The sequence below is a fragment of the Microcaecilia unicolor genome, chromosome 1 (genome assembly GCF_901765095.1).
Source record: "Microcaecilia unicolor chromosome 1, aMicUni1.1, whole genome shotgun sequence".
Classification (NCBI taxonomy): domain Eukaryota; kingdom Metazoa; phylum Chordata; class Amphibia; order Gymnophiona; family Siphonopidae; genus Microcaecilia; species Microcaecilia unicolor.
Genome location: NC_044031.1, coordinates 707803661 through 708380376, shown reverse-complemented (window position 1 = coordinate 708380376; position 576716 = coordinate 707803661). Strand labels below are relative to the sequence as shown.

At 43.9% G+C, this 576716-nt stretch overlaps 5 protein-coding genes across 11 annotated transcripts in view; 1 reads left to right on the top strand and 4 right to left on the bottom strand.

Moving 5' to 3' along the window:
* The window catches only part of CCPG1 (cell cycle progression 1), a 172612-nt gene extending 123346 nt beyond the window's left edge, over positions 1 to 49266 (bottom strand). For 2 of the 5 annotated variants that reach the window (XM_030189112.1, XM_030189116.1), the window contains exons 1-2: positions 49163 to 49266; positions 18877 to 18951 (exon numbers count right to left, since the gene is read on the bottom strand). In XM_030189112.1, coding sequence (XP_030044972.1) covers positions 18877 to 18939 — 63 coding nt within the window. In that variant the 5' untranslated portion in view covers positions 18940 to 18951; positions 49163 to 49266. The remainder of the gene's footprint in view (positions 1 to 18876; positions 18952 to 49162) is intronic. The other 3 variants (XM_030189107.1, XM_030189121.1, XM_030189129.1) reach the window with 2 other exon arrangements.
* A 269-nt stretch (positions 49267 to 49535) lies between these two features.
* On the top strand, positions 49536 to 70559 carry C1H15orf65 (chromosome 1 C15orf65 homolog). Of its 2 annotated transcripts, none has more exons than XM_030189141.1 (2): positions 49536 to 49641; positions 70039 to 70559. In XM_030189141.1, exon 2 carries the CDS (start codon positions 70045 to 70047, stop codon positions 70396 to 70398), a length of 354 nt encoding a protein of 117 aa, XP_030045001.1. In that variant the 5' UTR covers positions 49536 to 49641; positions 70039 to 70044; the 3' UTR covers positions 70399 to 70559. The 2 variants fall into 2 exon arrangements, with proteins under 2 accessions (XP_030045001.1, XP_030044992.1); XM_030189132.1 differs by lacking the exon at positions 49536 to 49641 and adding an exon at positions 56532 to 56635.
* A 10804-nt stretch (positions 70560 to 81363) lies between these two features.
* DNAAF4 (dynein axonemal assembly factor 4) lies at positions 81364 to 144383 on the bottom strand. The gene is given in 16 exon segments (XM_030190412.1): positions 81364 to 81957; positions 88301 to 88413; positions 93726 to 93763; positions 93765 to 93802; positions 93805 to 93868; positions 105571 to 105575; positions 110150 to 110258; positions 112490 to 112626; positions 132471 to 132591; positions 132594 to 132665; positions 132667 to 132717; positions 133779 to 133813; positions 133816 to 133873; positions 133875 to 133912; positions 141299 to 141446; positions 143961 to 144383. Coding segments are annotated over 16 exon segments (1263 nt in total). The 5' UTR covers positions 144084 to 144383; the 3' UTR covers positions 81364 to 81844.
* Positions 144384 to 191973: 47590 nt separating this feature from the next.
* Positions 191974 to 255465, bottom strand: PYGO1 (pygopus family PHD finger 1). 2 transcript variants are annotated; one of them, XR_003940234.1, is made up of 4 exons: positions 255144 to 255465; positions 198060 to 198145; positions 192659 to 195388; positions 191974 to 192446 (listed from the first exon to the last, which is right to left on the bottom strand). XR_003940234.1 is itself a non-coding variant. In XM_030189094.1 (3 exons), the coding sequence occupies exons 1-3, from the start codon at positions 255190 to 255192 to the stop codon at positions 194276 to 194278; spliced, it is 1248 nt and encodes a 415-aa protein (XP_030044954.1). In that variant the 5' UTR covers positions 255193 to 255465; the 3' UTR covers positions 191974 to 194275. The 2 variants fall into 2 exon arrangements, 1 of the variants encoding a protein (XP_030044954.1); XM_030189094.1 differs by having other exon boundaries at positions 191974 to 195388.
* A 61051-nt stretch (positions 255466 to 316516) lies between these two features.
* On the bottom strand, positions 316517 to 563908 carry PRTG (protogenin). Its single transcript, XM_030190411.1, has 20 exons — positions 563842 to 563908; positions 560799 to 561101; positions 476489 to 476633; positions 471351 to 471484; positions 469906 to 470043; positions 463739 to 463897; positions 462626 to 462785; positions 461800 to 462047; positions 456206 to 456370; positions 449665 to 449973; positions 446597 to 446785; positions 396059 to 396154; positions 383332 to 383518; positions 375838 to 375965; positions 365458 to 365628; positions 342385 to 342564; positions 328380 to 328500; positions 323036 to 323201; positions 321089 to 321193; positions 316517 to 316915 (listed from the first exon to the last, which is right to left on the bottom strand). Exons 1-20 carry the CDS (start codon positions 563906 to 563908, stop codon positions 316517 to 316519), a joined length of 3570 nt encoding a protein of 1189 aa, XP_030046271.1.
* Positions 563909 to 576716: the final 12808 nt, after the last annotated feature.

Sequence of the window (576716 nt, the reverse complement as noted above, 5' to 3'; positions counted from 1 at the left end):
CTGCAGCGGTATGAAACTCTGCCTCAGCCTGCATCGGGCCTTTCCTTCTGACTCATCTCGCCCTTCTTCTGAAAACAGGAAGCTATGTCAGAAGGGGGCGGGACGAGTCAGAAGGAAAGGCCCAGTGTAGGCTGAGGCAGCGTTTCAATACTGCTGTCGGTTCGAACATTACTGGGAGGGAGGAAAAAAAGTAAACAGGGACAGGAGGAGAGGGGAGAGAGAGATGCCAGACCGACCGTGCGTGCATGCGGGTGGGCAAACAGGGAAGGGAGGGCACTTAATCATGAATTGCAATTACATTTTTTAATCGAGATTAATAATTAACATGTTAATTGTGATTAAAGTGCTGCAGACCAAACTACCTGGAATACAGTTCCACCACCAACTCTGTACAGACTCCAGAGTCAAAGCAGCAAGAAGCAGAAGTGTTTTCCCTGCAGTACCTGGAGCACAAGGAGGGGAGGGGATAAGCCTAGAGCAGAACAGTCACTCCACTCCATCTAGGCCCTCTTCTCCTATTGCTCCTGCCCCTGCCACAAGCTATACTGTTCCAGTTCCTTTCTGTCTACAAATGAATCCCTGCTCCCCCAACCAGGCAGTTTTAACAGTTCCTACCCCCCCCCCCCCCCCCCCACCCACTACCAGATGAAGTAAATTCAGGAGCCGCTCCCTACCAGGCCATTATAGAAGCATGTTTTCATGCCATTGATATTGGCTCAGGTGGGGAGGGTGTCGTAAGTCCCAGGCAGGCAGCTGGCAATCCTCTGAGAAGTGACACAGTATCACTGTATTTAGATGGCCCCAAGCGCAGCAAGTGCTCTGTCACTGTGATGGTCCTGGGGGAATGGTCATGTTGGGGTGGGGGTTCTACTGCAAAATGGAATCAGCAACAGTAACCCTCCTCTCCCCAGGACCATTGGTACAGCACGTGCTCTGTCCTACACAGAGGTAGTGATACCGTATCATTTTTCTTCTCAGAAGATGTCAGCTGCCTTCCAGGGTGCTTGCAACATCATCCCAAACTGAACCAAGATTTATGGCCATCCTTTCCCTCCCTCAAACACATTCAGCACTGCCTAGCACAGATTCTTGTTAACTCTTCTCCTTAATCCTTTGTGTCTGGACCGCCACTGGGCTCTTGTTCCCTCTCAGACTGGGCCTTTTTAATGCCAGCTCCATGCAGCATAAAGGCTCTGTCTTAGCAGTTCTTATCTCCTTCCTCAATTTCCAGATTCCTATTAAAGAGACAAGGCTTAGCTCAAGTGAAACTGTTCCCCCCTTCTTGATGCCTCATCACCAGGCTTTGCTTTTACCTTTCACTGCAGGCCTTCAAAGGAAGGGGACAGAATAGCATTTCTCCGCTTCTCTACTTTTAACTCCTCCCCTTGGAACTTTAAACCCCTCTCTTTCTCGGCAGTTTGGGTCATGTGTTTTTCACCCCCTGCAGCCTCTTCTTTCTAGCCTTAGTTTGCCACCCTCCCCTCCCTCAAAGAGCTCTCAGTTCTACTTGCTGATTTATGCATCTCATGCTCTCCAATCATTGTTTGGGGGGGGGGGGGACTTCAATCTTCCTCCTTCCAATTCTGCTAAGAATCTCTCTCTCTCTCTCTTCTGCATAGTCTTAGGTACTTTCCTGCTCTCACACAGGGACATACTGTTGATCTTGTATTCTCCCTCTCTCCTTTGCCTATTCAGCTCTGTTCTTTTTCTGCCTCTCCCCTTCCCAGGTCTGGCCACTTCCTCATCACTTTTCCTTATCTGCATCCACATTCTCTTGTGTTAAAGAGGCCATTATATCACCTTGAACATGAGCTAAGTCAACAGCAGGTTTTCCTCCTGGATTTCCAGCCCGACGCCCCCCCCCCCCCCCCTAGATCTAGTATGTGATCTTTATGCCTTTCTCTCCTCACTTCTTGAGACTATTGCACCTCCTAGACACGTTGCAAGTAGTTCCCGTAAACACTCTCCTTGGCTTCATTCAGGATTGCTCTTGCTTAAGCAGCAGGTGCAATGTGCTGAACACCTGCGATGTAAATCTCATATCCCTCCTAGCGATCACATTTTTCATGTTGAGCATTGAGAATTTAATTCTACTCTTCATAAGCTAAACATTCCTACTTTGAAGGTGTTATCTAACTCTCCTAAATACACTTCAGAAGCTTTTTAAAATCCTTAATGCCATCGTCCCTCCCTCTTCCCCCGGTTCTTCTCACCTATCCTCAATTCTTCACCCCGATACTTGCTTGGCAGATGAAATTCTCTACTCTCTTCTGTCCTTGAGCATTCATCTTCATTGCGATTGCGTCCTCCTTCCTGAACCTTCCCACCACTGGAATCCCTTCTTTCCTTTCCCCATCTTTCCCCCATTGCTTCCTTTTAACCACAACTGTACCTCTCCTCTACATAAAGTACACTTCATTTACTCACTCTAGTGGCAGTAATGAAATTTGTCTCCTCCCTACACGTCACTTCCTCTCTGCTAGATCCTTGGTACGCAATTCTCTTTCAGAAATTCTGTTTGATTCTTCTCCAAACCAGCCTTTCCTATGGCTAGATGCCTAGTTTGTGAAAGCATAGTCTCATATCTCCAGTTTTTAAAAAAAAGCCTCCCTTGAGTCTAAAAAGCTGAACAGGTTGGCAGGATCCATTTCTCATCTTCCTTTTCTCGCTAAATAACTGGAAAGAACTGTCTTACATCAACTATTACTCTTTTTGGGTAAAAACTCTTTGCCCTATATCCATGTCAGGCAGGTAGTCTTGGGGGATCACAGGTATAGTTCACTTCTGGTTTCAATCTATGCCTTTCGGTGGCAGTTCCTACTATTGTTCCCATCTCTCACTCTGCAGTGCTCTTCAGGGGGGTCTATTCTATTCTAGCTCCCACTCTTTTAAAAATATTCTTATCCCCACTTCCTCTTCTGAACCCATCTCTTGGCATATTGTTACGCTGATTATGTACAAATTCTTTTCAGTCTTCCACTCGCCTATCTAATGTTTCTTCTCTTAATTCCTGCCTACAGGCTCTCTCCACCTGGCTAAGAGATGATCATTATTTTTGAATTCCTCCAAATGTGAGTATATTCACTTCCCAAACTGTCACTTCCTTATCAGGATGCAGTACACATTCTGGGGGGGGGGGGGGGGGTTATATTTGATCTCAAACTCACTTTCAAGACCCAGAATGACTTTGGTACCATATTTGTTCAGTCAAAATCATTCTTCCCCTCAAACATAAGAATGCTCATATTGGCACTAGTTATTTCTCATGTAGACTACTGAAATGCCCTTATAATGGTCTTCCCTTGGTGTCTTTGAAACACTTTCATTTAGCTCAAATCAACTGGTTGTTGAACTATTACATAATGCATGTCATTTTTGACAATGTGACCTCTTTACTTCCGTCCAATCACTGGCTGCCCATTGCAGTCAGGCTCAAATTTAAAATCCTTTGCCTTGTATTCAGAGGTCTGACACCATATTACCGCAGTTATTTGGCAGATCTCACTCCTTATGACTTCTCTTAACTCCTCTCAAATCAGCTCCTTCTTGCCCTCCCAAATCATTCTGTTTCTGTCTTGATATTCCTAGAGATACTGGCTTCTGTTATCTTGGCCTACATAATCAACCAAAGTCCTCTTTCCCTCGATTAAAAAAAAAAACAACTTGTAAAAATACCTCCCATTTGGATAATTTACTCATACTGCAGAGCTTCCTCCCTTGTTTTTCCCTTCCCATTGTTCTCCACTCATCTCCTCTCTCCCCCTCCTGTCATTCTCTTGCTCTTCTCCTCTGTTCCTCTTCTCCTTTCCTTTCTTTCAGTTATAAATGTAAATCGCCCAGCAGCACCTTGGCATGATATCAAGTAAATATAATAAATAAATAAAAATTCAGTGGATTCTAAAACATACAGGAGTTAAGAAAATAATTCAGAAAATGTGCATATGCTTTCAAACCCTGTACCATTCAAAAGAAAATAAACCGCATTCAGGCCTGTCTATGGAGAGTCCATCTATCAACAACTAACAGTTCTTTAATTACGGTAAAAATCTAAGAACAGCCATACTGGGTCAGACCAATGGTCCATCCAATGATCTTGGCTCAGGTGGGGAGGGTGTCGTAAGTCCCTGGCAGGCAGCTGGCAATCCTCTGAGAAGTGACACAGTATCACTGTCTTTAGATGGCCCCAAGTGCAGCAGGTGCTCTGTCATTGTGATGGTCCTCGGGGAATGGTCATGTTGGGGGGGGGGGGGGTCTACTGCAAAATGGACCAGAGAGGGAACAAGAGCCCAGAGGTGGTCCAGACACCAGGATTAAGCAGAAGAGTAACAAGAATCTGTGTAGGCAATGGTCCATCTAGCCCAGTATCCCGTTTCCAGAAGTGGCCAAGCCAGGTCACAAGTACCTTGCAGAAACCCAATTATTAGCAACATTCCATGCTACCAATCCCAAGTCAAGCAGCTGCTTCCTCATGTCTGTCTCAATAGCAGACTATGGACTTTTCCTCCAGGATCTTGTCCAAACCTTTTTAAACCCAGATACACTAACCTCTGTACCTCATCCTCCGGCAATGAGTTCCAGAGCTTAACTATTCGTTGAGTGAAAAAATATTTCTTCCTATTTGTTTTTAAAGTATTTCCATGTAACTTCCTCGAGGTTCCCCTAGTTTTTGTACTTTTGGAACAAGTAAAAAATCGATTTACTTCTACTTATTCTACACCACTCAGGATTTTGTAAACCTCAATCATATCTCCCCCTCATCCGTCTCTTTACCAAGCTGAAGAGTCCCTAACCTCTTACCCATTCCTCATACGAGAGGAATTGCAACACTTTTATCATTTTGGCCGCTCTTCTTTGAACCTTTTCTAATTCCACTATATCTTTTTTGAGATATGGTAACCAGAACTGAACGCAATAGTCAAATTACGGTCGCACCATGGAGTTATACAGAGGGCATTATAGTATTTTCGGTCTTATTCACCATCCCTTTCCTAATAAATCCTAGCATCCTGTTTGCTTTTATGGCCGCTGCCGCACACCGAGCAGAACATTTCACCCTAGATCTTTTTCTTGAGTGCTGACCCCCAAAGTGGACCATAGCATCAGGTAACCTATGATTTGGATTATTCTTTCCGATGTGCATCACCTTGCATTTGTCCATACTAAATTTTATCTGCCATTTGGTTGCCCAGTCTTCCAATTTCCTAAGGTCTTCCTGCAACATTTCACAGTCCGCACATGTTTTAACAACCAAAATTCTCATTTGGACACAATTTAGATAAAGACAGCAATTCTTCAGAAACAGACTGCTTCTCATGTTCTCAAGAAGAAAAAAAATCAAAGATGGTAATGTGAAGAAGATCTGTGAGGCCTATTCTCGCCCTCCACATCCTCATGTCACTAGGGTGCAAAGCAGTGCCCTCAGATTAATTACATCTGACTCCTGCAACTTCCTGTAGCAATTAATACCTGACAAGGTCTTTGACATTCTCAGTCAATGACAGCTATTCATAATTGGCTGCTAACTTGTGCAGCAAGAATATGCATACTTTCACTTAAAAAAAAAACAGCCTACGGAATGTATCTACACACCACTTATGCTTGCTCTGGGCATGCACATATGTGCTTCTGTATGTATTTCATAATATGTGAATGTAAGTGAAAATTAAGCCCTAATCCCACCTCAGGAACATGTCCAATCAGGCAAGAAAAACTTATATTATATGCCTATGCCTACATCCCACGTAAATTTTAGAAAAACATGATTTCTGTGTGCAAAACACTTTTATACATACAGAAATCTCTCGTACAATCCCCCCACCCCTCACTACAACTATCATATATTGTTTCCTTGCCTATCAGGATTTGGACCCTGTTCCTGGTAGGAACCACTCTTCTACTTTCTAGATAAAACAAAGTTTTAAAGTGATATTTAAAGCACAAAGGCCACAGAGCTGAAGATGAAGGCACAGGCAGCTCTGTTCACTAGATGCCAGAGCAAAAGCGAAATTGCCTTGCATGGATTTAAAAGAAGTATATGACAGCGTTTTCTTTGCTTTTATACATTCATACTTGCAAAAATTGTCAACCACACAGTTACAGAGGACATCCATTCCTCACCTACAAATGCTCCTCATCGGCCTAAATTGGCAGACAGGGTTTAGATACCAGATATAATGAGTCCAGAGCAACAGTGGAAACTTCAAAGCTCCAAGCAAGAGTAGGGCACATAGAAAAAGAGACCCATGAGACAGGAAGTAACTGAGAAAAAGATACTTCAGGTAATGCTTACAGATTATTTTAAAACTTCATGCATTCTCCTTTAAAAAGTTACCCTAGCATGTATGCCAGGTATTTTCTCTATCTTAAGAGATTAGGGGCCAACTGTATAGTTAAACCTTCAAAATTCTGTGGGGACTCGTAAAGATTATAAATAGAAATAAAACAAAAAGAAAATAAGATACCTTTTTATTGAATGGATGGAGGGCAGGGGAGAGGAGAGAATTGCTGGGTATGGATGGAGGGCAGGGGACAGGAGAGTTGCTGGACAGGAGAGTTGCTGGACATGTGTGGATGGAGGGGAGGGCAGGGGAGAGGAGAGGAGAGTTGCTGGACATGGGTGGATGGAGGGGGAGGGCAGGGGAGAGGAGAGCTGCTGGACATGGGTGGATGGAGGGGAGGGCAGGGGAGAGGAGAGCTGCTGGACATGGGTGGATGGAGGGGAGGGCAGGGGAGAGGAGAGGACAGGGGAGAGGAGAGTTGCTGGACATGGGTGGATGGAAGGAGGGGATAGGCGAGTTGCTGGACATAGGTGGATGGAAGGGAGGGGATAGGCGAGTTGCTGGACATAGGTGGATGGAAGGGAGGGGATAGGAGAGTTGCTGTACATGGATGGATGGAAGGAGAATTGTTGGACATGGATGGAGGGGAGGGAAAGGAAGACAGGAAGGAGATGCACATGGATGGAGGGGAGAGAAAGAAATTCTGGACATGGATGGAGGGAAGTGAAGAGAGAGGAAGGAGATGAGATGAGGGAAAAGGAGGAAAGGAGAATACTGCACATGGATGGAGAAAATAGGCATAACCTGGATCCACTGGACAATCAAGTCTGTGGAGGACCCGGCTTTTACTTATGGATGTAGGGCAAGAAATGAAGAAAAAAGGAGGAAAGTAAAGAAATAAATGGAAAGGAAGCACTGGAAACAGAGTTAAGAGGACAGATAGCAGCAGAATCAGATTCTGGGCCAGCATGATCAGAAAAACAAAGTCACCAGACAACAAAGGTAGAAAAAAATCATTTTATTTTCATTATAGCGTTTGGAATTTGTCCACTTTGAGAATCAGGTGCTCAACGTTAAAAGTTTATATTTATTTACTTATTTATGGCACTTTATCCCACATTAAACATGAATTAGACTGGAACCTGGGATCATTTAATTTTTTTTTCCTGGAGAGAGTAATGCATTGCCCCCCCCCCCCCCCAGGCTCTCTCTCCGGCTATAGCCAGCTCTGCAATTTTGAGGGGGACGCAGAGGTGGACCGGGGAGAGAGCCTGTTAAACATTTACCAGCACACCAATGAGAACAAACAACCAATTCTGAACAAGGAAGAACACAGGGTGGCCCTCTGAACTGATCTGTTTGGACTAATGGAAAGAAAATTATCAGGTAAGGACTAATTTTACCTTCCATAGCGCCCCAGAAATCAATCCAGAGACTTGTAGGATGTACCAAAGCAGCCCTCAAAGTGGGGCAAGACACTGCAAACCCAGCAGCCCCGACAGAGGTCCCAAAGGCTGCATCCTGACATACTACCACATCCAATCTGTAATGCTTAGAGAAGGTATGCATTGAAGCCCAAGTGGCCAACCTGCATATCTCCTTCAATGAAATCGAGCAGGATTTGGTGAAAGAAGCCACCCAGGCCCGGGTAGAATGCGCTCTCACCCGCAAAGGAATGGGCTTCCCTGTGGCGGTATAAGCTGAAGCGATCGCCTGTCGTAGCCAATGAGCCACTGTGGCCTTCAAGGTTACCTCTCCCTTTTTGCGACCCACAAAGAGGACGAAAAGATGATCAGAACGATGGAAGTCATTGGCAACTTCCTGATACCGGCAAAGAATGCACCGCACGTCGAGACACCTCAAAGGTCGGAACTCATATGGGTAGTCCTCTCAGCGAAAGGCTGGGAGAAAAAGCAGCTGATTCAGGTTACTCGGACAGGGTGATTACCACAGTGCTACAGGCATGGAAGCGGTCTACTTCCACGATATATGCGAGGGTCTGGCAGACCTTTGAATTGTGGTGTTCCTATTCAGGCATTGCAGCTACCTTGACCTTGGTATCTTCCTTCTTAGCCTTGATAAGTCTTTGTCCCTGAGCTCCTTAAAGGTTCAGGTGGCAGCTTTTGCCAGTTTTTGGGGCCGACTTCAGGACTCTTCTCTGGCCTCGCATCTGGACATGGTACACTTTCCCGGGGCGTTAACCACCTACGGCCTCCAAAACACAGTCTTCAACGTGAGGTCTTTCAAGGACAGACAATCTAGGGGCTCAATTTGTCCTTGAAAGACCTCACGTTGAAGACTGTGTTTTTGGTCACCATCGCCTCAGCGAGACTGGTTTTGGAGCTTTAGGCGCTGTCCTGCAGGGACCCCTTTCTCCAGTTTATGGAGGCAAGGGTGTGCATTTGGACGGTTCTATCCGTCCTTCCTTCCTTCCTAAGGTGTTTTCACGCTTTCATAAATCATCTGAAGTGACCCTGGTCACACCCCCAGAAAATGAGACAGCCATCCCCTGATGACCATCAGGGAATGGACCAGGGCCCCATCATTGGGAACTTCTAATGGCCGGAGACACGAGAGGTGGAAGCAGAAGAACATTGCTCCCCCCGAAAGGGCTACTGCTTCTGCTGGAAGATCCACCAAATACGCAAGGCCAGATTCCAGGGCTGGCAAGGATCCAATGAGCTTGTCAGGAGAAGTTGCCTTTTGGACCCATGAAAGATGCACATGCCGCATAAGACCTGCACACAGACGCTTGGAGGCACAATACTGCTACCTCAAAAGGACATCTTCAAAGAAAATTCCAACTTCCGATCCTGGGTGTCCTTTAGATCCGTGCCCCCTTTCACCAACAGCATGGTCTTTTTAGTGACCGCTGTGATTAAGAAGTCCACCACTGGAAGGCACAAGGCAAGGACTCCAACTCCTCTGCAGACAGCGGGAAAAGATGCGCCACTGCCCGCGCCACCTGAAGGCCAGTGTCTGGAGAATCCCATTGCTTCGAGGTGAGAACCTTCATGGACTTATGGATATGAAAGTTCTTTGGGGGCCTCTTGGTCCCCAACATAATGGACGGCGTGATAGATGTGGATTCTGGGGAAGAAATATTCAAAACCTCAAGCGCCTGGATGATGAGGGCTGGATGCTCCTCCTTCCTGAAAAGCCGAATTGCTGTGGGGTCATCTCCTTCAACTGGCAGCAGTTCCTCCAAGAATCTCAGAGGTAGCTGGTAGGGAATATCCAGAAAGTGGCCATCCTCCGCATCGCAGGGCCCAGAGGCGTCATTCACGTCCTGCGAGACCTCAACACGTGGTCTCTTAGGCAAAAATGGCATCTGAATGGTCCGAGGAGGAGAGCAACCTGGAAGTATCCTGAGGCTACCCGATCGCTTCAGTAAAAAGCTTTGTGCATGAGTAGCACAAATTCAGGGGAGAATGGTGCATTATCCACCCCTGAAGCCTCTGTTGAGTCCCCTGGCGCATCTAAATCTAATGTTGCTGAGGCGGGAAAATATTCACGCGGCTGTCCCGCTACCATGCAGTGCAGGGGAGAAATGGCGCCTGTAGAAGTGTGCACCGAAGCAAGACCCGGGCTTCCTGCTAAACTACGCTCCGGCACTTCTGAAGTCTGCAAAGCCGGTTTCCCAGCTGACTCCACCCTCCGTGAACATGCCTCGCACCCTCCCCCCCCCCCCCCCCCCCCGACACTGCTCTCTCGCTCTCACACCAGAAGCAATGTTTCACAGATTCCAACGAAATAGACATACAGGTGCATACAGAGACTGACACCCCCCTCCCCAACGCTGTTCACAATCGCGGAACAGCTCTCCTCAGTCTGATCGCTTTTTTTTTTTTAATGTTCAACATCTTACCTCATCCAGTTCATCTGGTTGACTTTTTTTTTTTTTTAATATAGAAACAGGAGAAAATCTACATAAGTATTGCCATACTGGGAAAGACCAAAGGTCCATCAAGCCCAGCATCCTGTTTCCAATAGTGGCCAATCCAAGTCATAAATACCCAGAAATCCCAAAAATATACAAAACATTTTATACTGCTTATCCCGGAAATAGTGGATTTTCCCAAGTCCATTTAATAAAGGTCTATGGACTTTTCCTTTAGGAAGCCGTCCGAACCTTTTTTAAACTCCACTAAGCTAACCGCCTTACCACATTCTCTGGCAATGAATTCCAGAGTTTAATTACACGTTGAGTGAAGAAAAAATTTCTCCGATTCGTTTTAAATTTACTACATTGTAGCTTCATCGCATGCCCCTAGTCCTAGTATTTTTGGAAAGCGTGAACAGACGCTTCACATCTACCCGTTCAACTCCACTCATTATTTTATAGACCTCTATCATATCTCCCCTCAGCCGCCCTAGCCGCTTTAGCCTTTCCTCATAGGGAAGTCGTCCCATCCCCTTTATCATTTTCGTCGCCCTTCTCTGCACCTTTTCTAATTCCACTATATCTTTTTTGAGATACGGCGACCAGAACTGAACACAATATTCGAGGTGCGGTCGCACAATGGAGCGATACGGGAAAATTAGGTTCTTACCTTGGTAATTTTCTTTCCTTTAGTCATAGCAGATGAAGCCATTACGTATGGTTATGTCCATCAACCAGCAGGGGAGATAGAGAGCACTCAAACTTTCACAGTGCCCTCTTGGCCAGCTAGCTCCACTGCCTCTTCAGTATTTGAAGCTTCCAAAGCAGTATGGCAAACCGCAATGGGAATCACAAGAGCTTTCCTCACAGCGAACGATGGCCCATCACAAGGGCATGAACTCATAAAGGAGGGAATGCACATCCTCCTGGAGGGAATAAACTCATCCTCCTTATTGTATAAGTGGAGGGGAACACCACGCGCCTCCTGGAGGGAATCACACATCCTCCCAACACACTGGAGGGAATGAACTCATCCTCCTATTTATAGAACTGGAGGGGAACACACGCGCCTCCTGGAGAGAATCAACACATCCTCCAAAAAAAACATGCTGGAGGGAATGAACACATCCTCCTAAATTTAAACTGACATGAATCCTGAAGATTGTTTTCCAACTTTCTCCCAAGGAAGGAACTTCAGGAAATTAGAACAGAACCTGAAAAACAGATTCACAGCATACAGACAATCATACAGGGAGGGCTCATGGCCTTCATCTGCTATGACTAAAGGAAGAAAATTACCAAGGTAAGAATCTAATTTCCCTTCCTTGTCATCAAGCAGATGAAGCCATTACGTATGGGATGTAACAAAGCAATCCCTAGATAGGGTGGGAACAAGCCACACCACGCGCTAGCACTTGTGCACCAAAACGCGCATCCCTCCTGGCAGCCACATCCAGCCTGTAATGTCGGGCAAAGGAGAGCTTAGAAGCCCATGTTGCTGCACTGCATATCTCTTCAAGAGAGAGTGCTCCAGTTTTCAGCCCAAGAGGAAGAAATCGCTCTAGTAGAATGTGCCTTAAAGGCTACAGGCCCTGCCGGCCAGCAGATAAGCTGAAAAGATAGTTTCTTTGAGCCAGCAGGCAATAGTGGCTTTAGACGCTGGAGACCCTCTGCGAGAACCAGATAGCAAAACAAACAGATGATCAGAAGTCCTGAAAGAGTTAGTAACTCGCAGATACTGCAGCAGAGTCCCTGCGCACATCCAAAAGGTGCAGCTGCCAAAAGATTCTGGAAACTCTTCCTCTGAAAAAGAGGGCAAGTGAAAAGCTAAAACCACCTTAGGCATAAAGGAAGGCACGGTCCGAACCGTGACTCCGGACTCTGAAAATTGCAGAAATGGGTCTCTATAGGACAGCGCCTGGAGCTCTGACACCCGTCTCGCCGAGGTAATGGCCACCAGAAAAACGGCCTTCAGTGTCAAGTCTTTCTCCGATGCTCGCCGAAGCGGCTCAAAAGGAGATGCCTGCAGGGTTTTCAAAACTAGCCCCAGGTTCCAAGCTGGACAGGGTGCTCGCACTGGAGGTCGGAGCCGAAGCACCCCTCTAAGAAACCGTGCCACATCTGGGTGAGCAGCCAAAGACATGCCTGCCACCTTACCACGACGGGAGGCCACGCTGCCACCTGCACCCGCAGGGAATTATAGGCCAAGCCTTTTTGTACACCTTCCTGCAAAAAGTCCAGAATCGGCGAGACAGGAGCCCGCATTGGAACAATGGCTCTGGAAGCACACCAAGACTCAAACAGGCACCAAATCCTGGCATAAGCCACGGAAGTGGACCGCTTGCGGGCTTGCAGGAGAGTGGAAATAACTTTATTGGAATAACCTTTATCCCTCAATTGCGCCCTCTCAATATCCATGCCGTAAGACCAAAGCGGCTGGCGTCCTCCATGGCTACCGGTCCCTGAGTCAACAGGTTCGGTACCAGAGGTAATGGCAGAGGAGCCTCCAGGAGCATCTGTCGGAGGTCTGCATACCAAGGTCTCCTTGGCCAATCCGGGGCAATGAGGACCACTTCTCCTGGGTGCAGCCGAATCCGCAAGAGCAGGCGCCCTATCAAGGGCCATGGGGGAAACACATAAAGTAGACCCGGAGGCCAGGGTTGAGCCAAGGCATCCAACCCCGCCGAGCGAGGATCTCTCCGTCTGCTAAAGAAGCACGGGACTTTGGTATTGGCACTTGTCGCCATTAGATCCATCACGGGCTTGCCCCATTTGGCACAGATCTGCAGGAATACTTCGTCTGCCAGATTCCATTCTGCTGGATCGATCTGATGCCTGCTCAGATAATCGGCCTGCACATTGCTCTGACCTGCAATATGAGCTGCCGACAGACACTGAAGATGCAGCTCAGCCCAGTGGCAAATCAGTTCGGCCTGCGCGGCTAGTGCTCTGCACCTTGTTCCGCCTTGTCGATTTATATAGGCCACCGTTGTCGTGTTGTCCGACATCACTCTGACAGCCAATCCTTCCAGGGTCACTTGAAAGGCCAGAAGCGCCTGAAACACCGCTTCAACTCTAGGCGGTTGATGGACCACTCCGACTCCTCGGGTGTCCATAGACCCTGGGCATGCTTCCCCTTGCAGTGTGCGCCCCAGCCCTTCAGGCTGGCATCTGTTACCACTAGGCACCAAACGGGGAACGTCAGCGGCATTCCTCGCCGCAGCATGCTGTCCGAGAGCCACCACTCCATGCTGAGACGGGCCGCAGGGAGCCAAGTAAGTCTGCATTGGTAATCCTGAGAAATAGGAGACCATCTCCGGAGTAGGGAATACTGTAGAGGTCTCAGGTGCGCTCTCGCCCAGGGTACCACTTCATCGTGGCTGTCATCGATCCCAGCAGCAGGACAATGTCCCAAGCTCGCAGGCGGGGCATCCTCAGGAGCAGACGGACCTGATTCTGAAGCTTGCACCGCCTTAGCTCGGGTAGGAACACATAGCCCGAGACTGTGTCGAACCTGGCCCCCAAAAACTCTAGAGATTGTGAAGGGGACAGGTGACTTTTGGCCATATTGTCGACCCAGCCTAGAGATTGCAGTACTGAGACCACTCTGGCTGTAGCTTGTAAGCTCTCTGTTGCAGAGTCTGCTCTGATGAGCCAGTCGTCTAGGTACGGGTGAACCCTGATACCTTCTCGCCTGAGAAAAGCAGCTACTACCACCATTACCTTCGAAAAGGTTCGGGGAGCTGTGGCGATGCCAAAAGGCAAGGCCCTGAACTGGAAATGTTTTCCCACACCGCAAACCTCAGAAACTTCTGGTGCGGGGGCCAAATCAGTATGTGCAAGTAAGCTTCTTTCGGTCTAGAGACGTGAGAAACTCTCCTGGCTGAACCGCCGCAATGACGGAGCGCAGGGATTCCATGGGAAAATGCCGCACTCCTCAGGGACTTTTTCACTTCTTTTAAGTCCAGAATAGGGCAAAAGGACCCACCTTTTCGCGGCACCACAAAGTAGATGGAGTATCGGGCCGCAGCCTTGCTCGGCGGGAGGCACACGGGGTCACTGCCCCTAACTGAATCAGACTTGTAAAGTCTCCTCCACTGCCGCCCGTTTTGACGCAGAACCGCATCGGGACTCACAAACACGTCTCTTACTGGGGCGTTGAATTCTATTCTGTATCCATCTCTGATCAGGTCCAGAACCCACTGATCTGAGGAAATCTTGGCCCCTCCTCGACAAAGAGGGAAAGCCGGTCCTCCGATGACAGGCATCGGAGGAGAGGGCCGGCGCACCATCATTGAGAGGGTCGCCCTGAACTCCTGGTCTTGAGCCACCGGCTGCGAGAACGCTTGTCCGAGCGAAAGGAGTTCCTCTGCTGACCACGGGCACGTGAAGTGGACCAAGCAGACGCCCAGCGGCGGGTACCTTCTAGCTTCACGGAAGCGAGGTCTGTACGAGGCAGTGGACCGCCTTGGCCCTTAGAGGAAGGCCTCTGCCTATCTTCGGGCAAGCGCTGGGGTTTTGGATCACCCAGGCCTTTCACAATTTTCTCTATAACTCCTCACCAAATAGAGAAGGCCTTGAAAAGGCAACGTCAGCCAACCTTTGCTTAGAGGCCATGTCCGCTGCCCAGTGTCGTAGCCACAGACGACGGCCGAGCCGCCACTGGTGCTACTGCCATTTGTTTAGCCGAAGCTCTGACAAGGTCATAAAGGCATCAAGCCAGAAAGGACAGGCCACCTCCATCCGCGGAGCCACATCCGAAGAAGGGCTCCGCTCCATCTGCCGGGGCTGAGCCACTGCCTGTTGGCGCAAGCTAGGCAGGCTCTCACAGCATAACAGCTGCATGCAGACGCCCGAACGTGAGACCTGCAATTCAAAGGACCGTTTCAACGCTGTTTTCCAGCCTACGGTCTTGAACGTCCTTCAGGGCAACAGCCTCCTTCAACAGGGAGGGTAGTTCTCTTTGTCACCGCAGTGACTAGGCATCCACTGTAGGCATTGAAAACGAGCCATATGTCCTCACGCAGAGGGTATAACTGCCCGCATAGCCCTGGAAACTCTCAAAGGTCCCTCGGGTCAGCCCACTGAGCCGAAACAAGCTCTAGGATGGAGTCATGCAAAGGGAAGGCCCGAGCAGCTTCTTTGGTACTAGCCATCCTGGATTACCCGAGGAGGCCATGCCACTGTCAGGATCTTCAATCGAGAGGGCCTGCAGGGTAGTCTGAAATAAGCGCTGAGCAGCTCATCACGGTGGGAAAATCCTCACCGCGGAGGGATCATCCAGATCCTGTGGTAAATCCGCAACCTGACTTGGTTCCTCAGACCAAGAACAGTCTGTCAGAGTTCTCCGAATCCTCAGACCCCGACCACGGGGGGGGGGAAAAGGTGCACACCACAATCTGAAGGGGAATTACCCTTCTGCGCTTATCTTTAGGCCAAGTATCCGGGAAAAAAGCCACGGGCAGTCCCAGGCCAGAATCCATCGGGGGGGGGCAATCAGAGGAGCCTCAGGCGACCCTTGAGGAAGGGCTCTTTTCATCATGTATGCTTTATGCAGCAAAGCACAAAATCCAGGGGAGAAAATTCACCCCTGGGCACCCAAATCCTGTCCGGTGCTAGCCACTCCCGAAATAACCTCATCTCGAGGTGCCCCACCCGGCTCAGGTCTCTCCGTGTCCACGGAGGCCGCGCCATGCGGTGTAAGCAAAATGGCGCCCGCTGCCAGCTCAGAGCGGGAAGAAACATCGCTCGCCATGCTCGGGCCGGCTCCTACGCCAATACAGCATGATTTACAGAGCCCTGCTGCTGATTTGCGCTTGCCACAAGTGTAACAGCGCTTTACATTGTCCGCAGCCATCGCCGAAAAACGGCGGTAAAATCCAAAATGGCGTTTCGCGCCAAAATCGCCCCAATCACGCGCCCACCCCGGAGGAGTTGGAAAACACTCTTACCTCAAAGGATCTAGTGTACAACTACGATCCTGCTGAAAATCAGGTCAAAAACCTCTGTTCCAGCGTCTCTGCGTTTAAAAACGCGACGCACTTTTTTTTTTTTTTAAGCTGTGAGGAAAGCAGAGGTATTGAAGACTCCGGAGACTCAGATGAGTGGGAAAGGCAGGGAAAGGGCGAACCTATATGCCTGCATCCACTTGTTGGTGGGGTAAGGACAGGGAAAGCAAGGGCAATATGCCCACATCACAGAGGTATGGGTAAGGCAGGGAAAGGGCTAACCTATGTGCCTTTAAAGTGAGCTGCTATAGCCTCCAACACCCCGGTTAACAACTGGCAGAGCCAGGAACACCTCCCGGCAGATTTTTCTGGAACTCGAACAAGCTGCAGCCACCCTGCTAAGGGAGATAGCAAATACTGAAGAGGCAGTGGAGCTAGCTGGCCAAGAGGGCACTGTGAAAGTTTGAGTGCTCTCTATCTCCCCTGCTGGTTGATGGACATAACCCATACGTAATGGCTTCATCTGCTTGATGACAAGGAAAAAGGCATTATAACATCCTCATTTTTGTTTTCCATTCCTTTCCTAATAATACCCAACATTCTATTTGCTTTCTTAGCCGCAGCAGCACACTGAGCAGAAGGTTTCAACATATCATCAACCACGACACCTAGATCCCTTTCTTGGCCCGTGACTCCTAACGTGGAACCTTGCATGACATAGCTATAATTCGGGTTCCTCTTTCCCAGCATCACTTTGCACTTGCTCACATTAAACGTCATCTGCCATTTAGACGCCCAGTCTCCCAGTCTCGTAAGGTCCGCTTGTAATTTTTCACAATCCTCCTGCGATTTAACAACTTTGAAATAACTTTGTGTCATCAGCAAATTAATTACCTCACTAGTTACTGCCATCTCTAGGTCATTTATAAATATGTTAAAAAGAAGCGGTCCCAGCACAGAGCCCTGGGGAACCCCACTAACTACTCTCCATTGAGAATACTGACCATTTAACCCTACTCTCTGTTTCTATCTTTTAACCAGTTTTTAATCCACAATAGAACACTACCTCCTATCCCATGACTCTCCAATTTCCTCTGGAGTCTTTCATGAGGTACTTTGTCAAACGCCTTCTGAAAATCCAGATACACAATATCAACCGGCTCCCCTTTATCCACGTTTGTTCACCCCTTCAAAGAAATGTAGTAGATTGGTGAGGCAAGATTTCCCTTCACTAAATCCATGTTGACTTTGTCTCATTAATCCACGCTTCTGTAATTTTGTTCTTAATAATCTCTACCATTTTGCCCGGTACCGACGTCAGACTCACCGGTCTATAATTTTCCGGATCTCCCCTGGAACCTTTTTTAAAAATTGGCGTTACATTGGCCACCCTCCAATCTTCTGGTACCACGCTCGATTTTAAGGATAAATTACATATTTCTAGCAATAGCTCCGCAAGCTCATTTTTCAGTTCTATCAGTACTCTGGGATGAATACCATCCGGTCCAGGAGATTTGCTACTCTTCAGTTTGTAGAACTGCCCCATTACATCCTCCAGGTTTACAGAGAATTCATTAAGTTTCTCCGACTCATCAGCTTCGAATACCATTTCAGGCACCGGTATCCCACCTAAATCTTCCTCGGTGAAGACCGAAGCAAAGAATTCATTTAATCTCTCCGCTATGGCTTTGTCTTCCCTGATCGCCCCTTTTACTCCTCAGTCATCTAGCGGTCCAACTGATTCTTTTGCCGGCTTCCTGCTTTTAATATACCTAAAAACTTTTTTTACTGTGTGTTTTTACCAGATGTGCTAAGGCACAATAGCCCCAAAAAACCAGGGGGGGGGGAGGTCGGTGGGTGAGGATAGGGCACCACTAGGTGTACCCCAGAAAATCCACATAGGGACACCTCAACCCCAGATTAGGCTCTACAGCGCCCGGGAATGGAATAGGAGCCAGATCAATGCAGATCTGAACAGGTATGACCCTCTACCTGCTAGACAAAAAGAATACTGAGGTTAAGCAGGTGCACCTGACCTGATGAAGCAAACCTCAAATGTTCTATCTCCACCTGCTGACAGAGGGATATAACCCACAAATCTCTGTGGGACGCTATGGAATATCAGAATACACAAGTGAAACATAAAAGCATTCCAATTACAGTGTCACAGGGAAAGGTAGGAGTGGGGGTGAAAAAACAGTGACAGATGAATGAGTGATCTGAGGGTGACAAAGCAGAATAGTTTTTGATTTATAACGTGATAAGGACACCCAGATCTTTGTTAAGACATCTTTTATTTGTGTTAACATATTTCATCAAAAGCGTTCCTGGATTATTTCAAAATGTCCTTAGTATTTAACTGTAATGTTATCGTGCAGCGCTCAGGTCTTGCAAAGTGCTTTCCCACAGAGCTGACACATATGTTTCACTCATACATTCTGATATTTGTCCTCTTTTGTTCATGTCTGACCTGAAGAGGAGGATATTGCCTTCAAAAGCTAGTCAAAAAATGTATTAAGTTAATCCAATAAAAAGGTATCATCTCATCTTCATTTTGCTTTTGTTTTTATTTCTATATATTACCTTTAAAATGTGGACTAACATGGTACTACACTATTTACTCAAGTAACGAATCTTAGAAGAGGGGAATTTTTTTTATTTATAAAAGCCTTCCAAACTCTCAGAATGTTTTCTGAAGCCTCGGCATTAGAGTCACCGCCTGGTTCAGCGCTGTATAAACCAGATGGCAATTCCTCAGAATTCATACCTCGTGATTAATGATTGTCCATCCACAGGATGATGATTCGCTGTCACTTGAATTGCCAGACATTTTTTTAAACACCTGCAATAAGAATAGATAGTTTACTGACAGAGAATTTTCTACCTTTACCAACAGGAACTGTTTTCAGCTGGACCCTAAAACCAGAGAACAACATATGAAGTGTGATATATCTTTAAGAACATTTCATGAAGAATAAAAATACAAGCCCTCCCTTTCCAAAAGCAGCTCACTGCTTGCGCATTGTTACAATCTGCTTTTACACAGGAGACTAGTGTGCTCTTTGATACCTTCAGTTTTTTGCTGGGTACCTCCATGTTTTGTTTCAGTGCTGTAATAACATCATATTCCCCCAAGCACCCAGCAGCAATTTACACATTAACAGCCCCCAGTTCTCCTCTCCATGGCAAATTGCAGACTGTGAGCTCAAGCAGGAGCAAATCCTTAAAACAGGACAGACTCAGAGAAGCAGCGGTACTAGTACAGAAATGCTATCCTTCAGCTACCAATTGCACAGCTTTTGTTTGGATTTAGATTTCAGTTCTGAGGTTCTATGCTCGTTTCTGAGCATACTTCCTTTAGGGATGTCGATAAACCCTAGGCTGTGGCACTGGTCTGTCTCAGAGCTCCATGTAGCCAGTTCATGGACAGAGCATAACTAGCCTCAAGAAAGGAGATTTATACAAGCAGAGGGTGTGGGCATTAAAAAAAAAAAAAAGTCTCCGCTTTTTTTCTGAAATACTGTACTGTTAAATGTAATAGGGCAAACAAGAAACAGAGGCATAGCAATAGGACAAAGGGAAGCAAAGAACACAACAGCCCAGCTGCTGCTTGCTTGAATTTAAGTTTCATTGCTTCTTGCTGAATCCTGAGACCAGTCTGTTACAGACCAGGAAGCAAGCGCACACACACTGCATCTCTGAAAAACAGACACAAGTATGCTAACATTTGCTCAAACCTATGGCAAGCCATCACACTAAAACAGCCATCTACCAAGGAAAGCTGCACAATGAATGCAAATCATGCTCACTAAAAACAGTTCTTGGGGATTCAAGTTGAAGATACAACCCCTACGGATGGCAGGTGGGAGCCACCAAACAGATTTTGTTCATAAGAGCAGAACTCCACTGACCACTGCAGCATATAATTTTAATGCATATCTACATATACCACTAGAAAGGGAAAGCAGAGAACTTAAGGAGTCCTCAAAACAGAAATCTTCCAGAGCAGGTCCCAGACTGGTATGGCAGGACTCAAAGAAAGAAATTAACAGGTATACCTAAATTTCACCTTATTGTCTCTGCCATACCAGTCTGAAGAAGTGGATTTACAAAAACAAAACCGCACCGTGGGGGGAGGGGGGGGGCGACAAAGCCTCCTGAACAACTGCTCTACCAAAGGCCAACTGTTCACTGGCAAGTACATCTAGTCTGTAATGTTTCACAAAGGAATGTACCAATGACCAGGTCACCACCCTGCAGATATCCTCACGCTACACTGCTTAGACTTCTGCCCAGGAGGTAGTCCAAGAACTTCTGCCCAGGACTGAAGGCTTAGTTTGTAACCTGAGCCTTCAATCCTCTTGGCACCTGCTTGTTCTGACAAATATAACCTGCCTCAATGGCCACCTTAACTCAATGAGCAACAGAAGATTTGAAGGCTGGAAGGCATGAACAAATGTTTTGAGAAACAGAGGAGTGAAATGCTCTGGACATCCAATCCATGGAGTCTTTTGGACTGAGCACTGGAACCTCCTTCTACAAAGATTCCCCGTTCCATATGAATTAGGAGGTAATTACGTGTTGTAGAAAGGAAGGAATTGTCTAGACGACACAGCCTTCCAAGAAAAAGAGATTTGGATTGCAGTAAGACCAGGTTTGCAGCCCTGACACCCTCCAATAGGACAGCACTCACAGCATAATTCTGGAACAAACTGAGATCCCAAGATGGACCGGGGAGCACAAATGTGCAACTGTCCACATGTGCTGCTAAGGAGATCCCAAATATCTCTCTCCTGCAACAAGTGAATGCTGCAACCTGAACCTTCAGGAACCTAAATGCCAACCTCTGCTCAACACCCTTCTGGAAAAACCTCACTATGTCCACTGCCTGTGCCACTTGATTTAAGCAATGCCCCCCCCCCCCCCCAAGGGCTAGTGTCAGTGGTCACCGCAATCCATTCGGGGGGATCCAGAGTGACTCCCTTCAAGAGATATTGGGAACAGACTCCTTCCTAGCACAGTTGTAGTCCTGCGATCTCTGAGCCCAGTACATCATCAAAGCCATCTGATGGGGCCACATGTAGGATCAGAGTCCACAGAACCACTTCCAGATGTGCTTCCATGGAACCTAGGAGCTGCAAGCAGTCCCATGATTGTGGGGCCTCTAGAGCACAAGATCTGCATTTCTGGTCCTGCAACTTGTGAATTTGCTCCTCCGAGAGGAATACCACTCCTCGGGAGGCGTCAAACAGGAATCACAAGTACTCCAAGCTCTGGGACAGAAAAGATTCTTGGCAAACATGACAACCCTGCCCAGATGTTGCAGGAGTCGAACCACTTGGGCCATGACCATTCTGGATTCAGCCTCCAATAGGATCTTATCAGCCTGTCATGAGATATGGGTGAGCCTGAATCTCTTGACTGTGAAGCTGGTCTGCAATGACTGCCCTTAACTTGGAGAATGTTTGCAGGACCACTGCAACGTCAAAGTGCCACAACCAACACTGGAACAGCCTGCCCAGAAAGCTTTTGTGGCATCTCTGATGAGAATGTGGACTTAAGCCTCCATCAAATCCAGGGAGATAAAGAACTTGCCGTGCTCATTCATTGCCTCAGTATGCCCAGGCACCTCCATTCGTAGTACCGGTAGCTAATCCACCTGTGAACAAGAGATCCTCTAGAAGATCAATGACTTAACCAACATGAACAGAGTTGAACCAGAGTCCAACTTGGGTTCTCTTAGGACCAGCCCATGATCGGACCAACAGTCTGCTCTTTCATTACCACTGGACATCTCTAACCTGGCCGGCTCCCCAGACCTTGACCCCTTCCCCCAAAAGGTCCTAAGTAAGCTCTATAGGGAAGGGAGGCAGGCCCTGAACAGGAACTCCCTGTCCGTGTATGTTTAAGTGTCCAATGCTCCTAGATTACTGGACTACTTCCCAAGGGCAACAACTGCAATGGGCCTCAAGAAGTTCCAGATATTCCCCCTCCCCCAGCTAATTACTAAAGGAAAGTATTGATGACCAGGATACCACCCTGCAGATATCCTCAGGCTACACTGATTGGACCTCTGCCCAGGAGGTCTGTGTCCTCCCCCCTCCGAGGCTACACCACGGCTGAGGGGAGATATAATAGAGGTCTATAAAATAATGAGTGGAGTGGAACAGGTTGACATGAATCACTTGTTTACTCTTTCCAAAATTACTAGGACTAGGGAGCATGCAATGAAGCTACAAAGTAGTACATTTAAAATGAATCAGAGAAAATATTTCTTCACTCAACGTGTAATTAAACTCTGGAATTTGTTGCAAGAAAATTTAGTAAAAGCAGTTAGCTTAGCGGGGTTTAAAAACGGTTTGGAAGGCTTCCTAAAAGGACAAGTCCATAGACCATTATTAAAATGGACTTGGGGAAAATCCACTGCTTATTTCTAGAATAAGCAGCATAAAATTTATTGTACTGTTTTGGGATCTCGCCAGGTACTTGTGACCTGGATTGGCCACTGTTGGAAACAGGATGCTGGGCTTGATGGACCATGGCCTAGTGAACAAGTAGGTTTTCAGAGCTTTACAAAATAGGGAACAATTTTTCACAGAATGAAGTTTAAAAGGACGATTATTCCAATACTGGACAGCAGCAAAGAAAAAAGTTTTAGAAAAACAGTTTTAAATCGTACCCTCTTTAACAAATGGAAGAGCTAACATCAAGTTATTGCAACTCCTAGAATTTGCCCTGAACTTTAATGTATTCACCAGCTAGGAACTACCTTCAGAACAAGTACCATCCAAAAACGAAATCACTAAGGGGGTCTTTTACAAAGCAGAGGTAAGCCCAAAATGGGCTTACCGCTCGCTAATCCGGAACTACACCTGCCCAACACGGCCACCGCCAGTAGTTTCGGCTGCAGTGAGCGCCATTTCTGGCAATACGGAAATTTATTTTTCTGTAGTGCGGCACTAACCCAGCGGTAATCGGGCAGCGGACAGTTACCACTGGGTTAATGCTGGAGCCCTTACCGCCACCTCAATGGTTGTCGGTAAGAGCTCCCCGCCGCATGGCCACACAGTAAGGGCTATCTTACCACATGGCCATTTTTTTTTTTTGGGGGGGGGGGATTTTACACGCTATGGTAAAAAGGGACCTGGCAAGCAGGAAAAAATGGCTACCACAGGGCCCTTTTTCCCACAGCTTAGTAAAAGGATCCCTAAGCAAAGTACTTTAAAGATAACCTGTGCCTGCACTAGCAACCAGTGCAGAACATCCAACAAAGGTGTTACATGATCCCACCGAGTTTTCTGAAATATCAGCTGAGAAGCTGAATTCTTAATCATCTGAATTCTACAAAATTGCTTAGAAGACAAACCCAAGTAAAGAATTCCCATCATCAAATATAGAATTGACAACTGCACAATAATCCTAACATAATCATGTAAAAGAAAATAGGATCTCAGCAGACTTAACTGTTTCAGTCTAAAATAAGCTTTTCTAATCAAACTATTAATCTGAGATTCCATATTCAATGAAGAGTCTAAAACCACTCCGGAGACTCTAGAGGTTTCTTCTACCTTAAAATTGGTACCACCATCTCCCAAAAGCACTTGTGGAACCATGACCGCATCACGCTCATGGTGCATCACACTCTCTCTCTCTGAACATCATCAAACCCATCACCTTCTAAATCCTAAAATCAGCAAGGCTGTGATCAGGAAAAGCAGGGGTTAATTATGTTCTTAAAAAAAAAAAATCTAAATTCACAAACTGTCTTATATGTTTATGTTGCCTAGATTGTCAGCTCTACATAGAAAAGTCTGTCTCATACGTATTTGTAAAGCTATGCATAAAGTTTTAATAACGCTATAATAAGCAGTAGTGCACATCAGGGAGGTATAGCTAAGCTTTTGATATAACATCTGTAGATAAAATATGCATATATTTTATGACTGCCTCATGTGCATGGCATTAATTTTGAAATGGAAAAACAAAAGAGCAGATCGATAAAAGAAAAATATCAATTTAGTATATGACAAAAATATACAGAAATATACATTGTCATATAATAAATTGATATTTTTCTTTTATCAATCTGCTCTTTTGTTTTGGCATTAACTTTGGTCATCAGTTGGATAAGGGTTGGTTAGCACACTTCAGTTAACTGCACCTTAGGATTGAAGGGCACAGGAGACCTATGACCTTGAGAAAATCAATTAACTCCTCTCTGCTCATACTAAAACAGTGATGGACTCTGCATCTTCTGCTCCAGGAACACAGTTATACAGGCAAATGGAAGCAGCAGATTATATTCCATCCAAAGGGAATTAGCACAAAGCTCTAGATCAGTGCCTGTCAATTTTTTTGCAGCTGTGACCCATAATTGTGGCCAAATAAAATTGTATGACCCCTTGAAGGTGCAGTATAATGATGCACTTATGGGGACTCCACCCAAGTCACAACTCCAAACACGGATTTTATAGCTCCCATTTGAGGTCCTGACCCACAGTACTACTACTACTACTTAACATTTCTAAAGCGCTACTAGGGTTACACAGCGCTGTACAGTTTAACGAGGAAGGACAGTCCCTGCTCAAAAGAGGTTACAATCTAAAGGACAAGTATGCAGTCAATCAAACGGGGCAATGCAGGTTTCCTGAATAGAGGTAAGTAGTTATGCACAGTCTGGGAAGCTCTACTCTAGATCTATTCTGGAAATAAATTCTTCTTGGTAAGAATAAATCGGAGAATGCAGATCAAATGGAAACCAGAGGAAGAATACAGATTCCATTTATACATGAGCAGCGCTCCACAATTTGTCAAAACGTACTTCCAAGCAGGACTGTCCCAAGCCGGAAGTACGCCCCATGCGATATGCCCACTAGAGCTCCTATCCCACCCACTGCGCTGCAGCCAAGCAAGGAAGGCAATAATAGGACACAATTTTGGAGCCCCCGCCTCTCTTGTGCCCTATGCAATCGAAATGCCTGCACATAGCTTGCTATGGCCCTGCTTCCAAGAGAATCAGACTTAATAACCAAGGCTGAGCAATCATGTATTACAGAACAATATTTTCTACAAACACACAATTCTGGCATTTGTTTCAGATCTGCTCTTCTGAAGGGCTGCCACATTCTTAGGAACTCCCTCCACCAGCCGCTGCACTGCTCTCAATGTGGCGGCTGCTGACCCCACACAAATTTTTGCTGTTTATATATTTAGATTTAGCACATGCTTTTCATTGGCATGTAGAGGGCCACAAGAATAGTGCCATAGCCTAGCATTATTCTCACACAGTACTGAGAGTACAGCCAATTCTGCAGCAAGTGAGAAAGGACTATCTAAATACAGCAGGAACGGCTCCGCTTCTGATATCGAAGTCAGGTGACATATCCAGCCATGCATACAGAGGCTGGAGTGATCAGCTACTGCTTACTCTGTTGTGTGCTGGCTTCTAAGGAGGGAAGAGCTTTGGCTAATGCACAGGAAAATCAGTAGGAGTTAAGTGGAAGAGTCTGATTGGAGGTTGTCTTTTGACTGAAACTTAGGGGCACTAAAGTTAACGAAAAAAGAAAAATTAAGGGTTTTGTTTTTATTTTTAATTTTTAAGTAATCAAGAAGGATTCTCAAATTTGCTAAGTCTGTATCCCGTATGTGTCTACTGAACACAGGATCCTTCAGCAGCAAAATTACAGAAACCCCAGCGGTGCCATCAGGTATTATTAGTGAGCCCTTCCAGTAACTTGGCTTCAATACGTCTTGATCCCATGGGTCATACATTTTGAGACTCCACAGCCCCATTTGTGGCTCTGCACAATGGTTGCAGCCACTTAGCACTGAGGCAGTTACAAGCTGAAACCTCTATCTACCCAGTTTTGCTTTTTAAAATAAAACATAAGGAGGTCACGTGGACACTATGCTGGAGAACACAGAGTTTGTTCTCCTGCCCCTCATCCTTTAAACCCCCTTACCAAGTTAATCTTTTTAGTTACCAGGTTCATGGTTTGTTGAGGGAACACTCGCAGCATCAGGTAGTGATCTGCAAGGAGCCCTGCAGAGTGCGATGACGTCAAATCATTAAGAAAAGCCAGTGCCCACTCCAAACCGGCTAGGGACACACAGCAGCTCCGAGTCCTGAGGAGCCCAGTGTGGGAGCCGCATGGATTGCTGAGGTAGCAGCGGGGTTACCGCGGTAAAGGAGCCATTGATGGATCGCCAACTGGCGCCTATAGATGCCAACTGGAAAAGGTACAGGAACTTTTGCAAAAATTGAATAAGGTGTTCTCCCAACTACAGCAATATACCAGCTATTTGGAGGACCGGGTGAAGGTCCTGAAGAACTCACAGGCCCGGCTACAGAAGACTCTTGCTTCCTATGAAGCAAAGTTAGATGATCTGGAAAAAGATTGTGGAGGAACAACCTCAGACTGATGGGCATCCTAGAATCTATTACTGATCAGGAGTTGCTTGGCTTCTTGGAAGCCTGTTCCCCTGGGAATTACACCTACCAGAACACTTGGGCATTTCAGGATACAGTGTGCACACCGCCTTAGAGCACATCAGAAAACGGCTGCCCGACTCAGAACTGTAATTATGAGATTGCTCAATTATGCTCATAAACAGGCCATCCTGCAAGCAATTAGGTGTGGAAAATCCATATCTTACAAAAACAAGTCTATTTTATGCTTTCTAGACTACTCTGCAGTTGTGGCCTCCAAACGCCATACCTTTGCATCTTTGTGCAAACATCTGGTGAAGTGCTGGGTGCATTTTGACTTACTTTACCAGACAACTGAAAATCATCTCCCACGGACAAATGCATCTTTTTGATACATTGGAATCAGCACAGATCTTTGTGGACAACCTCCGGCAGGCTGACACTTCTACAACAGCCAACTCTTCACTGGTACAGGCAGGAGATTAGACTTGGACCTGTTCTGGATTACAGTGTGAGTCAGTTGTGTATTCAGGACAGAGACCAGTGTTGCTCAACTGCTCCATAGCGCTTCTTGGGCTGTTTTTTTGGAGAAAGATCGGGTGCACTATAACACTGTTATGCCTATGGGGGCCAGGCTTTTTAATGCTCTCTAGAGGCTCACAACTGTTTCCAGATATGGGTCTGGTAAAGGTCTCATCTCATGTCCAGTATTTTCCCCACTTTATTCTCCCCCCTCCCCGTGTTTTTTTTTTTTAAATAGTTTCGGGCCTTTCCTTCATTTGTCTTAGGGTCACTGGAATTGGAGATGGTTCTTCACACATAATTCTTGCTGTTTCCCAGGACTGTCTTTGAGGAACCCTTGGTGAATTTTCGACTCTATATGTTCTTATAATCTGCTGGTGGACTATCCTATGGTTTCCAGCTGAAGCAGAGAGGCCTTCTATGACTGGTCATCAATAATTATTCTTTATTGCAAGGATGGATTTGTACTGTATGTTTTGGGCTTCTTTTTGAGATGTTGCTTTGGGACTTCTATTGCCAAGGGTCTACAGATGATAAAAGGGTTTTGGGGTTTTTTCACCTTTCTTCCATGGTGGATATGTTGGGTCCGCTGTTTTGCTTTGTGATATGAGGGTCGACTGTGAATTCTGTACTTGATGCTTTTCATCATCTGTGAATCATTTTCTTGCATTTGGGGGGGGGGGGGGTGGAGGGGGGTGGGTGTCAGGGGGTGACCTATCCTGTTGTGGGACGTATTGAGAAGGGGTTCAGGGATTGGGTGAATTTTGAATAGGCATGGGGTGGGGAGTGTTTTTTGTTGTTGTTTTTGTGGGGTTGGGATGATATGAGGGATGGTTCTGCTTCTGAAGTGCTTATAAGAGGTTTTCTTTTCTCAATTTCTTCTCTACGGTGTTTGGTTTCTCTTTACATAAGTACATAAGTGTTGCCATACTGCGGCAGACAGAAGGTCCATCAAGCCCAGTATCCGGTTTCCAACAGTGGCCAATCCAGGTCACAAACACCTGGCAAAATCCCAAAACAGTACAATACATTTTATGCTGCTTATCCTAGAAATAAGCAGTGGAGTTTCTCACGTCCATTTTAATAATGGCTTAAGGATTTTTCTTTTAGGAAGCTATCCAAACCTTTTTAAAACCCTGCTAAGTTAACTGCTTTTACTACATCCTCTGGCAACAAATTCCAGAGTTTAATTACACGTTAAGTGAAGAAATATTTTCTCCAATTCGCTAATAAATTTACTACTTGGTGCCCCCTAGTCCTAGTATTTTTGGAAAGAGTAAACAAGCAATTCATGTCTACCCCTTCCACTCCACTCAATATTTTATATACCTCTCATATCTCCCCTCAGCCGTCTTTTCTCCAAGCTGAAGAGCCCAAGCCATCTCAGCCTTTCCTCACAGATAAGTCGTCCCATCCCCTTTATCATTTTCATCGCCCTTCTCTGTATCTTTTCTAATTCCACTATATCTTTGCTCCTCTTTTGCACAGTTTTCCGGTATATTGTTGAATGTGTGTTCAGCTTTCCTACACTTGGAACCCTGGTTACTATGCATTTCTCCTTGTATTGAGTGTTCAACTGTGGGAGGGGCTGCTGGCTGGGACAGCCTTCTCTTTTTTTGTGTATATTTAGTTGCCCTGCTCGACCTAAATCATAGATGACCACTCTTACAATTGTCTCCTGGAATGTTGAAGGGAGTATCATCACCTATTAAGTATCAGAAAATTATGCAAGCCTTGCAGAGACACCGGGCTGATGTAGCTTTGTTACAGGAAACACATTTAACTTCTAATGAATATCAGAAATTTAAGAGATGGTGGGTGGAACAATTGGTGGAATCTCCTGCATCACACCGTAAGGCTGTGGTGTTAATTCTATTTCGTAAGGGCTTAGATGTTCAAATACACAAAACTATCCAAAGTGGGGATGGTCGATATATACTTGCTCAGTTGATCATTGCCTGTAAACAGTTGCAAATTTCTATGAACCTAATGTTTTCAACAACCAAGTTTTTCGTAAATTAATATAGGTCTTGTCACCATTAGTGGATCATAACCTGGATTATAGTATACGACGATCCATTCATGGAAAAGTCTAATCCACCTCATCTGGCTCGATCTGAGCCGGAAAAGGGTCTTTCCCTGTTATGCAGTGCATTGGATCTCATTGATGTATGGAGAACTTTACACCCGGCGGAACAGTACTATACACGTCTTTCCCAGGAACATTCCACCCAGGCTAGAATTGATTACTTTCTAGTATCTCAGCTTTATTCTCCAAAGTACTCCAGGCAGAAACTGGGGCCTATGGGGTTTCTAATCATACTTTAATATGGTTCCAGCTATGCGTAGGTAGGAAGGGTCTGGATAACTATCAATGGAGATTCCCGCTAGATTTGTACACTGATCCTCAATTTAATGACTTTCTACAGCAAAAAAGGCAGGAATACCACTTAAACAATCAGCAACACATAGGGCAACCTATCCTTTTTTGGGAAACAGCAAAAAGCTGTATTGTGAGGGAAAATAACTGCTTATTCCAAACGGAAACTGAAAATGCGTTACCAGCGTATTTTGCGCTTGGAGAATCGAGTAGATGTAGACAAAATTTTGGCCTGTCACCAACAGTTCATAATAAAGCTCTCTTGTTAACCTATCAGACTGAGCTTAATACACTTCTCCATCAGCGGGCTTGTCAAGTCTATAACTTACTATAAATATCAGCTCTATCTTTACGGTAATAAAGCTGGCAAGTTGACGTCCCATTTAATCCATGCTCACTCAGGCCCTAAAAAGGTCTTACAACAGACTGATGGATCGCTTACACATTTAGATGTGGAAATTCCATTTTCTGGCAATATTTTGAAACCCTTTACGGCCAAGTAGACCACATGCCGGGTTCTATGTACTTGCAAAATCTAGACCTACCAAGGGTGAGTCTTTCTCAAACCACCATGCTCAGCACGCCCATAACACCTGATGAGATTACTTGCCCATTCAATCTAGTGCATTAGGTAAGGCACCAGGACCGGATGGCTTTAGTGTTGAATTTTGACTCCTAGCACATATAAGCCCACATTTGGTCGCCATGTACTCTGCCATTATTGAGGACCAAAGCTTGCCTGATTCATTACAAGTGTTGCAAATGATTACTTTGCCTAAACTAGGCAGGGTCCACTTCATCTCTCCTCCTATTGTCCCTTTACTCTTTTAAATTTTGAAACCAAATTATTGGCCAAAGTGCATGCCAATCGACTTAGGAAAATTTTGCATCCTATGGTTGGCGAGTCCCAAGTTGGTTTCGTGCATGGCTGCACTGCTACTAAAAATATTCAAGCTATTTTGACATCTTTGGAACAGGTTCGGAGGGGGGATATGCCTTCTCTTCTCATTAGCTTTGAAGTGGATCCACTATTTCTGGGATAAGCAGTATAAAATGTTTTGTACTTTTTTGGGATCTTGCCAGGTATTTGTGACCTGGATTGGTCACTGTTGGAAACAGGATGCTGGGCTTGATGGACCTTTGGTCTTTCCCAGTATGGCAATACTTATGCACATATGTGGAGAAGGCATTTGATAGGGTTTCCTGGGAATTTTTATTTGCAGTCCTCATTTGATATAGCTTTCAGGGGTATTTTCTTCAAGCTATACGAAGTTTATATCATAATCCACAAGCTGTTCTATTAATTGAATTAGCGTCTCCTCCTTTTCTAGTCGTCAAGGAACTAGACAGGGCTGTCCTCTCTCATCTCTTCTATTTGTTCTTACATTGAATTCTTTAATGAGATACAATCTTATCCAGAGATCCCTGGGGTTTCCATCCGCAATACCTGTTTCTAAATTTCTGGAGGCATCGGTACATCCAGCGATAGACACCTGTTTCTTTGGGCTCCCGACTTGCTGTTGCAGGTTCATTCTTTACCTACGGGTGAATTCTTAGCTGCAGATGGTGAGCGGGAAGTTACCTTTTTGGATATTCAGCAGGTACCGACACAGTGTCCTTTTTATTTGAGAAACCATACGAGGCTAGGCTTGATAATTTATGTGCTCTAACAGCTACCCTAGGCAAGGCCGTGTGCTCCCAGGTTTAGAAATTGGAGCAAGAGTACTGACAGAATTGAAAAATGAACTTGCAGAACTATTGTTAGTAATACGTAATTTATTTTTAAAATCAAGCATGGTACCGAAGACTGGAGGGTGGCCAATGTAAAACCAATTTTTAAAAAAGGTTCCAGAGGTGATCCGGGAAGTTATAGACCAGTGAGCCTGATGTCAGTGCAGGGCAAAATGGCAGAGACTATTATAAAGAATAAAATTACAGAGCATATTCAAAAAAAAGCATGGATTAATGAGACAAAGTCAACATGGATTTAGAGAAGGGATATCTTGGTTCACCAGTCTATTACATTTCTTTGAAGGGATGAACAAAGAAAGGTGAGCGTGTCGATATTGTGTATCTAGATTTTCAAAAGGCATTTGACAAAGTATCTCATGAAAGACTCCAAAGGAAATTGGAGAGTCATGGGATAGGAGGTAGTGTTCTATTGTGGTTTAAAAACTGGTTAAAAGATATAAAACAGAGAGTAGGGTTACCCACGGGTCTGTGCTGGGACCGCTGCTTTTTAACATATTTATAAATTATCTAGAGATGGGAGTAACTAGTGAGGTAATTAAATTTGCTGATGACACAAAGTTATTCAAAGTTGTAATTTTCACAATCCTTTCACAATTTAACAAGAGGACCTTACGAGACTGGGAGGCTGGGCATCTAAATGGCAGATGACGTTTAATGTGAGCAAGTGCAAAGTGATGCATGTGGGAAAGAGGAACCCGAACTATAGCTACGTGATGGCACATTAGGAGTCACCGACCAGGAAAGGGATCTAGGTGTCATCACTGATGATACGTTGAAACCCTCTGTGCGGCAGCTTCTAAGAAAGCAAATAGAATGTTAGATATTATTAGGAAAGGAATGGAAAATAAAAACGAGGATGTTATAACGCCTTTGTACCGCTCCATGCTGACTCTTGATGTTAAAAAATTAGTTGCACGTATAGAAAAGCAAGAGAAAAAATTGGATATTGTTCAGAGGATTGAAACCATAATGATAAAGGATATAGCAAATCTGAGAAGGAAAGTTGAGGTTTTTGAGAATTCTTTGAAAGGCAATAATTTCTAAATTTCCCCTAGGGAAATGCTTAGATATATTAAGGAAATATTGGGTGTACCTGAGGAATCCTTTGCTCAGATCTACTACCTTCCAGTTAAACCCTTGGAGAGTCAACAGAATTTGGAACAGAACAATTTACCTTTAGACATATTGGCTGTTTTAGAGTCTTCGAATACTGAAGTGGCAATGCCCTCAACTTTGCCGACCACCATTGCTTTAGTACCAGATAAGAAATTGGTTATTCAAGATGTTTTTTCTTTAAATAAGGAGAACACTTTCTTGGGTTTAAAATTCAAGTTTTTCCAGATGTATGAAGAGACACTCAGAATAGGTGTTGCCAGTTTCTACTGCGAATGTGTTTCGATACCAATCTGTTAAAAGTGTTGTAGGGGTTAATTAACATCTGTATTTGCATATTTAGGTATTCTGTATCATGTTAGGTTTAATTACCTTGGTATACATTTCTCTTGTACAATAGTTCCACTTTATGCAGTCTTGGATATGTAAGGTTTTTCCTTTTTTTTAAGTTTGGTTGATAGTGTTCCTTTTCTGTACAAGTATTCACTTGATTGTAAGATTTAAAATAATTATAAAATTTTCAAAAAATGACAATTCCAGTTTAAAGTGTATAAGTGCCACATTTCCGTTTCTCATCTTGTGCATTCAGGACAGTTTCAGTCCGTCAGAAGTTCTGCATCAGAGGACACAATGAGGGAGAAAAGTGATTTCTCCCCATTACACAAGGGGCAGGTGACATAATCCTAAACAGATTACTGGATGGTTTCACATGGGGGAGTAACATAATGATGTTTCTGTGGCTCACACACAGCATTTGTGGAATAAAGTGAAGATGCAACATCAAAACAACCAATACAGTTCTCTATAGTAGCTGCCCAACCAGCTTTTAATCTGAGACTCTAAATTAAAAAAAACAAAAACTACTACTCCTCTTCATGTCTTAGCTGTTGATTAGACTTAACGTCCCATGTCACAATAATCAGCAAGGAGGAGTATTTTTACATACAAATGTTTCATTACCTGAATGACTTATTTTTAGGGCTGGATTTTGATTAAAATGTTTAATTATGATTAATTGCATGATTAAAGGCAGGGGTGCAGCCAGAAGCCCACTGGAGTGACCCAGGGATGGACTGGGGGGGCACGCATTCCCTCTCCCTCCAAATTAGATGTCATACCTATGCTGGTGGGGATGCTGGAGCCCCGCCAGCTGAAGAAATCCACTGCCAAACCCACCCCCTTCCTTCTTATACTGCCACAGGAGTGAAGAAGTCAATGGTGTGCCTCCAGTCACTGATGCCGGCGCTCCCGAGCATGCTCAGTTCATACAAGAAGCTGAGCAGGTTTAAGGAGCACCAGCGTCGGCAGCTGGAAGCATGCTGCTGACTTCCTTGCTCCTGAGGCAGTACGCAGAGGAAGGAGGTGACTGAGGTAGCGGATTTCTTCAGCTAGCAGGGCTTCGGCTACCCTATAAGTCATTGAACAGGTACTGCAGCTCTGGAGGGGGCCTGAGCCCATAGGAGGGGCCTAGATCCCCAAGGCCCCTCTCCCATGGCTACACCACTGATTAAATCCCTCCTTCCTTCATCTCTCTTTCTCTCTCTTCCCCCAGTCCCCTCAGATTTGGGTCTGGTATCTTTCCTTTCCCAACCCACAAAGCTCTCACAATTCCTTCCTTCCCTCCCTCCCATTCCCCATCTCCCTAATTTATAGTCCAGTATCTCACTCTTCCCTTCCCAGCCTTGCAAAGCTCCTCGCAATTCTCTCCCTCCCCTATACCATAAAGAACCTCCAGTCTTTACCCAGGCAGTGCCAGCGGCAGTCATAGGCTGCCTGAGGCCTGCACCTGGACCTTCTCTCTGAACCATTCTGCCCTTCTGACACATGTTTTCTGAAGGGTGGGTCAGTTCAGAGGAAGAAAGCCCCAGTGCAGTGTGCAGGCTGCTGGCAGCTATGCCTGGAAGGTGGGAGGAGGAAAGAAGGGAAATGTAGCATGGCATCATAATTGTTACTGCAATTAATTTTTCAAATTGCAATTAATAATTAAGCATTCTTCATGATAACATGCAGCCATTACTTATTTTGTATAATATGGTCCTAAAACCTATACATAATGCAAAGCAATGATACATTTGATTACTTTTAACTGGTTATGAACAAGGTCTGATGCATTTGATCAGTCCCATGTAATATTTTATTTATTAATTTATTTATTATTTAGATTTTGCTCACACCTTTTTCAGTTAGCTCAGGTGAGATACATTCAGGTACATTAGATATTTCTCTGTCCCAGGAGGGCTCACAATCTAAGTTTGTACCTGAGGCATGGCGGGTTAAGAGACTTGCCCAAGATCACAAGGAGCAGCAGTGGGGTTTGAACCGGCCACCACGGATTGCAAGACCAGTGCTCTAACCACTAGGCCACTCCTCCATTTGAAATAAACCCACCTGTACACAAAATATGTGCATATATATAAGTCACTGCCTTTGATTCAATACAATGATAAATAAAGAACAAACGAATGAAAAAAAACTCCCTAATAGAATCAATCCAGCTAAAAAAAAAAAAGTGGAGTCCACAAAAAAGGAAAGGGGAAAGGGAAATGGGACTTGATATACTGCCTTTCTTGGGTTTTCTAACTACATTCAAAGCGGTTTACTATTATATACTGGTACTTATTTGTACCTGGGGCAATGGAGGGTTAAGTGACTTGCCCAGCTGGACTCACAAAGAGTTTGCAGTGGGAATTGAACCAGGGTCAAAGTCCACTACAGTGGGAACTCGAACCAGGATCAAGTCCGCTGCACTAGCCAGAAGTCTTTTATTACCAGAATCCAATTCTAAGACCGACACAGCTGTGTTTCGGCATTCAAATATGCCTGCATCGGGGGTCTTTAGAATGTCTTCACAACTGTCATAAAATTCTGGCTCAAATTTCTTAGTGCTCAAATACAGTATCACAGTACATAAATATTCAATGATATTTCAAGCAATCCTTAATGCATGGGTAATTTTGGGCGCATCTTATGTTACTAAAACTATTAGCGTCCAGGCCCTGCTTGTTATTTCATGCACTTAAGGATTGCTTGGAGGAGCATGGAATATTTACATACAGGATATTCTATTGGAGCACTAAGAATTGTGAACCAGAATTTTATGACATCAGTTGTGAAGACATTTTAAAGACCCCTGAATCAGGCATATATATTTTTTTATTAGATGTTTGCATTAACAATACAAACTGACATTCAATTCCCGGCACAGGCAGCTCCTTGTGATCTGGGCAAGTCACTTAACCCTCCATTGCCCGCCGCATTGCGCCTGCCATGAGTAGGAAAGCGCGGGTACAAATGTCAACAAAATAAAAATAAATAAAAAATACAAATATCAATACATATCATACCTTGGTTCTTAGGTACAATGCTATAGGGCAGCCACACATACACCCCCATCCTCCCTTCCCCTGTAACATAGGGTTCAGCACAAATTAAATGACTAGGTATAGGAAAATTGGTTCTTACCTTGGTAATTTCTTTCCTTTAGTCACCGCAGATGAATCCATTACAAATGGGTTGTGTCCACCTACCAGCAGGGGAGATAGAGAACACTGAAAAACCATAGTGCCTCCTGGACGGCTAGCTCCATCTGCCTCTCAGTATTTTGAAGCTTCCAAAGCAGTGTTTAAACCGCCAAAGTTGCATAACATGAACTTTCCTTCACAGCGATACGAACGCCCCAGAACAGGAGCAATAACACAAAGGAGGGACAAACTCAACCTCCTGTAGTAGAACAGAAATCCTGAAGACTGTTTTCCAACTTCTCCCAAGGGGGGAACATGTCTGCAGGAAAAACTGAACAAAAAACAGAGTCAATCAGGGAGGGATCATGGATTCATCTGCTGTGACTAAGGAAAGAAAATTACCAAGGTAAGAACCTAAATTTCCCTTCCTTGTCATCAGCAGCAGATGAATCCATTACGAATGGGATGTATCAAAGCATCCTAGATAGGGCGTGAAGAAGCCACACCACGCGCAAGCACTTGTGCTCCAAAAAGCGCGTCCCTCCTGGCAGCCACATCCAGCCTGTAATGACGGGCAAAAGAAAGCTTAGAAGCCCAAGTAGCTGCACTACATATCTCTTGAAGAGAGAGTGCTCCCGTCTCAGCCCAAGAGGAAAATATCGCTCTTGTGGAATGTGCCTTAAAGGCGTCAGGCGGAGGCCGGCCAGATAGAGGATATGCAGAAAAACTGGCTTCCTTAAGCCAATGGGCTATAGTGGCTTTAGACGCTGGAGACCCTCGCGAGGACCTGACAACAATACAAAAGGTGATCAGAGGTCCTGAAAGCATTAGACATCTGCAGATACTGCAACAGAGCCCTGCGCACATCCAGAAGGTGCAACTGCCAAAAGATTCCGGAAACGCCTCCCTAGTAAAGAAGAGCAGATAAATAGGCTGGTTTAGGTGAAACGCTGAAACCACCTTACGCAGGAAGGAAGGCACAGTACGTACCGTTACTCCGGACTCTGAGAATTGCAGAAATGGGTCTCGACAGGCCAGCGCCTGGAGCTCAGACACCCGCCCCTCGCCGATGTAATGGCCACCAATACCAGCCCCAGGTTCCAAGCCTGACAAGGTGCCCGCCACGGGAGGACGGAGCTGAAGCACCTCTCTAAGAACCCGTGCAATGTCTGGATGCGCAGCTAAGGAGAGGCCAGCGCTTCCCTCGAAAGCATGCCAATGCTGCCACTTGCACCCGCAGGGAATTATAGGCCAAGCCTTTTTTGTACACCATCCTGCAAAAGTCAAGAATTGGTGAGACAGAAGCCCGCATGGATGTGAATCGCCTTTGGAACACACCAAGCCTCAAACTGGCGCCAAATCCGGGCACATGCAACGGAAGTGGACCGCTTGCGGGCCTGCGAAGTGGAGATGGACCTTGTTAGAATAGCCCTTGTCTCTCAATTGCGCCCTCTCAATAGCCATGCCGTAAGACCAAAGCGGCAGGGATCCTCCATGGTTACCAAGGCCCTGCATCAACAGGTTCGGATACCAGAGGCAAAGGAAGGGAGGCCTCCACCAGCATCTGCCAGAGGTCCGCATACCAGGGCCGCCTGGGCCAATCTGGGGCAATGAGAATCACCACTCCCTGGTGCAGCCAAATATCGCAGGAGTACTATCAAGGGCCTATCAAGGGCCAAGGCGGGGGAACACATATAGGAGGCCCAGAGGCCAGAGTTGAGCCAAGGCATCCAACCCACCGAGCAAGGATCTCTCCGTCTGCTGTAAAAACACGGGACTTTGGCATTTGTGCTTGATGCCATCAGATCCGCTACGGGCATTCCCCATTTGGCACAGAGCTGAAGGAACACCTCCGCTGGGTCGATGTGGTGTCTGCTTAGATAATCGGCTTGCACGTTGCTCTGACCTTGCAATATGAGCTGCTGACAGGAACTGTAGATGCGCTCGGCCCACTGGCAAATCTGAGCGGCCTGCGCTGCGTTCCGCCTTGACGATTTATGTAGGCCACTGCCGTCATATTGTCCGACAGCACTCTGACAGCCAATCCCTCCAAGGTCGATTGAAAGGCCAGCAACGCCTGGAAAATTGCTTTTAACTCCAAGAGGATTGATGGACCACTTTGATTCTTCGAGTGTCCACAGACCCTGGGCATGCCTCTCCTGGCAATGAGCTCCCCAGCCCTTCAGGCTGGCATCGGTTACCACCAGGCACCAGTCGGGAAGTGCTAACGGCATTTCTCACCGCAGCTTGCTGTCTGAGAGCCACCACTCCATGCTGAATCAGGCCGCAGGGAGCCAACTGAGTCTGCACTGATAATCCTGGGAAATGGGAGACCAACATTGTAGCAGGGAACACTGCAGCGGTCTCATGTGCGCTGTCGCCCAAGGCAACCACTTCTAGGGTGGCAGTCATCGAACCCAAGAGCTGGACAATGTCCCAAGCTCGCGGGGTGAGGCATCCTCGAGAGCAGACGGACCTGGGTCTGAAGCTTGCACCTCCTTTGCTAGGGTAAAAAAAAAAAACCAACCCCTGAGGCCGTGTCGAACCGAACCCCCAAATACTCTAGAGATTGAGAGGGGGTCAGGTGACTTTTGGGTATATTGACGACCCAGCCCAGAGATTGCAGTACTGAGACCACTCTGGCTGTTATATGACGACTCTCTTATGCGGAGTCCGCTCTGATGAGCCAGTCGTCGAGGTACGGGTGAACAGGATACCCTCTCGCCTGAGAGCTACTACCACCTTACCTTGGAAAAGGTTCGGGGAGCTGTGGCGAGGCCAAAAGGCAAGGCCCGAAACTGAAGTGTTTTCCCAACACCGCAAACTGGAGAAACCGTTGGTGCGGGAGCCAAAATAGGGATGTGCAAGTAAGCTTCTTTCAGGTCCAGAGACGTGAGAAACTCTCCTGGCTGAAACCGCTGCAATGACGGAGCGCAGGGTTTCCATGTGGAAAGCAGTACTTTGAGTGACTCGTTGACTTTCTTCAAGTCGAGGATGGCCGAAAAGACCCGCCTTTTCGCGGCACCACAAAAATAAATGGAGTAACGACCGCAGCCACAATCGGCGGGAGGCACGGGGATCACCGCTCCCAGGTGCAACAAGCCTTGCAAGGTCTCCTCTACTGCCGCCCGTTTGACAACAGTGCCGCATCAAGACTCCAAAAACAAGTCTCTCACTGGGGCAGTAAATTCCAATCTGTAGCCTTCTCTGATCAGGTCCAAACCCACTGATCTGAGGTAATCTTGACCCACTCCTCGAGAAAGAGGGAAAGACGTCCTCCAACTGCAGGAATCGAGGAGTGGGCCGGCGCACCATCATTGAGAGGGTCGCCCATGAACTCCAGGCCTTGAATGGGCCAATACAGAGTGTTTGTCAGAGCGAAAGGAATTCCTCTGTTGAAAACGGGCACGCGAAGTAAACCCAGCAGAACGCCCCGGGCGGTACCTTCTAGCTTCACGGAAGCGAGGTCTGGAAGAGGAGGGAACCGCCTGACCCTTGGAAGAAGGCCACGGCCTATCCTCGGGTAACTGCTGGGGTTTAGCATCCCCCAGGCTCTTGACAATTTTCTCCACTCCTCACCAAATAGGAGAAGGCCCTGGAAGGGCAACTTCACCCAACCTTTGTTTAGAGGTCATGTCAGCCGCCCAATGCCGTAGCCATAGAAGGCGGCGAGCGGACACCGCCACAGACATCTGTTTAGCTGAGGCTCTGACCAGATCATAAAGGGCGTCAGCCAAAAATGACAAGGCTGACTCCATCCCCGGTGCCACCTCCACAAGGGGGCTCCGCTCCATCCCCGGGCTGTTCCACTGCCTGTTGCAACCAAGCGAGGCAGGCTCGAGCAGCATAACAACTGCACACAGACGCCCATGAGGCTAGGCCTGACATTTCAAAGGACCGTTTCATTGCTGATTCCAGCCATCGGTCCTGCATGTCCTTCAGGGCGACCCCTCCCTTTACTGGGAGGGTAGTCTTCTTCGTCACAGCCATGACTAGGGCATCTACTTTAGGCATGGCCAAGCGTGCCAAGTGCTCCTCACTAAGAGGGTATAAGTGCCCCATTGTCCTGGCAACTTTCAAAGGCCCCTCGGGGGTCAGCCATTGAGCCAAAATAAGCTCTTGAATGGAGTCATGCAAAGGAAAGGTTTGAGCCGGCTTCTTAGTACTTGCCATCCTCGGATTACCAGAGGAGGCCTCGCCAAGCGCAGGATCTTCAATAGAGAGGGCCTGCAAGGCGTCAGAAATACGCACTGGCAGCTCCTCGCGGTGGAAATCCTAACCGCGGTGGGATCATCTGGATCCAGTGGCAATCCGGCACCTTCCTCTGGCTCCTCAGACCACGAAGGCCTGCCAGACCCCTCAGAATCCCCACAGCCCGACCACGGGGGGGGGGGGGGGGGGGGGGGGGAGGGAGATGCGCCACTCTCTGAAGGGGAATTTACCCTTCTACGCTTGTCCAGCGGCCAACTGTCTGGGGAAAAAACGCCTGATGACAATCCTGGGCCAGCCTCCACCGGAGGGGAACCAGGGTAGCAACGCAGAGTCAGACACCTGCGACAGAGCCCTCTTTAACTGAACGCTTTAAGTAAAAGCAACACAAAGTCAGGGGAGAAAGGCTCACTCTGGTCTCCTGGTTGCAATCCGGGGCAAGCATCTCCTCTGGTAGCCTCCATCCGAGGCTCCCCTCCGGCCTCAGACCCCTCCGCTCCTGCGGGGGTCGGACCATGCGACGCATCCAAGATGGTGTCCGCTGCCAGCTCCACTGAGCGGGAGAAGAGACATCGCTCGCCATGCTCGTGCCGGCCCTGACATCTGAAGAGCACAATTTACACAGCCCCGCTGCTGATCTGTGCTTGCCACAACGTGAACAGCGCTTAATAACCTCCGCAGCCATCGCTGAAAAAGGCGGAAAATTTCAAAATGGCGGATTCGTGCCAAAAACGCCCTGATCGCGGGCCCTCCCCAGAGGAGCTACAAGACACTCTTACCTCAACAGACCGAGTCCCAGAGCTCCGGTCACGCTGCACAGACAGAAGATAGCCTCAGAATCACAGCGCTAACAAGCACGTCGCTTTTTTTTTTTTTAACGCTGTGAGGAAAGTTAGAGGCAACAGCTACAAAGGCACTCCAGAGGTCCAGAAGAGTGGGAAAGGATGAACCAATGTGCCTGCATCCACATAGAAGAGAGTGGGAAGGCAGAGACAGGGCAAACCTATATGCCTTCATCCACATAGGGGGAAGGGTAAGGCAGGGAAAGGGCTAACCTATGTGCCTTTAAAGTGGGGCTGCAATAGCCACAACACCCCTGCTACAACTGGCAAAAGCACAGGAGCCACCTCAGGCAGATTCTTGAAGGAGCTGATAAGCTGCGTCCAACCCTGCCGGGAGATAGAGAATACTGAGAGGCAGATGGAGCTAGCCGTCCAGGAGGCCTATGGTTTTCAGTGTTCTCTATCTCCTCCTGCTGGTAGGTGGACACAACCCATTCATAATGGATTCATCTTGCTGTTGATGACAAGGAAAGAAAATTTAACAGCCAAAAACATAGAGGGGAAAATAACAAAAAGTGAAATCAAAGACAAAGATGGGAGTAAAATACCCGCACTGAAAGGCACTACAAAAGCAGAGAAAAAAAAGCACTGAGGGGATCGGGTTCTCCCTGCTCCGCAGAAAAATGAAGACTGAGGGATCAGCGCTTGCACATCAGGCCGGAAGGCACCCGCATATGCAAGGTGAAATGAAGCTAGAATTTTCTCAAAACATCTACACGCTAGCCAGCGTCTGCATGGGGCTCCATCAGATGAAGTCACCCCACATGTGAAAATACAACTTGGCCCGTTTGTCCATTGAAAACACAGTTTTTAAAAGTTTAACTTTATTTAAGGAACAAAGTTATCCAACACATGTACTACCCATGTGAAAAAGTAATTGCCACCTTAGTAACTCAATCAACCAATTAACCATTTTATTTTATTTAAGATTCAGCTGACTGAACACAGCCATCCTTGATCGCAGCCAGCCCTGTTGAATCTAAACCTCACTATATATTGAACCTTACCACAGTATGAAATAAATCACTAGAAAGTTTCTATAAGAATGCTAGCCACAATCAAAGGAAATTTCAGAAGGGATGAGAAAGCAAAGTTGTTGAAATATCAGTCTGGAAAGTGTCACAAAGCCATTTCTAAAGCTCTAGGTCCCCACCGAACCACAGTGAAAGCCATTGAGGCTCATTTTGAAAGCACATAGACTTACAAATTTACATATGTGCTTTGAAAATGTGCACTATTATCTCCAAATGAAAAACTTGGAACAGCAGTAAATCCTTCCAAGAGTGACCAGACTGCCACAATTACTCCAAGGGCACAAAACCAACTAATCCAAGAAACCACAATGCATCCTAGAACAACATCCAAGAACTGCAGACTTCTCTAGCATCAGCCAAGGGAAATTAGGTTCTTACCTTGGTAATTTTCTTTCCTTTAGTCACAGCAGATGAATCCATTAACTGATGGGTTATGTCTGCCTACCAGCAGGTGGAGATAGAGAACACTGAAAAACCATAGTGCTCTATGGACGGCTAGCTCCATCTGCCTTCAGTATCTGAACTTCCAAAGCAGAGTGTATCCTCAAAGTAGAATAACATGAACTTTCCTCACAGCGAACGCATGCCCCAGAACAGGAGCAATAACCACACAAAGGAGGACGATCTCAACCTCCTGTAACAGAACAGAAATCCTGAAGACTGTTTTCCAACTTCTCCCAATGAGGGAACATATCTGCAGGAAAAAACTGAACAAAAAACAGAGTCAGACAGGGAGGGATCATGGATTCATCTGCTGTGACTAAAGGAAAGAAAATTACCAAGGTAAGAACCTAATTTTCCCTTCCTTGTCATCAGCAGCAGATGAATCCATTAACTGATGGGATGTACAAAAGCACTCCCTAGTTAGGGCGGGAATATGTCACTCCCCGAGCAAGCACTGCACATCCAGCCTGTAATGCCGGACAAAGGAGAGCTGAGAAGCCCAAGTAGCCGCGCTACAAGATCTCATGAAGAGAGAGTGCTCCTGTTTCGGCCCACGAAGAGGAAATCGCTCTCGTGGAATGCGCTTTAAACGCGTCAGGCAGAGACCACCCTGACAGCAAATACACAGAAAAATGACTTCCTTGAGCCAATGGGCTATAGTGGCCTTAGACGCTGGAGACCCTCTTCGAGGACCTGACAACAAGACAAAAAGGTGATCAGAGGGCCTGAAGTCATTTGACATTTGCAAGATACTGCAAGAGAGCCCTGCGAACATCCAGAAGATGTAACTGCCCAAAGATTCCGGAAACTCCTCCCTAGAAAAGGAGGGCAGATAAATGGCTGGTTTTAGGTGAAACGCTGAAACCACCTTAGGCAGGAAAGAAAGTACCGTAGGTACCGTTACTCCGGACTCTGAGAATTGTAAGAAAGGGTCTCGACAGGATAGCGCTTGGAGCTCAGACACCCGTCTCGCCGATGTCATGGCCACCAAAAAGACTGTCTTTAGAGTCACATCCTTCACCGAAGCTCGCCTCAGCGGCTCGAAGGGTGAACACTGGAGAGCCTTCAACACCAGCCCCAGGTTCCAAGCCGGAGAAGGTAGCCGCAACGGCGGGCAGAGCCAGAGTGCCCCTCTTAGAAATCGGGCAATGTCCAGATGAGTGGCCAGGGACAAGCTAGCGACCTTCCCTCAAAAGCATGCCAATGCTGTCACATGGACTCGCAGGGAATGTAGACCAAGCCTTTTTGTAAACCATCCTGCAAAAAGTCCAGAATCAGCAACGACTGAAGCCCATGTGGGTGCGATCGCCTTTGAAACACACCATGCCTCAAACTGGCGCCAGATCCGAGCATAAGCAACGGAAGTGGACTGCTTGCGGGCCTGCAAGAGAGTGGAGATGACTTTCTTAGAATAGCCTTTGTCTCTCAATTGCACCCTCTCAAGAGCCATGCCGTAAGACCAAAGCGGCGGGGATCCTCCATGGTCACCGGTCCCTGCATCAACAGGTTCGGCACCAGAGACAAAGGAAGAGGGGCCTCCACCAGCATCCACCGGAGGTCCGCATACCATGGCCGCCTGGGACAATCCGGGGGTAATGAGAATCACCACTCCTCGATGTAGCTGAATTCGCAGGAGGACTCGCCCTATCAAGGGCCAAGGAGGGAACACATACAGGAGGCCCGAGGGCCAAGATTGAGCCAGCATATCAAACCCCGCCGAGCGAGGATCTCTCCTTCTGCTGAAAAAGCACGGGACTTTGGCATTTGCGCCTGACGCCATTTAGATCCGCTAAGGGGGTTCCCCATTTGGCACAGATCAGAAGAAACACTTTGTCTGACAGTTCCCACTCCACTGGGTCGATTTGATGCCTGCTTAGAAAATCAGCTTGCACGTTGCTCTGACCTGCTATATGCGCTGCAGAAAGAAGCTGCAGGTGTAGCTCGGCCCAGTGGCAAATCTGAGCGGCCTCCGCGGCCAGTGCTCTGCACTGAGTGCCGCCCTGTCGATTATGTAGGCCATGTCAGCTGCCCAAAGCATAGAAGGCGGCATGCTGCAACCGCCACAGACATCTGTTTAGCCGAAGCTCTGACCAGATCATAGAGGGCGTCAGCCAAAAATGACAGGGCCGACTCCATCCGCGGTGCAACCTCAGCGAGGGACTCCGCACCATCCGCGGGCTGCTCCACTGCCTGTTGAAACCAATAAAGGTAGGCCCGGGCAGCATAGGAACTGCAAATAGATGCCCTTAAGGCGAGGCCCGAGATTTCAAAAGACCGTTTCAATGCGGATTCAAGCCGCCGGTCCTGACTGTCTTTCAGGGCAACCCCTCCCTCTATGTGGAGGGTGGTCCTCTTAGTCACCGCCGTGACCAAAGCGTCCACTTTAGGTATCCCCAAAGGGGCCAAGTGCTCCTCACTTAGAAAGTAAAGCTGACCCATAGCCCTGGCCACTTTCAAAGGCCCATCAGGTTCAGACCATTGAGCTGAAATAAGCTCTTGGATGGAGTCATGCACAGGAAAGGCTCGAGCAGACTTCTTAGTACTCATCATCCTTGGATTACCAGAGGAGGCCTCGCCCTTGGCAGGATCATCAATCGAGAGGGCCTGCAAGGCGTCAGAAATGAGCGCTGGCAGCTCATCGCGGTGGAAAATCCTCACCGCATTGGGATCATCCAGATCCAGTGGCAAACCGGCACCTTCTTCTGGCCTCTTCAGACCATGAGGCCCTGCCAGAACCCTCAGAATCCACACCACCCAACCACGGGGGGGGGGGGGGGGGGGGGGGGGGGGAGTGCGCCACTCTCTGACGGGGAATTTACCTATGTTTTGCGTCCTTCCAACGCTCGGGGGAATCAGCCAGCCCCGGGCCATCAACACTCCGGGGGAAACCAGGCAGCAGCGCAGTGTCAGACACCTGCGGCAGAGCTCTTTTCAGCATGAAAGCTTTATGCATTAAAAGCACAAATTCCGGGGAGAAAAACTCACCCTGACCCTCCGTCTCCAAATCAGGAGAAATGGGAACAGGAGCTCCTCTGGTAGCTTCTAACCAAGGCGTCCCCCTGCACTCAGACTCCTCTACAACAGCAAGGGTCGAGACATGCGGCACTTCCAAAATGGCGCCCACTGCCAGCTCCATTGAGCGGGAAGAATCATCGTTCGCCATGCTCGTACCAGCTCTAGCGTCTAAAGAGCATGTCTTACAGAGCCCCGCTGCTGATCTACATTTTCCACAACGGGAGTAGTGTTTAACTGCTTCAGCAGCCATCGTCCGACCGGACGGAATTATATAAGTAAAATGGTGGCTTCGCACCAAAACTTACCCCGATCGGAACGGCGTCCGCGGGATCTCCCCGGAGGAGCTGGGCACCACTCTCACCTCAAAAGACCAAGTCAAACGAGCTCCGGTCAAGCTGCACGTGGAAAATAGCCTCAGAATACCTACGCAGAACCAATGCGTACTCTTTTTTTTTTAACGCTGTGAGGGAAAGTTGGAGGCAGGCAGCAACAGAGGTACTCCGGTAGGCAGGGGGATGGGTAAGGCAGGGAAAGGGCGAACCTATATGCCTTCAAAGTGGGCACCACCAGCCACAACATCCCAGCTTCAACTGGCAAAGCAGAGGAGCCACCCCAGGCAGAATGTTTCCAGGAGCTGATCAAGCTATGTCCACACCTGCTGGGAGATAGAGAAATACTGAAGGCAGATGGAGCTAACTGTCCATAGAGCACTATGGTTTTTCAGTGTTCTCTATCTCCACCTGCTGGTAGGCGGACACAACCCATCAGTTAATGGATTCATCTTGGATTCATCTGCTGCTGATGACAAAGATCAGTGTTCACAACTTCACTATAAGAAAGAGACTAGACAAAAATTGGATTCATAGGCGAGTAGTACAGCAGAAAACTGCTGCCATCCAATGCTCATCTCTCATTTGCAAAAGCACACCTGGATGATCCTCAAGCCTTTTGGGATAATGTTCTATGGACAGATGAGTCAACACAGGTCCCATTGTATCCGGCGTAAAACAAATACAGTGATCCACAGTAAGAAAATCATACCAACAATCAAACATGGTAGTGGTAACATGTTGGCATCAGGATGGTTTGCTGTCTTGGGACCTGGAAAACTTTACATTATTAAGGGAACCATGAATTCTGCACTGTACCAGAACATGTCCTGTTATCTGGCCATGAACTAAAGCTGAAGTGTACCTGGGATATGCAGCAAGACAATGATCCAAAACATAAAAGCAAGTCTACATCTGACTGGCTGAGGAGAAACCAAGTTAAACTTTTGGATTGGATTGTGCATGAACTGAAATCAGCAGTTCATGCACAAAGACCTACTACTGTGTCTGAATTAAAGCAATTCAACAAAGAATAGGTTAAAATTCCTCAAGAGCGATGTGATAGACTGATTTCAAATTATAAGAAGTTTTTGATTTAGAGAATGACACGGGGACAACCCCCCATGGGTTCTGTCTCCATCCCCACTCCATCCCCGTGGGATCTGCAGAAGCCTCGAACAATTATTATTTTATATTTAAATCTTTTTATTAAAGTATACAAAGGAATAATATGCTGTGCAACTGTTGTGTATAAATTACAAATAGAAAAAAAACTAGTAAAAAAGGCCCGTTTCTGGAGCAAATGAAACGGGCGCTAGCAAGGTTTTCCTCCTCAACACCCCCACCCCTTCGTCGTTGTGAAGCCACTGACGCCATTGCTCCGCACCTCGTCAACGCACCTTCATCACCTTCTTCGTTCTGAAGCCACTGACGCCATTGCTCTGCCCTCGATGTGTGACGCCATTGCTCCGCCCTCGACGTCATCACGTTTGACACGAGGGCAGGGCCCAGAGACTTGGTGATTTCGGTGGCTTCACCACTACGAACCCTTCATGAAGGAAGTGACGTCAGTGGCTTGGCTTCAGTGACGTCAGTGTCTTCAGAACTTTGAGGGTGAGTTTTATTATATAGAGATATTAACAGCAAGCAGCTATAACCCTCCACACCAGCACCCTCTACCCTTCCAACCCCAACAATAGCTGATTTCTACTAAACCAAGAAATCCTAACCCACCCTGTTAAAATGTCCAGGGGTACAAAATACAACCCGTTCTGTATGCCCTAGAGGGGAGAAATATGCCCTATGAAACACTGTTATGATTTTTTAATCTGTGGATGAATAAGAAGTTATCAACAATCTCAGGATTCAGTCTAGCTCTCCTGTCTTCCACAGTCCTTCCTGTACTAGAAGATGTCTTCTTAGAAGATGTGCTGGTAGCAAGACGGGCAGGATCCCCCATGCAAATTTTACTTGCTTGCTTGTTTTTCCAAATATCAAAATATCATTCTCTGCATCACTCAAACATAAATAACAGTCAAGATCATTAACAGGCTTCAAAGTAGAAAATAACTTTGTCCCCGTGGGCTATGTCCCCATCCCCACCCCCCGTCCCTGTGGGATCTGTCCCCATCCCCACCTCATTCCCATTGGGGTCTGTCCACAAGCTCTGTCCCCATCCCTAGTTTGATTGTAATTATTGTGCTAAAGGTGGTAAAACCTGGTATTAATTTTAGAGAGCAGTTGGTTTTTTTTTTCACATGAGTAATGGATAACTGTTCCTTAAATAACTTTAAAACTGCTATGTATTTACTTGGAGAGGGGATGGAGAAATTTTTTCTGATTAGTGTATCTACTTTCAACTAATTTAGTACAGGCACTACAGCATACCCTTAAGTTTTATTCTCCTACTCTGTTAGGCTTTCCAGTTCAGTTGAACAATGACTAGGATCAGGCGCCTTCATTTGCAACTACAAGGGAATTTTATATCTCTTTTCAGCTCACTTAGGTCACACATGGAAAGGACAGCCCCCCCAAACCCCTGCGGCTATGATCATACAAAAGTGGCTTCTAAGTGCTATATATTTTCAATTAATTATTTCTCTGAATACCTCATACTAGTATTTAACGACTTGAAATAAACCTGTCTGTATCCTTTTAAAATACTAGTTAATGAGAAACAGTACATTAACTATTACCAATCTAGACCAGCTCCAACTGTGAAAAACAGAATTGCTACAGTGCAGGTAGCAAGATCTGCAGCAATCACATGCTTTTATGTGAAGTGGTGGGGAGAAAGAAAAGCAGACAGTCCCATATGGTACTACTACTACTACTACTTAACATTTCTAGAGCGCTACTAGGGTTACGCAGCGCTGTACAATTTAACAAAGAGAGACAGTCTATGGTAAGGACAAGGGCCACCAAAGGAATACGATAACTGCACAATTTCTCGAACTATCACCAACTGTGCGCCTGCCTAGTGCGAACTACACTCAAAACTTGAACAAGCCAGTCTCGGCAAACCCAACTGAAAAGCATGGGGGGGAGGGGGGTTCACACGCCCAACTCAAAGAAGGCATTTAATTGGCAGATGCAATCAGCTCCGCAGGAAAAAAAAAATCAATAATAAAATCATCTGATTGGCTCACGTTCCACATCCGTTTATAATATAAAAAAAGAAGGGCTAGTAATGCCTGGTCCGTGGTCCTTGGTCCAGCTGCCGGTAGCGTTCGTAACGGCGGCTGGACAAAAAAAAAGACCCATGATCAGATCTCCTGACTCACTAATCCCGCTTTTCCCCAGGCATTTTAAGAAGCAGGTGAATTCAGCCATGGCAGGTAGAAAAGTCTTCACATAATGTGCCTGCCTGTCCATATAAATAAATAATACACAAAGAGACCTCCCGTTCTTCCCCTACCAGCGACTTCTTCAGCTCAAAGAAAATGCGATCCTCCGCGATCTCGCCAACAAGAAAAAGCTGTGCACTATCACTTCAGCATCAGACGAAAGAACTCAGTCTTACCCATGTGGATCATGAATGTTGCCGTTAACACCGGCACCTTCCCACTCCCCAGCTACAGCCTCTCACCGTCCGCACCTCCGCTCTGCTTCTGCAGTGACGCCTTACTAAAACAACAAACGGCTCGGCATCGGCGATCAACCAAGACGGCCTGGGAGAAGCCGAGCTCGCGCGGAGCGCCGGGAAGGGTAGTCTGAGGAGGAAGGGTGCGCGTCGCCAGTCACCGACCTGGCGAAGCAACAGAAATACATTTCCCAGAGAGCAACGGACCTTGCCAGAAAGCTACACGAAGCAGCGACTGTCAACAAACAGTATGACACAATAGTTTGAGGGGAGGGGATTGTGAGTCAGACCCTCCACGTGATTTCTTCCTGCCTGACAGAGTTGGTTGTTATGGAAACTGCCACAACGGATTGAGAGCGGAAGTAACGGGTTCTACCACCGAGTAGTGAAGCGCGAGCACCGCCCCCACAGGATTTCCGGTAGGTGTAGCTGTTTTGTGTTTCAGGGAAGTAAATATAAATAAATTGTATTTTGCCAGAGATTATAGGGTCTGCTACTCTGCTCAGAAATAGACACCGGTTCTCTCGAATAATTGGGTCCCCATTCGTTTCCGAATACAGTTTGTGCGTTCACTTCAGCTCCTCAGTACCTCTCCATCCTTATCTCTCCCTACACTCCTCTCTGGGAACTCCGTTCACTGAATAAATATCTCTTATCTGCACCCGTCTCCACTGCTAACTCCAAACTCCGTTATGTTCTCATTTCCCCCCTTAAACCCACTTCCCCTCTGCTCTTCCCCCATTCTCTATCTCCGTTAATGGTTCGCACATCCTCCCTGTCTCCTCGGCTCGTAACCTTGGAGTCATCTTTGATTCCTCTTGCTTCTTCTCTGTGCATATTCAACAGATGGACAAAACCTGTCGCTTCTTTATCTACAACATTAGCAAAATCCGCCCCTTCCTTTCTGAATACACTGCTAGAACCCTTTCCACACCCTTGTCGCCTCTGGCTTGGACTATTGCAATTTACTTCTCACTGGTCTTCCTCTCAGCCATCTCTCTCCTCTCCAGTCTGTTCAAAATTCTGCAGCACAACTTATTTTCCACCAAAATTGTTATACCCACACTAGCCCACTTCTTAAGTCACTTCACTGGCTCCCTGTCTGCTTCCACATACAGTTCAAACTTCTCTTACTGACCTTTAAATGCATCCATTCTGCAGCCCCCCCCATTACCTCTCCACTCTCATCTCTCCCTACATTCCTCCCCGTGAACTCCGCTCACTGGACAAATCTCTCTTGTTGTCCCCCTTCTCCTCCACTGCTAACTCCAGACTTCGCTCCTTTTCCCTCGCAACACTTTGTATGAACTTGGCTGCTAATAGTGTGCTGAACTGGACAGTGTTGGCACATTTAGCTCTTCCCTCATTAATCAATACCTTCTCTGTGAAATAATAGTAATTAAAAAAAGGCAAGTGCATTTTTATAATATACTACTGCATTCCACAAAGCAAAAGGAGCAAGTTCCCACATGACATCTTTTTGTCTTTCTATAAGCACAGGAAAAGAAAAAAAGATTTTAAATGCTCCCAGGTTCCAATCTAATTCATGTTTAATGTGTGATAAAATGCCATAAATAAGTAAATAATAGATAGTAACTGAATGTTGAGCACCTGATTCTCGTACCATCGTGTCTTTTTTTTAGTGGCCCTTTACCAGGATAAAAAAAAATGAGTAAAAATCTGTTTTTCCTAGCTGTTAAAGGGAGAGGGCCCACATGATCTATCTGTAGTCTTTCAAATGGTCCCCGTGGTGGTGCTCTCATCAGCTGTCCCCTTTTTTTTTTTTAGGTTGTCTCCCAAATGAAGCACAAATCACACAGGAGGCCACATGATCCTGTATATCATGTTTAATTTCTGGCCACCAGACCAACATATTTAGAGTTGCCAACATCTCTTCAGTTTTAGGGTGCCCCATGGGACCTGCTCCATGAACCCAATGCATCCAATCTTTCCCTTGTGCTCTGGGGATAGCTATAACCAATCCTTCCTCCTTCACACACAGTATGTCTTTCTGTATAGTGAGTGTGAGAAAGGGTGTATGCTGGTAAGTGTTATCTGGGGTTTGTTGCACTAGCTGCTTCAGATTGGAAAGCTCTGCGTCATTCTCCTGCAGTGTACTGAAATAATATGGTGGTACCACCTGATCATAATTAGTGGACCGTGTGGCCGTGGCTACCATCCGTGACTGTTCATACCAGGGCCATATAGGACCTACATGACATGCTTCCTTCGCTAGTGAATCCGCTAGAGTGTTTCCTTTCACTAAAGGGCCTTTCTTTCTGTGTGCTTTCACCTTCACTAAATGAACTTTCTGAAATTTTTCACTGAGTTCTTGTGCCATAGCCCATAGTGCTGAATGTTTTACCATGGACCCATCTGTGGATTTAAAGTTGTGGCTTAACCACCATGGCAGCAATGCAATGGCACTTCTGAATACATAATCTGAATCTAAGTTTATCTGTATTTCAGGGTGAGAGTCTTGATAATGCTGCAAACAGGCCACAAAGGCAGCCAGTTCACAGTATTGTGCTGAGCTGACCCACAGGAGTACTGCCTTTGCAGGATTACTTTATCTGGGCCCAGTTGTACAATTGCAAACCCTGCTAATCTCCTTCCTCCCTCACATTGGCTACTGCCATCAATATATACTGTAGGAAGAAAAGGGGATATTCTATCCAGTACTAGTTCTTTAAATATCAAATGATTGGGGGTACTGGGTGAAGACTGACAGTCATGAGGCTGCAACCTGCACCTTAGGCTCTTTCAGTAATTCAAATTTCACATTCTGTGCCTGCAACATCAGGGTCCAATGGACTATTCTCTCTGTCCTAATTCTACTACAAGCCAACTTGCCCTCCACAATGAATTTAAGGGGGGTGTGGTGGCTACATATGTGAGTAGTTTGAGCCCCAATAATGTATGTAAACTTTTGCATAGCAGCATATGCAGCCAGAACATGTTTTTCACAGGTTCCCATTTTAAGTTCTGGAGAAGTGAGAACTCTGGAAAAGAAAGCAATTGGCCTGTCTGTCCCTCCTAAGCGCTGTGTTAGGGCAGCTCCTATACTGTTCTCACCAACCACTGGGTATAGGAAAAAATTCTGCTTGTGATCTGGGGGAGCAAGGACAGGAGCAGAAGTCAAAGTCTGCTTGAGTTTAGTCACTGCCTCTGTGTGTTCTGTCTCCCAAACATATTCTTTACGTTTAAGCAGGGAGTATAGTGGAGCAGCCACTTCAGCATAGTTGTGCATAAAATCCCGGCAGAACCCTGTAAGCCCTAGAAATGATTGGAGGGATTTCTGATCTGTAGACAAAGGTAATTTCTGTATGAGATCTATTCTCTGAGAATCTATGGATTTCCCTTCCTGGCCAATAGTGACTCCTAGAAAGGAAACCTGTGGTTTACACAGCTGAGCTTTGGCCGGATTTACTTTAAGTCCAGCTTTCAAAAGAGCTTTTAAAATCTCTCTTACATGGGCCAAGTGGTCAGATTCAGTTTCAGATTGAATTAGAATGTCATCAACATATTGGATTATATTGTCTCTACAAGACACCTGAGCTAGGGCTTCCTGCATGTATTTGTGGAAAATGGATGGAGAATCCTTATAACCCTGGGGTAACACAGTCCATGCGTACTGTTTATTTAGCCACTGGAATGCTGTTTTGTACTGGCATTCTGGGGCCAGGGGCAGGCTCCAAAACCCATTTGAAATGTCTAGGACAGAAAAAAATTTACAGTTGGGGTTTAATTTAGAGATCATTTCCGGGTATGAGGCTACAACCGGTACCACAGATTTGGATACTTGATTTAGGGCGCGGAAATCTATGGTCAGTCTAAAGGAGCCTCCTGGTTTAACTATTGGCCATGCTGGAGAGTTGCATGTAGAAGAGATCGGTCTAATTATGCCCCTCTCTTCCAGTACCTGTATAATCTTAGCTACGGGTTCTATCGCCTGATGAGGTACTGGATATTGCTTTTGTGGCGGAGGATCCTCCCCTTCTAACAGGATTTCTGTGGACATTCTGCCACATTCTAGTTTGTCTTGGGCCCAGACAGGGATGTCTATAACCTCTGTGGGAATTACACTCAGGTCATAATGTTGGTCAGCTTTTGTGCATTGTGTGGCCAAATGCATGGGAATTTCTTCGTGCACCAAAATTGTAGACATTTTTGGAGATCCAATACATTGCCACAAGGTAAGATTAGCCATATCCACTACCAAATTTAACTGGTTGAGGACATCAATTCCAATTATTTCCTTTTCTGGGCTTACTATAGTGGCTGCATTGGTTTCCAAAATTTCATCATCATGTTCCCTCTGCATCTGCACCGGGATACCCCATTTAACTGGGATAGCCACACAGTTGGTAACTGTGTCATTGACCCCTTGGATTTTATATGTTTGCACATTTTCCTGGTCTGAAGTGGGAGAAACCCTGCTTGTAAAACTGATTCCAGCCCCTGTGTCAATCAACGCTAATTTATCCTGACCCCCTATCCTGCTGTTCACATTGGGGCGTCCACACGTGTCCAAAATCAAGGGTGCCACAAACTTTAATTTATATTCTGAATCTGTCTCCTTTCCCCTCTCCTGAGGTGCTGGAAGTGCATGCTCAGGTAAGTGAAAGGAGTCAGGCTGGGCACAAAATACTTCGGATTGTTTGATATTTGGACACTGGAGATCAGGACATCCCTATTCCTTTTTTTCTTGCTTATCCTGGGCAGCTATCAATTCGCTTTTTATTCTGTCTAATTCTAGCTGCATGGTATATTTATCTTGTTCCCATTTAATTTGTTGCTGTTTCAACTGGTCTGTCTGTGCTTTAAGTTCATGAAATGGGATGTAGCCTGAGGAATTTCTAAAATTACCTCTGCTCTGCCCTCTCCATGGGGCCTGTCCTGTGTTTCCTGACCTATTGCTGTGGGAGGGCCCTTCTGCTTGCCATTTCTTTGCTTCTGACACAGTAATTACCTGAGTTTTCCATACAGATGCAATCCTAAGCATTAGCGTGTCAAAAGGAGTTTCTTTGGGGTCCTCAGCAAACAATCTGAGATGTTTAGTAATCTCGGGGGATAGGATTTCCAACAAAAATTCTTTATGATGTGTCTGACCATAATCTTCTGTTTTGGGCCAACCCTCCTGGTCTCGAAAGGCTGCTTCTAGCACCCACAATCTGTGCGCAAATTCTTCTAGTGTGTCATTTGGCAGGGGTGCAAGTGTTCTAAATGCTTGCATTTGAGTACAGCGAAATAATTGCTCAAGACCCTTTTTCAACAACTGGTTTGGGTGGGTGAGAGATCCTACTTTAAAATAGTGGGGTCCTAAAGCTACGTGCATAAAAGTCTGTCAAAGTCAGACGTTTTCCTCTTATACTTTCCTAGGCCCCAGTGAATCAGAATATCAGTGGCCCATTTGCACCATTCATTCATATTAAAAGGCATAGGGCCGACCTTTTGTGTTATCCTTTCAATGTCACTATCTTTTAATGAGTCATACAGTACCAAGTTTACTGGTGTTCTGGGGTCTGTACTGGACTCAGTTTCTGTGTCTGCAGAATCCTCCCTGTCCTTCAGGTTAGTGCTTGCGCCTGGGGTTTCCTCATCTAAGCATGTTTGAGTGCTTAAGTCAGTGTTTTCAGTCTTAGATTTGCCCCCACTTCTCAAATCCACTACACACACTTCTGTGTGCTTTTGTGGTTCTATGAATTGAAAACCTGACTTGTAGGGTGTTTCATAGGCTGGCGGTGCTGAGGGAGAAATACTTGGGGTCTGCCAGTGCACAGAGTTAATCTGGTCCTTTGAGGCACATTTACTTTTTAAATGTTTTAATTCTGTTTTAGCCTCGTCCAATTGTTCATTTACATGTAAGAAGGAATTTGTTGCTTGCACAACCTGTGCCCGTTGCATCGAGATGCACACTTGTGCGTCCTCAAGGTCCCTGGTTAACTGAGTGCACTGAGTGGTCAGGTCTGCATTTTGCTGTTTCAAAGTAATTAGTCCCCTACACAGGCCTTGTATAAAAAGGCATTTCCGTTTATTAGTTTTCTTTTTGAACTCTTGGGAATGGTGTACCATTTGTTTTTGAATATCATACCAGGAATCCTCTGGGAATTCTCCTCAAATGGGCCTCCCTTTTTGTTACAATAAGTCTGTACCATTACTTTTAGTTCTTTAAGATCAAAAGCGTCCATGGTTGAGGCTGCTGAAAAATACTTAAATTGGTACCGGGGCCTGGCTAGTTTCTTTTATAGATATACATATATGGAACTAGCTCTGTGTAGCTCTTGGATTGGAAAGGCCCTCTTTATGGAGTAGAGGGGCTGGAGGGATAGTTTAGAATGAATATAGATTAAGCAAGGCAGGTGTTAAATTAGATATGCCAACTGTCCTTGTCAGGCAGAGCTGACTTTTCACCAAGACTGAGACTGGCTGAATAGAGAAATAGTTAAAAGTGACAGGAAATTAAGTGATTACCAAAGACAGATATGTAGTGTTTAAAACTGTGGGACTGTTTCACTTGGTACCCCTTCCAATAAAGTTGGAAGATCTGTCAGTCTTTTCTGAGCAGCCCCAAACACAGCATTAAATTACTTCAACTTTCAATCCCCCTTAACAAGCCTAGCAGTACATATGAAAACATGCAGAAAGCAAAACAATGTCTTACTTACCCAGCTGGAGATCCTCTTTTTGAAACCGAGATGAGCTCCCCAATATGTCAGCTATCGTTGTCTAGGGTTGGTCCCGGGGTCCACTTCACAGAGGCAGTGGGTTCCCAAAGAATACGCAATCTACACGGATTTGGATATATAAAGTATATTCTATTTGCATATATGTATTGGCTCACAGCACTTAGTACAGGAAAAAGGGTACAAGCTGTCTTGGGGTGTGTATTTAGAGGGAGGGAGAAAGAAAGGATAGGGTGTTTGTTCAGAGGAAAAAGAAACCTTGGACTAGGGCTGTCTGAGAAGGGGGGGAGCAGAGCCAGGTGCTCTGGTGGCTAAAGATGGAGGTGTGCAGAGAAGGAAGAAGAAGAAACAAAGACAGCCCAGCAGAGTCCCGTGCCCTCTGCTGCAGGGAGAAAGAAAGAGGGAGACCTAGTGCCCTGGACACAGAGAAGTGCCCGGGAACAGAGAGAGGGGGGTCAGTAGACCCCAAGCTGAGCTCTGTGCTCTGCTGCACAGAGAAAGACAGAGAGAGCGGGAGAGCCCTAGTGAGCTCTGCTTTATACCTAATAAGAACTGAGAGGGAACAGGAGCAGAGAGAGATCAAAAACTTCTCTTTCCCAGTTATTTCCTTTACAGAACTCCAGATACTTTCTGAAGTCAGGAAAAATGACAATTTTCACAGGTTGTCCTGGAGCCACACTGTCTAGCTTTGGTTGCTCTGAAGCCCTGCTCCCAGATGGAACAAAAGGTATGTTAATCAAGAGTAATTGAGAAACCAAAGGGCTATCAGGCCTCTCTGAGCACCATTTGGCCCATTTCATCCTCAATGGTTCCTGCAGGAGAGGGGGGAGAGTTTATCAGAGGTCAGAAGGTGGTTTAATATTGTCAAACTGATTTTATATTAATATAAGTATGTCCAGCAATAATTTTGACCTCCTGCAATCCTGACAATAACATGTGCTAGGGCAGTGATGGGCAACCTTTTGAGCTTGGTGTGTCAAAATTCGCCAAAAAACCGAGCATAACTCGGGTGGTGTGTCACTTCGAGAAAAAAACCATAATTTCGTGATATTTATAGTTTAAATAACAAAAATGTATAATTGTAATATATAACTGTATTTAATAAACCAAAACCTATTTATTTAACTTACCTGCTTAGTGACTTCTTTGTTCATCTGTCAGTCGGTTTCTTTTGTTGGTCTTGATATTATTTAACTTGTGTGGGGTGCCGTGAACTAAGATAAGTGAGGGGGAGGGGGGAATTCTTTAACTAATCTGCCTATTAGTGACTTTTTTGTTGCTGAATTTCATTGGCTAAATCTTCAATTGAAGGTTGGTATTTTGTACACTTCAAGCCCAAGCAAGCACTACTAACTTCATCTTTCAATCTGTTTCTTTTGTTGGTTTTGATATTATTTAACGCTGAGAATAAGGTTTCACAAAACTACGTAGAGGGAAAAATTGTGAGTAAAGCCATCTAAAAGTGTCTGGTAATCGGATCCAGGCACTCCAAATTTCCTGGTAACTCAGATATTCTCTTAATAATTGCATCTTTATTCTGCATATCGTGAAATAGAACTGGTGCACATCTTAGGAGAGTTTCTTTAATAAATTCTCCCTCACTGAGTGCTTTTCCATGCTGAGCTATGGAGTGAGCAATGCTCAAACTTGCAGATGTTAAATTTGTAGAACCTTTTACAAATTTAAGGATGGACTTAGATTGGCTCTTATAAAAGTGTAGCTGCCTGGAAATGTATTCCTTCCTTTCATCCTCACTTTTTTTCAAGAGCTGGGAATGATTAGTTTCAAAATGTCTATTTATATTCCACGTTCTGCTTACTACCGTTTCAGCACATAGAACGCAAAATGATCTGCCATTTTTTTCTATAATGCCATACATCTCGGTCCATGTCTCTTGAAAGGGTCGGCTACTGCTACTACCACTTCCTTTACTTAACCTTGGTTTTTTATTTTTTGGGTTCTCCATCAGGGGGCAGTGACAGAAGATAGAATTATAGATAGCCTGTTAGCCCTGCAGGCAATTAGGGGTTAACTAGCCTAACTGACCACCTTATGTAAATTAAGATGGCTGCCGCTATTTCTAATGGCGGGAAACGGCACCCATAACACATGCCCTCGCCTCTCCCAGCCTCCCCCTCACCTATCTCAGCAATGATGGTCAATTAGAAATCCACGACACCCCAGAACAGTAGATTGGATGATGGTTGCTGTGGTTATGTGGTAATGGCGATCACAGGGCCCCCATGGCATTCCGCTGCTCTCTGCTCCGCCGGCCGGAAGTGAGGTCAAAGATCCCCTAACGGCCGTGCAGGAGCCGGGGCAGAAGGAGCAGCAGGGAGGGAACAAGCGGAGGACTCGGAGGGAGCCAATAGGAGCGCACACGGCACCCCCCCAGCGGGTAAACATGCACCGGGGGGGGGGTGATTTCGCCGGGGGGGGGGGGGCGCGCTGCACCTGGGGGGGGACGCATCGGCGATCCGCCCCGGGGAACGCCGCTGCTTCTCTGTATGCGGCCACATGCGGCCGCATGTCACCGAAAATGGCTAAGCATGTCAGTACTGACACGCGTGTCATAGGTTCGCCATCATGGTGCTAGGGTGTCCCTCCAAATGACACACTGATTACGATTTATGACAAGTTACTACTCTATCTATGAAAAGTGGCACCCTGACATAATAGCCCCGACAAAACAGCCTTGTAACAAAATAGCCCTTGACAAATGGATCTACAGAATCTTAGCGGAGATTGGGTGGTGATGCTGGGCGGACTTCTATGGTCTGCGCCCTGATCATGGCAGAATAGATATGGATGGGCTGAGTGTAAATTTTAAGGGGGCTGCAACATTAGCTTCAGAACTTTTAGTACAGGAACAGTGCTGGGCAGACTTTTATGGTCTGGCCCTCAGAAAGGCAGGTACAAATCAAACTCGGGTATACATATAAAGTATCACATACCATGTAAATGAGTTTATCTTGTTGGGCAGACTGGATGGACCGTTGAGGTCTTTCTCCGAGGACAAGCAGGCTGCTTGTTCTCACTGATGGGTGACGTCCACGGCAGCCCCTCCAATCGGAAACTTCACTAGCAAAGGCCTTTGCTAGTCCTCGCGGCGCACCATGCGCACCGCGCATGCGCGGCCGTCTTCCCGCCCGAACCGGCTCATGTTCGTCAGTCTTCTTTTGTCCGCGCTCGGTACGGTCGTGTTTTCGCCGTGTCGTGCCCCGCAAAGTCGACCTCGCGCGTTCTTCGTGTTGTTTCAAAAAAAAAAAAAAAAAACCATTCTGTGTGGGAAAAGACTCTTTGGTCTTTTTTCCCCCCGCTATTTCAGCTTTTTCGCCCCGGTAAGTTTTCTTTCGTCGTCGGGGTAGGCCGCTTTTAGGCCTCGGGTCGAAGTTTTCTTCCCTTGTTTTTTCGGGTGCCTTTTCCGCCATTTCGACTTTTGATCTCGCCGGCGTGATTTTTCCGCCCATGACATCGAAGTCTCCCAGCGGCTTCAAGAAGTGCACCCAGTGCGCCCGGGTCATCTCGCTCACTGACAGGCACGCGTCGTGTCTTCAGTGCTTGGGGGCTGGGCACCGCCCGTAGGCCTGTAGTCTGTGTTCCCTTTTGGCAAAAGCGGACTCAGGTAGCGAGATTGGCCCAGTGGAACGTTTTGTTCTCGGGCCTCTTCGTCGGCATCGGCACCGGGGTATCGAGTGCATCGACGTCTTCAGCGTCCAGAACTTCATCCTCGGCCGCCAGTGCATCGAGGCATCGGCCCTCTGCATCGGCGCTGAGACATCGGACAGCTGCATCGATGTCGGTGGTACCGGGACCTCGTCGGCTGATGTCGTCGGACGGTGGTGCTTCATCTGGAGTGCAGGTGAGGGCTGTCCATTCCCCTGCTGGTGGCGGTGAGCCTTCGGGTGGGTCTCCCCTACCCTGAGGGCTCCTGCGGTACAGCCCCCCCGAGACCGACCTCCTTCGGCCTCGAGGAAGCGACGGCTGGATTCTACGTCCTCCTCGTCGGTGCCGGGAAGCTCCGGTGACATGCTTCGTCCAAGAAGTCGAAGAAGCATCATCATCGGTCTCCTTCCCGTGTCGGCACCGAGAGCTCTGGGTCGCCGAGGGAGTCGGCACCCAGCAGGCATCGGCACCGAGAGGACCGCTCACCCTCTGTTCAGGAGGTGTCGATGCGTCCACTCTGGACAGCCCGGAACAGCCTCCACGCCCGGAACAGGTTTCTGATGTCGACGCCTGCATCGACCTCCATGCCTTCTCTGCAGCCGCTCTGAACGAGAGCCTCAGGGCTGTTCTCCAAGAGATTCTGGGAGAGCTGTTGCGCCCTACCCTCCGGTACCGGGGTGCTTGCGCCACCGGTACCGTCGAGCGTGGCGCCGGCTGGCCCATCGCCCGAGGTGAGGTCTCTGGCGTCGGTGCCGCGTGCGGTACCGGCTGCCGCCGCCGCCTCCCAGGAGGGCTCCCCGACTACGTCGGCGGAGGGAGCTTCGCCGATGCGGGCGAGGGAGTCTACCTCTCGACGCCCCCATCGTGGACGTGGCTCCACAGAGTCGAGTCGGGCACGGTTGCAGACACAGGTCCGTGAACTTGTGTCTGACACCGAGGGTGAGGCCTCGTGGGAAGAGGAGGAAGACCCCAGATATTTCTCTGAAGAGGAGTCTGAAGGTCTTCCTTCCGATCCCACTCCCTTTCCTGAGAGACAGCTTTCTCCCCCCGAGAGTCTGTCTTTTGCTTCCTTTGTCCGGGAGATGTTCTACGGCCATCCCCTTCCCGGTGGTTGTGGAGGACGAGCCCAGGGCTGAAATGTTTGAGCTCCTGGACTATCCTTCTCCACCTAAGGAAGCGTCCACTGTACCCATGCACCATGTCCTAAAAAAGACATTGCTGGCGAACTGGACCAAGCCTTTAACTAATCCCCACATTCCCAAGAAGATCGAGTCCCAGTACCGGATCCATGGGACCCAGAACTGATGCGCACTCAGTTGCCTCATGACTCTGGAGTTGTGGATCTGACCCTAAAGAAGGCTAAGAGTTCTAGGGGAGCATGCTTCGGCGCCCCTGGGCAAGGACTCTAGAACCTTAGACTCCTTTGGGAGGAAGGCCTACCATTCTTCTATGCTCGTGGCCAAAATTCAGTCCCTACCAGCTCTACACGAGCATACACATGCGGAACAATGTGCGGCAGTTGGCGGGCTTGGTTGATGCGCTCCCCCCTGAGCAAGCCAAGCCTTTTCAGGAGGTGGTCAGGCAGCTGAAGGCGTGCAGAAAATTCCTGGCCATGAGGGGTGTATGACACCTTTGATGTTGCGTCCAGGGCCGCTGCTCAAGGTGTGGTGATGCGCAGACTCTCATGGCTGCATGCCTCCGACCTGGAGAATAGAATCCAGCAGCGGATTGCGGACTCGCCGTGCGGATAATATTTTTGGAGAAAAAGTCGAACAAGTGGTAGAGCAGCTCCACCAGCGGGACACCCGCATTCGACAAGTTCTCCCCGCCGGCAGCCTTCAGCCTGTACCTCTACAGGTAGAAGATTTTTTTGGGGAAGGAAGACTGTTCCCTACTCTTCTGGTAAGTGTAGGTACAATCCTCCTTCTCGACAGCCTGCGGCCCAGGCTAAGCCCCAGCGCGCTCGCTCTCGTCAGCAGCGTGCGCCTCAGCCAGGCCCCTCGGCTCCCCAGCAAAAGCAAGGGACGAGCTTTTGACTGGGCTCCAGCAGAGCATAGCCGACATCCAAGTGTCAGTGCCGGGCGACCTGCCAGTCGGAGGGAGGTTGAAAGCTTTTCACCAAAGGTGGCCTCTCATAACCTCCGATCAGTGGGTTCTTCAAATAGTCCGGCAAGGATACACCCTCAATTGGCCTCAAAACCTCCAAATTGTCCACCGGGAGCTCAGTCTTACAGCTTCCAGCACAAGCAGGTACTTGCAGAGGAACTCTCCCGCCCTTCTCAGCGCCAATGCGGTCGAGCCCGTGCCATCCGGGCAGGAAGGGCTGGGATTCTATTCCAGGTACTTCCTTGTGGAAAAGAAAACAGGGGGGTTGCGTCCCATCCTAGACCTAAGGGCCTGAACAAATATCTGGTCAAAGAAAAGTTCAGGATGCTTTCCCTGGGCACCCCTCCTTCCCATGATTCAGGAAAACGATTGGCTATGCTCTCTGGACTTGAAGGATGCCTACACACACATCCCGATACTGCCAGCTCACAGGCAGTATCTGCGATTTCAGCTGGGCACACGTCACTTCCAGTACTGTGTGCTACCCTTTGGGCTCGCCTCTGCGCCCAGGGTGTTCACAAAGTGCTTGGCTGTAGTAGCAGCAGCACTTCGCAGGCTGGGGGTGCATGTGTTCCCATATCTCGACGATTGGCTGGTGAAGAACACTTCCGAGGCAGGAGCCCTGCAGTCCATGCAGATGACTATTCGTCTCCTGGAGCTACTGGGGTTTGTGATAAATTATCCAAAGTCCCATCTTCTCCCAGTGCAGAAACTCGAATTCATAGGAGCTCTGCTGGATTCCCGGACGGCTCGCGCCTATCTCCCAGAAGGCGAGAGCCAACAACTTGTTGTCCCTCGTCTCGCGGGTGCGAGCGTCACAGCAGATCACAGCTCGGCAGATGTTGAGATTGTTGGGCCACATGGCCTCCACAGTTCATGTGACTCCCATGGCCCGCCTTCACATGAGATCTGCCCAATGGACCCTAGCTTCCCAGTGGTTTCAGGCTGCTGGGGATCTAGAAGACGTGATCCACCTGTCCACGAGTTTTCTCAAATCCCTGTATTGGTGGACGATTTGGTCCAATTTGACTCTGGACGTCCTTTCCAAATTCCTCAGCCACAAAAAGTGCTGACCACGGATGCGTCTCTCCTGGGATGGGGAGCTCATGTCGATGGGCTTCACACCCAAGGAAGTTGTCCCTCCAGGAACGCGATCTGCAGATCAATCTTCTGGGTTGCGAGCGATCTGGAACGCTCTGAAGGCTTTCAGAGATCGGCTGTCCCACCAAATTATCCAAATTCAGACAGACAACCAGGTTGCCATGTACTACGTCAACAAGCAGGGGGCACCAGATCTCGCCCCCTGTGTCAGGAAGCTGTCAGCATGTGGCTCTGGGCTCGCCGTCACGGCATGGTGCTCCAAGCCACATATCTGGCGGCGTAAACAACAGTCCTTGGCCGACAGGTTGAGCAGGATTATGCAACCATCACGAGTGGTCGCTCAATTCCCGTGTAGTGCGACAGATCTCCAGTTGGGGCACCCCTTGGTAGACCTCTTCGCATCTCGAGCCAACCACAAGTCCCTCAGTTCTGTTCCAGGCTTCAGGCCCACGGCAGACTGGCATCGGATGCCTTCCTCCTGGATTGGGGGGAGGGTCTGCTGTATGCTTATCCTCCCATACCTCTGGTGGGGAAGACTTTGTTGAACCTCAAGCAAGACCGGAGGCACATGATTCTGATTGCTCCTTTTTGGCCGCGTCAGATCTGGTTCCCTCTTCTTCTGGAGTTGTCCTCCGAAGAACCGTGGAGATTGGAGTGTTTTCCGACCCTCATCACACAGGACGAAGGGGCGCTTCTGCATCCCAACCTACGGTCCCTGGCTCTCACGGCCTGGATGTTGAGAGCGTAGACTTTGCCTCTTTGGGTCTGTCAGAGGGTGTCTCCGTATCTTGCTTGCTTCCAGGAAAGATTCCACTAAGAGGAGTTACTTCTTTCTATGGAGGAGGTTTGCCGTCTGGTGTGACAGCAAGGCCCTAGATCCTCGCTCTTGTCCTACACAGACCCTGCTTGAATACCTTCTGCACTTGTCTGAGTCTGGTCTCAAGACCAACTCTGTAAGGGTTCACCTTAGTGCAATCAGTGCATACCATTACCATGTGGAAGGTAAGCCGATCTCAGGACAGCCTTTAGTTGTTCGCTTCATGAGAGGTTTGCTTTTGTCAAAAGCCCCTGTCAAGCCTCCTACAGTGTCATGGGATCTCAATGTCGTTCTCACCCAGCTGATGAAACCTCCTTTTGAGCCACTGAATTCCTGCCATCTGAAGTACTTGACCTGGAAGGTCATTTTCTTGGTGGCAGTTTACTTCAGCTCGTAGAGTCAGTGAGCTTCAGGCCCTGGTAGCCCAGGCCCCTTACACCAAATTTCATCATAACAGAGTAGTCCTCCGCACTCAACCCTAAGTTCTTGCCAAAGGTTGTGTCGGAGTTCCATCTGAACCAGTCAATTGTCTTGCCAACATTCTTTCCCCGTCCTCATTCCTGCCCTGCTGAACGTCAGCTGCACACATTGGACTGCAAGAGAGCATTGGCCTTCTACCTGGAGCGGACACAGCCCAACAGACAGTCCGCCCAATTGTTTGTTTCTTTTGATCCCAATAGGAGGGAGTGGCTGTGGGGAAACGCACCATATCCAATTGGCTAGCAGATTGCATTTCCTTCACTTACGCCCAGGCTGGGCTGGCTCTTGAGGGTCATGTCACGGCTCATAATGTTAGAGCCATGGCAGCGTCGGTAGCCCCACTTGAAGTCAGCCTCTATTGAAGAAATTTGCAAAGCTGCGACGTGTCATCTGTCCACACATTCACATCTCATTACTGCCTGCAGCAGGATACCCGACGCGACAGTCGGTTCGGGCAGTCAGTTCTTCAGAACCTGTTTGGGCTTTAGGATCCAACTCCACCCCCCGAGGGCCCTGTTTGTTCTGTTCCAGGCTGCACTCTCAGTTAGTTGGTAAATTTTTAGGTCAATCTCAGTTATGTCCTCGCCGTTGCGAGGCCCAATTGACCATGTTTGTTGTTTTTGAGTGAGCCTGGGGCTAGGGATACCCCATCAGTGAGAACAAGCAGCCTGCTTGTCCTCGGAGAAAGCGAATGCTACATACCTGTAGAAGGTATTCTCCGAGGACAGCCGGCTGATTGTTCTCACAAACCCGCCCGCCTCCCCTTTGGAGTTGTGTCTTCCCTTGTTTTTGTCTTGCTACATACGGGGCTGAAGAACATGAGCCGGTTCGGGCGGGAAGACGGTCCGCGCATGCGCGCGGTGCGCATGGGCGCGCGAGGACTAGCAAAGGCCTTTGCTAGTGAAGTTTCCGATTGGAGGGGCTGCCGTGGACGTCACCCATCAGTGAGAACAATCAGCCTGCTGTCCTCGGAGAATACTTTCTACAGGTATGTAGCATTCGCTTTATCTTCCATCATTTACTATGTTACTATGTAAATCAGCCCCTAACAGAATAGCCCTTGACAAAATGGCCCCTCCCATAAAATAACCCTCGATAAAATAGCCCCTAGAAAAAAAATAACATCACAAAAAAAGATGATAAACTACAAATGAAATCTTCAATGATAAAGGCTCCTACCAGCATTGCATTGTATAAAGCATGTATAAATAAACTAAATTCTATAGCTACCAACTGATATTCATGATCTGTTCTGCTGTTTAAGGAAACTATTCTTCTATCAACATGCTAATTAAAAAAAACCCCAATATTGTCACCATTTTCATAGTCTTACCAATGTTATCCTGTTTGGCAAGGTAAAATTATTAGGAAAAAAAATGCAGTGCTATATTCTGTGCATCCTGATCGGGCTTTTTTGTTGGGGGGCTAATTTGTCAAGGGCTATATTGTGGGCAGGCCATTTTGACTGTGGCTGTTATTGTGGGGCCATTTTGTCAGGGCTATTTTGACCAGGTACCATGAAAAGTTAATCCGTTATTACACTTCTTCTATCTGTGTACATCCCTATGCACAAGCCGGTATGTTTGAAAATACAAGTGAGATTAAATAAAAATTCAACAATAAAGAAAGACCTACCTATTGCAGACCTCCTGGTCCCCCCGAGCGGCAGGGTGCCCTCCCGGCAGCAGGCAGGAAAAAATGGGGATCTTTCCTGCCCTGAAGACTCCCTAGACCACCAGGGGTGGCTTCAGCCAGGTATGTGCCGGGGCCCTGCAGCTCGGGGGAGGAGAAGCAAACAGGAAACAGGAGGAAGCCCTGCATTTAACAACCGGCTTCAAAATCTGTAAAAAACCTAACAATCGGCTCTTGTGAGCCGTTATGAGCCAGCTCCAGCACACCACTGATTCCCACCTTAGTAATTCCCATATCCCTTATTTGTTCTGTTTGTCTGTGCTAATTAGATTGTAAGCTTTGTTGAGTAGGGACTGTCTCTTTAATTCCAGTGTAGAGCACTTCGTACGTGTAGTAACACAATAGAAATGATAAGTAGTAGTAGTGGTTGCCCAGTTAGTTTGCTTGGGTAGGTAAAAAAATAAATCTTATCGAATAGGTTGTAGGTTGCTGGCTGCTAAACTAGTACTTTGGGCTCCTCCACCCATACAGGTTTTGAGGATTTCCAGTCCCCTGTTTAGCTCGGCACAGGCAAACTCTGAGCCACATGATGCTCACGTATAGTTTCTCTTAAAGCAAATATAATTGTCTGCAGTACAAAGTTTTGAGTAAACCAAACAGGCTTACCAGACTGGGAAGAAAGAGCCACCAGAAGTATAAGCAGTGGTTGTAGGGATTGTGGAAATGGAGAGCTGTAACAGTAGACGTTGCTGTGGGAGAGGTGAAAGCAGGAAGAGAAAAGAAAGAGTAACGGTTACTCTTGGGAGGGGGGGGGGATTCTGTGCAAATACTTTGTGCGCAAGATTCTTCTCTTAGCCCATAGAGCCTTCTACTCTGGAATTCCATTCTTTTTGTCTTTCTTGCTTATTCCCTACACCCACCGGATAATCAGCTTTTTTTTTTTTCTGGCGCCTTTCTGGAATTGTCTTCCTTCCTTTGTAATGAGGTCATCCTACAATAAGTCTTTTTTTTTTTTTACCTTGCCTTTGACAGTACAGGTGGAGTCTCATGGTTACTGCTAGTGGCAGTGAAAGATTGTCATATCCTCAATCTTTCACTGTCCACTGCGACTGTTCCTGATGCCTTCAAACATGCCATAGTCACACCACTCCTTAAAAAACCTTCATTGGACCCTACCTGTCCTTCCAACTATCACCCCTTCTCCCTCCTTCCTTTCCTATCCAAGTTACTTAAACGTGCTGTTCACCGCCGTTGCCTTGACTTTCTTTCATCTCAAGCTATTCTTGATCCACTTCAATCTGGCTTTCGCCCCCTTCATTCAACTGAACGGCGCAGCTCTGTTCCTAGCCAGATCCAAAGGTCTCTTTTCTATCCTCATCCTTCTCGATCTATCTGCTGCTTTTGACACTGTTGATCAGAGCCTACTCCTTGATACTCTGTCCTCACTTGGATTTCAGGGCTCTGTTCTTTCCTGGTTTTCTTCTTATCTCTCCCAGCGTACCTTTAGTGTATACTCTAGTGGATCCTCTTCTACTTCTATCTCACTGTCAGTTGGTGTTCCTCAGGGATCTGTCCTGGGACCTCTTCTCTTCTCCATCTATACTTCTTCCCTTGGTACTCTGATCTCATCTCATGGTTTTCAGTATCATCTTTATGCTGATGACTCCCAGATCTACCTCTCCACACCAGAAATCTCAGCTGAAATCCAGGTCAAAGTATCAGCTTGCCTGTCTGACATTGCTGCCTGGATGTCTCAGTGCCATCTGAAACTAAACATGACCAAGACTGAGCTTCTTATCTTTCCGCCTAAACCAGCCTCTCCTCCTCCCCCATTCTCTATTTCTGTGGATAACACTCTCATCCTTCCTGTCTCATCAGCTCGTAACCTTGGGGTCATCTTCGACTCCTCCCTCTCCTCTGCACATATTCAACAGACTGCTAAAACCTGTCGTTTCTTTCTCTATAATATCAGCAAAATTGCCCTTTCCTTCTGAGCACACTACCAGAACCCTCATCCATACTGTTATCACCTCTCGCTTAGACTATTGCAACTTGCTTCTCACACGTCTCCCACTTAGCCATCTCTCTCCTCTTCAATCTGTTCAAAATTCTGCTGCACGACTAATATTCCGCCAGGGTCGTTAGGCTCATAATAGCCCTCTCCTGAAGTCACTTCACTGGCTTCCTATCCGTTCCCACATACAGTTCAAACTCCTGTTATTGACCTATAAGTGCATTCACTCTGCAGCTCCTCAGTACCTCTCCACTCTCATCTCTCCCTACATTCCTCTCCGGGAACTCCGTTCACTGGGTAAATCTCTCTTATCTGCACCCTTCTCCTCCACTGCTAACTCCAGACTCCATTCCTTTTATCTTGCTGCACCATATGCCTGGAATAGACTTCCTGAGCCGGTACGTCAAGCTCCATCTCTGACCGTCTTCAAATCTAAGCTAAAAGCCCACCTTTTTGTTGCTGCTTTTAACTCCTAACCCTTGTTCACTTGTTCAGAACCCTTATTTTTTCATCCTCACTTTAATATTCCCTTATCTCTTATTTGTCCTGTTTGTCTGTCCTAATTAGATTGTAAGCTCTATCCAGCAGGGACTGTCTCTTCATGTTCAGCGCTGCGTACGTCTAGTAGCACTTTAGAAATGATAAGTAGTAGTAGTAGTGGCTGAGATAGGCAGTTACGTTAACTTCCCTGCATTAACTAGAGCATTTTCCGTTATCTCATTGATAGCATTTTCTTGTTTTCTTTGCTCTGTTGTTTGTTGTTTTTAATGGCTTTGGTGTTTGATTACAAAAAGTGGTATAGTAGATAGCATAATTAACCATAAACATGGCCAAGTGCAGCAATAGACCAATGCATAGTTTACTATAAATCTTCATTCCTTAGTGTCCCTCCAGACTGGCCCAGAATGACTGATGGGTTGTGCACTCCTACCAGCAGCTGGAGACTGAGAAGACTGATTTTGAGGCATCCAATAACAGCCATGCTCAGCCCCTTGGAAACCTCAGTAGTCTCAGTCTCTAGCAGGTGGTAGAGGTGGTGAGCCCCTTGGTCTCAAAATGTCTATTCTGTTTCTAATTTCTGTAAGCTCAGGTAAATATACCTATTTCTTTCTCTGTTTAATAAGTTTGAAGTTTTCTTTTCTCTTATACATCTGTGCGCTGTTTTGGTTATCTGATGGCAGAGGCCCACGGGGATTCTCTAATGCCTCGGGGGTGCTATACTCAGGTGGCCAGGTCCCTCCTATCCCCGAGCTTTCCCTGCATGCCTGAGGACGCAGGGTGGACTGTGGTCCGTTGCTGACCTCAACCCCTTCAAGGGAAGGGAGCTGTGGGGAACAGCCACTATGCCATTAAAAAAAAAAAGCAGGCAGGTGCAATGGTTTTAGCCTGTTGTCATGGCTGTTTCCCTGCAGGGTCTTGGGCTCAGGAGCATGTTATAGCTCCTCTTCCTCTGTTCTGATTTGGGAATTATTAAATATTATAAAGGAATATAAATATTTTGAAATAAAATGAATCTATGCATATGTGCCACATAATTACAGCAGATTTTATCCTTCAACTGCCATAGGAAACAAGGTTATAATTATGAGTAGAGTTGGTATGAGGGGAAGAAAGAGAAGGTTAGCTGCAGGGTCTATATCAATGCATGCAAATGTCATTAAGTACATGGAAGTGAAGAGAGAACAAGCAAAGGGCCTCTTTTATCAAGTCGTGTGGCAAGTCGTTACTGCACCAGGAGCTGCTAGCATGGCTTGATAAAAGAGGCCCAAAATTGGAGAAGCACACTGAGCAGCAATAAATAGCAGATGCAGACGGGGTGTAATGTAGAAAAAAAAAGGTTAGTAGGTTGAAGCGTGAATAGAAGTAAAATTACATCTTCAGGTATTAAAATGATTATGCTCTGGTAATAGATTGTGAAGCTCAAGGTTTGTTTATATCATGGGCAAATTATGCTACACTATTCACCACATCATCATTTTCATCTCACCCTTCTATTGTCTTCCCATGAACACCTTCTCCAATTGACTGTGTACGTACTGAGAAACTATTACAAAATGATTGAGAATAAAGTAAATGTAAATGGGATGTCAAAGAGTGGATTTTCTCAGCTGCAACCTACTGGTTTCATAATTTTATAAAGTAATGGAAAATAACTTGGCAGCATTCAGATACTGAATCTGGAATTTATTTTGAGCTGCTATCAGTTTGTGTTTATATGAGGAGGTTCTTTTGCTTTCAACTTCTCTAACATATTTCATGCAGAAGTAGCAGTCTTAATCTTTTCTGTTGTAATTTGTTTCTGTATTTTAATTAGGTCAAAATGGCTTCCACTGATGTACCTCCAGCAAGTACCAGTAGAGAGAAAAACCTGTCTGAAGAAGCCCAGTCCTGCACAGACCCTGGCAACCTGGTGTTCTCTTGTATGATAGATTCCAAGTCTCCCCCAACAAAGATGTCTTTGACAAAAGCTCAGAGCATTTTGTATAAAACTACATCAGGCAGCTATGGAGCTCACCCTGCTTACTGTGAGATGGCACCCTGTTCCCACCACCCCATGTCTGAACGTTTTTCACAGCATTTAGGAATCTGTGGCATGTATCGCAACCATTCCCTTAATACTGCACTTGACAGAAGCAAAGTATATGATGATCCAACTTTGCAACACACCTTGTGATAGCTTTTAAGATAAGGTCTCTCAAGCAACAGAATGGTTTATAAAATTAGCTGTACCATTATTGTTCTTGAAAGTTGTATAAAACATGTTTCTACATTTTGACATAAAGTATATCAAGAATGTAGAGTTCTACACCTAAAAATAAATGAATGGAAATCTTTTATGGTTCAAACTGTCATATAACCTTTAGAGTATATGGGAAGCCATTTGATGCAGTATCAAAGATCATGTAGGGAAATGGAGTGTAGTTCACCAAAACCAGTAAGATAGAAACCTCCACTTTCCCATCTATACACAGCTAAAGCGAAATTTTAAAAAATGGAAGGAAAAACCCTCAGACTCCCTGACCATGTTTTAAAATAATTACTTACAGGATATTCAAGTAATTGGCTGAAAAAAACCCTTCCATGTGAATCATTGCATAATTTATAAACTTTTAAATAGAATGCAAAAATATAACGTAAAATCAATGCAAAATAGTGTTAAGGCACTTAGCTTTTCAATACTGGTGCTCATTTTCAAAGCACTTAGACTTACAAAGTTGCATAGTAACTTATAAAACTTTGTAAGTCTGAAAATATACCTCTCTGTAACTTTTAAAGTCTTAAGTGCTTTGAAAATATGCCTTAGTCGTCTTCCACAAAAAATGGGATCCCACCCATGGTGGTCATTGTTTCACAAATCACTATTTCAGGGATTATAGACCACCAACTTTTAATGATTTAACATGGTTAAACTATTTTGCATTGTGCATTGACTTTAAGTTTAATATTTTCACATTAGATTTTAAAGTGTATAAACTATGTGATAATCCACATGGAAGGTTTTTCAGCCAGTGACTTGAATATATCCCATAAGTCAATATTTTAAAAAAATTGATGGAGAGTCTGAGTGGGTTTCCTTCCATTTTTGAACATTTCGCTATAGCTGTGCATATTTGCAAAAGTGGAGTGTCATGAAACGCCTAGCCACCCGCCTGGGGCTACCCCTAGCACATCTCAGGTCCGCCTGCACCTGCCGCTTGTGCTCTACACTAGCCCCCTGCTCCCACTGACTGGGTCCCAACTGCCTCTGGGCGAGTCTCCCGCTCTCAAATTATCCCCAGTGATTCCTAGGTTACTGGGGCCACACTCTTGGTGGTCCCACAGTTCCTAGAAGGCACTCACAGACCCAGCACACAAACCACCAGGATTCTTAGTCAATCCAGACATGCAGAGGCAATCAACTAAAAATGTTTGTTATAAAAATATTGAACAGTGAACCATAAAAACACCACATAACAGGTAATTTTATAATTGATCCATTTTCAGTTATCTAAACATTTGTTCACTACCTGAATAGTGCCTGGAAAGTACAGGAAATATAGCTGCTCACATGGTCTCAGTAAAGAGGTCTTTCTCTACTTCCAATCCAGAGGTGGCCGGTTCAAATCCCACTGCTGCTCCTTGTGATCGTGGGCAAGTCACTTAACTCTCCATGGCCTCAGGTACAAACTTAGATTGTGAGCCCTCCTGGGACAGAGAAATATCTAGTGTACCTGAATGTAACTCACCTTGAGCTACTACTGAAAAAGGTGCGAGCAAAATCTAAATAAACTAACCTTTGAGCCCATAAAAACGGGCTATTATAGGAAGGGGGGGGGGTTGAAAGGCCCGCCCCCGCAGCCGAGTTCACCGCTGCCCCTCCCCCTCCGAATTCGGGCCCCCCCCCCCCCCCCGAGCCGTCACCACCCACCTTCCACCCGGCCGGGCCCTCGCTCGACTATTGAAACAGCGAGGGTCCGGGAAGGCAGCACTGAGCTCTGCTGAGCTGCCGACGTCGGCCTTCCTTCTTCTTCTCTGCCTGTCCCGCCCTCATGTGACGTAACGTCGTCGAGGGCGGGACAGAGGCAGAGAAGAAGGAAGGGCGATGTCAGCAGCTCAGCAGAGCTCAGTGCTGCCTTCCCGGACCCTCGCTGTTTCAATAGTGGAGCGAGGGCCCGACCGGGTAGAAGGTGGGTGGTGGCGGTGACTCGGGTGGGGGGAGCATTAGATGGCGGTGTCCCTCCCTCAGAAATAAGCAGTACAGACCCTCTCTGTTCCGCCCCCGTCATCACGTATTGACGCGGGGGCGGGGCAGAGAAGGTCTCTACTGCGCATTTGCGAGTGAGTACGACACTCGCCTTTTATATATATTGATAAAGAGGGAACAGTAGTTTCTCTGTAACAGCTTTAAACATGTATCACCTGCTGGCCAAACTAGAGAAATACAGTTTATAGGCTTAAAACCCACTGTTTTGTCACATGGAGGTTATAAGCCATTTGATGCTACTAGAGCCCCAAAATTTTGTTGTATACTGTAGTGAGCAACTAGGGCTTAACACCCAAAATAAGGAAGGAATGTTAGAAGCCACTAACCCGATAGCCAGTTCCCCTTAAGAAAAGGGAACTACAGCAGGGGGACTCTGAACAAATAAGACCAGCAGGAGGAGGAACTAGAACGCCCATGAGGCCATAACATGAGCTTAGTAATGTGTGGAGCTGAACATTAGAACCAGGTAAGCTAATTAAGAACAATGGTTTAAAGAAAGTGGGGTGTTTTTCCCTAAGAAAGAAGCCTGCAGTTGTAGCAGAGGAGATTCCTGGGAGGCATTTTAGTACCTGTAGCCCAAAAAGGAAGTTCATCCACACCCAGAGGAAGAAAGCACAAATATTGAACATCCAAAATAAGTCACAGTTTGTGGGAGCATAAATGCACGAGTCTGTAAAAAATTTTTTTTGTCTTTGCACTAGGAGAAAAATAATGGATTTTTTTATTTTTCCATTTTTTTTATGTTGGTGAGAGGTTAGAAGCATTTTGGTCTGTTGTAGTGATGAGGGTGCTGGCATAATTAGTCCTTCCCCCTATAGTCAGCAGGAGAATGGTTTTGATAGAGATTGAAATACTGCACAAGCTAATTAAAAGAAAAAATGTGAACTGGTTATTTGGACTAGAAATATCTGCATCATGTTTATTTTGAGTTGAGTCTGAACTGTCCTGCAGGAAGTCTCTAGCTGATACCTGACTGGAATGAGTGGAATTGTTTACACCGCTGTGGAGCTGCACCAGTTACAGGGATTGAAATAACTCAAGCGCATGCATATTTATATTATTGCCTTACTAATGTTGCTTTCAGGGTTAGAGCCCCTATCCCCCAGTGCACTCAAGGACTATCATATGGAGACCTGCTTGGGGACTTAAGGAAGCCCAGCTGCCTGAGATGCTACTGAAGGGCACCAGAGCGAGGTGCTCAACCAAGAATCTGCCACAATACTTGGCTGTATTGAATATGTGGGATTTTGTGGGTTTTTTTTTTTTTTTGTCTTAATCTAATTTATTAACCATGTATCACATTTTACTTTGTATATTGATTTGGATGGTGTTTGAAGCAGGAAAGTAGTTATCTTTTAAATAAATTGGGAATTGCAGTCTTTTTACCAATAGTAGAAAATGGGGATTGATTAAAATAAAGAACGTGTAAATGAGTGGTGTAACAAAATAGATTTGACCTTCTTTCTATTGCTGGGATACAAAGCAAGGAGCCAGATAACACTTGTTTTGTCCCTGACATTGCTTAGATTATAGAGGAAATGCAGCTATGCATTCAGAAGACAACCAAAAGTGAAATCAGGTTTGCCTTAATATAAGTAATTCACAGGCAGTATGACAATTTGGTAGTTATTCAAAGTGAGAAATCCCTTATCGTGATAGACTAGGCCTATTAAGGCCCCTACTCAGCAATGGATGCAAAGAACATTGATAAATATGTGATATCACCAGAAGTATATGCTATTTTTCTGCCTGCAGCAGAAGGTGATGGTTGGACTGGCACAGCAGACAGAATTTTGTAGGCATAGGCTTGACTCCCCAGAACACAGGCTGCGTCCCTTGAGGTTAAGTCCTTAGGCTGGTGTTAGTTCCCAGGTATTGGTCTACTGACCATACTGGTAAGAGCCTGGCGGGATCTCCATGGTCCTAAATCTTAGCCCACAGGGTCTCTCTTGGTGAGGCTAGCAGCCAGGAGTCCTCCTCTTTTTATTTTTGTTACCCTCCCCCAAATCCTAGGGGTCCACTGCAGCTCAGAAAAACATGAGAAAAAAAAGCCTACGCCTATCACAAACAAAAAAAACAAATATTTATTTATTTATTGCATTTGTATCCCACATTTTCCCACCTCTTTGCAGGCTCAATGTGGCTTACAATACATCATGGATAGTGGAAACATATTAGAGAATAGACATTTAGTATTACAGAAGTATCTTGGGTAACATCAAACATATAAACGGCAAGTGACCGGCTCACCTGCAAATGCGCAGTAGAGTCGGAACGCTGAGAATGTAGAAGTCCAAGCCCCGCCTCCACCAGCAGTACAGCTCAATAGGGCGGAGGGCTTGGACATGGGTGTGGAAATCAGAGGAGGAGGGAGCAGGGAGGGAAGGAGGGGGCGGAACTGAGGGAAACAGACCCTGGGGGAGGGCAGGGGAGAGAGCAGGGTTGGGGAGGCCATAGGAAAACAAAAAAACTAGCCCGTTGTTACGGGCTTAACGGCTAGTGATAATGATAAAGCATGATAGTAGTATAACAATCAAATATTAAAGACAATTCTGGATGTAAGTGGAGGAGATCACATTTGTTGATCTTTGTGGTATGCCTTCTTAAACAGATGGGTCTTCAGTAGTTTGTGGAAGTTAGTTAGTTCATAGATCGTTTTTAAGTTACGCTGCAGTGCGTTCCAGAATTGTGTGCTCAAGTAGAAGGTTGATGCGTGTGTTAGTTTGTACTTTAGACCTTTGCAGTTGGGGAAGTGAAGATTAAGGAATGTGTGGGATGATTTTTTAGCATTCCTGGATGGCAAGTCTACCAGGTCTGACACGTAGGCTGGGGCTTCTCCGTGAATGATTTTGTGAACTAGAGTACATAGGTTGAATGTGATGCGTTCTTTAAGAGGGAGCCAGTGTAGCTTTTCCCCTAGGGGTTTAGCACTTTCATATTTTGTTTTGCCGAATATGAGTCTTGCTGCAGTGTTCTGGGCTGTCTGAAGTTTCTTGATTATTTGCTCTTTGCAGCCAGCCTACAGTGCGTTGCAGTAGTCTAAATGACTAAGTACCATTGATTGTACCAGGTTACGGAAGACGGTCCTTGGGAAGAAAGGTCTTACTCTTTTTAATTTCCACATTGAGTGGAACATCTTCTTGGTTGTGTTTTTCGTGTGATTCTCAAGTGTTAGGTGTCAGTCAATGGTAACTCCAAGAATTTTTAGGGTGTCCGAAATTGGAAGATTCAGTTTTGGTGTGTTAATGGTGGTGAATTTGTTCTGTTATGTTGAGAGGTGAGTATTAGGCATTGGGTTTTTTCTGCATTGAGTTTCAGTGCAGGTCTCACATTCCTTATGTGGGTGCTGTCCTTAACTTACCTTTTTTCAGTGTTATCCAGGCATGGCTATCTATAAGCTTGCTGCGGAGCTATGCCAGATTCTTGATTTCACTGTATTGGTCACCTTTAAAAAAACCAAAGGAAGGCAGAGTGCTGCTTGCAGGGAAGCCCATGCTTGAAGCTGTTGAGGTGAGGGAAGTACTTTGATGCTTGGGAAGGGGGTGGTGCAGTATAAAGCCATTGGCCAAGTCAAGACTGGAGGAAAGGAGGTACACTGTTAGAAGCATCATTGGGGGGGGGGGGGAGGAAGAATGGCTTTGAAGTCTTGGCCTGGTACGGCAGGTCCTTTCCATACACCCCAGTGTTGGGGGAGCGCAGATACATCCTCTGAAGTCCTACATTTCCCCTTTCAGTTTGCAGCCACACACCTTCCATAGTTAAGTGAGGGAAGTTCAGAGCGGCATGCTGTACACTAGGGAGTCCTGGGTTAGGTCCCGCTGTGGTGTCTGGTGATCAAGGGCCTACCATTTTGATTGGGTGTTGACTTCTAAGCCCTCCAGGATAGGAGAGGACCTGATGTGCCTAGATGCCTTTGCTTTGAGCTGCTTCTGAGGAAGGCATGGGCTAATTATAGAATCCTCCCTTCCTGTGAGTTTGTGCCCTCTAGGGAGGGCAAAGTGGATTTCAGGTCTTGGCTGGCTCAGGTTTCATGCTCCCCCTTCCCTCCTGGTGATAATGGTTGAAAAGGGCTAAAATCAGCCAGTCACCCTACCCTGGGGAGGTAGAACAGGTCTTCTTGGTTACTTTCCTCAGAATCTCATGGATCTTTTGGAGTGAGATTTGCTACTGATCTGCATCCTGCCCTTGGTGTCCTGCATTGGAGTTGGTATAGAGCATCCATATTCCATCTGCAGAAGGGAGGTACAGTGGCGTTGTACCCCAAAATCTGTCCAGGAAGAGCCGATGTAAGGCAGTTAGGGTTAAGGTATGAGCCATGGTCTCTGCATAGCTCTTGGATGGTTTGAGGAATCATGAATTTGTAGGGGGATTATATATTCCCTTCTACCCAGCTCCTAGTTTACTCTGGTGTAGCAAGAGCTGAAACCTCCTTAAGACTCCCTTTTCTCTAATCTTGAAGTGTCCAGAACAAGGGAGTTGTTCCCCTCCTAGGTTACCATCTTTAAGGGAAACTCAGATTTTCATAGGGCTAGAGGGCTTCAGCAATTTCTCTGACTGGGGAGGGAGTAGCCACATAGTGATTATTTATTACATTTGTACCCCACGCTTTCCCGCTCATCGCAGGCTCAATGCGGCTTACACAGTAACAAGAGAATACAATTTGTAGTATCAGAATCAACAAAGGAGGTATATGGTAGGACAAATGAACAAGGAGTAAATGGGATAAAAGAGGTATGAGAGAAAGGATAGGGATAGGTAGGGAAGTGGTAGGGGAAGAGTATGGAAGATAAGAAGGTTGGTAGGAGGTAATTTCTGAGTCATTGTTGTTAATGATTGAATAAACCTGATTAGCGCAGCAGGTCAAGAATCAAGACTAGAGGTTAGAGCCCACTGTTTACCTTTAGCAATTCACCTATCCCTTTAGTGCCTAGCAGGAGTGGGTGGTCAGTTTAATGTTTTTTTTTTTTTGGTTGCCCACCTCCCCAACAGAATATAGGACCTTAGGAGGTGGGCAGTATTCTGTAGGTGATCCCTACATTCTTGGGTATGTGTGTCCCCCTCCCAACTCTACAGGGTGGTAGTCTGGATTTTTCTCATGAGGATAGAGTTCTGGCACTACAGCTTGAGCCCATTTGGCCCTTGTGAACTGTGTGAGTTTCTCCGAGTTGGTTAGTTATGGTTCAAGGTCTACAAATGGTCCAGGGCTGGACTTTTGTCACAAGATCTGAGACACTGAGGGGCTTGAGTTCTTAGAAGTTTGGCCCTTTGGCTCTGACCTTTCATAGTATATAGCCTGGTGCTATGCTGATTCCTAAGTTCACTTTTGTTACCTGTTCAGGCCTTGCAGTTCTGTGAGAGTGCTAGCCTCCAGCGGTAGCATCAGGTAGGAAAGTGACGTCCACTCACGATTGGCTGGACACTTGGCCACGTTGAGCAACTTCCTTCTTGTATGTAGTTTATTGTTCTTGTGCAGCTAAGGTTTAAGAAAATTGCTGGTACTTCTTTTTGAGCAGTGTGTTGGATAGCTTGTATGGCTTCTGCCATACTATGTTTCTGTATGGCAGATTCAGGGTCAAGTGATATTGAGTTTGGCAAGACTGTACTCTTCTGGCTCCTTAAGGTAGTTTTCGGGTTGCTTAACCTAACTGTCCTTGCATTGGAGTGCTCAGTCTTTGCACCTGGCCTTAGGTTATGTTTCTGTTCTTCAACATGCAGGCAGCTCCAAAAGTTGCTCTGGCAGGTGGTCAGCGGGTGTGTACCAGGTTGGGTGGGCAGTAGTACTTGCGCAAGGGACTTGATGGTAATGTGAACACAACTTCTGGAAATCCCTGAGTGGCAGAGCAAGAGGCTGAAGCAATATATTCATTATTACCTTGTGTGCCTGTTGTAATACTCAAAGTTAAGAGATTTCTTGACTTGTGAGAATGGTATATTTTGTGTCCTCGTGAGATTCTTACAGCTTTAGTCTCACTCATCTAATCTGGACGAGGAAGGTGAAATTGGTTCTTACCTGCTAATTTCTTTTTCTTGTAGCCTGCTGAACCAGTTCAGGACCCACCCAGAAAGACTGCAGCTGCTCTGTTCCACTCTGTCTTCTGGTGACTACAGAAACTTCTCAGGGCTGAAGGGTTCAGAGTCCTATTAGAAATTTGGAACGCTATCCTCTAATGCTGTGCTATGAGCAGTAGTGTGCTGGAGCCAGTTCGCACCGGCTCGCAAGAGCTGGTTGTTAACTTTTCTTCCGACTTGCGACCGGTTGTTAAAATGCGAGAGCATTTCTTCTCTCTCCCCTCCTCTCCCCTGCCCTCCATCCACCCACGTCCAGTGACCGTTCTCTCCCCCTGCCCTCCATCCACCCATGTCCAGCGACCCTTCTCGCCCCCTGCCCTGCATGCACCCATACCCAGTGACCCTCCTCTCCCCTGCCCTGCATGCACCCATACCCAATGACCCTCCTTTCACCTGCCCTCCATCCACCCATGTCCAGCAGTGACCTTCCTTTCCCCTACCCTCCATCTACCCATGTCCAGCAGTGACCCTCCTCTCCTCTGCCCTGCATGCACCCATACCCAGCAACCCTTCTCTCCCCTCCATCCACCATGCCCAGCGACCCCTTCTCTCCCCTGCCTCCCCTCCCGAGTTGTTCAGCGGCGACTTCTCCTCCCTCCCTCTGGATCCGTCCCTCACCGACCTGTCCTTCGAATTCTTCGGGGCAGGCAGTCTTGCCTGCCCGCTGCCAGCACTAACTCTCCCCCGCTGCCGGTTCGTGCTTTAAAAATGGCCACCGAGACTTCCAGAGGTGGCCTCGCGAGACTTCCGCTGAAGTCTTGGAGGCCACCCTTGTAAGTCTCGACGCGAACCGGCAGGGGAGAGTCAGCGCTGGCAGCGGGCAGGCAAGACTGCCTGCCCCGAAGAATCTGAAGGACAGGTCGGTGAGGGACGGATCCAGAGGGAGGGAGGAGAAGTCGCCGCTGAACAACTCGGGAGGGGAGGCAGGGGAGAGAAGGGAGTCGCTGGGCATGGGTGGATGGAGGGGAGAGAAGGGTTGCTGGGTATGGGTGCATGCAGGGCAGAGGAGAGGAGGGTCACTGCTGGAAATGGGTAGATGGAGGGTAGGGGAAAGGAAGGTCACTGCTGGACACATGGGTGGATGGAGGGCAGGTGAAAGGAGGGTCATTGGGTATGGGTGCATGCAGGGCAGGGAGAGGAGGGTCACTGGGTATGGGTGCATGCAGGGCAGGGGGCGAGAAGGGTCGCTGGACATGGGTGGATGGAGGGCAGGGGGAGAGAACGGTCACTGGACATGGGTGGATGGAGGGCAGGGGAGAGGAGGGGAGAGAGAAGAAATGCTGGACATGGATGGAGGGGAGGGAAGAGTGAGGAAGGAGATGAGATGAGGGAAAATGAAGAGAGGAGAAAACCTGCACATGGATGAAGAAAATAGGCAGAAGCTGAGGACCAGATATGAAGAAGAAAGGAAGCCCTGGAAACAGAGTTAAGAGGACAGATAGCAGCAGAATCGGATACTGGGCCAGCATGATAAACAGTCACCAGACAACAAAGGTAGAAAAAAATCATTTTATTTTCATTATACTGTTTGGAATATGTTCACTTTGAGAATCAGGTGCTCAACATTAAAAGTTTATATTTATTTACTTATTTATGGCATTTTATCGCACATTAAACATGAATTAGATTGGAATCTGGGATCATTTAATTTTTTTTCCTGGAGTAATGCATTGCCACCCCCCCCAGGCTCTCTCCCCGGCTATAGCCAGCTCTGCAATTTGGAGGGGGGGCGCAGAGGGGGACCGGGGAGAGAGCCTGTTAAACATTTACCAGCACACCACTGGCTATGGGGCTATTCTCATGTTATCTTGCACTGTAATCAAGTTACACTATGTTAATGTATGAAGTTGCTCTGTGCTATGACGCTAAAGAATAGTACTATAATGTCACTCTATATTTAGGTTCTAAAGAGCGGATATGGAGCAGCATTACAGATTGACATGCCTAAGTTTGGTTTATATTGCTTTTCAAGTGTTGCAGGATCTGCTTTGGCAATAGTATACTATGAGTTTCCAGGGTTGCACTATACTTTATATTGGTGATGGAATCATAACCTCATAGAGGTTGGCAGATAAAGAGGCAGATAAAGACCTGCACAGCCCATCTAGTTTGCCCAACACGATAAACTCATACTATAGGGCAGTAGTTCCCAAACCTGATCCTGGAGGCACTCCACCCAGTCAGGTTTTTGAGATATCTATAATGAATATTTATGAGAGATTTGTATGCAATGGAGGCAGTTAATGCAAATCTCCCAAAAACCTGACTGTGGGGTGCCTCCAGGATCAGGTTTGGGAACACTGCCATATGCTATGATAACATTGCAATCATGATCAGTCCTTGCCATTTTCGGGGCACAAACTATAGAAGTCTACCAGCCCTGGTCTTATTCCTCAACTACTGGAGTTGCCATCAAAGCCCCACTCCAGCCCATCCAGATCGGTCTAGCCATAGTTGAGGCATAGACCATAGACATCTACCCATCCCTGGTCTTATTTCCCCAATTACTGGAGTTGCTATTTAAGCACCATTAAGTTTGTTTTGTCAGTGTCCATCTGCTGGTCTGAGGGATATAACCCATTTGTCAGGACTAGTTGAGCAAAACTCAAGGAAAGGAAATTAGCAGGTAAGAACTAATTTCATCTTAACCATACATCTACAGTGCTGTAAAAAAAACAAACAAACAAATAAATAAATAAATAAATAAATAAATAAATAAAATATTTTTTTAACCTCCCCCTCCCCCAATGACCATAATTATTGCATATGTGGCTAAATTGTTTCTGATCTTTAAACAAAATGTAATATTAACAAAAGAAACCTGAGTAAACACAATACATTTTTGAATTATTACTTATTTAAGGAAAACATTATCCAACACCAATTTAATTTATGTAGAATATTAACTGTCCCCTAAACTTAATAACTGGTTGCACCACCTTTACCAGCAATAATCATAACCAAACACTTGTAATAATTTGACATCGGTCTTTACCATCACTGTGACGAATCTTAGCCCACTCTTCTTTGCATCACTACTTAATTCAGACACTTTGTGGGTTTTCATATATGAATAATTTAAATAATGAGAGACCATATCTTACCTCCAAGCAAAATAGCCTCCGCACACATGGACCTCAGCTAATAAAAACTGAAACTAAAAGCCACAGTGTTTTTAGAATGGCTGACTTTGCACCAAATTTGGAGTGACAGCTGATGTCATATCTCCACAACGATGCTAATTCCTAAGGAGCTTATCATCCCAAATACAGTGCCTCTTTCAGCAACAATGTTTGCAATACATTTTTCAAGCAGATTCTGGCACAGTTCCTTGAATTATCTGTCGAATCTTCTCAGCATCTCTTTGTACATTCTCGTTAGAGGGAGCAATCTTAATTGCTGCTTCATAGTCCTGCAGACCTACCAACAGTGAAATACGTTATAGGTTAGGATTTCCAATTTGCATGACACACTCCTAGCTTAGAAAGTTTCAGTACAAAATGGTTCTGCTACCCAGGATGAAATAAATATGCACAAGTTATTGATATGCAAAAATTATTTTAAAAAAATCTCTCTAAATTCTGCATGGACCTAGAGGTCTGTTTTGTAGTTTATTTTAATTTGTATGTATTTTTCTTGCCATTTGTGGGGTATATTGTGGATATGGGTGAGTATGTGTGATCTTGCATGAGTGAATCTGTCCTTTTTTTTTTTTTAATTGGAGTTCTTTTCTAGTTTATTGTTTTTGGATTGTAAACCACTGTGATCTTACCTTTAAGCCTAAAAATATAGTAAATGAAATAAACTATAAACTACAACTATATCCAGGCCTTCTAAGACAGTTATGCACAGCTTTACATGTATATAATTTCACATGGTACAGTTGGTGAAAAGAACTTCAGGACAAGGTGAGGTATTTCCATAGTACTATACCCATTCCCTTGTCTGAAATGTCCAGTGACAGAACAGTCTGCTGCCCCACTGCTTCAGACAACCTGGTGGGCCTATGGTTAGAGGTTGCTCTTTTTTTGTTTTATTGTCAGTGCTGCCACCACAAGAGATCCCAGGGAGATATGGCAGCAGAATGGTGGCAGTAACAGCAGGGTAGGAAAAATTGGAAACTGCCATTGGAACAGCTTTTTGGGGGGGCATTTTTCCTACTCCAGGTGACCATCTAGTATGCCTAATGATAGTGCGAGCCCTGAAAACACAAAATCTAAGTTTTAACTAGAACAATTCAAATTACACTGTAGTTGGGTTGGATAAACATATAAAGTAGTGATGGGACAAGCTATCATTTTAATTTAACCAGGGTATACTAGTGTTCTTTTTAAAGTAAAATGCATTTTGTGAGCCTTGTAAGTTTATGACCAGGTAAAACACCTACAAAATATCTACATCATCATAAAACATTAGAATAGCCAAATGGGTCAGACCAATGGTCCATCTAGCCCAGTATTCCATTTCCAATCCAGGTCACAAGTACCCGGCAGAAACCCAAATAGTAGCGACATTCCATGCTACCAAACCCAAGGCAAACAGTGGCTTCCTCTTGTCCTGTCTCAATAGCAGGCTATAAACAGACAAAAAACAATACTATAGGAGCTGAAGTGGGAATCAAACCATATCCCCTGCTTTGAGAGTCCACAGACCTAACCCTTACAACCACACATGTATCACAATCTAAAAATTGTATTTGGATTCTCCAGAGGACCATTACAGTTACTACAAAGTAAATACACTTAGAATCTATGATCCAAGGTCAGCTTAACCAACAGGCAAACTAGGCTATCGCCTAGGCAGCACCTTCTGGAGAGACAGTAAAGTACAGCTGCAGTCAACATAAAATAGATCCAAACAGCAACAAACTCAAAGAACCATCAACTGTTTACTTTTCTTTTTTAATTCCAACTCAATGATACTGTTCCTTCTCTTCCTTCCTGAAACACTAACATTAACAGTCTGGAGAAATTTCTGGCTAGCTCCTCATCTCTTATCATACTTAGCCAAATGATCAAGCTGCATAGCTGTCAACTGCAACCGCTGTCTCCATTTTGCCACCCTGACAATGATTGACTTATCTGGTTGGATGCTATTTCACATCTGGTCACCAAAAGGCAAGTAGCAAGTACTTTTCTCATCAATTCCCAATCAAGGAACCATCATTAATAAACAAATTTGGGAAGAGATAGTTATGTTCACTAAGTGGCCTTTTACAAAGGCGCGCTAGTGTTTTTAGCATGCGCTAAATGGTAGAGATGCCCATATATTCCAATCAGTAGGATACCTTGAGGAGATCTTATGAAAATGTGCTGACTACATATCCCAACTCATTAAAAAAAACTAAGATTGCTCTCCTTTAGTCTGCCTGATATTGATAACTTATTAGCTTCTGTTAGGATATCTCCACATTGTTGGTCATCAAACTCACTGAGAAGGTCAAGTTCCCAATCCAACATATATTTAAAAGTTTAACGATTTGTTGGCTTTTATCTCCTTTATAGGGCTGTAATTAGACACCTTGATTCCCTCTTTTTCATCCACAAAATTTCTACCGAGTTAACGACCCCTTCGTCTGAACTCCTAATAGATACCTCCCCCTAAAATAATGTTTTACTTGAAGAAAGGGGGAATAAGCCATCCTTTTCAGACCATACTTTTAACCAAGAACTCAAAAAGTATGCATGTGTCCTCATGTATAAGCCAATATAAGCTATTCACTCCCATCTTTGCTCACTACCCAAAGCAATTGTACTGTACCTCCTCAAAGTGCTCCAAGGCCTGAGCAATAGGCATCATCTTTTTCTTTTGTCTGTAATATTTACACTTAGGATATACAATTAATGTTTTCTTACAGGATCACTTTTTTAATTTTATTTATTGACATTTAAAATTTAACAACCAAGTAAATAACTTGTACAGAAAAGTGTAGCTATCCAGATAATATAATAAAAATAAGAAAAACAAACTTTTCAGGAAAAACAAATAAATTACACTCAAGCCCACATACTGGATTTTACAGGGAAGAATATATTTAGGAAAAATTACACTTGACACACTACTGAATTTCAATATTCAAAACAGAGCGAAATCACAAGGGTAAAATTAAACCCTCGTGACCCATTTCCCTATAAGAAAAACAGTGAGGTGAGAAAGTTCAAAAAATACATACTTTATAGATGGTACCTAATTACACATTTACAAGGATAGTGCAGGTAAAACATGGTGCCAATCTAAAGTACTCCTGGTGTTAAGCATAGAAACTGGCAACATTGCTTCTGAGTATCTCTTGATACAGCCGAAAAATCTGAATTCTGAAGCCCAAAAAAGTCTTATCTTTATTTTTAAAGAACATTTTCATTAACCAATATGTATCTGGTGCAAGAACAACAGCTGAAGTGGTCGCAGCATCAGTGTCCAAAGACACTGCCGAGGCATCCAAAGGTGGGCTATCTTGATCCAAATTGTGCTGAACCTCCACAGATTTTAGTGGAAGGGAGAATGGAGGAATACTGTCCTCTGAAACACCAAAAAACTTCTTTAATATATCTTTAATCATTTCCCTAGGGGTAACAGAAAAAACCCTGGGAAAATTTAAGAGTGCAAATTATTAGCTCTAACAATGTTCTCAATAGTTCAGCTTTCCTATGAAGGCCAATTACATCCTTTATTATAGTAGGCTGGATCTTCTGGACATTATCCAAGTCTTCTCCTGCTTATTTACCCACTCTTTCAATTTATGACCTCAGAGTCAACAGTTCAGTTTTCCTTCTAAGAATATAATCCTTGCTCCAATTTCTGAACCTGGGGGCACAAGGCCTTACCCAGGTTTGCAATCAGAGCCACAGACTGTCAGAGTCACTTCAGATGGCTTAGCAAGTAAAAAAGAAGGACACTTGGAGAAGATACCTGCCCCTGAGCTGAAGAAAACCACTTCTTGCTCATTTCCAACAGTACTTGGCTCTCCTGTAGGTAAAGATGATCCTGCTATTGCTGCTTGGGGATCCGGAACAACTGGCATTCACTGGTCTGGAGTTGGCTGGTTCAGAGCCTCCCGGCACAGTGCCTCCACTACCTGAGAGTGGAGTCAAAGACACCAACAATGGCAAACTGCCACTCTGCGACTGCAGGGAAGGAGCTCTACATCGGGGGGAAAAAGTGACATCCAGTCCTAAGGGCACCACGGGTATGGTGTCTCAAGCAGGTTGCTTTCCAACTGACACAGAATCCGAGATCTCACCCACAAAGGAATCTATAGCGCCAGTAACCTGCAGGGGTGGTTGCAGCATGGCTCCAGCTGACAACCGGCTCCTGCGCTTTGGCATTGCGAAGAAAGCTCAGCAGGAGAAGGGAGAGACATGTGAGGTGCATAGCACCATCTTGGATCTCTCTTTTTTTTTTATTTAATTACTAAAATCTCAAGTACAGGGACCTGAAAGGTAATCACGGAGAAGGCGTTAGGCTGCGAAAGGTTCACCTAGAGCACCTAATACCCTTGGCACCAGCCCTACAAATATCACCAAATTCTTGTAGCACAAGGTATATAGATGCACACAATAACAATTGGGTTAAAGAGCCTATGGACTGTGCTAGGACACCTGCCTGTTCACAAATACAGAGACAAAGCACTTGATATTTATTCCATTAGCACACTGACAAAATAGAGAGCTGACACTGAGTCATACGGCAGGATACACAAACTTACCTAAGTACATAAGTATTGCCATACTCGGATAGACCAAAGGTCCATCAAGCCGAGCATCCTATTTCCAACAGTGGTCAATCCAGGTCACAAATACCTGGCAAGATCCCAAAAACATACAAATACATTTTATGCTGCTTATCCTAGAAATAAGCAGTGGATTTTCCCCAAGTCCATTTTAATGATGGTCTATGGACTTTTCCTTCAGGAAGCCGTCCAAACCTTTTTTTAAACCCTGCTAAGCTAACCGCCTTTACCACATTCTCTGGTAATGAATTCCAGAGTTTAATTACACGTTGAGTGAAGAAAATTTTCTCCAATTAGTTTTAAATTTACTACTTTGCAGCTTTATTCCATGCCCCCTAGTCCTAGTATTTTTGGAAAGAGTAAACAAATGATTCACGTCTACCCATTCCACTCAGACCTCTATCATATCTCACCTCAGCCGTCTTTTCTCCAAGCTGAAGAGCCCTAGCCACTTCAGCCTTTCCTCATAGGGAAGTTGACCCATCCCCTTTATCATTTTCATTGCCCTTCTCTGTACCTTTTCTAATTCCACTATATCTTTTTTCAGATGCGGTGACCAGAATTGAACACAATATTCGAGGTGCGGTCGCACCATGGAGCGATAGAAGGGCATTATAACATCCTCACTTTTGTTTTCCATTCCTTTCCTAATAATACCTATTTGCTTTCTTAGCCGCCGCAGCACACTGAGCAGAGGGTTCAATGTATCAATGACGATGTCTAGATTCATTTCCTGGTAGGCGACTCCTAATGTGGAACCTTGCATTACGTAGCTACAATTCGGGGTTTCTCTTTCCCACATGCATCACTTTGCAATTGCTCACATTTAAACGTCATCTGCCATTTAGACTCCCAGTCTCGTAATGTCCTCTTGCAATTTTTCACAATCCTTTGCAATTTAACAACTTTGAATAACTTTGTGTCATCAGCAAGTTTAATTACCTCACTAGTGACTCCCATCTCTAGATCATTTATAAATATGTTAAAAAGCAGCTGTCCTCTGTGGAACCCCACTATTCATTCTCCATTGAGAATACTGAGCGTTCAACCCTACTTTCTGTTTTCTGTCTTTTAACCAGTTTTTAATCCACAATAAGACACTCAGGCTCATTTTCAAAGCACTTAGCCTCCCAAAGTTCCATAGAAACCTATGGAACTTAGCCTCCCAAAGTGCTTTGAAAAATATGCCTCACTACCTCCTATCCCAAGACTCTCCAATTTCCTCTGGAGTCTTTCATGAGGTACTTGTCAAATGCCTTTTGAAATTCCAGATAACACAATATCAAACCGCTCACCTTTATGCACATGTTTGTTTCACCCCTTCAAAGAAATGTATTATTGGTGAGGGAAGATTTCCCTTCACTAAATCCACGTTGGCTTTGTCTCATTAATCCATGCTTTTGAATATGCTCTGTAATTTTGTTCTTTATAATAGTCTCTACCATTTTACCCAGAAACGACATCAGGCTCACCAGTCTATAATTTCCCGGATCTCCTCTGGAACTTTTTAAAAAATTGGCGTTACATTGGCCACCCTCCAATCATCCGGTACCACACTTGATTTTAAGGATAAATTACATTGTACTAACAGTAGTTCCGCAAGTTCATTTTTCAATTCTATCAGTACTCTGGGATGAATACCATCCAGCCCAGGAGATTTGCTACTCTTCAAATTGTCAAATTGTCCCATTACATCCTCCAGGTTTACAGAGGTATCATTCACTTTCTCCGAACCCTCAGCTTTGAATACCATTTCTGGCAACAGTATCTCTCCCAATCTTCCTCGGAGAAGACCGACAATAAGAATTAATTTAATTTCTCCACTATGGCTTTGTCTTCCCTGATTGCCACTTTTACCCCTCAGTCATCTAAAGGTCCAACTGATTCTTTTGCCGGCTTCTTGCTTTTAATATACCTAAAAAAAAGTTTACTATATGTTTTTGCCTCCAACGCAATCTTTGCCTTCCTTATCTGCACTTTGCATTTGATTTGACAGGCTGTGTTTTTTTTACTTACTCCACAGTAAGTTCTTACCTTCTATATACAACTCCAGTTCACAGAAGGCAGCACCTCGCCTCACATGAGCTTTCACTCTAGCATCAGCATTATCTGGAACAGGGGGTGTCAGCAGATCAAGTGCCTTCATCAAAGAAATATGCAGGGTGAGGAATACATTCATATTTTATCTCAACATACATATTATCCTATTCATACAGAAAACCTTGCTGAGATTCAAAGCTTAAATGGTGCCAATCCTAGATGGCAAGATGGATGCGGACAGCTAAGGATGGTGGGTTTCTGATGAGAATAAAATCAGCACATCTCGGTAGTGAAATGGCACACCACTGCTGTTCCCCCCATTTTCTCTCTATTTTAAAAAGCAAGTACTCTGGTTAATATTTATTTATTTTTGGTACATTTATACCCCACATTTTCCCACTATAGCGAGCACAATGTGGCTTACAAAATTACAATGGATTACAATGCATAGAGGGTAGTGACACAAAAGTGAGAAGGTCTGGAAAGAACAAGCGGATAATACAAGGATACTTTACTAGGTGGAAGTAATCGGTGGCTAGACGGGTACAATACAATTGTGTTTACCAAATCAAACCACCACAGTTAGTCTTCAAGCAGGCAGAAATTAATAGCTTGATTTTACAACTTCTCTATTTGATGTGGCAGCATAATGAGAAGGAAAGTCATAGGCCATGATTTGTGATTTTCTCTAGATAATGGAAGAATGCATAATGCAAAGCATTATATATAACAGAAGACAATTTTCGAACAGCCTCTGTGGTTACAAAGTGCATACATTCTCTCACAATGCATACTCTGTAGCTCATTTCCAAAAGGGAAACTAGTTCTTTCTTGAAAATTTGCAAAGTGTAAAGTATGTGCATTAGAAGTTCATGTATTTTACACCTGCTGTTTGTGTGGATATCTGAAGGGGGGAGGGGAGGGAAACAGCATGTGTACTTTTGGAAATTAAATACACACCTGCTATTTTGCACCACACCATTGGCAACACCTCTTTCTAGCTCAGCTAATATAAGTGTTCTGTGGAAGTTTGCTTTATTTTACTGCCACTCTGTGAAGGGCAATATTCAGGCAGACCAATCTACTTGAGGAATCATTGTTTACACTTACATATGGCTTTGAAATTGCTCACAAAGAAGCCTCATTATCAACATGAACTACCATTAAGACATGTTATTTTACTACCAAATTGTGCTATTTTAGCACAGGTCTCATTTTATGCAATGAGATGTGGAGGCGCATTTTCTGACTTTGGACATTTTGTTGAAAACGTCCAAAAATCAAGTAGTGAAAATGACCATTTTCAAACCAGGAAAACTTCTTTTCTTTGAAAATGACCATTTCTTATATGATGTTGTGGACTATTAAAAAAAAAAAAAGCCAAGTGAAAAATGTACAAAATCAAGCCATTGGGACATAGGAGGAGCAGGGGGGGGGGGGGGGTTGGGAGGCTGACACTTTCCATCACAAGTGTAATAGTCAGAGTGGATTATGGGCGTGGGTCATCTTCTCTGCAGTGCACTGCACAGACCACTAGACTATTCCAGGAACCCGCTTGCTGATCTAATAGAACTGGTCATAACACCTGAAACTGTCATATAGGCTGGTATGTAAAGTTTCATTTACATCTTTGCGGGGTGGGAAGGAGTCAGTGACCACTGAAGGAATAAGGGGGTGTCATTCCTTTATTCCTGCAGTGGTCCAACTAGTCATGTATTAAAGAATAAGCCACAAAAAAGTGCCCTAAAACAGATCTAAACCAAAACTTCCCTAACTTATAGCCCTGGATATTTTTGTTTTGTTCCATTATGGCAGAAAAAATGTACAAGTATTAGGAACGCCTAGATCCCACCCTTAACACGCCCCTGGCATGCCCCCTTGTGATTTGAATGCACTTCTGACGAACTTCATAGAAAAACATCTAAAATTTGTTTTTGAAAATACCAATTTTGATGTTTTTGTGAAAAAAAACATCCAAATGCAGATTTATACCACTTTTTTGGATGTTTTTCTCTTTTGAAAATGAGCCTAGTTACTAATAAATGTGGATAAGAGTAAAGTTACACACTTTAACGTCAATAGTTTCCCACTAAGGGAATAAAACAGTACTTTGTGCACAGAAATGGCATTTTCTAAAACTATCCCAAGTATAAATTTACCCTGACCTGGACGAACACATTTGGGAGATGGAACCAAGGTACAGTTTGGACTTTATTACAGTATCTTATAAAATATGTGCTCATAGAAAACAGTGCCTACATTTATGCAATATAACTTCAGGTTTTGATTTAGTTGATCATTCCATCTTGCTCGCTCACCTTGCAGAACTCAGTCTTGGTGGCACGTGCTACAGTAGTTTATCTCTTGTTTCTGATATTCCTGTGTCACTTCCCTCCTCTTCCTCTGCCCTTCTACCTTTGGTATGCAGTATCCCATGGAGCTTGGTGCTTGCACCCCTTCTTTTAAACATTTTTTAGCCCCTCACCACTTGATACAAAAGCACTAGGATCTCCACATACTACTCTGGAAGTGAAATTCTATTTGTTGCCCCACTTGACTCAACTGCATCCGATCTCCCAATTTCAGACTTATCTTGATGCTGTCACTTTCCTGGCTTACCTCCGACTTGTACTCAATTCCCACAAAATCTACTGCATGGTGGATCACTGGATACTGACAAAGGCCCTTCTTAAGATCTCATTCAATGGGCTCTGCCATACCAACAACTGACACTTTTTGCTACCTTGGATCATACTAGATAGATGCCTGTCTTTCAAACCACAGACAGATCAGACAGTCTGTCATTGTTTCTGGATACTACATCATTTCAGATCGATACTTAGGCCTCCTCAATATCACTTTACAACATACTCTACTATATGCAGCTGTGCCATACATCTCAATTACACCAATTCTGTCCATGCAGGTATTCCTAACTCTCTCCTTAAACATTTACATCAGTTCAAAGCACTGCTATTAGACTTCTCTGTAGTATTTTGAAGTTTGATCACGTCTCTCTCCTATTTATTCGCACCAACTGTTTAGTCTCATATTGAATACAATTAAAATGCTCACCTTGGTGCATAAAGCTTTAAACTGGCTCGCCTCCTTACCCGGCTTCACTGGTGAACTCCTTTTACTATTTGTCATTTTCTGGGTTTCTCCTGCAGTTTTCGCTTATCTCCCTGATGGCGAACCTATGACAACGCGTGTCAGCACTGACACGCGTAGCCATTTTGGATGACACGCGGGTTGAAAGCCGCAGCAAATAGAACCCAGCCTACCTGCTCTTACTGTCAGGGCCCGGTCTTAGGCAGGGGCGACAGGGGCGTTGGTGGTCTATCGCAGCTTCAGAACCCCCCTCCGAGTCGGAAACCCCCCTGCTACCGCCCCCACCTCGCAGCTTTGGTAACCAGTCCTCTTCGTCAGAAATCATCCAATTAGGAGTGCCCTTTTAGGCGCCAGAACAGGCTCCCTACAACCAATCACAGCTCACTGCAGTTGTAGCTCAGCCAGGTGAAAAAACTGCCTGAGGGCTCGAGGCAATTGTGATTAAATGTCGAACCTGAGTGCTGAGTTGCGAGTAACCCAGGCAGCTGCTGCTCTCTTCAGACAAATAAAGTCGGGTCAGCGCCCGCTTTCTTTCTCTCTGCCATCCTGTTGCAGCCTTAGCTCAGCTGTGCTTGGACACTGACTGCTGCTCCTGCTCCACACTTGTTTGGGAAGTTCCTAAAATACCGTCCAGCTAAGAAATCACTTTTCATTGCTTTCACTACTTGTTTGTAGCAATTCGTTATGAGAGAGGGAAAACAAAAAGGGAGAATAAATCAATGGGTGCCGTTTCCCGCCATTAGAAATAGCAGCAGGTAAGTTAAATAATTAGTTTTTGGGTTTATTAAATACAGTTTTAAATACAGTTATATATTACAATTATACATTTTTGTTATTTAAACTATAAATATCGCGAAATTATGTTTTTTTTCTCGAAGTGACACACCACCCCGAGTTATGGTTGGTTTTTTGTGCGAATTTTGACAACACCAAGCTCAAAAGGTTGCCCATCACTGGCTTATCTATTTGTCCTCCCCAGCTCTGCATGCCCTCGAATCCACTAGGGACAGTGTGTTTTCTTTCTAAGACCTTTATTATGGAACACACTGCCCATTCAATTACAGCTTGAACCTTCATTTGTTAAACTTAAAGCTGCCCTTAAGACCTTCTTGTTCATTAAGGCATACAAGGTCGTCATCTGCTATTATATTCTGTTTATATCTCGTGTTTTTCTTATCTGATGATAGGATTCCTTTCATGCTTTTCATTTTTTACTGTTGTGTGAAACAAAAGGTGATGTATTCAATTACAACTAATTATAAACAAACATATTTTTATGTATCTGTAGGTTGGGTGTTCCAGAGTTGTAGTTGGGACAGAGCTAAGGTGGAGTTGGCAATGTATGTACGTATTTAATAGAATACAAGAAGAACAAGCACAGAGTATGTGCAAACATATACCCCTTTTTCAGAAAACTTAAGTGATGTGGTAGCCGTGTTAGTCCACTTTTAAAAGGTAATAAATAGAAATAAAACAAAAACAAGCAAAGAAACTAAGATGATACCTTTTTATTGCACTAACTTAATACATTTTTTTGATTAGCTTTTGAAGGTAACCCTTCTTCTTCAGATCAGAAATAAGCAAATGTTGATAAAATGTTGATAAATATCAGTATATATAAGTGAAACACAAAAGCACTCCAATGACAGTCTCACAGGAAGAGGGTGGAGGGGTTAGGTGAGAAACAGGGAGAGCAGGGTGGATGAAGAGACGGAGGGGAGGGGGGAAGAGATGGATTGCAGATAAGAGGGTAACAAAGCAATAGAATTTTGTGGTTTATAAGGGGTTGAAATCCAGATTATTATTATGACACCCACCAGACAGGATTTATCAAAGATCTGGGTTTCCTAGCTCATTAAAATCATACAATTCTACTGCTTTGTTACCCTCTCATCTACAATCCATCTCCCCCTCCCCCCACCATCTCTCATCCACACAGCTCTCACTGTTTCTCACCTAAGCCGCCCCACCCTCTTCCTGAGAGACTGTCATTGGAATGCTTTGTGTTTCACTATGTATACTGATGTTATCAACATTTACTTATTTCTGATCTGAAAAGAAGGGTTACCTTCAAAAGCTAATAAAAATGATTAAGTTTAGTCCAATAAAAAAGCTATAATCTTATTTTCTTTTCTATGTTTTTGTGTTATTTCTATTTATTACATTGGAGAACTTGTCAATTTGTGCACTTTGGGGGCTGGTCTTGGGTGCCTATTTTACGAAGGCACATAGATTAAGCCTAGGTACCTATATAGAACTCAGATACAGGCATCCTAATATAAAGCTACCCCCAAAATTGTACCTTAAAGAGTCCTCAATGGCCTTGTGCAGGTTCCTGAGTTTGAGGGTGGCAGGCTGTACGATTCAGGTATAATGCTGGAAGGTTCTATTTAATCGGATTGCCAGATTGTAAGCATTCACAGCTGCAAGATAGTTTCCTGCTTCAAACAACTTGCTAAAATAAAAATCAGAGTGGAAAATACCAGGTAAATTAAGGGTAATTAAGTACTGGCTTGATCAGATTTCATTGCAATATGCAAATAGAATGAGGCCCTGCATTTTGAAGTATGATCACCACAATTCATCTCTATACTCACCAGTCTTGTTTGTAGGAGTCCCAATTTGCTTACTATCAATTTACACACTATATACAATCTCTTGGTTTAACTCATCTACAGATTCTGATTGGTGTCCAATTGCAGGAATTTTTTTTCAGTGGATCCCAATATTTGGATTTCATAAGTCTTTTCAGACTCTGGATATTTTGAAGAATTATGGTTCTTTGCAGCGGGCTTGGGCTCAGGAAGTTGACCGTCCTTTGAAACTACTTAATCTCTCTATATAAAACGCACCTCCAACGTTCTAATAAAGCCTCAAGCCGGAAACTTAAAATGGCATAGATATCCGGTTTGCCCATGAGTGTCTGCCCCGCCCTTGCGTCAAACGTGATGTCGAGGGCGGAGCACTGACACTCAACGAATCAAGGAAGCCCATTGGTTAATCTCTGTTTCCACTCCACAACGCTGCCGTCATTCCCATACACTCAAAACCAAACAAAATCGCCGCTGCACCCCGTCCCCCTGCCCACAGTCCCCCTCACTCACCCTCCTGCAGCCGCTCGCTCACCGTTCCGCCGCACCCTCTCCTCTCCAACTCTGGCCATGCAGCAGGACGATTACTACACACCAGGGGCGTATCTGGACTCCGGCGGTAGGGGGGGGCCAGAGCCAGAGGGAGGGGGCACATTTTAGCTCCCCTCGCCGCCCGCCCCGCCACCGACACCCCCCCCCCGCCATTGTCAGAGCCCCCCACTGCCACCAATGACTCTCTCCACCCCCCTCCCGCCGCCAACCCTCCCCCACTGCTGTTGCTTACCTTTGCTGGCGGGGGGCCCCAACCCCCCGCCAGCCGAGGTCCGCTCCACTGCCGCTGCCTTAAAAAAAAACTAACTTCTTCAGCCGGCAGGGGACCCCAAACCCCCCGCCAGCCGCCCCGAGGTGTTTAAAATTCATCTTCGGCCTCCGTGGCCGTGCTGCTGTTGATAGGGAGCTGTTGAATCCACTTCGGAGTCTGACTCAGCAGCACGTACAACGTACAACGACGTCAGACTCCGAAGTGGATTCAACAGCTCCTATCAACAGCAGCATGGCCACGGAGGCCGAAGATGAATTTTAAACACCTCGGGGCGGCTGGCGGGGGTTTGGGGTCCCCCGCCGGCTGAGAAGTAGTTTTTAAGGGCAGCGGCAGGTGGAAGCGGACCTCGGCTGGCGGGGGTTGGGTCCCCCGCCAGCAAAAGTAAGCAACGGCAGCGGGGGGAGGGTTGATGGCGTAGGGGGGTCCAGGCAACTCTGGCGGGGGCCCAGGCCCCTGACCCATGCAGATACGGCCCTGCTACACACAAGTGAAAGTGACCCAATCAACTACACTGTAAGCAAGGAAGCCCATTGGTTAATCTCTGTTTCCACTCCCAACACAGCTGTCATTCCCATACACTCAAAAACCAAGCACACCTAGGAGCTGCTGATCCACATTGTCGTTTTTTTTCTTCTTCCATCTGAAACACGTCTAAAGCTGTGTTCTACTGGATAAACTGCGCCTTAAAAGGTAAAGCACAAAAGGTTTTTGTTTTTGGTTTCTTACTGCACACCCTTTTAATTTATTTGAAAGCTACCCATCTGTAACATATGAATATCATGAAATCTAAATTAAATATCACTAAACAGCTTTAAAAAAAATATTCTACTGGTAGAAACAGAATTTTAAACTCTGTATTGTCAGATCATTTGTCAACAATACAAACTTTATCCAGGTAACAGCCCGTGGCTGCGTCAGCCCCCGCCGTTGCCTGTCAATGTGTGTCAGAGTATGAGGGAGCTCCAGCTGCCTGTGGGTCACAACAGACTTAGCTGCTGGACGCCAGAAGCAGTCTCTCCTTAGGTTGACAGCCAGTAGCACCCCCCCCCCCCACCCAACCACCTCGGAGGGAGGGAGGAAGGGAGGGGACAGGACTGTTTGAACTGGGAGGGAGGGGGAGGGACCCTTGATTGGTAGGGGGACCCTGGAACTGGGAGGGAGGGAGGGAAGGTGACCCTGGAACTGGGAGGGTGGGGACCCTCAAACTCTGAGAGAGGGTGGGGGGGACCCTGGAACTCTGAGGGAGGGGGGAATGACCCTGGAACTCGGAGGGGGGGATGACCTTGGAACTCAGAGGGAGGGAGGGGGATGACCCTGTCAACTTGGAGGGACAGAAGGAGGAATGCAGGGGGGACCCTGGAATTGGGAGGAAGGAGGGAGGGGCCCCTGGCACACACTCGGATTCTCACACACACACTCTCCCTCACACGGACATACTCGCACCCAGTCTCACTCTCTCTCTGTCACACACACACACTCGCACATTCACTCTCTCTCACACAGCCAATCTCACACACACACTCTCAAACATACACACTCCAAGGAAAACCTTGCTAGCGCCCGTTTCATTTCTGTCAGAAACGGGGCTTTTTTACTAGTTTTCTATATTTAGTTAAAGGGATTCTCTTATTGGCCCATAATGCAATCGAGAATGCCAATTTCGGATAATTCACGGGGCTTATTTTCACAATTATGAGTATTTAGAGCCAAAATAGTAAATTCACCAGTTTGTGTAAAATGTGGGACAGCTGAGGGTACATTGTTTCATGCCTTCTGGGTTTGTCCTAAATCTGAGGGGTTTTTTTTTTCTTGGGGGGGGGGGGGGGGGGGGAGATAATTGATTATTTAAAACCATCTCTTCAGTTCCAGATTAAAGTTTCTTTTAAAGTTTTGGTTTGGGGATTTAGGGACATAGGGCAAGGGTCATAAATAACCTTATATGTAAGGGCGCTTTGGTAGGTAAAAAATACATACCTCAACAATGGGTATCACCCAAGAGCCCCTCTTATTGGCAAAGGTGGAATCAATTACATACTTTTATGATGTGGGAGGCAAATCTCACTAGCAAGCGTACGTGCTTTTTTGGCTCTCTCTTAATCTGAAGATTAGGAGCATTATCTTGAATAGATTAAAGTTCTAATGCTTATTGATGTTTTGATGCTGTGACTATCTTTGATTCTGGTACACATACCTATAATTATTATTATTATTAGGGTTTGAGGGGTAAGTGTTGTAGAGAGTTAGTAGTTTGAGGGCATTGGTCCCAGACATGTGAGGCTATAAAGATCCAAGGCGCCTTGCTAGGTAGGCATGGCTAGCAATATGCTAATTTTTACAAAACCATTTTAAACATTTTTTTGTGACCCATTTTTTGCTTTTTGTGTGGCACTTGCTGGTCTGTAGATGAGAGACTCTTTGGTGGTTTGGTAACTGTTATTCCATGCTTTCTATTCTGTGTTCAATAAAATAAAATTTAACTAAAGAAAGGCGTGAATCCCAGTGCTTGGTGCTATTCTATAGATGGCGCCCAACTCGGAGCGCCATTTATAGAACAGCGCTTAGTGTTAATTTTTTGACGCCATATATAGAATTTTTTTTTTATTTTTGTTACATTTGTACCCCGTGCTTTCCCACTCATGGCAGGCTCAATGCGGCAGGCAATGGAGGGTTAAGTGACTTGCCCAAAGTCACAAGGAACTACCTGTGCCGGGAATCGAACTCAGTTCCTCAGTTCCCCAGGACCAAAGTCCACCACCCTAACCACTAGGCCACTCCTCCACTCCTAAATGACCTCTTATAAAATAAATCATTTCATGAACGGGGGTGGGAATAGTTTGGGCGGAGCATGGGCAGATACACAAACACACGTGTAGATTATACAAAATATGCTAATCTAGGCATGAACATTTACACCATACCTGCATATAAGCACTTCTACCTCTTTATAAAAACAGCACCTAAATAGGCACCTACTCGCCCTCTTAAACTAGGCATCCGGTTATAAATTTACCCTCTAAAAACAATTGGCTTGCAAACAAAAAACTTTAATAAAAACAAACTATGTGGGACTGATCAAACCAATTTGATAATGATTTATCACTTCCAAAACGGTAGGTCTCTACTTATGTTCATTCATTCCCTTTTGGATCCTTTACAGCTATGTACCAGAATGTCATCACTAATGATTTTTCTAGAATGGGATTTGTGATGTTTATACCTTTTGTGTAGTTAAAGTCGGTTAAGAATCTTTTTTAATTAAAAAAAAAGTCTTGCTAACAAATGCAGTAATCCAATATATTTGTAGTTTTTTGTATTTCTATGAAATAAATCCTTTTAAAAGTTATAGCAAACTGTAATTGCATATGGAGAAATTAGTCCTTACCTCTAATTTGCTTTCCTTTAGTCCCCTCCGGACCGGACCAGGATTGGACTCGGGTTGTGCTCGCCGACAAGCAGGTGGAGACTGTAGAAAAACTTGTGACTCTGGAGAGCCATAAGAGCCCTGGTCATGTGACCCTAGCCTCAGTATTTGACTAACCAAGGCAGAAAAGAAAGAGAAACCTTCTGTGCCGTATGGAATCCTAGCAGCCACAAATTCCTCGACAAAGCCGAGTACTAGAGCTCACCAGCAAAGCGGTATGGCCCCTTTTGTATTAGAGCTCACCAACAACTCTCACCAGAGAAGTGGTATGGCTCACTTGTAATATAGCTCACCATCAACTCTCACCAGAGAAGTGGTATGGCTCACTTGTATTATAGCTCACCAGCACTCTCACCAGAGAAGTGGTATGGCTCACTCATATTCTAGCTCACCAGCACTAGAGAAGAGGTATAGCCCACTTGTAGTATAGGTCACCAGCAACTGTCCCCAGCGAAGTGGTATAGGCCACTTGTATCATACTTCACCCACAGCTCCCACCAGAGAAGAGGTATGACTCACTTGGCTCACTTGAAGTACAGGTCACCAGCAACTCTCAGCAGAGAAGTGGTATGGCCCACTTGTATAATAGCTCACCAGCAACTCAGCAGAGAAGTGGTATGGCTCACTTGAAGTATAGGTCACCAGCAACTCCCACCAGAGAAGCGGTAAGGTCCCCTAAAGTTTATAGATACATACATACATACGTACACATATATAGCAGCAACGGAACCCACCCGCAACTCCAACTAGAGATGTGGCATGGGTCACTGAAAATGCTACATATACAAGCTTGTTATGTTGTTTTTTTTAATTTTTTTAATTATCAATTTATTCTACTATTCCGCTGAAAAATGACAAAACATGGGAGGGGCCTGGTCCGGTCCGGAGGGACTAAAGGAAAGCAAATTAGCAGGTAAGGTCTAATTTCTCCTTCCTTAGCGTCCCTCCGGACCGGACCAGGATTGGACTCTTGGGAAGTACCAAAGCAGTAATCTTACGGGAGGGACTGACATTGAGAACGCGGAAGAGTACCTGAAAACAGACTAGGATGAATACAAAGCCAAAAGCTTGAAGATCCAAGAGCCGCCACCAAACCAAATAGGATGACTACAAAACAAAAAAAAAAAACCTACAAGTCCAAGCGACGATGACTATTGTCCCCTACCTACCGCACTAGCTGTGCAGCGCGAAGGACAGGGAGACTCTAGAAAGAGAAAAACTGCTGAAAGAAAGATTGCAAAGCTAAAGGCAGAGCCGCCTCGAAACAAAAATCTGCCAAGAATCCACCTCAGCTGAGAAAAACGGCAACAGGAATACTGAACTACCACTCCTACAGATATCCTAGCCGACCTAACAGCAGATTGGAAGAAAGTACCTGATCACCTGAAACTAAAAAGGTGAAAACAAGAGTACAATTAAATAAATTATCATAGCCGAAAATGCTATGCAGGAGAAGAAAGCATCTAAATCCCTGCCGCCAGGCTGACTAAAGGTGCAAATAAAGTGCCAGCCGCTGCAGTTTCAGAATATGGAGAAAACATATCTCAGAGCGCAATTGAAATGAGATAGAACAATCATCTGTAGCTGCTGCCTCTGCAAGCAGATCACCTGAAATTCTTGCCGCAAACACCAATTAGAGGAAACGTGAATAAATGAAATGAAATGTAGACACTTGTTAATACCCTCATTAATACCTCTTATCATATTGAATTCCATAAACCACTACACAGTTCTAGGAATAACATGCATAGAAAGATTGTCCGTTTAGGAATCTAGGCAGGTGCCCTTTGGGCTCGATGGGACATTTGACCTTTTCCGAGTGTGGTAATACACATGTACCTATGTAGAAAAATTGTCCACTGTCTATATTCTCGAGACATACTGTGCTGCACTCTAAAGACTACATAGGCAACTGAGGGATTCCATCCGAGAAAAATAACCCGATAGGAGAGAATATATGAGAGGTGAGAGAATATCAGAGAGATGTAAACAAAGTCATAACCCAAGAGAAAATATCGAGGAAAAAGATAGAGAAGAAGACGACCGTAAGATCCCTGCTGCCAGAGGACATGTACTCCTGCCGTTGTCTTTGCAGCAAGAGACTAAGCGAAGCATACGTGAGGTCAAAGCGAAAACAAAAAGTTGTAGAAGACGGACATCCCATTAAGGTACTATCCGCTGATAAAGCCCAGAAGATGCGAGTCTCTTCCCCTGAAAGTAGAGTGAAATCCAAGAGAAAAAATACACACAATGCGGTTTGTTTGTTTTTTTAAATCCAACCACATGCCATGTGAAGAGTAAATTCTTCATTGTACTTTGACAAATGACCTAAGCTACTGTTAAGGCATTGTCCGTCAGACTCTCACCACCTCGCTATCCAGTAGGGAAAGAAAAAACACTCTCCCAGAGTTAGACAAATATTCCCATGTCCATGACATTGAAGAAGTAAAAAGTTGCCAAAGGAGACTACTGAAACTCGAAATATAATGAAGAAAAATTCCTTCTTGGGCGCTAGAAACAGAAAGTGGGATGCATGTAGAGAAGACAGAATACTCTGCTCCAGCTTGACTAAACAAAGAGAGAAAAGTAGAGATATGTAATGAAATCTAATGAGATCACATGAGAAATCAAAGGAGAGAAGAAATGATAAACCTGGCAACATTCACCACCCAACCTAGAGTCAGCAGAAAAATGCACCCCCCTGTGCGTGACATGACAACTCTGCCAATAAGACGTTCTGTCATGAACCGGTCGTCCAGGAAAGGATGAAACAAGGAGCCCTTGTTTCATGAGCGCCGCTGCGAAACAGCAGGGCAATAAAACTGGTAATGTGGACCTTGTCATCATCCTCGCATCATGGTCTTTTCTCCTGCCATAGTGAGATATACGGACCCACACCCAATAGAGATGAATGTGGTAATTACAACCTGCATTGGGCCCAACGTAGTGATGGCAAAAATGCCCAGGAAGTGAAAACAAAATCCCCTTCCAAATGAAAAGAAGCTCTGGAGTGAGAGAGCAGAGCACGAAAAGAAAAAAGAAAGGAAAAATATTATAAATGGAAAAAAGGTGGTGAATTTGTGCCATAGCCTTTCTGGTGAAGGCGGAGAATACAAGACTGTATCTGACTGTAAGAAAGCATGAGACTGTATCTGACTCCAAGAAAGCTTGAGACAAGAACGTAAGGTCTGTAAGCAAGAGAAAAAGATAGTAGATGCTATGAAAGGGCATACTGGACAAAAAACCAGAATGTGTACAATCTGTCAATGCTATTTTTATTGCAGACTTGAGTGAAGGTCCAGATAAACTGCCAGCTGCTGCAGTTACACAATATACCCTTGAAACTCATATGATATCAGAAGAAACATCCAAGATCCTATGCCACACTAAAAGTATACTTTCTTTGCCACTTAATGATTCCCAAGGTCCTTATGCAATACTAAATGTATAATCTCCTATATATTTTCATCATGCATGATGAAATGGAACATGGGATACAACTGCAACAAAAAATAAATAAATATCCCCGAGCGCTTGACGCCAATTCGCGGGAAACTGAATTGAACAAAATGTATAAATTATTTGTTTTCTATAGAATGTTTGAACGTTTAGGAAGCTTACCAGACACCCTTGGCCTGGATTGACCGCTTTCGTAGCTAGGAAGCTGGACTCGATGGACTCTAGGCCCTTTTCCAGTGTGGCAGTACTACTATACATTATATATATATACACACACACAGACACATCTTACAGAAATAGCTCTGAAAAAACAATTGCACCACACTGCAGCTGTTTTTTTTTTTTTTATTGAAAGTGCAACTAACTGAATGCCTGACTGCCACCATGCCTAAGGAAAAATTTAGGATACCTGAGATGAGAAAAAGCAAACGTACTAAGAAGGAAAACCTCCCCGTGCACTAGCTACGCACCGCCAAAAGGCAAACAGACTGTCCAAATGCAGTCTGTTTCGTCTGTCCAATTTAGAGGGACTGTCTCTTCATGTTCATTTGTACAGCGCTGCGTAAGTAGTAGTAAACCAAAACATACAGTCATCCCCTATAGGGGCCACCTAAGAATAAAAGCATAAGGGAAAATCAAAATATTATTTTTAACATATGAATAGCGGAACCAGACACTCGCAGCACCGAATACCTTACATAGAGAGAACAATAGGAACTGAAGCTGAAAGTCTTTAGAAGAAAAAGACCCCGAGGGAAACACCTCTCTGCTGCAAATCTCCAGACTATCCCAGAAACAATATCTCCGTTCTTCTACAGTCTCGAAACTAAAGCATAATAAAAGCAACGCTTCCGCAGAAATGAAACTCCCGCTGCATTCAAAAATGACGTCCTATCGCGCCAAAAGTAAAAAAGAACGAGGATCGAAGAAGAAAAACATGGAGGACACGAAGGCAGAGATGACGGCGACGAAGCAGGAAATCGGTGACGCTGGTAGAGGAAGAGAAACAGGTACCCCCCCCTTACCTAGCAAAAACTTTAGCCTCTCCTCTGACCCTGATAAACAGCACGTCTCAACATGAGCTTTGTCAACAGATCGTCGGAGAGCGTGCCCGCGCCTAAGCGATTCACGCCTTTTTTTTTTTTTAATACGTAAGAAAACGGAGGAAAATAATTGTGAAGAAAAAAATCGCCCCTTTAAAGACACAGACGCTGAATAATTCGCTAGTATTAATATATAAATATATATATATTTTTTATTTTTTTTTTTTAAAGCTGAGCTAAGAAAGAGCTGACTGCCAGCAAAAGTCTGGAGAAGGAAAAAGCTTCTTGTCTTAATTTCGTTTTCTTTTAATTCCTTTAGAGTAACAAATGGCTGCCTATTAAAAATGGCCAAACAATACAGCCGAGCTAGAAAAGAACAGTGCTGAAGAGAAATAAAATAGCAGTCTGTTTTTGGTTTTTTTTTTAAACAATTGAGCTTGCTGGTTAAAAATGTGGGACTTTCCAGAGTGGCTGCCTCTCCCAGAGGCATACATCTTTCTAAACAAAGGGTAGCCCTTCCCAGCTGCGTATGGGAGATGGGGAGGAAGGGGGGAGGGACCCGGGGACACCCCGAGTTTAACACCCCCAGAGGCTGTAAAAGAAAGAAAGGAAAAGAAATCCCTACCTGACCAGCGTCTAACAGAGAATTCCTAGGCACAGAAGAAGAGGTAGCATTGTTGTTCTTATTATTAACCTCTAAAAGAGAAAGATAAAGAGAGAGACTAATGGGCTCGCTTCCTACCTGCTGGGAGACTGAGAAAATACTGAGGCTAGGGTCACATGACCAGGGCTCTTATTGGCTCTCCAGAGTCACAAGTTTTTCTCAGTCTCCACCTGCTGGTAGGCGAGCACAACCCAAGAGTCCAATCCTGGTCCGGTCCGGTCCGGAGGGACGCTAAGGAATTTAAAATTAATTTCATAAAAACTATTTTTTAAATTAATTTCATAAAACTATTTTGTGGAGAACACAGAAATCCTGCTTACTTACATTTTCACCCCAAGCAAAACTGAGTGCTACTAAATTACACATGAAGTGATGGGAAGAGGTCTCCTACCTAGGCCTCCAAGTTTCAGCAATCTTATTTTGAAAGCTTTATTAAGGGGGGGGGGGGGGGGGAGTTGTGCCCACTACTAAAGGAAGTAGTCCTAGTTATTTATTTGTTTTATTTATTTAGATTTTGCTCACGCCTTTTTCAGTAGTAGCTCAAGGTGAGTTACATTCTCTTACTCAACACCCTCACTTATCACCCCTACCACTGTCTGTTCGTCTGTCCAATTTAGCTTGTGAGCTCTGCTGACCAGGGACTGTCTTTTCATGTTCATTTGTACAGCGCTGCGTAAGTCTAGTAGCGCTATAGAAATGTTTAATAGTAGTAGTAGTAGTTACATTCAGGTACACTGGATATTTATCTGTCCCAGGAGGGCTTACAATCTAAGCTTGTACCTGAGGCAATGGAGGGTTAAAGTACATAAGTACATAAGTAGTGCCATACTGGGAAAGACCAAGGTCCATCTAGCCCAGCATCCTGTCACCGACAGTGGCCAATCCAGGTCAAGGGCACCTGGCACGCTCCCCAAACGTAAAAACATTCCAGACAAGTTATACCTAAAAATGCGGAATTTTTCCAAGTCCATTTAATAGCGGTCTATGGACTTGTCCTTTAGGAACCTATCTAACCCCTTTTTAAACTCCGTCAAGCTAACCGCCCGTACCACGTTCTCCGGCAACGAATTCCAGAGTCTAATTACACGTTGGGTGAAGAAAAATTTTCTCCGATTCGTTTTAAATTTACCACACTGTAGCTTCAACTCATGCCCTCTAGTCCTAGTATTTTTGGATAGCGTGAACAGTCGCTTCACATCCACCCGATCCATTCCACTCATTATTTTATACACTTCTATCATATCTCCCCTCAGCCGTCTCTTCTCCAAGCTGAAAAGCCCTAGCCTTCTCAGCCTCTCTTCATAGGAAAGTCGTCCCATCCCCACTATCATTTTCGTCGCCCTTCGCTGTACCTTTTCCAATTCTACTATATCTTTTTTGAGATACGGAGACCAGTACTGAACACAATACTCCAGGTGCGGTCGCACCATGGAGCGATACAACGGCATTATAACATCCGCACACCTGGACTCCATACCCTTCCTAATAACACCCAACATTCTATTCGCTTTCCTAGCCGCAGCAGCACACTGAGCAGAAGGTTTCAGCGTATCATCGACGACGACACCCAGATCCCTTTCTTGATCCGTAACTCCTAACGCGGAACCTTGCAAGACGTAGCTATAATTCGGGTTCCTCTTACCCACATGCATCACTTTGCACTTGTCAACATTGAACTTCATCTGCCACTTGCACGCCCATTCTCCCAGTCTCACAAGGTCCTCCTGTAATCGTTCACATTCCTCCTGCGACTTGACGACCCTGAATAATTTTGTGTCATCGGCGAATTTAATTACCTCACTAGTTATTCCCATCTCTAGGTCATTTATAAATACATTAAAAAGCAACGGACCCAGCACAGACCCCTGCGGGACCCCACTAACTACCCTCCTCCACTGAGAATACTGGCCACGCATCCTACTCTCTGCTTCCTATCTTTCAACCAGTTCTTAATCCATAATAATACCCTACCTCCGATTCCATGACTCTGCAATTTCTTCAGGAGTCTTTCGTGCGGCACTTTGTCAAACGCCTTCTGAAAATCCAGATATACAATATCAACCGGCTCCCCATTGTCCACATGTTTGCTTACCCCCTCAAAAAATGCATTAGATTGGTGAGGCAAGACTTCCCTTCACTAAATCCGTGTGACTTTGTCTCATCAGTCCATGTTTTTGTATATGCTCTGCAATTTTATTCTTAATAATAGCCTCCACCATCTTGCCCGGCACCGACGTCAGACTCACCGGTCTATAATTTCCCGGATCTCCTCTGGAACCCTTCTTAAAAATCGGAGTAACATTGGCTACCCTCCAGTCTTCCGGTACTACACTCGATTTTAGGGACAGATTGCATATTTCTAACAGTAGCTCCGCAAGTTCATTTTTTAGTTCTATTAATACTCTGGGATGAATACCATCAGGTCCCGGTGATTTACTACTCTTCAGCTTGCTGAACTGACCCATTACATCCTCCAAGGTTACAGAGAATTTGTTTAGTTTTCTCCGACTCCCCCGCTTCAAATATTCTTTCCGGCACCGTGTCCCCCCCAAATCCTCCTCGGTGAAGACCGAAGCAAAGAATTCATTTAATTTCTCCGCTACGGCTTTGTCCTCCTTGATCGCCCCTTTAACACCATTTTCGTCCAGCGGCCCAACCGACTCTTTGGCCGGTTTCCTGCTTTTAATGTATCTAAAAAATTTTTACTATGTATTTTTGCTTCCAACGCTAATTTCTTCTCAAAGTCCTTTTTTGCCCTCCTTATCTCCGCTTTGCATTTGGCTTGGCATTCCTTATGATCTATCCTGTTACTTTCAGTTGGTTCTCTTCTCCACTTTCTGAAGGATTGTTTTTTGGCTCTAATGATTTCCTTTATCTTACTGTTTAGCCACGCCGGCTGACGTTTAGTCTTTTTTCCCTTTTTTCTAATACGTGGAATATATTTGTCCTGAACCTCCAGGATGGTGTTTTTAAACAGCATCCACGCCTGATGCAAGTTTTTTACTCTGCGAGCTGCTCCTTTCAGTCTTTTTTTCACCATTTTTCTCATTTTGTCGTAATCACCTTTTCTATAGTTAAACGCTAGCGTACTTGATTTCCTAGTTTCACTTCCTTCAATGCCAATATCAAAACCGATCATATTATGATCACTGTTATCAAGCGGCCCTCGTATCGTTACCCCCTGCACTAGATCATGAGCACCACTAAGGACTAAGTCTAGTATTTTTCCTTCTCTTGTCGGCTCCTGAACTAGCTGTTCCATGAAGCTGTCCTTGATTTCATCAAGAAATCCTATGTCCCTTGCGTGTACAGATGTTACATTAACCCAGTCTATATGCGGGTAATTGAAATCCCCCATTATTATTGTGTTGCCCAGTTTGTTTGCGTCCCTGATTTCCTTTAACATTTCCGCATCCGTCTGTTCGTCCTGGCCAGGCGGACGGTAGTACACTCCTATCACTATCCTTTTCCCCTTTGCACATGGAATTTCAATCCACAGTGATTCCAAGGAGTGTTTTGTTTCCTGCAGAATTTTCAATCTATTTGATTCAAGGCTCTCGTTAATATACAATGCTACCCCTCCACCAATCCGATTCACCCTATCACTACGATATAATTTGTACCCCGGTATGACAGTGTCCCACTGGTTATCCTCCTTCCACCAGGTCTCAGAGATGCCTATTATATCTAATTTTTCATTTAGTGCAATATATTCCAACTCCCCCCATCTTATTTCTTAGGCTCCTGGCATTCGCATATAGACATTTCAAACTATGTTTGTTGTTCCTAAGTACATCATGCTTAGTACTTGACAGTATTAATTGGCAATCTTTTGTCTGATTTTTATTGTTATTTAAAGATACCGGATCTACTACAATCTCTTTTGCAACCTCACTATCAGGATACTCTATCTTCCCTGTTATGGTGATATCTTTGAAAGATACCTTATCCCGAACCATGCTCTTTTGAGCGACTGTCGGCCTTCCCCCCATTTCTAGTTTAAAAGCTGCTCTATCTCCTTCTTAAACGCCGATGCCAGCAGCCTGGTCCCACTCTGGTTAAGATGGAGCCCATCCTTTCGGAATAGACTTGCCCAAGATCACAAGGAGCAGCAGTGGGATTTGAACTGGCCACCTCTGGATTACAAGACCGGTGCTCTAACCACTAGGCCACTCCACCACTCACCATTGATTCCCTGAACTCCCGACAGCCCTGATTTCTTCCCCCAAACCCTCGATCCAGTACCCAAGAACCCCCCCCCCCCACTACTAAGCCGCACACATAACGTGTCCATGCAACCCCTTCCAGACCCCCATAACGTGTCCATGCAACCCCTTCCAGACCCCCTAGGACCCCTTCCACCTCTGGGATTCACCTGGTGGTGATCCCTGGAAGTACAGTGATAGAGGCAGGAGTGATCCCCTTTTACTCTCACCCTGACTTCAAGCAACAAAATGTCTGCCATGAATCTTACAGTAGTCTTTAGGTATAATACTAAGGGGCATCCTTCTATATAAGGAGATTTAGCCATACAAAAGCAACAGAGGTGTCTGGTTCAAATCCTCCTGCTGCTCCTTGTGATCTTGGGCAAGTCACTTAACCCTCCATTGCCTCAGGTACAAACTTAAGACTGTGAGCCCTCCTGGGACAGAGAAATATCCAGAGTACCTGAATGTAACTCACCTTGAGCTACTACTGAAAAAGCTGTAAGGAAAATCTAAATAAATAAAATAAATAAATAACTAGGACTACTTCCTTCTGTAGTGGGCACAACTCCCCCCCCCCGTAATAAAGCTTTCAAAATAAGATTGCTGAAACCTGGAGGCCTAGTTAGTCATGATACCACAAGTTAAACTATTACCAAATGAACTATACTATATTAATGCTGAAAAATTCTTAACGACAGTGAATTGTGATTCATGCTCTTAAATAAAAGAGGAAGAAAAAAAGTCTCATACTATGTTGGGTGTTAATCAATTTATGCACCTCCAGCTCTCAATCATCGGCTTTTCAAAAAACCTCCCCTTCTTCATTTATTATTATTTCAGAAATCTTGCACTTCTTATGTATAAATGTTCTTTTTAATTTTTTTTTACTTCATTTCAGTTGTTGAATGTCAAACTGGTCACCCCAACGCTGGCCACCGTTTTGCAGTGCCTTGTCCAGCTGCTTCGGGGGAAACGACCTTAATATAACTTCATAGGTTCACAGGTTCACTATTTCAAATAGTGTGATGGTCGGATGTGAACCTGTGAATTTATATTAAGGTCATTCCCCCTGAAGCAGTTTAACTCTGAAGTTAAGTAAAAAAAATTTTAAAAGAACATTTATACATAAAAAGTGCAAGATTTTTGAAATAATAATAAATGAAGAAGGGGAAGGTTTTTGAAAAGCCGATGGTTAAGAGCTGGAGGTGCATACATTGATTGACACGCGCCATAGTTCTGAGGGTTTTTTTTCCTCCTTTTTTTATTTAACAGTGTGAATCACAATTCACTGTCGTTAAGAATTTTTCAGCACTAATAGAGTGGAGTTCATTTGATAATAGTTAATGTGGATTACTTCACTCCTCTTGATTTGAGATTTGTGATTACAAGTTACAAGAAATCATCAATTACACAGTGTGGAATTCTAGTGAGACCTGGACTCACCAATTCAATTTATGGACTTGATACTAAATTATTTAGGTGGAATATCAATCTAATGAAATGAAATAAATTACAAACAAAAAATTATAACACATAATAGCATAAATACAAACTGATTTCACATCAGTTATTTTTTCTACTAATGCCCAGAAGACTCCCAGCACTTCAAGAAACGTGGCAGGATGAGGTTGGCCATAAATACCTTTTGAACTGTGATCGACATGCCGTGGACCTGGACACAATATCTCTAGCTGTTCCATCTGTCGGAAGATGACATCTAAGGGTCTCTGTGGCCATTAAGAGCAGAAGAAAAAAGCTCTTTTTTAAAGTATTTTAATTGTGGCCCAAGTGCATGGAACTTTGCAGGCTGCGACATACTTATTGGACCAGCACAAGAATTACTGACAGATGGTGCAGTATGCAAGCTTCAGATGTGGTCAGGTTTTTTTATGCAGTGACTAGAAGAATCCAGTCACATACAACCAAGCAGGGAAAGGCCATGAGTGTTACAGATAGGAGACTGAACCTACAGTATTTGAGTACTTTGCTACTACTACTTATCATTTCTATAGCGCTACTAGACGTACACAGCGCTGTACACTAGACATGAAGAGACAGTACCTGCTTGACAGAGCTTACAATTAGGACAGACAAACAGGACAAATAAGGGATAAGAGAATTACTAAGGTGAGAATGATAAAACATGAGTACTGAATAAGTGAGTAAGGGTTAGGAGTTAAATACAGCATCAAAAGGTGGGCTTTTAGCTAGATTTGAAGACGGCCATAGATGGAGCTTGATGTACCGGCTCAGGAAGTCTATTCCAGGCATATGGTGCAGCAAGATAAAAGGAACGGAGTCTGGAGTTAGCGGTGGAGAAGAAGGGTGCATATAAGAGAGATTTACCCAGTGAACAGAGTTCCCAGGAAGGAGTGTAGGGAGAAATTAAAAACAACATATAATAGACTGGAACAATCTGGGTAGATTTAGTTCTATACTTTCCTACACCAGGAAGCTAAAGAGCACCTTGTGACATATACTGCACATATATAGTTTGAAATGGAGTTTTATGTTCAGTCTTACTTTCCTTATCTTTTAACCATTCAGGATTTTTTTCCTCTTCTGTTAGGTCTTTCAATGCCAGATCATCAGCATCAATTGTTCTCCTAGCTTCTGCTTGCTTTTGTAGCCACTGTGAAAAAGAGAACACTGCAACTAAAATACACTGCCAACAGGAGTTACTTCACTGGACCTTAAATTTTCTTTTGATTCTAGAAGACAGGAAAGAATTATCTCTTCTTCTTACAGGAAACAGAAAAGACCTGCTGCAGTTATACATACAAGTATGATTTATAAGAGCCTATACTCCCCTGGCTATTAAAGAACCTGCCTTGTACTATACCTTTATTAGCAGGAAAAAATGAAAAGTTGAGAATCAGAAATGCTATACAATTAGAGAAAAAAGGAGAGGTCAACTGTAAAAGAACATAAGAATGGCCATACTGGGCCAGACCAATGGTCCATCCAGCCCAGTATCCTGTTTCCAACAGTGATCAATCCAGGTCACAAGTTACTTGGCTGAATCCCAAATAGTAGCAACATTCCACTTTACCGTTCTCAGGGCAAGCAGTGGCTTTCCCCATATCTATCTCAATAGCAGATGTTTGGACAAGCTCCTGGAGGAAAAGTCCATACTTTTTTAAACCCAGATATGCTAACCACTGTAACCACATCCTCCAGCAACAAGTTCCAGAGCTTAACTATTTGTTGAGTGAAAAAATATTTCCTCCTATTTGTTTTAAAAGTAGTACCATGTAACTTCATTGAGTGACCCGTAGTCTTTGTTATCAATGCAAAATCCTAATTTATTGTGATACAGAGGATAGCTACTACTATTACTACTAATCACTTCCATAGTGCCACTAGATGTACACAACACTGTACACATTATATGCAGGTACTTTCTCTATCCCTAGAGGGCTCACAATCTTAAGTTTTTGTACCTGGGGTAATGCCCTTACTGTAGCAATGAAGTGACATATCCCAGGTCACCCACAGAAAGATATAAACAGGATGGAGTCAGTCCAGAAGGCAGCTACAGAATTGGTAAGCGGTCTCCATCTAAAATTTATAGGGACAGGCTTATGAACCTCAACTGGAAGAAAGGCGGGAGAAATATGATAATGTTTAAATACCTCTGTGGCATTAAATGTATAGGTGAGCCTTTTTCAAATAAAGGAAAACTCTGGAATGAGAGGGCATAGGATTAAGTTAGGAGGAATAGGCTTAGGAGGAATCTAAGAAAATACTCTTTCACGAAGTGTGGTGGATGTGTGGAATGGCCTCCTGGTGGAGGTCATGGAGACAGGGACTTGTGTCAGAATTTAAAAAAGCATGGGACAGGTACGTGGGATCCCTTAGAAAAAGGAGGAGTTAGTGGTTACTGTTGATGGACAGACTGGGATGGGCCATTTGGCCCTTATCTGTTGTCATGTTTGTATATTTCTAAATTATCATATTACCCCTATTTGAAGGAGTTGCATTTGATCACAGATAATGAACAACAATGGCAGAACTCTGAATGTCAAACAACACTGAACAATTAACAATAATGCCAATTATGTTGAAGCACCTCAAGATCATCTCAGCCATTGTTAGATAGCCCCTCGCTATGCTCTGCTAGACTACTGATTTCCAGAATGAGAGTTTTTAGCTTTTATGCCTCCATCTCTGGGCTGTTTACCCCCAGGAAATTAAGCATGGCTATTTGGAACAAGCTTCTTAGCAGTAAGAATAGAGGCCAGTAGTTAGTCGCTGGCTCTGTGGGTTGTTGTTTTTTTTTTGTTTGTTTTTAACTTTCCATTTTATGGGTGACTTTTCAAGGGATTTTATTCCATTTCAATATTGTATTTGTATTGAACTGCTTTTAGTTGTAACTTGCTCTGAGATATTTAGGAAATGGCAAGAAATCAAAATAAACAAAATCAACAAACTACTAGATATGTAGTAACTAAACCTTTACCATTTTTAGACCACAAAAAATAGAGGAGGAGGAGGAGAAAAAGTGGCCAGCAAGTCCTCAATCCCCTCCACCTCCCCTCCTTACAACTGACCACCAATTTGTGCAATTTCCAAAATACTAGGTGGCAGTTGCGAGCATAAAACATGAGCAATGAGAAAGGATCACAGCACAGACTTAGGACATTCCTTTGTTATTCTCTGATCCTAGTTAATTCAGCTTAAACTATGATTATTTCTAAACTGAGCTCTTGGAGAACACTATCCTCCGCCACTGAAGACCTGGTTCCCAGAAGAGTTCCTTGCAGGCTAAGAAAGGTTCTGCTAATCTAAGCCCTACATCTGTGTTATGTTACCCCTCAGGTCCAAGTGGCCCAGTGTTGATCATTTTTCAGCTGACCCTACCTCCTCCTCTTCCATAATGAGAGATTCTCTGAGAGCTGTAGGGAAGGTCAGGGGCGTGAAATGTATTTTAATGCTTCCAGCAGACCGAGGGGCAGGCAAAGATATTTCTTCCAGCTTTTTGGAGAATATATTTCCAACTGTAAACACAGGATTGCAGAAAAAAATACTATAAGAAATTCTGTTCATGCTTATACAAACAAGAGCTGCTAAAATATTTACAATATTGGGCTATACATCCCAGAGGTTCCTCCCCCCCCCCCCCCCCCATTTTCCCCCATTATTTCTCTATAATTCCCAAGAGCATAACTACATTCTTATGGAAATGGATCCCAATTGTAGCTCCGAGCCCAGCAGTGCACCTGCAGGTAGATCGTTAGATTAAAATCCCACTATGGCTCTCAAATCAGGAAAATCTGAAATACAAACAGTAGTTTGTATCTTAATGTAAATTTATATTATTAAAGCTATTATTAAGACTTCATTTGGATTTTAAAATAATTTTTATATTGTGGGGTTTTTGCCAGATATTGAAACAGTTTAGGAGGAGGTAATTTGAGAATTTCATTTGGCTAGCAGAGGCCAGAACACATGAAGACCATGCTAAGGGACTGAACTTTGTAATAGGCTTTTTAAAGGAAGAAAAGAAGCACAAGAAAATAACAACCAAATTAATTCAGTAAAAAGAAGCCCAATATATAGGGAGGAATTCCTATAAAGCATGAAAATATTCAGCAGCCCATATAGTTGCAAAATACATGGGTCATTTAACATGTTTACTTCACACAAATTTTCAAAAAGAAAGAAACAATGTTTTTACTTAAAAATAAGTACGTGCAAAATTTTGTACATATTTGTGTAGGCAGCAGGAGTAAAATATAGTATGTATATTTTTGGTCGATTTCTCTCTCCCAATGTCTACTTTTCCCACAACTAAAGTACATAACATTTGAATGAAATCTGTCAAACATCCAATTCATCTCCCCAACCCCAACTTACCCCTTCCCCCCACCAACTATCAAACTTTAACCATTCTTCATTATTGTTTGTTTGTTTTTTTAAATACCCAGATATTCAGCGCTGGACCATAGCCAGATGTCGAATATCTACGTATTTGCCAGCTATCATTAGTTATGCAGATACTGCAAACATTGAGCGCCAGTACCCAGATAGCTTCTGGTTCTGCCTCAGCTCTGGCCCAGGACCGCCCCAGCACTATCTGAATAGTGCCAAAGCGATCCGACATGACATTCAGTGCCATTATCCAGATAATATTGTTGAATATCGCCAACTAGGCCCACTGAGCACTAGTTATCTGGTAGCAGATGCTTCTACCTGAATAATTATCAATGTTTTTTTCATCAACATGGAGGACTGCATAAGGCACACAAGTGGGTGACTTCAAAGTTCACAGCTGCTTAGTTTGGATATAAAAGTTTGTCCATTGTCCAGGAACAGTTTATTTATATAGAAAGGTGTGAGAGTAACCCATGTTAGAAAGACACACTGACCAGAACATCTCAGCTGAATGTACTGTCTCTGATTGTGTACTGGTGCAAGCAGTAGTGTAAAATGAAGGCATGAAGCAAGAACCAAGAGCTGCTTTACATATGCTGTTCAGCAAAGCAGATTTTCCTGGCTAGAAGGTTACCAGTTTATTCATAACAAAATTGAATGCAGAGTTCTAGCCAATTTACCAGAATTTGACTACTGGGATAGCAAGTCTGTTGGGGGTCAAAGGAGACAACTACACAAATTTTCTGATTAATTCAGTTCTCTTAAGATAGTAAAGGAAAATAATTATTTCAATCCACAGAGTGAAGGGACTTCTTGTGTGGATTGTTATAAGATTTAGGATAAAATGTAGGGAGCACAATTTCCTCATTGACATGGAAAGATGTGACCACTTTTGGTAAGAACTAAGGATGCGTAATTAGAACTACTTGTGATTAAACCAAGTATACAGTTCATAGGTGACCACGGCTTGAAGTTGAATTATTCGTCTAGCCAAACAAACTGCTACTAGAAATCAAGGCCAGCCTTAGCAATTGTAGGGTCCTGTATGGACCAATTTGATGCACTCTCCCCCCTCTCCCTCCCCCAATATACTAGAGCCTGTTCCAATTCAGGAAAGGAATGGGGGCCTCTAAACCAGATACTTCCTGATTCCTAAAAAGACAGGAGGACTATGCCATACTTTGTTATTGTGCTACTCATTTGCTCTCCTCCTCCCTGTTCCTCTCTACCCTGTAATTCCCTTGCCTGTAATGTCTTGTCTGTCTGTTTTACCTAGATTGTAAGCTCTTTGAGCAGGGACTGTCTCTCTATGTCAAGTGTTCAGCGCTGCGTGCGTCTGGTAGCGCTATATAAATGCTATTAGTAGTAGTATTGTTATTTGAATATTTTTACTGCTGTAACTGTCTATTGCTTATGTTTGATTTATTCTTACTGTACACCGCCTTGAGTGAATGCTTTGAAAAAGACAGTAAATAAATCCTAAGAAATCAAACATATAAATGACAAGTGACCGACTCACCCGCAAATGCGCAGTAGAGACTTCCCTCTCTGTCCTGCCCTGCCCTCGCATCAAGACATGACGACGTCAGAGGGCGGAACAGAGAAGGAAATGGACGCTGCCACTGGAGCCTGGAGATGAAGCAACATCGCCAGCGCACCAACCCCCACCCCACCCCCCCGCATCCCCGACGTCGTTGCCGCTCCCGCCCCCCCACCGTATCGGGCCCCCTCCACTTACATGACAGTGCCTCTCACCTCCGTGTGGAAGCGCTGCAGGCAGCAGCAGAGCTATCTGCTGCTGCCTGTAGTGCTTTCACACAGAGGTGAGAGGCGCTCTCATGTCAGTGCAGGGGCCCGGCACGGAGGAAGGAGGGAGCGGCGGCGAGGAGGGTTGCTGGACATGGGGAGAGAGCAGAGCAGAGAGGAGGGTTGCTGGACATGGGGGGAGGGCAGGGAGAGAGCAGGGGGGAGGCCAAGGGAAAGAGGAGGTTTGCTGGATATGGGGGGAGGGCAGGGGAGAGAGGAGGGTCAGTGGACGGGGTGAGGCCAGGGGAGACAGGAGGGCTGCTGGACATGGAGGGGAGGGCAGGGGAGAGAGCAGGGTTGCTGGACATGGGGGGCGGGCAGGGGAGAGAGGAGGTTTGCTGGATATGGATGGATGGATGGAGGTGAGAATTATTACATTTAGCAAAACACAAATCTCGCCCGTTTTAACGGGCTTAACGGGTAGTAAATAAATAAAATATTAGAGCTCAGAGTCCTCATCCTATTCAAAGATTTCAAATGATGCACAAATCATTTATGGAACAAACACTGCAACCGAAATAGGAGTCTGACAGGGGAGGGGTTCTTCACAGCAGAAATGGGTGCTACAGAGACACAAATAAAGAAGGCTACAAAATAGTGCCATCCCTCCGAGACGCATGAAGCCAAAGAGTGAGAGCAATTGAGAGGGAGATGTAAGGGCTGGCCAGGGAGGCAGATGAGATGCTAAAGGGAAGGACTGGGTACGGGTAATGGTCTGTATGCAGAAAGAACTGGAGGTATTGTTTGCAATGGAATGAAGTCAGGTTGTGCATATAATCATCTTTGTGATCCAGCAGGCACAGTTTACCTTACCAAGTAAAGGAGGATGGAGGGAAGAGTATTCATCTTGAACTTTTCTTTACAGAGGAATACGATGAGGTCTCTGAGCTCTAATATGGGAGAAAGCCCTCCCGTCTTTTTAGGAACCAGGATGTACCTGGTTTAGATGCCCAAATTCCTTTCCTGAATTGGAATAGGCTCTATAGTATTAGTCTACAGCAACAGTGTGACTTCTTCCCCAGTTGCTCCTGCCCATGCCATCTCCACTGCCAAAATGGTTGCCATGACCTAGGAAGAGGGAGCTGAGGCTGCTACTGTTTGGGGGCAGGGCCAGTTTCAGTTTCTATTTGGCCAAAACCAAGCAGTGATTTTCAGACACAGATTCAGCTTCAGCCAAAACCAGAAAAAGCAATTTCAGTACCTTTAACTGTGATTGTAGTAGTCAAGCAATAGAAGGCTCTTCTAGTTGTGAAGGCATGGCCTGCTTCAATTGCCCTCTTTCTGCCTGTGAGGTTTACTTACGTTAATGGTGAGCCTGTTTTGATTGCTTAACAAAAGAGAATAAAACTTGATCTACACTAGTAGAAATTGAGTAATGCTTCTTTGTCTAGAGGCTGATGTAGACAGTGGGGGTACAGTCAACACGAGTTAAGGTCAAACATGTGTAAGGTCTCTTACTTTATGACCAAAAAGGGAGTCTTTAGAACATGGAACACTGCTAAACTCATATGAGCATCTTCCTAGAAGCCAGATACATGCAGCCATACAAAAAAGTCTGGCAGCAAAAGTGGAAGCTGTAATTCTTGAAAAATATGGAATATGTCACACATTGTGTAAGATGGGTTCTATATTCATCTGCTTTGGCCAGGTGGGAGCCAATTCAGGCTGTAACTGGAGCAAGAGGGTGAATGGGAAAATTGCATTCTTTGGGAAATGTCAAGTATATACTGAACCATGTCTATATGTTTTTCTGGCTTCTTAAGATCTAGGTCGTATCAAGTCAAACAATCAGGTGTACTTTCTTCCACTTGGTTTCCTGGCTGTGGGGTCCCTCTCTTTCCCCTATGTTGTTTAACATTATGATGATACCTCTTGGTCAGCTTTTAGAAAAACATGGTCTTTTGACATACATATATGCTGATGTCACCATTTATATCCCATTCTCTAAGAAATTACTCGACATAACGCACATGATTAGTCTAGGAATAAAACTTATGGAATCGTGGGCTTCTAATTTCAAACTAAAACTTAATACAGATAAAACTAAGTTTCTAATTATAACTAATGAGAATTGGGACTTGATATACCGTCTTTCTGAGGTTTTTGCAACTATATTCAAAGCAGTTTACATATGTTCAGGTACTTAAGTTGTACCAGGGGCAATGGAGGGTTAAGTGACTTGCCCAGAGTGACAAGGAGCTTCAGTGGGAATCGAACTCAGTTCCCCAGGCTCAAAGTCCACTGCACTAACCACTAGGTCACCATCCTATGAATCTTGCCTGACTAATTTACTTCAATTCTTTGAAGGAGTAAACAACATGTGGACAAAGGGGAACCGGTTGATATTGTGTATCTGGATTTTCAAAAGGCGTTTGACAAGGTACCTCATGAAAGGCTACAGAGGAAATTGGAGGGTCATGGGATAGGAGGAAATGTCCTATTGTGGATTAAAACTGGTTGAAGGATAGGAAACAGAGTGGGGTTAAATGGGCAGTATTCACAATGGAGAAGGGTAGTTAGTAGGGTTCCTCAGGGGTCTGTGCTAGGACCGCTGCTTTTAATATATTTATAAATGATTTGGAGATAGGAGTAACTAGCAAGGTAATTAAATTTGCTGATGACACAAAGTTATTCAAAGTTGTTAAATCGCAACAGGATTGTGAAAAATTACAAGAGGACCTTACGAGACTGGGAGACTGGGCGGCTAAATGGCAGATGACGTTTAATGTGAGCAAGTGCAAGGTGATGCATGTGGAAAAAAAAGAACCCGAATTATAGCTACATCATGCAAGGTTCCACGTTAGGAGTTACGGACCAAGAAAGGGATCTGGGTGTCGTCGTCGATAATACACTGAAACCGTCTGCTCAGTGTGCTGCTGCTGCGGCTAGGAAAGCGAATAGAATGTTGGGTATATTAGGAAAGGTGTGGAAACGGTGTGAGGATGTTATAATGCCGTTGTATCGCTCCATGGTGCGACCGCACCTTGAGTATTGTGTTCAATCTGGTCGCCGCATCTCAAGAAAGATATAGTAGAATTGGAAAGGTGCAGCGAAGGGCGACTAAAATGATAGCAGGGATGGGACGACTTCCCTATAAAGAAAGATTAAGGAGGTTAGGGCTATTCAGCTTGGAGAAGAGACGGCTGAGGGGAGACATGATAGAGGTATATAAATAACGAGTGGAGTGGAACAGGTGGATGTGAAGCGTCTGTTCACGCTTTCCAAAAATACTAGAACTAGGGGCATGCGATGAAACTACAGTGTAGTAAATTTAAAACAAATCAGAGAAAATTTTTCTTCACCCAACGTATAATTAAACTCTGGAATTCGTTGCCGGAGAAAGTTGTGAAGGCGGTTAGCTTAGCAGAGTTTAAAAAGGGGTTGGACGGTTTCCTAAAGGACAAGTCCATAAACCGCTACTAAATGGACTTGGGAAAAATCCACAATTCCGGGAATAACATGTATAGAATGTTTGTACGTTGGGAAGCTTGCCAGGTGCCCTTGGCCTGGATTGGCCGCTGTCGTGGACAGGATGCTGGGCTCAATGGACCCTTGGTCTTTTCCCAGTATGGCATTACTTATGTAAGAACAAAACCTATTCCCTTGAGTCATCAATGAAAATCTTGGGAGTCACAATAGATTGTTTCCTCACCCTTGAAAATCAAGTCTCTATGTTGACCTAGAGTGTCTTTCAATCACTTTGGAAGCTAAAGAGATTGAGGCCATTTTCTCTAACTCTGTCTTTTGTACTTTGGTTCAATCCTTGTCCTCACCAAATTCGACTATTGCAATTCCAGCTATGCTGGACTTAAAGGTGCTCTTCTCAAAAAATTACAAACAGCTCAAAATACTGCTGCTCATCTTATATGTAGATCTCGCTTCACCAAAGCCACTCCTCTTTTATATGAGCTACATTGATTACCATTAAGAGATAGAATATCTTTCAAATTATGCATTTTTATTCACCAAATTCTGTTTGGTCAAGCTCCATCATATATGAATAATCTTATTGAATATGCTGTTTCATCATCTAGAGAATATCTTGTCTTACATTTCCCCATCTGTAAGAATGTGATATATAAAACAATTGCTCTGCTAATGTCTCTATCGAGGCACCAAAATTTGGAATTCTCTTCCTAAATCAATCAAGTTTACAGATGATTACCTAACTTTTAGAAGTCTTCTAAAAAGACATTTCTTCAGTCTAGCCTTTCTGAATACAAAGAACTGTATTTGAATTTTACCCATACCCTTTTCTTAATCTCGTTTCCCCATCTAGACCTAATTATGCTTTCACCTATCCACCCTTCATTATTTGTTTGTCCTTGAGATAGTTCTAACTCCCTGGTTACTTACTGCACATGTATTAATTTGCTTCTTGAACTTACTGTAATTTGTGTTATATTCTGTATATTATTATGTTTTATTCACTTTATTGTTTATAAGCCATATGAAACTTAGTCTATTTCGGGCTAATGTGGGGTATAAATGTAATAAATAAATGTAAAGCTGAAGAACTTTGCAGTTTGTGCAAAATATTCCAGAATGCAGTGCTATGCGCTCAAAGGCCTTCTTCATTGCCACTGATGAATGGGAAAGTTGGATTTTATTGAATCCAGGTACCAGTTGAACTGCATACTTTGTTTGTTTGTTTGTTTGTTTTTTTTTGGGGGGGGGGGGGGTTCAGGTTGAATTGTTAGTAAGGCTTACCATATACAACCTTGTAAAAGGCCCTGAACTGGTATGTGGTGTCTGGGGGTTCTGCTTCATAAAGTACATAAGTATAGCCATAATGGGAAAGACCAAAGGTCCATCGAGTCCAGCATCCTGTTTCCAACAGTGGGCAATCCATCTGGCTATGGTCACAAATACCTGGCAAGATCCCAAAAATATACAAAACATTTTATACTGCTTATCCCAGAAATAGTGGATTTTCCTCAAGTCCATTTAATAATGGTCTATGGACTTTTCCATTAGGAAGCCATCCAAACCTTTTTTAACTCCGCTAAGCTAACCGCCTTTACCACATTCTCCGGCAACGAATTCTAGAGTTTAATTACACGTTGAGTGAAGAGAAATTTTCTCCGATTCATTTTAAATTTACTACTTTGTAGCTTCATCGCATGCCCCTAGTCCTAGTATTTTTGGAAAGCGTGAACAGACACTTCACATCTACCCGTTCAACTCCACTTATTATTTTATAGAACTTTATCATATCTCCCCCCAGCCGCCTTTTCTCCAAGCTGAAGAGCCCTAGCCGCTTTAGCCTTTCCTCATAGGAAAGTTGTCTCATCCCCTTTATCATTTTTGTTGCCCTTCTCTGCACCTTTTCTAATTCCACTATATCTTTTTTGAGATGCGGCGACCAGAATTGAACACAATATTCGAGGTGCGGTCGCACCATGGAGCGATACAAAGGCATTATAACATCCTCATTTTTGTTTTCCATTCCTTTCCTAATACCACCCAACATTCTATTTGCTTTCTTAGCCGCAGCAGCACACTGAGCAGAAGGTTTCAACGTACCATCAACGACGACACCTAGATCTCTTCTTGGTCCGTGACTCCTAACGTGGAACCTTGCATGACATAGCTATAATTCAGGTTCCTCTTTCCAACATGCATCACTTTGCACTTGCTCACATTAAACATCATCTGCCATTTAGACGCCCAGTCTCGTAAGGTCCACTTGTAATTTTTCACAATCCTCCCGCGATTTAATGACTTTGAATAACTTTGTGTCATCGGCAAATTTAATTACCTCACTAGTATCTGCCATCTCTAGGTCATTTATAAATATGTTAAAAAGCAGCAGTCCCAGCACAGAGCCCTGAGGAACCCCACTAACTACCCTTCTCCATTGAGAATACTGACCATTTAACCCTACTCTCTGTTTTCTATCTTTTAACCAGTTTTTAATCCACAATAGAACACTACCTCCTATCCCATGACTCTCCAATTTCCTCTGGAGTCCTTTCATGAGGTACTTTGTGAAACGCCTTCTGAAAATCCAGATACACAATATCAACCAGCTCCCCTTTATCCACATGTTTGTTCACCCCTTCAAAAAAATGTAGTAGACTGGTGAGGCAAGATTTCCCTTCACTAAATCCATGTTGACTTTGCCTCATTAATCCATGCTTTTGAATATGCTCTGTAATTTTGTTCTTAATAATAGTCTCTACCATTTTGCCTGGCACCGACATCAGACTCACCGTCTATCCTCCAGGTTTACAGAGAATTCAATAAGTTTCTCCGACTCGTCAGCTTCGAATACCATTTCCGGCACCGGTATCCCACCCAAATCTTCCTTGGTGAAGACCGAAGCAAAGAGTTCATTTAATCTCTCCGCTACGGCTTTGTCTTCCCTGATCGCCCCTTTTACTCCTTGGTCGTCTAGTGGTCCAACTGATTCTTTTGCTGGCTTCCTGCTTTTAATACACCTAAAAAAAAATTTATTATATGTTTTCGCCTCCAACGCAATTTCTTTTTTTGAAGTCCCTCTTAGCTTTCCTGCTGTAAAGGAAAGGAAACCTCTGTTGGCATGCACTGGACAAATCTTGAGAAACAGATAACCTCAGAGAGATCCCTTTCAGGCAAGAGAAGGATAGATCAAAGGAAAACCCCATGTAATCCTCCTCTCCTAAAGTGGATTCCAGAGGAATAAAGTCTAGGTCTGGGTAATAATCAAGGGTATTTTGTGAAAGTATTGATCACAGTAAAGAGAGGGGTAGAGAATGGCCCCTTTTCAGATCCAAGTCTGAAGCAGAGAGACAAGTATCCATCAACATAGCAGTAAAATCCACTGGCTGAGATGTCATTACCCTTAGCCTTTGATATTGTACTGATGGTAGATCTTTACAGTAACCCTTGGCAAACAAACATCTTTTGAAGAAACAAATGTAGCTGCTGTGGCAGGAGTAGCAAGATAGATGGAGTAGACTCGTTGGCCACTGTGAAAAGGACCAAAGTGCAATCTATTGGAGGATGAACAATTAACCACTGCGTGGGAGATATCTGTGCCTCAGCAGATGAACAAGGCAATGTCTGTGTAGGTCTGTGCCGTTGGTCTACAGTGATTGTTGTGCTGGAGCACAGTTGTTGGCCTGTCTGCAGTGATGGAGTACTGACAAGTACTACTGTCCTTGATGGAACAGAAAGCACAAGATATGGCCATGCAAGTCCGTGCTAAGGCTACGAGTGACATCTGTACCAACACGGTGTCTATACTGCTCCAGGATTTTAGATGGCATCATTCAGGTTGCCTTGATGTCAGCCTGTCCAAGTGTGAAGAGGACTGCACTTTTAAGTCTGGAAATCTCTGAGGAGGACAATGCCACTTTAGAAGATACCGACACTGCTCCTTTGAAGCTGGAGTCAAAGCCATTGTGCAGGGGAATATCCATTAGAGTGGGCAGACTCAGTTAACCTCTGTGCAGATGGAGGAGTAGCCTAATGTTTAGATCAGTGGGCAGAGAACCAGGAAAGCCAGGGTTCAAATCCCCCAATGCTCTTTGTGATCTTGGACAAGTAACTCAACTTCCTCAGGTACAAATGTAGAGGGTAATATTCAGCCATAGTAATCAGTGTTTGATTTAAATACCAGACACTGCAGTTATTTTGCACTCAGATTTTCAGTTCTGGTGTCTGGATACCAGCCAGCGTTGACTCTCCAGGTATAATCTGACTGTCAGTACTTCTCCAGATACCAGTCATAGTCAGACTGGTATTCGGATAAGTAAACAGATAAGTCTTTTTGCTGTCTTAACTTTTTCCAGGCAGTTACCCAGTTAGCAGACTGAAAATCACATTAAGTATGTAGAAACTATGCCTAATCTGCCCTGACACTGCCACAATAATGCCCAGGTGTTCTGTCCATACCTATAGCATCATTATCCAGATAATACTGCTAAAAATCCTGGTATGGTCCTGGTGAGCAGGAATTCTTCAGGTAGGAACTGCTCTACCTGGTTCAGCCCCACAGATTGTAAACCCTCTGAGGACACGAAAATAGCTACAGTATTTTAATATAAGTCACTTTGAACTACTACTGAAAAAGGCATGATATAAATCCAAATCCCTTTTATCCTTCTTGGCAGGTAGGAATCTTTTCTGTGCCTTGCAGTGTTTGCAAACATTGTGGCAAGATGTCTCTGTAAGCCTGAAAGGCCACCTGAACAGATCCTGCAGTCAGCCTGCTTATGTTCAAAGCCCAGTCAAATGAAGTAACTGGAACATTCAGCAGAATGGAGAAACAACTGAGGAGTTGGGGAGAACATTTGATGCACAAGACCAGCAAATACTCAGAACGTCTGAGCTCTGGGTCAGCTATTTGGTTCTGATGCCATCAGATCATATTGCCCATCACAACAGAATATGATTTGTTCACAGCATTGTAAAAGCATGAAACCTCACAAAAGAAGCAGGATCATAAACCATCAGTTACCACAGGGCCCCTATAATGAAAGGAGCATAAAATAGGAGAAATCATGTAATACATTTGCCCATTGTACATAAAATACATATGAGTGAATATATCTAACTTCAGGACCTAAAAGACACAAAACAGGACAATTTTATAAAGTGTGTATGTCATTAGAATAAATGGCATATACGTACATGCACACACATGAGAGTATATGCCAAAATTCCACTTAAATAGCGTATATTTTACAAATAGGCAGACATGGTGTGCACAGTGTCCACAAAAAATGGGATCCCCAACATTTTCCCAAATAACTCAAAAACATCCTACTACAGCAGAAACTTGTGCCTGAAATTCTAGACATTACTGAGTACTTTATTTTTCAACATGATGGAGCTCCAGCACATCGAGCTCGCAAAACAGTCGAGCGCTTAATTAACGAAAACACCAGAATTCATCGAGCCAACAGATCAGTGGCATCAAAAACTTTGTGAATGTGTCAAGTTTGAAGGAGGACACTTTGAACACAAACTATGAATTAACAAAGAAAAAAATATATACTAATGTATTTTCTAAGGTCATACTAAATGTTTAAACAATTGCAAAGTATTTTGAAACTATGTAAGGGGTACCGTTTTTTCCAGAAACCGTGCAGAATATAGTAAGTTCCAAAGTAACTCCGGCAATCAGGTGCACATACTTAAGCCAAATACTTGTGCCTAAATTATAGGTACACAGCTTCGCTGTTATGCTAATGTTCTATAAAGGAAAGTAGGTGTCCTTTTCTCGGTACAGGCCCCTGTATTGTTGACCCCTCTGCCTGAGCGCCTGAAGATGTCACCATCAATCGCTCAGTTCAAAATGGACTTAAAGACTTACCTCTTTTTAGGAACAGTTGGGCCATAGCCAGAAGAGTTTGCACGGAAAGTCAGTCTTTCCCCTCCCTCCTCCTGTTTTATACATGACCCTTCTGCTGCTTTTCTATTAACTATTGTATTTCCGCCACGGCTCCTATTGTACCTATCTTGTTGTCTATATGATTTCACTATTACTAGATTGTACGCCACTCAGATATGTGTTTGATGGGTGGGATAGAAAGTGCTTTAATAAACTTGAAACTTTATAGAAGAGGCTTCTACCAGGCACCCAGTTATAGAATTACCCCCTGTGAGGGGGTTTATAGAACATTGCCCCTCACCCTTAGTAAAAGTCCCCCCGATAGCCTGGGCCACCTTAAGAACAGTCCCTCCAATAGCTGAGGCCATCTTAAGAGCACTGATCCCACCCTGGAAGTGAGCTGGTCGAAGTGTAGGAAGGACCCCGCACGTTAAACACCTGATGAAGTTAAGTAAAATCCGGTGTGGACTTTTATGTATCAAGTGAAGTATTGAGCTAAATTGACAAGATCATTTATGTTTACAGAGGTTTCCCAGCCAATGATGAAGAAGTCCAGCCCACGAAGCTTTGGTTTATGTTGGGGGCTTCTTGAGGCCTTTCCTCTGATCAGTATACTGACCATTTGAGTTATTGCATACTAAGTCAGACATTTTGATGCTTGACAATTGATATCTCCCCACGTTCTAGAATATAAAAGACAGGGCCAGGCTGAGGTTAAGGAGGCCCAGGGAGAGAAGACTTGAATCCTCAGCATATGACGCTGAAGCTACAGTTCCATAAATCACCACCTGGATGAAGTAAGCCATTTGTTATTGCTAGATTGAACCTAGTTTTGCTTAGAGGTCTGGCTGGAGCCAGACCTGGATCTCAGTGGAGAACTGAGAACTATTCGGCTATTTGGGCATGGTAATCCCCAGCAGTTGCAGACTGTTTGGCCTACCGCCTGAGGCTTGCTTGAGACAATGTACTGAACTGCAGATGTTTTCTATTCTATATCTCAGGCCCTGTGAAAGGAACTACTAGTACTACTATTTAGCATTTATATAGCACTACAAAGCGTACGCAGCGCTGCACAACATAGAAGAAAGACAGTCCATGCTCAAAGAGCTTACAATCTAATAGAACAGGACCAGGGATTTCCGTTGAATAAATACTTATATTTGGTTTCACTCCGTTGTCCGGCTGTGTTATTTTACCAGCCCACTCCCCAATACTTGGGGTCTCACCACCCCCCCCCCACCCAAAGAAAACAATTCTATAAAGGGGCACCTACGTGGAGCTTACTGTAGAAAGGAAATTAAGCACCTTCTTTCCTTTATAGAACACTAGCGCAGCCAGGTACAAAAGTGCATATAGGTCAGCCACAAGCACTGGCACAAGCACTTAAAACAGCCGCAGAGCAGGTGTAAATAAATGTTTGCACTTACTATTTAGCATTTCAGGGGAGACACGTGTAACTAAGGAGAAATTAGACCTTACCTGCTAATTTGCTTTCCTTTAATCCCTCCGGACCGGCCCAGGATTGGACTGATGGGTTGTGCACGCCTTCCAGCAGGTGGGAGACTGAGAAAAAAAACTCTGACTCTAGCGAGCCAATAGGAGCCCTGGTCATGTGACCCTAGCCTCAGTATTTGATTAACAAAGCAGAAAAAGGGAAGAAGACAGTCTGTGCCCCGAGGAATTCAAGCAACCAGGGAGCACATATTGGAAACGTGCTCTAACCAAGGCTCACCGACAACTCTCACCAGAGCAGCGGTATGGCCTTATCATCATGGCTCACCGAAAACCCTAACCAGAGAATCGGTATGGCCGAACTTTAATGGCTCACCACATACTCTAACCAGAGCAGCGGTATGGCCTGACTGCATTGGCTCACCACGTACCCTTACCAGAGCAGCGGTATGGCCTAACTGAAAAGGCTCACCACGTACCCTTACCAGGGCAGCGGTATGGCCTGAACAGGAGAGCAATGAGTTCTCTTAATTAATTTTTTTTTTTAATATCATTTATATTTTCCAACATATATGTAACCAGCAAAAAACAGCTCTGCAAACAAATAAACTGAACATCCAAATACAGACAGAAAGATAGCCCAAGGGAGGGGCCTGGGCCGGTCCGGAGGGATTAAAGGAAAGCAAATTAGCAGGTAAGGTCTAATTTCTCCTTCCTTAGCATCCCTCCGGACCGGCCCAGGATTGGACTGATGGGACGTAACAAAGCAGTAGTCCCTACGGGAGGGACCCCAGCAAGCCCGCTGAAAGTACCCGCGACGCAAAGACCGCCTCCTGTCGACACTGAACATCGAGCCTGTAATGCTTAGAAAAGGAATGGAGAGAAGACCAAGTCGTTGCCTTACAGATCTCCACCGGTGGAACCAAAGAGCACTCGGCCCAAGACGCTGCCTGCCCTCTAGTTGAATGAGCTTTAACAGAGTCCGGGACTGGTTTACCTGCCAAAAGGTAGGCTGACGCTATAATTTCTTTGATCCACCTAGACAATGTGGGCTTGGAAGCCGACAACCCCTTACGATGACCAGCTACCAGAAGAAAAAGACGGTCCGTGCGACGAAACCTCCTCCGTAACAGCGAGATACCTTTTAAGCACTCTCCTAACATCCAGAGTATGCAACTGTCTCTGCTCCTGATTCCCTGTGGCTGACCCCAGAACAGGAAGAAAAACCGACTGGCCAGATGGAAACGGGACACAACCTTAGGGAAAAAGGAAGGAACCGGACGAAGAACCACTCGCTCCTTAGAAAATTCCAGAAAAGGAGATCTACATGAAAAAGCTTGCAACTCCGAAACTCGTCGCGCAGAGGCAATAGCCACCAAAAACACTGTCTTAAGCGTCAAATCCTTCAAAGAACACGACCGCAAAGGTTCAAATGGGGGTTTTGTCAGCGTGGTAAGAACCAGGTTAAGATCCCACGATGGGAAAAATGATCTGACTGGAGGGCGAAGAAGACTGACACCCTTCAAAAAACGGACCACATCGGGAAGACTAGTCCAAGACTTACCCCGAATCCTACCTCTGAAGCAGGAAAGAGCTGCTGCTTGCACCTTAAGAGAAGAAAGCGACAGCCCTTTATCAAATCCTCTCTGCAGGAAATCTAAACATCTGAGCTACGGACGCCCGAAAAGGAAGAATACCAAACTCCGCACACCAGGCCTCAAAAATTCTCCAAGTGCGAACATAGTTGAGAGAGGTGGAACGCCGCCGACACCGAAGCATGGTGGAAATCACTGTCGCTGAAAAACCCCGCTTAGCTAGACGGGCTCGTTCAAGAGCCAAGCCGTAAGACAAAATCGAGCCGGATCTGGATGCGGAACTGGCCCTTGCTCCAGTAAAGTCTTGTGAAGTGGAAGCGGAAGGGGAGACGCCACCAACAGACGTTGTAGATCCGCGTACCAAGGCCGTCGAGGCCAGTCTGGTGCCACCAGAACTACCGGTCCCCCGTGTTCCTCTATCCTCTGTAGGAGACGACCTATCAGCGGCCACGGAGGAAACGCGTAAAGAAGGCCCGAGGGCCAGTGCTGTAAGAGAGCGTCTACTCCTTCTGCCCTTGCATCCTTTCGGCGACTGAAGAATCGAGAGACCTTTGAGTTGAGACTGGTGGCAAAAAGATCCAGAACTGGAGTGCCCCAGCGGTCCACTATACAGCTGGAACGCCTGATCGCTGAGAGCCCATTCTCCCGGGTCGAGAGTGTGACGACTGAGAAATCGGCTTGAACGTTCTCCACTCCTGCTACATGCGATGCTGAGATGGCTGGACAGATGAACTTCCGCCCAGGCTAGCAGACTCTCCGCCTCCCGACACAAGAGGCGACACCTCGTTCTCCCTGGCGGTTGATATACGCCACTGCTGAGGCATTGTCTGACAGGACTCGTACTGCCTTGCCTGCCAGTAGAGAACTGAAATGCTGCAGCGCTAGCCTGATCGCCCTGGTCTCTAGAAGTGATGGACTGAACTGCTTCCAGCTGAGACCAGAGCCCCTGGGTCCATTTGCTTAGGCAATGTGCTCCCCAGCCTCGCAGACTGGCATCCGTCGTTAACTGTATCCAACGAGGAGGTTCTAAAGGCATTGCCTACAGTGAGATTCTCATCCTCAGCCACCAGAACAGAGAGCTGCGCTCCCTGTTGCGAAGAGGTAACCGCATCTGTATCGAATCCCTCTGAGAGGACCACCGGACAGAAGGGACCACTGAAGAGGACGCATATGCAGCCTGGCCCAGGGAACTACCTCTATTGTGCTGCCATGGAACCGAGGACTGAAGATAAATCCCGCGCCGAAGGACGTTGCTGGCGAAAGTAAGTCCTGAATCTGAGGACCGGAGCTTTACAATCCTGCCCTGTGGCAGAAAGACACGGCCCCGAGCCGTATTGAAAACGGACCCCTAGATACTCCAGAGACTGAGAAGGAATTAACCGACTCTTGGGTACATTTATTACCCAACCTAGCGGACTGTAAGAAACCGCATCACCTGGTCTGTGACTCGGCAACTCTCCTGATAAGACTTTGCTCTGATTAACCAGTCATCCAGGTATGGATGAACGAGGAATACCTTCCTTCCTGAGAGCCGCGGCCACCACGACCATGACATTGGTAAAAATGCGCAGGGCTGTTCGCAAGACCGAAAGGCAGGGGCGCGAAACTGGTAATGCCGCCCAGAATTGCAAAGCGCAAGAATCTGTGGTGGTGCCGTCCGAATAGGGCTATGCAAGTAGGCCTCTGTGAGATCCAAGGCTGTCAAGTATTCTCCTGGCGCACCGCGACTATGACTGAGCAGAAGAGTCTCCATACGAAAACTTGAGACCCTGAGCGCTCGATTGACCGCCTTGAGATCTAAAATAGGACGAAAAGAGTCTTCCTTCTTGGGAACTACCAAATAAATGGAAATAGCGGCCTAAGCCCGTACTCCGCAGGAGGAACTTGGACAGATAGCCTGCAGATCTAAAAGCCTTCGTAGAGTGTCCCGAACCGCCCTCGCCTTGAGAGGAGAGCGACAAGGAGACACCAGAAAAGGCATTCTGAAATAGGCCTTGCGAACTCTAAGGCATAACCGTCTCGAATAATCTCCAGGGACCCACTGATCCGATAGTGATGTGGGCTCACCTCTGATAGAACTGAGAGAGACGAGCTCCGACAGGAACCAGAGGAGAGGCCCTCGCACCTTCATTGGGAAGAACGACTCTGGGCTCGAAAACCTGGATTGGAAAACCCTGCTCCTCTGCGAGGACCCCGAAAGGGACTGAGTCTCTTTGCCAAAACGAGTCCTAGGAGGCTGATAACCGCGACCAGCTGAAAATCTACGGAAGCCTCTCACTGCACTCCTACCAGAAAAAGACCCTCGTTGGCTAGACGAGGAACTTTGGCATCCCTAAGGAATTAACCAGCTTATCTAATCTTCTCCAAACAAGAAAGAACCTTTAAAGGGAAACTTGCTCAACTTTGACTTGGAGGCCGCATCCGCCGACCATCCCTTTCAACCACAAAGACCTGGCGAGCCGCAACCCCCAGAGCCAAGGACTTAGAAGATGCTCGCAGCAGATCATACAGAGCATCAGATAGAAAAGCTGCCCCCGTCTCAATTCGAGCTACCTCCAAATCGATAGCTTGCAGATCATCCGATGTCCTGTCCAAGGACTCTCTCTGCCCATCTGAAGCAGGCTCTAGCCACCAAAGAGCCACAAATGGCAGCCTGTACTGCCAATGCAGAAACGTCAAACCTGACTTAAGCAGAGAATCTAGCCTTCTATCTGGACATCCCGCAGCGCCGGCCTCCATCCACGGGCACCGTATTGCGCTTAGACCACCGCTGACACCACTGCATCCACCACCGGGACCTTAAGCATAGCTTTATCTGCTTCTGGGAATCTGATAAAGACGAGACATAGATCTAGTCGGACGAAAAGCCGCAATCTGGGATCTCCCATTGCGCTTTAATGACATCCCAGATGTCCTGAGCATGGGAAATGTTTTAGCTGCGGATCTAGACCCCCTTGATCAAAAATTCTACCTTATGGGTCTGAGGAACTGGAGGAAGATCGTCAAAATTCAAAGTAGAGGAGACCATAGCAATAAGCTCCTGCAAATCATCTCTGTGAAAAACTCTAGCTACAGAAGGGTCATCCCCCTGGACAAAAGAAGCAGTCTCAGGATCAGAGGAAGCAAAATCAGGATCAAAGGAGGGCATTGTCCATCAGATCCTCCTCCTCCTCTAAATAGGGCATCTCCTGATCCCAAAAATCCCAGTGCAAATCGCTTCCCTCGATTTCTTAGAGGGAGGAGGAGCAGGACTGGTAGTATCTCCTGCCCCCCATCCCTGCATCACCTTTGTGCATCAAAACGCCTGGTACATCTGAAGCACAAAACTCAGGAGGAAAACCCCCTGCCTGAGCGGGCCCAGATTGTACCAGAGCTGAGAATTCAAATCATCAACATTTGATACAGGTAAAATCGCAGGCTGCGACCCGCGAAGACGGCTCCGTAGCCCGGATTCAAATGGCCGCCGTTCGCGCCAAATCCGAGGAACGGCGTCCTGACACGTGCCCGAATCCTCCGGTACCACAGAAATAGACCGCGACGGCGAGGAGCTCGGCCCCGGCAAAAGCGGACACCGAAGTCGGAGAGGAGGAACAATATTTACAAGAACCGGCGGATGAAACCCCCCGCCGCTGTGACAGACAGCGCAACGCTTCAATTTCTCCGACATCTGCGGAGACGCGCGTGCTCGCGCCGGAACGGTTCGCCGCCAAAAAAACAAACACAAATTTAGCCGATTAGCCAAACTACACACCCGTGAAAAAAAGATCTTAAAAGACTCCTGAAGAGCAACTAAAATTCCCGAGTCTTTCTTTCCGTTCCTGTCTCTTTTTTTTTAATCACTGCTGCAGATACTGAAACAGTACCACAGAAACAAACAGACACCAGAGCTGTGTGCTCGTTAGTCTATGGGAAGCCTCTTTTTTTTTTAAACTTTAAATGGTTGCCTCTCCCAAAGGCAACAGCCCCTTTGCTGCCAAAAGGGGGCCCTTCCCTGAAAACTGTGATCTTTAGCAGGGAGATGGGGAGGAAAGAAAGGGGGAGGACCCGGGACACCGAGTATAACACCCTGAGGCAAAAGATAAATGCTACAAGCCTCCAAAGAATTCCTCTGGCACAGACTAAAATAAACACCAAATTTCAGAACAGACAAAATAAACAGTTTTGAAGATAAAGAGAGACTAAAGGGCTCACTTCCTACCTGCTGGGAGACTGAGAAAATACTGAGGCTAGGGTGCACATGACCAGGGCTCCTATTGGCTCGCTAGAGTCAGAGTTTTTTTCTCAGTCTCCCAACCTGCTGGAAGGCGTGCACAACCCATCAGGTCCAATCCTGGGCCGGTCCGGAGGGATGCTAAGGAATGATATTCTTTAAGTTATGTGCACAAGTGAGAGCTCTAACCACATTCCAACCATGTGCACGCCCACCTGCGAACTACATGCCTATCAAAGATACATGTGTAGTTACAGAGAGCCCATAACTGAATCAATTAGAATACCAGCACCTAACTTAAGGCAGCTCCTTTTAGAATTATCCCCAAATTATATATACACTATTTCCTAAAGGGGCTCTCTAGATGAGTCACATTTATCTCACTATACATCTTAGCCCGATATACCATTGTTCTTTCTGCTATAGAAGCATTTGAACTTTAAGAGTGCCACAAAAATTATTTCAGGCCATTTGCTCCAGAGGTGGCAGTCATTTATCATTCTCAAATGCTGAAACTGCAAAGGACAAGAGAATTCCAGCTGAATGTTATCAACACAATATTTAAAGATTCACATAAGATACCTTGGCTGTCCAAGCTTTGAGATTTTACAGATCCTGCAGGAAGCATTTTCATTTTATTTACTTTCTGGTGTCTCCTTTTCTCCTCTTCTCTCCGTTTCCTTTGTTGATGTAATTCTTCTGCTCTCTGAATCTCTCTTGTTCCTTTTCTCTCCTCTGCTGCTCCTTCCAGTTTTCCAGATCCTGGTAGCTTTCTTCCGTTCTTCTCCTCCTTCAAATCCTCTATTCTTTTCCTCTCTGTGTCTTCTATCTGGAGGAATTTGACAGAGATATTAAAGACTATAAAAGAGCTGTGCCACAGGGAGACTAACAAAGAGCTAATCCTCCCTCACTGGTGGTCCAGTGGTGTAGATGGGGCAGAAGCAATCCCACTTGCAATCTCTGCTGTCAAAGTGGCCGCCATGATCTCCAGCAGCAGTCTCACGAGACTGCCGTTAGAGGTCATGGCAGCCATTTTCAGCAATGGACATGAAGGGCTGTCTCCGTGTAAAATAAAGTCAAAAGTCTACAATTTCTCAAAAATTAAATTTAACTCTGCCATAAATCTAATACCGCAACCCACCCTCACTATTTTGACCACATGGCACATATATATTGAACAAACCTCCTTTATATCCTTACCAAACCTTAGCATACATTCCACCCCCTCCACCTTCTAACTCTGATCTTAGTCCAACCCAATGATTGCTTTGCCACCATGCCACCCCCCATCCTTTTTTTACTCTAAAAGAAAACCTGGTAACCGGCGGGACATGTTTCTGATAATATTATTCTGCTATGCTCTAGTAATTATTTCCTAATTGATGTCAAATCAGCTCATTACAGAATAAAACCCTCAGTATTTATTCAGGGGTCCTTTTACAAAGCGGCAGTAGGGCTACCGCGTGTGTAGAGCGTGCCAAATCGACACTACCACCCAGTTAGCGCACCCACCCAGCGGTAATTTCAAAGTTGGTGCATGCCGTTTCCCACAGTACCACGGGGGTGTTTCCAGCAGTAATCAGCAGTGTGGCCACATTGGCACATGCTGCTGAGCAACGCGAATGTAGCACGTGAGCCCCTTACTGCTAGGTCAACGGGTGGCAGTAAGGGCTCAGGCAGTAAATAGCCACACACTACTTTTAAGTTTACAGTCCAGCCATTTACTGTCCCCCATTTAAAAAAAAAGGTTTTTTTCCCAGCCACGGTGAACAGTGGTCCAGCGCGCCCCAAAATACGCGCCCACATACAGCAGGCCACGTTTTACAGCAGCTTAGTAAAAGGACCCCTTGGTTTCTTTTTAAGAACATAGCAAAATTTTATTAAACTTACCTTCATCATCACCTGCAGCGCATATTTTTTATTTCTTGTTTCTAGCGGCTCTTGCTTCTGGCCTCTTCTTTAGTCTTCTGTTGTGCTTTAAGGACAGGCCTCTTCTCTTAGTCTTTGCATCATCCCCTTCTCCACTAAAACAAGGAAAAGACCATTTCCAGTGAAATGCACTGAAGACAGGAAATGATTAGGAGGAAAATAGGAAAAAAAATATTGTTCCAAAAACTTTGTATAGAGTATCTAATGAACTCTTCGCTTCCCTTGTCTTGGTCTCTGTAATGCTATAATGCTAGCATTCCTCAGGTTTCTGAGCTATCCCAAGCAGTACTGGAATGGTTATGTAATGCAAGGGTTCCACATTAGGAGTGACCGACCAGGAAAGGGATCTAGGTGGTCATCGTTGATGATACGTTGAAACCCTTTGCTTAGTGTGCGGTGGCACTAAGAAAGCAAAGGAGAAATTAGACCTTACCTGCTAATTTGCTTTCCTTTAGTCCTTCCAGACCGCCAGAGCTTGACTGGTGGGTTGTGCACGCCTTCCAGCAGGTGGAGACTAAGAATTCTGACTCATTCCTGTGAGCCAATAAGAGCCCTTGCTAGAGAGAGAAGAATCCAGTATACAGGAGCAAAGTAGAAAATTAATGGAAATCCGCAATCTGTGCACCTGGGAACCTGAGCAGCCAAAAACGCAAGGGAAGTACCCCGCCTGTATCACCTACTTGGTGGCCATGCTTTCAGCAGACCTAAACCCTTTTTTTTTTTAACCCATTGAAACAAACTGAATTATAACTAACATAACATCTCAGCTAGAAACACTTAGTAACAGTAACAGACACGCAGAGAGGGCAGGATCTGGACCGGTCCGGAGGGACTAAAGGAAAGCAAATTAGCAGATAAGGTCTAATTTCTCCTTCCTTAGCGTCCCTCCGACCAGCCCAGAGCTTGATTGATGGGAAGTAACAAAGCAGTGAAGTCAAGGGGCAGGAAATCTAGTAGCCCCGCTGCGAGAACCTGTGCTCCAAACATGGTATCTGACGGCCTTGCACGTCCAACCTGTAATGCTTGGAGAAAGAATGTACTGAAGACCAAGTTGCCGCTCTGCAAATTTCCATGGGAAAAACTTAACTCCGCTCGGCCCAGGAAGCAGCCTGCCCCCTAGTGGAGTGTGCCTTAACCCCCACGGGAGCTGGTTTACCTGCCAACAGATAAGCAGAGGCAATCGCCTCTTTGAGCCAACGAGAAATAGTGAGCTTAGATGCAGCCAGGCCTTTTCAAACCTCCTGCAATGAGGACAAACAAGCAATCGGTCCGCCGAAACTCCTCTGTACTCTTCAAATAAAATCTGAGAGCTCTTCTGACATCTAGACATTTGAGGCGGGCGTTGCTCTTCCGAAACAGCCGAGGAACCGAGGATGGCAAAATGACAGACTGAGAGACGTGAAACCGCGATAATACCTTAGGAATGAAAGAGGGAACTGGCCTCAAGACCACCCGGTCCTTAGCAAACTCCAAGAATGGCGGTCTACACGAGAGAGCCTGTAATTCCAAGACTCTCCTAGCAGAGGCGATAGCCACCAGGAAAACTACCTTAAGCGTCAAATCTTTCAAAGCACACGATGCTAGAGGCTCAAAAGGAGAACGAACCAAAGCTGAGAGAACCAAATTCAGATCCCACAAGGGAAAGAAAATGTGCTCCGGAAGGCGAAGACACGCGCCCTTCAAAAAGCAAACCAGATCTGGATGGGACAATAGGGACTTACCCTGAATCCAACCCCTGAAACAAGACAAAGCAGCAACTTAGACCTTGAGGGAGGACAGGGCTAGACCTTTTTCAAAACCCCGCTACAAAATGTATAATTATAGTACAGCAAAACTCCCCCTCTAGTTTGATAGCTTGCCACCTTCTGGAATGGATGATGACAAGCTTGACGAGCTTTGTGTCACCCCTCCTCAGAGGGGGTGACAAGTGGGGAATGTATATTATAGTACAGCAAGAGGCCCTCACTGGATGACCACCGGAAGGGTGGAAGGCCAGATTTTAGGACTCAGGCTGTAAAAATACCAGCTAGGTTTAAAAATCTATGACTGGGCTGAGCAAGGACGTGCTTTTCCTGTAAGTTAATATGTGTCCCCGCTTGGATCCATCCACTGGAATAGTGGTGGGGTCAATTTACATACCTTAAACAGCTTAAACTGCTAAAAGGCACTGACTAGGCCTAAAAATCTGATGATGGCCTTGTTGCTAAGCACCTGCAGAAGCAGGGCTGCTTGATAAGCCTCATTAGAATTTAGTGTGACATTCAAAGCAGTGCAAAAGCCAAGATCAAGGAATTGATGGCTAAAATCCTAAGCCAGATCACAAGATGATATAAGACAGATTTGTCCATGTTGGATGTCCGTATCTAGGGAGATACCATGTTTGGATGTTTGGATGTCCGTATCTAGGGAAGTGTTTACAAAAAGGGAAATTGCACAATAACTTGCAATAGCTAAAACGGAAAGAGGGGCACCTGACCGGAGGGCATGACTCATAGATTAAGCAAGATTAGAGAAAAAAAATCCCTCTCCATAGACTTGTATAGTGACCAAATTGTATAAAAGCAGGGTGTATGCAAGCCCTCGTTGGAACGATTTCCCCAACGCGTCCTAGAGGGCAGGGCTCTGGCCAGTTGAACTCAGAATCTGTCTGCTGAATGTACCTGATTAAAGTCTGATTTGCAAATAAACTCTTCATTCCAAATGATGATTTGTGGGCTTCACTTAATGATGAAAGGCTGTAAGTATAAATGCTTTTGCTACATCAGGCTATCATTCGCTGCATTGTATACCTGTAGTCTAAATCCAGTTTGTCATAAGGCTGGTATCTTTTCCTTAGACCTAACGTCTCCCTTAGAGGCAATAACTCCTTGATTACCCCAGTACTAGTGTTATTTAGAGATGGAGTCAGATTAAGGTCACTCTAGCCTTCTTGGGGGGGCTCGGGACCCCTAAATTCTCAACAAAAAAAATCCAAAATTTGCGCCACTGAGGCCCGCAATGGAGGAACCCTGAACTCCTTGCACCACGCTTCGAAAACTCTCCATGTCCTGATATAATTAAGAGACGTGGAGCGACGCCGAGATCTAAGCATGGTAGACACTACTCCTGCCAAATAACCTCTCTTAGTCAGCCTCGCCCACTCAAGAGCCAAATTGTAAGACAAAATAGACCGGGATCCAGATGACATACTGGCCCCTGAACTAGCATCCGGGATGCTCTGACAATCTGAGAGGAATTCGATGAGAAGATTCTGAAGATCGGCATACTAGGGTCTACGAGGCCAATCCGGAGCTATCACGATCACCAGGCCCTTGTGCTCCTCTATCTTTTGACTCAGACGACCTAAGAGAAGCCACAGAGGAAAGGCATACAGCAGATCCCCCGGCCACAGCTGGAGAAGCGCATCGATCCCCTGAGCCTTCGCGTCTCTCTGGCAGCTGAAGTACCTTGGTACTTAGCGTTGGACGCTGAAGCGAACAGATCCACGGTCGGAAGTCCCCAGCGACGCACCACCTGACAAAACGTCTCGTCGCTGAGGGACCACTCCCTGGATCCAGGTGGTGCGACTTAGATAATCCGCCTGAACATTTTCCTCTCCTGCCACATGAGCCACTGAAAGAGCTAGAAGATGACCCTCTGCCCAGGACAAAAGCTGGGCTGCTTCTCATTCTAACTGAAGACTTTTGTTCCTCCTTGGCGATTGACATATGCTACCGCTGTGGCACTGTCTGACAGGATGCGTACTGAGAGACCCTCCAGCAGAAGGCCGAAAGCCGAAGTGCCAGACAAGTTGCTCTTGTCTCTAAAAGATTAATGGAGCTAGTCGCTTCCTCCTGCGACCATACACCCTGGGCATACAGACCCAGGCAATGGGCACCCCAGCCCTTCAGACTGGCATCTGTGGTTACCACAATCCATTGGGGAGCATCCAGGGGCATTCCCCTGGTGAGGACAGATGTCCGAAGCCACCACAGGAGACTGCTTCTCTCTCGCACCGAGAGCGGGAGTCTCTTCCAAAGGGCATCCCTCAGAGGACCACCTGGACAACAGGGATCTTTGAAGCAGCTTCATATGAGCCCTGGCCCAGGGCACTGTCTCCATCGTTGCCACCATGGAACCCAGAACCTGCAGGTAGTCCTCTGCTGACGGAGAGGCCAACTGGAGAAACCGACGTAAAAGCAACCGGATTTTTTATTACATTTGTATCCCACATTTTCCCACCTTTTTGCAGGCCTCCGTCAAGAACACTCGGCCGTTCCGAGTGTTGAAACAAACACCCAGGTAATCCAAGACTTGAGAGGGCTGCAGGCGGCTCTTTTGAAAGTTGACTATCCAGCCAAGAGACTGCAGAAAGTGAACTACTCTCTCTGTGACTCTCCGACTCTCGGAGTAGGACTTGGCCCTGATGAGTGATGAGCCAATCGTCCAGATAAGGATGAACCAGTATCCCTTCTCTTTTGAGGGCCCGCCGCTACCACCATCATTACCTTGGGGAACGTTCGAGGAGCCGTTGCAAGACCGAAAGGCAATGCTCAAAATTGAAAATGCTGACCTAGAATGGCGAAGCGTAAGAAACGCTGATGGGAAGGACGGATCGGGATATGCAGATAGGCTTCTATTAGATCAGTGCTGTCAAGAACTCTCCAGGTCTGACCACCATGATGACTGATCAGAGCGTCTCCAGTGAGCATATCCAGTGAGGCAGACTTTAGGAGAGTCACTGTGGCTGAAGTGGCTCTAATTTGGCGAGGCTTTACTTTAGAGGAGCACTGGAGCCAACTTGCCCGATTGAGCTTGACGGAATCGCGTCCCTGACCATGACCTGAAAAAAGGACCCCTACCTGAGGACCTAGGCCAGTCTTCTGGGAGGCGCGAGCTTTAGTGTCCTCTAGACTGCGAACCAGCTTGTCCAAATCTTCCCCAAATAACATGGAGCCTCTAAAAGGAAACTGCTAAGCTTAGACTTTGACACAGAATCTGCTGACCAACCTTTCAGCCAAGAGACCTTCTGGCCGCTACAGTCACACCATAGACTTAGCAGCCGCTCGCAACAGATCATACAAGGTGTCTGCCAAGAAGGCCGAACCTATTTCCAGCTTAGACACCTCTGCATCCATGGGAGGACAAATCTTCAGAGGGCCTTCAAGCACCTTCTAGGATCACCAGAAGCATGCTCTAGCCACCAAGGAGACACAGATAGCCGCCTGAACCGCTAAGGCGGACACATCAAAACTATTTTTTTAGTAACGTCTCCAGCTGACGATCCTGTGCATCCTTGAGCACCAATTCCCCATCTACTGGCACTGTATGTCATTTCACAACCACTGAGACTACCGTGTCCACTACAGGTGGTGTTAGCAGTACCTTATCTGCTTACGGCAATGGATAGAGACGGACCATGGACTTGGCCGGTCTAAAAGGCTGCATCTGGGGCCACTGAGCCTGAATTACATCCCTGATATCCTGATGCATGGGGAAGGTCTTACCTTGCGTAAGAACGCCTTTAGCAAGAGTCCACCTTCCGAGGCTCAGAAGCTGGCAAGCTTGTCTTCCTCAAAATGCAGGGTAGAAGATACCAGGGAAATTAAACCTGCCTGCAGGTCATCCTTATGAAAAATGCGCAGCACAGAGGGATCTTCCCCAGGGATGGCGACATCCATTATCAGCTTCCAAATGTTCAGAGACCTTCTCCAAAGGATCCCCCTGAGAAAGGTCTTGGTCTGCAAGGCAGGGCATATCTAAATCTGGGTCAGTCTTCTTCCAGATGCCAGGACCTCCTTGGTCGTTTAGGCCACCACTGCCTGATTAAACCCCAGAGGAGCAGCAGAAGAGGAGGAAAGGGGAGCTGGACTTCTGCACTAAAAACGCCTTATACATCTGGAGGGAACCCCCCCCAAGATTTGTCAGATAAGAGAGCTGCACTGTTAGGCTGAAGCTGAACAGCAAAAAGCTGGCTGCTCCACAGAGGGAGACAAAATGGCGGCGTTTCCCACCAAACGAGAGCCGTCAGAGCAGACCGCCGAAACCAGAACCCCCCCCCCCCCGAGGTAGTCGAAGGCACGAAAAAAGGCCCCCGTTCTGGAGACTCCAAAACCATGCAAACTTGCAGTGACCGCTGGATCTGATGCCGCGATGCTGACAGATCGCGCAGCGTTTCAGTTTCTCTGCTATGCTGGCAGTCTAACAGACGCATGCCCGAACTCCATGCTTTCCCCCGACGTGCCTTTTTTTTTCTTTTTTTCTTAAACTTCCTAACAGGCCGGCCAAACAGATAGCTTAAAGGCCCCACAAAGGGGAAAAAGAAGCAGAGACGCTTTTACTGTACACAGCACGAAAAAGGCGCTTTTTTTTTTTTTTACCAGAAAAGTAATGGGCTGCCTCTCCCAGACCCAGAATCTCTTCCCCTGAAGACCCAGGGCATACACCAAAAACAAAGAGGAATTGGGGGGTGGGACCTGGCCTTCCATGTGTAAAACCCCCCAGGCCCAAAGAAGCCCCCACAGACCTCTGCTTCTCACCAAGGTTCCCAAAATTAGGTGCACAGACCGGACCGTTTTAAATAATTAAATTTTAACCAAAAATAGAAGGACAGAAATAAGAGAGACTGATAGGGCTCACCACCTTCCACCTGCTGGAGACTGAGAATACTGGATTCTTCTCTCTCTAGCAAGGGCTCTTATTGGCTCACAGGAATGAGTCAGAATTCTCAGTCTCCACCTGCTGGAAGGCGTGAACAACCCATCAGTCAACTCTGGGCCGGGCCGGAGGGACGCTAAGGAATAGAATGTTAGGTATTATAGGAAAGGAATGGAAAACAGAAATGAGGATGTTATAATGCCTTTGTATCACTCCATGGGTGCGACCGCACCTCGAATATTGTGTGCAGTTCTGGTCACCGCATCTCAAAAAATATACGATGGAATTAGAAAAGGTACAGAGAAGGGGATGGGACGACTTCCCTAAGAGGAAAGGCTAAAGCGGCTAGGGCTCTTCAGCTTGGAAAAGAGATGGCTGAGGGGAGATAGGATAGAGGTCTATAAAATACTTAGTGGAGTGGAACAGGTAGATTGTTTACTCTTTCCAAAAGTACTAGGACTAGACGGCACACAATGAAGCTACAAAGTAGTAAATTTAAAATGAATTGGAAAAAATCTTTCTTCACTCAACATGTAATTAAACTCTGGAATTCCATTGCCAGAGAATGTGGTAAAAAGCAGTTAGCTTAGCGGGGTTTAAAAAAAGAACACATTTCGAAGTTTTGATTATCTCTTATGGTTCTGTTTGAGAATAGATAGATAATAGTTTTATGGTTTTTGTCTGTAGAGAAAACTACTTTGTTTGGATCATGCAATACATGATAGCTCACTCAGTTTTGTTGCACTATTCAAATGTTTCAGGATTCTCCTGGGGCATCACTTCAACAAGCAAAATATCACCAAAGAACCAGGAACAAGTGCAGCATTTCAACACAGCAAACTTACCATCTGTCAATGTAAAGGTTTCCCACATGGCAGACTCCTTCTTAAACAAAGTGAAGACAATGACTCCTTTACCAATCTGTGCACTACTTCTGATTTCATCAATGGGAGCATATAAAAAGGCTTCATATAGAAATGGGGGGAAATTAACCTATAAAAACATGACAGAAAATTTTTCTGATAAACCTGTTTTTCATTACAACTCCATTTTTTTAATAGTAATAACACTACAAGCCATTTTGAGCCTGCAAAGAGGTGGGATAAAGTGGGATACAAATGCAACAAATAATAATAATAATACTCAAGTTTTTTTTGTAGGAAAAAAGATACCGGTATTCATTATGGATAACCTTAGGGGTGGAGTCACTATCTGACTCCACCCCTTCAGTAGCCACACCCACAGCAGCCACTCACCTGTTTATTGGCTAGTAAAAGAGATCAATGAAAATATTACACCAGTATAGGAGAAGAAAAATAACTTGTCATTTTTTCCATTATAAATCATTTCTATAAGCTGGTACAGCTCCAGTATACCCAAAATGACACAAACCAAATTAGTACACAGACCAGGAATTAGGAGAACAGTCTTGCCAAATATGAAACACATTATGTTATCAAAATCTCAGAACCTAACAAACAGATCCCTACTTAGACACTTGGCCTTGCAGTCACACATGCAGAAAAGATAGCCCCTCTTCAAATACAGACAAAAATTAACCTGAAATCCTAAGAAGCTAGACTCTGCATGCAGAACACTACCAGAAAGAAACATGTTAACTCCTATACAGTGCACAATAAGACAGATGTAAATTCTCAAATTGGACATTTGCAAAATACTAAAATGAAAATAAAATTATTTTTCTACCTTTGGTGACTTTATTTTTCTGATCATGTTGGTCCCAGTATCTGATTCTGCTGCTATCCGTTATCTTAACTCCATTTCCAGGGCTTCATGTCCATTTATTTCTTTACTTTCCTCCTTTCCTCGTCATTTCATGCCTTACATACATAAATAAAAACTGGATCCTCTGCAGACTTGACTGGAAGAGTTTGAGTGGATCCAGCTTTTGCCTATTTTCTCCATCCATGTGCAGTTTTTCTCCTTTCATCCCTTTCCCTCATCTCCGTCCATGTGCATCTCCTTCCTCTCTCTTCCCTCCCCTCCATCCATATCCAGTGATTCTCCTCTCTTCCCTGTCCTCCCCTCTATCCATGTCCAGCAATTCTCCTCTTTCCCCTGCTCTCCTCGCCATCCATGCTCAGCAATTCTCTTCTCTCCCCTGCCTCCCCCTCCATCCATGTCCAGCAATTCTCCTCTCTCCCCACCCTCTTCTCCATCTATGTCCAGCAATTCTCCTCTCTCTCCTGTTTTCTTTGAATCATCTCACTTGTCAGCATTTCTGGCAACTAAGAGAATATCGGGAGAATGAATAAGCTCTTCGTAAAGTAAATATCTAGCTCTGTACTTCAGGTATAATATGCCTTTAATTTTTGCTCATCTTTCCCTCTTTATTAAGTCTTGGATCCAATATTGTGGACTTGAGTGTAATTTACATTTTCTTTTTCTCTTTTTTTTTGAGAGACTCTCTTTGTTAAAGATTATGTTACCTTTAGCTTTAGAAACACCTTTGCTGTACAAGTGAAATTGCTTAGATTTAAATTTGTAAAAATTTCATAAAAAAAAAAAAAAAAAGAAGCATCCACAATTGAGAGCCTCGCAACCCCTCACAGCTAATCTTTCAGAGGCCAGAAGGCTGATAATTGAGACGGTACAAAAATATATATTTTTCAGAATTAAATCTAAATAATGCATTTGCAGGGGAACTATAAGAAAAATAAACCCCTACTTGATTAAAAACTCTCTTATGACGATTTTTAAAGTAGATCTCCAAAAACCAATTCCTATCAGAAACTAAGGAAAACGTAATCAAGGGTAGCAAATTCCACTGATTCAGAAACAGAACTTTCCAGAAGACAGCTAAATCCACACTAAAACCTTGCACAGCATCCACTGCAGCTGAGCTCCTGTGATGATTGCTTTTTTAGTAGGCACTTTAGTACACAGTGGAAAATTAGCTACAATCTAAAAAGTAAAACCAAACTCAAACATACCACCATCATGGAGTACCCCAGGGTTCACCTCTCTCACCCATATTATTTAATCAGATGATGATTCCCCTTACTCATGCCCTATACAAGCATAATCTTAATACTGGCTAAAGGTTTGCCTAGAACCAATGAACATCTGATACCCCCCCCCCCCCCCCCCCCCCCCCCCAAGCCTTGATCCCAGAGAATATTTGGCAGGGATTCAGAAACAACTAGAATCACTGAAAACCTCAGAGGATCCATTAAAATGCAGAAAAGATATAGCAGTGACTGGGAATATATGGGCGTTCTTTACACATTAATAATGAGCCCTTTTTCAGTCAAGCTAATCTAATTCTAATTTTAATTGCAATCTTATTAAGCAGAATCAGTGTACATATAGATTTCGTGCGAGACGATAAAAGCAGCCTAGCTCAAAATGCACTATCAAAATTAAACGAGTGACAGCTAATAATAACACCAGCAGGTGGCTAATTCTTACCGCATGTGAAAGTAGAACACAAACGGCAATTTAGTAACTGAGTTTCATGCGGGTGAAGCTAAGACCGGCGCTCACCTTCAAATAGTTCTCCGTGCAGAACACATCAGCCTTTGCAGCACTCACACCTTTCAGAGGTACAGAGACAAATACCTCAGAGGGTGTCTGTTCCCACGTGTAATCTTTCACCATGAGCGGCATTCTTACCAGAGAAGAAGACGCTTTACCGCTGTTACTAAGAGAAACATAACGCCGTCTGGTCACTTCTCTTGAGTACTTCCGGAGCGTTTGCGTTTCGTGGTGCCTCCAGTAGGGCTGGTTTCCAATTCCCACCAAACTGTGCTACTTTTGAAAACTGGCTACGATAATTTTTGTTGGTGGTGTTGGTGTTAGTTACGGGGTTTTGGATTACTTTCTCGCAGTGTGAGTGGGGTTTTCTGGTTGGTATTCACTTGTCAATGTTACAAGTCATAATCTAGTGTTCCGGCCAAGGAGGTTAGATTGAAGAACATGAAACGGTGCGCGGGCCTCTATCGAGCAGCCCATAGGGTTGAAACTAGTAGGCGTAGCATGCTGGTAGTAGGCGGAGTCACAAGTACACCCAAAACAATTGAAAGCAATAGTAAAAGATTAGAATAATGGATTGCCTATGCATGGTCCATCTGTAAAAAGTCAAAAGCTGTTCCAGTTGGATAGGTAGTGCCTTAAAAGGTGGAGGACAAAATATATATATATATATATATATATATATATATATATATATATATATATATAAACTTATTTTACAGCTTTTTAATTTTTTTATTGCATTTGTATTCCACATTTTCCCACCTATTTGCAGGCTCAATGTGGCTTACAGAAACCTGTTATGGCATCACCATTCCAGGAGATAGATACATTTGGTGTTACAACAAGATCATGGATGAGGAAAAATTTTATTTGAAAGCGACCCATATGCAGATATAAATATCATGAAATCAAAACTGAATATCACTAAAACAGCTTCAAAAATTATTGTAGCTGGTGGAAACAGCACTAATAATGGCTGTGTTTGTGCTCATTTTTCAACACTGGCCAAATTTCAGTGAAAATAGCCTGTTTACTAATGGGTTCATCTAAACTGTTGTTGTACTCTGCCTTGGGAAGCCTGATGATATAACGATTGGAAGTAAAATTAAACTCTCCTTTCAATGGGGCACATGGAATCACATCTTCAGCTCATCTCTTGTACAAATGGATTATTCTGTTTTGAGCATGTTTCAGGGTAAAGTCGTTTTGTTTTCATAAGTCAAAATAACATGAATGTAGTTTGTTTCATTTGGGGGGACAAAGGGTGTGGTTTCGTACATTTGCATATATACATCTTATACATACTCATTATGGCTATTAAAACAAAATAATAACACACATGCAACCAGACTAAAATGCTGAATATGAAGCCAGCATATAAAAAAACAGTAGGGCCATACACTTTATGAAATAACACAAAACCCTATAAAAAGACACTCAAAACCTATACAGAAAACTTAACACCCAACAGTCCTAACCCACCTATGAAAAGACAGTGCTATAAATATTACACTGGACCCTAGAGCACCAATATATGTACTACTGGAAAACTGTAACAAGCTGGACTGTTACACATTCCTACACAAACACTACATGCTAGCAGAATCCGTCACCCCAGTCACATATGCAGAACACGGACAGACCCTCATGTGATATAAAATAGGGAACCACAAAAACTGAAATAGATCTCTTCAGAAAGCCAGACTCTGTAAGCAGTGCAAATACTGGTAAAAGAGAAACAGAAATGTATTTTCTCCTGTACTCTGCAAAATACAACAATAGAAGAAAATTTACATTTAACAAAGCAGGCATATCTTAGTCCTTAAAAAGCATTAAATAAAAATAATGTTTTCTTTTCTACCTTTGTTGTCTGAGCATTCTATTTTTCTAGTTGGGCTGGTCCCAGTCTCTTTTCCACTTTCCATGTGTCAGTCTTCCCCTAAATTCTTTTCCAGGTTGGCTTTTCTATTTCTTCGCTCTTCTCTTTGTCTTCTTCCTGGCCTTCTCTGCATCTATCTGGCACTGATCTTTCATTTTATGTTTTTTTTCCCCACATTTCTCTCACTCTTTAGTCATTAGTATCCATCTACCCACTGGCTTTGACCATATCCCTCTCATTCTCTCTCCAGCACTCCCATTCCCCTCCTGTCTTTCCCTTACTGTTTCCTACATTTCTCCCCCATCTTTCACCCACTTCATTAGTCCCCCCCATTCCCATACTCTGTACTCACCCTCTTTGCCCTCATCTACCCTCCACTGCATCTCATCACCCTATTGGTCCCAGCCCCATCCATGTCTCTTCTTCCTTCCCTTGCCTCCAAGGCCACTCTTCTGTCTGTTACCCTATACCCCATGCCCAATAGCTTCTCTTTCACCATCTTTTAACACCTTTCCACCCTAACTCACCCTTCAGAGACTCATCCCCTTCTCCTATACCCTTCACCAGTACCCTAATCCCTTTTCAATGCCTCTTATCCTCTCTCCGGTCTTCCATGTCATTCACATGATGTCTCAACCTTTCCCCACATCATCCCCTTTTCTTGCCCTTCTTCTCATATCCCTTATTTCACATCTTGCTTCTTCCCCTCTCCCACCCCCATCCATCTCCTGCTTCTTCCCTCTGCTCACCACCCCTTCCAGTCCCATCCATCTCCTGCTTCTTCCCTCTGCTCACCACCCCTTCCAGTCCCATCCATCTCCTGCTTCTTCCCTCTGCTCACCACTCCTCCCAGTCCCATCCATCTTCTGCTCCTTCCCTCTGTCCCATCTCTTCCAGATGCAGATGGGATTCCATGTGCCCCAATGAAAGGGGCGTTTAATTTTACTTCCATTTAATTTCTCTATATTCCATCTTTATAACACCAGGCTTCCTAAGGCAGATTACCACAAGAATTAAGATGAACCCATCAAGAAACAGGATATCCTCACTGAAATTTGGCCATCTGTATTGTATAGAACAGTGTAGAAGAATGAGCACAAAATACAGTTTAACGGTTGTTTCTCTACCAGCTGCAATAATTTTAAAAGCTGTTTTAGTGATTTTCAATTGTTATTTCTCCCCTTTTCTTCCCTCAACCTTCTTCTCCCAAGCCTACCTTTAATTTGCTTCAGCACTTGCCCCCGGCAGCAGCAATTCACAGGTGCTGCCCTGCAGCTGGCCAACATCTTCTCTCTCTGCAGCACGACCTGCCCCAGCAGAAACAGGAAGATACCTCAGAGAGGGCGGGCCACCTCAGTAGACAGAGAAATGTCAGTCTGTTGGCAGAGCAGCACCTGTGAATCACTGCCACCGCCTGGCAAGTTTTGAAACAACTTAAAGGTAGCACTCAGGGGAAGAGGATTGAGGGAAAAGAGGAGATGCCAGTCCGGGTGGGTGGAGTTGTGGTGGAGTGGGAAGGGAAAGATGCCAGAGGAGGAGTGCCTCACAGGACCGTCCCTGTCAGCGGGAGACTTTCCCGCTTTTGCGGGGGTGCAGGAGATAACCCACCACAGCGGAAGTCTGCTCAATGCGGGACACTTGACAGGTCTGGCAATGCAAAAGGTGGCAAGCCGTTCAGGGGAGGGGGCACTGCTCCCTCTCCCCCCAAACTACACCCATGCAAAATAATAAAAAGAAATATTTTCACATCTTGTCTCTTCAACCAGTTGCTCATAGTCCTTGCCACCTCATTTGAGTTGAACAGATGCCCCCAAAGGTATTCCATTAATGTTGAAAAAAATGGAAAATCGTATGATGTTAAGTCTGAGCTGTATGGCAGATGGGATAAAACTGAGACCCATCTTTTCAATTGCCTCTGTTTATTTGGTAGCATTGTGATGTTGCAACAAAATTTCCTTCTTGTGCTTCCAAACTCTTCGTAATTAGTCTTTCAAAGTTTTCAAGGTTGCAGTGTAATGTATTGAGTAAGCCTTCAATTATTCTTTATGAATTCATCAACCTTTCTCATGAGAGACTCATCCATTTATTTATGCATTCTTATATCCCACTGTTATCCAAAAACTAGTTCCGGTTCAAAGTGGCTTACAATTTAGTTAGGTGAAGTTCAGAGTGGCTTACAATTTGCAGTTAGCTGAAATTAGAAAAGTTAGGTTAAATTTCAATAGTGTTCTTCATTAAGGCTGTAAATTAAGTAATCAGTAGCTTAATTGGTTAGCTATAGAATTTTTTGAAGAGGTAGGTTTTCAGTTCTTTTCTGAACTGAAGGTAGTTGGTGATGCTTCTTGTAGCTTTTGGTATTGAATTTCACTGTTTGGAACCCAGAAAGCTAAATCCTGCTGTATAGATGGTTTTGTAAGTTATGTTTCTGCAGTTGGGTAGGTGCAGAAATAGATAACCTCTGGTTTCTGGGCTTGCATTTCTTAGAGATAGTTCATTCATTTCTTGAATGTATTCAGTGCCATTCCAAATAGTATCTTGTAGATAAGGGTGCTAGCTTTGGAGAGTAGTCTTGCCTTGATTGGTAGCCAATGTAGTGTTTTGAGTAGTGAAGTGGCTCTTTCATATTTTGACTTTTTGAACATCACTCTTTCTGCTGTGTTTTGGACTGTTCGCAATGATTCTAGTGTGTTTTCCTGCATTGTAGTAGTCTAATTGTGATAGCATCGTCGATTGTACCATTATTTGGAATGATTTTTTAGGAAAATAGTCTCTTATCCTTCTCAGTTTCCATAGTGTTCTGAAGCACTTTGATATAATTGCTGATATTTGACTGTCCAGTGATATGTTTATCTAGAATAATTTCCAATATTTTTAGTTGTGTTTCAATTTGGTATGTTTGATGGTTGGTTGTGAAATTTTGGTGAGATGTGGGGTTGTTCGGGCTGGACAGAACCAAGAATTTGGTATTGTCTCTGTTTGATTTGATTTTGAAAGTTGTTGCCCAGTTTTCTATAAGGTCCAGGATGTTTTGACTTTGTCCAGTATTTCCATGATGCTTCATGATGCTTTTGTTAAAAGGTATGTAGATGGTGAAATCATCTGCATATATGAATGGGTTGAAGCCCATTGATTCTAGTTTTTTTCCAAGTGGTTCCATAATTACATTGAATAGTATTGGTGATATTGGTGATCCCTGTGTTGTCCCACATTCAGGGATCCAAGAAGCTGATATGTGGTTAGACATCTTTACAATGTGGTCCTTAGGAAACCCTTGAACCATGTTGCCACTACACCACTAATTCCCATGTTGTCAAGTAGGGCCATTAGTGTTATATGGTCTACTACGTCAAAAGCACTTGATATATCAAATTGTAGTAGTAATATATTCTGTCCTTGGCATATTAAGCTTCTGAATTTCGTTATCAGGGTGGTCATGACCATCTTAGTGCTGTGTTGTGGTCTGAAACCTGATTGGGAGTTAAGAAGGATTGAAAATTATGTCAGGTATTCCATTAGTTGCTGTGCTATCAGTACCTCCATCATTTTGGTCAGTAGTGGTATTGAGGCCACTGGTCTGTAGTTTGCAACGTCGCTGATCTTGCTGGTTGTGTTTATGGGGATTGGGGTGAGTACAATGTCACTTTTGTCTGTCGGGAATTATCCTTTTGAAAACACATATGTGATGTGTTTGGTGAAGCATTCAATGAACCAGTCCAGTGGGTCTTTCATCATATAGTTAGGAAAGTTATCTAGCAGACAGTATATGTGTGTGTATATTTTGTCAGTAGTATCTTTACTGTGTTTGGTTTGGGTGATTTGAAGGAGGACCAGATTCTGTGTGCCGCAGTGTGGACGTAATTTTTTTCACATTCTTGTAAAAAGTGTGATGGATGTTTGTGATTTATTTAGGTTTGCTCTCGTCTTTGTTATTTTGTGTTCAAAATATTGTGCGAGCTCATCTGTAGTTGGTGGTGTTTCCATTGATGACAGTACATCTTGGGTTTTCAGTAGGTTGTTCATGAGTTTGAATATTTTTTTCATATTAATCTGTTCTAGGTTGGCATATATGCTGTAATATTCTGCTTTCGCTTTCTTTATATTGTGTGTACGTTCTTATAGCTTTTTTCCATATGATTTTGTTTGTGTCAGTTTTGATTTTGGTCTATGTTCTTTCAAGTTTCCTGCACAAATTTTTCATGTGTAGTAGTTCAATCATTAAACCAGGGGCGTGATTGTTTTTTATTTCTTGTTTTCGTTTTCAGTGGTGCTATTTTGTTTAGTATGCTTTTGCTTGTTTCATCCCAGTTTCTCATGAAGTGGGTGTCCTTGGGTGATATGTTACTATGTTCATTCATTACTATTGTCCAGAAGGTCTGATTGTCCAACTTCCCTCTGGTAGAGAAAGTGTGCGGTGTTCTTAGGTTCTCTATTCTTGCCGTTTTCTTTCCATTGTACTGTACATGTGAGCTTGCTGTGGTCTGACCATGGTACCTCTTCCCATTTGTGGTTTTCTAATATGTTATTGTTGTTTGCTGAGAATCTGTGCGCTAGTATGTCTAATAGGTGGACTTTTGTGTGAGTTGAGGTGCCTTGTGCTGTTTTGAAGTTCCATTGGTTTATACAATTCATTAGTGTTCTGGTGTTGGTGTTTTGGTTTTCTAGGTGCAGGATTTATGTCTCATATTAGAAGGACATTTGGTTGATTTGTACAGATGTTCAATATGAAATCCATTAAGTCATCTTGAACATTTGACCACCTTCCTGGGGGGGGGGCAGTAAAACAGTAATAGTTGATCATTTAATGTTGCGTCAGTGATTTTGCATGACAAAATTTCACTTGCTGAGGATATGTGTTTAGCAACAGGTTCTATTTTGAATAAGGATTTGTATATTATTGCAACTCCGCCTCCCTTCTTTTTAGTTATGCTGATGTGTATTGTTTTGTATCGCGGTGGGTATAGGTCATTTAGTGCTGGGTCATCTTCAACGTGTAGCCAATGTTTCTGTTATGAGCAGTAATTCTAGTTGTTCCATTTCTATCCAGTCTTTGAGTAATTCTAATGTATTAACTGCTGAGGCTGCCGTTCTGGGAGTTGTTAGGACTGTGTTGTGTCTTTCTATGTCCCTTGTAGAATTATGGTACAGCTAGAAGCCCCCACCGGAAGGGTGAGAAGTTAAATCTCAGAGCTCAGGCTGTTAAAAACACTGGCCAAGTCAGAAGTCTGATGGCTAGGAGCTTGTTGGAAAGGCATGGCCTAGTTTTTAGCCCGGATTGAGGCCAAAATGATCTAAATTGGAAAAGTTGGGTAAAGAGAATCTGAGATCAAAATGGAAACTGTTAAAACTGTCAGCTACAAAATGGATCCCCCCCCCATTTCCACATCTGAGTTAGAAAAAACTGTTTTTCTAAAACATCATGCCAAGGTGCTAGGATGGGGAAATTTCAGTTGAGATAGAGGCGGTGCCGGAGGTTGCAGTTAAGCGAGTTTGAAGTAAACAAGTTTAACATTGAAGTCAATACATAGGTTTGCATGCACCCAGAATTGTATAAAAGACAGAGTAAATCTGGGTGGGGCTGGAGGAGTTCCAAATTCCATCCAGAGATGCTGCCAGTCGGATCTGAAGTCAGATTGATGTTCTTGATTGCCTTGTATTGCTTTGGTAAGAAACAATAAATATATATATCTGCATTCTATCTTTCTTATCTCTTTCCTATACAGTATTCAAAGTGTTAACTAATCTTTAGGGTAAAAATGGTTAGTAGGACATGTATTGGTAGGGAGTCAGATAAGCGAAAACATATTGTAGATGAAAGTCTTCTAGGAAGTCTCTCTGGTATGTGGCTAGATTGCCAACCTACTAGAGGAGGACTTCATGGGTCTATTCCACCCAAATAAAAACACCCTCCGCACCCACTATGATTTTATGATTGAAGTTGTTGTCACGGTTGTGGCCATGCCCTTATGTTCAGACCTACTGTTTCTCTGTATCTAACTCTGTGACCTCTCCAGTCTGCCTTTTTCCATGTTGTTGTTCTTCCTGTAAGCCAAGCCTCGCTTTGGTCTCCCTGCTTCATTTCCTACTTGTGACATCATCAGCCTACTCCTTTATAAGGACCCAGGGAGCTTTCCTACGTGGCCTTTAAAGAGGTCTCTTAATCTTGTGTTACCTGTTTAGAACATTTCCCTGCTTCGCTTGGTTCCTGAGAGGCTTGCTCCTGAAGGTCTGTGCTATGTTTCTCTGAGTCTTGTGTTTCAATGCTTTCCTTTGTTTCTGTGAGTTTGCTTTTGAATCTTGTTTCCTGAAAGCCTGGCTGTAGAACCACACCCTGCTCTTGGTGTCTGTATCTGTTTGATTCTACCCTTGGCTCCTGCTTTTAGTCTAGCCCTGCACTTGACTCTTGCTATAGTTAAGCTCTGTGTTTAAGCCAACCTCTGTGTTTAGCCACGCTCTGTTTCCTGTGTGTGTGGTTCTTGTCTGTTTATGCTGAGTCTGTAGAAGCCAGCATCATACCCGATTACTTCACTGCTATCCAGCTGTGGGTGCTGGTAAGCACATTGCTTTTTTGTTTGTTTGTTTGTTTGTCTGTCTTCCCTTAGTCTGCTTAATCCTTTGCCTGCCATGTTTGCTTCCTGGCTATTGAGCTCTGTTTCTGCGAAGTTCTGTTCCTGTGTGTGTTTGAGCTAGTTCTGTCCCAGTTCCCTGCTAAGCCGAGTCCCTTTCGGGATCCTGTTCCAGCCAAGCCGAGTCCCTTTCGGGATCCTGTTCCAGCCAAGCCGAGTCCCTTTCGGGATCCTGTTCCAGCCAAGCCGAGTCCCTTTCGGGATCCTGTTCCAGCCAAGCCGAGTCCCTTTCAGGATCCTGTTCCAGAATCTGGTTCCAGTCAAGCCAAGCCCGTTCCAGAATCTGGTTCCAGTCAAGCCTGTCTGAGAAACCTGAATCCCGTTTGAGAATCCTGAATCTTGTTCCAGCCAAGCCTGTCTGAGAATCCTGAATCCCGTTTGAGAATCCTGAATCTTGTTCCAGCCAAGCCTGTCTGAGAATCCTGAATCCCATTTGAGAATCCTGAATCCTGTTCCAGCCAAGCTTGAGAATCCTGAATCCTGTTTGAGAATTCTGTTCCAGCCAAGCCTGTTCGAGAATCCTGAATCCTGTTCCTGCTTTGTGTATTGTCTTGCGTCTGTTATTCTGTTGCCTAGCTCCTGCCCTATCTTGCCTGTCTGGTTGTGCTTTGTCTTGTCTTTGTCTAGTCCTGTCTGGATCCAGTTCTTGCCTTGTCCTTGTTTTGCCCTTTTCTGGACCCAGTTTTAATCTACTGCCGTGTGTTGCCTTGTCTTGCATTTCTGGGTCCCAGTCCCAGTTTTAATCCAGTGCCGAGTTTTGCCTTGTCCTGTCTGGGTTCCAGTTCTGGCCCCTTTGCCTTCTTTTCCTTGCCTCATCTGGATCCGGTCCTTGTTTAGTCCATTGTGTTTAGTTACCTTTGTCCTGCCTGTGTTGAGTCTGTTAGTTTATCTTAGTCCAGTCTGTTCTGATTCCTGCCTGTGCCAGCCCAGGTGATCTGTCTGCCAAAGCTCCGGCTTTGGTCCAAGGACTCACTATTCCTGACAGCTGTGTACTGTATAGTACTGGGCTTTCTTTCCTTTTGGAACTCTGCTGCGACCTGTAGACAAGTATAAAGATCTTTCTGAAACTCTTTTTTTTCCCTACTTTTAGGTCAGGCGAATGCTAGCTGTATTACAAAGAACCGTGTTAGAGTATAAATATTCTTTCTAAGATCTTTCTTTCCCTACTGCTGGCACAGGTCATACACTTCAGTTTTGATCATACAAATCAGCTTTTCCTGATCCATAATCTTTACATGTTTTTTTGGTCCAGTGATACACAGTGCTCACATCAACACAGTCATTACCATAAACAACCTGCATGCAGTAGTGAATTTCAATTGGAGGAACTTCAACAGTCAGAATTTCTATCATGTTAATTTACTTGAATTGCACCAAGTGCTCACTGCATGTTTCATTTCACAATAGCAAAACAGCCTCTTCACACAGACACTTTTCACTGAGTTGAAGGAAGAGGTTTAAAGGAAAAAGTGAAAACCACCCAGGAGCAGAGGACAACAAACTGACATCCAGCCTGGGAAAGACTGTTCAAAGGTTCTTTATTTAAAGGCACCAGAGAAATGACCCGACACGGTTCTGTGTTTCAGCGGACACAGCCACCTGCCTCAAGGGTCACAAGAAACACTGTGTATATAAAAAGTATATAAAACATAAATACAATGAATATAAATTAAACAAAGCAGACTATATAAAACAATGTACCAGACGTTAAGAACAAAGTTAAAAGAAGTAACTTATGCCAGAAAAACATGTGTATCATATAAAAACAGAATAGATGGCTGTTAAATAAGAGATGGACATGCAAAGCAAAAACTTTATGTTGCACAAAAGTGTGTGAATAAAAATGTTAAGGAATATGCTGATGATACACTTCAGCATATTCCTTAACATTTTTATTCACACACTTGCCCTTATGCAGGGGATATGGTCAAAACATGCACTATTTAGGGAATATCAAAATGAACTCCTGCCTTTGTGTCTATGTAAACTACTACTACTACTTATTTCTTGAACCTGGTGCAATAGATGAATGTAGATTCCAGGATAAAAGACTGCACTGGATATACTGTGAGACAAACGTAGGTATATAGTTCACATTGATGGCTGATGTAAAACGTGAACAAACCAACATACACTGCTAATGATCACCAGTGAAGGTAAAATGCAGGAGACAACCAATGAGTAAAAATAAGAAGAAACACTGATAGAAAAACTGGTCTTACCAAAAAAGGAAGTAAAAAGGGAAGCACCTTTAGTAGCCCAGAAGGGGAGGTGGGGAGGGACCTGGCCCCACCAGGTGTCAACCCCAGCTCAAAATAATCCTCTAGAATATTTAAAAGGAGCTGAAACCATACTTGAGACTCCCCTGCTCAACTGATGTAATGGAAGTGAATTTTAAAGATTGTTTTTCATCTCTGTCTTGACCGACCAGTGCACTCATGGTCTGTATTGTTGATTAAAATAAGTTGGAATGCAGAAGATAAGACACAGCTCTAATTAATTTGGTATGTGAAGGGGAGGATGGCACTTGTTTTCCAGGCCCAGCTTGGCCACCTGGACTTGGAGAGCATGTGACCATGTTCCCATAGTATGGCTTGTTTACCTAAACAGAGAAGCATTCTGTAATTTTCCATAGCTCTGAACATGAGTTCTGAGCCTAATAAAAAGGGGAGTTTCTTTCAGTGAAATCGGGAGCTTATCTGTGACATACGTACTGTTCCTGGTCTAAAAAGCTCCTGGCTTTCATTGTAACGGGCCCCCCAACTGATAAGAGCCTGGATGATGTAGGACCAGTGACGTTGTATGTATGTATTATTGCTTCTTTTCCTGGTCTAAGAACTCTTAGCATTGCTTAGATGTAGAGACCAGTGATGTAATGATTGTTTAGCTAATCATTGTGTGTATATAGCTAACCATTGTATATACCTTAATCATTGTAGAATTTAGCACCTCTAATAAAGGTTTCATTTATCTAATACGAATCCAAAAGAATCCACGGTAATTGAGTAGTCTGTGTCAGTGAGACAGGCTATAAATCCATAGCAGTACAACTGAGAGCCAGATGGCACTGAATCAGGAGCTGGATGAGAAGCACCAAGAGGAGCTGCACACTCCATCAACCATCCACCTGGAGACGCAGAATACTGAGCATTCCAGACTGCACGATACCCTTAAATGGTAGGGCACAAGAACTACTTTTCTTATTTGTCTCAATCTGCTGGTTGACAGACATAACTCAATGGTCCTGGACTGGACGCCAAGGTAGGGTTACCATACGTCCAGGTTTCCCTGGTCATGTCCTCCTTTTCAGGGGACTGTTGGGTGGCTGGAAGGCTTTTTCTAGCCTGCCCATATGTCCAGGTTTCTGGGCAGGATGCCCCCCCCTCCCAGTCTTAGGGAGCCCTCTCTGAACATACCTTAACGTGCCCTGGTGGTCTAGTGTCCTCCTTGGGACAGAAAATAACCCCACTCATAAGGCCACTAGACCAGCAGAACATGTTAAGGTACATTCGGGGATGGCAGGTGGATGGAGTTGGATGTGTGGAGGGACAGATGGAATGTGGGTGTGGGGGGGCCTGGAAAAAAGATTGGCGAAGGGTACAGAATGATGCAGGGACAGTGTGTCCCCGAGAACTCTGTCCCTGAAGATGGAGTGGTAGCAGGAATGCATAGGATCCCCCATGCAAGTTTTGCTAGTTTTGGCCAGCACTTTTCCTTATTTTTCCAAGATGATAAAACATCATTGTCAATATCATCAGTCGAGCATAAATAATTGTCAAATTGAATTGTCAAATTCATGAACAGCAGCCTTTCAAGGAGACATTGTTCCATAAAAGTCACTCAAGTGACATCCATCTTTATTCATTTGGAAGGGCCCGGCCCAGCCTCTTCCACAGATGTGACACTTTCTGAAAGTATGGATTGTGGAGGATCCTGAGATGTTGATGGATTTCAGTCTTCCGTTTCTAGCTGCTGGTATAACCTTCTCAAAGATTCTGTTGCCTGTGTTTTAACAGCCTTGGTGAAAATAATTGGATTGTCTTTCAGACACAGGTATAGAAGGGAAGCAACGTTGTGTAGTGGATGAATCCAAAAATAAGTCTCCATCAGGTTTTGGAAATGCTCCTTCATGCTAGCAACAATGGATGAATCAGTTGCAGTAACATTCAGATGATTCAACAACTGGGCACGGGTTGGAAGGACATTGGAGATGGTAGGGGTTTGATCAGCAGACAAGACTCTTGTTAAGTTTTTACTTATTGAGTCTAGCATTGTATAGATGCTGTTCCATCTAATTGGAACAGCCTATTTAAGGCTAGTCTCACGTTTCTGATGCATTCTTGAATGCTTGACATGTGTGTGAAAATGTCTTTTGAAGCCTTTTATCAGCCCAATTACTTCTGCTGCAGAATCAGAGCCACCGTCCTTCAGTCCATGAACTAATACAAGGTTCAAGTTATAGCCAGCAGAGGATATCCACTGCTGATCCTTGAATGCAACCTTCACGTTAGCTCCTTTGACAGTCACATAAATATTGTCCTGCCGTAGGACCCAAACTCTTCTAAAATGTCCTTTAGTGTGTGTGTGTGTGTTTTTTTTTTTAACAGAGTTCTGGCGGAAAGGATTCTTGAGTTAAGATGATAATTTGAATCTATGTATTGTACAGTAACTTATGTATGGAATCCCAGTACCATCTTCAGTCCACAGATCAGTTGTTACAATTTAATTTGCTTTTTGCAACAGATCAGACAGTGCTGCTTTTTTCTTTTCAGCAATAGCAGAAATATGCCTAGACCCTATTCTGGCAGAGGGGAGTATCTGATCTGCAGAAAGCTAGTCATATTTGCGCCATTTGAAACTAGCTTCTCTGCGAGATGAATGAAGCCAATACCTTTGACCATAGAGAAAGGCATGATGTCTATGGCACACACTTGAGGCAATCATGTCAGTAACTTCTGCTTTCACTGTTGCTAGCACGGTCATTCTGGGTTCATCTTGATGACTCACTTTTTGTAAGAAGTCCCCGATGTTTCTTGTGCGCATATGCTTTTGCCCACAACTTGCTACATACGCTTTCAACCCACTGGTTCCGTCACATGACTTCCACTTCAGCGCTGTCATGCAAGTCTTGCACATGGCGAACCACTGTTTTGACCATCCACATGGATAACAATGAAGGACTTCCACACTGCACTAGGTCCATCATTCTCAAAAAAAGAATCACACTTTTTTTTTTTTACCAATTAGAACTTGTACCATTGTTTTATCCATGACTACAGATAATCTAAAAAATTAAAATACAGTGTGTTGTTGACCAGTGAGTGACCAGATTAAAAAAAAACAAAAAAATCTTTTTGCAGTACAAAAACTACTCTGCTGGATTGAATTAGGGTGTGTAAATTATAGTTAAGTCATCAACACTTTCACCATAGTAGTGGCAGGCAGCTGTCTTCTCTTTCTCCCTTCTCTGAAAATCAGTGCAGCTGCAGCAGGCGTTTGCTCTACCTCATTCTAAGCAGCACAGCATAAAAGTTAAAGGCCGAGGTGATGTCAGAGCCAGCGAGACAGTGCTAGCTAGGGGCACTCAAAGCATGATGCTGCTGCTCTCCCTGTCTTGCCTCTATCACCAACATTTCTCTCATGCCTTACCGCATGGTATGGTCACCTTTTCAATATGGTAGAGCCCAGCTAAGGAACAGGTTATTTTGATTTAGTCATCACTGCTTGACCAATGCTTTCCTATTTTCTTGTGCCATCACCAGTTGGATAGGCACTGTTTAGGCAGTGTCTTAAAAGGTGGAGGTAAAGGATTTTTTTTTTTTTTACATTTATTATATCCCCCATTATCCCAAGCAAACTCAGGTGGTGGTTCAATGTGCCTTACAGTGAGACAGAATAATAGGATTCAATTATGTCATGGGAGCAAGTAGATGGATGTGTCTGAATCATGATGTAACAAAGTTGAGATTAGCAGCAGCAATAGCTTACCCAACTGGATATTTAGATCAGTCTGTCCTTTAATGATGCCGGATCATATATTCAGAGAAATCATAGCCATTATGTATCAAGGTGCACAACAGGAATCTGTATTCTATATGCACACACTTCAAAACTTAGTAAACAAACCAAGCTTCTACAGAGCCCTCCAGCATACATCCAAAACTTTATTATGTTCACATTTCCATCTTCCAAAATTCTAGACAGTAGATATACAGATCAGTAGGAGGGAGGGACCCAATGCAGTCCAAAACACGTCAGAAACAACTCGGTTTATACTTGACTGTTTAGCCACCCTTAAGGTTTACCTTTGGGTTTAAACAGCAAAACCATGTGCCTGTAAGGTCTGCATAAATAAATTAAAACAAATGACCTAGTACTGGACTAGTAGCAAGCAATAATGAAACAGTGATGGAATATTCATTCCAATAGCAAGCAATAATGAGCACTAATGTTTCTAATTATTCATCTAGAACTGCAAACACATTTCTTTTCTCCCATGCAGTCATTAGGATGGAGTTATGCATGCACTGCAACAATGCCAGATAAACGTTTGTTGGTACAAAATCTCATTGTAGGTAGGGTTCCTCGAGTGTCATTCTGGAAACAAGCGATTCCTAAATCAGAAGTTTCCAAGACAGTAGCGCACACATGCATGTTTCTCAGGAGTCAGGACTCAGAAGGACCCTAAAGTGGCCAATGCCTGAGGTAGCATAAAAGGTGTGCTACATGACAGCATTTTCACTGAAGAGAAATTAATATATTAGCCATCTGAAGCTGGATTGCCAAAGCACTGCAATGGCATGCAGTAATAATCCAAGGCACCATTTTATTTAGAGTAGACCTCTATTCTCAATTATGGGCCCCGACTTAAAAAAAAAATTCCATTATGTGCCTTTCAGGAAGCCTGCCACAGCACACATCACGGCATTTACTACAGCACATACAATCAAAAGGACATAGACTTGTCTTTGATCCAGTTATCTGACCAGTCCAGCACAACCAAGAATCCCATTTTGGTGCAGCTGCCACGTGGCCCAGTTCCCTGTTGTGAAAGAAGAAAAAAAAAACACACAGAGACAAGTTTCATGCAAGAAAGCTATGTTCTTCATTTTCTAATCTTTTTACACTTAAACTTCTCTTGGACGCAGACTCATTTTGCAATACACACTAAGCAGCTCACCGGTCTTCAGAAAGGGCCGCCCTGTGTGAATAAAACTGGCCTTGGCACACACTAGCTCTAGTGCTTCCTCAATGAACTTGAAGATTCTTCCCTCACTGGCTTCAGTTCAGTGGCTTGCTTAGTTGGTATGATGAACCTGAGGATCGGGGAAAGAGGAGGTTGGTATGATGAGCCTGAGGATCGGGGAAAGAGGAAGAAGAGGAGGCAGGCCTGTGTCTTTGAGGCAGGGAAACAAGGTCTCTCTCAGCTCTCTTAGCCATTCTCCCTCTCTGCACGTGCCGAGCGCCGCTGACAAAGGAGACTCAAGTCCTCTTTCTTTCAGTTTGTTGCTGAGCTGCCCTACTAATGTCTCCTACTCCTGTGCCAATGGGACAGAGGAAGACTCAAGAGAGGCCAATCAGGGGTCCTCTCTTAGAAGTGACATCACTGTGGTGAGCGTGCGTCGTGTGCACTCTAATAGTACTGCAGCCTGGGAGGAGGCAGAGCGAGCAGCTGACAACTTGAGAACAGATGGTAAAAAGGTAGGTGTCCATTTTACTGCAGGTGCAGGGGTTATTACTGCTCCTGTGGGGTGGATAAATAACCTCTATTTGTACCTGTGGTAAAACTTAGAAATTTTCTGCCATTCCCTTGGTTTTACCACAGTTTACCCGTTCCTGTGTCATTCTCTAGTTGAGGGGGATATTCATGTAAGGGGGAAATACCACACATGGATAAAAGCAGATGAAGAGTGGGACATGCTGCTCATGGATTGGGAAAGGAAAGAGGGACATGCTCCTCATGGATGTTTACTTTTTTTTAAATGTACATCTTTTCTTTTCTAATTTTGTATTTTGCAGAGTTCAGAAGAAAATGCATTTTTGTTACTTTTACCAGTATTTTCACTGTTTATAGAATCTGGCTTTCTTGGGGGGGGGGGGTGTGTCAAGAAAATGACTGTGTGGCATGGTGTGAGCAAGGCAACATTTTATTGTCTCTATAAATGTGGTAACCCTAAGGAATCTTCCATTCATTCACCTCAGTCAACACACTTGGAACAAAAAAGCCAGATGCTCTGGCTGGGGTCCCTCTCAGTTTCTGTGCGGGCTGAATGGGGGGGGGGGGGGGAGGGGGGCACAGAGGGAGGGGAGGGAAGGTCCAAATTCCAAGAGAGATGAACAGCAGGCTCCTATCTGGCCCACAGTGGCATCATTTCCAGACTGCACGATATTCTCTCACCACCACCAGTCTGGGACTGACCACCACCAATGGACCAGAAGCTGTCACCTAAGTGGCAATCTGCCTATCTCTGAATTCAAGTCTGCTCTTAATGGATTTAAATGTCAATAGTGTGTGTAGTGGAATACAACTATCTAGGAGAGGAAGGGAAAGAAAAAGGCATAAAAAATGTGTTTAAAAACAAAATAAAATGTTTAGAATGTTCTGGCATTCTTACAGTCAAGTAGCCAGTGGGTAATGAAAATACATTAACATTACAAAATTTGGGATTTTTTTTGGCTTAAGTTAACACACACATCTGCTGCAGCTATTTTTATCATTTTCATGTGAAAAAGTGCTGTTCACTCCCCTTTGTCATGCTTTGAAGACTGACCTCTTTTTTTTTTTCAGACCCTTTTTGAGTGTCATCAGGAAAAGGGAAAAAAAAACCCACTTCTCTTCTGCCCTCTCAAAAAGGACTCCTGCACCAGATGTTAAAAAGAAACAAAGGCATTAGCATCTTTACTTTTTTCAGGTACAAAAGTAAATAATCTGTATTATATTTATTTGATGAAGAATATCGGAAATGTCACTTGTTCTTGATTCTGAACTGGATTCCAGGGCTAAAGGAAAACATTACGATTTGATGAGAGAACATATAAAATGAATAAACTACTTAGAAATTGTTTTTTCAGCTTCAGAATTCTTACATTTGATCAAAATGTGAAAATAAGGAGTCATTAGAAGATAAACATTTCCCCAAAAGTTTAGCTTTATTAAAAAAAAAAATCCTGAAACATGTATTATTTGAGACAGTCACATCCATCACCTATCTTCACTGATGCAGTTGCGATAAATGACATCTGTTATTGTTGTCCATTACATTGAATAATTAACTACTTATTTACCATTTGGACTACAGATATATACATTCATACAGTCTCAATTTAAATCCAATAATGTTTATATTAATATAAAAAAAATCTTAGTGAAAGAAGTCCTCATGCATGTCTCACCCTAATTTAATAGGAAACAGATTGGCTTTCATCATGGATAAAGTAGTGTTGTTGACACGTTAGTCCACTGTCACTGCCTTTTCATCAGACTACCTAAGAAAAGGCATCACTTACTTTATTTTGTTATCTTTATAGGGTCCTTTTACTAAGCTGTGGTAAAAAGTGGCCTTAACACGCCCTTACTTGGGATTTTCTTGTGCGCTAAAGCCATTTTTACTGCAGTCAGAAAATGGCCAATTTTCTGAATTAATGGCCATGGGCTAACACTGACATTAGCGTGCACTAACTGAATAACAGACAATGTAGGTGCTGTTACTGCCTTCTAAATAGAAGATGGTTAAGTGTTCCCATGGTAAATTTTTTTCAATGGCCACATACAATGCTAGCATTAGCACACAGCCATATACAAGAAATGGAAAAAATCATTTTGATGGTTGCTCTAAAAAAATGGGCTTAGTATGCAGGAAAGCCCCACACAAGCTCATTTGTTAGCACAGTTTAGTAAAAGGGCCCCAAAACATTTTAATGACTACTAATTATTACAAGAGGTTAAACTGGCCAGGTAATTTTTAATGAAACTTACCCTATGTCTCCAAAACTGCACACAAATGATGTCACACAGTTCTAAGAGAAAAAAAAAGCAGCAACTACAACTGGCAGAAAACAATTTCTTTTATAAGACATTACCTTACAGACTCAAAAAGGCAACTTAAAATGCTCCTTGAAAGTTTATGACACTTAAGTATACAGCACACACACTAAGAATAGAAGTTTAGTATTACAGAACTATTTTCTCCCCAACCAAAATGCCTGGTGCACCCCCTCTCCAAAAAAAAAATTCCCAGTTCTCTCAGTAGAAGTGATTCATAGACTCCTGGAAAACATCTAAAGGAGCCACATGCTACTACATCATCTGCTCCATGCTGTCAGATGTACAGCACCCAAAATGAAGATTTAAAATTCAAATCATAATGTAATGTATTTTTTCGTTTAGACCGATGCTTTATGTTTGGGTAATGTATTCTTGTGGAGCCTTTTGTAAGCTGTGTAAGACTGAAATGTTTCTCTGAAAAAATATAAAATTCTGATTTCCACAAAAACAGAATAATCAAAAACTGTAGAAAAAAATTATTCCAAAATCAAGTAATTTTTTTCTACAGTATTTTTCATTATTTGTCCTCTAAAAAGAGAACTTTTTAGGAATTTGTACATATATAAACAAACAACTTTTGATTTTGTTTAAATCACTGCTACATTATGTAGCCCGAGTTTTTAATTTAGTATGTAAGTCAGATTTAAGCTATATTTTCTATTGTGTGTGAAGATTTTATAGGGTGATTGGGAGACTCACAAAGAAAAGTGTTTTCATCTAATCATTAAGAATAGTTATGTGCACAATACTGCCTTGCATTCCTAGAAAGCATATACAATATAAAATTGTGCAAGTAATTTAATCAAAATCACACAGAATGGGAGACAGTTGAACATTGATCACGGTCTCATTTTTTTTGCTCAAACCACTATATTAACAGTAGAGAGATGCTGACTTTACATTTCTTGTTTCAATTAATGTTATAATGTAAAAAGAATGTCCAGAGTGAAATTTCCTGAGCGCATTTTTTTAAATTAAAACTTGAAATTGATGTCACACTGTTTTGGGTTACCAGTGAACTAAGGGCATTGCACAGAGTTTTAGTGCTGTAAATAGAGGTTTTTTTATACCTATGATTCAACCCGTAAGTCTTACCTGCTAATTTTCTTTCCTTGAGTCCCTCCAGACTACTCCAGATACTTGGTTTTGTGCTGTCCTGCCAGCAGGTGGAGACTGAGAACTACTGAGCTGTGATGTCATAATTTAAGAACTTTGTGCACCCCCCCTTGGCCAGTCAGAATTTATCATAAAGCAGAAGAGCAAAGGCAGCTAAAAGGAAAAAAGGATTCCTCTAGAAAATAATGAACTGCTCAGCAGAGAACCATTAACGGATAGAGTCTTTCAGACTAAAATTGGAACAACTACTAGCCAAAATCAGTATCTGTACACTTCTGGAGACAGGAAAGCTAATCTGATGGGACTCAAGGAAAGAAAATTAGCAGATTTAATTTACCCTTCCTTTTTGTCCCACCAACTAGTCCAGATACTGAGGGTGGGCCTTTGTAATCCTTGCTGCTTACACTTTGTGAATTTCATGAGGAGGAACTAAGTAGTGCTCCACCCAAGAAGCAGATTGTCCCCTTGTTGAATGAGCTTTCAAACTTCTGGAACTGAATGACCACAAAGAAAATACGCAGAAGCAACAGACTCTTTAAGCCATAATTGTTGCTTTTGATGCTGCTTCCCCCTTTACGGGCTCCACTAAAAAGAAGAGCTTATCTGATTTTTTTTTTTTTTGCCTCCGTACTCCTCGGGTACTTCCAACATGTTTCCCACATCCAATTTGTGCAAGAAAACTGCACTATCCTTATTTTTAAGATCCTGAAAAATAGGTAAAGAGATAGTATGACAGTGGAAGGACACCAACACTTTGGGAAGGAAGGACGGAACTGGTCTAAGCACAACGTTTTCCTTGCTAAAGACCAAAAAATAGTTCTCCATAGAACAAGGCCTGTAATTCTGAAATTCATCTAGCCAAAACAAATAGCTACAAGAAAAGCCTGTCTTAAGGGTCATATCTTTTAAGCTTGTGAAATCCTGAGGTTCAAAAGGAGGCTGGACACAACAGATTGATATCAGATGATGCTTAATGTGTTATGACTGGAGATGTGTGAGCCCTTGTGCCCCGTCTGAGCACGGCGAAGATGGAGAGATGCCGTACTCGGTCAGGCAGCCAGACAACCCCTAGCTTCACCTGGGAAGCGACCACCGTTCACCGAGAGTTGAGCCCTCAGCTGCAGGTGGCCACCAGGACTTCTGGAACCGGCGGGGTTGCACAGCCGCTGACCAGGAAGGCAGGAATACAGACACAGTCCAGCACCAGAACTCCAAATAGGCAAGAATAGTCAAAAATCAGTCCAGGGTCAAGGCAGGCAGCAAACAAGCGAAATCCAAGAACTAGCCAAGGTCCGGTACACAGGAAATCAGGAACAGGAGATAGCCAGCGAACAGCACTCCGACAGCAACTCCTCAAAACAATTGAGGCCGAAGCAAAGAAGGCCTGGAAGCAGTGCTTTAAATAGTGAAGCAATCAGAGCAAACCAAACTCAGGTGCATCCAACATAGCAGCCCCCCTAGGAGATCCTCCCACGACCAGATATGGAGTTCCTTCCTGTTCTTGTTTAGACAAGATGGCTGCCCCCTCCTGAGCTAGCCAAGATGGCTGCTGCTCTTGCTCCAAGCCGGATGACGGCTGCCGGGTTAGGAAACAGAAACCGACCCATCCTAGAGAAGTGTAGCAGAGCGTAACATAATGTGAGCAATTGCAAGGTGATGCATGTGGGAAAGAGGAACCCAACTATAGAAGATTCCATATTAGGAGTCCTCACCCAGGAAATGGATCTAGGCATCATTGTTGATGATACATTGAAACCCTCTGCTCAGTGTGCAGAAGTGTCTAAGAAAGGAAAGATAATGTTAGGAATTATTAGGAAAGGAATGGAAAACAAAAATAATGTTATATCTATCTATCTATATATATATATATATATATATATACATATCTTTATATTGCTCCATGGTGTGACTGCACCTCAAATACTGTGGGCAATTCTGGTTATCACAAAGATATAGGATTAGAAAAGATATAGAGAAGGGCAACAAAAATGATAAAAGGAGATAGGACGCCTTCCCTGTAAGGAAAGACTAAAGTATTTAACGCTCTTCAACTTGCAGAAGAGATGGCTCAGGAGAGATATGAAAGAGGTCAATAAAATACTGAGTGCAATGGAACAGGTAATGTGAATTGCTTGTTTACTCTTTCCAAAAATACTTGGGGGGGGGCACACAATGAAGCCACTAAGTAGTAAATTTAAAACAAACCAGAGAAAATATTTCTTCACTCAACATGTAATTAAACTCTGGAATTCATTGCCACAGAATGTGGTAAATGCAGATAGCTTAGCAGGGTTTTAAAACACTTGGACAATTTCATAAAAGTCCATAAGCCATTATTAAGATGGACTTGGGAAAATCCACTGCTTATTTCTAGGATAAGCAGCATAAAATCTGTTTTACTGTTCTGGGATCTCATCAGGCAGGGGCGTATCTGCGTGGGGCCATGGAGGCCTGGGCCCCCGCAGATTTCGCCCTGGACCCCCCCTGCCGCCGTCACCTACCTTTGCTGGTGGGGGACCCCAACCCCCGCCAGCCGAGGTCCGCTTCCTCCTGCCGCTGCCTTTAAAAATATTCCTTTGGCAACCCCTGCCAGCCGAGCCGAGGTCTTTTAAAGTTCTTTTTCATCCTCTGGAGTCCATGGTGTTCAAAGCTGCTCCTTTCGGAGTCTGAAGTCGCTGCACGTGCTCCGAAAGGAGCAGCTTTGAACAGCACGGACTCCGGAGGATGAAAAAAAACTTTAAAAGACCTCGGCTCGGCTGGCGGGGGTTGGGATCCCCCGCCAGCCGAAGGAATATTTTTAAAGGCAGCGGCAGGAGGAAGCGGACCTCGGCTGGCGGGGGTTGGGGTCCCCCACCAGCAAAGGTAGGTGACTGTGACGGCGGGGGGGGGCTATAATGTGCCCCCTCACTCTGGCCTTGGTCCCCCCTACCGCTGCATTTCAGATATGCTTCTGTCATCAGGTACTTGTGATCTGGATTGGTCACTGTAGGAAATAGGATACTTGTCTTGATGGACCTTCAGTTTGTTCCAGTACAGCAACACTTATGTTATCTTCTAACTCTGCAGAAATAAATAAATAAATATACCACATCCAGATGCCAAGCTCTTTCCCTTTACTAGGCCTCAAAAGCAGGACAAAGCAGCTAGTTGTACCCTAGTCTGAACCAGCGTGCACAAAATCCAAAATATCTAGAACAGAACGCAGAGGAAAACCATACTTATGTTGACACCGATTCTCAAAAATCCTCAAAACTCTCTTTTTAAACTTCACCCTCTCAAGAGCCAAGTCATTAAGACAAAACAGACGCACCCAGCATGCAGATCAGACCTTCAATCAACAGAAGCTCCCTGCTTGCCAAAGATAGAGAATTCTCTATTTTCATCTACATCAAGCCCCACACCAGGGTTGTCTTAGCCAATCTGGAGCGATCAACACTACTAGATCCTGATGCTTCTCTAACCTTCGAATGACTGCCTGTGAGCAACAACAGCAGAAATACATATAGAAGACCCAACTGTGGCTGTGATTGAAGACAAAACAAAAAAAACAGCACCACGGGCCTTTAAAAATGGAACACAGTTCTTTAATGAATGAGCCTTGACAAAAAGACCCGACACGGGCCGTGTTTCGGTGACTAGCACCTGCGTCAGGGGTCACAGTGATGACGTGGAAAACTTGGGGAATAACTTGAATATATTCCTCTACAATATATTATTCCTTACCCCACGTCTCATGTAGTAAAAGCTACAAAGCACCAAGGCACTTTCACTTTCTGTATCCAAATGGATGAGACTCCATTCTCCTGGATCCATAGAATTCCTGCTATGTAATCCACCTGGATATGTTGGGTCCCAGTCACATGTGCTAGTGAGATGTCTTTTAGATTCTCCTCTGCTCAATCCATCAACATCTGCAGCTCTTCTGCCACTTGCAGACTTATTGTTCCTTCTTGTTTGCAGAGATAGGCTACTGCAGCACGCTGCAAGAGAGAATCCTTACCGCTTTGTTTTGAAGTAGCTGACAGAACTCCAAGAGAGTTAAGCAGATTGCCTGTGCTTCCAGGCAGTTGATCAACCTCTGAGCTTCCACTGAGGACCATCGACCTTGTGCCTATTTGTCAAGACAATGGCCCCTTAACCTGTAATACTTGCCTCCATCATCACAAGGTTCCAATTTATAGTTCCAAACCCTTTCTTCTCTGGTCACCAGTTGAGAGACTGTGACCTCCGGTGCTAGTGGTAGTACAATGTGGAACCTTTGACTCTGTTGAGAACATCAAGAGAAGAGACCTCTGTAAAAAGGTCTTATGTGCATCCTGGCCCACGGCACTAAGATCACAGTCATTGACCCCAACACTTGAAAATAGTGCCAAACTGATCTGTGAAGAATGAGAATGTGTCTGATCCAAGTGCGCAGCTTTTCCCATCTTACTGTAGGAAGGAACACTTTGTCTTAGAGTGTTAAATGTTGCCCCCAAAATATTTCAGTGTTTGGAAGGGTGCAAATTTGATCTTGGAGACACAGACAATCCATCCCAACTCTTGTAGGCAGTGCACCACTTGCTGTGTGACTGTTTTGCTTTCTTGGAATGACTTCACTCTTATTAACCAATCATCTAAATAAGGGTGGACCAAAATTTCCTCTTTGCATAAGATGATTGCTGCCAACACCATTGTGTTTGTAAACATAAGTGGTGCTGTGACCAATCTAAAATGCTAAGCACAAAACTAGAAATGCTGTCCCAAGATTGCAAACCTCAGGTAATGGTAAGACTTTCTTAAGGAGGATATGTACATCAGGTAGTAAGGTAGTAAGAAACTCTCCTTGCTGCACTGCCACCATCACCAAACTTAGAAAAGGTTCCATCTGAAAACTTGGAACCCAGAGAAATTTGTTGACAGATTGAGAATTGGATGGAAGGTACCTTCTTTCTTTGAAAATACAAAATAAATTGAATAATATTTGTTGCATTTGTATCTCACATTTTTCCCACCTATTTGCAGGCTCAATGTGGCTTACATTGTGCCGGAGTGGCGATCGCCATTTCCGGATTGAGAAATACAAAGTGATATTGCATTAGAGTTCATAAATGATAAGGTAGATTACAAAGTAGTGTTGCATTAAAGTTCATAAATGATAAGTAGATTATAGAGTAAGACAATCAAATATAGAGAGTTCATTTCCTGCACGAGAAGTAAAGTAGTAGTGAGTAATGCGTAACTTTCATTAGTGGCAGCGTAAATCCTGTTCTCTTTTACAGAAGGCAGAACTGGAACTACTATTTCTAATAGAAGTAACCTGAATAAGGTCTGCTGGACTACCATCACTTTTAGGCAAGGATGATGGGACAAATTCCTGAAACACCTGAGAAAGAGGCCAAGCAAACTCCAGAACGTAATCATCCTGAATAACTTTCTAGTACTCACAGATCTGTAGCTATCTGGTACCACTTCTGCTAAAAGGACTCTAGTCAATCTCTTACTGAAGGCACCAGAGAGCAGGTCTGCAAACCTTTATTGTGAACTCTGTTAGTACCAGACATTCCTGCAGAAAAATCTCAGCTACATCGAAAGGACTGACCTCTAAAAGGAAGTCTACTGGACTGAATAGCACTCACTTTTCCCAAGCCTCCCCAAAGTGTCCTTTAGACAAAAAACCTCTAAGAGAAGGTTTGGGGCAATCTTCCCAAATTCTAGGAAACTTGGACTCAAAAAACTTTAAACCAATTTTTCCAATTCCTCACCAAGAAGCAAACCTCCTTTAAAAAGTATTTTACTGAGACATTTTTGCAGACCAATTTCTAAGCCACAGCAACGCTGAGATGCTACAAGGAGAGCCATATTTTTTGCTGAAGTTCTGATTAAATATAAAGCATTCACTAAATAGGTCATGTCCAAATCTAACAAAAAGGTGGAACCTGTATCATCCCCTGCCAACTGCATAGCTTTTTCCACCAATTGCTCCGACCACCTAGAACACATCTGAGCTTCATAGCCTCCAGAAACAGCCACATGCAAGGCTAATGCAGAGACTGCAAATGCTTCAAGAGATTTCATCCTGTAGTAGTTGGGGATCTTTCAACGCTGACCCTCCTCCCCCTCAACAGTAATCTTCATCACAACTGAAACTACTAGATTTACTTTAGGCAGCTTGAATCTTTCAGATTGCTTAGATACTACCAGTAAAAGCCTCACCGCAGACCTATTAAACACGAAAACTGGTATCTGGAACCTCCCATTCCACAGAATTATCATCTATCACCTGAAAAACAGGGAACACCTTGGAAGGCTTTCCGATACCAACCAAAAGGAGGTCCAGGGTACCAGAACTAGAACTAGACTTATTCACTGAAAAGAGTGGACAAAGCCTGGGAAATTAAAGTAGGCATGTCCTCCTTACCAAAAATACAGACCACACAAGGATCCTCTCCCAGTGGAACTTCTTCCCCCCTCAGACAGGATATCTTTCTCTAGCCAAAACTATTGCTCTGCTGAATTTAAATCTAGATCCTCCTTCACTCCAGGACTACAGAAAGCCTATCTGATCTTCTACCCTTTCCAACCTCGGCCACTTAACTACATTAGGAGAAGCAGCAGGGACATTAGATAAAACAGAAGAAATAGAGGGTAAATCTTTGCCCATACAAAACGTTCTGTGCAACAAAACAAATTCAGGAAAGAAATTTTAAGCAAAACCTGTCACCTACCCACAAGAGTAGGCTCAGTTGTTGCCAAAAGAGAGAGGGAGACAACTGAGGCTTATCTATGACAGCAACAACCACAGGCATTGCAAACATGGCAGTGGTTCCCGCCAAAGGGGCTTTTTACTAAAGCATGCTAAAATCTGGGTTTAATGGTTTTAACGAGGGATTGTAACGCATGTTGTCCAAATTTAATGCAGTACTTTTTGGTGGTTTTCCCTCTGTTTAGTGCAGGTCGGGCATTAATGCTACCATTAATGCATGAAAACTGCAGGAGGTTAATGAAGGCCACTTACAGCCTCCTATTTAGGAGATGCTAAGTGCTCCTGAATTCACTACATTATACTTAGCACACGATAACTGGCTAACCCGTCCATGTCTATTCTCTATCCATGTCACGCTCCCAGATTGGAAAATTCTAAACAAAATGTACTAACAGGCAGTAACAGGCAAACTACAGCACAACCTCTTAATGCGTTTGTGTGGTAGCCTGATAGCAAGCTCTAACTGTATGGGCTTAACGCCTTTAAAAGGACCCCAAAATTAGGTCTGTCACTTCAGCCACCTGTGCTCAGCCAGAGCACTGCTTATCTTAAGATGCTGTGGTAGCTAACCTTCTTGCTCCACAAATAGAACAATGCTTGTGTTTATCCTACAGCACTGCTATAGTAATAAAAAAAAAAAAATACCAGCAACCCTGCATGGAGGCTAGTCTGACAAAGAAAACCAATGGCGTTCAAACAAAAGCCTTTCCAGAGCACCTTTTTTTCCCCTCTCTTCCTCTTAGGTAAACCATAGTAGATAAAGATCCCAAGAAGCATTGATATAGGCAACTGCTAGTCAAACTGTCTATTGACCAGCAATTAAGTTCAGCCATTCAAGGCTTTCCTTAAGAAAAGGGTTGGGTTTTTTTGTTTTTTTTTTTTTGGGGGGGGGGGGGGGTGCTGGGACCTCCAAGTGTTACACCAATAATTTATTTTTTTTTTTTAATAGGGCTGAGGGAGGAAATAGAAATAAAGTCCTACCAGACCACCAGAGGTTGCATGAGAAGCCCACCACCTGCTGGAGACTGAGAAATACTAACTGCTCAGGTGGCTGCACACGGTTCTTTACTGATGAAATCTTACAGCTCAGTAGTTGTCTCTACCTGCTAGCAGGACAGCACAAACCTAAGCATCTGGACTGGTCTGATAGAATGTTAAAGAAATGGGTATTTACACATCAAAAATTCATCTCAAAAAGCGAAGTTACTCATCTGTAGCAGGTGTTCTCCGAGGACAGCAGGCAGAATATTCTCACATCTGTGTAATGTCATCTGATGGAGCTCGGTGCAGATCCTGCCTAGCGTATACAGCTGCTAAAAAATTTTAGCACCCTCCCACCGCACATGAGAAGGTGCCTTCCTGCCTGACATGAGAGCTCAGGATCCTCAGTAGAATAATATAACTAAAGCAGTGGTTCCCAAACCTGGTACTGGAGGCACCCCAGCCAGTCAGGTTTTCAGGATACCCACAATGACTATTCATGAGAGAGATTTGCATGCAGTGGAGGCAGTGCATGCAAATCTCTCTCATGAATAGTCATTGTGGGTATCCTGAAAGCCTGTGGCTGGGGTGCCTCCAGTACCAGGTTTGGAAACCACTGAGCTAAAGGAATAAAACTCCTAGGGGAGGTGGGAGGGTATGAGAGAATACTTGGCCTACTGTACTTGGACAACACCTGCTACAGGTGAGTAACTTTGCTTTCTCCAAGGACAAGCAGGCTATTAGTATTCTCATACTTGAGAATGCCTAGCTACCAGGCTCACTGAAAACAGTGCTTGGGCAATAGGAACTTGGAACAGAGACCTTATAGTTAATCAATCTTAAACTATATACAATCTAATTGTGGAGGTGCAGCCTGGAACACAACAAAACTGGGTCTAGGAGGGTGGAGTTGGATTCTACACACCAAACAAATTCTGTAGTACTATCTGACCAAACCGGCTGTCATGTCAGGTATCCTGCTCAAGGCAGTATTGAGATATGAATGCGTGACCACATTGCAGCTTTGCAAATCTCCTCAGTGAAGGCTGACCTCAAGTGGGCTACCGATGTAGCTATGGCTCTGATATAAGCCTTGACATGACTCTGTAGTCAGCCCAGCCTGGGATGCAATCTGCTAGCCAACGGCTACCTCCATCCTGTTTGGGCAAGAGAGGATCTAGGACATTACCCTCACATCATATGGCAAACCTTCTCCATTTAAAAGAATAACAACTCTTAGTGGAATCTTTCCTGGAAGATTTTGGAGACATCTTAAAGCAGATTCAAGGACTGAAATTCTACACTTTCAACATCCAGGCTATGAGGGCCAGAGACTGGAAGTTTGGATGCAGAAGGGATCCCTCGTTTTGCATTATGAGGATTGAAAAACACTCCAATCTCCACAGCTCCTCAGAGGTCAACTACAGAAAGAGAGGGAACCAGATCTGTCTCGGCCAGAATGGAGCGATTATGATCATTCTTCCCCAATCTTGCCCAAGTTTTAGCAAAGACTTTTCTATGAGAGGTATCGTAAGATACACATACAAAAGGCCTTCCCTCTCAATGAAGGAGAATGCCTGTCTGCCATGTAATCTGAGCCTGGAGCAGAACTGAGGGATCTTGTTGAGATGAATGGCGAAACAATCCACCGAGGGGGTGCCCCACTCTCGGATGATCCTGCAGGTTATGCCTACATTGAGAGAACACTTGTGAGGTTGCATTACACTGCTCACTGTGTCTGCCAGGGTTTTGTCCTTGCCAGCCAGGTACGTTGCTCACAGCACCATCCCATGAAGAAATCCTAATGCCACATTCGTACTGCCTTCTGACACAAGGGGTAACATCCCATACCCTTCCTTGCTCATTCACATAATACACTGCAACCTGTCGGTTTGAATAAGAAAAATTTGTTCTTTGCCAATTTCTGAAAGACTTTAGAGAAAAAAGCCCTTAGCTCCAGAAGGTTGATGTGGACATCTGTCTCCTGAGGAGACCATACTCCCTGGGTGTGAAGCATCACATGAACCCCCCTTTTCCACGTTGGATGCATCCATTGACAACACCTTTTACCTCTTGAGGAGGTGGAATTTGGAATGGCAGTCCCATAGTCAAACTGGGCTGAATTGTTCATCAGAGGAGGGACTGAACAAGCTCTGGAGGAACTTGGACTTGGGATGACATCTGCTAGGTTCCCTGTAGCTTGAGACCACTGGCAAGCCAGTCTATTGGGCACCTCTCAAATGGAGGCGAGGCATGGGAGTGACATGCATTGTGAAGGCCATGTGGCATAACATCTGCCGAGCTGCGTCCTGCCTGCTGCTCCGGACCTGGGAGGCGAGCGTTATCAAGGTATCTGCTCTTGCCAGGGGCAGAAAGGCCCGAGCTTGCACCGTGTCCAGCAGGGCTCCTATGTATTTCAATCACTAAGTTGGGAGAAGATGGGACTTGGGGTAGTCTATGATGAACCCTAGGAGCTCCAGCATTTAAATAGTTCTCCACATTGACCTGTGCTCCTTCCTGCGATGTGCTCGTGACAAGAAGTAAAGAAACACGAACTCCCAGTCTGCCTAGTGATACTGCGATTATTGCTAGACATTTGGTGAAGACCCTGGGAGCTGACACGAGGTCAAAAGGCAGAAAGCAAAACTGGTCGTGGTGTTTCCCTACTCAAAATCCAAGATACTTCCTGTGACTGGGAAGCTTTGAAAAGCAAAGATACTTTCCTGTAGCAGGTATTTCCGAGGACAGTAGGCTTCACATTCTCAAAAGTGGGTAAATGGCCCACGTCACCTGGGTCTGCAAGATAGCCAAACAAAAAGTTTGCGAGAGCTTTCTGGAGTACAAGGGGAGCCCCAATGCGCATGTGCAGAGTGCCTTCCCGCCTGAACACAACTGCGCCCCTTCAGTTAAGTACACGAGCATAAATATGAAATGAAGAGGACAACTCCTAGGGGAGGTGGGAGGGACTGTAAGAATGTGAAGCCTTCTGTCCTCTGAGAATAATTGTTACAGGTAAGTATCTTTGCTTTCTCTGACGACAAGCAGGCTTCCAATTCTCACAAGTGGGGATTCCCTAGCATCCAGGCACATCCAACACAACAATGGCCAATTGGGCCTCGCAACAGCAAGGACGTAACGTAGATTAACCTGAAACTATATACAAACCAACTGAGAGTGTAGCCTGGAACAGAACAAAAAAGGGACTAAAAGGGTGGAGTTGAGATCTAGACCCCAAACAGATTCTGCAACACTGACTGCCCAAACTGACTGTCGCGTTGGGTATCCTGCTCAAGGCAGTAGTGAGATGTGAATGTGTGGATCAAAGACCACGTTGCAGCCTTGCAAATCTCTTCAACTAAGGCCGACTTTAAGTGGGCCACTGACGCAGCCATGGCTCTAACATTATGAGACATAACATGACCCGCTAAAGTCAGCCCAGCATGGGCATAAGCGAAGGAAATGCAATCTGCTAGCCAACTGGAAATGGTGTGTTTACCGGTGGCGATTCCCCTCTTGTTGGGATAAAAAAAAAAAAAAAAAACAACTGGGCGGACTGTCTAAAGGGCTTTGTCCGCTCCATATAAAAGGCCAACGCTCTCTTGCAGTCCAAGGTGTGCAAGCTGCTTTCACCAGGGTGGGCAAGAGGTCGGGGAAAGAATGTTGTCAAGACAATTGACTGGGTTCAGATGGAACTCTGATACCACCTTTGGCAGAAACTTGGGGTGCGTGCACAGGACAACTCTGTTGTGATGAAACTTAGTATAAGGTGCATCTACTGCTAAGGCTTGAAGCTTACTGACTCTACGAGCTGAAGTAACAGCCACCAAGAAAATGACTTTCCAGGTCAAGTACTTCAGATGGCAGGAATTCAGTGGCTCAAAAAGAGCTTTCATCAGCTGGGTGAGAAAGACATTGAGATTCCATGACACTGGTGGAGGTTTGACAGGGGATTTTTGACAAAAGTACACCTCCCATAAAGCAAACAAATAGAGGCTGTCCAGAGATAGGCCTACGTTCTGCACGTTGATGATATGTACTAATTGCATTAAGGTGAACCCTTATGGAGTTGGTCTTAAGACCAGACTCTGACAAGTGTAGAAGGTATTCAAGCAGGGTCTGTGTAGGACAAGAAAGGGGATCTATGGCCTTGCTGTCATACCAGACGGTAAACCTCCTCTATTTCAAAGTAACACCTCAGTGGAATCTTTTCTGGAAGCCAGCAAGACTCTTGAGACACCCTCCAAAAGACCCAAGGAAGCAAATTCTTGGCTCTCAACATTCAGGCTGTGAGAGCCAGAGACTGGCGGTTGGGATGTAGAAACAACCCCTCGTTCTGTGTGATGAGTCAGAAAATACTCTAAACTCCAGGGTTCTTCGGAGGACAATTCCAGAAGAGAGGGAACCATATCTGCCACGACCAGTGCAGTGCAATCAGAACCACGGTTCCATGGTCTTGGCTTGAGTTTCAACAAAGTCTTTCCCACTAGAGGTATGAGAGGATACGCATTCAGAAGGCCTGTCCTCCAATGAAGGAGAAAGGCATCTGAAACTAGTCTGTCGTTGGCCAGAAGCCTGGAACAGAACTGAGGGACCTTGTGATTGAGTTGAGTGGCAAAAAAGATCCACTGAGGGGGTGCGCTCCATGCTCGGAAGATCTTGCAGGCTACACCCATGTTCAGAGACCACTCATAAGTTTGCATTATTCTGCTCAGTCTGTCATCCAGGCCGTTGTTTATGCCTAACAGGTAAGTGTCTGAAGAAGAATGCCATGACAGCGAGCCCAGAGCCGCATCTGGACGGCTTCCTGACAGAGGGCGAGATCCGGTGCCCCCGCTTGTTGGTGTAATACATCGCAACCTGATTGTCTGTTTGAATTAGAACAATTTGATTGGACAGCCAATCTCTGAAAGCCTTTTAGAGGGTTCCAGATCACTTGGAGCGCCAAGAGATTGATCTGAAGATTAGTTTCTTGGAGGGACCAAGCTCCTTGGGTGTGAAGCCTGTCTACATGATCTTCCCTACCCAGGAGAGATGCATCCGTCGTCAGCACTTTGGAATGGTAGTCCCAAAGTCAAATTCGACTGAATTGTCCACCACTGAAGAGAGTGCACAAGCTCTGAGGACACTCGACATCCTCCAGACTTCCTGTGGCTTGATACCACTGAGAAGCCAGGGTCCATTGAGCAGACCTCATGTGAAGATGTGACATGGGTGTAACATATACTGTGGAAGCCATGTGGCACAACAATCTCAATATCTGCCAAGCTGTGACCTGCTGCAATGTCCGAACCTTGGACGCAAGGGACAGAAGGTTGTCCTCATGCGTCTCCGAGAGGTAGGCTTGGAGTCTTCATATCTAACAGGGCTCCTATGAACTCCAATTGTTGAACTGGATGGAGATGGGACTTGGGGTAGAACCCTAGTAGCTCCAGCGCCTGAATAGTCATTCGCATTGACTCCCGAGCACCAGCGCCTGAATAGTCATTCGAAATTGACTCCCGAGCACCGTCCTCCGAGGTGCTCTTCACCAGCCAATCATAGTAACATATAGTAGATGACGGCAGAAAAAGACCTGCACGGTCTATCCAGTCTGCCCAACAAGATAACTCATATTTGCTACTTTTTGTGTATACCCTACTTTGATTTGTACCTGTGCTCTTCAGGGCACAGACCGTATAAATCTGCCCAGCACTATCCCCGCCTCCCAACCACCAGCCCCGCCTCCCAACCACCGGCTCTGGCACAGACCGTACAAGTCTGCCCAGCACTATCCCCGCCTCCCAAATGAACACATGCACTCCCAGCTTGCGTAGCGACGCTGCGACTACCGCTAGACACTTTGTGAAAACCCTGGGAGCTGATGTGAGGCCAAAGGGTAATGCGCAACACTCAAAGTAATGTGTTCCCAGCCGAAATCGAAGATACTTTCTGTGAAGTGGAGGCATCGGGACATGACTGTATTCATCCTTTAAGTCCAGAGAGCATAGTCAATCATTTTTCTGAATCATATGATGGGTGCCTATGGAAACCATCCAGAACTTCTCTCTGACCAGGAATTTGTTCAGGGCTCTCAGGTCTAGGATGGGACGCATCCCCCCCACCCCCGTCTTTTCTGTACAAGTACCTGGAATAGAATCCCTATCCTTCTACCCCTGGTGACACAGGTTCGACTGCTTGGGACTTTAGAAGGGTGGAGAGTTCCTCTGCACCTGCTTGTGCTGAGAGCTGAATGAATGTGCTCTCGGTGGGCAATTTGGTGGTTTGGATAACAGACTGAGGGTGTATCCTTGTTGGACTATTTGAAAAACATACTGGTCGGAGGTTATAAGAGGTCACCTTTGGTAAACAAATTTTAACCTCCCTCCAACCGGCAAGTCATCTGGCACAGACACACTTGACTGTGGCTATGCTCTGCTGGAGCCAGTCAAAAGCTTGTACCTTGCTTTTGCTGGGGAGCAGCAGGGGCCCTGGGCACATGCTGTTGACAAGAATGAGCGCACTGGGACTGAGCCTGAGCAGGGTGGCGAGCCACAGGAGCGAACCTATGCCTGGAGTAGGAATAGGAAACACTCCGCGACCCACCAAAATACCTCCTGGATGAGGAGGTGGCTTCAGAAGATGTCCGGTGGGAGAGAGAAGACAAACCCTCGGTGTGCTTTTTTAATCTGATAAGTGCTGGCTTCTCTCTGAAAAGATTATCCCCCCCCCCCCCCCCCGACAAGGGGCTTCTGCCATTCTCTGCTAGACCGAATGGTCAAGGTCAGAAACATGCAGCCAGTATAATCTGCACATTGCTATACCCTGGGCAGAGATTCTGAATGCCACGTCAAAAGTGTTGTAAGTGCCCCTGGCCAAAAACTTGCGACACACCTTCTGCTGCTTGACCAACCGGCGAAAAGGCTCAGCCTGCTCTAGTGGGAGTGTATTGACCAAGTCTGACAGCTGCCTCACCGAGTTCCACAAGTAGACGCTCATGAAGAGCTGGTATAACTGGATATGGGTGAGGAGCATAGCGGCCCGATACAGCTTTCTCCCAAAAGAGTCCAGGGTTCTAGTTTCTCTGCCTGGGGGAGCTGAGGAATAGTCTCTAGTACTCCTGGATTTTTTGAGAGGGGCATCCACCACTATGGAGTTGTGGGTTAACTAACACCTCACCAACCCAGGTTCCCCGTGGATCCGATACTGGGTATCAATCTTCATGGGGACCACAGGGACAAAGAGGACGCCCAGTTCCATATGAAGACTGCCTTGAATACCTTGTGCAAAGGAGCCATCACTGCCTCCTTAGGTGCAGAGATGTAGTCCACACCTCGAGCATCTTGGCCCTGGGCTCATCCTCCACTTCTACGGGGAATGGAAACCACCATTTCCCGTACAAAGTAGGTGAAGGAGAGACTTTCAGATGGAGACAGTCTCCTCTCAGGTGGAGGGGAAGGCTCAGAAGGGATCCCATGGGACTCATTGGAGAAAAAGTACCTGGGATCCTCTTATGATTCCCACGAGCGCTCCTCTTCAGTGTCGGACAGCATTTCCCTCAGGGATGTCAGAGACCGGGCCCGCCTCGACATGGAGGACCCATGTCCTCAGGAATGGTGTCGAGGAGTTGGCTCCCACCTTGACTCCGGCGAAGCTTCATCCACCGACGTCAAAGGAGTATTGGCCTGGGTGGCAACAGACACTGAAGCCGCAAGCGGCACTGGTGCCGGGGGCCACACCATGGGCTGAGGGCCAGGCAAGGCCGCAACGGAAGGCATGACAGGCGCAAGCACCCCTGATGCCAATGCACATTGCTGCATCAAGCCCTCCAAGAGCTCAGGGAGCAGGACCAGGATACACTTGTCGAAAGCTGCCATCGGTAAAGGCTGAGGGGCCGGTGTGGTGTCAGGTTGTCAAATCGCCTGGGGTGCGGGAGCAGGATCTCAGCTGCCGAGAGACAGACATATCGTCACCTCTCAGATACAGGGGGAACAGTCCTCCAAGCGTCGACGCTTCTCAGGTGCCAAATCCCTCAGTGTCCCGGAGCTCCTGGCACTATGCAAAGAAGATCGGTGTCAGTGCTTCTTGGCCTTAGCCCGATGCACGTCACCCAGGCTCTACAGTGCCGACAAGGATATCGTCGAATCCTCACGTTTCCTTGGGGTCGGGTCCAACGATGGATGGTCCCAGGGGGCCTGCACAGCAAGAGGTCTCAAGGCAGGTGGAGACCCACTTGATGCCTTACCGCTCCCAGTGACTCTAGGACTCTCAGCAGTCTTTCCTACCTCGACTCTCGATATTGATGCTTCCCTCGATGCCAACGACCTTGATGCTGAAGAACCAGACCGAGCTCCAAAAAGGTTCACGTTGAGCTTCTCGGGAAATTTGGGTCCTTTTCTTCATACGAAGGACAAAGGACACAATTTGCCGGGCTTTAGTTGGGCCCGAGACACTGAATACACCAAGAGTGTGTATCAGTACCCGAGATGGTCCGGTTGCACCGAGTACAATACTTGAAGCCATTGGGAGTCTTCAATGACATGGAAGGAAAAATGGCTTCGGCTAAATTAAAAGTTGTGATTGTGCCTGAAAAAGAGAAAAAGGTACCAAAAAGAAAGGAAAGGAGTCCCATCCAAGCAGGCCTGAAAGCGGTCTGCACTAAAAATAAAAAGGAAACAAACGCGGGCCAGAAAAACTAAAAGAAATAAGTTGAAATCTTTTGGGGTTTTTTTTTTTTTTTTTTTTTTTAAATACAAATGAGAAATAAAATAGAAAGGGGAAATATGTGAAGAATGAGGCACAAAAATAGGCTCTTTCACAGGCATGTGAGGAGTGACGAGAAAAACACATGAAGGTACTCTAATCATGCGCATTGGGGCATCCCTCAAGCTCCAGAAGGCTCTCACAAACTTTTTTGCTGGCTATCTTGACGACCCAGGCAATACGGATCGTCTACCCACGTGAGAATGTGAAGACTGCTTGTCCTCGGAGAATGTGGGTATAGGCATCCTTCAAGTCCAGAAAGCATAGTCAATCTTTGTTCCTGAATCATGGGGTGACCAGGAAAATCATTATGAACTTTTTCTTTGACCAGGAATTTGTTCAGGGCCCTTAGGTCTAGGATGGGACAAAATCCTCCCCATCTTCTTGGGCACAAGGAAGTACCTGTATCAGAATCTCTTCCCCGGGTGGCATGGGTTCAACCGCACTGGCTCATACAGGTGCAGAGACTTCCTCTACAAGTACCTGTTTGTGCTGAGAGCTGATGTAAGATGCTCTCGGTGGGTAATTTGGTAGTTTGATGCTAATGAAGTGCGTAACCGAGGTGGACTATTTGAAGAACCCACCTTTGATAGTAAAATTTCTACCTCCCTTCCACCGATAGGCCATCTAAGATGGTTACTTGGATAGCAACTATGGTCTCCTAGAACCAGTCAAAAGTTTGTCCTTACTTTGACTGAGGAACTGGCTGGGCCTTCTGGGGACTTGGCCAGCAGAGTTGAAGCTGGGGCTGCTGAGTGGGAAGGTGATGGAAACCTATGCTTTTGAGATCAATAGGATGAAGCTGGAGGCTGCCAAGAGAAGGACTGAATTATGTCAGTATATTTCTTGATAAGATCTGCAACCTCTTCCATCTTGTACCCCAAAAGATGATCTTCTCAGCATGGTACAACCGCTAACCTCTCCTGAACTGCTGGTTCCAGGTCAGAGACATGCAGCCATGAGAGTCTATGCATCCCCACACCCATAGCGGAGAGTCCGTATGCAGTATCAAAGATGTCATAAGCGCCACTGGCCAGATATTTTCTGCATTCCAGCTCCTTAGTGGCCAACTGGTGAAACTCCGCAGCCTGCTTCTGAGACAGTGAGTCCATGAGACTCAGCATAGTACTGTGCACCAAAGGCTTCAAGTATATGCTCGTATAGAGCAGGTAGCACTGGATGGGTTTAATGAGCACTGAAACACAATTAATTCTCTCAAACAAATCCAGAGTCCAAGCCTCTCTACCTGGGGGAGCCAAGGCATAAGTCCTGGAACGTCTGGCTTGTTTGAGAGCGAATCTGACCACTAAAGAGAGTGGCAAGGCAATTGCATCCTCTTGAATTTGGGAGCCTTTTGGATACAATACTAAATATCAACCTTCTTTGGTACAACCTGCACTGAGAGGGGAGATTCCCAATTCTTCATCAGTGTTTCTAGCTTATAATGGAACTGTAACCCCTTACTTAAGAGGAGATTTCTAGTCCAGGACAGATAATAGCTCTGCCCTAGGCTCTTACTCCATCTCCAACAAATGGGATGGTTTACGCCATCCCCTTCACAAAACTTGTGAATGAGAGAGATTCTCAGGTGATTTACTCCTCTCGAGGTGGGGAGGGTTCAGAAGGGAACTCCATATGACTCCCCTGAGAATGTGGATCTTTATCTGACTCCCATGAGCACTCCAAGTCAGACACCTCGCAATACTCCAAATGGGCAGAGCCAGTCTGTGCCTGACTTGGCTCAGCGGAACCTTGTCCATCCTCTGAACAGCACCGAGGTACAGCCCTACTCTCAGACCCTGGGAAGCTTCCTTGCCTGATAAAGAGAGCGGTACCGCATGGGTCGATTTCAACACCTGTCGAAGCATTAGTTGAAGACCATTCCACAGGCAGACTTGGGAGTCTGAGGAAGGAATTGAGGCTGAGCCACAACTGGCGCGAGTGCCCTCAATGCCTGAGCAGCATTCAGCTGAAACATTTGCATCAGCTCCTCCCTGAGCATGGCCCAGTACTGCTCATCAAGGGAAAGCATCAGCAGGGGAGCTGGTTCAGAGAGTCTGAGAAAGAGCCAGTGTCCAACCAAAAGCGGGATCCAAAGAGGGGGAATTATCCTCTTGGTGCCGGCACTTCTCGGGTTCCAGTGATGCTGTTGTCTTGGTGAGGGGGACTGATGCTTATGCTTCTTTAGCTTCCCTCAATGCTCAGCATCACGGTCCTTCAGCACCGATGAGGACAAATGTAGAACCTGTTTGCATCCTTGGTGTCAGATCCGATGCTGACCAGTCCCAGGGCCTACTATCAGCACTCAATGTTGAGGGAAGTGGAAACCTCCTTGATGCCTGGCACTCCCTGTGGTAGATGAAGTCTGGGCAGCCATCGAGGTTGATGCTTCCGGTGCTGATGTTGATGGACCAGCCTTCAAAGAGCCAAAAAAGTATTTCTTGCTGGACCACACGCACCTTCTGCGTCCTCAGCTGCATTTGTGAATAATCAGGCTGGTGGTCAGGCCCAAAGCACCCTATGCACTAATTGTGTAGGCAAAAGTCACCTGATTACATTTGGCGTACCTTTTGAAGCCACTGGGGGTCTTCCTAGACATTTGAGAAAAAAAAGAATCGTGGCCAAATTCAATTCAATTCAATTCCTCAATCTTGAGTGGCATAGAGAGGCAAGGCTAAAATCAAGGTCGGTGCTCAAGCCTAAACAGGACCTAAAGAACTAATGGCCTGCTTGTCCTCTGAGAATATTCTTTAAGATAAGTGTTGTGCATATTGCACTAATTACCTCCTCCAAAAGGTATATTAATAAAATGATGCTCTTTGGAAATCCTTACTAAGCTTCTCCTGTACAAAGACGAGTTTTGAAAAGTTGAAACTGCAATTATCTTTTACCCTCATCATTGTCTTATTGGGCTCCTGCTACTGCCAATTATTATATTCAAAGGCAGCATAAAACCATTTCTTAGTTGACAAGGCCAAATCAACCAACCTCCTATCAAGCTCTCCTAAACTCCCTAGTTATGGATGCCGAGAAGGGCAAAAAGATAGGTCAGGCCACAGCTCCAGTGGACTATCCCACTATGCTGGCTGTGACTCCATATACCAAGCTTGCTCTTACCCTGTTTGGATTTAACAGTGAGGATAAATGTAATAAAACTATTTTAAATGTTCATGTCCAATAAAATATCAACTGAAATAAAATCATTTAAGAGTAAATTGGGATGTTCATTTATCTTGTCTGTGACCTAACGGATACCTCTATTGAAAACATCTGTATGGAACATATCAATAGGAGGATTTTTTTTCCATCAGCTATCTGTAGGGCTGTCCTGATTCAAAGCGACCACCTGCGAAACCCCCCCACAATTTATTATTATTTACAGTAGTGATACTGAGTCCTTGTTACTGAGTTATTCACTTCTCAAAGTGCATTTTCTAACCTAAAAACTTAATTACTAGCTCCATTTGATTCTTAAATACTTGGGGGAAAAAGCGTGCACAGCAGTCTAGTACTGAGGGAACTGAAGAGTCACCTGCGCCTTCAAAATTATAGGCAGATCGACTTCCGGTGACGTCACGGACCTGAATGGTTGCCTGAACCCTTAGCTCCGCGCCTACCCGCTTACAAATCGCTTCATTTGCGGTCATCCAGACCGGTAAAAGTGGAGGGACCGGTATCTTAAGACGCGACGAGAACCCGAGCACAGAATGAGCAAAACAACAGCCTCCCAGTCGAGAGAAGGAGAGCGGAGCTCGACGAGACAAGGGGCGAAAAACCGCTCGAGGCGCGTGTCGCCTGATCCGGGAAACTCTTCCGGCTCTGAGTCAGCTGCTTCTAGCGCCGAGGTGCGTAGAACTGCTTTAAGCGCCGTATTACCCAAAGAGCTGGCTAAATGTCTCAAGGAAATCAGAGCAGAGATCAAGGCCTCTAAACAAGAAATTCTCGACCACGTGGACGCCATTAGCCTCGATCTCCGTGAATTAGGGGGCAGGGTCGAGACGCTGGAAGAGCGTGTGGACGAGCAAGCTGAGAAAGCAGAGGCGGCAGAGGCCCGTTTTACAAAACTAAATGAACAGTCTGAAGAGCTGCAATATAAACTAGACGACCTGGAAAATCGCGGGAGACGTCAAAATCTTAGATTTCGTGGAGTCCCCGAAAATGGCAACATGGAAGATGTGCCCACGCTTGTGCGTTCGATATGTGAGAAGCTATTGGGAGAGCAATTGGAGCCAGTAGATCTTATATTTGATCGGGCCCACAGAGCTCTCAGGAAGCCAACAGATAATAGACCCAGAGACATAGTGGTGAGATTTTCATCATACACGCTTAAAGAAAAAATATGGCAAAAAGCGCGCCAAAATCCGCCAGTGGAATATAATGAGGCCAGAGTCTCCGTCTACCAGGACTTATCGCTGTTTACATTAACCCAGAGGCGAGCGATGAGACCCGCGCTGGAAATTTTACAGAAGGAGAAGATATCCTATAGATGGAACTTTCCCTTTGCCCTGAGTGTGGAATTTAAAGGCAAGCAGCATCGGTTTCGTCGGCTGGATGAGGTGTGGAAGTTCTTGCATGAAGCTGATTTGACCACCCAAGCGGTACCTGCAGGGGACATGGCCTCCGCAACGCGAGAAAAATTGCAGCAGTGGAAGAGAGTGCCTCAAAAATCCAAGAAGCAAGACGCTAAGCTGCGAACATGACTGATATGACATTGTGTCGTTGGTAATGATTTATGGGCTGTTAAATCTGTTTCCAGGTTCTGCCTATGTTACTGTTCTAAGATGTAGCATGGGAGTTGAACTGGTAAGAAGTGGGGTGGTATTCAAGAAGGAGAAGAGCAGAAGGGGGACTGGATGATGGTAAAAACAGAAGGGGGGGGCGGATTGTTGTGAGGGTTTGGGGGATCAGTTGGTGTCTGTTAGGGCGCATTGGGGAGTCCTCCCACTCAGGACCTTAAGGTTCTGGCTGGTGGATGAAGTCCATGGGGTTGGGCCTGGGGGGCTCACAGGGGCAGAAGGTTGGGAGGGGAGGGTGGGAGACTGGTTACAATAAGTGGAGTGGGCAGGTCACTACTGGGATAAATGGGTACAAAGTAATATGGCAATTAGCAGAGCTGTTGATAAGGGCAGGGGCCGACAAGCCTGTTCACAACATGATAGGATGGGCACTGACTTAAAGATTCTCTCCTATAATGTGAAAGGCCTGAACATGCCACAGAAAAGACAAAAGCTATATAAAGAGTTGAGGCAGTTAGGGCCTCATGTGGTTCTCCTCCAAGAGACACACCTGGCGGGCAAATATGAAAGACTTCTCTCCTACTCGGACTACCCGGTGGCGTATTTCGCCTCTGCAGCGGGATCAAAGAAAGCTGGAGTGGCGATCCTAATTCAGGCTGCAGTGGGCGCACAGGTGATTAAGGTAAAAAGGGATATGGGAGGCCGTTATATTTTCTTGCATATAAAAATTGACCAAACAGATCTCACTCTGGCGTCCATTTATGCGCCTAACACGGGGCAGGCGGATTTTTTAGAAAAGGTTAAAAACTCTCTAGCCATTTTTGCGCAGGGTTCTCTGGTAATAGGAGGGGATTTCAATACTGTGATGAACCCCGGACTTGACCGATCAGGCCCTAATAGAAATGAAGGGCAGAGGGATTCCCTGGCTTTAAGATCCTTAGCAAACTCCCTGGGTACGGTGGATATGTGGAGAGTAAAACACCAGAGGGTGCGAGACTATACATTCTATTCCGCAGTGCATAAAACCTATTCCCGTATTGATTATCTATTCTTGGATGCCACATTAGTGGAACGGGGACCTGACGCAGGGATCGGCAGTGTGACCCTATCGGACCATGCCCCAATATGGGTTACTTTGCCAACTATTAGGGCTGAAAATAAAGATAGAAGATGGACATTGAATGTGGGCCTTCTACAGGAGGGGGAAGTGGTGACAGGTTATAAACAAATGCTGAAAGAGTATCTTGAGTTTAACTTGGAATCGGGACCCTCACTCAGCATTGTTTGGGATGCTATGAAGGCGGTATCCCGGGGCTACTTTCTTCAAGTAGCTAGTAAAAAATCAAAGGCCCGTAAAGCGCAGATAGCAAAATGTATGGAGAATATCCGTTCTCTGGAGGAACAGCATAAGGCAAATGGGTCAGAGAGGGTTCTGAGTGAGCTTAGTAATCAGAGAGCGTGGCTAGATTCTGTATACTCAGAGCAACTTAATATGCTACAAAATAAGAACAGGATGAACTCCTATGAGCATGCCAACAAGGTGGGGCGTCTCCTTGCCATAAGGTTACGCAGACAAAAAGTTGACAGGGCAATTTTAAAGATACGGGATTCGGGTGGGGGTGAACTCGGTACATCGGAGCAAATACGAAAAAGATTTGGGGAATTCTACCAGGATTTGTATGCTCAGGAGATTAGCCCTTCCCTGGAATCCATAGATCAATATATAAGAGATAGTGAACTACCTTCTCTGAGCTCCCAACAACAGGCATTACTAAATGAAATGGTTACTCCCAAAGAAATTCAGGAGGCGATCAGTAGTTTGCCATTGAGTAAATCACCTGGCTTGGATGGGTTGCCTAACGAATTCTATAGGAAGTTCGCTCCCGAGTTATCTCCGCTCTTAGCAGACTTGTTTAATCAAGTTGGGATAGGGGGATCATTACCTCAGTCAATGATGGAAGCGTGGATAGCTGTATTACCCAAGCCGGGCAAAGATCATTTTGAGTGCGGATCTTATAGACCCATATCGGTATTAAATACTGATGTCAAAATTCTGGCTAAGGTTCTGGCTAATCGTTTGGCCCCAATTCTCCCAGTTCTTATACACCCAGATCAAGTGGGTTTTGTATCTCACCGCAAAGCGATGGATAATATTAGAAGGGTGGTTGATATTATGTACTTGGCAAAATTAAATAATAAGCCGCTTTGCCTCTTAAGTCTTGACGCGGAAAAAGCCTTTGACCGGGTTCACTGGCCCTTCATGTATGGAGTAATGGAGAATATGGGGTTTGGGACACAGTTCTGCAGATGGATTCAGGCCTTTTATGAGTCCCCAAGGGCTTGTGTTCGGGTTAATGGTGGAAATTCAGAGCTGTTCACGCTGCATAGAGGGACTAGACAGGGTTGTCCCCTGTCGCCCTTGCTGTTTGCATTGGTGATGGAGCCTTTTGCGGCCCAGATGAGGTTGGACCCTATTATTTCAGGAGCTAAAATAGCAGATAGAACTCATAAAATGGCCCTCTTTGCAGACGATGTGCTGCTGTTTGTTACTCGCCCTCAATCCACTCTCCCACATCTCGAGCAGATGATCAGAGAATACTCTGCAGTGTCGGGTTTCAGGGTCAACATGGCAAAATCAGAGGCTCTGAACGTAACACTCACTGATGAGGTGGTGGAGTCACTAAAGACTTCATCCCCGTTTAGTTGGGCTCCCAAACAGATTAGGTACTTGGGGGTGATGCTTACAAGGGAAATGTCAGAACTCTTTAATGCAAATTACAGGGGGTTGGGTAAAACCATCATGGAGGACCTAGAGAGATGGGGAGAACTGGGAACTTCGTGGTTCGGTAGAATAGCCATCCTTAAAATGAACATATTGCCCAGATTGTTATACCTCTTTCAGACGCTGCCTGTGATAATGCCCAGGCGATTCTTGGCTACTCTGCAAGACAGGTTGGTGAGATTCGTCTGGGCAGGAAAACGTCCGCGGTTGGCGAGATCGCTGTTATACAAGGATAGGAAGAAGGGGGGGTTGGGGGTACCCAATCTTACTTGGTACTATAAGGCAGCACAAGGGAAAGCAGCACTTGAATGGTACCAAGATTACCCAGATCGTCAATGGGTGCATATTGAACAACATTCGATGGGTGATCAGCCCCTGAGTGCCCTAATGTGGCTGCCACGGCCTTTTAGAAATCTGGCTGAACGAGCTTGCCCCCCCCATAGCTGTTACACTTCACTATTGGGATAGTTTGTTTCCTAAGAGACAATGTGTATTGACCAGGTACACTCCAATTGCATTTAATCCCTTATTCTTACCTGGCACAGTAAAGGGGATTTTCACTAAATGGCGTGAATTGGGTGTGAGAACATGGGGCCAGCTGTTCGAGGCGGAGTCACTGTTGCCATTTAATGCACTGCGGGATAGTTACCCAGGGGTAGAGGGCGACGAGTTTGCCTATTGCCAATTGGCATCCCTTCTCAAGAGTAAGGCTGTGCGAGAGGTAATGCAGCGTAAGAAAATTGACCTGGAGGAGATATGTGAGAAGTTTGAATCTTCTCGGGGTTTGATAGGTTCTTTGTACCGTATCCTGAGTAATCAGGCTTCCGGTGGTGGAAAACATAGGGGAGTCTGGGAGCGGGAACTGGGTGTGCAGATGGGAGAGTCCGAGTGGGAGAGAATAGAAAGAGCAGTGATGCGGGTATCAGTTCATGTTCCCTTGCAAGAGAATGCGGTCAAAGTATTATATCGATGGTACCTTACGCCGGCCCGTCTGCAGAGGATCTTTCCGTCCTCTTCGGACATGTGCTGGAGAAGGTGTGGTCACAAAGGTACAATGGGGCACATTTGGTGGAGTTGTATTAAAATTCGGGCATTTTGGAAAGCTGTACATTCTAGGCTACAGCACTGGTTGGGGTGTGTTGTGCCATGGGCCCCTGAGATGTTCTTGTTTTCAGCTAGGGCCGCAGGCTTACTGTCACATCAGCAGACCCTAGTTCAATATGCGGTTGGCACAGCAAGGGTCATTGTGGCGGCACATTGGCGAAAGGAGGGAGTTCCATCTTTATCTCGATGGCTTAATAAGTTGAGATATGTTCGGGAAATGGAGAGACTAGTGGCGGAACGTAAACAACAAATGGTTAAGTGGCGTTTAGTTTGGGAACCCGTCTCTATTGATGCTCTATAACTCTAGTTACTAAATACATTGAATGCCATGAGGGGTAGTGCCTAGTAGTGTCCATTTGGAGGGTGGGGGAGGGGGGAGGGGGGAGGGGGGGATGGGTGGAGAAATCTTTGTTTTTCTGAAAATTGGATAAAAATGTGAAGTTTATTGCTGATGACATAGTTCTATTGAAACGATTGAATGTACTCTTATAAGCTGTAAGGGTAGAATCTTGTATTAGAATAAGCATGTGGTACTTTGTTAGTTTTTGTGGTTCCATTGTGCTGTTTCAATGATTAATAAAGACTTCTTGCAAATAAAAAAAAATTATAGGCAGATCTATCATTGGTAAGGTGCAGAGAAGCAGAAGAGTCTGGGCCCTTTCCTTTGCAAAATCCACAGCTTTTATAAAATCAGTTTTTACTTTTACCCCGTAACACAACACAGAATTCTGTTTCCTCCACTCTCTCCCCCTCCACCCCCACCCACTGTAACACAAAAGGAAAGGCTGAACAGCAGCTTACCTCATATTTCTACCTACCAAAATAAACCCCCATATTTTCTCAGAAAAATAAGCATTCAATTTCTGCTTTTTCACTTCTGTTGTGATAAAAAAAATTCCCAGAAAAAAAATGAAACGAACAGCAGCTAAGGAGGTAGAGCCTTGAAGAGACTCTACAGTATCACCTATCTAAACTTTACTTCATGAGTTAACTGGAGATCATTACCATATAAAAAATAAACTATTGTTTACACTCCTTTCAAAATCTTGCTTATTACAAATCCACTAACCCCCAGATTCCATATATGGTGTTTTGAGTTGGCGCGTGCCCAATTTGAACAAGGAACTTAACAAGGCAATCAGCAATGATAATTGGGCAGTAACAATTATCGGTACTAATTGGCAACAATTAGAATTTACACATGCATCTTTTTAGGTATATTCTATTAAGATGTGTGGACCAAACGGGGTATGGCCATGGGAGTAGAATGGGTGGGTCAGGGGCGTTCCTGCAATTTATGTACATTGTTATAGAATTAGGGGGATCTGCGCCTAATCTACATGCAGGGATTTACACCAGGTTTAAATGTCTAAATGAAAGTGCCAATTATAGAATCTAATTCTACGTATTTCAGCGTCTTCAGGAGCTGTATAAAAACACCAGTATATGGTCTTATTTATTACACAGTAATCTAATACCTAATTATTGAAGCTCAAGTTGGACAAAGTCTACAAATGTTTTTTCTCCAATTTGAATTACATACATTACTTTGTCACAGACCACAGCAATAATGTGTACTACTTCAGACATGCTTTAATTGAACCCCCCTCCCAAAATGTACAGGTCACCAATGTGGAACACACTTATAATTGTTTAACAGTACTGAAGTAATATCCCAGAACAGGTATATATAAGCAGTACATAATAAATGACTAGTTTTAATATGAAACAGTCATTTGAGTGACATATTACAAGGTAAAAGGCATGACTTTTTATTATTATTAAAAAAAAAGATAACATACTAACTAGCAGGCAAAAAAATTATATAACTATATACGTAAACATGTGTGTGTGTATATACACATACCCACACATTACATATATGTATACACACATTATGTGCATGTACACAAAGTCACATGACTGCTCTCAATGCTGAAATAAAAGAATACTCAATTCCAACAATTACATGTCTCAATTCCACTTAATTCACAACTACTTCAATAATTTTTTAAAATATATTTAAAAGTCCTCTCACCGCTTATTAAAATAAAAAAACAAAAACTTGCCATTCATCTTTCTTTCAGTGCTCTAAAAAATATCAGAGTACAGAAGAAAATATTTTTTATAGACTATTCAGAAACCTGGCCATCATGCTGTTCTCTATACTTATAGAATTCAAACAGTAACCAGTGAGAAATTATTGCTTTTTAAGAAGGGCCAGAAGAATGCTGATTAATGGCTGGCACCATCTACTAAAAACAAATCTGCAGGTTTTTGCTTGAACACACAATCTACTTTTTTAAATCATGAAATCCAAAACGGAGCCACCTGAGAACTGTATTGCTTGCCCACTGAATATATGTTACTAAAGACAATAACCTTCCTGTAACTGTGCAGAATAATGCACTTTTATTAAGTATTGATACAGAGATATCACCTTGATAATTTTACTCTTAAATCAATGCAAGCAACCTTTTAAACAATGTAATTTGTTCCCATCCATCAGGGTAAACTAAATCAAGAGGACCCACAGATTATGCACTCAGGATTGGAAGTGGCAAAAAGATGGTTGTGGATACCATGGAGGTTCCTGCTGTCATAAATGTCTTAATGTAAGTGCCTCTTCAGCCATCATGTGACATGGGATTGGGGGGGGGGGGGGGGGGAGGTTATAATGGTACAACACAGCAGAGATTACCGAGGAAGAGAAGCACCTGGACGAGGACTTATCACTCACTGCAAAAACTAAGCTAAGCATGAGAGAGAATAAATATCACCTGGTTTTTGCAAAAGGAGGCTTCTGGTGCTAGATCCCAGTCATGATGGAAGCCTACAGAGGCAGAAGGAAACTGCTGGGTCCCCGAAACAGACATTTTCTATTTATTCAATATTGCTTGGTGCCAAACATCATTGAAAAGGATGTTTTGGACATCAGCAAATGTTAAGATAAGTACATAGATTTTGATCTTGAACTTCTGCACATAGCATGTTGTATTTTTGATGGGACTATTAGTATGCTATGACAGAAAAATTGTTGACTGAACACTAGGCACTATTTATGTTTTAGCACACTTTTTGAAATTCTTTTTCTGAATGGTATATAATGATAAAAGTAATATGAGGCAGCCAGTTTTAGAATGATTCCCCAGAGCAAATAAGGAGGTTGTCACCGAACAGTGCCATTTCCAAGCTCTTTACAAACTCAAAATTATCATAAACTGAATCCCACATATATTTCTGGTGAGCAGAAAACCTTATAAATAGATTAAAAAAAGTAATTGATATGGAAATGCTTTTGCTTTTTACAGTGTATTCAGAAACTGTAGTGTACTGTAAAATGCTGCAAATTTGTCACCTTTCTACTAAAGAGCGTCATCTAAAGATCACACAGCTAGTACTAAAAAAAAAAGTACATTTAACTTTTATTATATTGTACCTTTTCAATCTTTTAGTGCACAAACTCAAATAAATTAGTGTTGAATTGGAATTCATGAAACTAACCTCACAAAATAATATACTTGACCAGGGCCCAGTCAGAGCTGGGGATCCTATGGAGACAATTCACTGCCCTGGGTGGGACTAGTCTCATCCATTTCTCAAGGGTGGCGCTTCCTGCCAGAATACGGAAATTTATGATAGAGGAAATATTTCAGATAGTTGCAAATCAAGGCTCATGGTGCTCCAGTTCAACAAAGATCCATTTTAACCAAGCTGGAAGCCCAAAAGGAGCAGCAGGAAAATGCTGAACGAGGAAGAAAGAAAGAAAAATAAAAACTAAACCAAAAAGAAACAAACACAAAACAAAAACAAAGATAAAAGAAACTTATAACTCTCTATTCTGCACCAGCATCATAATTTCTGTCACTGAATTGTCAGGGCATAAACCAACACCCCCCCCCCCCCCCCCAAAAAAAAAAAAATGTTTGGGGGGCAACTTATCTGGTGAATACTAACCTTATCCACAGAGGGCTGAAGTTGCTTGAAGCTACAAGATTTAGATGCTCTACTGCAATTTATTTGTAAATGCATTTTAAACATGTGAAAAGCAACTAGCTCTTCCCCTCCATTCGAGCACTGAACACAGATCCAAGAAAGAACATTCTTGCCTTATTTAATACACTGTAAGCCAAGCACAAAGCCCTAATTGTATCCATATAATTCCCCTTTCAGTTTTCTCAATGAATACTGCATGAGTGAAATTCAGCAAAAACTCTAGTTTCCCTGTTTCCTTCAGGGATCCAAAGAAGCAGCACTTCTAGGAAGACAAACACCTGGATAATTTTAATTTTTTCTATTCCATAAACCTAAAACTGTACATAGCCAATCTGAAAATAGATCAGCTCATGTAACGTAATGTAATATGATTCTTATATACCGCTAACTCCCTTGCAATAGAGGTTCAAAGCAGGTAGCAAAGTATAAAAAAAAAAACACCTAAAAATGGTATATACTGAATACACACATTAGTAACAGGTAATTTAAGATCACTGTATCAGAAATCTTTTAAATAAATACATTTTCAAAGCTTTGTGAAATAAGTAAGTAAGAAGGCAAAGCTTGTAAATCCAATGGTAATGATAACCACGTGAGCAGCCTGGTCATCCCAGCCATCAACTACAGAAGGGTGGCAAACTATGGCGTGATTAGGGGCTAGATTTACTAATGTGCACTGTAATAACACATTACTGCATATTAACAAGAAGAGAATCTTCCTAAACTTTATCTCTTTTCATTTGTTTTTTACTGATTATGGTTTTAATTTGTAAACCACTATGACAATATACTGCCATTTGCAAAGTAAGTCTTGTAAATAGTCATAAAAAAACATGAATTAATGCAGTTTAACATGCACTAATATGGAATAATACGATAAACACATCAACGCACATTAGTAAATCTAGTCAGATCTTACACCTCAGTCCTCTGACCCAGTTAGTGCTCCCAAGGTGGCCCTTGGACAAAAACATTTATCCACCCATGAACTAGAACACAAAGTACCTTGAAGCTGGGGAGCATTAGTACAATAAAGCAGATGATGGGAAGGAGGAGAGGTCAGCAACCATGTAAACAAATCCTGATTACAAGAAAGCATTTGCTGAATAAAGGACATTCAAATTACCATCATACATTTTTACTTCTTGCCAAGTGCCAGATGGTTTTATCCTTGAATCACATTTTAATTCTGTACTTAGTATGTGGCATTACTTTAGACACTGATCTTCTGAGGTGTCTATACAGTCACATATCATACCTACAATGTACTTAAAATTTAAAATATACAGTTTCAGATCATTCAAAATGTCAGTGATCAGGGGAACCACAGCCTCATTAAAAGTTTCAGTCCATAGGTGCATAATAAGAAAAAGGGCCAAAGGACCATAATATGTTCATAAATGGCAGATCATTCAGCAATATATATATATATATATATATATATATATATATATATATACACACACATTCACTCACACATACACAAGCTTGATTGTCTACAGAAATATGAGATTTTTTGATACTCATTGACCTGTCATGCATAAAAATATAGCTGCTTTTTCTCAACTCCCACTGCCATCACCCATCACTGTTCAAAGTGGATGGCATTGTTGTTTCCCTAGTGCGCATCAACTGGACATCCTTGTTCGACATACAAGTATCACAGCCCCATACTGCTGAGGCTTCTGCAGTGAGAAGGCCATAAGCAGTCTCAGTCATGCCTGTACAGATCCGATGAAACCATTTTTGGCAAGAAGCCTCACAGAGGATGGCATCCTGGTCATCATTGACCTCATTTGTACAAATTCCACATGGATAGACTGGGTCAGATGAGGAATGGCCACGTCGACTGCGATGGAGAGGTGTTTTGTTGCTCTTTTCAGATGTAATCCTTTCAGCTGTATTCCTGGGTTGATGAGGTTTATTTCGTGTGCCATTTGAATGACTACCATTGACATTATCTGCACTGTTGGGGTGGGTATTATCTTGATTTATTGCATTGCTCCTATTGATATTTTTTAAATCTGTATTGTCTTGGTTCACATCTTCAGAATTATGACAACGCTGATGAGTAGTAGAGTTCTGATTAGAGGTTTTATTTGTTCCTTGATTAAAGTCTTGCTTTTGAGTGGATGCTCTGGGCTGATTGTAAGTGTTTTGTGACTGAATAAAAGAATAGTTTGATTCTAACTGTGGGTTGAAGTTCAGGTTGTTGCTAGGCCCAAAGCTGGATGCCACATCAGAATTAGATGTTTGGTTTGAATGTTGCAGTAGCATGGGGTTATAGCTCTCACCAGGACTGGGTCTAAAGTAATGGCCTGGCATATTAACATTTTGACCAATGCTACTGTTAAACATTGACTGATTTCCAAAAGTGGAAGTCTCATGTGGACCAAAACTGAAGTTGGGGGGTCGATTAAAACCTATTCCCCCTGGATTGTGAGAAAATGGATGTGGTGGGTTTCTGAGTGAATATGGGCCACGATATGGTGATGACATTCTAGGCGCCATCCTGAAAGTGTTATAACCCCCAACGCCTGTATAACCTGGATTGCTAAAATAAGGGTTTCCTGAAGGAAGTGGTTTGTAAGATGCAGTATAGTTATCATCAAAAGGATTTGCAGCTATAAGATGATCAGAACTTGGATTCGGTGGAGGTGCATATTCCGAGAGTGGAGGAAATGGGGATACCTGAAAAAATGTAGAAAGAAAATATTACTCAATTTCAACCTGCAGTAAGTATAAGTAATCACCTGCCTCCCACAAAAAAAGCTTTTTCCATTTAGCCCTACTACTACTTAACATTTCTAAAGCGCTACTAGGGTTACGCAGCGCTGTACAATTTAACATGGAAGGACAGTCCCTGCTCAAGGAGTATAATGCTCACTAGCAAAAGGCTTCTCTTTCTTTTGAACTTCCTTTGACAGTGGATCACATATTCTTAGTCTACTAGCAAGACAGTTCCCATGGCTTTGATATATACAGCCATTGGTTATGCCCACAAGAACAGTGAAGCTGTATTTTCTTTTCTGAAATTTATTTCCTATCAAAGCTCCCTTATGCTGGGGACTGTGCATGGGATCCCTTTTTAACATTTATCTCAAAGAAGCTGTGGACGTCTTTCAATAATATTTTTAACATCTCAAACTAAAAGGCAGAAAAAACCAGCAACAGAGGGAGACAATATTTTAGGTCATAGGAAAGACCTAACCAGGTCTTGTACTGTTTATCAGGATCTAAATAATTTAGATTCAAGTTACTCAAGAGTACAAAGATGCATCAGGATCACATACTGAAGACACAGGGGTCCTGTGGTGAAATTTAAAAAAAAAAAAAAAAAAATTTTTCAGTTCTATGGTAGAGGGGATGTGTCGGGGTGGGGGTGGGAAGATAATGGGTGTGCCAGCATCGATAAGTTAGCATACCAGTCACTAACTGGTTAGCGCATGAGCCCTTACCGCCTATAAAACAGGTGTTGGTAAGTGCTCATTTGCCTACACAATGCTAGCACTTGGCCATAAAAAAAAAGGGAAATTGGCCATTTTACTGCTACGGTAGAAAGTGGTCTTCAGCCTCTATCCAGTCCCCCCCCCCCCCCCCCCCCCCCGTCACTTAGCTAAGTCCTGTTCTCAATAGAGGCTTTGACTGGAGCCAATCCAGGCATGGGCCCCATTGGGAACACCCCCGAAGCTGGTATAGTAGAACCTCCCTATCCCCCCCCCAAAGACCCAGATAAGGGGGTGAGAAGCCCCTTGTTGCAGATTCAATGCAGCAGGAGAAAAAAAAAAAGCAGACACAACAGTCACTGCTCCTGCCAAAGACATCAAGATCAAGGGTTCTGATGCCCCCAGGCAGAGAACCGCAGGACAAGATCCACCCCCCCACACCATTTCTGAATTTGGAAATGGTCTATCACAGGAGGGGCACTAGGAGCCAGCAGCTCTGTTCTGCTACCAAATACTTCATATCTTGCAGTCAGCCCGGTGACATGCCTGGCCACGTGCCTGGCACACACACACCTGCCAGTCTGCTTGGGCCAACCACAGCCTGGGACTCCAGCATCTCCAGTGTCACCCTTCCCTCTACGTTTGCTGACTTTTGTTGTTTTTACTTTTAAGCTGCAAATGCAGCTGTTTCTGCTTCTTCTTCCTTTTTTTTTTTTTTTTTTGCAATTAAGTTTTTTTTCTCTGTACAAGAGAGTAAAGCTAATCCAGGAAAGGGCCAACTGAATTTAATTATTTGCTTGGGAGCTAAAGGGGAGTCCAAGGGGAGAAACACCCAACAAGGTGCATAGGCAGTAAAGGGGAATAGGGACTTGCACCCCCTCAGGTGGGGTCCCACTGAGCCCAGCTAAACACCTTATCCAGTGGTCACTATCAAGTGATGACTGGGGCAGTGAAGCAGTAATTCACCCTCAACCAGAACCGGTCCATGGATCTGGGAACCTGGAAGCTGGCCCTGACCAAGCTGAGAGACAAAAGCTTGCACCATTGGGAGCTAGGCCAGAGACTAGACGCACCAGCCTGAACAGACTACCTTCTGCTTGAGGTAGAGAAAATACTGGAGTTTTCCAATGAGCACAGCAGCTCATACCAGTAACATCACTGAAAAAGATTAGTTTCTCTACCTCCTATCTGCTGGCAAGAAGGGATAACACCTGCTTGTTCAGTATGGTACAGCCCAGACAGAGCCGTAGCGAGGAGAGCTGACACCCGGGGTGGGTCGCCGCTGCGCACCCCCCCCCCCCCGGGTGCAGCACGGCGCACCCTCCTCACGCTGGAGCGCACCCCTCCCCCGGAGCGCATACCTGTGGCGAGGGACGGGCAGGAGGGCCGATCCGCCCCGACTGCACGTTGCTGGGGTGTGTCGGCTCCGCGCTGTTTCACTGCTCTCTGTCCTGGAACAGGAAGTAACCTGTTCCGAGGCAGAGAGGGCAGTGCACCAGCGCGGAGCTGACACCCCCCAACGGCGGGCACCTGGGGCGGACTGCCCCCCCCCGCCCCCCCTTCCTACGCCACTGAGCCCAGATGCAAAGTAAAATTACTTTCAATTTTTTTCTCCTAGCTTCAAAGGAAAACATGCAGATTACAGATATAATACACAGCTTCAAGAGTGTTCAAATACTGTCCTCACTTTAATTCAGCTTTATTTTCAGTTCCTTCTAGCTTTTTCATGTTAAGACTGCTTTAAAACAAAGAAAAAAAATTAAAACAGGATTTAAAATTTATTTTAGTACAAGTGATAGGAGTATTTCAAAGTTCCACTCCCATTTGTTTGATTTCCCGCAGGCCAGTTCTTATAAACTGTTCCCTTCCTTTAAATAAGAAAATTATTAGTACAGTTCAAGAAACAAAGCAATTACCTGTGTATTTGATTTGCGCTTTTTCTTATCAGGGCTTCCCAAATGTATGCTTGATCCTCCTAACCCATCCAATCCACCATCACCACCTACAAGATTTAAAAATATTTTTCTGTTTTACATTTACTTTGACCAATATTCCTGTCCTACATGAGTTTACTGAAAGCACAGAAATATAAAGAGACTACTCAGGTGCATAAAAGAGCTCCTAGTCTCAGTTATACTGTCCTGTCTGCAAACAGTGAGTTAGGATAAAGTTTAGCTTTGCATTTAACAGTAATATATACTTGCAACACCATCTTATCCAGGAACTCAATGGCACTTTGTCACCACTATGTTTCAAAAACATAAATCAGCTTTGGTAACCTGTCCTATTGAGTATATAGTAGCTTAAGAAAAAGAAAGTAATCACTGGAGAGCAAATTATAGTAGGAGTCAGAATATAGCAGCAGATAAAATAAAAAAGGCCAATCTGGAAAAATTAAATGGACCAAGGCAGCTGATGAGTACCAACACAGTTCCTACCTACACTTGCTTTTGTCAGTAACCTTCCTTTTACCTTGGAATTAAGCCTCAATATATGAGAGGGTGGCAGAGAGTCCATTCAGAAAACGGATAAGTTTATTCCCCCAAATATAACCAAGAATGCAGGTGCCAATGGTTCCTGAAGTGCAAACCCAATGGGAGAAGTGGGAACAGGAGTAGCAGTTTTGACAGCTCCAGGACCTTGAACTCTCTTTCATTCTTCATATACTGCCTTTGTGTGGTACAAACAAAACAGTTTACATATTACATACAGGTAACATATAGGGATGGGCTGTTTGAAACAAATGTCATCTGTCGCTAACAGTGCAACCTCTTGTTAAAGTGTGTGCACTCTATTACTCTTATGGCACATGCGCAAACTATCAGAAAAGAGTACCTACTACAGGAGCTGACATCACAGCTCTGGATGGCAGTCTGATCTCCCACTAACTTAACTTGCTTAATCCCTTGCCATCTGCCTTTGCATTAGCCTTACCTGTGCTTCTGAAATGTTGGAGCCATTATGGTTTCCCGAACTAAATCTGCTAAGGAGGGCGGTAAGCTTCCCCATAAGCTGGGACCCAAACCTTCTTAGTGCCATGAGTCCCCAAGCCCTGATTCCCTGTGCGAGTCAGAGTCCTTGAAGTTGGCGGCTGAACATCAGGTGGCCTCCTCCTCTTGCAGGGTGTCGTCTTGAGGTTTTAAGCGCTATTTGATGGAAATGCCCCAAGAGTTGAAAAGCTACTACTACTACTTATCATTTCTATAGCGCTACTAGACGTATGCAGCGCTGTACACATGAACATGAAGAGACAGTCCTTGCTCGACAGAGCTTACAATCTAATTAGGACAGACAAACAGGACAAACAAGAGATAAGGGAATATTAAAGTGAGGATGATAAAATAAGGGTTCTGAACAAGTGAACAAGGGTTAGGAGTTAAAAGCAACATCAAAAAGGTGGGCTTTTAGCTTAGATTTGAAGACGGTCAGAGATGGAGCTTGACGTACCGGCTCAGGAAGTCTATTCCAGGCATATGGTGCAGCAAGATAAAAGGAACGGAGTCTGGAGTTAGCAGTGGAGGAGAAGGGTGCAGATAAGAGAGATTTACCCAGTGAACAGAGTTCCCGGGGAGGAATGTAGGGAGAGATGAGAGTGGAGAGGTACTGAGGAGCTGCAGAGTGAATAAGAAGAGTTTGAACTGTATACAGAAACGGATAGGAAGCCAGTGAAGTGACTTGTGGAGAGGGCTAATATGAGCATAACGACCCTGGCGGAATATTAGTCGTGCAGCAGAATTTTGAACAGATTGAAGAAGAGAGAGATGGCTAAGTGGGAGACCTGTGAGAAGCAAGGTAAAATTATGTATCATACCTGATAATTTTCTTTCCATTAATCATAGCTGATCAATCCATAGACTGGTGGGTTGTGTCCATCTACCAGCAGGTGGAGAGAGAGAGCAATCCTTTTGCCTCCTTATATGTGGTCATGTGCTGCCGGAAACTCCTCAGTATGTCGATATCAAAGCTCCATCCGCAGGACTCAGCACTTAGAGAATTACACCCACAAAGGGACACTCTGCCCAGCTCACCACCGCCGAAACGGGGGAGGGGAATCAACCCAGCTCATCCCCACACAAGTGGCGGAGGGGAATCCGTCCAGCTCATCCCCGCGGAGCGGGGGAGGGACACCACACCCGCCGATGCGGGGGGATCTGGCTTAGCCTGCGACCCCAACCGCGGGAGGAGCTGGCTGACCATAACACCGCCGAAGCAGGAGGGATATAAGGCTGCCCTACTGCCGCACGAAGCGGGAGGGAGCGCTGGCAGAATTTAGGTCTCAATCCAGCCCCGTAAAACAGAGAGGAGAGGAATGCAGCAGCTCACTGTAACACAAAATCATCTCAACTCCAGAAGAATTCAATCGAAAAAACTTGAACACGAAGACCTCCTGAACAGGAACTGAAGACTAAACTTGAACCTGAAATGCAACCAGAATATAAACAGTACAGATATCTGGAAGGGGCTATGGATTGATCAGCTATGATTAATGGAAAGAAAATTATCAGGCATGATACATAATTTTACCTTCCATATCATCATGCTGATCAATCCATAGACTAGTGGGATGTACCGAAGCAGTACTCACCCAGGGCGGGACTTAGAAATCCGACCGCAACAAAGAAGCTCCAAACCAGGCCTCCGCCCGAGCAGCCACAGTCAAGCGGTAATGACTGGAGAAGGTATGAGCCGACGCCCAAGTTGCCGCCTTACAAATCTCTTCCAAGGAGACGGACACGGCCTCTGCCATCGAGGCCACCTGTGCTCTAGTGGAGTGAGCCTTCAGCTGGATAGGCGGCACCTTCCCCGCGGCCACATAAGCTGCTGCAATGGTTTCCTTGACCCATCGTGCCACTGTAGGCTTGGATGCCTGCAGACCCTTACGAGGACCTGCGAACAGCACAAACAGATGATCCGACTTCCGGAAATCATTGGTCACTTCCAAGTATCTGATGATGACTCGTCTCACATCTAGATATTTGAGAGCAGAGTACTCCTCTGGATAGTCCTCCCTACGAAAGGAGGGTAGACAGAGCTGCTGATTCACATGGAAATGAGAAACAATCTTGGGCAGGAAGGAAGCCATTGTGCGAATAGACACTCCTGCCTCAGTGAACTGCAGGAAGGGCTCTCGACATGATAGCGCCTGGAGCTCGGAAACTCGTCTGGCTGAAGTGATAGCCACCAAAAAGACTGCCTTCAAAGTCAGGTATTTCAGAGATGCCCTCGACAAGGGTTCAAAAGGCGGCTTCTGCAAGGCTCTTAGCACTAGATTGAGATTCCACGCAGGCACCACCGAGTGCAGAGGAGGGCGTAGGTGATTAACTCCCTTGAGAAAGCGCACTACATCTGGCTGCGAGGCCAGGGAAGCACCCTTCAGGCGACCCCTGAAGCAAGCCAGAGCCGCTACCTGGACTTTAAGGGAACTGAGCGACAGGCCTTTCTCCAGACCTTCTTGCAGGAACGCCAACACTGAAGAAATTGGAGCAGTGAAGGGAGAAAGAGAGCCTGCCTCATACCACGATGCAAAGGTACGCCAAACCCTGGCGTAAGCAGAAGTAGAGCACTTCCTCACTCTCAGCATAGTGGCGATGACCTTGTCTGAGAAGCCCTTCTTCCTCAGACGCTGCCGCTCAATAGCCAGGCCGTAAGACCAAAGGGGGAGGGATCCTCCATCACCACGGGACCCTGATGCAACAGGCCCCGCTCCGCTGGCAGCCGCAGAGGGTCGTCCACTGAGAGCCTGATCAAGTCCGCATACCAGGGACGTCTGGGCCAGTCCGGATCCACCAGGATTATCCGGCCCGGATGCTTTGCCACCCGGTCTAGCACCCTATCCAACATGGGCCAGGGCGGGAACACAGAGAAGCTCCTGTGTCGGCCATTGTTGGAGAAGAGCATCTACTCCCAGAGATCGAGGGTCCCGTCCTCTGCTGAAAAAGCGCGGCACTTGGCAATTGGCCGATGACGCCATCAGATCTAGGCTCGGCTGGCCCCAGCGCTTCGTGATGTCCAAGAACGCCTGAGCAGATAGCTGCCATTCTCCGGGATCCAAGGTATGGCGACTGAGAAAGTCCGCCTTGACATTCATGAGTCCCGCAACGTGGGCCACCGACAGCTGTTCCAGGTTCGCTTTCGCCCACTGGCATAGATTCATGGCCTCCTTGGCTAGAGGGGCACTCTTGGTACCTCCCTGGTGATTGACATAGGCCACAGCCGTGGCACTGTCCGACACTGGCTTCACCGCCAGTACCGGGAGAAACTCCAAAAGTGCCAACCGAATGGCTCTGAGTTCCAGGAGGTTGATAGACCACTTTGCCTCTGCAGGAGACCAGAGCCCCTGCGCTGTCCTTCCCAAGCAGTGGGCTCCCCAGCCTGTCAAAGAGGCGTCCGTCGTGACGACAACCCACTCCGGGGTCAAAAGAGGCATTCCTGCGGACAGCTTGTCTGGCCTCAGCCACCAGCAGCACCTTGCGCACCGCTGGATCCAAGGGAAGCCGCACAGCGTAATCCTCCGACACTGGAGTCCATCGCTGCAGCACAGAGTGCTGTACAGGTCTCATATGGGCCCTGGCCCAGGGCACTACTTCCATCGTGGACGTCATAGAGCCCAACAGCTGCACATAGTCCCAAGCCCGAAGAGGAGAGGCTACTAGGAACTGGTCCACCTGAGCCTGAAGCTTGACAATCCGATTGTCTGGCAGGAACACTCTGCCCACTTGGGTGTCGAAACGAACTCCCAGATACTCCAGGGACTGAGTCGGGCGCAGCTGGCTTTTCTCCCAGTTGATGATCCACCCCAGGGTGCTCAAAAGAGCAATCACCCGGTCTGAAGCTCTGCCGCACTCTGCATAAGAGGGGGCTCGGATCAACCAGTCGTCCAGATAAGGATGGACTTGTACTCCTTCCTTGCGTAGGAAGGCCGCGATGACCACCATTACTTTGGAGAAGGTCCGCGGAGCAGTAGCCAACCCAAACGGGAGGGCTCTGACTGCAAAACGCAGAAAGCGTTGATGAGGAGGCCAGATGGGAATATGCAAGTAAGCTTCCTTGATGTCCAAGGATGCCAGGAACTCCCCTGCCTTCACTGCCGCTATAACAGAGCGGAGAGTCTCCATTCGGAAGTGTCGAACTTTCAAGGCCCGATTGACCCCTTTGAGGTCGAGGATAGGCCGGACAGAACCTCCTTTCTTTGGTACCACAATGTAAATGGAGTAACGTCCCTTGCCAAGCTGATCTTCTGGCACCGGAACGACCGCACCCAGGCGGATCAGGTTGTCGAAAGTCTGCTGCACTGCCACAGCTTTGACCGGAGACTTGCAGGGAGAGTGCACAAACCCGTCTCTTAAGGGTCGGCAGAACTCTAGCTTGTAGCCGTCTCTGATGACTTCCAGCACCCAAGCGTCTGAAGTTACCCTGGTCCACTCACCCAGAAACGATAGGCGTCCTCCAATCTGCTCTGAGCCATGGACCAGGACCCCGTCATTGGATACGAGACCCTGGGGGAGGACCGGAGGACGCACCTCCAGGACGGCGGTCTCTGCGAAAGGAATGCTGCTTGGGGGAGAAGTTCCTTTTGAAGGAAGAGGGGGCAGAGGAGCCCGACTTGCCCGGGCGATACCGACGGGCTTCATGAAACCGTCCTTTGGAGGAACCGGGGCGGGCACGACTGGCCCGAGCCCTGACCTCCGGTAACCTCTTGCCCTTAGACGTGCCGAGATCGGTCACAATCTTGTCCAGCTCGACCCCAAAGAGCAGCTTGCCTTTAAAAGGCAACTTAGCCAGGCAAGACTTAGAGGCGTGGTCAGCAGACCAATGCTTCAGCCAAAGCCAGCGCCGTGCAGAGACTGTCTGAGCCATACCTTTAGCCGAGGCTCTCAAGACATCATACAGTAAGTCTGCCAAATAAGCCAAGCCCGATTCCAGGGCCAGCCAATCAGCCCTCAAGGAAGGATCCGAGGGGGAAGCCCGCTGCACAATCGTCAGGCACGCCCTGGCCACATAGGAGCCGCAAACTGAGGCCTGCAAACTTAAAGCAGCCGCCTCGAAGGACGACTTTAAAGCCGCCTCCAATCTTCTGTCTTGGGCGTCCTTTAGGGCCGTGCTACCTTCCACCGGCAACGCCATTTTCTTAGTCACCGCAGTGATTAAAGAATCCACGGTAGGCCAAAGAAAGGCCTCCCGTTCACCTTCAGGCAGAGGATAGAGGCGAGACATAGCCCTAGCCACTTTAAGGCTTGCTTCTGAGAAATCCCATTGAGCCGAAATCAAGGTATGCATGGCTTCATGCACGTGGAAGGTTCTAGGCGGGCGCTTCGTCCTCAGCATAATGGCAGAGCCAGCAGAGGCTGAGGGAGAGACGTCCTCCGGAGAGGAAATCTTCAAAATGCTCATGGCCTGCACTAACAGGTTGGGCAAATCCTCTGAGCGAAAGATCTGCACTGCAGAGGGGTCATCCGCTCCATCCAAGGAATCCCCCAAAGGACCGTTGGGAGAACTCAGATACGCTGCCCTCATCTACATCAGAGGAGACCGAGTCCTCTAGGGCCTGGAAATCCACCTGAGGGCGTTTGCTTCTGGAGACCTCAACCCCTTTATCAGACAGGGGAGCAGGGCAGCGTTTTGCATAAGAAAAGCCTGATGCAGCAGCAAAATGAACTCAGGGGAGAAACCCCCCAGACTGTGCACTTCTGCAGCCTTGGCCATGGCCCTAGACGCACCCTCAACTGGCACTCGCAAGAGCGGGGGAGAAACATGCTGCGCATCAAAAATGGCGTCCGGCGCAAAACTCTGAGAAGGAGCCGCGCGGGAAGAACGGCGCTTAACTTTGGCCGCTTTCTTGCCGTCGCCTGAATCAAGGGCGACCATAGCATTAACGTCTCCCGCCTCTAGGGCGGCCCAAAAAGAAGCCGTCCGAGCAGAGTGGCTGGCCAAAATGGAGGGGGCGAGCAGCGGGGGATGGGAGCTTTTGGCGGGAAAAACTGCCGCACCGGAGGAAGAACCGGGACACTGACCGGACTCCAAACTGACGCTCAAAAAAGGCGATTCAGGCTTTGAAACCCCCGCATCCCCGTTAGATGCGCACACGCGGTCCAGGGAGCGATTCTTCGCGCCCTCGCCCTCCAACGCCATAAGCCACGTGGAGACCAATCGGGGAACCCCCTGCCCACTACAAAAGGTAAAAATTACCTGCTTCTCGCTCCGAGCTGTAACGAACTGGTGTCCCAGTGAGCAGCTGCAATAAACGCTGATATAAACGTTGAAATAAACGCCCTTAAAGGACGTTCAAAAATTTTTTTTTTTTTTAACGGAGCCAACGGGAGGGGGAGAAAAGGAGGGACCTGGCGCCACCAGGTTTGCACTTGCTCAAGAAGAGCCCTCAACCCCAGGTACTCAACAAAACCTAAGAATTAGGCTTGGAGATCTAGCCAGAGCTGCTGCTGTGTGTGACCACCACCTGCTGAGATAGAGAACATACTGAGGAGTTTCCGGCAGCACATGACCACATATAGGGAGGCAAAGGATTGCTCTCTATCTCCACCTGCTGGTAGATGGACACAACCCACTAGTCTATGGATTGATCAGCATGATGATATGGAAGTTGCAATAGTCTAAGCGAGAGGTGATTAAGAGCATGGATGAGGGTCCTGGTAGTGTGCTCAGAAAGGAAAGGGCGAATTTTGCTGATATTATAGAGAAAGAAACGACAGGTTGAATATGTGCAGAGAAGGAGAGGGAGGAGTCGAAGATGACCCCAAGGTTACAAGCTGATGAGACAGGAAGGATGAGAGTGTTATCCACAGAAATAGAGAATGGGGGAGGAGGAGAGGTTGGTTTAGGGGGAAAGATAAGAAGCTCAGTCTTGGTCATGTTGAGTTTCAGATGGCGCTGAGACATATAGGCAGCAATGTCAGACAGGCAGGCTGATACTTTGGCCTGGATTTCGGCTGAGATTTCTGGTGTGGAGAGGTAGATCTGGGAGTCATCAGCGTAAAGATGATACTGAAAACCATGGGATGAGATCAGAGTACCAAGGGAAGAAGTACAGATGGAGAAGAGAAGAGGTCCCAGAACAGATCCCTGAGGTACACCAACTGACAGTGGGATAGAAGTAGAAGAGGATCCACTAGAGTATACATTAAAGTTACGCTGGGAGAGATAAGAAGAAAACCAGGAAAGAACAGAGCCCTGAAATCCAAGTGAGGACAGCGTATCAAGGAGTAGGCTGTGATCAACAGTGTCAAAAGCAGCAGATAGATCGAGAAGGATGAGGATAGAATAGAGACCTTTGGATCTGGCTAGGAACAGATCACTGGAGACTTTAGCAAGTGCTGTTTCAGTTGAATGAAGGGAGCGAAAGCCAGATTGAAGTGGATCAAGAATAGCTTGAGATGAAAAGAAAGTCAAGGCAACGGCAGTGAACGGCACTCAAGTATCTTGGATAGGAAAGGGAGGAGGAAGATAGGGCGATAGTTGGAAGGACAGGTAGGGTCCAATGAAGGATAAGATTTTAGAGAAAATTGAGACTGTGCGTGGGGACCTTAGACATTTGGGTGCGGGAGCAGAGGACTCGGAGACCCACACTGATCAGCATACTGAGGACCTAGAAACACTGCACACTCAGACGGATCTCTTTGTATGCAATATGAAGATATGTTGCTCAAACTTGATTTGGCGAATACAGGGCGATGGAAAAATATGAGATTCCACGAGTGCACAAGGCGACAGGAGTGGAGATGTTCCTGCCATTGTGCAGCTGTTTTGTACTCGGCAGAGATGGGGATGCAGCCCTTGAGCATCGTGCACTGGGTCAGGTTGTGAAGGAGTGCATCTATCAACAAGCTCATCAAAAGGACACTTTTCTATCTTAATGTAGTTCTTTTCTGCTCTTTGTTTTGATTTTAATTTTGTAAACTGCTCAGTTCTATGAGTCAGCCTGGGCAGTATATCAAGTTTTAATAAACTATAAATTATTTGGATTTATTTACTGCCTTTTTGAAGGAATTCACTTAAGGTGGTGTACAGCAAGAATAAGTCAAACATAAGCAATAGATAATTACATCAGTAAAAATATTCAAATAATACAAATGTCAACACAATATGCAATAAAACATTTTAATAGACAGCATAGGGTATAAGTAAAGATGAAACATATAGATAAAAACAGGAATAAGAAAATAAGGGGCCTAATTTAAAAAAAGTTGCTTAAATATTATCTTAGGTAAGGTAGGAGTGGCTAAACATATCCTGCTATAGAATGCGTAGCCCAAGGTGGTTTGATAACAGGAGATGTCATGAGTCTATTTGTCCCATTGTGTGGGCTGAAGCTATTGAAATCAATAACAAACATGTAAAATTTATACTGTTTTATTAAAACCCAAGTTTTCTTTTTATATATCTTTGTCATCATAAGCAAAGGCATATAGCGCAACAATGAAATCCACAATACAACACTGCAAATAAAGCAAGCTCTAGAGCACTGAAATACATCTTGAATATGAACCTCCTTCACTTCACCGACACCTCGAAAACTCCCCAAATTCCCCCTCCCCGATCGCCTCCTAACAAGAGAGAATGCAAAAACTTGAAGGTTTAATAAAACAATATAAACCTCACAAGTTTGCTACTGATGTCAATAGTGATTGCTATTGTTTGGGTGTCACCAATACGTGGCTGTATGGGGGAGAAGGGGGGATGCCAAACTTTTTGACATCATGCCCCTCCTTAGCATAGCGTGTGTGTAAGACTAGCAAGTTACTTACAATATATACTTGAATATAAGCCCATCCAAATATAACCCGAAGCTCCTCCCCCCCCTAAAAAAAGGGGGGGGGGGGAGAATGGTTGACTTGAATATAAGCAGTGGATAGAAATTTGGGAGATTGTGATGAGCCAATCTACAAAGACTACCAAAACTAGACATCCTTGCCATAATTTCTTTTTCTTTTGCAATTTAGAATGTAAGAACATTACAATGGAAATAGATTAATATATTTTATGTTCCTAGAGGGACTCAAGTTGCCAAATGTTTTAATAACTTCACAATGTCACTTTTAGTCATAAATACATGTTTTAAAATCCTTCAAAACAGGATTCCTCATCAGAATTCCCAGACAGAAGTCAGCTTCTGTGCAGGGTCGGTGCTAGGGTTTGTGGCAACCTCCAGCAGTCTATTAGTTGGTGCCCCCTACCCATCCAGGGGCAGAATCACTATGGCCCTGCCCCTACAGTAGTCACACCCATAGTAGCCACACCCCTTTTACCAGCCATGGCACATATAAACAGGCATCATTGAAAATATTACACCAGTATAGAAGAAAAATAACTTGTGGATTTTTTCCCCATTATAAATAACTCCTGTAAGCTGTTACAGCTCCAGTATACCCAAAATGACAAACCAAATTAGCATACAGACCAGGAATTAGGAGAACAGTCTTGCCAAATCTGAAACAATGTTACCAAAATCTCAAAACCTAACAAACAGATCCCTGTTCAGACACTTGGCCTTGCAGTCACACATGCAAAACGGATATGCCCCTCTTCAAATTCTTCAGAAAGTAACCTGAAATCCTAAGAATCTACACTCTGCACGCAGCAGAATACCACAAAAACAGAAAGAAACACATTGCTATACATTGTAAAATAAAACAGCAGATGTAAGTTCTCAAATTGGACATATTCCAAACACTAAAATGAAAATAAAATGATTTTTTTCTACCTTTGTTGTCTGGTGACTTTGTTTTTCTGATCATGTGGATCCCAGTATCTGATTCTACTGCTCTTTATCTGTTCGCTTAACAGTTAAGAGAACAGATAAACTCTTTTCCAGGGTTTCCATTCCATCTTTCTTTAATTTCCTCCTCTTCTTCTTTATTTCTTGCCCTACATACATAAGTAAAAGCTGGATCCTCCACAGACTTGATTGGAGGCGGTACAGAGTGGATCCAGCTTCTACCTATTTTCTCTATCCATGTGCAGTTTTTCTCCTCTCTTCCTTTTTCCCTCATCTCCATCAGTATGCATCTCCTTCCTCTCTCTTCCCTCTCCTCTATGTCCACCATTTTTCCTCTCCCCCCTCCATCCGTGTTCATCTCACTTCCTCTCTCTTTCCTCCCCTTCATCCATGTCCAGCATTTCTCCTCTCCTCGTGCATCTCCTCCTCTGTCTTTCTCCCCTCCCCTCCATCCATGCCCAGTATTTCTCCTCTCACCTGTCCCCTCCATCCATCTATCCATCCATGTCCAGCAACTCTCTTATCCTCTCCATCCATACCCAGCAACTCTCCTCTCTCCCCTGCCCTTTCCTCCATCCATATCAAGCAATTCTCCTTCTCCTCTCTCCCCTGCCCTCCTGCAGCCATTCATGCCCAGAAATTCTCCTCTCTCCCCTGCCCTCCTGCATCCATCCATGCCCAGCAACTCTCCTCTGCCCCTCTCTATCCATCCATACCCAGCAATTCTCCTCTCTCCCCTGACCTCCCCCTCCGTGTCCAGTGATTTCTCCTCTCTTCCCTGCCCTCCCCTCCATGTCCAGCAATTTCTCCTCTCCCCTGTCCTCCCCTCTCATCCATGTCCAGCGATTCTCTTGGCCCTTATCCTCCCCTCCCATCCATGTCCAGTGACTTGCCCCAGCCCCCACTTGCCCCCAAGTTCCGGTTCCAACCCCAGCCCCACCTGCCCGCCTTCTTCGCCCGCAACATCCCCCTTTTCGTTCCTGCCGCCCAGCAGCGGTGGCAGTGAAAGCAGCAGGCTCATCGCCAGCCTTCCCTTCCCTTTCAGTGTCCTGCCCTAGTTGAAACAGGAAATTACATTAGAGGAAGGCAGGACAAGAGGGAAGGGAAGGCTAGAGGCGAGCCTGCTGGTTTCACTGCTGCTGTTGCGATGAGGTAAAATAAAAGACTTAAACCCCCCAGGGCAGAAGGAACAAAGAGAGGGCTGTCGGGGAGATGAGGGCAGCTGGGATGGAACTGTGAGCCGTCCAGGTGACAGTAAGCATGGCTTGTGGCGCCCTCCAGAGGTCGGTGCCCCCCCTGCCATGCTTACCACACTTACTGGGTTCCGCCAGCCCTGCTTCTTTGATGACGTCAGAATAGACACGGTCGTCATCATCACTGCTATTGCTCACATACAATAGATCATCTTCACTACCATCCATGGCATTGTTTATACCACTTTTTTGAAAGCATGTCGAATCATATTTTCTGGAACGCCTTCTCACGTAAGCGTTAAGCATGTTTCACCAGGGGACATCCATTAATGCCACTTCTTTTATACACAATCTTTGAAAGGTTTATTCAAACATCCAGTGGTTGTAAAACAATGCAGAAGGGTAGTTAGCGGGGTTCCCCTGGGGTCTATGCCAGGACCTCTGCTTTATAAATGACCTAGAGTTGGGAGTAACTAGTGAGGTAATTACATTTGCTGATGACACAAAGTTATTCAAAGTCAGTACATTGCGGCTGGATTGTGAAAACTTACAAGAGGACCTTACGAGACTGGGGGACTGGGCATCTAAATGGCAGATGACGTTTAATGTGAGCAAGTGCAAAGTGATGCATGTGGGAAAGAGGAACCCGAATTATAGCTACATCATGCAAGGTTCCACATTAGGAGTCACCGACCAAGAAAGGGATCTAGGTGTTGTCGTTGATGATACGTTGAAACCTTCTGCTCAGTGTGCTGCTGCGGCTAAGAAAGCAAACAGAATGTTAGGTATTATTAGGAAAGGAATGGAAAACAAAAATGAGGATGTTATAATGCCTTTGTATCGCTCCATGGTGCGACCACACCTTGAATATTGTGTTCAATTCTGGTCGCCGTATCTCAAAAAAGATATAGTGGAATTAGAAAAGGTGCAGAGAAGGGTGACGAAAATGATAAAGGGGATGGGACGACTTCCCTATGAGGAAAGGCTAAAGCGGCTAGGGCTCTTCAGCTTGGAGAAAAGGCGGCTGAGGGGAGACACTATAGAGTTATATAAAATAATGAGTGGAGTGGAACAGGTGGATGTGAAGCGTCTGTTCACGCTTTCCAAAAATACTAGGACTAGGGGGCATGTGATGAAGCTACAATGTAGTAAATTTTAAACGAATCGGAGAAACCTTTTCTTCACTCAACGTGTAATTAAGCTCTGGAATTCGTTGCCAGAGAATATGGTAAAGGCAGTTAGCTTAGCAGAGTTTTAAAAAGGTTTGAATGGCTTCCTAAAGAAAAAGTCCATAGACCATTATTTTTGGGGATCTTGCCAGGTATTTGTGACCTGGATTGGCCACTGTTGGAAACAGGATGCTGGTCTTGATGGACCTTTGGTCTTTCCCAGTATGACAATACTTATGTACTTATAAGACCTCCTGGTATAATTGCCAGCGTAGTTTGAAGAGACTTTGCCTTCTGTTTGATGTTCTCAAATATGTGAGCTTTAAACAAGTCCCAAACAGTAGCATTGCACCGCTCCTTTTTTTTTTGTTCAATAGAAATGATTTAAACATACAATTATGTCCCAATCATCAATTCCACATCTTGTCAAGCCATATTTTGGTTCCTTCTTCATCCATCCAGCCTTTGATATCTGCACACAGAGTAATTTGGGGTGGAAATTTAACCTTTTTCGGTAATGTTTTTCTTTTAAAAAGGACTATAGGCCTCAACTTGATCCCATTTTCCAAACAAGACAAACAGTTGTAAAGGTTCTTTTCATTCCTGGTTGTTCTAAAACTAAACAAAACAAAAAACACAGAGTTTTCTCTCCTATGCTTGCTAAAGTTCTGTTGTTGGGAAGGTCAAAGTCATCAGTGGTTCATTCATATTCCCAATTTCCCCAAGCTCAAAATTATATAATTTTCACTGTTTTATAATAAACGTATGAAATAAAGAAACCTTTACTTCAATATCCTGTGGCAATTTCTGAGAAAAATTTCTCTTTGCCTTAAAGATCATACCTGTTCATGAAGTGGCAGCACCAGCCACCTGACGCAGCAAATTTGTCTATACATTTAGATTTGTACTTATCCTATTTTGCCATTTGAAGGGCGCGTAAGCAAATTCCTATGCATGTGACGCAGTAACAATTTTGCTGGCACTCTAGAATCCAGCTGTTCAAGTCATTCTCAAGAACTGAAAATGATGAAGTTTTAAACTGTGCTGAGCCTTTTTGGACTTTGGTATCTGTTCCAGTTCAGCCTTTTGTTTTCTTCAATTTCTTACTTGTTTTTCATCAATACCAAATTCCGTACTAGCAATTGAATAATTGCTCTCTTCTGCTCTCAGCACAACTTTCAATTTAAATTCGGTATCATAAGTACATAAGTATTGCCATACTGGGAACGACCAAAAGTCCATCAAGCCCAACATCCTGTTTCCAATAGTGGCCAATCCAGGTCACAGATACCCGGCAAGATCCCAAAAATGTACAAAACATTTTATACAGCTTATCCCAGAAATAGTGGATTTTCTCCAAGTCCATTTAATAACTGTCTATGGACTTTTCCTTTAGGAAGCCGTCCAAACCTTTTTTAAACTCCACTAAGCTAACCACCTTTACCACATTCTCCGGCAACGAATTCCAGAGTTTAATTACACGTTGAGTGAAGAAACTTTTTCTCCGATTCGTTTTAAATTTACTACCTTGTAGCTTCATCGCATGCCCCCTAGTCCTAGTATTTTTGGAAAGCGTGAACAGACGCTTCACATCTACCCGTTCAACTCCACTCATTATTTTATAGACCTCTATCATATCTCCCCTCAGCCGCCTTTTCTCCAAGCTGAAGAGCCCTAGCCGCTTTAGCCTTTCCTCATAGGGAAGTCGTCCCATCCCCTTTATCATTTTTGTCACCCTTCTCTGTACCTTTTCTAATTCCACTATATCTTTTTTGAGATGCGGTGACCAGAATTGCACACAATATTCGAGGTGCGGTCGCACCATGGAGCGATAGAAAGGCATTATAACATCCTCATTTTTGTTTTCCATTCCTTTCCTAATAATACCTAACATTCTATTTTCTTTCTTAGCCGCAGCAGCACACTAAGCAGAAGGTTTCAACGTATCATCAACGACGACACCTAGATCCCTTTCTTGGTCTGCGACTCCTAATGTGGAACCTTGCACGACATAGCTAATTCGGGTTCCTCTTTTCCACATGCATCACTTTGCATTTGCTCACATTAAACATCATCTGCCATTTATCATATAACTAGGAAAAAATGCCCGTTTCTGAGTGCAATGAAACGGGCGCTAGCAAGGGGCCCCCTCCCTCTGTCCCTCGGAGCTACTTGCGTTACTTGTTCGGGGTTTGCGTTCGCCTCGCGTTTCGGCCCTCGAGTGTTATAGCTCCGCCCTCGACGTCATGACGTTTTGACACGAGGGCGGTGCAGACACTCCAGGGCACACCGGATATCTCGGGCGCCTCAACTTCCGTGGAGGCTTCAGAACGTTGGGGTTGCCTTTTATATAGAGAGATGTTATCATACAACATCCATTTTCAATTTCCACCAAGACTAGCCATTCCTAGTAACAAACAACACAGAAAATTGTGGGTCACAACTTCAACTGGCTGATTGAGATTCGCTGTCAGCGAATGGCAATATTTAGTATGCTAACCAAGAATTGAATCTTCATCTCTCAAATAAAAAAGGAATAAATGGACATAGTCCAGTCTACTCCTTGATGGCCTGGCTGACAGTTCCATTCCTCTTCTTTATCTTCTTCTGCTTGGAACTCACCATCCTTATTCAGCTAATAATGCAACTGTAAGCTACAGTCTGCTGCCACTGCATTAACACAGTACTAATTCAGGTACGAGAAGATGGCCATCATTGCATCTGTAAGAAAAAGGTTGTTGGAGTTGAGGAATGCTATGTACTGCTACTGCAGCTGAGATATGCCAACTAGTAATGCTACCAGTATATAGGAGCTAGCCCTGTTGAGTGCTGTGGCAGTTCGAGCACCCCCACACTATGGAGCTAATTTCATGACTATATCCATGGAGAGGTCACTTCTATTGGGATTAGCACCCCAGTCATTCAAAAGTTGCTGTTGTGCTATGGCAGCTGCCACTACAGCTGTGGTTTGCCAGCTGCTGTTGCAACTAATTATGCCAGCTAATAACACCTCTGTGAAATATCACCACAGGTGCAACTAAGATATATCAATCACTACAGCAGCTGAGATAAAAAGACTGCTGCTGCACATGCTCAAGGCTCCTCATTGGTCCAGTGCACAGTTACCATACCTGTGTGACAGCAGTAGCTTTAGGAGGCAGGCATACCGGTAAGAATTGTGGTCACTGCAGAGGCGGGAAAGTTAGAGAAAGACGTGTGGTGCCAGTGGAGAGAAAGACATGCTGAGCTGCTCATTGCAGGCGGGGGGAGGGGGGAGAGACAAGAGACAGTCACTGTAGTGGGACTTGCCGGTCACAGCAAGGAGAGGGAGTAAGACCATAAATTGTATGCCAACTCAAATAAAAGCCAAGACACCAATTCTTGGAATTTTTTTAAGCCCCCAAATCTCTGCTTATATTAGAGTATATATGGTATTTCTTCCATTAAAGGCCTGGTTGAAGAGCCAAGCTTCCACCTGCTTCCTGAAGTAGAGATAGTCTTGTGTTAAGCGAAACCTTTCAGGGAGTGCCTTCCAGAGTGTGGGGGCTACTCCAGAGAAGACTCCCTGGTAGGTATCACATCTTGTGGTCTGATGTCCTTTGGAAAGGGTATGTTAGGAATACTCCTTGGGAGGACCTTAGTGACCTTGGAGGTGTGAAGAGGGAGAGCCTGTTTTTCAAGTATTTTGGGCTATTTCCTTTAAGGGCCTTGAAGATCAGATAGAGTTGCCACATAAAGATATGATTGTGTTTTATGCAGATTATCAGGATGCTCCAGTCTAAGTTTTCCAGGATCCTTCTGCACTTTCTTTTGCTTAAGTGGAAGGATTGTAAACCTGTGTTGGAGATCTTACAAAAGGAGCTTCCCCTTTGCCTTGTCTTTTTTGTTTGCAGGCAAGACTCACTGATTGAAAACCATCTCTGAGGCTTGGCAGATCCTTCAGGGGTTGAAGGGAGCTCCTCCCTCATCTACATCATCTTCATTGGTGGTTGCTCCAGCTACATGCGCTAATCTTCAAAAGTGGCAGCGAATCCCTGATAAAACACGGAAGATGCAGCAGTTCCCTTCTGCTGGGATTTGCTGAACTTTGACTTCTCTGTAATGTCAATACATCTCAATGCCTGTTAATTGTTAAATTTGGAGTTGCTCCTACTATCCTTTGAATTGACATCCTTTGTTAGGGTGTACTTTTTACTGTTTGCAAAAGTGGACTTGAGATCTAGTTTCAGGGATACTCTCTTGTATTCCGTTATATACATTGTTGTTAAGAAGCATGTGTGGCTGTGTGAATTGCTGTGTTATTTGAACTCTATGTTTTGTGCAAGGAATTTTTGTTGTTTTGTTTTTCTTCTTGAAATGTGGGTGGAGGGGGATGGTTGGACTAGGGTTGGGACCCTCCATTTCCTTGCAGTGTGTGTTTCAGCTTGCAATTGCACATGGTGGGTTTTTAGTTTTGGTCTTGGGTATTCCAGATGACTGGGTTTTTACTTTTGTCAGTTGGAGCAGTTTTTAGTTGGGGAAGAGGGTGGTACTACTTTGGTTCTTCCATGCTGGGGTGGGATTCTTTTTGTATTCTGAGTGGGTTGTTTATCTGGGAGGTGTGGGAGAGGGGAGTTTTCTACCAACTGTGTGATTTCCTTGCTTTTGTTTTGTGGTTAGTTTATTGAACGTGGGGATTGACTTTAAGATTTTATCTTGGAATGTAAAGGGACTTAACTCTCCTAGCAAGAGACATTTAGGCCCAGATGCACTAAACTTTAACGACCCTTTAACAAAGAAATTTTCAACCGTAGCATGCATTAAAGGCCATTTTCCGACAACGCTAGCAGCTAACGAAAACAGAATGCAAACGAGTAACTACCATTGTAATGTGGACGATTCGGGATGCACTAACCATACCGAGGATTACACCGAATCATTTACCGCAAAATATTTAACGTGAAGTCAGAGCTGTCGTTAAGGCCTGAGCTGTCACTCCCCGCTTCTCCCTGCAGCATAAAAATCCAAGCTGGTATGTTTAAGTGAGATTAAATAAAAACGCTACCAATAAAGAACGACAAGGTGGATGCAGTACTTCATAGGCTTCCCCCTGCATTAATAGAAAAGCAAAACAAAAATCGTAAAAGGATAGGGAGGGGGCAAAGGCACTCGTCAGGAGCGTCCTGTATGGATGGCCTTGCCCCCCCCCCCCCGCCCGAGGTCCCCGCTGCTCCCCCTGCACGAAAACTCAAAATTTTAGCAGCCCTGGCCCCCATCCCTTCCTCTCTACTCTCCCACAGCTCCGCCTCCCGCCACCCTCCACCCCCCCCTGAGGTCGTCGCCGCCGCACCCCCCCTCCACTGGGCCCCCCCCTCCACATTACCAGGCCCGCGCAGCACCTCTTACCTCTGTGTGAAGGCGCTGCACGGGCAAGAACATCTGATCACAGTCAGTCTTCAGGACGTCTCTCTCCTTCCCTGACCTGGGCCCGCCCCCGTCCGACGTAAGAAACCTACGTCAGACGGGGGCGGGCCCAGGTCAGGAAAGGAGAGAGACGTCCTGAAGACTCGGCGCTGATCAGATGTTCTTCTTGCCCGTGCAGCGCCTTCACAGAGGTGAGAGGCGCTGCTCAGGCCCAGTAATGCGGAGGGGGGGTGCGGCAGAGCTGTGGGAGAGCAGAGAGAAAGGAAGAGAGGAAGGGAGGGGGGCAAGGCCGTCCCTACAGGACGCTCCTGACGAGCGCCTTTGCCCCCTCCCGATCCTTTTTTGATTTTTGTTTTCATTTTGGGAGCCACGTGTTTGTGTTGGTTTTTTTGTTGTTGTTGTTGTTTTGACATTTGTGGCATGCGCAGAGCAGCCAGCATAACGCTTGGCTGCTCTGCGCATGCTTTAGGGGCCGATTACCGACGGGGAATACACCAGTTTAACAAATCTTTGATACATTGTACTTTTCAATACAGTACCGAACATGAGCGACTTGTTTTTTTGGTGCATTCTTCGTTTTTTCAAATTCGTTAAGGACTTTAACGTTTTAGATTCTTTTACGTTTGGTTGATGCATCTGGGCCTTAGTTTTGTAAGAAGTCAGATCAAATCAACTCCAGGTTGTGATGTTGCACAGACACATTTTAAAGTGGAGCATGAATCCTTGTTTCACAATGTTCAATTTTCCAACATGTTATTTGATTCTGATGTTTCTAGAGCAAAAAAGAGGGAAGTAGCGCTTCTCTTTCATAATCTCTTGCCTGTCCAGATTAAACAAGTGAAACATGATCCTGAGTGGTGGTACGTTTTTCCTCATGATAAACATGGTGATTGCGATTTAACTTATGCTTATGTTTATGCTCCAAATGCAAACCAGGCTGCTTTTTTTTTTTTTTTTGCTCGCTTCATTCGTTGCTGGTAAACTAATCTTAGGAAGCGATTTCAATGCCTGTTTGCAGCCTGGCTTGGATTGCATGGGGTCTCTACTGGTGATGATATCCATAACTCTAAAGTCTTCCAAAATCTTACCCATGCTCTAGGGGTGGTGGTTTGGAGGCTAGCCAATCCTAGGAGTCAAGACTATACATTTTATTCCCATTATCACGGATCCTATTCTAGGACTAATTATCTGCTTGTTGATGCTGCTTTTCTCACTGCTGATTTTGCATGGAATGTCTTTTGGTGGAATCAAGGGGAGGTCCAGCTAACCAATGTTTCCTGAGGCTGTGGACACCCTTTCTGGATAATTTAAACAGCAAGAGTTCACTCTGTTTTGATAAATGATTTAGATATTTAGCTGTTAGCACTGCTTGAGGGATGATTCTGTACTGAGGATGCGCGAGGGGGGAGGTTTTTTGGGGGTGTTGTGGTATTGTTTTCTGCTTTTGGTTATAGTGAGCATTCTGACATGTTGATTGACTTATGATGTATGTGAATTTGGCATTGCTCATTCCTTGTTGGCTATTTTTGAAAATTTAGTAAAGAAATCTCTCTATATAAAAGGCAACACCAACGTTCCATGAAGCCTCCAGCCGGAAGTGTGAAGGGGGCGAGATATCCGGTTTCCCTATGAGTGTCTGCCCCGCCCTCTCTGTAACACAGTCAGTGAAGGAAAACAGCAGAGCACGAAATCAAATCGCTGGCTCTGTAACAGTGAAGGACTCAGAGTGGGGAGGGGAGAGAGGCAAGAAGGCAGGGACACACACACTCCCACATGCACACAGAAGAAAACATTGCTAGCCCCCGTTTCATTTGCATCAGAAACGGGGCTTTTTTTACTAGTTTAAACATAAATGCTCTTGCCTCTGAGTCCAGAATCCACCCCTGAAAGCCGCCCACAACATCCATGAAAGAGAAAAAAAAAAAACAGAATTTGGGTGGGATTGGGAATGGTCTGGAGAGATTAAAGAAAAAAAAAATTAGCACGCAAGACCGAATTTCTCATTCCTTAGCATCTGCTCCAGACCATGCACAAAGAGTGAGAAGTACCAGGGCAGTACCTAACAAGGTTGGGAAACAGATAAACCCTGGACCAATGCTGAAGCCCCAAAGTCTGCCTCCCTTCTTGCCTGTACATCCAAACATAATACTTCACAAACAACAGCACAGACCGCCATGTGGCCGCCCAACAAATGTCTGGAATCAGAACCAAGGAGCATGCCACCCAAGAAGTAGCTTGAGCATGAGTGGAATGCGCAGTCAACACTGCTGGATCCTGCTTACCAATAAGCAAATAAGTGGACAAAATTGTCTTCTTAATCCACCGGGCTTTGAAAGCCGCCTCGCCCCTCCTTGGCCCGGTAAACAAGATGAACAGGCGGTCCGACTTACAAAACTACTCCGTACAGCGCAAACAACAGTAGAGAGCCCTCCGCACATCCAACCAAGGGACTCCGAGTTGTCTCTACAAAACACCGGAAGGAAAAACAACTGGTTCAGGTGAAAGGAGGAAATGATCTTTGGCACAAAGGAGGAAACTGGATGCAGAACCACGTGCTTCTTGAAAGATAAGGAAGGGCTCCCTACAGAACAGAGCCTGCAGCTCAGAGATACAGTGTGCCGATGTAATCGCCATCAAAAAGGCGACCTTCAGGAAAAGATCCTTCAACATGGTGGAAGACAAGGATTCAAAGGGTGCCACTACCAAGGCAGCCAACATCAAAGATCAATACCAAGTCAGCACCACCAGACGAACCTGAGGCTACATGTGCTTCATCCCCTGGAGGAACTGCGCCACATCTGAATGAAGCACCTCTGAATGGCCCTGGATCAGCCCCCAGAAGACCAACAAATGCTAAGTGTACCTGGAGCAAAGAGAGGGACAAACTATCCTGCAGAAAATGCAAAAGCTCCGGAACCAAAGATGGTGCACCACATGGGAGCCATGCCTTAGGAGAAACGGTTGTTCCTAGTCTGCCCGAGAAACCTAAAGGAACCCCTTTCTCAGAGCAGGGGCGAAGGGGCCCAAGGCTGCCATGATTCCAAGGTCGGGGGAGGAGGGACCCATAGAACGAAGTGTACACCCTCGGGGCCAAAGCCCACTACAGACAGGTCTTTAAACACTAACCCACAGAAGTCTTTTTTCGGGGGGGGGGGGGTGCGGAGAGAGGACTAGGAAAGCTAGTGTTCTACCCTCTGATGTTAAGCACACCAAAACCCCCCCAAACAGGAGAGCAGATCAGCCTCAAAAGGCCCTAGGGACAGGACTGCACAGACCTAACATCTGCTGAGGAGACTGATAAATACTAAATGGAGGTAGGGGTTGTTATATTCAAATCTTTAGTAGTTCTTAGTCTCCCCACCTGCTGCTAGGAGGGTATATTACCCTCACATTGAGAATGGTCTGAAGCAGATGCTAAGGAATGTAGGCATGTTTGGGGAGAACTGACCTCACTGAACTCCTCTGACTCTACTGCCACCCCATCTCTCTGCCAAAATTCCACATGGTATGGTGATGAAAGAACACATTGGAACAAGAGGGAATCACTGTGGAGCAAAGAGGAGCTGAGGTAGGAGGATTGTTGGAGAAGGGTATGAACATTAGATTCTGGTATGCTATCCATGACCTCAAAAACTTCCTCTCACCTGCAGTGTAGTCTTTAAAGTTAAAATGTACTCTCAACTTTCAGTTAATAAGACTAACAATATTAAACTTCATGGGAAAAAACTGATTTCCAGGAATTTAAAATCACTGGTTGATAGGGAAAGCTATTCAAAATTCATGGTGTTCCAAAAACATTAGAGCCATTACCTTTCCATATGTTCCAACTATTGTGGAGGTAAAGTGTCTTTCTATTCCTTAGGACAAGCTTCCTCCTAGCACAAAAGCTCTCTTTTCTGGTTTATCCCTCTAGTTACCTGTCCAAGTTATGGAGGGTTAAGATGGAGTGGAAGAGTTGCCTAATAGTAGAGCAGCAAGTCAAGAACCAGGGGAGCCTAGTTCAAATCTCATTGTAGCTCCTTGTTGTCTTGGGCAAATCACATAACCCTTCATTGCCTTAGGTACAAATTTAGATTGTGAGTCATCCAGGGATTTAAAAAAAAAAAAAATACCTATTGTATCTGAATGTACACCACTTCAATAGCTTTCAAGCTTGCAGGTGGACTGTAAATGGAGCCACTGGCAGCACAAGCGGTGACAAGGGGAGCATTACAAAGCAGCTTTGGCAACATACTTTTGAGCAGCTGGTGAAAAGGGGCTATATCGTCAACCAGTAATTTTGAGGGGGAGGGACTGAGCATGAATGGAAAGAGGTTGAATGGCAGGGAGAGGGACAGAGAGGAGGGTGCTTAAAGGGGAGAGGGAAGTCCCACAGTGAGACAAATGCACTGCAGGTAATGACTGGTATGCAATTGTCATTAGTCATGTTTTCCTGGACTTCAGTTGAAATTAAGATTTTGACAGACTGAATTTTCTCATTGATGTAATGTTCCCTGTAATGCTATTATCAATACTATTTTTATAAACAAATAAGCTGATGGTGTATTTCAACCAAAGTATATATTACATGCAGCTTATGGTATTGCTAATCTTGAACCATTTTAGTATAAACCTCAAACTTAAAAAAAATACCATCTAGTTTGCATGTCTTCCCTACCTTCTGTATCAGAGAACCTTGATATATAGCTTTATTTATTTCTTTACTGTTGCTTTTCCAACATCAAGCATCCCCTGTGCTTATCCCACGCTTCTTCCATTGTAACAAGTACAAGAGCATTACAAACCTTAGAAATATTAATTGCCCTTTGGTCATTTCTTTTGAGGGAGGGGAGTAGAGAACTGGAAAAGGGAAAAAGAAAATTTGTTTCCCCGATCCCTCTTGCGAGGTCGCTGCTGGAAGTCTCGGCAGCCATTTTAAAAGAGCAGAGAGGTGAGGATCAACACTGTGGCAGCGGGCAAGAAAGAGAAAGGATCTTTCCTGCCCCAAAGAAGCCACTAGACCACCAAGCTGCCTCGAGGTATGTGCCTGGAGGGCACCCTGCACCCGGGGGAGGGAAGGCACTTCCGCGGGGATCCCACAAGATCTAGGTCCATCCCCACAGGATTTCCACTGACTCTGATCCATCCCTGCGGGATCCCCATAGACATGGAGGAGATCCCGCAGGAATCCAACTATCCCCGCTCCTGTGTGCCTCTCTATGAGATAATAGCTTTGATTTGAAAGGAATTCACTAAACCACATGAGCACAGTCCCTGTTATTCCTATCTGATCCAGACGTTCGAGTAGCAATGTGTGGTCAACCCAATCGAATGCCGCCGATATATCGAATTGGAGAAGAATTACTTGGTCACTTTTGCATAGGTGTTTGACATATGTAGTTAGAACTAGCAGTAATGTTTCCAATACTATATGATGAAATTTTTTCCAGATAAAGAGAGAGTTGTTTACTAATGTAGGTTTCTAATGCTTTAGTAAAAAGGGGTATACTTGCCACTGGACAGTTGTTTGCAGGTGATGTTATGTTTAGCCCAGATCCCTTCAGTAGTGAAGTGAGAACAATTTTGCCGATATCAGGAGGGAGAAAGCCAGCTTTTAACAGCTAAAAAGACGTACAAAAAGGATCCCTCACAACGATCTGACTCCTAAATTACTCCAAATACAACAATTATGGAACTCTTCTAATTTATTTTAATTACATCCTCATTACTGAATATTATATCTTGTCCTGATATCATTATGTTTTATCTATTTATCCAATTCCAATCCTACATGATATTCTTATGCACCTTTATTTGTAACAATTCTGAAATTATTATTCCGTTAATATGATTGCCATGATATTCTTATGCACCTTATCTGTATCTATATTCTGAAATTCTTATTCCATTAATGTAAGTGTCGTAACATTTTGTAAGCCACATTGAGCCTGCAAATGGGTGGGAAAATGTGGGATACAAATGCAGCAAATAAATAAATAAATAGAGATCATCAAATAACCAGTTTACTGCTTCCATAGGGGTGGATTTGAGTAGGTGTTTTGGGAATTGATCCAGGGAGCAGTTAGCGCTGCAGCATTTCAACAATATTGATCTTACATCCTCAGCTGTTAGTGGTTGAAAGGATTCCCAGTTTTGGTCAGTTTTGAGTCCTTGGGTTGTAGGCAGTGGCGTACCAAGTGGGGGGGGGGGGGCGGTGGGGGCGGTCTGCCCCGGGTGCACGCCGCTGGGGGGGTGCCGCGGCGCACGCCTGTCAGCTGAGTTCGCTAACTTCGCTGCAGCTCCCTCTGCCCCGGAACAGGTGACTTCCTGTTCCGGCTGGGGCAGAGGGAGCTCCAGCAGTTAGCGAAGTCAGCGAACTCAGCTGACAGGCGTGTGCCGCGGCACCCCCCCCCCCCCCAGCGGCGTGCACCCGGGGGGGGGGGTGTCATTTCGCCAGGGGGGGGAGGGGGGCCGCGCTGCACCCGGGGGGGGGGCGAATCGGCGATCCGCCCCGTGTGTCATGCAGGCTAGGATCGCCACTGGTTGTAGGATCTCCAGCGATTAAGGCTGAACTACAGATTGTGACATTTTCCTCTGCTTGAGTAGCCTTAGATAGTTCAGACCTAATTTGGAGGATCTTACTGGTGAAATGATCAGCGAGGTCTTGGGCGGTGGGAAATGTTTTCTGTGAATGCTCATCCTTAGTTGAAGCTAGTGTTTTAACTAATGAGAAAAGTTTTTTGATGTCAACATCATCTTGCCCTATTAGGCTGCTATATTATTGGCATTTTGAGTCAGCTACCTTCTTTTTGTAGCATCGGAAGGCTGACTTCCATTTGGATTTATCAGTAGTATCTTTGTTCTTTCTCCATTGCTTTTCAAGGCATTGACATTCATTTTTTAGGATGGATAGTTCCTCTGTAAACCGTGGTGAATTTCTGGATGTCTTGACCTTTTTAGCGGTAAATGGAGCAATTTTGTCTAGTATGGCTTTCACCTTGGTGTCCCAGCAGGATCTGATCGAACAATGTGTAGGAGATGCTGTAGTGAGGGAATCTGTTAGCTCCGACAGAAAGTGGCCTCGTTGATTTTACCTCTGGTTAAGATGAACTTGGATGACTTGTGTCTGGTTACGCCTGACATACAGATATCAATGGTGAAATCCAGTTGGAAATGGTCAGACCATGATCCATCTGAATGAACTAATCAAGCTGTTATGATAGGACGTTATGAAGTCTAACATATGTCCTTTTTCATTTTGTGGGCACCCTATGCAAAAATGGGTTTTGTGCAGGAGCTAATCGTGCGCAGCACATTTAAATACACAGTAATGTGGCTATGTGGCGCAGGTGCAGAGAAGTGGGTAGAAGACCAAAAGGCAAAGCACAATGTTGTGGCTTGTGGCTTTAATGCCAGGTCTGAGAAGGTGTAAAAGGTTATGTGAGAATTTCTGCAACAACATTAGTGACGATTTTGGGCTCATTTCTTCCTTTCACTGTGACCACAATGATCTGCAACTTTATTTAGAGCATGCTAAGGTTTGCTGATATAAAAAGCAGAGTCAGACTATGGAAAACACAGGCCTGCACACAACAAACTGTACTGGAACTCAAATTGAATATGAATACATCTGCATATATGCTGGAATGGTATTGTGCATATAAATATCAGTATCACAAAAATTTCATGCACAGAACAGCATTCCAGTACGTGCCCAGATATAGTCATATGCAACTCCAGGTGCCAATCTGTGTACCAAGGCATAGCTTCCATTAGCACAGACACACGTTTTCATGCCCCTGGTGAATTCTCCCATTAGCAGAGACTCATGTTTTCATACGACTGGTGCACTCTCTTATGTTAACATACTTTTTGTACAGGGTCAATCTGCATATTTGGTTACTGCATTGAAAAGCACACCTCTGCATTACTCTTTCATTCAATAGAAATCAAACAAAATAAAACATGGAAAAGAAAATAAGATGATACCTTTTTTATTGGACATAACTTAATACATTTCTTGATTAGCTTTCGAAGGTTGCCCTTCTTCGTCAGATCGGAAATAAGTTATGTCCAATAAAAAAAGGTATCATCATATTTTCTTTTCCATGTTTTATTTTGTTTGATTTCTATTGATAACCTTAAGAGTGGACTATCACGGCTACCACAACTCTCTACTCTTTCATTCAGAAGTCGTGAACTATACATTAGCGTATGACTAACAATGTTTCTGCATCAGCACCTGGGTGCTTTGCCATAAAGATCTACATAAGAGGACCACTATCCCCAACTTATCTTGAAACTGCCTTAGTTACACTAAACTGATCCACGAAACCTCTATATCAGTTCAATACAGAACCATAAACAAAGTTCTTGGTAGAATGGTGTAACAGCCGTGAGTGCATAAAATGAAGATACCGTATTTTTCGGACTATAAGACGCACCGGACCATAAGACGCACCTAGGTTTTAGAGGAGGGAAATAGGAAAAAAAAATTTTTCCTCTTTCCCTCCTCTAAAACCTAGGTGCTCCGGTGCGTCTTGTCCGGGTTTTGGACCTCCGTCCCGTACTTACAGGATTCCGTGTTCCCTGGTGGTCTAGTGACGTCGGGGCAGGAAAGAGATTCTCGGCGGCCATTTTGAATCTCGCCGAGACCGTCGGAAAGCATTGAGAAGCACGGAGAGCAGCGCGATGGGCAGGAAAGAGGGGGCTCTTTCCTGCCCCAACGTCACTAGACCACCAGGGAACATGGAATCCTGTAAGTACGGAACGGAGGTCAAAAAACGCTACCTTTGGACTATAAGACGCACCCCCCATTTTCCTCCCAAATTTTGGGGGAAAAAAGTGCGTCTTATAGTCCGAAAAATACGGTACTTACCTGTAGCAGGTATTCTCCGTGGACAGCAGGCTGGACATCACCACGCATGGGTCGTCGTCCGCGATGGCCCAGGAGCTCCGGAATTTAACAAAAAAAGTTCTAGAAGCAGCACGACGGGCGCGGGGACCACGCATCGCGCATGCGCGAGTGACTTCCCACCCGTGACGCCCGCGCGCTTCCCTCAGTTATATAACAAGCAAACTAGAACAGAACAACAACTAAGGGGAGGAGGGAGGGTTGTGGTGATGTCCAGTCTGCTGTCCTCGGAGAATACCTGCTACAGGTAAGTATCTTCATTTTCTCCGCGGACAAGCAGGCTGGACATCACCACGTATGGGGTATCCCTAGCACCCAGGCTCACTCAAAACAATGAACATTGGTCAATTGGGCCTCGCAACGGCAAGGACATAAATGAGGTTGACCTGAAAAACAAACACAACTAAGTGAGAGTGCAGCCTGGAACAGAACAGAAATGGGCCTAGGAGGGTGGAGTTGGATTCTAGACCCCAAACAGATTCTGTAACACCGACTGCCCAAACCGACTGTCGCGTCGGATATCTTGCTGAAGGCAGTAATGAGATGTGAATGTGTGGATGATGACCATGTCGCAGCCTTGCAGATCTCTTCAATGGAAGCTGACTTTAAGTGAGCCACTGACGCAGCCATGGTTCGAACATTATGAACCGTGACATGGCCCTCCAATGTCAGCCCGGTTTGGGCATAAGTGAAGGAAATGCAATCTGCTAGCCAATTGGATATTGTGCGTTTTCCGATGGCAACCCCCATCCTGTTGGGATCAAACGAAACAAATAACTGGGCGGACTGTCTATAGGGCTTCGTCCGCTCCACGTAAAAGGCCAATGCTCTCTTACAGTCCAAGGTATGCAATTTGTCCTCACCAGGGCGGGTATGAGGTCGGGGAAAAAATGTTGGCAAGACAATTGACTGGTTCAGATGGAACTCCGACACCACCTTCAGCAGGAACGTAGGATGAGTGCGGAGAACTACCCTGTTATGATGAAATTTAATGTAGGGAGCATGAACCACTAGGGCTTGAAGCTCACTGATTCTACGAGCTGAAGTAACAGCCACCAAGAAAATGTCCTTCCAGGTCAAGTACTTCAGATGGCAGGAATTCAGTAGCTCAAAAGGAGGCTTCATCAGCTGGGTGAGAACGACGTTGAGATCCCATGACACTGGCGGAGGTTTGACAGGGGGCTTTGACAAAAGCAAACTTCTCATAAACCGAACAACTAAAGGCTGTCCAGAGATCGGCTGACCTTCTACACGGTGATAAGCACTGATTGCACTCAGGTGAACTCTTACTGAGTTAGTCTTAAGACCAGACTCTGATAAGTGTAGAAGGTATTCAAGCAGGGTCCGTGTAGGACAAGAGAAAGGGTCTAGGGCCTTGCTGTCACACCAGACGGCAAACCTCATCCATTTGAAACCATAACTCCTTTTCGTGGAATCTTTCCTGGAAGCAAGCAAGACTCGGGAGACACCCTCTGAGAGGCCTAAAGAGGCAACTTCTAAGCTCTCAACATCTAGGCCGTGAGAGCCAGAGACTGGAGGTTGGGATATAGAAGCGACCCCTAATTCTGAGTGATGAGGGTCGGAAAACAGTCCAATCTCCACGGTTCTTCTGACAACAAGTCCAGAAGAAGAGGGAACCAGATCTGACGAGGCCAGAAAGGTGCTATCAGAATCATGGTGCCGCGGTCTTGCCTGAGTTTCAGCAGAGTTTTCCCTACTAAAGAAATGGGAGGATACACGTACAGGAGACCCGTCCCCCAATGAAGGAGAAAGGCATCTGACGCTAGTCTGTCGTGGGCCTGAAGCCTGGAACAGAATTGAAGAACCTTTTGATTGGCAAAAACATCCACCGAGGGGGTGCCCCACGCTCGGAAGATCTTGCAGACAACGTCCATGTTTAGTGACCATTCGTGATGTTGCATTATCCTGCTCAACCTGTCAGCCAGGTTGTTTACGCCTGCCAGATATGTGGCCTGGAGAAGCATGCCGTGCTGGCAAGCCCAAAGCCACATCCTGACGGCTTCCTGACACAGAGGGCGAGATCCGGTGCCCCCCTGCTTGTTCGTGTAATACATGGCAACCTGATTGTCTGTCTGAATTAGGATAATTTGATTGGACAGCCGATCTTTGAAAGTCATCAATGCATTCCAGATCGCTCGTAATTCCAAGAGGTTGATCTGAAGATGTGTTTCCTGGAAAGACCAAACTCCTTGAGTGTGAAGCCCATCGACATGAGCTCCCCACCCTAGAAGGGATGCATCCGTTGTCAGCACCTTTTGTGGCTAAGGAATTTGGAATGGGCGTCCCAAGACCAGATTGGAGCAAATGGTCCACCAATGAAGGGAATTGCAAAATTCGGTGGAGAGATGGATGACATCCTCTAGATCCCCTGTAGCCTGGCACCACTGGGAAGCTAGGGTCCACTGAGCTGATCTCATGTGTAGTCGTGCCATGGGAGTCACATGAACTGAGGAGGCCATATGGCCGAGGAGTCTCAACATCTGCCAAGCTGTGATCTGTTGCGACGCTCGAGTCAAGGACACTAGAGACAGAAGGTTGTCTGCCCTCGCCTGGGGTAGATATGCGCGAGACGTCTGTGTGTTCAACAGAGCTCCTATAAACTCCAATTTCTGAACGGGAACTAGATGGGATAATTGATGACAAACCCCAGAAGTTCCAGCAGCTGGATAGTGAACCGCATGGATTGCAGAGCTCCTGCCTCCAAGGTGTTCTTTACCAGCCTATCATCGAGATAAGGGAACACATGCACTCCCAGTCTGCGTAGCGATGCTGTGACAACTGCCAAGCATTTTGTGAACACTCTGGGCGCAGACGCAAGACCAAAGGGCAGTACGCAGTACTGAAAATGCTGCGTTCCCAAGCGAAATCTGAGGTACTGCCTGTGAGCTGGAAGCACCGAGATGTGAGTGTAGGCGTCCTTTAAGTCCAGAGAGCATAACCAATCGTTTTCCTGAATCATGGGGAGAAGGGTGCCTAGGGAAAGCATCCTGAACTTTTCTCGGACCAGGAATTTGTTCAGGCCTCTTAGGTCTAGGATGGGACGTATCCCCCCTGTTTTCTTTTCAACAAGGAAGTACCTGGAATAGAATCCCAGCCCTTCTTGCCCGGGTGGAACAGCTCGACCGCATTGGCGCTGAGAAGGGTGGACAGTTCCTCTGCAAGTATGGGATGCATCCCCCCTGTTTTCTTTTCGACAAGGAAGTACCTGGAATAGAATCCCAGCCCTTCTTGCCCGGGTGGAACGGGCTCGACCGCATTGGTGCTGAGAAGGGCGGAGAGTTCCTCTGCAAGTACCTGCTTGTGATGGGAACTGAAGGACTGAGCTCCCGGTGGACAATTTGGAGGTATAGATTCCAGATTGAGAGCGTATCCGGACTGGACTATTTGAAGAACCCACCTGTCGGAGGTTATCAGAGGCCACCTTTGGTGAAAAAATATAAGCCTCCCTCCGACAGGAAGATCGTCCGTACCGATACTTTGATGTCGGCTGTGCTGCTCTGGAGCCAGTCAAAAGCCCGTCCCCTGCTTTTGCTGGGGAGCCGCAGGGGCCTGAGGCGCACGCCGCTGACAAGAGCGGGCCTGCTGGGGGCGAGCCTGAACCGGCTGTCGTGAAGCACGAGTGTACCTACGCCTGTTAGAGGAATAGGGAGCACTCCTCCTCCCTCCAAAAAACCTCCTAGAGGAGGAGGTAGTAGCAGAAGGCGTCCGGCGGGTGAGAGAGTCCATAGCATCATGGTGCTTTTTGAGGGAATCAACCATATCCTCAACCTTCTCTCCAAAAAGATTGTCCCCCCAGCAAGGAACATCCGCCATACGGTGCTGGGTCTTCTGATCCAGGTCCGAAACACACAGCCAGGAGAGTCTGCGCATCACAATACCCTGAGCAGCCGCCCGGGATGCAGCATCAAAAGAATCAAAAGCTCCCCTGGCCAGGAATTTGCGGCATGCCTTCTGCTGCCTGACCACCTGGTGAAAAGGCTCGGCAAGCTCAGGAGGAAGAGCTTCAACCAAACTGGACAGTTGCTTTATCGATTTCCGTAAGTGGATGCTGGTGTACAGCTGGTATGTTTGAATCTTGGCGGCGAGCATTCCGGCCTAATACATACGCCTCCCAAAAGAATCCAAGGTCCTAGACTCTCTGCCCGGGGGCGCCGAAGTATAGTCCCTAGTACTCTTGGATCTTCTGAGAGCAGAGCCCATCACCATGGAATCGTGAGGAAGTTGGGCCTTCACCATCACATGCTCACCATGGACTCTGTACTGGGACTCGGACTTCTTGTTGACAACTGAATTAGATAGAGGGCAAGACCAATTCCACAACATCACTTCCCTGAGTGTATTGTGCAGGGGGGCCATTGCAACCTCTTTTGGTGGAGAAGGATAATCCAGGACCTCGAACATCTCGGCCCTGGGCTCATCCACAGCATCCATGGGAAAAGGAATGCCCCTAGACATTTCCCTCACAAAAGATGAGAAGGATAGACACTCAGGTGGAGATTGCCTAACCTGAATAGGAGGAGTGGGATCAGACGGAAGCCCCTGAGAATCTTCCTCCGAAAAATATCTGGGGTCTTCCTCCTCACTCCGTGAGTGCTCCTGATCGGTATCGGACAATAGCTCACGAAGAGCAGCCCGAACCCAATCCTGCCTCGACCTGGAGCAGCGATGTCCTCGTGAAGGGCGTCGAGAAGTGGAGCCCTGCCTGGACTCCGGCAAAGCTTCCTCCACCGATGTCGAGGGAGAGTCTACCAGGGTGGCTGCCGGCTCAGGCACCACAAGCGGTACTGAGGGCAGAGACCTCCACACAGGAGATGGGCCAGACGCCGTCTCAGCAGTGGGTACCGCCGGCGCAAGCACCGGCGGTACCGAGGCAGGAGGACGGATCATCCCTTCCAAAAGACCTGGAAGCATGGCCCGGAGACACTCACCGAGGGCTGCCATCAGAACAAGCTGGGGAGGCCGGTGCAGGAGTCGGTGCCAGAATCATCTGAGGTTCGAGAGCCGGTACCTGGCTGCCAGACGACCGACAGGTCGGCACCTCTTGAATGGAGGGTGAGCGCTCCTCCCGGTGCCAACGCTTCTCGGGTGCCGACTCCCTCGGCTACCAGGTGCTCTCGGTACCGTGATGGGAAGGGGAGCGATGGCGACGCTTCTTAGCCTTCACCCGACGCCTGTCATCAACACTCCTCGGTACCGATGAAGAGGACACGGAACCCTCACGCCTCATCGGGGCAGGGTCCGACTCAGAGCAGTCCCAGGGGGCCTGCACAGCAGTAGGCCTTGAGATAGGTGGAGACCCACTCGATGCCTCGCTGCTCCCAGCGGTAACAGGTCTCTCGCCAGCCTTTACCTGGACTCTCGATGCTGCCTCCTTCGACACTGATGTCCTAGAACACCAATGTCGATGCCGACGTCAAAGGTCTGGACCGATCTGAAAAAAGCCTCTCACGCTGAGCCTCTCGAGACACCTGGGTCAGCTTTTTCATCGATCGAAGCAGGTAAATGGTCGGGTCCGAGGCACTGGAGACACCAAGCGTGAGGATCGGTCGACGAGATGGTCCGGTTGCAGCGGGAACAGCGTTTGAAGCCGCTGGGCGTCCTCGATGACATGGGAGGAAAAATAGCGGACGAAAAATCAAATGGCATGATGGTGCCGATGAAAAGGCACAAAAGGGGAAGGTACTCGACCGGGCGGCCTAAAGGCGACCGCCACTGAAAGGAGAAAAGAAACTTACCACTGAGGAAGAAACTACGAAACTAAGGATGTTCTTTTTTTTTTTTTTTTTTAACTAAGAAGAAATTAAATAAAATAAGAAAAAAAGAGAAACGGAGCGCGTAAACGCGATGGTAAAATGTCTCCTGGGCCCAAACGACACGAGGAGCGGCAGAAACAGAACCCCTCTTCGCGAAGCGGAAAAAAGGAAACTGAGGGAAGCGCGCGGGTGTCAAGTCACTCGCGCATTCGCGATGCGTGGTCCCCACGCCCGTCGTGCTGCTTCTATAACTTTTTTTGTTAAATTCCGGAGCTCCTGGGCCGTTACGGACGACGACCCATGCGTGGTGATGTCCAGCCTGCTTGTCCTTGGAGAAAACAGTTTACTGGCTTCTAATATGTTCATCTACTATTAATTTGTTCCCTTGCTACCTTTGAAGGTTAAGAGCCAGGGAAGCCAGGGGTTCAAATCTTACTGTATTAACTAATGCTCCTTGTAATTTTGGACAAGAAACTTCACTTTCCACTGCCTCAGGTACAACATTTACTGTAAGCCTACTTGGGGCCCAGTTTATCTGTCCATTATAAACTTAAGACCCTGAGCTCTAATTTAGAAAAAGTATTTAAGGGGGCTAGTTACTAAGCTGAAGTAAAAGCTGTCATTTTACCACAGCTTAATTTACCATGAGAATCGCTAACCTGTGGTAACTCAGTAAATGAAAAATACAGCTTGCAATCAACCAAACTGTTACTTTCCCTCTGAAGAACATCAGGCATTAACAGCTGGTACCTGGACTCCCCTGTGCAACAGTCAAGCTCCTTCAACTTCCTGCCCCGAGGATACCACTCCTTCCTTCCCTAACACCTACCTATGGGGACTGATTAAGTACTTTGCATGCATTTTCATGTTTTGCAACTTATTATGTAATATGTATTGCCCTAAACTAATATGCATTACAGTACAATAACAGGTTTGTAATTACTCCCCTAAATCTCAAATTCAAAACAGTACAACAACAGAAACCTGTTTTTTTTTTTTTTTTTGGGGGGGGGGGGGGCAAAAGTCATAGAGGCTTTAAACAATTTGAAATCCATCAGCTGGTCTGCCCAGCTATACAGCAGCCACAACATTCGAACAACAGTGTTAGACTAACAGCAAAGAGCAAAGACCACAGACTGGTGGCATCTTACATACTAACCAATTTGAGGAAATGAGCTTTTCAGGACAAGAGTTCAACTTGTCATGCATATGAGGAAGCATGTAACAATCTGGATTCTTGCTCTCAAAAGCCAATGCAATAGTTTTTTCATGGGAAAAAATCTACCACTTTGGTGATCTGAATTCGAGGTAATGGGTTTAACAAAGCCTGAATAGATTCTGATGGCTTCACAGTCTTAAATGAACACTCTCTCAATATGTTTGAACAGAATCCACACTAGGATCCACAAACTTGAATGGCAGCTTCAATGGTTTCACTGCAGCTCAGTAGTTCACTGAGGATTCACTGGCATGAACAGAATTCTACTTACTTCCACTCTATTAAGTCAAATAGTTTTCATACATTTATATTGTAGCTCCATCACGTAATCTGTAGTTCCTAGGTTTCTATAATTATATACATGATTGGAACTGGTCTATATAAAACACAGGTATGTTGGAGTGGTTTATTGGTTTAAGCATCAGGATGAGGGCCAGGGTTCACATCCCACTGATGCTCCTTATGACCTTGAGGAAAATCACTTGCCTCAGATAAGAATTTAGGGGGTCAATGCAGAAAGCCACTGTGTTACAGCAGTGATTCTCAACCTTTTTTCAGTTGGGACACACCTGACAAACAATGCTCGCATACATGACACTTCTGTGACCCTCACAGACCTTTATTCTGATACAGTATGGTAGCTCTTATGAATAAAATGTAAACATGCCCTGCATCCACCCCCTCCCTCCAACAACAGATATAGAGATCATAACTAGCACATTTTCTCCATAAAAGTTATTATACTAAAAATTATATATATATTCTGATTTGCATATCATCTGAGTATCTCTCCAGTACTGAATTTTCACCTTTTCAATAGCTTTCTGCTTGTAGGCGGTATACTACAATGCACACTGTTAAATAACATAAAAACTGAAAAACTTCTAATATACATGTAGCAACCCTACCTAACAGTAGTATTAATTCCTATGCTTTATACAACATGAACCCTATCTATGAACGGGCAATACTGCATGGGGGTCCTAGAACACCAATACACCTACCTCTAGTAAAACCTGAACAAGTGGGACTGCTACAGAGTTCTAAACAGAAACTATGTGCAAACAGAATACCACACCTCCATGACACACAAAAACAGACAGGCTCTCACCAAATACAGAACAAGAGAGCCCAAGAAGTCAAACTAGGCATGTACCACAACAAAGGAGAAATTAAAAACAGAAATACATTCTCAACAAAATGCGAAGTCATCTGTTATGCACATTTCCCCAAAGCTAACGTATTCCACATAAAAAATCAAAACACTTTTTTTTTTTATTTTAACCTTTGTTGTCTGGGCATTTTATGTTTTCAAGCCTGTTGGAGAGAAAGTGGAGAGAGGACAAATGACAGCACCCATTGGAAAGAAAGCAGTAAAGACTGCTTTCTTTCCAATGGGTGCTGTCATTTGTCCTCTCTCCACTTTCTTCCTATCGTCTTCCATTCATAAGAACATAATGTTGCCATACTGGGACAGCATGAAGGTCCATCAAGCCCAGTATCCTGTTTCCAACAGAAGCCAATCCAGGTTACAAGTACCTCGCAAGAGCCCAAAATAATAAAATAGATTTTATGCTACTTATTCTAGAAATAAGCAGTGGATTTTCCCCAAGTTCATCTTTTCTTTTTTAAATTCTTTTTATTATTTTAACTTGAAACTATACAAATTAATACAAAAACGTAGGTACACAGCTGCAAAAAAAACAAGCTACTGTAGTTATTCATAACCATAATTAAGAAACCTTTGATGAAAGAAAGTGTCCAAAGTAGTCCGTTTTTTAATTCTAGCTGGTAAGCCGTATTGATGAAGCTGAAGAGCTTGTTCATATTTTTTTATACAAAATATAGATGTTGGGTATTATCTTTCCAGTGAGAAATGATCAGTTTCAGAGCTGATGATGATTAAGAAATCAAAAGGTAATTTGTCTTCACTGGAAAGTGTAAAGGGAATAGATATAGATTTCCATATTACATATCTGGGTAATAATGGTGACAAACTGAAAGATGTCCTGTAATTTGGACAAAACATCTTGCCAAAAAATTAAAGTGTGAGGACAATCAAAGTACATGCATCAGAGTTCCTTTCTGCGATTTACACGACTAAGTCAGAGTTTGATGGATCAATTGCTTTACATTTACGAGGGGGTCTATAAAGCTCTATGATACATAAAAAGGGAAAATTAGGTTCTTACCTTGGTAATTTTCTTTCCTTTAGTCACAGCAGATGAATCCATTAACTGATGGGTTGTATCCGCCTACCAGCAGGTGGAGATAGAGAACACTGAAAAAACATAGTGCCTCTTGGACGGCTAGCCCCAACTGCCTTCAGTATTTGAGATTTCCAAAGCAGAGTGAACCATAAAGGTATAACAACAAACTTTCCTCACAGCGAACAAACGCCCCAGAACAGGAGCAATAACCATACAAAGGAGGGATGAACTCAACCTCCTGTAGTAGAACATCATGTAGAAATTTTGAGAACTGGTATCCAACTTCTCCCAATGAGATCTATATCTGCATAAAAGATCTGAACAAAAAACAAAGTCAGACAGGGAGGGATCATGGATTCATCTGCTGTGACTAAAGGAAAGAAAATTACCAAGGTAAGAACCTAATTTTCCCTTCCTTGTCATCAGCAGCAGATGAATCCATTAACTGATGGGATGTACAAAACAATCCCTACTTAGGGTGGGCACAGGCCACACCACGAGCAAGCACTTGTGCTTCAAAAATAGCGTCCTGCTGCGCTGCAACATCCAGCCTATAATGCCGGACAAATGAGAGCTGAGAAGCCCAAGTAGCCGCACTACAGATCTCTTGCAGAGAGAGTGCACCCATTTCAGCCCACGAGGAGGAAATCGCTCTTGTGGAATGCTACTTAAACGCTTCAGGCGGAAACCAACCTGAAAGTAGATACACAGAAAAAATGACTTCCTTGAGCCAACGGGCTATAGTGGCCTTAGACGCCGAGCCTCCACACCGAGGACCTGACAACAAGACAAAAAGGCGATCAGAAGTCCTGAAGTCATTTGACATCTGTAGATACTGCAACAGCGCCCTGCGGACATCCAGAAGATGTAACTGCCCAAAGGAGTCCGGGAACTCTTCCCTAGAAAAGGAAAGAAGAAAAATGGGCTGGTTCAGGTGAAACGCTGAAACCACCTTAGGCAGGAAGGAAGGCACTGTACGTACTGTTACTCCGGACTCCAAGAATTGCAGAAAAGGGTCCCGACAGGACAGTGCCTGCAGCTCAGACGCGTCTAGCCGATGTAATAGCCACCAAAAGACTATCTTGAGAGTCACATCCTTCTCTGAAGCTCGCTTAAGCGGCTCGAAGGGCGAACACTGAAGAGCCTTCAACACCAGCCCCAGGTTCCAGGCCAGACAGGGCAACCGGACGGGAGGACGGAGCCTAAGCACCCCTCTGAGAAATTGGGCAATGTCCGAATGAGCAGCAAGGGACAAGCCAGCGACTTTCCCTCAATAACATGATAATGCTGCCACTTGCACCCACAGGGAATTGTAAGCTAGGCCTTCTTGTAAGCCCTCCTGCAAAAAGTCCAGCACTGTCGAGACTGTAGCCCGCGTGGGTGTGATCGCCTTTGAAACACCCCACGCCTCAAATTTGCGCCAGATCCGAGCATAAGCTACAGAGGTGGATCGCTTGCAGGCCTGGAAGAGAGTGGAGATGACCTTGTTAGAGTAGCCTTTGTCTCTCAACTGCGCCCTCTCAATAGCCAAGCCGTAAGACCAAATCGGCAGGGATCCTCCATAGACACCGGACCCTGAACCAACAGGTTCAGCACCAAGGGCAAATGCACCGGAGCGTCCACCAACATCCGGCGGAGATCCGCATACCACAGATGCCTTGGCCAATCTGGAGCAACGAGAATCGCCAGACCTCGGTGCTGTTGAATCCGCAGTAGGACTCGCCCTATCAAGGGCCAAGGAGGGAACACATACAGGAGCTCCGAGGGCCAGGGTTAAGCCAGAGCATCCAACCCCGCCGAGTGAAGATCTCTCCTTCTGCTGAAAAAGCGAGGTACTTTGGCGTTTGCACTTGACACCATTAGATCTATTCCGGGAATCCCCCATTTGGCACAAATCTGAAGAAAAACTTCTTCTGACAGTTCTCATTCCGCCGGGTCGATTTGATGCCTGCTGAGAAAATCGGCTTGCACGTTGCTCTGATCTGCTATGTGAGCTGCTGACAGAAGCTGCAGGTGTAGCTTGGCCCAGTGGCAAATCTGAGCGGCCTCCGTGGCCAGGGCCCTGCACTGAGTGCCTCCCTGACAATTTACGTATGCCACCGCTGTCGTGTTGTCTGACAGAACCCGGACAGCAAGCCCCTTCAGAGTCTTTTGAAAGGCCATAAGAGCCTGGAATATCGCTCTCAGTTCCGAGCGATTGATGGACCACCCCGCTTCCACGGGTGTCCACAGACCCTGAGCATAGCTTCCCTGGCAATGCGCTCCCCAGTCTAGAAGGCTGGCATCTGTTATCACCAAGCACCAAGAAGGAAGCGCAAGAGGCATTCCTTGGCGCAGCATCCTGTCGAAGAGCCACCACTCCATACTGATCTGGGCCGCAGGGAGCAACTGTAGTCTGCTTTGATATTCCTGGGACATCGGAGACCATTGTTGAAGCAGGGCAATCTGCAGAGGCCTCATATGCGCTCTCGCCCAAGGCACCACCTGCAAGGTGGCCGTCATCGACCCCAGCAGCTGGACAAAGTCACAAGCTCGCGGGCGAGGCATCCGCAGGAGCAGACGGACCTGATTCTGAAGCTTGCACTGCCTTTGGTCGGGAAGAAAGACAAACCCCGAGGCCGTGTCGAACCGGACCCCCAAATACTCGAGAGATTGCGAGGGGGTCAGGTGACTTTTGGGTATACTGACCACCCAGCCTAGCGCCTGCAGGACTGCCACCACTCTGGCTGTAGCACGACGACTCTTGGTTGCCAAATCCGCTCTGATGAGCCAGTCGTCGAGATAAGGGTGAACTACTACTACTACTACTTAACATTTCTAGAGCGCTACTAGGGTTACGCAGCGCTGTACAGATTAACATAAATTGACATAAAGGACAGTCCCTGCTCCAAGGAGCTTACAATCTAAAGGGCGAAATGTCAAGTAGGGGCAGTCCAGGTTTCCTGAATAGAGGTATGATGGTTAGGTGTCGAAGGCGACATTGAAGAGGTGGGTTTTCAGCAAGGCTTTGAAGATGGGCAGGGAGGGGGCCTGGTGTATGGGCTCAGGGAGATTATGAACTCCGATACCCTCTCGCCTTAGGCAGGCAGCTACGACCATCATTACCTTGGAGAAGGTACGGGGAGCTGTGGCTAGGCCAAAAGGCAAGGCCCGAAACTGGAAATGTTTTCCCAACACCACAAAGCGGAGGAACCGCTGGTGTGGCGGCCAGATAGGAATGTGCAAATATGCTTCTTTTAGGTCCAGAGACGGAGCGCAGGGTATCCATGCGAAAATGTCGTACTCTGAGGGCCTCGTTGACTCTTCATAAGTCGAGGATTGGTCTGAAAGACCAGCCTTTTTGAGGCACGACAAAATTAATGGAATAGCGGCCGCAGCCGCGTTCGGCGGGAGGCACCGATACCACCGCTCCAAGGTGCAGCAAGACTTGTAAGGTCTCCTCTACCGCCGCCCGTTTTACGGCAGTGCTGCATCGGGACTCCACAAACACATCTCTCACCGGGGCACTGAATTCCAGTCGGTAACCTTCTCTGATCAGGTCCAGGACCCACTGATCCGAGGTAATCTTGGTCCACTCCTCTAGAAAGAGGGAAAGACGTCCTCCTATTGCAGGCATGGAGGAGTGGACCGGTGTCCCATCATTGTGGAGGACGCCCCTGAACTCCTGGCTTTGACCCGGCCCCTGCAGAACTTCTGTCCGAGCGAAAGGAGTTCCTCTGCTGAAAACGGGTACCTGCGAGCTTCACAGAAGCAAGGTCTGGAAGAGGAAAGAAACAGAACCTTTGGAAGAAGGCCCCAGCCTATCCTCAGGTAACCGCTGGGGTTTAGAGTCCCCCAGGTCTTTCACAATCTTCTCCAAATAACAGGAGGCCCCGAAAGGGTAGCCTCACCAGCCTTTGCTTAGAAGACATGTCAGCTGCCCAATGCCACAGCCAAAGAAAGCAGCGGGCAGAAACCACCACAGACATCTGTTTAGCCAAAGCTCTGACCAGATCACAAAGGGCGTCAGAAATGCCCTTCCCCCTCATGCTCCAGCAATTACTCGTTCCCTCTCCCCGCCATCTCTATGGTCCAGCAACTCCCTGTCCCCTCTCCCTTCCCCTGCACTCCTATGATCCAGCAACTCCTTGTCCCCTCTCCTTTCCTCCCTATGGTCCAGCAACTCCCTTCCTCTCTCTACCTTGCCCCCATATGATCCAGCACTTACTTGTCCCTTCTCCATCCCTATGGTCCAGCACACCTTGTTCCCTCTCTCCCCTTCCCCCTTATAGCCCAGCAGCTTTGACCCCTCTTTTCCTCCTCTCCTGCTGTAAATCCAGCACCTCTTCCCTCCCTCCAAGTCCAGTACCCCCCCCCCCCCCCGGCTACAAAAACCTGATTTCTTTGCTGGTACCAGCAGCAGGCTGTCTGGCCGACCCAGGCCTTTTCTCTGTAATGTCCCGCCCCCCTCTGATGTAACTTCCTGCTTATACGCGGGTGGGATGCTGCAGAGGGAAAGACCGGGTTGGCCCAGGCAGCTTGTTGTCATTGCTTCTGTAGGCACCAGTGAAGAAATCAGGTTTTTCTGGACACGGGTGGGGGGGGGGGGGGGGGCAGTGGATAGGCACTGGACTCACAGGGAGGAAGGGCGAGGTGCTGGATCGCAGCTGAAGAGAGGAAATCAGAGGAGGAAAAAAAAAATAAAAGCAGCTCTGTGTGCCATCCATGCGACACACTGGTTGAAAACGGCTCTGTTAGAGCCACATGCTGATGGCTGAGCACACAGCTTTTAATGTCTAGGTGCCGTAATCAATGAGTATGCAAACTGTTGCAGTGTTAAGAAGCACCCATGTTGTCAAGAAAACAGTGTACACCATGGCAGTAATCTACAGTTTATTGCTAAAACGCCTCCCTTCCTGTCAGTCCCTCCAGGTCTGCATTCAACCCTCCCCCTAGCCCCCAACACCACAAAACTACCAAAAGCCCTGGTAGTTTAGTAGCCCCCTCTCCTTTCCCTCATCTCCCACTTCCTGCGTAGCATAGTGGATCCTTACCCCCCTTCACTCATCCCTCCCCAATATAAAATAAATCCTTGATAGATGCAGGAGCAATTGGGCATTGCTAGACTAACGCCAGTATCATTCAAAATGACAGTTCATGATTCCTAGTGGTGCATTCCAACTCACTGCTATAAGTCAATCTACCAAATAAGGCAATAAAGCATTGCCGTATGTGGTATGCTATACCCTGATAGTAGGTTACTACTACTACTAATCATTTCTATATCGCTACTAGATGTATGTAGCACTGAACACATATGTAGGTACTTTCTCTGTCCCTAGTGGGCTCACAATCTTATTTTTATACCTGGGGCAGTGGAGGGTTAAGTCACTTGCTCAGGGTCACAAGGACCTGCAGTGGAAATTGAACCCAAATCCCCAGGATCTCAGCCAGATACCCACTGGGGTCAGTCTACTGAATAATGCAAATGTGCCTTCTTTGGCAGGCTAACACCCCCCCCCCCCCCCGGTGCATCAGAATGCACCACCAGGGGTCAAGTGCTACCATTTTGAATGATGACAGCATCGGAGGCAGGAACAAGTGGGTATCACTCCTGCCTTTTGATGTGAGTGGAGCTCAGGGATAGAGATACACTAGAATTTTTTTTTTTTAAGTCTGGGGAAGGGAACGGGACTGCTACTAGCAGGACATTTTGTGTGTTGGGGCGTGGGGAAGTCAGCTCAGGAGAGGCCACTAGACTACCAGGGAATTTTGTGGGTCAGAGGCAGGATGGAGGACTGAGTCAAGAAGCTTCTAGACTACCGGGGTTTTTGATGTGTTATGTTTGGGGGGATAGGGTCAGTCCAATAGACTATAGGTCATTTGAGATGAGTATCACATTTTATTTATTACATTTGTATCCTGCACTTTCCCACTAAAAGCAGGCTCAATGCGGCTTACATAGTAATAGGTAACACAGAATTTTGTTATGTAAAGTAGGAAATTAAGTATAACATAGTAATGATGGGTAGTAATAGGATGGATGGGTAGGTAAAGATAGGTGATAGAGAGGAAGGTAAGATGGGAGATAAAGTCTGGGTCAATGTTGTTTTCTCTTCGGTATATGTAAGGTAGATGGGTTCATAAGATTAATCTGGGTCCTTTGGGTAGGCTTGCTTGAATAGATGGGTTTTTAGTGCTTTCCTGAATGGTAGGTGGTCATGGATTGCTCGGATAGGTCTAGGGAGAGCGTTCCAGAGTTGGCTGCCCAGGAAGGAGAAATTGGATCCATAACAAGTTTTGTACTTGAGACCTTTACAGTTGGGGTAGTGAAATGACTCTCAAAACAAGCTGCACACTACCTCAGCCCTACCACTGCAATCAGTCTGTCAACCTTCTAGGCAGTTCTCTGCATTGGCATGGTTTACTTAATTCGCATTTCCATGCATTTAAATATAGAGCATCCCCATCTTTAAAGCAGTGGTCTAAGATTTTCGGTATGAAAACACTCCTCTATATCACGCAGACAAAACAATGCTTGCAGATGTCTCACTAACTACATGCTTCTGCCTGCAATAACTTTCTCCATCGACCCCATAGATAGTAAGCCCTTCAGGAATAGGAAAAGACCTACTCTACCTGAATGTACATAAGTAATGCCACACTGGGAAAAGACCAAGGGTCCATCGAGCCCAGCATCCTGTCCATGACAGCAGCCAATCCAGGCCAAGGACACCTGGCAAGCTTCCCAAACATACAAACATTCTATACATGTTATTCCCGGAATTGTGGATTTTTCCCAAGTCCATTTAGTAGTGGTTTATGGACTTGTCCTTTAGGAAACCGTCTAACTCCTTTTTAAACTCTGCTAAGCTAACCGCCTTCACCACATTCTCCGGCAACGAATTCCTGAGTTTAATTATGCGTTGGGTAAAGAAAAATTCTGATTTGTTTTAAATTTACTACACTGTAGTTTCATCGCATGCCCCCTAGTCCTAGTATTTTTGGAAAGCGTGAACAGACGCTTCACATCCACCTGTTCCACTCCACTCATTATTTTATATACCTCTATCATGTCTCCCCTCAGCGTCTCTTCTCCAAACTGAAAAGCCCTAGCCTCCTTAGTCTTTCTTCATAGGGAAGTCGTCCCAACCCCGCTATCATTTTAGTCACCCTTCGTGCACCTTTTCCAATTCTACTGTATCTTTCTTGAGATGCGGCGACCAGAATTGAACACAATACTCAAAGTGTGGTCGCACCATGGAACGATACAACGGCATCCTCACACCTGTTTTCCATACCTTTCCTAATAATACCCAACATTCTATTCGCTTTCTGAGCCACAGCAGCACACTGAGCAGAAGGTTTCAGTGTATAATCGACGACGACACCCAGATCCCTTTCTTGGTCCTTAACTCCTAACGTGGAACCTTGCATGACGTACCTATAATTCGGGTTCTTTTTTCCCACATGCATCACCTTGCACTTGCTCACATTAAACGTCATCTGCCATTTAGCCGCCCAGTCTCCCAGTTTCGTAAAGTCCTTCTGTAATTTTTCACAATCCTGTCGCGAGTTAACGACTTTGAATAACTTTGTGTCATCAGCAAATTTAATTACCTTGCTAGTTACTCCCATCTCTAAATCATTTATAAATATATTAAAAAGCAGCAGTCCCCCTCCGAAGGGACACCACCTTGTAAGTGGTGGAGGGGCTTCCGTGTTTCAATGACTCAGAGGGCTATGCTGAAGGGTTACCCATATCAGACAGGCCTCTGAGGAGAAACCAGACAAAGAGTGTCCCAAATTAGGGAGAGGGGAAAGATGGTGACCTGAAGCTCGTACACTCAACGGCCCAGCTGTCCTCTGAAGTTCAGTTTTTGTTCACTTGAAATTTCCTCTCTGCATTGCAGTTGCCTTAACAGAGGAAGGGGACAATGGGGGGTCAGCCGCCGATGACCAGCGTTTTGTCCCTTGTGCAGCAAGTGTGGGACCGCTGTATGACGAGCTGCCCATAGATGACTGGGTTGATGAGTCCTTTGATTAGCGCCGACGAAGGAGCGTCGATGCTCTTGGACCTGGAAACAACTTCATCGCTCAAAAATCATTTAACCACCATGCCCAATGGAGTGGAGGAGTGAGTCAGGAGTGTATGCTGAAACGGAAGTCGTTTACAGCTGAACCCGTGTCGGCGGTGCTACTCCTAAACCCTTAAGAGTTATCAGCTTGGAGTTTTTGGTTCCCGTGGAGGTTGCATTGAATGTCATCTGGAGGGTGCTCCAGGACCTGACGGTAGTAGAGAATGACTTTGCTTCAGATATAGTCTTGTTAATGAGCCACATGGATAATCTAATCGAATCCTTTGAGAATATACAGCAAATGAAGTTCTACTGAAGTAGGAAACGGTTAAGATTTGAAAATGATAAAAGACCAGAAAAAATTTGAACAAAATGAATATTGTTGTAGATGATTAATATCGAGATTGTTGTTTTCCCAGAGTTCCGGGTATGACTCCTAATGTTTTTTTTCCTCTGAAATGATTCCTCTTAATATATTAATTCAAAAGGAGTGAAGCCTGTGAAACTGGGATTACTTTAATCAGCGGGAATTGGATTGGAGATTCAAGGGTTTGTATTGTTAAACAATTTCTGGTTTTAAAAGGGAAAAAAAATGAAATCAGGTGTATTACTTTCACTAATATTGGACAATAAGTATGTTTCCAATGAAATTGATGGACTATGCACCGTTATGGTCTTGAAGAAACCAACCAGATGATCAATGTGGAATAATGATTTAGATAAATAATAACTGGGGATAATCGGGTTAATACCACGTTTTCTTTGTTTGCTGTTGCTTAAACTGATCTCCTTGTCTTGTTTCACTCTCCCTATTTATTTTGTGGTCTAAGAAAGAGAAAGATTGTATAAAATCCATTTATCTTGTTGAGATTGTTTTCTTCTAATATTGTTTTAATGTACAATCATCTCTGTTTTACTGTTTTGCAAGTGATTCTTGTAAAATGAAATATTATAAATAAATGATTAAAAAAAAATAAATAAAAAAAATAAAAAATAAAAAGCAGCAGTCCTAGCACAGACCCCTGAGGAACCCCACTAACTACCCTTCTCCATTGTGAATACTGCCCATTTAACCCCACTCTCTGTTTCCCATCCTTCAACCAGTTTTTAATCCACAATAGGACTTTTCCTCCTATCCCATGACCCTTCAATTTCCTCTGTAGCCTTTCATGAGGTACCTTGTCAAACGCCTTTTGAAAATCCAGATACACAACATCAACCGGCTCCCCTTTGTCCACATGTTTGTTTACTCCTTCAAAGAATTGAAGTAAATTGGTCAGGCAAGATTTCCCCACAAAAGCGGTGCTGACTTGGTCTCAGTAATCCATGTGCTCTGTAATTTTGTTTTTGATAATAGCCTCTACCATTTTCCCCGGCACCGACGTCAGACTCACCGGTCTATAATTTCCCGGATCTCCACTGGAACCTTTTTTAAAAATCGGCATTACATTGGCCACCCTCCAATCTTCCGGTACCATGCTCGATTTTAAGGATAAATTGCATATCATTAGCAGTAGCTCCGCAAGCTCATTTTTTCAGTTCTATCAGTACTCTAGGATGAATACCATCCGGTCCAGGAGATTTGCTACTCTTCAGTTTGCTGAACTGCCCCATTACATCCTCCACGTTGACCATGAAGTCAGTAAGTTTCTCCGACTCGTCCGCTTGAAATACCATTTCTGACACCGGTATCCCACCCAAATCTTCCTCGGTGAAGACCGAAGCAAAGAATTCATTTAATCTCTCCACTACATCTTTATCTTCCTTGATCGCCCCTTTTACACCTCGGTCATCCAGCAGCCCAACCGATTCTTTTGCCGGCTTCCTGCTTTTAATATACCGAAAAAAAATTTTGCTATGTTTTTTTTTTGCCTCTAATGCTATCTTTTCCGTAATCCCTCTTGGCCTTCTTTATCTGCACCTTGCATTTGCTTTGACACTCCTTATGCTGCTTCTTGTTATTTTCAGATGGTTCCTTCTTCCATTTTTTGAAGGCGTTTCTTTTAGCCCTAATAGCTCCCTTCACCTCACTTTTCAACCACACCCGCTGTCTTTTGAACTTCCGTCTTTCTTTTCTAATTCACGGAATATGTTTGGCCTGGGCCTCCAGGATGGTATTTTTGAACAGCGTCCATGCCTGTTGTACAGTTTTTACCCTCTCAGTTGCCCCCTTAAGTTTTTTTTTTAACCGTTCTTCTCATTTTATCATAGTCTCCTTTTTTCAAGTTAAATGCTAACGTATTTACATAGTAACATAGTAGATGACGGCAGAAAAAGACCTGCACGGTCCATCCAGTCTGCCCAACAAGACAACTCATGTGTGCTACTTTTGTGTATACCCTACTTTGATTTGTACCTGTGCTCTTCAAGGTACAGACCATATAAGTCTGCCCAGCACTAGCCCCGCCTCCCACCACCGGCAATGGCACAGACCGTATAAGTCTGCCCAGTGCTATCCCTGCCTCCCAACCTCCAGTCTCGCCTCCCACCACTGGCTCTGGCACAGACCGTATAAGTCTGCCCCGCACTATCCCCGCCTCCCAACCTCCAGCCCCGCCTCCCACTACCGGCTCTGCTATCCAATCTCGGTTAAGATCCTGTGACTTCCTGTGTATAGTTACGTCAAGGTTGATATCAAAACTGATCATATTATGATCACTGTTATCAAGCGGCCCCAGTACCATAACGTCACGCCCCAGATCATGCGCTCCACTAAGGACCAAGTCTAGAATTTTTCCTTCTCTCGTTGGCTCCTGCAACAGCTGTTCCATAAAGCTGTCCTTGATTTCAGCAAGGAATTGTACCTCTCTAGCTTTGAGCTACTATTGATAACGCATGAGCTAAATCCAAATAAAAAATAAAGGAACATTATATTAATTACATCTAAAGAAGGAAAAAGTGGAATAATGTGCTTATGAGGGTTTCACATAAGAAAAAGCAAAACACTTGAGCTACAACAGAATTCTCTCATGTAATTATTTTAGTTTTGAACTGATTTTTAATAATCACATTACTGTGTGTCTATAATATACAAATGCCTCAATATTAGAGTAGCCAACTTAACTTGATCTACATAAGAAGAATGTCTTGCATCTTTACTGATTTTTCCACAGTACACAAATGGTTTTAAAACTTGTGTTTTGGAGAGGAAGTGACGTCATCGGGAGAGATGGCAGCCTAGCCTGAGAGCTCCGTCTCCTCGCGCTTGATTTACGCTTTAAACAGCTATAAAAAAAACGGCAGCGAGCGTGAGAACCTAGCGAAACCAGCTTATTAAACGCTCCCTTCAACAAAATCGGCGATGAGCAAAACTCCCGCTACGCGAAAAAAAGAGAGCGAGCGGTCTGAGCGAATCATGGCGGGAAAAAGCGCCAAACGCCACGAGTCACCAGAGCGGGCCTCGCGCTCCGACTCCGAATCGGCCCAGTCGCAGGCCGAGCAGCGACATCCACCCTCCAAAAAAAGTATCCCAACTGAACTGCGGAGGTTTTTAGCGAACATTCAGGCGGAGATAAAGCAGTCGAAGGATGAAATCTTGGAACGCATGGATTCCTTGAGCACAGACCTCCGTGAGTTGGGGGGGGCGGGTGGAAGACGCAGAACTTAAGCTAGAGGAACAGGCAGAGACACTGCTTAAGCATAATGAGAAGCTGCTTGCACTGGACAAACACCGATTGGACTTAGAATACAAGATAGATGACTTGGAAAATCGAGGGAGGCGGAACAACCTTAGGTTTCGAGGGGTGCCAGAAGGAGGAGAAACAGAGAATGTTACACAGATCGTGCAGACAATCTGTGCCTCTTTACTTGGCCCAGAAGCGGGAGAGAGTACTGTGGAGCTGGACAGAGCACATAGAGCGCTTGGAGCTCGCAAAGAACAGCAGCAGCGAGATATTATTGTCCGCTTCCACAAATACGAAACCAAGGAATTGATCATGACTAAGGCGCGGAAGGCGCAGAACCTGGAGTTTGGAGGCGCTAAAGTACTGGTGTATCAAGATTTGTCGCAATATACCTTGCAGCAACGACGACAAATGAAGCCAGCCCTAGACATACTAACAAAACATCAAGTGCAATACAGATGGGGCTTCCCGTTCTCTCTGAACTTTGCCCTGAAGGGTAGCAAGTACCGTGTGAGATCCCTACAAGAAGCATGGGAGGCCCTACACGCAGCAGAGCTGGTGAACACGGCTATCCCACCAGGTGAGCTGGCCTCATCCACCATGGCCAAGCTTCAGGGCTGGCAAAGAGCATCGGGGCCAGTGCGACGAGGCAGCAACAAGAGATGACTGGACAGACTCCAGGAGAGACAAGAGACATTTGGACTGAGTAACTGGACAAAGACATGTGCCACTATGTCAGATTACCGTTGGTCCGCCAGGAACTGTTCTAACTGGCGACCAAGTTTGCTGTAAGACCAGCTAATTCTTGATGTGAGGTGAGGCCTGTGGGACTGTAGGACTGATCGGATTGCATGAATGACACGACGCGGCTGGCTGAAGCTGGAAGTGTATAGATACACTTTACAGGAAATAACACTATGTTGAAGGGGGATGGGCAGGAGGGCATACAATAGCGGTTGAATGCTGGAAAGCACTTGGGCGGGGGGAGGGGATGTCTGGCTGAGGTGTCGGGAGTGTTGTGACTCACTTACTCGGATCCCATCTAGGGGTTTTATACTCCTGGCTGGTGTAACAGGGGGGAGATGTGGGGGGAGGGACTGGGATAGAGGGATAAGGGTGGGTTGTGGGAGGAGGGAAGACATAGGTAATAATTATTGCTCTACTGACCTGTGCTGCTCACAAGGGGGAGGTGCATTGCTTTTACACTTTGCAGATATTAGCTGTCTTTTATACGATAAGACATGTGTCCTGAGCTGAAGATAGTCTCCTATAATGTCAAGGGACTTAATATGCCTCAAAAAAGACAGAAGCTTTATGGAGAACTCCACCAGTTAAAACCACACATAGTTTTATTGCAAGAAACACACCTGCGTCGCAAACACGAGAAATTTCTCTCCTGCCCTGGTTACTCAGGAGTCTACTGCGCATCCGGGGCGGACTCCAGGAGGGGAGGAGTGGCGATACTGCTGCAATCTTCACTGGGGGCCCAGGTGATGCAGACTAAAAGGGACCCTGGGGGGCGTTTTTTATTTCTACAACTTAAGATAGACCAAGTAATCCTCACAGTGGCATCAATATATGCCCCAAATTCTGGACAAGGGGAATTTTTTAACAAAATACAAGCCTTATTGGGGACCTTCACTACAGGGGCGCTTATACTTGGGGGTGATTTCAATGCTGTTATGAGCCCAGGACAAGATCGCTCTGGGCCTGTCAGGACGGAGGGGCACAAAGAAGCACGATCGCTGGTCTCGTTGGCCTATTCCCTGGGGCTCTTAGATCTTTGGAGGTTGACACACCATACAGAAAGGGACTATACATATTACTCTCCAGTGCACGAAACATACTCCCGTATTGACTACATCTTCTTAGACACCACGCTAGTGGAATTAGGCCCAAATGCTGGAATTGGTAGTATGACGATATCTGATCACGCCCCAATATGGGTCACTCTCCCAAATATTCAAACTGAAGTGAAAGATAGACGCTGGTCTCTGAACACAAGCCTGTTGCAGGATGAGCAGGTGGTGGAGGGTTATAAACAGGTGTTTAAAGAATACCTTGAGCACAACCTAGCTTCTGGCCCACCGATGCATGTGGTGTGGGACGCTTTAAAAGCGGTGTCCAGAGGACATTTTTTGCAATTGGCTAGTACGCGAGCAAGAGCCCGTAGATCCCGCTTAAACACATGCATGGGGCGGATACAGGCATTGGAACAACAGCACAAAGCTGGTCCCACGCTGCAAATCTGGGATGCCCTGTGCAGGGAGAGAATGGCACTGAATCTGATGTACTCGGAACAACTCGAGTTAATAAGGGCGAGACAAGGGGTACAATCGTACGAATTAACTAATAAAGCTGGGCGCCTACTGGCAATGCGACTGCGAAGACAGAAAGTTGATAGAATGATTAAGCAGGTGAAAGACAGAGGGGGTGATTTGTTGCGACATTCGGCTTTCATCCGTGAGCGCTTTAGAGAATATTATAAGAAGCTCTATGAGCAGGAGATCGATCCTCCTGGGGAACAAATAGACAACTATCTGCAAGATAGTGATCTCATCCCTTTAGCTAGGCAACACCAGGAATTGTTGGAGAAGCCTGTTACACCTAAAGAGGTCCAGGAGGCGATTGGAGGTATGCCCTCAAATAAGTCTCCGGGGCTTGACGGCTTTCCCAACGAGTTTTATCGGACATTCGCCGTTGAATTGGCCCCCCTGCTTGCTGATATGTTCAACCAGGTGGGGGTGGGGGGAAATCTGCCGCGGACAATGCTGGAGGCCTGGATAGCGGTGATCCCAAAACCCGGCAAAGATACCACTGACTGTGGCTCTTATAGGCCCATATCTGTCCTAAATGCCGACGTCAAGATTCTGGCTAAGGTCCTTGCCAATAGGCTTGCACCGTTGATGCCAACCCTAGTGCACCCTGACCAAGTGGGCTTTGTTTCCTACCGAAGGGCGATGGACAACATCAGACGCACCTTAGATCTTATATATCTGGCCAAGCGAAATCAGAGACCATTATGCCTCTTAAGCCTAGATGCAGAAAAGGCCTTTGACAGGGTCCACTGGCCTTTTATGTATAGGACCTTGGAGATCTTGGGGTTCGGTACGCGGTTTAAGGGCTGGATACAAGCATTTTACTCCTCCCCTAGAGCCTGCATTAAGATCAATGGCAGTCACTCAGACTCTTTCTCCTTGCATAGGGGCACACGACAGGGCTGCCCTCTCTCCCCCCTTTTGTTTGCACTTGTTATGGAACCATTTGCCTCTAGGGTTCGGAAGGACCCGCTGATGGCAGGGCCTACTGTGGCAGGGAGAATGCATAAAATGGCACTCTTTGCGGATGATGTTTTGCTGTATATAACCCGTCCCCGTGACGCGTTCCCTAGACTTGCTCAGCTTATTGAGGAGTATTCTGTAGTATCGGGTTTTAAAGTCAATATGACAAAATCCGAGGCCCTAAATATCTCCCTACCGGAAGCTAGAGTTGCAGAACTTAAAGTTGCTCATGCTTTTCGGTGGGCGGGTAGACACATTAGATATTTGGGGGTGAATCTCACTTCCAACCTGTCTGATCTATTCTCTGCCAATTATAGAGGCCTGGTCCGAGCCCTTGCAGCAGATATGGAACGATGGGGTGATTTAGAGGTCTCCTGGTTTGGCCGTATAGCAATTCTTAAGATGAACGTTTTACCTCGAATCTTATACTTATTCCAGGTGCTGCCTGTAATGATGCCCAGGCGATTTCTAGCCTCATTGCAAGATAAAATTGTGCGTTTCGTCTGGGCAGGAAAGCATCCTAGGTTGTCCCGTGCCCTGTTGTACCAAGGAAGACGCCGCGGGGGACTGGCGGTCCCGAATGTCTTCTGGTACTATCGGGCGGCCCAGGGAAAGGTAGCATTGGAGTGGTATCAGGCATATCCAGACAGACAGTGGGTGCACTTGGAACAACATTCCGCAGGTACGACACCGCTGGGAGCGCTTATGTGGTTACCAAAGACATTTCGCAAGCTCGACGAGAGCGTTTGTCCCTCGGTGGAGGTTACCCTTCACTACTGGGACAAGTTGTTTCCGGGGGGTAAATGTACCTTGACTCGTTTGGCCCCTATAGCACACAACCCATTATTCCTGCCGGGGACGACGGAGGGTTCGGTCATGCGGTGGTACAGGGAAGGGCTACGAACATGGGACCAGCTGTATGATGGGGACACTCTTCTTGAATTTGGAGAGCTGCAGTCACGAAACCCTGGGGTGTTGAGAGATGATTTTGCATACTACCAATTAACTCACTTCCTGCGCACCAAGGCCGTGGCCACGGTAATCCAGCGGACCAAGGGCTACTTAGAGGAGATATGTGATAAGTTAACCACTTCTAGAGGCCTGATAGGTACACTTTACAAGCACATCACTATGCAGCACCCTGTGTATGAATGTCATAGGAGAGGATGGGAGAGGGAGCTGGGGGTGACACTGGATGTGCCGGGGTGGGAGAGAATAGAACGTGAAGCGACAAAGGTTTCCACACATGTCCCGCTAAAGGAAAATGCTGTGAAGGTGCTATACAGATGGTACCTTACCCCTGATCGCCTCCAGCGCATATACCCAAACACATCAGGTCTCTGCTGGAGGGGATGCGGCATGAGGGGGACGATGGGGCACCTCTGGTGGAACTGCCATAAAGTGAGAGCTTTCTGGAAAGCAGTTCAAAACAGGTTGCAGAGCTGGTTACAAACGCCCATTCCGTGGGCCCCGACGGTGTTTCTTTTTGCTGTAAAAGTAGAGGGCATGCCGGCAGCGCAGCATAAGCTGCTGAGGCAGGCGGTGTGTGTTGCACGAGTAACCATTGCTCAGCACTGGAAGCACCACGAGGTCCCGTCGGTTAAGAGATGGCACAATAAACTGAAACATGTGTGTGAGATGGAAAGACTCTTGGCAGTCAGGAGACATCAACTGCACAAGTGGCATGATATATGGCAGTTTTTTGCTACTGCAGTAGGTAATTACTAGCATAGATGCACGGGAAAAATCTGTATGATGCAAAGTGAGACAGCCATGAAGGGCAGGGAAGAAAACAGGGGGTGGGAGGGATTAGGTAGGTCTTAATTTTGGAAAGGGCGACTGTTGAGAGGAGGGTTAGGGGGAGGGGAATGTTTCCTTATTAAAACATAATAATACAAAGTTGAAGTTTCTACAGTTATATTTTACTGTTGTATGGTAGCAGTTCATTGTTCTACTTGGACTTCACCTTGCTGAGACTATATTGTAAACACTCCAATGTAGAGCGATGATTATTGTACATTGTTTATTGCAAATTTTCAATAAAAGACTTCTTACAAATAAAAAAAAAAAAAAAACTTGTGTTTTGAAACTCGAATCTGCAATTTTGAATCAAATATTTTTTACATATTTGAAATAAATTGAATTATGAAAAACACTTAACCTTCACTGTTGATGTTTAACACTCTGCTGTGCAACCTTATATTTTCAGGAATACAAATGGTATCCAGTGCACTAAAAATATAAATTTATGCTCATTAATTCTCATTTCTTTTTGACAGATCATATTGCACAATAAAGCTTTCCTTTCATTTTTCTAATTTTCCTCCTTATCAACTGAGACTGGGGTTTATCGTAAACCCAGTGATAGGAATGCGGTGCTACATTTTGGGAGCCATCATCCCCGCAAATTGAAAGAAAGCATACCGATCGGCCAATTTCTGAGAATTAAGAAGTTGAGTTTGCACCAGCAGAAATACATCCAACATGCTAGATCATTAACTGAGAGGTTTCGTGAGCGGGGATATCCTCGATATGCCATTAAGTCAGCGTATAAGCGAGCTAAACATGTACATCAATGTTGGTTTAATAATGATCAGAGAGCTAGGCAACAACAAAATGAACTTATTAACTGTGTGCTTCCATTTTATAAGCAGACCAATATGATCCAGCAGATTTTGCTGAAGCATTGGTCGACTTTATCTTTGCATCCAGCATTGAATGTGAGACCTCGGTTCTCCTGTACCCGAGATAGAAATATTGGAGAGATACTGTCAAGGAAGAGGTTTATGGTGGTAGGAGGACAGGAGGAGCCGGGGGGGTCACACGCAATGTGGTTCGTGTGTGTACTGTAAGTATGCTATCTGTACCGATCGGGTGTGGGTTCAAGTTAGTGGAAAAGAGTTTTATTTAAAGACAAAATCAGATTGTAACAGTAAAAATGTTTATGGGGTGGTTTGCCCGTGCCAGCGATGGTATATCGGGAAAACTATACGGAAAATTAAAGCGTGTATTGCGCAACATCTTAGCAACATTAGGTTGCAGAAAATAGATACTCCATTAGTTTCCCATTGGTTACATGCAGGGCATATGGTGGATGATTTAAGATTTGTGGTGTTAGTTGTGTTGAAGGGGACAGGAAGGAACTGTGAGCGAGAGCTAATTAGAAGAGAACAAAAGATGATATATATAATTGGGGCACAGTGGAACCGCATGGTTTGAATAAGGAAGTGGATTAGCCACTATTGATGACGCTAAAAAAGAGCGGTTTGATCAGTGGCATAATGAATATTCAGTGTGAGTGGTTACATCGACCACAGAGAGTTCTCTTGGAGTACCAGACTATGATGAGGCTGTTTAAGGTATTTAAAATATATTGTGAGTTTAAATAATTTAATTTGCTAGATTGTATGAGAGTATGTTTGTTGTTTCAAAGCAGGTCTCCTGAAGAAGAAAAATGAAACACGGCCAGTGTGAGACCGGATCTTTGTTTGGAAAGAGAGTTTGGGTCATCCAAAACCCGATGTGGAGAGACCGGATCTTTGTTTGCAAAGAGAGTTGGGGTTAATTAAAACCCGATGTGAAAAACAGAAGGGACGTTTTGTCACCGTTGGACTGAGATTAAATTGAAAAGAAAAAGAAAAACTTTTTTGGAACATGATCTTTTGGGACACATTGAGTGGACTATGAGGAGGTTACACGACTATGTATGTCGTATGATGTGAACTTTAAGATAAGTGGAATAATTGATGTAATTCTCAGTCCTGCAGTTTGCAAAGAAAGTTTTTGGGGGAATTGGATGAATATGTGCGTGTGTCAGTGGGTATATATGATTTAGAGAGGGAGTGTGAGTAGCAATAAAGAGCTGCTATATATTGAAAAATTAATTTGTAGTAGTCTATTTAAAAGTAGGCCTTAACTGCAAAGAAAATAATTTGTTATTCAGGGGGAGTATTTTAAAAATGCCTTCTACAAGGAAGGATTTACTATATGCAACTAAGATGTGTTAACGTTTTTAGTCTCATGCATTACACCAATGGTCTCTAATGTTTCTCATACCTCACACTAACACTATCTGCTTTTGTCTCACCTAGAAAGTAAACCACACTGAACCCTGAAAAGGGGATGATAGCAGTATACAAGAATTGCTGCTGTTGTCATTATTTATTTATGACAGTTATATCCCACATTATCCCGAAAACAAGCTCAAGTTCAATGTGGCTTACAGTTTTGATAAAAAATATAATTTGTACTTCAACAATAGTTAAGTAGTAAGATGAAATAGCTGAGTGCACAGCCATTAAAAAAAATTACCAGATGAGTACTTACCGCACCCCAGCATGCCCCTCCCCCCCAAATTTCAGGACAAAAAACACATTAATTTTTCAGTTACTGCAAGCCACCAGAGCGCATCCCACAATATGCCATTTTAAGCTACATTAAGAACACATTAGTACCTAACTCAACTAAGTAGAAAGCCCCCCCCCCCCAAGCATGTAACACCCTTCAATAATAATTCATGAGATTATTTTCCAGTAACGAGAGTAAGAACTTTGCAAAAGTGGTGAGACTATAATACTTATATATCAAATATACAATGCAAAGTGCGCTGTCATTTATTTCATATGATGATTATAAAAATGTACAGTAGCATTAATATTTCCAATTAAGCATGGTCTAGCAGAATGCAGTGGGGTGATGGGAACCTCTGTCTAGTTTAGGGGTGGGGGGGCACAGGCCCATTTCCACGTCAGGGAGGATAGTTAATCAAAACAAAGGTACTGAAAAAATTATTACACAGATTCGTGAACTTCACGCTTTAGATTTTTTTTTTTAACTCTAACTAGTACCTAGACGCCTACCATTAAAATGAACTAGGTGCCAGTATTTCTGGACTACCGGATATGAAATACAAGGCTTCAGAGTTGAGAACGTGTAGGTTTTTTGGTTGTCTTTTTTTTTTTTTCCCAGCAGAGTGAACGTGGCTCATTAATCGTTGCTTGTCCTTACTGATTTCTACAAGGATCACATTCAGGCCCAGGTCCTTAAAATAGGGGATGGAAAGGTACTTAACTCCAACACTTACATTTCTTATGGTTTTTAATATTCCAAAAATCCGTTTCATTCATTTATACATTTTGATCGTCGTTATGTTCTCGATGAGAGCTGTTATAATAAGCTGAAAACACATCACCAAGCTGCTTTGAAGACAGTAAGGCAAGAGGCGGTTTACTTCTTGCACAGACCGAAATACAGCGAATTCTTCCCTTTTCCCGCCCCACATCGCTGACAGACCTGAGAGCCGCCGCTGGAATGCAGACAACCAGCCACGGCGAAGGGAGCTTCCTTGGTCGCCTTCCCCGCCAAGGGCGACCCGAGCTGTGTGCTAAAATAGGAACCTACGATGCTTTCCCCGGGCCGAAGCCAGCACGCACAAAGGCGGCACCTCACCTCGAGCTCTCTTCAGGCCGATTGGGTCCTTATCTTGTTCCGAGGACATTACAAAACCACCAGCATGTCTCGGCCACGGCAGGAAGAACAGGAAGCGACCGCAGCCCTGCAATACCCAGGCGGCGCCAGCTTCACGCCGCAGTCTCAGCCCTGCCTTCTTCTACCAGCTGCTGCGCCTGGATGGAGAGTCGACGGCAGAGGGGGGGGGGCACCGAGCGGAGGGACCAGGTTCAAGGGGCCCCACTGGCGCAACGTGTGGGGCAATGAATGCGCCGCGGAGCCCCGGCATGCGTGACGCGCGCGCGTGGATATACGTGACGGGCAAAAAACGTCGGCAAGTTACCTCACCAGCGCGCGCACTGCCGGTACAGGTACTACTACAGCTGAAACTACTTCGGCAGCAGTGCCCGCGCTTTCTTGTTCTGTGTGAACGCGAGTCTGGCTGCTGGTACATTTTGAAATGTTCGCTGCAACCTAATGGCAAGGGGAGGCTCCCATGACCCCTTCTCAGTCTACTACTGATTGTATTTTTCTACAATGTTCATACAGCCATGGAAATAGTTGTAAGTGAAGTCGCACACGTTGTGTTGTCGTAGGCACGGCCTCCTTATCATCTATACGTAAAAGTATTATAATTTTGGTAGCTTAACTGTCACACTATAATTTATCAACAAATTCACGTACCACAAAAACTATAACAATTTGTTTCTACTGAAATGCAATTTGTTTGTATGATTTCATTTAAAAAGTCTGCTGTCATTTATCGTTTATTTATTTTTCTATACCGTTACTTAATTGCATACACAAACCAGAACGGTTTACATTCTTTAAAAATACACAAAACTTTAAAATAACCTACAGGATCTCCATTTCTTTGACAGGAAAGCACGGCAAACCAAAAGCATCCATTCTAAGAATAAAAACAACAACAAAACAATCCACTCATAACAGATTTATATGAACAAACATATGTTTTTTTTCTGCATATACATTGTGCCCCTGTTTCCCTTTTTTCATCCCAGATTACTTTCAAACATATTTTGGAATAGGTATGTTTTTAGAAGTTTACGAAACTTAACATACAACTCTACTAATACGAAGGGGGTCTTTTACTGAAGGTTAGCTCGAGTTATCTGCAGCAGGTCCCATCACACACACACACTAGAATTTTACCGCCGCTTTTTGATGTGTTTCTTTTCAATCACCAAATCTACCTAGCTGAAATATAATATAAGCAGCATAAGTGCTGATATGAAAGTATTTTTGCACTGATTGTTGTACTTGTGATATAGTTATTGATGTACATGAGGAGTTTCTGGGTAGATGATTACAATTTTTGAAACAAAATCACAGAACACAGCAAATTTTTTAAAATAGTTCTACAGAGTCTCTTCTTAAATAGGGATGAAAAGACTTCAGAAGCTCATTTTTGGCAATGTTCTATTGCGGACTAAAAACTGGTTAAAAGGTAGAAAACAGAGAGCTGGGGTAAATGGTGAGTATTCTCAATGGAGAATGGTAGATAGTGGGGTTCTGCAGGGGTCTGTGCTGGGACTGCTGCTTTTAAACATATTTATAAATGATCTAGAGATGGGAGTAACTAGTGAGATAATTAAATTTGCTGACGGCACAAAGTTATTCAAAGTTGTTAAATCACAAGAGGATTGTGAAAAATTGCAAGAGGACCTTACAAGACTGGGCATCCAAATGGCAACTGACATTTAATGTGAGCAAGTGCAAAGTGATGCATGGGGAAAGAGTAACCCAAACTATAGCTACATGATACAAGGTTACAAATTTTAAAAGATATAGTGGAATTAGAAAAGGTACAGAGAAGGGTGATTAAAATGATAGAGAGGATGGGACAACTTCCTTATGAGGAAAGGCTAAAGCGGCTAGGGCTCTTCAGCTTGGAGAAAAGAGAGCTGAGGGGAGATATGAAAGAGGTCTATAAAATAATGAGTGGAGTGCAACGGGTAGACGTGAATCAGTTGTTTACTCTTTCCAAAAATACTAGGACTAGGGGGCACGTAATGAAGCTACAAAGTAGTAAATTTAAAACAAATCGGAGAAAATATTTCTTCACTCAACATGTAATTAAACTCTAGGGGCCCTGTTTACAAAGCTGTATTAGCATTTTTAACGTGCCTACAACTAGCATGCGCACTAACTGTGTAGACACCTATTGGAATATTGTACTCGCATACATGGTTACGTATGTTAAAGATGCTTACGTGCCTATAACAAGGCTTAGTAAACACGGCCCTAGAATTTGTTGCCAGTGAATGTGGTAAAAGCAGTAGTGGGGTTTAAAAAAGGTTTGGATAGCTTCCTAAAAGAAAAGTCCATAAGCTATTTTGTAGCTTCATTGCATGCCCTCTGGTCTTGGAGTAGCTGGTCCAGGAACCGACGAGAGGGGGAGCCATTTTGGATCTGGTCCTTGGTGGCGTGTAGGGTATAGTGCGAGAGGTGGCGTTGTTGTGTCCCCTGGGAAACAGTGATCATAGCATGATTAACTTTGAGCTACTTTTTGGGATGAACCCGCAAAAGAAATCTACTGTAGCTACATTTAGTTTTCAAAAGGGCAACTATAATAAAATGGGGGAAATGGTTAAAAAGAAACTAAAGGGATCAGTAGCAAAGGTTAGGACACTCAATCAGGCATGGACGTTATTCAAAAATACCATCTTGGAAGCCCAGTGCAGATGCATTCCACGTATTTGCAAAGGTGGAAAGAAGAGAAAATGTCAGCCAGCATGGTTAAAAGGTGAAGTAAAAGAGGCCATTACAGCCAAAAGATTGTCCTTCAAAGAATGGAAAAAGAACCCAAACAAAGAAATTAAGAAGCAAAATAAGCATTAGCAAGTCAGATGCAAAGCATTAATAAAGAAGGCTAAAAGAGAATATGAAGAGAAACTTGTCGAAGAGGCTAAAACTCACAGTAACAAAATAGTGGAAACTATTATAAAGAATAAAATTATAGAACATGTAGACAAACATGGTTTAATGGGACAGAGACAGCATGGGCGTGAATAAACGTGGATAAATGTGAGCCGGTTGATGCAGTATATCTAGATTTTCAGAAAGCTTTTGATAAAGTTTCTCATGAGAGACTCCTGAGAAAAATAAAGAGTCATGGGATAGGAGGCAAGGTTCGGGTGTGGATTAGGCAGTGGCGTTCCTGGCCTGGATGGCACCTGGGGCGGAGCGCCGATGCGCCCCCCCCCCCGGAAGCAGCGCCCCCCCCCCCGCTAAATGACACCTCCCCCCCTCCAGCGAAATGACACCCCTACCGGGTGCACGCCACTGGGGGGGGTGCCGCGGTGCGTGCCTGCTCCTCCGAGCTCGCTAAACTTTGTTTGCTGCAGCTCCCTCTGCCCCGGAACAGGAAGTAACCTGTTCTGGGGCAGAGGGAGCTGCAGCGAACGAGCGAAGTTTAGCGAACTTGAAGGAGCAGGCACGCGCCACGGCACCCCCCAGTGGCGTGCACCCGAGGCAGACCGCCCCCACCGCCCCCCCCCCCCTTGGTACGCCACTGGGATTAGGAATTGGTTATTGGACAGAAAACAGAAGGTAGAGTTAAATGGTCATTTGTCTCAATGAAGGAGAGTGGAGTGCAGCAGGGATCTGTACTTGGACCGGTACTATTTAACATATTTATAAATGATATGGAAATCGGAACGAGTGAGGTGATCAGATTTACAGGTGATACAAAACTATTCACGTTTGTTAAAACACGTGCGGACTGTGAAATATTGCAGGAAGACCTTAGGAAATTGGAAGACTGGGCGTCCAAATGGCAGATGAAATTTAATGTGGACACATGAAAGGTGATGCACATTGGAAAGAAAGATCCGAATCACAGTTACCTGATGCTAGGGTCCACCTTGGGACTGAAGAAAAAGATCGTAGTAGACAATAAGCTGAAATCTTCTGCTCTGTGTGCGGTGGTGGCCACAAAAGCAAACAGGATGCTAGGAATTATTAGGAAAGGGATAGTGAATGAGACCAAAAATACTATAACACCCTTGTATCACTCCATGGTTCGTCCGCACCTTGAGTATTGCGTTCAGTTCTGGTCACGATATCTCAAAAAAGATATAGCGGAATTAGAAAAGGTTCAAAGAAGAGCGACTAAAATGATAAAGGGGATGGAACTCCTCTCGTATGAGGAAAGGCTAAAGAGGTTAGGGCTCTTCAGCTTGGAAAAGAGACAGATTAGGGGAGATATGACTGAGGTCTACAAAATCCTGAGTGGTGTACAACGAGTAGAAGTAAATCGATTTACTTGTTCCGAAAGTACAAAAACTAGCAGACTCATTTTCAAAAATGTCCAAAAAGTGACATAAGTTAGCATTTGGACGTTTATCTCACAGAAATGTCCAAATGAATATTATTGAAACCTCTTTTTGGACGTATTTCTCTGAAGTCCATCAGAAGGACGTCCAAATCTCAAGGGGGCGTGTTCAAGGTGGGACTTGGGCTTTCCTAAGACATGGACGTCTTTCAGCAATAATGGAACAAAACAAAGATGTCCAAGACTAAAACTTGATGTTTTGAGCTAGACCTGTTTTTTTTTAGAGCAAATAGCTGCAGTGGGAATTGAACCCACTTCCCCAGGATCAAAGTCTGCTGTATTAACCACTAGGCTACTTCTCTATGCCAGACAAGAAGTGCACCAAATGACCACTGGAGGGACTCAGGGATCACCTCCCCTTACTCCCCCAGTGGTCACTATCCCCTTCCCACCCCAAAAAATGTGATTAAAAATATTACTTGCCAGCCTTTTTGCCAGTCTCAGATGTTATACTCAGGTCAACTAGAATAGCATGCAGGTCCCTGGAGTAGTCTAGTAGTGGTGCAGTGCACTGCAGACAGGTGGACCCAGGCTTCTATCTCCCCCTACTTGTTACACTTGTGGAGGAAACTATGAGCCCTCCAAAACCCACCAGAAAAGCACTGTACCCACATGTTGGTGCTCCCTTCACTTGTAAGGGCTATGGTAGTGGTGTACAGTTGTGGGTAGTGGGTTTTGGGGGGCTCAGAACACAAGGTAAGGGAGCCATGGTGAGATGTGTACCTGGGAGCATTTTATAAAGTCCACTGCAGTGCCCCCAAGGATGCCCTGTTGCTTTCCTGGGATGTCACTTTTCCAATGTTCTACCTGATGCCAAGCTTTCTATTTTTTTTATAACATCTGAGCCTTGTGTCTATTGTTTATCATTAGATTTGGGCTTTGAATTCAGATCTATAGATAAAAAGGAGGTCTCATTACATATATCTAAATACCAGAGTGCTATTTTCCATACGTCATAGCAAGAGTGTACATTCCCTAATTACCTGTCCCAATGCAACTGAAGCTTTTGCCTCCTCAGTGCATGTAAATGGTTTCATCCCTATGTGGATTCTCTGATGCCGTGTGAGGCTTCCTTTTCAACCAAAACTTTTACCACTTTCAGGACATGTAAATGGTTTCACTCCTGCATTTATTCTCTGGTGCATTGTGAGATTTACTTTCTGACCAAAGTTTTTACCAGACTTAGAACAGGTGAATGATTTCACTTTATTGTGAATTTTGTACGTTTTGCATTTGAATGTATTTGTTTGAAAATGGACCAAAAAAATAAAACATCCAAATCACAAAACATTTTTCCAAATAGCATTTTCAAAAGGAAAAGATAGACTTTTTTTTGTAGAAAATGACCTTTCCTGTTCTGATTTTGGACGTTTTACAAAAAAAACATCCAAATTCAGACTAGGATGTCATATCCAAAAATGCCCCTTATGCATTTGACTTGCCCAAAGTCACAAGGAGCAGCAGTGGGAATTGAACCCATGTTGCCAGGATCAAAGCCCACTAAACTAACCATTAAGCCACTCCTCCTCTGTTTTGGACAGCTTGCATTTGGACGTCTTTTGTTTGAAAATGGACCCAAAAAAAAAAGGCTGGCCAAATCACAGGACGTTCATAGTATTTTCAAACATAAAAGATAGACGTCTATCTTTTTTGAAAATGACCTTTCCTATTCGGAATTTGGACGTCTTTGTAAAGCGTCCAAATTCTGATTTAGACATTTCTTTTGAAAATGACACTCGAGGAAGTTACATGGAAATACATTTAAAACAAACAGGAGGAAATATTTTTTCACTGAACGAATAGTTAAGCTCTGGAACTCTTTGCAGGAGGAGGTGGTAACAGCAGTTAGTGTATCTAGGCTTAAAAAAGGTTTGGACAAATTCCTGGAGGAAAAGTCTATAGTCTGCTATTGAGACAGACATGGGAAGCAACTGCTTGCCCTGGGATTTGGAGTGTTGCCACGATTTGGGTTTCTGCCAGGTACTTATGACCTGGTTTGGCCACTGTTTGGAAAACAGGATACTGGGCTAGATGGACCATTGGTCTGACCCAGTATGGGTACTCTTATGTTCTAAAAAATGTTTTACTATCCAGCTTATTTTCGAAGGAGATCGCTGGCCATCTTCCGACACAAATCGGGAGATGGCCAGCCATCTCCTGAAGCCGGCCAAATTGGTATAATCGAAAGCCGATTTTGGCCAGCTTCAACTGCGTTCCGTCGCGGGGCCGGCAAAACTTCAAGGGGACGTGTCGGCACAGTAGCGAAGGCAGGACAGGGCGGGACGTGGGTGTGCGTTGAGATGGCCAGCTTCGCCCGATAATGGAAAAAAGAAAGCCGGCCTTGACGAGCGTTTCGCCGGCTTCACTTGGTCCCTTTTCTTTCAGGTCCAAGTCCCAAAAAAGTGCCCGAACTGACCAGATGACCACCGGAGGGGATCGGGGATCACCTCCCCTGACTCCCCCAGTGGTCACCAACCCCCCTCCTACCCTCAAAAAACAACTTTAAAAACTTTTTTTGCCAGCTTCTATGCCAGCCTCAAATGTCATAATCAGGTCCATCGCAGCAGTATACAGGTCCCTGGAGCAGTTTTAGTGGGTGCAGTAGACTTCAGGCAGGCGGACCCAGGCCCACCCCCCCCTACCTGTTACACTTGTGGTGGGAAATGGGAGCCCTTACAAACCCACCCGAAATCCACTGTACCCACATGCAGGTGCCCCCCTTCACCCCTTAGGGCTATTGTAGTGGTGTATAGTTGTGGGGAGTGGAGTTTGGGGAGGTTTTGGGGGCTCAGCACCCAAGGTAAGGGAGCTATGCACCTGGGAGTTATTTTAATTTTTTTTTTACTTTTTAGAAGTGCCCCCTAGAGTGCCCGGTTGGTGTCCTGGCATGTGAGGGGGACCAGTGCACTACGAATCCTGGCCCCTCCGACGACCAAATGCCTTGGATTTGGCCGGGTTTGAGATGGCCGGCTTTTTTTTCCATTATGGGCAAAAACCAAGGCCGGCCATCTCTGACATTTGGGTGGCCCCAACCGTATTATCGAAAAAAAAGATGGCCGGCCATCTTTTTCGAAAATAAGGTTGGCTCCGCCCACTTGCACGCCATTTGAAAACGCCCCTCTATGTGTTTTTGCCTCCAATGCAATCTTTATTTCAAAGTCCTTCTTTGACTTCCTTATCACATTTGACTTGCCATTATTTATGCTGTTTCTTATTATTTTCAGTCAGTTCCTTCTTCCATTTTGTGAAGGATTTTCTTTTAGCTCTAATAGCTTCCTTCACCTCACTTTTTAACCATACCGGCTGTCATTTGGTCTTCTTTCCTCCTTTTTTTAATATATTTGGGCTGGGCTTCCAGGATGATATGTTTGGACAGCATCCACGCCTGATGTAAATTTTTTACCTTCACAGCTGCTCCTCTAATTTTTTTTTATTCATGGTTCTTCTCATTTTATCATAGTATCCTTTTTGAAAGTTAAATGCTAACGTATTGGATTTCCTGTGTGTACTTACTCCAAAGCCAATATCAAATCTGATCATATTATGATCACTGTTATCAAGCGGCCCTAGCACCATTACCTCCTGCACCAGATCACGCACTCCACTAAAGGCTATGTCTAGAATTTTTCCTTCTCTTGTGGCTCCTGTATAAAGCAGTCCTCGATTTTGTCAAGGAATTTTACCTCCCTAGCATTCTGTGATATTATATTTACCCAGTCAATATTGGGGTAATTGAAATCACCCATTATTGTGTTGCCCAGTTTGTTAGCCTCCCTAATTTCTGATAACATTTCTACATCCGTCTATTCATCCTGGCCAGGTGGATGGTAGTACACTCCTATCACTATCCTTTTCCCCTTTACACATGGAATTTCATAAGTACATAAGGGATTCCAAGATGTGTTTTCTTTCCTGCAGAATTTTCAATCTATTTGATTCAAGGCCTTCCTTAACATACAAAGCTACCCCTCCACCAATTTGATCCACCCTATCGCTACAATATAATTTGTACCCTGGTATGACAGTGTCCCAGTAGTTATCCTCCTTCCACCAGGTCTCAGAGATGCCTATTACAGGGGCGTAGGCACGGGTGGGCCTGGGTGGGCCCAGGCCCACCCACTTAAGCCCAAGGCCCACCCAGGAATGGTGCACCCCGAGTCGCTCCGCGTGGCATTCCTCCTTCCCTCCCTAGCCCGACCATCACACAGTCCTCCTCCGCTCCGCCTCCATTCTGTCCGCCCCCTCCCCCGCAAATGTTTAACCTGTCCTTTTTGTTTCAGTAGCAGCGAGCGACATGAAAGCACTGCAACGCTCGCCAGCTTCAAGTTCTCTCTTTCCTCTTCATGCAGTGTCCGTCCCGCCTTTACGATGACGTATTTCCTGTTTCCGCGAAGGCGGGACGAACACTGTGTGAACAGGAAATGGAGAACTTGAAGCTGGCGAGCGTTGCAGTGCCTTCACATCGCTCGCTGCTACTGAAACAAAAAGGACAGGTTAAACACATTCGTGTGCGCGGGAGGCGGGGGGACGGAGAGGACTCGGAGGGCTTTTGGGGAGCTGAGGGAGGGCAGGGAGACTCGCTGGCCATGGGTGGGAGGGGAGGAGGGAACGGAGAGGACTCGGAGGGCTTTTGGGGAGCTGAGGGAGGGCAGGGAGACTCGCTGGACATGGAGAGGAGGGCGGGGGGGAGAGAACAGATCGCTGGAGGGAAGGGGACAGAGGAAATTGCTGGACATCAGGACATGGATGGATGGATGGATGGATGGAGGGGAGAGAGGAAATTGCTGGACATGGATGAGGAGAGGAGAGGGGAGGGCAGGGGGAGAAAACATAAGGACACAGGAGGACGGTGGACATGGTGAGTGAAAAAATATCAAATAGAAAGAAGACACTGCATAAAACAGAAGACACTGGGACCAACGCGAATAGAAAAACTAAATGATCAGACAACAAAGGTAGAAAACATTTTTTAATTCAGAATTTATTAATTGGAATATGTCAACTTTTGGAAATGTGCATCTGTGATATTTTGCATGTAAGTTTCAGTTTTTCTAGTATTGCTGCATGCTGAGTCTGACTTCTTGAGGTAATTTTCCAGTTCATAAATTTGCCTTCATATCTGTTGTGTCATGTGTTTTTCATGTGTGATCAAGGTGCAGTATTCTGCTAGCGTGTAGTATTTGCAGCCTTTTTTGTTTTGTTTTTTTTGTTTCACTAGGTTGTGTACTGGTGTTTTAGAGCCCGGTGTAATTATAGTGCTGCCTTTCCACGCATAAGGTTGTAGCTCGTCCTGTCCTTGGAATTAGTGCTGTTATGGTTTGGTAAGGTTATAAGTGTGTTTTTGCACAAGTTTGTGTATAGTGTTTTGCAGTGGAGAATTTGTATATTGGCCTTACTGAGGTGGCACCAAAACATCAGAAAGGGTGTAGAGCCTAAATCATGACACAGTACCTCTTGAAGGATCTATATATGGTCGTTAATAAAAGGAGCTCATTGTGAACACTATCCACCCTAAAAAGGTGTTTTGTGGCTCTACATGAGAATTGTGATATGATCCCTTGTTTCATATTGTTGATGGTCTGCATTTTCCGTATCGGTATATTGGTGTATTAGGGTCTGCTCAGTGTAATATTTATGGTACAGTAAGGTTCTGAGTGTGTTTTTGCACAAATTTGTGCATACTGTTTTGCAGTTGAGCGATTGTCGCTTTGATTGATGCTTTGAACAACCACTTTATTCTTTGACATATGATACATATCTAATATCTAAAATTCTTTGACATATGATACATATCTAATATCTAAATTTAATTAAAGGTATTAATTGTCAATGGGGTGGAGCTAGGGAGAGGTGCCAGACCGTAGACTGGAGGCGGGGAAGGGAGAAAAGTGCTGGACTGATTGGTATTAATTGCCTTTGGAGAAAGTCTTCAGCTAACAGAGCTTGAGGATCCTCATTAGCTAAAGTATTTATATTTTGAGGTGGAGGTATGGCGGAGCAGAGATAATTTTGTGCCCACCCACTTTAGGCTCAGGCCCACCCAAAATTGGCTGTCTGGCTACGCCACTGGCCTATTATATCTAATTTTTCATTTAGTGCAATATATTCTAACTCTCCCATCTTATTTGTTAGGCTTCTACCATTTGCATATTTATTTATTTGTGGCATTTATATCCCACATTATCCCAAACAAGTTTGAGTTCAGTGTGGATTACAATAAACAGTATAGGATACATAACAAAGAAGAATACATAAGAAAGTAATTTGTTGTAAGAATCCAATTTTGCAATACAATATCATAAACATACTGGGATAGCTATGGATATTTAACATTTAGAAAATCTATTATGAATGAAAAATTGTACATTTCGAACTATGTTTGTTGTTCCTGTTTACATCTTGCTCAGTAGTTTACACTGTTTTTGTTTTCTTTTTTTACTTTAAATTTTTATTATCTTGAGCCATAACAACCAATTGCACAAGTAAAGAATTAGTATTACCTTTATTAACTTTAACTTTACATTTGCCCTTTTACCCTCTCCCTCCCCCCCATACATCCCATATGACCCACTCCATGTCCAAATCCCACTTTATAACATAAACTACCGTAGTTCTCACAAATAAACAATCTGCAACGAGTGTGTAGTTATAACAAAGAAACTATCAAACACATCACTCCAATGTAGTGTCACACTGGGGATTCAGATCTGAAGCATAAAAATATATTAAATTTTAAAAAATAGCCTCAGGAAATTGGACATTTTTTGCCAGAAGGATAATATAAATTGGACATTTTAATTTTGGAGAAACCCCACAGACTGTGAAAATCCTATGAGGCTGCACTTCTGTCAGGACAATTTGGATGTTCTGAGCTAAGTAAAGTTTACTTTTTGTTAGAATTAGAATCCATTCATTAGTAAGGATGGAAGTTTAAGCAATTCTAGCAATGTTATAAGAGTTTTTGCTCTATTTTGAGTTTTCTTTACTTGCAGGAAGGCTTCTCTGTTTGAATGAGGATTTTAGTCTAGTGAGGGATTGCTAATTAGTGTCTATTTGGGTGATTTATATTCATCGTGAGATTTAGTGTTGTGGGTATTTGGATCTGTATTGTGTTAAATTGTGTTACCCTCCCTTCTGTTTTTTAAACACAGACTTTTCTCTCACTTCTTTAGAATTTTTGAAATATTCTGGGAGTTTTTCTCTGTGTTTTTTTTCCCGAAGGTGGTGGAAGCCTGTGATGGTAATATTTACAGTGGAGCATAAAAGTCAGGCTCCCTGTTACACTGAGGCTATTTTTTTTAATTTAATATATTTTATCCTTCAGATCTGAATCCGCAGTGTGACACTATATTGGAGTGATGTGTTTGATAGTTTCTTTGTTATAACATAAACTAGTCAAATCCAACCGGTATCCACTGACCCTGATCCTCAAAATATATCTCCCCAGCAAACCCTCTAATTTCCCTATCCCCCACCACCCTTCCTCTTAATCATGCCCCCCCCAAAACTAGTCCAACCCTTTATACTAACCTTCTCCCCCCTCCCCATCTCCCCCACCCCCCTTACAGGTATACCCAAACCCTCCCCTACAACTCCTACACCATTTGATGAAGTCTTGTCCATCCCCTTTTATGTCAAAGTTCTCCCTCCCTCTCTCCTATAGACTGTTAAACGTTCCATACACCATAATTGCTTCACTTTAGCTTTCCAATCTCCCAAATTCGGGGAATCTACTATTTTCCAACATTTCGCTATAAGGCATTTAGCTGCCGCCAATCCCCATCTCATCATTTTAATCTCCTCCCATGACTCCCTTTCATTGTACATGCCTAGTAGACACACCAGAGAAACTCTCATTATTTGAGCCAGTGCTTTCATCACCTCCTGCCAGAACGGCACCACTCCTGAGCAAATCCACCAGATGTGCAAAAAAGTGTCCCTCTGTGTTTTACACCTCCAGCAAACATCTTTGGCCCCCGGGTACATCCTTTTCAATCTCTCTGGCATGTAGTACCATCTCATGAGCACCTTGTATGCATTCTCTTGTATCAACACACAGACCAAAGCTTTTTGAACTTCCCCACATATCCTCTCCCATTCTTGCTCACTAAATTGGCAATATAAATCCTGCTCCCACGCCCCCTGAAATGAATAAGACTTGGGATCATCTCCTCAAAAAAATTTATATATCACTGATATAGGCTTCGGGACTTTCCCCAACAGTAACCACAAATTTTCTAAACATTCTCTACCTTGTATGTTCTCCCTCCTCCACCCAGATGTGTCCACAAAATGTTTTAGTTGCATATAAACAAAACTGTCTCCCTCTGATATCCCACCATGCAGCACATCCCTAAAGCACACCAATCCCTCCCTTTCCCATCTTGTAAATATAGCATTTTCTCTGCCAGCTCCAAACCTTGACTCCCAACAAAGGGAGGCTAAAGAGGACACCCCTTCCCTCCTCCCCCACTTTCTCCGCACTATACCCCATATTCCTAACAAATGTCTAAGATAGGGGCTACCTTCCCCTAATAACCCCCTCCCTCTGGCCTCAGAGGTCCAAAAAAAAAAACTCAGTGGCCTCTGCGGTGAGTATGATTGTTCCACCTGTACCGCAGGCTTCTCCCCTCCCCTCCCCCAATCCAAAATCAAGCGAAGTTGCGCCACTAGATAGTACCACTCCAAGTTTGGTACAGCTCTTCCCCCCCTTAACAAGTCTCCCCATAAAAGACTTTTAGCCAATCGCGGCTTTCTGTTCCCCCATATGAATTTCATTATAGACCTTTGCAACTTTCGAATCAGTGGGCCCGGAACCGCTATAGGCAATGATTGAAATAAAAATAGCAAACGGGGCAACACATTCATCTTAATTACTGCTATCAGCCCCCACCACGACACACTACCCTCATGAACCCCCAATTTACCCTATCAAAGACCTTTTCCGTGTCCATGGCCAGTAGGGCTATTCCCGGTCTGGAGCTTTGAGCCTCCCATATTAGGTGAAGCGTTCTTCTAATATTATCACCCACTTGTCTCCCTGGAATAAATCCCAATTGATTCGTGTGTATCAGCTTGGGCAACATCCTACCCAGTCTATTCGCCAATATCTTAGCTATTATTTTTGCATGCACATTCAACAGGGAAATGGGTCTATACAACCCACACATAGTTGGGTCTTTACCTGGTTTAGGCAATACTATCACCCCTGGCTCTAACATTGATCTCGGGAGCTCCCGCCCCTCCAGTACTCCATTTCCCACCCTTAGCAATAAGGGGCTTAATAGACTCTCAAAGTGTTTATAAAACCGAGCTGTAAAGCCGTCCAACCCCGCAGCTGTTTAATAACCCCTTGTATCTCTCCCAATCTAATTGGTTCCCCCATCCTTTGACTATCTTCCTTACTCAATTTTTGCAAAGGAATCTGATCCATATATATTTCCAAACTCTCCTCCGACTCCCCCTCTGTACCTGCATATAATTCTTGATAATATTTTAAGAAGCACCCTTCAATGTCCGAATCTGCATATACCCAACCTCCCCTCTCATCCTTCATTTTCTGTATCAAGGTTTTCCCCCTCAGTAGTTGACACTGTTAATGTGCAACCTTTAGTCTAATTTTTTTTTTTTTAATTTATAGAAGTCTTTATTGAGCTTTAAGAACATAATACAGAACATTGTTAACACAGCTCATAACATCATACTCCAAATGGGCCAAACCCCTAAAGTGTCATTGGTCCCACCATAACCACAGTATATACTTCATGTTTTTATACAATTTTTTATTACCCATCCTTCCCTTCCCTCCTAAACTCCCCCCAACAAGACCCCACCTCCCCTCCCCTCCCCCCCATCTCAGAAACATCAACTGTCCCGAACTTGCATTCAGAAAAGGCAGCCACACTTTCTCCCATTTGGGCAACATTCTTCTTTTCACAGCCGTCAGTCTCTCCATCTCACATATATATCTGACTTTCGTGATCCAATCTGACAGCGAGGGAACCTTCGGGACCTTCCAATGCCTTGCCAGGTTAGTCCGAGCGGCCTGCAGAGCTCCCCGCACCAGCAACCATTGACTCAACCTTAGTCCCGTAGGCCGCTTTCCTAGCACAAAGACCAGGGGATGCCACTGCACAGGCCTTCCTATCCATTTTTGGAGCCTAGCCTGAACCCCCCTCCAGTACGCTTGTGCCTTACGGCAGTTCCACCATATATGACCCATATTTCCCACTTCCCCACACTGCCTCCAACATGATTTCGTCACTGATGGGTACATGTGGTGCAGCCTTACTGGCGTGAGATACCACCTGTAGAAAACCTTTAATGTGTTCTCCTGTAAAGCCACCGATCTTACAGATTTCATTAAGCTACCCTCCAGCTGCGCCCAGGCCTCGTCTGGCAAGGTGAAATTCAACTCCTGTTCCCACCTCCTCCTATGTATAAGGGAGGGTTTGTGGCAATCTGACAAGTGGGTATAAAGAGAAGATATCAATCCACGTGTGGTCTTAAAGTCCACACATATAACCTCCAGGGGGTGTGCTTCCCTCTTCGTACATCCTACGTAAGTGGGTCCCTGTAAGTAGTGTAGGGCCTGTAAATATGCATAATGATCCTCTGACTTGAGTCTATAGTCTTCCACCAGGTTCTCAAAGGGTGTCACTTTGCTTCCTAGATGCAGCTGCCCCCACATATCTAGTCCATTTTTAGCCCATCTATGAAAAATCGTGTCCCCCACCCCTGGGGGGAACCCAGGGTTGTCCACTATCGGCGCCAGGCCAGAGGTACAGAGCTGATGATCGCCAAACATATGGTTCCAGTAATAAAATGTAGCCTGTACTGTAGGTGGGAATTTGTCTACCTGACCTCTATGCCTCACCGGCATCCACATTAAATGCCCTAACTTACGGGAACCAACCAGGGATTGCTCCAGATGGACCCAGAGTTTATGCTCATCTGCTCTAAACCACTCCACCGCCGCGCGTGCCTGCGTGGCACAATAATACCAAAAGAGGTTAGGGACTCCCAGGCCTCCCTTCTTTCTACTCTTATAGAGAAGTGCTCTGGGGAGCCTCGGTCTTTTCTGGTTCCAAATGAACCTATTTATGCTATCTTGAAGACCGGACAAAAAAGCCCTGGACATACGCATAGGAATTACTTTAAATAGGTACAGTAAACGTGGCAACACGTTCATTTTTATTGTGGCGATACGCCCCAACCAGGACAGTCCCATAGACATCCAGCGTCTCTTAATATTTCTTTTTTAAGTCCCGGGTAATTAACTTCAAACAGTTCAGGCAAATGTTTTGGGATTTGCACCCCTAGATACCTTATTTCCCTTTCTGCCCACTTAAAAGCAAAGGATGTCTTCAAAGCATCCAACACCCTTGGTTGAAGGGCGACAGTCATACCAATCGATTTACTAGCATTGAGCTTGTAACCTGAAAATCCTAGAATACCCCTCGATTTCCCTCATCAAATTGGGAAGTGATACCACTGGCTTTGTCATGTACAGGAGAACGTCATCAGCAAATAATGCAATCTTATGTTCCTGGGCCCCTACCCCTACTCCAGAGATATCCTCGTTCTCGCGTATTGCCGCCGCCAATGGCTCCATTGCCAGAGCAAACAACAAGGGAGACAGAGGACACCCCTGTCTAGTTCCTCTTCCCAGCCTAAAGGCCCCTGAGTTTCCCCCATTAATTCTCACACAGGCTTGTGGAGCCGAATAAAGAGCCCGGATCCAGGACCTATAGAAATTCCCAATCCCCACTCGCTGTAACGCTTTGTCTAGGTACCCCCAGTGGACACTGTCGAATGCCTTCTCTGCATCTAATCCTAGTAGCACTATCGGAATGGCCTTTACTTTTGCACGGTGTATTAAATTCAACGTTCTACGTATATTATCCATCGCCTGCTTCTTAGCTACAAAACCAACTTGGTCCGGATGTATTAGAGTGGGAAGCACCTCCCCCAGACAGTTGGCGAGCACCTTTGCCAGTATCTTTACATCGGCGTTAAGTATCGAAATGGGTCGATAGGAAGCACATTCTGTCTTGTCCTTGCCTGGTTTTGGGATTACCGCCACCCAAGCTTCCATCATCGATTGGGGCAACCTGTCACCTTCCCGCACTGAGTTGATAACCATTGTTAAGTACGGTGCCAGTACCCCCCCAAAGGTCTTAAAAAATTCGTTCGTGTACCCATCTAAACCCGGAGCCTTGCCATTTGGCAGAGATTTGATTACTTGAAGTACTTAATCTATTTGCACCGGGGCTTCCAATTCCTTCCTTTTCTGCTCTGAGAGCACCGGCAGGCCTCTGTCACTTAGATATTTATCTATGTCCCCGGTCTGTACAGCAGCATCCTCCCTGTATAGTGATTCATAATACTGGGCAAATCTGTCCCTAATCTGGGCCGAGGAGTGCAATAGGGACCCTTTGTCATCTTTCACTTTCAAAATTTGCCGGTCAGCCCTCATCTTTCGCAGTTTGTTTGCCAATAATCTGCCCGGCTTGTTTGTACTTTCATAATAAATCTGTTTTAAACGGGCATGTACAAACTACAAACTGTCTTCATGCAACTCAGTCAGTTCCAGTCTTACCTCCTGAAGTCTACGATAGTCCGAAACAGAGCCTGTAACCCTGTATTTACTCTCCAGCACCCCCAGTCTCTCCATACATTGAACCAGACGTGCCTTGCGTGCCTTGGTTCCAGGGCTGCCGAGAGACTGGGCCAGGCCCGGGACAAGGCCACCCCTGGGCCCCCCCCACCTGAGGTTGCCGGGCCCCCCCCTCCACCCACCACCGGGCCAGGCCCTCTCTGCACCCCCAAGCCCTCTACACTGACCTTAAGCGTCTCCCTCACCTTCGAAAGCGCAGCGCACTGAGCGCAGCAAGCAGTGGCAGACCACTCCTTCCTTCCTTGCCCCACCCTCGCAGAAGTTACGTCAGGCGAGGGGGGGACACGGAAGGAAGGAGTGGTCTGCTGCTGCTTGCTGCGCTGCGCTTTCGAAGGAAAGGTGAGGGAAACGCTTAAGGTCAGTGCCAGGGAGCGACGGAGGGCGGGCGGGCTGGACTGCGGCAGTGGTGCCAGGCCCCCCCGGAGGCCCGGGCCCGGGGAATTTTGTCCCCCCTGTCCCCCCCTCTCGGCGGCCCTGCTTGGTTCTGCCACTTGCACACTTAATAAAATATCCCCTGGCCACTGCTTTGAAGGTGTCCCACACTACCCCCAAAGTGGGGCCTGAGTCTATGTTGATATCAAAATATTCCTTCATAATTGGGACAAAGCCTTCCACCGTGTCTGGATCTTGTAACATGCAATTATTGAGAGACCATCTTTTATCTCGTACCTCTTCCCGAAGGGAGGGGATAACCGCCCAGACAGGTGCATGATCTGAAATTGAAATGTTCCCAATAGAATAATCCCCTCCCCCGCTTAGCATAGTCTTTTCAACAAATATATAGTCCAGTCTAGAATAGGACAAGTGCACCTGGGAATAGAAAGTGTAATCTCTCCCTCTCGGGTTCCCTTGTCTCCACCCATCACAAAGTCCCAGTCCATCCACCAAGTTCTTCAGAGCCTGAGAGACTCTGTTATCACTTGGAGTCGGAGGCGCTGACCTGTCAAGGCCAGGCTGCATGGTCGCATTAAAATCTCCTGCCACCAGCACTCTACCCCTGGCAAATGACTGCAGATCCTTCTGGAGACGCAGGAAGAAATGTTCCTGCCTCTCGTTAGGGGCATACACACAGGCCAGCGTGCATTCCTCCTGCTCCAACATAACATGTACAAAAAGATAACGTCCCTCCACTTCACGCATCTCATGCAGGATTTGGATCTGAAGATCTTTATGAAACATGATGGCCACCCCTCTTTTCCGGGCCCCTTTCACGTCTGATGCACAACACACCAAGGGATACAACTTAGAAGGGAGCAGCCCCTCATTCTTCCTACGAAGATGAGTTTCCTGCAAAAAGACCACCTGGGGGTGCATCAAACGGAGTTCTCGCCCCAATGCATGCCTCTTATAGGGAGAATTCAGCCCCTTTATGTTATAAGTCAAAAGTTTTAAGTTCGCCATCTAACGTCCTTTCAGTACAAGCTAGTGGATGAATGATTGGTCTAGTCCCTAACCTCCCCTCCCGCTAGTCTTATTTTTATTTAAGGACACCTGATCTACTACGTGTTCACCTTCAAATTTTGACCTAGGCTTAAGAAATGAAAATTTTGCCCAGTTGGCATGGTCCATTCCCTATAGTGGAAAAGGCTTCACCTGTGGCTTACCAATTTCATCTTAAGAAAAATTCTTAAGGTGAAGATTTCCTACATGGGTCCACATCAACCTTGAGACCGTATCACCCCAGTCACTTTATCCCGGATATCTGGCTTGTTGACATGACCCAAACTAACTATGAAGCAGAATAGCTTCTTTTGTTTTTCAGCTACAGAAATAAGTTTGAAGATTCTGTTCCTGGTTTTCATGCTGATTGGAGCTGTTGCCAAATTGATTGATCCTGTTCCCATACCTGGTGTCATTCTTCAAGATGTTCCTGATTTTCTGCTTCCTAATCCACTTGTGGTTCTGAACATTTCTTTCCTTTGTTCTCTCATGTTTTCCATGGTCTAGTCCTGACTACTGGATTTCTTTACCTTGCACTGTTTTTCTTCATGTTGGGGGAGTTTTTCTATTTTATCCTGACACCAATCCAGTTGTTCCTGAATTTGAAGTTCTGGATGTGTTTCATGGACATCTTATTGACTTTATTCCTGAACGATAAACGATAAACTGTGTCCACTCCTTATGTTTTAAGACTCTCCATCATCACTATCTTGTGGACCATCGTGTTCCTGTTTGCTGTCTTCTTGGTGTGAGACATTGTCCATTTATACCACATCATTCAACAAGGTCCACCACCACTGACTCTGAGATTGCTATATTTTGTGGAGGTCAACCATGACTAATTCTCCATTAAGCTGTCTTTGTTTTTAGTATCGTTATGTACTAATCTATGCTGATGCTTTTGCCATGCATTACATAGTACCAGAATAATCGAACATCACAACAATACCAAGCACAACAACCTTTGAGCACCACTGGTCCAGCATTGGCAAGACACAGAGCACACCATAGAGGATTTGAAATTCTTCATCTACAAAGCATTTCATTCTAATTGGAGGAGGAAAAATCTTTACAAGATACTCTTTCAATAAGAACAAAGATTGATTTTCCTTTTTCATATTATCACCACTTCACTGCTGCCAGATTGATATTAAATAAAACAAGATATGATAGCGTTACATCTCTTCGTCGGATACTACACTGGCTCCCAATTATGGACCGTATTACCGTCAAGCTTTGTACTCTGGTCCACAAAATAATCTATGGTGAAGCCCCGGATTATATGATTGATTTACTTGATCTTCTGGCGAGAAACAGAAATAGATCATCTCGTAATTATATGAATCTTCATTATCCCAGTTGCATTGGTCTTAAATACAAAACCACTTACGCATCTAATTTCTCCTACTTAGGAACGCAGATGTGGAATGCATTACCAAACTGTGTGAAAATGCTGCATGATCATCAAGACTTTAGGCGCTCTTTAAAGACCTATCTGTTTTGTAAGGCCTACCCTGCTGCTGCTACTCACTAGACTCTACATGATATTGCCTCAAAGGACCATTTTATTCCTTATTATTTTGTACCTTATTTTATACATGTACCCCTCCCTTACCTGACCCTATTTCTTATTGACTTGTAAGCCACATTGAGCCTGCTTGTGTGTGGGGAAAATGTGGGATACAAATGCTGCAAATAAATAAATAAATACATTTGGACATTGATTACACACTTTTCTTACGATTTTTTTAAAGATATCTTAATCAAGACTCTCTATGGTATTACTGTGTCACCCTTCTTGGGAATAAAACCCTGGTTTCTCAGCTTTTATCCATATGCAAATTCACTGTATACCAGATGCAAATCCCCTTTATTAGCACCCTGCTCTAGTCTTGTGGGGAACAACTTCTTTCCAGCATATTCAACTTCCAATAATACACAGTTCCATTACTACCAAAAGGCATAGCAGGTAAGTACCTTCTTGGTTTTTAGAAGGATCCTTCTCTTTCAACTTCCAGGGGATCTCCTCCAGCAGGCTTCCCAGGTCCCCATCTCCTCTCCTCTTTCTCTTCTTGGAGGGTGCTCTTTATAGGGTGGCTAATAATTCTCCTCACCTCTTTAGGCCCCTCCCCCTGGTTCCAGAAAGGTGCAGGCCCAGAACTCTCTCCACCTTTCCCTCACTTACTCTGAGAGCTCCCCCTGGTGGCCTCTTCAGGGAAGGGCAGGTCCTATACCATGAGCACCCCATAGCTGTCCCTTCAGGTCATTACATAGATGTACTCCTTTTGGCTCCCTCTAGGGACCAGATCAGGACATTTTCCAGACTTTTCCCTGGGAAAGCACCCTCTGGCAGCCTCCTTAGGCTAGGGCAGTCCTGTGTTTATCACAATATTTAATAGTATATATTACATCTCTCTGGCCCCTATAACATAGATTAGTAGCTGATGGAGAGTCTCACTTTATTATAAATCATCACTACAGTAGAGACAGACCACTGAAAGGCCCCAAAGTATGTGTGTATGTGTATGTGTGTGTGTGTGTGTGTGTGTGTGTGTGTGTGTGTGTGTGTGTGTGTATTTGTGAATTCCATTTGCCTACACTTACACACCATTTTCAGCTAGATTCTGGTTTGTTTACATATGTTGTCTTCACTAGTATGTGTGTGGGGTTTTTAAATAATGGTTTTAAACTGACATATATATTTTTTTAAATATGTACTGGCACAGCCAGAGATATGCACATTTGTTAAACAGGCTTTTCGTTTTTTAACATATATTATCTCCTCTTGAATGCATGCTTTTATGTTCTTTCACTTAACAACTACAAGTTCCTCCTTAGTCATGAACAAGGACCTTTTACATATGCACACTTCTTTTCTATACCTTACTAATATTTGCTAGTACAATCTGTAAGACACACGTTTTGCATCCCCTCGTTTATGTTGTTTTGCCTACTTTCTGTTACATTTGTTTATAAAGCAAAGCAAACAGTGGATACAAAAAAGTCCTCTCTCAAGTGGTGTCTTCTGAAACAAGTTCTTTATTGCAAAACAATTAAAACAACGACCAGACACGAATCGTGTTTCGGCCGTATAGGCCTGCGTCAGGGGTCTATAAATAAATGAACATAAATACAAATCATTAAACAAACATTTAGATTTAATTGTTTTGCAATAAAGAACTTGTTTCAGAAGACACCACTTGAGAGAGGACTTTTTTGTATCCACTGTTTGCTTTGCTTCGTTGCTCTTTCGTGGAGAGAACACCTTCTGTGTGTGTTGACATTTGTTTATAACCCATGCTTTTTTATCTAGTGTACCTCCTTTTATCAGCAATGCATTGCCCAAGCATTCCTATTCGCTTGTTTGTCTCCTCACTTCACTATCCATAAACAGGATCACTCATTCCTTCTTCATATATATTATTTTTAACATGGCATGGTCCTTTAAAAACATGTGTATGGTCAATGCATACAACATCGTTCAACTCATCCTGATGTAATTATTCTACCCCTCCCTCTTTTTTTGGCCCCTTTTTTATTTTTAAATACCCTTTACATCATGTATATCACCCATTGCTGCTAGAGCAGAGCTCAGTTTGGCGTCTAAGGATTATGTTTTGACCCAGAGGTGTTGTGATCTCACACTGTTTAGAATTGTTGTAATTCACTTTCCCACATATCTCCTTTTAGCCCGCTACTGTTCACCAGTATATTTCTTTGCTCTCATTAATAGCTAGACATGTTAAAGCCATCATCAGCTAGACAATAGCTTTCTGTTGTCTAGCACATCACTCCATTATTGTCCAGCACATTTTAACATGCACTGCATCTTTCAAAGTCCTTTTCTAGCCTGCCATTATTTAACAGCATGTTTTTTAGTTCCCACTGTAGATTTTTGTCTTCCAGCACATCACTCCCACTTTTGTCCAACATTTTTAAACACACGCTGTATCTGTTAAGTCTCTACATGGAACTTTGTCTCTATTTCCATCTTCACCTACACTACCGGCTGCTACTGAGCACTATTTTACTGTCTCTCCATAGGATAACCACTTGTGCATGGTACTCTGTATAACTGTGGTGTCTCTTCTCCCTAAAGACTTTATACACCTTCTTCTCACACAATAGTCGGTTTCTTTCACTTCATAGAACACTAACTCACTGTTGTCAAACATAACTTATCAGTGCACGCACTTCTGCAAAACCATAGCTTTCACTGTTTTGTATGGTGTTTTCTTCCACAAGACAGTCACATATTTGTTTCATAAATAACAGTTGCTGTTTTCATTCATCATTATCCCTTTTACATTAGCCCTTTGTCTCTCCTTTTTGTTCAGTTTCGTACCGCATTACTGCTGTTGCATCCACCCGCCTAACCTATCATCAGTCTTTTTAAAGGTATGCAGTCCTTTGCAAGACACATTTCTTCAGATACTACTGTTTTTCTGCTCCTCCCTCACCCAAACCATGTTCCACAGTGATTCTTTTCCCTCAGTCATTGATTAGCCACGTCACTTTGTAAACCATTTACCTTAAAAATTATATATATATGATTTTGTTTTGGTCCTTTGTAAATTTCTTTTTCTCTTTATTTTTCCACCTCACACTTTTTTTTCTTCAATACTTCTATTTTGCCCACTCTTATCACACCCACATACTCAAATGCATTCTTTTTTCTTTGACATATATTTGTTTTTATGTACCAATGCTGGTATTCTACTTTGTTGTAGACTTCATCAGGTTTATTTCTTCTTTGTACATCCTTGCAATTTTATCCTCGAGCTACAACTGTATACAGGTCAGCTTCATGTGATAGATTGTTATATTGTCACCAATATGTTTGTTTGTATCCATCATTTTTACTTAAGTGCACCTATATATTTTATAACCCATTCTATAGCCCATTTTTGTAACTGATGATGGCTTTTAACATGATGCCTTGTTGTTGTAAGTCTCTTCACATTATATGTACTTGTATATATGGCTTTGTACCATATTTCCATGTGACTGTGTTTTTATTGTTAATTTTTAGATTCCTGAGGCAGGCACTGTTGCCGAAACACGGTGCTGTGTTGGGTCCATCTTTATTATCAAATAAAGAGCATATCTCTCCATCCTATCTCCTTGGCTTTTAGGAAGAGTCTTGTTAATCACGCTACTTCCCTGTTGTTGTATTGCGCCTTTCGTAGCGGATCCAGTTTCTCTACATTGGTGGTTGATCCCTATATTTATAAAATTTTTATATACTACAATAAGAACTACCATTCATTTAATGTGGTTTATAACTTTATATAAATCAGACCATAACAATGAAATATAAAACACTCCAACAGAACAAAACCCTCTTCCCATTCTCCACCTCATACCACACACAATACAAACTTATATTGCAGAGTACTGTACTTGGACAGATATTGGTTTGCTTTTAACTGTCAGGATTATGTAACCATAGAAACAGATTCTTAAGTACTCACATTTATAGACTGTATGGGAAGTACTGATGAGTGTAATATTTTTATTTAAATTTTTAATTGATTTGCAGTACAACAGCAACCTAGAAAACCACAAAGTTGATGAGTGTAATTTTAATAACTGCACACCAACACCACATAGAAAAAGCACCTTACAAAAAATACCCTCTTTGAGGCCCTTTTACTAAACTATGGCAAAATTTACAATTACATTTGCTTAATGCGATATTTTACCTCACAGTAGCTGCATATTCAGGGGCCCTTTTACTAACCTGTGCTAAAAGGGGCCATGCATTATGATTAGCGTGTGGGTTTCCCCACACGCTGAGGCAACTTTTAGCACAGCTGTAAAATGGTTGTGTTTCCATTTTTTCCAGTAGTAGTAGTAGTACTAATTTCCAAATGCATTTCAATTAAAACTCAACACAGAAAAAAACACTCTGTCTCATCATCTCCTCCCAACACAATGCATACAAACCCAAAAACCTAAGCATCCCAGGTCACACCCTCCCCATCTCAGACAACCTAAAAATTCTCGGAATAACAATCGACCGAAACCTCACTCTAGAGAACCAAGCGAAATCTACCATAAAGAAAATGTTTCACTCAATGTGGAAACTCAAACGCGTGAAACCATTCTTCCTGAGGGCTATACTTTGCAACCTGATGCAATCAATGGTACTAAGCCATGCAGATTACTGCAATGGAATTTATGTGGGATGCAAAGAACAAATTGTAAAGAAACTTCAGACCACCCAGAACACAGCAGCCAGGTTTATATTTGGAAAAACACGTTATGATAGCGCCAAACCCCTCCGAGAAAAACTGCACTGGCTCCCAATCAAAGAACGCATTGCTTTTAAGGTATGCACCATGGTTTATAAAATTATATACGGCAAAGCCCTGGGATACATGACAGACCTCATAGACCTACCAACCAGAAACACAACAAGATCAGCACGAACTTACCTAAATCTCCACTACCCAAGTGCTAAAGGACTCAAATACAAATCAACTTATGCATCCAGCTTTTCTTACTTAAGCGCACAACTATGGAACGCTCTGCCAAAGATAATAAAAACAACGAACGACCACCTAAGTTTCTGGAAAGAACTAAAAACAAACCTGTTCAAAAAGGCATACCCCACCGACCCAACATAAAAACCTAAGTTCCTGCGACACTGCAAAACCAAAGACTGTAATGGACATACCTTAACCCTCATCCCCCCCTACCTAACTTCCCCAATGTATCTACCAAACATGAACCTTCTTTTACCACAATAACACCTGTATTTGTTCATACTGCAACTGGTGAATGCCGTTGCGGTACTATGTAAGCCACATTGAGCCTGCAAATAGGTGGGAAAATGTGAGATACAAATGAAACAAATAAATAAAATTAGAAAGTGGCCATTAGTGCATGAGCCCTTACCAACACCCATTTAGTAAGCAGAAAGGGTTCACGTGCTAATCATGCGCTAATCGGTTGGCATGTGGCAATATAGCTGCGCTAACTGATTAGCGCTGTGTACACCTACTCTCCGCCCCCAAACATGCCCCCGGTGCTAAAAAATGCAGAAGTATTTAGGCTTATATGCTGCTTTGTATCTACCAGACAGGTGATTGTCCTGAACTGTACCTGCTGGCTTGTGTTCAGCCCCTGATGCAGACCTTGAGAGGATGAAAATGTGGCCATGTTGGGCATTTAGAGACTGTTGTTATGTTTTTAAATTGTCAGTGTTGAATAAAATTTACTCCACTACATTGGTCTGCTCTTCAAAGTTTACAAAGATTTTTTTTAGTGCCAGGGAAGCATGCACTGATGCTTGAACTACCACAGGGCATCTGAGCACACTCTGCAGTAGTGCATTTTGGCATGCAGGAAGCACACGGTAGTGCTTACTGCCGTTTAGTAAAAGGACCCTTTGATGTGGCAACTACTGGGAGCATTTCCAGCATTTGCCATTATAGGTGGCATGTTAAATTTGCAGCTACCACATGGCACTTTGCTTGGAGTTAGAGTGGAAGCACTTAGCACCTCCTGTTTAAAAGGCAGTAAGTGGTCCTATGCTAACTGCAAAAGTAGAGAGGTAGAGAGCCATGGATTTGATATACCTCCTTTCTGTGGTTCAAGTGTCGATTAGCAGATGGTATTCGTAGCGCATTAACTCCAAAATACCTTCAACACCCATTCTCTGCCTATGACATGCCCCCTAACAGAAAATGAATTTAACGTATGGTTTGCCGCAAAAATACCCCAAAGTCCTTAACGCCGTTGTGCATTCACAGTTACTGTGTGGTAAACCACATGTTAAATGCTTAACATAGTTTAGTAAGAGGGCCCTTTGTGTTTGTTGGGTTGGTGTGGTCTGAAAACCTTACACAGTGCTACATGCCTTAAGGAGACCATGAAACAAGGGGGCTGATATAATAAACTGTGCTACCTTTAAAATTGATGTAACTTTATATGTAGTGAAGGTTTCAGCAAACACAAATCTGCGCTACACAGAAAGCAAAGCACTGTGCCAATCTTATTATGAGTATGGAAATACATGCTAATGAGCTGCATATAAAATACAGTAAAGTGTTCGAAATGTTTGCTGCTTTCTACTTCAGTCTTAGCATTGAATCTTCATTCCTGGAGTGAAGTAAAGGGGTCTTTTACTAAAGATTAACTCTGGGTCCTGCTGCAGTTAACTCGAGCTAACCTTTAGTAAAAGACCTCCTAGATGTTTTAATACAAAGACTACAGGGGTAATTTTATAGAGCATTTTCAACAAATCACTATTAAGATATTGAGTGGAAGTATATATGTGTAAATATTATGCACACAGTAGACAACACTTACTTTTACACAATACACATGTAGAGACTCCCATTCCCGTATGTGTAATTAGGACAGGACAGGGGTGTAGTTGAAATGTATGTGTATACTTTATAACACAGGTGCCTCTATGCAAGGAGTTAATTCATACGAGCTTATGTTGCCTTTATAAAATACACACAAAACATCCAAAATTAAGCAATACTATAAACAATATTCTTAAAAAAACACTTCCAAGTAAATATCACAAATATTTCCATATAACTTTAAAACATTCTTTCATCAAAGGAGAGAAGTATCTTTTACATTTTGGGGTAATTATATATGTAGTAAAAGGCTAACTCTCAATATACAGAGACTTCCTCTATTGCTTTCCAAAATTATAGTAAAGACAAGAATAAAGACTATATACTTGCTTATATACGATGTATCCAAATCACAAAACACAGCAAGTTATTTAAAATAGCTCAACAAAGTCTCTTCTTAAATATGGAGGACAAGACTTCAGAAGCTCATTAGAGTACTGTTTTGTATGCAACTCGATTACTGAGCAATGTTCTCACGACTCTAAGAACCTTCCCACTTTATTTCATTTTTCTTATTTTTTTCTATATTAAAAAAAAAATTAGAAAAATTATTTATGAAAAAATGTTTTATATGTTAAAAAAGGCAACTTATCTAGTAATTGGTGTACTCAACAGAGCGCTGCCATTTCACAAAATAGCTTCATCAGGAGCAGCACCAATTATGGGGTCCTTTTACTAAGGTGCGCTGAAAAATGGCTTGCAGTAGTGTAGGTGCAGGTTTTGGGAGCACACAGAATCATTTTTTAGCATGCCTGTAAAAAAGGCCTTTTTTTTCCCCGAAAATGGATGTGCAGCAAAGAATTTGGGTTGTGATGACCTGCCACTTGGCGTGCATCCGCTATGTGAGCCAGAAAATAAATAATATTTTTAGATGCGTATATCAGACACACACCAAAAATGAAATTACTGCAAGAGCCATGTGGTAGTCAGGTGGTAAGTCCATTTTGGCGCGTATTGAGCACACGTAGGTGCCTACGTGGCTTAGTAAAAGGGGCCCTATATATTTTCATCGTGCCCTAAAATGAAATTGTTACAAACTCAATACATTTGAAGTGAATTCAAATTAGTTCCTTACTTTGGCAATTTATAGCATTAGAGTCCCAGAAGTACAGTGGGGGAAATAAGTATTTGATCCCTTGCTGATTTTGTAAGTTTGCCCACTGACAAAGACATGAGCAGCCCATAATTGAAGGGTAGGTTATTGGTAACAGTGAGAGATAGCACATCACAAATTAAATCCGGAAAATCACATTGTGGAAAGTATATGAATTTATTTGCATTCTGCAGAGGGAAATAAGTATTTGATCCCCCACCAACCAGTAAGAGATCTGGCCCCTACAGACCAGGTAGATGCTCCAAATCAACTCGTTACCTGCATGACAGACAGCTGTCGGCAATGGTCACCTGTATGAAAGACACCTGTCCACAGACTCAGTGAATCAGTCAGACTCTAACCTCTACAAAATGGCCAAGAGCAAGGAGCTGTCTAAGGATGTCAGGGACAAGATCATACACCTGCACAAGGCTGGAATGGGCTACAAAACCATCAGTAAGACGCTGGGCGAGAAGGAGACAACTGTTGGTGCCATAGTAAGAAAATGGAAGAAGTACAAAATGACTGTCAATCGACAAAGATCTGGGGCTCCACGCAAAATCTCACCTCGTGGGGTATCCTTGATCATGAGGAAGGTTAGAAATCAGCCTACAACTACAAGGGGGGAACTTGTCAATGATCTCAAGGCAGCTGGGACCACTGTCACCACGAAAACCATTGGTAACACATTACGACATAACGGATTGCAATCCTGCAGTGCCCGCAAGGTCCCCCTGCTCCGGAAGGCACATGTGACGGCCCGTCTGAAGTTTGCCAGTGAACACCTGGATGATGCCGAGAGTGATTGGGAGAAGGTGCTGTGGTCAGATGAGACAAAAATTGAGCTCTTTGGCATGAACTCAACTCGCCGTGTTTGGAGGAAGAGAAATGCTGCCTATGACCCAAAGAACACCGTCCCCACTGTCAAGCATGGAGGTGGAAATGTTATGTTTTGGGGGTGTTTCTCTGCTAAGGGCACAGGACTACTTCACCGCATCAATGGGAGAATGGATGGGGCCATGTACCGTACAATTCTGAGTGACAACCTCCTTCCCTCCGCCAGGGCCTTAAAAATGGGTCGTGGCTGGGTCTTCCAGCACGACAATGACCCAAAACATACAGCCAAGGCAACAAAGGAGTGGCTCAGGAAGAAGCACATTAGGGTCATGGAGTGGCCTAGCCAGTCACCAGACCTTAATCCCATTGAAAACTTATGGAGGGAGCTGAAGCTGCGAGTTGCCAAGCGACAGCCCAGAACTCTTAATGATTTAGAGATGATCTGCAAAGAGGAGTGGACCAAAATTCCTCCTGACATGTGTGCAAACCTCATCATCAACTACAGAAGACGTCTGACCGCTGTGCTTGCCAACAAGGGTTTTGCCACCAAGTATTAGGTCTTGTTTGCCAGAGGGATCAAATACTTATTTCCCTCTGCAGAATGCAAATAAATTCATATACTTTCCACAATGTGATTTTCCGGATTTAATTTGTGATGTGCTATCTCTCACTGTTACCAATAACCTACCCTTCAATTATGGGCTGCTCATGTCTTTGTCAGTGGGCAAACTTACAAAATCAGCAAGGGATCAAATACTTATTTCCCCCACTGTAGATGACAACTTTACCTCAAACTTTTACTTGCAAGTTGACCGCTGTTTGAAAATCATTTCAAAATGGAGCCCACTATATTAGTGGGACCCTGTCAAGAAAGAAACCAATCAAATCACAGTCTCTAGAATCCTATTGTTCTGATTTGTTGAAGAATAATCAAAAATTTATTCAATATCTCACTTGAACGATGTCTTACAAACATGCTCTCCAATCAGTATTGATATTTAGCCTCCCAGACTTAAGGAACCTAGTTTAAAAATCCATCATTGTCCCGATCATACTAACTTTTTTCTAAAAAGTATTTTTGATATAGAAAAAAATAATAATAAAAATGAAATAAAGCAGGAGATTTTTAGACTCATAGTAACATAGTAAGTGACGGCAGAAAAAGACCTGCACGGTCCATCCAGTCTGCCCAACAAGATATACTCATATGTACTACTTTATATGTATACCACACCTTGGTTTGTATCTGCCATTTTCAGGGCACAGACCGTAGAAGTCTGCCCAGCACTAGCCCCGCCTCCCAACCACCGGTGCTGCCACCCAATTTCCACTAAGCTTCTGAGGATCCATTTCTTTTTAACAGGATTCCTTTATGTTTATCCCACGCTTATTTGAATTCCATTACCGTTTTCATTTCCACCATCTCCCTCGAGAGGGCATTCCAAGTATCCACCACTCTCTCTGTGAAAAAATACTTCCTGACATTTTTCTTGAGTCTGCCCCCCTTCAACTTAATTTCATGTCCTACCGCCTTTGTGTATCCAGAAAAGGTTCGTTTGTGGATTAATACCTTTCAAATATTTGAACATCTATATCATATCACACCTGTTTCTCCTTTCCTCCAGGGTATACATGTTCAGGTCAGCAAGTCTCTCCTCATACGTCTTGTAACGCAAATCCCATACCATTTTTGTAGCTTTTATTTGCACCGCTTCAATTCTTTTTACATCCTTAGCAAGATACAAACTCCAAAACAGAACACAATGCTCCAGGTGGGGCCTCACCAACGACTTGTACAGGGGCATCAACACCTCTTCTTCTGCTGGTCACACCTCTTGTTTTTAGGCCCCTTGTACCCCTCCCAAATTAGCATATACCAGCCATTAACAACTTGGGGGGGGGGGGGGATAAAAGAAACCAGGGCAACGTGCACATGAGAAAGTCAATTGTTTATTTATTTACCAAGTACAGATACAATTGATAGTTTCTCATGAGAGATCAGTATAGTTTCATAAAAAGAGATGTTCTCTGTGACCGAGTCTCTAAAATACTGTTCTGATTTTGCAGCTTCTATAATTTGTTTCAGACAATGATTTACATGACTTTTTCTGCAAATCATCCTTCTCATAGATTATTATCTGGTTCTCACCATCTGCTTTCCTTAACATGTTAAACCACATTCTCCCTTTTTGTTTACACTAGTTTCTTTCCCAAGCCTCCTTGCCCGTAAGGGTATCATAATAGACCATAAATTCCAGATATCATACATTCCAGTCATTCAGGCTCATCAATCTCTGACAGATTCCAGAGTCACACAGACTTATCAATCTCTGGCCTTTTGACCCATTCCATAGTGCATGACTGTGCTCATAATTCTACATCTTCCCCCTTGAAGGCCTTGAAAGCAAGGGCTTCACTTATTTAGAACTTCAGTTATAATCCCATCTGCTCAGGAAGGGAACCATAAGTGCTTTCTCAGGTGCATATTAAGGTTAGAGAGATTGTAGATGTGAGTCACAATGTCAAAACAATATTTTTTTTTTTCGCAGGTATTGGGCTATGGGTAACAGGACAAGGTGGTTATAGTGAACTACCGTATTTTTCAGACTATAAGACGCACTGGACCATAAGACGCACCTAGGTTTTAGAGAAGGGAAATAGGAAAAAAAATTTTGCTTTTTCCCTCCTCTAAAACCTAGGTGCTCCGGTGTGTCTTGTCCGAATCCCTCCCTCCAACTTCGGGATCGCCCTCAGGGTTACCTCCTCCCCGGCCCTGTCACCACCTCTCCCCTTACTCACGCGATCTTCCCTGGTGGTCTAGTGACGTCGGGGCAGGAAAGAGCCCCCTCTTTCCTGCCCAGCGCGCTGCTCTCCATCCTCCTGTATGCATTGCTGCCTGACGGTCTCGGCGAGATTCAAAATGGCCGCCGAGAATTGAAGTCTCGGTGGCCATTTTGAATCTCGCCGAGACCGTCAGGCTGCATACAGGAGGATGGAGAGCAACATGCTGGGCAGGAAAGAGGGGGCTCTTTCCTGCCCCGAAGTCACTAGACCACCAGGGAAGATCGCGTGAGTAGGGAGAAGTAGTGACAGGGCCGGGGGGGAGGGTGGGTGGGCGGCCTGCCAGCCAGCCAGCCAAATCTCTACCTTCGGACTATAAGACGCACCCCCCATTTTCCTCCCAAATTTGGGGGGAAAAAAGTGCGTCTTATAGTCCGAAAAATACGGTATATATATATATTGCCCCTCTTTAACCTTCCCCGGGCCTTATGTTACTTACAATGCCTTTCCATCTAAATAATCCTAGAGGAGGACCATAATTCAGAAAAAGAAACCACAAAAAAATGTAAGCATTGTCTTCAACACTTTAAATCTCTGTGTTAATATGTAGTCTTTCATATAGAACATATTCAAGTCCTATAGGTTCTTTCTTACTTAAAGCAGTTTCAATTAATTGTTGCACTAAACTCCTAATGCAAGGTATTACACAACAGCCAAGAAGTACAACTACAGCAATAACAATTATCATTGTGGTTAAACTAGATACTATAAAAGTTTTCCATTTCCCAAAAATATTGTCCATCCACCCAGTCCAGGTGGTGTCCACACCAGAATTCTCAGCAAGCTCATCAGCTAAGGTAGCAAGTCCTTGCAAGGCCTTATTTATAGTCCCATCAGGTGCAGTGTTATTAGGAATAAATGTACAACATTGTCCTCCTAATATAATATAAACTCCGCCTTCTTTTGCCAACATCATATCAAGGACCATGCGGTTCTCCCAAGCCATCCAGCTTTTGGCATCCAGTTGGGCAGCAATACCTTTAACTGCATCTTGAGTATAATTAATAAGTGCTGTTGATTATTATAAATGTAATTAATCCAATTAACATTCTTGTTAATAGTGGACCACCAAAACAAAGGGGATTCAAAACCTGCAGCAATTTGGTTGCAGGCCTTGAATTAATCTGGCATCCCTCTTGGTACACCTATAGAGTCAATATAAATTCTATCATCAAAGGAACCAGGGATTTCTTGCTTCTTTCTAGAAAGAACTGGATTATCAACTGATTGGGATGCTATGGTAAGTGGAATCACTAATTGGACTAGACCACATTTGCCCTGCCAGTTGGTGAGCAGCATTGAGTATAAGGTTTTGGTTCCACAATACCACCATATGTCCCCCCGAGGGCGAGAAAAGTCAAGGTCAATGGTAGAGGTTAAGTTAGAGTTACATAGTGAAAGATTACCAACTGAGTAAGGATTCAGGACTTTTTCTCGGGTTAGACAGATCCCCAAAATTATCCTAGGGACTGGTGGTCTGAATACCGGGGGTGTTTTCGCTCTCTTGGGTAAATCGGGGAACAGTAGACTGAGGGAAAGGCAGTGTGGTTCGATAGTTTTACTGGAACCCTGAAGCAGTTTTAATATGCACATGGTTCCATTATAATCATTTACAAAATTTAAGGCAAAAGAGACTGCCTGAGGCTCAGGGCGAGAAGCAAAACAAACATAACAATCAGATACGTTTAAACTCCGGATAGTATACCGAATCCAATCTAGCCACACATTAGCTTCACCGAAACCAGTCTCAAGAACAAAAGTTTCCCTAAGGCTGTTTACATTGAGGAGCTTAATGGGAATCTTTGCTTCTGAAATTTGAGGTAGTAAGGGATTAAGTGAACCAGTATTGGATATTTGAGGGGAAGTGACCATCACATGAAAGCGACCAACAGGATCCATGTTGGTGGCTTCTATTCCAATACCGAAGGTGCGATTAATCCCTTCATATACAGCCTAGCAACCTTCTGGCTACGGCTACCACCTTGTCACACTGTTTCGTCGCCTTCAGATCCTCAGATACTATCACCCCAAGATCCTTCTCCCCGTCTATACATATCAGACTCTCACTGCCTAACACATAAGTATTACACAGTAATACTCACTCTTCTAGCCAAATTCAAGCAGGAAATAGCAACAGGCAAAAACATCCTTCTCCAATTCGACATGTCTAGTGCATTTGACATGGTAAACCATAATATATTAATAAGATTACTAGATAAGTTCGGGATTGGTGGAAACATACTTAACTGGATCAAGAGCTTCCTAACCACAAGAGCATATCAATTAAACTCAAATTCAAACATATCATCACCGTGGAAAGCAGACTGTGGAGTACCGCAAGGTTCACAGCTATCACCGATCCTATTAAACTTAATGATGACCCCACTTGCCAAGTCCTTATCCAACCATGGCCTTAACCCTTTCATATATGCAGACAATGTCACAATATACATTCCTTACAAAACCAAACTGACAGAAATCACCAACGAAATCAAGCTCGGCCTGAACATCATGGATTCATGGGCAAATGCATTTCAACTAAAACTCAATAAGAAAAAACTCATTGTCTCATCCTCTCATCCCAACACAGTGCGGACATCCCCACAGGTATCAACACCCCAGATCACACCCTTCCTATCTCAGACAGCTTGAAAATCCTTGGCGTTACAATGGACCGTAACCTCACACTAGAGAGCAGGGGCGTAGCTACGGGTGGGCCTGGGTGGGCCCAGGCCCACCCAATTTCAGTTCAGGCCCGCCCAGCGCCAGCGCCAGCTCCCATTGCCGGCCACTGCTGCTTTTCCTGATGAGCAGCAGTGGCCGGCGCTACAAAAAGAAGAAGCACTCAGCTGACTGAGCTGAGCGCCAACGCGTTGCTAAGGACGAGAAAAAAATGTTTTAAAAAAAATGCGGCACCGCAGGCAGCCTCGAAGCATTGGCTGCTGGCTCTGCAGGCTCCTCCCGTCTCTTACATCACTGCCCCTGTAGCGAAGCAGGGGCAGTGACGTAAGAGACAGAAGGAGCCTGCAGAGCCAGCAGCCAATGCTTCGAGGCTGCCTGCAGTGCCGCGTTTTTTAAAAAACATTTTTTCTCGTCGGGTTAGCGTTGGCGCTCAGCTCAGTCAGCTGAGCGTTTCTTCTTTTTGTAGCGCCGGCCACTGCTGCTCATCAGGAAAAGCAGCAGTGGCCGGCAATGGGAGCTGGGGCTGGTGGGCCTGAATGGGAGAGGGAAAATGGATGGCAGGATGGGGAGAAAGAGGGAAAATGGAAGGATGGGGAGAGAAAGAGGGAAAACAGATGGCAGGATGGGGAGAAAGAGGGAAAACGGAAGGATGGGGAAAGAAAGAGGGAAAACAGATGGGAGGATGGCAGAGAAAGAGGGAAAACAGAAGGATGGGGCGAGAAAGAGGGAAAACAGATGGGAGGATGGCAGAGAAAGAGGGAAAATGGAAGGATGGGGAGAGAAAGAGGGAAGATGCTGGATGGAAGGGTAGGGAGAAAGAGGTGACACTGGATGGAAGGATGCAGAAAGAAAGAGGGGAGACTATTGGAAGGATGGGGAGAGAAAGAGGGAAAACAGATGGCAGGATGGGGAGAAAGAGGGAAAATGGAAGGATGGCGAGAGAAAGAGGGAAAACAGATGGGAGGATGGCAGAGAAAGAGGGAAAACGGAAGGATGGGGAGAGAAAGAGGGAAAACAGATGGGAGGATGACAAAGAAAGAGGGAAAACGGAAGGATGGGGAGAGAAAGAGGGAAAACAGATGGGAGGATGGCAGAGAAAGAGGGAAAACAGATGGAAGGATGGGGAGAGAAAGAGGGAAAACAGATGGAAGGATGGGGAGAGAAAGAGGGAAAACAGATGGAAGGATGGCAGAGAAAGAGGGAAAACAGATGGAATGATGGGGAGAGAAAGAGGGAAAACAGATGGAAGGATGGGGAGAGAAAGAGGGAAAATGGAAGGATAGGGAGAGAAAGAGGGAAAACAGATGGAAGGATGGCAGAGAAAGAGGGAAAACGGAAGGATAGGGAGAGAAAGAGGGAAAACAGACGGGAGGATGGCAGAGAAAGAGGGAAAACAGACGGAAGGATGGCAGAGAAAGAGGGGAAACGGAAGGATGGTGAGAGAAAGAGGGAAAACAGATGGCAGGATGGGGAGAGAAAGAGGGAAAACACATGGGAGGATGGCAGAGAAAGAGGGAAAATGGAAGGATGTGGAGAGAAAGAGGGAAAACAGATGGGAGGATGGCAGAGAAAGAGGGAAAATGGAAGGATGGGGAGAGAAAGAGGGAAGATGCTGGATGGAAGGGTAGGGAGACACTGGATGGAAGGATGCAGAAAGAAAGAGGGGAGACTATTGGAAGGATGGGGAGAGAGAGGGGAGACACTGGAAGGATGGGGAGAGAAAGAGGAGAGGCTGCATGGAAAGGGGGAGTAGTGAAAGATTGGAGAATAAGAGGAAGGGGCATGGGGAGAACAAGGGTGAGAAAAAGATGAAAAGTCATAAGTAGATGAAGGAAATTAAAGAATGGATAGTAAGAATGAATTAAATCTGGACACAGAGAGAGGCAGAAAAATATTGAAGAAAGCAAAGAAAAAGGAGAGAAAAATGACAAATGGCCAGGAAACCCTGGCAGAAGAGTTAAGCGAAAACGAAGGAAAGCAGAATCTAGAGACAGGGAGCAACACAATGAGAAAAAGTAAATGGCCATACAACAAAGGTAAAGAAAATAATTTTATTTTTAATTTAGGGTAAAGTAATATGGTGTTAATAAAGTTTCAGAGACCAATACTTCCTTCCTTAGGTCAGGAGAGGATACCGTAACAGCATTATACTGACCTGAGGCAGGAGGTTTTGGCCTCTGAAAGCTCACTGAAAAGGATTAGGCTATTAAATAAATTGTCTGAAATCTGATGCACTGAAAAGCAGCACTTTACCCTGTGTGACAAATGCATCTGAGTGTGACTACATTTTGCTGGGGGGGGGGGGGGGGGGGGTAGAGAGAAAATTTTGTGGCCACCCACTTTGGGTTCAGGCCCACCCAAAATTGGCAGTCTGGCTACGCCACTGCTAGAGAGCCAAGTGGCATCCACAACAAAGAAAATGTTCCACTCAATGTGGAAACTCAAACGCGTGAAGCAATTCTTCCCGAGGGAAACATTTCGCAACCTGATACAATAAATGGTACTAAGCCACTTAGATTACTGCAATGGAATTTATGCGAGATGTAAAGAACAAACCTTAAAGAAACTTCAGACCACTCAAAACACGGCAGCTAGGCTTACATTTGGTAAAACGCGATTTGAAAGCGCAAAATCCCTCCGCGAAAAACTACACTGGCTCCCAATCAAAGAACGCATCGCCTTCCTGCACCCTGGTTCACAAAATCATCTACTGAGAAGCCCTGAGTTACATGACAGACTTGATCGACTTACCAATTAGAAATACATCCGAATCAACACGATCATATCTAAATCTGCACTATCTTTTGGTATTGGGGTGAGTAGGATATTGCCATTTTCCTTAGGGAAGAGACCTTGCTGAAGCATGTAATTTAGGTGGGATGTGAGGTCTGCTATGAGCCATTACGTCTAGCTCCATCCCTGATTGCCTTCAAATCCGGGCTAAAGGCCTACCTGTTTGATGCTGCTTTCAACTCCTGACTTGTAACTTTTATCTTATCCTTATGTGTCCTTCTGTCTGTCTGTCCTTCCCTTCTCCTTTTTGGTCCTGTCTGTTTGTCCTGATTTAGATTGTAAGCTCTTTTGAGCAGGGACTGTCTTCTTCATGTTCAATTGTAAAGCGCTGCATACAACTGGTAGCGCTATAGAATTGATTTATAGTAGTAGTAGTATGAAGCGGTCAGGTGTGGATTTCATTAGGTAGCTGGGACAGGTATCTAGTTTACAGTGAGTGTTGTCAATAGAAATCAAACAAAATGAAAAATGGAAAAGAAAATAAGATGATACCTTTGTTATTGGACATAACTTAATACATTTCTTGATTAGCTTTCGAAGGTTGCCCTTCTTCGTCAGATCGTGAGTGTTGGAAAACCTACTAATCGCCTGGGTAACTGTTTCGATAGTAAGGAGGGCGAAGTTTAACCAGGTCTGATCTGCCGGGTATTCTCCAATGGTTGGGTCCAATTCATTAAGGAAGTTTTCAATCTCGGTGTTGTTCTGAGGTAGCGTGTTGCGTAGGTTTACAATTTTTTAATTGAAGTACTTCGCAAGTTTATCTGCAGATGGGATGTCTGTATTTGTGGTAGTGACCAAGTTGGTGTCTAGGAGTTTGTTCACGAGTTATAAGCACATAAGCACTCCCACGCTGGGAAAAGACCAAAGGTCCACCAAGCCGAGCACTCTGTCTCCGACAGCGGCCAATCCAGGCCCCAAGAACCTGGCAAAAAAAACAAAATTTAATAATGATCAATGGACTTTTCCTTCAGAAATCTGTCCAGACCCCCTTTAAACTCAGCAAGGCCAGCTGCCGTCACTGCTTTCTCCGGCAATTAGTTCCAGAGTCTAACTACGCGCTGAGTAAATAAACCGTTTTTCCGATTAGTTTTAAACCTACCACATTCTAATTTCATCTTGTGTCCCCTGGTTCTATTATTGTTAGAAAGCGAAAACAAACGCTTCACATCTGTCCGCTCTATCCCGCTCATTATTTTGTAAACCTCTATCATATCACCTCTCAGCCGCCTTCTCTCCAGGCTAAAGAGTCCTAGCCGTCTTAACCTCTCCTCATAGGGTAGTCGTCTCATCCCTTTTATAATTTTTGTCACCCTTCTCTGCACCTTCTCCAATTCCTTTATATCTTTTTTGAGATGAGGCAACCAGAACTGAACACAATACTCCAGGTGCGGTTGCACCATGGAGCAATATAACGGCATTATAACATCCTCATGCTTGGTTTCCATCCCTTTTCTAATAATACTCAACATTCTGTTCGCCTTCTTAGCTGCCGCAGCACATTGAGCTGAAGATTTCAACGTCCTATCCATGATGACTCCCAGATCCCTTTCTTGGTCCGTAACTCCTAACGCGGAACCTTGCATAACATAGCTGTAATTCGGGTTCCTCCTTCCCACATGTTGGTATAATTTCTTCATGTCTTTGTAATCTGTCCCTATTATGGTTTTATAGTATGATCTTTTGGCCTGTCTTATTGTGTATTTGTATTTTCTTTGTATTTGTTTCCATGTGTTGAGTGTATTTTCATCTTTTGTTTTATTCCATGCTCTTTTGAGTTTCCTGGTTTGTGTTTTTAACTTATTCAGTTCATTGTTGAACCATGGTGTCCAGTTATACTTGCGTGGGGTTCTTGTTCGTAAGGGCGCAATTTCATCTAGTATGCTTTTGCATCTTTTGTCCCATTCTATGAGGTAGTATATGGAGTCTGTTTGTGTTGCCCATTCGTTATTGTATATTAGTTGCCAGAATGTTTTCGTGTCTACTTGACCTGTTGTGCTGTAGGATGTGTGTTCTAGTATTCATTGTATACCCTTCTTCCGCCAATGTAGGGATAAGTTTAGTTTGTAGTGGTCGGTCCAGGATGTCTCTGTCCATTTTGTATTTGTTATTGTTACGTTCTGGTCTGTTGAGATTTTGTGTGAGATGAGATCAAGTGTGTGTCCTTTGACGTAGGTTGCTTGTGTATATTCCTTCCTATGCTAGGCCTCTTACAAGAGCTAGGCCTGTTACAAAAGCCTTTACATTGCTCTGTTTGGCTCTCATAAGTTAGCCTAATAAGTTGCCATCTTATACAGTGCTTTCTCAGGACTGAGGAATGACACTTCAAGGATGCAAATTTGGCTGCAGCTGAGCAGGCCTTTCATATAAGCTGGATATAACCTTGGGACATTGTGAGAGACTGAGGATACAGTGAGCCTAACATGTCTAGAATGTTTCAGTCTTGGGGGGGATAGGACACAAGGCAATTGTTTTAGTTTGCACGCAGAACTGATAGCTAATTAGCCAATGGCCACAGACTGTGCACGTGCACACACATCAGGAGAGACTGATAGAATACAGGAACAATCCATATATGGCATAGGCTACTTTCTGTTTTGCTGCTTTTGGTTTAGGGGAAATCACATGATATGGGAGAAAATGAAACTTACAAAGGGTATATATGTGATAGCTAAGCACAGTGTTAGCTGAGCAGTCTTTGTTATTCAGGATTTGCATCTTGCTTTGCTATATGACAACTTGCTCTAGAGAGAACAATTATTTTGTATTTCGGCTTAGTGATCATACCAATAAAGATTTTTACTAGTTGCGCCTATACCTAAGTCTGATTGTCTCTCTGAAGTGCTCCCCCTCCCAAGGGACAAGGGACAGGAAAAACAAATCACTTGCATTTGTGGCCATTTGAGATCGCATAAATGGAGAAATTCCTTACATTCTCATGCAGTGATAGAGTTTGGGTCTTCTAAGTGAAGGTTGATGTCTCCTAGTACTAGTGTATTGGAGTTGGTTACACATGTGTTTGAAATAAAGTCCATGAAGTTGGTCTGGTCTTCATTCCAATTACCTGGATGTCTGTAAAACAAGACACAATTCACATGATCGCGTAGGGTTTTGTTGTGGATTCTGATTGAAGCAATTTCAAGTTGAGGTGTTATGGACTCGGCAGTGGTTTCGGTGGTAAAGTGGGACTGATAGATTAGTGCTATGCCTCCGCCTCTCTTTTCTTTTCTGGTCCAGTGTGTGATTTTGTATCCTGGAGGGCACAGGTCTAGGATTATGGGGTCCTTTTGGTCATGGATCCAAGTTTCAGTGAGGAAGAGTAGGTTGAGGTTTTCTGACATGATCCAATCTGTTAGTATTGCTGTTTTATTTACAGCGGATCTGGCATTGACGTAGCCCACTTGGATTGTTTGGTGTTAAGTGGACTTTTGTTAGTTGTCGTTTCTTTGTTGAGGTGAGTTTGTTTGGGCCCTTCTTTCTCTTCTGTTGTGGTTGTTCACATGTAAGTGTTCTTCCTTTGTTTAGGCTGTTAACAGTTTGGTGAGGTGTGGTGTATTTGATCAATCTATGATGATTGTGTAGTATGGGTATGCTGTTGTTTTCTGCAAGTGAGGTGGTTAGTGTTAAGTGGATCAGTGTTAGGGAGTAGATTATTAGGAGTAGTTTGAGGGTATTCATTATGGTATATATTTCCTGTGGTTACTATTAAGACCGTGTTGCCCCAATCTGCTCTCCTCACAAGCCTGCCTTCTCCGGTTGATCAAATGCAGTGCAAAAGGCTCCTTCTCAGGCACGCCCGTCCTGCTGAAGGTATCTTCAGTTCACTAGCAATTATTCAGTTTTTACTTTGGTTTTTACTGTCGGGCCTTTCAAGCCTTGTCAGTTGTAAAGTCTCAATATCTTGAAATATAATAGGCACTTTACTCATGGTCTGGTGATCGGATGCGTTGCCCAGGGCACAGAGACTCTGCAACCCTGGGAGCTGTGTCTATGTTGAAGGTAGACACCAGGGGGGGGGCAGCAGCCTCAGGCTGGCGCTACTGCTTTGCTCTGAGACCCTTGGAGCCTGTCTCCGGGGCCTCTGCCGTGTTGTCCCTTCTTCTGTTGTCGCTGCTGCTGCACTGTGGTCTCGGTGCTGTCGACTGAGCCCTCGGAGGCCTCGGCGGTTCCCTCCGAGAGTGTCCTCATGCCTCCATAACTCCCATGCTCCTGGGGCAGCTCCACCGGACAGTGCTCCCCTTTCCTGCTGCCGTCTGAGGAACCGACAGGCGGGCGAGGAGGCAGAGCGAGGTGCATGACCGCTTCCACGCAGCCCGTGCGGTCCCCCGTGGGAGAGGCTTGATCGTCTCTCACTGCTCTGGGTGGGTGGGCGGGTGGGTGAGGAGGCAGAGTCGGGCGCTCGGTCGCTGTCCCGCGAACCTCATGCGGTCCTCCGAGGGGAGAGGTTCGGATACCTCTCCCTGCTCCGAGGGCGACAGCAGTGCCGTTCACCAAACCCGCACGGGCTCCCCGAGCGCCGTCTGCTGCCTCGTGCAGTCCCCTGTGGGGGGCAATTCAGACTGGTGCCCAATTAACTCAGCACAAGTTAGGGCAGCTGTTTTGCTTAACTTTATGCAATGGCTTAGATGGTAAGTTCAGGCTTGGAATTGCTGCAGGCAGTGGAGAGGTGAAGAGGAGATTATCTGAGAGGTTCAGGAATAGAATAAATAACAACAAGGTATTGTTTTACTAATTTATTTCATTAATTACAAATTGTTGAATACTTCATCAGTCTGTTGGCTGTCTTTGTCTTGTGTCAGTAGACAAAAAGGTGGAGAAAAAACACACATCAGGCGATGTGGAACCCAACAAACCAGACTTTAATGAAATTACCCAATATGGCCACCGTGTTTCAGCAAGATAGCCTGCATCAAGAGTCCACAATGTGATGGCTGATATGGTGATGGGAGCACAACTCAGCATGTTCAGTAAATCACAAAATGGTGGTCCAAACACAAGTAAACACTAATATTCTTTAATTCAAAAGCAGCCCAAACGTATCTGTGTTCAGATGAATATACTTTTGTCTGCTGGTGCTTTATTGTGGAGTGTTTGGAGTTCCCCTTTTGCTGCTTTATCTTGTGTCACCAATTTCAGCCTTCCTAAAAATGTGTTTCCAATAGTAGCCCAGACTAGACTCTAGAAAACCCAGTGTTTTTAATTATAGCCTGAATGATTATTAGAAACAATACGGTATATCCCAGATATGGTTCTCTATGACTCTCACAAAATCCAAGTCAGCCTCTAGATCCAGAACCTTATTTCCCTTAATATGCAAAGTCACACTTCTGTAGAGGTATTGAGGGGAATAATGATTAAGCCGTGTTACAGCAACAATGAGAGTTATTTACCCTTTAACATAATCTAAAGGGCTCTGCAAGCTTCATTGCAGTGACAGTGTTATTTAGGTCACTGTGGGGTATATAGTAATGAGATGCAAAGCATGCAAATGCATACAAAACACCTAATTAATATGTAACTTCTGTAATACATGAGCATTAGATTTTACATGTGCAGTGCCCTGAGTGATAACACTTTTTACAAAATGTCTCTTCTTAAAATAGGTGCCTGCTGTACATGCCAGAACTCACATTGGTTTTCCATGCCCTTATAGTCCCTTTCCCTACCTAGACAACCTATGGAAAATCACATCTTCTGGAACTCTGTTTAGTTGGTTTGTTTTTTTTTTTTTTGTCTCGTGATCTCTGTTTGTTTGTATTTTATATTACTATATATGAAATACCCAGGGAAATAGCACCTTAACTGCTTCCAGGATGTTCTGTCCTGGGCCTCTCCTTTTTTTCCTGCTAGAAACTAGATGTGTTCAATTTCAGGGAGATCAGGAACATGATGGTTGAATTTACAATTTCATCCATATTTTCCAAGAGTGCGCCTTGAGGGACCCGTGGTTAAAACTGTGGCTTTTGCCAATAATGCTTTTCTTGTTTTGACTAGGCCCTTGGAATCGGTTCCTGCCCTCCAGCTTATTGCTTCTTTTGGGGGCAAAGGCTGGTTTCATGTTAATTGGCAGAAAACAGTAGGCCCTGGCAGGGTCGCAATTCCCTTTTTAGTGGGGAGGCAAGGCTACAAGATATGTGGAGGTTCAGCTACCTCTTTCTTTAGATAAACTATATGACGTCAATATTAAGCCTTTATTAACCTTTACAAATTCTCTGCTGATTAATTGGTTTCATTTGCCTTTGACTATGATGGGCTGTTTGGCACTTTTTTGAATGGTTATTTTTCCAAAATGGCTGTATAACATTCCATTGGCTCTGTGCAGATGGGACCAGCTGCAGCGGTTGGTGCAACGTTTTCTTTGGAGGGGAAATAGAGCGCGCTTTACTTACAATCAACTGACTTATACACCTCAACAGGGTGTTTGGGGCTCCCAGATTTTGATTTATATAATAGAGCATGCAATCTTAGGCATGGAGGAGTGGCCTAGTGGTTAGGGTGGTGGACTTTGGTCCTGGGGAACTGAGGAACTGAGTTTGATTCCCACTTCAGGCACAGACAGCTCCTTGTGGCTCTGGGCAAGTCACTTAACCCTCCATTGCCCCATGTAAGCCACATTGAGCCTGCCATGAGTGGGAAAGCGCGGGGTACAAATGTAACCAAAAAAAAAAGTCACCCTTATCTCCTAGCTATGTTCTCCATGCCAAGGCACACCATCTACCTGCTTATATCAAATGTAGTTGTCTTATAGCTCCCTTGAAGAAGGTGTAAGTTTGGTTATGAGAGAAAAAGAAAAAAACTTCAGGATTACTGCATGGTTGCCTCTTTAAGGTAACAGATTTTCCAGCTGGTATAACTAATAAATCTTTTGTAACTTGAGAAAAGAGAGGGGTTTATTTGCTTAAACACTGTATTACTGATAATGGAAAGATTCTTTTATTCATTTGTATTCTCAGTACCATTTTTCTCCAGCTGGTTGTTTTTATATTTATAAGTGAACATTATATTGCTTCATTCTCTGTGACTGCATTGACAGAGGATGAGACTGAGAAAGTAGAGGAGACCTTTCTTTTGGGAAGTGCTATCACATGGAGAGTCTTTTTTATTTTTTTATAAGGACCTTCATGCAGCCCTCCCTTCTATGAACTTCCAGAAAGGGGCAGCTGCTTGGTCTGGTGACCTGGGGATTGATCTCTCTTCTGCTTTATTTCAACTATTGATTTGTAATCCTTTAATCAAGCTTGACTCCAAAAGTTATGAAAACATATTAATTGATAAACCATCAGATATAACATTGCTGCAGAATAAATGCATAAAAAACACAAAGAAAATCAACGAAAAGCAACCTAAGGGGGCTACTGGCTTGAATTTAAACATGAGCTTCTGTTCTGTGCTAAGCAGAAGTTTATCCAGATCACCTCTTCTCCATGTGGTACATTGGGCAGCCAAAGCAAAAAAATCTGTAATTTTCAAATTTGTGTGCAGTTTGGATGGTGTGTTCTACCACTAGGTTTTTCTGTAATCTGGTGTATAATGGCACTCTTATGTTCAATAATCCTCAGATTAAATCTTCTTTTAGTCTTGCCTATGTAGATCAGGTTGCAGGGGCATAGAACTGTATACTGTTTTACAATTGAGAAATGTCTGATTTCAAATTCTTCTTCAGATGAGTGAAGGTTCTTACTTCCATATTAACAGCATATACTGTACATGATCCACATTTAAAATGTCTAAAGGGTATTTTCGTCTTTGTGTTGTTGACAGGTGGAAGTTCAAAGGGCACCAGCATATTCCTCAGGTTCCTTTCCCTTTTGTATGGGCCCTTCCAGGGTCAGCATACATATACTCTATAGATACTCTACTGCTATTGTTGATAAAGGGAGGAAAAAGCCTCAAAACCAGCCGGTGAAATATCGATCGCAAGAATCTGCGGTGCCCTGAAGCAGGATTCGAAACTTGGTCGGAGTTGGGCCGTGGGCGAGTATGGATCGATAGAACAGCTGGAAGATAAGTGATTCCGACATATTTACGATTAGAGTGTCAGGTCTCATGTTTAATAAAATTAAGGAGTTTTTTTTCAGCCCGTGATGAGTAGACAGGACTCCCATTAAGTTGGATTCCAACAAAGGAGTTCCTGTCTGGTTTTGAGGCTTTTTCCTCCCTTTATCAACAATAGCAGTAGAGTATATATAGAGTATATGTATGCTGATAGCGTGTGTATCAATAAATACTCTAATAGCTCGTAATATATACAGATATAGAAGCCCTTCCAGGGTCAGCCAAGGTCATACCTGCAGGAAGGCCTGAAAGTGGTGGTGTGCTGACAACACGCATACCTATTTTTGAATGTTTTTTTCTCTATTTTGTTCTGCCTCTTTATCTACCTATACCTAGGTTTCATTCCGCCTTCTCTGTTCCCCTTTTTATGCTTACCTCACTAGTCCTCCCTTTCCCTACCTCTTTGATCCTTCCCCAACATCCTATTGCTTTATCTTTCATTCACTTTAGTTTATTTTTATCATAATCCCCTAATCAATCCCAGCTCCCTCCCCATCACTTATCACCTTTCCATTTCCAGTCCCTTTATGTTTTACCCCCCCCCCCCCCCATCAAGGTTTCTATGTCCTCTTTTCACTCCCCTCACCTCCTTCAAAGACCTGTTCACTGCATGTCTCTCACCCATTCCATAGTCCTCTGTCCTTTTCAACTGCCTCCCAACCCCTTCCAAGCCCTTCAAACTATCTTCCCTCCCCCTATTTCTGCACTCAGTCTCACAGCTCTGCTCATCATCATACTTACCCAATCAACTACTCCCAATTGTCCTCCTAATCCCTGGTCAATTTAGTCTCCATTTTTCTACTCCACCTGATCCTTGGGTCTTTACTAAAAATTCCAACCCAGCCCTGAGTGTCATGAGACAGGATGTGGTTTGGTTTTCCTTTTGAAAATCTTACTCTTGCCCCCTTCCTCCACACAATCCACAGCCCTTCTAATTCTATCACTTTCTTGCCTTCCTCCTCCATATTTATGTTCGTTCCCTCCTTCATCCTGTCCCCTCACTTATTATTCCATTTGCAGGGTGGGAGGAGGGGGGGCAGAGGCAATGTGTGCTATGAATTTATCTTGTTGGGCAGACTAGACGGACCATTTAAGTCTTTATCTGCCATCATCTACTATGTTATTTTGAGGGGCATTTTCGATATGACGTCTAAATCTGACTTTGGACGTTTTGCTGAAAATGTCCAAAAATCAAGTAATGAAAATGACTATTTTCAAATCAGAAAAACATTTTTTTTTAATTTGAAAATGACCATTTCCTAGATGTTGTTGTGCTCAGTATGTCTATCTTTTTGGACCATGAAAACAAAACAAAACAAAATATCCAAGTGAAAAATGCACAAAATCAAGGAATTGGGACATAGGAGGAGTCAGCTTTCATAGTAGACTGGCCACACAGGCATCCCAGCAGAGCAGTGAGGCACTGCAGTGGACTTCACATAAAAGGTCTAGGTACACATCTAACCATTACCTCCTTATATTACATAAGTACATACAGTGGGGGAAATAAGTATTTGATCCCTTGCTGATTTTGTAAGTTTGCCCACTGACAAAGACATGAGCAGCCCATAATTGAAGGGTAGGTTATTGGTAACAGTGAGAGATAGCACATCACAAATTAAATCCGGAAAATCACATTGTGGAAAGTATATGAATTTATTTGCATTCTGCAGAGGGAAATAAGTATTTGATCCCCCACCAACCAGTAAGAGATCTGGCCCCTACAGACCAGGTAGATGCTCCAAATCAACTCGTTACCTGCATGACAGACAGCTGTCGGCAATGGTCACCTGTATGAAAGACACCTGTCCACAGACTCAGTGAATCAGTCAGACTCTAACCTCTACAAAATGGCCAAGAGCAAGGAGCTGTCTAAGGATGTCAGGGACAAGATCATACACCTGCACAAGGCTGGAATGGGCTACAAAACCATCAGTAAGACGCTGGGCGAGAAGGAGACAACTGTTGGTGCCATAGTAAGAAAATGGAAGAAGTACAAAATGACTGTCAATCGACAAAGATCTGGGGCTCCACGCAAAATCTCACCTCGTGGGGTATCCTTGATCATGAGGAAGGTTAGAAATCAGCCTACAACTACAAGGGGGGAACTTGTCAATGATCTCAAGGCAGCTGGGACCACTATCACCACGAAAACCATTGGTAACACATTACGACATAACGGATTGCAATCCTGCAGTGCCCGCAAGGTCCCCCTGCTCCGGAAGGCACATGTGACGGCCCGTCTGAAGTTTGCCAGTGAACACCTGGATGATGCCGAGAGTGATTGGGAGAAGGTGCTGTGGTCAGATGAGACAAAAATTGAGCTCTTTGGCATGAACTCAACTCGCCGTGTTTGGAGGAAGAGAAATGCTGCCTATGACCCAAAGAACACCGTCCCCACTGTCAAGCATGGAGGTGGAAATGTTATGTTTTGGGGGTGTTTCTCTGCTAAGGGCACAGGACTACTTCACCGCATCAATGGGAGAATGGATGGGGCCATGTACCGTACAATTCTGAGTGACAACCTCCTTCCCTCCGCCAGGGCCTTAAAAATGGGTCGTGGCTGGATCTTCCAGCACGACAATGACCCAAAACATACAGCCAAGGCAACAAAGGAGTGGCTCAGGAAGAAGCACATTAGGGTCATGGAGTGGCCTAGCCAGTCACCAGACCTTAATCCCATTGAAAACTTATGGAGGGAGCTGAAGCTGCGAGTTGCCAAGCGACAGCCCAGAACTCTTAATGATTTAGAGATGATCTGCAAAGAGGAGTGGACCAAAATTCCTCCTGACATGTGTGCAAACCTCATCATCAACTACAGAAGACGTCTGACCGCTGTGCTTGCCAACAAGGGTTTTGCCACCAAGTATTAGGTCTTGTTTGCCAGAGGGATTAAATACTTATTACCCTCTGCAGAATGCAAATAAATTCATATACTTTCCACAATGTGATTTTCCGGATTTAATTTGTGATGTGCTATCTCTCACTGTTACCAATAACCTACCCTTCAATTATGGGCTGCTCATGTCTTTGTCAGTGGGCAAACTTACAAAATCAGCAAGGGATCAAATACTTATTTCCCCCACTGTAAGTAATGCCACACTGGGAAAAGACCAAGGGTCCATCGAGCCCAGTATCCTATCCACGACAGCGGCCAATCCAGGCCAAGGGCACCTGGCAAGCTCCCCAAACGTACAAACATTCTATACATGTTATTCCTGGAATTGTGGATTTTTCCCAAGTCCATTTAGTAGCGGTTTATGGACTTGTCCTTTAGGAAACCATCTAACCCCTTTTTAGTTTTAAACAATTTTATTGATGACCTATCACAGACAATACAATATTCATACGCTATGTTCAAGATACATCAGGAAACAAATGAACAACTTGTAATCACAACATAGAGGTAGCCATCACTTTTCTCTTTAGCTTCCTCCCTCTCTACTCCCAGCTATTTCTCTTTTATCCATACCTCTATATCCCTCCCCGCAACCCCCCTTCTGCCCTTCCTTACCCCTCTAATATTCCTCCCCCCTGTAACCTCCCTCCCCCCTTTGTCCACCCCCCTTCCAGGCAGCTACATATCTCCAATAGCCCAGGGAAATTGACCTATTCACTATCTAAAACCTGTAGCTAATTTCGCTGGGTCCAAGCTCAGTCGATTAAGGATGGAACTTCGGGCCCTAGGGGCTAAAGCATTGATATATGATTCCCATATTAAGTAGAATTTACGCTGTGTTTTGGGTTTATAATATGAATCTCGCAGCTCCATTAGTAGCAACGCATGCCACCTGTTGCGCCATTGCCAAAACGATGGTGCCTCTAAATGTATCCAGTTAACTAAAATGCACTTTTTTCCCACGAGACATGCTTTAAAGATTAGCAGGTTATGACTAACGGTACCTTTCCCCTTCAGTAAATCGACCCCCAAAAGGGCCGTTTCCGGTGTCAATGTCACCCTCCGCCCCAGGATTTCGCCTAAGAACTTCGCTATTTGTTCCCAGTAAGCGGATATCGCTGCACAAGCCCACATAGCATGATAATAGTTATGATTGGGATCTCCACACCTACCACAAGCTGATGATTCTGCCCTACCCATTTGATATAATCCATCTAACCCCTTTTTAAACTCTGCCAAGCTAACCGCCTTCACCACGTTCTCCGACAACGAATTCCAGAGTTTAATTACGCGTTGGGTGAAGAAACATTTTCTCCGATTTGTTTTAAATTTACTACACTGTAGTTTAATCGCATGCCCCCTAGTCCTAGTATTTTTGGAAAGCGTGAACAGACACTTCACATCCACCTGTTCCACTCCACTCATTATTTTATATACCTCTATCATGTCTCCCCTCAGCTGTTTCTTCTCCAAGCTGAAAAGCCCTAGCCTCCTTAGTCTTTCTTCATAGGGAACTCATCCCATCCCTGCTATCATTTTAGTCGCCCTTCGCTGCACCTTTTCCAGTTCCACTATATCTTTCTTGCGATGTGGCAGCCAGAATTTAACACAATACTCAAGGTGCGGTCGCACCATGGAGCGATATAACGGCATTATAACATCCTCACACCTGTTTTCCATACCTTTCCTAATAATACCCAACATTCTATTCGCTTTCCGAGCCGCAGCAGCACACTGAGCAGAAGGGTTCAATGTATTACTGACGACGACACCCAGATCCCTTTCTTGGTCCGTAACTCCTATTGTATGGTGAGCCCTTCAAAACCCATGAAAAACCTACTGTACCCAACTCTGCACCACTACAATAGCCCTTATGGCTGCAGGTGTCACCTATATGTGTGTACAGTAGGTTTTTTTTTTTTTTGGGGGGGGGGGGGCTGACACTTTCTACCACAAGTGCAATAGTTACAGTGGATCATGGGCCTGAGTCACCTTCTCTACAGTGCACTACACTGACCACTAGGCTATTCCAGGAACCTGCTTGCTGCACTAATAAGACTGTCAATAACATCTGAAGCTGTCATAGAGGCTGGTATGTTTAATTTACATCTTTGCAGGGTGGGAGGGGGTCAGTAACCACTAAGGAGTAAGAGGTGTTATTCTTTTTTTCCTGCAGTTGTCATCTGATAATTTAGGGCACTTTTTTGTGGCTTATTCATTAATAAAACAGGTCTAGACCAAAACATTCAACTCATAACCCTGGATGTTTTTGTTTGGTTCCATTATGGCAGAAAAACATCCCAAGTGTTAGGAACACCCAGATCCCACCCTTGGCACACCCCCTTGTGATTTGAATGCACTTCTGATGGACTTTGTAGTAAAATGTCTAAAAATTGGTTTTGAAAATACCAATTTGGACTTTTTGTGAGAAAAACCTCCAAATGCAGATTTATGCCACTTTTTAGACATTTTCGTCTTTAGAAAATGAGCCTCAATCCCCTAAATTCATAAAATAGGGCATGCAAATTAACACTTAGCACCCAACTTTGTACCTGCTATTACACAATAGGGCCAGTTGTGTGCACAATTTAATTAAATAATTGAATGTTAATTGGACTTAGTCAATTATTGTCTGCAATCAGTGTTATTTGGTACCAATTTGCAGTTGCATGTGCAACTTCTGTTAGGCACTGTTATGTAATTTTATGGCATGCAAGCTTTAAAGGGAATGTTGATGTGGGAGGGGCATAGCAGGTCAGGGATGTGCCCAGGATTACTGCAGTTTATCGAATACATGCATTTATACATGCATCTACCACATGTAGGTGCCTGCATTTACACCAGCCTTAGAATTGTCGTGTTATAATGGCTTGTGTGCCAAATGGGCACACATGCCATTATAGAATTCATATTTAGTGTTCAGTTTCTGGACACTTACATTTGGGCACTCTTTATAAATTCTACCCGTGTCCCCCCTTCTGTTGTCCAGATCCATTGTGTTGTCTTCTGAACTGTATGGGACACTATAGTACTATGCTGGTCATAGCACAACACAAAGGGCTTGGACAGCTGAGGAGGACATAGAATGAGATGCTGCACTGCTGCTGTTCTTCTCCTAACAAGCCAAGATAGGATGGCATGAGGTTGGAAGGAGGAAGGGCTGCTGCCGCTACTCTAGCTCTGATCTCTGACATGCCACCTGAGCCTCGATTTCATCACTACTATTTTCTCCACTGCCATGCTTAGAGCCATACATTGAAAGTGCAAGCTGTTCCCGAGGCTGCCTTTCATCCTGTTTCCTTTAAAGGAGTCTTTAGCAAGCATAAGCCACTAGTAAGGGCAGGTAAGTAGGTGAAAAAACAGACCCATACCCTGTGATGGAAAAATCTGCTTTTAACCAGAAATGTTTCACATCCCTGTTCTAAGGAGTGAAAACGTCCTTGTGCATTATTGGGAGTACAAATACTTTAGTTGCATCATTTGACGAAATGCGTCACCAACTTAGCTCAAAGTAAGTTTCAGTCAAAAACATTCAACATATTCCCACATTTTTTTTTTAGAGCTAGTGTAAATTTGTGCTTTGGCATGTATGTGCTTTTCTGGCTATCTTGCAAGACTAGTTTATAAAGGCGCAGAGGGTGTCTGTTGCCTTTATAAAATAGATGTCTTTTCAGATTTCTCAGATAGGCATCCTGTTATAAAATTATTCACCTTGCATCTATGGGATACTTGGAGGCATATTTTCAAAGCACTTTGGGAGGCTAAGTTCCATAGGTTTCTATGGAACTTTGGGAGGCTAAGTGCTTTGAAAATGAGCCTCATGGTCTTCTGATCATATATTCCTAATGTATTCATTGGGCTGTCTACTGTATGTTTGAATCATCTGCTTTTTTTTCTTCTCAATTTGTCTTCTATGGTTGCCACCTTCTTGGATACGTTTATGCTGTATGTAGTCCTTACTATGTGTGCCATTTACCAAACTCAACATATGTTATTTCTTCAAAATATCTATTCCTATCTCTTCTTTGTTGCCCAGTATTTACTACCTTTTTAGCACTGGCTTGTTTATTCTTGTGTGTGTCTGTTCATTTGTACCCCAGAAATTCAGGTTCAGAAAGTCTACACCCTGAGCTGAGCTACATGGGGGGAGGACAGAAAAAGGAGGATCACCTCTGACTGGAACTACAACCAATAACACCCATTTATTTTTACTAAGGAAATTTTTTATTTAAACTGTGCAATCAATCAAGATTTAAACTATGTTGACAGCAGTTTCATAAACATTTTTGGCATTTAAACTTCTATTCATTTTTGGCATGACCTTTTGGGGTAGTATATAAACAACCCTGAAAAATACTACTCAACAGTTACAAAAATGCTATAAAAAGAAACAATATTAAACAAAAGCATTTAAAAAGACAGTAAAAAAGATACATTCAAAATCAAGACAAAACACTGGCTTTTATCCTGCAATGGAATTAACAGAGCTGATCCCCTGAGTCAAATAGAAAATTAATATAATTCAGCTCTGTTCTCCATTAGCAAGACTGCCACTGCAGCCTTTACAAGGAAAACATGACATATGCAGTGAGAAGACCCAGAACACCCACAATATGAGATAACAGACTGGATCCTTCACATTTTTGCTTTCAGTTTTTTCACATTTTTAAAGCAAATCAATTTTGTAAAAAAAAAAAAAAAAAAAAAGTATAATGTACAAGCCCCCTTAAATATAAAGCTGATGTGATGTGTGTGCAGTATATGCAGTAGTGATACAGAATTGACTTATAATCTAGCATTAAACTGTTCAGTTGGAAGACACACATGAGATTCAGAGAGAACACATAAGTTTATACCTCATGAAAACAGATGAAAGAAACACTAATAGTGAAGGTCTTATAGCATCGCCATTACAATCACACTCCATAATCTGCAGAAGGGAGTCTAAAACTACATTTAAATGTAAAAGCCTGGAAATGACAAAGTATCAGAACTGTTTATGGGAAAATGTTCTTCTTAATGCACTGGGCAAGTTGCAAAGTTCTGGCATGTCTGAAATGGTACTAGAAATGTTCTAAAAACCCATGCGTTTACAGATAGAAATTCATTATAGTTGCTTTCACCCAAAAGTCACATTTAAAATTTGAAGCTGTTCTAAATCTGGGGTTCTTGGTTCTGATCCTTGAGGCCTGCAAACAGATCTGATTGATGAAGTCAAACCATACAAATTAGGCACCTTTTTATACCTTGGGGTCTATGTACTAAAGAGCATTAGCTAATGCCCATGATGGCAATATGTATGCATAAATGAAAAAGGCCTGTATTTAGTGCTGGATGTACTTCCCAATGTTAATGACTGTGAGCTGGAGAAGTAATTAGTTTGGGTATCCTGAGTTGACCCCCCCCCCCCCCCCCCCCCCCACAGGATCACACCTTGGAAACATTACACAGCCTGCCAAATATTTCCCTCCCCAAACTAAACCTTCCAGGTTTCCTTTCTCCAAAAGTGGTAAGGGCCTTCTACCTCTTTCCTTAATCCAAATAATACTAGGCCTTCTGGGCCTGCTCTTCCTTTCTCACATTGGACCAGTCAGCAAGACAGATGTTCTTTGCATTTCATAAACTGTCCATCAGTGTAGTACCCTCATTAAAATCACAAGATAACAGAAATAATTATTTTGGGAATTTTTGTATTTTTTTGTTATTTTTCTTTTTCAACGGTCAGTTCTCTCCTGCTTCTATTTCTTTGAGCTTGATCAGAACCAGGATGAGTTCTGGCACCATGGATCTCCATTCATACTACCTAGGGATTTCTTCTGCTAGCTCCCTTCCATTCTGCCCCACAACAAACACTTCACTTAGGCATTGCAGCAAAATCTGGGGCCAGATGACATCTAGCCTGGCTCCTTTTTGAACTTGACAACTACGGGTCCCAAATTGGCCATCTAGATATTGCTCTATACAATGCCAGAACTGTTCCCATTTCCTGAGACTGTGGACTCTTCATATGCCAGGCCTGTTTGGGGCCCTCATTGACAATGCCTTATCTAAATATAATTTCTCTGATCTCACTGCGAATCGTGCATTTGAAAATCAAGAACTGATGTCACATGTCCAATCACAAGAGGCCAAGCAAGCTAATCAGTATTTATGAGATGAATTAATGGTTTAGCCCAGATTCTGTGAGAAAATACTGGCTCCACTTATACCTATTATTATTCCAAAGATATTTAGTAGTTTGCCGGTACTAACTAGAAAAGTATTTAAAATTAGATTCTGGATTAAAAGATAGTGTTTTCCCTACTCTCTAATATAGTACTTCTCAACCCAATCCTTGGGGGCACGCTTAGCCAGTTGGTTTTTCAGTATATCTGTAACGGATATGTATAAGATAGATTTGCATAGCAAGGAGGCAGTGCATGCACATCTTTCATGCATATTCATTGTGGATATCCTGAAAATCTGACAGGCTGGATGTGCCCAAAAGACTGGGTTGAGCAGCATTGCACTAATACATGCCTTATTCCAGTGGTTCTCAACCCAGTCCTCAGAGCACATCCAGCTCATCAGGTTTTCAGAATATCCACAATGAATATGCATGAGAGATATTTACGTGCACTACCTCCATCGTATGCAAATCTATCTCATGCATATTTATTGTGGGTATCCAAAAACCTGACCAGCTGGGTGTGACCTGAGGACTAGGTTGAGAAGCACTGCCTTATTCATTGCAGTGTTTTTCCAATTTTTGTGCCTATGGCAAAAATCTTTCTAGATCATTAGTCCTTTAAAACCTCTGTCATTATGTTGAAAAATTTCAGCAACTCAAGAGCTAAGCCTTCTCTTATTTTCTCAGATAACATACACCACAAAACACCTTACTGAGCAGACTAAATGGGCCATCCTGGTCCTTTTCTGCTGGCATTATGTTACTGAGCATTTTAAAAGTTGGGAATAATACTAACAAGAAATATTAGTAAATTGTATCCAGTATTCTTCCAGTGACATGAAATTTCTTGACACTTCATTTTCACAAGTGGATTACTGAGCTGGCCCAGTGGCAGTCTTATATACTACCATGCACAGGGTTAACAGTTTGAACTTAGGGTCCACTGTTGTAGAGTTTCAGGAAAAACCCTGGTACATGACTCCTAGTCAAAACCTCTTATCTAAGTGAGTTGGGAAGGGATATAAAATAGGGGCAAAACCCCCAGATAGGTGTGAATGACGACTCATGGTGCCATAGTCCAACAGAACCAGTGTCAATTGTGAAAGATGGGTCAATATTCAGTTAAGTGCTGTTGATCAGGATAGTTGGAACTTATATTTAGTCTGATGTCTGGAGAACTTATCTTAATAATTTAGGACAGATAAAAGGTTGTACTATGTGATCTGGATAAGTTATCCAACCAGATATTCAATGTTGGCCACTATCTAGCTAGTGGCACTGAACATCTGGATATGTTTTAACTGCCACAGTTGGTTTTTAAAACATTTTTAATACTGACTGCTGCAAGCTGAATATTGACCCAAAAAGTCTATTAAACATAAATTGGCAAACTATCTCCATATTATTGTATGAAACTTCTAGGTTCCCTTTTAATTGGAAAATAAAACTACAGAAAAAAGAAGCAGGTTATTAAAAAAAATATATGATCTAAATTAAAAAAAGAAAATCTTGAAATTTGTTTTTATAGAGAAAATGTGTTTTACATAGTTTTTTTTTTGCTAAACTGTGTAGTTTAGTAAACATATTTATCAATTGGAATAAATCTGCCACGTGTGCATCTTCAACACAACAGAAATAAATTTACTGGCAAATGTAACAGACATGAATTAGACCCTTTACACTTTCCCCTTGTTTTCAGGAACAGTGAGACTCTTAACTGGAAAAAGCTTAATCCATTTTCTATTCAGGGCACCTAGCTAGATACTCATTTAAGCTCTGCAATAGAGTCCCCTAGTACCAAAAGAAATGACCATGCAGTAAGTGAACCACTTGCCGCACGGCTATTTTAGGGGGGAACACTTACTGCCACCCATTAAGGTAAGCACTGGTGCTACAGAAATACAAAATATTTTTGTAGCGCTGGAAATGGCATGCGCTGAGGGTGGGAACTATCGCTGAGCTCCTTTGATAGCCCGACGGTAATTCTGGATTGGCGCATAGTAAGCCTGATGCCACGTGTCAACCATTTAGTAAAAGAACCTCACAGCTGTTAATTTCCTATCCCATCCCTTATACACAGAGAAATAAGACAATTTTGGGTTGCAGTACCAAGAGTACAGATGGTGAGCATTAATGGGCTCATTTTCAAAGCACTTAGCCTTCCAAAGTTCCATAGAAACCTATGGAACTTTGGGAGGCTAAGTGCTTTGAAAATATGCCTGTAAGTTGACTTTGATTTAGTCCCACAATTTTATGTCAATTCATGATTAATATGAAGAATCAAAAATGAATTCAGAAACAATGGTGTACAAGATAAATTTCCACAGAAGTCATTCCTGTTCAAAAGTTTAAAATATTCTTTAAATGTTAGAAAAGAAAAAAAAAGGAAGGAAGGAAGGAATCCTGGAGTAGTTAGCTTAAGAAGAACTTTCTTGAACATAAACATATAATTTAAGTTTCTTAACTTAAAATAGATTCTTCCTAAAAACTCAACAGATTTTTCACTAGCTAGGTGTAATGGGTACATAAATGTATATGGACATCACATCAGCTTTAGATTTTCCAAACCAAATAGGCTTAATACACACAAGTTTTAAAAGCATAAAATGAAATTCAATATTCATGTTCATATTCCAAAACATATTTAGTAAATACACGCTATAATGCTAGCTTATCTCCAGAACCCTAAGTGATAGATCCAGCCAGAAAGAGCTACGGGGTCCTCTCTGATTCTTTCCCCACGCATATCTGTTCGTAAGTGGCACTCATATAGAGGACATGTTAAGTCTGCAATCGTTCCAAAATAGCCATATGTTGCAAGCACCTGGGGGGCACAGAATGCTATTTTTGTTACACAGAATTCTGGATTCACATAAAAAATAATTCCAAAATATTATAAGAGAGATAAGAGATTACAGCCCTTCACTTGAGCTGGGTTCTGGAGATAAACCAGCTATACGCCTTAACACAAAAACAAGCAAAGGGACAGTACAAAGAGAAATACATCTAATTGTAACATTATGCCAAGGTAACCTTAAATATCTTTGGTTTTCTTTCTTTGCCAATAAGTACTTGAATAAAGCCATTTTCACTTAAGATACAACATCATGGGTAGCATTGATCTTTGGTAAACTTAATCCTTTGACACTGCTAGCTGTTAAAGACTGACAGGTGGCCAAACTAGCCATTATCACTTCTGCCAGCTGTATTTTCTTTCTTGGTTCTCCTGTATTGCTTCTCAGTCTTTGGTATTCCACATATGAAGGGTTGTCATAGTCCATGACACCATATACACAGTGAAGTTATGCTCTGAAAATATCCATACTTATGGCAAGTCAGTCTTTGGGTGAGAAAACAGTTACCCTTGCATACTAGTCCTTTTAGACTAGGATAATAAAGCATGCTCTCTCTTCCGAGGGATGAAGAGTGAGCCTTAAAGCTACCATGAGAAAATTCTAATCCAGAAATTCAGAAGCACATGTTACAGCTGTACCTATGAACTCATTAGGGACCGTACCTATAAACAGTGCTCTGCTGGGAATGTAACGTCTTGCTACTGTACCATAATCATGTGGCAAAAAAAAAACTAAAAAAAAACAAATCAGTCTTTGGTGAAATGTTTTTCTTTTTCTTCAGCAAGCAGATTAACTTGTTAAAAAATATTTAATTTAATATTGTACTGTTAGACTACAAGCTGAAGAAAAAAATAAATTACACTTGGAATTCTTTGGAGCTATTCGCTGGTAAAGAAGTTACTATATCTTTTCATAAAGGTTCTCGTAACAGTAAAAGGTAGTTAAAATTGCAGGAGGACACAACTGACCTATCCAATCAACTACTACAATCAATTATAGGCTCTAGCATTTTTTTTTTCTTTTTTTGGTTAGTAACTATGTATACAATAAGCTCTTCAAACATATAGTTGTTTTCTTTCTTAACAAACAATATTTTTTTTTTTGGAAAATAATATGCAGCTCTCTTCTTTTTCTACAGAAAATTCTTTGGTATGAGGTTGTTCCATCTTGTAGTCTGTGAGTGTGGTACCGGTACATGACTCTAGCACACTGTTAAAACCGAGGGATCTACAGCAACTGTATCTCCTATTAAAACACAAAATGACCACGATACCCTGTGAGCTGGCTCCACATTTCCACGGAGCACATTAACAAGCAACAAACTGTTCCCTGAGACCAGGTTAAAAAAAAAAAGAAAAAAAGCTAACAACAAAAAATAACGTTAAAAGGAGGTAGTATAAAACAGGAGTTGTAAGGGCAAGAGGAAGTGCTGCCACCATTTCACAGATCACTTCATTACAGCTCTGCTTTTTCTGCCTTAATGAATTAAAATTAAAAAATCTTCAACAACAGCACTGCAGACTGATGCATGCAACAGGGCTCTGTACTTCAAATCAGGTTGGGTTCAATGTCTTAAGCTCTATGCACAGAGAGGGTAATTCTATAACAGAGCACCTAGAATAAGAGGGTAAAGAGCTGCCTATTTCAAGCTTATTCTATAAAGAAAAGTGCTTCCTTTATAGAATACTAGTCCATGTGGCAGAAAATGCACCTACATTTATGGCATGATCACTTATACCAAACCTACAGCTGGTATAAATGCTTTTGCCTAGCTGTTAGCTATAACGTCTAAGGGGTCCTTTTACTAAGGTGTGCCGAAAAGTGGCCTGCGCTGGTGTAAACGTGTGTACTGGACATGCACAGGTCCAATTTTCAGTGCACCTGCAAAAAGGCCTCTTTTTGTTTTGCCGAAAATGGATGTGTGGCAAAATTAAAATTGTAGCGCATCCACTTTGGGGCTGAGAACTTACCACCACCCATTGACTTAGCGGTAAAGTCTCATGCATTAACCGGGCAGTAATTGTCAATGTGCATACAATGCCAAATACCACCTGGTTAGCGCCACATGCCATAAATTTTCTGGTGCGCGTAAAAATGAAATTACCGCCTGGGCCACGTGGTAGCCGGGCAGCAGTTCCAAATTGGCGCACGTGGGAGCACACAGGCATTTATGCAGCTTAGTAAAAGGGTCCCTCGGTTATAGAGTGCTATCTTTTATGCACATTTGTGTTCTCTGCCCATGCTCCACCCAAAGTGTGCACCATCAAACCATGGCATGTACAATTTCTGCTAGTCATAAGTTGCCATTTAAAACTAGGTGGTAACTTATAGAATTACCCCTGTACATATGCTATATATGACCCTGTATGTGCTTAACAATCACTTCCACCTAGTTTACTCTGATAATCTAACATGCTTAAGGCATTTTTACATACTTATGAGCAACTTCTTAAATATTAAAAAGTTATAAGGCAAAATAGCTTTTTTTTATATGGAAAGGCACCATTGCTACAAAGTACGGAGATATTTTAATATTCTGTTTTAGTATTTACTAGTTTATGTGGGCAGTTTTCAAAGTCATTTACCGAGGAAAAATAGTTTCTCTAAGAATAGCCCTCTTCTCATTCGCTAAAGTTATTCACTGGGTTGCTAAGAAGTGTTCCAAGAAGCATGCTTAGGTCCAGGGAACAGTATAGCACAGGTACATGACATTTTCACAAGAACATATGCTATCTTTCCCTTTTCAGTCACTTGCACAAATGAGCCGGTGCAAAGTGCACTTGAATGCAAAGAGAAACTACTTGTATACTTTACAACTAAGTGGGCTATTTGAAAATTGCTCCCATGGTATATATACTAATTCTGAATATTCAGGCACATTAATAGAGCTGCTTTGTGGCTCTCTTTTGGCAATATGTCAGAAGTAAACTTTCTTTTTTAAACTATTCCAGTTGTCGAGAATATACCACTGAAAGGGGACTTGTATATTATCATCTATGTAAGCTGCGCCACACTTTTAAATGCTTAGAGACCATCCAAGTTCAAATCAATGAATGAGTGTGCTGACCAATCAGCAAGCAGTCATGGTAAATCTTTACCAAATGTCAATACTGGCCAGTTTTCATCTGTTATTTGTGAAACATTTGCTCTAGACATTACTACAAAAAAGTGAGAACTTTTAAACGGATCAGAAAACATACTGTAGATAGCTTAATTTAACGGAGGCTCATTTTTAACACAGTCAAGGATTGGACTTTTTTTTTTTTTGCTTGTTTGTTTTGGTATCATATATTGCACTGTAGACCTCGTTTAACAGAGGTTCATTTGTAATGCAGTCAAATATCTTTCCACATTACAAGGGGTCTACAGTATAATGCAAAAATCAGGGAAGAGTAATTCCAGATTTTGGTTCAAAGATTATTACATATTATTCCTTCCAGGACTCCTGATGCTGCACTGTCTGATACAGCACCGTCATCTATACCTCCAATGTCATGTGCCATTTGTGTGGAATCATCAGCATGCATTTTGGAAGTAAAGAACTGCTATAAAATTGGTACTTCTGCTTTTCAAAATAAGGCTATTTTGATTTATTTTCCAAATATGAGAATAATACCAATAGTCTCCTTCTCTTTGTGCTGTGCTGACTACTGGTCTTGGCCTCTGTTATGTGCCATCACTTCCGGGTCATGATAAAGTATCAGTCCCTTATCCAGGATAGCCTTTAACAGCTGGCATTATTGCTTAAATAATATTCTATATGCTTTCATCCTATCCTCCCCAAGTATTTTCCTCAGTTAATGGTCTTTATGCAGCAGTGCTGTTGAGTTTCTTTTGTGTATTTTTTTTAAATAAAAGCTCTGGGTCAGATTCCTCTACCTATACAACTCCTTTGAACAAGCACACAATTTCACATACACAGTAAAATTAAAAAATACTAATAGGAAGTATTATTTGTTGTGTAGCTGTGGTCAACTCTAACATAAAAGAGGTAAAAGCAGCCATGTGGTGTTCATCACCAGGCTACATGAGGTAGATATTCAACAAAGGGAATGAAAACTGCCCTTTGTTCCAGTGACATGCATTTTAACTTCAGCCGGAATCCTTTGCCTGTCCCTTCACATTGCTGAAAACTTGAACATTCAAAAGCATGAGTGAGTTTTAGAAAAGGCATAACATTCAACAGAAGAAGTTGGAAACCCCATGAGTGGTTGAGATTCCCAGAATTACTTTTTGGCTCCCTGTTCTTTGTCCTTCGAACAGACATAAACTTCATGAAACTCGGAGGTGGCAGACTAGACTGGAAGCTCATCCTGGTCAAAAAACAGAGACTTTGTCTGAAGAGCTGGGGTAGTAGTCTGTTCAACAGCCAAGGATGATGAGGGTTTTTCACAATCACTTGAGGCAGGGTTCAATTCTAGATCACCCTCTGGGGAAAACTGCAGGTTCGGAGGATCTGGTGTAGCAGCAGAATAAGCTTGCAACTCATCACTAGATTCATGAGAGTATCTTCCAGAGTCCCCAGTCTCATGACTTCCCTCGCTGTTTGCCGAGTGCTCTGTATCGGTTATCATATTGAATCCCACCTTGAAACCATTTGGTTGGCTTGGTGATGTAGGAGACTCATCCTCACTGATCAATACCTTAGTACCAGGCTGGTATAAGCACACAGTTTTGACAATTCTTCTCTGGGGCTGTAATGGATAAAAAGGTGAACAAGTCAGTCAACAAACATATCTAAACCAATTACTCTTTCAGAGAAATAAAAAGCACGTCATGGGATTCACTTTTCATATTTACTTACTTTCTGAAGAATAATATAGTGTTCTATAGCCATGATCCCACACCCACTTAAATATTTAATTAAAACCTATGGACTTGTTGCCACTGGATTCATCAACAAACACTGTTCATTAGGGATGGCCCGTTCTAGTGTTCACGAGCCACAAACAGGTCCAGTTTTTAGAATATCTACTTCAGCTGTAAATTAGGTTAATTTCCATATTTTGGTTAACTCGGAAAACAGATGTGTTTGCAGCCCGAACTAAGCTGACCAATTCTGCTGTAAGTGAACTGTGCATAAGTATTTAGTTTGCCCAGCCCTCTTTCAGCACCATTCTGATACTTGGATATAAGGAGGACTTCTGTTACCATACTGGGCACAGCAGCTGTCAAAGGTTCTTCTAGCAAAGACATCTCTGATTTTCTAGGTATCTTTCTTAGCACCATCACTAATGGAATTAACTTTTGTCATTCAGGTCCTTTAGTCCCTCGCTCATTCAGAAAAGAGCACCTCATTGATATACTAAGAGGACATGCAAACCATGACCAGGAGTATCTAGTGAACCTAAGGAAAAATCTAGTGAATCTATGGAAATCTGAAGGAGAAGGTGGCATGAAATGCATAAAGGTCATTTTTATCAAAACCCAACTGGCAGTTTTCAGATTGATTATTAGAATTTTTTTACCCTTAGAAGTGGACTTTAGAGAGGATGTACAAATTGGATTTAGATATCCAGATTGGGAGTTGTTAAGTTCCATTAGTATCTTAGAACAGGATCTATTGACATAGAGCCTGTTCTGGAGGAGAAACATTTTCTGTGACTGCTGGGAGTCCGAGGGAGGGAAATGGAAGTGTAGTGGGGTAGTTGCAAGTAGGGTGATCTTTCTGTGTTCAGTAACGAGGGATAGCTATAAGAATACATGCTACCCCCAACAGATGATGATAATACTTGAGAGTTTGGTCAATCAGAGACTTTGAAGGCTCACAGAGACAATCTAGGTGAGGATGACAGGAACTGTATTTTCTTCTCTTTTTAGGGGGAGTGAAGGAAGTGGTGAGGATTTTTTTGGGGGGTGGGAGGGATTCTGGGGTTGAGGAAAAAATATAATGATTATATACTGTTATTCTATTCAATGGAGCATGGAATTGCTGTTGCTCATATCTTGTCTTGCAATTCAAGTTTGTGGATTGTTCAGTTGCATGATGGTTTGTTAATAAAAAGATTTAAACATAAAATACAGGAATGGGTGTGTATGTTGGTAGTTCAGAACATGCACGTTTCTGTCAGGTATGCTTTCCAAAGCTGTCACAGTGCCCTAAATCCTTTGTCAGTATTGCTTTTGGGAGGGCAAGGAACCCTAGGGGAGGAGGGAATTAAGGAGCGACTACCCCTAATTCCTCAATGAAGCACTGTACAAAAATTAGCTGTTTTTTTTTTTTTTTTTACTTAGAAGCCCTTGGCAGTAGGTGTAAATCCCAGTATCAGCAGATATAAACCTGCATTCCTTTTCTGAAATGGTTATCATTAGAAACCAAACAAAATAAAACATGGAAAATAAAATAAAATGATACCTTTTTTATTGGACATAACTTAATACATTTCATGTCCTCATGCATATCCCCACCCTCCCACTCTGTCAAAGTTTCTCTTATATATACTATCTGCTACCACATTTGCTTATTTCCGATCTGACGAAGAAGGGCAACCTTCGAAAGCTAATCAAGAAATGTATTAAGTTATGTCCAATAAAAAAGGTATCATCTTATTTTCTTTTCCATTTTTCATTTTGTTTGATTTCTATTGATAACCTTTAAGAGTGGACTAACACGGCTACCACACCTCTACTTTTCTGAAATGGGAAATTGGATTGGGTTGGATTTATTAATTTAATATACCTCAAATTACAACAGTGTCAAAGTGGTTTACAATTACTAAATAACTGTCAGACATACTAAACATACAATTCTGCAATAAAAGAATCCTATATAACCAGTCTATCTCAAAGAAACTGACATCCATTAATTATAATATTGTTGAAACAATAATGACTGGATAAGTTTTTGGAAGGCAAAATAAGAGGAGACTTCATAGAAATCTTCAGACAAGGAGTTTCATAGAAAATGTCCTACATAAGAAAAAGCTTGTTTCCTAGTAGATGAAAGCTTGATAGTGTCAACACCTGGAAGTTGAAGAAATCCTATTTGTGATAAATACAATGTCTATCGAGGGGAATATTTAATCTAGAAAGACACACAGGGTGACCTAGTTGTAATGCTTTATATACAAGACACAACAGTTTAGAAAGTGGCAGCAGGTGTGACTGATATAAAATAGAAATATTATGCTCCATTTTCTTGGTCCCAGCAATTAAACAGGCGGCTTTGTTTTGTACTAGCTACAGCCATTGTAAACTGGCTTTACTTGAGCCAATCAAAAGAGAACTGCAGTAGTCCAGCCTTCTAGTAATAAAAGCATGTACCAGTTTTATCAAGTTATCTTTGGTCAATATGGATTTAATTTGTTGCATCATATGCCGATAGTAAAAACAAGATTTCACATTTATTTGCAGTTTAAAATTCAAAGCATTATCACATTAGATTTAAAGAGTAACCAATATCTGCAAAAGTGAAAGAGGTTTGCCACATATCTCTAGCAAAACTCTCAAACTGTTGTATCTATGTGAAAGCCCCACTGCCAACAATTTATCCACATTCAAAATTAAGTCATGCCTGTTCATGTAGTCTCTTGGAATCTAGAGCTTTCCACAAACTCCAAAATGGTTCCTCTTGATTATCATTAATAAAAATGATAAGCTGAATATCAGCAGCAAAAAAATGGTAATCAATGTCTCAATTATCCAATGGTTTCAAATAAATGAAAAAGAATAGGTGAAAGAAATGATCCTTGTGGAACGTTTTGAAGCCTTCTTTGAAGAAAGCTAGTGACTCAAACAGTGAGTATGCATGATAAGAAAAATTGGAAGCAAATCACTGCAGTATGATTGATTTGATGCCAATGTCACTTAGACATTTCATCAACTTAGGATGAGATGCTGTATCAAAGGCTGCGGTGAGATTTAATTGCACTCAAAGCATCATTGCCTTGATCAGCCTTTACCAGTAACTCATCCACTATCCTCTAACATCAAGGACTCTGTATGGTTGCAACAATATCCAGGCTGCCAATGGTGCAATAAACCACTGGCATCCAAAAAAAATTATTTAATTGAAAAGAACCGGTTTGACAAATTAGAAATTGGTCTAAAACCTGAATAAATATTTCTTGTATTTTTCCCCTTTTTAAGAATTGGGGTCACTATAGCTTCTTTGAGGTAAGTTGGAACAGTACCATTACTTAAAGAAAGATTAATGAGGTGAGTCAGAAGTGGAGCAATTAATGTACCTTTTGGCCCTGCCCTAGTCCTGCCCAAAACACATCATCCAGACCATTGCCTCTTGCCAAATGTACATTTCATGGTTTGAACATGTGTATCTCAGCTTTAGACATGTGCATACATATCTAAATGACAGTTTCTGAATGTCTAAAACATGAGTAGGGCATCTAAAATGACTGTCAATCTAAAATTCCAAAAACATGAACTAAACCTCAAGAATAAATAGATGTCATCAGCTGACTTTTTTTTTTTTTTTAATAAAAACTTCTTCATTTCTTTTACAAATTATGGGTTTCTTCAAGTTGAAAAACCATGAGTATAGTTCCAAATAATGCTTTATGGAATCTTTTTTTTTGAGCCCCACAAATGGAAATCTACCCCTGCTTTTCTACGTTTCAGGTGATAGTCAAAGACTTATTTTTTTGAATATGGGATTGACAATTTGATCAGATACTTTGTTACAGTTCTGCCCCTGTGGAAATTCATTATTTTTTTTTTTGCAGATTGACCCCCTTTTACAAAGCTGTGCTAGCAGCTGCCTCCAAAGCCCATTCACTTTGAAAGGGCTGTGTTGGCATTACTGCACTGGCAGCTATTAGTGTGGCTTTGTAAAAGGGTGGGGTGAATTGTTCATGTCATGTTGTACTTTTAATCATATACAAAAAAATCAAACCTTGAGTGTTATTTACCTGTGCTGCACTGGTCTCCTTAGTGTCTTTAAAAAACAGCCATTTTTTCTTTCTTTGTTTTGTTATCACAGGGCCATAGCTATTAATGATCAAATCTGTTCCCCCCTAAAATAAAATAGAGTTTATTTGTCATCACTATGAATAAAAAGCGCAGACTGCAAATACCATGCTGAAATTCAAATGTTTTCCCTACATGGGGGAGTTACTTTCAAAAGCCTTTCAGTAGATAAGATATGGTTTCACCTTTGGTAATATAAAAACAGTTCACCCAATATATGCATTTAACATTACTCAGACTCGGTGGAAGCATTTCAGGGGCAGGTTTGGGGAACGGTTTGTCTTTACGTGCATACTTTCTACAACTGGGCCACCTGAAAAATTATGTGCTAAAAAGTAGGTGCAAATGTAAGCAGCATATATATTCCCTGGGATAATTTTCAAAGCAGAAGCATGAACATGCCAAAGCCTGCACAGAGAAAAGAAAGGCTCTCTTGTAAGCGATTTTTTGTCTCTCCCCTGCCCTCCCCCTCCCCGTTCAGCGATTCTTCTCTTCCCTGCCCTCCCATCCGTGTCCCGCAATTCTTTTCTCTCCTCTCCTCCCATCCATGTCCATCGATTCTGCTTTGCTATGCTCTGCCCTCCCCTCGATTCTCTTTTCTTTTGTACCTCATCGTTTTCTGGCTGGCCTGGCTGGCTTCCCTTCCGCTGGTAACATCCTGACGTCAGCTCGCCTCCAGCGTTCCCTTCCCTCTCACTGTTCCGCCCTCTGATGTCATTACATTTTGATGCAAGGGGGGGGCAGTGAGGAGGAATGGAACGCTGGAGGCTGGCTGACATCATGAGATGTTACGAACCCAGGCAGCGATGGAACGTTGGAGGTGCAAATTATTATATAGGATTAGGTAACTGGAGATTATGGACAGCACTGCTTTTATGTTGTAATAATCAATAAAAGTGTTTTTGTTTTTTTAAATTTTGAACATTACCAGAAGTAATTAGTATTCAATGTTTACTGCAGTCAAATAAAGTTCATAATGACACAACATGGCTGTGTTTTGGCAGATGTCGCCTGCGACAGGGATCTGCTGTGTCAGACAACTGATAAATATATAACCAAGATGAAACTTCAGAGCTCTCGCATAAAGCTTTTAAAACAACTGCATCAAGCTATATATTTATCAGTTGCGTGACACAGGCGACCCCTGACACAGGCGACATCTGCCAAAACACGGCCATGTTGGGTCATTAGGAAATTTGACTGCAATAAACATTGGACATTTAAGTTTGGACTCCTTGGCTCATCATCACTGTTTCTTTTGGTCTGAACTCTAGTAGTGATACTGGTCTTGGAGAAAGCCAAAGTTTCTTGCTGGTAGTAATACCTTCATTAGACCAGCGTAAAAAGTCACCAAATATGATGTGTGTGAAGGTCAGAAACCAAAGAAGTCCCTTCTTCATCCAAAATGTACATCCCTGGATTACTGGTGTTAATTGGCACTAATTCACAGTTAGGTGCATAACTGCATTTGGTTGGTATTACACAAATTGTGCACACAAAATCCACAGTGAAGAATTGTAAGGGGGAGCATGGACTGGGAGGGCGTGAGTGGGTCAGGGGTGTGCCTAGGACCTATGTAAGTGAGTTATAGAATACCAGTTATGAGCCTAACTGCCTGCATTTGCATCAGCCATTGAGCTAGTGTAAGTGCTTGTGCTTAAAGTTAGGCATCTAACTTCAGACTTACACTAGTATTTTATAGCAGCAACTGCACGCATTAATTGCTGAAATAGAATCTGTGTTTAGTACACATCATCCCAGCGCCTCTCTTTAGGTGACCTTTTGAGAATTTCCCCCATAGTGGGTAGTATATGTTGCTTTACTTTTATTTACTAGAATTAAGGAAATCTTTAATAGTTACGTAAGAATAAATTAATAATTGACAATACCTTTGTATCAATAAAGCTATCTCCCAGCATTATAGGCATCAAGGATTCTGCATTCTCTTCGGTTCGGCTCAGGTTTTTTCCTACCTGACTGCCACTGGCCAAGGAGATTCTAGTATGTGCCAACTGCTCAGGTCCTTGTTCCATAGTTTTCTGGGCTGATGCTTTCCTGTAAAAATGGAAAATAGGTCAGTTCTTTCACAGGGGAACTTTCAAGAAATGAGAGAGAGAAAATGGATTCATCCAATATTCCTAGAATTATCTGCAGTTAAAAGGTTTGGGGGTCCTTTTACTAAGGCGCGCCAAAAAGTGGTCTGCGCTGGAGTAGAGCATGTATTGGATGCGCGCAGTTCCATTTTTCAGTGCACCTGCAAAAAAGGCCTTTTTAGTTCTTTAGCCAAAAATGGACCTGCGGCAAAATAAAAATTAGAATGCATCCATTTTCGGCCCGAGACCTTACCATCACCCACTGACCTAATGGTAAAGTCTTACGCGTTAACCGGGCAGTAATTGTCAGCACACATACAATGCTGATTACAGCCCAGTGAACGCCACGTGCCAGAAATTTTCCGGGGCGCGTAGTGGGCACGCGTAGAAAATGAAATTACCACCCGGGCCACGCGGTAGCCAGGTGGTAGCTCAAAACTGACACGCATAGGATGCACGTACGTGCCAACGTGGCTTAGTAAAAGGGCCCCTTGGGCTCCTATTCCCTAGTTAATGATACCAGTTAATGCAACCTGATGCTGTTAATGTAGACTAATTCCAATGGTAAATTTATGAGTATTATTAATCAAACTTATCATTTATATCGACCTGTGATTTACAAATTTATGAAAATACGTACATTTACCCCACAATAACTAGTAATCCACCCACCCATAAGTAATGCCACACTGGGAAAAGACCAAGGGTCCATCGAGCCCAGCATCCTATCCACGACAGCGGCCAATCCAGGCCAAGGGCACCTGGCAAGCTTCCCAAACGTACAAACATTCTATATATGTTATTCCTGGAATTGTGGATTTTTCCCAAGTCCATTTAGTAGCGGTTTATGGACCTGTCCTTTAGGAAACCGTCTAACCCCTTTTTAAACTCTGTCAAGTTAACCGCCTTCACCACGTTTTCCGGCAACGAATTCCAGAGTTTAATTACGCGTTGGGTGAAGAAACATTTTCTCCGATTTGTTTTAAATTTACTACACTGTAGTTTCATCGCATGCCCCCTAGTCCTAGTATTTTTGGAAAGCGTGAACAGACGCTTCACATCCACTTGTTCAACTCCACTCATTATTTTATATACAGTGGTGGAAATAAGTATTTGATCCCTTGCTGATTTTGTAAGTTTGCCCACTGACAAAGACATGAGCAGCCCATAATTGAAGGGTAGGTTATTGGTAACAGTGAGAGATAGCACATCACAAATTAAATCCGGAAAATCACATTGTGGAAAGTATATGAATTTATTTGCATTCTGCAGAGGGAAATAAGTATTTGATCCCCCACCAACCAGTAAGAGATCTGGCCCCTACAGACCAGGTAGATGCTCCAAATCAACTCGTTACCTGCATGACAGACAGCTGTCGGCAATGGTCACCTGTATGAAAGACACCTGTCCACAGACTCAGTGAATCAGTCAGACTCTAACCTCTACAAAATGGCCAAGAGCAAGGAGCTGTCTAAGGATGTCAGGGACAAGATCATACACATGCACAAGGCTGGAATGGGCTACAAAACCATCAGTAAGACGCTGGGCGAGAAGGAGACAACTGTTGGTGCCATAGTAAGAAAATGGAAGAAGTACAAAATGACTGTCAATCGACAAAGATCTGGGGCTCCACGCAAAATCTCACCTTGTGGGGTATCCTTGATCATGAGGAAGGTTAGAAATCAGCCTACAACTACAAGGGGGGAACTTGTCAATGATCTCAAGGCAGCTGGGACCACTGTCACCACGAAAACCATTGGTAACACATTACGACATAATGGATTGCAATCCTGCAGTGCCCGCAAGGTCCCCCTGCTCCGGAAGGCACATGTGACGGCCCGTCTGAAGTTTTCCAGTGAACACCTGGATGATGCCGAGAGTGATTGGGAGAAGGTGCTGTGGTCAGATGAGACAAAAATTGAGCTCTTTGGCATGAACTCAACTCGCCGTGTTTGGAGGAAGAGAAATGCTGCCTATGACCCAAAGAACACCGTCCCCACTGTCAAGCATGGAGGTGGAAATGTTATGTTTTGGGGGTGTTTCTCGGCTAAGGGCACAGGACTACTTCACCGCATCAATGGGAGAATGGATGGGGCCATGTACCGTACAATTCTGAGTGACAACCTCCTTCCCTCCGCCAGGGCCTTAAAAATGGGTCGTGGCTGGGTCTTCCAGCACGACAATGACCCAAAACATACAGCCAAGGCAACAAAGGAGTGGCTCAGGAAGAAGCACATTAGGGTCATGGAGTGGCCTAGCCAGTCACCAGACCTTAATCCCATTGAAAACTTATGGAGGGAGCTGAAGCTGCGAGTTGCCAAGCGACAGCCCAGAACTCTTAATGATTTAGAGATGATCTGCAAAGAGGAGTGGACCAAAATTCCTCCTGACATGTGTGCAAACCTCATCATCAACTACAGAAGACGTCTGACCGCTGTGCTTGCCAACAAGGGTTTTGCCACCAAGTATTAGGTCTTGTTTGCCAGAGGGATTAAATACTTATTTCCCTCTGCAGAATGCAAATAAATTCATATACTTTCCACAATGTGATTTTCCGGATTTAATTTGTGATGTGCTATCTCTCACTGTTACCAATAACCTACCCTTCAATTATGGGCTGCTCATGTCTTTGTCAGTGGGCAAACTTACAAAATCAGCAAGGGATCAAATACTTATTTCCACCACTGTACCTCTATCGTGTCTCCCCTCAGCCGTCTCTTCTCCAAGCTGAAAAGCCCTAGCTTCCTTAGTCTTTCTTCATAGGGAAGTCGTCCCAACCCCGCTATCATTTTAGTTGCCCTTCGCTGCACCTTTTCCAGTTCCAATATATCTTTCTTGAGATGCGGCGACCAGAATTGGACACAATACTCAAGGTGCGGTCGCACCATGGAGTGATATAATGGCATTATAACATCCTCACACCTGTTTTCCATACCTTTCCTAATAATACCCAACATTCTATTCGCTTTCCGAGCCACAGCAGCACATTGAGCAGAAGGTTTCAGTGTATTATCGACAACGACACCCAGATCCCTTTCTTGGTCTGTAACTCTTAACGTGGAACCTTGCATGACGTAGCTATAATTCAGGTTCTTTTTTTCCACATGCATCACCTTGCACTTGCTCACATTAAACGTCATCTGCCATCTAGCCGCCCAGTCTCGTAAGGTCCTTCTGTAATTTTTCACAATCCTGTCGCGAGTTAACGACTTTGAATAACTTTGTGTCATCAGCAAATTTAATTACCTTGCTAGTTACTCCCATCTCTAAATCATTTATAAATATATTAAAAAGCAGAGGTCCTAGCACAGACCCCTGAGGAACCCCACTAACTACCCTTCTCCATTGTGAATATTGCCCACCCAACCCATAAAATCCTCCTCCATCCTTTCTTAACATCAACCTACTTCACCGGCTATTTCCACTTATTCACTCCTTGTTTGATCTTCCTGAAAACCAGGTTTTCAACTGCACAAGAAAAACCATCAAATCTGTACATTTGCAAATCATGTCAGGTAAAGTGTTCCATCCTAATGAAGCATCCACTTGGAAAGGATGGCACTTTACAGTGTCTAAATGTGCATCCCTAAATAGTCATTTGTTTTTGATCTCTCTTACTCCCAAGCATGACAAATCAGATTACAATATGCTACCTATTCCAAGCACAATAACAACTCCTCTGTATAGCATTTAAATATCAAAGAGCAAGCCCTAAGCCTTACTGTGCAAAAATCAAAATATTAGTCTTTTGTTGATAAAGAAACAAGGACATATCTGTTTCTTCTCCCATTAAAAAAAAAAGACATCATATCAAAAATAATGTATGTTATTGACTGGACACTGGTTTAGAAAACTAAACTGCTGCTTCCTCTCATGGACCTAGATTAGTGCTGTTATATGGAGCCAGGACATCAGGAAAATATCAATCCAGTTCTAGTTTTGCCTTATGCCCTCTATAAACCTGGAGGAGTAGCCTAGTGGTTAGTGCAGTGGGTTTTGATCCTGGGGGACTGGGTTAAATTCCCACTTCAGCTCCTTGTGACTCTGGGCAAGTCACTTATTGTCCCAGGTACAAAATAAGTACCCGTATATAGTATGTAAACCACTTTGATTGTAACCACAGAAAGATGGTATATCAAGTCCCGTTCCCTCTTTCCCCTGGAGTTCACTTCACAGGGTTTATTAAAAGAAAATGATACAAAAGTTCTTAGCATCATATGAAAATAAGATAGAGCACTGTGAAAAAGATATGTACATCACCTTGAGTGAATTCTTTCAAAAAAGGCAGTAAATAAATCCTAATAAATAAATAAAATAAAAATATGTGCTCCTTTTACAGTACGGGAACCGGAAGGCCTGGCTCAGATCCCATGGCAGCTACTTATGGTCTTGGGCAAGTGGCTTAACCTTCCATGCCTTGGGTCTGATGCTGGGCATGTTCTGGCAGCACTGCCAGTCTGGGTCATACCCGCCTCCCCTACATTGGGCAGCAGCAACGTACTGCCTCACACAGCAGAGGGGAAGGCAATGACAATCCACAAGGAGCAGAGGGGAAGGCAATGACAATCCACAAGGCGGGGGGAGGTCCCCTCATTGTGTGGATACCAGGAGTCAGTTTGATTCAAGGACACATTTGATCTGGATTTACAGAATATATACATCTGCCAAGAGGTTAAGACAGGTAGGAATACAATGTTGGAAAGAAAAAAATATAGTTTGGAAGTATGTGTACACACCTCGCTATGCTTTTGTTTGTGGGTTTCTTTTTTATAGTCCTTTTGTCTTGGTTGTTGGGTGTACTGTCACTCTGTGTGTTTAGTGGATTAGGAGGGAATAGATTCTCCAACTTATTAAGGTAAAATGTAGGAAGTTAAAATTTCAGTGGAAATGGAGACATGGGCATGTTGTGATACAGGATCTAGGGCAAACTATGTTAGACCTGCCTACCAAACTTTGGTCTACAACTGCTAATAAGCCTTAAAGTAAAAAAAACAAAACAAAATAATAATACAAAGTAAAATTTTCTGGTAACAGTGTACTAAGCATCCTTGCAGTATGGTTAAACTAGGATGGGCTCAGCCTATCTCTGATGGCCTGAAGCCACCTAACAATAGAGCTCCAGCCTTTGATCAGTACATACCTGCTTTTGCTGCGGTAGATCAAGATTAGAATACAGATCAGGATACAGGTCAAGGCTATGCAAACTCCTACAACAATTCCAGTCATTGATTTCTGGTCCAGAGAATAATAGCCAGAATAAACTGTGATAGGAAACAAAAAGTTAGAATCTCAAGGACAGGTACAAGACATCTCTTAAGAGACACTAGCAGCACATGCAAAAGACCAGTAATGAATTTAGTGGCATTGGCAAAAGGTGTTAATATTTCATTAGTAGCCTAGTGGTTAGTACAGCAGCCTGAGAACCTGGAGAACTGGGTTTGATTCCCACTGCAGCTCCTTGTGATTCTGGGCAAGTCACTTAACCCTCCACTGCCCAGGTACAAAATAAGTACCTGTATATAATATGTAAATGGCTTTGATTGCGTATATCAAGTCCCGTCCCCTTTAATTTAGTAAAGCTCGTACTGTAATATATTAAGCTATAATGTTTGGAGAGGTAAACTTTCAAAACCACTTACTTTCACCCATGGAAATGGACTATTTGAAAACTATCTATCCTGTGAGTGGATAAAAGAACGTATTTTTATTCACATGGAACAAAAAAACAAAAATTTAAAAAGCTGCTGTGGGACTTGAACCAGCAGCCTCTAGATCTCACTGCAGCTGGCTGCTTTAACTATTAGGCTATTCCTGCAAAATGTATGTGGGCATTTTAAAATATGGACATTCCTCTGCTGCCACACAGACATCTATGTCCCTCATTTTGCACTGTTCATAACTTGGATGTTTCAGTTTGTAAAATGGATGCTCATGCTGGTGTTCCTAGCACATGGACATCCATCTCACATGTATTCTCCGAGAACAAGCAGGACAATGGTATCCTTACATCTGGGTGACATCATTCTTATGGAGCCTGGTGTGGGATGCTACCCAGCACTCTAACTTTTAGAGGCTTTTGGCAGTAGCCCCATGTGTGAATGCCTTACTACCCAATGTGCGAGCATGGGACCCTCAGTCATCTTTTTTCCATGGAGCTAGGAGTTTGCATTTTGTGTCTCTCCTCAGCGCTTCTCCTTTCAGTTTTTATGCCTTTCCGTGCAGGGTTTTTACCTATTTTTCTTCATAAAAATTTATTTTCTTCCCTTTTATTTTATTAGTATTTTTGGCATTTTAAAGTATGCTTTATTTTTTCTGGCTCGAGGCCCTCTTAGGCCGGAGTACCAAGCTCAATTTGAGATAAGCCCCTTTTAGGCCTCAACGTTGAGCTTTTTGATTTACCCATGGTACTTTTTGATATGCCCCAGAAGAACCTACTGGCTTCAAGAGATGCACCCCATATTATTGGGTGATATTTTGCCCTGATCCACACAATTGGTGCGTGGGATGCTTGGGGTCTGACCATGACCCATCTGTATTCTTTGCTTACAAATGCAGAAAAGAACAAAGAAGGTATGTCAGGCCCGCCAGAGGGAACTATTTGGATCATCCAAGTCTGGTCCGTAGATGTCGGAATCGGACAAATCGACCCCAATGGCTATCAAGGCTTCGCCTGACACTGGGGGTGCACTAGCTTAGAGGAGGTCTCCACCTTCTCGACATCGGGCACCGGTAGCAGGCCCCGGGACCGATTTGCATTTGACTTGAAACCAATGACTCAACTGGATTTGAAGTCACCCTCTTCAGCACCGATGCCAAGCATCTAAAATCTCCTTACTTAAAAAAAGACCACTGGCTCGCAAATTTTAAAGGTTCTATAGAAGTACCTGCCTTGTCTATTTTTGACCAAAAAGCTGTTACATCAATTCTACCTCTAGATGTATATGAAATTTTCCTCTTAATCATATCTCTAGTAACATGTTTCCAATTCAATGTGAATTGATAGAGCAAGTGATCAGACCAAGGCACTTTGAACCAATTATCATTAGAAGTTGTAATATCAACTTGACTTGTAGAAGAATAAGCTACCAAAGCCAAACAATGCCCCTTTTCATGAGTAGAATAATTATTAGACATGTGGAGGGGCATTATTGATATGACGTCTAAGTCTGAATTTGGACGTTTTGCAAAAAACATCCAAAATCTGAATAATAAAGAAGGTAATTTTAAAAAAAGAAAAACATCTATTTTTTTAAATATTGTTTTGAACAAAGTTTTGTGATTTGGACATTTTGATTTTTGGTCCATTTACAAAAAATAAAAATAAAAAGTCCAAGTGCAAAGCGCACAAAATAAAGCCATTGGGATGTAGGAGGAGACAGCATTTTTAGCAGACTGGTCCCCTAGACATCCCAGGAAAGCAATAAGGCACCCTAGGGGGCACTGCAGTGGACTTCATAAAATGCTCCCAGGTACACTTCTCACCATTGCTCCCTTATCTTGTCTGCTGAGCCCCCCCCCCCCCCAAACCCACTACCCTCAACTGTACACCACTACCATAGTCCTTACTGGTGAAGGGGGCACCTATGTGTGGGTACAATAGGTTTCTGGTGAGTTTTGGAGGGCTCACAGTTTCCTTCACAAGTGTAACAGGTATGGGGAGGTATGGGCCTGGGTCCACCTGTCTGCAGTGCACTGCACCCAACACTAGACTACTCCAGGGACCTGAATGCTGTTCTAGAGTATAACATCTAAGGATGGCAAGTAATATTTGTATTCACGTTCTTTTTTTTGTTGGGGGGTGGGGGGGTTAGTGACCACTAGGGGAGTAAGGGGAGGTCATCCCTGATTCCCTCCAGTGGTCATCTGGTTATTTAGGGCACCTTTTTGTGCCTTATTCATTATAAAAACAGGTCTAGCTCAAAATGTCTTAGTTTTAGTCCTGGATGGTTTTGTTTTGTTCCATTATGGCTGAAAAACGTCCAATTGTTAGGAGCACCCAGATCCCGCCCCTGACACACCCCCTTGTGATCTGAATGTACATCTGATGGACTTCATAGAAAAACGTCTAAAAATTGGTTTTGAAAATACCAATTTGGATGTTTTTGTGAGAAAAATGTCCAAATGCAGATTTATGCCACTTTTTGATGTTTTTTTTTCTTTTGAAAATGAGCTCCATAGTAATTTTAGGCATTCAAAAGTGCTAAAAGGTTCTTGACTCTAGAATGATTCCATAGTTCTTCTATATGTAAATTTATATCCCCCAGAATCAAATTATGAGAAGAGAATAATGAATTTTTAAACATAAAATCTGAAAACTGATCTTTCACTGTTAACCATTTCCCTGAAGGTGAATAAAACAGCATACGAGTTATTCAAAGAAGTGTCCCTCATATGATACGCTCTAATCTTTAAACCTAAAGAAGTATAGGCATCTAAAACCTCTATCTCAAATAAATCTTTAAAAATAAAAGCAGTACCTCCTCCTGACCTCTTTTTTTCCCCTATAATACATGGTATCAGCAAGTAAGAGCTTGGCTGCTTATTAACAGATGGTGAAACAGTTATATACATCAGTTAAAACTCTAAGCGAGTAGCTTGAAATTTTCTATTAAACTGGCCTGGATGTCTACAAATCTAAGCCTGCAGCACAATCAATTAATTGGCAATAACCAAAATAAGACAGACTGGCATCAAATTGTATAAAATCAACATAAGGCCTTATCAAGTGATTGATATCCAAAGGCCAAACCATTCCCCTCCCCACAAGTAAATAAACAAATGACAGTAAAACCCATGCCAATCTAGAAAAGAATATAACCTACCAAACTTAGTAAAAGAGAGTATATCGCATGTCAAACAAAATTACATGCAAAGGGGAGGGGTGTGCCCCTTTGGCACACCCCTTCAACGTGACGCTTCAGAAACCGGTATTGGTATTATAGGGAGAGATGACATCACCACCAAAGCACCGGATGTGCTAGAGCACAGGTTCCTCCCTCAATGCAACACTAGAACAGCGTAGTTAGCTGGGATACTTGCTGACAGGAAGTGGCTGAGCTGATCTGTAGCCAGGAACCAGCATCGGTATTATAGGGGGAAAAGATGTAACCACTGGACACGCTAGCGCACAGGTTCCTCCCTCAGTACAACAATGGAACAGCGTAGTTAGCTGGGATACTTGCATCTAGACTTTCCGCTTTAGATGTAGAAATGTGCAGACTCTCACGGCTGTGTGTCTCTTATCTTGAACCTACAGTTCAGGAGAGGCTAGCAGATGTACCTCGCCAGGGAGGCAATCTCTTGGGGGACAAGGCAGAAGAGATTGCTGACCTCATAAAAAAAACACACTGATACCCTCCAGTTCCTTTCCTGGCAGCCTCCTTCAATGTCCTCCTCTGCTAGGAGATTTGCTTGCGGACCTCAAGGAAGCAACTATTACTCTCAAAGGTGTAGGTTTACTTCTTCTTCTGCCCATCCCCAGAAGCAGCCCCAGACCCAATATCCTCAGGCTCACCAGCCCCATCCACAGCCTGCTCCCCAGCCAAAAGAGAGGGTGCGCTCTTGACCGGCTCTAGAATAGCCACAAAGTATCTGTTCCGGATGACCTACTACTACTTAACATTTCTAGAGCGCTACTAGGGTTACACAGCGCTGTACAAAATACACAAAGAAGGACAGTCCCTTCTCAAAGGAGCTTACAATCTAAAGAATGAAATGTCAAGTTGGGGCAGTCAAGATTCCTGGGTAGAGGTGTAGAGGTTAGGTGCCGAAGGCGACATTGAAGAGGTGGGCTTTAAACAGGGATTTGAAGATAGGCAGGGAGGGGGCCTGGCGTATGGGCTCGGGGAGTTTGTTCTACGCGTGGGGTGAGGCGAGGCAGAAAGGGCGGAGCCTGGAGTTGTCGGTGGTGGAGAAGGGTACTGAAAGGAGGGATTTGTCTTGAGAGCGGAGGTTACGGGTGGGAACGTAAGGGGAGATGAGGGTTGAGAGGTAAGGAGGGGCTGCAGATCGAGTACATTTGTAGGTTAGTAGCAGAAACTTGAATTGAATGTGGTACCTGATCGGAAGCCAATGAAGTGACTTGAGGAGAGGGGTGATATGAGTGTATCGGTTCAGGCGGAAGATAAGACGTGCAGCAGAGTTCTGAACGGACTGAAGGGGGGATAGGTGGCTAAGTGGGAGACCAGTGAGGAGTAGGTTGCAGTAGTCAAGGCGACAGGTAACGAGAGAGTGGATGAGAGTTCGGGTGGTGTGCTCAGAGAGGAAAGGGCGGATTTTGTTAATGTTATAGAGGAAGACGTGACAGGTCTTGGCTATCTGCTGGATATGCGCAGAGAAGGAGAGAGAGGAGTCGAAAATGACACAGAGGTTGCGGGCAGATGAGACGGGGACGATGAGGGTGTTATCAACCGAAACAGAGAGAGGAGAAGTGGGTTTGGGTGGGAAGACAAGAAGTTCGGTCTTGGCCATGTTCAGTTTCAGGTGGCGGTTGGACATCCAGGCAGCAATGTCGGATAAGCAGGCCATTACTTTGGCCTGGGTTTCCGCAGTGATGTCAGGTGTGGAGAGATAAAGCTGGGTGTCGTCAGCATAAAGATGATACTGGAAGCCATGAGACGAGATCAGGGAGCCCAGGGAAGAGGTGTAGATAGAGAAAAGAAGGGGTCCAAGGACAGAACCCTGAGGGACTCCAACAGAGAGCGGGATAGGGGTGGAGGAAGAACCATGAGAGTGTACTCTGAAGGTACGATGGGAGAGATAAGAGGAGAACCAGGAGAGGACAGAACCCAAAAGAGGACAGTGTGTCAAGAAGTAAGTCTTGATTGACAGTGTCAAAAGCGGCGGATAGGTCGAGGAGAATGAGGATGGAGTAATGACCTTTGAATTTGGCGAGGAACAGGTCATTACAGACTTTGGATAGTGCCGTTTCTGTCGAGTGAAGTGGGCGAAAGCCAGATTGAAGCGGATCGAGGATGGTATGAGAGGCGAGAAAATCAATGCAACGGCTGTGAACGTTCAATATTTTGGAGAGGAAGGGTAGGAGGGAGATGGGGCGGTAGTTGGAGGGACAGGTAGGGTCAAGTGAAGGTTTTTTGAGGAGAGGTGTGACTACAGCATGCTTGAAGGTGTCAGGGACAGTTGCAGTGGAGAGAGAGAGGTTGAGGATATGACAGATGGGGGGTGATAGTAGGAGAGATGGTGATAAGTAAGTTGGTGGAGGAACAGGTGGTGCATTTCGAGGAGGAGAGAAGATGGGCGGTTTCCTCTTCGGTGATATCAGGAAAAGAGGAGAAGGAGGCCTGGGTTGATTGGTTGAGGGAGTGAGTGATAGGATGAAGAAGAGGAGAAGGTTTAGTGGTGAATTCGAGGTTGATCTTCTGGACCTTGTCGCGGAAGTACTCAGCCAGTGATTGAGGGGGGCGGGTGGGAGCGGAGGGCACTTTGAGGAGAGAGTTGAGGGTGGCGAAGAGACAAGGGTTAGAGCGGATGGAATTAGTCAAATGAGTGTAGTAGTCCTGTTTGGCGAGGAATAGGGAGGACTGGAAGGAGGATAGCATGAATTTGTAGAGAATGAAGTCAGTATGGGTGCGGGATTTCCTCCATAGGCATTCAGCTGATCGGGAGCAGGAGCGAAGGTAACGGGTGCAAGGGTTAAGCCAGGGCTGGGGATTAGTGCGCCTTGTGGGACGGGAAACAGATGGTGCAAGGGTGTCAAGGGCGGAGGAGAGAGTGGCACTGTAATTGGAAACAGCCTTGTCAACAGACTCGGACGACGTGATGGACAGGAGGAGATCAGAGATAGTAGCGGATAAGGTGGGGGGGGTCAACAGCCTGGAGATTCCTGGAGGTAGTGGTTAGTGTTGGGCGGGACTGAGGGGGAGGGTGATGAAGTGTGAATGTGATCAGGTGATGGTCAGAAATGGGAAGAGCAGAGACGCAGAGATTAGAGGGCGAGATCAAGACAGTGACCAGATTTGTGAGTAGGGTCGGTGGAGCTCAGTTGGAGGTTGAAGGAGGAGGTTAGGGTGAGGAATTGAGAAGCGTATGAGTCGGATGAGTTATCAGTGTGTATGTTGAAGTCACCAAGAATGAGGGAATGGGAGATGAAGAGATCATGGGTGAAGGTAAGTTTGTTGCAGATTGAGTGGGCATTCCACAGGGCACACGAGAAGGGGAGGGAAGAAAGGGGGAGGAGGGGAATGGAAATGAGATTGGAGATATCGTGGGAACGTTTGCATAGATGAGACGAGGACGAGGACATGTGTGGTGGACCTGGGTTGGGATTGATGTCTCCCGCGGATAGCAGGAGAAGGAGCAAGAGAGAGCGGAGAAGGGTGGGGGAGGTAGGGCGATGAAGGCGGGATGCGCTGAGGAGGAATGGGGAAGGGTTCATGGCAGGAAGGAGGTGTTGGAGGTTGAGAGCTAGGAAGGAGGAGGAGGACAGTAGGGATGGTGAGGTGGTGGGGGATAGGGGTAGGTAGGGTATTGCAGTATTGAGCAGGACGGGGGGGATGGGTAGTGAGTTCGTGTGGTATAGAGTGGAGGGAGGGGGAAGAGATTGGGGAGGGATAGGGCGAGGAATAGAATGTGAATGGGGGCCATAGGTAGTGAGAGAGGTAGGGAGTGAGTGAGCTGGCAAGTTGGACAAGCTGGATCAGGCGGGCTGGGATAAGTTCGATCAAACGGGCTGGAACAGCTGGGGCAGGCAGCAGGCAGGGAGAAGCTGATCAGGCGGGCTGGAACAAGCTGGTGTAGATGGACTGGAACAAGCAGGAGAAGCTGGATCAGGTGGGGTGGAGCAAGCTGGTGCGGATGGACTGGAAGCTGGATTAGGCGGGCTGGAGCAAGCTGGTGCAGATGGACTGGAACGAGCAAGGGGAAGCTGGAGAAGCTGGATCAGGCTGACTGGAGCAAGCAGGATTAGGCGGGCTGGAACAGCAGGAGCAGATGGCTGGAGAGCTGGATCAGGCTGACTGGAGCAAGCTGGATTAGGCGGGCTGGAACAGCTGGAGCAGGTGGCTGGAACAAGCAGGAAGAAGCTGGATCCGACGGACTGGAACGAGCAGGGAGAAGCTGGATCAGATGGACTGGGACTGGCTGGACTGGTAGGGGGTAGCTGAATTTTTACCAAGAAAGGTGGCCCCTTACAACCTCCAACCAGTGGGTGCTTCAAAGTGTCTGAGCGGGATACTTACTCAATTGGCAACAAACACCTCCAAATTACTAACCCGAGCATCTCTTCTCACCACATGCAGTTGAGATCATTCCACCAGGGAAGGAATTCTATTCCAGGTACTTCTTCATCACCAAGAAAATGGGAGGATTTTGCCCCATCCTAGACCTAAGGGTCCTGAACAAATATTTGGTCAAAGAGAAGTTCAGGATGGTTTCCCTGGGCACCCTTTTCCCAATGATTCAGAAAAACAATTGGCTTTGCTTTCTGGACTTAAAGGATGCATATACCCACATCCAGTTACTTCCCAATTATCTGAAGTATCTCAGATTTATAGTAGGGAAGCACTACTTTCAGTACCGCACTGCACCATTTAGCCTCACATCCACACCCAGGGTCTTCACCAATTGTCTTACAGTAGTCACAGCACTGCTATACAGTTTGGGAGTGCATGAATTTCCCTACCTGGACGATTGGCTGGTCAAGAGCAAGTTGCAAAAGGGTGCTCAAGAATCAATGCAGAGGACTATATGGGTGTTGGAGCTGCTAGGGGTTGTAATCAACTACCCAACGTCCCAGTTCAACAACTGGAATATATAAGAACCGTGCTAAACACAGTGCAAACTTGTGCTTTCCTTCCTCAAGATTAATCAACTGCTCTAATGTCAATCACCGATCAGGTTTGCAGCAGCCAGCAGGTATCAGCTCGGCATCTATTGAGATTGCTAGGCCACATGGCCTCAACAGTGCATGTCACTCCCTTGGCATATCTCCATTTCAGGACAGCCCAGTGGACCCTACATTTTCAGTGACATCAGGCCACTGGGAATCTACAAGATATCATCCAGGTCATGCCACAGCTCAAACAACTGCTACGCTGGTGGCTAATTCGATCCAATCTGGTCCAGGGACTACCATTCCAAATTCCGCCATCCTGAAAAATCTTCACTACAGATGCATACATTTGGGCTGGGGTGCTCATGTAGATGGGCTTCACACTTAGGAGACTTAGTCCTCCCAGGAGCAGCCTCTTCATTTCAATCTCCTGGAACTCCAAGCAATATGGAGCACTCTAAAGGCTTTCAGAGATTGGCTGATAAATCAAATTATCCTAACTCAATTGGACAATCAAGTTGCAATATATTGTAATAGGATAAGATCCTGGGAACTCCCCTTGAAGCCACTAGCACCAGAAATACCATACCCAGAATCCAGTAGGGGAGGGGGTGGAACCCAAACCCCGGGTCGGATTCCCCTTCCAGGAGCCGGCATCAGCAGCAGCAGAGAGGGGAATGGAGAGGCAGTGGTTACCAGAAGGGGGCGCCTGAACCAGGGAAATCAGTTCCCATAGCTTAAGAATCAATACATAATTCCTGCCACCTGTGAGAAAGAGAGGGCGGTTTTTCTGGAGGCTTTGAAGAGGAGGGAGGGAGAGGAAGGACATGGAATGGGAAGTGAGTGAAACAGATTTACCTGCTGTTACACCCAGTGGAGAGGAACATATGGAGGTGGAGGAGTTCAGATAAGTGACTTTGGCATAAAGAAAAGAGCAGTGTGTGGGAGGCCACAGGGTTGTTTGTTGCTGTGCAGGGGGAGGAACACTGCTCTGGCAGGGAACCTCAAGGACTGAGGTTCCTGGCTGAGAAGAGGACAGCATCGAGCTGTTGCTGCAGAGGACTAAAGACTGATATAACTGGAAGCAAAAGGGTTTATTTTGGAAGAAAGAGGAGACGCCTGTCCATTGCTTATGGGAGGACAGAGGACTCTTAAAGTACTGGGACCACTTTCCCAGGTTTGAGACTGTGGGTGGAAGGGAGGGGGAGGGGTATACCTAAACTTGCTCATGAACTGTGAATGTGGACTGTAATAAAAGGGATTTTTTCCCCTCAACTTGCATTGTGGAGGTGTTCACTTGCTGTGGCTGAGAGTGGAATGCTGAGCCCAGGGAGATGACCCGGCCCTGCTGTGAAAGGAGGGAGTTTACAATATTACATAAACAAGCAGGGGGTATGGGCTCATATCCTTTGTGTTAGGAAGCAATTTGGATATGGCAGTGGGTTCTAACTTACAACATGGTGCTCAGAGACACATACCTAGCGGGAAAAGACAAATGTCTGACAAACAGGCTGAGCAAGGTCATATAACCACATGAGTGTTCTCTCAATATGGGTGTGGCCCACAAGATCTCTCAAAAATGGGGCACTTCCTCAGTAGATCTCTTTGCCACTCACTTAAACAACAAAGTCCCTCAGTATTGCTCCAGACTCAGGTCACATGACAGACTAACATCAGCTGTCTTTCACCTGCATTGGGGGGAAGGTCTTCGGTATGCTTAGCCTCCCATTTCTCTGGTAGGGAAGACTTTGTTGAAACTCAAGCAAGATCAGGGAACCATGATCTTAATAGCACCATACTGGATGAGGCATATCTGGTTCACTCTGCTTCTGAAGTTGTCCTTTGAAGGTCTGTGTAGATTGGACTGTTTTCCAAACCTCATAACGCAGACCGAGGAGTCCCTTCCTGCATTCCAACCTCCAGAGTCTGGCTCTCATGGCCTGGATGTTGAGAGCGTAGACTTCACCTCCTTGCACCTGCCTGAGGGTGTCTTCAAGATTTTGCTGGCTTCCGGGAAAGATTCCACTAAGAAGTGTTTTGTTTTTTTTAATGGAAAAGGTTGCTGTCTGTTGTGAGGGTAAGACCCTAGACCTGCTTCTTTGTCCTACACAAAAACTGCTTGAGTACCTCCTACACCTCTTTGAGAGGTCTTTTACTAAGGTGCGCTCACATTTTTAGCGCACGCTAAACGTTAGAGATGCCCATAGGAATGCATTGGCATCGCTAATGTTTAGCGAGTGCCCAATTTTAGCACGCGCTAAAAACGTGAGTGCGCCTTAATAAAAGGGGGGTCTGAGTCTGGTTTAAAAAACAACTTTGTAAGGTTTCACCTCTTTACAGTGCTTATCACACTCATGTGGAGGACAAGCTCATCTCTGTACAGCCTCTAGATGCTTGCTTTATGAAAGGTTTGATGTTGACAAAGCCCCCCTCTCAAACCTCCCACAGTGTGTGGGGATCTCAACGACATCCTCAACCAGCTGATGAACGCTCCTTTTGAGCCACTAGATACCTGTCAACTGAAGTACCTGACTTGGAAGGTCCTGTTTTTGGTGGCGGTCATTTTAGTTGCAGAGTAAGTGAGCTTCAAGGCCCTAGTAGCTGATTCGCCTTATACTAAATTTCATCATTAAAGGGTAGTCTTCCGCACGCATCCTAAATTCCTTCCTAAGGCAGTGTCAGAGTTCCATTTTAATCAATCGTTTTACCAACGTTCTTCCCAAAACCTCACACCTGTCCTAGCGAAAGTGCACTGCATAATTTGAACTGCAAGCGAGCCTCAGCCTTCTATCTGGAGCAGACTAAAGCCCATAAGACAGTCCACCCAGCTTTTTGTTTCTTTTGGTCCCAACAGGATGGGGACAGCCATTTATAAGTGAACGTTATCCAACTGGATAGCAGGTTGCATTCTCTTCCACTTATACCCAGGCTCAGCTAACTATGGAGGGTCATGTCATGATTCGTAATATCTGAGCCACAGCTGCATCGGTAGCCCACTTGAGACCCACCTCCATTGAGGAGATTTGCAAGGCTGCAACGTTGTCTTCAGTTCACACATTCACATCTCATTACCAACTCAAGCAGGACACCAGATGCGACAGTTGGTTTGGTCAGACAGTCCTGCAGAATTTCTCTGTTGTGTAGAATCCAGCTCCACCCTCCTAGGGTAGTTCAGATTAGTCTTGCCATTGTCTATTATCCTACTGTTGTTTTCAGTGAGCCTGACAGCTAGGGATTCCCAGATGTAAGAATACCATTGTCCTGCTTGTCCTCGGAGAAAGTGAAGTTACTTATCTATAGCAGGTGTTCTCCAAAGAGAGCAGGACAGGTATCCTTACAACCCTCCCACTTCTCCTAGGAGTTGAATTCTTATCCCGCTACTATATGTTACTAAGGTGGGACAGCTGCCAAAAGCCTTTAAAAGTTACAGAGTGCTGGACAACGTCCCGCACCGGGCTCTGTTGGGATGTCACTCAGATGTAATGATATCTATCCTGCTTTCCTCAGAGAATACCTGCAACAGGTAAGTAGCTTCACTTTACAGGCTGTATCCTGTTCTAAAATACAAATGAGATGGATGTTTATTTGTGATGTACTGACTAGGACGTCCACATTCTGAGTTGGACATCCTTTCTAAAATGCCCCTCATAGTATGTCAGAATAACACTAAATACAGCGGAAGCTGAAATTTAACTTTAGGAGGGTGGCAGATAAATATATAACTAGAGGCCCAATTTTGTATTCTGTGGCACAGCTCTAATGGTTAAAACTGGTTTGCAAGAACAACAGTATAAGTTTGTCACTTAAATGAGCCCTTAAGGTCAATTAGAATAATGATAGCAGGCATCCTAGATGTGGAGGATCTATGCTAAGCCATATGTTTTTAGACCTGCCAATGCACTCATGCATTTTGGGCTCAGATTGCTCATATTTAACCAGGATGATGGGCAAATAAATATCAGTGCGAGCAACTGCATTTTTTTTTATAATTACGTCACCTTGACATTGCTTAGGAGATGAATGAAGCAGGTTCATAGCAAAGTGGTGTTCCTAGTACATGAATGTATTTTAATTGGAGGAGCCATAAATCCCCAAATATGACTAAGCAGAGGATACAAGTCCGTAGTTTAATGGTTATGGAAGAGCTGGGGAAGGGAGGACTGGAATGCTTTTCAAAGTATATGGGAATGGTACAGCAACTATTTGCCCCACAGAGTCAGAAGTCTGATTTCATGGAAAATATATTTGCTTTTACTGTTGAGAACTTGTTATGAGATGGGAGGGTGTATATTTTGGGGTCAATTCTATAAGGTGGGCGCTAACCTTAAACAAATCAAATACACGCATAAATTATGAAAATAATGGCATATACACAAGCATGTGTGATCACATGTGCATTAAGGGGCCCTTTTACTAAGCCGCTTAAGCGTCTATACGTGCCCAATGTGCGCCAAAATGGAGTTACCGCATGGCTACTGCGTAGCCCTTGCAGTAATTTCATTTTTGGTGCACATCTGCTACACGCGCCCGAAAATATTTTTTATTTTCTGGTGCGCGTCAGCTACGCACGCCAAGTGGAATTTGCCGTGCGTACGTCATTACTGCCCGGTTACCACATGAGACTTTACTGCTAAGTCAGTGTCTGGCGGTAAGGTCTCAGAACCAAAATGGACGCGCGACAATTTTCATTTTGCCGCACGTCCATTTTCGGCAATAATTCTAAAAAGGCATTTTTGCAGGTGCGCTGAAAAATGATTCTGTGTGCTTCCAAAACACACGTCTGCACTACCGCAGGCCATTTTTCTGCGCACCTTAGTAAAATGACCCCTAAATGCTGACATTCCACCTAAGCGCTATTCTGTAAATAACGCACATATCTTACACACATACTTTTTTTTAGGTAGGTGTACATATGGGTGGAGACTTGGCAAAGCATGGGTGGACTCACATTTATGTAACTTATAGAATAATATACGTTACACACATACTACCAACATTTAAATGTGAGCAAAGTATAAGCTTTTGTTGTTAAAGCTACTATTGAAATTTATCCCTTGGCTCACTGACAGCACCAGAACAAGGTATTTCAGTGCTCCCGGGCATGCAATAGGAACCAGGGCCACTGAATATTATTTTCCCTCCCCTGTACACTAGACTGAAGTGCCTTTTAAAATATGGTTCTGAAGGAAAACCCTGTACACCCTGCTCTAGTTCCTGCCCCATTCATTGACATACAGAAATTCCAGCTTAAAACATGCTGCAGGTGGATGACTTTCCTATACAAGAAAGAAACATTTCCTCATGCCAAGATGCGTGCAACCAACAGTCATTACACACCATGCAAATCTGTACCAACCTTCAGCAGCAGAATCCAAACGTTTTGACTTCTGGCTGGTTTCCGAGGCTCCTTTTCCCCCGACTGTAAGCTCCACTGAATTTGAAAAGGGTCCCTCTCCTACTTCATTGGATGCTGATAGTTTAACAAGGTAGACATTCCCAGGCACCAAGTTCTCCAGCAAAGCCATGGTTATGGTTCCTGTGAATAGAAATTCCTGCCTATGAAAATACATCCGGATAAGAATATAAGAATGGTCATACTGGGGCAGACTGATGCTCTATCTTGCCCAGTATCCTGCTCCCAGCAGTGGTTGAACCTGGCAGAATCTCAAATAGTAGCAAGATTCCATGCTACCAATCCCAGGAACAGCTTTGCTTTTGTTCCTGGAAAAGGCAGGCTTTTTATAGATCATATGACATAATTTTCCTTTGAAAATACTCAATCCCTGGACAGAAAACAAGAAGGCAGTAGTCTCCAAAAAACCTATCTGGGATAGAGAATTAAGACACAGAAAACAAACTCTTGTTGTTTATTTTTTTTACTGTACTGCAGTGAGTTTCTGCTGATGGCACAGGAACTTCATATATAGAACCCTTTTGCTTTAAAAAGGAGAAAGATACAGAATTATCCCTAGTATTTCCCTGTTAGAGAGAGAGCAAATTTGTCTCTCCTATTTTTCTGCATAGGATAGAAACTGCAGCATGAAAATGTGTATAATTCAATGGGGAGTTATAATACAAATCATCATTAAGAGGCAGCTTTTCTATTTCTGACAAGTTTCTGAAAGTTCACATCCATTACTAAGAATCCACATAAAACGTCAGTGCTGCGCCGATTTTCCTGAAAACCTCAGTGGGCATCATGTGGAGACAGAGTAAGAGGAGAGCTTTACCAAATCATGATCCAATGGCCTGCCATTAATTGCAAAGCTAAAAACAAACCGGCCGATATTCAAAGGCATTTATCTGGTCCTTGAACATCACAACCCAGTCTGGACGCCATGAATACCACAATGAGATCTGTTTGCATTCACTGCTTTCTTTGTATGCAGTGGTGTCTAAGAAAATGAATAAAATGTTACGTATTATTAGGAAAGGAATGGAAAGCAAAAATGAGAATGTTATAATGCCTTTGTATCGCTCCATGCTGTGACTATACAGTGTCCAAAAATATGGTGCAATTTTTGTGAAAAACTAATATAAAAAGATAGAAAAACAGATGAAGACCAGAATGAATCGGTGTATAATAAGTAATATAAATGGTAAATGTACAGGACTGGCCTTTTTTTATGACACTGCAATATCAAATAACGTGTCAACTATATTTTCATAGACAGTTACATTACATCTCAGCGGTGCATTGCCACTTCATTTGACATGTTATTTGATATTGTAGTGTCATGTTATTTGATATTGCCGTCATCAAAAAAGATCAGTCATCATCTGTTTTTCTATTTTTTTTTATATATACATACTAGTAAAAAAGGCCCGTTTCTGACACAAATGAAACGGGTGCTAGCAAGGTTTTCCTCGGAGTGTGTATGTTTGAGAGAGTGTATGTAAGAGTGACTGTGTGTGAGAGAGAGAGTGAATGTGCGAGTGTGTGTGTGTGAGAGAGAGAGAGTAAGTCTGGGTGCGAGTGTGTCTGTGAGAGAGAGTGTGTGTGTGTGAGAATGAGAGTGTGTGCAAGTGCGTATGTGAGACACAGTGTGAGAGAGAGAGTGTGTGTGAGACACAGACTCTCTGTGCGACTGAGTGTATGAGACCAAGAGAGTGTGTGAGTGTGTGACTGTGTGAATGTGATACAGTGTGAGACAGAGTCTGTGAGAGACAGTATAGTGTGTGAGAGTGAGAAAGACATTGACTGTGTGAGAGAGAGAGTGTGTGTGTGTGACAGAGATACCTCCCCACCCTCTGGTGTCAGGCCCCCCCTCCCTCCCTCTCTCTGGTGTCAGCCCCCCCCTCTCTGGTGTCTGAGCGTTACTGTGCAGGACGCTGAGCTCTGGCTGTGCTTCAAGGAACTGACCAATCCTATTTAATAGAATGCACCTCCAACATTCTGAACCCGAGAAACCTCGTGTGGTTGGTCACTTCTGCTTGTGACGAACCCGGAAGTACGTGATGTCAATTCAGGAGATGGATTCGGAGAGCAGGAAATGCCTCAGCCATGCAGTCAGCTTCAGAATGTTGGAGGTGCGTTTTATTATATAGGATTCTTTGTATATTAGTTTTTACAGAAAAATTGCACCATATGTATGGACACTGTGTGATATATTGTATCTACATATTCTTTTGGTGCTACTTATTTATGCTGGTGATATTATTCATGGTTTAATATTTGAATAATTTACACTATATTATAATGTGACCACTTATTTATTGCTACATTTTGATACGTGATATTTTTTTTTATATTGATGTGTCTTTTGAGCTACGTTTTTAGCATTTATACATTTTATTTACCTTTGATGCTTTCCACTATGAGTGTCTTTTTCAATACATTACTGTTTTTATATGTAAACATTTTTATACTTTTTAAAGTAGTTTTATATGGTTGAATATTTATTGTTCTTGTAGACTGCTGAGGCAAGCACTTTGCTGAAACACAGTGCCGTGTCTAGTCATCTTTGGCTTTTAGAATAAATATTATTTAAGACGCTGTCTGACTTTGTTGTCTTTGGAAGTGTCCTGTTGGCTACACTACTTCTTTTACTCCCCTTTGAATATCTCTACAAATGGCTTTAAATATACTGTGTGCTGATCTCTAAGAATGCCTTTGTACAGGGTTAAATTGTGCATAAAACCTTTTCTGCATCTTGTGCTCACAAAATTGTGTGCTCAAGCTGTTATTGCACTGCTCCCATAGTCAGCAGCTGGCAGAAAGGGTCAGCTGAAGGTGTGTTTTGTATTGTTTGTCCATAACAAAGACCCTAGTTCCCATTCTGGATAAGGGGATACTTTTCAAAGCCATTTCAATCCATAAAACAATGGCTGATGCATTGAAATGGCTTATATAACTGCCTAGAATTTATGGAGGTAAAAGTATGTGCATGACCTGCATTGATCGGAACTGTTTCTTAGGGTGGAGTTGGGGCAGAATTTAGACTTACATGACTACTTTCGGATTTTCAAAAGTATGCATGTAAACTTTCAAAACAATTTTGTGTGTACCAGATAACAGGGGTAAATGTGTGCTGGGAGTTTTGTGGGATAAATACTTTTCTTTTGAAAACTGGCCTTATATGGGTACTGGCTGTACAAGTTGGGCCCAGTTGTTACAAAATGACCCTCTGCCTTCTGCCAACCACTCTACTGGTTTCTTATAACACAGGGCTTTGCTAGCTATAGTTAATTGGACCAATCTTCTCGGAGAATTGGGGGGGGGGGGGGGGGGAGAGGCTGGAAGATGGGGACAGGAAAGGTATGGGGGGGAGGGTTCAACCATGATTTATTCAAACTTGTTTTTATTCACATATTCATCACATTTTTTGAAGTAGAGACATCAAAGTTTAACCTCTAAGTCCTGAAACATCAGTACATTTTGTCAGCACACTATTGAAAGCAGATTGACCCTCAGCAGCTTGGACTAAACATAGAACAGAGTTGGATAGGACCCAGTCCTCAGGGACAAAATCAAATTTCATAGTCTAAACAACAGATTTGAATTTTTGTGATGAGTTATTGCAGTGTACAATGCGGAGAACAGCAAAGCTTCCAAATACTATTCATTTTCAATTTTTGTACTAGCAGGGGTAGAGGGTAAAAAAAGGAGCGGCATTCAAAAACTTATTTATTTCAATGTGTCTCTCTGATTTCCTAAATTAGACTCCCAGAGAAAAATGTTTTAATATGAAATCTTCTTGCAAAATCACATTAGAGCAGAAATTTCAGAGACCGAAAAAACAGCACATGAGTCTGTTTAAAGAAAGTACTTAAAAGATTCAAGAACTTCCAAAGATACCAGAAACTTGTCATGAAAAAAACTATGGTCTCAAATCTGTATAATTCAGAAGCACGTAAAAACAAAAAGTCATACACAAGAATAAAATCTCTGCAAGAGGGAGTTAAATATCTAAATATGTAACACTACCTTGTGTGAATTTCTTCAATAAGGTGGGAAATAAATCTTAATAAAACAAACAAATATCCCTTTAGGCCAGCCTAGACATCTTCCTTTAGAGGAAAAATAAAAGTGAAAGCCTCCAGATATTTAGCCATAAACATGGCTCAGGAATTTTCCAGAACTGAGGCCTAGGTTTCTGGAAGCCTTTGAAGTAAGAAAGCTGTGCTATCTGTGACCAAAGGGGCTGCAATACTTCGCACCATTAAGGGTTATAGGTCACGTTCCAATAGTGCAAACTCTTTCCCATCAGCTCCAGTGAAAAAGAACTGCATGGTCAGAAATCCCTACACTGCTTTTGTTGATTTACAGCAATTAAGATGTGGGATTGTGATAAGCGCTGTCCCCACATGAAGGGCCCTCAGAGCACAGGTAGGCTGTCTAGCTCTATAATTGCACTGTCCTACTTATGAAACATTACTAACTTAAAGGTTTTTTTCTCCCCTGTTAATTAATTTGTTAGAATTCACCGCCTTTTTGAAGAAATTCATCTGTCGGTGTACAACAAGATCAATCTGGACATAGGCAATAGTTGGTTCATATACCATTTAAACAAGACATAACATTTACTTTGGGAAGAATTTTTTTTCTTTGAGACAGAATTCATTAAAAGGAGTCAAAAGCTGCCTCTGTTCAAAACTCGAGATTGGGCCTCGGGAGAGAGAGAGGGAGAGGGAGAGGGAGAGGGAGAGGGAGAGAGAGAGACAGAGACATGAAATTGTTCCAACATCTTTTCCAGCAGCTGCATCATATGTGTCTGACAACCTTTGGCAGAATACAGATCTTGTCATAAAGCTGTCAAGTGCCCAGGGCTTTTCTCTGATGTCTCTGAGCTATAAAATACAACAGCAGAGGTGGTAGTAAACCAAACTTTAAATAAATGGAGATTTATGGATTTCTGTCACTTTTGGGTCTGAAACCCTTATACGGGATTTAGAGCACGAGGAAGCTGGTCCTTTAAAAGTCCCTTCCACTTTCATTTACGTATCTGAGCCTTTTACTCCCTAATTCTATAACTTTAACACCTAAATGTAAGCGTGATTTGCAAACTAAGATTATAAAGTACTATCACTTATACATGAATGTCACATTTAGGCGTGTTAAGTGCTATTTGCACGCACAGTGGTATTCTATAATGTGAGCACAATTTGCATAGTGCATAACTGCAGGGGACCATTCACAGAGGGAGGTGCATGGGTGTGTCAAATAATTACATATTTAGGTTATAGAATGCTGTTATTTACACGCTAAAGTGCCACATTTAGACTCATGCATCTACACCTCTAATAGACATAGCATAAGGGGCCGCACTTAACTGTTGGCACGTAAATTCTGTTTGCTCTCCTGCTCTTTATCTACATACTAGTAACGAAGGCCCGTTTCAAATCGCAATGAAACGGGTGCTAGCAGTGGCGTACCTAGGGTAGTTGACACCTGGGGCCGGTCATTTTTTAACACCCCCCCCCCCCCCCAAATCCAGTACTAGGCATGCCGAGAATACAAAACACTCAGGACCTATAGAGCAATTCTACCATACCATAAGCAGTCATTTCTACGAGTCACACAAGGAAAAGGAAAGCATCTTAAACACTACAGTGAGCACTAGAACATCAATTCACCTATTGTAAAATGAAACCAGACAGAATAGTACAGATCGTAGATCCTGCACAGTCAATGCCAACTGAAAGCCGTGTCTTTTTCACAAACACAGATACACCCTAATCCACTAGAGAATAAGTAATCATAAACTTTCTATTTAGACAAAAATTAAACTGAACCCCCAATGCCAGACTCTGCATACAATGCAACACCACAGAAACAGAAACTGTCCCCTAGTACTGTGCAAAATATAAAGACAGCAGATGTAAATTTGAAAAAAACTAACAAGTACCAATCACCACTTTACAAATTAACAAATAGAAATAAAACAAATATAGAAAGTAAAATAATACCATTTTATTGGACTAATACATTTAGCTTTCAGAGGCCAAAACCTCCGTCCTCGGGTCAGTACAGTATAGTGCTGTTACAGTATCCTATCCTGACCTGAGGAAGGGGGTTTTGTTCTCCGAAAGTTAGTCAAAATGTATTAAAATTAGTCCAATAAAAAGATTACCTTATTTACATGTTCTATTATAAACATTTAACACATCTACAATACTTTATCCTAAAGCAAAAAAAATAAAAAAATATATTTTTACAGTTTGTTGTCTCTGGTTTCTGCTTTCCTCATCTTCTTTTCACCGTCTTCCTTCCATCCAGCATCTGTCTTCACTCTATCTCTCTCTCTGCCATCCAGTGTCTGCCCTCTCTGCCGTCCCTTCCATCCACTGCCTGCCCTTTCTCTCTGCCCCTTCAATCCACCATTTGCCCTCCCTCTCCCATCCATCCAGGGTCTGCCCTCCCTCTCGCTCCCCCTTCCATCTAGGATCTGTCCCCTCTCTCTCTCTCTGCCCCTTTTTTCAGCCCCCAGTTCCAGCCCCCTTCTCCCCTCTGAACACCCCCACCCCAGTCCCCTTCTCCCCTCCCCTTCCCTTCTCCCCTCTGAGATCCGCACCCCAGTCCCCTTCTCCCCTCCCCTGAGATCCCCACCCCAGTCCCCTTCTCCTCTCCCCTTTTCCCCTCTGAACACCCCCACCCCCTTCTCCCGAGATCCCCACCCCAGTCCCCTTCTCCCCTCCCCCTCCCCTGTCTGAGATCCCCACCCTAGTCCCCTTCTCCCCTCCCCCTCCCGTCTGAGATCCCCAACCCAGTCCCCTTCTCTTCTCTGAACACCCCCACCCCAGTCCCCTTCTCCCCTCCCCCCGTCTGAGACCCCCACCCCAGTCCCCTTCTCCCCTCTGAACACCCCCACCCCAGTCCCCTTCTCCCCTCCCCTTCCCCCGTCTGAGACCCCCACCCCAGTCCCCTTCTCCCCTCCCCTTTTCCCCTCTGAACACCCCCACCCCAGTCCCCTTCTCCCCTCCCCTTCTCCCCTCTGAGATCCCCACCCCAGTCCCCTTCTCCCCTCCCCTGTTTGAGACCCCCACCCCAGTCCCCTTCTCCCCTCTGAACACCCCCACCCGAGTCCCTTTCGCTCCTCTCCTTCCCCACCTCAGTCCCGTTAAAACCGGCGAAGCAGCGTCGCAGGCAGCGCCTCGTGCCCTGCTTGTAAAAAAAAAAAAAAATCAAATCTCCTTCCTTCTCCTCCGTCTTGACGTCGACTCGGGCCTTCCAATCAAATTGATTGGAAGGCCCGAGTCGACGTCAAGACGAGGAGGAGAAGGAAGGAGATTTGATTTTTTTTTTTTTTTACAAGCAGGGCGTGAGGCGCTGCCTGCGACGCTGCTTCGCCGGTTTTTTTAATGTGCGGCGCCGCGGGAACGGCCACAGGAGGCGGCGGGAGCGGAGCACCCCCCACCCACTGGCACCCGGGGCGGACCGCCCCCACCGCCCCCCCCTTGGTACGCCACTGGGTGCTAGCAAGGCTCCCCTCCGTCCCTTTGTGTCTCAGTGTGTCGCCGGCCCCCCTGCAGCCTCCGTGCGAGAGCTACAGTGCAGTACAACATTGGAGCTGAGAATGTGCTCCGCCCTCAACGTCATAATGTTTGACGCGAGGGCGGGGCCCACAGACTGTGCTTTTGTGTGGCTTCAGAGCTTCGAACTTACGAACCTGGCTTCAGTGACGTCAGTGTAAATAGAACGTTGAGGGTGAGTTTTATATATATAGATGCTGATTTACACTATTATTCTATAATGGAATCTGGGTGCATTTTAGCACCTATCGTTTGACACCCTTTATAGAATTGCCCCCTTACTGTGATTCTATTACAGTGAAATATCAGTGTTACAGTATCAAAAGTTACCAAAACCTAAATGTGATGGAAACATCTAGCTTACTATGAAAGATGAATTTACTCACAGAAAGGGTGGTCACTATAAGGAATGTCCTCCCAACAGTGTTTTCTGCTTTCCCCTGTCTTCTCCTAACTCTCTTGCCATGGTCTCCTCATTCATGTGGCATTTCTTCACTCTCTATGTCCACCATCCATCTTTTCTCTGTGTCCCTATCCACCCTGTCTAGCATCTACCCTGTAACCCTAACCCTATTTTCCTGCCATGTTTGGCATCTCCTCTCTCTAGCGCTGTCCTTCTGTCTCCTTATCCCTTCTCACATGCCCAGCATCACCCCTCTGTCTCTCCCAACATTATCCAGCATCACCCCTGTCCCTATACCCCCTTATCCAGCATCACTCCTGTGTCTGTCCCCTTCCCTGTGTTGAGTATTACTCCTCTGTGTGCCTATCCTCGTCCAGATATTAAACATACTACTACTACTACTACTTAACATTTCTAAAGCGCTACTAGGGTAACGCAGCACTGTACAATTTAACATAGAGGGACGGTCCCTGCTCAAAGAGCTTACAATCTCTCTGGGTCCCTATCCTCCTCCCCATGCCAAGCACTGCCCCTCACTTTTCCTTTTCTTCAGCATCATCACCCCCTCCCTTCTAGGGCCAGCATATCTCCCATCCTTCCTTCCTGTTACCCCCTCCACCCCCAGGGCCTTATGTCTTCCTTTCCTCCCACTCCTCTGCACCCCCCCCCCCCCCCCAGGGTCAACATCTCTCACTCTCTCTTCTCTCCTTCCTAATCCACCTCCATGGGGAAATTTAGGCAATGAGTCCCTGGGCTAAAATAGCATGACTTGTGGTAAAATAACCCATCTTAATGGTAGCCCATGCTAACTTCCCCCCTAAATGTTTTAAACTTTCTTATTACATATACAGAGAGTACCTTTAAAAGGTATTTCCACAGGTAGGAAGTGACATCATGCTGCCTAATGGCTGCTTGATCCTGGGGCTCCGCTGCTTCCTCACCTTTAACTAGCATCGCCTGCTTGCACCAGCCTTGAAATGTGCCCTTTTTCCTGTCTGGACAGGTTTGCTGAAACGATCTTGCTGAGAGATTTGGAGGATGTCGGTGGCCAGGAAAGACAGCACGAGGCTGTCTGCTAAGTCGGCAGTGAAGGCTCCTCGCCGCCATGCTTCCCCTTCCCGCTCTGATTCAGCGGCTTCGTTGGCGGAGGTCGGGTCCTCAGCACAAGTGCAGAGCTTTACTAAAGATCTAGTGAAAATGCTAGCAGGCATCAGAGAAGATATTAAAACCTCTAAGGAGGAGATATTAGAAAGGATGGATGCCCTGAGCGTGGATCTCCATGAGCTTGGCGGTCAGGTGGAGGAGTTGGAGAATTGCGTGGAGGGCCATGAAGAGCAACTGAGCAGTGCTGATTCGCGCCTTCAGAAAATAACTGCAGCATATGAGAAGCTGCAATATAAAGTGGATGACCTTGAGAACCGTGGAAGACAGAATAATCTCTGTTTAAGAGGTGTTTCTGAGGTGGGAGACAAGGAGGATGTCCCTACAATTGTCAAAATGATCTGTGGTAAATTCCTGGGGTAGGAGGAGATGGAGATTGATCGGGCACACAGGGCGTTTGGAAAACCAGCTGACAACAGGCCTAGAGACATAGTGCGATTTGCTGCGTTTCCTGTGAAAGAACAAATACTACAGAAGGCGCGTCAGGTGTCTTCAGTGGAATATAATGGTGCCAGAATAACTGTTTTTCAGGACCTGTCTCAGTTCACGCTCAGTCAGAGGAGGGTAATGAAACCAGTACTTGAGGTCCTAAACCAGCAAAAAATTCCTTATAGATGGGCCTTTTCTTTTGCTCTTTGTTTCACTGCAGGGGGTAAGAGGCATCACATCCGTACAGCAGGAAAAACTTGGAAGATACTATCGGACATAGGAGTGTTGGTGGCGGAAGCGCCGGTGGCTGCTACATCGATTGCCAATGTGAAAGCTAAGCTGCAGAGATGGAGGAGAGTGGAGGGGAAAGTCAAGTCATCTGGAACAGCTGCTTGAACATCCAGTTAGATTTGTACTTAAGTAAAGTTGTGGAAGTTCTGATTGTTCATGAAATCTCTCTAGGAAGCTCTTGGCTCCTTCATTAGTTCTAAACTTGGACTTTGAGGATGCTTGTTTGAGCATTTGGGGATAAGAACATAGTAACATAGTAAATGACGGCAGAAAAAGACCTGCATGGTCCATCCAGTCTGCCCTACAAGATAAACTCATATGTGCTACTTTTTGTGTATACCTTACCTTGATTTGTACCTGTCCTTTTCAGGGCACAGACCGTGTAAGTCTGCCCAGCACTATCCCCGCCTCAGACCGTATAAGTCTGCCCAGCACTATCCCCCCCTCCCGCCACCGGCTCTGCCACCCAATCTCGGTTAAGCTCCTTAGGATCCATTCCTTCTGAAAGAAGGGGTTGAAGGGGGAATGGAGGGGAGGGGGGTCTGAATGAGCTAGGTGGGGGAGCTGCAGGTGTTGGGATTGAGTGGTTTGTGGAATTGGGTGATGTCCTTTTCTTATAATTCCCAGGCGGGGTTGGAGGGGAAATATCTATTTCAGGGGGGGCAGATATTAGGCCTGGTGGTGGAAGACTAGTAGGGGTAGAGGAGAAGGTGGGTGTCCTGGTTTGGACGGACTACCCAATGATTTCTACAAAGCTTTTAGAGGAGAATTAGCCTGTAGGTGTTTGATATGACAGGGGACCTAAAATTTTTATCCTATAATGTGAAGGGCCTGAATTCACCGCAGAAACGCCAAAAGTTATTTAAAGAATTAACTCACTTTCATCCACAGGTGGTGTTTCTCCAGGAGACTCATTTGAGAAGGGAACATGAAAAGTTTTTATCGCATCCTCAATACTCCTCTGTTTATTGTGCGTCTGCTCTAGATGGGTCTAGGAAAAGAGAGGTGGCCACCATGATTCATTCCACGCTGCAGCTCAAGGTGGTGAGGGTGAAGCGAGATACGGAGGGGCGCTTTTTGATACTGAGTGTATTATTGGGTGATTAGGCTGTAACATTGGCCTCGATATATGAGCCTAATGAAGGGCAGAAAGGGTTCTTGTCTAAATTGGTGGGACAATTTTCCTCTTGCCCTCCGGGTAAACTTATTGTTGGGGGGGGGGACTTTAATGCTACACTGCACCCAGTGTTGGACAGGTCGGGCGTGGCTTCTGCTGTAGATGTCATGGTATCTCAAGCCTTGACCTGGTTTACTAGAGATCTTGTTTAATAGTAGTAGTAGTAGTAGTATAATCCATTTCTATAGCGCTACTAGACCTACACAGCGCTGTACAAATTAACATGAAAAGAAAGTCCCTGCTCAACAGAGCTTACAATCTAAATTGGACAGACGAACAGACAGCTAGGGGTTTATCTGATGTTTGGAATGTCTCCCACCCGCGGGTTAGAGATTACTCATTTTATTCGTATCCCCACGACACTTATTCTCGAATTGATTATATCTTTGTAGATGTATCCTTGACACATGCTGGGTGGTCATCTGATATTGGTACGCCCACTGTATCGGATCACGCTCCGGTCTGGGTTGGTCTCCTTTCACTTGCAGGGAAGGAGAGAGAGAAGCGATGGTCCTTGACTGTCACTTTGTTGAAAGATGAGGAAATCTTGGCTGGGTATAGGAAGACTTTACGTGACTATTTAGAGCATAATGTTGATTCAGGACCCTCTTTCGGGGGTGGTAAGGGACGCATTAAAGGCAGTGTTGAGGGGCTATTTCCTTCAAAAGGCTAGTTTTCAGGCAACGGAACAAAGAGCTGAGGTTGCGCAATGTTTAACGCAGTTAAATCTTTTAACGAAACGCCATAAAATTACTCACTCCGTCACAACTGTGAGGGAAATTCAGGGGCTCCGTTTGAAATTGGACCACATATATTCGGATCAGTTACAGTTTTTTCATGATCAACAGAGATGCTCGCACTTTGTCTTTAGCAATAAACCTAGTAGGGCATTGGCGGTAAAATTGAGGCAAACAAGGGTTGACAGGACTATTCTTAAAATACAGAACGGTGGGGGAACTATGACAACCAATTCCAAGCAGATCAGGAAGAGATTTCAGACGTTTTATCAATCCCTCTACACCTCAGATATTGCGCCAAATCCTGAAGCGACATGTAACTTTTTGTCGACTTGCTCTTTTCCTAAACTTACAGATGCGCAGAGGGAAGCTCTGGAAGCCCCAGTTTCAGTGGAAGAGGTTGTTAAGGTGATCAAGGCTCTTCCTGCGGCAAAGTCTCCTGGTTTGGACAGACTACCCAATGATTTCTACAAAGCTTTTAGAGGGGAATTAGCCCCCATTCTGACAGAGATTATTTATTTGCACATTTATACCCCACGTTTATCCCACAGTTTAGCAGGCTCAAAGTGGCTTACAATGCACTGATAGGCTATTGCCAGATCAGGGTATGATACATACCTGTAGCAGTTGTTCTCCGAGGACAGCAGGCTGATTGTTCTCACGACTGGGTGACGTCCGCGGCAGCCCCCACCAACCGGAAAGAAGCTTCGCGGGACGGTCGGCACGCAGGGCACGCCCACCGCGCATGCGCGGCCGTCTTCCCGCCCGTGCGCGACCGCTCCCGCCAGTTGAATGACTAGCAAAAGATGAAACACACAACTCCAAAGGGGAGGAGGGAGGGTAGGTGAGAACAATCAGCCTGCTGTCCTCGGAGAACAACTGCTACAGGTATGTATCATACCCTTTCTCCGAGGACAAGCAGGCTGCTTGTTCTCACGACTGGGGTATCCCTAGCTCTCAGGCTCACTCAAAACAATAACCCAGGTCAATTGAACCTCGCAACGGCGAGGGTACAACAGAAATTGACCTACGAAGAACAACTAACTGAGAGTGCAGCCTGACCAGAATAAATTCGGGTCCTGGAGGGTGGAGTTGGATTTACACCCCAAACAGATTCTGCAGCACCGACTGCCCGAACCGACTGTCGCGTCGGGTATCCTGCTGGAGGCAGTAATGAGATGTGAATGTGTGGACAGATGACCACGTCGCAGCCTTGCAGATCTCTTCAATAGTGGCTGACTTCAAGTGGGCCACCGACGCTGCCATGGCTCTGACACTATGAGCCGTGACATGACCCTCAAGAGTCAGCCCAGCCTGGGCGTAAGTGAAGGAAATGCAATCTGCTAGCCAATTGGAGATGGTGCGTTTCCCGACAGCGACCCCTAGCCTGTTAGGGTCGAAAGAAATAAACAATTGGGCGGACTGTCTGTTGGGCTGTGTCCGCTCCAAGTAGAAGGCCAATGCTCTCTTGCAGTCCAATGTGTGCAACTGACGTTCAGCAGGGCGGGTATGCGGCCTGGGAAAGAATGTTGGCAAGACAATTGACTGGTTAAGATGGAACTCCGACACCACCTTCGGCAGGAACTTTGGGTGAGTGCGGAGCACTACTCTGTTATGATGAAATTTGGTATACGGAGCATGAGCTACCAGGGCTTGAAGCTCACTGACCCTACGAGCTGAAGTAACTGCCACCAAGAAAATGACCTTCCAGGTCAAGTACTTCAGATGGCAGGTATTCAGTGGCTCAAAAGGAGGTTTCATCAGCTGGGTGAGGACGACGTTGAGATCCCATGACACAGTAGGAGGCTTGATAGGGGGCTTTGACAAAAGCAGGCCTCTCATGAATCGAACGACTAAAGGCTCTCCAGAGATGGCTTTACCTTCCACACGATAATGGTAAGCACTAATCGCACTAAGGTGATTCCTTACTGAGTTGGTCTTGAGGCCAGACTCTGATAAGTGCAGAAGGTATTCAAGCAGGTTCTGTGCAGGGCAAGAACGAGGTTCTAGGGCCCTGCTCTCACACCACACGACAAACCTCCTCCACTTGAAAAAGTAACTCTTTTTAGTGGAATCCTTCCTAGAGGCAAGCAAGACCCGGGAGACACCCTCAGACAGACCCAACGCAGTGAAGTCTACGCCCTCAACATCCAGGCCGTGAGAGCCAGGGACTGAAGGTTGGGGTGCAGCAACGCTCCGTCGTTCTGCGAGATGAGAGTCGGAAAACACTCCAATCTCCACGGTTCCTCGGAGGACAACTCCAGAAGAAGAGGGAACCAGATCTGACGGGGCCAAAAAGGCGCTATCAGAATCATGGTGCCGCGGTCTTGCTTGAGCTTTAGTAAGGTCTTCCCCACCAAAGGTATGGGAGGATAAGCATACAGGAGGCCGGTCCCCCAATGGAGGAGAAAGGCATCCGACGCTAGCCTGCCGTGTGCCTGAAGTCTGGAACAGAACAGAGGCAGCTTGTGGTTGGTCTGAGAGGCGAAAAGGTCCACCGAGGGGGTGCCCCACACTCGGAAGATCTTGCGTACCACTCTGGCATGGAGCGACCACTCGTGCGGTTGCATGACTCTGCTCAGTCTGTCGGCCAGACTGTTGTTTACACCTGCCAGGTACGTGGCTTGGAGGAGCATGCCGAACCGACACGCCCAACGCCACATCCCGACGGCCTCCTGGCACAGGGGGCGAGATCCGGTGCCCCCCTGCTTGTTGACGTAATACATTGCAACCTGATTGTCTGTCCGAATTTGGATAATTTGGCAGGACAGCCGATCTCTGAAAGCCTTCAGTGCGTTCCAGATCGCTCGGAGCTCCAGGAGGTTGATCTGCAGACCCTTTTCCTGGAGGGACCACAGACCCTGGGTGTGAAGCCCATCGACATGGGCTCCCCACCCCAGGCGAGATGCATCCGTCGTCAGCACTTTCGAGGGCTGCGGAATTTGGAATGGACGTCCCAGGGTCAAATTGGTCCGTATGGTCCACCAGAGCAGTGAAGTGCGGCAACTGGTGGAGAGGCGGATGACATCTTCTAGATTCCCGGTGGCTTGGAACCACTGGGAAGCTAGGGTCCATTGAGCAGATCTCATGTGAAGACGAGCCATGGGAGTCACATGAACTGTGGAGGCCATATGACCCAGAAGTCTCAACATCTGCCGAGCTGTGATCTGCTGAGACGCTCTGGTCTGCGAAGCCAGGGCCAAGAGATTGGTGGCCCTCGCTTCGGGAAGGTAGGCCTGAGCCGTCTGGGAATTCAGCAGCGCTCCTATGAATTCCAGAGACTGAGTTGGCTGGAGATGGGACTTTGGGTAATTTATCACAAACCCCAGCAGCTCCAGAAGTTGAATAGTGCACTGCATGGACCGGAGGGCTCCTGCCTCCGAGGTGTTCTTGACCAGCCAATCGTCGAGGTATGGGAACACGTGCACTCCCAGCTTGCGTAGGTAGGCCGCTACCACCACGAGGCATTTGGTAAACACTCGTGGGGCAGAGGCGAGCCCAAATGGCAGCACACAATACTGAAAGTGGCGTGCGCCCAGGCGGAATCTGAGATACTGTCTGTGAGCTGGCAGTATCGGTATGTGAGTATATGCGTCCTTTAAATCCAGGGAACATAGCCAATCGTTTTTCTGAATCATTGGCAGAAGGGTGCCCAAGGAAAGCATCCTGAACTTTTCTTTGACCAGGAATTTGTTCAGGCCTCTCAGGTCTAGGATGGGACGCATCCCCCCTGTTTTCTTTTCCACAAGGAAGTACCTGGAATAGAATCCCTGCCCTTCCTGCCCGGGTGGTACGGGCTCGACCGCATTGGCGCTGAGAAGGGCGGAGAGTTCCTCTGCAAGTACCTGCTTGTGATGGGAGCTGAAAGACTGAGCTCCCGGAGGACAATTTGGAGGCAGGGAGGCCAAATTCAGGGCGTATCCGCACCGCACTATTTGGAGAACCCACTGGTCGGAGGTTATGAGAGGCCACCTTTGGTGAAAAAATTTTAACCTCCCTCCGACCGGCAGATCGTCCGGTACGGACACTTGTAGGGCGGCTATGTTCCCGTGGATCCAGTCAAAAGCCCGTCCCCGGCTTTTGCTGTGGAGGCGCAGGGGGCTGCTTAGGCGCACGCTGTTGACGAGAACGAGCGCGCGCTGGGGCTGTCCCTGTGCCTGACGAGGCCTTCGGGCCGGCTGGTTGTACCTACGCTTTGCAAAAGAATAGGGTGCAGCCTGCCGTGCCCGGGAAAAACGCCCACCCGTGGGGGCGGATGCTGAAGGCGCCCGGTGGGAGAGCTTGTCGAGAGCGGTTTCCCGCTGATGCAGTTGGTCCACCATCTGCTCGACCTTCTCACCGAAAATGTTATCCCCCCGGCAAGGGACGTCAGCCAGTCTCTGCTGGGTGCGGTTGTCCAGGTCAGAGGCGCGCAGCCATGAGAGCCTGCGCATCACTATACCTTGGGCCGCAGCATGAGATGCCACGTCACAGGTGTCAAAAATACCCCTGGACAGGAACTTTCTGCATGCCTTCAGCTGCCTGACCACCTCCTGATAAGGCCTGGACTGCTCCGGCGGGAGCTTCTCGACCAGGTCCGCCAGCTGTTGCACATTGGTCCGCATGTGGATGCTCATATAGAGCAGGTATGACTGGATGCGGGTCACGAGCATGGAGGATTGGTAGGCCTTCCTCCCAAACGAGTCCAGAGTGCGAGACTCCCGCCCCGGGGGCGCCGAGGCGGTATCCCTCGAACTCCGTGCCCTCTTGAGAGCAGAATCCACGACCGCTGAGTCATGGGGCAATTGGGGCCGCATGAGCTCTGGGTCGGAGTGGATCCTGTACTGGGACTCTGCTTTCTTGGGAATGGTGGGGTTAGTTAATGGTCGCACCCAGTTCCGAAGCAGTGTCTCCTTCAGGACATTGTGCAGCGGCACCGTGGAGGACTCTCTAGGTGGTGATGGATAGTCGAGGACCTCGAGCATCTCGGCCCTCGGCTCTTCCACAGAGACCACGGGGAAGGGAATGCTGATAGACATATCCCGCACAAAAGAGGCAAAGGAGAGACTCTCAGGAGGTGAGAGCTTCCTCTCCGGTGAAGGCGTGGGGTCCGAGGGAAGGCCCGTAGACTCCTCTGAGGAGAAATATCTAGGGTCCTCCTCTTCCCCCCACGAGTCCTCATCCTCGGTATCGGACATTAGCTCATGTAGCTGAGTCCTGTACCGGGCCCGGCTCGACGTCGAGGCACCGAGGTCTCGGTGTCGTCGAGCGGTGGACTCCCGCGCCGGCGGGGACGGAGCTCCCTCCATCGACGTCGACGGGGACTCCACCTGCGTGGCAGTCGAGACCGGCACCGCAAGCGGCGGCGGTGTCGACAGCCCCGGCGCCGGGCTAGAGCTCGCCGGCGCCACAGTCATCGGCGCCGAGGGCGCAAGCACCCCCGGCGCCGGCACAGCCTGGCGCATCAGCCCTTCCAGGATCCCCGGAAGGATGGCTCTGAGGCACTCGTCCAGGCCCGCTGCCGGGAAAGGCGGTGGGGCCGGTAAGGGTGTCGGTGCCGGAAGCTGCTGGGAGCCAGGAGAAGGCACCGAGGTGCCGGAACCCCGACGCGTCGGTACCTCCACAACCGACGGAGACCTCTCCTCTCGACGATGACGCTTCGGCGTCGACTCCTCTTCGGGATGCACCGAGGGCGTCCGGTGACGACGCTTCTTATCCTTTTTTCGATGCACGTCACCGGCGCCGGAGGGCATGGAGGAGGAGGAGGTCGATCCCCCTCGGTCTCGAGGCACCGGGTCAGACAGGGGTCGGTCCCGTGGCTCACGAGCTGAGGGAGTGACCGGGGCCGACTGCCCACGCGGCCTCTCAACCCACTCTCACCGGCGGACCGGCGGGCCAACGGGACCTGTTCTCCTGGGGTCGCTGCCATCGGTGCCGATGTCTCGGGCATCGATACCGGTACCGAAGAACCGGCCTTCGATACCGATGCCGTCGAGGTCGACGTCGAGGGGCCGGCGCAAGTTCCAAAAAGACGGTCCCGCAGAACTTGCCTCGCAACCTGAGTCCGTTTCCGGAGACCGAGACACAAAGCACACGACTTGAGATTGTGCTCCGGCCCGAGGCACTGGAGGCACCAAGCGTGGGTGTCGGTCTGCGAGATCGGCCGGCCGCAGCGACCACACTTTTTAAATCCACTCGGGACCTTCGAGGACATCGACGGAAAAATCGCGTCGGCGAAGTCAAAGTCGTCAATGGTGGCTAAAATCACACCACGAAAAGATAAACGACCGAGCGACCACTAGGCCGCAATGTGGCGTCCCCGCTGGAAGCGAGGGAAAAGGGGAGCGCGTGCTCCACACGCGCAGAGATTTTTTTTTTTTTAACAAACAAGAAAAAGGAAAACCGAACGGTAATCCGAAGCGAAGCGACGATCCGCGTAAACGCGGTCGAAAAATCCGGCGGCTGAAACAGAGAGAGTGGCAGAAGCACAACTCTCTCCAGTCGCGGAAAAAAAGGAACTGGCGGGAGCGGTCGCGCACGGGCGGGAAGACGGCCGCGCATGCGCGGTGGGCGTGCCCTGCGTGCCGACCGTCCCGCGAAGCTTCTTTCCGGTTGGTGGGGGCTGCCGCGGACGTCACCCAGTCGTGAGAACAAGCAGCCTGCTTGTCCTCGGAGAAAGAGGTGATACGGTTACAATTAATTTAGAAAGAATAAAAGAAACAGGACAAAAGAAAATAAGGAAAGGAGATCTTAGCAGGAGGTGAGTTTTCTTCCTCTATGATGGAGGCCTGGATAGCGGTGATCCCCAAGCCGGGAAAAGATGTGAATGAATGTGCCTCGTACCTCCCTATCTCAATTTTAAACTCAGATATAAAAATTTTGGCAAAAGTGCTGGCCAACCGTCTAGCTCAAGTTATGCCTCACTTGATTCACCCAGATCAAACAGGGTTTATCCCATACAGGCAAGCGTCGGATAATATTTGACGAATGGTTAACTTGATCCACATTTCAAAGAAAGAAAACTGCCGGTTTGTCTCTTGGGACTAGATGCTGAAAAGGCTTTTGATAGAGTCCACTGGCCCTTTATGTTTCAAGTGTTGGATCACTTTGGCATTGGATCAGGATTTTGCAGATGGATTAGGGATTTGTACACAGCACCTAGGGCGTGTGTGAGACCTAATGGAGGTAACTCAAAGATGTTCTCGTTGATCCGGGGGACACGGCCGGGATGCCCTTTGTCGCCATTGTTGTTTGCTTTAGTTATGGAGCCTCTTGTGATGTACATTAGGTCGGATCCAAACATAACAGGTATCCAGGTTGGTAAAAGGGAATACAAGTTGGCGCTTTTTGCTGATGATGTGCTTCTCTCCTTGACAAAACCATTAATTTCACTTCCTAATTTGATGAAGGGTTTGTCGTTATACTCTGAAGTCTCAGGTTTCAAATTAAATGTGAGTAAATCAGAGGCTCTTGCGATTGGCATCCCCTCCCCGGTTACGGATTCGCTTCAGCAGTCTTTCTCTTTTAAATGGGTGGCGAAAGGTATAGCCTATTTGGGTGTCACGATCACCCACAATATATCTGAGTTGTTTTCAGCTAATTATCCCTCCCTTTTGAAGACACTTTATAGAGATTTGGAGAAGTGGGACATGACCAACTTAACTTGGTTGGGTAGAATTATGGTCTTGAAGATGAATGTCCTGCCGAGATTGATGTACCTTTTTCAGGTTCTTCCAATTAGGGTATCCGGAGGTTTTTTGAAAGGGGTGCAGGATAAATTGACCTGATTTATCTGGGCTAATAAGCGTCCTTGGTTGCCCAGAGCTTTATTGTACAAGGATAGGAGAAAGGGGGACCTTGGTGTTCTGAATGTTGCATAGTAGTAGTAGTATTACAGGGCGGCTCAAGCGCGAGTTACTTTTGAGTGGTATCATGATCAATCGCACAAGCAATGGGTGAAGTTGGAACAAGCGGAGGTAGGCTCGTGTCCGCTTAGGGCTTTGATGTGGCTACCTCATAAGCATAGGTCTTTAGGTTTGGATTTGTGTCCATTGATTTATTCTACTTTTTTCTATTGGGATGGGCTCTTTGATAGGCCTGAAGCGGTGTTATCTAAGTTGTCACCGATAGCGCATAATCCACTCTTTCCTCCTGGGGTTTCTTTGGGGCACTTTTATCGGTGGGAATCCTTGGGACTGGCCTCCTGGGGTCAGTTGTTCGATGAAGACGGATTGATTTCATTTGTGTCTCTGCAGGAACAGTTCCCTATACTGCCTAATGAATTGTTTGCATACTCTCAGTTGAGGCATTTTCTCCTTTCAAAGGAGATCCGGGCGGTTATTTTGCGAGAGAACACTTCTCTAGAGGACTTGTGTGAAGATTCTAAAACTACCAGGGGGCTTATTACATGTTTGTATTCCCTTTTACGTGGGCATATGGGTCCTAATTACGCCCATAGAGAGTGGTGGTGGCATCAGGAATTGGGGGTGATTATTGAGGAGGGCGACTGGGCCTTTTTTTTTTTAAACAATTGGTCCAAGATTTCTATTTCATTTCCCTTTCAGGAGAATGTGGTAAAGGTGCTCTACCGGTGGTATCTGACTCCGGTGAAGCTTCATCATATGTTCCCTGGAGTTTCACTACTCTGTTGGCGTTTGGGAAGCTTTGTACGTTTGGGAAGCTTGCCAGGTGCCCTTGGCCTGGATTGGCCGCTGTCGTGGACAGGATGCTGGGCTCGATGGACCCTTGGTCTTTTCCCAGTATGGCATTACTTATGTACTTATGGCTGTGGTCAAAGGGGTACGATGTGTTTAAATGGCCCTCTTTTAGACCCCTTCTGGGCTCTTCCACATGGGGGACTAAACATCTTAAGTTCATCCAAAAGGTTTACAGTTTCCCTCCAATCCCAGGGGGGGGGGGGGCGGTCTGTCTTGGGGAGGCATCAGCAGCCGCAATTCGAAACTAATTCCCATAACCACTGCTTTCTGGCTTTCTGGATCTAGGTGTATCCTGGGTCATTTATGTTCCCACATATATATATGTTTTTAATCTACTCTTTGTGGTTCAGTGAGTGTGGCTTATTTGTGTATAGCAGATAATAAGGAAAGAGCACATATAATACAGTATGTAGGAATAAAGACAAAGATAATTATCAGGAATAAGATTCTGTTTATTCTTACCAAGATAAAGTCTTCAGTTTAATACATACATCTAGGTTCAAATGCACAGAGCTCTGCTGTCGGTCAAGTGTTGAAGAAGCTTCTAACTTTCCTGTCTGAATGTTAGCTCCTTTATAGGCACAGATCTCAATAGAAGCTTATGGCAGTACCTATTTTTTTCATCTTATTGGCCAATATCTCTGTACCAATTTTTTTCCCTTTTCCGGCAGATGTTCATTTGTACTCTTTGTACCATCTTGTACCAACTTCTTTCCTGTTCTAGTTATTTTGAAACATTTCTTTTCCGGCCAGGTGTCCATCTGTACCCAACTGTCTTTTCCGGTAAACATCTCTTGCTTTTGCTATTTCAAAACCTCGCATCTTTTCCGTCACCCTGAACATCTTGTCTTTATCGTTTATAGAAACATCCAGTTTCACAATCTATTTTTATATAATCTTATGACCTGTGTGCCATGTTATAGAAATACAAGCTAGATTTTACAAACCATTTTTATCTATTATTCTATCATCATATATGCTATATTCAATTTGTAATTTGTTTCAGGTTTTATTAAGACTTCATCATATAGCCCTGCGTTTGCAGGTTCTCAACTGTTATGCCATTAGTGGGTTATCAGGCCTCGTCCTCTGCTGACCTAAGTCCTGTAACCTGGCTTACCACCATTCCAGTGGATACTCAAGCTCCAATCCATATTAACAGATGGGACACATTTGGTGTGTTTGTACTAGAGTTAGGGCCTATTGGAAAGCAATACAATACAGATTGCAACAGTGGATCCAAAGACCTATTAAGTGGTCTCCGGAGTTTTTTATATTCTCATAAAAACCTCTGGCCCTTTCAAAAATACAGGCGTTGCTGGTCAGGCAAGCAATGGTTGTGGCGAGAGTAGTGATTGCCAGGCAGTGGAAATCTAGGGAGGTCCCATCTCTGTCTCGATGGCAAAACAAACTTAGGTTTCTTTGTGAAATGGAGAGACTTTGAGCTGATACGACCCATGCTGAGGCGAAATGGGAGGCGATCTGGGAGCCCTTTTTGAAGAATTGCACATCTTGGGGGGGGGGGGGGGTTGGGAGGAGTTCGACTGGGTAGAGGGGAGGGGGGAAAATGGGAGGGGGATGGGGGGTTTACAGGTTTCGTGGGTATAAAAACTTACAAAATTGGGGTCATATCATGTGCGTTAACTTGACTTTCAATTCCTGTTGTGGTTCCTGTATGTAGTTCAATTTACCTGAAGTTTGATTAGATATCAAGCTGTTAGATTCCTATTGTGAATTGTAAGCTTTCAAGTAATGTGTAATTCTTTTTGTAACTGAATTTGGAATTCAATAATTAGGACTCTTTTCAAATTAAAAAAAAAAAAAAAAAAAAAGAGGTATTTCCACAGGTAAAGGAGTTCTTTTGCAAAGAAATATCTTTCTAAAATTTTCCTCCTGATATGTAGGTGAAACTGTGTGTGTAATTCCTGTGTACATGTATTTTCAGCTACACTTTTTAGGGATGTTCCTGGAAACAGGGTTGGGACAGGGCTTTCATTTATGCCTATACATTTTGATTTTAAAAAGTATGAATGTAAAGATTGATGGTGGCTGGTGCCTGGAATGCCCTCCTGAGGGCGGTGGTAGAGATAAAAATGGTGACCATTCTGTAGGATATAGTAGATCATCAATCTCCTTCCCCCAGATGTAACAGTGATAAAATTGAAGTCAAAGAAACAGCTCCAATGAAAGCATTCAATCAAATATCTTTAAAAATCTTATATATTCAAACCAAGCCGCTCTTTCCAAAGCCTCTATAACGGAGTAACCTATGGAACTTTGTAAGTCTACGTACTTTGAAATTTTTATTTATTTTAGTTACATTTGTACCCCGTGCTTTCCCACTCATGGCAGGCTCAATGCGGCTTACAGGTACTTATTTGTACCTGGGGCAATGGAGGGTTAAGTGACTTGCCCAGAGTCACAAGGAGCTGTGCCTGAAGTGGGAATCGAACTCAGTTCCTCAGTTCCCCAGGACCAGAGTCCACCACCCTAACCATCAGGCCACTCCTCCACTCCCAAATGAGCCCCCATGTGTCTTTTCTTGTGTTCCATTCTAGTTTACCTTCTCTATGCAGAACTTGCCACTCGCCAGCAATCCATGCCTTTCTGGAAGCATAGAGGATTGTATAGCGAGTAACTGCTGTCTCCAGATCTTCAGGAGGCTTCCAGGAGACCAAAGCAGCGTTGTCCTCAATCAGGGTCACCTTGATTCCCACCGGAGGGCTTGTTGGGGCTGTATAAACACATGGAAACACAATATAAGACAACTTATCAAACTGATATACATTCAAGCGTTCTGTGTAGAACAAGTGTACATGAGGACTATTAGAAATTCAAACAAAAGGATTTGATGAACAATCACAAGCATATAGACACACTAGGTCAATGTTTCACACACATCAAAGAGATTTCTGGACAATGATTTCAGTGACATCCAAATTTATAGCCTACTTCATCAGTAAAGGTTCAAGAAAGATAACCATAGAATCAGAATAAATAACCTTTCTTACATAAATCCTTCCCAAATACACATTCTGAACTAGGTTCTATATATCACACCTAAAATATCAGTGCCAAAAGGAATTCCGCCTGGGTGTATTCTATAAAGTACGCCTAAATCTAGGCATACTTTATACAACAAGCCTAATTTTTTGCATGGTTTATAGAATATGCCAAGTGCCTGTCAGTGCGATGAAATTTAGTCACGGACAGTTACGCCAGGTAAAACTTGGTATAAATGCAGATGCCTCAATTATACATGGACTGGGTGGGTATATTCTAAAACAACGCACATAGATTTTAGAAACGCCCATGACCTGCCCATTCCACGTCCCCTTTTCAACTATGTGACTTAGAATTTATGCGCATTACATTATAGAATATGATTAGACATTTCTGCGTGTAAATTCTAATTAATGCCAATTAATGTCAATAATTGCTTGCTAAATGGCAATCAGCACTGATTGGCTTAAGTAATTAAGTTGCGTGCGCAAATCCAGAATTCAACTAGATTTGCACATGCAATGTAAGTTGCGCTATATAAAATCCAGGGGTCTGTGTACAATTTTTACATATTATTCCACTTCAACACAGAGTACATATTGCATACCCAATTTTAAGCTTATTCATAGATGAATACAAAATAAATCACATAGCTCAAATTAAGTAAAATAGGGAATATCCTAGTGTCAACTAATGATAGCCAATTCCATGGCAAAACACAGACTTCTTAGTTCCTATATTTTTAAATGGGGACAATTTTCACATAACACTGCTCAGGAAACCACCTTTTCAGCTTCTTTCAAAAGCACAAGGATGACTACCTTAACCTCAATTCCCTCAGTAAACTAGAGGGAGTATAGACCTCCACTAACTCTTTCATATAAATGGATATTATTTGAAAAGAGGGTAACATTTTAAATTGAACCTTTGCTGCCACTGGCAACTAGTGCTTCTGTCTTAAGTAAAGAGCTGCCTGCTCCCACGTTGAGCCACAGAAAAACAACTTAGTGGCAGTGTTCTGCAATACTTGTAGACATGTCATTTTATTTAGGGAGGCCCAAATATATCGAAATCACAATAATCTAATTGGGAAAGAACAATTGCCTGCATAAGTAGCCCATGATGGTACTCTGATAAGAAAGGACAAATATGTCAACTGGGGGGGGGGGGGGGAATGATCAATTTGGGCTAGCGTTAAGACATGTTATTTTATTGTTAAACCTGCTTATTAATAATAGGTCTCATTGCATAAAATGAGACTTGTGCTAAAATACCATGAGTTGTGGTTAAAAAAAATCCCTGTCTAAACAGTAGCTCATGTAGATGACTCCCTCGCCCCCCCCCCTCCATAAATGGACTTTGGTAAAAAATATTGCTTACCAGTAAGGTTATCTGAGACTCCATCGTCAGCTTGGAGTCAATTATGACCCCCAATTAAATTTGAGTTGGGGGCCCCTATTACAGGCCATTACTGGAATTATTTTTCTGTCCCCCCCCCCCCCAAATCTAAAGCAATAGCCTTTTTTCAGATTACTTTTAAGAAGATTAAGGGGGGAAGTTATCAATGTGACCTACAGTTAAAACATGTTATTTTGCTGTTGAACTCATTTACTAGGAACTTGGTTTCATTGCATAAAATAAAACCTGGACTAAAATAGCGCAAGTTAGTGGTAAAATAACACAGGTAGTCCATGTTGATAACTATGCCATTATGACAAATCCAATCCACCCCACCCGTAAAAAACCCCCCATTTTTACTGGAATTTTTCAACAAACCAAAACATCTTACAAATAGTACAAAATATCAACCATGTCCTGTCCCAGCCCCCTCCCACCACTGAAAACTATCTCCTAGAGTACCAATATACTCTGATATATATAGAAGCTGCATCAACCCAAAGTCAAAATATGAAAGAGCTACCCCACTACTCGAAACACTACACTGGCTGCCACTCGAAACACTACACTGGCTGCCAATCAAGGCAAGACTGTTCAAAGTGAGCACCATCATCTACAAAATATTATTTGGTTTGTCTCCAGAATACATGACTGACTTGGTAGAACTATCCTCAAGAATCGCAAGCCCAGAAATCACAAACTACCTACTTCTTCACCTACTCAACTGTAGAAATGTAACATACAAATCTATCTACATGGCTGATTTAATTACCTGGGTTCTAAATGGTGGAACTCAATACCAAAGATCACAAGAAGCATCACAAACTATCTTCTATTCAAAAAAGAACTGAAAACACACCTCTAAAAAATTCTACAACAAATAAACTTGTTATCGATGTCCATTCCGATTACTAATCACAAACTATCCTTATAAGGGAAATGGGACTAGATATACCACCTTTCTGTGGTATTTTGCAACTACATTCAAAGCGGTTTACATATATACAGATACTTATTTTGTACCTGGGGCAATGGAGGGTTAAGTGACTTGCCCACAGTCACAAGGAGCTGCAGTGGGAATCGAACCCAGTTCCCCAGGATCAAAGTCTGCTGCACTAACCACTAGGCTACTCCTCCACTCAAAAGGTAAACTGTAACAATCACTGCTCCTGAGTAACCGCTATAATCTGCTTAAGAAAGCCTTCCTTCCCTCCCCACCAAGAACTGAGAGAGAAAGAGTGGGTCCTACTAGCTCGATTATCTTTTCAGGTCAGAAGCGCGGATGGCGTCCAAAGTTGAGAGGAGAGAGACTAAGGAGAAAAGTCATGCGCATGAGACAAAGATAGCGGATATAGGCATGCCGCCCTCGCTGACGCTAAGCTCCCAATGGACAGCCGAGATCACGACAGAGGTGAAAATGGCAGTGGAGCAAACATTTGGTAGGAAGTTACAGTTAATTTTAGATAAACTGGAGGGAATGGAAGAGCATTATACAACAATGACAGCAGAGCTTCAGATGGTCCAGCAGCAGGTGGGAAACATTGATGATACCATGCAACAGGCGGGGGAGGTTAAAATGGATGGCTACTGTTATGAAGGATGCTTCTCCTTTTTTTTCTCTGATTTATATTACTTACTCGAGGACAGATGTCCGCTATGCCTTAGGGGGCTCACTCAAGTGTGTTTGGAGAGGGGAGGGGGAACAAGACAGCATCTATTTTACATTTTGGGGTTAATCTAAACTCTTTTGCTGGGGGGGGGGGGGGGGGGGCTTCATCTATGGAAGTGGGTAGCTCTGGGGGAAATGATGCCTGGTTGCTTATCTGGTTGCCCTCAAGGGCTACATGAAGTCATAGCAAAATTCAGTTTGACCTGGGGGGTGGAGGCTGAGACGCCCCCTCGGAGGGTTACAAATATTGAGACTAGGGCTTGGATAGAGTACATAAGTACATAAGTACATAAGTAGTGCCATACTGGGAAAGACCAAAGGTCCATCTAGCCCAGCATCCTGTCACCGACAGTGGCCAATCCAGGTCAAGGGCACCTGGCACGCTCCCCAAACGTAAAAACATTCCAGACAAGTTATACCTAAAAATGAGGAATTTTTCCAGTCCATTTAATAGCGGTCTATGGACTTGTCCTTTAGGAATCTATCTAACCCCTTTTTAAACTCCGTCAAGCTAACCGCCCGTACCACGTTCTCCGGCAATGAATTCCAGAGTCTAATTACACGTTGGGTGAAGAAAAATTTTCTCCGATTCGTTTTAAATTTACCACACTGTAGCTTCAACTCATGCCCTCTAGTCCTAGTATTTTTGGATAGCGTGAACAGTCGCTTCACATCCACCCGATCCATTCCACTCATTATTTTATACACTTCTATCATATCTCCCCTCAGCCGTCTCTTCTCCAAGCTGAAAAGCCCTAGCCTTCTCAGCCTCTCTTCATAGGAAAGTCGTCCCATCCCCACTATCATTTTCGTCGCCCTTCGCTGTACCTTTTCCAATTCTTTTTTCCTTGGACTCACTTATTTAGAATATGGGTAGCACACAAATATTCACTTCGAATGTAGGGGGGAATTCACTCCCCGATTAAAATACAAAAGATTTTAAAGGCTCTCAATGACCGGGGGGCCTCTGTTGCTTTCTTGCAAGAGACCCATCTCTCTGCATTGGAGCAAGCTAAGTTAAAAAGGTGGTGGGTTGGAGAGATCCATGGTGCCCTGGCAGTGGGTAGATGAGGAGGGGTGGTGATCCTGATCAGAAAGGGTTTGCAATTGGAGACAAAGCAGGTTATTGCTGACCCAGCGGGCCATTTTGTATTGGCATCAGTGGTGCTGGAAAGGCAACCTTGGCTGCTATGCAACATTTATGCTCCAAACACTTTCGAGAAGGCATTTTATATTCAACTAATTCGTAAAATACATGATATGGGAGTTGTGCCGGTCTTGTTAGGGGGGGATCTCAATGAAGTGGCTGATCCTCAACTAGATCGTTCACAGCCAAGAGGGCGAGAACGTTCTAGATCTCACGGGGGAATATCCATGTTATGTTCAGCTCTGGACTTGATAGATGTGTGGAGGACACTTCACCCCTTAAAGAAAGATTATACACACATATCGAGAGCACACTCCACAATGTCTAGAATAGATTACGTGCTACTCTGGGAACAGCTGTCATCTGTGGGGCCATAAAACTGGGCCCTATAATGATCCCCGACCATGCATGGGTGGAACTAAATCTCCAGGCTAGGGATAGAAACCCACAGGGGGGTTCTTGGAAGTTTCCCATTTTTTTGTACAAGGATAGTCTTTTTCAGGCCTTTATAAAATCTAAGGGGCAGGACTATAAGACTAGCAGTGAGGAACACAGGGAGGACCCGATTCTCTTCTGGGAGGCTGCAAAGTGTGTCCTCCGAGGGGAGGTGATTTCTTATGTTAGTTTTCAGCAAAAGGCCTGGCATCGCGAGGTGATTGTCTAGAGCGAAGGGTAACTTCTCTGCACCAGCAATACGGGAGAGGTCACTCCTTGGGAATTAGAAAGCAATTGTTGGAGAGCCAACAGGCTTTAAATGAACTGTTACATAGGAGAGCGAAGAAGTTACATGCGCACTACAATTATAAGCTTCATAGATTTGCGAACAAGAGTGGTAGGCTTCTGGCTAAGATGGCCCATGGGAGCTCTGGACCAGGCAAGATAACCACATTGCGAGATGCTTCGGGAGGGTTGGTGCACAGTGACGATAATATTAACGCAGTATAGAAGGAGTTTTTTGGTCACCTTTATGAGCCACAGATGTTACCGCCTTTGGATGAAGAGGTGTATCTATCGGGCCTAGATTTGCCTGTAGTGACATCTCAGGGCTTGGCAGAACTCTATGTGCCCATTACCATGGGGGAGGTGGAATGGGTGATCCGTCAGAGTCCTTTAGGTAAGGCACCAGGGCCCGAAGGATAGCGTAATGAGTTTTATTATCTCTTACACCCAGAAATAGGAATGCTCCTTGCGGATGTGTTTAATGAATCAGTACAGCAAGGACAGTTGCCTCGTCACCTTAATAAGGCCCAAATTATTGTTCGCCCCAAGCCTGGTAAGCTGCTTGATCATGCAGAATCTTACCATCCTATATCCTTCTTAAATGTGGAAGCTAATTACTTGGCCATAATTTTGGCCAACAGATTGCCGAGGTTGCTACTTTCGCTGGTTTTGGAGCCTCAGGTAGGGTTCACTTGTGGGAGAATGGTGGCAAAGAATATGAGGCGTATTCTGGCAGCTCTGGAAAGGGTATGCTTGGAGGATATCCCCGCTCTTCTGATAAGCTTCGATGCCGAAAAGGTCTTTGATCAGGTGGAGTGGGTATATCTCTTTGAAGTGTTGAAAGCATATGGTATAAGTGGTTTCTTCGTACAGGCTATTCAAATATTGTATACTGATCCCAGGGCACAAGTACTTGCAAATGGAGTTTTTTCAGATTGGTTTCCAATTGCAAGGGGAACCAGGCATGGCTGCCCCTTGTCTCCGCTTTTATTTGTATTATCCTTGGACCCGTTACTTAGGGAGATTCAAGGTAACGTAGGGATTCGGGGAGTGCGGATTGGAGAACAGATTTTTAAGTCAGCAGCTTTTGCTGATGACCTCCTCTTGCTAATCTCAGACCCGAAGTCCAATCGACGAAGCACCTGTTCAGGATGCACAATATAAGCTATCACTTTGTGTAATCTTCTGCCAATATTTTTGTGAAAATTTTATAATCCATATGCAATAAGGAAACAGGCCTACAGAAAGTGCAAAACTGTGGCTCCTTGCTGGGTATAAGTATGACAACAGCTGCGAGTCGCCAAGAATATGGCAGCATTGTATTATCTCAAAAAGAGTTAAAGACTCGGAGCAACAGAGGGGCCAAATGTTTGTCAAAGCATTTATAAAAATGATTCGTATACCCATTGAGCCCTGGGGCTTTTCTGTTCGGGATGCTTTTAATCGCCCAAAGAACCTCATTGCTCTCTATAGGGCAGAATAATCAGTCAGCTTCTAATGGGGTCAGTAAAGGTATATCCATGCTCACCAAATACTAAGAACTATCCTCTTGTGATGGGACTTGCCCAGAACCATATAATTCTGAATAATATTTTACAAATATTTCTCTAATGTCTGCATTGGATGTTTTAAGTGAGCCCTCCATGTCTACTTTAGTAGCAATATGGTTACACTGGGCTTGACACTTAAGTTTATGGGCCAACAACTGGCTAGCCCGGTTGCTAAACTCAAAGGAAGTCTATCTCACTCTCTGCAAGGCTTCAGCTGTCTCTGCCAATTGTAACTCAATAAGATCTATCCTCAATTGATGTAGCTGGGCTCCTAAAGCCTCAGAAGGCTTCTGGGTCCTATGGAGGGGTTTGAGGGTTGCAATTGACTTCGAAGGGCAGTCTCCTGAGCTGTGCACTTCTTTTGTAGATGTGCCTGTAGAGAGATGATCCTACCCCTCAGTACCACTTTAAGGCCCTCCCAAAGGATTGCAGGTTCAATGCCCTTCACATCATTGAGTGAGAGGTATTCAACTATATTTCTTTCAAACTGCTCAATGTGAGTTGGGTCAGACAATAAAATATCATCAAAACGCCACTGGAGTGGCCCCTCCTGCTCAGAGTGATAATGTAGTGTTAGCTCAACAGATGCATGGTTGGACCAGTAGCGAATATGTATACATGTCCTTTGCATTGAATGGAGCACCTGAATGTCCCCAAACCACATATCTATGCGAGAGTAGCTTTGATACACTGGGGAATAAAAAGTGTAATCTCGCTGGGTGGGATTTACTTGTCCCCATAGCTCTAGCAAGCTCCAGTGAAGTAAAAAAAGCTTTCAGGCGTTCTTTGTCTGGTCAAAGATAGTGTATCTGAGAGTTATAATTATCTAGGGAGGGCTGAAGAGTAAGGTTAAAATCCCCCCACTACCACCACCAATCTCTCCTTCCCATGGCTATATTCAAGTCATCAAAAACAAACCATGTTCAGCATTAGATGAGTAGATATTAAGGAGCGTATAGAGCACCCCACTCAGCTGCACCTTAACTAGTACATACCTACCCCACTTATCCCGAGCTACCTCACTGATGTGAAAGGGGAGACGGCTAGATAAAGCTATAAGAACATCCTTAGTCTTTCGCTGCATCTTGTTGAATGCACATAACATTTTAGGAAATGTCCAATGAGATAATAGCTTTTTGTGTAAGGGCAGCAAGTGTGTTTCTTGCACAAATCCCACTCCCGAATTCAAATGTGTTATACAAACCAAATTCGCCATGTCTACAACAGTCATACAGGAAGGCATGTAGCCACCCCCATCTCCCAAACTACCCTCTTGCCAAGAAACCTGCAATAACCAGGCACATATCAAGGTCAAAAAACAGAGTCGCATGGTAAGCTGTACAAAGCATCCCCCAAATCCCCCCTACACTCCTCCCACCCCACTCCCCTCCCCTCCCCATTCCACAAAACCAAACTGTAACACTTGAGCTATCAGTCAAACATGTCAAGGTGCCGCAGAGAGAAGAAAACTGACATCCACAACATTATAATAACCAACAGTTCTAAACAAATTGTGTGATCCGCCAATCTGGTGTCTTTATAGAAGAACAGTCACAACAGCTAAAGATCCAAAGTCTAGTCCCAGCTGACAGCGCAGAAATAGTATCAAAAATAAAGACTGTCGCCCGCTGAAGGAAAACGTTCTCGCACACATTACTCATCATAGTTGTTGCTCAAGTGGGTTTATGTTCTGGAAGCGCCTTCTCTGAGAGTTGCCTCTTCAGCTGACCACAGCCCTTAGCCACTCTTTGCCACTTAGGATGCTCTGGTATTAACGAGATTTGATGTGTCTTACTGTGAGGTTCCGAGTGACCCTCTGAGGGAAGCACTGTCTGCGCCTCAGCCAAGGTTCATATCTGGAACTGTTTGCCATCCTGGTCGTAGGCTAAGGCAAGTGTATTGACAATGACAATGGTAATAGATCCCGTTTTCCCAAAGGCATTGCATCAGTGGGCACAGTTCTCACTGCCGCTTCAAAGTCGTCACTAAAAGATCTTGATTTAGACAGTAATAAGGTAAGTATCCCACTCAAATGTCCCAACTGTGCGCACTTTGGTAAGGACCCTTTCCTTTAGTTTGAAATCCATAAAACATGCTATAATGTCTTTCGATTGATTGGACCGGGTGTGGCCCAAGGCGTGATGGGCTCTTTCAAAACCCACTGCTGTGGGGTCTGGCGGTTCTGTCTCAGTAGCTAGCAGCAGTCTTATGATTTTTTGGATCACATCTTCAGAGTTCAGATAATCCGGTCTTCCAGGATCCCAGAAGCGCAGGTTCCTCCGGTGGCTCCGATTCTCCAAATCTACTACTACTTAACATTTCTAGAGCGCTACTAGGGTTACGCAGCGCTGTACAATTTAACAAAGAGAGACAGTCCCTGCTCAAAGAGCTTACAATCTAATAGACAAGTGAACGGTCGGTCCGATAGGGGCAGTCAAATTGGGGCAGTCTGGATTCACTGAACGGTAAGGGTTAGGTGCCGAACGCAGCATTGAAGAAAAAAAAAAAAAAAAAAGCATTGAGGAAAAATCCTCAATTTTGTCCAAAAAATATGTTGTCGTAGCCTTGTCTGCTTGCATTTTCTTGTCCACAGTCTGAAGCGCCTCAGCTTGCTCATCGAGGCATGTTTCCTTCTCCCTGGACCATTTTCCAAGGTCAGTAAGCTCGCCCAAGTTTCGCATTTAGTGTCAAAAATTTAGTGCGTATTAATTTAAGATCTTCTTTAATCTCTCTCATCCAGGTCTGGACCTTTGCTATTGGGTCTGAAGGTTCATGACTCAGACACTGACGGGCCTGAGGAAGCAGGCACTGGTGCCAATGCGGAACCTCTGTCTCATCATGAAGAACCTGCTGCTGCCGCAATGCAAAAGGCAAACTTCTTCAAATTTACCTTTTTTTGTTGAGCGCCACTCATGCCTTTAGAGAGCCAAGCACCCCTGCAGACCGTCCTTGTTCAGTTTTTCCAGCTAAAAACTAGGATGGCTATGATAAACACAGATTAGTTTCAGAGTGGCATGCTACAATCTTAGGCAGCCATTCACTGGGATGAAGTCACTTCCTCCTCCAAAGAACATTTTTCTAAGAATTTGGAAGTCCAGCTTCATATGGGATTATGAGCTGAATATCATCAGTGTAGATGAAATAAACTATCCCCAATTCCTGGACGATTCAGCCCAGGAGAGTAAAGATGGGGGCTGAGGCACTTTGAAAGGAGCAATTCCTTAATGCCTATGTTTCAGTGTGCCAGTGTCCAATCTGGGCCATTTCTGAACTTGACATTTCTTTTCATTGCTTTTTCCCCTTGGTCAAATATTATCCCATTCTCTTACACTTTTGGAAAGTTATTTTGTCTCCAGACATTATCAGCTCGTATGCATAATTTCTTTCTGACATTCTGCTGATTTGGAAATAATAATAAAGATAACACGTTTACCATTGCTCTACCAGTGTCCATACCTTCAGGAAATGTGGAATGATAAACTACTGGACTCCAGGGACTAGAGAGCTGATCCACATGTAGCCGCACAGCAAACTCATACTTGGTATTTGCCTTTAGTTCACGAACCACGATATGAGGTTCTGACCTAGAATAATAATAATAATGATTATAACTGACACCAAGTACTGTATTCAAACTAAGAACAGGTGCCTGCAATCGTCTATTATTTAGCAAATTTCTATGCACTGTTGCTGGTAGGTGGTAAAATGTGAGTGTACTTTTTATGTTTCAGATATATGTACACACAGCTCAATTCAGTTTTTATGACTGTACTCTATCTCAAGATAAATGCTCAGTTAAGTTGCATAATCCCCTAGATTCTATATAGCGCAACCAAAATTATGCGTGCAAATCCAGTTGTATTCTGGATCTGGATGTGCAATTCAATTACTTAACAAGCCAATCAGTGCCAATAATTGCCACTTAAGTAATTATTGACACTACCTGGCATTAATTAGAATTTACACACACAACTTGCTAGGCGTATTCTGTAAAGTGTTGCGCATAAATTCTAATTGCTCTGCCAAAAGGTGGTATGGCCATGGGTGTGGAATGGGAATTAAGAAAACCTACACGCAGGGTTACAGAATACACCTGCTCTATGCTTAACAGGTGCAGGCATGGCCACTAGGCATATTCTATAAATAGGCGTAATTCTATAAACCACACCTAAATCTAGGTGTGGTTTACAGACTACACCTAGGTGGAAATATTTTTGGTGCCAATTTTTCAAGCGCTATATATTGAATCTAGTCCAATATGGCTTCTATTCTATACAGGTCTTTAACGCTTTAAAATCCTGCTTTTATATTTAACTCTTCTTTGCTGAAAGTTTTCAAGACACATGCCCAATAAAATCCTTCTTTTAACAGTAACACAGATACAGAAATTTGTTTGCTGCACCATGGACAGTCTTAACAATTAAAAGCCCAATATTCTTAAGAAATTATCCCAATCATGGCAGCTACTATTCAGATAATTCCCTTAGGGGGTCTTTTACAAAGGCCCTCTAGAGTTTTTAGCACGCACTAAACGCTAGAGACACAGCACACGCATAAAAACACTAGCACGCCTTTGTAAAAGGACCCCTTAGTGAGTGCTATTCATGGATATTCAGCAGCACCATCCATATAGTGCCTGTGAATATCCTTATGGACTGTCTCAGTACTACTCTATCTGGATAGTATTGGGGCAGTGGGTGGGTGAAGCAGCAAGTTATCTGGATAGAAGCAATACTGCAACCTGTGCTACCTAGATATTCAGTGTCATTCGCTATCCATAGCCAGCATTTATAAACAATGTTGACCATGGTGGCTAATATTAACCTGTAATTTCTTGCAATAGTTAATGATAATTTTGATTTTTATTCAACATGTCAAACACGCAGTACAATACAAAAGCGTATTTCTGTTACTTAGGCAGCTTAAAATTTGTTTAAATATAAGCTTTAGAAGGCAAAGTGTACGAAACATCTAATTTGGATGCTGCTTTAATATTTGTGGAAAGGAGGAGTAAGTATACAGCTGGTGGCGGTCAGTGATCTGGGCACCAGCATTAAATATCTAGGTATGTGAAGATAGACTATTTTTTATGCAGTCCTATTTGGCCAGTTAAATTTAATTGGTTACAGCTGAATATTGGCACTTAACTAGTTAAGGGCCAACTCTGCCCCTGGACCACTCACAACATCGCTGGTTTCACTTTGACCAATTAGTGCTGATATTCAGTGGCACTATCCGGTTAAGTGTTGCAGCGGACAGCCCCGCACGGGCAATTTAACTGAGCAGGAGCCTCTCCTGTCTTGTTAAATAGCTTTGAATATTGACCCCCAAATTACTACTATCACTCCAATTTCAGCTTTTCTATTAATGATGGTGGTAATAAAAACATTCCTATATTAAGGAGGTAAAAAATTTATACCTTCCTAGTTTTTGAAGGTTTTAGGAATAACCTTGCAATTAGAGCACTGAGCTGACAACCCGGAAGCCTGGTTCAATTCCCAGTGCTCCCCCTTATGAACTTGGGCAACTAATTTTAACCCTCTATTGCCTCGGGGACAAAATTATAGATTGCAAGCCCCCTGGGAAGGGAAATACCTAGTGTACCTGAACTTAACTCACTTTGAGTTACTACTGAAATGATGCAAGCAAATCCAAATAAAATAAAAAATATTCTACACTGAATTTGGCTAAAGAGGGCCTAGAACTAGAAAAGCAGTGAACTGATGGGGCATATTAAATCCTCTTGAAACAAGAGTTTCTGAAAAAGCTATTTTCCAGGCTCCATCTTAATTTACAGATTAGCTATGCTTTATATTCTAAGGTAAATATGGCAAAACAGGGCAGACTTCTACGTCTGTGTCCCAATTATAGAAAGACACATATGGATGGGCTGAAGTGGGCTTCAACGGCAATCCCAGCAGTTAGGAAGTAAGGACAGTGCTGGGCAAATGTCTACAGCCTGTGACCTGAAAATAGCAAAGACTGATATTTTATAACACATCCATATCATATTCTATGAGTGTAACTCAGAAGGACAGGGGAAGATACGTTAGGGTTGATAGAAATTAAAATGTTTCGAGGCTGACTGAATTTCATATTCAGCTTCGGCACCGAAATCGGCCTGAAATACAGGTTAGGTCATCTTTTGGTTTCAGACAAAAATGCCAGTGTATTTTTGGGTGAAACTGAAACTCTCTCACCTCACTACCACTGCCAGAGTGAGTCCTTCTGGACTGGCCACTCCCCACGACCACAATCCCTCTGCCCTTCCACCACATTAAGGCCCTCCATGGACCATACCTTTAAATGCACTGGGTGTAGTGGTCTCTTATGGCAAGAGAGATCTCCAGTTGCTCCTGCCCCTGCCGGTTCCTCTGTCAAAATGGCTTCCAAGACTGCTGTAGAAGATCCCATACAGCTGCCATTTTCAGAACGGAACCGGCATGGGCAGGAGCAATCCCCAGTCACTCCTGCCCAGGCTGGTTCCAATTGTAAAATAGCTACTGATACTTCCTGTGGCAATCTCAGCAGCCATTTTGATGGAGGAACCGGCAGAGGCAGGAGTGGGCATTTTAAGGTAAGCCCAGGAGGGCCTTTGGGTGGTGGAAGAACGGTGGGGTTGTTTTAGGGAGAAGGGGTGGCTGATCCAGCAAGACTTGTTCCCTGCAGGTGGGGAGGGGAAGGACGTGGCGGTGGTAGCCCAGGAGGACCCATTCTCTGCTGGGGGTGGGGTGTCATTTTCAATTTTGACCGAAACTGAACAGCAAATGTTGGCTACTGATTCAGTTTCAGTTGAAACCAAGAACCCCTGTTTCAGTTGCCCTCTAAAAATACCATTATGCAAAACTGATGAGAGGCTTTGGCCACCTTATTGGGCAGACTGTTTATCTGCCGTCATTTACTATGTAACTATCCTGCTTATAATCGAAAGAGAAAAACGCCTATATTGCGACCCAAATCGGGAGATGGGAGTCTTTCTCCCGTGGGCGCCCAAATCGGTATAATCGAAAGCCGATTTTGGGCGTTTCCAACTGCAATCCGTCGCGGAAACGGGTAAAGTTGACGGGGGCGTGTCGGAGGCGGAACTGGGGCGTGGTTATCGGCCGAGGAGAGATGGGCGGCTTTAGCTGATAATCGAAAATAAAAAGGTGTTTTTACCGTGATTTTGGGTCACTTTTTTTAGACCCTTTTTTTTTCATAAACAGGTCCCAAAAAAGTGCCCCAACTGACCAGATGACCACTGGAGGGAATCGGGGATGACCTCCCCGGACTCCCCCAGTGGTCACTAACCTCCTCCCACCAAAAGAAAAAACCCACTTTAAAAACTTTTTTTTCAGCCTGTATGCCAGCCTCAAATGCCGTTCCCACCTCCATGACAGCAGAATGTGTTCTATCCTGTGACAGCCTTTCCCTGGTTCTGATGTGGCTCTCGGGTGAGTGTGACACCTTTTCTGTTATGCACACTGCAGAGTCACATCAGCAATGCATTGTGGTGGGTGCAGGGTATTGGGCTCCGTGATTCCACTAGCTTGTGGCAAATGCTCACGATGTTGGTAGTTGGTAGGCTCTACTCCCATGGTGCTTTTCCCCCTGCTTACTGGGTGAGAGTGTGCCCTGTTTTTTTTCCGGTAGTCCATGAGGTAGTGGCCATTTTTGTAAGCCAGTTTTAGATCCCTTTCACGTGTTAGCCACGTTACAGAACTTAGTTCTTACCTTGAATGTGGCTGAAAGAGGGCATTGTATAGCATTCTGCCAGCTCGGACCTACTGCTAATCTCAGTACCAGGGAGTATCGTTGCCAGTGGGGCACAACCTCTGATCTGCAGTTAACTGTGAGTAAGCGTGCTTATTCCAATAAAGGACGTTTTCGGAGAGATTAGTCTTCAGGTGTCAACTGGTGTGCCAATGTTATATAGCAGCAACAAGTCCTAGAGGCCTGCCTGTATGCAGGTCCCTGGAGCACTTTTAGTGGGTACCGCAGTGCACTTCAGCCAGGTGGACCCAGGCCCACCCCCCCCTACCTGTAACACTTGTGCTGGTAAATGGGAGGTCTCCAAAACCCACTGTACCCACATATAGGTGCCCCCTTCACCCCTAAGAGCTATGGTAGTGTTGTACATTTGTGGGTAGTGGGTTTTGGGGGAGGGGGTTGGGTGCTCAGCACCCGTGGTATGGGAGCTATGCATGTGGGAGCGTTGTCTGAAGTCCACCGCACTGACCTCTAGGGTGCCCAGTGGTGTCCTGGCATGTCAGGGGAGCGAGTGTACTACGAATCATGGCCCCTCCCACGACCAAATGGCTCGGATTAGGACGTTTTTGAGCTGGGCGTTTTTAGTTTCCATTATCGCTAAAAAAAACCAAACGCCCAGCTGAAAAACGGTCTGTCCCGCCTCTTCACGTACCCGTTTTCAGACATAGACGCCCATGGAGATAGGCGTTCGCGTTCGATTATGCCCCTCTATGTAAACTAAAATCTTTGTAGCTCATTCTTACCCCATAAGATTTCTCTTACTTAAAGCAAATCGTAATTTTACTAAATAGACAACACTGCTAGTCTCAAGTGTCCTGTTTCACTAAGCCTATACGTCCAGATTCTACATATGGCACCTTGAGTTCTGCATGCAAATTTGGACATATGACCAATTTGCACATGCAACTTAATTAACAAGCCAATCAGCACTAATTGGGCAGTAACAAGCAATTATCAGCATTAACTGGCAATAATTTGGAATTTACACGCACATCTTTTTAGGCGTATTCTATAAAGAGATGTCCATAAATTCTAGTGTGTGGATCCAAAAAGGGGGTGTGGCCATGGGAGGGGCATGGGTGGGTTGGTGGAGTGTTTCTAATTATTTATGCGTGTTATAGAATTAGCGGGATCCACGACTAATTTACAAGTAGGGATTTATACCAGGTTTTCATAGGTGTAAATGCTCACGCCTAAATGTAGTTGTGGTTCCTGGTGCTGAGGGCTATTCTATAAATCACACCTATCTGTAAGCATGGTTTATAGAATAGTACTAAGCGCTATTTTTTTTGGCACCAAATTCTTAGGCGCCATTTATAGAATCTAGTCCATATTGTCTACATCATTGATAAATTCACTAAAATGAACTCTGTCTATACAACTATATCCAACTCAAGTACACTCATCACCTATTTACCAATTTTATTTAATATAAGAAGAATGAATTTAATATTAAAACAAAATGAATTCAGTAGAATACCAACCAGCCATAGAAGCATTTTTGAATCTGTAGACTGGGAGAATGTTAGTTACGGTATGGGAAAACAGTTTCAAGTTCCAACTAGTTAATCTAAAAAGTATTTTTTAAACATCTACAGGTTGATATTTAAAAGCACACAGGAGGAATTCAATAAGTGGTGCTGAAAATTCAGTGCCAAGAAACTTGAGGGGCCCTTTTACTAAGCCACGCAGGCGCCTACATGCACATAACGGGAGCCAAATTGGATTTACCGCTTGGGTACCACATGGCCCTCGCAGTAATTTCAATTTTGGCGCGCATCTGCTACATGCGTCCAAAAATATTTTTTAATTTGTGGGGTGTGTCAGCTATGCACATCAAGTGATATTTGACGTGCGTAGGACATTACCACCCGGTTACCGTGTTAGACCTTACTGCTATGTCAATGACTGGCGGTAAGGTCTCAGACCCAAAATGGACGTGCAACAATTTTCATTTTGACGCATGTCCACTTTCGGCAAAAATAAAAAAGGCACTTGTAGGTGCGATGAAAAATAATTCTGCGAACACCCAAAACACACGTCTACACTACCACAGGCCATTTTTCAGTGCACCTTAGTAAAAAGACCCCTGAGTGCTAAGCGCTATTCTATAAAGGAAGCAGGTCCTTTATAGAATAGCGTTCAGTATGGATCCCATGCCTAACTTTTGGGAATTGTACTTATGCTTGCCCAACTCAACAGCGCTTTGGGCGAATTCTATAAATCCACATGCAGCTTTCTGGAATGTCCCCAATAAACCCCTGGCCATGCCCTCTTTTCAGATATGCACGGTTGAAGTTAGGTGCCGTGCTTTACAGAATAGCAAATGGCAAGATATGTAGGAAAATTTTTAAGACTGCAAATTAGCATCAAAAATTGGTTGTTAGCACCCAGTTATTGATGTTTCCAAGTTCATTACTCAATTGATTTGCACACACATTTCTGATGTGCGCACAAAGTTGGGCATGGAAATTTGGGCGTGATATATAGAATCCAGGGATTATTGTGGTAAGATTCAGTGCTCATCGCATACGTGTTTTGGGGTTTTTTTTTTCCCAATCTGGGCCACATGAACATACAATTTGGAAAATATAAACTGTTATATGGCCAAAATTATCTTTCTTGAAAACAGGGTGGGATGTAAGGTGTTCCAGGACAGTACCAGTTAGACATCTAACTTATACATCTAAGAAATGATATTCAGCCATTAAACGTATGTTAGATGTCCAAGTGGGCCACACAAATAGCAGATGTAACATAAAATATATAATTTAGTTAGTTCAAGTTATATCACTTTAACATCACTGAATATAAGTATAATTTTAAAAATATCTGTATTAGATGTTTCAAATTATATATTTACCACTTGGATGCATATTGACCTTCCATTGTATAGTACAAACCAAACAACGGAAAACCCCCCAAATTAATTCAGTCTTAGAAGAGTAGTTATCAACATGGGCACCCATTAATATATGTTATTTTACCACTAATTCTTGCCATTTTACCACAGGTCACAGTTTATGCAATGAAACCTAGTTACTAATAACTTGGGTTAACAGAAAAATAAGATATCTCAATGGTAGCCTACGTTGATAACCACACCCCTTAACTAGCTATTGACTGGTTTAGTTAACCATCCAGTCTTCAGTTTTTCTTGCTGGGAGAAACAAATGATTTCTACTACAAAAATGTACATACGTGTGAAGGTAGAGTACCAAAGAAGCATTCTTCAGTCCCACAGGGTTACAGCGAACAGTGTAGTTAATGACTTGTGCAGAGGTGAAAGCTGGCTTTCCCCAGTGCAGGTAGACTGAGGACGAACTGTTGGCCTTTGCATACAGGTGGTGGGGAGGTGGTGGTGGAGGAATCATACCATCATGGACAGCTGTTTAGGAGACAAGGATGAAATTATAAAGAAGGTTTCAATGCTTCAAGAAGACACACAAAATCTGTTTCTAAATCACCTCTTGTTCAGAAAAAAAAAACACAAGAACCCAAGGAATTAATTTAACAGGAAAAAAATAACTATGTAGTAGTTAATCCACATAAAACATTTATTGCAGGTACACTAGTCAGTACTATAGTTACTAGCCAGAAAGAAAATTATAGTGTTCATTGGTCTATAAAATACTGAGTGGACTGGAACAGGTAGACGTGATTCGCTTGTTTACTCTTTCCAATAATACTAGGACTAGGGGGCATGTAATGATGCTGCAAAGTAGTAAATTTAAAACAAACCAGATAAAATATTTCTTCACTCAATGTGTAATTAAACTCTGGAATTCATTGCCAGAGAATGTGGTAAATGCAGTTAGCTTACCAGGGTTTTAAAAGGTATGCTCAGTTTCCTAAAAGAAGGGTCCATAAGCCATTATTAAGATGGCCTTGGGAAAATCCACTGCTTATTTCTCGGCTAAGTAACATAAAATCTGTTTTACTGTTCTGGCATCTTGCCAGGTACTTGTGACCTGGATTGGCCACTGTTGGAAACAGGATACTGGGTTTGATGGACCTTCGGTCTGTCCCAGTATGGCAAAGCTTATGTTCTTATTTATGCAACCTGATTCAATATTATCTGAAAGAGTGGCAGAACTGCACTGATGAAAGACTGGTAATAACTATGCTGTTACTTGTATAATGCTGTGTAGCTTCCAAGCAGTCTATTAGTACAAGGAACAGAGATAATGTTGCAGAAGCAGATCTTTTGTCTATCTGTGCTTGCTCACTGCACTGTCACAGGTCTTACAGTAGGTGATGTGGTGCTTCTCTCTACCACAAAGGCCCTTTGTGTCTCTTCTGTGTATGCTTTAATTCTACTGCTGTTTTGGCTCCTACAACCTCTTCTGAATGTCTATTCCAGTGGTCCACTATCCTATCAGCAAAATATTTCCTCACATTCCTTTTGAGATTCCCAGACTTTGGCTTTATAAGCTGAACCTTTAAGATTTTCTCTACAGAAAATATTTTTCATTCTAATACTTTATTGAAGCCTGCTACATTTTTGAATGTTTGTATCATATTTCACATTTCCTTTTTTTCTGCCACAGAATTGATATTTTGCTTCTTTGGTCTGTCTATGTATGGCTTTGAGTGCAAGTTATCTACCATTTTGCTGGTCCTCCTCTGAGCTGGCTCTACATTATCTTCAGAGCTGAACACAGTATTCAAGACAGGGTCATAAACTGTGCTAAATATTCTAAAGACTACTCTAATTACCTTCTACTAGTGGATGTGAAAAGACTGGAAGCCCTGCACTTGTGCCAGGGAAACAACCGGTCTTGGAAATCCCTAAAATACTAGTGTCCGATGATAAACATATGCCCCCTAACTCTATATAGTGCACCAAAGGTTAGGCACAAATTTGGCATGTAACATTTGCTGCTAAAACAGAACCTGAATGCCAGAACAATAATAAATGGCAGTTAAAAACATAAGAGTAGGCATACTCGGTCAGACTAATGGTTCATCTAGCCCAGTATCCTGTTTTATTATTATTATTTATTATTTATTGCATTTGTACCCCACATTTTCCCACCTTTTTGCGGGTTCAGTGTGGCTTACAGTACGTTATGAAGACTGGAAGTACATTTTGTTACAGCTCAGTTATGGATTACATTATGAAGTGTTATGAGACAAGTTTTGTAACAAGGAATATAATAATGGAAAAGATCATTGAGACATTGGAAGGAAAGAACGGGAAACTAAGTGGGGCGATACATTGGAGGGAACCCGCGGGAAACAGGTATGATTGAGGTAAGTTTGCGGGAGATGAGAAGGTGAGGTAGGGGAAGGGAATTCAGAGTGGCTGTAGTGATGCATCGTTGGACAGTGAGTGCGGTTTTATGTGTTATGGTTCTTTCCGTAAATTTCCTCAAAGAGGTGGGTCTTCAGTAGTTTGCGGAAGGTTTTTTGCTCTTGAATCGTTTTCAGGTTGCGTGGCAATGAATTCCAGTACTGCGTGCTCATGTAGGAAAAGGTTGACGCGTGCAGTGTTTTGTATTTCAAGCCTTTGCAATTAGGGAAGTGGAGGTTGAGGAAAGTTCTGGATGATCTTTTGGCGTTTCTTGGTGGTAAGTCTATTAAATCCGACATGTAGGCTGGGGCTTCACCGTGAATGATTTTATGGACTAATGTGCATACTTTAAAGGTAATGCGTTCTTTAAGTGGGAGCCAGTGTAGCTTCTCTCGTAAGGGTTTTGCACTTTCATATTTTGGTTTTCCTAAGATGAGTCTGGCTGCTGTATTCTGGGCTGTTTGGAGTTTTCTCAGTATTTGCTTTTTGCAACCTGCGTATAGTGAGTTGCAGTAGTCCAGATGGCTGAGAACGAGGGATTGCACCAGGCTACGAAAGACGGATCTTGGGAAGAATTGTCTTATTCTTTTCAGTTTCCACATGCAGTAGAACATCTTTTTGGTTGTGTTGTTTGCCTGAGTTTCGAGTGTTAGGTGGCGGTCGATAGTGACTCCAAGGATTTTTAGCGTCTCTGAGATTGGAAGGTTTAGCGTTGGTGTGTTTAAAGCGGTGAATTCTTTCGTGTTGTATTGGGACGTGAGTATCAGGCATTGAGTTTTTTCTGCATTTAGTTTCAAGCGAAAAGCATCTGACCAGGTGTTCATGATGTGTAGACTTAAGTTGATTTCACTGGAGATTTCTTTAATGTCTTTTTTGAAAGGGATGTATATAGTTACATCATCGGCGTAAATATATGGGTTGAGGTTGTGGTTCGATAGGAGTTTCGCCAGGGGGATCATCATTAGGTTGAAAATGGTTGGTGAAAGGGGAGATCCTTGTGGTACTCCACATTCGGGTGTCCAGGCAGCAGACGTGGTTGAATTTGATGTGACTTGGTATGATCGTTGAGTTAGGAACCCCTTGAACCAGTTTAGGACATTTCCTCCAATACCAAAGTATTCAAGTATGTGTAGTAGGATTCCGTGGTCGACCATGTCGAAGGCACTTGACATGTCGAATTGTAGGAGGAGTATATTGTTGCCGGTTGCAATCATTTGTTTAAATTTAGTCATGAGGGTAATCAGTACTGTTTCTGTGCTGTGATTCGACCGGAATCCTGATTGGGCATCATGCAGTATTGAGTGTTTGTTTAGATAATCTGTGAGTTGTTTAGTTACCATTCCTTCGGTTATTTTGGTTGTTAGTGGTATGGATGCTACTGGTCTGTAGTTGGTTAATTCGCTTGCGTTTTTCTTTGTGTCTTTAGGTATTGGGGTGAGTAAAATTTTTCCTTTTTCTTTAGGGAAAAGTCCGTTTTGTAGCATAAAGTTTACGTGGTTCGTTAGGTCTGTTATGAATTGTAGAGGAGCTGATTTCATAAGGTTGTTTGGGCATATGTCTAGTTTGCAGTGAGATTTGGCGTATCTTTTTAGAGTTTTCGAGATGAGATCTTCTGATATTAACTCGAAGTCGGTCCAGGTTCTGTCTGCTGGGTATGTTCCGGCTTCTGGGTCTAGGCATTCTAGAAGTGTGACGTATTCGATAGGGCTGATGGGTATTTTAAGTCGTAGTTGTATGATTTTCTCTTTGAAGTATTTCGCAAGGTTGTCAACATCTGGTATGTCTTTGCTGTTGTTTGTAACTGGTGTGGTGTCTAGAAGTTTGTTCACAAGGTAGAAGAGTTTATGTGTGTCGTTGTAGTTTGGTCCTATTATTGTTTTGTAGTGTGATCTTTTAGTCTGTCTTATGGTGTATTTGTATTTCCTCCGGAGTAGTTTCCAGGCATTTAGTGTTTGTTCATCTCTCTTTTTGTTCCATGCGCGTTCTAGTTTTCTGACTTGTGTTTTAAGTTTTTTCAGCTCTTCGTTGAACCATGGATTTGCTTTTTTCCTGTGTGATGTTCTAGTTTGGATTGGTGCGATTTTGTCTAATGTTGTTGTGCATAGATCGTCCCATTCTTGGAGGAATTGGATGGTGCTAGCACTTGTTGTCCATTCGTTCTGGTAGATCTGTTGCCAGAATGTTGTGGGGTCTATTTTTCCTCTCGTGGTGTATGTTGTTCGCTCATGTTTGTTGATTGTGTTTGTGTGTGTTTTTCGCCAGTAGAGAGAGACAGTTGCTTTATGGTGGTCTGACCATAGTGTGGGTGTCCATGTAGTGTCTGTAAGTATGATAGTTTGGTCCGGGTCAAATTTGTGTGTTATTATGTCTAGTGTGTGTCCTTTTTTGTGTGTTGGTTGCGTGTATGGCGTGTGTAGATCCCATAGATTTAGGAATTCTTTGCATTCTCGTGTGCTTGTTGAGGTGTCGTCTTCAAGGTGTAGGTTGATGTCTCCTATTATAAGGATGTTTGAGGCAGATACACAAGTATTCGAGATGAAGTCCATGAGTTGTGTTTGGGAGTCTTGCCATTTTCCCGGTGGTCTGTAAAATAGGATTGCATTAAGGTGTCCTATTAGGTTTGGATGATTAATTCTTGTCGAGGCGAGTTCAAGTTGTGGTGAGGTAGATTCACCCGTGATTGTGATAGTGAATTCCTGTTTGTAAATTATAGCTATTCCGCCTCCTCTTTTTTTTCCATTTCTTGTCCAGTGGGTGATTTTGTATTCTGGTGGGCACGCTTCTAGGATGGCGGGGTCTGTGGGGCTCTGGAACCAGGTTTCTGTGATGAATAGAAGGTCTAACTTATCTGTGGTGATCCAGTCTAGTATAATCTATTGAATTGCTTACTGCTGATCTTGCATTGATGTATCCTAGTTGGATTAAGCGGTGTAGTTCTGTGGGGTGGTTCATTGTGTTTATTTTTATTAGTTGTCTGTTTATTCGGTGACTGTATTTATTGTTGCTGTTACTTTCCTCTTTTTGTTGGTGGTATTCATTTTCCGAGATTTTTTTTCCTTTTGGTTGGTGGTATTCATTTTCTGAGATTTTTCCTTTTGGTTGGTTGTAGTATCTTTGGTTTGGTGAGTTGTTGCTAGGTTGGTGTGTTATGGGTGGGTTGTAATGGATGTTCTTTAGAGTGGGCATTGTGTGTATGTGAGTGCTGTGTGATTTGTGAGCTGTGGGGTTATTGTTGTGTTGGTTGTGGAATGTGTTTACGTGTGAGAGTAGGGTGAGACAGTGAATGGTTAAAAGTGTTATACTGGTGTTCATCTCTGTGGTTAAGACTCTGTGGCAACCATTCAAGTGAATTAAATTTAAAGCGAGGTAGGCTTACAGTTGCTTTTAAGCTTACCAATATTTCACACTGATCAAGTGAGATAGTTGCATTTAAGTTAAGCTATTCGCATTGCAGTACAAAGCTATATAAGTTGCATTTAAATTAAGCAGTTAGCAATGCAAGTACAAAGCTATATAAATTGCATTTAAATTAAGCAGTTAGCAGTGCAAGTACAAAGCTATATAAATTGCATTTAAATTAAGCAGTTAGCAGTGCAAGTACAAAGCTATATAAATTGCATTTAAAATTAAGCTGTTAGCAGTGCAAGTGTAGAGCTATTTCTATAGTTTGTCTTTAAGCGAAGCAAGGCACTTACATTAAAGCTTTCAATTTAAGCAAAGCAAAGAATTGACTTTAAGTTAAATTAGAAGCAGTACATGCAATTAAAGCAAGCTAAGCAGCAGTTATTGTAGTTATTACGTGCTGTGCTGGTGATCGTGGTGCTCTTTGCCCGTTTGCTTTGATCGTCTTCCCGCCGTGCTGGTCTCATCTTTCTCCGTTGTCCGTTGCCAGATTTCCTCGCTTCTTTGCAAGTTCAGGTGATTGGGCAGTGATTAGGGAGCGGCGTTTGTATCTGTGGCGTTCAGCGCTGGATGAATTTGTGCGAGACGGTGCAGTGCGGGTGTAAATCGAGGGAAGAGGTAGTGTGGACGGCGTGATCCCGGTCTTGGCTCCAGCACCAGTGCCCGTCTTCCACGTGGCTTCGGTGCTTCCGGGTCTCCGTGTTCAGACTTTGTTCGTCTTTCGTGGGACTACAGTCTCGTCCGATATTCCACCTCCTCGAAGTTAACGGGGTTTTGTTCGCAGGCACTCGATCGGTGATTCGCGCTGTGCGTCTGACCGGACAGTCAGCTTCAGTGTCGGTCTGATCTCGACGGGCCTCTCGCTTGTTCCCCTGACCTAAGCGGCGTACCTGTTGTAGTTCCAAACAGTTGTTTCCAAACAGTGGCCAAGCCAGGTCACAAGTATCTGGCAGAAACCAAAATCATGGCAACATTCCATGTTACAAATCCCAGGGCAAGTAGTTGCTTCCTCATATCTGTCTCAATAGCAGACTATGGACTTTCCTCCAGAAACTTCTCCAAACCTTTTTTAAACCCAGCTATGTAAACCACCATCCTCCGGCAAAGAGTTCCAGAGCATAACTATTCTTTGAGCAAAAAAAATATTTCCTCCTATTTGTTTTAAAAGTATTTCCATGAATCTTCCTTGAATGTTCCCTAGCCTTTGAACTTTTGGAATGAATAAAAAAAGCGATTTACTTCTACTAGTTGTACAACACTCAGGATTTTGAAGACCTCAATCATATCTCCCCTCATCCGTCTCCTTTTCAAGCTGAAGAGCCATAACCTTTTTAGCCTTTCCTCATACGAGAGGAGTTCCATCCCCTTTTATCATTTTGGTCGCTCTTCTTTGAACCTTTTCTAATTCCACTATATCTTTTTTGAGGTACTCTGTCAAATGCCTTTTGAAAATCCAGATACACGATATCGACTGGCTCACTTTTATCCACCCCTTCAAAGAAATGTAGTAGATTGGTGAGGTAAGATTTCCCTTCACTAAATCCACGTTGGCTTTGTCTCATTAATCCATGCTTCTGAATATGCTCTGAAATTTTTTTCTTTATAATAAGTCTCTTCCATTTTGCCCAGCACTGATGTCAGGCTCACTGGTCTGTAATTTCCTGGATCACTTCTGGACTCTTTTTAAAAAGAGTTACATTGGCTACCCTCTAATCTTCCAGTACCCTGCTTAATTTTAAAGATAAATTACATATTACTAACAATAGTTCTACAAGTTCATTTTTCAATTTTATCAATACTCTGGGATATATACCATCCGGTCCTGGAGATTTGCTGCTCTTCAATTTGTCAAATTGCCCCATTACATCTTCCAGGTTTACAGAGATTTGATTCAGTTTATCTGACTTGCCAGCACTGAATACCAGTTCTGGCACCGGTGTCTCTCCCACATCTTCCACAGTGAAGACCGAAGCTAAGAATTAATTTAATCCACTATGGCCTTGTCTTCCCCTGAGTGTCCCTTTTACCCTTCAGTCATCTAGCGTCCAAATGATTCCTTTGTTGGCTTCTTGCTTTTAATATAACAAAAAAGTTTTTACTATGCGTTTTTGCCTCCAATGCAATCTTCTTTGCCTTCCTTATCAGCGCTTTGCATTTGACTTGCCTTTTCCTATGCAATTTCCTATTATTTTCACTCAGATCTTTCTTCCATGTTCTGAAGGATTTTCTTTTAGCTCTAATAGCTTCCTTCATCTCACTTTTGAACCATGCCAGCTGTCATTTGGTCTTCCTTCCTCATTTTTTAATACACGGAATATATTTGGCCTGGGCTTCCAGGATGGTATTTCTGAACAGCATCCATGTCTGATGTACACTTCTGACCTTCATGGCTGCTTCTCTAAGTTTTTTTTTCAATGTTCTCAATTTAGCATAGTCTACTTTTATGCTAATGTATTGGATTTCCTGTGCGTACTTACTCCAGAGCTTATATCAAATCTAATCATGTTACTGTTATCAAAAAGGGTAGATAGTGGGGTTCCCCAGGGGTCTGTGCTGGGACCGCTGCTTTTTAACATATTTATAAATGACCTAGAGATGGAAATAATTAGTGAGGTAATCAAATTTGCTGATGACACAAAGTTATTCAAAGTTGTTAAATCGCAAGAGGATTGTGAAAAATTACAAGAGAACCTTACGAGACTGGGTGTCTAAATGGCAGATGACGTTTAATGTGAGCAAGTGCAAAGTGATGAATGTGGGAAAGAGGAACCCGAATTATAGCTATGTCATGCAAGGTTCCACGTTAGGAGTCACAGACCAAGAAAGGGATCTAGGTGTCGTCATTGATGATACGTTGAACTTCTGCTCAGTGTGCGTTGGCGGCTAAGAAAGCAAATAAAATGTTAGGTATTATTAGAAAAGGAATGGAAAACAAAAATGAGGACATCATAATGCCTTTATATCGCTCCATGATGCGCCCGCACCTCGAATACTGTGTTCAATTCTGGTCGCCGCATCTCCAAAAAGATATAGTGGAATTAGAAAAGGTGCAGAGAAGGGCAACAAAAATGATAAAGGGGATGGGACAACTTCCCTATGAGGAAAGGCTAAAGCGGCTAGGGCTCTTCAGCTTGGAGAAAAGGCGGATGAGGGGAGATATGATAGAGGTCTATAAAATAATAAGTGGAGTTGAATGGGTAGAAGTGAAGCGTCTGTTTATGCATTCCAAAAATACTAGGACTAGGGGGCATGCGATGAAGCTACAATGTAGTAAATTTAAAATGAATCGTAGAAAATATTTATTCACTCAACGTGTAATTAAACTCCAGAATTCGTTACCAGAGAATATGGTAAAAGCGGTTAGCTTAGCGGAGTTTAAAAACGGCTTCCTAAAGGAAAAGTCCATAGACCATTATTAAATGGACTTGGGGAAAATTCACTATTTCTGGGATAAGCAGTATAAAATGTTTTGTACTTTTTTTGGATCTTGCCAGGTATTTGTGACCTGGAATGGCCACTGTTGGAAATAGGATGCTGGGCTTGATGGACCTTTGGTCTGTCTCAGTATGGCAACACTTATGTACTTATAAGCTCCAGAACTATTACCTCCTGCACCAGATCATTTGCTTCACTAAAGACTAGGTGATCCTCATGTCCACCAGCCACCCAACTATCTACATGCCTAATGATCGAATCACCAACTACAACAGCTGTCCTAACCCTTCCTGCTTGGGAAGTTCTTGGAGATATATCATTGGTGCAAGAGGATAGTGCATACCCTGGTGGGCAGGTCCTGGCTACAGGAGTACTTCCTACCTTGCCAGGTTGATGCTGTCCTTCTAGGAGACCTCCCTCCTCCAAGGCAGCATAGGGGCTGCCAGACTGCAGGTGGGACTTCTCTACAACGTACCTGTAGGTCTCCTCTATGTACCTCTGTCTCCCTCAGCTCCTCCAACTCTGCTACTCTAGCCTCAAGAGAATGGACCCGTTCTCTAAGAGCTAGAAGCTCTTTGCATTGGCACACACATATAACTGCTCACCAACTGGGAGATAATCATATATGTGGCGCTCATTGCAAAGGACTGGATAGCACCCCTCTCGCTGCTGGATTGCTATCTCCATCTTAGTATTTTTGAGTTTTTCAATAATTAAAAACTTGCTAAGGTATAAAGGATATTAGTCTACTATAAAAAAGTCTTTAGCTTTTATGACATATTGTGTGATTAATTTAATTTGGCATTTATAACCCGCTTTACCTACAAGTTCTAAGCGGTTTACATTTAACAGTTATGATATCAAAAAATCAGCTAACATTAATTAGTAATAACTTACAGTGGAACTGTTCAGTATACGGTAAACAATATTACATTACATCTTATCTAGCTAGACATGGTTGAGCACAATTGTTTATGTAAAATCATATTTAATACGAAACTTGATAGTCTTTGGAACTCAGTCTATAATGTAGACCCTTCGCCATTTTTATCGGGACAAGTTTGGGTTCTGTGTGAGCGTTCTGATAGGTTTAGCAGGTGGTTTCGTGTTTCATCTTCCATGTCTTGTGTAGATGTGGGCAAGTGTTCCTGAGGTTGAGCCAAAATGTTTCTGGAATAACCAAGTTTTAACTGAGTGTCTGAAATGCAGACAGTCTTACGTCCTGCAGCAGAAAGTTTCACAGTTACGCTCCTTTTCCTGTAATTGTCATTTTGTGAGTTTTCTTTCTTCAGCATTCTTTTGAAGTTGGTATATCCAGTTTGATTTCCTTTAACTATCTTAGGGTTCTTTTGGGTTGATGTAGTTGGACTAGGTGCCAAATGTAGGATGGTGTGAGGCCATGGAGTATTTTAAAGATCATTGCTAGTAGCTTGAATTCTATTCTTGGTTTAATGGGTAGCTAGTGTAGTTTGATGAGAAATGGTGTAGCATGATCAGACCAGCGACCTCCTCCTATCGATTAAGCTGCTGCATTTTCAGATATTTGCAGGCATTTCAGTGATTTGTCTGGTAGTCCTAAATAGACTATATTACAATAGTCAAGTCCTGTAAGAACCATAGCCTGTATTATAATGCAGAAATGGATTTGGTCAAGTAAATGTTTCATGTGCTGGAGAAGTTTAATTTGAAGAAGCTTTTACATATCAGATTGTTTATTTGTAAGGACATACTGAGGTGTGAGTCTATCCATACTCATAAGAGTTTGATTTTGTTTTTCAGTGGGATTGTTGTTCCTGCCAGTTCAGAGTGTGTGTCTGGTTGTGTTTGCTTCTTAAAAAGAAATGAAATGCAATTAAAATTCTGTAAGAACACCCTTGTTACCCTAATTAGAATAACTGACTATAAATGAAGAGTTGTGCTAGGGGTGGGTGGGACTGAAGACTAAACTAGGTCCTGCTGTGCCTTCTAGAGGCTGTGTTGTAGGCTGTGGCAGATGATCAAAAGCCCTGCGATGTTCCAAACAGCGCTCTAAAGATAGTGCTAGAACATCACGGGGCTCTACTGCCCCTAAGAGGAGGGAGTGTACTCCTCCACCACTAACGTACAAGGGGGTTGGGGAAGGGGGCCAATAGACAACTAGTTTGGGGGGGGGCTTATTTTTTTGTGTGCGACGGGGGCTCCTGTGAACTTGTTTCAGGGGGACTGGAGGTCCACTGGACCTCCAGCCCAATGTCACTGGCTTGGGATCGGGGCTCCTGTGGGGGAGGTCCATTGGGGTGATGGGGGCCTGCTAGCATGCAAATGCAGGCTGGTCAGGGCTCCCCATTGTTCCGCAAACTCTAATGCCAGCTCCGAGCTGATCATTGGGGAGGAATAATAAAACTCCTGTTACGTATACTACTTGCGGTCAGAGCCCACAAGCACGCTGTTTCACACGCTCAAGGGCTCTGATCATGGGGCGCTAGGAAACGTGAGTGCTAGTATGGTGTTAATAGCCTCTAGTGCCCGTGTTTGCTTCTGATCAGTAATCAGATTGCCCTTAATAACCTTTGCAAACATTTTACTTCCTCACACCTCAAATAACATCTAATTCAGGTCAGTAGCAGTGCTACTTCTCCAGAATCCAATGAACATAAAATAACTGTCTTTTAGAACAAAATTTGAGCCATGCTATTATCCTTTTTAATGGTGTTTTGCTGTTAAGTTTCTACCTCTAGAAAAAGTTTCAGTTTAAAACTATGGGAAAGAGTTGTACACTATGGAAACTAGATAATAATGCATGATTCTCTCTCTTCCCCCCCCGCCCAAGACTGAACTAGGCCCTGCTATGCCTGCTAGAGGCTGTTAATGCTGTGGTACAAAGTTCAAGTTTTAAAATTAGGGGGGAAAGGGTATGTAGACTAGCTGAAAAAGTTTGCAATTTTTTTAAAATTCTGCCTATCAATAACCTGCAATTCCTCCTTTAAACACAGAGTAAAATAATGTCCACTTCTCTCAGAACTTCTCACTTAGGCGCTAGTCTGTAAGTCTAAAAATGGGGCAAGCGTGTGGGTGGGTCACACACTTACATGCAACACTTACAGAATACTGTTGGTTGTGCATGTAAGTACGAGCATTTAGGTGTGTGCATTTATGCATTCTACAACTGATTTTATGCATTTTACAACTGATTTTGCACTCAAATGTGTCAAAACAGATTACTAGTGTAGCACTCAAATTTTTGGTGCCTACCTTTTAGCGTCCTTTATAGAACCGTGCCCTTAAGAACCTACAGGGACTGTGTTACATTATCCTATAACCACTTGACATGTAATACACAGCACTGCAGTGTTAAGGGCTTATACACTAACCCCCTGCTAGACATTTTGTTGCAGAATCAATACTAAGACCACAAAAAAGTTTCCTGGCCTCACTTCCTGTTTGCCCTATAATTTTGTTTGGCACACATTGACTAGTGACTTCAACACTTTGTTTCTTTTTGTTTTTCACTGGTCTGGTAATGAAATGTTTTAATTAAATTAGTTGCAAAGCTGTACCATTGTCTAACACTGAATAGTGGATCCTAGGAATTTTCACACTCTACAGTTTTTGAGATGTGTACTACCAAATATGCAACTTGGACAACAATTTTACTGGAAGTGAGATAAAAACATTAAAGTAAAGAGAAGAAGAAACTAGGATAAATCGTTGATTTCAACCATATACATATATCTGTTTTTCTGTTGTTGTAATTTCTAAACCACCTGCCTGATCAATCATAAGATTGTCCAAAGCAGTGTACAACTTGGTACTTACATACACAGCCAGGAGTACTGACTGTTTGGTCTGCCTGGTAACCTTCCTCCATGCTGTTGTAAGCAAGCAACCTCACATGATACTTTCTCCTCGGATCTGCAAAACAGGAGTGGAATGCAGTATTTAGATCACTATAAGAGAATGCCAGGCTGACATCTAAACAGAATGCATCAGGATTATTACTAATGCTATGTGTATAGTGCTACAAGCTGTACATAGTGCATCTCAGAGACATTTAAGAGACAGCCCCTGCTCTTTGGAGCTTACTATCTAGTCAAGACAGATAGATAAACAAATGAGGGGCTTTGAGTTCAAATAGTGAGGCCAAGATTGGGAAAAATTAAAACAGGTGAGTTAGTGAAGGTGCAATGAATGAGGTTCTTAGGGTTGCTCAACAATCCCTGGGGCACCAGCATTAGCCTCACTGCAAGGACTTCTTTCCACTCTAATGCTAGACACCAGGTTGTTTAAAGGCATTCTCATATGAAGTACAGCAAAACAGTTTCTGTCAGATTATGTACAGGTCATCCAAAGTTGGGCATGCAATTTTGGTGTGGATCGTAGATCTATGTGTAAACTTATTAGTCAATTAGACCAGTGTTTCCCAAGTCCGGTCCTAAAGTACCCCTTGCCAATCAGGTTTTCAGGATAGCGACAATGAATATGCATGAACTTGATTTGCATACATTGCCTCTATTATATTTATTTACCGCCTTTTTGAAGGAATTCACTCAAGGCGGTGTACAGTAAGAATAGATCAAACATGAGCAATAGGCAATTACAGCAGTAAAAATATTCAAAAACAATACAAAGTATGGCATGGTATACTACTTACAAAAGCAACACAATACGTAATAGAGCATTATAATTGATAGTGAAGGGTAAAGTACAGAAATAACATAAAAATAGGTAAGAAAGTAGGAAGAGTTAGAAAGTAAGGTGACTGATTTAAAGAAAGTTGAACATGAGGTCAGAGAGATGGTTAAATATTATCTCAGCTAGGGTCTAAGTGGATAAACATGTCCCGCTGCAGTATGTGCAGCCCGAGTCACTCCCTGTGTGTGCGAGTGAGACTAACAAGTTAGTTACTTCTTCCATTAAAGGCCTGGTTGAAGAGCCAAGCTTTCACCTGCTTCCTGAAGTAGAGATAGTCTTGTGTTAAGCAGAGCCTTTCAGGCAGTGCATTCCAGAGTGTGGGGGCTACTCCGGTGAAGGCTCGCTTGCGGATCTTTTGGAGAGGATGTGGTTAGTGAAAGTCCTTGGGGACCTTAGTGTCCTTGGTGGTGTGTGGAGGATCATCCTATTTTTCAGGTACTCAGGTATATGCAAATCTCTTTCATGCGTATTCATTGTGGATATCCTGAAAACCTGACTGGCAAGGGGGTACTCCAGGACTGACTTGGAAAACATTGAATTAGACAATAACAATCAATTATTGGTGCTAACAAGCACATAACTGGCAGTATTTAGGACTTCCATGCAGATCTGCCCTATTCTATGAAATTTAAGCATGCATGTTGAGATGTGTACTACAACATATGCAACTGGGCCAACAATTTTATTGGAAGTGAGATAAAAACGTGAAAGTAACATGCATGCTTAAATTTCATAGCGTGCAACTTCAAAGAGGGTGTGGCCATAGGAGAGGCATAGGCGAGTCAGGGATGTTCCTACAAATTAGGCGCGATGTTATAGAATACTTGTATTTGTGTGCCTAACTGCCATCAGTTGGGCATGAGCATTTACACCGGCTTTTAGCAGGCCTAAATGCTTGCACCCAAAGTTAGGCGCAAAATGCGCACTAAGCTAGTATTCTATAAAGGTTGTTCCGCACAGACTGCCATTTGCAGAATACTATCTTAGCACAGCTCATCCTGGCGCCTAACATTGGGCACCATTTATTGAGTTCCCCCCATGTGCCCGTCTTCTGTTCATCTGTCTGTGACCTAGTATTAGCAGGTTAACCACCCAACACTTGGGTTCATTGCATGCTGGAGTAGGGTGACTGAAAGGTTTGCTGATCAGATTATTAATTTGCATTCTGATCCTGTTCATTTTCTTGCGTCGCAGTTCCAAGAGTGGGAGCTAACAGGTTTGTACATGTACTGTTACATATTTGTGCAGGTAGTAACGTGTAATTACACTGGAAAATGTAAAACAGTGTGTGGCAGGTGCAAGAGAAGACCTGTACTTAACATTTACTGCAAACAAAGCTGTATATATCACTCCCAAATTTGAGTGGGCTAAATGAGAGCACACAATTTTTACTTGTTTAGTTATTTTATGACAGGCTGTCTAAATTATGCAAAAAGTATGTGCGCAAGTTACACCAATTACACACACATTTATCTCTGCTATTGAGTACCCACAAAATCTGTGAGGATAGTTAAGCAAAGATTTTGGAAAATACAGAGGTATGTGTTTAAGTCCAAAACCCACCACAGCTCCATCATCAGGGGTGTCTCTAATCGCCATGAGTGAAAAAACAGCAAAACGGTATTATGTGCATACTTTAAACTCCTTATATTCTTTGAAACTGTATAAAAAGCTATTTGCATGCATAACATTTCTGTCTCTTATGCGTAAATGGCTTTTAAAATTATCTTTTTACCTTGGCTTGGGCTTCCAAGTCGTTATTTAAATCTTTACACCTCATGCAAACTTTTAATCCTCTCAGCAGCTTTTAGGGGGCCTTCTACTTGAGAGCACAACAATCTGGGCTTAGTACCTCTTAATATGCGACTTTCTTGCACACTAAACCCAGACTCGTTGTGACACTTTTTAGGGCATACAGATATATTATTTTAGGTTCTGTGCTAATGTGGCCATTAACACACTTTACCTGCATAGAATTAACGCAGGAGCACTTACTGCCTCCTATTTTGGAGGTTTTTAGTGCTCCTGTATTAATTCCGTGTTAGCCAGTTAGCGCGTGCTAAGTACAACACACCAGCTGATTAATGCTTCCACGCCAACTCTTCACTCATGACACGCTCCCTCCCAAAAATATTTTAGAAAAATACCTATTGTGTGAGTTAGTGCACGCTAACAGGGAAACTACTGCAAAATGCCTGTTTGTGCATGCTAAGCATGCATTAAGGGATTAACGCTCTTTTAGTAAAAGGCCTTCTTAGTTTCCTTCCCAGTAATTCCTCCTGTTACCACACTTTCCTATATTAAAGTTAAATGTTGCTGCGGTCATTTTATTGTCTTATTTTAATTTCTCTCTACAAACAATCTTTCAACAAAGCTCCAAATCAGTCAATTCTTGCAGATGCAAACCATGCAGGCAAAAGCAGCATGGATGGATTCCAATGTTCCCCTTCCTTTGCAGCGATTGGTCAGAATGGAGTTCTCAGCTTGTTCAATAATAGAGGGTGGGTCATATTTAAGAAATAAAACCACCACATATTAGTAAAATAATTTTGCAATATATAAAAATAATACTTTACTAGGAAGTTAAGGATTTATTTATAAAGAGCATATTTTATTTAAGAAGATCTATTGTTTCCTCTATGCCTGTACCTGGCTCTTACTACATTGATCAGCAGGGGGCTTAGGATGGTGCTTAGGCAGCACTCACAGCCCCCAGGAGGAGGGAGTCCCACTCATCTACTGGTTGGACACAGATCATGCATAACTTCTTCCCAAAGAAGCTGCAGTCTATGACTCCTGGCTATAAACTACCACTACAATGGCTGGGCAAGACAAAAGGTGGTTAAAATGGCCTAAGCTCAATCTAGCAACCTTAATGCTGATACCAAATGCTCCCTTCCCTCCACATATTTCCAAGGAGAAAATAACCCCATGGCTTTCCTCATTTTTGGTCACTCTGGCCATCCTGAAAAGTTTTCACATAAATCACTGATCAAAAAGCTCAACAGGGAATGGCTCCCTGGAGTTTTGATGGCCTAGACTTCAGCGTATGACTTATGCAGCTAGTGATCCTTCTAACAGCTGCTGAAATAATACATTTCTGCTACAAAGGAACAGCCCAACATGAGCCCTCCCTTCCCCCCACCTCAATATGTTTATTATAAAAATGTAGTATACTGCCTTGCTAATCAAGATCAATGTGGTTGACATTACAATAAAATTGTAAGATTTAAATTGAAAGGAACGCCATTTAGTTGATAGAAAAGACCTAACCACATTTTCTCAAGATGATATTGTCTGCACACAGAAAACAGAAATTTAATAGATTTTTGATTCCTCCTGTTTTGTAAAACTGAACACCTGTCTAAAGTAAAAAGTTTTTAACATGATCTTAAATGTTACTAAATTCATCTCCAAATGTATTTCTTTGGGGATGATATTCCATAGCGAAAGTGCCATACAGGAAAAGGCCATTTCCTCTCGCCCACTCTCCCCTCACCTTGATTCTGGAGGGTACTACCATCCTAAAGTCTTGCAATGATCTGAGAACCCTCCCTAGGATGTATGGAATAGCCAAATTATTTAAGTACTACAAAAAAAAGATGTCTCCCCACTAGTAGGCAAGATGAAGGCCCTGGCTGTCTTTCACACATTTCCATATGCTGTTAAACATAGCATATACATAGTAACATAGTAGATGCCAGCAGAAAAAGACCTGCACGGTCCATCCAGTTTGCCCAACAAGACAAACTCATATGTGCTAGTTTTTGTGTATATCTTACCTTGATTTGTAACTGTCATTTTCAGGGCACAGATCGTACAAGTCTGCCCAGCACTATCCCCACCTCCCAACCACCAGCCCCGCCTCCCACCACCGGCTCTGGCACAGACCGTATAAGTCTGCCCAGCACTATCCCCGCCTCCCAACCACCAGCCCCGCCTCCCACCACCGGCTCTGGCCCAGACCGTATAAGTCTGCCCAGCACTATCCCCGCCTCCCACCACCAGCTCTGCCACTCAATCTCGGATAAGCTCCTGAGGATAGCAAGCACCATAGCTAACCAGCGCACAGCACACTACAAGAAAAAGGAAGAGGGTAATTCTATAAACGGGTACTGATTGCTACTAAGAATGTACCTATTTGAAGCCTATTCTAAAAAGAAAAGAAGGCACCCACTTTCATTTACAGAATACCAGTGTAACAGGTTATATATGTGTGCCTGTATTTTAGGTATAAGCAAGAACACCAGCTACATTGTGAAGCATGCACATAGATGATAGTATTTTATAATTTATGCACATAAATGTATGCCCTGGCCATGCTCTGTCCACCAGCAAAGTACGTGTCAATATGGGGGGTTCTGGCTCATAAGTAATGTACATATATATATATATGGCTAGAATATCGAAATTTATGCGTGTACTTCCCGCCTAATTCTAGGTAGCTCCTTCTAGCATTACCTCTAAAGGTCCAGTTCAGAAAAGTTGTTTTCCTGTTCCATTCAGTCATACTATATTATGTAGGACCCAAAGAGGCATATTTTCAAAGCACTTTGGGAGGCTATGTTCCATAGGTTTCTATGGAACTTTGGGAGGCTAAGTGCTTTGAAAATGAGCCTCAAAGGCTCAGAGAAAAGATTTTATAAAGCAGATACAAATCCTAATCAACAATTATCATTACTTCAACACTCTTTCAGTACTGTGAAGGTGCAGGACCTACAAAAAAATATCCTGAATATAAAGACGTGTAAAATATGGGTTTATAACGTAGGAAAATCCAGCATTAAAATGCACTAAGCCCATATTTTAGTGTGTTTCAGTAAAAAAGCCCTCTCTGGATTATGCATATTGGAATGTTCTAACTCCCCCCCCCCTCGAAACTTCATGCTTTCATCAGTGTCCAGAATGTGCTTCCTTTAATACAGAATACAGAGCAACCACTACTTAATTTTCTACAGTTGCTTCTAATGCATGAGAGCTCCTGTTTCCAGCTTATCTGAAAATGGATTCTGGGAAAGGGATTTAAATATTTGTTTTTATCACTGGTATAATCTATTTTCTACAAAAAAAAAATTAACACATTTTCCTAAAAAGAAAAAAAATGCAAATGAATCTCCCTCTTAGGATGATGGTTCCTCATCAGATATGTAACAATAGTAGTAAATAATTTAGGATACAGAAGTAAAAAGAATGTATATTAACAAAAGTAATTAAAACCCAATACTGATGCCACAGAATACATAAAGTGAAGGTTTATTGATAGTTGTAGCACTTAGAAACTGAACTTGCTGTGAACTGACAAGTTAGCCTTTGCATGTGAATGGCAGCAAACAAGTTACACATGACACCTTTTTATTGGACTAAATTACTACATCTGTGACTAGCTTTTGAGAACTGTGCTCCCTTCATCCAATCACTGGAGAATGATAGAAATGGAGGCTGGAAAACATCATCAGTTTTTGTTTTCAAAGCCGTAACATATCACTTTGCATAATGTTCTGATAAAGGAAGTATAACTCCCAAAAGCTTTTCACAACTGTATTAAGTTAGCTTAATTAAAAGATATCACAATTTCTTTGATGACCCTTTGACATATCCAAGTGAACAAGGAAGGACCAGGATACTAAGTAGAGGAATGGCAGAAAAAATGGGGGGGGGGGGGGGGGGGGGGGGGGAGAACATGCTTCTGCAATGACAGAAGTGGTTATGCCTTACTATTTCCACAAGGTGTCACCATGCACCAAAAATACGCATATAGTATAGCCCCGAGTAGAAACCAAACAGAAGGTAAGCAAAAGAAAACTAAATTAATCTTAAATGCCTTCACCTTAGAAAGTAGGCAAACCACTTCCTTCAAGTTTACTACAAATTTTTTTTCCTACAGAAACCAAGGTCACAGAATTATTACCCTACACCCCTATCAATCCAACTAGCAATCCATTCGTGGAGCAAATGTTTAATGCAGCTTTTGTAGAGCGGCTGCCAAAGTTATCACAAGATACAGCTCACCACAGTTCCTTCAAAAACTCAATCAAGACATAAACATCAATAAATATTAGCTACATTTTTGAGCCAACTTTGTTCAGATACATCTAAACCTATGTACACACAGACATGTATATAGGGCTCAATATTCAGCTGGCAGCACATTTGCTGTCTGCTGCTGGCGTTAAACCCAGATATTGAGTGCCGGGCTATATCTGGCAACTGGCACTCAATATCTGGGATTATTCTGGCTGCTAAAAAATTAAATGGCTCTGCCAATATTCAGCGCTAACTGGTTAAGGGGTCTTTTTACTAAGGTGCGCTGAAAAATGGCTTGCGGTAGTGTAGGCGCGGGTTTTGGACGCGTGCTATTTCGGTGTGCCTGTAAAAAAGGTCTTTTTTGGGGGGCTGAAAATGGACGTGTGGCAAAATCAAAATTGCCGCGCGTCCATTTTGGGTCTTTGACCTTACCGCCAGCCATTGACCTAGCAGTAAAGTCTCACACGGTAACCGGGCGGTAATGACCTACGCACGTCAAATGCCACTTAATGCACATCCAATACGCATGTCTGAAAATGAAATTACCGCAAGAGCCACGTGGCAGCCGGGCGATAACTTTGCGTAGACACTTACGCGGCTTAATAAAAGGGCCCCTAACTTTTTAGCTGTCAAAGATAGTCCCGCTATTCAAGCGGTCTAGTTTCGACTGCTCAACATAGCCGGTTTGGTGCTGAATACATCTGCACCTAACTGGCTATCTTGCGCGATATAACTAGTTAGCAGCTAGCTGGGATATTCAGCAGGAGATAGCCGGTCATCTCCCACTGAATATCCGCAGTTAGGTGCTTAAACGCTATTTAACCGGCTCCTGGTTGGTTAAATTGTTTTGAATATGGGGGGGGGGGGGGGGGGAAATAGTATTTAAATAACGTGTAAGCTATTGGATTCTTTTGTCCAGAAAACATTCTTTCATTCAAAAAGCATCTAATGTGCTGAAGATGGACAGCAAAGATGCACATTTAATATGAGCTCCAAGAAACTTACTTTAACTCATCAGGGCAAGCTGTTATTTATTCGAAGGCTAACAGTGATGGCTAAATTGATGGACCTAAGCCAAGAATTTTATAAATCTTTGTTTACAGATGCTAACAACCACTGAAATTTCAGCTTGTTGGCAAACACAGCATAGAAAGCAGATGTTTACAGAGGATTTAGCTTAAGTGACAACAGAGTGTAAAATTTCTGCTTCTAAAAACCTCTACCATTGTCTCCCTCAGCTGCTGCATGTTTGTGAAGCTCCAAAGGTCTTGAAAGGAGGCGAGTCAGTGCCAACAGGTCAGGGCTAGATAAAATTAAGAAAGAATCCGAGGTCAGGACCATGAAAGAACTTTTTTTTAAGCCAGCGAGTCCACTCCCCTGCAGCCCACCATCTAGAGGTGAGAAAGGTTAAGGAAGAGATTTAGAGGAAGGAAAATATCTCCAGTGCCTAAAGAAGAAAAGTGAACCAAGAAGGAACAATTTACTGTCCATAGCTGGTTCATCAGAATTACAAATAATGAGCACTATGTGATTCTTATCTCTGCTTTCGTGTTTTGGTAGTAAATTATGGTATGTAGCCTGTAGAAAGGAAGCACTACTTTCTTAAAAGCAGCAGGATACATAGCCACAGAGATTTTAAGACTGGCTATATGCTGCATTGTAGAATGTGTTTACTTTAAGAATGCCAGAATAACTAGCACAAAGTACTGTATAACAGATACTTCACAGAGGCTGGGACTGGAACATTTCATTATATCAAAATTCAAAACTGTATACTGTAGGTTAACACTTTCAATTAAATAATTCGTTTGTTGAAAAAAAAAAGGCATCTTTCTGTCTGGTCTCAATAATAATGATTTTAAATTATGTACTTTTCTACTCATAGTAAGAAAAAAAAAAGGTCCTGGGCCTAGGAGAAGTTCTAAAGGTGCCATTTAAAATCTGACCAAATGTCCATTTTTAATTTAATCTTTTGTGCTGTGGGCTTTTGTATAACCTATGGGGGCCCACTGTTCTCCAGCAGTGTGGCCACAAAGCTCATTGGTCCTGCTTTCTAGGTTGAGTGCACTGCCCCAAGCTCCTTCCCTCAACACAATAAACCCTGCATAATTATTCAGAGAAGAGGCCAGCAGTATGGGCTGAAGTGACATTTGGGTCATGACCTTTGACATAAAATCTGGGGTTGGCCAAAGCCTGCTCTGAGCAACAGAGGTCTAAGGATATTGTTAAGGGGGAAGGGTGGGAAAGGAAAGCAGTGTGAAATACTATCCTGAAAAAATGCAGATCACAAAGGAATATTGATGAGAAACAAAACAAGGTACATAGAAGCTAGAATACAGCACATAGGATATGCTGGTTATAATGGCACAAAAGTTCAGCAACAGTATATCAAATCATATCTTCTTTATCTCTATATACATTACATGTACATATGCACATATGATATAACCTACAGAAGTTACACCTTTAATAAAAAAGGAAACAATTTCAAAAATAAATTATATTAAAGTGTTTTGCCTTACAAAAATACAGTTCATAATCAAAGAAAATCAAAACACTTTACATACAAAAAACTTTCTGTATTATAACTTTAAATCTGATATGGTATAAAAAGGCTTTTGCTCCTGGCACAGACTGACCTAAATACACTTTACAAATCAGTTCCAAGTATCTCTGTTTTGCTCAACAACTAAGGTAGACTTGGTGAAAGCCTAATCTAGTCTTTATGTAATGAAGAATATGATAGAAAGATGCTCTAGATTAGAAAATGCTGAGCTTGCTCTGAGTGCATCACAATACTCATTCTACAGACATCCATCACAATTTTGCTAATTCTGATTTCTCTCTTCAAACCGGATACTGTGAAGAATGAGATCTTTACTAAGATCAGAGCCCAAAGAAATTAGTATTTTGGATATCACAACCTTTCAAAGACCACTGCAGAAATATCTTCATCCTATCCATCTAAATCTCGGGGTGGGGGGGGGGGGGGGAGTGGGCAGGAGGGCGATCGAGAGTCGATTCAAGAAGCTCCTGCCTTCCACCAAAAAAATATACAATTTGCAGCCTTAATATTCAGCCTTGTTCTTGCAATTATAATTGCAATTTACCTGTTATAAGGCTAATCTCTAGATTGTAAGCTCTTTGAGCAGGGACTGTCTTTTTGTGTATGGTGTACAGCGCTGCGTATGCCTTGTAGCTCTACAGAAATGATAAGTAGTAGTAAGTAGCAGTAATAGGAAGCAGTTCAAAATTGAAACTACCTTTGCAATGGGATCAGGTACTATGTGATTGAAACCGGAGCCCTCCAACAGCGGAAACCTCACAGCAATTAACGATCAGCTGCAGCAAATCTCTAAACTGTTTGCAGATAATTGCTCTGATATAAAAAGCATCAAGACAGACCTCTCCCAAATAAATATATGCTTTTCAGCGTTTGAGAACAGAATGGAATAATTGAAGGAACAGAATGGAATAATTGAAGCAACATTTGAGCAATGTGGAAGACCAGGCCTCTTCTTGCAGGAAGACTGCTAATGGCGCTGGAGATGCAAACTATGATTGAAGACACAGGTAACAGAAACAGATATAATAACATAAGAATTTTGGGGTTACCTGAAGGTACGGAGGGTGATAACCCAATCACCTTTCTGGAGAAATTTCTCCCCAAATTTCTATTAAATTTCAAGCATCCATTTGAAATGGAAAGAACACATTGCATCCGTTCATACATGGGCAAATCTCAGAAATCATTGCAGCCTCTGGTAATGAAAATATTCTGTTTTCTACAAGTTCTTGAAACATGGCAAACTGCCAAATCTTCTCAACAATTAAAATGGGATAGATATAACATTTCCCATTCTATCTGATTTTACTAAGCATAAGGGGTGAATTCTATTGGTGCCAAAAAAAATAGCACCATTCTATCAGCCACATTTAAAAGTTAGGCGTGGTTTATAGAATAGCTCTTATGCCCAGGACTCGCGCCTAGCTTTAGGCACGGCCATTTGCACCAACTGAATGAGGTGTGTATTCCAATTATTCTATAACAACGCACGTAAATGCTAGGAATGCCTCCTTTCCACCCATGACCCTACCATTTCTGTGTCCCTTTTTTTCCTTGTGCATAAATTCCAATTAAATTTAATTAGTGCCAATAATTGCTAGTTAAAATGCCAATTGGCACTAATTGGCTCATTTCTCAATCAAAATTGCATGTGCAAATTGGGCACACACCCAAATTTGTGCATGCAATTTTTGGCAACTTTTACAGAACTAGGGGGACAGTGGACGCATGTAAAATGTTTTTGGCTCTCATGCCAAGGCTGAAGGCTCTGAATGCAAGGTACAGCTTTTTATCAACTGCATGCATGAAAATTACATTTTAATAATGCAACTAAAACTGATGTTGATCCTGCTGCTCTAGAACAGTTTATCCAGGAACAAGAATCTTTGGCTATTTCCACAACCTGAACTGTTCAATTTATATGATACTACTTGGTAAACTGGTTTATATCACAACATACATTTGTTTTATTAATTATTCAAATGTCAGCTATAGGTGAAAGTTCAGTAGTAGCTTCCTTCCTGATCTTCCATTTTCTCCTCTCACCCCTATTTATACCATAGGCAGTTTGTTATATGAAAATACTTGTTATTTCTAAATTAGTTAGCTGTTTTATTTCTGTTTTGCTATACACTGCAATCAGGGCCAGTCTTAGCTATTGCGAGTCCCTGTGCAGACCACTTTGGTGGGAACCCCCCCCCCCCCCCAATCTCTTGCCTAGCCCCACTCCTTCCCAAACCCCAACCCTGCTTAGCCTAGCCCCCAGATGACAAGGATTTTTTTCCAATTTTTTTTTTAAATTTAAGATCTATGGTGAGTCCTCCTTTCCATAAAACATTTTAAAGCAACTGAAATAACAATACTAGACTTATAAAATAATCTTTCTTGCTCTCTCTTCTGCAAAGTTTTTCAAAATGTTGTTGAAATTTAACTTTTTAGCCATTAAAAATGAATGCGAAGAAGTACAGAGTGATGCACTTGGGCTGCAGAAATCCAAAAGAGATGTAGGAGATTGGAGGAGAGAGACTTTGGATTACAGTCAGAAATGGAAACCGAATTCAAGAATACAAACACAAAGGATTCTTATATAGAAAGAGAATGCAATCAAAACAAAAACTTAGTTGTGCTTAGACTGCAAAGTCAAGTAGTTGGGAGGTACAACTAATGCTGGGCAGACTTCAACAGTTTGTGCCCTGAAATGGCAAGAACAGATCAAAATTGAGTATCTATATTTTATATCATATGCCATATCATATGCCATGAGTTTATCTTGTTGTGCAGATTGGATGGACCATACAGGTCTTTATCTGCTGTCATCTACTATGTTACTATGATAAAGAGTGCCAGCTTACCTAAAAGAAGTGACAAAGAGCCAGTGTTAAAATATGGGTAGTTGTGAATGAAGGCTGGTATACAACTATCATCACAACATTCCGTTTACTAATCAGGAAAGAATAAGGCTGGAAAAAATATTAGCCAACTACCTTAAAGGCTCTAGGAAGAAGACTGTCATACATGCCATAAAGCATAATTGAGCTCTTAATGAAAAACACAGAAATTGTGAATCACTTTGTGGACTTTTATAAATCAATATATTCGTCTCAATATAAAGCTTCTACTGATCATATACAATCTTTTCTAAAATCTTTAACTTGTTCCAATCTGGATCCAGAGGTATTATCATCGCTAAACGGACAAATTGAAATTCGAAAAGCAATATCCTCATTAAAATCACACAAAACACCTGGTGGTGATGGTCTCAACGCTGACTTTTATAAAAATGTTTCTACATTATTGTATCTCTGGCTTTCTCACCTATATAACCAGGAATTTGAAGACAAATGCTGCTCCACTTCTATGACAGAAGCAGTTATAGTTTCAGAGATTCAGTTTGCTGGAAATTACAGATCAATTTCGTTGCTTAACTATGATTGCAAGATATATGCAAAAATATTAAATTCTGTGATTGGATCTCTGGTTGCTCCTGAACAAAGTGGGTTTTGTTCCAGGTCACCTAGCCATGGTCAATACTAGAGTCTTCAGCCATATCCTGCATATTACAAAGGACCTTTCTATTCCTGCATGTTGTATCTCTGGATGCTGAAAAAGCTTTTGATTTCAAGTGTTAAAATGGTTTAAGTTTGGTGACAAATTTATAAATATGTTATCTATCTTGTATTCCTCTCTCACAGCTAAGCTGTCTATAAATTCTACTTTGACTAACTCATTTAGACTATTTAGAGGTACAAGGCAGAGATGCTCTCTATTCCCACTTTTATTTATTTTGGCTTTAGAACTACTGCTCATAGCTGTTAGGAAGAATAGTGAAATATAAGACATCCCAGTAGGTAATATGTCTATTAAACTATAAGCCTATTCTGATGATGTGCTTTTGTATCTCTTTAACCCAGAGCCTTCAATCCCGTACCTTTTCAGTATGTTAAAAACATTTGTCTCTCTTTCTGGATATAGAATGAATTGGTCTATGACAGAAGTAAAGCCTATAAATGTCCTTTACCACAATTCTCATACCTCATCTGTACCTATCAAATGTTTATATTTATGCCTTAACCAGATCAAATATTTAGGAATACATTTTTGCCCAACTTGAGAACAAACCCTTCATTTCAATATGGATAAAGTTCTTCAACAAACTCAAGATACAAGCTCAAAATGGTCACCATTATACTTCAGTTGGTGGGATAGACGGGAATTGTTTATGGACAGGAAAACCTGCTAAGATTTCATTACCTTCCTATGAATTTAGGTGGGCTTAAATTTCCTGATTTTTTAAAAATACAAGCAAACATTTCTAATTAAAGCAGCAAACATATGGCTTAGTAGCCCCACACCTTCTTCACTTATATAACTCTGGATAGAGCAATCTGCATAAATCTTCTCATACTTAATTTTAGCTCTCCCATTCTTCCATACAAAATTAGCTGATATCCTATTCCATTTTTTTTAAATACTCCCTCAAGATCTAGATCAGCAGCTGCAAGAACAGAAAAAGAAATTGTGGCAGGGGCTCATCACTTTCACAAATGTCACCCTGTCCCATCAGGACAGAAGATAGGAGTTGGAGAAGTGAAAACCTTTCATATAACTTCTGGAAGAGGGGCATAATTTAATTGAAAAAAATCCGTCAACATTGGATATCTTCATCCCTAAATATCTAACCCCCCCATCACTACTTTGAAGGGAGGGATTCTGATACATCCTTCACCAAAGTATTGAACAGCAAGGCCTCCATTTTATCTTCACAACAATCCATTGACTTGCCTCCTAGTATCATCCATTATCCTTTCCTTTAATGTTTTTGGTCTCATGCATTACACCAATGGTCTCTGTTCTAATACCTCACACTAACATTATTGGCTTTTGTCTCACCTAGAATGTAGACAGCACTGAACCATCGAAAGGGGATATTAGCGGTATACAAACAATTGATTTAATTTTTGTTGACTTTAAAACCAGAGGCTCTCGCACATCCTTTTTCACTGTAATGAGTTGGACTGCTCTATTTTCCCGGCTTCCATAGGGGGTTCCTTAGCCAGTGCAATGAGGACATAGGGCACCCTTTCTTACCCCTCTGTGCAAAAGGAAACTTTGAGACCCTTTTACCAAAGCTTAGTTTAATTTTCATTTAATATATCGCCATTCATAAAGGGGCCTGTTTACTAAGCTGTGTTAGGCCGTTAACATATGGATTAGTGCATGTGAACCAGTAGCATATTGCCGTGCCAGCTGCCGATGCATTAAAATTGACAGTAGTGCATAGCGATCCATGTGCTAATGGCTAACGCGGCCATGGCCGGACCTGGGAGAACAGGGCATATTGTAGGTGTGACGTAGGCGTGCCTATGAGAGGGTGCTAGCACAGACCACTTTAGTACACCAGTTCCTCTACCAGAAGTGACTGACAACTCTCCTGCATTGAAACATTAGCGCATGGCAAGACGTCATTGCCACGTGCTACTGACACACACACGCTGCTTAACACGGCAGTGTCAGTAGCATGGCTCATATGTGGAGTCCAACCGCTGTAGAGCGACTCCGCCCTGTCACATGCTATTGCCGGGACGTGTTGATTTCGGCAACAGCACGTGTCAAAATCCACTCTATGCGCATCTGCAGTAGTTTTCCTAGCGCACCTTAGTAAACAGGCCCCAAAATCAATAAAAATAAGGAAAATAACAGAGTAATAAACAGAAAACAATAAATAGGAAGTAGAAGTAGAGTAGAGGAGAGGTATAGACAGCGAGCACAAAACTAACAGTTGAGTTGGGTTGCCAAAACACAGGGGTCTATGAAAAGGCTTTGGTGAACAGGTGGGTCTTCGGAACAATTATAAAACGTTGGTAGGACTGTTCAGTGTGGAGAGCAAAAGGCAGGGAATTCCATAAGGATGGACTTAATGAGAAGAACAGAATGGAGAATAGACTGAAGTTTATTATGTAGCAGAGCAGGAGCAGAGAGCTGGTTAGCTGTTGAAGATTGGAGGGTGCATACAGATTTATAAGGGATTATTAAAGACGAAAGTTGGGGAGGGACTTTGAAGAAGAGGACACTATGAGTTAATTTCAAAATCTTATACGGAATATGAAAGGGCACTAGAATCTGGGCTTAGTGCATTTTAATGTGGGACTTTCCTGTGTACTAAGCCCAGATTTTATTTGGCACTTTTTGGAGTATTTAAAGTTTATTTTGACATGTCATGCGCTAATGTTGTCATTAGCACACAGTACATGCTAGGAGTTAACATGGGAGCACTTACTACTTCCTATTTAAGAGGTGCTAAGAGCTCCCGCGTTAAAACTGTGTTAGCCAGTTAGCATGCGTTAAGTATAAAATACTATCTGGTTAATAATTCCATGCCTTCTCTCTGCCCATGACATGACCTCTCTCAAAAATATTTATTAAAAAAAATTGTAACACACAGGTTAGCACAAGCAAACAGGCAAAATATCACAAAACACTAAAGCAGTTTGCAACAGATGGTTTTCTCATGCTAAACATGTGTTAAGAACTTAACACGCTTTAGTAAAAGGGCCCATTGATGATGTGGTGCTGTTGACTATGATTTTATTGCTTGGGCTCTGACCCAAGTCCCAAATGCTCCCCCTAAGCCTACCTGCTCCAACATCCTGAACAGAAATGGCCATTCAACTCTGCATCTAGGGCCACAAAAAGCCCCTTCACTTTCTGCTTATTGACATGGTCAATCAGATTGATAGCCTTCCTGCCATTATCACCTCTTGCCCATCCCTTAACAAAACCAGTATGGTCACAGTGCATAAGGTGAGGGAGGATTCTTTCTAATCTGTTCACCAGTACCTTGGCAAGCTATAGGCCTGTAGCTGGAATATTTCATATCATTTTTACCCAGTCTCAGGAGTACAATGTGTGATTTATATATGAAGTAGGTAGGTTTCCTCTCTCCGGTATGTTATTAAACAAGTGTGCTAGGAAAAAGAATCATCTCTCCCCCAGGATAATCATCCACCCCGGCTATTTTCTCCTGTGGGAACAGCTAACTCCACCTCTGCCACTTGAATTGGTCTATTCATCCTTGCTTTCTGCTCAACTGTAACTAGAGCTCATGGCGGCCATTTTAACTTAGGCAGGAGCGAGTGAGGATCGCTGCTGCCCTGGAAGGTCCCCACTGGACCATCAGGGATGTAGGTAGACCACAAAGTGCAGGGAAGCCTGGTCTCAGAGGGTGGGGGATATTCAATGCTGGACAGGGACCGGCATTGATTATCTGTGTCTAATGTAGCTGGTAATGCTCAACATTTAAAAAAGCGGGTTAACTGCTGGAGGTTGAATACGGACCAGACAGTTTTTAAAGGTTTAAAGGAGGGAGGGGGAGGGAAAGGAGAGAGTGAGGGGAGGGAGGAGGGCCTGGAACTCGAAGGGAGGGAGGAAGGGAGGGGGGACTGGAACTGGGAGGGAGGTGGGCCTGGAACTCGGAGGGGGGAGAGGGAGGGGGACAAGGGGGAGAGGGGAGAGGAAGGGGGGAATGCACCACCTGTAAAAAAGAAAAAAAAAGTCAGCACCCCCAATCATTTTTAAAAGTTGGCTCCTATGACCTAGAGTGTCACGTTTTAGGATACCCACAATAAATAAGCATGTACCACCGCCACTGTATGCAAATCTCATGCAAATTCATTGTGGATATCCTGAAAACCTGACTGGCTAGGTATGCCCTGAGGACTGAGTTGGGAACCCCTGCTCTGCAGGCCCTGCCAACAGATAAAATAAAGTGTGCGTTTTATCATCATTTCTCTTTCCTTTATTTATTTTTATTTTTCCATTTATTTTTAATAAAGGGTTCTTAACCTTTTTGGTTCCCCCCCCCCCCTTTATCTGATCAGTGAAACCCTCGCACCCCCTTCCTTAAGCCACTAGTGACTGTATGTCGCTGTTAGCTGCTGTCAGTGCTAACTGCTAATGTGTCACTAAAATTATAGCAGTATACTGTTATACTACCAATAAGTGTCCTAATAACTGCCTTCACTCTGTCTAGAAAGCTTCGATAAATTCCCTCAGATTTCAAGACCCTTCTCCACACCCTGTCTGACCTCTTCTTGCACCCTTGGGGTGTGGGCACCACTGCTTAAGAACCCCTGATTTATATCATGAAGTGCTGGGGAAAACCATCCTATGCAGTGAACACCATACATAAGATAAAATAAACACAGTCAGACTAACATCGTTATTACATACTGTTACAGCCCAAATCTTAAATGCCTCATTAAACAAAAAAAGTGCAAAACACTGTGCGACAGCAGTATGCAAGTTAAAGACAATGGCTGAGCCAGTGGCTTAGTGGTATGTGTTGGAAAACCTGGATTCATGATCTTCAGTTCTCTGGGCTGGTTGGGGCTTGGTATGCAGAAGTGGGGGCATTCACAGCCAAGGGGGGAAAGGAGTCCGATTCTATTGCTCACTGTGATACCCAGCAGCTAGACTTATTCTCTTGTTTACAAGCCATGCTAGCGGCTGCCGTGCACTATGGGCTGTGTCGGCATTGCCGCGTGGCTTAGTAAACGGGGGGGGGGGGGGGGGTTAGGGTCCATGCTAGACAAGTTCTGGAGGGAGCCATGGGTTGTGGCTACTGACTGAAGGCTGTTGCTGCAAGTTCCCCCAGTTCCTACTGCTGTATCTTCTTGCTTAAGCTCTGTTATGTATCTTGCTTAGGGTATTTCAGCATTTAGGGCCCCTTTTAACAAGCTGCGGCAAAAGGGGGCCTGTGCTGGCATTGGCGTGTGTTTTTGACATGTGCCGAGGCCCCCTTTTACCACAGCGGGTAAACGGTAGGTCTTGCTTTTCTGCAGGAAACGGCCATATGGCAAGTAAAGCACTTGTCGCATAGCCATTTCAGGGGGAGCTCTTACCAGTGGCGGTAAGGGCTTCCGTGCTAACCCAGCAGTAACTAGACAGCATGCGGCACTGCCTGATTACCGATGGGTACACACCGGTAGCACCAGATATGACGGCGCACTGGGGGTGGGAAGTACCATCGGGCACTGCGGTAGCCCGGCGGTACTTCCTTTTTAGTGAGCGGTAAGCCTGCGTCAAGCTTACTGCCGCTTTGTAAAAGGGGCCCTATGTTTCCTTTTCCTTAATTTTGCCTTGTCGAGGTGATTGTGATTCTCCTTTTATCTCCTCTTATTTTTACATCTTGATCTCCACTACTGGGGGCTCAGACTTACTTTGTAAAAAAATTTGTTTTCCTTATTTCTAGTGTTGCTGTGTTTTTGATTCAATGCACATGCTTTTTTCCCCTATACAAGTGGAATGTTTGTTTCCTTTGGAAATTTCATAAAAGCACATTTAAAAAAATGAGTACTCCAGCTCATGTTACAGCTTAATAGCCACTGGTTCTTATCACGGCCAGCCCAACTACTATGCAAGAGTATTAAGTGCCCTAGATGAACCTTCAGTCATGTGTCCCCTTCAATTAAATTTAAGGCCTTTAGGCCGTATCCTCTTTCCCCAAAATTTGATAATTAAACTCAACAATCTTGATCATCCCACAACAATTCTATAAAAATGCCTAACTAAACATCATACTTCCATTAAATATTAAATTTGCCCCCCCCCCCAAAAAAAAAACCCTGCTGCCCTAGGTGACTGCCTAGTCTTGCCTAATGGTTGGGTCATCCCTGGTTCTTATGAGAAACTGTTATGCAGTAACCGTGGCCTGTTGCTTTATGTCTTACTGACAGGATTATTTATGAACAGTGTGCATTCTTTGCCATAGGCCCACTGCATAAAAATGGGCCCTGCAGCAAATAACACGTTAGCTGTTAGTAAATGACCCTCTGAATAGTTTAGTCACTATTACCAGACTTCTTCAAAGGATTCACACTGTGGGAAAAACCAGTATTCTACAAAACCTTTTTAAATTAAACTATAAAAATTAAAGCTGGACCTATGGCCACCAGTGTATTTAACATTTGTTTAAGTAATTCCTACAATCACATACATAGACGGAACGCCTGGCACACTACAACATCATCTTACAAACAGCATGTTTTTACACACCAAAAGAAAGAATCTATTTGTGGCAGCCAAACTTCCCCTACAGCTACAACATAAATTTCCCTTTAGAACTAATATTTCTCCGCTGAACTGCCATGTGCTCTCAATGCCACTCTGACCCCCCTTTGTGTAACAGAATGAAAACACCATCTATCATCCCTCACACCACTGGGACTTTCTTTTCAGGAGGTGCATGGTTTCATGGCAAAAACATCTGTGCTTTGGAGACCATCTTCCAAATTTCCTATTAGAACAGCAGGGCAAGCAGAAGGAATGTTAGATAATTCAGTCAGCAGCTAAAACAAGCAAAATCACCAAAGATGACTTTTTGATTTGATTTATTATTTTATTTCTCATGGTTAAGCTATCGTTTTCAAAGTTCCCTCTACTCAGGCATGCCAGCAAAAATCAAAACAAAAAACAAGAAAGGGGTAACTGAACATAATTAGGACTTCTATTCTTAGGTGTTTGTAATTTATAAAGAAACTCTTCTATGCACGGCTAATGCTGCTTTAACCGCTAACCGCAAAACTGCATTAGGGGGCTTTATGACACCTAACATGTAGTAAAAAAAAGCATTAACCCCCCGATTCCATATAGCACACCTAGAGATATGTACTGAAATCCATGCAGATTCTATAACAACGCGTATAACTTAATTAGCTTAAGCTAATTAGCATTGATAACAGCACTTAAGCCCTAACTGGCAATACTTAGAATTTACACACATAGGGGTGCTTTTACTAAGCTGCGTAGGTGTCTATGCACACCCAATGTGCGCCAATTAGGAACTACCACCCGGCTACCGCGTAGTCTGAGTGGTAATTTCATTTTTTACACATGCCCAGTATGTACACCGGAATATTTCTGGCACGCGGCACAAACGGGCAGTAATCGGCAGTGTACGCGCTGACGATTACCGCACGGTTAACATGTGAGACCTTACTGCTAAGTCAATGGGTGGCGGTAAGGTCTCAGGTCCAAAATGGATGCGCGCGAATTTTTATTTTGCTTCACGTCCATTTTCAGCCCCAAAAAGAGAGAACCACTGCAGTCCATTTTTCAGCGCAACTTAGTAAAAGGACCCCACAATTCGCTAAACACATTCTGTAATGCACTGCGTCTAATTTCTAACATGCACAGTCAAAAAGGGCGTGGTTATAGGGGGGTAAAAGGGTGTTTCATGGGCATTCTGAAATTTGAGTGCGTAGTTATAGAATATGGTCCAGTGCACCTAAATCTATGCGCAGGGATTTCTGTCATGTTTTCACTGGTATAAATGGACACACGTAATTTTAGGTGCTGAGATATCAACGAAGTGTACTCTATATACAGCCCTTAAATCTAGGCGCTGCTTGTAGAATATGCTTAAGTGAAAATGTTTTCTGTGCAGATTTTTTAGGCACCATATATAGAACCCCCCCTAAATGCTTTTGTGACAGGGCATGGCACGGGTAGAGAGTGGCTGTAGAAGGTATTTGGCAGTTAATGTGCTGCAGTTACTGTGAACTAACACCCAGATTCTATAAACGGCGACTAAAGTGCCGTGTGGAAATCAGCACGTGTAGCTGATTTGCGCTTGCAACTTAATTGTTTAACAAGCTAATCAGTGCCAATAATTGGCCACTAACAATTATCAGCACTAATTGGCACTAATTAGAACTTACACGTGCAACTTTCTGTAACGTGGTGCGTGTAAATTCTATGTGCAGTTCACAAAAGGGGGTACGGCCATGGGAGGGGTACGAGTGGGTCGTGGGCATTCCTGAAAATGACGTGCACTGTTACAGAATATGCTGATCTGTGACTAAATAATATGTGGTCATCCACACCAGGTTTTAGTTGGCATAAATGGCTACTCCTAAATTGTAGTCATGGGACAGCCACTACGCGTATTTTATAAACCACACATAATGTTAGATGAGGTTTATAGAATAGTGCTAAGCGTGGTTTTTTTCGGCACAGATTTCTTTGGTGCGTGGATTGGCCACTGTTGGAAACAGGATACTGGGCTAGATGGACCATTGGTCTGACCCGTTATGGCTATTCTTATGTTGTTATGAATCTGGCCCTAACTACCGCCTTCTCTCGCATTAACATAAGACTTGCAATAAAAATAATGGTGAAAGGTGCCACGCAAAATTTGCAGTTATTGCACTATAAAATCACGCGTGAAGCTGTGGTAACTACAAATTTTGCCATGTTTTAGTAAGAGGATGTTTAATTTCCAGCTAATTAGGGGTTCTTTTAAAGTACAAAAATCACTATTTATTGATGTTTCTGTTCTCCAGGCACTATTGCTGGCTACTTTTTTAAGTGAATCAAATATGTACATTTGCATCATTTAGTTGTCAGAAAAGGCACAAAAACCAAGGGAAGGATATCAGGAGGTGGGCGAGAGAGCTCTAGGGGAAACAGGATCTTTCCAGTATTTATCCAATAAATATATTTTAATGTTTTCTTTTTTGCATTAAGGGTGTTTACAGGTGTTTCAGTTAAAACCTTGTTAAAAACATATATACTGTCACCTACCAACATTTGCTTATTTCCGATCTGACGAAGAAGGGCAACCTTCGAAAGCTAATCAAGAAATGTATTACGTTATGTCCAATAAAAAAGGTATCTTATTTTCTTTTCCATGTTTTATTTTATTTTATTTCTATTGATTACAGTTAAAACCTAAATTCCAAAGGTGCTAAAATGAGAAGGGACTGGCAGAACAGGGTTTGAGTAAACGGTTATAAGTGGGAGAAGAGACGGAACTGGGAAGGGGGAAGGTAAAAACATGTAAGTTCAATTCAGTTGCTGGTTAGTGGAATATCAGATGCGGTGCAATTTTAGTTACTAATCATTTGTTATGTTACGTTGCTGGGGATGCACAAACACACACATACATCCTTTTTTTTCTTTTAGATTTTGTATTTGGTGTGTCTATTATTGTGTTGACAAAAAAAATATGTTCAAAACCTAACTAATCGGCTTTTTGAGTGCATAATAGTAGTGGTCATACAGAAACAGGAAATTAAAATCGCCTGCCATAATCATAAGCCATTAAGAATCTATTTTGTTGAAAACTGTGAAAAAAACAAAAACAATTTCATTCTGAAAATTGCAATATTCATCTAAAGAACTTCATAAAATAGCTTTGCAAATGTCACAATTCAACCTGTATCTAAGAAACAGAGAAAATGATGGTGGCAATTTGCTCCTATCAAGGAAACAGTTTATATACATGGCCATTGTCTGGCCTTCTTTTGACCTTTTTATGTGTGGAATATATTTAATTTTGGCTTCCAAATCAATAATCTCTTTAAATAATGAGCACACCTCATGCAAACTTTTGACGCTAGCAACCAGTCATAAGTACATAAGTATTGCCACACTGGGACAGACCAAAGGTCCATCAAGCCTAGTATCTTGTTTCCAACAGTGGCCAATCCAGGTCACAAATACCTGGCAAGATCCCAGAAAAGCTCAATACATTTTATGATGCTTATCCCAGAAATAAGCAGTGGATGTTCCCAAGTCAGTTTAATAATGGTCTATGGCCTTTTCCTTTAGAAAGCCATCCAGACCCTTTTTAAACCCTGCTAAGTCAACCACCTTTACCACATTCTTTGGCAACGAATTCCAGAGTTTAATTACATGTTGATTACAGTTAAAACCTAAAATCCAAAGGTGCTAAAATGAGAAAGGACTGGCAGAACAGGACCCCACAGTCATTCACAAAGGAAAAATATTCAACATAAAGGAATCTTTCACTTGCGCATCTTCCAATGTGTACATTCAGTGTAAAAAATGTAACGAAGGATGCTATATTGGGGAAACAAGCCAGATGCTTAAGACAAGATTTAATTTACACAGACATCACATGAAGAACGCTGGTGCCAGTCAGACCCCACCCCTGTGGGCCAACACTTCACAAGACCAGGACATTGTACCAGTGATTTCATAAGAATCCTGAAAGGTAACTTTAAAAAAATACAGGAACGTAAGAGCTTTGAATTCAGAATGATTGAATATTTTGACACCCAACAGACAGGACTTAACAAGGATCTGGGTTTTCTAGCCCATTATAGACCATAAAGTTGTATTTCTCTGTTTATCACCCTCCTCTCTCCTATCCACACCCATCCTGTTAGACTATCAATGCAATAATTTGATGTTCCTATGCATACCTCTTACCCACCCCCACTCTGTTAGACTGTCAATGAAATGCTTGGATGTTTCACTTATAAATATACTGTCATCTACCACATTTGCTTATTTCCGATCTGACGAAGAAGGGCAACCTTCGAAAGCTAATCAAGAAATGTATTAAGTTATGTCCAATAAAAAAGGTATCATCTTATTTTCTTTTCCATGTTTTATTTTGTTTGATTTCTATTGATAACCTTTAAGAGTGGACTAACACGGCTACCACACCTCTCTACATGTTGAGTGAAGAAAGAATTTCTCCAATTCGTATTACATTTACTACTTTGTAGCTTCATCGCACACCCCCTAGTCCTAGTATTTTTGGAAAGAGTAAACAAACGATTCACATCTACCCGTTCCACTCCACTCATTATTTTATAGACCTCTATCATATCTCCCCTCAGCAGTCTCTTCTCCAAGCTGAAGAGCTTTAGACGCTTCAGTCTTTCCTCATAGGGAAGTCATCCCATCCCCTTTATCATTTTCGTTGCCCTTCTCTGTACCTTTTCTAATTCCACTATAGTTTTTTGAGATGCGGTGACCAGAATTGAACACAACATTTGAGGTACGGTATCACGATGGACCGATACAAAGGCATTATAATGTCCTCACTTTTGTTTTCCATTCCTTTCCTAATAATATCTATTTGCTTTCTTAGCCGCCGTAGCACACTGAGCAGAGCATTTCAACGTATCATCGACGCCGCCGAGATCCCTTTCTTGGTCGGTGACTCCTAACGTGGAACCTTGCTATATTCGGTTCCTCTTTCCCACATGCATCACTTTGCACTTGATCACATTAAACATCATCTGCCATTTAGACACCCAGTCTCCCAGTCCCGTAAGGTCCTCTTGTAATTTTTCACAATCCTTTCGTGATTTAACAACTTTGAATAAAGTGGAGGGGCATTTTCGAATGGGGACGACCATCTCTAAGGGTGCCAAACTCTAAGGAAGGTGTCGCGAAAGGGCAGGGCAATGCGTATTATCGAAACAAGATGGACGTCCGTCTTTAGTTTCGATAATACAGTGGGGGACGCCCAAATCTTGACATTTAGGTCGACCTTAGAGATGGTCGTGCTAGGTTTTCAGCGATAATGGAAACCAAAGACGTCTACCTTAAAAATGTCCAAATCCAAGCCCTTTCGTCGTGGGAGGAGCCAGCATTTGTAGTGCACTTGTCCCCCTCACATGCCAGGACACCAACCGGGCACCCTAGGGGGCACTGCAGTGGACTTCACAAATTGCTCCCAAGTGCATAGCTCCCTTACGTTGGGTGCTGAGCCCCCACCCCCCAGGTCTGCCTGCCTGAAGTACACTGCACCCCACTACAACTGCTCCAGGGACCTGCATACTGCTGCCATGGACCTGAGTATGGCATTTGAGGCTGGCATAGAGGCTGGCAAAAAGTATTTTTAAACTTTTTTTTATGGTGGGAGGGGGTTAGTGACCACTGGGGGAGTAAGGGGAGGTCATCCCCGATTCTCTCCGGTGGTCATCTGGTCAGTTCGGGCACCTTTATGAGGCTTGGTCGTGAAAAAAAATGGACCAAGTAAAGTTGGCCAAGTGCTCGTCAGGGACGCCCTTCTTTTTTCTATTATTGGCCCAGGATGACCATCTCCTAATCACGCCCCAGTCCCGCCTTCGCTACCCTGCTGACATGCCCCCCTGAACTTTGGTCATCCCCGCGACGGAAAGCAGTCGAGGATGTCAAAAAATCGGCTTTCGATTATGCCGATTTGGACGACCTTGCAAGAAGGACGCCCATCTCCCGATTTGTGTTGAAAGATGAGCATTCTTCTCTTCGAAAATAAGCGTGTTTGTGTCGTCAGCAAATTTAATTACCTCACTAGTTACCTCCATCTCTAGGTCATTTATAAATATGTTAAAAAGCAGCAGTCCCAGCACAGGCCCCTGAGGAACCCCATTATCTACCCGTCTCCATTGAGAATACTGACCATTTAACCCTACTCTCTGTTTTCTATCCTTTAACCAGTTTTTAATCCACAACAGGACACTACCTCCTATACCATGACTCTCCAGTTTCCTCTGGGGTCTTTCATGAGGTTATTTTTTCAAACACCTTTTGAAAATCCAGATACACAATATCAACCGGCTTGCCTTTATCCACATGTTTGTTCACCTTTTCAAAAAATTTAATAGATTGGTGAGGCAAGCTTTCCCTTCACTAAATCCATGCTGGCTTTGTCTCATTAATCAATGCTTTTGACTACGCTCTGTAATTTTGTTCTTTATAATAGTCTCTACCATTTTGCCCGGCACCGACATCAGGCTCACTGGTCTATAGTTTTCTGGATCCCCTCTGGAACCTTTTAAAAATTTCGGTGTTACATGGGCCACCCTCCAATCTTCTGGTACCACGCTCAATTTTAAAGATAATTTACATATTATTAACAATAGTTCCACCAGTTCATTTTTCAATTCTATCAGTACTCTGGAATGAATACCATCTGGTCCAGGAGATTTGCTACTCTTCAATTTATCAAATTATCCCATTACATCCTCTAGGCTTACAGAGATTTCATTCAGTTTCTCCGACTTGTCAGTAGTTTTAGTCTAATTTCCTCATTCTATTATACGTTTCCATTTTAAAAATTAAGTGGTGCTGCAGAAGTTTTAAAAAAAGTCCTTTTCATTCTAGTGATGCTAAATTTGATCACATCATGATCACTATTGTCTAGTAGTTCCATCACCATATCCCTGGCATCCAGTTCTGTGTATCAGTAAGATTAGATCTAAAGCAATGTCTCTTTTGGTCAGTTCCAGGATCAACTGCTCCAAGAAGCAATCAATTATGGGATCTAGAACTTTTACGCTCCTTAGAATGTCCCAAGGAGACATTTACCAAACAACACATGAGTAACAATCTCCCATTAATATTGTGTTACCAAATCATTTTTTCTTCATTCTGTCCAGGTGGATGACAGTATAATCCCCACCAGTATGCTCTTCTCTATCACATATGGAATTTTTACCCATAAAAATTTCAGTCTGCTTTTGGTTTCCTGAAGAACTTATATTCTCTCTGCTACCCTTAACTTGTAGCTCACCCATCCACCAGTTTGATCCACCCTATTATTTTGATATGATTTGTACCTTGCTACTATATTGTCCCATTAGTTATTCTCTTCCCACCAAGTCTCAGAAATGCCTATTCCCCCAGATTCTATATAGTGCACTTAGATTTAGACGCCGAAATTGGCGCACATTCTATAACTTAATTGGCTTAACAAGCCAATGAGCGCTGATAATAGCACTTAAGCAATAATGAGCACTAATTGGCACTGATTAGAATTTAGGTGCACCACTCGCTAAGCGTATTCTGTAACAAAGTGAACTGAACTTCTAATGCGTGGAGGCAAAAAGGGGTGTGCTTATGGGCAGGGAAATGGGCGTTTCATGGATGTTCCAAAATTTAAATATGACCCAGTGCACCTAAATCTACGCACTGACAATTACACCATGATTTCGTTGGCATAAATGGATGCGTGCAGATATCGGCGCTGAAATATCAACTAAGTATATTCTATAATTGGTGCCTAAATCTAGGTGCTGATTATAGAATTTGCTTAGTCGGCACTGATTTCAGCACCATTTTAGGCGCCATATATAGAATCTCCTCCATTATGTCTAACTCTTCATTTACCACCACATATTCTAACTCATTTTAGTTTTTAGACTTCTGGTATTCACATACAGATATTTTAAAGTATGTTTTTTAAAAATTTGTATTCACACACTACGTATCAGTTGACAGGGATAAGTTGGAATCATTTATTTATGTAATTAGGGTGACTAAACAGCATAATTATTAATGGAGTAAGTTTTTTCAAAAAGGAACGTTTTCAACATCTTCTTGAAAAGGTGATGATCAGATTGAGATTTTAGGTTCAGAGGTAAAGCATTCCAAGTCTTCGGGCTGGAGTAGTGAAAAGTAGAGGCAAAAAGCAGCTTGTATTTGACACCCCGGCAAGACGGATAATGAAGTTGGAGATAGGTGCGGGCTGTGTTGATGGCATTTCTAGGTAGGAGGTCTATTAAAGGAATCATATATTCCGGAGCTAGACCGTAAATAATTTTATGCGTTAAGGTGCAGTACTTGAAAGCGATTCGCTCTCTTACTGGGAGCCAGTGTAGATTGTGTCTTGAGTGTTCTGGGCAGTCTGGAACTTTCGCAGTAGTTGCTCCTGGCAGCCCGCGTAAATCCTGCTGCAGTAGTCAAGGTGAGATAGAACTAACCAGCGAATGAGAGTGCGGAAGAGCTCTCTGGTGAGACAAATCCTAATGTACCGCAGTCTCCACATTGCGTAGAACATCCGCTTGGTGACCGCTCGCACTTCCAAATCCAGCTGCAGGTAAGGGTCCAGTTCAACACCAAGAAGTCTTAGGCTCTTTGAAATAGGGAGAGTCTGGTCTTTAAGGACAAGCAAGCTTGATGAAAATCTGGTATGGATGGACGAGAGCACCAGACACTGAGTTTTATCTTTGTTTAACTTAAACCGAAATACCTCAGCCCAATGATCCATGATGGAAAAACTCGCTTCAATCGGATCTTTGATTTCATCCAATGAGGAATGGAAGGGAATAGAGATGGTTATATCATCTGCATAGATAAATGGATTCAAGCCTAGTTTTGCTAGTGCTGTTGCAAGGGGAAACAGCTTGATGTTGAATAGCGTTGATGAAAGAGGCAAACCTTGGGGGACCCCACAAGTAGCTTTCCAGGGCGCAGAATTATCTGGAGTGCCTTTGACCTGATATGTTCTTGTTGACAGAAAGCCCTGAAACCAATGCAACACGTTCCCTCTGATGCCTAAGGTGTCCAGTAGATGTAGGAGGAAAAAGACTTCAGAAGCTCAGCAACTGCCCTATTATGAATATCGGAATTTTTGGCTTTGCAGACTTCCTCACCAATCTAAAAAAAAACTCCTTATAATTTTATTATTTTTATGTTCATGATTTCAAACAATTTTGTAGGAACTATTGGTCCTGCTGTACAGAGAGAGACACACTAGTAAGAGTGTTGGAGAGTCTATTATGACATTAAAGTAGTAAGGTTAGATTTTGGGCTTTGACTTACTTTGTTTTTTAGGCACGTCTATATCCCTCCCTTGAGAAAGCGGTGGAGAGAAACAGATCCCCGTCGGGAGACAAGAGTAAAGACGTGAGACCATTCAGCATTTAAAGCCAAGTCAAAGGAAGTTTTCTTTTTGTGAAAAGTTACCTGAATACATAGGCGCCCCGTTTAAGAGGCTGTGACCTTCGCCATCGCCCACCCCCTGCAGAGCCCTTCCTCAGCTCCCCAACAGAACTCCTTTCTGTTCCTGCCACAGTTGCCCAGCATTTACGCTTCTTCCCCCACATAATTTCCTCCACATCCCCTTTTGCCTAGTTGACCCAATGAGCATATGCTACATGGACTGACGAAGACAGCCAATAGACGGGCAGGCATTCTACAATCGAGCTTTGCGAGCGGGGCCAGGCTGGAGCAGTGTCTCTATTCATTGCTCTGCCCTTTACATACACAAACACACACACTCAGACATATGCGAATGCACGAGGCGCTATTGCTAGCGTGGACACTTTACTGTCTCTTCTCCCTCTATTTTGCACTGTGACTGTTCAGCCTGCGGCGTGGGGAAGCGCCTTGGGTGCGTGTCTGTGAGGAGTATAGAGCGGACTGACTGCCTTTGGCAGTTGCTGAGCGTGTAGTTCCTAATGCTCTTGTTGACCAGGTAAGAGCTCAAGGAGTTATTGTGTAGGCAGAGGAGGAGGGTGTGTGGCACCTTTTTATTTTAAGTTGCAGCAACGGCTCACCTCCAGCCTTTCCCTTCTCGCTCAGTGTCCCGCCCTCGCGGAATCAGGCAATACCTCATCAGAGGAAGGCTGGGCATTGAGTTGGAAGGGAAAGGCTGGAGGTGAGCCGTCACTGCAACTTAAAATAAACAGGTTTAAAAGCTGGGCAGCCATGGCAGGAACGGAAAGGAGGGTTGTCGGGAAGCTAAGGGCAGGCAGGTGGGGCTGGGTTGGACCTCGAACTCTGGGGCTGAAAAGGGGGGCTGGGGCAAGTCACGACATGGATGGGAGGGGAGGACAGGGGGCAAAGGAGAATCATTGGACATGGATGGGCGGGAGGACAGGGGAGAGAGATCACTGGACATGGAGGGGAAGGCGGGCAGAGGAGAATCGCTGGACATAGATGGGAGGGGAGGGGAGTGAAGAGAAATCGCTGGACATGGAGGGGAGGGCAGGGGAGAGAGAAGAATTGCTGGATATGGATGGATGGAGGGGGCAGAGGAGAAAGGAGATTTGCTAGAAATGGATGGATGGCGGAGAGGGCAGGGGAGAGAGGAGAGTTGCTGGACATAGATGGATGGGGGAAGAGGGGAGTTCCTGGACATGGATGGATGGAGGAGAAGGAAGACAGGATGGAGATGCATATGGATGGAGGGGAGGGAAGAGAGGAGAAATCTGGAAATGGATGGAGTTGGATGGCAGGGAAGAGAGGAGAAATGTTGGACAGGGATGGAGGGAAGGAAAGACAAAGGAAGGAGATGCACACGGATGGAGGGAAAGGGAGAGAGGCCAAATGCTGGACATGGATGGAGGGGAGGGAAGACAGAAGAAGTAGATGCATAGAGGGGAGGGGAGTGATGTGAAATGCTGCATATGGATGGAGGGGAAATTGATGAATTTAAGGGCTGGATCGGAACTTTGAGGGCAGATGCTGAAACAGGAGGTAGAATAGGGACAGGGCTACAAATGGTAGAAAGGATGCATAAGGACACAGGAGGATGGTGGACATGGTGAGAGAAAAAATATCAAATGGAAAGAAGACACTGCATAATCAAATGGAAAGAAGACACTGCATAAAACAGAAGACACTGGAACCAAAGTGAATAGAAAAACTAAATGCTCAGACAACAAAGGTAGAAAAAAAGTATTTTATTCAGGATTTATTAATTGCGATATGCCAGCTTTTGGAAAAGTGCATCTGTGATATTTTGCATGTAAGTTTCAATTTTTCTAGTATTGCTGCATGCAGAGTCTGACTTCTTGAGGTAACTTTCCAGTATTTTGCCTTCATATCTTTTGATTTTTAGTTCCTTGTGTCATATCTGTTGTGTCATGTGTTTTTCATGTGTGATCAAGGTGCAGTATTCTGCTAGTGTGTAGTATTTGCAGCCTTTTTTGTTTTGGTTTTTTTCACTAGGTAGTGTATTGGTGTTTTAGAGCCCGGTGTAATTACAGTGCTGCTTTCCATGCATAAGGTTGTAGCTCGTCCTGTCCTTGGAATTAGTGCTGTTATGAGTTGGTAAGGTTCTGAGTGTGTTTTGCACAAGTTTGTGTATAGTGTTTTGCAGTGGAGAGATTGTGTGTTGTTGGCCTTACTGAGGTGACATCAACACTTTAAATTAATTTTAGTTTGTCATAACATCAGACATGGTTTTAGAATATTTTGGAAGATCTGATGTTGAATTGTTCCATAGATGTGTATTTGATTTAGTGTTGGTAAGTGCTTGAAACTCTGAAAGCAGCAGCTTCAACACCTTTTTATCCAAATTTTACAAAGCTTTTGAAATTGGCACTTACTGTTCCTGTTGGCACAGCTACCTTTGAGAGATGCTTTTCTGCCATGAGATGTGTACGAAACTGGCTGAGATCCACAATGGGTCAGGAAAGACTGACAGCTTTATGTTTACTGAACATTGAAAGTGATCTTGTTGGAGATATTAACCCTGAGCAGATCACTGACACCTATGATGCGAAGTCTAGTCGCCGGATGTTACTTCACTCATTTATCCAGACCTTACATGAACATGGTATTGCTTGTTAAACCAAAAGGCGAAACCTAAGGGTGGTTTAACAATTTGGTATAAAGCGAATGCTACATACCTGTAGAAGGTATTCTCCGAGGACAGCAGGCTGATTGTTCTCACTGATAGGGTGACGTCCACGGCAGCCCCTCCAATCGGAAACTTCACTAGCAAAGTCCTTTGCTAGCCCTCGCGCGCCCGCGCGCACCGCGCATGCGCGGCCGTCTTCCCGCCCGAAACCGGCTCGAGCCGGCCAGTCCAGTATGTAGCAAGACAATACACTTCAAGGGAAGACACAACTCCAAAGGGGAGGCGGGCGGGTTTGTGAGAACAATCAGCCTGCTGTCCTCGGAGAATACCTTCTACAGGTATGTAGCATTCGCTTTCTCCGAGGACAAGCAGGCTGCTTGTTCTCACTGATGGGGTATCCCTAGCCCCCAGGCTCACTCAAAACAACAACATTGGTCAATTGGGCCTCGCAACGGCGAGGACATAACTGAGATTGACCTAAAAAATTTACCAACTAACTGAGAGTGTAGCCTGGAACAGAACAAACAGGGCCCTCGGGGGGTGGAGTTGGATCCTAAAGCCCAAACAGGTTCTGAAGAACTGACTGCCCGAACCGACTGTCACGTCGGGTATCCTGCTGCAGGCAGTAATGAGATGTGAATGTGTGGACAGATGACCACGTCGCAGCTTTGCAAATTTCCTCCATGGTGGCTGACTTCAAGTGGGCTACCGACGCTGCCATGGCTCTAACATTATGAGCCGTGACATGACCCTCAAGAGCCAGCCCAGCCTGGGCGTAAGTGAAGGAAATGCAATCTGCTAGCCAATTGGATATGGTGCGTTTCCCTACAGCCACTCCCCTCTTGTTGGGATCAAAAGAAACAAACAATTGGGCGGACTGTCTGTGGGGCTGTGTCCGCTCCAGATAGAAGGCCAATGCTCTCTTGCAGTCCAATGTGTGCAGCTGACGTTCAGCAGGGCAGGAATGAGGACGGGGAAAGAATGTTGGCAAGACAATTGACTGGTTCAGATGGAACTCCGACACAACCTTTGGCAGAAACTTAGGGTGAGTGCGGAGGACTACTCTGTTGTGATGAAATTTGGTGTAAGGGGCCTGGGCTACCAGGGCCTGAAGCTCACTGACTCTACGAGCCGAAGTAACTGCCACCAAGAAAATGACCTTCCAGGTCAAGTACTTCGGATGGCAGGAATTCAGTGGCTCGAAAGGAGGTTTCATCAGCTGGGTGAGAACGACATTGAGATCCCATGACACTGTAGGAGGCTTGACAGGGGGCTTTGACAAAAGCAAACCTCTCATGAAGCGAACAACTAAAGGCTGTCCTGAGATCGGCTTACCTTCCACTTGGTAATGGTATGCACTGATTGCACTAAGGTGAACCCTTACGGAGTTGGTCTTCAGACCAGACTCAGACAAGTGGAGAAGGTATTCAAGCAGGGTCTGTGTAGGACAAGAGCGAGGATCTAGGGCCTTGCTGTCACACCAGACGGCAAACCTCCTCCAATGAAAGAAGTAACTTCTCTTAGTGGAGTCTTTCCTGGAAGCAAGCAAGATGCGGGAGACACCCTCTGGCAGACCCAAAGAGGCAAAGTCTACGCCCTCAACATCCAGGCCGTGAGAGCCAGGGACTGGAGGTTGGGATGCAGAAGAGCCCCTTCGTCCTGCGTGATGAGGGTCGGAAAACACTCCAATCTCCACGGTTCTTCGGAGGATAACTCCAGAAGAAGAGGGAACCAGATCTGACGCGGCCAAAAGGGAGCAATCAGAATCATGGTACCTCGGTCTTGCTTGAGTTTCAACAAAGTCTTCCCCACCAGAGGAATGGGAGGATAAGCATACAGCAGACCTTCCCCCCAATCCAGGAGGAAGGCATCCGACGCCAGTCTGCCGTGGGCCTGAAGCCTGGAACAGAACTGAGGGACCTTGTGGTTCACCTGAGATGCGAAGAGATCCACCAGGGGGGTGCCCCACGCCTGGAAGATCTGTCGCACCACACGGGAATTGAGCGACCACTCGTGAGGTTGCATAATCCTGCTCAACCTGTCGGCCAGACTGTTGTTTACGCCTGCCAGATATGTGGCTTGGAGCACCATGCCTTGACGGCGAGCCCAAAGCCACATGCTGACGGCTTCCTGACACAGGGGGCGAGATCCGGTGCCCCCCTGCTTGTTGACATAGTACATGGCAACCTGATTGTCTGTCTGAATTTGGATAATTTGGTGGGACAGCCGATCTCTGAAAGCCTTCAGAGCGTTCCAGATCGCTCGCAACTCCAGAAGATTGATCTGTAGATCGCTTTCTTGGAGGGACCACCTTCCTTGGGTGTGAAGCCCATCGACATGAGCTCCCCATCCCAGGAGAGACGCATCCGTGGTCAGCACTTTTTGAGGCTGAGGAATTTGGAAGGGACGTCCCAGAGTCAAATTGGAGCAAATCGTCCACCAATACAGGGATTCGAGAAATCTCGTGGACAGGTGGATCACGTCTTCTAGACCCCCGGCGGCCTGATACCACTGGGAGGCTAGGGTCCATTGAGCAGATCTCATGTGAAGGCGGGCCATGGGAGTCACATGAACTGTGGAAGCCATGTGGCCCAGCAATCTCAACATCTGCCGAGCTGTGATCTGCTGGGACGCTCGCACCCGCGAGACGAGGGACAACAAGTTGTTGGCCCTCGCCTCTGGGAGATAGGCGCGAGCCGTCCGAGAATCCAGCAGGGCTCCGATGAATTCGAGTTTCTGCACTGGGAGAAGATGGGACTTTGGGTAATTTATCACAAACCCCAGTAGCTCCAGGAGGCGAATAGTCATCTGCATGGACTGCAGGGCTCCTGCCTCGGATGTGTTCTTCACCAGCCAATCGTCGAGATATGGGAACACGTGCACCCCCAGCCTGCGAAGCGCCGCTGCTACCACAGCTAGGCACTTTGTGAACACCCTGGGCGCAGAGGCGAGCCCAAAGGGTAGCACACAGTACTGGAAGTGGCGTGCGCCCAGCTGAAATCGCAGATACTGTCTGTGGGCTGGCAGTATCGGGATGTGTGTGTAGGCATCCTTCAAGTCCAGAGAGCATAGCCAATCGTTTTGCTGAATCATGGGGAGAAGGGTGCCCAGGGAAAGCATCCTGAACTTTTCTTTTACGAGATATTTGTTCAGGGCCCTTAGGTCTAGGATGGGACGCATCCCCCCTGTTTTCTTTTCCACAAGGAAGTACCTGGAATAGAACCCCAGCCCTTCTTGCCCGGATGGCACGGGCTCGACCGCATTGGCGCTGAGAAGGGCGGAGAGTTCCTCTGCAAGTACCTGCTTGTGCTGGAAGCTGTAGGACTGAGCTCCCGGTGGACAATTTGGAGGTTGAGAGGCCAAATTGAGGGTGTATCCTTGCCGGACTATTTGGAGAACCCACTGATCGGAGGTTATAAGAGGCCACCTTTGGTGAAAAGCTTTCAACCTCCCTCCGACAGGCAGGTCGCCCGGCACTGACACTTGGATGTCGGCTATGCTCTGCTGGAGCCAGTCAAAAGCTCGCCCCTTGCTTTTGCTGGGGAGCCGCGGGGCCTTGCTGATTCGCACGCTGCTGACGAGAGCGAGCGCGCTGGGGCTTAGCCTGGGCCGCAGGCTGTCGGGAAGGAGGATTGTACCTACGCTTGCCAGAAGTATAGGGAACAGTCTTCCTTCCCCCGAAAAAACGTCTACCTGTAGAGGTAGAAGCTGAAGGCTGCCGGCGGGCGAACTTGTCGAATGCGGTGTCCCGCTGGTGGAGAGACTCTACCACCTGCTCGACTTTTTCGCCAAAAATGTTATCCGCCCGGCAAGGCAAGTCCGTAATCCGCTGCTGGACTCTATTCTCCAGGTCGGCGGCACGCAGCCATGAGAGCCTGCGCATCACCACACCTTGAGCAGCGGCCCTGGACGCAACATCAAAAGTGTCATAAACTCCTCTGGCCAGGAATTTTCTGCACGCCTTCAGCTGCCTGACCACCTCCTGAAAAGGCTTGGCTTGCTCAGGGGGAAGAGCATCAACCAAGCCCGCCAACTGCCGCACATTATTCCGCATGTGTATGCTCGTGTAGAGCTGGTAAGACTGGATCTTGGACACGAGCATAGAGGAATGGTAGGCCTTCCTCCCAAAGGAGTCTAAGGTTCTAGCGTCCTTGCCCGGGGGCGCCGAAGCATGTTCCCTAGAACTCTTAGCCTTCTTTAGGGCCAAATCCACAACTCCAGAGTCATGAGGCAACTGAGTGCGCATCAGCTCTGGGTCCCCATGGATCCGGTACTGGGACTCGATCTTCTTGGGAATGTGGGGATTAGTTAATGGTTTGGTCCAGTTCGCAAGCAATGTCTTCTTCAGGACATGGTGCAAGGGAACAGTGGACGCTTCCTTAGGTGGAGAAGGATAGTCCAGGAGCTCAAACATTTCAGCCCTGGGCTCGTCCTCCACAACCACCGGGAAGGGGATGGCCGTAGACATCTCCCGGACAAAGGAGGCAAAAGACAGACTCTCGGGAGGAGAAAGCTGTCTCTCAGGAGAGGGAGTGGGATCAGACGGAAGACCCCCAGACTCCTCGTCAGAGAAATATCTGGGATCTTCCTCTTCCTCCCACGAGGCCTCACCCTCGGTGTCAGACACAAGTTCACGGACCTGTGTCTGCAACCTCGCCCTGCTCGACTCCGTGGAACCCTGTCCACGATGGGGGCGTCGAGAGGTAGACTCCCTCGCCCGCATCGGCGAAGCTCCCTCCGCCGACGTAGTCGGGGAGCCTTCCTGGGAGGTGGCCGCGGTCGGTACCGCACGCGGGTACCGACGTCGGGGACCTCAACCTGGGCGATGGGCCAGCCGGCGCCACGCTCGACGGTACCGGTGGCGCAAGCACCGCCGGTACCGGAGGGGTAGGGCGCAACAGCTCTCCCAGAATCTCTGGGAGAACGGCCCGGAGGCTCTCGTTTAGAGCGGCTGTAGAGAAAGGCTGAGAGGTCGATGCAGGCGTCGACGTCAGTACCTGTTCCGGGCGTGGAGGCTGTTCCGGGCTGTCCAGAGCGGAGCGCATCGACACCTCCTGAACAGAGGGTGAGCGGTCCTCTCGGTGCCGATGCCTGCTGGGTGCCGAATCCCTCGGCGACCCAGAGCTCTCGGTGCCGACACGGGGAGGAGACCGGTGTCGATGCTTCTTCGATTTCTTCCGAAGCATGTCACCGGAGCTCCCCGGCACCGACGAGGAGGACGTCGAATCCACCCGTCGCTTCCTCGGGGCCGAGACTGAAGAAGGTCGATCTCGGGGGGGCTGTACCGCAGGAGCCCTCAGGGTAGGCGGAGACCCACCCGAGGGCTCACCGCCACCAGCAGGGGAATGGACAGCCCTCACCTGCACTCCACCCGATGCACCACCGTCCGACGACATCAGCAGACGAGGTCCTGGTACCACCGACGTCGATGCAGCTATCCGATGTCTCGGCGCCGATGCAGAGGCCCGATGCCTCGATGCACTCGATGCAGGGGCGGCCGAGGAAGATGGTCTGGACGCTGACGACGTCGATGCACTCGAAGATCCCGGTGCCGATGCCGACGAAGAGCCCGAGAACAACACGTTCCACTGGGCTAGTCTCGCTACCTGAGTCCGCCTTTGAAGCAGGGAACACAGACTGCAGTTCTGAGGGCGGTGCTCGGCCCCCAGACACTGAAGACACGACGAGTGTCGATCAGTGAGCGAGATAACCCGGGCGCACTGGGTGCACTTCTTGAAGCCGCTGGAAGGCTTCGATGTCATGGGCGGAAAAATCACGCCGGCGAAATCAAAAGCCGAAATGGCGAAATTCGAAGCACCAAATTTAGAGGGAGAAAAAATCTCGACCGAGGCCGAAAAAAGGCCTACCCCGACGACGAAAGAAAACTTACCGGGGCAAAAAAGCTGGAAGTACGGGGAGGATTTACACGAAACCCGGCGGGGGGTTTGCGGAGCACTTCCCGACTAGGACAAAGCTTTCCCGAAGGAAAAAAACACGTTCAAACAAATTGGACGCGCGAGGTCGACTTTCCGGGGCTCGACACGGCGAAAACACGACCGTACCGAGTGCGGACAAAAGAAGACTGGCCGGCTCGAGCCGGTTTCGGGCGGGAAGACGGCCGCGCATGCGCGGTGCGCGCGGGCGCGCGAGGGCTAGCAAAGGACTTTGCTAGTGAAGTTTCCGATTGGAGGGGCTGCCGTGGACGTCACCCTATCAGTGAGAACAAGCAGCCTGCTTGTCCTCGGAGAAACTTTGTTTATGACTTTATTTGTTTTATACTGCTTTGGGGCCTACTGATCTGTATATCTGTTGTGTTATTTTAGTGGGTGGAAACAGTCGGGTGGTCTTATAGAGAGGGAGGAAAGTGTGGGAGGGGAAAGGTTCTTGGGGTACGTTCTCTGTAAAAGTTTACATTGTGCCATGTTGGATGGTTCACTGTTTTTTCTTGCTCCATAAGAAGCTTATCTACCAACATGTTGTGCTTTGAATAAAGATATTAAACCATAAAAATAAAGTTTTGGATGTCATTATTCTAATTATGATAACAAGAGGAGTGTTTTCATTAGAGTTTTAATTACGTTTTCATTAGTTTTAATTAGATTTAGTTTCTGGGAAGCAAACACTAAATAAATTACACATTATACCATATAATCATAAGGCTCTTTATATTCATCTAATATCCCTAGTAGCTGAAAAAGTTTTAATTAAATAATTCCATAATACTAAGACGCAGAGAGCAGTGCTGTAGCGAGAGGAGTGCTAGCCAGTCTTTTGCACTATGCCACATTTATGAATATCTCCCAGTTGGTGAGAGGTTATATGTGTGTGCTCGGTGCAAAGAGCACCAACAGAGGATGAGTCTGTTCTCTTGAGGCTTAAGTAGCAGACTTGGAGGAGCTGAGGGAGACAGACAGGTACATAGAAGAGGACTACAGGGACGTTGTATAGAAGTCCCACCTCCAGTCTGGCAGCCCCTGTGCTGCTATGGAGGAGGGAGGCCTCCTAAATGGAGCGTATCACCCTGGTGAAGTTGGAAATAATCCTGTAGCCAGCACCAGCCCACCGGGGGATGCAATATCCTCTCGAACCGAGGATGTGTATCCAGGAGCTTCTGCCCAGGAGGGAAGGGTTAGGGCAGATTCAATTATTAGGCATGTAGATAGCTGGGTGGTTGGTGGACATGAGGATTGTCTGGTGACTTGCCTGCCTGGTGCGAAGGTGGCTGACCTCACGTGTCACCTAAATAGGATTTTAGATAGTGTTGGGGAGGAGCCAGCTATCCCTAATGAATATACATATGGGTTGCATGTACATCACTTAAATTGTGTGCCAATTTATCTCACACATTAGCAATGTCCTGAAAATTTGAGTAGGTAACATCTAGTCTCCCCATTTTCACAGAATAGACTTGCATACAATGGAGACAGTATGCATAACTGTCTCACACATATTCATTTGGGATATCCAGAAAGACTGAACTTGTAGACGCCTATGCTAGCGTCATTGGTTCCAGATGAGAGTAAACCCACAAATACAGAGAGTTAAAGATCTTTTTATGTATCTTATAACTTAAATGGGCTGTATGCTTTGAAATTTGTACTACACACCCAGTAGCACAGTGCAACCTAGTTAGCTACGAGATCAGAAATGCTGAATGTTTCTTTCCTTGTTTACATTTTTATTAAACATTTGTATATTCACACCTCTTATTGGTAGGTCAAGGTGACTTACATTCTGGTATATTTTGTTACTGCTATACTCCCGTTGTGTAAGAACCTTTGACTGTAAAACTGAAATCTGTGACTTTGTTAAAATTTAAAATCTGTAACCAGTGACACTGCTGGGGTTTCAGTTCATGAAAATACAAGAAAGGTTAAAGAGATTATATCATCTGCTTCTTACTGTCTGATATTAGGCCAGCTATTACGTCACTCAGCAGTGCTTTTCCACACTTATCACATCCTGGTCCTAGAGATCAAAAGGTCAAAGAGAGCAGATGGAAAGGGCACTTTTAAATGTCCCAATCTACTTCCAGGGCTTTACGTTTTATTACTGCAGAAAAGGATCGATCAGCTTCAAAACTCCCCCTCACCAAATCCCTTATGTTTTAACTGATAAGTAATAGCACAGGAGAACTAACAGATAAGAGGTGTAGTTTATGGATACAATCAGGGTAAGTAAATACTGAGAGGGCAATTTCTGACATACTTAGGAGTTAATGTATGTAAAGATGACTAACTCAAAATTTAGCCCTGCATAGCAGTTAAAGTATGCAATCATTTCCTGACACACGTGTGTGTGTGTGTGTGAGGGGGGTAATATTCAGCCAGTGGCGGTCAGAATTTTTTTGGACCGCTGCGAGCTGAATTAGGACCCAATATTTAGTGCTGGCACTGAATATCCGGGCTCCATGCAAGCTCTGGCCATGCCCAGAAAACAGCCAGCTGAATACTGAGTTAGCTCTTTCGGACTCCCCTCCCCACCACACATGATCTTACTCCCCCTCACCACGAGCAAACCATATCTCAGACCCCCCCACTCCCATGTAGGCTCCCCGATCCTACCTAAGGATTCCTGGAGATCTAGAATGCAGTAGGGGCAGGAGCACTCCCCCCTTGCTCCTGCCTATGCTGGCTCAGAGTTCAAAATGGCTACCTTTACCTCTAGTGGTTCATGTCCCCCCCCTCCCCCTGCCAGCAAAACTGGCAAGTGATACGGGCTTCTAAAATGGCTAGCATAACCATTTATGTTCTAGCACATAAAGATTTATGTTGCTATCTCATAACATAAGCCAGCACAAACGTTTATGTGCCTATGGTGACCTGGTCATATTTTAGACCTTTATGATTCTAAAATGGATGCTCCTGCCACAAATGCACAGATGAAGCAACGGAGGAGAGGGAATCCAAAGCACATTCAAATGGAGCAGATTAGTCAAAAAAGCACAAGAAGCCCTCAATTCAGTACTTTTATTAAACAGACCCGACATGGTCTGTGCTTCGGTGAAACCGCCTGCGTCAGGGGTCTTGTGCAGAGACAACCATCAAGTGTTATCAGCCAGTAAATGAAAAGATACAATCTTTCTATGGTGCAAAAGGAATCTTGAACAGAAAAGACGCTGGCACCGATGCAGAGCTCAGTGAAAGAATGAAAGCGCTCCCACGCCAACAACCTGCTTCTTTCAGCAAAATGCCACTATGGCTTCCATTGTTTCACTGGGCTCCACGTCTGTGTCAGGCATCTTTTCCGTTCAAAACTCCTTTGTCACCATAGTAAGATTGTACCTTTTCATTTACTGACACACTTGATGATTTCTCTCTGCAGGCATTTTTGCCGAAATATACACTGGGTCAGGTCCATTAAATAAAAGTACTAAACTGCCGCCCCCTATTCTTGAAGGCTCCTTATGCTTTTTTTCACTACAAATGCACAAATGTTCATTTTTCCATTTACTTTAGAATAAGCTCTGTGTTAGCAGTAGCACATCTTGTTCTAAAACACTAGCAGAACTTGAGACATCCTGACCTAGACATAGTAACATAACATAGTAGATGACGGCAGAAAAAGACCTGCACGGTCCATCTAGTCTGCCCAAGATAAACTCATATGTGCTACTTCTTGTGTATACCTTACCTTGATTTGTATCTGCCATTTTCAGGGCACAGACCGTAGAAGACTTGCCCAGCACCAGCCCCTTCCAAACAGAGGAAGGTCGCTGAAGATGGTGACGCATGAGGGGTAAGTCAAAGATCCAACCCCCCCTCCCCACGTTCCACCCCATTATCTCTAAGGATCCCTTGATCTCCATTCTATTTGTATATCCTTTCTAAAATCCACCTTTTAATAAAAACTAGGAAAAAAATGCCCGTTTCTGAGCGGAATGAAACGGGCGCTAGCAAGGGGCCCCCTCCCTCCGTCCCTCGAAGCTACTTGCCTTGTTCGCTGTGGGCCGTTTCGGCCCTCGAGTGTCAATAGCTCCGCCCTCGACGTCATGATGTTTTGACGCGTCATGACGTTTTGACGCGAGGGCGGTGCAGACACTCCAGGGCACACCGGATATCTCGGGCGCCTCAACTTCCGTGGAGGCTTCAGAACATTGGGGTTGCCTTTTATATATATAGATGGGCCCTGAGAAGATGAGTGAAAAACAGCCTATTGTTAAACTACTGGGTCTTGGTTCAACAATTAGTGGCTTATACTTTTTATTATTCAGGAAGATAGATATGCCTAAGCTTGTACTGGATATGTGTGAATATGCACTGTATCTTTGTATTAGGTATATATTCAAAACACCTCCATTTTCTAACAGCACTTCCCACTGATTCAAGGGCAACCAAAATAAAGGAGATAGGAAACTTCCTTATGAGGAAAGGCTAGAGGCTAGGGCTCTTCAACTTGGAGAAGAGATGGCTGAGAGGAGATATGACAGAGATCTATAAAATCCTGAGTGAAGTGGAACGGGTAGATGTGAATCATTTGTTTACTTTTCCCAAAAGTATAAGAACTAGGGGGTATGCAATGAAGAAAGTAAGTAGTACATTTAAAACAAATCGGAGAAAATATTTCTTTGCTCAACATATAATTAAAAAATTGGTTAGCCCAACACAGTTAAAAAAAAGTTTGGACAAGTTCCTAAAAAAAAAAATCCATAAACTATTAAAGTGGACTTGGGAAAATTCACTGCTTATTTCTGGCATAAGCAGCATGAAATCTTTTGGGATGCCAGGTACTTGTGATTTGGATTGGCCACTGCTGGAAACAGGATACTGGGCTCGATAGACCTTCAGTCTGGCCCAGTATGGCAATGCTTAGGTACTTGTGATAAAATGAGCTAAGATGAAATGAACCCTACAAAAGCTGACACAATGGCACCATTAAAATGATCCTTCATTAGATTAAAAACTTCACAGAAAAATATGCATCAGACTACTATCAGTTCACAAAGGAAATATATGGGTCCCTTGAGAGGGATATATTGCCCAAAACCAAAATATAATCCAGACATTAGTTTCTCCATCAATATTGAATCAATATTGTCTGCTGTTTTCTATTCAGAAGTCCTCTTTCTATGTGTGCACACATAAAAATAACAAAAGTGTGCATTTATATGTCATACCATATTCTGAAGCACTAATTCATGCTTTTGGCTAATTCATAATCTTTAATGGAGATGCTAGGGAGCTATTATGTATCATGATGATAGTGAGATTAAAGCTAAAAACAAGCAGAAGCTGTAGTATGGCAAATATCAGGCAGACAAGATGGATTTGTAGAAAACAGGCAGGCAAGATGAATTTGGTAGTCACTACTTTCTATATTCAACATTCATTCAATGGGGGTAATTTTCAATGGTGACAGTCACTACATGCAAAACACCAGCCATGGCATACAAATTAATATGTATATTTAGGTGCTGCTATATGTACAGTAAGTGGTGTTGATTGTAAGGGCAATTCTATAAGCTAGCACCTACATTGACACATATATGTGTGTACATACTGGCCTAACTATGTGCCTATGCATTATCTATCAATACCCCTTAACTTACATAGTACATATTTGCAAGGGGGCATACACTGAGGCACAGCATGGGTGGGATACAGGCAGGGCTTCCACTTATGGGAGTAACTTACAGAATACTGTAAGCTACGCACATCCCGACAAACTTTTATGTCTGGTATAAGTGCAGCAGCCAAAATGTTAGTCACGCTGATACTGGGCTACTATTCTATGATGGAATTTAGGCACCTCAAGGTTCTATTGTAGAATATCCTCAAGAAGCCTCAAGGGAGATTCCCAGTTCTAGAATTAGCCCATCTCCCTAATTCTATAAACTTGCATGCACAATTTTACACTTATGGCGCAAAGCTGCATGCGCAAGTTATAGAATGGTCTCAGTTTTGCAGCTAACTTAATAATTAGCTGTTAATTGGCATTAACAACCAATTTATGGCTCTAATTGTGATAATTGGTGCTAAATAGCAGTTACATGTGCAACTGCCCTTAGTCATTCTACAAATTGCGCAAAATCTATTGTATGCACCTGCTAGGAGAATGTGGATGTGGGAGGGGCATGGACAGTAAGCAATATGAAACAATCAGAGTGAGATCATTTTGTGATACTCTTTCTAAATGACTGCCCTCAATAATTCAAGAGATATGCAGAGGAACAGCTTAATTTATAAAAATGATACCTCAACATTAAGAATTAAAACTGTCGCAGTAATGCATATTTTAGCCCCATTTTCCCCATTATATAGTCACTCCCTGCCCTAGATGGCATACCCAAGTGACTACCCTCACTGGCTCCAAAACAACCATCAGCCTTTGCTCCATGACAGGCAGAGACCACCACAGTGATGGCAGTCATCTTCCCTCCCTGGGCTCAAATGCATCACTTTGTGTGGCATGCACAAGACCTTCTTGTCCAGTAGTATGAAAGTCTTGAATGCTGCCACGTGTCCCTTTGAAATTATACTACGCAACAGAAAGGACACATCTTACATTAAACCACACTACTCAGAAAAAGGGCAAGTTTCAAGCTGTCCAAATTAGGAAAAAACCTTGTGTGCTATTTACTCATGGTCTTTGCAGCGATTTTCAAAGTAAAATCATGCATGTATCTTCTTTCTGAAAATTGTCACTAGTAACATGTTAAGGAGATAATTTTGGCCCATTTTACCAAGCTGCAGCAAAAGGGGGCCTGCGCTGGTGTCAGCGCTTGTTTTTGATGTGCACCGAAGCCCCCTTTTACCGTAGCTGGTAAAAGGTTAGTCTTTCTTTTCTGCAGGAAATGGCCATGTGGCAAGTAAAACATTTGATGCATGGCCATTTTTGGGGAGCCCTTACCACCATCATCAGATATGATGGCGCGCTGGAGGTAGGAAGTACCGCCAGGCTGCTTCGGTAGCCCAGTGGTACTTCCTGCTTAGCGAGCAGTAAGCCCACGTTGGGCTTTCCGCCGCTTTGTAAAAGGGGCCTTTTATGTTTAAATCATTTTTATTTGCTAAGTAAGTAAACATTACAATACATTCTTGACGTCAAACAACATCAGCCAGTAGTTTTTGAGATACAATACAAACAAACTTATCCTTGTCCCCCTCCCCCCCAGTCCCACCCACCTGGCAACCTCAACTCAATGAACAAGAAACAAAAGAGCAAATACATTAAATATTGTGATCAGGCAGGGAGCGTGGATTGGGAATCCGAGGGAGCTGGATGGGGAAAGTCCCTTTTGTACCCAAGAATCCCACGGGAGTACAGGGCCAGAAGGTCCAGAACCAAAAGATCCAGGCCAGTTCGGGAGAGCAGCTTGTCTCCTTCCTCATTGAGGTTTTTGGGATCAAAAGACAAGTCCCAGTAGTCCTGGAGGGAGGCAAAGGGTAGGACCAGGAAGTGCTACCCACACTACGAGTCCCAGGATCCTAGGGGAAAAGAGGAGGATCTGAAGGGGCTTGATCAGGATGATAGGAGATAGCTGGATAGAGGTGACCAGGAGGATGGGACTCAGCTGGGAGGTGGGGCTGTAGAGGAGCCCATGGACTGGCAGGCGGAGGAAGGCGGAGGATGGTTGGAGAGAGAGGAGATCCCAGAGGGAAAGCCCATGGACATTTCTGCTCTAGCTCGAGTCAAAGGTGGGCAGTTGAAAGGGCTCATGGCAACATGGTTCACTGACTTAATGAAAGGAGGGAAGAAGTGGCTACAGCAGCACTCTAACAGTAGGTTAAAGTTTCACCTGGGGTTGGGTGGGTGGTTGTCAGGTGTTGGAGATGACAAGGAGGGTGGGACCCTTTCATTTCCCAGGCTGTAAGAGGTGGAAGTGAAGACAGGGGTGAAACTGAACCAGTTGCATGGTGTATGGTGAGCAGTTCTGCGTATGCCTTGTAGTGCTATAGAAATGATAAGTAGTAGTAGTAGTAGTTAGTATACTAATGACTGTGTTTTTGGAATAGGAAAGAAAGGAAAATAACTGTTAACCTGAGTTTGTGACAAGGGTGAACTTTGATAATATAAAAAGGTAACATGACCTGAGGAGTGGGGAAGGGATACAAGTGCCTTCCCTCCCCATAAGTGGAAGAGGAAGGAAGGCAGGCTGAAGGGGGGAGGGGGGTTGCCCTGGAATTAAGGGTGGACTTGGAAGAGTGCTCAGAGATCCAAGCAGCTGGAGGAGCTGCAGTTGTGGGCAGTGGTCAGAAGCTAGAAAGGGGCGGAAGAGGAGCCCAGTAAATCCAGCGTCTTAGCTGCAGCCTAGGCAGCTGCCTGGGTCACAGCTGGGTGTATCCATTCGGGGTTGAAACCGGACACTGGGGGCCAGAAGGGGGAGAAAGCAGAAGTGACTGACCTGGTTTCTCCCTGTGAGAGGATTGGCAAGCTGGGAGATCCAGGAAATAGAGGTAGCATGTGGATTACAAACCTGGCAGTGTCCCGTGTATTACAATATTCAAAAGATAAATCTGGGCTCTTGGAGGAAGAGTCATCCAAAATGGTTCCCAGACTGTGAACCCTGGATCTGTGAGAGAGATTCTTGACCCCCATACTCTCGTGAGCTATCATAAGAACTCTCCACTGAAATAAGAGAAGGGGGGGGAAAAGAGTCGTGTGGAAAAATGTTCGTATATTTATAAGTTGAATTGTTGAAGGAACCTGAGGTTCTGGAATGTTGTAAACCTGTTTGATCAATAAAATTTTATAAATGAAAAAAAAAAGAACTCTCCACTGTTGCAGAGAGGGCCTTGCAGGCTCCATCCGGGTCAGCAGAACAAATTTAAGTGCAAACAAATTCACATGACTCAGAAACACCTTACAGCTTGCCGGCAATGTTGTATACGGTAAGCCACACCCAAATAGAAGATAATTTTATATAAGTCATTCCTGCGTGTATACGGCCACATATGTTGCTTCAGGTACAAATTTAGATGGTAAGGCCTTTGGGGTTACTGTACCTGGATGTAACATACTTTGAGACACAATGAGTTTAATACAAAAATTCTTTCACTTTTGTAAAATAATAGATGGCTTAAAAATACATGCCATGACATGATGGTATGTATTTTGCTACGTGCATACATGCATAAAATACATGCCTTCATTTACACGAGCTCTAAAACAGGTGAAAGTGATTGTGCCTACCTTCAAGGCGTGCTCTCTGTCACACATACTAGTATATTATGAAGACAAGTAGGTGTCTACTTGTCTTTATAATAGTGCCCACCCATGTCAACCTGTTAAAAAATTACTCTCTAACCCCCTAATTCTATATAAGTCGCCCAAAGTTGGGCATGGAGCCCAGAGGTGCATGTAAACTAGTCAATAGGGTGCTAACAACCAATTATTGGTGTTAATTGGAGTTAATTGGCACTAATTTGGGTTTATGTATACATCTGCCTAGATGTTATTCTATAACGCTGCATGCCCAAAGGGGGTGTGGCAATGGGACAGGGCGGGTCAGAGTTCCCAATATTTAGGCACAGTGTTATAGAATACTGGGGTTACGTGCCCAACTTGCATGCCAGGATTAATACCAGGTTTCAGCAGGCTAAGTCCTCACTGCCAAACTCGGGCACAGGAATCCGCTTTAAGTGCTATTGTACAACGGATGATCTATCTGGACTGCCCATTATAGAATAGCAGCATGGATTTTTCCTGCCACCTAAATTTGGGCACCATTTATAAAGTCTATCCCTAAACACGCTCACATGCATATGTGTTTCTGCAGGTTTTTTTTTTTCTTGAAAGGCACATACATAGATTTGAAAATACAAATCTATGTATGTACTTCCCCCAACTGAAACACACCCCTGGGAATTCCTCTTCTCAATGTAGCTAAAAAATATGCATCCAGTGCAAGAATGCAACTGTGAAGATAGAAAGTTTTCAATCAGTCGACCTTCCTCTGTAAAATTCTCTTTATCCACTGAAATTGCTCTGAAAAACTGTCCTCAGAACTAGAGACCGGAAATTGTTTAATAAGTCAAATGGCTGCATCCCCAGCAATTTTCCTTGTCCTGGAATACATCTTCTAAGCTGCAATAAAGTTAAGCATGTATAAAAACTGTACTTTCCTACAGTTTCACTGATCTCTGCTTAAACACTTGGCTGCTACCACCTGCCATGGTTGTAGTGGTCACAGATGGTTAGTTGTCCAGTTAACAGAACAAAATACGTTCCAATATCATATTTCTGTAGTTCAAGATGAGCTCCTTGTACTAAATGTAAAAAACTGACACTGGGTCAAGGGACATTTGACCCGGTTATGCTGCAGGTCAACTATTATAACTTTGTCTAGATTTATTTCTTCAAAATGAAAATGAAGATACTTCAGTATATCGCCAATATCTAGCAGAGATCTATACTGTTTTTAGGGTGCTTCCTATTAATAGCAATTTCCTTTTATTTTCTATTGACTATTGATATGTGTTCCTGCCCTCTGCAACAAATTAATCCTTCATATTCGAGACTTTCCATCTCTATCAGTCTGTCTGTCTAAAACAAGGGTCCTCAACCTAGTTCTCGGAATACGCCTAGCCAGTCAGGTTTCAGGATATGCATAATGAATAAGCATGAGATGAATTTACACCAGAATCCTTGTGGTATTTGAGATTAGTCTTGTCAAAAATTCTAGGGGAGCGCTATAATTCTAATTCTAGGTCCCTTGCTTAGAGATATGGAGGTGCAACTGCTTCAGGAGCCCTTTTACTAAGGCACGGGAGAGCTAATGCGTGGGCACTTCCCACCAGGCTAGCACGTGTGCCCAGCGATAATTCTGAGTTTGGCACGTGCCGAATCCCGTGGTAGAAAATAATTTTCTACCGGGGGGGGGGGGGGGGGAATGTTCCCAGCGGTAATCAGCAGTTGGCGTGCGCTGCATGGTTACCACGTGGGTAGAGCATGAGCCCTTACTGCTAAGTTAATGGCTGGTAGTAAGGGCTCAGGCTATAAATAGGCGAGCACTAGTTTTAATTTCAGCACACGCCCATTTCCTGGCCATTAAAAAAGCCTTTTTCCTTACCCCACTGTAAAAAATGGCCCTGCATGCACCCAAAATATGCGCCCACAGTACCATAGGCCACTTTTTTCTGCTGCTTAGTAAAAGAAGCCCTCAGTAACTAAATCTTCCGCTATCACTGCTGGAGTGGATTCACCTTATCAAAATGATGAATTACCCTAAAAGGTTATGGTGCTTATTTTCAAAGCATATGGACGTCCCAAAATGCTGAAATAGATGTCAATGTGCTTGAAATATCCAAATCCCAATTTTGCAAAGGCAGGATTTGGACGTTTGACACTGCATTATGTTGAAACAGCAAGGGTGTGTGTTGTGGGCATGTTTTGAGCAGGACTAGCGAGGGCTCAAAATCAAGACATCCAACAATTATTACTGAAGGGGATGAAACATTTAAGTCTAGAATGTTCTGACATATGGAATGCCTGAGGGGCCCTTTAACTAAAGGCTTGCCGCATGGCAAACTGAGGATGCTGGAGGTAGTTCCACCCCCAGCATGCAGCATTTCCAGCGCTGCCAGAATTTAAAAAAAAAAAAAAAAATGATGACCCCCAGCAATTACCACCGGGTTAGCACAGGAGCACTTAACGCCACCTCAACAGATGGTGGTAAGTGCTTTCTCCAAAATGGCTGCACGGCAAGTGCAAACTTACTGCATGGCCATTTCTTTTTCCCACCTTTTCACCCGCTGTGGTAAAAGGGGACTCTGTGCGCAGCAAAAACTCGCACTGCTGCTAGCGCAGTGTCCCTTTTACTGCAGCTAAGTAAAAGGGGCTCCGACTACGTTGGCTTGAGGCCAGGTTGGCAGAAAAAGGTTTGTGAATACCTGGTATCCATTTATGATGTCACTCTCTCCATGATGTAAAAGTGCGATACTCAATTATCTTCCATTCAGGATCTTTGTCAAGGGGTGTAGGGGGATACCGAGGGTTAAACATACTTTGCGGGGAGGATTTTTTCACTTTGTCAATTTTTGTTGCTGATGTTTCTACATTTTTTGCCATTTGTGGGTAATAAACAGATTGAACCCAAAAAATGTTTCCGTTTTTCAAAAATGAGCCAAAAAGCAGGCTAAAATGGTATTTTCTTGTCTCCATCCTGCTGCCTCCTGAGCCCTGCAGAGAAGCAATGGACCAAGGAACTTGTCCTTGAAAAAACTGCTTCACTACTGACCCTACCATGGGTTACAAAGCAGTGGGGAAATGTGTGTAGGTAGGCAGCAAATCTTAAGAGAACTAATTTCATTCATTTGTGATAATCTGAGTTTATGAAAAATTCTGCACAAATCCCTACCTAGAAATGTATTTTAAATAAATGTGTTAAAATTTGGATAACAGAAAGTTAGCTATGTATGATCATTAAAAAAGTATTTGTGTTTAATATTCATAAATTTAAGCACCTAATGCAGGTGACTAAACTTCTCCCCTACTTTCAGCCAAACATAAGAGCCTCAGCTGAAAGTTCACCTAAAATTAGGAGCTTAAAAAGCTTTGCTCCTGAATTTAGGACTATCATTCATTTGCCTAGAATTTATTAATGTAATATAAGTGCCTAGTTCTGAGCAAAGATTTAGGCATTCAGCCCTAGTAAATTTTGAAAGAGGTCAATTTAGGAGAGTCTAATTCTCAGAAGGACCCTTTTACTAAAGCTTAGAACGCGCTAATGGAATTGACGTACATTAAATGCTGCAAGTCCTATTTTATATTTATGGGGCACGTGTAGCGAGTGCTAACTCTGTTAGCACATGCTAAGCTTTAGTAAAAAGACCCCAAAGTCACACCCTTTGAAAATTGACCCCACTGTTGACTAAGTCTGCTTCAAAAAAAATAAGGTTCATGTTCTTGGAGGCTTTATATTGTAATATGAGCTCAAAAATAACGACAGCTTTCAGTATTTTTTTCATGTCTTGAAATTTCAGTTCCCATCACTTGTCCTATCGAAAGTGGAAGTACTCACCCAGTCCACCAATGGTATAATGAAGGTCCTTCCCACCCAGAAGAATAGGTCCATTCTCCTGCTGGCCCTCTTCCTTATAATACATTCTGTATCCTTGGATAGCTGCCGTATCTTCGGGGTCTTGATGCCATGTGACAGAAATGGTTGTACAGTTGAGTGGCTCCAGGCGGAGTTCTGGTGACCTCGGTGCTATAATAAAGATTGACGTTGGTTTAGATACATCCATAAGATACTGTCTGTACATACAGAATGCTCAAAGGCGGGACAACTTCATCAACAATCTAAATGAACAATACTTAAGCAACTGAAGAACGTGGCTTCAGGGTACTCCGGGTCTATTTACTAAATTGTGTTCATGCGCACCTATCATTAACACAGAAAAAAAAATCCTTATTGCAAAAAAAAAAAAAAAAAAAAGATTAATGAGCTGCATCATATGTAAACATGGGACAACGGCGACTATCAGGTCAACCAACATCATTCGGTGCCATGGAGCTAAGTAGACAGGAGTAAGTGGGAATCACTCCTGCTCTAAGATCCTTGGACTACTTCAAATAGGACAGGCAGAGGGAACCTGGAGGTTTGGGGTGAACATTTCTGTCCAGTCTCCTTTGTCAGTAAAGGTCTTGAAAGAGAGGACTAACAGGATGCGGCTGGTGAGAGAACAGACGACAGAAAGGGGCAAATGACTGTGCATGCTGATGGGCTGGTGTAGGAGGAGTGTGAAAGGTGAAAATATGGGTAGGTGAAGCAGAGAGAAGGGAAAGGTTGGCGTACTAGGAGGTGAGTGGAGACTACAGGAAGGAGGTCTACTATACTCTAGGTAGAGGCAAAGAAGAAGGAGATAATGGCAGGGCAGACGCAGAGTAGTCAGGCAAGAGCAGGGGTTCTCAAACCAGTCCTTAACACACCAAGCCAGCCTGGTTTTCACAATATCCACAATGAATATGCATGAGATAAATCTGCATGTACCATCTCCATTCTATGTAATTCTATCTCATGTATATTTGTTATGGGTATCCCGAGAATCTGACTGGCTGTGTCCTGAGGAACGGACTAAGAACGCCTGAACTAGGAAAGAAATAAAAGGGGACCTTCATACAGCCTCGATCAGGTCAATTAGACAAACAGAACAGCACATCGGGGGTGGGGGGAGGAGGAATAGAAGAACAGGGGAGGAGACAAAGGTAAAAGAGACATCTTCAATCTCCGTATCAAGGAGAAAGAGGATGGAACATGCAGAGAAAATGATAGAGGAGCAGAGGCTGTAAGTTGTACCAAGTATGGGGGAGGCAGGAATGCGACCATACTAGATGATGATGTTCTGGTTCACATTCTGCAGTTGATAACTGGAAAATTCCAGCATGTTTATGGGAGAGGAAAATCACTGACAGCAAAGAAATGCATCTGAAAAACAATAGCCTCAGTCATCAGTAGCCATAGTACTGATCCCTCAGGACAAGGAAACATATTACATATCAATATCAAGACATACGTGGTGCAAAAGGAATCACAAACATGCTTAGATGACCTGTTGTAAAATTCTGACCAATGTAAAATTACATGCATTTACATTATGGTGCCTGTTTTGATAGTAAATGTGTACAGGATTGGATTTTGGACAGAGTACAAGCAGAGTTCACAAGTACATATGAAGATTTTAAAAAGTACTAATTTATACATGTACTGTAGGCAGTAAGGACTCCTGAATTAAGTAGTTAGAGTACAGCAATGTAGTTACTCTAATTGATTAGGACAGACACGCCAGCTTTCCACACCCGTCACGCCCCTTTGGTCAAAAAATAACATTTGTTTTTTAGCATGGGAGTAGCATATGCACATTGGGATTTCATAGAAGACACTTCAGCGCACCCGCAGTAAGCCCTTTCAAATTGAAGTACACAACCGTCAGTGCTAACCGCAGCTTGGTAAAAGGATCCCTTAAGAGTTTTAAAGAGGGTTATTTTTATTTTGGGAACATTTGGTAGCTTAGTGCAGTCAATTTATTAGGGATTTAATTTTAATTTAATTTAGAACTTATATTCCACACTATCCCCAGGATTCTATATAGTAAGCCTAAAGTTCCATGCCGATTCTATAACAACGCGCATAACTTATTGGCTTAACAAATTAATCAGCATTGATAACAGCACTTAACAAGCAATCATGAGCACTAATTGACACTGATTAGAATTTATGCACACAACTCACTAAGCATATTCTATAATGCAGTGTGCCGAACCTCTAACGCATGCAGGCAAAAAGGGGCATGGTTATTGGCGAGGAAATGGGCGTTTCATGGGCATTCTGAAATTTACACACGTAGTTATAGAATATGGCCCAGTATGCGTACATCTACACGCCGGGATTTACGCCACGTTTTCGTTGGTGTAAATGGATGCGCATAGTTTTAGGCGTTGAGATATCAACTAACTGTATTCTATAATCGGCGCCTAAATCAAGGACTCAATTACAGAATACGCTTAGTCGGCACTGATTTCAGCGACAATGCTTTAGGTGCCATATATAGAATCTCCTCCTATACCCATGAGGAGAACTAGGCTGATTGCAATATGAAATGAACAGGACAAAAGGACAGTTATATTGCTCCATATATTGAAGTGGTACATGACATTTGAAAATAGAAATTTTACATTTTTATGATGCCTGAATAGTTTAAATAATCATTTTCAAATGTGTCCTGTAATGCAGGACATTTCAGCTCACTACAAAGAGAGCTCATTAAATATTTTTGCATGCAAAGAAACATTTTTGCTCATGTCAACCTGGTTGTTTGAGGGAACTACAAATGGGAGGAGGTAGCAGAATGGAGGCAAGGGAGTATGAAATTATGAACATTACAGAAGTGGGTAGTGCAACAAAAATTAAAACCTTGGCACTTGAATCTTGGACAGTTGAAATTAAGTAATTGCACGGTTTCAGCTTAAAACAGCACAAATTTGAATGAATGACTGAATCACAATCAAATCCTTTAATTTAACACTATGTACTATGCAGAATACATTTGCACCAGTTCCTCATCTCCTTACAGACATTCTACCATTTACCTCTCACACTGGTGGCTTTCGGTGTTCTGTGGGAAGTCCACACTGATGCCTCTCCCCACCCCACTCTTGTGGCTGCAGCAATACGGACCAGGTAGATACTATCTGGTTTCAGACCTTCCAGGAGGTACTCGCTGCTGCTGCTGTCTGGAACCTCCAGAACTTGGACAGAGCTCTCTGTGCTGAGGCGATAAAAGAGACGGTACAGCACCACCTGGCCCCGGCGAAATTTGACTGGAATAGGTAACCAGGAGATCAGAATATCTGTAGGACTCTGGCTTGTTAAGCTGATTTCAGGAGGTCTTAAGGGAACTGAAAAAAAAATGAAATGGAAATCTTAGATTACACACTGTCACAATGGCGGCATTCCTGGCAATGTATATTGTGAAACCTTTTTCTTGCCACCAACCATTTACTGTTCAATGTTAATACATTTCTGGGGCAAGCTTTTGGTAAACTCCTCATCAATCAAATAACCAGCTATTTTATAGTCACTAATTTTTAGGAAAATTTTCAAACACAAACCAGCTGTGTACTTTTGTTGTTGAAAACTCTCTTAAACAGCTATATTTAGCTGGATGGATTTGAGAAACCTAAACCCAGGGGTGTGCTGGTAAATTGTTAACAGGGGGCTCTCTCTCGCCAGCAAAGTAAAAGAGAATTCAGGAGGGGCCCAAGCCCACATTTTGGGATCCATTTGTTAAAGTAGCCATGGAGAACCGGCTCCCAAAATTCTTAAAAACTTAACAAACGGCTCTCGAGAGCCTGTGAGAGCCTGCTCCAGCACACCACTGCCTAAACCCCAAGCATGTATTCAAAAGATAGGTCTGGGTAATTTTGACAGTTTGTTAGACAACTCTTCTGAGGTTAAATGACTCCCCCCATCCTCTAACACAGAGCAGGAAAATTCTGTCTGGGAAAATCATTTCTCTTACAAAATCTGCCCATATAGAAAGACAAGGCAGAAGGCGTTCCCAGGGTACAACTAAACTTTATCTGACCAGCCTGATACGCAGCGTTGGCAGGTTGAAGTTAGGCAAATATGTCTGGCTGATGAAAAACGTTGTCCTACAGTTATCCAGATAAAGTTATCTGAATAACTTTATGCAGGAATAATCAGCAGACTCAAATTACCCACTTGCTGGCTCTCTGAATATAAGGCTCCCAGTGAATGTTTAAAACAGACAATCTAACTCACTAACTCCATAGTTAAGTGACTAGATCACTTTGAAAAATTTCCCTTATGGGGTGAAACTTGACCTTCATTTGACAGAGATTAAATTTTTCTGAAGTACAAAACATTAATTGCACAAAAAGAATATAATACAGCACAAGGCCAACCATGATCATTCTGGATGAACTAAAAGACTGCAATTTTCTATGCATCTCGTACACACATGGGTGGTTACTCTATAACAGTGTGCCTAATTTTAAGCACCAAGAAGGTACCTATGTGAAGCTTATTCTATACAGGAAAGTATACACCTACCTTTCTTTATAGAATACAGCATACCAGAGCAAATATGTGTGTATATTTTCTTGTCTTTTCATGGACACTGTTGATTACAATTTATATATTTACGTGCTCCTGAGAGAATAAGCTTGCAGTATTGTAACGTGTCCCACTATGACAGGTCCCCTGATGAAGGCATACATGCTGAAATACAGCCTGTGTTGGGATTTCTTGTCAAGTGCATCCCTTACACAGCACTGAGAGAATATCTTCATTGTGTTTTAAGAATAAAAAGCTTTTTTATCTTGGACTCTGTCTGGGTATCTTCCATTCTTTGTTTCTGAATGGCTGTTTGCCTGTGGTAGTTTTTTTTTTTTCTTATTATCTGTGTGAACATTTATACTAGCTCTATGGCTGGTGTAAATGCTCACACCTGGATTGACAATCAATGCATGTAAATTATACTATTCTATAATTTATGCGTATAACTGTGTGTTCTGGCCAGATTCTGCCTATGCTCACTTTCAAATATGCACCATCATGTTTAGGCACTACTTTACAGAATAGTGTGTAACCAGAATATCAGTGTTTACATGTGTACATATGATTTTTTAATGTGGAGGGTGACACTCTTTGGAACGCCTTGACATTCAATATGAGTAAAATTAGCTTGATTATGCAATTTAGAAAATGTTTGAAAGTGCACTTGTTTACTCAGGCTTTTGCTGTTATTTAATTTTTGTGGAGTAAGGCCTTACTTATTACGTTTTTTAAAAGGAATGTTGAGATTTTATAATAAGTAACATAGTAGGTGAAGGCAGAAAAAGACCTGTATGGTCCATCCAGTCTGCCCAACAAGATAAACTCATATGAGCTACTTTATATGTATACCTGACCTTGATTTGTATCTACCATTTTCAGGGCACAGACTGTAGAAGTCTGCCCTTTTACTAGCCCCGCCTCCCAATCTGCTTTACAAGTTCTAGGGATGGTGTTTAAATGATGGTGAAAGCTGGCTGGCTCAACAGTTTGTATTTACTTTCCTTTATATTTAAGGGGGACCGTGATTTCAGTCTAATACACTGTTGAGAAACATTTTTATCACTGATTAACTTAGTATGAACAACATAAGATGAGCATCACACTTGTGACAAAAGACTAATGCCATTCATGTACAGGGAGAGCACTTTTAATGTGGAGGAGCAGCACTAGCCAGGTCTCTTACTCCTTTTTCTTGTTATATTTATTTACACAAGCCCTTGCTGCTATATTTATTTGCCTGTTGTGCTAGGCTTTGCTTTATTAAAGTTTTTAAAGAAACTGACATTTTATAGTAAGTTCAATGTGTATTAGTAAATTTTTACAATGTTTTTGTTTTATATTAAGTTTGTTTGCTTTTATTATGTATGTTTTTATGTTATCTACGAGAACAGTGTGACAGTGCGGAATACAATTTTTAAAAATAAATACATAAAATTAAATATGCTAGTGTTCTATTCATCATTCATATAGTGTTATTGAACTGCCCTCGGATTCTGTATAGGTTGTCAAAATTTGGGCGCAGATCCCAGATCCATGCATAAACCAGTCAATTAGGTGCTAACAATCAAATATTGGAATTAACAAGTCCTTAATTGGGAGCAATTAGGAATATGCATGGATCTGCCCTACAACCTATTCTATAACATACGTGCCTAAATTTCATACTGTGCAACTCCAAAGGGGGCATAACCATGGGAGGGGCATGGGCGGGTCAGGGGTGTTCCCAGAAATTAGGCATGATGTTATAGAATACTTGCATTTGAATGTCTAATTGCCCTTATTTGAGCACCAGCCTTTGGCAGGTATAAGAGCTCATGCCCAAAGTTAGACAAGAAATGCGCACTAAGCTAGTATTTTGTAAAGGGTGCTCTGTGCAGAGTGTCCTTTACAGAATACTAGCTTAGCACAGATCATCCCAGCGCCTAAGTTTGGGTGCCATATATTGAATCTAGCCTATGATGCCTAACTCATATCTCTCTATTAAACCACACCCATTATTTTTTGCTAAATGTTTAAGAAACACAATAATTTTTATTTTACTAATCATAAATGGTTTTAAAATTATGCATTTATTGAAGCAAAACCATAAAGTTACATGAAAGTACTAACAACATTTTAACAAGCTTGGCTATAATATCGATTCACTTCCAAATGAAAGCTCTGCAGACTCTTTATCATATAACTGGGAAACAAAGAAGTACACAATTCTTTTCAAGACAAAGAATAAACCAAATGGTACTAAATTAAATAACTCAAACTACCATATTCTCTCTAATAATCTCCAGGACTATTATTACAAACACTGGGTTTTCTGAAGTCTAGGGTGAGCTATTATTAGAGACACTTTAAATTTTAGGAAACCTGAAAATGGTGACACAAGACAAAGACAGCCAGCAGATTGCTGAAGTGTTCAACAATTTTTAGTTATTGAAATACATGAGTGAAACAATACCTTGTTGTTATTTATTATATTCTAACCAACCTTTTTCATTATTTCAGCTAAATAATTGGAGAAGGAGGAGACTGAGGCTGAGATCATACAGATTCATTTGTATTTGGGTTTGCTGTGTGAGAACAGAACGATACTATGGAGATGGAGCAGTCTCTGAAGCTTGTAAAATTGCTGGGTTGTCTTGGACAAAGTATTTGAGGAGTTGTATTAACATTAAATTTGCATCATTTTAAATGAGTATAAACTTCTTTTAAGACTCTATATTTCCCCCAAACGTGCATGCAGGGTGAAGATACACACATCAAATTCATGCCCTAATTGCAACGTCCCCTCTGCCTCCTTGGGACATATATTTTGGCAGTGTCTACGAGTGGCACACTTTTGGAAACAAATTTATGAATTTGTGGCCCACCACTGGAAGCCTGATTTGCTATTTGGAGTAAATGGAATCCCTTCTCCGCTCCCCAGGGCTTAAAAGGTTTTATGGACAGAATCATCTTGATGGCCAAGAAAACAATACTGCTGTGGATTTCCCAGGAAAGTCCCAATTATGCTTTACGGTGCAACCAAATGATTTATTAGTTAACTATGGAAAGCTATGGAATCTCTGACATAACTTTTCAACAAGTCTGGGAGCCGTTTTGGGACACGTGGAGGGGCATAATCGAAAGGGGCGCCCAAGTTTTCCTGAGGACGTCCTCGCAGGACATCCCGGCGAAGGGGTGGAGAAACCCGTATTGTCGAAACAAGATGGGCGTCCATCTTTCGTTTCGATAATACGGTCGTGGACGCCCAAATCTTGACATTTAGGTTGTCCCTTGAGATGGTCGTCCTTAGACTTGTTCGTTTCTGATTTTCGGAGATAATGGAAACTAAGGATGCCCATCTCAGAAACAACCAAACGCAAGCCCTTTGGTTGTGGGAGGAGCCAGAATTCGTAGTGCACTGGTCCCCCTAACATGCCAGGACACCAACCGGGCAGCCTAGGGGGCACTGCAGTGGACTTCAGAAAAAGCTCCAAGGTACACAGCTCTCTTACCTTGGGTGCTGAGCCCCCCCAAAACCCACTCCCCACAACTGTACACCACTACCATTGCCCTTAGGGGTGAAGGGGGCACCTAGATGTGGGTACAGTGGGTTTCTGGTGGGTTTTGAAGGGCTCACATTTACCACCACAAGTGTAACAGGTGGGGGAATGGGCCTGGGTCCGCCTGCCTGAAGTGCACTGCACCCACTAAAATTGCTCCAGGGGACCTGCATACTGCCGTCATGGAGCTGGGTATGATATCTGAGGCTGGCATAGAGGCTGGCAAAAAATATTTAAAAACAATTTGGGGGGGCATGGGAGGGGGTTGGTGACCACTGGGGGAGTAAGGGGAGGTCATCCCTGATTCCCTCCGGTGGTCATCTGGTCAGTTCGGGCACTTTTTTCAGGCTTGGTCACAAGAAAAAATGGACCAAGTAAAGTCAGCCAAGTGCTCGTCAGGGACGCCCTTCTTTTTTCCATTATCGCTCGAGGACGCCCATGTGTTAGGCACGCCCCAGTCCTGCCTTCGCTACGCTTCCGACACGCCCCTCTGAACTTTAGTCGTCCCTGCAACGGAAAGCAGTTGACGCCCAAAATCGGCTTTTGATTATGCCTATTTGGGCAACTCTGGGAGAATGACGCCCATCTAACGATTTGTGTTGAAAGATGGGCGCCCTTCTCTTTCGAAAATAAGCCTGACAGACTCCCAAAGCAAGAAGTATCCTGAATTTTCAGCAGAACTGGTGTAATCTAGTTCCCATAAAGCGAGGGGTGTTCCCATATGTACAGGGATGGGTGGTAGGGAGGGAGGGATATGACTTTGTCTTGTATGGAACAAAAACCATAATGTGTGATTGGGATCTTTGTAAGAATATTATGGTTCCGGTGAAAACAATGCATGTGTTACTTGGCTAGATTTATATCAATAAAAAAAGATCACTTTGAGCTGGAACAGAGGTAAAGTGCTCTGCTGGGCTAAGGAATGGCATGTTTGTATCGCCACTAAGGGAAAAACTATGGCTTGCTAAGCAGCAGTAATATTTGTTTTAAATTTTCCTTCAGTCTCCTGTACTTAGGGTTGAGGGGAGGAGTGAGCCACGCCCACCCTTCGCTGCCAATCATGCCCCAGCACTAAAAAATAAATGTTAATTTTTTAGCACGAGTAGTGTGCGCACATGCAAAAACTACCAAAGGATATCTGAGCAAGCCCCACGGTAGTTCACTTTAACCTGCAGTAAGCACGCATCAGTGTTTACCGCAGTTTAGAAAAAAGGATCCCTTAATTTTTTTTTTAACTCAGTCAGTTTAATATTCAGTCAGCGTTTTTTTATGTGCGGACTTCTGCCAGCTAAATTAGAGTCAGATGTTCAATGCCATGCCACGTCCAGGCACCGGCATTGAATATTCAAGTCATCAGCAAACCTAGAAGTTATCCAGGTGTCAGTCAATATCTAGCGCCAATCCCCAAAGACCTAGTAGTATTAATTATATATATTAAGATAAACACCAGTGCTTAACTTAGTATAGTCACCACACCAACTGAAAATTTACCACATGTTTCTGTCCTTACCGTCTTCCAGCGTTTGCTGAGTCACATGATCGGACATCTGACTGGCTCCCATAGGCATGTATGCCACAATATAGAAGGTGTAATTGCTAGCCGGGTCAAGATCATCAATAATGTAATGAGTTGTATCATTGCCAATTACCACTTGATACTCCTCATTATTTAAACCTGAATTAAAAGAAAGACAGAAGAGCTGTTAAAATAAATCCTATCCATCCCACTCAAATCATCATAGGACACCCTCCATGACTTCTTCCAGGGTGGTAGAAAAGTCTCTCTCTGAGGTCTGATATTATTGGATTCTTTTTTATTTTCCTCCTGTACAACACACAAATCACTACATGCTCTTTAATGTTCTTTATGTGCTGTTGTAACTGCATCTTGCTAAAGATTGTGATCAGTTTTAGATTTACTGGGAAATTAATGTTGCCAAAGACTATTCAGGACCTACAGCCAGATGCACTAACTCCACGGAAAGAGCACTTCCCTTACCGATCCCTTAGTGAATCAGTAAAAGACGGGCATGCATGAAGAAAATCGCATGCAAATGAGCTGCTCGCTGGGTCCAAGTAGAGTCCGCGCAGTACGCAGCACTCCCGCAACCAGAACAACAGCTTCCCGTGCCCGCCCATGGCTTTCCCCGGTGAGGAGGCCAACTCTGGAACATTGTCAGAGTCCGACAAGGGGGGTGAGGCGGGACCCCTTGCTCACCAAGCTGCTGCATAACCCTCCGCCCCAGGCCCTTTCCTCCGGCATGGTGGAGGAGACGCGCTCATGCTGCTGCCGGTGCTGAGGGGTGGAAGAGCACAAGCTCTGACCTCTACCAGCGTCTTCCTGTCACCTAAGCCCGTCTCCTTCAGTGCTCCTAAGAAACTACACTGCTATAAAAGCCTGTTCCAAATTTCAATCTAGAAAGAGAGAACCGGGGATCGGGACGTGCGAGGACGCCCAAATCAAAAACTATTTGGACGTCCCTTTTGATTATGCCCCTCCAGGTCTCTCTCAGCCAATCACAGTGCGTTTAGCTGTCATTGGTGTCAGCTAAATAAGCTGTGATTGGCTGAGAGAGACCTGGAGGGGCATAATTGAAAGGGACATCCAAATAGTTTTGATTTGGATGTCCTCACACGTCCCGATCCCCGATTCTCTCCGGCGGTAGTCATTTCGGATACCTTAGTCGTAAGAAAAACACGTCCAAGAGGACGACGCCCATCACAAAATCTGAAGAAAAAAACGTCCAAGTGCTTGTCAGGGACGTCCTTTTTTTTTTTCCTTCAGACCTTTTTTTTTTTTTTTTTTTTGAGTGAAGGATGTCCAAGTGTTAGGCACTTGAAAGGATGTCCCTGACAAGCACTTGGACATTTTTTTCTCTTCCCATTTTTGCGATGGGCGTCCTCCTCTGCATGGGTCCCGCTCACAGCAGCCCCAACAAGAGATGTAGACCTCCCGTTAGGTTTTCCACGGTGCATGGGGTCGGAAAACAGCTGTGCATCTGCCTTGCATGCGCATTATAATACTAATTAGCTCATTATAATAACTTTTAGATCATTTGCATTCCGTTTTCGTTAGCTGCTACCGTGACAGGAAAATGGCTCGGAGAACCCTTTTCTGCATGTCTTGTTTTACTACTTGCTCGCTAGACTGGCTAGGTCTGGTTTAAAAACCAAGTTGCTGGCTCGTTAAGATTAGTGCATCTGGCCCCTAGTCACAACAAACTGTGCAGAGCCATAACCTGAACACAACTAAGGCCTTATCTTCACAGCCAACTTTCATTCTTTCATTTAAAGCTCTAAACTCTGCTTAACAATAAATTAAATCAGATTGTGAGGTATGGGTGGGCTTATTTAAAAAATAAAAGAAAGTATTAAACTCCTGCCAGAAAAAATAAAAATAAAAGAGTGGCTTCCAATGCAAAAGATCTTATTCTCCCTACAGAAAGCCATTACAATATTAGACTGCAATAGCGAAAACTTTGAATAGCACCAAGAGAAACTGAATGTGCTTCATAAAACATCTTGTTCTATAACAAGGTTTTAGCAAAAAAAAAAAAAAAAGAACAACTTCTCAGCAGTTGGCATTAAAATATGCAGAGTAAGGTGGAGATTGGTGCTTACCTTTGTTGGGTTTAATTCCTATAGAGGGAAGCAGCAAAGTGGAAAAAAGCCTACTTAAAGCCGCCACATTTAAAGAACAATTCACATCACATGCACGTCAACTTAATCAAAACTCCCTAAGAGCTCTGCTTCACTGCTCAAACAACTGAATTTATAAACAAAATGAAAGGCAAATTCCACTATTAAGTTTTCCCACATTTCTGAATGAACTTGATAGCATTTTAATTAGACAAGATTACAGGCATCTCACAACAGACTCGTTGATGGCTTGTTAATTAGGAACGGCATGGCACGATTTCTGACCTGCTAAACAGGATCCTTGAGCTGAAATTAAAAGGCCTTGTTCTGAAGCTGAATGAACCACGAGGCCTCACGCTGAGGTCTAATGAAAGAAACATAATAGAGGGACAAGGCCGATCTTCTAGCGCAATCAGTGTTCCTTTTGTAGCCCTTCTAAATCGCTAACAAGGAATTAACACACTCCAACATGCATTCTCATCAAGCTCTTATTCTTCCCGTTACTGTGACCCCCTAATTTATATGTAAAATATTCCCCTCTGAAAAAAACACCACAATACAGAACAACCACCTGTTAGTTTCTTTAACCAACTTTGATAAACACTAACCTTTTTAAAATTTTGTTCTATGGCAGTTTTGCTAGGGTGCATTCTAAAAATGGCCCATGATGTTGGAATTAAAGCTGTGCTCTGCAGCCATCCTTTGTTTTTTTTAACCACACACTGTATTGTGCAGAACTGGAAAAAAAGGAAATCTTTGGAACCCAATATAATTAGCCCTTTAGCTCTTCCCAACCATTTTCTATGCCGGGGTTTGTGGGGCCTAGTACAAGGAGACAGAATTAGGCTATGGGTGAGCTAGTCTGAATGCATGAGAGGGCTTGGTAGCGTGGGGATGACTTGTGCCTTTAGGTATATTTAAATTTGATTTAATAATTAAAAATACCTGTTGGAAACTTAGCTGCCTAGCCAATTTTAGTAAAAGGACACTGTATGATAGCTCAGGAATGATAAGGAAATAGTGGAATGCCTGAAGTTCTTTTTCTGTCATGCATGGTGCTCAGTAGGAACCAGAAGCTTGCTCTTCTCCAGACTGTCTCCAGACCCCAAGAAAATTTAGGCCCACTGTAGCTCTGCCATTACATTACTGAGGGCATTTTGAATTACAGTGTAGAAAAGGGAGAGAAATGATAAAGTAGGCATGTGTGGGTTTGTATTGTAGCAGGCACGTAGCCATAGGTAGGTTGACCTAGGCCCATCCACTTTGACCTCAGAGATGCCTAGCCGCCAAGTGCACCAATTGTCTAGCTAGTAGAGATCACCAAGTCTTGCCAGCTGAATAACTCCAGAGCTGAGCTTTTCCATCACTGAAGAGCATCGCTCAGTGACAGAATGTGATGGTGGCATTGTGCGCATGCTTGATTCTCATGCATGCTCAGTTCTTGCGCAAGAACCAAGCATGCTGGATGGGTCAAGGGGTGGAGCCCAGATGGCAGAAGTAGCAAGTTGTTGAGCTCTGCTCACTGATTTCTCCTTTATGGTGAAAAAAAAGGAGAAAGTGAGGGTATACCCCCTCAGAGCCCTCGCAGCAACCTTCAACCCCTGTCACTGGACCAATAGATTCATTTGTGCAGCGGGAGAGATTCGTACCTCCAGCTCCCACCAGCTGTTCTGACAATGTTACCAGGAGGTACCTCATCAGATTTCAGCTCTGTATTATCCTTAACCCCCGACTTGGGAAGGGAAAGGGAAGGGAAATGGGACTTGATATACCGCCTTTCTGTGGTATTTTGCAACTACATTCAAAGCGGTTTACATATATACAGGTACTTATTTTGTACCTGGGGCAATGGAGGGTTAAGTGACTTGCCCAAAGTCACAAGGAGCTGCAGTGGGAATCGAACTCAGTTCCCCAGGATCAAAGTCCGCTGCACTAACCACTAGGCTACTCCTCCACTTAGCACTCCTCCCCCCCAACCGTTGGACAGCCCACCAGATCTTGCTGGCTTTGTTCAGCAAAAGTCACTAGAGTCTTTGTCAGCTAAAGGGCAAGGTGCCAGTTTCAAAGGAAGTGATTTTTCCCTCTCCGGGTCAGCAGGGCAAGGTGGCGTTTCTTGGAGGAAGCATGGTGGGACCAGGGCTGGGGACAGAGTCTGATTCAGGTCGAGGTCTGTCTGAACCTGCCGTTGGAAAATCTGAACTGTTCCCAGAGATTGTGTTATAGAAATCTACAGCTTTTGCCCTAGAGGTAATATGGACTGTAGTTTCTGAATTGGGAAAAAGCTATATCCTTGCAATTAGCCACAATGAATGGAGTCTTATAAGGTAATTCCTCTTCTAGAAACTAGCAGACTAAATCTATCTTAGAAGATCATACTAACCAAATTAAAATGTTCACCTTCTTAATTCTACTTTAATGAAGGAACTATTTCGCAACCTGGTGCAGTCCATGGTACTAAGCCACGCAGATTACTGTAATGGAATCTATGTGGGATGCAAGGATCAAATCATAAAGAAACTTCAGACCGCCCAAAATACAGCAGCCAGGCTTATATTTGGAAAAACACGTTTTGACAGCGTCAAACCACTCAGAGAAAAATTGAACTGGCTACCAAAGAACGTATCACTTTCAAAATCTGCACGACTGTTCATAAAATTATTTACGGCGAGGCACCGGGATACATGACAGACCTCATCAACCTGCCAACCAGAAACACCACAAAATCTGCACGATCATACCTAAACCTCCACTACCCAAGCAGCAAAGGACTCAAATACAAATCCACCTGTGCAGCCAGCTTTTCCTACCTAAGCGCACAACTATGGAACGCATTGCCAAAAGCAGTAAAAACTACACTCGACCACCTACATTTTCAGAAAGCACTAAAGACAGACCTGTTCAGAAGAGCATACCCCACCGACCCAACATAAAAATACCTGGTCACCTGTGACACAATGCAACCAAAGACCGTAACGGACATTACCTGACTCTTCTTCCCCCTTTTCCTCTCTAAGTTCCCCCCAACTGTACCTACCATACATGTACCTCATTCCACCACAATAACACACTTTGTATTCATTCATACCATGTATTTCTTCAGACCGGAATCGGCTAACGCCGTTAACGGTTATATGTAAGCCACATTGAGCCTGCAAAAGGTGGGAAAATGTGGGATACAAATTTAACAAATAATAATAATGTCGATCTAAGATGGAAGATAGAAAATATGGTGAGGTTTTCTAATCTTCGTATTATAAATTTTCCTAAAATGTCTTTTTTAACACCATGGGATTTAAGAGATATTTAACTGAGATTTTACAAGTTTCAGAGGAATCTTTTCCACCTATATCACAAATATATTATTTATCATCAGCAAAAAAAGGATCCTCTTAAAAATCAAGATCATCCCAATCCAGAAATGGATTTCCTTAAACATATCTGAAATTCTGGAAACTTTCTATTTACCTTCTGCTTTCATGTAGTGCACTGAATATGCTATCACTTTGTCAGAATTATAGAGTGGCCTCTCCCAAGACAGCAGGATAGCCGAACTCGACATTGTTTCAGAACGGGTATTCCGGGGAGCGCTTGGTCTGTCCTCAGACATCACTACAATCAGTCTGGCCCTGGAAAGGATGGACCCTTGGTTGTTCTCAGCCATGCACTGGTACATGGCATCATCTTCAGGGATAATCTGATTAATTACCAATTTACTAAGGAGCAACAAGAGAAAAAAAACTAATGAAAACAAAAAATCTCAATCACGCAATAGTTATTCCAATAATGTAATTGATTGCTAAACACGAAATGGTACAGCAGGATTACAGACATTCTCATAAGTACACAGTTAAAAATAATAGAAAATACTGAAGTCAATATTTGAAAGCAAATTTATTCTGATATTCTTTAAAGAAAAACTTGCAAATTGCCCCCCAGTGGTAAAGATGACTTTAGATTGCGGGAATGACCTGCGTAAGGGTGTGTAAGGCCACTTACCACCACTGTTTGGTAAAAGGACCCCTTTTGATACTGTGCAGTACCTACAGAAGCAGAAGATGGGTATGCCCCCGAAAGTGAAAATTGAATTTTTCCCCCAAACAGAAATGGACAATGCTATAGACAGATTTATATTACCAACAGAATACTAAAATTCTCCAATGACTGTAATACATTACAAGTCTGTACGTGTATGTAGAGCTCTAAATTGTTAGACCACTGAACTTTTTACCAACATTTGTCTCATCAAGCAGTAATCTGACAGTTTACATACCAAAGTCCATAATCCTCTTACCTGTTATACATTTTAATTCTTCCATTGGAGTGCATTTTCTTCCCATTCTTTAGCCAGGATATTTTGGGTGCGGGAATTCCTTCTGCCTGACATACAAACCGTGCTGTACCTGCCCGAGGTCTGGTCAAACTTTCGGGCCACTCAACAAAAGAAGGTGGAGCTACAGTAAACAATGAAAACACAACAGGTTGGAAGCAAAATCCAATGGGTTGTCCAATACAGTCCCTTATTTTCCCAGAATGCACAGTGGCCAGGGGCAGTGGAACACCGTTTTTGCTGGAGGGAGCCAAAACAATAAACAATCTTTAGCCCCCACCACCCCAGCTCTGTAGTTGCTCATGCTGTGCTGGAAAAAAATATTGGAAGGGCCATGGTTTTAATGGTCCATCCCTTTCCTCTACATAATAGTAGCCCGAGTAAGTCCCACTCATTATATTTCAGACAGTCAAGATTCTTTGCACTAGTGGCAAAGTAGAAAGACTATCATATTCAATGCGTGTGTCTTTGGAAACCATGAGGCACAGCAGATTTGAGCTCAAAAGCTGCTGTCTATTGGGTTCGGAAGGGATTGGAGACTCTGAAGGAGGCAGTGTGCTCAGGCCTGGGGAAAGAGGGAAGATAGATGTGGTTGCTGTGAAGACTTCATCAGTCACAAAGGAATGCTGAAGGATTCTTACAGAAATGCCCCTCCAGTCATTAACCAATGTGAGTTAGTAGAGTCATCCAGGCACACCACCTGGGCCATAAAATTAGGAAAGTTAAGATTATTAAAAAAAAAAAAAAAGAAGATAATGAGACTGAGGGACTAGTACAGCACATAGCCTAGTGTTCTGCTATGCACAGTACAAAAAAAGAAGCAAAAAGCAAACAGATGATTATATTCTGAGCTTATCCTTAGACACAATAAATAAATAGAAAATCCTCCTTATTTATAGGGCCCCACTGCACACAGTTAAAGTAACCTTGACATGTCAATCTTAAAGTTTTAGCACGGGATAGAGTCATTTATTAAAGGTCACCCAGTGAAATGGGCCTGGAACTTAGATTTTCACATTCACAGTATTGGGTGCAACAAAATGCTACATGCCAGATCTGACTCAGAAACAAGCTCACCTAGCACTGTGAGAGTTGCTGCTGCCACAGTGAAGTTACGTGTACCCGGTGTGGTGGCTCGACACATATACACGCCTGCATGCTGCTGCTTCATGTCAGATATGATGAGGTTTCCATTTCCTAGCACACGAGTGCTAAACACATCAATGGGCTTATGGTCTGTTCAAAAGAAAATTTAAATGACAAAGATGCTTTATGAATACAATAGAGAGATTATTTTTGATGACGGTATATAAATTGGAAATGTGAAGGAGCTTTTTAGAAATGACAACTAAGTCCATTTTAGGGCGTTCTGCTGAAAATGTCCAAAAATCGAGTAGCGAACATAGCGATTTTCAAACCAGAAAAATGTTTTATCTTTTTTGTTTCGAAAATTGCCATTTTCTAGACATTTTTGTACGCACTGCATCTATCTTTTGGTAGCATTTTTGAAAAAAAAAAAGTCCTAGGGAAAAACACACAAAAATGTAATTGTGAAGTCTGGCAGCCAGGAATCTTAGTAGACTGGTCACACAGACATCCCAGTAGAGCAGTGGGGCACTGAAGCGGACTTCACATAAAAGGCCCCAGGTACACATCTCACTGTAACCCCCTTATATTGTATGGTGAGCCCGCCAGGAATAGCAAAAAATGTACTCTACCTAACTACACCACTACAATAACCCTTAAGCCTGCATGTGTCACCAATATGTAACTACAGTAAGTATTCTGTGGTTTTTGGAGGACTCACACTTTCCACAAGTAAACCAGTTAAAGTGGGATATGGGCTTGGGTCCCCTTCTTTATAGTCCACTGCAATGACCACCAGGCTATTCCAGGGACCTGTTTGCTGCTCTAAGAGGAATGCCCATTACATCTGCTGCTGTCATAGAGCTTGGTATGTACTGACACTTTCACCACTTGGGGGGGGGGGGGGGGGGAGTTCAGTGACCACTGGGGGATTAAGGGGGGGGGGCTATGCCTTCATCCTTTCAATGGTCATCTGGTCTGTTTGGAAATCTTTAGCGCTTAGACATTATTGAAACAGATGTAGACTAGAATGTCCTTTTTTGGGGCCTGGACGTTTTATCCATATTCCATTATTACAGAAAAATGTCCAAATCACAAGCCCACCCTTGACCCCCCAAAAAACGTCTCCAACTTGCCCCCTTGTGATTTGGATGAACTGCAGAGAAAAACATATCAAATATGAGTTTCAAAAATTGCGATTTGGACATTTTTCCAAGAAAAACGTCCATTTGCCACTTTATGCCATCTTTTGGATGTTTTTCTGTTTTGAAAATCAGCTCCAAAACAAAATTCTTAGGTGCTTGCCGTAACACAATAAATGACGGCAGAGAAAAACCTGTATGGTCCATCCAGTCTACCCAATAAAAGTGGTCAGAGTTGTACTTGCCACTCTGTGCAGGTTACACCCATCAATGCCCTATTTAAAGTGTGAAGGTCATTTAAGTTTTGTTTTGATGTTATTCTCTTTCTATATAAGGATCCTCTGTGTTTGTCCCATGCATTCTTTAATTCCATCACTGTTTTTGTCTCCACCACCTCCACTGGGAAGGTATTCCAGGCATCCACCACTTGTTTGTGAAAGAGTATTTCCTGATGCTACTCCTAAATCTACCACCCTGCAACCTCAATTCATGTCCTCTAGAATGAGAATGCGGATGCCTCGGGCTGGTCCAGTAGCTTAGAGGAAGTGTGGTGCACTGCCAAGCAAGAAGTCTGTGTTGATTTCCAGAATATGCCTCAATTTAAGTGTACTTTATAGAATAAGCCTAAATTCCCATGTGGTTTATAGAATATGCTAAGCACCCATACACGTGACTAAATGTAGTCACGGGCAGTTATGCCAAGTAAAACCTAGTGTGAACACCAACACCTAAACTAGGCGCAGACCGGGTGTATTCTATAACAACGCACATAGATATTAGAAATGCCCACAACCTGTCCATTCCACACCCAAGGCCACACCTCCTTTTCAACTGGAGTGGAGGAGTGGCCTGGTGGTTAGAGCACCGGTCTTGAAATCTAGAGGTGGCCAGTTCAAGTCCCACTGCTGCTCCTTGTGATCTTGGGCAAGTCACTTAACCCCCCATTGCCTCAGGTACAAACTTAGATTGTGAGCCCTCCTGGGACAGAGAAATATCCAGTGTACCTGAATGTAACTCACCTTGAGCTACTACTGAAAAAGGTGTGAACAAAATCCAAATTTTAAAAAACCCCAAAAACTATGAGACTTAGAATTTAAATGCAGCACATTATAGAATACGCCTAGACAGTACTATGCATAAATTCTAATTAATGTTAACTAGTGTCAATAATTGCTTGTTAATTGGCAATTATCAGTGCTGAGTGGCTTATTAACCAATTACTTTATGCGCATCGTTATGGATTACGCTTTGATTTTCAAGTGGAAATCTCAGCAAAATATATAGAATCCGAGGGATTGGGCCTAATGTTATAGCCTATATATGAAGGCCAAAAGAGCAAACCCACTTAAATCACTGGATTTATGAAAACATTCTTACTAATAATGAAACAAGACCTCAGCAGTGCGATTTAATGGTATGCCATCAAGAATTAAACACCATTTTCGTCATTGGTCTTTAAAAACGTAATTTTCCCATTTAGTGTATTTATTTCATAAATGATTAATAGCTTATTAATAATATTGCACATCTGTGTTGGCTCGGGGGTCTTATCTGACATGAGTCATGTTTAACAATCTGTCCGAATAGGATGACACATGAATGAGCCAGTCGTCAAGATATGGGTGAACTCTGATTCCCTGTTGCCGAAGAAAGGCCGCCGCCACCGCCACAACCTTGCTAAAGGTTTTGGGGCCATGGCGAGACCAATGGGCAAAGTCCTGAACTGGAAGTGACAGCCCAGCACTGCAAAATGTAGAAACCTCTGATGCAGCAGCCATATGGGTATTTGCAAGTATGCCTCCTTGAGATTGAGGGCAGTGAAAACTCTCCCGCTTGAACTGAGGCTATGACCGCTCTTAGTGTTTCCACGTGAAAGCAGAACATTTGGAGGTAGACCTTTTGAGATCTAAGACCAGACAAAAGGTGCCTTCCTTCTTTGGAACAATGAAGTAGAAGGAGTATTTGCCTTGTCCCTGTTCGGCCTGGGGAACTGGAACAATGGCCCGGAGCACCAGCAAAGAATCTACAGTGGTCTGAACCTTGACTGCCTTGGTTCCCTTTCAACAAGGAGACTGCAAGAAGAAAGGAGTGACCAGGCCAGAGTTGGGACAACTCCAACTTGTAACCTTCTGTACGAATATACAGAACCCACTGGTCTGATGTGATTTTGGCCCACTCCTCCTCCTGAATCTCCTGAAGATGTCCTCCCACCAGAGGAAGAGAAACGTGGACTGGCCTCACATCACTGCAGTTTGTGAGGCATTGGGTGCTGTAGCTGACTTGAGGAGGACTTCCTGTCCGCACGAAAGGAAGATTGGCATGCCTAAAAGCAGGACATCTGACCATATTGCTGACGACCAGGTCAGTACCATCTGCTGTCTCTATATTTAGAACCCCCCTAAAGATGGACAACCAGAAGCTTTCGGCTTATCCTCCAGCAACTGCTGTGGCTTAGTTTCCCATAGCCACATGCCCGAAAGGGCAGTTTAACTAAATGTGTCTCTGACACTGCATTCGCAGCAGCTCTATGGAACAACCAGAGTTGTTGATGTGCCGTGACAGCCAAAGACATACTGCAGGCCATAACCTGTAACATGTCATAAATAGTATCTGCCAAATAGACCAACCCTGCTTCCAGCTGGGTGTTGTGGTGCCCATCTTGTGTTGCAGACTGCTGATGCCACTTCAGGGATGATCCTGCCACAAACGAGCTGTACATTGTTGCTTAAAGATGCCCAAAGTGCTCACTTAAAAGGCTTGTTTTAGCGAGCCTTCTAGCTTTCTATCCTGTAGATCTTTTAGGGTAATGCCCCCCTCCACCGGCAAGGTGGTCTTCTAAGTCACGGTGTAACATGACAGTCCACCCTTTAAAGCTACAATCTATGTTTATCCTCCAAAACCGACAGGTAGAGGCAAGTCATGGCTCTTCCCACTCTCTGGTGGGACACACTCTGCTGTAATCAGGTCCTAAATCTCTGGATGATTCGGGAAGGCCTTAGAAGGACCTCTAAGCTCCCTCATAATCGATGAAGATGGAACTCGTGACACCGAAGCAGAAGGTTCCTCAGATAAGGAGGGAGAAGCAGGGATAGCCTCATCTGCCCACTCCTGGAAGTCTAAACACGATCTCTTAGGAGCCAGAGGGGCAGCAAGGTCAGAAACTGAAGCACCTTGCAGCAACTCTGACTCTCCCTGCTTCAGTAAATAGGCCTGGTGTAAGAGCAATATGAGCTCTGGAGAAAACAAAGATCCCAATGTAGCTGAATGCACTGTCATGCCCTGAGGCAGTAAAATGGCAGCTGTGCTCTGCACGTGATCAGGCAGAGGCTGCTCCTCACTGCTGGTCAGCCCCAACAAGATGGTGCTCATTTCATGCTCTCTTGCATCAAACTGCCTGAAGCCCTCGGCATATTCGAATGCTGCGCCAAATCCAAAAACATGCTACTGACCATATCCTCCGCGCCCGCAGACTCCTGGATTGCGCACACTACAATGCTCCGATGCTGGCCAGCAGGTCCCACAGCACGAACACTGCTTAACTGCCTCCTCAGGAGTCACCATTCACCCCGAATGTCACAAATGCGGCACAATGCGGTCACAAGTGGAGAGTCAGGATCCCTCCCCTGCACCAAGTAGAACTTGCAGCCTTCCAAGTGGTTCTGAGTCAAACTGTAGTCAGAATTACCATTCCCGGCTGCTCCCCCACACGCTCACTCTGGACTGATACTCTGTCCCATGCTCTCCAGCAAACCTCTTTCCATCTTTCCTTTTTTTTTTTTTTTTATGTTTTCTGTGCTGGAAAAGCAAAAGGAAAGCTCCACAGGAAACAGGGATGGAAAGGAAGAAGTAAATTTGCAGGGCACCAGAGACAGGGATCTGAAGACCTCCTGATATGACTCTGCAGACTCAAGCCAACTGCAAAGCACAATGGGGACCAGTTGACCAAGTGAACAAGGAGCACTCAGAACCAGAGGCTGAAATGTGTGTCCATCCAGGTGCTGGCGATAGAAAATACAGAAAAGCTGGACTAAATGCCAAAAGAAATATATCTCAGCTCAGTTTTCAATTCTCTATCTCCACCTGCTGGTTGATAGACACAACTAGTACATAAGTACATAAGTAATGCCACACTGGGAAAAGACAAAGGGTCCATCGAGCCCAGCATCCTGTCCACGACAGCGGCCAATCCAGGCCAAGGGCACCTGGCAAGCTTCCCAAATGTACAAACATTCCATACATGTTATTCCTGGAATTGTGGATTTTTCCCAAGTCCATTTAGTAGCGGTTTATGGACTTGTCCTTTAGAAAACCGTCCAACCCCTTTTTAAACTCTGTTAAGCTAACCGCCTTCACCACTTTCTCCGGCAACGAATTCCAGAGTTTAATTATACGTTGGGTGAAGAAAAACTTTCTCCGATTTGTTTTAAATTTACTACACTGTAGTTTCATCGCATGCCCCCTAGTCCTTGTATTTTTGGAAAGCGTGAACAGACGCTTCACATCCACCTGTTCCATTCCACTCATTATTTTATATACCTCTATCATATCTCCCCTCAGCCGTCTCTTCTCCAAGCTCCAAACTATTCCACAGGTTCTGGAATAGTGGCAAGCTACGTAATAGAAACACTATTTAGTTTACTTAAACTACTAAAAAGGCATTTGGTATGTTCAATTCTCTGCATTTCTTCTCCACCATTGGTCTTTTACAGCACAGAGAAAGGCAAGGACACAAAAGCATGCATTTCATCTTTTCCCTGTATTTCTTTTTAAAATCAGTGTAGTACATTACTGAGTAATAGGATCCATCCAAAGAATGACTTGTTCATGCCAGCTGAAAAACCATTCAGCTTACTGTTTTAACCTTTTTACAAACCAGTGTTTCTGAAAACTGCTGTGATGATCAAGAGAATGATTAGCAATTTCACTCCTAGCACAAAAGAATCTCCTATAACCACTCCTTCCTGACCCTGAACAGAGTATCAATTAATGGGGCCTCAGGGTGTAACTAGGACATACCTAATCTGCTCCAGGAAATGATGGGTTTTGGATTGCCTGTGGCCACACACTCCAGGATAACGGTTTGATGCAGGCACACTGTCATGTTCTCAGGACCAGCTATGATGACTGGCTTCTGGAAAGACGCTGGCTCAGTGACTTTTGAAAACAAAATACAGTTGAAAAGCTTTTAAAAAAAATAAAGTAACATTAAAATAAAACATAAAAAGTATAATAAATCTTGAAGGGGTCCTTTTACTAAGCTGCGCTAAAAAAAGGGCATTAGAGCACCTGTCACTCTTAAGCGGGTCTTTCCTGCGCACTGAAGACATTTTTAGCACAGCCAGAAAATTGCCAATTTTCTATTTTCCAAATTAATGGTCACGTGCTAACTTTGCCATTAGTGCATGGCCATTAAAAAAGATTAGCATGTGAGCTCTTACCACCACTTATTTTGTGCTTGGCAGGTGCAGATCGCAAAACTAATGCAGATCACTTTGGTGCATCCTGCATTAGGCCATTTTTGCTGCGTTAAGCACGTTAGCACTTAACACAGTTTAGTAAAAGGGCCCCTAAAAAGTTTTCAATCATGGTGTAAAACATTGACACTCCTCCCTACTGTTTATTTTTCAAATAGGATTTATTGTTCTGCATGTTGTTTAAGATCTTCTAACAGAATGTAATTGGATATGCCTTCATTTAGACAGATTAAACTTGGCATTCATCGCAATTCAATGATGTATGTTGAAGGTGCACAATTATGGAATTCACTTCCGTTAAAATTACGCGAGACAAATCCTTTATTACAGTTTAGGAAGCACCTGAAAGCCCATTCATCTGTTCAGGTCTTTGATTAATAGGTGCCTTGTTGTCTAGTGAAGCACGATGCAGCTTGTGAGTCTGTTATGACTTACAGAAGATTTTATGTTTGTTAGTCTTATGTGATTTGATACTGCGTGTTTTATTTTGTACCCACCTAGAATTGTAGGATAGAGTGTGTTATAAATATTTTAAACAAATAAATATGGCATTGCATGAAATAAGCCGATCAACTATAGGAGTTCTCACTGTCATCATGGGCAAAAAAACTCCCCAAAACTTTATTTAAATATAGTCCAGACAAACCGCCGTGGAATTAAGATTGGAGGAGACTGTGATCTTCATAAGCTAAGTAAAGAGTAAAACATATGTCTGGACTATATTTAAATAAAGTTTTTGGGAGGTTTTTTTTCGCCCATGACGACAGTGAAAACTCCTATAATTGATCGCCTTTTTTGCCAAGGAGGAGTCTGTTGAGGCTTTTCCTCCCTATTTTTAGAAAAACTGATATATAAAAAAATGAAAAAAAAGTAAGCAGTACTCATTTGAAGAGGATCATTTCTACGTTATTTGCGATATAAGTTATCCTCATAGGTTCCCTAAATAATTTTTGTAGAGGGCTGCATGAAATAACACTGGCTGGGTACCTGGAATAACAGTTAGCGCGGCCTCAACACTCTTCCGCCTATTTGCTATGGAGGTAGCAACACAGCGATAATTCCCAGCATCCTTCTGATTGACACCATAGATCTGCAGAACTCCCTTCGCTAAGACAGTTACCCTGTAGAGGAAACAAAAAAAGTACGTGGGATAAACATGCATAGGATAAACATAAAGGAATCCTGTGCAGAAAGAATGGATCCTCAGAAGCTTAGCAGAGATTGGGAGGCAGGGCTGGTGTTTGGGTGGTGGGGCTAGTTCTGGGTAAGACTTCTACGGTCTGTGTCCTGAAAATGGCAGATACAAATCAAGGTAAGGTATACACAAGAAGTAGCACATATGAGTTTATCTTGTTGGGCAGACTAGATGGACCGTGCAGGTCTTTTTCTGCCGTCATCTACTATGATACTATGTTACTCATTGTTTGCTGCTGTATGACCACTACTCCCAACTAAAGTGGATATATGATAGATACCAAGCTAATCAAAATGAGGGGGAAAGGCTTCAGAAGATCCATGGTAGTACAGCACCCTATGGACAGGTACGCAATTTCATACATTATACAGACCTTTGAGGAGGGAGAGAGGAGACATGATAGAGATGTTTAAATATCTCAAGGGCATTTATGTACAGGAAGAGAACCTTTTTCAACTGAAGAAGAGCTCTGGAATGATAAAGTTAAGAGGGAATAGGCTTAGGAGTAATCTAAGGAAGTACTATTTCACAGAAAGGGTGGTGGAGGCATGGAATGGCCTCCCGGTGGAGGTTGTGGAGTCGAAGACTGTTCCAGAATTTAAAAAGGCATGGGATAATGAGGGATCACTTAGGAAAAGCAAGAGTTAGGGGTTACAGAGGATGGGCAGACTGGATGGGTCATATGGCCTTTATCTGCCGTCATGTTTCTATCATTGGCCAGAAAAACCCACTCATTCAAAATGATAATTTTTAATCCAAATTTTTAAACCATCATAACATATCTTCTTCATTACTTACTTACATATACATAGTAGATGACGGCAGAAAAAGACCTGCATGGTCCATCTAGTCTGCCCAACAAGATAAACTCGTATGTGCTACTTCTTAAGTAAATCATAGCACTTATCTTTAAAATTTCCCGCTGTGAACCCATTTCACAATCAGGCTTCATCGGGGACATAGTGCTTGAACAGACTTCAGTTGCAATTTCATTTCTGGTAGTAGTGGTATGTACTACTACCGTGTTTCCCCGAAAATAGGGCATCCCCATAAAATAAGACCTACCGAGGTTTTTGGTGCCCTTAGAAAATATAAGGCCTCCCCCGAAAGTAAGGCCTAGCAAAGTTTTGTTTTTCCCGGTAAGTAGGGTCCCCTCCCCCCCTGAGATCGCCGGGCCCCCCTCCGTCGTTCTGAAACTAACCCCCCACCCGAGGTCGTCCCCCCCCACCCGAGATGGCGCCCCCACCCGAAGTCGCCGGACCCCAACCCCCTCTGTCGCTCCAAAACTAACCTGCACTTAAGCCTCCTTTCACTTTCCTTCCAGTTCGCAGCAAGCAGCAGCAGTAGGAGGGCAGGCCACTCCTTCCTTCCATGTCCCGCCCTCGCCTGACGTAACGTAACGTCAGGCGAGGGTGGGGCTCGGAAGGAAGGAGAGGCCTGCCCTGCCCTGCTGCTCCTGCGAACTGGAAGGAAAGTGAAAGGAGGCTTAAGTTCAGGTTAGTTTCTGAGCGACGGAGGGGGGTGGGGTCCGGCGACTTCGGGTGGGAGCGCCATCTCGGGTGGGGGGGGGCGACCTCGGGTGGGGGGTTACCGGTAGTTGCAGGAGCGACGGAGGGAAGGTGGGCGGGCCAACCGTGTTTCCCCGAAATATTAAGACATCCCCTGAAAATAAGACCTAGCGCCTTTTTGGGCGCAAAAATTAATATAAGGCAGTGTCTTATATTCGGGGAAACACGGTACCATCAGTAGACGTATTTATCATTTCTATTGCATGCATTACTAGGAAGGACTTCAGGCTCATACCAGCTCTGAGTTGGTTAGCTAGTTTATAGTCCAAGTTCTCTAGTTACCAACATTTTCCCCAACATGACTGCTACTCCAGAGAAAAACAATTGTCATTTTTATCTCTATTCTCATTCACTCAAGTCCCATCCTAGTTTCAAAAGGTTTCTTCCAATTTGTATCTCGGGCTGTGGGTAAAGGTAGGGTTTAAAATTATAGCCAAAACACAAAACATAATTTTCAAAGGAAATACATAATGGATCTGGGTGAAGAATTGTGATTTAAAAGTGCTCACTGTGGATAGCCACATAATAGCACAAATACTGTGTCAGCTGAGTTCCATTTGAGTTCTGCAGAAGGTTGTTGGTGGTGGTTTATCCCCCTCTGTTAAAGTAACTCATGCTGAGCTAAGGCTGTCCTTGTTTGGCAGCAGTATAGTTATTACTCTTCACTGCAGACTTATCCAGAGCTGCCAGCCAGTTCCAACCCACCAAGACCATCTTTGGTCACTGCCACCTTAAATTTATTCTCTAAGCATTACAGATTACTGGCCCTGCTTTTGAAATCACAACATGAAGTGGAGAAGTAGTGGTGAAACGCGGTCCGTGTCAGAAACCCATTACCTGTTCAGAGATACGTCCCCAAATTGCCTGTATATGAATCTTTCAAATTATATTTATTATAAATTGCTTGCATATATATGGGAATTAACATGTTTCTGAAATGATGGTAATAGGTAGCACAGGGTGCAATGATTGAAAATTGAGGAGTTCAAGACTTAGTGTTGCCATACTAGGACAAACCGAAGGTCCATCAAGCCCAGCATCCTGTTTCCAACAGTGGCCAATCCAGGTTACTAGTACCTGGCAAGATCCCAAAACAGCACAATACATTTTATGCTGCTTAAATAAGCAGTGGATTTTCCCCAAGTCCATCTTAATAATGGCTTATGGATTTCTTTTTTTTTTTTAGGAAGTTATCCAAACCTTTTTTAAACCCTGCTAACTGATTTTACCACATTCTCTGGCAATGAATGCCAGAGTTTAATTATATGCTGAATTTTCTGAGCACACTTACAATATTTATTTAAATTAAAAATAATATATGCTGATAAATGGATTTTGCTGTGGTGTATATCCTCATTACCCTTCAGTGCTTTGTATAAAGTGTCCCTCGATTTGATCTTTTAGATATTCAACACTTAACCAGCCAAGGTAACTGCATAAATAGGACTGCATAAAAGTCAGTCCTTCTTCTTGTGGTTCGCCATAAAGATAGGACTTAACCAGCTATGTTTTTGCCAATTCCATAGATCCAGATATTCAATGCTAGATCCTTTTTCAAGGCCTGGCATTGAATTTCTGGGGATAATACCGGTGGCGGTCAGCAAAATGCGGGATGAATATAGGACCCAACATTCCTAACAAAAGCAGACAAGTCATTCAACACACACTGGGGATAGAACCAAGACTGTTTTAGTCCATCCCTGGTAGCTCTCTGACCAACATACAGTGGTGGAAATAAGTATTTGATCCCTTGCTGATTTTGTAAGTTTGCCCACTGACAAAGACATGAGCAGCCCATAATTGAAGGGTAGGTTATTGGTAACAGTGAGAGATAGCACATCACAAATTAAATCCGGAAAATCACATTGTGGAAAGTATATGAATTTATTTGCATTCTGCAGAGGGAAATAAGTATTTAATCCCTCTGGCAAACAAGACCTAATACTTGGTGGCAAAACCCTTGTTGGCAAGCACAGCGGTCAGACGTCTTCTGTAGTTGATGATGAGGTTTGCACACATGTCAGGAGGAATTTTGGTCCACTCCTCTTGCAGATCATCTCTAAATCATTAAGAGTTCTGGGCTGTCGCTTGGCAACTCGCAGCTTCAGCTCCCTCCATAAGTTTTCAATGGGATTAAGGTCTGGTGACTGGCTAGGCCACTCCATGACCCTAATGTGCTTCTTCCTGAGCCACTCCTTTGTTGCCTTGGCTGTATGTTTTGGGTCATTGTCGTGCTGGAAGACCCAGCCACGACCCATTTTTAAGGCCCTGGCGGAGGGAAGGAGGTTGTCACTCAGAATTGTACGGTACATGGCCCCATCCATTCTCCCATTGATGCGGTGAAGTAGTCCTGTGCCCTTAGCAGAGAAACACCCCCAAAACATAACATTTCCACCTCCATGCTTGACAGTGGGGACGGTGTTCTTTGGGTCATAGGCAGCATTTCTCTTCCTCCAAACACGGCGAGTTGAGTTCATGCCAAAGAGCTCAATTTTTGTCTCATCTGACCACAGCACCTTCTCCCAATCACTCTCGGCATCATCCAGGTGTTCACTGGCAAACTTCAGACGGGCCGTCACATGTGCCTTCCGGAGCAGGGGGACCTTGCGGGCACTGCAGGATTGCAATCCGTTATGTCGTAATGTGTTACCAATGGTTTTCGTGGTGACAGTGGTCCCAGCTGCCTTGAGATCATTGACAAGTTCCCCCCTTGTAGTTGTAGGCTGATTTCTAACCTTCCTCATGATCAAGGATACCCCACGAGGTGAGATTTTGCGTGGAGCCCCAGATCTTTGTCGATTGACAGTCATTTTGTACTTCTTCCATTTTCTTACTATGGCACCAACAGTTGTCTCCTTCTCGCCCAGCGTCTTACTGATGGTTTTGTAGCCCATTCCAGCCTTGTGCAGGTGTATGATCTTGTCCCTGACATCCTTAGACAGCTCCTTGCTCTTGGCCATTTTGTAGAGGTTAGAGTCTGACTGATTCACTGAGTCTGTAGACAGGTGTCTTTCATACAGGTGACCATTGCCGACAGCTGTCTGTCATGCAGGTAACGAGTTGATTTGGAGCATCTACCTGGTCTGTAGGGGCCAGATCTCTTACTGGTTGGTGGGGGATCAAATACTTATTTCCCTCTGCAGAATGCAAATAAATTCATATACTTTCCACAATGTGATTTTCCGGATTTAATTTGTGATGTGCTATCTCTCACTGTTACCAATAACCTACCCTTCAATTATGGGCTGCTCATGTCTTTGTCAGTGGGCAAACTTACAAAATCAGCAAGGGATCAAATACTTATTTCCACCACTGTATTTAGAGAGACAATAATGATATCAACTATACTGCCTTTCACTCACCTGTCCATGGCCAATGGCAGGGTTGTCCGATTCAACTCCCATGTTATGACAGCAGGAGGGTTTGCAGTTATTTTACAGGCAAATCGTGCCACACTTCCTTCCCGGATTTCCACAGACATTGGCTGAACTTCAAATGCAGACATGGCTAGGGTATAGAGAATATAGTTAGAACACTATCCTAGTGCAAAATTACTGCAACAGCTCTACTGAGGGCAAACAAATCTCACAGGCCAGCATACCCAGAACATCTTTTTCAGTTCAAATGCCTCACTTATCCAACATTTTTAAAAAATGCTATTTTATAAACAAGACAAAATATTCTTCCATTCTACAAAAAAATAATTTGGGGGCCTTTTCACAAAAGCACGTTATATTTCCACTTACTGCACCTAAACAGCAAAACTTAACACAAGGTACATGCAAAGGTAGCACAGCAACTGCTGGGGACATGCCCAGCATGCCCTCTGCGATTCCTGTGCAGAAAGGTTCATTAGCACATTTTAACTCTGATCATAATTAGCACAGATGCACAGCACATCCTACTGAGGCCCTAACGGGGAAATTCTATATATGATGCCGAACGTTAGGCGCTACTTCTGCACTGAAGTTTTGGTGCAGAAAAGTGTTCTAATGGAATGCAAGGCACCCGGTTTAAAAATAACTTATTTTCTTTAACTTTAATGTGGTACTGTAATATTGAGAACCTAGAAGGTAATGCTCCCCTCTCCGACATCTGCTATCTAGGACAGTGGTCTTCTTTCATTTTTAACTCAGAGCTACTTTGGATACAAATGATCTGAAGGAGAGCTGCCAGAAATCTTCCTATATGGGGCAGTGACACTGCTGACCAGTGTGTGTCAATGATATCCATTCCTTCCAGCCTGTCTTAAAACTTTTCACTGGCAGTATCCTCAAGGAGGTTTGCAATTCCAAATTCATTTTCTTTGTCTATTGAGAAATACCTTGTCCTTCAAGCATGTGGCTCTTCCTACTATCCACTTCCCCCTTTCTGTCCTGAACATGGGTAGAGAGGCAGAGTGTACCCTGGGCCTTGCATTGAAAAACACTGAACTAGGAGGTTGCCTTTCTGCTAAATACTAAACACAAACTTCCCCATCTAATATCAAGCAGCCCTGTTCATTCAAATACATTTTTTTTATTTAAACCTCTTTATCTTAAGAAAGCACAATATCATTCAACAATACTGTTGTTTTTTCTGTACATCAACCACAACTAACAAATACAAAACTTTTCTTACTCCCCCCCCCCCCCAACATTTTAATACACAGTGAAATCCCACTCTACATTAAATCGCCCCACGCGCCAAGACTTCTCTGGATAATGTGGGGTGTAAATGACATTATAAACAAATAAAATAAATAATTTTTTTAGGCGCCATATATAGAATCTCCCCCTTATAAAGGAATTCTATAAATAGTGCTCAGAAATGGGCTGATCAACATGTATAACTGAGATTACTTCTAGATCTCCTTTTTTGACCTTTCACTTCATATAGAATGAATGAAGAGCACTTTTCCTCCTGCTTCACTGATGTGCTTTAAAAACAATATTTTGCTTTTCCAGAAGTTTCTTTTACAGTTCTCTTATGTTAGATTCACATTCACCAGTACACCCTATGATATCTGTCTTGGATTCACAAAGCAGTACAAAGATTCACTCTTATACAGGTTTGGGAAGAAGGAGCAGATTGTAAATTAGGAGCTTTCGGAATCTTAAAAAAAAATTATTTCTCTCCAGGAATGAAATCAAATAAAATCTCAGTTGTTAAAAAAAGGTACAAGTTAGTGATTTTTGTTTCATCTCTGCACTAATGTTTATGGAAGTAAAATTATATGTCAATGAGCTCTGTAATATGTGGATTAAGTAGAGCAACAACATTAGTTCTTGAAGGGTGATTTTATAACAAGGTCCCTTGGATGCAAAGCACACGTTGTGTTTGTCTTTGTAAAAGCAACATATGCACCTAAGGCCATTATTAAATACCTACTCCCTCCACCCCCCCCCCCCCCCAAAAAAAAAAAATAGGCAGGCATGAATAGCCTGCTTAGGTTTGTGCAGATGCATGTGCTTTTGATAAATGGAATGAGGGGGCATAGGACAAAGGTGAAAGAGGACAGACTCAGAAGTAACCTGAGAAAATACTTCTTCATGAAAAGGATGGTGAGTTTGTAGAATGGCCTCCCAGTGGAGGTGGTGTTGAAAACTCTATCTGAATTTAAGAACGCTTGGGGCAAGTATGTAGGATCTCTAAGGGAGAGGACAGGATAGTAGATGGCATAGATGGGCAGACTGGATAGGCAATATGGTCTTTATCTGCTTTCATTTTTTTAATAAGATAAATGCTCCTGCTGTACACCCAGAACATCTAAGTTTGTTGCACAGTAATGTATGTGCTATCAGGGCAGTTCTATAACAGGGCATCTGATAAGGAGCTTCTTCTATAAAGGAACATAGATGCCTATTTGTGAGATACAGCCTAACAGGTTAGATATGCATCTAGAATTTAGGTGCAAGTATTTACACTAACCATAGAGCTGGGGTAAAGATTGGCACCTAAATGTTAAGAATGTAAGAACTGCCATACTGGGTAAGACCAAAGATCCATCTAGCCCAGTATCCATTTCTAACAGTGGCCAAATACCTAGCAGGATCCCAAAAAGTGACAAGATTCCATGCTACTTTAAGCAGTGGCTTCCTCAGGACTATATTAATAAGAATTTAGACGTTTTCTCAATTCATTTTTAAACCCAGCTACACTACTGGCTTCTACCACATCCTCTGGCAACAAGTTCCGGAGCTTAACTACTGTATGGGTAAAGTGAAAAAAAAAAATTTTTCCTATTCATTTTAAAAGTATTACTATGTAACTTCATAGAGTCTCCCCAAGTCTTTCTGCTTTTTGAAAAAGTAAACAATCAATTTCAATTTAATCTTTCCACTCAGGATTTTAAAGACCTCTATCATATCCCTCCTTAGGTGTCTCTTCTCCAAGCTGAAAAGCCCCAACCTCCTTAATCTTTCCTGGAGTGGAAGGAGTTCCATCCCCTTAATCATTTTGGTTGCCCCTCTTTGTACCTTTTGTAATTCCACTATATCTTTTTCAAGATGTAGTGACAAGAACGGTTTGATTTGTTTGGCCATCACTGCACACCAAGCAGATTTCAACATACTGTCTACAATGACAACTAGATCTTTTTCCTGGATGTTGACTCCTTCTGTAGAATCTAGTATAAAGTATCTATAATTTGGGTTATTCTTCCCCGTGTGCATTACTTTGCACTTTCCATTTTATTTGCCATTTTTGGACATCCAGGCTTCCAGTCTCATAGCATCCTTCTACATTCTCAGAGCCCACATGCAATCTAACAACTTTTAATAATTTTTTGTTATCTGCAAGTCTGATCACATTACCTTTGTTCACATTTCCAGTATTCTATTAAGTTATATGGGCGAGTCCCACCTATGTGTATCCCCCCCCCCCTTGCATATGCACACTGGGGTGAATTCAAGAAAGGGCACCCATAGTTAGATTCCCCAATAGAGCTCACTAAACATGACATCTACAATGTCAATTACACATATCACTGCAATTATAGAACACTAGTGTACGTGTCCATTTACATGTGGTGCAAGCACTTACACCAGCTCAATGGCTAGCATAAGTGTGTGCGCTTAACTGATATCAGATATACAGGTGATAGTATTTGATAACCCATGCACACTCATCCTGGGCATGCCCATGATCTGCCCCCCCCATGTCTGCACTCCTTAGAAGTTGAGCTTGACAGATTTTGTACTTGCAACGTCTAGAAAAGTGGTGTGACACAAAACAATTTGGTGTAGTCAGCAAGTCGGTGTTTCCTTTACAATCATCAGTGCCTGCAAGCTAGGAAGACCAGAAATCTTGAGAGTCAGGTTTTTGAAATCCCTGCAACTGGTCCCTATTTCTGCTTCTCCACTTCCCCCAATAAGTGTTGCCTCCAGCCCCAACTGAAAATGTTGCAGGTCTGCTGTCCATAGATTCTGAGTAGCTTATTTGCAGGTTTTTGTGTTGCTTCACAATATCTGGCAGTGGAGAAATGTTGTGTTGCTGTTACTGAGGTGACACTAGAATTTGAATAAATGTTTGTTCTGATATATAACAAGTGAGAAATCTAGGACTGATGTGTTGCATATAGCTGTTTGATGTGGAATAGGCAAATTCATACTAAACTTACAGTTAAACAATGAAATATTTAGGTGTGCTTTGTTCAGCTGTGAATTTTAGTGTTCAGTGTGTTACATACATGAGCATCTGTCAGGTGTGTCACAAAAGAAGAAAGGCTGAGAACCACTGGTCTAGAATACTAAGGATAGTTGCATGCATAACTGCTGATTATTGCTTGTTAACACCAAATTTCTCTATCCTTTACTGAATGGAGTTCGTTTCTTTATTTTTTTTCTCTCTTTTCGGTTTCTACACCACTTCACTGTATTGACATGAGAGGCGGTATATCTAATGTAATAACCATAAGCATTATCTCCTCATTATTAAATTAACACGCAGAAGTGACCTTATTCTATACATGCACAAATTAAAGTGCTAACCCCAGATTCTATATATGGCACCCAAAGTTGGGTGTGCTATCAAGGTACATGTGCAACTTAATTGGCTAATGAGCTGCAAACCATCAATAATTTGATGCTAACAACCAGTTATTGATGTTAATTGGCACCCATTAAGATTTGCACGCACATGTAGCTGTGCGTTATTCTGTAACGCTGGGCACCTAAATCCCATAACGCACAACTCAAAAGGGGCATGGGTGTTCCAAAAGGTTGCACACAGTGTAATAGAATAATGGGTCTCCACACACAACTTGGGCGCCAGGATTTACACTTAAGTTTCAGCAGGCCTAAGTCTTGCTCTTTATACAATAGTGCTTTGCGCCAAACTTTTCCAGTGCCCATTTCTGAGCACTATTTATAGAATTCCTTTATAAGGGGGAGATTCTATATGTGGTGCCTAAAAAAAATCAGAGCAGAAATCAATGCCAACTAAGTGCATTCTATAAGCGGTGCCTAGAATCAGGCACAGTATATAGAATACGCTTAGTTAATATATCAGCGCCTAAATCTACGCACCTCCATTTACACCAACAAAAATGTGGCATAAATCCCAGCGTGTAGATTTAGGCACATTGGCCCATATTCTATAACTACATGCGTAAATTTCAGAATGCCCACAAAATGCCCATTTTCCCTCCCCTTTCTGCCTCCATGTGTTAGAAGTTAGGCACACTGCATTACAAATGCGCTTAGCAAGTTGTGCGCATAAGTTCTAATTATTGCCAATTAGTGCTCATTATTGCTTGTTAAGAGCTGTTATCAACTGATTAGCTTGTTAAGCCTTTTAAGTTATGTGCGCTGTTATAGAATACGCTTGGATTTTGGCATGGATCTCTAGGCGCACTATATAGAATCCCAGGGTAAGTGTATATTTGGGTTACCAGCTTTATAGAATTTGGGGGACTATGTAAGCTCGCTGCATATTTACAATGTAGTGCTTAGGAAGATTTTGGCATGTACACAAATACGTACACATATACACCAAATTTTTACCAGAGACTGAACCCAGAGCATTGCTTGCTACGTTTTAACAGCTGCACCAGCCAAGCTGATTTTGAAGTTTAACATCATCTGGTCACCTACTGCCCCTGACGTAGGCAGTCATTCTGGTGAAACATGGCCATGTTGGGCATTTTATGTTGAACCTCTGGGAGGCTTTTAATTCATCAATAAAGACTATATGTTATTACAAGGTTGCCTTTTTGTTTTATCTTCCACTTTGGATTTGGCAGACTGCCTGCCTGGTTGTTTATTGACTCCATTATTCTAAATATTTACAAGAGCAACAGGCATGTAACTGTTAACACTGATGCAGGCAATTTTATAACAGATCACTTATAAAGACATACAAGCATCTGTGCGACTAAAATATTATGGGTAAAGCAGCAGAAATTGCATCTAGACATTTATAACTGCACAGGTCTAAATATTCATATATATGCATGTATTTTATTAATAATGCATGCAACTTGCACTGCCACCCATGGTCTGCTCAATCACCACCCCTGAACACACACCAGAACCAGCAGAACTAAGCACACGTAACCCTGAGCTAATTTTACATACCTCCTTTATGTGCAAAAACAAATCATTTGTAAAATTACCCCCTGTACCAATAGAACATACTCTTACAACAATGTAACCCCAGGCAATTTAACAGGAACTGGTTTCTGCAGACAGAACACAGTTTTTACCTACAGGTTTATAAAATAGCCCCCTAATGATAAAACAAACCCACTAATCTGTCACATCGCTAGTGCTAAATTGCAATTTTATACTCACAACATACCCTGCACAAGAATCTGAATAGAACTGCATTTAGGAAAAGTTTAAGTAATTCTCCAAGGGGCCCATTTCCTAATCAGTGGTCGGGCTAATGCGCGCCAAATTGGCACTACCACCGGGGTAGCAAGGGCAGCCAGCAGTAATTCCGAAGTTGGCGTGCACTGTTTCCCGCAGTAGAAGAAATTTTTATTTTCTACCATGGGGGACGTTCCCGGCGGTAATCAGCACTGCAGCCACACTGGCGCATGCTGCATGATTACTGTGCGAGTAGCACGTGAGGGGTGGCGGTAAGGGCCCAAGCAGTAAACAGCCATGCGCTACTTTTCATGTTACCACATGGCCATTTACTGCCCCTCAGAAAAAAAGGCTTTTTCCCCAGTCACAGTAAAAAATGGCCCAGCGCGCATCAATTTCACGCAATCACACTACTACAGGCCACTTTCTACTGCAGCTTAGTAAAAGAGCCCCCAAGTCAGTATCATGTTCTGCTAACTTTGGGAACATGTTAGTAAAGGGTGTTAGAATTTGGGCTCAATGCATCTTAACATGGGACTTCCCTGCACGATAAGTCCAGGCTCAATGTTACACAATATAGGGTATTTTTGAATAATATTTTTTTTCAGTCTGTATGCTAATATTCACGCGTTATCTGTAGAAAGTTAACATAGGAACACTTTGCGTCTCCTATTTAAGAGGCACTAAGTGCTCCCATGTTAACTCAGCGTTAGACAGTTAGCGTGCGCTGAGAACGCACTAGCTGGTTAATGCTTCCGCGCCCATGCTCTGCCTATGACTCACCCCTCCCCAAAATATTTTTTTAAAAAGTAGCTAATGCATAAGTTAGTGTGCTCTAACAGGCAAAAATACTGCAAAATGCTTTAAGGAGTCTTGCAGTAGCGTGTTTTCAACAAACTAAAGTGCATGTCAGGGCTTCATACCCTTTAGAAAAAAGTCCCTTTGATAGTAATCTGTGGCACTTTACTGTATAGTTTTAAACATAAGGTAATACTTCAAGCAAAGTGATTAAAAAAGCAGAAACTCAAATTTACAAAAAGAAAACATTTATTTAATTTATGAATCACTCTTATCATATAACTCGATGTGATTTACAAAGTAATAGATATATAAAAACAAATATAATTCATATAAAAGTATGTATTAATGGCTTCTAGGGTACATAAGGTGAAGTCAATATCTATGGGAATGGGACTTGATATACTGCCTCTCTGTGGTTTTTGCAACTATATTCAAAGCAGTTTACATAGTATATACAAGTACTTGTTTGTACCTGGGGCAATGGAGAGTTAAGTGACTTGCCCAGAGTCACAAGGAGCTGGAGTGGGAATTGAACCCAGTTCTCCAGGATCAAAGTCCGCTGCTACTCTTCCACTCCACTTAAACAGAGATAAAAGGTGACATAGGGCATGCTAGCTCACTGATCTGCCAGTAACCCTCACTTTGGATCTCCCTTATCTCCGATTTCTTCTCCAGGGCAGGGTAAAATCTTGGAAGCCTAAAAAATGAAAGGCCGATGCCTGCCACTTCCATATTCTGTAAACCTGAAAAAGACTCTATAAAATGTTTATCTCCCTTCTACTACTGCACTGGGCTGCACCCATGCAGAAAATACACACTTCCACTCACAAATGTTAGGTATTTTCTGCCTCTGTCCTTGTAAAGCAATTTAAGGTATAGCCTGCTATATGAGGGGCCATATAAAGCAAATTCCTTCCTCCCTAACAAAGTCACACCAAAGTACTACAGAAGAATCTCACTCCCCTCCCCCTACTGTAATGTTGTTAATCTTTACAGAACTTAAAAGGGTGAGCAATAGTCAGCTGCAATCTCATCTCCAGGCGAATTGGCCTGCCCAAACAACAGGCTTCCTGAATCTCCCTTGATAGGTGCTTTTATGAACCCTTCCCATGCTGTAATTCATAGGAACAGTCTCAAAGAACAACAGGTAGGGGAGAAATACACAGTGAGGCCTTTCCTCTTCCCTTCCCTCCTCCACCAACAAAAACAGCACCAGCAATTACAGATGGGAGGGCAAAGATAAAAGTTAGGCAAGGTTTGAATTCCCAGGCACTGACCCTCAAAGCAATCGAAATGGGCACTACACACAGAATGCAGCAAGCTGCTGCCCAAACCACATTACTAAGTGAAATATTTGAATTCTTTCAGTTCACTTTGGTAACAAACTTAGGGCCCCGTTGACTAAGCTGCACTAGAGGCACGTTAGTGCTTTTAGCGCGTGCTGTGTAGGCGCCCACAATATTCCTATGGGCGCCTACACAGAGCATGCTAATTTTGTGCACGTGCTAAAAACACTAGCGCACCTTAGTGAACAGGACCCTTACTAAGCATGAGCACCAACAGGTTACAGGTGAGGCAAAACTGTCTTAAATTGCCATCAGGCACTCCACTGGTCTCTATACAAGCACCACCTCTGTGACCCAGCATTGCCCCATGTCTCCCCTCTTTTTCATCATTGGACTGCAAGCTCTTTGGACCGCAGCCTGTGTGGAGCATTCGTGGCAATTTTATAACTTCGTAGGCACTGTTTTATAAAGATACATAGGCATTTGTGTGTCTTTATAAAACAAAAGCATATATGGCAAAAATCACAGCTTGAATACAGGTGCAGTCAATTACACTCTCTCTGTGCGAAGAGATGGTCTTTTATTAAAGACTAGCCGTTAAGCCCATTAAAATGGGCAAGTATTGGTATGTTCTATTTTGATGTCTAACTCCCTCCCAGCTCCAAGGCCCACTCCCTCCCCCTCCCCTCCCAGCTGCAAGGCCCCCCTGCCCTCCCTCCTTCCCTGCTAACTCCAAGGCCCTCTGTCCCTCCCTCCCCAGCTCCAAGGCCCCCCTCCGTCCTTCCCTCCCAGCCAGCTCCAAGGCTCCCCTCCGTCCATCCCTCCCAGCTCCAAGGCCCCCCTCCTTCTGAGACCTCCCATGTCCAGCATTTCTCCTGCCCTCCCCCCCCCCCCAAGTTCATCCCTCCCTTTCTAAGCACATTACTAAAACCCTTATCCACACTCTTTATCACCTCACACTTAGATTCTGCAACTTGTTTCTCACAGGTCTCCCATTAAACCGTCTCGCTCCCTTTCAATCCATTCAAACTTCTGCTGCACAACTTATATTTTGCCAATGTCGCTACAATCACATTAGCCCTCTCCTCATGTCACTTCATTGGCTCCCTATCCGTTTCCACATACAGTTCAAACTCCTCTTATTGACTTACACGTGCATTCACTCTGCAGCTCCTCAGTACCTCTCCACTCTTCTCTCCCTACACTCCTCCCTGGGAACGCCATTCATTGGGCAAATCTCTCTTATTTGTACACACTGTATGCCTGGAATAGACTTCCTGCGTCAGTACGTCAAGCTCTGTCTCTGGCCATATTCAAATCTAGACTAAAAGTCCACCTTTTTGAGGCTGCTTTTAACGCCTAACTCCTATTCACTTGTTCAGTATCAATGTCTGTTTTAATCAGTCCCACCATAAGTAATTCCCTAGCTCAATCGAACAGAAACTGTCTCTTACATATTTAGGACGGCACAGCGAGTAGCGTGCTTTAAAATTTGCATGTGCTACTCAAATGAGTAATGAGCCAATTAATTGGCCGATAACCAATTATCACCATTAATTGGCAATTGAAATTTATGCGCACTTTTTAGGTGTATTCTAAAATGAAGCGCGTGTAAATTCCAACACACGTAGCTGAAAAGGGGGCATGGCCATGGGAGGAGTGTAGGCCTGTCGGGGGCATCAATCAAATTTACATGCATTGTTATAAAATTCGGGGGAATGCATGTACATTTAGGCACAGGTATTTACACCAGGTTTTCAGTGGGGTAAATGGCTGTGTCTAAATGTATGCACGTTCCTCCAGCCTATGCACCATGCTATAAACCATGTCTTGCTGTAGATGCGGTTTAAAGAATAGCGCTATGCGCACTATTCCAATGCACCTACATTTTAAATGCCATTTACAAAATCTGGTTCTTAGTGTACAGTACTGTGTACATCTAGTAGCGTTATATAAATATGTAATAGTAGTAGTAATTGGATAATGCACACTTAAAGCATGAGCACATCCTAAATAGGAGGTGGTAAGTGCTCCTGCATTTATTATTGTTGTTTTCTTTTTATTTGCAGGTTTTGTGTGCTAATGGAAAAATTAGCATGAAATCTGCAAAAATTAAAAAGCCCTATTTTATGGCTGCACTAAAAATGGACTTAACGCATGGGAAAATCCCATGTTATAATGTGCTAAGCCCATTTTTAAAAAATGCATTTTAATAGAACAGCCCCTGTGTTTTTTGGAAACTGCCTTTCACTTTAGGATTGGCAGAATAGAAATTTCTTACATAAATAAATATGAATGAAACATTAATAGCATGAAGGCCACTTATTTGGAGTAAAGTCTTCTTGAAAATTACCTATAAAAATTGTAGCGTGTGCCCAAGTAGTTTAGCACAGCAGTCATGTTGGGGAATTTTTTTTTTTTTTTTTAAAGAGTACATCAAAAGTTATTTCTATCATTTGTTATGGATTCAACATTAGCATTACTACTAACAGATTTACATAATAACATAGTAAGTGACAGCAGATAAAGACCTGAACCGTCCATCCAGTCTGCCCACCCAACACTCTCATTCATTCTTAATTCTAGACTGAATCAACCATGAACGCGATATTATATACTTGATCATAGTCTTTCTTTGTTGTTTCAGGAACATAAGACCATAGAAGTCCGCCCGGCTCTATCCTAATGTTCCAACTACAGGAGCTGACATCAAAGCCTATTTGAATCCATCCTGTCATTTGTGGGACAAAACCGTAAAAAAGTCTGCCCTCCACAGTCCTAATGCTCCAAATTACTGGAGTTTCTGTTGAAGCTCTCTACAGCCCATCCTAAACCAGATTACTATATGCAGTACTCAGACTGTACAAGTCAGCCCAGCACCAGCCTTAGTTGATATAGCCAGAGTTACCATCTAAGCACCACTTGACAGGCAAACACATAGGCAAACCTTCGTTTTTTTTTTTTACATCATTCATTTTCTAATTGGAGAACCCCTGTATTCATCCCACACCACCTTGAATTCCACCACAGTTCTCTTCTCCACCACCTCCCCTGGGAGGGCATTCCAGGCATCAAACACCCTCTCCGTGAAAAAGAATTTAAATACAGCACATTCTATAGCTGAAAAGGAAATGAGAAATTCTATAAGACTGTCTCAATTCAGGATCATAAATTCACCTTTTGGTTAGAAGCCCAATAATCAAAGAGCTCTAGGCGCCTTAAGATCCAAATTTAGGATCCTTAATATCAAGCTGAAAATAGTCATGCAAATTCAAAATTTAGGCATCTAAAAATTGAGAAACCTAAACTTAAGAGATGCAGCTGAATTGCCCAACTTTATGTGACTCAGTTGGAAATTAGCAGTAACCCCCGGATTCTATATAGCACGCCTAGTTTCACAGCAGATACAATGTGCACAACTGAATTGGCTTAATAAGCTAATGAGCACTGATAACAGCACTTAACAAGCTATAATGAGCACTAATTGGCACTGATTAGAATTTAGGCGCACAACTCGCTAAGTGTATTCTGTAATGATGTGCGCTGAACTTCTAAAGTGTGCAGGCAAAAAAGGGTATGGTTATGGGCAGGGAAATGGGTGTTTCGTTGGTATTCCAAAATTTATGAGCATCAGTGCGTGTTTTTGATGCATGCCAAGACCCTTTCACTGCAGGGTTGTTTTTTTTTTTTTTTTTAAAGAAATGGACATGCACATGCTCATTTCAGGTGGGAACACTTACCACCACCCACTGAGGTGGCGGTAAGGGTTTCCGCGCTACCCTGGCGGTAACCAGGCAGTGATTACCGCCAGATACACACCGGCACTGGAAATGGCATGCACTGGGGTGGGGCTGCTGCGGTAGCCCAGCAGTACTTCCCTTTTAGCGAGCAGTAAGCCCGCATTGGGCTTACTACCACTTTGTAAAAGGGCACCTTAACATGTAAGAGACAGTACTTGCTCGGCAGAGCTAACAATCTAATGGAATTAAATAGGGTGGGAATGATAAAACAGACATGGGTACTGAACAAGTGAATAAGGGTTAGGAGTTAAAAGCAGTATCAAAAAGGTGGGCTTTCAGCCTAGATTTGAAAACAGCCAGAGATAGAGCTAGACATACTGGCTCAGGAAGTCTATTCTAAGCATATGGTGCAGCAAGATAAAAGGAACGGAGTCTGGAGTTGGAAGTGGAGAAGGGTACCTCTAGAAATAAGTAGTATGTTTATTGTTTATTGACAGGCTTTTCTGAAGAATGACAGGACAAAGAGGAAAGTAGTTGTCGTAGTGGTAGCTGTACCTGGAAAAGCAGACTTTATATTTTACTTCCCCCTCTTTTTACAAAGCAGTGCTAGTGGCTGCCGGTGCAGTAATGCTGACACAGCCCAAAGTGAATGAGGTGTGTCGGCATTGCTACGTGGCTTTGTAAAAGGGGTGGGAGGTTAGTACTGTTATGCTGTTAACAAAATTGTACGTTTTACGTCAAGCTATATCCAATGGTGATCTTTGGTCGGCTGCCACCCGGAGCAGATCGCCGCTGTGCACCCCCCCTCACCGTGTTCAGCGGCCTCCATTCTCCCTGGGTGCAGCACGACACCCCCCCCCCCCCCCCCGAGGTATCACCCAAGCCCCCCCTCCCCCGGTGCATTCTTAGCTGCTGGGAGCAGCCGCGCAACTGTCGGTTCCTCTGGGTCCCTGCTCCCTCTGCCCTGGAACAGGAAGTAACCTGTTCTGGGGCAGAGGGAGCAGCGAACCAGCGGAGCCCACAGCTGCACGGCTGCTCCCTGCACCCCTCCAGCAGCATGCACTCGGGGCGGACCACCCCGCCCTCAGTACGCCACTGGCTATATCTGCTGTACACCACCTTTGGTGAATCTCTTCATAAAAGTGCTTAATAAACAGTGGCGTACCAAGGGGGGTGCCTCTTGCCTGTTGGCTCCGCTCGTTCTGTGCTCCCTCTGCCCTGGAATAGGTTACTTCCTGTTCCGGGGCAGAGAGAGCATGGAACGAGCGAAGCTGACAGGCACGCAGCACCCCCCCCCCCCAGCAGGTAAAAATGCACCCGGGGGGGGGGGGGGGGGGTGTCCTTTCGCCGGGGTGGGGGGGGGTGGCGCTGCACCCGGGGGGGGGGGGTGCATCGGCAATCCGCCCCGGGTGTCAGCCAGCCTAGGAACGCCACTGTTAATAAATCACAATAAATAAATAAATCCACTCTAGTCCCATGAAACCTGATCTGTATGTAACATGTTTTCAGGCAGAGTGCTAAAATCAACTCAAAATCAGTCCTCAATGCCAGGCTTTTAATAGCCCAGAGGAGCCCCATAAAAAGAGCACGCACAGGTCTGGTGAGACATGCACAGCTTGGCAAAGCAAGACATTAAGTGGATGTGCCTCATTATTACAGGTTTGCTGCTTTCCTTTAGTCTGGGATCAGTCCCAGATTTACAACCAGCACAGGTCCTCCAAGCTGGTCCTAACTCCTCCTTTACAAAGGAATAGGACAGCCTGCCCATAAAACCACGGAAAACAAATTACTGCTCAAATTTTACAGGTTTATATTATAATTCTGAGAAACTCCCTTTCTCAGGAGCTTGTTTAACAGCTGAAGGGATGCCATCAGTAATGGGACAGTTAGCAAAGAGTCAGACCTATAAAAAAAGAATATTAGAAATTTTAACATTATAAAATAAATTTCAGTGAAACTTTGCAGTTTGCAAAATTGTTAAGTTTTTTTTCATGTTGCTTTTATATAAATTTTTCTGTTACAGTGTGTATGGGTGGGGGGGGGGGGGGGGGGGGGGGAGTAAGCATAATTTGAAACAGAGCCTTAGTGCACTACACTGCAAAAATGGCATTTATGTAAGAGTTTCACAGTGCCAGTGGTGGACCTTGGCATACATGGCCAATCACTTGCTTGAACTTACTACATCTCTTTACTGCATCAGTGGGTAGATGATGAATGCAAGATTTAAAAAAAATAAAAAGACAGCAGAAGTGATCCAGTCACTGTGAAACCGTTAAAATCACAAAGCCGTATCCCAACTGGTTGTTCACTCAGGAGAAGCCAAGAGGGAGCGAGCAACGCAAAATGTCTCTGAGGCCGCATTTCAGAAAGCTTAACTAGACTTCCATTTTTAACTTTACCAGTTTAATTTTAAATGTATTATATATATATATTCAATTCTGTGTGTTCAGTTACAGCAATCTGAGTTACAGCTTTTTTTTTAAGGTAATCAGCTTTGACATGTATAATAAATTCACAAGCATGGGGATTTTAAGCTTTGTCAATCACAGTATATAAAATGCACAGCTTGCAAAATGACCCCTATTAATATAATCCCATTTAAATGATACCAGTTTATTTGAATTAGAAAGCTGCATAGCACACTATGAACTCCGTGAATGCATTATTTCAATGTATGCCACTTTAACCAGCTCAGTCAAAACTACCAAATTAAACTGTGCTTTTGCACCAAAGTTAATTTGTGAAAAGAATCCTACTGTGTATTTCATGCTGGGGTAAATTGCTCAGGCTTTACCTATCCAACACTGGGGCTCAGCATAATGAATTCTGATTTACATTTCCAGGGAAACGGAAACTGCAGAATTCTTCATTTCCTTCCCTGACTGAGCCTTTTATAGCTGGGGGGAATTTGTTATTCCAGAACTGGGTAAGAGCAGAGCAGCTCAGATTGAAATACCCATGTTTCAGTCCAAACCAATTTAAAATGAAAGGTCAGAGTCTTTTTAATTTGCTTCTGATTTCTAATTATCTGATACAAGTAAGGCAGCAGAACAGTTCTTCCCCTTCCCCACTATTCAGGAATGCTCTGCTCAGAAAGAGAATTAAGGACCTGGGGTCTCAAGAAGCATTAAAACTCTCCCTGTTTCTTGAAAAGCATACTTCCGTAAAAAAAAGACGACTTTATTGTAAGGAGCATATTTTTAAACAGCATCTGGCTCCCTCCTCTCCCTATTACATGACAGCAAATTACAGCAAATGCTCTGCATTACAAAAATGAAAATAATGGGTTACCAACAAGGGATGACTTACTATAGTACTATAGTAGATGACGGCAGAAAAAGACCTATACGGTCCATCCAGTCTGCCCAACAAGATAAACTCATATGTGCTACTTTTTGTGTATACCTTACCTTGATTTGTATCTGCCATTTTCAATGGTTCAGTGGTAGTGCCCATAAGAGCCAACTTTTCAAAATGATTGGGGGTGCTGAAAATGTTTTTACAGGTGGTGCATTCCCCCCTCTCTCCCCTCCATTCATATTCAGCAACTCTCCTCTCTCCCCTGCCCTCTCCTCCATTCAAATCCAACAATTCTCCTCTCTCCCCTGCCCTCCCCTCCCTCCATGTCCAGCGATTTCTCCTCCCTCCCCTCCCCTCCATGTCCAGCGATTTCTCCTCTCCCCCCTCCCCTCCATGTCCAGAAACTCGCCCCAAACACCACCTGCCCCTTTTCAGCCCCCCTCTCCTCCGAGTTCCAGGCTCCCCTCTCCTCAGAGTTCCAGGCTCCCCTCTCCTCAGAGTTCCAGGCCCCCCCTCTCTACTCCGAGTGCCAGTCCCAACCCCAGCCCAACCTCTTCTCCCACAATAGTCCTCCGTCCTCACCTTCCTGCCACCCAGAATTTAAAACTCATGTTACCTCGGTCCCGGCAGCAGTGAAAGGCAAGCAGACTCGGCTTCAGCCTTCCTCTCTCTCTCAACTCTGGTCCCGCCCTCGCGGAAGCAGGAAATGAGGGCGGGACCAGAGCTGAGAGAGAAGGGAAGGCTGAAGCCGAGCCTGTTCGCTTTTCACTGCTGCCAGGACCCGAAGCAAGATGAGTTTTAAATTCTGGGCGGCAGGAAGGCGAGGACACAGGACTGTTGAGGGAGAAGAGGGCGAGCGGGTTAAAATATTGGGGGTGCTCGAGCACCCACAGCACCCACGGAGTCGGCGCCTATGCTAGTGCCCCCTGCTACCACGCAGGGGACTTTAGTTCAACTCCCAGCTCAGATCTTTTACTTCCCAGGTCAGCATGAGCTGGGAATACTGCCACAAGATGTAGGGTCCAAGATGAACCCTGGTACATGGCCCCATTCAAAAACTACCTCTACAGTGACTGCCTAAGGGGTCCTTTATAAAATTGCGGTAAAAACTGGCCTTAGAGTGCCCTTACCTAGGTCATTCCTGCTCGCTAAGGCCATTTTACCATGACTGTAAAAAAAAAACAAAACCCTGATTTTCTATTTATTTCATTAATGGCTGTGAGCTAATATTGCCGTTAGTGTGCGGCCATTTTTTTTAAGTTACCTTGGGAGCACTTACTGCCACTTATTTTGTAGGCAGTAAGTTCTCCTTATTATCTGTGTGCTAACCAGTTAGTGTGCAGTAATACAGATGCATTAACTAGTTAGCGCAAGAATGCTAACTCTCTGCCCCGACATGCCCCTTGAAAAAAAAAAAACAAAAATATTTTTCTCACAGTTAGGGCCCAATTCTATATTTGGTGCTGAAAAAGTCATGGTGGACGGAAAATGTAGAATATGTGCAGTGCCGTCCACGTGACTAAAGTTTAGGCGCAGCCATTTATACCAATGAAAAGCTGGTGTAAATGCCCATATCTAAATTTAGGTGTGAGATGGGTTATTCTATAACACGAAGGCAAAAAAGGAGGTAAAAAATCCTCACGACACCGTGAAGATGAAACAAAAAAGTGAGGAGAATGGATGAGGATACCAACTGTTTTATATTTATTCACTTAAAAAATTATATGTACATAACAGCGCTGTTATGTACATATAATTTTTTAAGTGAATAAATATAAAACAGTTGGTATCCTCATCCATTCTCCTCACTTTTTTGTTTCATCATTATTCTATAACACTGCACGTAAATTTTAGGAATGTCCACGACCTGCCCATGCTCCTCCCATGGCCATTAAAACTTTTGAAATCTGTGAGGTAGAATTTACATTGGCTACTTTATAGAATGTGCTCAGCGAGTGACGCATGCAAATTCTAATTAGTGCCAATTATTGCTTGTTAATATCCAATTATCAGCGCTGGTTTGTTAACCAATTGAGTTGTGTGTGCAAATCAGAATAACGCAACTCTAGTCGCACTATATAGAATTTGCAGGTTAGTGCGTGCACATGGCAAAACTAACATGGAACTACTGCCAGCCCAATATGGCCGCCGGTGGTAGTTCCACCTCGAGTGTGCGCCATTTCTGGTGCTATGGAAAATAATTCCCGGTTACCGCCACTTTACTTTGGGAGTCCTTACCACCACCTCAATGGGTGGTAGTAAGTGCTTCCCTCCCCCCAAATTTTACTTATCTTCAGGTCTCAAGTAAGTAAAATTTGGGTCTTTTTGCTTTCAGCTTGATTTGCTTCCAATATCAAAAAACAAAAAATATAAATCAAGAATAATTGCGACAGAATTCTAAAGAGAAAGAGAAACAAGCAAGCATATCAGGTTTTTTGCCAATGAAGAGTCAGTTCAGCGATGTTAAGTTGAAAGAGATTCAGTCCGCTGACGAACAGAGGCATTTTCCCGCACCAAGAATTCTCGTCTCTTTAAAATATTTATAAAGTTTAAAGTCTCTTGTGGATATTCTTTCTAGAAGATTTGCGGTTAAAAAATAGAGATGTATAAGCAATAGATTGTATATCATCTAAGCAGGAGTATATAAGAACAGTCATACAGCAATATAAAGTGAAACCACTTTGGAATTTGATGAAAATTTATATTTGGAGTGGGAGGAGTTCTACCATTTTGAAACAAGTTTCACTTTGGTCAGTTTTCTATCAGACCAATACAGCTACAGCTCCACCACCACCACCACCACCACCAGAAACATGACTCAATCTGACTGTAAACCAGAGCCAAAGGGCGAGCGGAAAACAGCAAACCTCCAAGTCCAAGCTATACCTGACCATTTCTGTAGTGGAATTTCTCCTATCTCCAGTGACAATCTGGACTGCTGCCAATCTTCCAGTATATTTCTCCTTCCCTGTTCAGTAATAAGCTGTATAATGTACTTTATTATTAGGACACTAGCCCTTCAAACAACATGCTAATTTCATTCTGTACTCTACAAATCAGAACAACTTAAAGTTACTTTCCACAGCTATGAGGGTATATTACTGCCCTACCTGCTTGCTAGTTGGGAGGTCACTCTACATGCTCTCTGTGTGGCTAAGCATAGGAGGCTGCCACTCAGCATGAAACACAGACATATCCAGTTTCATTACATGTCTTCAATTTAAGCATCAGTGGGCCAAAACCGAGCAACATGCAGATCCCAAATGATTCTACACACATCAGAAAATCTTAAAGGTCACCCAGGCACACATGCCATTACCTTCTACAGGTTCTCAACCTCCATGTAGGCCCCTCCTTAAAAGCATTTTTCATGTACACAGAGCATTAGTAACATTTTTTATTTCTACACATTTTAAATACTGTTGACAGCTGTTAGAAAATTCATTCACAGCCACTTCACTTGGTCAGTCCCAAGGCTTAGCCAGAGGGTTACTCTGTGCAATACAAGAGATTTGGGTTGACATGATGATGATACACTGAGTTCTGACAGAGAAGGAAGACAGCTGCACTTACAGTTGTGCTGAGAGTTAAACTCTGAGGAGACCACCAAGAACATTTGAAATGCCTAAGTACACTGCATCAGAGAGGGAGTCAAAAGAAAAGTCAAATTACCCGATAACTAAGAAGAAGTAAGGTAAGGCATAAATTTTAGGTTCAACTGATAAAAAAGGTACACTGTTCAAACATGCTATCTTTGAGACTACGGGGAAGGGGGGGGACAAGGATGCAAGCAAGAGTGCATATTCAAGAAGGTCAGATCTGCTTGTGTTGTGTCTTTGACTCCCCGTGCTAGCCCTGAATTCTGATTTTTCCTTCCCAGTTACCTCCAGTCCACCCCTGCTCTCTCTCAACCTTTTTTATTTTCTCTTCCTCTTTTTCCTCTCTCATATTCTCATCTCGTTTTTTGCTCTCTTCCTTTTTCCCCTGATGTGGGAAGTAAACATGCAGAGGCAAAAAGCACTACTTCTCACACTGCTGTTTCCAGCTCCTCCTGGAGACCCAACAGACTATAGGAGGAAGTGAGTATAGCAGCACCTCAAAGAAAACCAGCATCCTATTCACCTCCTAGCCTAAAGGTTAGTGTAGTGGCCTGGGGAACTGGGTTCAATTCCCATTGCTGCTCCTTGTGACTCTGGGCAAGTCACTTAGAGGTCCTTTTACAAAGGCGTGCTGAAAAATGGCTTGCGGTAGTGTAGGGGCGGGTTTTGGGTGCGGACTGATCCATCTTTCAGTGCTCCTGAGAAAAAGGCCCTTTTAAAACCTTTGCCGAAAATGGACGTGCGTCAAAATGAAAATTGCCATGCGTCCATTTTGGGTCTGAGACCTTACCGCCAGCCATTGACCTAGCAGTAAAGACTCATGTGGTAACCAGGCGGTAATGACCCACGTGCGCCAAATGCCACTCGGTGCGTGTCCGTTATGCACGCTGGAAAATAAAAAATATTTTCCAGATGCGCATATCGGACGCGTGCCAAAAATTTAAATTACCGCAAGAGCCACACGGTAGTCGGGCAGTAACTTCACTTTGGCTCAAGTAGACGCTTATGCGGCTTAGTAAAAGGACCCCTTAACCCTCCAATGCCCCGGGTACCAACCTCCCCCCCACACACCTGTATATAATATATAAAAACTGCTTTGATTGTAACCACAGAATGGTGGTATATCAAATTTCATACCTTTTCCCTCACTTGTGCTGTACAGCTGGCACTGGGTTGCTAGCCAAATCTCAATTCCTGGTTGCATCCTAGACAAAGGCACTGGTTACTACCAGATACCAAAATTACAAAAACGAAGATAAATTAGTTTGGTTATTTTTAAAGAATGGATAGGTCTCTCCTTGGTATAGTGTCACATAATAGCTGTTCTGCGCTGGTATAGGCACGTGTACCGGACACGCGCAGGACCATTTTTCAGCGTGCCTGCAAAAAAAGGCCTCTTTTTTGGGCTGAAAATGGAGGTGCAGCAAAATAAAAATCAGCGTGCATCCATTTTGGGCTTGAGACCTTACCGCCACCCACTGACTTAGCGGTAAGGCTCACAAGTTAACCGGGCGGTAACTGTCAGTGTACACTGACGATTATCACCAGTTAGTGTCACGCGGTAGAACACAGAAATTATTTTCTGCTGCTCGTAAAAATTAGAATTACTGCCCAGGGTACACGGTAGCCAGGTGGTAGTTAATTTGATGCATGCTGTACGCGCCTTAGTAAAAGGGCCCCACTGCCAGAAGTGTTGCTCTTAATTCATTTTAACTAACCCCATTTTTAGGGGTTTGTTTTTTCTGGAAGGGGTGGATAGCTACTATAATTGGGGTTGCTGCAGGGATGGGGCACAGTCATACACTTAAGATGGTTTGTATTATGAGTTGGTTGACGAAGGAGGTTAAGGAAGACTCCTCCAGACACTAATAATATCCGTGTTTAGATACAATTATTTTATGTCATGACAAACCTTGTTAGTAATACGTGTTCAAAAAGTCTTTGTTGTTTACCATTCAATATATTGTGGTTTTTGTTTCTATTCGATTTTTTCCTCAATAAAATTACTTGAACGTAAAATAAATTTTCTTTCTTACAGCAGGCCACACAAGGTACTATGGGGGGAAAAAAAGATCATAGTAATTGACAGTACATTTCCCCATTTATCCATCTCCATGCCCAGTGATGGACTGTAACTAAAAATCAGCCCTAGCAAACTCAAATGGGATCAAGATGGCGCCGGTAACGGTTGTCGGATCCTGGAGCTCCTAAGATTTGACAGCATTCGCGAGAAATTCTTACCCCGACTTTAAGATGGGGAAAAGAAAGGGGAAAACGCCGGCACCTACCTCCTCTGTACCGGTGCTACCCCCAGCTTCTCATCAAACGACGCTCGAAAACTTTGGAATCGGGACCCTGGCCGTGCAGGCTTCTACTTCGACGGGCTCGCTCCATTCCGGAGCAGAGCACAGCGTAGAGGGCGCAACACTGAGCCCTCGTTCTCTCACTGCTCCCCCACAACCCGGAAGTGTAGCAGAATCAACGGGCCCACAACAGTTGGAATTGCTGTTTGTGGAAGGAGGTCCCTCGAGTACCTCTACTCCGGGGAAGGAGACAACAACTCAGGGACAAACGCTGGTCGGGCTCCCTGCCTCCCACGCAGTCACTTCGGCGAATTGTGGAGGAATGAAAAGACCAACTCAGGTAACAATGCCTATGCTCTGGGAAACAATCCAAGAGGTAAAGAACACTTTACTTCATATGAATACTTCCATAAATGGCAAAATTGTGGAACTGAAGCAAACTAGTCAGAGCTTATCTATAAAAGTTCAAGAGCAGAATGAAAAAATGTCGAAGATGGAGACTGAGTTTAAACAATTACAGGATTTAACAATGACTTTGGTAAAAGAAAAGGCAACTCAGGAAAGAAAGATGGAGTATTTGGAGAACAACGGGAGGAAAAATAACCTGAGGATATTGAACTTTCCTAAATCTCCCTTAGTATCATCAATAGATATGCTTAGAAAATATTTTGTAGATATATTGGGAATCCCTGCTGAGGGAGTTCCCCCTATTACAAGGGCTCAATATATCTCTGGAATAGTGAGATCCTCAGAACAACCACCTCAGGCTGCTTCAAATTTTGATTTGACAGAATTTCTTGAGAACTCCCTGGAAGTGATCACTGAAAGAACAACTTTAATAGTGACATTCACTCTTGAACTAGATAGAAATAATATTTTCAGGCTATACTTTCGCCATTTAAATGATTGTTTCTTGGGTCAGAAAATTCAAATTTTCCCTGACATGGCAAGGAGCACACAGAAAAGGAGAAAGGAATTTCTATTGTATAAATCTAGAGTTACTAATTTAGGTGCAACCTTTCTGTTAAAGTTTCCTTGTAAATGCTATGCAACTTTTGAATCAGTTAACTATATATTTTTCTCTCCCTCGAAATTGTTAGAATTTATTGTAATGAAGGAAGCTGTTAAGCCCAAGAATCTGCCTCCCTAATTGAGAACGCTGTTATGTCGGCTGTAGAATCTCTGCATTAACCCAACCGTTAATAACTTAGTTTATAACTATGTTATTTTCTTCTTTTTCCTTTTATTTCATTGCCTAGTATCTTGATTCAAATAGATTGTGGACAAAATTTAAAAGTTTATCTTCTATTTTAAGCCAGAAATGGCTATAAGTAGTTTTTTTTTCTTTTTCTTTCAGCTGTTCGTATTTTCTGATATTTCCTCATTTATGTCATTTGATGTAAATGAAAAATTTATAAATAAAGAATTTAAAAAAAATAAAAATCAGCCCTAGCATTTACAACATTGTTGGTTAAGGTGATAGAGGGTATAGTCGCTCGTCAACTCATGGACTACTTTGTTCCTTTTCCCTCCCTCCTACACTATTCACAGTCAGGCTTTAGACCTACTTATAGTATGGAGCCAGTCCTTACCACACTCACTGGTAACTTCAGAAAAGAAATCATTCTTCAATTTGACATGTGCATTTCATGTGGTTGATCAATTTGCTACTAGCACTAATGGACAATCTAGAAATAGGAAGGAATGCACTTAATTGGTTCCAAGGATTTTTAAAATCCAGATCCTATCAGGTCAAATCACAAGGCTCTATTTCTCCCCTATGGTCACCTCTGACTGTGGAGTGCCACAGGGCTCTCCCCTATCACCCATCCTGTCCAATATCATGATGGTCCCTCTAGGGAAGTTTCTGAATGCTCGAGATTACAACAATTTCATTTACAAAGAAGGTGTAACAATTTATATCCCTTTTGACAATACCATTGAAGATGTACTGAATAATGTTAAATCTGGCCTTGATCTGACGGAAAATTGATACTCCACCTTTAAATTGAAATTAAATAGAGAAAAAAATCAAATTGTTGATCTTATCTAACCTCTATCACACAATATATTACCATAGCTTTTTATCCATTGGAGTCACAACTAAAGATATTAGGAGTAATAATAGACTCTTATATGTCTTTTGATGCCCAAGTTCAAGCAGTCACAGAAAAGCATTCAGAGTAATGTGGAGGTTAAACAAAATCAGATTATCTCTTCCCTGATATCTTCAGAACCTTGGTACAATCATTAGTACTATCACACTTTGATTATTGCAATGCCATTTATGCCAGCTGCAAAGAATTGACCTTAGAAAGATTACAAACAGCTCAAAACATCACAGCCAGACCTGTTTACAAGGCCACACGTTTTCACAAAGCATTTCCTCTGCTCAAGAAACTACACTGGCTCCCTATAAAAGCCAGAAACTCTGCATATTCATTTTCAAAATGCTATGCAACCTTTAATTAATCTACCATTATGTAACGCTCTTCATGGTTCCGGAGACCATTTAACTCTCCATTATCCTAGTTGCAAAAAAAGTGGTATATAAATCAGCTTTCACGGCAGGGTTCCCTTACCAATGTACCAAATGGTGGAACTCCCTTCCAAAACTAGTAAGATGGGAACATAATTATTTGAAATTCCAGAAATCTTTAAAAATCTTTGTTTTGATGGACGGGGGCCCCCTCCATAAGGAACAGTGGCGTACCGAAGCTGGAGCGGTGGGGGCAGTCCGCCCTGGGTGCACGCTGCAGGAGGGATGCAGGGAGCAGCTGTGCAGCTGTCAGCTCCGCCGGTTCACCTGCACCCTCTGCTGTTACTTCCTGTTCCAGGGCAGAGGGCGCAGGGAATTGGCGGAGCTGACAGCTGCGCGGCTGCTCCCTGCACCCCAGCAGGCAAGAAGAATGTACCGGGGCGGGGGGCTTGAAGGTGATGTGCCTGGAGGGGTGTGTCGTGCTACACCTGGGGGGGACAGACGATGCTACACTGGGGAGGTGATGCTAAGGGAATATAAAAATGTGTCAAACAAATCTTATGAAAAGCAACAGCTTGCAAAGCTTTGTACTTCTAACTGGCTCTGCACACAAGGGCAGGCTTTCTTGGGAGACTACAAACTCTTTTCAGGAACAGTTTTCAGCATGTAAACAGCTGACAGCTTCTTTAGATGTTTCAAATACTGTATTTTCAGCACAAGCTGAGGGTGGAGGAGGAGAGCAATCAGGGCCAGCTTGCACATGTGATCTAACTGCAGGTCTATCAGGGTAAGAAACTTGGGGCCTTAAGGCTTGCTGAGCAACAAGGCTCCCTCATGTCTCCTGGAGTGTGCCCTTTTTTTTTTTTTTAGTTATTGGGGTGGAGTGGGATAAGGGAGCAGACTGATAGCCAGGGGCGTAGCCAGACTTCGGCGGGAGGGGGGTCCAGAGCCCGAGGTGAGGGGGCACATTTTAGCCCCCCCCCCGGCGGCGCCGACCCCCCCCCCCCCATTGCCGACCCCACCGCCACCACCAACTTTGCCCCCCTCGTGCTGCCAACCCGCCGTCGCCTACCTTTGCTGGCGGGGGACCCCAACCTCCGCCAGCCGAGGTCCTCTTCTTCTCGCAAAAGGCTTCCTTCTGTTTCTGACGTCCACATCAGAAACAGAAGGAAGCCTTTTGCAAGAAGAATAGGACTTTGGCTGGCGGGGGTTGGGGTCCCCCACCAGCAAAGGATGGTGACGGCGGGTTGGCGGCGGGGGGGGGGGTCGAGAGGGTCATCAGCAGGGGGGGGGGTCCAGGGCCAAATCTACGGGGGCCCAGCCCCCCCCCCCCCCCCCCCCCCCCCCCAGCCCCACGTAGCTACGCCACTGCTGATATATAAACTGCATTACTTCAGACTTGAAGTTATACTTTCTTCAGACCTGACTAACCGGGAGTCTAATTTATCTCATATACACAAAATCAGGAGGAAAAAGAAAACACCAGAGCAAATCAGGTCCTACAGATTTTATTCAACAACTGAACAGTCTCTGCAGTCTGGTTACTGCAGATCTGCTTATAGAATTCAAAAGATTAAAAAGTCCATTTATTAAAGTGCATTAAAATCCCTAACATGTGGTTACTGCACCCAAAAAGCCTTACAGCAAACGTGTTAGAGCATTTTGTGGTAACTTGCCTGTTTGCACGCGCTAACCACATATTTATTTTTTTCAAATTTTTTTTTGAGGAGACAAATGAGTCTGGAAGTGTTAACCAGCTAGCATTAGAACACTCTTGAGTTAACATGGGAGAACTTAACCCCTCCTAAATAGGAGAGCTTAAGTGCTCCCGTGTTAGGTTTTCTGCAAATGACATGCACTAATGTAAAAACAGTACAACAATACGACTTGCGTTAGAAATGGGCTTAGCACATGGGAAAGTCCCGTATTAGGTATTAGCACATGCTAAGCCCATTTCTTGGCACATTTTAGTAAAAGAGTCCCTAAAATATTAAAATTTGCAGGCAGAAAACCCTTTCTTGGGTCATTTTCCCTCAAGTTATTCCTATACAAATAGTTATTTTGTCCTCCCCACTCTTTGGGACTGATGAAGCAAGCTGCACTACAGAAGAGCAGTTTATGCTTGATTTTTCTTTACTAATCTTACTCCCAATGCAGGAAAATTAGCTTAAAACCACTCCAAAAGGGTAGTAAAGTGGTCATCCAAGACACATGCAAAATTACTATCTATTAAATTGCTTCTGATGTAAAATAAAAGAACTGCCCAAAACATTTTGTAGCACTGAATCTTTACTCCAGTTCACAGAACACACAGAGGGTGATCTGAGGATCTTCCTCCCTCACAATAATCCTGGTGGGCCAAATAGCCCTCCTCCTCCAGCACCTTTAAGCTGGGAGGCAGCAGCGATGCTCATTCTTGCCTTCATGTTGCCATCCTGAACAATGACAGTACCAGACCCCACCCGGTACATCCCAGGACACACACAGGGTCAATTGCTGGCATTTTTCAAGATGGCAGCACAAAGGCAGGAATGGGCATCACTCTTGCCCCTCAATTTAAAGGTGCGAGAGAATCTTTAGATTGGAACCACTTAGCTCTCCGAATGGGAAATAAACAGAAGTTTTTTCAATGAGGTTTCGGAGAGGGAGGTTACAATTTCAGGGCTACATAAAGCACTTTATAATTTGGATGAGACTAAAGATTGAAGGGAGGTTAGGAGTCGTTGGGAACGGGATTTAGGAAGAAGCTTAGGGGATTGGGAGATATTGAATAACATTAAAGGTATACTGGGACTTACTACTAATGCAGACCTTGGGGAATGTTACTTTAGAATACTTAATACAGCATATTTTACCCAAGTGCCATTGTACAAGTCAGGTAGAATACTGTCACCTACTTGCTGCAAATGCTTAGAGCGGAGAATACGCTATACCATTCCTTTTGGTCTTCTTCCTCTAGAATCAGATCATTTTGGACTTCATAAGCAAGATATATGTCTGCTATTTTAGATATTCTAGGTTCTCCTGAACAACTGTTGTTAGATAGGATAAGGGCTCCTTACCTGTGAGGCACAAGAGGCTCATGGCTTGCTAAAACATAAAAAGCAATTCTTCTTGGTCTGGTCAGGTTATCTGAAAAACTTGTTACCAAAGGATAGAAGCCTTATCTTAAATCAAGGTCAGGCATACACGTGAAGCAGCACATATGAGTTTGTCTTGTTGGGCAGACTGGATGGACCGTGCAGGTCTTTCTCTGCCGTCATCTACTATGTTATTATCCACAAATCGGGAGATGGGCGTTCTTCTCCTAAGGGCACCCAAATCGGCATAATTGAAAGCCAATTTTGGGCGGCTTCAACTGCTTTCCGTCGCAGGGACAGCCAAAGTTCAAGGGGGTGTGTCAGCAGTGTATCGAAGGCGGGACGGGTGCATAGTTAAGAGATGGCCATCCTCAACGGATAATGGAAAAAAGAAGGGCGTTGACGAGCATTTGGCCGACTTTACTTGGTCCCTTTTTGTTCACGACCAAGCCTTGAAAAGGTGCCCAAAGTGACCAGATGACCACCGGAGGGAATCGGGGATGACCTCCCCTTACTCCCCCAGTGGTCACCAACCCCCTCCCCCCCCCCCAAAAAAAAATTAAAAACATTTTTTTGCCAGCCTCTATGCCAGCCTCAAATATCATACCTAGCTCCATCACAGCAGTATGCAGGTCCCTGGAGCAGTTTTTAGTGGGTACTGAAGGGCACTTCAGGCAGGCAGACCCAGGCCCATCCCCCCACCTGTTACACTTGTGGTGGTAAATGGGAGCCCTACAAAACCCACCCAAAACCCACTGTACCCCACATCTAGGTGCCCCCTGTTATCCTTTAAGGGCTATGGTAGTGTTGTACAGTTGTGGGGAGTGGGTTTTGGGGGGCTCAGCACACAAGGTAAGGGAGCTATGCAGCTGGATTAGTGTCCTGGCATGTCAGGGGGACCAGTGCACTACAAATGCTGGCTCCTCCCACGACCAAATGGCTTGGATTCGGCTGGTTTTGAGATGGGTGTCCTTAGTTTCCATTATCGGCGAAAACCAATGTTGGCCATCTCTAAGGTCGACCCAAATGTTGAGATTTGGCCGTCCCCGACCGTATTATCGAAGTGAAAGATGGCTGCCCATCTTGTTTCGATAATATGGTCGGGTACGCTTCTTTACGGGGCCGCCCTTATAGATGGGCGCCCCCGTTCGATTATGCCCCTCCACATTACTATGTTAAATAATCTATGACCTGCTAAAATAGGAGAGATACAGAAGTAAGGTACCCAAAGCTTGATTAAATTTGGGTGGGAGAAGGGTAAAGAGATATGGGTGGTGGTGGTGGGGGGGTTATCTTATATTTATCATTATAGTTGCTGGAGAGCATAAAAAAAACAGGCTTCCAGTAACTAATGTTGATAGTTAATGAATAGAGAATGGGAAGGGATTGATGTTTGGGAAAATGGTTGGATGAAGGTGTGTTATTTTATTTCTTGAAAGAGATGATTGAAAATTATTTGTTTTAAACTAAACGTGTGAGGGAAGGTGGGGGGCTGACAGGACCACTAAGACATTTGTGGGGTAGAAAGTCTGAGGGAGGAGGGGAGATCAACTTGGGGCACCAGAGAAGTTTCTGGAAAAGGTACAGAGCAGAACAGCCTGCGATATGAAAACACCAACAAACAGTTATATTTTTGTACCCTCAAAGAATGCCTAATTAGCTGGAAAACAAACTGCAACATTTATAATTTACAGAGCACCTAACAAAAGCCCTATCCTATCTATAATGTATCTTAGAGTACCCAAGGGTTTCCAGACAAGGGTTTATTTTGGCTCCACACATGTGCACAAGCATTCCATAAAGTAATTAGTTCTGTGTGCAGCTTCTTATTTACTTCTTCCCCACTGCACAAAAACTCTGGTTAAAAAGCTGGTTTTCAAAAGGATTTCCTATAATCTGTCTCCACTGACCAAAATCTTTTGAAAACAGTGTTCAGAGTCTCTGGGGAAGGGGGGGAGGGGGGAACATGAGATGTGTGAGAGAGACAGGGTGGAAAGTAAAAGGATGTTAAAATCTCTTCCAAGGAAATTTACTTTTCATTTCTATCTATGGATGGATGGATATCACAGTTTTTAGAATATTTTCAAATTCAAAGTACAATTTTTTAAACAATGGAAAAAACATTGCTTAGAAAGCAGAACTCTACATAAAAAGAAATAAATATGCACAAAATTTCACTTTTAAGTTCTGATTTTAATGTCACATGTTATATTACAAGGGAAAAGATAACTAAGAACTAGGCACAGAGCGTCACCATGACATTATTCTCGTATTATAAATGTTCAAGTTAGCATTTCATTAAAGGGTTTCCATATGGTAGGCTTAAAATTGTACCTAGCATTTTAGAGACTATGAATAACAATTCAGCTTGTATTAAATATGCCAGTAAAAAGTCATACGAAAGGGACCACAAACATTACTGGTGGTGAATGCCAGCTGCAGCTCCTTTCAAAAAGTCTAAATAAAAATGACTCCTACTTCCATCTTTAAGCTATCTTAGGATTTCTGAGAGCATAAATTGTCCACTTATAAATATAAGGTAATTATATAAAGCCTCTGTCGATAAGTAGCAGGAGGATCCCAGACATAATACTGAGAGGTTCCGGACCATCTGCCCTTCCTGCTTCCCTGGATTTGTCACCTTTGCCCTCAGCAAACCCTCACTAGGGCATTGATCACAAAACTCAAAGGTTTTGCTGCATCACAGAGAAAGCCTTATGGCTCCCAGCACAATGCAAATCAATCACTGGGCTTCCAAGACATCAAGGGGTAAATTCTATAAAAGGCGCCTAAAAAAACCTGCTTTAGTGAGTCACATGACGTGATGGAACGCAGTAGTCACTGAATTGTGCTGCTCCTCTATGCCTCCTTTCCATCAGCTCTTAATCTGCACTGATTAGAAGATTTTCCCCTACCTGTCTAGAGTTTTTGATGCAGATGCCGGCTCTTGCCAGCATGATGGGCTCAAAATTGCTGAAAGGACAGCTTAAAGTACATGTGCTATTTTACAATTCATGTATATTTAGTTGCATTTCAGAAAGGTGTTCTCATCCACAGATTGTTTCTTCAAATCTATATGCTCTAATTTCCATCAAAGTTTTACATCCACAAAAGCAGATGCAGAGTCCATGGATATTTTGTATCCACAGCACTTTTGAAAGCGATGGCACATATACACTCTCTTTGAAAATGAAATACAAGATCCATGGATACTTTGGTATAAGTTTGAAAGTCATCCTCCATGTGTGTACATAAGAACATAAGTGTTGCCACACTGGGACAGAGCGAAGGTCCATCAAACCCAGCATCCTGTTTCCAACAGTGGCCAATCCAGGTTACAAGTACCTGTCAAGATCCCAAACAGTACAATTTATTTATTGCATTTGTATCCCACATTTTCCCACCTGTTTGCAGGCTCAATGTGGCTTACATAGTACCGTGAAGGCATACGCCAACTCCGGTATAGAAACAAATACAGGTTGATGTTATAATCTTATAAGGTTTATAGATCTAGACAACAGTTAGGAATAGTAGAGAAGGAGAGCTGTATAGTATACATTATAAGGTTTAAGTTGTCCTGCAGAGATTTAGGCTCCTAAGTTGGGTCCGTAGGGTATGCCTTTTCAAACAGGTGGGTCTTTAATGCTTTCTGGAAATTAAGGTGGTCATACGTTGTTTTCACAGCTTTTGGTAGTGCGTTCCACAATTGTGTACTTATGTAGGAGAAAATGGATGCATAAAGTGATTTATATTGGAGTCCTTTACAACTTGAGTAATGGAGATTTAAGTAAGTTCTTGTAGGTCTGACTGCATTTGTAGTTTGGAGATCGATGAGGTCAGTCATGTATCCTGTGGCTTCGCCGTAGATAATTTTATGGACCAGGGTGCAGATTTTGAAAGCTATGCGCTCTCTGATTGGGAGCCAGTGCAGCTTTTCCCGGAGGGGTTTGGCGCATTCGAATCGCATTTTACCAAATATAAGTCTGGCTGCTGTGTTTTGAGCGGTCTGAAGTTTCTTTAAGAGTTGCTCTTTGCATCCCGCATCAATTCCGTTACAATAGTCACCATTTCCTCCCCTCACCCTCCCCACTGACAGTTTGAACTTCGTGGGTGTGGCTTGGATCTCTTTCAGGGAGAGAAAACTAACAACTTATAGCAGCAGCTTCAGAGAGCATTTTCCATCTCACAGATAGGCTGCAGAGAATACCTTCTCCTGCTTCCACCCACCCTACCCCTCTACCCACCCACCCCTAGAGTGACATGTCTTATATAACCTCCCTATCAACCCACTCATTACCCACTGACAGTTTGAACTTCGTGGGTGTGGCTTGGATCTCTTTCAGGGAGAGAAAACTAACAACTTATAGCAGCAGCTTCAGAGAGCATTTTCCATCTCACAGATAGGCTGCAGAGAATACCTTCTCCTGCTTCCACCCACCCTACCCCTCTACCCACCCACCCCTAGAGTGACATGTCTTATATAACCTCCCTATCAACCCACTCATTACTTTACCTCACCCATTTCTATTCTTCTATCACCTTCTCCCACTACTCCAACCAGAGTTACACCTAATCACACTGACCACCCTTCAACATCTTCTGTCCTTCTGTGACTGTTCTCTTGTGCTTGACTGCTTAAATATTTTAAATTTAAATGCTTTACTTTTTGTCTATTAGATTGTAAGCTCTTTGAGCAGGGACTGTCTTTCTTCTGTGTTTGTACAGCGCTGCGTACACTTTGTAGCGCTCTAGAAATGTTAAATAGTAGTAGTAGTAGTAATAGTCTACGTGGCTTAGTACCATTGTGTCAGGTTGCGGAAAGTTTCCCTCGGGAAAAATGGTTTCAGGTGTTTAAGTTTCCACATCGAGTGGAACATTTTCTTCGTTGTAGAGTTCACTTGGCTCTCGAGTGTCAGGTTATGGTCGATTATGACCCGGAGAATTTTCAGGCTGTCAGCGATAGGGAGGGTGTAGTCTGGGGTGTTTAAGTTTGTGGGTTTGTACATGTTGTGTTGGGATGAGAGGATCAGGCTGTGTGTTTTTTCTGTGTTCAGTTTTAGTTGGAATGCAATTGCCCATGAGTTCTTAGTATTCAAGCTAAGCGTGATTTCTTTGGTGATTTCTGTAAGGTCATGTTTGAAAGGGATGTATATAGTGATGTCGTCTGCATAGATGAATGGGTTGAGGCCTTGGGTGGCTAAGGATTTTGCTAGTGGGGTCATCATAAGGTTGAAGAGGATCGGCGATAGTGGTGATCCTTGCAGTACTCCACAGTCTGCTTTCCACAGAGGTGATATGTTTGAGTTTGATTTCACTTGGTATGTTCTGGTGGTTAGGAAGCCTTTGATCCAGCTGCGTATGTTTCCAGTGATCCCAAAGTAGTCTAGGAGTCTTAATAGTATATTATGGCTTACCATGTCGAATGTGCTAGACATGTCGAATTGGAGGAGAAGTATGCTTTTACTGTTGCTATTTCCTGCTTGAATTTGGCTAGAAGGGTGGTAAGTACTGTTTCGGTGCTATGGAGGGTGCGAAATCCAGATTATGATTCATGTAATATTGAGAATTGGTTTATGTAGTCCGTGAGTTGAATGGTTACCATACTTTCCATCAGTTTGACTGCTAGTGAGATGGATGCTACTGGTCGGTAGTTGGTGAGTTCTTTTATATTTTTCTTGGTATCCTTTGGTATAGGGGTGAGTTGGATGTTACCATTTTCTTTAGGGAAGAGACCTTGTTGTAGCATGAAGTTTAGGTGGGATGTGAGGTCTATTATGAAGCAGTTAGGGGCAGATTTTAATAGGTATCTGGGACAGGTGTCCCGTTTGCAGTGAGTCTTGGAGAACCTGCGGATTGCATGGGTAATTGTTTCGACTGAAAGGGGGGCGAAGTTGGACCATGTTTGGTCCACTGGATATTCTCCTGGGGTTGGGTCCAGGCCATTGATGAAGTGTTCGATATCAGTGGTGTTTTGGGGGAGTGAGGTGCGTAATTTTACAATTTTTTCATTGAAGTATTTGGCAAGTTCGTCTGCAGTTGGGATGTCGGTATTGGTTGTAGTGACTGAGGTAGTGTCTAGCAGTCTGTGTATGAGTTGGTATAGTTTTTTTGAGTCTTTGTAATCTGGTCCTATTTTAGTTTTTAAAAATGACCTTTTGGTCTGCCTTACTGCATATTTGTATTTTCTTTGCATTTGTTTCCATGCGTTGAGTGTGTGATCGTTTTTTATTTTTGTCCATGCTCGTTTGAGCTTCCTAGTTTGTGTTTTTAGCTTCTTCAGTTCATCGTTGAACCATGGTATTGAGGTATGTCTTCGTACTGTTCTTGTTTGTAGGGGTGCTATCTCGTCTAGTATGCTTCTGCATCTTTTGTCCCATTCAGAGAGGTAATTTGTGGAGTCCGTCTGTGCTGTCCATTGGTTGATGTATATCCGTTACCAGAATGTTTTCAGGTCTATTTGGCCTCTTGTGTGGTAGGTAGTTTGTTCTTGTATGCGGTTTGAGACCTTTTTCCACCATTTTAGAGACAGGTTTAGTTTGTAGTGATTGGTCCTAAGTGTTTCTGACCATTTGATGTCTGTTGCATCACTTTGCATTTCTTCGCATTGAATTTTAATTGCCAAACCTTAGACCATTCTTCTAGCTTCCCTCCCTTTTATCTATCATTTCCTTTCATGTCTACCGCCCCTATTCTAATTCATATATTCTTGGGCACTGTTGCCATTATGTTTATCTCAGTTCACAAATTTCTTCTTACATGTCCTCTGTAATGCTTTTTACTATGTAAGCCGCACTGAACCTGCTGCATGTGTGAAAGCACGGGGTACAAATGTAATAAATAAATCAATAGACCATTCTTCTAGCTTCCGCAGATCCTTTTTCATGTTTTCCACTCCCTCCCGGGTGTGTCCACTCTGTTACAAATCTTAGTATCATCCGCAAAAAGGCAAACTTTACCTTCTAACCCTTCGACAATGTCACTCACAAATATATTGAATAGAATTGGCCCCAGCACCGATCCCTGAGGCACTCCACTACTCACCTTTCCCTCATCCAAACGAATTCCATTAACCACCACCCTCTGGCGTCTGTCCATCAACCAGTTCCCAATCCAGTTCACCACTTTGGGTCCTATCTTCAGCCTGTCAAGTTTATTCAAGAGCCTCCTGTGGGGAACCGTGTCAAAAGCTTTGCTGAAATCTAAGTAGATTACGTCTATAGCTCGTCCCTGATTCAATTCTACGGTCACCCAGTCAAAAAATTCAATGAGATTCGTTTGGCACGATTTACCTTTGGTAAAACTACGTTGTCTCGGATCTTGCAACTTATTGGCTCCAGGAAATTCACTATCCTTTCCTTCAGCATTGCTTCCATTACTTTTCCAATAACCGAAGTGAGGATTACCGGCCTGTAGTTTCCAGCTTCTTCCCTATTGTCACGGTCATGCCCTGGTTTCAGGCTCTCAGTCATCTCGCCCCCTGGTGGCCAGGCCTGGTGGCTGCATTGGATTGTCTGTGTGCTGTTTACCATTCCAGACTTCAGCCCACTACAGTCCGGATCTTCCGGCCTGCCAGACTTGTCTTGTTTGAGCCTGCACAGCACCCGTAGCTGCCTGGTGATTGCTGCAGCTCAATCTCAGCTGCTACTGGGCTTATTAGCCATTTGGAACCTCTCTGCTTTGCCTTTGCATCGCCTAAGGCCCTGGTTTGCTGGTGCTTGTTGCACTTCTGCCTAGTCCAGTTTATAGTCTGTATTCTTGCCTGATTCTAGTTTAGTCTTTGTGTAGCTTCTTGTACTGTATTGCTTGTTTCCCAGTATTATTTCTTGTTTGTATGTCTTTGTCTAGTTCTAGGTTGTCTGTGTTTCTTGTTCAGTGGCTGCCTGGCAGCTTTCAGTCCTGTCCCTTATCTATCAGTGTTTGTTCCCTGTTTCAGTGGCTGCTTGCAGCTTTCAGTCCTGTCTGTCTGAGAGTCCTAGTCTAGTATTCTGCCTAGCCTCCCTGTGTGTCCTAGTCCCTGTGTGTATCCTGCTGGTATCCAGTTCCAGCCCTGTCCGGTAAGTCCTGCCGGCCACCTGCACTCAGGGGCTCAACTCCTGAGGAACGGTGGTCAAGTGCAGGTGAAGTCTAGCTGGCCCTGTCAGAGTTCTGCCTTATCCCTGTGTAGGGTGGTTTTGCCTGCCACTGCCGCTCCTCGGCAGTGGACCAAGGGTTCACAAAACTAGTTCCTGCCTAGAAAACGTGACACCTATCACCACTTTTGTGAAGAGGGACTACGTCCGTCATTCTCCAATCCCACGGAACCTCTCCCGTCTCCAAGGATTTATTAAACAAATCTTTAAGAGGACCCGCCAGAACCTCTATGAGCTCCCTCAATATCCTGGGGTGGATCCCGTCCGGTCCCATGGCTTTGTCCACCTTTAGATTTTCAAGTTGTTCATACACACTCTCTTCAGTGAACAGTGCTCTATCCACTCGATTCTCACTCACGCTTTTGCCATTCGTGGTCCTTCTCTAGGATTTTCTTCTGTTAAAACAGAACAAAAGTATCTATTTAGCAAATTTGCTTTTTCTTCATCATTATCTACATAGCGGTTCGCAGCATCTTTCAGTCTCACAATTCCCTTTTTAGTCTTTCTCCTTTCACTAATATACCTTAAGAAATTTTTGTCACCCCTCCTTACATTTCTAGCCATTTGTTCTTCCGCCAGACGTATCTCTCTCTTGGTTTCTTTCAGTTTCATCCAGTATTCCTCTCCGTGTTCCTCTTTTTGAGTTTTTCTGTATTTCAGGAACTCTTTAGCCTTGATAACTCTTCTCCCTCCACCCTCCCATATAAGCAGACTGATCTAGTAGACATACAGGAAACAAAACACTGCTGAGAAAACTATTCAGCTTCACACACAGTTTAGTCCAAGGTGTTGTTGATGTACTTTGTTGAATTCTATAAATCCACAAGTGACATTTGATCTTCTCACTTCTTAAAGCATCTCAGATGGGTTCTTCCCTACTCAGCTTATCTATCATCCAAGCAGCATTGTGTGGCCACAAAAGTGCACAAAAAAAGCTAATGCATTTATCAAACTGTTCCCCCTTTTTACTAGGAAGTAAAGCAAGAAACTGTACGGAAAAGGCACTCAGTAAGCCACATTACCCAGTTTCAAAGCTGATCTTCTTGTGTGGCAGCTAGGTATTCAGGGAGAGCAGCACACTGCTTTCCCCTTGCCAGGGGTGCTTTTTCTTGAGCGGTTTGCCATGTGACTGCATTCTAGTGTTGGTGCTTAATCCTAATTAGTTCTGCACAACAGTTTAGCTGCCACAAGAATGGCATTCAATGCATCATCCACTTTGTAGCATTAACAGAAGGGTGAACACTGAAAACGGTGGAGGGGTGGGTGGGAGCAGGACTATTACAAAATATATTAAATTGGCATAACTGATAAATGAAAGTCACCAACTTTGGCCACTGTTGGCCTTGGACAGCAGGAAGAGTTTGTGCATCCTCATGAGTTGATATTTTGTTTGGACTTTGAAATAAAAGTAATTTGGGAGGTTTTTCTGCCTATGATGACAGCAAGCACTCCTAAGAGTTAACAGCTCTTGTGCCGGAGGAGTTCAATTGAGGAGTCTGTTGAGGCTTTACCTCCCTACTTTTATACTATAATCTTTTTGAAAAATGTATAAAATTGATTTACATGAATTAGAGTCTCATCTCAGTAATATTCATTGGAAGAGGATTATTTTTCAGCCAGTTAAGTATTTTTTTCACACATATACCCCCCCCCCCCCCCCCAATATTCAAAAGCATTTAACTGGCCAGAATTGGCACCTGGCAGTTTAAATGCTCCATAACCGGCTATCTGGCGATATTCGGCAGGTGATAGCCAGCTATCTCCTGCTGAATATCACCAGTTAGCGGCTAGCAGATAGCCGGTTATATGAGCGAACATAACCAGCTATCCGCTGATTTTCAGCCTCACATTAGCATCTATATTTGGCTACATGAATATGTGGGATATTTTTCGCCGGTTGGAAGATAAGTGGCTAAGTCTGAATAGCAACTTAACCGGTTATCTTTTAACTGGTCAAAAATAAACCGGCTATTCAATCCCAGTCAAAATGGCCCAGCATTGAATAGCTAGGATTAGCGCTGACCAAGGGAGTTAGCTGGGCTAACTCCTCTGGTATGAATATCGGTCTCATATAGTTTACATTTAAGTGAGGTTAGTTCTTTTATGTATGTGTGTACTGTACAAACTTAGATGGTGAGCCCTCCTGGGACAGAGAAATACCCAGTGTACCTGAATGTAACTCACCTTGAGCTTATATACTTATTGTTTTTATTATTATTATTATATTTGCTGTTCAGGTTTATTTTTGGACTCCTGATGGAGGCAGTATAGCCAAAATAGGGCCCGTGTCGAGTCCCCCAAGAAGTTAGGTACATTCTTAAGTAGTTCATGTAAGCCGTTGCTGATAAAGAACCCCTCTTTTGAAGACAACATTGGTCATCTCCACTGTGACTTTTGCTGTATCAAACACCATGTTCCAGGACTTTTCCACCAGCTCCATGGAACAAGGTCTCTATTATACTTTTTCCAAACTATTGTATATATATATATATATATATCATAAAAACAATATAAAAAGATTATTAGAGAGAATACAAGACACCCAGTGAAACCCCAAACAATCAGGAACAGTTCCCCCCCCCCCCCCCCAGAAGTTTATTTATTTAAAAACTGCACTTATCACAAAAGTTCTAGGCGGTTCACAACTCCACATACCTAATATATTTTAAAATCTACAACATACAGTTCAGATAATCAAAAGACATTAGCACATACATTCTTAAACATATACCGTTACTTGCTCAAGTGCAACAAAATTTTAACTGGCTTGAACATCTGTGCAGTTTATACTCCTTCAAAAGCCTCCACAAATAAAAATGTTTCAAGTTCTTTATTAAATCACTTACCAACTCTGAATTTCTCTTAATCTTAATGGAATTGTATTCCGAGGAACAGGACCTACTATATAAATTCATATCCCTGTATTCCTCCAGTTTATCCAAATGAATGAAGGAACATCAAAAAAGCATTTATTTTCAGATCTCAAGGATCATCTAGGTTGGTAAACATGTAATCTGGATGCCAACAACGGTGAAACCTGCCTATTAAAAACTTTAAACATCATGCAAAGAGACAAACTTTATCCTAAAAACAACTGGGAGCCACTGTAACTTCTTTAACACAGATGAGATGTGATTATAAGAAACACTAGAGGTTTGTCTGGTGCATCAAAGCTCATGGCTGGCAATCATATATGACCGGAAGAGTGGAGGGTGGCCAATGTAACGCCGATATTTTAAAAAGGTTCCAGAGGAGACCCGGGAAATTATAGACCGGTGAGTCTGACGTCGGTGCCGGGCAAAATGGTAGAGACTATAATCAAGAACAAAATTACAGAGCACATACAAAAGCATAGACTAATGGGCTAAAATCAACATGGATTTAGTGAAGTGAAGTCTTGCCTCACCAATCTGCTGCATTTCTTTGAAGGGGTAAACAAACATGTGGACAAAGGTGAGCCGGTTGATATGGAGGGGCATAATCGAATGGGGGCGCCCATCTCTAAGGACAGCCCTGTAAAGTGGCGTCCCCGACCGTATTATCGAAACAAGATGGGCGGCCATCTTTCACTTCGATAATACGGTCGGGGATGGCCAAATCTCAACATTTGGGTCAACCTTAGAGATGGCCGCCCTCGGTTTTCGCATATAATGGAAACTAAGGGCGTCCATCTCAAAACCGGCCAAATCCATGCCATTTGGTCATGGGAGGAGCCAGCATTTGTAGTGCACTGGTCCCCCTCACATGCCAGGACACTAACCGGGCACCCTAGGGGGCACTGCAGTGGACTTCACAAACTGCTCCCAGGTGCATAGCTCCCCGTACCTTGTGTGCTGAGCCCCCCAAAACCCACTCCCCACAACTGTACAACACTACCATAGCCTTTAAAGGGTAACAGGGGGCACCTAGATGTGGGTACAGTGGTGTTCGGGTGGGTTTTGGAGGGCTCCCACAAGTGTAACAGGTAGGGGGGGATGGGACTGGGTCCGCCTGCCTGAAGTGCACTGCAGTACCCACTAAAAACTGCTCCAGGGACCTGCATAGTGCTGTGATGGAGCTGGGTATGACATTTGAGGCTGGCATAGAGGCTGGCAAAAAAATGTTTTTTAATTTGTTTTTTTGGGTGGGAGGGGGTTGGTGACCACTGGGGGAGTAAGGGGAGGTCATCCCCGATTCCCTCTGGTGGTCATCTGGTCAGTTCGGGCACCTTTTCTAGGCTTGGTCATGAACAAAAAGGGACCAAGTCGGCCAAATGCTCGTCAGGGGCGCCCTTCTTTTTTCCATTATCGGCCGAGGACGGCCATCTCTTAACCACGCCCGTCCCGCCTTTGGTACACTGCTGACACGCCCCCTTGAACTTTGCCCGTCCCTGCGACGGAAAGCAGTTGAAGCCGGCCAAAATCGGCTTTCGATTATACCGATTTGGCCAGCCTTGCGAGAAGGGTGCCCATCTCCCCATTTGTGTCGGAAGATGGGCGCCCTTCTCCTTCAAATGTAAGCAGGATTGTGTATCTAGATTTTCAGAAGGCATTTGATAAGGTCCCTCATGAAAGACTACAGAGGAAATTAGAGGGACATGGGATCGGAGGTAGTGTCTTACTGTGGATTAAAAACTGGTTGAAAGATAGGAAACAGAGAGTAGGATTAAAAGGTCAATATTCGCAATGGAGAAGGGTAGTTAGCGGGGTCCCTCAGGGGTCAGTGCTGGGACCTCTGCTTTTTAACATATTCATAAATGACCTAGAAATGGGGGTAACTTGTGAGGTAATCAAATTTGCCAATGACACAAAGTTATTCAAAGTAGTCAAAACGCGGGAAAATTGTGAAAAACTACTAGAGGACCTTACGAGACTGGGCGTCTAAATGGCAGATGACGTTTAATGTGAACAAGTGCTAAGTGATGCATGTTGCTAATTTCACTTTGCCCTTGTTCAGAGTTCAATGGGAACCTTTCATGTTTGCTGCATGAAGCAGAAGGCCATGGCACAAACAGGTTCAATAAGGTGGAGTGATTCCAATGCCCCTGGGTCACCTCAGTACTGTTCAGTCATTTTCACAAAAATGAAAACACCTCTTCCATCTGAAGAGGGAGAAAAAAAAGGATGCAGCTGAACTCATCCAACTTCTTCGCAATCACATTCGTAAGCAAAAGGAGCAGAAGTGTGACATCCTGGCTCTGAGCCAACTAGAAATCCCTCATAATGCTCTCAATAAGCCAAATCAAAACAATTCATAGTTTGTATGAGTGAGGTAGAAAACTTGTAGGTCATGTTTCAACTGCGGCAGCCTGTCGTGTTCGTTCAAAGTGAGGCAGAAAGTTAACTGGCAGACTTTGCTCTTTGATGCCCTATTACTTCCAGTGCAAGGAAGCAAGCAGCAGGATTCTTTCCTGCACAGTTTATAACAACTGTTAGAGCTCGGCTGTCGAAGAAATGACACAGCTGAAGTGCAGTGGCAGCGGGAATAAGAGATCCTAAGGGCAAGCTATGCTCTTACTGTACACATTAGGAACCAGATAAGATTCTGAAAAGTACAGTTTTGCATATGACTTTTTGCTACAACAGATATGATAAAAGCCATCACTGCAAACTACAATATAGAGGCTGATCAAGTTTTGTTTTCAGTTTTGGTTACAACTGGCCCAAAATTCTTTTTCTGCCCAGTTTTGGTTTCAGCCAAAAAGCTATGGCCATTGTTTCAGTTTTGGCTAAAACTAACCGTGTGTTTTCAGTGGAAGCTGAAAATTTATGCTTTGTCCTGTTTGTCTCCCACGTTCCTTCTCCCCAGTTGCTCCTGCCCATGCTGGCTCTGCTTTCAAAATGGCTGCCATTTTAAGAGTAGAGCTGATATGGGCAAGAGTGACTGGGGATCACTCCTGCTCTGACTATACCACTAGGCTAGATCACATGGGACTGTAAGGTAGTCTGGGGGGGGGGGGGAAGAGGGAGCTAGTGTTTGCATTATTTTTTGTGTGTGTGTAACGACAGCCATTAATGCAGTTATGATCTTGCATAGTAGTTTATATGGTAAATAGAGTATTCCAAATAAATGCTTTTGATACAAAAGTTTATCAGGAATTTGTCTGTAAATTTGGGATAAGTTCCTTAAGAATTAGATTCTCTGTGGATATAGGATATTAGCTGTCACTCCAAATGTGGTACAAGTCAGCCATTCTAAAAGCACTGTGGTTTTTAGTTTCAGTTTTCGCTTGCTGATGTCCATGTGTGCAGATGCTATTTTGCTTGGAGGTAAAATATGATCTCTCATTATTTAAATTATTATATATATTCTGGCTTGGATACTATTTGGGTGACTAAAGAATTTCCAGGCTCTGTTGGGTATGATGCAGCATTTTAATCAAAACGTCTGGCATGCAGATGCTAGATTCTATGAGAAAGGTCAGCTTATAGTAGGGAAATGATACTACAATGAAATGAAGTTTATATATAAGAAAATAATTTGAAAAATGTATTGCTCGAGTGTACTTTTCAGAGCATATAATCCTAGCATTCAGTAACGACAAAGGGCTTTTATTTATTCTGGATTGTGCATCAGCCGGTATAATATCTGCGGTACAGACATTAGTCTGGATTCCTTTACCCTATTTTAGTCAGAATCTATATCATGTTTGCCCTTAGTCTCTTGCTACTTGTGTACATTTTGGGTAAGCATAAAAAGCTGTTAATCATGATTTTTCTTTATGTTCTCACAGAATTCCTGACTCAGGGGCCGATGCTCAGATCCTTGTTAGACCCGATTAGAACAGGACTAGCACCAGTGTTAATATGCGCAGAATGCTTAGAGGGCTTTAGCACAAGAAACAATGTGCTTAACACAGATGACCGCAAATTGTATTTAAATGTAGTAAAACCGATCTTAATTAGGTCATTTGCTATGCCCTCCCAATGCTCAGAGAACAGCACATAAACCCTGCTCTTACCACTGGAACACTACTGCCTGCCAGCTCAGAGCTGGCGTTGGAGGGTTTGAAGAGAGGATTTCTTTTGATCTGTAATTTAAAATCTGCCTGTTATGATTTCTTTTGGAAGCAGAAGAAAGCCCGTGAAAGCCTGTAAGTGCCGGTACCAAAATATGTGCGAGTCAGAACAAACCCAAAAGTGAAAGTACACATTGGCGCCTGTTTTCTGCGCTTAAATAAAAGCCTTCCAAATAAAATAAAATATTGAAAAGCTTATATTTAAAGGTTCAAAAGAACGATGCCAATATGTGCTTCACTTTTTGGTTTGCCTGTAAACCTCTTCTGCGCGTGCATCAAGCATATTCCCCCCTTGCTTTCATCTTTACAGCACACATATAATTTGAATATTGTTTCCTTTGAGCATTGGCAAGCTAGTTTTCTATGCTTTTCCAGTGGCATGTGGTGCACGCTATTGGCTTTAGCGCAGCAGTGCTGAGCATGGGCTCCTCAGAGGATATTTAATTACATCTGCATTGACTTGGGAACCTAAATGTGCTAGACTTGTTGAGAAGTCCTTGCTAAAATGGCTCTCCCAGTTGTCAGCCTGTGCTTGCAGTTTCTGGAACTGGAGGATAATCTCCTGTGGGTTTTGCAGAAGCATGCTAACTGCAGGCTCTGACAATCACCAGTGGGCTTTATTGTTTCACATTCACACAACCAAACTTTAGTGTTCGGTTTCAGTATCAGCTTTGGCCAAAACCAAGTGATAAATCGGCCAAAAGTGTTCGACAGTTTGGGTAGCGATTTCAGTGTCAGCAAAAACTGAAAAAAGCCGTTTAGTCAGCCTCTACTATAATTTCTTTGACTCTAGTCCGTCTACATGTGCCATATATAGATACGTAGAAAGATATGAATTGTACACGCCAAGGTTTTCATATGCACATTCACTACAGCATCATCACTTCCAATAAAAACAATTCATCGTCCTTCCCTTTAATCTTGAACTTCCTTTTTACTAATATAAACACAGAGTCTGGATGGCTTCCTAAAGGAAAAGTCCACAGACCATTATTAAATTGACTTGGGGAAAACCTACTGCTTATTTCTGGGATAAGCATCATAAAATGTACTGAGTTTTCTGGGATCTTGATAGGTATTTGTGACCTGGATTGGTCACTGTTGGAAACAGGATGCTGGGCTTGATGGACCTTTGGTCTGTCCCAGTGTGGCAATACTTATGTACTTATTCAATGCCAATACAACAGGTACAATGTCACTTAGGGGTCTACGTGTGCCAAAATGGAGTTACCGCCCGACTACCACGTGGCTCTTGTGGTAATTTCATTTTTGGTGTGCGTCTGAAAAATATTTTTTATTTTGCCAAGTGGCAACTGACGCGCGTAGGTCATTACCCCCCAAATTCATTACTGCTAGGTCTATGGCTGGCGGTAAGGTCTCAGACCCAAGATGGACATGCAGCAATTTTGCCGCAAGTTCATTTTCAGCAAGAAAAGGGCCTTTTCATAGGTGCGCTGAAAAATGATTCTGCGCATACCCAAAACCCACGCCTAGACTACCACAGGCCATTTTCAGCGCGCCTTTGTAAAAGGACCTCTGAGATTCTCACATACCCAAAATGAATAGTGAATATATGAAGAGTTCTGCGCATTGTGTTTGTTAACCTGGGTTTGATTCCCAGCATAGGTCTCCCACTCTCCAGGGCGTGAGAGGGAGTCATAGTCATTGGGGCAATGGTGAAACCTACTGGCTGGATTTAGGGTTCATGAATCCAGAGTTCCGGAAGTTCCTCTTGTGCTTGACCCCTTGGCCAAGGGCTAGCACTGTAATGACTGGGCCTAAATGAAACTGGAGAGAAAATATAAAAATAGGGGAAAAACCTCCGAGTGGTTATGAATGAAGGCTCATATCACAGATCCCAGCCCTGATTCCAACTCAACTGTAAACCCATAAAACAGGGGACTTCCCCATCTCAATAAGAAGAGTGATGACTGTCCTATCATCACAGAAAGGGGCAGTTGTTGAATTAAAGTTACAGGGAATAGATTGGAGGGTCATGGGATAGGAAGAAATGTCCTATTGTGGATTAAAAACTGGCTGAAGGATAGGAAATAGAGAGTGGGATTAAATGGGCAGTATTCACAATGGAGAAGGGTAGTTAGTGGGGTTCCCCAGGGGTCTGTGCTAGGACCGCTGCTTTTTAATATATTTATAAATGATTTAGAGATGGGAGTAACTAGCGAGGTAATTAAATTTGCTGATGACACAAAGTTATTCAAAGTCGTTAACTCGCGACAGACTAGGGAGCATGCAATGAAACTACAGTGTAGTAAATTTAAAACAAATCGGAGAAAATGTTTCTTCACCCAACGCATAATTAAACTCTGGAATTCATTGCCAGAGAACGTGATGAAGGCGGTTAGCTTGGCAGAGTTTAAAAAGGGGTTAGACGGTTTCCTAAAGGACAAGTCCATAAACCACTACTAAATGGACTTGGGAAAAATCCACAATTCCAGGAACATGTATAGAATGTTTGTATGTTTGGGAAGCTTGCCAGGTGCCCTTTGCCTGGATTGGCCGCTGTCGTGGACAGGATGCTGGGCTTGATGGACCCTTGGTCTTTTCCAAGTGTGGCATTACTTATGTACTTATAAATCAAAGCCTACAAGAGACAATACAGTTTAAACTAAATGTGAATGCTTCTGATCATTCAGAATGTATTTATATGCCAGCAGAATGGTGCTTGCATCAATACTGCAGATAAATAACTAGAAATCAGTCCTTAACTATTACAACAGAGGCCTGTACAATAATTCTTCCATTTGTACAATAACAGGAAAAATGCTAATTAGGATCACTTACACATGCACATATATTATTTAATTTCAATACGCATATTATAATGTTATATAAACGTGTAATATATTAAGGGGATGGGATTTTCATTTTAGTTATGAACAATGAGACACTCCACGTTTTAAGGATATTTCTGTTTCAAATACAGTGGTAGCATGACATCCTTTAATTATTCAGCAGATGTTTATCTAACCCTAGCAGCAACAAGAGACCTCCAACAAGTACACTGTGTGGCACAGCAAGAGTGCCTGCAGGTATCCTTTATAGGAACTGTACTTTTACAGTTCTCAGATTTCAAGTACAGGAAGCAGCACACTGCTTTCTACCAGAGAATCACTTTACACTCAAGCAGTGTGATGTTAATTTCACTGTAGGGTATGCATATACATTTACAGCAACAAAGCTTCAACTAAACCACATACAGAATTATTTTGAATGCATAAAGTCTCTGCAACTCTGTACCCCAACTTAACAAAATACCAAACCTTATGGAAAACAACTAAATGTGTTCTATTTCCATAAGAGTTTGGATCTTATTATTTATTGCTTCTAAGAATAAAGCTCTGTACATATTCTCAAAAAGATAATGAATTGTTTGAAATTTTACGGAGTGAAGTCTGCCTGGGAATGCTTTGATAGTAGCTTGAAAAGGGGGATCTCAAAATTTAGAAGAGAAGGCAGAACTACTCCCAGCCTGCCTTACATCCATGCACGTAGCAACCGCTCTTCTTCTCTAGCAACCCCCCCCCCCCCACCCCTGTCATCATGCTTTAAAATGGTGGTGTATTCTCAGTGCAAGTAGGATTGCACAGCTAGACCAGACACTTGAGGATCTGTGTTCAGTTCCTGGCTCAGGTGTTGTACTCCCCTGTTGGCCAAGATTAGGGTTGCTGCAGAGATAGCATACTCAGCCCACTATGGGGAAGGCAGTCATGCCATCATGCAATGGCACCACCTAGTGGATGGATTTAGGGCCCACGATCGAAGAGTTCTGAAAGGAGCCTTGGTGCCCCTGTTGAGGGCAACTACTGCAACAACAGTACTAACAGTAAGTTGAGACAAAATTAAGTATAAAAACAAGAGAAATATCCCTGGATAGTTGCAAATGAAGACTCATGACACCAGATCCCAGCTGTGATTCCCACTAATATGGAATGCAGGAAGAAACTAAAATGCTCAACTATCTGATATGGGGAAGAAAGACTAACCTGAATAAGGTGACACCTCTTAGAGGTAGTCACACTCTATGTTTGGCAAATGAAATGTATTATTGGTAGTGTGGTCAGAATAAAAAACGGTAGAGCCTAGAGCTGCAGTCAGAGTTAACCAATAGCTCCTAAACAGCCACACAAATTTAAAGAACCATCAGCCTTAGCTTTTCTCAGCAGGGTGGGCAGTTCTCTGTATACTCAAAACAAATTTTATGTACAGTATGATGTCCAGTTATGCATTTTTACTGGCTCCTCCTGTGAGGGTGCTGTTGAGATGATCAAGATTGTTTAGTTTATTTATTTGTTACATTTGTATCCCACATTTTCCCACCTAATTGTAGGCTCAATGTGGCTTACATAGTTGCGGAGAGGTTGTTTCAGATTCCGGTGTGAACAAATACAGAGTGAATCGTACAATTAAATAGATCTGGTGTGGTTCGTCCCTTGCCAGTTGCAAGGATGGGATTGTGCAATGATGAATTGAGTATTGTCCATTTCCTAGTTCAATTGTTGTGTTTCATTGTTCAGTGTTTATGTTGGTTATATGGGGTATGCCTTTCTGAAAAGGTGAGTCTTTATGTTTAATTATCCATATCTGAAGGGAATTAATGGGAGTAGGCTAGGGTCCTGAAAGTTAACTGAAGGAGATGAGCCTAGGTGCCTAATAACCTTGAAGCATGATAGCAGCAACTCTAATTATTATGATTTAAATTGGGACGGAAACCCAAGAGGAGGCGGCATCCAGGTCAAAAACAAAAGAGGACTTTTCCACCTTGCCTTTAAAAAAAATTGCTTTTCCAAAATTCATTGGAATGCTTGTATGCTTCACAGATATATTCTGATATAATATGTCTTCATTTGCTCATTTCTGATCTGAAGAAGGGTTACCTTAAAAAGCTCATCAAAAAATGTATTAAGTTGAGTATCATCTTATTTTCTTTTCTTTGTTTTATTTCTATTTATTACCAAAATTTTAGGTAACAGATAACATGCAGAGTGGAAGGAGCAGGCAGGCGCTTTCTTTCCCCTTCTTTATGGCTTTGATAACACAGATATGGACTACAGAGTTCTGGGGAAAATACTACAGCCACTCCCTGCTGTAATGGTTACACTAATGAAAATATTCTTCCACTGAAGACCTCAGTACTATGACTGTGTATGATAAACAAATGACAAAAATGAATTAGCAGGCTGACAAAAAGGACAATGTTATAGCCTTACAACAGACAAGCCTCCCCCAGCATCTTTTTCTGCTACAGAAAATAGTTTGCTAACACATCAACTCTGAAGACATCCCATTCCTGAAATGTGAGGAACTTTGATCTGCTCAACAGCAAGGAAGTCTGTCCACTTGCCTTTCAGTTTGCTGAGAACAGCAGATGCACAGACATTGCTCCACCTGTTGACCCCATGATGGACACACTTAGCAGCAAAACTCTGAAGCCCAAGGATATGCCATATAAGTTTTACAGCAACCTGCTTTCACCTGTCTAAACACAAGCACCATCCACTGTTAAGAACAAAAAAAGATGCCTCCAAGCAAATCTGAATTCTTTTAAATGAAGAAGTCTGAAAAATTAGGATGTTTGTTCAGCAGCCCTTCTACAACTTATTGTGTCTCAATTTATAGACGGATTATTCAAAGCTACTTCCATGAGTAAAACACAAAGGAGTTTTTATAAAATTATCTATCCTATAAGTGGGCAAAAGCAGGCAAATAATGCCACTTTGGGGCTCTTACTACAGTGCGGCAGGATTTTCCACTTAACTGTGTGTTAACAGCAAAAATGAAAGTGCAGTAAGTGCTTAGCCTATGCAGTACATGCAGGGGTTGTGGCCTGAATTTACCACACAGGGCAGACAGGTACCTCACAGGCACTGTATCACATGCTTAGGCCCTCCACTGACTCTAGCCTATGCTATCAGCCCAGGTACAAAATAAAACATGGAAAAGAAAATAAGATGATACTTTTTTTATTGGACGTAACTTAATACATTTCTTGATTAGCTTTCGAAAGCTAAATCAAGAAATGTATTAAGTTATGTCCAATAAAAAAGGTATCTTATTTTCTTTTCCATGTTTTATTTCTATTGATTACCTTTAAAAGTGGACTAACGCGGCTACCACACCTCTCTAGCACAGCTACATAAAGCAGTTTGGGCGCTGTCAACATGACAGCCGCCCATGGAGGAACCCCAACTCTCATTCCTCTTCCCTCCCCCCTCCCGATTCTCCAAATTATTCCCTCATGCACTCTCTGTTCAGATCTCCCACACTCCTGATCTGATCTTCTGATGCCACCACCATCCATGTTCAGATTCTTCTTACAATCCCCATTAGATCCCCCCACCCCAATCAGATCCACTGATCCCCCAAAACCCAAGCCAAGACCCTCCCATGAAGTATAGCCCCTTCTACCTTTCTCCAACCCAAACCCCCTGCCTTTCCACCTCCAGAACTTACCTAGCAGTAAGGTCTGTTGGTCCAGTGGCAAGGAGCAGGAGCAGACCCATCGATTCCTTCTCTGGTACTGGGTGCAAACTTTTATCACTGACTCCTAGATGTAGTCTCATGGTACTACCAAGGGGTCAGCCTTGGATAGAGGACAGATGGAATGAGCTGTACTTTGTGGGAGGGGCTTGGTGAGAGCATTTAGAGGATCACTGAATCTGATTGGGGTGTGGGGAGAGGATCAGAGCAAGACGTCTGATTAGGGCTCAGGATCGGAATGAGGTGAAGTGGTGTATTGGCGATTGTGACAGCAAGTGCATGGTATGGTCATCGGACTCTGCAGGACAGCAATGGTCAGACCCCCCCCCCCCCTGACGCCATAGCAAATGGCTTACGCGCACTTACCTGCTCCCAAGGGGGTTTCACTCTCCGTGCCCAGAACTGCATGCTGCTGTGCTCAATACCAACTTGGCCGCGCAGGGCCTAACAAACTTCATCTTTAAAGAAACCCCTCATAGTATCCCACATTGGAGGAGGGAGGAAAATATAGGCAAAGCATTCTCCGTACCCAACGCAGCATGCTGCTACCCCTGAGGCCGTGTCCACAAGACTGCCAAATGTTAAACTCAACTTTAACAAGCCGATAACCCTCACAGACTCCCACACCCGAAAAGGGAGGTAAACATAGGTAAAGTCCTCCGTTTCATGCAGCACGGACTCTAGTACAAACTGGTAAGAGATCCTCAGTTAATTTTATTCAAGAAAAGATACCAAGCTGACTAAGCCTAGCATCTGTTGGTTTTTCTTCTCTTTTCTCCCATTCTCTCCACCATGAGGTAGCTTTTAATACTCTGCTTAACCTCTTGGGTTTGATGATGGGCACCCTATCTGATGGCCCAGGCCCTAGCTCAATCAATGTTGTAATCAAATTGCTTAGAAAACCAAAAACCCGTAAACAACCGAGTCACAGTGTCAATCACATGCTAGACCACAGACTACTCACCAAGCTCAACTCTTGGCAAAATGAACTGAAGCCTCCTGTATGTCCTAAAACCCGGTCTCTCCTGAACCTGACCAAACAATCCACTTACTTAGAACACCTGAACCATACAATGCTGTTACCAGGAATTTAAGTCAATGCAAGATCCGTGGTAAACAAAGTCTTACTAATAAGGGATCTCCTAGAATCTTCAGACCTAGGCTTTCTGTTCATCTCCGAGACATGGCTTATGGAAGCTAATAGCCTGATTTTACCCCACTTATTGCCACTTGGATATGACATTCTTCACTCTCTAAGAGTAGGAAAAAAAGGAGGGGGACTGGCCCTCATTTACAAGAGCTTTCTACATGTATCTCTAGTCAGCTCAAGGGTATTCCCAGAACTGGAGTATGTTATACAAACTCCATGATGAGTCCAAAGAAGCCAACCAGATTGTGCTACTCCTCATTTACCGTACGCCAGGGGCCTAGACCAAAGCTGAACCCACTATATTGAAAGTCATCTCATCCGCTATTTCCCAGTGTAGTGGTCCTAGGAGACCTAAACATTGTGAGGAGGAGGATGAGGGGGTGGATAAAATGGAAGTGGAAGAAGAAGAAGTGAAGAGGGTCCAGAGGAAAGGGAGACAGAATAGAGCCTTGCCTGTGCTACTTCCGCAGAGGGAGAAAAGAAAAGGGTTTCTTCCCATTGAAAAATGGAGGCTGGAAAAGAACTACAATACCCATCAGCCCCAGGGAAAACTCTGGTATAGAAACTATCCTCCCCAGCAGCGTCCAGGGGAGAACCATGACAAGGCAAGGCAGGTGTCCCCTGGGGTTAAATCAGGAGGAGGAGGAACAGCTGAGAAAAGGGTGGGATGAGGAACCCATGGAGTGGCAAGAGGCTGGAGAGAGAGAGAGAAAAGGGGGAGAGCCTGGAGGAACCCATGGACATAGCAGCATGGGCTCAATCATTGGGGAAAAAGCTGAGGAAGCAGGTGACTTCTTGGTATGGCAGCTGGACTGAAAGGGGGAAGAAAAGGGTCATGCGGGAGGAGGGTCAGTGATAGTGAAAGTGTGACCCTTGTATCTCCCCATAGAGTTCAGGCTGTTTTGAACTGTGTGCTGCTGAACTACTTAGAGTGAAAAGTGTGATGTTTTGGGAGGGATTATTGTTTTTGCCTGGGTGCACTACTCAAAGAGAAAAGGAGATGTTTTTTTTGAACTGTTTGCCATTGCACCTGAGGAAAACGTGTAGCAGTGGTTTTTGCCTTTTTTGAGCTGTAGCCTGCAGACGCTCCCCAGCGCTAGGCTGTAGGACTGTTTAAGGGGAACGAACTGAGTTCTGGAAGCAGTGAGGTTTATGTTTCTTTTTGCCCTGCTGCGCTGATTCCATTGAAGAGGAAAACAGTGGGGGCTGTGTTTTTGTTCCTGTTTCATTTTGAACTGCTGGACTATGAGCACCAAGGAAATAAAAACTTGCTGGTTTTTCTTTTGGAATTATTGGTAACCCGAGTTGTGCCCTGTGGATTACAGTGGGTTATGGGGCCGGGCATGAAGCTTGGCCCATAGCCGGAGTCTCCAAAGGAAGAGACGGGATCCTGAGAACCCCTGGAGGAGGGACGGATCTTTCACAACATACACCTAGAGAATGAAACGGATACCAATGTTAAAAACTTTAGATTGTTCTTGAAGATAAGTTTACAGAAGGCCCAACTCATGAGCAAGGCCACACACTAAATTTCCTTACATCATACCCCAACAACCTCATTAACTCATTCAAATGGTAGCCTATAACATGGTCCAACCACTTCTAACTAGACTTCACTATTAACATCCACCTGACGACTCAGCCTAAGCACCATCCTTTTAAGCTGATAACCTCCAGAGGGAAAATCAACAAATTCAGCTTCTGGACAGAGTTAAAAGACTCCCTCATCCCTGAAATCCCTACACAAGAATCAATAAAATTCTGGGATACTACAATCAAATCAGTCCTTGATAAAATTGCTCCAGAGATTACCAAAAAGATCAAGACAATTCAAAAATCCCCTGAAATGTAGACATCTTGAAAAGTAATGGAGAAAATGCAAAACAACAGACGATAGATCCAAATGGAAACTTGCCTTTCGACACTAGTTGGTTAGGACAACCTTTACAATAAAAAACTATCCACCCTAGTCAGAAGTCTAACCGCCACCAACTCTGCTGATAAATTGCTTCAAGCTAGCCCCTCTGCTCAAGAATTAGCAGACTTTTTTTAGAACAAGATCAATCAAATCAGAATAAACTTAGACAAAAGCATCCAAGAGAGGAAACTTTAAAAATCTCAATGTCGGGAGACTGTCCGTGACCAGACCCAAATCAGGGAACTAAAACAAATCAACTATGGGAAGCTTTTCTACCACTATCATTTGAGGAAGCAAAAGCAGTGCTACTAAAATGTTCTCACTCACACTACTTCCTGGATTATTGCCCAGAATTCCTGTTCCAAACCACTCCACCAGAGGTGGTTCAATGGCTAACAGACTGCTTTAATTGAATCAGGCTCTCTTCCTGTGGACATCGGCAAAATTGTTCTCACACCATTATTGAAGGGCTCAGAGTTCAATACAATCGCAAAAGCAAACTACCGACCAGTGGCGAGCATTCCCCTCTTTACAAAAATGATGGAATCCTATGTTAGCAAACAAATATACCAAATATCTAGACACATTCTCCACTTCACACCATTCGCAATTCGGATTCAGAACTGAATACAGCACTGAAACTCTGCTTCTAATTCTATCAACATATGTCAAGCAATATCTATGCAAGAGGAACCTGGTCCTACTACTCCAGCGCAACATCTTGGCTGCGTTTGATGCAGTGGATCACGGAATATTACTTGAAAGACTGAATCAGATAGGAATAACAAGACCGGTCCTCAAATGGTTCAATGAATTCCTCTCCAATCACTGCTACTCTGTAGAACAAGATTCTTTCCAACCGCTGGACTCTCAGCTCAATACACCTTGGAGTAGCAGAGCTACTACTATCATACGCTGACGACATTATGCTCTAAAATGTGGTGTCCCCCAAAGATACCCACTATCCCCCATCTTGTTCAACTTCTTCATGTCTTCCCTCAGCTCAATACACCTTGGAGTAGGAGAGCTACTACTATCATATGCCGACGACATTATGCTCCTCCTACTACTGACATCCTCACATCAAGACCCAGCCCAGCCCATAACAACTGGGATAAACACTATTCAAACCTGGGCTTCTGAAAACAAAATGAAACAATGTGCAAAAGACAGATCTTATGGTTCCGGAATCAAAGAATTGAGGTCCCAACCTCAATAACTCTACCCAATGACAGAACCTTCTCAGTCAAATCAGAAGCTATAGTACTTGGGGTCATTCTACACGCATCCCTATCTTTCTCATCCCACATCAACCTACTATGGAAGAAAACAATGTTTAAGATGAGACAACTATGTCTGATCAGGTCATTCTTTGATCGAAAAGCCTTTGTGCTTTTGGTCCAAATGCTGATCCTACCACATCTGGATTACTGTAACGTCCTATTCTTTGGTATTAAAAACAAATATCAAAATAAACTGCAGATCATACAGAACACAGCGGCAAGATTAATTCTCAAACTGAACAGTTATACTACAGCGTCGGCACCCAGTCATAATAGCCCTGCCAAATAGCCCCGACAAAAAAGCCCTGACAAAACAGCTTTAACACAAAATAACCCTTGACATTTCACACCCTAACAAAATAGCCCCTCCCACAAAACAACCCTTGACAAAATAGCCCCCTTAGCAAATATAACACATCACAAAAAATATAACAAACTACAACTGAAATCTTACTGATAAAGACTCCTACCAACATTCAACTGCATAAAGCATAAACAAAATTCTATAGCTACAAACTGGTATTCAAGATCTGTTCTGCTATTTAAAGAAACTATTCTTCCATTAACACGCTAATTAAAAAACCCCCAAAAAACCCAATATTGTCATCATTTTCATAGTCTTACTAACCTTATCCCGAACCTTCCTCAACCTCCACTTCCCCAATTGCAAGGGCTTGAAATACAAGACGCTACACGCGTCAACCTTTTCTCACATGAGCACGCAGTTTTGGAATACACTGCCGTGCAACTTAAGAACGATCCAAGAGCAAGCTTCCTTCCGCAGATTATTGAAGACCCATCTTTTTGAAAAAATCTACGGAAAGAGCCAAAACACATAAAGTCCACACTCACTGTTCATTAATGCATCATACATCCACTTCTGAACTCTCACCCCCCGTAATCTCACATCACTCATACCTTTACTCACAGAAATATGCATACCATATGTCTTTATGCCTTATTATCGCCCTTCAAGCTCCTATTGTCTCCTTCCAACGTTTCAATGTCTGTGTTCCATTGTTACATTCCTTAACGACACTTCGATTGTCTCGCATAACTCTGCACAATGTAATCCACAACCAATTTGTAACAAACTGTATTTCCATCATTCATCTCATATTGTAAGCCACACTGAACCCGCAAAAAGGTGGGAAAATGTGGGATACAAATGCAATAAATAAATAAATAAATAAATAAATAAATATCCTGTTTGGCAAGGTAAGATTATTAGGAAAAAAAAAATGCAGTCCCATATGCTGGCCAGCCTGATCGGGCCCTTTTGTCAGGGGGCTTACTTGGCAAGGGTTATATTGTGGGCAGGCCATTTTGACAGTGGCTGTTATGTCAGGGACTATTATGTCGGGAGCTTTTTTTGTTTGGAGCATTTTTTGCTGGGGCTGTTTTGACCAGGTACCTAGAGTGTCAACATATCTTGCCAAACTACATTGGCTACCCATAGCCAAAAGAATTAAGTTTAAAGTTGATTGTCTAACCCACCAGATCCTTTGAGGCGCAACCTCTGAACTGTTACTATCTCATCTATCTGCACTGTCCACTCAAACAGGTTGAAAAAACAATTGATCTTAGCCCCACTGTTCTATAATGGAATCCGATTTCAGAAGATCTTCAACTCACTGTACCCTATATCAGGTATCTCTCTTTCGAACTCTCTCCCTCTGGCGGTTAGATCCTGAGCTTCCAGAAGCGGCTAAAAATCTGCCTCTTCCCAAAGACTGCTACATAACAAATATACATTTGTTAACTCCATGAACGGACTATAAAACTATCAAATGGAACTGGATTAGGAACTGGTTGACGGGCAGACGCCAGAGGGTGGTGGTAAATGGAGTTCGCTCGGAGGAGGGAAAGGTGAGTAGTGGAGTGCCTCAGGGATCGGTGCTGGGGCCCATTCTGTTCAATATATTTGTGAGTGACATTGCCGAAGGGTTACAAAGTAAAGTTTGCCTTTTTGCGGATGACACCAAGATTTGCAACAGAGTGGACACCCCGGAGGGAGTGGAAAACATGAAAAAAGATCTGAAGAAGCTGGAAGAATGGTCTAACATTTGGCAATTAAAATTCAATGCGAAGAAATGCAAAGTGATACACTTAGGGAGTAGAAATCCAAGGGAGGCGTATGTGTTAGGTGGGGAGAGCCTGATAGACACGGACGGGGAGAGGGATCTTGGGGTGATAGTATCTGAGGACCTGAAGGCGATGAAACAGTGCGACAAGGCAGTGGCCGTAGCAAGAAGGTTGCTAGGCTGTATAGAGAGAGGTGTGACCAGCAGAAGAAAGGAGGTTTTAATGCCCTTGTATAAGACGTTGGTGATGCCCCACCTGGAGTATTGTGTTCAGTTTTGGAGGCCATACCTTGCGAAGGATGTTAAAAAAATGGAAGCGGTACAAAGAAAAGCTACGAGGATGGTATGGGAGTTGCGTTCCAAGACGTATAAAGAGAGACTTGCTGACCTGAACATGTATACTCTGGAGGAAAGGAGGAACAGGGGTGATATGATACAGACGTTCAAATATCCGCAAACGAATCTTTTCCGGAGATGGGAAGGCGGTAGAACGAGAGGACATGAAATGAGATTGAAGGGGGGCAGACTCAGGAAAGATGTCAGGAAATATTTCTTCACGGAGGGTGGTGAACGCTTGGAATGCCCTCCCGCGGGAGGTGGTGGACATGAAAACGGTAACGGAATTCAAACATGCGTGGGATAGGCATAAAGGAATCCTGTGCAGAAGGAATGGATCCACAGAAGCTTAGCTGAAATTGGGTGGCGGGGGGAAGAGGGGTTGGTGGTTGAGAGGCTAGGATAGGGGAGGGCAGACTTATACGGGGTCTGTGCCAGAGCCGGTGATGGGAGGCGGGACTGGTGGTTGGGAGGTGGGAAATACTGCTGGACAGACTTTGTGCCCTGAAAAAGACAGGTACAAATCAAGGTAAGGTATACACATATGAGTTTATCGTGGGCAGACTAGATGGACCGTGCAGGTCTTTTTCTGCCGTCATCTACTATGTTACTATCCTGCTTATAATCGAATGAGAAAAACGCCCAAGTTCCGACCTAAATCGGGAGATGGACGTTTATCTCACAAAAACGAATAAAGCGGTATAATCGAAAGCCGATTTTTGGACGTTTTCAACTGCAATCCGTCGCGGATGCGGACAAAGTTGATGGGGGCGTGTCAGAGGTGTGGCGAAGGCGGAACTGGGGCGTGGTTATCTGCCGAACAGAGATGGGCGCATTTCACCGATAATGGGAAAAAAGTATGCGTTTTTAGCTAGAATTTAGGACACTTTTCCTGGACCCTGTTTTTTCACGAATAAGGCCCCAAAAAGTGCCCTAAATGACCAGATGACCACTGGAGGGAATCGGGGATGACCTCCCCTGACTCCCCCAGTGGTCACTAACCCCCTCCCACCACAAAAAATGAAGTTTCTCAACTTTTATTTTCACCCTCACATGTCATACCCAGCTCCCTGACAGCAGTATGCAGGTCACTGGAGGAGTTGTTAGGGGGTGCAGTGGACTTCAGGCAGGTGGACCCAGGCTCATCCCCCCTACCTGTTACAATTGTGCTGCTTAATGCTTATTAGTCGTCCAACCCCCCCAAACCCACTGTACCCACATGTAGGTGCCCCCCTTCACCCCTTAGGGCTATAGTAAAGGTGTAGACTTGTGGGCAGTGGGTTTTGAGGGGGATTTGGGGGGCTCAACACACAAGGGAAGGGTGCTATGCACCTGGGAGCTCTTTTACCTTTTTTTTTGTTTTTGTAAAAGTGCCCCCTAGGGTGCCCGGTTGGTGTCCTGGCATATGAGGGGGACCAGTGCACTACGAATCCTGGCCCCTCCCACGAACAAATGCCTTGGATTTATTCGTTTTTGAGCTGGGCGCTTTCATTTTCCATTATCGCTGAAAAACAAAAACGCCCAGCTCACACATTGTTGAATAAAACATGGGCGTCTATTTTTTCCCAAAATACGGTTCGGTCCGCCCCTTCACGGACCCGTTCTTGGAGATAAACGCCCATGGAGATAGGCGTTTTCGTTCAATTATGCCCCTCTCTGTAACCCACTCTCACACCTTCTAGTACTACACATCATTACATCTAACCAACAAGACTGTATTCACGTAATATCCTATCTATAATATTGTATCAATGCTGTCCCACCTAAGTTGTAAACCGCACTGAACCCTAAACAAAGGAAATTAGCAGTATATAAGACCTAAATTGAATTGAAGTCACACCGTCAGCCTGCCTATATCATGTGCTATTTCCACCCTGCCCACGTTCTGCAACTAACACATGAATCAGTGTCTGCTGTCATACCGCTCTGGTAACTGTTTCCATGCTTGTGCTGGAAAAGTTTACATTAGGCAACTGATATGTGAAAGGGCTCCTATACGTGTGCTTTCCCTTCTGTAGGGTGTGACATTCCTGTGCACAAGGTTTGGAACTAGGCACATATTTTAGTACATTCAAAAGTGTACATGCATTTTTACTCAAAAATGGCATCTTCGTAAAGGAGCAGGTGTAAATGTGTGGAGGAGCTTTTTCTGCCATAATTCTCAAAGTGACCATCCATGCACACTTTCACTTTGAAAATAATTCAAAGTGCATACATACTTTGCTAGAGGGAATGGAAATAATTTCACCTTCTGAACACGTTTCTGGTTATAGCCCAAACTTCTTTTTCACTGAGATCCAAATTAACGCATAGCAATGGAGGAACTCTCCTGACCCTTACTTAATCCACTCAATCATATAACGCATCCCTCTCCTTTTAGGAAAATGAATAGCGCTCCATAGAAACCTTTACTTTCTTGACAAGCCCTCCACAAAAGAATGTGAATCTGAACAGTTAAAAGAATCAATCACCAGCTGCTAGTCTGTGGCTGAGATGGTCGGCAGAAACGCTTGCCAGAGTTCACTGACCACTGGTCACTGCAAGACAAAAGCCCAGATCCTATGAATAGCCCAGATCTCGCATCCAGGGGTCAACCAGATGACCCTGCAAAGGTCACCCCTGGTTACTCTAAGTTCTCAAGATATCTCACTGCACGTAGTATTGTCTCAGGTTCTCAGAACTTGTATCTTTTTTTTCTCTTTTCCTTGTCTTACAATTAAAAACTTCTAATTACCTAAATAGAGGACAGCCATGAATGAAGGACAATTCATGAACTGTACTCAAAGAAAGTAAAAAAGGAACAGAGAGAAAACTTCAAGAGATAGTTTTTTTTGTGTGTGTGTGAAATCCTATGGATGTCATACTATTTCATGCTGTTCTGGGTGGTAAGGGCTTTTGGCTTTGTGAAAATGAGGCTTTCATCCTCTGGATGAGCTGAGCAGTACAGCCAGCACATCTGCACCCCAGAGTAACCCAGAACAGAGCAGCACCTGCACCCTCAGCACCCAGCAGAGAGTCTATGGATTAATCTGCTGCTATAGTTGGTGTAATAGTCAAATACCACATCCCAGAAAAAGACATGGGGGGGGGGGGGGGGGGGGGAGAGTAAGATAGCATATCTCAGAAAAAAAGCCCATGCTTTCTACTACATGGTTAGAGTAGGAAGCACATAAAACAGACACCAAAGGCCTGATATTCAAAATAGTTTAACCGGGTAGGGGAGGCTCCTGCTGTTTAAACCCTACAGAGCTGGCCAACCACCAGTATTCAATGACACTTAAGCAGGCAGTGCTGCTGAATATTGTCTCTGACTGCCATGGCACTGTCCAGTTAGTACCAGGGTAGTCTAGGGGCGGAGCTGGCAACCAGTTAGTGTTGATACTGAGTCCACTGACTGGTTATTAAGCGCATAAAGTTAGGGCAGCAAAAAGGCTGTCCTAACTTTATGCGCCAAAGCAATCAGGCACCCGTCTGAATATCGGCTGCTGCCCAGTTAACTTCAGGGTGACCCAACTTAACCAGATATTCAGTGCTGGAGTCCAGCCATGATCCATCACTAAATATCTGGGTTTCACTCAGCCCACAGCTGTCAACAGTTTAAAAACTGCTGACTGCCACAGAGTCCATCATCTTTCTGGAAAAGTTACATCAACAAAGATGAAACAAATGAACTACCGGAGGACAGAAAATAATGGAAAGTGCATGAGATTGATTTGTATGTAGTGCTTCCATTGTATGCAAATAGATTTTAAAGCTTCAAATTCTCTTCTTCCTGCATCTGTGAAAAAGCAAGCCACTCAGATTCACATGAACTAAGACAGGAAAAGTGAAACATGGGCTGCTAGAAATTACTGTTTGCTGACTAAACAAAATTGTATATATAAAACATTTGTTCCATTTCTCAGAGCAAAAATGTACACTCTTCCTTGGATAAGGAGTACTAACTACATTCAGGTTTATAACCTGCAGTGGAATGGCCCCACAGCTCGAAAGATGGTTAAATACAACTTAACACTTGAACTGCCAGATGCCCAAATAGCTGGGAATCAAATCATATGAAGCCCCCTCCTCTCCTGCTTATCTTTTCAGCAGATGGGCTTTTTTTTTTTAAGTAAATTGGTTATGGCAATTTCTTCACTGTAGCCAGCACTGCCCTCTCCACAGCAGACAGGGGAGAATTCTATAAATGACCCTCAGAATTTGGTACTGGGAAAAACTGGCACGTTGCAGTATTCTATAAATGGTTCTGAGACAAGCACTCTTTATAGAATTTATTTATATTATTTATTTATTAGAATTTATTTACTGCCTTTTTGAAGGAATTCACTCAAGGCAATGTACAGCAAGAATAATTCAAACATACCCAATAGACAATTACAGCAGTAAAAACATTCAAACAATACAAAGTATGGTATAGTATACTACTTACAATGTCACCACACGTAATCAAACATTTTAATAGACAGGATATGGTATAACCAACGATGGAGTGGAGGAGTGGCCTAGTGGTTAGGGTGGTGGACTTTGGTCCTGGGGAACTGAGGAACCGAGTTCGATTACCACTTCAGGCACAGGCAGCTCCTTGTGACTCTGGGCAAGTCACTTAACCCTCCATTGCCCCATGTAAGCCGCATTGAGCCTGCCATGAGTGGGAAAGCGCGGGGTACAAATGTAACAAAAAAAAAACGAACATATAGATAGGTAAGATAGAGTAACGGGAGTAAGAAAATAAGGGGATTAATTTAAGAAAGTTGCACATGATATATAGTGCTTAGAGCCGATTCTCGCGCCTAAAGTTCAGTGCTGGTATTCACGCCAGCTGAAACCTGGTGTAAATGCCGGGGCTACTTATGGAATTTTGTTGTGTAAATGAAGCTAGTCTATCGAAGTGCGCACAAATTTTCAGAATGCCCCGACACACCCATACTCCTCCCCTGAGTTGCATACTATGAGATTTAGGTGCTTAGGGGTTATAGAATAGCGTGCAAGCAGATGTGCGCAAACATTTCAATTAGCAATTGTTTTTAAGGCTCATTAATTCATACTTGATAGCTCATTAACTAACTTAGTTGCGCCTGCATCTTGGATCTACGCCTAAATTTCAGTGCCATATATAGAATCGGGGGGGGGGTCAATGGACATGTACAGCGGAACTGCAACATGTATACTTGCCTCCTGCAAAGCTTTATCTACATTAACATGAAATCAATGAAGACAAATCTTATGAGTACAGAGTAAGATGGATTCTGAATCAGCAAAGACAATTTGCTGATTCTCATTCTCCCTCCAACAGACCATATTTCTGTCTTTTTCCTCGCCGAGTGGGATCCTCCTCCCGTATGACTTCTAGAGTCATAACTGGACTAAATTCTCTCTGGCGAGAACTCGTAAAGAAAAAAACTGGTACGAAGCGACTTCAGCCTGGAAGACAGTCATTCTACCTGAAGTGTGAAAAGCTGTTATACAGAGAAAACTGAATCATGCTACAATTATTTGCACTGAACTGCAGAGCTGGCAATGAAATATATATAAGTATACTTTGCTAGTGTCAGCTGTGAACTTTGTGCTCAGACAAATGAATCAGCACAAACAGCTTTCTCCTATTGTGTCTGTCACACAATTGTATGCAAGAAAGCAAAATGTCCACTGTGTAGATCTCAGGGATGCACCATCTGAAACCTTTTATTTTTCCCCATTGAAAGAAAGTTATGACCTTTGACATGTGGCTAGGGTGCCAAAGAAACTGCTCATAAATATGTGTCAGAAAGGAAGCAGAAATCAATAAGTTCATTTAATCCAGCACGCTATTAGTTAGAGGGATACAATACATTTTAAATAGCCAAGTGCTCTGCTCTTACCTTAATACCACATATTACCATTATAGATTTTTGGGAGCCATTTTCCATCCTCTTAATGCTTCACTTACCCTATACAAAAAGTAACATCAGTAATACTTTTGTTTGGTTATTTTCAGACTTTACAAATGTTTCAGACAGAGCGCACTTCAGGTGACCGACCCATCGAGGAAGCAGGTGGGTTGAACATCTCTAGCACGATTATGGTGACGTGTCCCCACTGGGCTTATGTTATACACTAAGAAACTGAGAATCGTCATATACTAGATGATCGCACAAGGGCAGGCTCGGAACCAATATGAGGGAGCTGGGACTACATGAAAAATCACTATGACGACACAGCAGCTTCTTAACTCTTAGAGGGTCTTTTACTAAGGCGAGCTCACGTTTTTCGCGCGCGCTAAAATTGTGGGTGTGCTAAACGTTAGAGACGCCAATGCATTCCTATGGGCATCTCTAACTTTTAGAGCACCCACAATTTTAGAACGAACTAAAAACGTGAGCGCGCCTTTGTAAAAGATACCCTTAGTGTGGTACCAAAAGTGACTCTTGGAAAAGTTTTTGAAAGTGGGTCAGAAGAAAACGCCTGATTTAAGAGATTCCAGAAAAAAAAGAAAGAAAGAAAATGAGGCTGTTCATTCTATAGTTGTTATGATGACTAATCCTTTGTAAAGCCCTGTCCTTCCATGCTTACCATCTAGATAAGAGACAACACGGACAAAAAAACAAAGTAGAAGGTTTTGGGTTAACAGGAAGGAAACTGGGGGGGGGGGGGGGGGGCGGGGAACATGACAGGAAAAACTAAAGTTTGTAGATTATAACTAAATTGGGTGTGACAGGAATGGAAATATTAAGGAAGGAGAATCTGTGAAGTTTGAATTTTTCACCATTCATAAGAGAAGTAGACCCTGGACAACAGTCGTTACACATAGAAATCATGAAGTGCTCTAAATAAGCTGTAGGCTGTGCAATTTTAGGGAGCACTGCAATGAATGATGCTCTTTTGTAGAGTTTTTTTTTTCCAAAGCAGCTAAAAAATAAAAAAAAATCTATATTTTAAAAGGATAAGCTTTGGAGTTATTATTTTTATTAGGATTTATTTACTGCCTTTTTGAAGAAATTCACTTGTAAAGGTATTACTGTAAATGGCAGAAGCTGAATGGTATATTTATACCTGTGGAATTGTGGGGGAGGAGGGGGACGTAGGGGATTTTATAACAAGACATCATTGTGAGAAGTCTAAAAAGGTGCCTACTTTTATACAGGCTACCTAGGAGTCTAGGTCCCTTTATAAAACAGGCACAAAGAACCAGCCCCAAATGCAAATTTACACCTGCTCTGAAAAAGGTGAAAATGTGGCATATGCTCACTTATTTTATAAGTCTGCAGATAAGGAGAAAACCAGCACATCCACAGCAATGTAGCAAGAAAAAACAAGAGTGGAGGCATGCAAGCAACAGAATGATCCAAGACAGAAATAAATGAAGTCTTTATTCACAACGCCGCTTCAACATTTGGATGCAATCATGTTCCTAACTCCGAAATCCGATACACTACTTGTCTTTATTATTGTTTTTTTTACTAAATCATGGCTTCCATCGTAGGACTCCTGAGGAAGACTTGAAAGCCAAAACACGGCCTGTATTGGGTCCAGATTGTATGGGACTGTGTATCTGGATCTGGTTTGTTCAGGACTGTGTATCCAATGGTGAATAAAAGATTCACTTATTTCTGTCTTGGACTGTCCTGTTGCTTGGACACCTCCACTCTTGTTTTTTTTTCCCTTATATCCATTTCAACCTATAGGCATTTCTAAGAGCATTGTTTGGGCAGAGTGGAGGCAAGAGTGGTGATGGATGTAGGAACACCCTTTGCATGCACCTATTTTCTTTTGTGCATTTGCAGCCCTGCAATATTATAAAAGCCCTCTTTTGCATGTAAAGCAGACTTCACACGTGGAAAAAGCTAATTACCCCCAAAGACTGCACAAATGTTGTAAGAGTATCTACCTAAATTTTAAACAGTGGAGGAGTAGCTTAGTGGTTAGTGCAGCGGACTTTGATCCTGGGGAACTGAGTTCAATTCTCACTACAGCTCCTTGTGACTCTGGGCAAGTCACTTAACCCTCCATTGCCCCAGGTACAAAATAAGTACCTGTATAAATGTAAACCGCTTTGAATGTAGGCAAAATACCACAGAAAGGCAATATATCAAGTCCCATTTCCCTTCCTCTTCCCTATCTGTACAGCAAGTCTGACCAAAGGCGCCAAATTGACTACAAACCAAAATCCTCCAGCTGTCCACAACAGAAGAGCAACACAGCAAAGGAAGACTTTCCTATATTTTATTTATTTATTGGGATTTAATAACTGCCTTTATGCTCATCTCAACGTAATTCCACATTTATTCAAGGAGCAAGTAATTTATACGCATTTCTCAGTTTTAACAACTGATATATCATCTATTCACCCTGTATTTCATGTCTGAACTTACAGCTAGCCAGGATCAAAACCATCCATGTCAACACCCCACATTTCCATTTTCACAACCATAGTCTAACTTTTCAACAACCCTATACTACAGACACCCTAAGGCAAAGAAAAGTCTTCATGATCCAGCATCAGTCTTTTCAGCAGAGAAAGGCCAAGAGCAGGTACTCAGAACAGAAAATTTCTGCAAACTCGTTGCACATTTCATTGAATGTAACTCAATGTCAATGTTTTCTATTTTGTCAATACTAAAGTATCACTTACTGAACCATCTTACACATTAAAATGATCAATATACCAACAGCAAGTACAAAATCTATCACACATATTGTACCTATTATTCTAAATGGCTCAGTGCATAGACTGCTAGATTTCTATACTTGTCCCTGCAAATACAGCAGAGTTCGAGTGAAACCCATCGTTTCTTATTTCTATAAGAACTATACTGATCATAATACAATTACACAACAGCCTCCAGCAGAGACAAATCAAATTAGTTGCATTTACCCTGCACTGATCAGCTGGACCCATATCAGCAACATTCCTTTTCAACCTTTATTGGAGATCAATGGTAAATCTATTTGCAGCATCTGGGCCACAGGGTTGTTTGCTTAAAAATTAAAAGAAATACAAAAAAAAAGTTGACATATGCCCACGTAAATATCTTTTAAAGGAAAATCTACACAGTATAATTAGACAATGCAGAATTCTAAATACTCTCTCCTCGGGCAAAAAAAAAACCACCAAGCCATGCCAAAATGCCCAAAGAATACTTTCAGTTAACTTCAATTTAGCAAATGACAGAGTAGGATCTAGTGAACAAAATGATAAATGCCTTTCAGAGGCTTCATAAACTCAATGAATTCTATTTATAAAGAACACATAGAAGACCAGGCCCTGCCTCAGGCATATGTTACAACAATTAAGGGTTTACCAGAGGTCCTTCCTCACATAGTAAAATGGCAGTTTAACAGTTTATACCAGTTAAGTAGATAGTTGTTTGCTGACTGACTAAATTAAGCATTTAATTGTAAACAGAAATTTGAGGGTTTATGCACATACATTTCACTTTTTTCCTTAATCACATTCAGGGAGGATTTGTTTTAAGGAATATGGGTCTGGGTCATGCATTTGATATACCGTCTTTCTGTGGTACAGCCAAAGTGATTTACATATCAAATACAGGTACAGTAGGTATTTTTGATGATTTATGATTTCAGTTTTTAGCTTGCTTCACTCTGTAACAATAGAAGAGAAAGGGCTAGATTTACTATAGTGAGCAACCACATTAACACACGTTGTGCATTGCTAGCAAATAGGCCCCATTTCTTAAATTGGGGCCTATGGTAAATAAGACAAGTTAATGCTTCTTAATGTGCAGTAATGCATAGGCGATCAGTGGCCCAACTGTTTGGGGAGGCTAAAGGGGGCGAGGGCGGGGTGGGGCTTACACCCATAATTATCTGACAACAGAAAAAAAATAATTAAAAGTGAAATAATCACAAGTAATACCTTTTATTAAATTTAGATATTAGATATGTATCTCCTCTTTCTCTCTCTCCCACCCCACCATCCCGGATCTTGTGTATGTGTGTGTCTCTCTCCCCGCCTGCCATAATCTCCTCTCTGTTTCTCTCCCTCCATACAACTTTCTCCCCTCCCCCCCCACCCCGCCATACAGCATCTCTTCTCTCCTCCTGCCCCAGGCACCCAGGATCTCCTCTCTCTCTCCCACCCCACCTCACATACCATCCAGTATCACTTCTCTTTTTCTCTCTCCCCTCATACAACAATGCACCACTGTCTCTCCCCCCACCATCCAGCATTGCTCCTCCCTCTCTCTCTCTTTACTCTACCACTCTTCACCTCAGCCTCTCTTCTTCCACCATGCAGCACTGCCTGTTTTTATTTCCACTATCCAGCTTTGTTCCTGTCTCTTAATACCCAGCTTTGCCCATCTGCCTCTTCTCCCCCAAAATATCTAGCCTTGCTCCTCTGTCTGTCCCCCCCCCCCCCCCAAATATCCAGAAGAGATCACTGGACATGGAGAGGAGGGGAGGAGAGGGCAGGGGGAGAGAGGAGAATCGCTGGACATGGAGAGGAGGGAAGGAGAGGGCTGGGAAAAGAGGAAATTTGCTGGATATAGATGGAGGAGAGGGCAGGGGAGAATGGAAAGTTGCTGGACATGGATGGACGGAGGGCAGGGGAGAGGAGAATTGCTGGACATGGATGGATGAATGGGGAGGGGAGAGAGGTTTTTTGCTGGACATGGGTGGATGGAGGAGAGGGCAGCGGAGAATGGACAGTTGTTGGACATGGATGGATGGAGGGGAGGACAGGGGAGAGGAGAATTGCTGGACATGGATGGATGAATGGGGCAGGGGAGAGAGGAATTTTGCTGGATATGGGTGGATGGAGGAGAGGGCAGCCTATTGTCTACAATGACACCTAGATCTTTTTCTTGAGTGCTGACTCCTAAGGTAGACCCCAGATTCAGCATTAGATAACTTTTGTGACACCATTTCGGGGTCCCAACCCACAGTTTGGGAAGCTCTGATCTACAATTTCTATGTGGGGATTTATAGCTGTTCTCTGGTGTAATTTTTTTTTTAAAGTGCTTGTTTCAGCCAGCCCTGTAACAGAAGGATTAAAGGAGATATTCTTAATCCTCTGTTGTTTATTTCCCCTTGCAAACTGTAGATAACGTTTGCAACCTCTGTATTCAATTAGCAGAAATCACACATATAGGTACTACCTCTTGTCACTGATTTTGTTGCACCATTTTATAGTACCTGGAATGTGCTCGATATCTTCTCTGAAAGGCCAACATAAATGGCATTATAATAGCGGAGGTGCCCAAGTCATCACTCTAACCCAGTCTTCAGGACACACCTAGCCAGTCAGGTTTTCAGGATACCCACAATGAAAATGCATGAGAGAGATCTGCATGGGATAGAAATACGTGTCCTGAGGACTGGGTCGAGAACCCCTGCTCTAAGGTCATCTGGACACAAATTAATGGTGTAAGGGATCCTTTTACTAAGCTGCAGCAAAAGGGGGCCTGCAGTGGCATCAGCATATTTGTTTTGTGTGTGCTAAGGCCCCTTGTACCGCAGCGGGTAAAAGTACAACTACTACTTATTTCTATTGCGCTACTAGAAGTATGTAGCGCTGTACACTTGAATATGAAGTGACAGTCCCTGCAATCTAATTAGGACAGACAAACAGAACAAACATGAGATAAGGGAATATTAAAGTGAGGATGATAAAATAAGGGTTCTGAACAAGTGAATAAGTGTTAGGAGTTAAAAGCAGCATCAAAAAGGTGGGCTTTTAGCTTAGATTTGAAGACGGCCAGAGATGGAGCTTGACATACCGGCTCAGGAAGTCTGTTCCAGGCATATGGTGCAGCAAGATAAAAGGAATGGAGTCTGGAGTTAGCAGTGGAGGAGAAGGTTGCAGATAAGAGAGATGTACCTAGTGAACGGAGTTCCCAGGGAGGAATGTAGGGAGAGATGAGAGTGGAGAGATACTGAGGCTGTTTGTTTGTTTTTTTAAATGGCCTTGGCACAAGTGAAGCACTTGCCACACAGCCATTTCAGGGGAGAGCACTTACCGCCACCCACTGAGGTGGCAGTAAGGGCTCCCATGCTAACCCAGTGGTAACTGGGCAATGGTGATAACCAGAAATGGTGCGCGCTGGGGGTGCACTTACCACCGCTTAGTAAGAGACCCCCTAAATGCTTAATAGGGTCCAAAAACATAGTGCTAGATTCTGTAAATGGTGCCCAAAGATGGTGCGAAACGATGTGCACTAAGCTAGTATTCTGCATGGAACTACCCTTAAAGAATACTAGCTTAGCATGCACTTCATACCTAACTTTGGGCATGAGCATTTCTGCCTGCCAATGGCTAGTGTAAAAGCTGAGGCTCAACTGATGGCACTTAGGCACACAAATGGAGGTATTCTATAACATCACGCCTAATTTAGGAGAACGCCCCTGACCCATCCATACCTCTCTCATGGCCAATGCCTCCTTTGGAGTTGCAAACTATAAAATTTAGGCACTTGCATTATAGAAAAGAAAGTGCATGTAACTCCTAATTACTGCCAATTAAGTGACTGTTAACACCAGTTACTTACTGTTAGCCCCTAATTCGCTAATTAGTTTGTGTGTAGATCTGTGATCCATGCCCCAATTTGCGCACCCAACTCTGGGTGACCTATACAAAATCCAGCAGATATTGTTTAAAGAGCAGAACTGCAGGCAAACTTGACTTCACACCAAATAAACTATTGAAGAGTCCAGAAAGTAAAATGAAAATATTCACACACGTCAATGCCTAGAGTACTGATATGTCAGTCATCAATAGAAAATACCATTAACATGGAGAGATCTGAGATGGCCATCCCCTGACTCCCATCAATCCACTCCCCCCCTCCATACAATACAGAACACAATACAATAAACATCAAGTTGGAAAAACTGGCCACAGTTTAATTTGTTGTAACAAACTGTTTAAAAAACACCTCATCTGAGTTTACAAGTATATTCTGGATAAACCATTTATAAACAAGGATAATCCATGTTCCTAAAGAGACTAGCTGCCATGTTACTAGCAAGTTTCTATATAGTACCCAAGGTACATAAGTCCATCCAGCAACCCCCAGGACATCCAATTGTTTCTTTAACAGGTACTATTTTAGAACCATTATCCCATTTTGTGGATCACTTCTTGAAACCAGTGGTCACGGAAGCAAAATCCTATATTAAGGATACTACAGATTTTTTTAAGCAAAGTATGGGCTGTATCAGATCTTTCATCAATGGACATGCTTGTAATGATGGATTTAGAAGCTTTATATGCAAACATTCCCCAGAGGAGGAAGCTTGTATTATTGTGGATGCCACGCTTGGTTGAACAAATCAGGGTCACCATGTTTCAGCTGATTTCACTTTAATGCTGAAAAAAAATTTTTTTCATTTGATGGGAAATTTTATTTACAAACTCATGGGGTAGCCATGGGCACAGCTATAGCCCCTAGTCTGGCTAATCTATGTGTCACTCATTTTGAAGAACAGCACTTATACGGTTCCCAATGGTTTTCCTATATCAAACTGTGGGTGAGATTCATAGATGATATTGTCTGTATTTGGACACAGGATCTGACAGCCTTACAACAATTTTTTATATTGGCTAAATTCCAAAGATCCTCACTTACGTTTTACCATTAATTCAAGTTGAGAAAGCATTACATTTCTAGATACAGAAGTCATTAAAACTGGTTCTCAACTTTCCACCACAGTATATAGAAAACCTATTGAGAACACCACCTATTTAGGATGTGATAGTTCTCATCCCACAAGACTAAAACGTTCTCTACCTGTTAGTCAATTTGAGGATTTGCACCACAGATTATGAAAATAAGAGGCAAGCAAAAATCTTAACAGCGAGATTTTTAAAAAAGAGATTACCCTTCCTCTGTGGTAAAGCAAGCCTACTTAAGAGCATGCTATGCCCAGCTGGAATTGTTATTAAAAGATCAGACACGTGCTCCTATGGACAAACAGATCTGTGTTCTCTCTTTTTCAGACCAGTCTGCTCAAGTAGCTGCCACTATTCGGAAACACTGATCAACATTAATATTACGCGAGATATTTCGTCCTGGACCATGTATTGCTTACTCAAGATTTACAAATCTGGCAGACTATCTAGTTCACAACTCCTATAGTATGGATTCTCATCACTCTCATGAAGATGGACATCATAGTCCTTGTGGAAATTGTACTATGAGCCAATTTTGCTTAGATTGTACACAATGAACTAACCCCATTACTCAAACTACTTGCAACTCTAATTATATTGTATACATAATTATTTGTCCTTATGAGAAATTTTATATGGGATGTACCATATGGAGCATTAAAACAAGACTGCAAGAACATTGCAGTCGCTTGAAGAACAGAACTGTTAATGCCCCTAAGGTTTCCCACTACATGACAGATAATCAGTTTTGAAAATCTTATTTGGCTCATTATTGAACAAATTTGTGCACACTTAGAGGAAGAAAAACAAAAACGATTAACATATCGTGAACAATACTGGATTTTTAAATTAAAAGCAGTTGAACTATTATGGTTAAATGACTATATAGAATGGAACACTATATTGTAATCTTTTCAGATCTATAAAGTTTTTGTCAAACGTCATTTGTGGTTTCCTTTCTGTTTTAACAGCATTTGTCTCAGCGTTTCTTGGCCAGTTGCCATTTTGTGGAGTATTACGGTCCCAGAAAGACATCTAGTGAGTGTTTCATTTCAGGTTCCTGATAAAGGAGAGACTTCTGAAAGGGGGCTCTGTAGAACCCATCTGGATTTATCCTACTACTAAGATAAGTTGTTAAGTTTCAACACAGTCATTCTATTATGGACAAATACCATTTGTGAAATATTCAAGGGCCGCACTAACTAGTGACTGCATGTTTGACTACACTTAAGAGTTTTTGTTGATTACGGAGAAATTATTTACTTTGTAGTTTTCACTGGATTGCACTTATTTTTGGTGCACTTATTTCACACAAAGTTGCGTCTGATGATGGAGTGAAGTTTCAACTGATTTGTGAACATTGATTTCACTTGGTTGTATGCTTGGGAAGAGCACTGTCTCTACTTCCCATTTTGAAATTCTACACTGAGGACTCAACTATTTAAAAATTATTATACAGTTCTCTGTCATCAACATTTACTACTATAGATTTTGAAAGTATTTTTGGATTTTTGCATGTTACAAGCTAGGTAGCCCCTCAAGTCACTAGATATATGACATATACAATTAAAACACCATGCTGCCCATACGCAAGCTCTACCATGCAACGAGCTGGGGCCTACTAAGGGACTCACCATGCCACATGGCCAGGTTGCCAGAGCCCAACTGCAAGCGCCTCACTTATCATCTGGAGAGAAGTCCCTCAACTCAAACCTCTACCCAACCCATACTGAAGCTTGGGTGACCACCAGTGGTGACAACCCTGAAACACCCTCATTGCTGAGCAAGCCTCAACATCCACTAACTCTTGTCCAGCACTAAGACCATCCCATACTAATAGGGAGGGAGGGCAACACTCCCATAGAAAAGCGCGACTCATTTAAACTGAGCATACTCAACTGCAATTAGAGATCTACCTCTACTCTTCCTCTTCTATCAATCCTGAAACCCTCTTTTTCTCACCTTCAGCCTTTTGAATAAAACTAACTAACCCAAATAGCCTAGCTCTGCTCTGGGCTCTAACCCCTGCCTCCCTTCCTTAGGTTTGTCCCATACTCCCTTCCCATCTTGCCACCATTCTGCCCCTGGCTTAGTTCCCCCCCCCTTTCCTACTGCTCTTGATCCCGGCCTGGGAACTAAGCATCCCAGGCTCCTCCATACCTAGCAAGGCCCAAAACGAGGAAGGGGAGTCATATCACTCTGCCCCTGTTAAGCTTGGCCATCAGGACAAACCCTCATGCGTCTTTCCATTGGTGTAGGAGAAAACTACATAATATAAGAAAGTTATTAATTCACTTGTTTAGTAGGGGTATAGATTCCATGATTCTCGTACCTTATGGAGGAAATGTTCTATAGTTGGTGTCTTTTCTATCTTTCTAAAGAATTTTAGGATCTTCTCTTGCATCGTCTCATTTCCTCCTTCTGCACTGAATCAAAGCACCATGAAGATCTGATAACAAATCTACTGGGTACACAACCACTATGGATGAAATCCTTCTCTCCAATAATTTCAGCAGGCCAACAAAAGATGTGACAATGAATGGCTAGCTAGCAATTCCTTCCAGAAACCACACAGGGAAAAAAAAAACACACACACACACACACACCACTGTAATAAGAAGGAGTAAGCTCTGCTTCAGTGCACTGCTCTGCAATAAAAAAAAAGTGGCCCTAATTTAGTGATCACCACACAGGGAAACACCACAGGTGACAAGAGATGGGCAATTCCCTAACAGAGCACCTTAAAACAACCCCGCCATTTCTTAGGTACCTGCAAGTTTTATGAGTTCTTCAGGCAGACTGCCTTACAAGCCATGTACTGCTTTAACAAACTTGTAAAATTCTATTGGCCACTTTTATCATTTTAAGTCCCAAGACACAATTCAACAAAAGCCCTCAGATTATTCACTAGAAGAAAAATAGACTAAGCACGCCAGACTCTACCAGATTTTTTTTTAATTCTTTTTATATAACACGGCTTATAATTTAATAACTAAAAGCACAGATGTGGTTCACATACTTAAAAGATTAATGCATTGGGTTACTGCCTCTGTTAGCACTGTGCTGAATTTTTGTAAATCAACATTATGTAGGAGGATATACTATGGTTAAACTTTAAATAATTTAAACATCCAGGTACCTAAAGTATGTGGGTGGCCACCACACTTTTAAAAAATGTATATATCAAAAATAGGCAGAAACTTTGTTAGGCTGTGGAATAAGAGATGAAATATAACTAAATATTATCACAGTAATTCATTCATTTTTGTGCATTTTAATACCATTCTTCTAATCACAAAGTAATACAGCAGATGATTTAGCAAAAGACCAAGTGGCCCATCCAGTCTGCCCAGGTATTCTTGTCCATACTATAAGAATATACTGCAGCTTCCAGCCGGATAACATTACTACTTGCAAGATGCCTCTCTTAATCCAGGACAACTATTGTCATCTCTCAGTCAATGAAGTTTGTCTTAAGCAGGTGAACATAACATTTCCTTACTTCATTCATACTTGGTTTCCCTTCCTTCCTGCATCTAAGCACAAAGCTTTGTAATGATCTAAATAGCCACCAATACTAATCTAACCACTGCCTAAACATCCGGCCATCTAGATTCTCTGCACAGACTGCCAGACACTTGGCTATGCAAGTGCCTGCATTTCAGCTAGGACTCCTAATTATTTCTATGGCCACACAAGAGCCCTTCTCCTCATGTCTTCCCACCTAGCATAGTAATAATATAAACAGCCATCAAAATTAGTGATGCAGTTGCATGAACCTCTGGCTTCTGAGGTTCCTGTAGTGTAGAACTGTGCATTCACGTTTATAGAATGAGGGGGTAAGAAGGTAATTTCTTTAACTGGGCATCTTCAATGAGGCACCCAAAGGCTGCACAATAGGTGAATAGTATAAGTACAAGCACTTATATGTGGCAGCAATGTGTATAATTGACATGCATAAGTGGGAGCCCTGACTAAGTCCCACCCATGTGAATGGCCCCCTGCAAATAAATGCTATGCAAGACAGGCGCATATTTACAGCACTGGCATATACATGCATATGTGTGCACTCATATGCAGATCTGCTAGTACTCTAATCATTTATGCACACAGGGGTAAAGTCGAGAAAGGTTGCCTAAAGTTAGATGCCAAACATTTGGATGCTAACCCCCGGATTCTGTATAGGTCGCCCAATCCCAGATCAGTGTGTAAACTAAATTAGTCAATTAGGTGCTATAAATGATTGGGATTAATAAGCACTTAATTTGCAGTAATTAGGAGCTATGCATGCATCTGCACTATTCCGTAACTTGTGTGCCTACATTTCATAGTATGCAGCTCCAGTGGGGGCATGGCCATGGGAGGGGCATATGCACAATGTTATAGAATATCTGCATTTGCGTACCTAACTGCCATCAATTGGGCACCAGCCTTTAGCAGGCGTAATGCGCACTGAGCTAGTATTCCATAAAGCAAGCTCCACAAAGAGCACCCTTTACAGACTACGAGCTTAGCGTGGATCATCCCAGCGCCTAACCTTGGGTGCCATTTATTGAATCTAGCCTTAGGCATCAATTCTGTAACCTAAGTCATTCAATGATTGCCCAGCGCCTTCAGCTCGCATAACAATGTAGTATCTTCCCTTATATCTTTTCCAATCCATGCATATACACATCCAATCTTTTTAGATTTAAAGTGATGCATGTGGGAAAGAGGAACCCGAATTATAGCTACAACATGCAAGGTTCCACGTTAGGAGTCACTGACCAAGAAAGGGATCTAGGTGTCGTCATTGATGATACATTGAAACCTTCTGCTCAGTGTGTTGCTGTGGCTAAGAAAGCAAATAGAATGGTAGGTATTATTAGGAAAGGAATGGAAAACAAAAATGAGGATGTTATAATGCCTTTGTATCGATCCATAGTGCGACCGCACCTCGAATATTGTGTTCAATTCTGGTCGCCGCAACTCAAAAAAGATCTAGTGGAATTAGAAAAGCTGCAGAGAAGGGCGACGAAAATGATAAAGGGGATGGGACGACTTCCCTATGAGGAAAGGCTAAAGCGGCTAGGGCTCTTCAGCTTGGAGAAAAGGCGGCTGAGGGGAGATATGATAGAGGTCTATAAAATAATGAGTGGAGTTGAACAGGTAGATGTGAAGCGTCTGTTTACACTTTCCAAAAATACTAGGACTAGGGGGCATGCGATGAAGCTACAATGTAGTAAATTTAAAATGAATCGGAGAAAAAGTTTTCTTCACTGAACGTGTAATTAAAGTCTGGAATTCGTTGCCAGAGAACGTGGTAAAGGCAGTTAGCTTAGCGGAGTTTTTAAAAGGTTTGGACGGCTTCCTAAAGGAAAAGTCCATAGACCATTATTAAATGGACTTGGGGAAAATCCACTCTTTCTGGGATAAGCAGTATAAAATGTTTTGTACTTTTTTGGGATCTTGCCAGGTATTTGTGACCTGGATTGGCCACTGTTGGAAACAGGATGCTGGGCTTGATGGCCCTTTGGTCTTTCCCAGTATGGCAATACTTATGTATTTATGTAATACAAGCGCAAGTCCGAATTTGCATGTCCAACTTAGGCATAAGCACTTCCACCACCTCAAAGGCTGTGTATGTGCCCGCACCTAACTGTAAGCAATTATTTATTTATTTGAAACATTCTTATATCGCCTATAACCTAATCCGGTCCTGGAGTACCCCCTTGCCAGTCAGGTTTCCAGGATATTCACAATTAATATGCATGAAAGAGATTTGCATATAATACAGTGTATGCAAATCAAGTTCATGAATATTCATTGTAGAAACAGCTTTGACAACAAATACAGGAAACCAAATATCACAAAAAAACCACTGCAAATAATAATCTTCTTCAAGAATTATAACACCAGTTGCTCCTACATAAAAGCTTCAACAGCTGTGTTTTTAACAGTTTCTTTAACTGAATGAACCACATTGCTGCATAAACGAAACGGACCCGGGAGGGCATTCCCATAGGCAAATCCCAGCAATAGGAAAAGCAGCTTGGCTCGATTCAACATACTGAACTTTTCCTACCATGCCCAAAGATAGGCACATCGCGCTTTCTGAGCACAAGGATCACCACAGGCAATAAGCACGAACAAATTCGTTATAGAGCCAGCGCATACAAGGTTTGATGAATTAAAACCAAAGCTTTATAACGAATTTGAAACAACACTGGGAGCCAATGTAGCCGCTTCAACACAGGTGTTATATGTTCGTACCTAGACATCCCAGCCACTAATCTAGCTGCCACAGTCTGGACGAACTGCAATGCCCTGCACCTCATGCCAGAGAACCCAAGGCATGTACCTGCAAGTACCCTATTATAACACATGAATGCAAGTTCTAGATGTGCTCTTGACCCACCCATCCCCTCTCATCCACAACCCCGTGCAATTATGTGCTATGCATTTTGCGTGCACATGTTATAGAATACTGACTAAGCTCAGTTTAACATGTATATGCTAATTGGTACAAATTAACGCTATTTAATGCCAATTATTGCTAGTTAACATCAACTATAAGCTCATTATTAAATTGTTACACGTACAACTGACCTTATTCTATAACTTGCAAGTGCAACTTTGCGCGCCAAGCATAATGTTGAGTGACCAATTTATAGAATTAGAGGAATAATGCACATGTAAATGTTAGAACCTAGGTTACAGAACTGCCCCTTAAGATTCCTAGTGTGTATCAAGCACATTTCTCCCAGATTTTATATAAGGCGCCCAAAGTTGCGTGCCAAAATTTGGCCATGCGCCCAACTTAATCAGTTCATGAGCCCTTAAACTAGCAATAATTGGGAACTAACAGCCAATTATTGCAGTTAATTGGCATCAATTAGTATTTGTGTGCGCAACTAGCTGCACGCTATAAGGGTTAGTGCCTAACTACCATAGTGCATATCTGCGAATGGCACAAGGCCAGGGGGTGTGTCGGGGTGTTCCATAAAGTTGTGTGTAGAATTAGAGAATACTGTCTTACTGCCAGCATTTACACCAGGTTTTAGTAGGCGCAAGTTTGACGCCCAAAAGTTAGGCGCAGGATCTGCATAAAATGCTACTCTATATAAGGCAGGCAGCCTTTATACACTAGCACTTAGCACTGAATATTTTTGGTGTCCAAGATTCGGCATCGCTTATAGAATTCCCTCCTTATATATGACCTAGCAAGTGCTATTAGCACATCACTGCAATATCAGTTGCCACAGTGGCTTGACACTATACATGCACTAATTTGCACGCTAAGGGGGCAACTCTACAACAAGGTGCCTCTATTTAGGCGTCCTGTAATGGAAATATATTTTCACTCAAAGAATTGTTAAGCTCTCAAACTCATTGCCAGAGGACGTGGTAACAGCAGTTAGTGTATCTGGGTTCTAAAAAAGTTTGGAGAAGTTCCTGGAGGAAAAGTCCATAGTCTGCTATTGAGACAGACATGAGGAAGCCACAGCTTTTCCCAAGATTTGTAGCATGGAATGTTGCTACTCTATGGAGTTCCAGAATCTTGTTATTGTTTGGGATTCCAGAATGTTGCTACTATTTGGGTTTCTGCCAGGTACTTGCGACCTGGATTGGCCACTGCTGGAAACAGGATACTGGGCTAGATGGACCCAGGGGCGTATCTGGAATCCGGCGGTAGGGGGGGCCACAGCCAGAGAGGGGGGGCACATTTTTGCCTCCCTCCCCCCCCGCCGCCGCCGCCTCTCTCCACCCCCTCCCCGCCGTCAACCCTCCCCCGCTGCTTACTTTTGCTGGCGCCGAGGTCCGACCCGCAATCTCCGTTTTTCGTCTTCCTCCGTGGCCATGCTTCCAGGAAGTAACGCTGCAGTGCTGATTCGTTGAATCCAGTTCGACGTCTGACGTCAGACGCCGAACTGGATTCAACGAATCAGCACTGCAGCATTACTTCCTGGAAGCATGGCCACGGAGGAAGACGAAAAACGGAGATTGCGGGTCGGACCTCGGCGCCAGCAAAAGTAAGCAGCGGGGGAGGGTTGACGGCGGGGAGGGGGGCCAGGGCGAAATCTGCGGGGGCCCAGGCCCCTGTGGCCCCACGCAGATACGCCCCTGGATGGACCACTGGTCTGACGCAGTAAGGCTATTCTGGCACCTGTGTCCTTACAGAAAACTAGCATAAACCCAGTATTGGCAAGTCTATTCTTAGGCACCCCAATTTATACCTGCTATAGAGCTGGGGTAAAGGGGGGCACCTAAATGTAGCAAGACTGTGGACAATTTACAGTATTATGTCAGTTGCCTGTTTATCAACAGGCTTGATATACTGCCTTTTCTGTGAAACAGATCAAAGCAATTTAGAATAAAAAAATGTTACAATGATAATAAACCACGTTGGTGAAAAGAATGCCAGATGATAGGATAAAGCGCAATCACACTGAGTGAACAGTAAATGTCAGCCCCGCTTATGGTCTACCGATGTTACAAAAACACACCATGCTATTTGGGTAAATATTTGTACAATACCAATTAGGTGCCCTATTGGCATTTTCACAGGTAAGTGGACACTTAGGCATGAAAAAGTTGGAATTCTTCAAATTTAGGTGTGCAACTGGCACATAAACGAAAGTGACTTGTTACAGAATTTCCCGTTAAGGGTCTGATTCTACATAAGGCACCTAAAAAATCTGCGCGGTAAACATTTCCGCCTAGGCACACTCTATAAGGTCTAGGTTTAGGCACAGTATACAGAATATGCTTAGTTGATACCCCAGCATTTAAAACCATGTGCCTCCATTTACACCAATGAAAATGTGGCGTAAATCCCAGCGCATAGATTTAGACGCAGAGGGCCATATTTGATAACGCACGTAAATTTTGAAACACCCACGAAATGCCCATTTCTCCACCTACAATCACACCTATTTTTGCCCGTGAACATTGAAATTTAGGCACAGTGCGTTACAGAATACACTTAAGGAGTTGTGCGCATAAATTCTAGTTATTGCCAATTAGTGTTCATATTTGCTTGTTAAGTGCTGTTATCAACGCTGATTAGCTTAAGCCAATTAAGTTACACGTGTTGTTATAGAATACACTTGGATTTTGGCACAGAACACTAGAATCTGGGGATAAGTGCACAGCATGGAAAGTGTGGGGAGAGTGACTTGCAATTAATACACGGTAACTCAGCATATGTCAACTGTTGCTGTAGCCGACAAACACAGATCATTTAATGCCACCTGAAGAGGAATTAAGGGCACCTCCATTATTTGCAATTGATGCGCAGTAAAATGTTTATTCTTTGCATTAACTGTATGATTAGATGCTGGGCATGCCCTCAACTGTTACCACGGGCTAAGTTTTGCAATTAAAGTGCAATAAGCAGGTTTTTAAGTGTGAAAAATTGCTGTCTGTAGGCAACTTGGAGAAATGTAGTATTGTACTGGCTATGCTATCTTCAGGAGAATAACTTCAGCTGCGGACAGAGTAAATGTTAGTAAAGTTAAGAGGACCTTTACTAAAGTGCAGTAAGAATTTGCAGTTTTAGTACTACCCTCCTGTAATATTTATTCTAAAACTAAAATATTGCATTGGTATTTGGCCTGTTTTTTAAGGATTATAGTTTAGTTCTCATGTAATTTGAAAACATGTTCTGCTGTGTTAAAATTATCTTTAATATTAAGTTTTCAGGAAAAATCTATCTAAGAAGTTCACAGGCATCTTTATTGTACCTCTCCATCTTACAACTTTAATTTTCACCTGTGATGGAAAGGAAACAAACAGAAGTCCATCCAATTATTAATGAACAGCCAGCTTAGCAGACTGCAAAAGCTGCAAAATATATTCCTTGTTTCACTGATTAAGTGCTGCTCAGAAATCTGTGCAAACAAGACAATATTCTGTTACACCTCAATTGTTGTGAACTATAATTATACTCAGGTTTCAAAATTTAAAAATGTTGGTGCCCTTTATAGCTGAAGGGGTCTGAGAGCAGCCTTATAGACATCTTGCTCTTAGAAGTGCAACCTTAATATTCCGGTCGATAGAAACTTATTCCAGCGTGGCATCAACAATGGGAGAATAAAGCTTTTGAAACTTTAGTTATTAGCATTTCTCGCCACATGGTGCCTCACAAATGGCTGGGTAAGAGAACACAGAGCAGCCCTTCCCCCATCTCCCCCTCCCCAGTGCTCTAAGGCCAATCCTCTGCCTACCACAACTTCATACCCAAATGCTACTCTAACCTTTATAGTTTTCTTAAAAATAAACCTGAAGAAAATGATTCAGGATTCTTATGTGCATGGATGAACAACAGGAAAGACAAGGCCCTGGGGCCTCTGCTGAGGATCCCCTCCCTGAAGACCTGCTCTGATGTGCTGGGGAGATAAGGATCCACAGTGACACTTAAGGAAAGCCTTGCTCACATCTGAATCTCTGCATTCCTAAAGAACAATTTGCAGAGGGTCTACATGAAAGCTTTGGCCAATGAATGAGGGTCATCTGCTCTTTATCAGGAGGGTAAACCTCATCCTGGCCAGTTTCTAACCTTTTAACCCTGTGAATTCTTAATTTGCACATGAATAATGGAATTCTTGCCTGCAGTAGAACCTTCAGCTTCCAGTTCCTAACTTTAGAAACTAAGATTTTATCCCCTTGTGTGTTCAAGCCTTAAAACTACTGTACAGATCAAACTTTTAGGTCTGCAAATGCATTTCACTTCTGAAGCAAATAATCTTGCCAGTGAAAGCTCTGACCACTAAAAGTAAAAGAACATCCTTGCACCCTGCTGATACTACAGGCTAGCATAGTTTGCTGTTTTTGAAAGAGAAGTGCATGTGCATAAATCGAACACATAAGAGACACACAAAAAAAAACCCCAGAAGAACAAGCGTCAGCCTTGCCTGCAGTTAACACCAATAATCAAGTGTTCAACCCTGGCTACTGTCCCTTTGCACATCTTTCATATACATTCATAATTTAATTATCTTTTTTTAAACTGTTAATATGTAAGATATGCTCAACAATTATTTACTCTATGTTTAGATCAGAAAACAGATAAGCAGCACCTTGGCTGCAGACTCTTATGAAAGTGGATGCGATTGTCCAGGGAAGCAGGGAGGAAGGGTTTGAAGGAAAAGTTAGTATTTTTAGAAGTACTTTCTTACTGTCATCCCCAACCCCCGAGACCACATCCAAGGTACTTAAAATCCTTCTCACTCTACCCCCCCACAACATCCACTTTCAAACCTTATTCCATTGTTGATATCTAACTTTCCCAAGGAAACTCCTTAAGAGCCAAGGCAAGTCCTGAGGGTGTAGTTTGAGTGCATTGCAATATACATACACACTTTATAAAACACCCAAAGTAAAAGCATAGAGAACAGGCACATACCTTCACCTACTCTGCAGGTGTAAATTTGTGTGAGAACATGTATGCTGCTACTGGGGATAGTTCTGGGTGCTTATTTTACAAAGGCACAAAGACACCTACACTGCATTTATACACAGGCATAAAGGAGGTGCATTTCTGAACATTTTTCTAGGCACAGTTATAAAATTGCTCCCATATATACAGTTCCTTCTGTACCTAGGACCATGAAATAAAGTCAAATGGCTCTACAGAACTAACATCAAACTCACTCCCAAAATAAATAATTGTTACAAAGCTTACTACAGTGTTAGGTCCAAATTAAGTCAGCTGAATCACATCACAAAAAAAGGGCTTTAAAATGAGTGCTGTAGGTAGAGTAGGCAAGCTTTAGGATTTAAATGTTAATCCTAACTTACATGTGATTACTAATGTATTCAATCTTCCTGCATTTCTTTTTAAAGCACAGCTGAGTGTATGCTTCTCATCTCCTGGATATAATTCAATAGAAACTTTCCAAGGCTCAGAATTAGCATACGACCCCAAAAAAGGACACATGCTGACAAGGTAACCAAGCCGATGCCCTCGTTTCTACCAGTTCTCTTCCCTCACTATTGAAAAGTGCCTGGGTGACCTTTAACACTAATTTAAATCACTGAGTCCTTTTATTTACAAACTGGACGCAAGGCGATCCAGAGTCTTCTGCAGTTGTTTCTAGGAGATTATGTAAAGTTTACAAGGAGCTAAAGTAACCAATATACCTTCAGCATAGCCACATAGTTTGGGTGTAACCTTGTGCTGTCATGGAAGAACCAATTTTTACCACTGGGAAGATGGGTATCTACCTTGGGATGCCATGCTAGGGAAGCAGGCACAGGAAGGAAGAAAACAGGATGAGCCACACACTGCCTCACCTCTTTCTGTACACTTTCCAACCCCCCCTCCCCCAGACATATATGTGCACTCTCTAGGCTGGCCAATAACAGCCCAGACAGCCCCAAACAAGGGGGGGGGGGGGGGGGCGGCAGCCATGGAGACTAGGCAGCCAGAAAAGGAAAGGAGAAAGTTCTAGAAGGGGAGGAAGAGGTGGCATGGAGGGGCATAATCGAACGGGGGCGTCCATTTCTAAGGGCACCCATCTCTAAGGACGGCCCCGTAAAAGGGCGTCCCCAACCATATTATTGAAACAAGATGGGCATCCATCTTTCGTTTTGATAATACATTTGGGTCAAACTTAGAGATGGCTGCCCTTGGTTTTCGCCAATAATGGAATCCAAAGATGGCCATCTCAATGGCCAAATCCAAGCCATTTGGTCGTGGGAAGAACCAGCTTTTGTAGTGCACTGCTCCCCCTCACATGCCAAATCTAAGCCATTTGGTCGTGGGAAGAGCCAGCATTTGTAGTGCACTGCTCCCCCTCACATGCCAGGACACCAACCGGGCACCTTAGGGGGCACTGCAGTAGACTTCAGAAATTGCTCCCAGGTGCATAGCTCCCTTACCTTGGGTGCTGAGCCCCGCAAACCCCCCCCCCCCCCAGGTCCGCCTGCCTGAAGTGCAGTGCACCCACTACAACTGCTCAAGGGACCTGTATACTGTTGCGATGGACCTGAGTATGGCATTTGAGGCTGGCAAAAAAGTATTTTTAACCTGTTTTTTTACGGTGGGAGGGGCTTAGTGACCACTGGGGGAGTAAGGGAAGGTCACCCCCAATTCCCTCCGGTGGTAATTTGCTCAGTTCGGGCATCTTTTCATGGCTTGGTCATGAAAAAAAAATGGACCAAGTAAAGTCGGCCAAGTGCTCGTCAGGGCTGCCCTTCTTTTTTCCATTATCGGCCGAGGACGCCCATCTCCTAATCACGCCCCAGTCCCACCTTCGCTACCCTGCCGACACGCCCCCGTGAACTTTGGTCGTCCCCACGACAGAAAGCCATCGAGGGTGTAAAAAAAAAAAATCTGCTTTCGATTATGCGGATTTGGGCGGCCTTGCGAGAAGGGCGCCCATCTCCCGATTTGTTTCGAAAGATGGGCACCCTTCTCTTTTGAAAATGAGCTGGACAGGGAAGAGCACCAAAAGCAACCCTTGACTGGGGTACTGCATCCTGGTGAAAAGGCTGAGGTTCTGTAGAAATTCACAATACATTATAATAAGCTTCTTTTCAAATAAAGATTGAAAACTATTACTGCAAAGACTAGAAAACTTTGGAAACTAAAAGATGCTTGTGTCACTGTTAATAAGACTGCACCACTGATATGATGAACACCAATCACTGGGCTTTATTCAAAAATAACTTTTTTTCTCATTCTGATTCTAGGAAAAGCAGAAATAAAAATCAACATATAATTCATGGGTGACACCTTCTTATTGGACCCACTTACTACATCTATGACTACCTTGAGAATTATGTTCAAGTGATGGCATTTGAAAGAAAAAAACGTTTATTGAATAATTCCATTGACTTCTGAGTGAAGATGAATCTAAGCTCAATGTATGAGCATGACACAACCAGTTTCAGGCTCACATTAGGCATAAAAAAACATATTAACTGACTTCTAAAAGTCAACAAATATGATTACGTGACAATCCAAGTGTGAGACTGAAAGGAGATGGCACCCAAAGACTTGTTTGTATCAACTGGTGTCGGGAACCTCTAGGGCTTCATTTCTGAGGGGAATGGCCTAGAACACAGTTCCACCACTTCTTTTCGGACTGCACAGCAGTAGAGGGTCACTGTTGTTCCCTCTAAGCTGAGCAGGAGTCCTCCACCTACATTCTTGCCAGTATGGGGTGCTATTTCACTATTACATTTTCAATAGTGAGGGACAGGAAAACTGTGCAGGACTCCATGGAACCTGCTTGTACCTAGTGATACCAAACATAATATTGAAGCAGCACCCCCCCCCCCCCCCCGCAGCAATGGAGTTGGGAGGACTCCTGCTCAGCTTAGAGGGAACAAAAGTAGGGGTGTTCTGCTCCGTCCTTCCCTTCCAGGCAGCCTGGAGGGAGGGAGTGTGCCTGGAACAGAGCACAGAACAGTCACCCTAGATCCTAAACTAGCCCCTCTTCTTTGGTTCTCCTGCTCCTGGCCCAACTACCTCCTACTCCAGCTCCACAGTCTCATTTCCTTTATGTCTACAAATTAAGCCTTGTTTTCAACACAGCTTGTAGATCAGTTAAACAATGTTGTATGCAATTGGAAAAGCCAATAGAGAAATTTAGATCTGATCCCATTTTGGACTGCTACTAAGAACCGCTTTTCCCTAATGGATGGTCATGGATAAGAGGGCTAATCCATTTTTCACACCCGAGGTGGTTGGCCCAGTTGTCCATGTGGCCAATAGGGATAGCCCATTCAATCACATGCTAAAATCTGCAGCATTCCTTGGTTTTTAGCTTAGTCCACTTATCCATAGGCAAATGTTGAGGTCTTATGCACTAGGTCCAAAAGGTTGCAAAGCAGCAAAATTGAAAGTTAGCTCATTTGTCCCTAAGTTCATCCAAATGTTCATATACAACAGAACAGTGGCATAAGCTTGATATACTTAAGCCATATTTCACAATGAACACAAAATGTATTTGATCTCTTTTTGAAAGAAATTATATGTAGGCATGGTGGTAATTCTTACATTTTAGCAGCATTAAGTTTTTTGAAAGCAGAAAGATCAACCCTCCTGAACTGACGATAATCACAGTTGTCTCCCCAGTGAATGCAGGTCAGGTGGCAGATTGTTCCCCCTCCCCCCTCAAGTCAAAAAGCACAAACCACTCTCAGCACAAAGCTCAGCCCCCACTACTGGACCTCAGACAAGGGACACAAGTGATGCTCACACTCTTGTGATCACAGTCACTACACCATCACTGTGGAAAGAAATAAACAACTGGAGAAAAAATAATCAAGAAGAAAAAGAAATCCTGGAACTTACTTGCTAATGTAAGATGAGCTTTTTGACTTAGGATTGCTCCGTGTTTGTTCAGGGCCAAACACTGGTACAATCCCTCATCACTCTGCTCTCCTCGCTTGCCTTCCACCTCACTGATATACAAGGAGCCGTTGGACAGACTGTAGATGCGTTCACTCTCAGAAACCTTCACTCCGTTTTTCAGCCATGTGAGGGTGATGGGAGCTTCTCCTTGAGCCCAGCAATCTAAAACCACTGCATCTCTCCTTGCAACTGTTATGTCCTGGGGCTCTTTTACAAAATACAGCTCAGTGAAACAGCTCACTCCTAGGGAAGAGAACAGAATACCAGCCGTTATATAGTTGTAATGAAGAGATAATCAGCAATCACACATTTCATTCAACAGAACTATAAACAACCCCTGCCTGCAGGGCCCATGTTAAGGGGGTGCAAACAGGGCAATTGTCCTGGGCCCCAAGCCTGTCTGAAGCTAGACATACAGAGAGATACAGCCAGCTGGTGGGCTTTGGGGCCCTCTCCCAATTTTCTCTGCTCTTGGCCTTGCCTGCCCATACTGCACTGTGCAAAGTTTTTAAAACTTGTGATACAGTCTTTTACTTGGTCTGTGATTGATCCACACATTCATTCACAGAATATAGACACAGGATGTAAATTATGTGAAGTTATGAAATCTACAAAAAAAAAGTGTGCTTTCTACTTAAATCTATGTAAGCCACATTGAGCCTGCAAATAGGTGGGGGAATGTGGGATACAAATGCAATAAACGCAAAACATTTCAATCCCAGGCCAGGTTTTATTATGTATTTAAACACATTTTTAATATAGAGTACTGCAAAAGTTGGGGCTGCATTATGAATAAGATTCTGTATTTCAAATTGTCGGCCTTTCACCCCTCCATCTTATCTGTCTAAAAATATGGAACCCCTGACACCTAACTAGGGAACTTATCTAATAAAAGCAAACAAAAACAAAAAAAGAGAGAACCCAAAAAATTAAAAAAAAAAAAACAATAGTAACAATTAAGAAACATCTTAATGAGAAGATGAAGCCTACAGTGTACCTAACTTTTCCCTATCAGCGGAACCACTGAGCGCAAGCTTGTTTGCTAATTTTACAAGCTTGTCAAAAAGATCCTAAACAGAGAAAGTCGTAAAAGTCTGATTTTACAAGAAATCATTAGCAAAAACCCCTTTGTGCTGAAGGTTTATTTTCCTCGCTTCGGAACTGCTTTAAACCTTCCGCACTGCTCCCCCTCCGGGGAAAAAAAACTTCATTTTTCGCTACAAACTGAGTCATTATAGGTGTCTTTTCAAGAAGGCAACTTTTTTTTTTTTCCCTTTCTCTCCCGCGGATCGATTTACTTAACTTCTGCAGCTCAACAGAGGTATTTAAATCACAAACAACAGAAACTTCCCCACCAGGTTTGTAACTCTTGCCGCTTGCACACAGTGGGAGAGGGATTAGCAAACCTTGATTTCAACTTTTGTGTATTGCCTACTGTTCCAGAAATGCGTACCTAATTGGTGGCTTACAGTCTAATAGGGTGAGAGTTGTTTAATTAAGCAATACACATTTTGTTAGCATAATGACAAAAACAAAACCACCCTCTGTTCCCCTCCTCCAAACCCTGCGACTGCACCTATCCATACAAAAAGACAAAAAAAAAAAAAAAGATGGTTACAGAAATCCCCAGCCTGACCCACCCCTCCCCCTTCAGTGCACACCGAGGCCACATATCTACTACAATTATTCCAGCATTTGGGTTCTCTCTTTCATGGATGTAAAAGGTGTTTTTTTTTTTTTTCTAAAGCGACGTTTGCAGATGGTTCAGGGCTCCCTCCTGAACAAGGAGCCCACCATTAGCAACAGCAAAATGTACCCCCTGGATTCCCAGGCACTTCGTCAATGCTGGGATAAAACATCTGCAGTGTATTTCGAGATAACTCGCCCGGGGGGTTCCGCTCTAACTCATTCCCGTACTTTTGACTATTTCACCCTGAATCTCAAAACAACAAAAATACATCTTAAGAATCAAAAGCTTTTCTTGCCAGCTAAGGCACATATGGCACACCCTATATGTGTATCCCTTCCCTTAAACCCCTCTTGTCTTCAGTCCCACTGGATTTTGCAGAGACTTAAAATAATTTAGCAAACGTGACAGGAAAAGATGTTATTTTCAAAGCAATGGAAAACAAGATCGGCTTTAGCATTTTCCAATCAAATCTGCACTAACACCTTTCTTTTCCCTTTCTTTGCCTGGCACTCTTCAAAAGCCTTCCCTAAACCTCGATTTTATGGCCACACTAAACAGATTTGATACGTCCAAACGGCAGAAAATGTTATCCCCACCATGCCCTCATATGCCTTTACATTCAAATACCATTATTCTCTATCTCGTAACAAACATAAAAAGTAGGCTTCCAAAAACACATCTTGCAAACAAAAAAATTATGCTTCCACTCAAATGCTGGATTAAAACTTTTAAATCTAACTGTGCTGCAGTTGATCTTGGCATCTGAGCCCTAAAGTTGCAAAAAAAAAAAAAAAAAAAAGTGTATCATCAATATAAATAAAAGCACGTGTAGCTGCGAAGCTTCCCAGCCCCTTTCTTATAAAAGCAGAATAACATTCTTCATAAAGCAAGGCAGCAGGTAATAAGGCCGGTGAAGTGAGGGACTAACTAACGGAGGAGTCCACAGCGCGGCCTTAGCAGAGCTGGGGTTACAACTAAAGATGTTGTGACCACTCTAAAGGTTTTCTTAACGGAGGAAAAAAAAAAAAAACCTCCTCCTAACTCTCCCTCTGCAGTTCACCGTGTTTTCAGTTAAAGTTACAAAAAAAAAAAAAACCCCACATCCTGGAAAGTATGCGGGGTTTCCCCCTTGCAGAGAAGCCGTTGAGGAGATAAAGGACTATCTGACCGCTGGGGACTTCTTCCACACTGCCAAGATGGACATCCCTCCACCTCCCGCACATACACGCGTACCGGTAATTTCAAGGCTTGTTGTTTTCTACAGAAATGTTAAATCCTGAAACCTGCACTCACCTGAAACGCAAAGCAAAACCGCGCAGAGCAGCGTTCGGTCAGACATCTGTCCCGTTGAAAACGCCATTTATTCAGTGGTTTTCTTGCATGCTCCCACCGCGCACCTCAATCCTCCACTCGCTCTCTCACTGAGCTCTAATCGGCCTTTGACTCAGCAGCGTTCCGGACCACGTTTGGGACTCTTTTCTCTAGGCGTAGGGACAGGGCAGATTCGACCCCTGAGCAGCCCCTCTACAATAGAGGGGGAGGGGAAGGGGAGGGCAGTGTCCGGCAGGCTGGACATAGAAAGCATTGGTATAGCCGGGACTACTTAGTCTGTGCTGCTTCATTTGGCCCTGTGAAAGAAACGGGGCGGGGGGAGGGGGACTGGATGATGGCAGGGCGGGAGAGAGAGGGGGAGGGAAGGACTTCGGGGACCCTGCGTACGCCTCGCGCTCTCTCAGCGATGGACAATGCACCTAGGACAAGGGGAGGGAAGGAAAGAATAGCTGACCTTTACTTATATAGTCAGACAGGCAGGTTTTTTTTTTTTTGGAGTAGGTAGAAAGGGAACACACAGAGAAGTAATCTGCTAGGGGCAAGAGGAGTGGAAGAAGAACAAAATACACCGGTTTACACAGGTAGCACTTTGGTGGATGGGGGGAAGGCCGACAGTCGCTCAAAAGAGCATGGTTCGGGATAAGGTATCTTGGGGGGAAGGCCGACAGTCGCTCAAAAGAGCATGGTTCGGGATAAGGTATCTTTCAAAGATATCACCATAACAGGGAAGATAGAGTATCCTGATAGTGAGGTTGCAAAAGAGATTGTAGTAGATCGGGTATCTTTAAATAACAATAAAAATCAGACAAAAGATTGCCAGTTAATACTGTCAAGTACTAAGCATGATGTACTTAGGAACAACAAACATAGTTTGAAATGTCTATATGCGAATGCCAGGAGCCTAAGAAATAAGATGGGGGAGTTAGAATATATTGCACTAAATGAAAAATTAGATATAATAGGCATCTCTGAGACCTGGTGGAAGGAGGATAACCAGTGGGACACTGTCATACCGGGGTACAAATTATATCGTAGTGATAGGGTAAATCGGATTGGTGGAGGGGTAGCATTGTATATTAACGAGAGCCTTGAATCAAATAGACTGAAAATTCTGCAGGAAGCAAAACACTCCTTGGAATCACTGTGGATTGAAATTCCATGTGCAAAGGGGAAAAGGATAGTGATAGGAGTGTACTACCGTCCGCCTGGCCAGGACGAACAGACGGATGCGGAAATGTTAAAGGAAATCAGGGACGCAAACAAACTGGGCAACACAATAATAATGGGGGATTTCAATTACCCGCATATAGACTGGGTTAATGTAACATCTGTACACGTAAGGGACATAAGATTTCTTGATGAAATCAAGGACAGCTTCATGGAACAGCTAGTTCAGGAGCCGACAAGAGAAGGAAAAATACTAGACTTAGTCCTTAGTGGTGCTCATGATCTAGTGCAGGGGGTAACGATACGAGGGCCGCTTGATAACAGTGATCATAATATGATCGGTTTTGATATTGGCATTGAAGGAAGTGAAACTAGGAAATCAAGTACGCTAGCGTTTAACTATAGAAAAGGTGATTACGACAAAATGAGAAAAATGGTGAAAAAAAGACTGAAAGGAGCAGCTCGCAGAGTAAAAAACTTGCATCAGGCGTGGATGCTGTTTAAAAACACCATCCTGGAGGTTCAGGACAAATATATTCCACGTATTAGAAAAAAGGGAAAAAAGACTAAACGTCAGCCGGCGTGGCTAAACAGTAAGATAAAGGAAATCATTAGAGCCAAAAAACAATCCTTCAGAAAGTGGAGAAGAGAACCAACTGAAAGTAACAGGATAGATCATAAGGAATGCCAAGCCAAATGCAAAGCGGAGATAAGGAGGGCAAAAAAGGACTTTGAGAAGAAATTAGCGTTGGAAGCAAAAATACATAGTAAAAACTTTTTTAGATACATTAAAAGCAGGAAACCGGCCAAAGAGTCGGTTGGGCCGCTGGACGAAAATGGTGTTAAAGGGGCGATCAAGGAGGACAAAGCCGTAGCGGAGAAATTAAATGAATTCTTTGCTTCGGTCTTCACCGAGGAGGATTTGGGGGGGACACCGGTGCCGGAAAGAATATTTGAAGCGGGGGAGTCGGAGAAACTAAACAAATTCTCTGTAACCTTGGAGGATGTAATGGGTCAGTTCAGCAAGCTGAAGAGTAGTAAATCACCGGGACCTGATGGTATTCATCCCAGAGTATTAATAGAACTAAAAAATGAACTTGCGGAGCTACTGTTAGAAATATGCAATCTGTCCCTAAAATCGAGTGTAATACCGGAAGACTGGAGGGTAGCCAATGTTACTCCGATTTTTAAGAAAGGTTCCAGAGGAGATCCGGGAAATTATAGACCGGTGAGTCTGACGTCGGTGCCGGGCAAGATGGTGGAGGCTATTATTAAGAATAAAATTGCAGAGCATATACAAAAACATGGACTGATGAGACAAAGTCAGCACGGATTTAGTGAAGGGAAGTCTTGCCTCACCAATCTAATGCATTTTTTTGAGGGGGTAAGCAAACATGTGGACAATGGGGAGCCGGTTGATATTGTATATCTGGATTTTCAGAAGGCGTTTGACAAAGTGCCGCACGAAAGACTCCTGAAGAAATTGCAGAGTCATGGAATCGGAAGTAGGGTATTATTATGGATTAAGAACTGGTTGAAAGATAGGAAGCAGAGAGTAGGATTGCGTGGCCAGTATTCTCAGTGGAGGAGGGTAGTTAGTGGGGTCCCGCAGGGGTCTGTGCTGGGTCCGTTGCTTTTTAATGTATTTATAAATGACCTAGAGATGGGAATAACTAGTGAGGTAATTAAATTCGCCGATGACACAAAATTATTCAGGGTCGTCAAGTCGCAGGAGGAATGTGAACGATTACAGGAGGACCTTGCGAGACTGGGAGAATGGGCGTGCAAGTGGCAGATGAAGTTCAATGTTGACAAGTGCAAAGTGATGCATGTGGGTAAGAGGAACCCGAATTATAGCTACGTCTTGCAAGGTTCCGCGTTAGGAGTTACGGATCAAGAAAGGGATCTGGGTGTCGTCGTCGATGATACGCTGAAACCTTCTGCTCAGTGTGCTGCTGCGGCTAGGAAAGCGAATAGAATGTTGGGTGTTATTAGGAAGGGTATGGAGTCCAGGTGTGCGGATGTTATAATGCCGTTGTATCGCTCCATGGTGCGACCGCACCTGGAGTATTGTGTTCAGTACTGGTCTCCGTATCTCAAAAAGATATAGTAGAATTGGAAAAGGTACAGCGAAGGGCGACGAAAATGATAGTGGGGATGGGACGACTTTCCTATGAAGAGAGGCTGAGAAGGCTAGGGCTTTTCAGCTTGGAGAAGAGACGGCTGAGGGGAGATATGATAGAAGTGTATAAAATAATGAGTGGAATGGATCGGGTGGATGTGAAGCGACTGTTCACGCTATCCAAAAATACTAGGACTAGAGGGCATGAGTTGAAGCTACAGTGTGGTAAATTTAAAACGAATCGGAGAAAATTTTTCTTCACCCAACGTGTAATTAGACTCTGGAATTCATTGCCGGAGAACGTGGTACGGGCGGTTAGCTTGACGGAGTTTAAAAAGGGGTTAGATAGATTCCTAAAGGACAAGTCCATAGACCGCTATTAAATGGACTTGGAAAAATTCCGCATTTTTAGGTATAACTTGTCTGGAATGTTTTTACGTTTGGGGAGCGTGCCAGGTGCCCTTGACCTGGATTGGCCACTGTCGGTGACAGGATGCTGGGCTAGATGGACCTTTGGTCTTTCCCAGTATGGCACTACTTATGTACTTATGTACTTATGTAGACGATAATTTAGAATAAAATGGGTAAAATAAACATGGAGAGAGACAGACTAGGAAGAGAGTAGGGTCAAGCCCATAAATGCACAGGAGATATAGAAAAGCTTTCAAAGGTATGCAGGAAAGACATTAATTGCTTAGTAAATTATGTTTAGTGAAGGAAAAGTAATTAAAAAAAAAAAACAAGGGTAGGGAACGCCAAAGAAAAAAATCTTTACAGAAAGAGGGAAGGAAAGTAAGAGAATCAGCTAGCAAACACTGCCTTCCTTTCCTACTTAAAGGGAGGGAGAAAAAAGTGCTTTTTCATGAAAAGGGGGGATCAACCTGCTACCCCCCTGCCAGGGCCGGCTGAAAAGAATGTGGCACCCTTAGACTGCTTTGACATGCTCCTTCCCTGCATTGGCAACCCTACTACTACTACTACTATTTAGCATTTCTGGTACCCCCCCCCCCCCCCCCCGCTGCATGAACTACCTTACAGCCAACTCCCACTGCATGCCCCAACTTAGGTCTGGGTCCCAGGATAACAGAGACAGGAGAAATCCCCATGCTCTCATGCCTCAGCAGTTGCCATCTTCAAAATGTATGCTACTATATAAGGGCGTTTCCCCCTTATGTAGCAGCTTTAACCCCCTAGTGATTACCACTAGAAGTCAGTGGTACCAGTTTGAAGACAATAGGAGTAAGTGGGGATTGCTCCTACCCCTGGCACCCTATGACCCTTGGGATGAGTAGGGGTTCTGGAGGGATATCATGGTGCTGTGAGGTGGGCGGAGAGAGAGGAGGAGAAGGAGCATGGTTTGGAAAGGTAAGGAGCTTTGGGAGGTTGAATTGGGTCCATTATACCACCAGGGATTTGAGGTCGTCCCAAGGGAGGGAATTTGGGGGAGCTCAGATTCCCTGCACTTCCACGGGTAGTACCTGTTCTTACATTTAAGCTAGGGCTGCACATTAATTGCTATTAACACCATGATTAACATGTTAATCATTGATCATGATTTAAAAAATTAATTGCAGTTAATGATTAACTGCTCTCCCTCCCCCACCCTTACGCCAGGTCCAGCATCTCTTCCTCCCTTCCTGGACCGCAGTCAGCTCTCCTCTCCTGTCCCCTCCCCCCCCCCACCCAGTTTACCTTGTTATCTAAGCCTTTGCCCTGCAGCGGCAGCATATTGAAATGCTGCGTTGGCTTCTATTGGGCCTTTCCTTCTGACCTGTTTGGCCCCCTTCTGATGTAACTTCCTGTTTTCAGAAGGAGACGTCAGGTCAAAAGGAAAGGCCCAGTGCAGGCCAAGGCAAACTTTCAATATGCTGCCACTGCAGGGGGAAGACTTAAATAAAAAGATACACGGGGAGGGGAGAGGCACTGGCAGTCCAGAACAGATGGCAGGTGGGCGGCCGTGCAAGCGAGGGAGGGGGGAATTGAAGAAGAATGCGGGAGAGAGGGAGAATGCAGGTAGGAGGAGAGGCACATTTGAGAGAGAGAGAATAGGTGAATGCACAGGAGACACATGGGAGAGAGAAAGAAAATGGGTGAAGGCATAGGGGACAGAGAGAGAATGGGTGAAGGCACAGGAGGCGAGAGAGAGAATGGGCGAAGGCACAGAGGGGCACATAGGGAGAGAGAGATTGGGTGAAGGCACAGGGGGCACTTAGAGAATGAGTGAAGGCACAGAGGGGTGCATGGGAGAGAGAATGGGCGAAGGCACAAGGGGGCACATAGGGAGAGAGAGAAAGTGGGTGAAGGCACAGGGGATATATGGAGAGAGAGGGAATGGGAGAAGGCACAGGGGAGCATATAGGGAGAGAGAGTGGGTGAAGGCACAGCGGGCACTTAGAGAATGGGTGAAGGCACAGGGTGGTACATGGAGAGACAGAGAGAGAGAGAGAATGGGTGAAGGCACATGGAGAGAGAAAGAGAGAATGGATGAAGGCACAGGGGGGCAAATGAGAGAGAGAATGGGTGAAGGCACATGAGAGAATGATTGAAGACACAGGGGGCACATGGAGAGAGAGAGAATGGGTGAAATTGCAGGGGGCACATAGGGAGAGAGAATGGGTGAAGGCACAGAGGGGCACATGGAGAGAAAGAGTAGGTGAAGGCAATGGGGGGCATAGAGGGAGAGAGAAATAGTAGGTGAAGGCACATGGAGAGAGAGAAAGAATGGGTGAAGACGTGGGGCGGATGGAGAGATAGAGAATGACAATGGATGAAGGCACAGGGGGGCACATGAGAGAGAGAGAAAGAATGGGTGAAGCAAGTTGTTTAATTTTTTAAAAAATTTATGTGGGTCTACTTCAGGACTATTGATTAAACTTTCTTCACTCATTATTAGGCATTCTCTGCTTGATAACAGTGATCATAATACGATCAGATTTGATATTAGCTTTAGAGTATGTATACACAGGAAATCCAATACATTAACGTTTAACTTTCAAAAAGGAGACTATGATAAAATGAGAACGGTAGAAAAAAAACTTAGAGGAGCAGCGGTGAGGGTCAAAAATTTACATCAGGCATGGATGCTGTTCAAAAATACCATCCTGGAAGCCCAGGCCAAATATTTTCCGTATATTAAAAAAGGAGGGAGGATGACCAAACAACAGCTGGCATGGTTAAAAAGTGAGGTGACGGAAGCTATTAAAGCTAAAAGAAAATCCTTCAGAAAATGGAAGAAGGAACCAACTGAAAATAATAAGAAACAGCATAGGAAATGTCAAGTCAGATGGCAAGCTCTGATTAGGAAGACAAAGAGTACATAAGTACATAAGTAGTGCCATACTGGGAAAGACCAAAGGTCCATCTAGCCCAGCATCCTGTCACCGACAGTGGCCAATCCAGGTCAAGGGCACCTGGCATGCTCCCCAAACGTAAAAACATTCCAGACAAGTTATACCTAAAAATGCGGAATTTTTCCAAGTCCATTTAATAGCGGTCTATGGACTTGTCCTTTAGGAATCTATCTAACCCCTTTTTAAACTCCGTCAAGCTAACCGCCCGTACCACGTTCTCCGGCAACGAATTCCAGAGTCTAATTACACGGGTGAAGAAAAATTTTCTCCGATTCGTTTTAAATTTACCACACTGTAGCTTCAACTCATGCCCTCTAGTCCTAGTATTTTTGGATAGCGTGAACAGTCGCTTCACATCCACCCGATCCATTCCACTCATTATTTTATACACTTCTATCATATCTCCCCTCAGCCGTCTCTTCTCCAAGCTGAAAAGCCCTAGCCTTCTCAGCCTCTCTTCGTAGGAAAGTCGTCCCATCCCCACTATCATTTTCGTCGCCCTTCGCTGTACCTTTTCCAATTCTACTATATCTTTTTTGAGATACGGAGACCAGTACTGAACACAATACTCCAGGTGCGGTCGCACCATGGAGCGATACAACGGCATTATAACATCCGCACACCTGGACTCCATACCCTTCCTAATAACACCCAACATTCTATTCGCTTTCCTAGCCGCAGCAGCACACTGAGCAGAAGGTTTCAAGAGGGACTTTGAGAAAGAGATTGCGTTGGAGGCAAAAACATATAGTAAAAAAATGTTTTAGGTATATTGAAAGCAAGAAGCTGGCAAAAGAATCGGTTGAACCGCTATATGACCGAGGGGTAAAAAGGGCAATCAGGGAAGACAAAGCCATAGCGGAGAGATTAAATGAATTCTTTGCTTCGGTCGTCACCGAGGATGATTTGAGAGCGATACCAGTGCCAGAAATGGTATTCAAAGCTGATGAGTTGGAGAAACTGAATGAAATCTCTATAAACCTGAAGGATGTAATGGGACAATTTGACAAATTGAAGACTAGCAAATCTCCTGGACTGGATGGTATTCAGCCTAGAGTACTGATAGAATTGAAAAATGAACTTGCGGAACTATTGTTAGTAATATGTAATTTATCTTTAAAATCAAGCATGTTACCAGAAGATTGGAGGGTGACCAATGTAATGCTGATTTTTAAAAAAGGTTCCAGAGGAGATCCAGGAAATTGTATATCAGTGAGCCTGACGTCGGTGCTGGGCAAAATGGTACAGACTGTTATAAAGAACAATATTACAGAGCATTTTCAAAAGCATGGATTAATGAGACAATGCCAACATGGATTAGTAAAGGGAAATCTTGCCTCTCCAATCTATTACATTTCTTTGAAGGGTTAAACAAACGTGGATAAAGGTGAGCCAGTCGATATTGTGTATCTGGCATTTGACAAAGTACCTCATGAAAGACTCCAGAAGAAATTGGACAGTCATGGGATAGGAGGTAGTGTTCTATTGTGGATTAAAAACTGGGTTAAAAGATAGAAAACAGAGAGTAGGGTTAAATGGCCAGTATTCTCAATGGATAAGGGTAGATAGTGGGGTTCCCCAGGAGTCTGTTCTGGACCGCTGCTTTTTAACATATTTACAAATGATCAAGAGATGGGAGTAAAAAGTGAGGTAACTCAATTTGTTGACGACACAAAGTTATTCAAAGTTGTTAAATCGCAAGAGGATTGTGAAAAATGACAGGAGGAAAGGCTCAAGTGACTGGGACTCTTCAGCTTGGAGAAAAGATGGCTGAGGGGAGATATGATAGAGGTCTATAAAAATAATGAGTGGAGTGGCATAGGTAGACATGAATTGTTTGTTTACTCTTTCCAAAAATACTAGGATTAGGGGACAGGATTAAGCTACAAAGTAGTACATTTAAAACAAATCGGAGAAAATTTTTCTTCACTCAATGTGTAATCTTCATTGCGTGCCCCCTAGTCCTAGTATTTTTGGAAAGAATAAACAAGCATTCCACTCCACTCACTATTTTATAAACCTCTATCATATCTCCCAATGGTCCCACAGTTTCCAGAAAACACTCAGTCCCAACACACAAACCACCATGATTCTTTATCAGTCCAGACAGGGAGGTTGAACAAATACATGTGTTTATTCTCAGACCTTGAAGAGTGAACAGAAAATGTGCAATCAGCAAACAATAACAGGTAACTGAAATATGGATCAATTATAACACTAACTGAGCATTTGTTTACTTTCTAAAAAGTACCTGGGGAGATCAGGACATACAGTTGCTTTCATTCTCTCTCTTCTCCCGGGCTGAAACTGGAGCAAAAGCTAGTACTACTGGGTAATTTCAAACTCCAGGACAATCAGAGCCCAGAGCAACAGCATAAACAAAACAAAAAAAGTTGGTTGTATCACTACAGGCATTTCCTTTATCTGTGTTAACTCAAGAAGGGAAAGGTCACTTCTTTGTAACAGCTTAAAACATAATATGCACCACCTGCTGACCAAACTACAGAAATATACTTCAGGAAATACCCAATACTTTTTACAGGCTTAAAACACACTATTCTGTCACACCTCCCTCCTCATGAGAGAGACCCCGGACTGTGGCCTCTACAGATCGCTGATTGGGTCTCAGTCCAGTGGCAGGGTGGCTCTGGCTTTTCTTTCCTGGAGAGGACATGAGCTTTGCCATGTTCATTGCTGTTCCCGGTGCTTATAACAAAAGATTTGACCACACTCGGTACATGCTAACAGTTTTAATCCTGTATGCTTCATTTTGTGAATAGTGAGGAGTATCTTCTGACAGAAGATTTTACCACACTCAGAACATGTGAACGGTTTTACTGCTGTGTGTGTTCTCTGGTGCTTTGTTAGCTGTGATTTATGAATAAAGCTTTTTCTACATTCAGTGCATGTAAACAGTTTCTTCTATGAAGGGATTTTATGCTGCTTTGACAATAATCTCCAGCAACTTAAACTTTTCTTATACTCTGTACATGAAACTGGTCTCTCTCCTGGGTGAAATTTTGCATTTCTTGTGAAGCTTTGTTCCTGGTTGAAGCTACTGTTATAACCAGGACATGAAGGTAGTCTATTATCAGTGTTTTTCTGATATTTTGTAAGGTTTGCTTTATTAAAACAGCTTTTCCCATATTCTATACTTGTACATAATCCAGTTTCTTTACTATTTTCCAGGAGCTAAATTAGCTCCTTTTTCATGCTGTAATCTTTCTCGTACTTAAAGCACATAAAATGTGTCTTTTATACATGTTTCCTGTTGTTCTAGTTCCCCCTTTTGATTGCAAGTGTTTTCACAGTTTGTACATTTAGATGGTCTCTCTTCACTGTCAGATCCCTCTGGTAATGTCTCTGCTAAGAGGTCAGGTACGGGCTCACTATCCTGACACTTTTCTGGTACGCTGCACACAGCTAGCACCATAGCTGTGGGATTTGCATAGGCCTTTAATATATTTACATATTTAGAAGGAGGAGTGGCCTAATGGTTAGTGCAGCTGGCTTTGATCCTGGCAACCTGGGTTCAATTCCCACTGCAGCTCCTTATAACCTTGGACAAGTCACTTAACCCTCCATTGCCCCAGGTACAAAACTTTGATTGTGAGCCCTCTAGGGACAGAGAAAGTACCTGCATATAATGTGTACAGTGCTGTGTATGTCTAGTAGCACTATAGAAATGATTAATAGTAGTAGTACATATAGTAACATAGTAGATGACGGCAGAAAAAGACCTGCACGGTCCATGTAGTCTGCCCAACAAGATAAACTCATATGTGCTACTTCTTGTGTATACCTTACCTTGATTTGTATCTGCCATTTTCTGGAAATAGACCGTAGAAATCTTGCCCAGAACTAGCCCCATTTTCAGGACACAGACCGTAGAAGTCTTGCCCAGAACTAGCCCCACCACCCAAACACCAGCCCCGCCTCCCAATCTCGGCTAAGCTTCTGAAGATCCATTCCTTCTGCACAGGATTCCTTTATGTTTATCCCACGCATGCTTGAATTCCGCAACCGTTTTCATCTCCACCACCTCCCGCAGGAGGGCATTCCAAGTATCTACCACTCTCTCCGTGAAAAAAGAGAGACGCTGCTTTCCGTCTTGAGAGTCCATAGATATAACATAATTTGTATCATTCAGGCGCCTTATGACTTTGTAAGGTCCCACCCAATTAGTTTGAAGTTTATTCTGACTTGGAGTAAAACAAGCACCTGCTGGCTCTCATAAAACTCTGTTTTGGGCCTTACAATCATACCAGGTCTTTTGCTTAGGTTGGGCTGCCTGTAAGTTATCTTACAAAGCGCACAAGTTCTTCTAATCTGTGCCTCATATTAACTACATATTCAATTACAGGGGTATCAGAGGTATCAACTTTCCCCTCCCAATGTTCTCTTATTAGATTAGCATAAAGCAGCTCAAATGGGGAGAACCCTGTAGACTCCTAAGGTACTTCCCTGTATGCAAACAGTAGATAGGGTAAGTATTTTTCCCAGTCGTGTCCCATTAAACCTTTCTACCAACCCATTAGCTCCAGGGTGATATGGGGTAATATGTAAAGTTTTCACTCCACAGTGTGCCCACAGATTTTGGATCAGCTCAGACATAAACTGCATCCTTGGTCTGAGAGTATTTCTCGTGGATATCCTACCCGGGAAAATATTTCTAGCAGGGCAGTGGCAATTTTCTCTGATTCTATGAGGGATAAGGCTACCTCTTCAGGATATCTGGTAGCAAAGTCCACCGTTGTCTTTTCCCAGTTCGGCTAGGGACAGCTAGAGGCCCCACTATATTCACAGCTTTTCTCTCAAAGGGCTCACTTATAATGGGTAAAGATTTCAGGGGAGCTTGGGGGAGATCACAGGTACGACAATAGGATACTCCCTGCCAATAGAAGTTCTGGGTCAATCTAGTGCGTTTGCGTGTCACCCCCTGATGTCCTGCTAGTGGAATGTCGTGTGCAATCTGTAGAAGTTGTTCTCTGTATGCCCTAGGCACTATAAGCTGCTTGCCTGCTGTCCAGGGCCTATTAGGATCAACAGGATCAGTCTTTCTGTACAACAAGCCCTCTTTCCATAGGATACGATATTTAACAGTCTCATTGGTTGGTTGACCAGCTCTCTGCCTCAGGGCCTCCAGGTTAGGGTCAGAGCGCTGTGCTTCCTAAAAATCGTGTCTCTGCTGGTGACTCTGACAAATCAGAGTCATCAGTCTGATCAATAGGTGTGTCAGGCTGTTCCATACTCACGGCCCTGGTCACCTCTGGAACTGATGCTGCCAGGGCCAGTCCTAGGGTTTCTGGCGCCCTCCTGCAGCCTATTAGTCGGCGCCCCTACCCATCCAAGGGCGGGATCACTATGGCTCTGCCCCTACAGTAGTCACACCCCTTTTACCAGCCATGGCATCATTGAAAATATTAAACCAGTATAGAAGAAAAATAACTTGTAGGGGTTTTTTCATTATAAATAATTTCTGTAAGCTGTTACACTCCATTATACTCAAAATGACACAAACCAAATTAGCATACAGACCATGAATTATGAGAACAGACAGTCTTGCCAACTCTGAAAAACAATGGGTTAGCAAAATCTCTGAATCTAACAAACAGATCCCTATTCAGACACTTGGCCTTGCAGTCACACATGCAGAACAGATATCCCCTCTTCAAATTCTTCAAAAATTTACCTGAAAACCTAAGAAGTTAGACTCTGCATGCAGCTCAATACCAGAAAAACAGAAAGAAACACATTGCTATACATTGCAAAATAAGACAGCAGATGTAGCAGATGTAAATTCTCAAAGTGGACATATTCCAAACACTAAAATGAAAATAAAATGATTTTTTTTCTACCTTTGTTGTCTGGTAACTTTGTTTTTCTGATCATGCTGGCCCAGTATCTGATTCTGCTGCTATTCCAGGTCTTCCTTTCCATTTATTTCTTTACTTTCCTCCTTTCTTCTTCATTTCTTGCTCTATATCCATAAATAAAAGCTGAGTCCTCTGCAGACCTGACTGTCCAGTGGATCCAGCTTCTGCCTATTTTCTCCATCCATGTGCAGTTTTTCTCCTCTCTTCCTTTTCCCTCATCGCATCTCCTTCCTCTGTCTTACCTCCCCTCCATCCATGACCAGAATTTCTTCTCTCTCCCCTCCATCCATGTGCATCTCCTTCCTGTCTTCCCTTCCCACA

What these genes read in the sequence shown, in the direction of transcription:
- PRTG (XM_030190411.1), bottom strand. Translation starts at nt 563,908, where the DNA reads ATGGCGTTTTCAACGGGACAGATGTCTGACCGAACGCTGCTCTGCGCG. An exon ending in TTGGTACTCTACCTTCACAC is followed by an intron (nt 375,966 to 383,331) that starts GTATGTACATTT and finishes TTATTATTCTAG; the next exon opens with GTCAGAACCTCATATCGTGG. An exon ending in TTTGGATTCTGCTGCTGAAG is followed by an intron (nt 328,501 to 342,384) that starts GTTGGTACAGAT and finishes TTCCTATCACAG; the next exon opens with TTTATTCTGGCTATTATTCT.
- PYGO1 (XM_030189094.1), bottom strand. Translation starts at nt 255,192, where the DNA reads ATGTCCTCGGAACAAGATAAGGACCCAATCGGCCTGAAGAGAGCTCGA. An exon ending in CGGCCTGAAGAGAGCTCGAG is followed by an intron (nt 198,146 to 255,143) that starts GTGAGGTGCCGC and finishes TAAATCTTGTAG; the next exon opens with GTGGTGATGGTGGATTGGAT. An exon ending in AGCGCAAATCAAATACACAG is followed by an intron (nt 195,389 to 198,059) that starts GTAATTGCTTTG and finishes ACATTTTTTCAG; the next exon opens with GTATCCCCATTTCCTCCACT.